Source organism: Heterocephalus glaber, unplaced genomic scaffold (genome assembly GCF_053883595.1).
Source record: "Heterocephalus glaber isolate CG9 unplaced genomic scaffold, H.glaber_assembly_v1.0 deba00001004, whole genome shotgun sequence".
In the NCBI taxonomy this organism is placed as follows: domain Eukaryota; kingdom Metazoa; phylum Chordata; class Mammalia; order Rodentia; family Bathyergidae; genus Heterocephalus; species Heterocephalus glaber.
In genome coordinates, this window is record NW_028258179.1 from 3,200,719 (window position 1) to 3,777,434 (window position 576,716).

Genomic DNA, 576,716 nt, shown 5'->3' on the forward strand with positions numbered 1-576,716 from the left:
AAAGATTAAATTTCCCCTATTTATCTTTCTTCAGTCTACTTAGCAGAATGTATTTAAAAGGCATTTCTCCAAAGAACAAAGAGAGACTATGTAAAGGTGCAAATTTCCAATGATGAATGTCATTATATTGTATACCTAAAATGTACCAATGATTTGAATGAATGATCGATAATGCAGAATAGGAAGAAAACGTCCAAAGAGGTAGGGGTAGTGGGAGGGGGAGGGGAAAGGAAAGAAGGGAAAGGAAATATGATAAGAAATGGAAAAAATGGAAATAAAGTCTTTGTAAATAGGGAAGGGTGGAGGGCATGAAGGGAGGGCTAGGAATGGGGAAAAAATAAGAACCAAGATGCATTATGTAAAGGTACAATTCCCAATGAGAAATGTAATTGTGTTGTATACCTACAATGTACCAATAAAAGAATTTAATACCAAAAAAAAAAAGGCATTTCTCCAAAGAAAAATATGTTTAATCCTTAGGAAATGTGGACATCAGTTGCTCTTGAATCAGATTATACCCACTGTTATGAAAGTAAATTTTTAAAACTTTCCAACAAAGGGAGCCACATACCTAGTCGCCATCATACATGCCAGTGGTGGTGAACCTAGGGCATGTGTGTTGTGTTTCTTTTAAGACAAAAGATGTTAACATATGACTTGTTTTGCTAAACTAGAATCTCAGTATTCAGGTTTACTTGCAGTGTTGGCACTTTGCAATAAATAAGTGGGTTTAGGGTTGCAGTTTGGGCACTTGTCTCTAAAAGGTTCGCCATCACTCAACTAGACTGACCACAAACACTGCTCACCAGAGTTACCCTTGGCAAACTTTCGGACCCAACCTTAGTATCTTTCTTTACTTCTTTTATCATTGGAATTTGGTATTAATCTTCTTACAGGTCTTTCTTACACCTTGATGTCTTCCAACGCTTTTTACCACATTCCTCCCCTGGTTACTCTGTGTTGAATTGTGCTGAACGTGAGTCTCATCACTCTTGAAAGGAGAGCAGTGTTGTGCTTCTGTGAGCCACTGGACGTGACTCCCCAGGTGGTTGTTTGAGGTAACGGCTGCCTTCTGCTAAGCAATGCTGCCTGCACTGGAGACTGCCTTCCACTGACGCGCTTCTGTTTCCTCTCTGAAACCCTAAGTGAAAAGTCAGGTTCACAAACACAGTGTGCCTGGCCACCTTCACGGGCAAGCCTGACCCTGGGAATGCCCTTCTCTCCATTCCAGCTGGGTGAGGCCACATGGCGAGCCCAGTGCTCTCCCAGCCTCTTCCTTGGTTCTCCAAACCAGCTGCCCGTGCAGCCTGCCTTCCCCCTTTACTTACTGCCTCGATGGGCCTTGTGCTTCATTCTGCCTTCCCGGTCTGAGGGCAAAAAGTGCTCGCAAATATTTGACAATCTCTACCCAAGGTAAAGGTCCTGGAGTTTTTTCCTAAATAAAGTAGACAATATTCACTTTACTACAGACTTAGCCACTTCCCCTTTCCCCCAATTCCATTAAACTCTGTTAGCAAAGCCTCACTTAGTCCTCCAGGGACCCTTCCGTGCCCCTGGCAGTGAGCCCATTGCTCTGGGCACAAGCAGTTTCCAGTAGCTTTGCACCACCCAGAGGCTTCCAGATGATTTCCCAGTGAACCTCTAATTTCTGCAGTCAGAACCACTTAAGGGACCCCAGAGCCCACCCCATAACTTTCTGCTTCTCAGTCTCTGATTTTTATTTCTCATCTCTATTCGGCATCCACTTTTGTGCTCTCAGTTGTTTTAATCACATCTTATGCTCTCTGCTTCCGGGTGTGTTCTTGTGTGTCTACAGGTACTTCAGTGATGCTCATAGCGGGCGAAGGACAGTAGAGCCCTCACAGGACAAAGTTTGCTTCATGATTTAGCTATCAGTATCGTCACATTTATCTCTGAAACTCCTTTGCTTGTGTTGGCTAAAAGATATCTTCCTTGAAGCATCTTTGCAGTTGTGTAGCTTCATTCTTGTCTCATTTATCCTCGCTAGCTTCCTCTCCTCATTGTGTTCTTCCCCATTACACTGTGCCGGCTTCAATGGTGACACGTGTGGGCTTGAACCCCAGCTCTGACTCTTAGCAGTTTGTGGCCCAGGGTAACCTCTCTAACTCAACTCTCATCTATAAAATGAGCATTATGACACACCTACCCCAGGTAAAGCTGTGGAGAAGACTAAGTGAATTAGCATATGTAAAACATCATAGGGCATTGGACATGTTCAATAAAGTCAGCTATTAGTGTTATTTCCAATGTATCACATAACTCCCACAGGTACTGAAATCTAACCATAGCCTACACTCTTAACTGCCATTGAGCTGCTCCTTGACATGCAAAGTGTGGTCTCCATCTTTCCAAAACTCCCCAAAATATCCCAAGGAAAATCAATCATTGATACTAGGAAGCCTGAAAACTACATTTTATTTCTTTATGCTTGATATATAAGGTCCTCACACTCATGCAAAAGCACATTATCACTTCCACTCAGCATCTTTCTCTGCCTATATTTTTATAAATAGTTACATGAAACTACTTATATGAATCTTTCTATAATGTACAGAGTCACAATAAGTATTGGGGACAATGAGAATTTTAAAAGATTAAATTTAAAAAGTATGGGTTGATCTCAAGGAGGACATCACGGAAACCAAGAATTCTTCCTGAGTACCACTTTGAGAGACAGGATGCTAATATGATAATGGATTTAATCCAGGTAAGTAATCCTGGCATTCTTATGCCCACATATCCTAAAGTCTTGTGAAGAAATAGTTTCTCTACTGCCTCTTTCATAAGCAATCTTAATATTTAAGATTACCAGCAGTTTTCTCACCTCCTCCTTTTATCTTACATGACTACTGCCTCCTCCAAAGTGTCTCTTTCTTGAAACTTGAAGATAAAGATCTATTTCTACTACAAACCATGTCTCTCCATTTCACTACATAGATCAGTTAACCCACTTCATGTTCAAGGCCCCCCACTTGATGTCTAATACCAGGCATCATCTTCCAGCTTAAATTCTTAAAATTTTACACACATTATCAAAAGAGACAAAACCCTAAAATAGAAGTTATGTGCATCCGGTACCTTCTTTCTCTTGAGACAGAGGTTTATTTGTTTTGTAAGTTAATGGTCTTAAGGTTCAAATGCAGAGCTTGTTAATGCAGGCTCTTGGTCCTACCGACAGTTTGGGAATCTAAGTTTATTCAGTATTGCACATGACCATGACTGCTCACCCTTGGACAACCTCTGCCTTAGGTAAAAGTCTCCTCTGTCCCATACTCACTGGCGTTACTTAGGGTTATAAAGAGCCAACTCTGACCTCTCCTCCAAACGTCATGCTCATCTAGCTCCACACTCAGCTCAGACACAGTGCGCTCAGGGCTGAACTCAGAGCTGCCTGCCTCCTCACGCACTTCTTCCACCCACCCGCCTCAGCTGGTGTCATGCTCCTCAGTCCCGTCACCCGATCTGAAAACCTGGAAATTATCCCACATGTCTTCATCCCCCACTCCAGCAACAGCCAGTCCCTGATCACCTAGTGCCACTGATCTCTGCTCCTGAACGCCCGCTGAGTCTGCCCTCCCCTATGCAACTCCATGGAGAGTTCATTGCTCCAGGTCCACATTGCTCCTTCTGATTTATTCAATCTCATCTGACTTGTGGCAATAGGCAGCTTTCAAACTCTTCAAGTTTTTCCACTCACGCCAGAGTTACCCTCCTTATGGTGCAGACGTGGTTATGCAACTGCACTGTTTTGGGGAAGATGATAGTGAAGGCTTTCCATGAGGCAGGTTACTCCGTTCAAACATCTTTCACTCAAGTACCTGCCAATCCTCCCCCAAAACTCACTGTTACAGCCATGCCCTTTGAACTTTGTGCTGCAGCCACACTGAATCACCCAGGGGTCACTGCAGATGCCAACCTATTATAGACCCTCTCTTAGTTGCTTGTCTTTGAGCCAGAAGAACCTCTACAAGTTTCTCAGCCAGGGATACCTCCTCTCCAAAAAATTGATGAGAATTAAATGATAGATTTAAATAAAATGGGTTTCCTTAAAGGGGAAAGAGCAGAGCAAAAGACTGGGACTGGGAACTTGTGAAGAATAGAGAACAAGAGAAAAAGAGAAATTCATTAATATTTCTGGGATGTTAAAGGGGAAGGCTGAGCAGAAGACCTCTTGTTTTCATCAAACATAAGAGATCTGGATGTGCCAAAAATATTCCCTAAGCAATGTTTGAATGAAGCCACTCTATAAAAAGAGTGGACTTCCAGTTTTAGCCATCATAGAGCGATTAGGATTAAATTTATCCTTCCTCTAAAAACAGCTAGAGAACTAGACAAAATATGTGAAACAACTGTTTTTCAGATAAAGGAAAACTGGCAGCAAAGGACTGTGATGTCCAAGAAAAAAATTGGCCTGATTTTCTGTCTGGAGAAAAAAAATTGGTCTGGAGAAACTCTGGCCGTTGGGAAAGGCAAGGCAATCTCAAGCAGAGTGCAGGGTCTGAAGGGGTGAAGGAGACAGAGCAGAGGATGGGGAGCCAGCTGGAATTTGAGGGAATGAATACCAGAAAGGAAGGCACTAATAGATAGCGAGGACTGTGGGAGTCACCATGAGATTCTCCTTAAGTTGAACAATGAGTACTAAGTTGCCTATGTGTAGGGTGAAGTTATCAGAATTATAATCTGAAAAATTTCCAGAGTACACGCAAAATGTAGGGAAGCATTTGAGTTCTGGCCAGCCAGAGCCAAGATGCTGTGTTGAATATCATGAACATGTAGTAAAAGGGATGCCATGGGACAAAGTAATCCTACAGGGAAGGACGATTCTAAAGCAAGCCTAATAAAGTTTAAAATCAAGACTTTAAGCCAGGTACAGTGGTGTGCACCTGTAGTCTCACCTACTCAGGAAGTAGAGGCAGGAGGATTGCTTGAACTCAGGACTTTGAAACCACTCTGGGTAACATTGTGAGACTCTGTCTCCAAACTCAATCAATCAACCAACCAACCAATCAATCAATCAATCCATCAATCAATCAAGAGTTTAAAGGACCAAATTTATCTACAAATAACCTAACCACCTGTTAAGAACAGCACCAAAAGAGAAGGTGACAAACTCCAGACACCCAGTAACATAAAACTACTAGACACACAATGAAGCAGGAAAATTTGACTCATAACCAAGAGAAAATAAATCAGTAAAAATAGATCCAGAAGGACAGAAACGATGAATTAGCAAAGATGTTAACATGTGTGTGATAAACGTGTTTAACTATTTTTAAAAAGCAAGCACATGAATATATGAATGCCTAGGAAAAACAAAGTACCTACTTCTCCTCTGCTCTCCGACCACCATAATTCACACATAAGACTCCTGTGACTGCAAAAGATGTGGGCATTTCTCCCCACCAGAGAGCAAAACTAGCAATTCTTCAGCAGTGGACACCATTGGACATCCTGTAATCCAACCCAGTTCTGACACTGTCTTCCTGTAGTGTCTGATCCTCCAGGTGGAGGACTTGTTCCTCGGCTTCCCCCGCCTCACCAAAGCCTCACAAGCCCCAGGTTGTCTTACCTGGGCCCTGATCAGCTGGCTATAAATCAAAGTTCCCATGATTCAGCTACCTGGAAGCTCCCTGCACCCTGTCTTTAGGTTTCATGGTGACTTTATAATACAGTCATAATTGCTTATAGACTGGGGTGGGGACCCAGCAAGGTCTGTCTGTTAGATCCTTCTTGACCTCTCTGTGCAGCATTCTTTCCTCTTGGACAGGGGGCAGGAGCCTCTCTGAAATACAGATTTTCTTTATGGCGAGTAACAGGTCCAAGATGGATAGGTGGGGAAAATTAATGCATACTTTTTGGTTTCTATAACCCACCTGGGGAAGAGAAAATCCAGTTTCCATGGCCTATCTTAAGGAGAAAAAAGGAGCAGCAGACAGAACAGGAGCAAGACAAATACGGACTTTAGTTTCCGCGATCAAGTGCATCCAAATGTCAATCCAGTCATTAGGTAACAACAAGGTCTATGGGAGGAAGCAGCCAGGAACTGAGGCTGAAAACCAACCAAACTAAACACAGTATATCACAAAATATTTGAAGAAAAATAAAACATAACAAACGGGAATTTCTGCAGATGAATAATACAAGGTGAAGTGAAAATTTTACTAGATAGTATAAGTGAAAGATTAGACACATCAGATTCAAATCTTGAACTTGAAGACACAAGAGAAGCTATCCAAAAGAAGCACAAAAAGAAAAATTCCTAAGTGAAAGAAGCATTAGTGACCTGTGAGAAGCACAAGTGTAATTTAAGCCACAGAAAAGGAAAATGTGGTCAGAAAACAACATTTGAAGAAATAGTCCAATTTTCAGAATTGCATGTTAATTATAAGCTCACAGGCTCAAACAAACCCAAGAAAGATAAACTCAATGAAAATGACACCATCAGTTTGCTAAAACCCAGTGGAAAATGAGAAAATATTGTCATTTATCAGAGAAAAGTGATAAATTACACTTAAAATAACAAAGATAAAATGATCATAAATTTATCATGTAAACACTAAATGAGCAGAAAACACAATAAAAATTACATTTTTCAAGTGTTGAGATAAAAACATACTGCCAAGCAGAATTGTATATATAGTGGAAATATTCTTCAAAAATAGACATTTTTCCACAAAATACAAACAGATGGTTTTTCACTACACCCCTGCAGTATAAGAAATGCTATTAAAGGACATTCTTTAGGGAGAGATAAAATGACACCAGGTAGAAACTTAGAAGCACACGAAACAATGCAGAGCTCAAGAAACAGGAAACATAAAGATAAATACAAATACATTTTTCTCGTTTTTAAATTTTAAAAAGATATTTAATTATTTATAACAAAAAACTATATTTTGAGGTATGTTTGTCACTTTCCCATTGGATAAAATACCTGACACTTGCAGTTTAAAGGAAGAGGGGCACATATTGGCTCACTGTTCAGAGGGTTTAGTTCATGGTTAAGTCCATGGCCCCAAGGCTGAAACAGGATCAGAGAGGGCATGGTAGAAGAAAGCTGTTCAACCATGGCAGCCAGGAAGCAGAGAAAGGAGGAGCTGGGAACAACAATAAACCAAGACCTAGGACAAAGAATAATATACATATAAACGATAGAATTAAATGAAACACAAATTCTATGAAATACATTTAAAATAGTGCTTAAAATAAAATTTACAACTCTAATTGCTTACAGTAGATAGGAACAGAGATTTAAAGCCAATTAGCTTTATATCTTAAGAAAAGGCAATTCAATGCAAATAGCAAGAAGGAATAAAGATTAGAGCAGAAATCAATGAATTAGAAAATAAAAAAATACTAGGGAAATTTAATTAAACCAAAACAACAGTTAAAGGTCAAAAAAATTGATAAACTTCCACTAAGCTGAAGCCATGGTTTTCAAAACCTTAAGTGTGCATTAGAATCCACAGGTGTATTCAGTGTGCATCAGAATCCAGACACATGGCTGGATTCCACCCCCAGAACTCCTGAATCAACACAGTAGGTCTCCAAAATTTTCATTTCGAATCAGTTTCCAGATGATCCTAATGGTTCCTAGGGACCACATTTTAGGAAGAGAATAAACTAACCAAGAAAAAGAAAGAGAAAGAAAAAATACAACTTACTAATATCAGGAATAAAAAAGGAATATCACTATAAATCTCTAAATAGTAAAAAGGCAATAAGAAATAATAAAAAGATAGTATTATGAACAATTTTATGCAGGATATTGAAAATTTAGATGACACTGACCAATTCATTAAAATATACAGACATAATAGATGCAAGAAGAAATTTTTTAAAAACCTGAATAGCTAGCTTATAGCTATGAAACAAATTGAATTTATGATTTAAAAACACTCCATAAAGAAAACTTAAGGCCCAATGGCTTTACCAGTGAACTCCATCATATAGATAAAGAGTAACTTATACCAAACTTGCAAACTTCTTTCAAAAAGAGAAGAGGGAAAACTACCCCACTCACAGGAGACCAACATTATTCTAATACCAACATCAGAGAAGACATCATAAGAAAACTGTCAACAAATACTTTTCATGATTATTTATCCTCAAATCCTTACCAATACAAAAGTAAAATAAATCCAGGAATGCTTAAAAAAGAATAATATATCATGATCATGTATGATTTATCCCAGGAATAAAAGATAAGCTTAATAGTCAATGATCAATGTAAATAAAAAAACTTATGCTCTTAAAAAATCAGGAAAAGGGCTGGGGATATAGCTCAGTATGAAGGTCTTGAGCTCAACCTCCAGTACAGAAAGGAGAGAGAGAGGGACAGGGAGAGAGAGACAGAGACAGGAACAGAGGGAGACAGAGGAGAAAGGGATGGGGAGGAGAGGAGAGAGGAGAATGAGACACCCTGTCTGGCAGGGCTGATGTCTGCCAGGTTCTCAGTGTCAGAAGGAACGGTCCCGCAAGTCTGAACAGAGATCTTGGGGGGGACTGGCGGGCTGCAGTGGATTTTATTTGCACTTCAGAGTCAGCTGGCATGTGAGCTACACCTTCAGTGGCCCCCGAGCAATGGAACCGCTCTTTCTCCCTCAGGGGACCTGACCTTGCACAGATGCCTATAGTTGGACCTTCAGCTTGTCAGCAAGTCTCTGGACTGAGCCCTGAACTTGAGTCTAATTCATCCTTATTTCCCCAGTGCCTGCCATAGGCTTGGCAAGAGGAGTCGTTCACTAAATGCTTGTTGAAATAACCTTTCGGTTCCTCATACAAGGAAGGCACCCACCATTCATCGGGCGTTGGCCCAGGGTGACAGTCATCGGTATCCAATCCACACCAGCGTTGGTGCCAGGCTTCCTCCTGGCTTCCTCATTTCTTTATTTTCTCACTTACATATGGGCTGTGGTTTCCCTTCCTGTTCGGTTTTTGATCTCTCCAAGTGCAAGACTTGGAGACACGGAGACGCGGAGCCCTTTAACTTCAGCCTTCGTGTCTCCTGGGACAGATGTGACGAAGGCTGAGGCTGCCTAACTGCTGTGGAGGCACTTGGCAGCTTCTCCACCGAGCCTGGCAGAGAGCCACTGGCTGTGGAATGGACCTGGCACCCGAGGGAGGAGAGAAGACCCAAGGCGGGGAGAGTCCTGGCCTCTCTCTCACCAGCCCTGAGACTGGGCAGGTGGCCTGGCCTTCACCTTCCCCAGCCTTCTGACGGACTGTCTTGCTCTGTCTCCTGAGGGGCTCAGTGGTCCCCCAAGAGGCCAAGCTCTTCCTCAGTGTCTCCGGATTGTGTAAGGATTGAAGAAAAGTGCCATTTTTATAACTAAACATTGAGGAGTCAATCATGTCTTTCACACTGGAGTGCTTGAAAATTGTGGCTTCTCTCTCTTTTAGAGAATCTGCTTTCCTGTTGTCCGTGAGCTAGATGGCAGCTACCCTTCAACTGGAGTATCCTTCTGTAGGTGACCTTGTTCTCTCCATACCCACTCGGTGGGCTGGGTCCCCATCCCTGATTTATCTGAGTGGGGGACCTGACCTGAACCATTGGCATCCTGGAGCTGAATGTAGAAAGACCTGGCCACACCTCTGTTCCATCGGTCACTACCACCCTTCTTCCAGCGCCCCCATGGCTCCACCTTGTCCCCACACGAGGTGGAGTGAAGAGGCGGCAGGCAAGGTCTCCCTGGTGAGTGACTTCTTTGCAGGTTTGTAACCCATTGTGTTTTAATTAAAAGCTTCATGTCTGAGGTTTCAAAGAAGCAGTTTCCTCACCGCTCCAGACTGTTCAAAAGGCAAATTCAGACAGAAAAGGAAGCTTTTGCCTACATGCAGAACCAGACACATGATCTCAAAGGGACAAAGGAAAAGACAAAATGCTTATCCAGCTCCTGGCTTTTGTGGGTAGTGACTGATATCCTACTTTTAGATGAGTCAGATTCATTTCAAGATATAAATGGAAAATAGCTCCCATGTTGTCACAGGCATTGGGCCAAGTATTTCAGTCACTTATGAATATCATTATATGATTATCATATTTACTGTCAATAGCACTCATTAATATCCTGTGCAGGGAGGGAAGCAATTCAGAGCAAATTAGTGAAGTGTGAAGTGTTTCCATCTCAAGGATGAAGCAAGTCCTATAATCTGCCCCACAATGGCTACACAGCTCCGTAGCCTTCCTGGATGCAGCCTTTTTAGTCTCCCCTGCCTTCCCCTGAAGTAGAGAAGGGTCCCATTTAATTCTACTCAGCTAACTTTATGGAGTGCCTTCTTGGACCAAATAGTGTGCTTGGGTTAGAAAGATCGGTGTTCCCATTCCTCCTCCTCCTCCTCCTCCTCAAAGGAACTCACAGTTTGGCTCTGCAGACAGGGAGATAACCAAATAATGTTAGCCGTGGTGCCTGGGTTTTAATGGGTGAATAGGAGTTTAGCATGCAGGTGACCTGGAGAAAAAGTATTGCTACATGAGGATCCGTGGCTCTCCCCTCCCCAGCCCGACCCTTCCTGTAGCGGGCAGATCTAACTGTATCGAGGAGGTAAAAATTGGAAGAGAGAGCAATCACAGATCTTACTTTGGAATGGTGGCACATGACTAGCTGTTGAAAAGAATAGATTGGGTAGAGATCAAATAAATAATAACACTAAGCACAAATGTAGCACTTGCCGCATGCCAGGCACGGCTCTCAGTACTGGTATTCAGTCTTCTAATATTCAGCCTGATTTTACAGATGTGGAAAAATGATTAAGCAACCTACCCTAGAACGCTGTAGCTAGTAGACCAGAGCCTAGGCAGGCTGCTCCTCAGTGAAACTACCAAGTCAAGGAACCATCAGGCCAATCTGGGGACTGTTTTTACTGGGAGCTGAGTTGGATAGGGCAGAAATGAAATTCAAGTGAAAGATACAGAGAGGAACAAAAAATGGCTGCAGAGGACTTTGGAGAAAAACTTGCTATTGCCCGGTCCCAGCACTGGTCCCAGCACATCCCACTTGAGATATTTTCTCAAAAGGAGACAGTAAACATTTAAATTAGTTCTTATGACTCTGTGTCTGGTTAGGCTATTTCTTTTCCTTTCAATGTGATGCTCTGTTGAGACAAGAGCTTGTTGAGGGTCAAGTCTTGGGAGGACAATACAACCCCCTCAGACAGAGGTGACCTGAATTGGGAGAAAGTGACAAAGAGGAAGGAGCCCTGTTCCGGGGGTTAGAGGTGGCTTGTGTGTGGATCTGGGGACAGCCTGGTGTTTGGGGAATTAATGCATCAGTGACAGATGAAGACAGAATGGAATTCATTTTCCACCTCTTCCAGATTTAGTCCAACGCTTGATATTCCCACAAAGCCCTGTTAGGCCCTCACATGGGCAAGAGCACAAAGCCCCTTCCACATCTTAGCACCTCTTTTCTCTCGACCCCCTTGATGGGCACAGTACCTTCTACTGTCTCCACTGGCTTCCTCACTGGGTCACGGAGAGCGTGGCTCATTCCCAGACAATGAACCAGAAGACAACAGACATACACTTATCTCGGTGGTAGGAGGGGGAATACAACCTTTTGAAATTAGAAGAGTAATTTGACTTTAAGTCAAGAACATCCCTGTGGGTTACAAATAAACACTGCAGCGTTAAAGAGCAGAGGCTGTCCACAGGGGGTCCATTCGGTTGTCTGGGTATGGACAGACCGGGCATTCTGGGGTCTGGGTTTCTCTGTGGTTGTATTTGCACACTGGTTTCTGGCAAGGGCAAAGTGTCTGCTTATGACCTGAATAAAATGCAGACATCACCTCATTGGGGCTCGTCAAAAGCACAACTTGTCCTCCCGTTCATCTTGGTCAGGCTAGCAGGAGCAGCCCAGTGAGGTCTTGCAGGGTCACTGTATCCCTCCCACTGGAGCGGAAGGTTGCACCCTTCATTCTGCTATAAGGCTCAGGCACACTTTGACCCTGTGAGCTGCTAACTCCCCATTAAGCCTCTGCATCTCCCTTTAAAGTGTTTCCCCTGGGATCGCTGGGGTTAGTGGCCATTGGGGTTAGTCTGAAGCTGGCTTCCAGGGTTATTAAAAGGAGGTGGCCCTGGGTTTCTTTGCTAATATTCCATTTTGAGCTCAGGGACTGGTCTTTTTAAAAATGAGGGTCCTGACTGACATTCAGACTTCCAGATGGTCTGACCCCACCCTGTGGCCCTGTCTCCAGTATCCTTCTCCCTCTGCTATGGGATGATCTTTGGGATGTTGGGAAGTCCAGGGAGAGAGGCCAAAGGAGCTAATGCCAGTCTGCAAACAGGAGGAGATCTGTTTATCCTGTTAACAAAACCAACCGAGCCTTGCTTTGCCCTCCACTGCAAATCCCCTGGGGCACTGAGCAGCCTGGGTCAACAGTTTTGGAAAATGCTAGAAGAAGGGGTCTGTTCAATGTTATTTACAATTCAGTAAACCCTAGCACTTCCCCAGTCTCGTGTTTCCTAACTGACCAGACCAAACTCTGCAAAGCTTCTCTATGGCTAGGCAAATACAACCCGCTTACACAAGGGCTGACTCTCCCCTCAGGCCAGCCACTGCGCCTGTCCACAGACACGGCCACCACGGCCCTAAGTGACACACGTGTGTCTGGCAGTCATACTCGGTCCCATTTCTGTGGGGACAGACTGGGAGGGCTATGCAGCACAAGAAGCCGTGAGTTGGGACTGCATGGATCCCAGAAACTGCAGGAGCCGGAGTGTGCACAGCGCACAGCTCAGACCCTGCTCACTTCCCCGTTCTCTGCAGAGAAACAGTCCGGCTGTTTTTTTAAAAAGTCATTTGTGTGTTCCAGAAGTCGTACATAACCATCACAATGCTCTAGTCAGCCCAGAGTTGTCTAAAAGAGTGCTTCTCAAAATTTTACATTTCTGCAAAACACTCCATCTTATTATACTACAGATTCCAACCCGGAGGTCTGGGATGAGGGTCTGAGATTCTGTATTTTTAACCAGCTCCAAGAGATACAGATGGTGCCACACTGTCTGGGTCCCCAACTTCCTCACACCCATCTCTCTGGGTACAGTTGAGGTTGTGTCATTTTATATTGTTTTCTTTGCTAACAATGGAGAATGAACATCCTTCCAGATCAACACCTAAAACATACTCATTCTTTTTACCAGGCACCCAGAATTCCACGACATGCTTACTCTCTTTGCCTCCGATTGATGGAGAGTCAGGATGTTTCTAAGTTTGGGGCTATTTTTAAGCCTACTCATATTCATCTCCTCCCTCTGTTATGAAGCAGGAAGGAGACCTGGACCATTAGCAAGCGAACCTGGGCCTCATACCAAGTTCTAGCTTTCTCCGATTGAGGATGCCATGGCTCAGAATGAAGCCATCGAACTTAACTGCACAGCACATAGGAGCACAATTTCTGTGCTTCTTCAGCCAGGCTGTACTTCGTGCAAGAAATTTTACCTGTTCACCAGGAGGCTTATGACATTCTCGGATAGGCAAAGTTCATCTTCCTTTGTGGTCAATTTTATTGGAATACTGTGAAGAGGCCAATTCCTGTTTTTATGTATTAAAACACACATGCATAATAAATTTTGAAAAATAAAATTCACAGAAATTTTTAAGATTAAATCATGAAGCCAGACACCATGCCATATGTCTATAATCCCAGCATTCTGGGAGGCTGGGGCAAGAGGATTGCAAGTTCAAACCCAGCTAGGGCAACTTAGTGACCTAGCAAACCCTGTCTCAAAATGAAAAATGAAAAGGACTAGGGATGTAGTTCAGTGCAAAGGACCTGTGTTTAATCCCCAGTACTGGAAAAAAGAAGATGAGCTCAAAAAACAAATTTTTTTTTGTTTTGCTTTTGGCCAGGTTCTTTAGAGTTGAGGTGCCCTCAGGATATAGCTCATACCTTTCTGTACTTAGCAGCAATTTGCTGGATAATGTCTATCAGCCATGTTAATAATGGCATTGACCTAGTTGCACACTCTTATCTACAGGTGAGGAAACTGAGGGTTAGAGTAACTGACTGGCTCAAGTAGCTGATTAATTAAAGCAGGTTCATAATGTGGCCCAATTATTTAAAAAGCATGTGAACCTTTGCAAAGCTGTAAATAGTTTATAAATCTCTGTTTTAGCCTAGTGGTTGTCAAATCTCTCTGCATATTAAAATCAGAAGAAACTGTCATATCCCCAATGTTCAGGCCCAATCAAATCACAACCAATTAAATTAGAAGTACTTTGGGTAACATCCAAATATTAGTATTGTTTCAATTTTGTTTTCGAATTTACCATCTGATTCCAGAATTTGATCTAGGGTTGCCAGATCTAGAACACAAAAATACTCTTTTCTGAGCATCCTTACAGGGTGTCATCAACAACATGGTGCATGCTGCCAAGTGCCATCCAATGAAATACAGGGTTGTAAAGACATTATGGGGTTACCTCACCCACCTTATTCGTGGGATCTGGCACCTGTGACTTTTACCTCTTCCTCAAAGTCAAAAAGACCATGAAAGGTAAACATTTATGATCAATTCAGAGACAGCCTGAATTACAGAGTGAGACTCTGTCTCAAAAAAAACCCCAAAAAACATAGAGGAACCCACGCAACTAAAAGTACTCATGAAAGAGGACTCCCAGAAATGCTTCAGATAGTGGCAAGAATGATGGGATAAGCGTGTTCAAAGTGAGGGAAAGTATTTGGAAGGGGATTAATGACAATGCACCTTTTCCTGTAATAACTTCTTAAAATTTAAACACTCACCATCTATGCCTGTCCCACCTCATACAAGTATGCACTGCAAACCCTCCCATCTTCCAACCAAGCTCTTATGTCCCAGACTTGGTGAAGGAGGCACCAAGAAACCCTATGTCTACTTTTGCTAAAGTTTCTCAGGATTACATGTGCAAACAAACCAGCAAGGAACAAAATTCTAATCTGCCAGTCACAGCAGCAAACACTGAAAGAATACAAAGAGAAAAGTCAGACCTGCGGCCGGTTTTCTGTTTTCTTCTCAGGAAAGGGAGGTAGAGAGCCACATAAAATGTGCACAGATGGCCGCCCCTGGAAGCTCCTGGACCCCGCAGCTGCCAGCTGGTAACTTGATTTCAACCAGTCATGTGAAAGCAATCATTCCACAGGCCTCCTCGCCCAGAGCCCAAGAATCTGTACCCCTCCCTGGGGTTTGCAGATGAACTTATGATGCTCCAAGAACCATAAGGATGCTCTGAGCGTCCGTGTTTGTGTAACTGCTGATGTCCTCCTACCGGACCCCACAGTTCCGCACACAGAGTTGCCTTCCCTGCGTACATTTTCCCGTTTGGAAATAGTTTTCCTTCTAGTTTCAAACCTAAAAGTGATACCCATGGAAAACCAAGGTGGGTTCCGTCCTGCACCATTTCACCCAGACCGACTCCCGTCCAAACAGACCCCAAATCCAAGACAAGCAATGTGTGGGTGAGGAGAGAGAGCAGCGAGGCCTGGGACTTTCACCAGAGCCATGTGAAGAAAGCGAAGCGGGGAGCAAGGCTGACCAGGCTCCTGCCCAGAAAACCAGCAGGCAGCCAAGCCACCCTCTTCTCTGTCAGCAGAGGAGACTTCGGCTTCCCAGCACGCACACACACACACACACACACACACACACACACACACACACACAGCCAATTAGCCCTTGCTTGGCCCTCCTACTGCTCCAGATGGTCCCATGATCGATTACAGCCCAGAAAACGTTTGAAGGCATGCGTCCCCTCTGAGGTTAAGACTATGAAATCCCATTTCTCCACGGAGGTCCCCTCTGTACCCTGGAAGCCACAAAATCCTTCCTGGGGCATACAGCCCAATTCACCAGGCTGCCTGAGCTCACTGGAAGCTCACAATGGCCACAGCGATTCACACTGCAGCCCTCTGCCCACAAGCCCCCCATGGGCCAGGACACCATCTGGTTACCAGGACCAGTGTGTGCAGCAGCCCCAGGCCACCCTGGAAGGCCAGTGAGACTGGGCTCAGGCTCCCAGGAGGGACACATACTCTCCTCCCACTCTGCTTGCTGTGCACCCAGCCACGCACCATGCATTTCCTGAGCTCCTGATCCATTCTGATGCAGTCTAGACCCTCCGCTAGACAGTGAGTGAGCCCAATAGTAACAAAGTCTCTGTCCTCAAAAATCTGAGCATGCAAACCTAAAAAATGATGCAAGGAGAAAGAAGAAGGCCTCCCAGAAGATGCAGTGCCTGCTGTGAGCATTAATTGCCGTATGTCAACTTGACTGGAGCCAGAAAACATCTAGCAGATCACTATGGCACAGTTCTGGGTGTGTCTGTGGATGAACGACATGTAGACCAGCAAACTGAAGGGAAAGACCCACCCTGGTAGTAGATGGTACCAACCAATAGGCTTGTAGCCTAGAAGGAAAAAAAAAAAAAGGAAAGAATAAAAGTACGCCCATTTTTAAAGAGCATCAGTTTTCGGGAGTGGGTGCCTCTTTCATCAGCTCTGAACATTGGTCTCTGGTTCCTTCAGCCTTACGATACACACTTGCACCAGCAACTCTCTGGTGGGCTTCTAGCCTTTGACCTTGGACTGGTGCCGTATCCTCCATCCCTCTGGTTCTGCAGCTTTCATCTTCTTGGGCTGAGAAGCTACTGGATTCTCTGTGCCTCAGCAAGCAGACAGCCATTGTGGATTCACCTGCCTCTGATCCTGTAAGCTACCTAATGACATATTTGTGAGTATTTCTCCTGATTCTGTGCTTCTAGTGAACCCTAACAAATACCCCTGCAGTGAGACAAGGTCCTTTTGGCATCTGGTGAGAGAGACAGAGAGGGTGGAAGGACCACAAGGTCAGGAGTGCAAAAGGCAATTTCACCACAGCAGATTTCATTCTCCCTCCTGGCAAAGCCACATCAAGTGCTCTGGCCAAGGCCATGCTCAGTGAAGCTGGAGAAGATTATACCTAGAGGTGATCATTAGTGTTTCACTGATAAAAGTGAAAAATTGGAAATCCTTTGAATATCCAACCATAAACACATGATTAAGTGTTTAGACAGTAACTGTTGGATAGCCTAGTAGGTGCTTTCATTCACTCATTTCTTCATTCAGCAAATATTCATTGGGCACTTAATCTCTGCCTATCCAAAGTCCAACCCTGGAGATCCAGGTATGAGTGAAAAAGAGGAGGACCTTGCCCTACAACAGAGTATACTTCAATGAAATACATATCTGTACCTTGTAACTTTAGATAAGCCAATCAGAGTGGAACTAAAGGCCTCTATCCGAAAAAGAGGGACAGTTGGCCAAAAATGTGTTGGAAAAACACAGAGGACAGGTACACTATCAACTCCCTTATCAAAGTTTTCAAACAAATCACAAACTCTGTACACGGTGTGCCTTTTGTAAGAAAGATTAGCATAGTTTAATAATATAAATCTGAAGGCAGATGGTCAATTCCGTGAAGAATGTGGTAATTTACACAGTTCTTGCTGGCTTCTAGGAACAAAGGCCTGTAAGAAGTCACCCCTTTGCTGGGCGGTTTTCTGAGGACCCTGGTGGATGCTGGGGCATCCGTCCAAGAGAGCACCACACGTCCACCCCTCATCACTGCCTCCCTGCCTTTCAGGAGGGAGGGGGATTTCTCCTAGAGGTAGGAGCCAAGAAGATACTACACAGTGAAGAGCAATAGCAGGAAGGGATAGTTATTTTCTCAGTCTTTTTTTTTCTTTTGTGGTTCTGAGGATTGAACCCAGGGCCTTCTGTATCCTAGGCAAGTGCTCTACCACTTAACTACATCCCTAGCCCTTTTATTTAATGAACAATTTATAAAACAAACCCATTTCCACTTCAGGCGTCCAAGAAAGCCCGGCACAGCCCTGTTAGCAGATGCCCCACTGCATCTTCCTGCCTTTAAACTGCTCAGCCAGCTCCCAGCCAGCCAAGAGGCTCCCAAAAGTCGGATCGTGGCCAACCAAGCCAGCAGTAATGCTCATTTCTTTGACATGGGGGGGATGTAAAATTACCTTTTTCAATTTGAGAACATTTTAAACAAAATCATTTATTTTTAACAAACATAAACATATAGGTAATAGATTAAAATTCTAGGATCCTCAAGAGCTGGAAGTTTGGGTTTATTTTCAGTTATGACCAGTTTTAAACAACTTATGCCACACAAGTTGTCCATTTTATTGAGCCTCTGTCACTCACAAATTGAGAGAGAGCGGGAGCCGGTGGGGGGGGGGCATTGGAAATGGAGCAAGGGTCCAGGTTCCTGAGGGTAATTAGCTCAGTATAGTGTTACCTCCAGTGGGTCTGGGGTCTCCAGCCCACCTCCAAAACTTCTCAACTTCTTCTCTCTGACGTAGAAAGAGCAAGAGGATTCAGAAGATCGCAACAAAGTGAGAGTAAAGTTTATTTGCAGAAGGAAGTGACACAAAGCCTCTCTGAGGAGCAGGGGAACCTGGAGCTGAGTCACCACTGAATCTGAGACTGTGGTCCTATTTTATGGAGTAGGGCCCTGTCTCCACTCCCGTCTTCACTTCCACTTGATTGGTTGGATATTGGGCTTGCTGCTAGGGGTGTGGGTATTGGGGGCTAATCAGGGGACTTGGGGAGGCACAGCGACCTGCACTAGGAGGGACAGTGCTGCCTGCACAGAGGAAGGTGCTAAGCCACAACCTGTCAACTTCAGAAGAAAAACCACAAAACTGCTGAAAACCTGCTCATCTTTTATAGATACTTCAGGCTGCTTTTTCTAAGCTCCTAAAAAGGCCTTGGTCTTTTAACCCTGCCCAGGGCTCCCTTCTACTCCTGCAATAGATTATTTTGCTAATGTTTTGACAGCAGCCCCATTGACCAATATGTTTTATGCAAACAGAATGGGAGCACAGATAACTGGCAATCATGTTTTTGGTACCCACTGGAGTCTCCCCATTTGAAGCTGACAGAGTCCCTGCTCATGGGACAAACGTCGACTTGGGCACGTGGAAAGGGCTGTCTGGCTATTCTGCATTCAGCCTTCGCCACCCACCTCCTACCGGCAGGTACTCACAGCTTTCAGTATATCCCTACCTATGCGATCCCATGAAGACCATCTACCTGAATACTTACCCAAAAGTGTTAGAACATGCATGACTCAAAGCTTGGCCCAAAGCAGTCCCACAGTAAATGTCTCCAGTGCGGTAAGACCCAGAATATGTTCTTTTCACAAGCCCACCAGGGAGCTCTACAATCCGGCAGGCTTGGGAAACTGGCTTGACACAAGCACATTCATGTGGAATAACAGAAATAAAAAGATTGGGTAAGAGGTTGGGAAGAGTTCACTGATGGATTTCAGCCACCCAGGTGTAATGGGGTGGGAAGAGGCATGGCAGACGATATGAAGGAAACCACTCCACAAATAATAACTAGTTTGGGCGAGTGGGAAAGGCTGAGGGGCAGAGTTTCCACCCAGAAGAACCAGAAAAATCTCACTGAGTAATCACCTAAACAAAACCAAAGAGGCAAAAGGAAATATTGTGTGGGTCTTCGGAGTAATAGAGATGGAAGAAAACAGCTGGAAATTGGTCCTTTTTATGTTAAGTAAGTAGTGATTTCTTTTAAAGGAAGTACCATGAAGAATAACAGCAATCCCCCATGCTTACGGAGGGGCTCCAGACACAATAGCCTTCTGAGAAAGGTTGACTTGCTGAACCCTAGAAATAAAGCTTTGAAATACAGTCAACCAATGTGCACATCAACCACAAACTTAATCCTAGTGCCTCAGATGTCCCTACGACATCCAAAACAGTCCATTCCACATTTCAACTGCCTGGATCACAGGTCTTATTCTATTACACAATCATTTCTCATCAGTCTCACTTGAGACTACGTGAGAATTAGAGTAAATCCATTTGTAACACACCTTAAAACTTACATAAAGAACAAACCATATGAGTCATGTCCCTTGCTACCTGATTTAACGCTTGGAAGCCTTTTTACATAAACATCACCTTGTGCTGGAAGCTTTTTGTGCTTAGTCCCAAGTTCCAAGCTAAAGCACCCATGAGACTCTGTAGCTGAAATATTAACTTGTTCATCCAGTACACAGCAGAGTTCAATCATCTCTCTTGTGGACTATTCTTGACCTTGCCTTGCCTGCCTCACTCAACTGACATTTTCATGGCCAGTGGAGACCAGAGCGCTTCTGGAGGAACAGTGAGTATGTGTATGACCCGTCCAGCCTCGTGAACTCATCTACAACTTGGTGATAGCACCGGTGTCCCACTGATCTTGGGGAATACATCTTCCTTCTTCCCAGATGTAACTGTCCCATCTTTAAAGTGAGGTTGACCAGAGGAATGTCAAACCCTAAATAGTTGGCCGAGCTCTGTTCTTCATACACACTCACATGTAAAGCTCATGCTCAAGTTTTATTCTTTATCTTCTGGACCAAGGCTCAAAGGGGGCTGCTTTGCACCCACTTCTATGAAAAGATCCAGACACAGCTCATGACATCCAGGACCATGGACAATCCTAGGCCCATCTGGAGTCATGGTATTTCTCAGTCTTCCTCACAAAGCCAACTGGAAAAGCTGTCAGTGGCTTACTAACACATAGTGGGCATTTAATAGATATTTTCTTAGTGGATGGATTAGAAGGCCTAAGTAGATGAGTAAGTGGATGGGTAGATTATGACCATGAACAGGGGTCTGGTTCCATGTCTCAAAAATTGTGGAACCTTGTAAACCTATTTAAACTCTCTAGGACTTAGTTTCTCTGTCTTAAAAAAAGCAGTAATAAAAATCCCTACCTCATAAGGTTATGTGAGGATTAAAGAAGATAATTTTCACAGACTGCTTAGCACTTGGGCCAATAAATGGTTAGTTTTATAAACGCTAACTACCTTTATTAAGTAATGAGTACAGGTCACCCGATTACAAAGAAAACCTTGAATCTCACTAAATCGTGAAAAGACAAGGCATCCAGAGAATTCTGTGGCACATTCCTGGAACCCACCTCCAAACCAGTCAGGAAACACCACCAGGGCCTGATGAGGCTCCTGGGAAGAGCACTGGACCACAGCAGTGTGCACTTGGTGAAGGTGCCTCATAGGTGTGTATGGGGTGGATTGGATGAGTGAGCAAATGCAGCAATGGATGGACAGACGAAAGCCAGAAAAGATGAGAGAATGACTGCTTGTCCAGTTCAGTGCTTTTAACCCAGTGGTGGCTTTGTTTCCTGGGGCATATTTGGCAATACAAGGAGGCATTTTTTGGTTGCCATAACTGGGAGATGCCACTGGTAGCTAGTGGGTAGAGACCAGAGAGGCCATGAAACATCCTACAATGCAGAGCAACAAAGAATTTCCAGTCCAAAGCATCCACAGTACAGAGCTTAAGAACCCCGGTCTAGTTCACTGGTTTTAAAACTCTCCTCCTCCATGGAACATCTGTCTGTCTGTAATATTCTGTGTGTACAAGTGCACACACTAACACACAGCTACTGTGTTTGGGGGATAGATCTGTCTAAAATTCAGCTGGATCTAAGGATCACTATACTTACTGTACTCTGTATGTCAAGGACTTAACAGACGTCTCACTCTAAGGAAGATCATGCTGTCATGGGTGAAATTAAAATTCCCAGTGGGAGTCATGTGTCAGAAAGACAGCGAGAATTGCTTGACTTCAAAATCAGGAACCACAATATCTGAATTTCAAATTGCTAAGGGGCTTTTTGGGTTGAGAAAGCAGGAAACTGCCTTATTAAAGGATAATTTGCCCACGGAATATTTTCCACACAGACCAATGTAATAATAAAAGGATTTCAATTTCGTGAAGATTCTCTTTTGCACTTTGGAGTTCGTAGCAAAAAAGGCAGCAGAAAAGTGCCAGCCACGAGGTGCGGCCTTTCCTGCCACACGGCAGCCTGGAAATGTGTCTGTGGGTGAAGTTTAAATCTGCAGATTAGAAAAATTTAAATGATTGGGATGGGAAATCATCAGAGGAAAATCTATGTCTCAAAATCAAGGAGCTCTGAATCAACCTAGACACGAAAATTTGTAAGACACAAACTATGTTCCATTTCTGCTCCGATCCCCGCTGCCCGGTCTTCCTCCCCAGCCACCGTGTGATATTTGTGTTTCTCCTTCACCCTGAGGTCTTTGGCCACAGCTCACCTCTCTGTCTTCATGCTACTAACCCTCTCTCTTGCAATTTTTGATGCCTTTATCATGTTTTTGAAATTTAACTGCTGCTTAGATTTTTATCTTCCTAAATTGATTTTTCCCTGACCTGAAATCTCAAATAAATGGAATCAGGCACCTTGTCCTCTCCTGTGTCTGCTTTTTCCAGATGTGTTGCTGCATACTTCAAATGATGTTTCTTTCCTCTTTTAGTGGGATGCTAGTGTACTGAGGACTATTACAAATAAAGTCACGGTAAATGTTCTTGTACGAGACTTTTAAAAATACATCCCTTTGATGCCCTTAGGCAGTTACCTAGGTGTGACACTGCTGGGTCACACAGCAGCCCCTGTGGATCCTGACCTTGCACCTGATGCTCCAGTCTGACTCAACTTTTTCAGCTACTCCGCAGTGCCCAATGTCAACTTCTGAGACTGCCCACATCTTCCCTCCTTTCATCTAGTCAATTCCCCCTCCATCCTTCAGATCCCGACTTAGATTTCACATGTCAAGGAACCCTCCCTGCTTCTATGTAGCCTGCCAGGTAATCCCTTCTGGAGCTCCTATTCCTGTTATCATCACTACTAACATCTTATTATCAAAATGTGGTGCAGTGATATGTATCTAGTATCTATCTTAATCCTAGCATCTAACTCCACCGTGTTCATTTGGTGTTCGGCTAACAATTAAAGCTGATTTAGTTTGGACAGCACAAAGAGAGAGTAATTGTATAGTGGAGAAGCCTGACAAGCCCTGTCTCAGCGTGGTGACCAATGTAAGCTAGTGACCATTGATCTGATGGGATGAAAATGGCATTGGTTTGTGGTCTTCCTCCCCAAACCTATGATACTATTGGGTTCATGAGTAGAACATCATAAAAATCAATATAGAGGAGCTTCGTATATTTCTATAGAATATAGTACTTGGTGAATACTCCTCAAAATTGCCAAGGTCCTCAGAAACAAGGAAAGTCTGAGAAACCATCACAGCCATGTGTTGCCTAAGAAGATGTGATGACCAGATTCAGTATGATGTCCCGGATGGGATCTTGGCACAACAACAAAAGAGGACACTGGGTAAAAAGTAAGGAAATTCGAATTAAGCGTGAGCTTTAGCGAATAATGATACATTAATTCTAGTTCATTAATTGTAACAAATATATTATACTAAAGTAAGAAGTTCAGACAGAGAACCAGGTGTGAAGAACGTGGAAGTTCTCTGCATTATTTTCAACATTTCCCAAAAAAGTCAAAATTTATCCTAAAACAAAAATTTATTGAAAAATTAACACACAACAACAAATCTTAGTTTGAAAGTGACACTAAAACAAACTGTGGGCCAGATTTTTGGCCTGTACACAGTATTTTAACTACATTTCCATTCCCTTTCAATTCCCTTTCCTCAGTTTTGGAAACAACTGGGGTTGAAGAGTAATTCTAATCATACCAGGATCAGCAGAACCTTGTTACAAAGAATGCCAAAAGCCTATGCCCCTTCAATTGTACCATAATAACTCTTTGTTCCTACTCCTCAGAAACATCTGATGATTCACTATTGACTCCATCACTCTTGTGAGGAAGAAAATATTTTTAGGAAGATCCAAGCAATTTCCTCGGAGGTTCCACTGACCAACACTGAGCCAACACTCACCTCTAAATACAAAAGAAGCTGGGAAAGGTGGCATCTGGAACCTTCAGTTCTCTGGCACATGAGAAGAGTAGAGAAATGACAATGGTGGAGTCAGCCACTGGTGGTTTTGTTTATTTAAAATTTTGTAACTATTTCAAACGTCTCTGTCTTTTCTATAGTTTTTAGGTTTGTTTCTATAAATAAGCTGTAAAATTCTTGAACAGTAAAAATTGTGACTTCCGTGTATTTGTACCTAAAAGTCTTTGTTGTTGTTGTTGTTTGTTTCTAACTTGGCCTGTAACATGATTTGGGGAAAGTATCAAGTCAGACTCCCAGAAAACCCTCAGTCCTTGGAGAAAATGACAACCAGACTATATTGTTCAAAAAGCAAAACCACTAACAGCTGCAGGAAATGAAGTAGAAACCGAGCCACTAAGGTATAATCACTAGTTGACAGGGTCAAGCCTGGCAATCTGAGGACACAGTCCCCGCCCCTTTGGCCGTGCAGAAAGCCCATGTATTAGAACAGAGCTACTTCCAAGTCCACTCACTCACAAGCCCATCACCAGCTCAGACTGTCCTGAGCAACAGTTTGCTCTTGCTTATCAAATGCCGTTCCATGACAACTCGAGCAAGATGGAGTGTTTGGCTCACTCGGAGAATGTGCCCTGTGCTGTAGGAGGACCATGGACACATTCAGGATGCAGTAACTGTGGACCACAGCCACCACCACCAAAACAGGCTGATTAACCTACTTTGTGATATCTGCGTCTACAATAAGGACAACAGCGACAATAACCACAGCTAGTGAGTGCTGAGTGCCTACTGTGCACTGGAGGTGGGCCAAGTGATTTCCATGCATTCGCATTCTGGTGTTTAATTCTCGAAATGACCTCCAAGGGAGGTCCTAGCATTATCCCCATTTTCCAAATTAGGAAGCTTAGGCCCGAGTCATTAGCATATAAACGATTAAAGCAGGGCTTTAACCCACTCCGCTACTAATAGGTGCCACTGAGCAGAGTTTACCTCCCCTCATCATGCTCTGTGCAGTGTAATTTAGGGTTTATTTGTTTATTAAATGAAAGTCTGCTTCGAAACAAGCTACAAACTCAGGAGTTGAGATCTTTCTGAGTGGCTCTTGTTGCTCAACATCTGCTTGCACTCGGTGAGATGATTATCGCTGACTGTCCCAATGAATGAGCAAATGTTTCTCAAAGCGTTCAGTGTTGTCAGCTCTCAGACTGCCAGAAGGCTCTGCCCCAGACCTCAATCAGGAGCCTCCAATAACTAGCTTGAAAGAGACAAATTATGACCGTCCTTTGTTTCAATCAAGTCCTTTAAGGGGCATTGCATATAATGAATTTAGGAATGTGGAAGACATAGGGATTTGAGAGTGTGTCATTGAAGCAGCTGCTAAATGCGGAACGAACAAAGGAAATGCAGGCAACTTAGACATTGTCCGGGGGCACACAGGGGTGTCCGTGGGGACAAAGCTCCACTCACACCAGCATTCCTGGGTCCCTCCTGTCAGCCACCGAGTGTCTATGAGCCACAGGACCAACAGAGTCTTCTTTTTTATTATTATTTAATTCTATCCTGGGGATTGAAATTAGGGCTGCTGCACTGAGCTACATCCCCAACCTTCTTAACTCACCTTTTTACTTTTGAGATGAGGTCTCACTAAATCTTGAAATTGCCCAGTCTGAGCTCAAATTTGCAATCCTCCTGCCTCAGCCGCCCAGAGTGCTGGGATTACAGGCATGCACCACCATGCCTGGCTCCAACTGGGTCTGTTATGGGAAGATAGAAGTAAACAAAGCTTGTGTCATACTCCTTGCTGGGTGTTCCCATGGCTGCTTAACCTACGGAGTTAATATTTGGTTCTTACTTTACTTCCAAACACTGAAACAAACTAAAAATATTAACATATTGCACTGTATCATTTAATAATCAGAGTGTGGGTGCATCGCTATGGCATTTGGAAGATTAGGGACAGATGTTTTGAGGGTAGAGGGGGAATGAAAAGCATAGTATTCTTTCTGCTTAAAACCCTCTCTAGCACCTGATTTCAAGACATGGCTCAGCCTTCCCAAATGTTTCCATGTGGAATTAAAAATGCATTGTTCAAAATGACTCTGGGACTCCTGCACAGCGTTTAGCTACAAAGTGGGGTTGAATACAGAGTGGCTCCACATTGCCTGCAGGCGGGTAAGGACCAAGGTGCTGTTTGCTAAGGCAATTTCATTTGACCTCAGAAGGAGAGCAGCATGTAAGATATCTCTTGAGGCCACAGCTGCCTGCTCACCATGCCTAGAGGCATCTCTGGGTTTCTTGTACCTCAACATCACATGTCCTGCATTTCTCTGGCAAATTCTGCTGTACACCTTTGGATGAGAATTCTTATTTTTCTTTTTCCACCCTTCTTATTGATAAGCAGCACTGACCATCAGGAAGTAAAAACAGCTCCTCCCAGAGGTGCAGCAAGCGCCCCTAGCAGTGACAAATTTGTTGTATTAGTCCATTTTGCTTTACTATAGCAAAGTACCAGATACAGGCTAACTTTATAAGGAAATGAGGATTGTTGAGCTCACTGTTCTGGAGATTCAAAGCCTAGAATCAGGGAGCCTCCTTAGTTTGAGCTCAGGGAGTGCCTAATGGTGGACTGGTATCACAGTGGTGGGAGTGTGTGTGGAAGAAAGAGATCATGTTGTCAAACAGGAAGCCAGAGAGAAGTCGAGAGTTTGGGCTGTCTTATAGCAATGCATTCTCATGAGAACTACAGTGGACCCTAGACATATGAACTCAATTCATTCCTGGGGGCTGGTTGTAACTCAAGTTGGTCAACTGAAGGCTCAGGCTCCTCTACACAGCCTTCAAAGTCTCTCTCCTCTATACAGGCAGATGTCAGTGTCCTCAGGGAGACATGGACCCAGCATTTCTCAATTAACCCCACACAGGACAGGATGTTGTCATGTCCCTTCCACAACTCTCCAAGGGCTAAATCTGTATCTGAGACCATCTGGAAGCACAAGTGGCTGGCATTTGGGTTATAACTCAAGACTTTGTTCGTAAATCAAAACTAAAATTCCAATCTGGTCGTAACTCAAATTGTCTGCCTGGCAGGCTGGTCGTAACTCAAGGGTCCACTGTATTTAATCTCTTCTAAGTGCAGCTCCCCAGTGACCTAAGCCTGTCTCATTAAGCTCCACCTCCTAAGCTCCTGCCCCTGGACCCCCATACTGCTGCATTGGGGACTGTTGTGGCTTGTATCTAAGTGTCCCCCTAAAGCCTCATGCCCAAAGCCTCTTTTTTGGAGGTGGCTAAATCTAGAGTGTGTGATGCTGGGATCAAGGGTGTGCGATTACTGAATCACTACATGTGAATGACTGGTTTGCACCGCCCTAATCCCAGTAGTCTGGACAGGACCAAAGGGGAAGAAAGGTGCTGTTAAGGTCCTTTATTGTGTTGGCTATTCTGTGCACCCCGTGTTGTTTCTCCTCTGTGATGCCTATTTGCCATCCCTGCCTTGGAGCCAGGGCATTATGGACTGGCGATTATGGACTGAAGTGGCTACAAACTGAGAGCTAAATAAACCCTTTTCCCTCTAACTTTGGGTGTCAGGTATTTTGTCTCAGCAATGAGAGAAAAGTAACTAACACAGGAACCATGCTTCTGATGCATGAACCTTTGGGGAACAGATTCCAATTACCTATGAACCACAGCTAACATATTGCTCACGTTACTTAAAATGTCATACACAGTGGAATTGTTTGACAACCAATGTCAAAACCAAACTATTTCATGTAATTTTGAAGAAACAAAAGAGACAAGTACATCCTTGACTTGCTAACATTTATTCAATACTCTTTGAAATTAGCAAGAATCAGAAGAAGCATATATCAATCAAATACAGCCACAAAAAAAAAGTCTTCGATATAAATAAAGATGCACTATGGAGAAATACTCACTACTGCAGGATCTGGTACTCTCTTACATTTACTACCTCTTAGCAACAAACAGCTCAAATGGAAATTTAATTTACTCACAATACAAAAACCTTGACTTTGAAAAGAAAAATATAGATTGAAATCAATCAAAGTTCGCCTCACTAGGCCCTTTCGTTCTGTAAGTCTTCAAGGCCAGTTCGACAGTTGTTACAAAAATGACAACAACAAACTCAAAAGAATGTTTCTGCAAAGTTCAATGGAACAGTGCGGAAATAAGTTACTTAGCCATGCACAGGATAAGGCAAAGGCTAATTTCATTCGGGTTAGGAATAATAAATTTAACTAGTTTCTTTTTCACAAAACAAACATTTCAGACTTCTTTTTAAGTAACGAGTATACTGTATTATACATCATACACTACTTTACATATTTTTCCTACTCTACTCGGAAAGCCGGCACTCACATGTCAAAAAGAAACTTCTCCTTGATTAGATTTATTCTGTAACAACCACAGAAATTCATGTGGGTTTCGTGGCAGGGTCTACTGTGGAAAGGGCACACACTAATCGAAGCATACAGTTTAGAGAGCTGAAAGTACGTTAAAACGTCTATGGATTTCACAAATTCCATTTTTAAAATATTTTTTTAAACTAAAAGCTGCAGAAAATTATTTCTTCAATATTCTACCGAAAACTCTTGAGCAGCTGTTTTAAATTTCTTAAGCTTTTTAATTTTCTTAAAAATATTAAATGAGTGTAGTATCCCCATCTTTTTGAAAAATAATTCCAAAAAAAGATTACAAATCTTTTGTTTTAATCAGCGTGACCAAGGGTTTGTCATCAGGACTGTAATCCTCATAGGCGATGGGAGTCACGTCGTACATCGCAGGCCGGGATTTCTTTCCAAACCTGAAATCACAGACAGAGCAGACTCCTGTTAGATAAATGCTAGATTTCGAGTCCTAGTAAAGGGAAGTGGTGAGAATCACTCATACTCAAGAATCAAATGGAGCTACAAAAATACTCTAAAATACAAGTACAGAAACTGAAGCAGTCCTGATATTAATGCTGAATGAGTATAAACATTAGTCTAGTCTTTTGTGCAGGAGGCAGAAAAATGGATTTCACAGAACACAGAGCCCAAATTAATGTTGAAGCTTCCAGGTTAAATCTCAGCAAAGCAGTCAGGCATGACAGCTCTACAATAGGTTTTAAGAAAATATATATTGATTTGTCTTTTTCTTCTGAGAGCCATAAATATTTGGAGAGGTGGGCTGGTTTTATGTTCACTGTAGTGCCTGGAATACGGAACCGTGGGCTGAGGTCACCGTCTCCAGAGGGATGGGCAGACAGACTCTCAAGCTGGAAAGACTCTGGGGTCACCTGAGATCCCAGTGCAGAAGAGCAGGTGGAGAAAAAACCCTCAAATAACTGAGGCATTTGCCCACAAACTCCACTGACACCCAGATCCTACTTGTCTGTGTCACTTCCTAGCTCCCAACCACACCCAAGCCATTGTTTTCTCTGAGTACTAAGCAATTGTGCCCACAGATCTGCATACATCAAAATCTCCTTCCTGTCAGGACCAGCGCCCAGACTCAGAGGAGTCAGAGTCCAAGTTCAGGATCTCCTGCCAAACCAATCTCAAGAGGGCGATTACTATAATAAAGGCAATTCAGCTTCTCCTCTGGGTGGTCCTTTCCACACAAGACCTCACCTTCCCTAAAGCTTTTGGAGTGAAACATGATTCAGTCTTCTACACAGACCCCGCATCACTCCTCTCTTTTTATAGACTGCATGTTTTTGTTTGAAAACCAACAGGTCTCATTAAAAAGGAACTTCTAAAAACCTTACATTTTTTTTAAAAGGCTATTAGGATAGGTCTCCTAGGACTTCAAGGAGTTTATTCACCCTGGCTTCTGTCCCTTCTCTCCTCCTTTCTTATTTCTGCATTTTCATGTATGGCAGTGAGAAGCAGGATCGAGAGCAAAATGAGAAAACAGCACATTCTTCATAGGATCTTTTATTTTTAAACCTTTATCAATCCTGCATTTCAATTCAGTCAAGATTGGCCTTCAAGAGCACGATTGGCCTCAAAACCATACCAGTTGGGCACCAGACAAAACATAGGGTTTTGCCTAAAACTCCACAACTATTGCTGCAACATTAAAAGGGACTTCAATGAAACTGTTTGGAAACTGTGACTCCTCCCTGGAGATCTGTGTTAGCAGATGAGGGCAGCATCCCAGCCTGCAGTCTGATTATCTAAATTAAGTGACCTGTGTGTAACCTGGGACAGGAAAGTGGCCAGTATGAAAGTCCACTGGAGCCTACACTTTTTCCCAAGTGTGAAATGTCATGGCTACTTTAAGATGCAAATATTTTGACAATTTATTTCTCATAAAATAGCTGGACACATTGATAATAAAAGCGGTAACTTAACAAGAATGTTTGGCAACCTAGAGAAACGCAGAGAAAAGCTCTGCCCCTATCCTAGCTTAGTATTGTGGGATGGTTTCCCTGGGAACTATGATGTGAGGCCCAGCGAACCAGATTAATTAATTGAATAATTAATCAATTGCTGGACAGGAAAAATGCCAGCAATTTAATAGACTGAATATATGCTTTTAAACCCACCTTTTATATGATTTCATAGTTGGAGGAGGAATTTGCCTTCTCAAAATCTAGAAAACAAGATGCCTCTGCTTTATGCCATCCATTAGCAAGCTTAAATGTTGCCATGGAGCCAAATATTGACAAGGTAGGTTTCAGGAAGCTGTCAGAAATCCATTGAGTAGGGCAAGTCAAGAGCTAAAACCACTCAGGAGCAGCCATCTGCTTGTGTGCGTGTGTGTGTGTGTGCGCGCGTGTGCGTGTGTAAAGTTGAATGAATAATAAAGAGCATCACTTTGTGTCCACACCAGTCTGCTCGTCTGTCTGTCATGGTATCAGTTAACTCCTATCAGTATAGGTCATAAGGGTGAGGCCGGTTACGAAGGAAACTTGATTTAAGAAAGAACAACTTGACCAGGACTAGAAAAGGGGACAGGCAGGGTTGGAGCTGCAATCCCTGTACTTCACCTTCCTAATTGCTGAGAACCTGTCCGAATGCCTTTAGGTCTCCTCCAAAGCGTAGGGTCTACCGTAAGAAAAGTACGCTTTCTGGAAACCCTAGTTTTTAAACACCTGTAAACTGAGATAAGCCTTTGCTTGAATCTTCTACGTCTCTCACAGTGGTAGGCTCGCACCTGGTGATAAATAAACGTGCATTCACATCTACACTCAAAAGAGTCTAGCTGTGTACCTCCTCTGTTTCTCAGAATTGGGTGAATGTTAAGAAATCAAGCTGATGCCATAGCTCAATTTTAAACTCCCAGGAACTAAACCAATGCAAGAGGTTGCCTATTTTTCTTGCTAACTTTTTACATGACTCTTCTTTTTGAATAACACATTTTTTTGGTCAAGAAGGTATATTTTAATTGTAAAAATATAAAATTGGAATCTTGAAAAAATTATAATGTAGACTAGTGGCTGCAGGTCAGTTCCAGTCTGATGCCTGTTTTTTTCAATAAAGTTTTATTGGGACACAGCAGAGGCCACTCATACTGTCTCTGGCTGCTTTGGACACCACAGAGGTAGAGTGCAGTGGCTGTGATGAGACTGGGTGGCCCGCAAAGTCTAAGCTATCGTGCACCCCCCTGTGAAGACCGTAAAAACCACCTCTAGGGATCCATCTCTGCAAAGGCCAGGTGTGAACATGTTGTGTATTATTCTTCAGTCTGTCCATTCCTCAACCCTACACACTTCCAATTAACCTCAAAAACATGTGTTAAGCACCTCTGAAAGTATCATATGCAGTATTTATTTCATATTTTTGACAAAATTGGAAAAACTGCACATTAACTAAATTTTTCACTCGACATTCTCTGTGATCTTTTACTCAGCATTCTTGGTAAATTATCACTCTTTCAGGTTAAAATGTTCACGGAAAAAACATTTCCTCCTGTGCTGGAAGGAGCTGGCTGGTGGGAGTGCTGAGGGGCTACGGTCCCCTGTTCCCACCCGAGGCGGCTCACATCCTGACCTGACCACACACTGTGACACTTTGTAGATGTCTGCTGAGGGTCACAGGGAGCCATATTTTTAAAAGATGGTGATTAACTGACACAGCTTCTCCCCCTGGAAAAGCAGCTCCAAGACCCTGATCTGGTGGTTCCATCCCCTGCTCCTCGCTCGGCCCCACAAGGGCACAACAAATCAGGCTCTGTCCTGAGCAGTCACTCAGCATGTCATTCCAGTGTCTCCTTTTCACTAATCATCTCATCTCATTGTCATAGCAACCTTGGGCAGTAAGCAGTGATCATCCATCCCATTTTATAGATGAGGAAGTAGAGGCATGGGGATAACATCCGTGGGCCACACCCCTGGTAGGGGGTGGAGCTTGCTGGCTTCCTTCCATCCTTCATGCATGCAAGGAACCCAAAAGCTGCTTTCGTGCTTACTGCTCCTGACAAGGGCCTATGTGCTTCAGGGTTTGAAGGCACTGGCTTTGAATCAGCAACATTGATCTTGGCCTCCTCACTTACAAACACCGTGACTCTGGGTATGCTGTTACCGTACTGAAGCCAAATTCTTCTCAAACAATAGAGAACCAGCAATATACAGGTCCTAGGACTCTTGCAACTGAATGACGTATGGGTGAATTAGCACAGTGCCTGACCACAGGATGCTCTCGGTCAATGTGAACCATCACAAGAGCAATAAAAGAAGCCCTGGCATCAGTAAGATCAGCAGCACCAACATCTCAAACATCACATATGATGACGAGTCTTGTGTGCACTTCTGCAAAGGAATAAAAGGTGCTGTGAGTGTTTATAAGGCAGACCCAGCAGTGTACTTTCCTCTAGTTCACAGTCCCCTGAAAGTCCACAGCAGAACAATACCACAGAGGATGGCAGTGGATCCGGTCTTGAGAAAAGGCCAAATCAGGAGGTTCTGAGCTACACGGAAAAAAGTGGCATGTCCTTTCCGTTTCCTTTTTCTCTCTTTCTGTGATCAGGCACTTCTTGGAGATTAAGCAGTTGGCCATCAAGTTGTGGTCTCAGCATCAGACCACAGAGGGTCGTGGCTTTGCTCCTGGTGCTCAGTTAGGAATTCTCTCCTGCCTAGATGTCAGCAAAGCAGCTATGGGACAGGTGGCTCTCGGGACAGGAGGGAGAAGGGTTTCCTTCCTGACCCAGCACTGGTGCCACCCAATTGCTCTCCTCAGAACTACCAGATGCTCCCTTCGAATCTCTGAATGTCACAGGTGAGCCACTTGGAACACAGCCTGTGTGGCCACTGGACTTCAGTAGTTCTAATCTCGGCACCAGGCTAGTGGCAGGGCCAGAGCCGGTGACTAAATGATGGGGTAGGCAACATCAAAAGGACCGAGTGACTGCTGAGCCTCTAGAGGGTTCATGGGAAGAGAGAGCAAAGAAGGTCAATGAGCAGGAGACCCAGGTGTGGTCTTTACACAGCCAGCTGTCAAAGTCAGGTTGGAGCTGAACAAGCGCTTATGAGAGTAGATTTCCAATTTCCAGAAGCTTGGGAAAGTATTGTTATCATGTCTTTAGTTTCATCTGAAATCAATAATGCATGTGGGAGCTTGCTGTTTAGGAATTATGCAGTAAATATTTTTGATAAAAAGTGGTACTAAATAAGAATCTGCTTTGTAAATGCTTTCAAATCTATTCTTTCTTTCTAAAGCAGTGAGCTGAATGTCTTCTCAGTGGGGTTTATATAAGCAACAGGTCCTAAAGCACCTATTTAAACTACTCTGGAACTGAAACAAAATACTCTTCCACTTGATCCCTGACGGATCGTAGCCAAAGTCACCTCTGGGTTGTAGGGAGTCTGATTCCTTAGATCTCTTAATGCATCAAAGAATAACGCTGTAGATTCTGCTCCCTCCCAGTCAACTAAGCCTCCTAAGGACAAAGAGAGAGGACTCTTGAACACCAAGGAATCTGTCCCTTCTCTACTCTCTTTTTTTCATTCCCTGCTTTTGCTCCAGATTTCAGGACACTACAAACACTCCCCTGGGCAAGGGCATGGGCTGACCCCTGGGATGAATCTACCTGTCAAACAGTCAAAATATCCTCGCCTAACCCTAGGCTGAGATCAGCCATTCATTTCAGGTCTCAGACTTTAGCAAAGTAGTGTACCGGGAACCATGGGAGACATAGAAATAGACCACTGGAAAGACTCAAAGAAAAACTGAAAGTGGGCCTTGCAGGGTTGCTCCAGGGCTTTGAGGAAGTTGGTCCTGAGACAGAGGGGCCGGATGAGCAGCCATGAAGATGCTGAGCTGCAGGAGGGTGAGCTCTGTCTCCCTCACCATTACATAAGTAAACCTGGGTGCAGCACCCAGCAAGGCACTGGGGCAGATGCTGCTCTTCCCACTGGTTCTTCTCCCTGCAGCAAGGCTGTGCCTTTTGCTTCTACTGGAGGAACAAGATCACTGTAAGGCTGAGACTTAGATTTGGGGACTTCTTTTAGAAAAGCAAACTCTCTGAATCACTTAGCTTCTATGCCATTCAGATGGAATTTGCATCTGCTTGCGTCTTGACCAGCGCAAATACGATGCTCCACCAAAGACCATTCAGCTAACAGGTCCACTCAGCCCCAACAAAGACACCAAACTCTGCCACTGTTTACTACAGGACACTGGCTTTCTGAACTGCTGACTTTAGATCCCATCATCAAAGGACAGAAAACATGGATTTACTTTGACAAAGAATATCACTATAGATTTTTGGAATGGCTATTCTTTGCAAAAGTCAATAAAATGAAAATTGATATTTAGTGTTATATTAGATTTGGAGAGCTAAATGTATTATTTGTTTATGTAATATGTTAATATTTATAATTTAACATGATCATCATATTTCTCTGTGGAGGTAGAGTTATACTTTTCTACACTCAAGGAAACTGCATTTCTAGAAGGTTAAATGACCTGTCTAAAATATACACCCAGGGAATGGAATAGATAAGACTCATGCCATACCTCAGGGAGCTGGATCCTAGGACCATACTAATTCCTTGTCTTTCCTCCAGAAAAGGGCACAGCCTATGTGATATGAACTCTAAACACAGAATGATGGCTGTTTATTTTTGTAGGCTCTTCAATTGAAGGGAATCATTTATATTCATGTTGACTTTTAAGAGCAACATAGTTAAAGATGTTCCAAAGAGAAATCATCAGAAAATGTTCCAATGTGTAGTGATAAAAGAATCAGATATTTTAGGAAGGCATGGTGGCACAGGCTGCTATAATCCCAGCATTCTGGGAGGCTAAGTCATGAGGATCACAAGTTTAAGCCCAGTCTGAGCAATTTAGCTCAAAGTTAAAAAAGAAAAAAAAAAAAATTAAAGGAATAGGGATAATACAAAGGTTCAATCCACAGTACCAAAAAGTTTAAAAAGTGAGATATGTATGGTCACAGTTCAACACAAATTAAATGAGTCTATTCAATGTAAACAACAACAACAAGTCCAGAAAGCTAGCCCCAAATTACAAAGGCTTGCCCCTAAAGTGACCTGTTTATCTGCCCGCCAGGACTAGGTTGAACCTTTGTGGATGCAAAACCCTGTTTATAACACAAGCCAGGTACCGAGGTGTGAAAGCAGCACCTCCCGCCTCCCCTCCCGGCCCCAGCTCGCCTGGCATGCCGGATGGACGCGATGGCGTTGCTGAACTCGCTGTCGATGCTGCGGCAGTTGTAGAACTCCTCATAGGCGGGCCGGGAGGAGCCCTGGTACTCGATGCGGCTGATGCGGCAGATGCCCACGATCAGGATGATCAGCATGAGGACAAAGGCCACGCAGAGGGCGCCGATGATGATGTAGAGGGAGTGGCGGGGCATGTTGGTGAGGCTCTCTGCCATGTGCCCCGACTTCCACTGCAGGTCTGGGGGGAAACAAGGAAAGGGCTGGTGTCTCCAGAGTGTGAATCATTTCCCAACTCTATGTCATGGACTCAACTCCTAAGGGCCTTCCCAAGTGGGAAGAAATGTTTTCTGTGAATAGTGCAGATCAAGAGCTATCATCTTTAATGGGTAAGGACCTCTACAATCATCAAGGAAAAAGAGGACTGGACAGAGGACACAGAGGAGTTCATCAAAATACACACAGAGAAAATTGTTTAGTTTCATAATTATTTTGAAAAAGGCAATTCTTCTGCCAAAGAAGTACAAATAAACACCATTTAGCTTCATAACTATTTTTAAAAGAAATTCTTCTATGTGTTTCAAATATTATTTAAAAATTATGTAAACCCCTGTTGTCGAGGGTACAGAAATGGGGGCCGTAACTGGAAACATAAACTTTCTGTGAACTCACTAATGTAAGTTTAATCCAGATATTCCCATTTTTAAATTTACACTGAGGAAATAGCTCTATAAGTGGACAAAGCTCTGCATGAGAATACTCATCTTAGTATCATTGTGTGAAGTTATCAACCGTCTCATATTCAGGGAAAGGCTCAGAAAGTGAACAGCCACCCATGTGTTCACCACTCAGAGTTAATAAATGTTATTGTTTTATCATTTTTGCTCCAGATTTTTAAACTTATTTTTTAACAAACGTTTGTTATAGATATAGCTCAAGTTCCCCTACCCTTGTGTCCTCTCCTCATCCTAACCAACATAAAAACAAAAAATTTATCAAGGTCAAAAAATAAGAAACAACCTCAATATTCAACTCTTGGTGATATGGAAAGATACTCACTAAACAGCAAAAGAATAAGAGAATGCTACCAAATAGGACCTGCTTGTACAGCATAGTGAGTTGGCAATCATGCATAAGTTTAAGATGTCTACCTATGCACTGAACAGCTCGAGACAGAGGGATAATAACAGCAAACAGGTATTGTTTCCTTACTATGGACTAGGCTCTTCAAAAGCATCTCATTGCATCCCAACCACCGCTCCTTACAGACAGAAGCCCTAGAAAACCAACTTCAATTGGGGTAGGGGAGGTATTTGAAGTTAAGTCTGAGCCAAGACCTTTGTCTCTGCACAGAGATGATATAAAAAAACTGGTCTCCAGAAACAGGATGACAAATAATTTTTAGTTTGTTCTTTACAGTGGGCCCTTGACTTTTAACTCAATTCATTCCCAAAGGGCTGGTTGTAACTCAAGTTGGTCAACTGAAGGCTCAGGCTCCTCTACACAGCCTTCAGAGTCTCTCCTTATACACGGGCAGATCTCAGTGTCCTCAGAGAGACAATGGCCCAAGGTTTCTCAATTAACCCCACACAGGAAAGGATGTTGTCATGTTCCTTCCAGAACTCTTCAGGGGTTAAATCTGTATCTGAGACCATCTGGAAGCATAAGTGGCTGACATTCAGGTCGTAATTCAAGACTTTGTTGGTAAGTTAAAACTAAAATTCTGGTCATAACCCAAATTGTTCATATGTCAGGCCAGGTGTAACTCAAGGATCCACTGTACTTTTAGTCTTTTCCAGCTTGTTCACATAAGAATAATGTATTCCTGGGCCAGGGATTTAGCTCAATGGTTCCACCGCCTGCCTCACAAACACAAGGACCTGAGTTCGATCCCCGGTACCAAAAAGAATACTGTATTCCTTTTATAATTAAAAGAATAAGCAGGAAGTTATTGGTAGAAACACTCATGAGATCACTTCCTAGCAGAACAGTGGGAAGAGTAGGGACTTTGGGAACACACTATCCTTGCTTGTAGTTCCAGCTATGACATTTAACCCACTTCCCTGACCCTTAGTTTCCTCTTTGTAAGATAAATTACCAATGGATAGCTCATTAGCTTGCTAGGAACGTAAGTTGGAAAACATGTGAAAAAAATGGCACAAGGTGGATGGTCCCTAAGGACAGCTGAGGAGCAGCTGAGATGCTGGAGGGAGAAGGACAAAGGAGGGTACACTGTCCTCGCAGGCAGATGCTCTGAGCTGAGGATTATGGAGCACTACCCCGTGTCCTTCCTGAAGGCACCAATCTATATCAGCAGGAAAAAAGAGAAAGGCGAGAGGTAGTCTTTAGGGTTGGCATCAGATCTTCACATGAATGAAAATATTTAGCTAAATGGAATAGAATTCGAAAGGAAGCTGTCCAAATTTAAAAAGAGCTATGCAAGACCAAGCAAAGGTGAACTCGTTTGGAAAAACAGATGCCTTCTCTATATTATTCACAGCATCACCACCTCCACCACCTGCAGTCATCGGTTTCATGGCAGGATTCTCATGGTATCTGGATATGGGATTCAGAGATGGGCGGGAACAGAAATGAACCTGTCTTCCTGTAAAATCCCCAGGGCTTTTCTCATTGTTACGTTTTAGGTGAGAGTATGTATGGCCCCTGGATTCTCAGTTCTTGGAATGTGAGACTCAGCTATTCTTGACCCTGAAAAGTTGCAACCTGAAAACCCCAGGAAACAACCAAGTAAGAGATCAGGACTATAAACCCATTTCCTAGAGGCCCGATAGGAAAATGGCCCACACATCTGGCCTGGATGCTTCCTGAGAGTGTGAAAAGGCAGGATGGATGGCATGGCTTCTCAGCTTGCATCCAGATCCTCAGATGACTGCATTTTTATCTGAGACCTACACAGCCTGGTTTTGCCATTCACATCAGCCTACCTCAGCTCCCAAGGCAGATTTAGGAGTTCAATAAGACTAACTGACCATATTAGTGTGTCCCCTGCTCTATCTGAGCCAACTCACACATAGGCAGACAGAGCAACATAAATCACTGCAAATAAATAGTCTCAATGGAAGGGAGAGGTATTCCATGAAACCAGAACCCAGGCTCAGTGCCCAAAACGGCAGCCCTCTCATTTGGCAATACCTAGTGCACACTGAGAGAGACGACTCGTTTTTCTGGCTGAAAAAGTTAAGCATGATTCGCTTGATTTCCAAGTATTATAACATTCCCTAAAAAAAAATTCAGCTGCAGGCTGGAGTCCAAAGCTCAGCAGAGTATGTTAAAACATACTCTGATCCACTTAGCATCAACACAAGGGCAGCCAGTACTGAATCTATTCCAGCTTGGTAGAGGGCTCAGATCTGATTGCTAGGAGGATCACATGAGTTCTGGATGAATTCTTGGGGTCTATGCTTACACTATGTAAATAACTTAACACACGCTATTGCCTGTGTGTGCAACGTGTACACAAGCACATGGGCACTGCTGTAAAAAACAACCATGCTCCACATAGTGCTGGGTCCCAAGTCTGACAAGCTGCCGACACTGTTTGCATTTCTCTCCATCTGCTCCATTGCCCAAATCTCTGAATTCCAAGCTGTTTGGACTTTGGGGGCAACGTTTATCAAAATTTCTCCCAAAACCTCTGCCCCCCTTCTTTATCCTGCCAGCCTCCTTTGAGCCAGATTCTACTTTACTGCTATCTCAAACTCCTCTGATGGAAGTGAAGAGAGCTGCTTTGCAGGCTACTTGGCTTAGGAGTCAAGCTGGATCTGAATAAATCCAACACTGGTTCTGAGAAGCAGCGAATTTATCTGCACCAGGTGGCGGCAAATGCTATCTCCCAGGCCAGGCACCATCTCGTAAGTCATTGCTGTACGCATCCGGGCAGTTCCAGCTCATGAATCATTTACTACATTGGCCATGGACCAGTTCCAGGCAGAATCCTGAACCAGAATGCGCTAGATCAGATGATCTCATCGACCCAGCAGGTACAAGCCCAAGAATTCCTGCACAGGAGCTGTATGGAGAAAATGTCACACTTTGAGTCTGAGATATAATTTGCATTTTTGTTTAAAATAAACTTGAGTTTTTTGGGAAGTCCTTTCAAATTTAACATTTCTGTTGGCCCCAAACAATCAGTTGGAGCTAGGTAGACGGGCTAACATGGAGAAGGTGAGACAGGCAGCAGCAGCAAGACAAAAATAAAACCTAATTCCCTGATGACCTCTGCTCCACCAAAAATAGACTTCAATTGACTTGCATATTTATTCTAAAGTACACTGCCTGGGTTTATTTTTTAAAGTTAGCTAGGTGAATATAGCTAGGCTAGTGAATTTTCCCATCTATGTAATATAAAAAGAGACAGTGAGAGTGTTTTGTGATGATGTCACTTAGCAGCTCAGAAATTTTTGAGACCATCTGCTGCTTAGAATAACTGCAAGGGGGGATTTCAAGGAGAATTATGTTTCCCATAGCTAAGGTCAGCTGTACAGTCAAAGCAGTTGGTAAGACTGAAAAGAAATTAACAAGCCTGCTAATCTTCAGAAGCAGGATGAATGGGAAAAGAGAAGCAAATGGATCAGCTCCTTCACAGACAGCCATTCACTGAACGCATACGAAGTAAACCCTGCTATGTGCTGGGGACAAAGAGGGAGGGAAAGGAGAGAGAAAAGAGGGCTCCAGGAGCCCCCAGGCTCAAAAGACAGGGATCAGGGATCCAGGGATCCAGGGATCACGCAAATGTCACAAAATAAATGTTTAAAAAATGCCCTAACTCCAGAAGATTCTCTGCAGAGCCACAGGAGTGGATGGGGTGGGGGTGGGGCTCCTTCGGATTGAATAGCAAGAGTTTGCACAGTGAGAGTCTCCAGGAGGCTGGGCTATAAGGGTGAGTGGGTGTCAACCAAGGACGGAGCGTCTCTGAGGGAAGACTGTCCTAACTGAAGAACCAGAAAGGTCCCCCAGGCCTGTGAGAGGGAGGGGAGAGCAGGGGGAAAGGCTGAAGGAGGACAGAGCAGCTGCTGGGGTGTCTGAGGCAAGGTGGACCCAAAAAGAAGTAAGCAGCTTCCTGCTGAGAAGGGCAGCCCCACAGGCCCTGGAGGCAACAGGGTGGACTTCTCTTTAGTGATTCAAGAGTTTGACTGAGGGTGAGGGGTGGGCAGGAAAGAAAGGTCTGAGTGTCCAGATCTGCAATGTGAAACAGTCCTTCTGGATGTCAGGACAGGGCTTGAGAGTCAAGGGTAGAAGCTAGTTGGGGGACCGCTAGGGTGGCAGGATGGAGTCAGAGAGAGGTGAATGAATGGGAGCGCCATGTTGGAGGTGCAACTAACCAGGCTCAATGCAGCTTGTAGAGGCCAATCAGAGGCAAGAAAGGTGGCATGGAACTCTTGGTTTCCAGGCTTGTGTTGCTGGATAGATGAGCTGCTGTAGCCCAGCAGGGAGCACCACAAGATAACCAGGTGTGAGGAGGAGGTCCTGAGCTTGGTTATGTGTGTACTGATTGGGATATGCCTTTAAAACAGCCAAGTGGTGAAGCCAGATAGTTGTGTTTGGATGTTTAGGTTAATAATTTTGGTTAAAAATAGTTGATATTTATTGAGAATCTATATGTGGATTTATAACAACGCTCATTCTGGTGTGGTTAGAATGGATTCCATGACTACACCAATTACTAAATAAATTACAGAGCTTTTAATACTGGAAGTACCACCTGGTATTTAAAAACTGAGGTGAATCTGCATAAACCAACTTGGATAAACCTTCAAGATACATTATTAAGCAAAGATAAAAGCCAGATGCTAGAAAATGTGCATAAAATATCCCATTAGTATGAGAGAAAATAGGGACATATATAGCCTGGATACAATTGGAAGAATACACAAATGGATAACAGTTGTTACTTTTGGGGGAGTGAGACCAACATCTGGATGGAGAACCGATTTTTTGAAATCATAGTTCTTATGAAAATGACATGATGGTTAGGTTTGTGTCAGCTTGATTGGCTTGGGAGTCACCCAGGACAGGGGACAGTGGGGCTCACTTCGGGGTGGGTCATGGAGGTGTGACCTTGCATACTATATCTGGTCCTCCCCCTTTCCTCTCCTTATTTCTACTCTCCTGCTCTGCTTCCTGACCACCAAGAACTAAGCATCTTTGTGCCACCACGATGTTCCTGCCATGGAGCCAGCAAACCATGGACTGAATCTTCTGAACTGTGAGCTCAATTAAACCTCTCCTCCTTTAAGCTGTGGATATTGTCTATTGTGTCCCAGTGATGAGAAAACTAATATAAATGATAGCTAGAGAACCAAAGAACCCAACCTATTTGTATAAGGACTTTCCATAAAACATCATCTCATGGATTTGTTCAACTGTTATTATATTCCATCCATTTTAGAGGACTAGCACCAAGATAGCCATTTACTTCTCTGTCTCAGGAAGAATTACATTTTCCTTCCCTGGTTTCTGGAGTTGTCTAGGCAAAGCCTTATAGCTACTCCCGTCATGCATTCTGAGCTACTCTTCGATTATGAACTCCTGGGGCTGGGGCTGTTCCTTTAATCTTTATATCCCAGGTGCTATACTCAGTGCATGTTAATAAAGAGGCTCTCGATTACTGATTAAATCCTCAAATCCAGGACAGCCTACTCACATATTTCTCTCTGTACAACGTGTGATCAACATATATGGTAAATGCTTAAATTTAAAAAAAAGAAGTGTGTTCAAAGCGAAAGGGGCTAGTTTGAGGGGGATTAATGACAATGTATTTTCACTGTAGTGATTTTTTTAATTTAAACACTTGCCTTAGTCTTCAATCATACCTATTTAATAGTTTAACCCTAAATTCAACTGTTCAATGTACAGAACTGATCAACCACCAATCAACAGGGTTGATTACAACCCAAGCTGCATAAATGTCACAGCTCCAAAACATGTTACTCTGTAAAGATTTAGAGGAATTTTGATTTTTAGACCATGATTCTAAGAAGGCACATTTTCCCTTTATAAAAATCCAAAGAAAAAAATATAATCAGTCTCAAGCTGATAAAACACAAGACAGAGAATTAAAATTTCACCAGAATTTTGCCATTAATTTCCATAATATGTGTCTCAGGACATATAATAAAATACCGTAGCTATTTGAATTATCCTGTTAGGATGGTCCAGGATCAACTTTCTTGATGATTTTGGTAAATCTGTTTAGTCTGCTATATGTCTGCTTCTATACTGATTGGGAACCTAACAGTAACTCCAGAGGAGAAAATTCCTAAGAAACACTCATTATCAGAGCAAACACTGGACACAGGAAGTAACTAAGTATAGAACAGCTAAAATGGTATGCATTTGCCTAAAATCCTATTGCCGTTTTGGAATCTCTAGCAATGGCTAATGAGAAAGTCAACTGATTCTCACACGTTGTTCATTAAGGAGAAGCAAGTTTTCAGTACATGCACATACTCGGTATTTGTGAGCCTCCCTTATGTATTTTATATTAAACTTTTTTTTCATGTGCAAAAGTAAACATTCTGCAGAATTTTGTGAGAGGAATATGACAGCGAGTCTCTGCCTTACACCTTGTGCTTCCTGGACTACTGTAATACTGTTTTGAGGCTGAATCCCAGCATACTAGAACTAGAAGCATAAGTACTAATTTGATCATTGAATCCCTCATTTTATGGATGAAGAAGCTGAGCTCCAGAGAGATTACGTGGCCTTTCTCCCAGTCGTGGTTGGAGGTGGTAGGAGTTTCAGTCTAAGACCCAACACCCTGGCCCGGAGACCAGCATTTATTTTAGTTGTAGTCTCATCCTGAGAAGGGACAAACCGTGGTCAAACAAATAACTCGCCCTAGGACAAAGCTGTTACAGGTAAAATTGATTCCAAGTAATCCCTAAATATTATCATTTTTAAAGACAAATGGGAGAGGGAATGAGACAGTTGACAGGGTGAGGTAGTATGTAAAATAATGGTCCCCAAAGAGGTCCACACCCTAATTCCCAGAATCTGTCAATATGCTGCCGTCTATGGAGCAAGGAATTTTGCAAGTTGATTGAATTGAGGATCTATCTGGAGAGGGAAAGATTATCCTGGTTTATCTGGATGGGCCCAGTGTAATCACAAGTGAGAAAGACAAAGTTCAGAGGGATGAATTTATCCAGGTCACAGAGCTAGAATATGATGCAGCAAGAATTTGAAGCCAACTGTGATCCTCTTTATTATTCCATCCTTGTATGTCTTTTGACTACACTCCCATCACCAGAAGGAAGTAAAACTTAAATGTTTTCTCTACTATGGTAGAATTTTCTTCAGAAAAATATTGAGGATGCCCTGTGTGTTCCTGACTTTTCTTACCCATATATATTTACCTCCACAAATACTGTTTTAAAGTTTTAAATAGATAATACTCTACCCCAAGTCACAACACTTGTCACTTCATAGAATTAACAAATTTTAGAATGAAAACTGGTCTCATGTTATAGGTTTGTAAACTGAGGTGCAGCAGTCACACTATGAGAGCCATGGCCAGGGCATGGACCAAGGTCCTGATGGCCCAAGTCTGGGATTCTTTCCACCAACTAATTCCACTAAACTGACCTTCAATATTTTGTACCAAATTTCAGTCTTTAGCATTTTCAGCATCAAAATCTTTTTCTATCCCTTGACTTTCTCTTCAGCAAGGAAGGTTTTCTCACCCTTCTTTAGAAAAGGAAGTTGGACCTGAGGCCATTGTGGATAGGAATATTAGGGAAGGTTGAGAAGAGGCCAAAAAAATTATTCTGTTCCTTCTCAAGTTATGAATTTTTAAAAAAGGCAAAAAGGGGACAGAGAAGAGGCCAAATAGTATCTCTGTTATTGGTAAAGTTTATGTTAGGGAATGTGCTTCATATTTTTGGATAAGAGGGTTTTCTAGCCATCCCACTTCAGATACATACTAAGAATTAGACAACCTCATCCCATCTGGACCACTGCTAAGGGCCTTGATCTTGTAACACTTACAGCATGGAAGAGCACAGGGAGAAGACAGGTGAGCTCAAGAAGAAGCCAGACAGACAGATGAACAGACAGACAATGCTGTGTGTACTGATTTGCTTCTTTCCAGACTCACACATCTGACAAGTTATTCTTATCCATCAAGGAGTAAAGGGATGGTGACAACGCCCAGGAAAGAACACTTATGGAACATCATTCCCATAAAAAGAAGCATCTGGAATAGGAAGAAGCAATCCCCCAACCAGAATGGTTGGATTTCACCTGCCCTGGCTAATTTAAATAAGGTGCTACCTGTCAACAATGAATTTTAGCAGTCTCTAAGAGAACTAAAAACACAATTCTGTATCAGCTCTCCTTTTCACTTCCATGCTGGTAGACAGCTTCTCCTCATCAAATCTTAATGCTGACATTGTCAAATTTCTGCAAGTTCACCCATCGTACGACACTGACCTTGGAGGAGCCCAAATGTTTTCCAGCTTTTCTTCTAAACTCACTCTCACTGCGCTTTTCTCCAGGTAACTAACGGAATGCAAGGCATTTGAAGACACTTGGGGAGACATACATGGAAAGCGAATTTACATTCTGTGTCACTTTTTAAATTTTTCAACTCAGAGGCTCTATTTTTTGATATGACTCTAATGCTTCCCTCTTAAGCACATTTTTGGCGGCTGCTGGAGTCACAGTGAACTCTGGATGACATCTGAAAATTCCCATCCTTGCAGAAAGGCTGGATGCAGACTTGGGAAGGAGTGGGGTGGGGCCACCATGTCAGGGAAAAGAGACACAGCTGTGACCCAGGTGGCACTTCTGTCCATTGCTTCAGTATCAGTGCACAGGGGCTTTCTGGTCACAGGTGGCGCCCTCTTCTTGCTGAAGGAAAATGTCAGGCTAAGTAACAGTAGCTGAGATGCAGAAACACTTACGGATTTCACAGTTTGCTCCCACCCAGCCATGAGGGCAGTGGCAGGCATAACCATTGGGCTGGTCCAAGCAGGTTCCGGCATGATGGCAAGGGTTACTGTCACACTCATTTATATCAATGTCACATTCTTCACCTAGGGAGATAAGGGAAAGTGGCAATGAAATGTCTGTACCAACAGGTCCCATCGCTCCTGCAGCAGAACTCAGATCCTGGGCGGGTGGTCATGATCTCCAGCAATGGCACTGGATCCATTATGTGAATAAAGAACAGAACTCTCCGAAAATTCTAGACAAAAGATCTTTTACTTAAGTAAAGCTAAAGAGAGAGAAAATAAAAGGAAAAACACTGGTGAGATGAATCTCTCCTTTAGTCCACTGACCAGTTCATTCTACCTGACTGCCCAACCTGCGCAAACCTTCTGAGGTTGACCAGAAAAGCAAACTTAGGTTCCTGATTTGACAAAAGAAGTCGATTTTATTTTGGGTTTCAGCAGCTGTATCTTGTTATATATTTTTCTGAAACTTCAGAAAGCTGAAAAATCACAGTTTATGATTATTTTGTAGCCAAGTATTTGAACGTGCAGAACGGGATGGACACTGACTCTTTTCTGGACACAGCTGTCTGCCTAGCCTGAGTCAATTATGAAAATTTACTCCATTTTCCAAATCCCTAGATCTGGCTGGCAGACAGGGAGAGGGTGAACTTGAAAAGCTTAGGGAAATCCTGGGCCCCTTAAGGACAGACAGTTGTGAAGGATGGGGTTAACCTACATCCGACAAAACCCTCCCTGGGAAAAGGTGGCCCAAGGGAAGCTCATGTTTGCTTCAGTCTGTTGTTCCACATAATGAAAGCTGTGACCTCAGGTTCCCGGCCTTGCCTACACCCAACATTTCCAAGCATCCTTACCTTCCTCGGAGAACCCAGTAGAAAGTTACAACACAGATTACAGAGCCAATATCACTGTGATCCCAACATCAATTTATAGAAAATAGCTTGTAATCAAAAGTTCCAAAAACAAAACCACCTTTAAGTGATTTTATACTCACCACCGTGAGTCACTGCAAAATTAATCTAAAGGCATCTCATCAAAGCTGAAGAGGATCCTTCACATTGAAGCATTCTCTCTTAAAAGTTTGAAAATGAGGAAAAGGAATTTTCAAAATAAGACTTCATTTGGTCAGGTAAATTCAGAAAAGGGAAAAAAACCTCTCAGCATTGCTATAGTCATAGACTAAGAACCAAATCAAATATTTTGTCCATTTTCAAAAAATATATCAGTACATTCATATAATTACTTTCAGGCTTATTTAGCATTAAATTGCTTTTCTACCTTCTATTGGTTTGCCTTACATTTATAAAACCACCATATGGTACAGACCATTTTAGAGGGGGAATTGCACACTAAAATACTTCACATCTGTTTCATTTCACACTCTTTAGGCTCCTGGCATCTGACTGTTTCATTTTAAAAGTAAAATCTCTTGAACAAAACATTTACTACTTCTAGGTCATACTAGGTTGATTATAATTCAGCAGTGTCTAAGTGAATTTGTTTCTTGCAGTAAATATAGTCATTTACATCAATAGAAAGGACATGGAATTGATTGCATATTGCTAACCTATTTCAAAGTTTGTCTTTCTATTAATGGGGTAAATCACTCTGAGTGGGAAAGGGCATAGACTAAACTATTACAGATTGCATTACATGGTAGACTAGTTGGAGAAATATATAAATGAGAATGTGCTGAGAAATGTTGAAGGACAAAACCAAAGACCTTGACAGATATATACATCAGTACTACTTTCCAACTCTTTAGGAAGACAAGCTTAATGGAGGTCTTTAGTAAATAATAGCTTTATTTAGCTGGCAGTATGAACACTGCAATTTTGAAATGAGACACCCCATTACCTGAATAGTAATAGCAACAGAAGTGGCCTTACTTTTTCCCACCACTATAGTCTGGCAAACTCAAAAGCCCTACTCTGTTCCCTGATGTCCAACGTCAATGTCATTTTTGTCTAATTTCCTAAATTCTGTGCAGTGCAATCCCAGACTGTCCATTCAGTCTATCCAGCCTCCACTAGCCTAGAGCTTCTCTAAGCAGGAGCACCCCACGTTCAGAATACAGAACAATCCAGTGCATGTGTTAGAGCATGGGTCACTGAGGGCTGCAGTATACAGTCAGGATAAGTCTAAGAGCTCTAAAATTGTCTCTTCTTGGAACCCATTGGATTGAAAGGATTTGGCAGGAATGAAGATGGCAGGAAAAGGTAGGAGAGACTCTTTCTGTAGACATTTGTCAAATTTGTAAAATCCATCCATGGTCCTAACAACTAGGGTCCAGAAAGAGTGTTTGCCTCATGGCATTCTAATTTTCACCACCATGGTGTCCTTAGAACTGCACCGGAAATGAAGTGACATAAGTTGATGATATAAACTCCATGCCATTAGGGTCCCAGTTAGCTGGCAGCTCTTTGTGCAGCAAGCTGACAGAGCCCTGGAGCAATGCACAGCTCCCATAGATGCCTACATGTGAGCAGATAGCCTGCATACAAACCAACACTCCTATACTTCTGGTTGGATCATTTTCCATCAACTGGCTCTCCATTTGAGGACTTCCCTTTTCTCCATGCTGATGGTGAGAATATGGGGTGGCTGCTGGCAGAGTCACCCAAGGGAATTTTCAACCAGAAGACTCCCATGGATGATTGCTGTTCTCTGCTCCACAATGACCACGCTTTTCGCCATCCATCTCATGCAAAGTGTCCGAACATCTATTATGAATTGTGGAGAACAATTTTGGCTTCCTTTATGTTTCCCCCCATAGTAAGAGCATTATGTCTTTCTATGCATTTCAACACACTGACATTCCATTTCTAAACTACAGGCAGCTTACCTTAGTTTATTAGACAAGTTCTTAGTAGTAGGCAAGTTCTTAGTATTAAATATTATGTTTCTTCACTAATAGTTAACTTAATAAATATTTAAGCCTTTTTTGGCCTGAGCTAGTAAATTCTTTAGTTGACTTGCATACTCTTCTTTATCATCTGAGTTGGGGAAAAGTCAATTACCCTCTAATCATTGTTATTCTTGAATAACATTTCTGAAGAGAATACAAAATGAAATTTCTACTTGTCTAAGGCTGGCAAACAGGGCCTGAACTTTAAATGTTTGGCAAATTCTCTTCAATTCCCTACTCTCTAAGTGGCAATACATATAATAGGTGTATTTGGCAGTACTGTTTTTAGGAAAGTCTACAAGCATTCTAATTCTGTATGTCTGTCTTCCTTGGATAAATTAGGAAATGCAAAAGATCAAGATAAACTCCAAAGTTTTTATATTAATAAATTCTTCAGCTAATAGGGTCTACCTGGAGAGATACCAGTGATAGCATTATAATTATAATTATCTAGTATTAAGCATGTGCCCCCGTGTGTCAGGTACTGCCAAATGCTTTAACTATAATTCCTTTATTCTTCACAGGGATTTTACTCCAGATGAAGCAAGTCTAAAAAATTATTTGGAACTTTTTCTGTCATAGTGAAGTAACTGGAACTTGTCATCCTCCTACTGTAAACAATTAGATAAATGGATGAAATATATGAGGGGAAAAAAACACGTTCAAGAATTAGACAATAGACAGTCCAGGACTGTGATTACTGCAAGAAGAGAAATAAAGTAGTTTAGCAGCGCAATTATCCTGGATTTCTGCCTGTGGCCAGTTTAGAACACAATGGTCTCATTGAATGGAGGAGACAGACATCAGAGTTTGTGGAGGCCAGTGTAATTATTGGAGGGAAGAGCACTAGAGAAGATAGAGCCACTCAGGAGAAAAGCACCAGAAATATGCTGTATCTTGAGTTTGTTGTTGAATACTGTGGGTAAGCTGAAACTCCAGAAGCCTGACAAGCAAAATGAAAGATGAACACTTCCCAAACTCACAGGGGACTGGGAAATATTCCAGTTCACCCAAGCCAGAGTGGAGACATTTCAGTGACTGCCCAGTACATTCAGAGAAGCTACAAAAAGTCACCTCAAGGCGGTAAGGTGAAACAACCCCTAGAGTAAAGGCCACTCTAAACTCAAACCCCAAAATATCAAAAGGACTGTTGAAAGGATCAAATAGGTTGGTAAGAAATTTTCCCACCACAAAGAAAAGCTAGTGTGTGCACGCGCGCGCACACACACACAAAGACAACCAAATCAAAACATTGAACAACTTACTCCCCAATGACCAGCATCCAAAGAAATGATTGTGGAAAATAAAAAAGAATAAATAGATAGAAATCTTTTGGCCCAATTCAATAGTTGTGTAGCCACAATAGTATTTTATGTAATCAAGGCTGGGTTGTATTGGCAGAGGAACAGACACATAAATCAATGAAAAAGAATAGAGGATCCAAAACAGACCCACACAAATACGTCCAACTGCTTTTTGACAAAGGTTCAAAAGGAATTCAGTGAAGGAGAGATAGCCTTTTAAACAAATGATCCTTGAGAAATTTTACTTCTATAGGCAAAGGAGAAAAGGGGGAAAAAATTAAAACTCTAGTTTGATGATACAAACGAAAGCAAAGATGAAAGCAAAGAAAAAAGTCTGTGAAAAGGACTGAAACTGTATAACAAATGTATAAAAGACCCTTACTACAGGATGGAGGAGAAGGTGCTGACCGAAGGAACCCCGTGAGTGGCACTGGCCAAACTCGATGCTAATGAGCCCTGCATAACCACTGTGTTCTGGCTGGTAACCTTATTTCCCACAAGGATACAAGTTAACAATTTTGGTCCTGCTGTGCATGTACAGTGGAATTGAACAAGTACATGAATGGATGTTGGACGGTAAAAGCCAGATATGGTCTACTGATGTGGGAGTTTACAAATAAACAAAGGCAGAAGACTAGAAAGATCTACGTGTTGATAGGTTAGAGTTGGAGATCATACGGTAACTCATGTTTAGCTTACTACAGGTATACTGGGCCACACAGTACAATATTTATAGATATGTGCATACACATAAGAAGGTATATATATATATATATATATATATTAATCTTCCTTGCTTTGTCAGCTGAGAGGTCCTAAAAGCAAAGACATCCCAGGAGCAATGAGGATAGATAGTGCTCAGATCTTTATTTCCAATATCATTCTCCAATAAGGAACCAGCAACCCTTGGAGCAATGGATATCAATTCTGGGACTGGGGCAGGAAACACACAAATGAGGCTGGAACATCTTACAGTGCCAGAGAGTATAAACTGCTAAAACCAAAACAAACCAAAACAAAAACAGCAACACCGCCCTGCAATAAGAGGGATGTGTCACTGCAGCCAACCGAAAGAACTCCCAGTGGCCAAAGCTGGGACATTTTGAACAACAAAATAAATTTTAAGAGTACTGGATTGTGACCCAGAGTATAAAATAAATACTCACAAGTTCATGTTAATATAAATAAAGACTGGTTAAATAAGCAAGTCAAAGGGAATAAACAAACCTCTCAGGCAGAAGAATTCTAAATAGTTCTTATAGGAGACCGTAGCCCCCCAGTCCTTGAAGGTGGGCTGCACAAAGTGAGTTCCTTCCAAAGAGTAAAGTATGGAAAGGAGGGAGAAGAACAATGGGAAAATCTGACCACCACCACCAGCTAAGTGGTCAAGGTCAACACCGGTGATCGTAAGTCACGTTGATAATGTGTAGCCTTGGGATGAGAAAATGGGCAAAAGACAGAAGGAGACCCTTCCCCAGGAGGAGACACAGATGTCAAACAAGCACATGCAAAGATGTTCAGCATCATTTACCATTAGTAAAATTCAATTTGAAACCATATGAGGCAGCACTGCCTACCCACCAGAATAGCAAAGCCTCAGAGACAACCGTGGACACCAACTAGGTAACTGAAAGACCAGCAGGACCTGAGCCAGGTGAAAGTCCTCCTGTAAAGGGTGATCAGGACCTGAGCCAGGTGAAGGCCCTCCTGTAAAGGGTGATCAGGACCTGAGCCAGGTGAAGGTCCTCCTGTAAAGGGTGACCAGAAGGCACCCAGGCTTGGAGAGTAGGAGGCTCTCTCTGGGTTTGAGTGGAAGGAATGTTTCTTCAACTTCAGCAAGGAAAAAGCTGCTCTCCACACAGAACATCCGGAGTTTACCTGGTGACCTCTGAGGGACATGTCTCCACCCAGCTAGAAAAGGTGGAAGTGACCCTGGACTGAGTCTCTAGTTAAATAGCAATGATCTGCCTAATTCATGCCACTCTGCCAATCAGGAAGCTCTCGAACACTCAGTAGTTGCCCAAAGGTAAGTTTTGCTAAGCCTCAAATACAACGAGAATATGTGGTTCCAAGGCAGCAGACTCCGAAAGCAGAGGTACCATGCATGCTCTAGTTCTCAGGACTGTTCTTTGTAGCTAGATGCGGAGGTTCACATCTGTAATCCCAGCACTCTGGGAGGCTGAGGTGGGAGAAGGGCAAGTTCGACCCCAGCCTGGACAGCTTATCAAATTAGCAACACCCTCTCTCAAAATAAAAAATAGAAGTAAAAACAAAACAAAAGCTGGAGATGTAGCTCAGAGTGAAAGCTCTGGGTCTGATCCCGAGCTCTGTAAATAAATAATAAATAATAAATAAATAAATAAATAAATGTCTTTTCAGGGGAAAATCAGATTCTATTCTCAAATATGTGTCAAAAACAAGCACAGATAAGTAAGATTCTTTACTCTCAGACCTCTCAGAGCCATAAGTATTCAAACATCCTTCATGAAACTCCATGTGGCACGTTCCAAGTCCCAGAGTCACTTGGCCACAGAACCCTTTTTCCATGGACCATCTCCTGGGACTGAGGTTCTGTAAAACTCATTAGCAGTACAATCGCCCAAATTATTCCAGCAATCATGCTGTGGTCCTGGACAGGCTGAAAACCTACCAGGGCCACAAAGATGCAAGTTTGTTGTTTTCAAAGACTAGCTAGAGTGGTGTTGAAACCCACTTTGCTGACTCTGACCACTCCTTGTGACCTGGGTGGGGGGGTACCCAGGGGCAGGCTTACTGCCTGTGACCATCACCATGGTGGGCGTGGGGGTGAGCACAGGGGACCGGGAAGCAGGAGGGCGAGGGGAAGAATATTATGTGTGGGAGACCGCCCCATTGCTTATGCCCAAAGCAGGCTGCAAGCAGTGCAGGATGTAAAGAGTTAACCCCACAACTGACTTGTTTCTAGACGTGAGTCTGGCTGAAGCCAACATGGTGAGGTCAGAGTACCTCTTAACCAAATTCTGTTCAAAGAGTTAAAACCTTCTTTATTAAAAAGACAAGCTTAATTATTAACCACAGCCTATATTTTGGCTGTTTTGTTCCTAATTCAAGAATGCTTTGTCTCTTCCTTTATAAGCCTTGCTGGCATCAGCAACATATACATGGTAACTCCACACAGTCCCTCCCTGTAGCCCCTTTACCTCAACCTAACTATGATGTCACAAATAAATATCAACAGCTCTGGTGTTCAGGGCCTTTGCTTGCTCAAGCCCCTGACTGCTCAAGCACTGGCCATCCTGGCTCCCATCTCTGTCTCTTTAACTCTGTCTGTCTTTCTCCTCACCTCGCATCACAGCACTGAGCAGGAGATCGAACCATCTCCGGGTTCTATGAGAATTACTGAGAAGAGTCTTATATGGAGCATTCAGAACTCTAGTGAGAAGAGGAACTCAAACAAGGCTGGAAAGGCTGGATGGGAAGAGATTGCTCAGGGCTTGAGGGTCAGAACAATGAAATGCCAACTGGTAGGCAGCGACAAGATGAGATTCCCATTGGAGACGGTCTCTTCGGTGTGGAGAATGGACTGGGCTAAGGGAGAGAGGCGTAGGAGAACTTTTGGAGGAACTGCCAGAGGGCAAGTGGGAAGTAAAGCTCGTCTGGTGCTGATTCTGCCCCAGTAAGATGCTCTGAGAGGTTTTTAGGAGTCCTTGGCAGGTAGATACAGGTAAATAAGAAGAGATGCAGGTATCGAAATAGACAACTAGTTCCCCATAGAGAACTAGTGGGGATGGACTAGCAAACCTGGGGTGGCAATAATACCATTTGATGAGATAGCAAATATTTAAAGAAGAAAGGAGAAGGGCCAGGGATTTAGCTCAGAGGTTCCACCACCTGCCCTGCAAGTGCAAGGACCTGAGTTCAATCCCCAGTACCAAAAAAAAAGAAGAAGAAAGGAGAAGAGAATCTATGAACTTGACATGTCTTTGAGACATGCACCTGAGCCAGCAGAGATTTGCTACATATTCTAAATAAAGTATTATATTTTATCTCTCATAAGATACCAAAGCAAATTTTAAATGGATTAATGATTTAAATGCACAAAACTAACTCATGATGATTATAATAAGAGAACATTTATAGTCTTAATAGATAGAATAATTCATGAAACAACAAGAAACCAAAAAAAAATAGTATGGTTAAATTCCATAAAATTAAAATATGATATATGTAAAACAAAACACTTTATACCTATTTAAAAGGCAAATGACAAAAAAGGCAAGTGATGATATATTTATAACCTGGTCAGTTTAAATATAATATACTAAATATAAAAAGTTATTTCAAGTCAAGAAGAGTAAAGATTAGAATGCATGAACTAGAAGAAAAGCAGACACAAGCTATGAATAGAAAGTTCATAAAAGAAGAAACACAAATAGCGAAAACATTTAAGTTTTCAAACTGGGCGTCAAACACTTGCAAATTGAACCACGCTAAAATGGCACTATTGCCTAACAGAATGACAATTCTGGAGCTTTTGTGTCAAGGCGATAAAATAGACACTCCTGTCACTCTTGGTAGAAGTGAACATTGCCCCAAGGCTTGCTTTATTTTTTCCCTGGAGGATAGTATAGAAATATGCATGTGTTCTGACCCCTGAGCTCCTGAAAATGTACCCAAAATAATAAGATAAGTACACAAAGATGAGCACATACTAATATTCCTTTCAATGTTGTTTATCATAGGCAAAAGTTCTGAACTGCCCAAAAGTCAAATTGCAGAGGGACTATAAAAATCATGATTTTCACACAACAGACTACAAGGCAGCCCATAGAAATGATAAACCAGAAGGATATTTCTTAACATGGATTCACATTCATGAGGCACACATATTTTTAAGTGAAAACCAGGTTATAAAATAGTATAGGCAGTACAATTGCTTCTATGTTCAAATATTTATGTATACGATGTACCATCCATGCAGAACTTCAGGAAAATCCTTGAGTATCAAAGCATATCAAAATGTTAATAACAATGCTTTCCTAGTAGTTCAGTTTTAAGTAGTGGGTTTTTTATGGACATATTTTCTAATATTTCTTCCATGTTTTTTACTACCAGTGGGATAAAAATATCTGGAAAAACTCCAGGATGCTTCCCCAATATTATTTTTTTTGCCTCCACTGACTGATATATAAATGTGTGTGTGTGTTTGTGTGTGTGTGTGTGTGTGTGTGTTTATGAGCCATTCAGCAAAACAAAACCATCTGTGAATTATTTTCTGGAATAAACCCACTTCTCAGTCCCAGGAAAACCCAAAAGGAAAACACAGGATGTGACACAGATAAATAGAAAGAAGATCAGAAGTTGTTTCTCCCACATGGTGGCGGCTGGCACCTTCCCTGGGGGGAGCACAAATGCGACTCCCATGGGATGGATGAGGGGCAGGGCTGTGCCAGATGCTTGGGCATGGAGGTGGCCTCAGAGGCTCAGCAGGGCACAGGTGAGCAGAGGTAGCTCTCCAGTGAGGGCAGCGTGTTTTCCTGCCCACTTCTGTGGGCACTTGAGACATCAGCCTCTCCCAACCTGCGGACCACAGAGACCCTGATGGCCTTTGTTGATTGAGCGAAACATATGAAAACACAGATGCTGCCCCACTGACTAAATTTCAGGATTCCTAGGCTCTGTTAGGAAAACCAAGGTTTGAACAGTTTGTACTCCAGGGGTTCAGAGTTCCTTGGAGAATCTGATGAAAATTAGAGAACCTCCCCTTCACCAAGATACAGCCACACAGAACTTCACATCTGCTTTTGCAGAGTCACAAAACCTCCCTGAAGCCCACAGAGGGCGGCTCTGAAGAAAGACCCCATGTGAGGCTGGACCCACCAATCTAGAGCTAACCCCCCATTCAGAGTTTGGTGACCAGCCGGGCTCCTGCTGAACCCCTCCTTGGGTCCCACACTCTCCCAGCCCCCTCCTTCCTGCCCACTGCAATAGCACCTGCACCTGCAGAAGCCACACACCTGGGTATCTCCCCTTACTTCCTACTGCCACTAATTTCCTTCCGTTTCTAAAATCCTGTTACTTTTATATGGTTCAATAAAAGTAAATGTGGAACCTGCATGCAGTTTCCGTAGAAGATACCCAGGAGCCTTCCCATCCCCTTCTGCCTTAACTCTTGGTAATGTCATACCCTTTCCGTGCACAAGCACATTTTCGGGTGTTCGTGTAATGGCTCATGTCTCATGTTTCCAAACTGTGTCTCTGAAAATGTGTAGTGATGACACTTTCAGCAAATCCAAGCCCCAAATGCTGATTGCAGATGACTCCCATTTAATGATAACATAGTCAACTGTTTTAAAACAAACCTTCATCCAAGAAACACTTCTTTACATTTTGCCATTGGACAGGACTCCTATTTTGCCATCATTTGTGCATGGGAGATTTGGAATTCTGAAGCTCTACAATCTCGGGGCTTTATGATAAGTCTGAAAACTCAGCCCATGGGTCAGTCACTTGCCTGTGAAGCCTGGTGCACAGATGCACGTGCCATTCAGGCTTTCGCTGTCACAGGCACCTCCGTTCAGGCAGCTGACATTGGCACAGGGATCCTTGTAGAGTTCACAGTGGATTCCTACAGAGAAACAGAGGAAAGAGGGGGACTCATCAGAGAATCTCCAGCTGTCGTGTCCCTTGAAAGTGACACCTATGAACATCATGGGACAGTATGGGGGCAGATTTCTGGCATTTGTGTGTGTGTGTGTGTGTGTGTGCACGCACGCACATGCAAATGCATACCTGTACACATATCCACTCTTGACTTTAGGCAGTTGTAATAACATACCTACGAGAAAACAGCAAATTCAATCCCTGCCTCTAGGCCCTACAATAGTCTTTTGTCTGCTTTTTCTCTGGCTGCATGTCCCAAAGCCTAGGGCACAGAAAGCTAAAAACCTAACAGATAAAATTTGCCAATGGCAAATGCTTTCTAAGTCTCCAGAAGAAACAGAAAATAGCTAGACAGCCTTGATAAAAATGTCAGTGTAATTGATAACAGCATCGCAAAGGGGAAGAGTTGGAGTCAGCTATTTCAGTGAGTCCCACTTCTGCTCAGAGGGAGAGAGACCATTGCACGCTTGTTCTTCACCCTCAAAGACCCCATCAGCTCACACACAAAACAGTCAGCATGCACCACACATGGGCCATGTCCAGGCCTTGCCCTGGGCTCTAGTTCTATACAGCACTATGAGACACATAGCCTTGGTTCCCCATTTCACAGATGAGGAAACTGAGGGAAAAAATCGAAGATTGCAAGGTCAGCAAGGGAGAAAGCTTGGGTCTGAACTTCCTGGTAATCCAATCCAGAGTTTCTGCTTGCTAAATTATTTGCCTCAAATTGGCCATGGAAACATCCAGAACTCTGTGGAGCTCAGTACCCATTTAACAAGGAAGGGGCATTTAAAAACTCTGTAAAGACAGAAACTTCCATCTGTGTAAAAATGAACACTCTGTGTGTGTGTGTATCTCAATTTGTTGGCAATACTTGGAACTGAACCCAGGGCCTCATGCATGCAAGACACATGCTCTGCCATTGAGCTACATCCCAGTCATTTCATTTTGAGACAGGGTCTTGCTAAGTAGTCCAGATTAGCCTCAAAAGCCAATGCTATTTGAGAGTGGGGATATCAGCTGGTCTTATATCATGGAGTACAAGATGGATGAGACTCTCTCTCTCTCTCTCTCTTCCTCCTCTTGCTCCCTCTTCCTTTCTCTCTCATATCATATCCCTTAGAGAGGAAGATAAACTACATTCTGTCTGGATAAGAATGTAAATAACGATAGGCCCATCTTTCCCAATTGCCTCAAGAAAAATAAATATAAAACAAATAATAACTGAATGGTATTTATTTAATTTCCTCTCCATTACTCAGCTCATCTTGTGCAAACAACTGCCACACCCAGTGACTCATACAGGCACTGAACGTATCCTTGCTGGGCTTTTCTCCCCTTTCTCTGTAAATGCCTTGAGAAGCAGGGCTCACAAAAGAGGAAAAGAAGAAAACAGAAATAGAACTTCCTATCTATATTCACTCTATGACTTGACTCAAGCATTCTAGAAAAGAAGGCCTTTAACTCCTTTTGATCTTTTGTCCATCATACCCAAGCCATCAACAATTTTCTGCCACACATTTTTCTAAAGTACCTTTCAGATCCTTCTTTTTTTCCTAGCCTGCTGGGATCTGGTTCCTCACTACCACATCCTTGTTCCTCCTCTGTCTCCAGGACTGGAAGGAACCTTCCCAAGACAGTGATATCAAAGATCAAACTCAAGAGGAGCTCAAATCTGGCAATTCGCTGTTCCCAGTGTATACAACCTCTTCTCCCAGAAGCGTCTGTTTCTGTTTTCCCACTGATTCCCAAGTAGCATGGGCTTAGCTGTGACAATAAAATGTAGAAAGGCATAATCTGTTTCAAAATATTTATCCAAAAACAAAGAATCACATCTTTACAAGTTCTCATAGAGTTGATCAATGGGAACCGGGACACAAAAAGATTTTTTACTGTAATGAGAAATAAAGCCACCACCAAAGTTCAGCAGTGCTTGAAACCCTTAAAAAATCCATCAACCTAAGGTAGAAACAGTCAGATAATCTTCACTGAGCTTCTAGTACTGCATTAGCCAATCCAGCCAGTATAATATAGCAGATTACCATATTCATATTTTTCAAATGAGGCTGTAAAGCAAATTCTAGGCCAAATATTTAAGCATCTTAACTTTAAAGTCTTCAATCAAATAGACTGAATGAAAACACTCAAGGTAATATGCAATTTCAAACTTTTCTTCAGGTTTCTTTTTTGGCAATACCTTTACCCCATTTTTTCTCTTTTTACAAAAATAAAATATTAGTCATTTCAGCATCCATTGACAGTTTTCTGGCAGAAAGACTGGGCACGAGCACATCTTCACAGAAACATGGTTACTGAGAATGGAGATGGTCTTACAAGTCCCCAGTGGGCCCTTGGGTTACTCCCATTTCTATATTCTAAGTTTCGGAGATAATGTCGTGTCTGTTGGTCACTGGAGCAGAACAGCCATGAGCTAGAAACTTTAAATCCAGAGAACAGCCAGTCCTGGGTATGACTGATGTGTCCAGGAGGCCTCCGCTCACTCAAGCCCTCCTCTAAGGCTCCAGGCCTCCATTCCTGCGCTCCTTGTCTTTCCCTAGGGATCCCAGGCACTTGCCCAGCATCGTCTCGGGCATCCTGCTTCCCCTGTCTGTGTGCTTTCTTCCTTCATGGCCTTTTCCGACTGGAACTCCCCTTGGCACCTCTGAATTCATCTGTCCAGTCCCAAGGCACACACACCTCCCTGGTAAACTGAATCTTTCCCACCGCGGATCAGGCTCCGCCACTGTGTGCTGAGAGCAGGTTGACATCCTGTTGCTACAGAGTTTACTGTGCCAGACCACAGCCTGTCGGTTCTCCTGTGGGCCTCTGCCACAAATCTCAGAAACCCGGAGGGCAGAGGCCGCATCTCAGTGCGCGGGAGGAATCACGGCTGTAACACCGGGATCCCGTCCTTCGAATGGGATGACAGGTGCCAGTGGACTTTGGCTGACACACAGGTGAGATTGCCAAAGGAGAGAGAAGCTGTTCCAATTCCAAACGGGCCTCAAAGACACCCTCTTTCATCAGGGAAAAGCAGGTCCACGCTTCAAGCTCAGTATGTGGAATGACACATGCATCATCTGCTGGCAAACGACATAGCATGCACAATTACGAAACCTATGTTTAGTCTCAAGCAAAAATAAACTGTAATTCAGTCAAAACTAATAAAAATTCATACTTTTCATATTAAGGGATGGAGAAGTAATGTTTCTAAAAAGATGTCTTCCAACAGGGCTCTCTATAGAAGTTGATTTCAGAATTTAAATGAGCAAGAATTTAAAGAAGAGTAGGCCAACTATAAACCTTTGTTGTCCCCACAAACTTAGTCACAATTAATATTTGAAAACTGAAAATTATTGTTTTATCTCCAGGGAAAATAAGTTAGGTAAAGGAAATGTACATGAACTATATTTTGTACTGAAAATTTGCTCTGTGGCAGCATCTTATTGTATTCAAATTTGCTTTCTCCATGAAAAGTTTTCCAGTACTTCAACTGTGACATTGTAGACCATCTCAGAAATCACAACTGACATCTTCACCTCAGTCTCATTATTCCTCGTTTGCATCAGCCTCAGTCTGCTCTTCTGGTAAAATAATAGCCTGAAGAAGAAAGGAATCCTCTATCTATCACAGTATTGAAGAAGGGGTAAGGCACACAAGATACCCAGAAATTCTCCTTCCCTGATTAAGCAGAATCTAGCAAAGGAAATGATTGTATCCATCAAAGAAAGAGTTCTTCTTTCAGCCATCAATTTACTTATATGTGCATTGACAAATAAACAAATAGGTACAATGTGATCAATCCTATCACCCAGTGATCTCATTTTTGAGACACTATCCCACCCCCACCATCCAGTAAGTATGAAAATTATATGAATATAGACGTCCATCCTGGAATTATTTCTAGTAGCCCCATATCAGACGCAAAATCAGTAAGAACAATCAGATCTGCATAACAAGAGAGTGGATAAATATTTTCCCATGGGAACATTACAAAGCCATTTATATATTCTTAGTAATAAATAAATCAAATTTAAGATCATGGTAACTGTGGGCACAACAGTACAAATTTCTTGTAGCTTTATTTGGTTATAACTATAAAAAGATATCAAAAAGGATAGAAACAATATAACTTATTGTTGCTCTTATGTTATGTTGTAAAACTATAAGCAATCTTAATTTTTTTCTAAATGTTTTACGGTTATTTTCATAATTAAAATTGAAATGTTTGCTTTCTAAGCTTTGTCTCCAAAAGCAGGTATATGGTTGATCAGTTAATTTGTTCTGCTAGAAATAAAACTAATGGAATTATGAGACTGTACCTTGACTTTTGTACAATCTGAGTCTGTGAACATAAACCAAAATCATGAACTACCTTACACTAATTTTGAAAAATGCACGGGCCTTTTGGTGTGATTGAAAGGAGATTTCTCTGAGTCTCTCGATGCATTTTGCTTTCTAACAACATCGTGATGTACAGTGGAAATCTATATCTCAGGACAATGTTGGAGTTGGCTTCCTTTATTTAAGTGCTGTGTTAAACAGTAGTTTTAATTCAGCTAAACATAGCTATTGAGCATTTGCTTTGTGCAAGCCCCCATACTTAGAGCTTCAGAGAATTAAAAAAGAGAAAGAAGAAGTACAGTTACTGCCTGGGGTGATTATGATGTGGAGCAGGACAGAGCAAGGTCTGAGGCTAGAAAGCACGGAACGCAAGGCTGGTTAGACCCATCACAGCAAATATAAAGAACCTACTGGAAGGTGTCAAGGCACATCTGTTTGGGGTCAACATTTCAGATACAGTCAGGTACAGAAGTAAGAGTCAGTGAGGGCATAGGTGAGGGTGAGAGAGAAGGTCCAAGTATGCAGCTGTGGGGCCCAACAGAGGTCATGGTGTCCAGGAAGCAAGGACTTGAGGAGGACAGGGCGGCAAGAACAGAGCTGCAGAAGATGGAGCAGGTGACGTGCGGGAGGGACCCTGGGATCAGTGGGGTGAAGGGTCAGGAACCCCGAGTGCAGAGGGAGGCGAAGGGTCCTGGGTGCCAGGGAGACGTACGACTTCCGGGCTCGCCCTGTGAGTTTCCTGGAATGCATTTGAGTGGCGCAGTGTGGATAGGAGCCAAATAAAAAGGGTTCCAAAAAGAACACAAAGTAAGGCAATACAGGAGCTCTCTTTTGCACCAAGTCCTGCGAGACTTGATGGAAATGAAAACCGGAAGAAAATATGTTAAGTAAGTAGAGGAGGACACACCAGAGAAGAGGATTTTATTCCACGATTAGCATTCATCTGGAATTTGCCCAGAAATATCAGGACACTGTGTTTTCTGTTCGGCAGCCCAGTTTTCGCAGCATATTCATATCATCTCCTTAGCTTAACCTCTGCAGGTAAAGCTCAGCACTCTTCCCCCTGCTCGGACCCTGCCAGATGTCGTCCCGATTTAGTTCTTACAACGTGAGAATGCGTTTTACAACAACGCGCGCACGTGTGTGTGTGTGTGCGCGCGCGCGTGTGCGTGCTTAGTACTGGGGACTGAACATGGGGCCTTCACACTGAGCTACATCCTCTACATCCCCAGCCCTTTCTGTTCTTCTCTTCTTTTCTATCTTTGTTTCTTTTTTTGCCATAAGGTCTCACTAAGTCAGTAAACTGCACAGGCTGCACTCCAACTTGCAGTTCTCCTGCCTCAGCCTCCTGGTGGGTGTGCGAGGATTACAGGCAGGCGCCAGCATGTGAGGACGCCTCTTATAGAAGGCTCTTGGGGTTACAGCTTCTGTATCCTGGAGTGGGCAGCTGTCTCTTTCTTTTGTCCGCAACCAGAGATGAGCTTCCGCTCACAGTCCTCTGCCCTCTGCAGTCTGAAGCCCAGCTCCACTGCTGTTCACCTTCCTGACGACAAACAGCCTGAAGCTGGTTTGGCTCTTTTTCTTCTGGATGCAACCTGGACACCCTGTTAGAACCTCATAAAACTCTCTCTGGATCCCCGGATTTGGAAATTTCACGAGGGAACCTCAAATGGTGCGTGATCTTCATGGACCTCTGGGTGTCAGCTCCCAGGCTTCTCCGGACAAGTTGCTTCTGCTTTGGTTCCATGCGTTTCTCCTGCCTCCACAGCGCCCGTCACTCCGGCAGGAGCAGGCCTCTGGGACTTGTTCTCCACACGTCCCATTTTTTCACTCGTGGTTTCCACTTCCTCATTGTTTATGTCTATCACAAAGTAGTTCCTCCTTTTGCTTTTCCAGATCCCAATTCAACGTTGAGCAGTATACGTTACTCATTTCACTTCCTCTCTCAAGTGTGTAAAGGCTCAATTTTGACTTTGATTTCTTTGTTTCCACTTTTGAGTGGTGACTGCAGGTCCCTGTCCTGGCCAGGCTGGAGCGGGGAGGCCTCTGCAGACAGAGGACACCAGAGCTCTTCCCTCCAGCTCGAGAGGCCCAGCCAGTTGGATCTGCTAAGGCCTGGGCTAGAGAGACTTCATTATTCTGTCTCAGCCAGGCAGAAATCAAAGGACAAGCTCAGCTCAACTCTCTTAAAGGGCAGCCAGCATCTGTGAGGCCAGGAGGTGCCTCTGCCTCCCAGGGTCACACAAGGTACACTCGCCTCATGGGAGCGGAGGGCCACCCAGCCCAGCTGTGCACTGAGCCCTGTTCCCCCTGGACCCTCCATCTCCGACTCCTAGGTGGCAGAAGCCAAGCATCGTCCTAGCACCTGACCATCTTCCCGAGTCACTCTCATCTTCTCAAGTCTCCACCGCCAGAGCGCAAGAGGGATCAGGGATAGGGATATGGATATCAGATGTGGACTCCGGCCAGAATCCTCACTTTCTAGTATATGTGCTGCCGAAGCGGTCACTGGAGTCTTCACTTTCTCAGAGTGAGAGATGCATGAACATATTTATGGGATGGAGGGAAGGAGCAAGGGAAGTTCGAGGTTGAGGATGTGCAGGAAGAAATGCTAGAGAAAGTCCTCTGGAAGATGGAAGCAGCAGAATTCACAGCATACAGGAAAAGGCTAACTTCACCAGGATGAGTTGTGTGTGGTCACCTAACAGGAACAGAGTAGGGTTCAGTGGTTGTGATTTCAGCTACGTTTCTAGGGCAAAAGTTGTGATGGACCAGCACGTAAGCATCACCTGAGAGCTTACCAGAAATTTGAATTCTTGGGTCCTGTCGTGGGCCCAGTGAATTAGAAACTGTGAGGGTGAAGTCTGCAATCTTTGTCCTCACAAATCTGCCGGCAGCTTCTGACGCATTCAAGTTTGAGAACCACCACCATCAGGGTGTGGAACATCAGATTGCTATGAAGACTTTGCACATGATAACACACTTTTATCCAATAAAGACAGCAATAAGTGCCTTCTATGGCAGGACCAAGGAGTTCAATATGGAGCTTGGAGGGAGTGGCAAAGTTTTGGAACACCCAGGAGCAAAATGGGAAAAGGCTGGGATCATGGCCGTAGTCCCAGCCCTCTGGGGGGTCGAGGCAGCAGGACAGCAAGTTCAAGCCCAGCCTGGACAACTTATCAAGACCCTGTCTCAAAATAAAAAATAAAATCTAGGCTGGGCTATAACTCAGGGCAAAGGCCCTGAGTTCAATAACAAAACCATAATAAAAAGGCTAGGATCATATTCTATGAATTAGTATTATATGCAACTATATTTTTTATTTACTAAACAATGATAGCATGAGAAAAATCTGAAAGATAGAAAAGTAAGGGGTATATTCAGAATGCATCTTGTTAATGATTTTGTCACTTACAAAGCTGAAATCTACTCCATAAAATTCTACCATAAACTAGAGGATGTTGGCAGATTTAATTTTTGAAGCCCATTCTCCACATTAACTCTTTCACTGAAGAAACTCAAAATCTCTGTAAGCATCACTTTTCTTACTTAACAGAGAGAAGGAAGCTTCTTCAGCTTGAGAGACTCGTCCTGGCCCTCCATGCAGCCTGTGGCATGGATAGGAGGAGCTTCCGCAGTTCCCTGATCCGTATCTCCTCTGGTCTTCTCTCCAGAATTGAATGAAGTAGTTGTCATGCTCTGCTCGATCTCAGACTGAAAAGTCATCGGGATGAAGCCAGTGTGCCTGCCCTTATGCCTCTGAGGATGCTGGTGGCATTTGGTTCCAGAAGAACATCACACTCTGAAAGAAGCACCAGCTCTGCCAAGTGCAGAGCGTGGCCCAGCTCCAGCCCTTTCCTCCAGGGGCTCTAGCAGATTCTATTGTGGGTCTGCAAGTCTGAGGCGGAGCCATGCCAAGAGAAGCAACGATGGGCACAATGCAAAGCCACCAGGCAGGTGGAAGGTGTCAAGGAAGCAGTGACAGGAGCGAAAGGTTAAGCAAAACAGCTCTGAGTAGGGCCACAAAGGCATTACAAGAATCTAAGCCCAGCTCTGGAGTTAGGTTAGAGAACCAGGTGCAACAGCTAATAAGCAGACACTGCTGGCCCAGCACCGGCCAGGGGTGTCCAGGTTTCAATAGAGCCACACCACCCATGAACCGTGGCTCCAGGCCAGTGTGGAGGCAGGGACAAGGCTTTAGGAACCAAGCTGGCTGGGCTCCGAGGGCTAACATCACCTCCACCCCTCGGGGTTGTCCGAAGGATCCAATGAGTTCATGCATGTAAGTGTCTGGGAACATGGTCCACGTGTTATAAACACCCTGTCAATGGCTGCTATTTTTCCAGAGTGACATTGACCGGCATCTACTCAAATGAACTAACATTTCCCTCCCAACTGACTCACTGAGTGAGAATTAACTTATTTGCCAATACTCAAGACTCCACCTGCCCCTCCACCGGCCAGTACAGCATCAGCTCTGCCCAGCCAGCCTGACTGGGTGTTCCTCCTCCGTGTACACCGCGCACAGCCTCTGGCATGTGCCTCCTCATGCACCTTTTTGGTCTCAGCTTTTTATACATTCAACAGAAGAGAGAGCTGGGATGCGTAGGAGAGGGAGTCTTCAGAGGGAGCAGTTTGCAGGGGTGAGACTTGCAAACCAGCCTCCCTGGACCCATAAATCTTCCAGGCCTCAGTATTTGATCTTGGCTCTAAACAAATTCATGCTCCAATTAGAGGTGTTTGCATTAAAGCTGGGAAATCCACCAGGTCATTCAGAGCCACCCCAGTCAGAGAGGCCGAGCAATGCTCACCTTTGTAGTCTGCTAGGCACACGCACTCATAGCCGTTAACCAGGTCCCTGCAGGTGGCTGCGTTGAGGCAGGGGGCGGAGAGGCACTCGTTGTACTCCTCCTCACAGTACAGGCCGTGGTAACCTGAGGGGTGGAGAGAGAACTTGCAGTGAGAGGGATCCTGTGACAACCACAGCCACCAGCCGGCACGGCAGCTGCACCGGCAGGGAAACGCAGCCACGTGCAATTCCAGAGCTGGGCCTCTGGGGGCTGGCATGTGGATCTGTGGAAAGGCTATGAAGAAAAGGCCTCTTCTCATCACACAATCCCAAACATGGAAGCAGCGATTGCATCACTCTGTGTCCAGGGGTTCTGGCGCAGGGAGAGAGGGTCCCTGAGTGTGTCACCCCCAGCCTCGGGAGACTGAGGTTTACATCTGCAGAGTGACAAACAGCTCTTCTCCAGGCCACAACCACACTTGTGGTCCACGCCCATCAGAAAAAATATATTTAATGAAAGAGTGTTATTAAATGAGAAAAGCATCGATTCATTTTCTTTGTTTCTCAAGAGAAAATTAGCTCAGAAGGCTTGACTGAAATTCCTAAAGAAATGTGGGTTTGTTCTGTTGTTGTTTGCTCAAAAATATGATTTTATACACAATAGCATTTCAAATTGTATTTAGTTTGTTAATGATTAAAAGTATGATAGGATAGAAGAGAAAGAAACCAATAATTGATTTTTTAAAGACTGCTTTTACTCTCCTATTTGCAAAGCAGGTGTTTATTCTAAAAAACAAGAAGACAACATTCCTTGAGATTTATTCCTGAACGTTATGCTGTTTTCAACTTTCAAAAACATGTGTTGTTGCCAATTTGCAGTGAAACCAGGCCACTTTTGTCTGGCCCTGTCCAAACAATGAGAAACATGTGAGTGCTTTCAAAAATCACCCTGCCTCTGTTAGTCCTGCATCCAGATAAGCAGAAAAAATAAACCCTAAAACAAACGGGAATTCGCAGCGTGAGGTTTCTCCAGCCTTTCCAATCCTCAAACTCAGAAAGTCCCATGAGAACATGCTAATGTGTGGAGCTGTTTTGTTTCCTGCGCCATCACAAAAGCAGGTTAAGCTCATAGTTGCTTTATTAACAGAGCACTTTCCAAGTATGTTTCCATTTCAGTTATTTCTGAACTGCTGCCCACATTTAGGCAGTAACCGTGGCCCCTTGGAAGAGACCTTGACCTAAGGCAAACTTACCATCATTTTCAATTCTTCACCCTAACCCTATTATTTTTAACTTTAAGGAAATACGTCCTATTGCTCTCTCTCAGATTACAGTGGTACCCCAGTTTATGAACTTCATTCATTTTATGATTTGGGGAAAGATGGCTGCATTTGTGTTTGTGTGGGACAGATGGCCGTGGTCATGCAGATGTGAACAGAAGCAAAATTTTGCTGAATGCTCTTCTTTGTGAATCAAATTGTTTGCAAACAGAAGCATTCTTGAGGTATTTCTGTCATCAAGATAAGGGTTCTCAACCAACAGTGATTTTGTCCGTCAGAGGATATGTTCAGAGACGGTCTGTGTTATGACAAGGAGAGGAGTAGGTGGGAGAGGTTGCTCTAGATTGGGGCCAGTGAACTACAGCCCACAGGCCAAATCCATCCCAGCCTGTTCCTGTAAGTAACGTTCTGTAAGACATGCCACACCCGTCCATTTATTTATCATCTGCGGTCGCGACCACAGCACACTAGCAGGCTGAACAGTTGTGCCCAAGACCATATGGCGTGCAAAGGCTAAATATTTACTGCCTGGCCCTTTACAGAACAAATTTCTTGACCCCTGATCTAGAGTCAGTAGAAGATCTTTCCTTTTGCAAGAGTTTTAGATATTAACTCCTTATCAAATAATGGTCTGCAAATATTTTCTCCCATTCTGTAGGGGGCCCTTTTACTGTTGATCATTTCCTTCACTCTACAGATTTTTAGTCAGATGTAGTGGCCCTTGTCCATTTTTACATCTCTTGCTATGTTTTTGAAATCCTACCCAAGAAATCACTGCCAAGACCAATATAAAGACTTTCCTCCATTTTCTTCTAAGAGTTTTATAGCTTCAAGTCTTTATATCTAAGTATTTAATCCATTTTGAATTGATTTCTGCATGCAGTATAAGATCATGCAAATGGCCAACCAATGTATAGAAAAACAATATCACTAATCATTAGAGAGCTGCAAATCAAAATCATGATGAGAAATTACTTCATAACTGTTAGGATAGCCATTTCTATAAAAATATTTCTGTTGTTATATATATTACATATATATATATATATATCAAGAGTTAGCAAAGATGTGGAAAAAAATGGAAATTTGCATGCTGTTGGTGAGCATATGAAAAGGTATAGCTGCTATGCAAAACAGTATGGAGGAGCCTCAAAAATTTTTAAAAACAATTTAAGTGATTCAGCCATGCTATTTCTGGATATTTATCCAAAAGAATTGAAAAATGGATCTCAACGAACTATTAGATCACCTATATTCACTGCAGTATCATTCACAGTAGTCAAGATAGAAACAGACTGAATGTCCATTAACAGGCGAAAAGAGAAAGAAAATGTGCTATATACATACAGTAGACTATTACACCTCAATCGCAGTACTCTGGGAGGCTAAGGCAGGAGGACCCTAAGTTAGAGCCCAGCCTAGGAAAATTAGCAATGTAGTAATACTGCCTCAACAAATTTTTACAAAGGGTTGGGGATGTAGCTCAGTGTGAAGGCCATGGGTTCAATTCCCAGTACCACACACACACACAGAAAGAAATCCTCTGATATGCTAGGTGAAATATGCCAGTCACAGGAGGTCAAATACTGTGTGATTTTACTTATATGAGGTCAAACGCATAGATGCAGAAAGTAGAACAGTGGTTGCCAAGGGTGGGGGAAGGGGAGACGGGGCACTGCTGTTCAATGGGTAGAGTTTCGGTTTTGCAAGATGAACTGGATCTCCAGATGTGCTGGCTGCCCCACCGTGTGCATGTGGTATACAGTTCTGTAATGTACATTTCAAAATTTGTTTAAAAGGTAGATTGGATGCTGCATGTTTCTCACAATTAGTATATGTATGTATAAAGAGTTAAGCGCCCTTTGCCTCCTTTTCCTAATTATAAATACCTTTTTATAATCTGTGTGAAGCACAGTCACTTGTACTAGCTTTGCAATTGTGTCTGCTTTCCTAGCGGGTCTTTTATCAATCGGAAGGGTAACATATAACCCTACCTGCATCTTTGACCTCTGACTTGAGGTGTTATTTATATAGATAAAAATCAAAATCGGGTTGCATGAAATCATCCATAATTACCTCATATTCTGAAAACAGTATCATTATCTTTTTTCCACTGGCAACATGAAAAGCAAACGAGGAAGCTACTCTACAGAGATAATTAAGCTGGTGATGTTTTTCTTCCTTGGGAGAAAAAGAAAGATAAGGTTTCATCTCCTGGAACAGCTTCCCTAGAGACAGAAACATTTAAGCGTCTTTATGGAAATGTCGAGGGGGCGCCCCTTACACTCGAGCCAAGAAGCCAAAATCAGACTGCTGGAAGGAAACTGTTTCTTCCCAGTGACGAGGGCTCTGTGAAAATGAGGCGGCTGCCTCCTGCTGATAATTAATTCAAGCAAACAAATTAGCTCAGGGCACTCTGCCCTGGGTCTGAAAGATTAGGCCAATCCAAAGAGTTTTTTTAAAAATTAAAATCAGAGACCAGAGTGTGGGATGGGAGTGGCCCCTTCGTGGTGCTGATCTCCATCTTTGAGGCTCTGATGTCCACACACTTTGCCCCTGAATAGTCCGTTTCAATGCTGTTCTTTAGACCCAAGAGAACCCAGCAAGCACAAGATGCCAGGAGCAGAGAGCTGTGGTGAAGGCTGCCACGTTCGAGCTGAGGGAGTGGATGACGTTCTTAACTCAGGTCTAAGCAAACCAAAAACAGGCTCAGAAGACCCACTTACCGCTGGATGCGTCTAACTCAGGGCTCGAGGGGAGAGGCGCAATGACAGTTGGCGAAAAGGTGTGAATGGCATGGAAGAGCACTTTGGGGACATCTGCCTGAAGTTGCGGTCAAAGTTTTCATCAAAGACAGAATGCAAAAGGTAGAAAAGAAAGGACTGAGGCCAGCTGGTCAGGTGGCAAACAAGGAGCCTGACCACCATACTGGACAGGGGTTGGTGGAGGGGAAAAGCACACAGTGCATAGAAGGCAGGGAGGAAGGAAGCCTAGGAGGGCTGGTTAGCAGGAGAAAGGCTCCAAGGAGTGAGTGTGACCACTGGCTTTGAAGAGCAACAGGTCACCGGAGACCCTCAAAATGAAGGCTGTTAATGGGACCTGGCCTGCCCCCTAGAAGTTGTTTTGAAAATGAGGGCGAAAGAGGTCCTTATCACCATGATTGGAGGGTTCTACCAGATTTTAGTAAGGACCAGAGATGCTTAACATCTTGGAATGTTCACAATGATCCTACACAACCAAATAATGGTCCAGCATCCTGCACAACGTTGGACGGTCTCACTGGATGTTCATGTGACTGAAACCCTGTTAATAACCTTCCAAGCCTAGACTCTCCCTGCTGAACATGTGTGGCACAGATCTGAGATGCACTGCACTCTCCTGGAACATACTCCTGGATCATGGAGAAAAAAAGGCACCAAAAGTTGCTCTCCATACTGGAAAATCACATCAAAGAGCAATAGCTCTAGGAGCAGTGAAGCCACCAAGAACCAGCACATGTATCAGTAGAAAACAAAAACCACATCATCAGAATGTTCTCTGCCAATGTTAATGTATTGGTTGGCGTTCTCTTCACTGAGATGCAACACCCAATGCCCCACGACTTAAAGGAGGAGGACAGGTTTAGTTTGCTCAGGACTTCAGTCCATAGTCATCTGGCTCCCAGGCAGAGACATCATGGTGGAAGGCCCAGCTGCTTAGTTCATGGCAGCCAGGAAGCAGAGCAGGGGAAGAGGGCCAGAGGGAGAGACCAGAGATAGACCCCAAAGCTGAGCCTCGATGACCTACCCAGACACACCTGGCAGCGGTGAGCTCCACTGACCCCTTGGGTGGATCCCAAAGCCAACCAAGTTGAAACTGCAGCCTAATTGCCCCAGCTGCGTACAGGAGCCCTGTCACCATGCTAATCACACCACACAGGGCTGTATAAAATTGCATTTAGCTGACTTCTTTACTTGATTATCACTTGACCTCTTCCACTATAATATAAGCTTGAAAATCGAGGCCTCAACTGCAGTCTTCATAGCTGTGCCCACAGTATTGGTACACAAAAGCTACAGCAATCACAGTATTGAATCAGGGCCCAAAATACCACTGTCAACACTCACGTAAGTTGCGCCTCCCATGGCTCAAGAGCGTCCTGGTGGCCCAGGCACAAAGCTCAATGGTGGGGTCACCACCTACAAGGAGCTCACAGTCCAGCAGCACAGTGGGGACACTTGCTTTGTGTGTGTTAACTTGTTTCATCCTCGTGATAACCAAAAGGATGGTCGTGACTAGTCCTAACTTACAGGGGAGGAATTAAGAATCAGAGAGGTAGGGAGCCACCTGGAGTTGTCCGTGCTACACCACCCCCTTGCAGGCCTCCCAGCCAGGGGCACACTGGTGAGGAGCAGAGCTGCACAGGCACCTGCAGCACCACCCCAGCGGGAAGCCCCCATCCAGCCTCCTAGTTTTGACTGTACCTGGATCCACACCCAGAGGCACAGGGGTCATAAAGGCCATTGTCTTGAGCTCCAAAAGATAGAGCAAAAGTGAACAACAGAAAGAGGGCCTCTCTCAGGCTCCTTGATGAAAATTGAAGCCCACTGGAAAAGTGAAGAGAATCTCTGCAATAAAGGCACACCACACCACCGTAGTTGGTAAGTTGGAGGGATCATTACCTCCCACTGGAACCTGGACTATCTTCAGGGGAAGGGCAGCTGGAACCTGCAGTAGAACCTTGCAGAGTTCAACCCTGCAGGAGGTCAGGGAGCTCAACTTGGGACTTGCAGCCAGAAATCAGCCTGAATCTCAGCAGACTGTGGCTGGCTTGCTGAGACTAATTAACTTAGACCTGCACACTGCTGCCCACATTGTCTATTGTGACAGGAGAGACATACCCTAAAGGAGGCCCTTCATTTCTTTTATTTTCAAAATTATTTTTTTCTTTTATTTTCAGTTTTTAATTTTTAGTTGTTATTTTTTAATATTCTTTTCAAATTTTTTTCTTTCTTCTTTTTCTTTTTTCTTTTCTTTCTCTTTCTCTCACTCTCCCACATTGTTCTTCATCTCCCTTTTTGTTTCTGTTCCTGCCCTAATCAGATTTCTTCTTTTTCTCTCCTCTCGATTGTCATTAGTTTCAAAGGAAAGTGAATACAGTTTCTAGCTTCCCTATTGCTGATAGGTTGTTCTGTTCTTGTCTTTGGTCTTTCATTCTGTTTTTTCCTCTTGTCTTCAACAGTTCCCTAGAGTTTGGGTGATCTTCTTGTGTCCTCTGGCCTCACTTCTAACCTTTCCTTTATCCTTCTACCTATCTATCCCTCCCTCCCCAACATCTTCTAAGTTCCCATTCTGAAGGGTAAAGTTGCTATATTGAAGAGTTAATTCACTATAAACATATTTTGGGCTAGTCCTCAATTTTGATTTAATTCACACCATTAAAGGTGATATATTAATTACTATCACAAATTGTCACTTTCTAAGCTGTACTTTATACTATTGTTATTGCTGATTCTATCACTTGGCTAAGGTGTTGTGATCGATCAAATCATTTATCCTTCCGGGACAATGAAAATGAGATTGCCCCAGAGTCATTAGAGACTCAAAACCTTAAGACCAGCTATATCTGGAAGACATCTCTGAGAAGCAATCATTCCATAAGGGTTCTAAATGCAAGCAACAAAGATGCCTACAATAAGCAATATCGAAGTATCAACTCAGGAACTAAACCAAGGACAGTACCAACAACAAAAATAGAAATGAGGAGACATTTAAGCAAGGCACAATCACAGACTTCCAGCTCATCAAAGGCAAACTCTGGGGGAAATGAGGAGGAAAAGTCTGATAATCAATCACCTGGACACCCTGAACTGATAGCACAGGAGGTAACAAAACAGATGAATGAGGCTCTAGAAAAATTCAAAACAGAAATAATTTCCCAAATAACTACAGAGATGGTGAGCAGAAAGAAAGATATGGTTAGAGACTCTAGAACAGAAACTGATAAAAAAAATAGATGAGTTCAGTACCATGATGGAAGCCATGAATGCCTGGCATAGGAAAGAAATGGAAATCATGTATGCCCCACATAGGAAAGAAATGGAATCAATGAAACAGATTCAAACAGATATCCAGAAGATTAAAAACTCTATTGAAAGTACACAAAGCAGACTGAGCCAATCTGAAGAGAGAATATCAGATGTAGAAGACAGTATGGTGGTCAGTGACTATGAAAAGAGAGGTCTCTGAAAACTAGTAAGGGACCATGAGAAATCAATCCAACAGCTCCTAGATGATGGAAAGAAGAATAATATAAGACTGATGGGAGTCCATGAAAAAGCAGAAGAAAGTACAAATGACATAAAAAAAACTGTTCACAGAATTAATGACAGAAAACTTCCCAAACAAAGCAAAAGAATTTGACATACACAGAAGTGACACATATAGGACTCCAACTAGCCATGATCAAAAAAATCTACACCTAGACACATAATAATCAAGATCTCAGAAACCCAACAGAAGAACAAAATACTGCAAGCAGTTAGAGAAAAGAAACAAATCACATGCAAAGGAAAGCCCATCAGAATCACAGCAGACTTTTCAACACAAACCCTCAAATCAAACAGAGCCTGTAGTGAGGTATTTCAAGCCCTAGAAGAAAACAACCTCCAACCTAGACTGAAGTATCCTACAAAACTGTCTTTCAAAATTGATGGGGAAATAAGATACTTCCATCACAAAGAACACCTGAGAAACTTCATGAATGTCAAACCAGCACTCCAAACGATTCTAAAAATATCCTAGAAAGAGACGATGAAGGTCACACTCCATGAGGCCCAACAGAGAAAATCCATCAGGCAAGGGAATAAATTAAAAGAAGAGAGGGAAAATAACATGACAATGATAAGTCAATACATATCAGGTATAGCCATCAATGTTAATGGCCTCAATTCACCAATGAAAAGAAACAGACTGGCAGAATGGATTAAGAAGCAAAATCAAACAATATGCTGTATACAAGAAGTGCATCTAGTTCAAAAAGAAATTTATGGACTGAAAGTGAAAGGATGGAAAACAGGTTTCCATGCAACAAGGAACCTAGAAAAAGCAGGGGTAGCTATCTTATTGACAAAGTAAACTTCAAACCAAAACTAATTAGAGAGAGACAAAGAAGGTCACTACATCCTTGTAAAGGGAACAATCCAAGAGGAAGAGATGACAATCATAAATATATATGCACCAAATACTAATGCCCCCAACTATATAAAACAAATATTAAGGGACATGAAAAACCAAATAAGCACTAATACAATTGTAGTGGGGGACCTCAATACCCCACTGACACAAATAGACAGATTATCTAGACAAAAAAATCAAAAACAAAATAATAGAACTGAACCAAGCTTTTGAACAAATAGACTTAATAGACATCTACAGAGTGTTCCACCTCACAAAATCAGAATATACATTCATTGCAGCTGCACATGGGTCATTCTCTAAAACAGAACACATACTAATTCATAGAACATGTTTAAGTAAATGCAAAGGAACTGAAGTTATCCCACATCCCTATCAGACCATAGTACAATTAAACTGGAGATCAATACATAAGAAACCACAAGAACTTCACAAACACATGGAAATTGAATAACACCTTCCTGAACAACCAATGGGTCACAGAGGAAATTAAAGAAGATATTAGACAGTTTTTGCAATTAAATGATAATGACAGTATAACATACAGGAATCTATGGGACACAATGAAAGCAGTTCTACAAGGGAAATTTATAGCAGTTAATGCCCACACTAGGAAAACAGAACAAGCTCAAATAAACAACCTAATGCTGAACCTTAAGCCCCTAGAAAAAGAAGAGCAGGACAAACCCAAAGCTTATACAAGGGAGGAAATTATAAAGATCAGAGCAGAAATCAATGCAATGGACACTAAGAGAATGATACAAAAAGACCAACGAATCAAAGAGTTGATTTCTTGAAAGAATAAATAAAATAGATAAACCCTAGCCAACGTTAACAAAAAAAGGAAAGAAAAGGCTCAAATCCATGTAATTAGGAATGAAAAAAGTGAAGTCACAACAGATCCAGCAGAAATCCAGAGCATCATCAATACCTACTTCAAGGACCTGTACTCTAATAAAATGGAAAACATAAAAGACATGGACAGATTTCTAGATACATATGAATTACCAAAATTGAATGAAGAAGATATAAAAATTCTAAACACCCCAATTACAATCATTGAAATTGAAAATGTAATTAAAAGTTTACCAACAAAGAAAAGCCCAGGTCCTGATGGCTTCATTACTGAATTCTTCAAGACATTTAAGGATGATCTATCGCCTGTACTCTTTAAACTTTTCAAAGAAATTGAAAGGGAAGCAATACTTCCAAATTCATTCCTGGAAGCGTTACTTTGATTCCAAAACCAGGGAAAGACCCTACTAAAAAAGGAGAACTATAGGACAATCTCCCTAATGAACATAGATGCAAAAATCCTCAAGAAGATACTGGCAAACAGAATACAGAGGGTCATCAAGAAGATCATACACCCTGACCAAGTCAGATTTATCCCAGGGATGCAAGGGTGGTTCAACATATGTAAATCAATAAATGTAATATACTATATTAACAGAGTCAAGGACAAAAACCATATGATCATCTCAATAGATGCAGAAAAAGCATTCGATAAAATTCAATACCCATTCATGATAAAAACCCTGCAGAAAATTGGAACAGAGGGTCTTTATCTCAACTTGATAAAGGCTATGAAAAACCAACAGCCAACATCATACTAAATGGTCAAAAACTGAAAACTTTCACACTAAAATCAGCAACAAGACAAGAATGTCCACTATCACCACTCCTGTTCAATATAGTTTTGGAAACATTAGCCATAGCAATTAAACAAGAGAAAGAAAAAAGGAATAAAGATAGGAAAAGAAGAAGTTAAACTGTCATTATTTGCTGACAATACAATACTCTACATTGAAGACCCAAAAAACTCTGCCAAAATTCTTCTAGACTTAATTGACAGATACAGTAGAGTAGCTGGATACAAGGTAAACACTCAAAATTCAGTACACTTCTTGTACACAAATAACAGTCTTGCTGAGAGAGAAATTAAGGAAATAATCCCTTTCACAATAACATCCAAAAAAATGAAATATCTAAGAATCAATCTAATGAAGAAAGCAAAAGACCTCTACATTGAGAACTACTACACTCTGAAAAAAGAGATTGAGGAGGATATAAGAAAATGGAAAGACATCCCTTGTTCCTGGGTAGGAAGAACCAATATAGTGAAAATGGCCATACTTCCAAAGCTGCTATACAGATTCAATGCAATCCTGATTGAAATCCCAACAGTATATTTCACAGATCTAGAGAAAACAATCCAAAAATTCATTTGGAACTAGAAGAGACCTAGAATACCACAAGCAATTCTAGGCAACAGAGACATGGCAGAGGGTATCACAATCCCCAACTTGAAATTATACTACAAAGCCGCTGTGATAAAAACAGCATGGTACTGGCAAAGAAACAGACCTGGGGTTCAGTGGAATAGACTAGAAGATGCAGAAACAACTCACAACATACTCAGCCACCTCATCTTTGACAAAAGAGACAACAATCCTCACTGGAGGAAAGACAGCCTCTTTAATAAATGGTGCTGGAATAATTTGTAATAGCCAAAACTTGGAAACAGCCCAAATGCCCATCAACTGGAGACTGGATCAAGAAAATGTGTTTTTTTTATATAATGGAATACTACTCAGCCATCAAAAATGAGAAATTAGACATTTATTGCTAAATGGATGCACATTGAGGCGATACTCTTAAGTGAAATAAATAGGACACACATGTGTAAATACCGAATAGTTTCTCTAGCGTGAGAAACTGAAAGTGTAAATAAGGACTAAAAGATATAATAGATAATGTGAAATAGGAAGAAAAGGGACAAAGGGGAGGGGGAAGTGGGAGGGGTGGGGGAAAGGAAAGAAGGAAATGGAATTAATATGAGAAAATGAAAAAATGGAAACAAAGTCTTTGTAAATAGGGAGGGATGGAGGGGTTGAAGGGAGGGCAGGGAAAGGGGGAAAAATAAGAAAAAGAGAGTATGTAAAGGTGCATATCTCCAATGCTTAATGTCATTATATTATACACCTAAAATGTACCAATAAAAGGATATACAAAAAAATAAATAAATGGTGCTGGGAAAACTGGATTTTAAATTGCCAAAGATTAAAACTAGATGCCTACCTTTCACCATGCACTAAACTAAAATCGAAGTGGATTAAAGATCTAAATATTAAAACAGAAACACTAAACTTGCTGGAAGATAAGTTAGGTAGAACTCTTGAAGACATTAGCATAGGAAAAAACTTTATGAACAAATCCTCAGTAGCACGGGAACTAGCATAAAGAATCAACAATTGGGATCTCATCTTATTAAAAAGCTTCTGCACTGCAAGAGAAACCACCAATAGAGCTAGGAGACAACCTACAATGTGGGAAAAAATTTTTACCAGCTGTTCCTCAGACAAAGTTCTACTACCTAGAATATATAAAGAACTCAAAAAAGTCAAACCCTGAATATAAAGACCCAATTCAAAAATGGGCTCTGAAATGAACAGACATTTCTCAAAGAAGTAAAAGCAGCAAATAAACATATAAAAAATGTTCAACATCACTGGTCATTTGAGAGATGCAAATGAAAACAATGCTGAGATTCCACCTCAACCCAGAAAGAATGGCTGCTATCAAGAAATCAACCAATAACAAATGCTGGCAGGGTTGTGAGGAGAAAGGAACCCTTCTTCATTGTTGGTGGGAGTGTAGACTGGTGCAACCACTGTGGAAATCAATATGGAGATACCTCAAAGAACTAGGACTAGAGGTCCCATTTGACCTAGCTATTCATCTGCTGGGCATCTTCCCAAAAGAATTATAAGAATCATACCACAGTGATATATATGCTTATCCATGTTTATAGTGGCCTAGTTTGTAATAGATAAAACTTGGAAATAGCCCAAATACTCATCAACTGGATATTGGATAAAGAAGATGTGGTTTTTCTATAAAATGGAGTTACTACTCAGCCATAAAGAATGAGAAACTAGAGATATTTATAGCTAAGTGGATCCATATTGAGGCAATACTCTTAAGTGAAATAAATAGGATGCATATGTGTAAATACTGAATAGTTTCTCTGGTGTGAAAAAACTAAAAGTGTAAATAAGGATCAAAATGTATAATTGATATTGTGAAATAGGAAGAAAAGGTCTAAAGTAGTAGGGGAAGTAGGAGGGGTGGGGGAAAGGAAAGAAGGGAAAAGAAATGTACCAATAGACTTAATGAAAAAAAATCAGATAGGTAAAGAAATTGGCCCAGTCAATCCTGTGTGCCCTTTTAACTTCCCCATGTTTTCCCCAAGCTTGCCTGCTGTGTTAGTCTGCTAGGGCTACCATAACAAAATGCCACAGGATGGTCCAGCTAAAGAACAGAAACTGATTTCTGGAGGCAAGAAGTCCAGGGCCAAGGTGTCAGCATGGCTGGTTCATCCTGAGGCCTCTCTCCTTGGCTGACGCCTCCATGCTGTGTCCTTGTGTGGCCTTTTCTCTGTGTGTGGACACCCGAAGATGCTGGCCTTTCTTACAAGGCCACCAGTGCTGTCGTATTAGAGCCCTGACTGGTGACCGCACTGGACTCGAATCACCTCTTCTCAGACCTCATCTCCAAAGACACACTGGGCTTAGGGCTTGAACCCACGAATCATGGAGGAACATAAACTGAATCAGGGCTTCTCAGCTGTGACACTGGAGTAGTTCTCCCCTTATCTGGCATTTCACTTTCTGTGGCTTCAGTTACCTGCAGCAAATTTTGGCCTGAAACAATAAATGGAAAATTGTAGAAATAAACAATCCATCCCTTATAAATTGCCCGGCCTTCTGAGTCACATGATAGAACTGTCACATGATGCTCTTGCTCTGCCTAGGATTGGGACCATCTCTTTATCCAAGGTATGCGTACTGTATTCCAGGTAGGTGTAGGGAAAAAATACAGTGTGGTGAGCCCTCCGTATCGCCAGGTTCTGCATCCGTGGGCTTGATTTACCATGGCTCAAAAATATTTGGGGAAAAAAGTTGCATTTGGCTGAACATGTACAGACTTTTGTCTTGTCATTATTCCCTAAACAACACAGCAAAACGACAATTTACATAGCATTTACATTGTAATAGTACAAGCAATCTAGAGATGATTTATAGAATATGGAAGGTTGTGCATGGATGATATGCAAATGCTGCACCATCTTACATGAGGGCCTGGGCATCCTCAGATTTGGATGGCCATGGGGTAGGGATGCTCCTGGAACCAGCCCTCTCAGCTACGGAGGGATGATCACTTGTGGAGGGTTTGGTACTATGCATGCTTTCAGGCATCCTGTGGGAATCCTGAAACATATCTCAAGGATAACGAGGGACAGCTGTAATGACGTTTTGGTCTGGAGCACTCTTCTTTGTTGTTGGTAGCTGTCCTGTGCATGGTAGGGTATACCAGGGATTGAACTCGGGTCCTTGAGCTTGCACAGCAGGCAGCAAAACCACTGAGCTAAATCCCTGGCCTCTGCTCTTTATTTATATTTTGGGTTTCTCATATAAGAGAGGTCATATGATATTTAAGCTTGTTCGATTTATTTCACTTAACATTATGTCTCAAGGGGCATCCATTTTCCTACAAAGTTTATTTTTCTTTATGGCAGAGCAGTACTCCATGGTGTGTAAATACCACATTTTCCTTATCCATTCATCTGTAACATGTAGGCCACTTCCAAGGTTGAGCTCTGCACCCTGTATTCCAGTATTCCAGCCGCGATGGTCAAAGCTCTCTGCAGACTTTGTGGTGATCTCTGGAGGACGAACATTTCTTTTGAGAACCACGGCCCTAGATCCTTCAGAGTGACTCAAGATTTGGGACATGCGATTTTCAAACAGCTAACAGTGAGAGTGAATTCATCAGAGCAAAAAGGTTCCTGGGCAATGCTGAAGGGGCACCTGCCATCTTCGGTGTCAGGTAAGACCCTTGTGGCGACTCTCTGCAGTGTCCTCTCCCAGAAGAAAGTGGCACTGAATTGATATGCGGCTGGGATAAAGAGGAATGAGGGCAGCGCCCCCTCCTGGTGATATGAGAGATAACGGGCATCCTATTGAAAGTTTCGCCATCAGGCTGGGGCTCCAGTTGACCCTCTGCTCAGGCATCCTGGCAGGGCTGGTATCCAGGAACTGCCATTCCTGCTCTTTGGGTGAGAAGCCTGTAGCCCACAAGCATGGTTGGTTCGGCAAAGGACCCCAGGGGTGTGGACAATTCCAGAACAGGACACCCACTGCCTCCCTGGGGACAGGCAAGGTCTTCCACTTGTTCTTTGCATTCTCTCAACACTGTCTCATGACAACAGTGTTTCAGCATCAAGATGAGCTCTGGCCACATACTGTGTTTATTCCCACGCTCTTTCCCTTGCCTGACCCATCTGGTCATCACGCTTGGAAAACCTAAAGCTGGGAGACTGTGGCTATAGCCAGATGGCTTCCACACGCTGTGCAACAAATCCCGCAATGCATCCCTCCATGGTGCCTTTGGAGGGCGATTTGTACTTCCTCCCGCTCAGCAAAAGCAGCCTGGCAAGAGCTTCCCCACCCAGTGGCCATGTGTCCGAGGAGCCCTGGGTGAGGCCATGGGTCTCGCTCCCCCAGCTCACACTGAGCTCCCAAACTTGAGGTGAGAGCAAGTTTAAAGTGTCTGGAGTCTTTTGTCTGTTTGTTTTTACTTTTCAGCCCATCTGATATAAGTGGGGAAAGTACAGAGTGGTTCGTTGAAGAATGTGTTGCAACTCAAAGGACATTTCCCACCACCCTTTCAGTACAGCAGGTAAGATTTGAAAACCTGTGACTGCCTGATTCAAGTCGAGGCTAGTTCCCAAGAGATCAAATACTCCACCTCGCCTGCCCACAGTTATTACAGATGCAGATAGAGAACATAATCCTATTATACTAATACAATTCTCCATGATCTTTCCAATCCTGGGAAAACTCAGTGATGGACAGAGAACCCTGCAGCACTGTGGAACATCGGTGTGAATATTCCAAGGGAGACTCTAAGGGGTCTGTCTGTCTCCCTCATCTCTCTTTGCTGGTGGGTTCATAGTGGGATTCTATTTAAGAATATAAATAAACACAGGCAAGAGTCCCTGCTAAACCTATCAGGTGTCCAGATGCTCTGTTCTGAATGAACCTGTCCACACTGATATGCATACAGACTTATACCAGTAATCATGCTGCTGTAACACACACACACACACACACACACAACAAGCAAGGAATCACGTGTGAATACAAAGGAAGCTGCGTTAGTGAATAAACAACATTAGTAGGGGTGTGGACGCCAATGGCTGTTGTTGTTTCTTTCTTCGATCACCTGATTTCTTACCCTTTCTTCCCTGTGGTATCTGGGCAAGAAAAGAAAATAAATTTTAAAAGACTCTGATCAATCCATGTTTCCATTTGCTTGTAAACAATCAGTATGGGAAGCCTGAAGGTAGAGGCTAACTGGAAGCATGAGACTATAACGGCTCCCTATTGTATGTTACGGAGCCATCTACAAGTTCCCAACACCCTCTTTGGGCTGTAGGAAGGATGGACCATGAAGGGTTAGTGCCAGACACAGCCTCATGCTCTGCTCCATGTGTGTGTCTTCTCCACCAGCAAGGACTCACTGCCTTTGACAGCCTTGTGGCCAAGGTTGGTGGCTCTCTGGGTCTCATGTTCACCTCCTGGGTAAGCACAGTGAGCAGAGAGTAAGGACACACAGAGGAGTGTTGAGAAAATTCAAGGCCGGACAAGAAACACATGCAAAAGTTCTGAGGTGGGGGATGCGCAGCTCAGGGCTCGTTCTGCAAGAGGCAGGTGTCCAGCTGGATGCATCTTAAGGACAAGGGATGACAAGTCAGACTTGCATTTCAGAAAGATCCCCCCAGTACCTATTGGAGAAAGGAGTAAGAGCTGCAAGAACCAATGTGAAGAATCACTGAAGAGGCTCCCACAGTCCTCCCAGGGAAATCGTCACTGGGATGAGGGTGGTGGCAGTGGCAACTGCAGAATAAATGTCAAGGGCCATCTAAAAGGTGAAACGGAAATACCATGCTGAGTGTCAGTCTGAGGAGCCTGGCTTGTTTTATGCAGAGATCCTGCTGCAGTTTCATTCCAAGGAATGGTGGAACTGGTGTTTAGTGAGTTCCCTTCCATGGGCCAATTTCTGTTCTCCAGGCACTCTCAAATACAACAGACTCTCACCAGTAGGATAGGGATGGGGTGACAGAGGGGAGGGAAGGGACACTGAACACCCTCAAGAAGCAGAATGTGGGGGAACAAAAAGGTCTGACGGCTTCTCCCAGGAAAACAGAAGCGATTGGAAGGGAAGACAGAGTTCATCTCAGTGAGTGTCTGCTGAATTCTGACTGTGCTGTCACACACTGAAGTGGGCGCTGAACAGACCCATTGTGCTGTAGTTCAAAGAAAGGTAATGCGTAAGGAGACAGAAGAAGCCATGGACTGGAAGGCAGGCAGAGCAGGACAGAGCAGAAGGAGAAGGAAGCTGGGGAGAAAGAGGGAGACAGGTACAGAGGTGCCAAGATGGACACAGGAAAAAAAGAACAAACACACTGAAAGAAAAGCCCAAAAAGATAAGATGGGGGGGCCGGGGATTTAGCTCAGTGGTTTTGCCGCCTGCTGTGCAAGCACAAGGACCCGAGGTCGATCCCCGGTACCAAAAACAAACAAAAAAAAAGATAAGATGGGGGCTGGGGATTTAGCTCAGCGGCACCACGGCTGCCTCTCAAGTGCAAGGTCCTGAGTTCGATACCTGGTACCAAAAAAAAAAAAAAGAACATAGAAAAACTGGTGTAGAACATGGTGGCATTTTTCTCAGCAGAGTGCAAGGTTCCTGCCAGAAATGCCATGGGTCCTCTGGGTGGCCATACACCACCTACTACAATGACCTTGAGCATTGCCCTTGAAGGGTCACCGAGGTGGAGGAGCATGGGAATGTAGTTGCAACTTTAGGGTTTGAGGGATGATGGGGCCCCGTGGATGTCTTGCTTCCCAAATTCTCTTTATTAAAATAAAATGTTTTGACACCCTTTTCCCTTCATTCAGTGCTGTCTGTAATCCAGTACTGAGCGTGTCTGTGGACAGGGGCCTCTGGACCACCCAGGTACTTAGCGGTGGCTCAGTGCCAGTGGGTGACATCTTTCGTCAAGGTAACTCACAAGCACCTGCAGCAACGAAGGGACTGGCTGACGGACAGGCTCCTATCCCGGCCTGAGGAGGAGACGCACTTGGCACTGCATAGGAGGTGGTGACACACGCAAAGTATCTAGTACAAGGTCTGCACATAAGAAGCGCTCGATAAATGTGTGTGTCCTCTCGTGGCCTGCAGTGCCGGCAGGATGTAAATGGACCCTCTGGTGTCACACATCTGAAATAAGTGCCACCTCACACACACAGCAAAGGCCAGGAGCACGGTAAGGCTGGAAAATGCCATTACTCGGTGCCATCCCATGGCACAAGCAGCAAAGCCCACTCATCGGAAGAAAGCAAACAGAAAGCAAACAGCACAGCCCCCAAGCGTGCTCAGTTAGCCCAGATTCCACGAGACCTGATGTTTCCTAATATGAAAGGTGTGTTTATCTTTGGCTCTTTAAAAACCTGCCCTTTTCCCTCTCCATTGGCCCTCGTCCCCCAAGACCAGTCTCTGGGCCAGATCTGGTTTCCTGCTTGGCAGTAAAACTTTGACTCACTGCTCAATATTTGATCCCAAGCTCTCTATTTTCTCTTTTAACAATGGTCCATTCTCTTCTCATTTCCTTTGCACACAGATTGGTGAATACAAAAGAGGCCTGAGCAAAGTCGGTGAATTGAATTTGCTGAGAAAATGAAATCATAGGGCAAACTAACCTCTGAATTCACCAATGCAGAAGAGTTCTTTTCTTCATAGATGTCTGTTTTATACAAATATGCATAGAAATGCCCAGGAAAATATTTTCCAGAATTGACAGTGATTTCATAAAGGCCTTATTTTATATATTTAAATAATGCATATTCATATTTTATAATCTTCCACAATGGAAATACGTTATTTGTACAATACATGGGTTACTATCATCCATGCTTTATGGATTTTTAAAATTTGTAGTGTCATGACTTCAAATTATGTCACCTATTGTGAGGGAAATTAAAACCATGTTCTATGTCTAGCCCTTGATTAAACAGTAGGACAATAGTTAATATTAGAAAAAGCAATTTTACTATTGATTTTTTAGGGGGCGAGAGTGAAGGTGATTCTAGATAGAGAGGGAAAAGTCAAGTCTTATTAGAGGAAACTTCTTAAGACACAGGAACAGCCATTGTGCTCAGATGGATTGCTAATAAAGAAAATGCTTTCTAAGAGAAGAACTGCCTCTTTTAACACATAGAAAAGAAAATCTTTGGAAATGTTAAAATCCAGGAGCTTCTCTAGATTTATTAAGAGTATACATCATAGCTCATTCATATTTGAAAGAAAAACATCCTCAAGTACATAGTAGAAAAGCAAACCACCACTATTCTGCTACCTGTACTTACAAATAGAATTCTTTTTAAAAATTCAGAACAAATAAGAGTTGTTGCCGATGACACAGCCAGGTTGTGGTTGTGTTTATGAAGGTCATCAGGAATCAAGTGAAGCCAACAGTTAACCTGCTTTAATGGAGGACTTGCACAGAAAGCTGTTTGAGCTTAAACTTGGCCATTGTCTCGGGAATGTTTTCAACTCTGTTTATCTAAACATTTTTGAGTGTCTCCTCCGAGAACTGCCTTCAGAACTAGGCTACTAACTAATCACACGGAAACAGATCAAGCTTCATAAGCTTTTGGGTGCCTCGTGTCTTTTTATATGTTGCTTTTGGCCACTAGAGGGGGGATTCTGCCTATGATCGGTGCCTGCTAAAAGGAAAGAAAACTGGTAAGAATTTAACAACAGAGGAGCATTAAGAAGATGATGTTTATAAGAGGAAATATATGGCACAAGGAGATGCAAAATACAGCACACCAAATTATATTTAAAGAAGAAATGTTACTCTTAAATAGCAAAACTTAACATTTCGATTTCCTTTACAGTTTATAAACAAATTCATCAATATATCCTCTCGACATATGGTATCTACAGTTAAAGTTGTTCATTATAATGTGGACTCTTTTGCTTGTGGACTCTATAAAAATTATCTTTAAATTCAAATGTTTATAACACCATGATGAAAGTACTAAGATTAAAAAACAGTGTGGTGATACTTTACAACATAATTTTAAAGGTTATTGTGCTGGGGCTTGGTTTCTAGTTGAGGTAAGAAGGATGATGAGAGGGCCAGGGATTTAGCTCAGTGGTTTCACTGCCTGCTGCGCAGGCTCAAGGACCCAAGTTCAAGCCCCAGTACCAAAAAAAAAAGAAGGATGATGAGATTTGGAAAAGCAAAGGTAGCCTTCAACCTCCCGCTCCAGAGGTTTACCACTCTGGGACACCACACCAGGAGGGATGCTAGACCCACCCCGGCACAGGCGACAGATGTGGTTGAGGGTAAAGTCATAGACTACAGTTCTATCACAATTTCTTAGAGCTCAAGATGAGACATCGTTGACTATTTTCATGCAAATATGTATAGGAACAAAGACATTTTAAAGGGTTAAAAATACAGGAAAGTTTTTTAGATGTTTAATTCCTTTCAATTTATTTCATAATTGGTTAAATTTGATTTTAATTTACTGTTTACCCAGTTATTAATAAATAGGTTGAGCAGTCCAATTTGAAATCTAAAATGCTCCAAAGTCTTAAACTTTCTGAGGACCAACACAACACGACACCACAATTGAAAAGTTCCACATCTGATCTCAGGTGATGAGTTGCAGATAAAACACACAAATACATTGAAAATATTGTGTGACGTTATCTTTAGTTTATGTATATAAAGTGCACAGGAAACACAAATGCATCTGCAAACATTCCAGAATCTAATAAGTCTGACATGGAAAACACTTCTGATCGCAAGCACTTAGGATAAGGGATGCTCAACCTGTGCGCACTTTTGAGATGTCTGCAGTCACTGGACTGAACCACTGGCTCTCTCAGGGTGGACCCCAGACCAGCGAGCATGAAGCTCACCTGGGAAGGCACAGGAATGCGCATTCTCAGGCCGCACCCACAACCTAGAGTCAGAAACTCTCCCTCCGTGCTCGGAATGACACACCCCTAATCAGAACGAGAAGAAACAAGCCCACATTCAGGCTAGTGAGCACAAGACTTTCCAAGCCAGATGACCCACGGGAACATGTTTTTTTTCCCTGAAAGGAATTTTGTTAGAAAGGAACAGGCAATGTAAAGTGGTGATTTTCACAAGCCCAAAACTGGAAAACATAATCTGACAAACTAATATTGTTTCTGGGTGTACAAGAGGTGAGCACAACTATGGTGAATTTTTTAAAAACTCATTACAGTAAAAGACATGTTACCTGGAGTTGTGGGATAACTATGTCCAAGGCAGGGGGAAGTATTTTGAAGGAGAATGTGTCAGAGGCAGCCTCATAGAAATATTGTTTGATACTGATAGCAAATGAAACATTGTGTTTGGGATTATTCCAGAAAATTCTGGTACAATACAAACCATGATTTTTTTTCCCTCGGTACATTACTTTCTCTCTCATATCACTGGGGACATTCAAAGGCACAATGCAAATGTATAATCCTCTAACATTCCTATTAGTCACCACCATTTTCAAGAAAATATTCTGAACTCTAAAAATCATTAAATACCAAAGAAATTTTTCATAGTCATCCACAAACATTGTTAGAAACACATCCTTCCCACTTAGCCATGATTCCTAAGGGACTTAAACTCAGAAAACTGAAGCTGACCCTTACTGTCATGACTTCAGCTAAAGAATTTCTTTTTTTTTTTTTTTTTGGTACCGGGGATCGAACTTGGGTCCTTGCGCTTGCACAGCAGGTGGTGAAACCACTGAGCTAAATCCTTGGCCTTCAGCTAAAGAATTTCATGGAGCAACTTAACCACTACCGCTGTGCTTGGGACAACTGGATTATAAATAAAATTTCAAAATATAAATAAATTGGAGTTTTAACTCCATAGTTTGAATAATCCTGAATTCCTGTATTAAATTAAATGTGCCTAAGAAAGCATTTGTTCATTTCAGAAGTCATAAAGCAATGAAAAAAACAAAAGTATGTTATTTGGTGACTTCAGACACTAGGACAATATGTACATTAATAATCTAAAATGAAAAGTGAAATTTCTTTGAAATAAAGCTAAGGACAAGGCATGACCTATGCAGAAACATGAGGTAATGTCTTCTGAGAGTTCCTTATCCTTACCATATAAGTAAGTAAGTTCCCTGGAACCTTTTCTGTTCAACTGCAACATTTGTTTCTCAATTCTTTTTCTCTTGCAATTTGCTCTTAGATATGTAGAGCGAGTATTGTGTAAGACATGTATGTAAGATTTTACATATTTAGCTTCACGGTTATGGTAGATTTGAAGACAGGGTCACAAATTCTTTGCAGCTCCTCCCATCAAGAAAGAGAGTCAATAAGCATGGCCCTGTGATTTTCTCAGGTCCACATAACATGAGCAAACCCCAGAAGGAGCAGACAAAAACAGGGATGCACATCAGGCCTGGTCCCGTTACTGCTGTGGGAACCATGGTATCAGGTGGAAAGGCTGGCACTGACCTGCTGGAAAGCAAGGGACACAGGGCCTGTTGTCCCATCACTCCAGCTATTCACGATCAGCCAGGGCCCTGCGGATCACAAAAGCAGATATGGACACACCCAGCACTGTGTGGACCACAGAAGGAGCACTCCAACTAAGCCAGCTCCAAACTACCAACGTACAGAATCACAAATAATAAATGATTAAAACTATCAAGTTTTGCAGTGGTTTGTTATGCAGCAATAACTGACTGATACAAAGATATAATCACCAGTGACAATGCCTAATTTAAAGAAAAACAACTGGCTGGGTGTGGTGGCTGAGGTAGGAAGATGGCCACAAGTTTGAGGCCAACCTGGGGCTACATAGTGAGTTCAAGGCCAGTCTGAACTACATTGTGAGACCCTGTTTCAAAAAAAGGGAAAAAAAAAGAAATACAACCACATAGATAAACATTTAGGCATCAGAGAACTGATAGGCAAAGTTGGGGTTTTTTTGGTACCAGGGATCGAACTCAGGCCCTCGAACTTGCGCAGCAGGCAGCAAAACCACTGAGCCAAATCCCTGGCCCTAGGCAAAGTATTTTTAGGAAGGAGTAGATGAAGGAGTTTTCCTTGAAGCATGGCAGTAGTCCAGCCCTACTTTCAGGTGGCTTTCTACAATCTAAAACGACAGCTTACTAATGAATCAACCCAGAACCTTCACTGTGTGGTGATTTTGATCTGCACCATCAAAAAACATTTGGTGGAATAAAAATTAAACACAATCCTGGTAATCATCAACACATTGTTAACCCTTCAGTCCAACTGTCAAGGACCTCTGTGGGCAAACTCACCCTATAAACCAAATGCGACTTCAAGCAGAGAATTGTGGCACAGCATAAGAAAGCACTTGAGTAAGATGGGAAAGGACTTTGTTCTGCAGATTTAATATTAGCTTTGAGTTGACAACGGGCTGGGATTTAAAGAGGTTGTATATCAATCTGCTTCAGGCAAACCTAAGAGCTCTGAATCTTCATTAAAATTGAAGCAGTCCTCTGCCTGCCTCGCAAGTGCAAAGACCTGAGTTCGATCCCCAGTATCAAAAAAAAAAAACTGAAGCAATTTTATAAAAGCACTCAATGAACGCAGCAACTTTCACAGAGTATTTTCAAACTGACATTAATGGGCATGATTTTAAAAAAAGCAATGGAAGAAATGCAGGGCATTGTCCCCAGGTTTTTATACAAATCCAAATCACTGAAGAATTTAAAAAGCATACTGGTCTACATTCATAATACCCTGAATATGCCTGAGCATATCTAAAAAGCACATGAAGGTTAGAAAGCTAGGAAAAAAATAAGACATGCAGACAAACCTCCCTATTGGTTATCTAACTGGAATTCAGGATGCAAGCTTCCATCAACCACAATGTACCTCTGATATCACCAACAATGGACATTGTTCTAGAGTTTCCAGTCCCGAGGTTCTGAGGCCCAGCAGACCTTTGGGTAGTGACACTGATGGGAATCATTGCTACTGATCCAGCCTTCTGGGAAAGAGCACTACTGAAAGTACAAAACATCAAAGTGATCTCAAGGCACAGAACTAAAAATAACAAAAGTCGAATATAAAGACAGAAGAACATTTCAGGGACTATGACATTTCCAAAGCCAGGTGAAAAGCACCAACATCAAAGGAGTCCATGGTATACAATAATCAGTGCAGAAGGCTTTCGGGGATTCAGAGGCTAAGAAACAAATTGCTAGTAGGCATTATAGACCCCAGAAGTGAGAGGCACAGCAAGAGAAGCTACTAAGCCGAAAGGCAGTGTGTCTGTCATGTGGCTATGTCTGCATTTCTCCTCTGAGTCACAGGAAGAGCAGCTTCTTTAATTAGGTGGATTCAGCAGACACCCGGTCAAATGAAAGCACAAGCTCCCATCACAGGAGGCCCTCGGCGTCAATTTCAAAGCAGCAGATTGATAGATCTTCAGAGTGAAGCAAGAAAACAGGAAAAGAGGTCTCTCTACTCACAAGCAGTTCATTTCCCTTCGCTTTAGAGTTGTACTCCTCTGGGCTGGGAAGTGTGAAGTTTCTGTCTGTTGGTGGAGTCGCTCATTGAATTCCAGTCAAGGTCACCTTTCAAACCTGGTATTCACAAGTGCAGGAACAATGCCAAGAAGGGAGTCTGGAAGTCTGTTTTGTGACTGGTTTAACCTAAGTGAGACACCCTCTAACTTGGGGAGTCACAACCAGGCTTCTAAGAGAGCTAGCCTACTGATGAAGAGCAGATGCTTCGTGTTAGACAAATCTGGGTTAAAAATGGGGGAATTTGTCACTGTTAATGGTTAACGACTAAAATATCTGCCAAAAGTCTCATGTTTTGGGAGGCTGATTGGATCACAAGGGTGCAGTACTCATCAATGGATTCATTTGTCCACAAGTTTATAGGTTGAGCTTTTCTTCCCTACCATGCCCTTCTGCCAGGCTGTTTCTACCTTGGACTAGTCAACCATGGACTAAATCCTCTGAAACCATGAGCCAAAATAAACCCCTCTTCTTTTACATTGTAGGTGTTGGGTTCTCTGTCCCGTCAATAGGAAAGTGACTAATACAGTCACCTCCACTTTGATTTAACTCTCAATGCCTCACTTTCCTTGTCTATAAATAAAAGCATAGGAATACTGTAACCTTGAAGTAAAAGAAATTATGTGTCAGGTGTTTGACACAGTCTAGATGTAGTACATTCTCAGAGATGGAAACTACTCAAATAAAAGTCAGCCAAAACAAGCTTATCAACATACCTGAATCAGTGTGACCGACAAATCTCAATTTAATGTGCTAATTTCAGGTAACCATTAAGAAAACTACCACTTAGAAAATCTAGTTAAAAACCTTCATTTTTCAGTCAGTTACTATACTTAGTACATCAAGGTCACAGATTGATGCCATTTCCTACCTATTCTGAGGCAACAGAGGTTCTGAATCTCCATTGCCTGGGTTCAAATCCTGACTTCATCATTAACTAACTCTCATTCCTCACAGGTATAGGAATGGTCACAACCATGGGTCCTACATTGAAAGGACCATGGTAAGAGCTGGAGATGTAGCTCAGTGGTAGAGTGCTTGCCTAGCATGTGTGAGGCCCTGAATTCAATCCTCAGTACAGTGCAAGTAAATACACACATACATACATATCTAAAGACCATGGTGAGTCAAACAACCTTTGCAGTTAGAGTTTTCCTTGGCCCCTGGTGCTTAATAAGTTATCACTATAGCCACAAAGAGCCATGATCAAGGCAGCCAACAATCATGTGTAACCATTATTCAAGAGTAATGAAAATTGATCCCATGTGTAATAAAACTACAACCTTGCACCTCACATGAAGAAAATCAGAGCACTGATTTAATAACTTCCATAATAGTCTTTTCTAGGAAGAAAAATGTCTGACATTTGGACTCCTGCTCCCTCACTGTGTGAATTTCAGAGTGGATCCTCATATGTGTCATTTCATTTGAGCTTCATAATCCAATTGTTTTTATTCCCCTTTCCAGAAGAGCAAACCAATGGTAGCAGAATCCAACTGCACAATTGTTTGGAGGTGGAACGGGATCTTCAGTATGGGTCTTCAAGATGGCAAGCCCAGGTCCCACTCATCACACTGAGCAACAGACTCAAAGAAAGGAGGATCTCAGTTCTAACTCTAAATCCTCAGACATGCTCAACAGCCAAAACACATTAATGACTTGATCATAAAAAAAACTTCCAACCACAGAAAAAAATAAGAGTAATGATAAACCTGAGGCATTTGTAGGCAAATGGATCCACCTTGAGATCATAATATTAAGTGAATTAAATCAGACACATGAGCTTAAATATTGCATGGTTTCCCTAATATGAGAAATGCAAAATGTAAATAAAGAGCAAATTAAGACAGATAACAGGAAGTAGGGAGATCTTTTTCAAATGGGAAGGGAACCAACAGTTGGAAGGAACAGGGAGGGATGGGAAAGGTAAGAGACAACGAAAGAATTAAGATGCAGGGCTGGGATTTAGCTCAGGGGTTTCGCCACCTGCTGCGCAAGCACAAGGACCCGAGTTCGATCCCTGGTACCAAAAAAAAAAAGAATTAAGACGAGTTAAGTCCATGTACCAAATCTCCACAATACATGTGATCATTCTATACTGCAAACATGTACTAGTAAAAAATAAATTTAAAAAAGTTAATGCCTTAGTCACAAAATACAAGGTGTGATAAAATATACCGTAAATGTTCAAATACAAATATTACAGTAAAAGACAGTGACATTAATCCCCCTCAATTTGAATACACCTATCCCATTATTCTTGGCACTTTCTGAGGCAGTTCTAGAAGTCCTCTTTCATGATTGTCTTTATGAGGTGTTATCAAAAATACAGTAAACTGCACGTGCCATCCAATGGAAAGGCAGGCTTGGACAAACATACAGTGTGTCTTTATCCACCTTATTCACGGGACCTGTCACCATGCAACTTCTAGCTCTTACCCAAAGCCAAAGGACCATCAAAGGTAAACAATTTTAATTGATTCTGGACAAGAAAGCAGCCATAACGGTGAAAATAAAGACAGGAAGGAGGGTTTCCAGAAGTCCTTCACAGAGTGGGAAGAATGGTAGGGTTAGAAGTGGGGTGTATTCTGAGGGGGAATAATGGAAATATGTCTTTCACTACGATAAGATTTTTAAAATGTAAACATTCACTACATTTTCAATCACACCTGGTAGTTTTAAGTAAGTCCTACCTGGCCTCCAGGGCCACAGGCTTGATGACAAGGTTCTGGAGTGTGTTGGTGGCATCTGTGGCACGGACACTTTCCAACAGGCCTGAGTCACTCCCAACTGTCTTCCAGGTAGGAAGGTGTAAAGTGACTGCTGTTGTGCCCACAGATTATACTAGCTCCTATTTTAGTGGGCAAATCGCATAACTTTTCAGTGTTAGTTAAGCCACGAATGAGTTCTGCAGGATTTGAATTTGGGGGGAAGCCGAGGAGTGCTGGAGAGGGAGGTCCCTTATAAATAAAGGTCATTTTATTAACACTTTCATGCATACAGATTAGTATTTAAAGTGGGGTCAAAAAGCAGCCTGGTAGAAGCTGCTTCTACCTCCCAATTCAATGTAAGAACTCTCCAACACTCTCCTCAATTGTTTGCATTTCTCTTTTATATTCTCACCCTCAGCTATCTTAACAATTTTCATGATTTTCTCTAATGTCCATACAATGGAAACTCCACACTTCCGGTTTCAGGCTCCATCCTAAGCTCCAGCCTCGAAAAATACTATGTGATGGAACAACCACCTCCATCTGCCAACCAAACAGCCTAAAAAGGCTCCTTTTACATATTTCCCCTTTTCTCAGAATTACCCATATTAAAATCCTTAGAGGTCCTTTGACTCCATTTTCACCTTTGTTTCCTGTATTCAATTGACAACTAAACTCCTGTGATTCCCCTTTTCACATAAATGTTCACTCCCAGAGGATCTCCTGTCTTCTAGTCTCTTCTTGACTGCACAAGATACACAAGCTATGAGAATCGACATAAAACCTGAGAATCGACATAAAACCTTCACATCCACCCTCTAATGCAAAATATCCCCAAGACCTCAATATCCAAATCCTTTGCATCTATGTTCTTCCTCAGTTTATCTCATCCTTGCTCTATCTCATCCTCAGTCTTTTCATCTTTACTACTTATTACTGAATCTGATGCATCTTATCCTGTAGCCAAGTGAGTATCAATGAACCATGCATTCAAAATTCACATTGAACCATTAATATGAAAATTCATATTTAATTCAATCAAGTGCCAACCTCATATTTTGAACAGTTTTATTGGTTAAGTTTTATCTGAAGGTCACTAGAGACATAGCTGGAGTTGATTATGTTGGGTTTTTTTTAATCATTGCAGAAAAGGAGAGTACACACCATGAGAACAATGGAATGAATCCATAAGAAACCAAAATTTATTACAGGATTGGAACTCTAGTTGGGTGATTTGGGATAGGGGCATTCATGCCAGAGTGAATTATATGCCTGAGTATTTCAATACCTCTTATCTACAGACAGGGCAGGGTAGAGCAAGGCTAAAGCTATAATTGTCAATTCACTGGACACAAAAACTAAGAGAGAAAGGAATGTTTAACATTTTATATGGTGCATGGTGGTCTTCTTAGACAGAAATATTAAGTGATCTTGTTTTATTTCACTTCATCATGGTCTCCGGGTGCTTATAATGAGAGCTTGATATGAGAGCTTGATGAGTCCTTTTGTCCAACAGAAGGCACCATGACCCACCTGTGAGAATCAGACCAGACCCTAATAACATCAAAGGCTACTTGTAAATGTCCAACAAGCTCCTGATGCCTGTGGCTATTGTGTTCTCATTCAGTTCTCAGTGTCATAATGATGTCCACATAGAGATTTAAACTGTCTTAGGCACAGTACATATTATGGTGAGTAAAACCAACTTCCTCGATACAGCTGCAGCTAGGTATACAGGATTTCCTTCTGCGATGCAGATAGAGGAGGCTGGTGTTATATTTTGGAGTATAAAAAGAAAGAGTACAACAACAAAGTTAAGATCTGGGGAAAGTAGATAATATAATCTATATAGTCTACAGCTCTCAAGAACAAAGTGTTTTGCAGATCAAGAACCCCCTAGACACATCAAACACAAAAACTGTCTTCATCCTGGTGAACCAGATAAAATTGTCTGGTTAATAAAAGATGTAAATTGTCCACCATACTCTTCCAAGAATCTAAATACATCTAGGCATTCATCAGAGAGGACTGCATGTCTTTCTATTTTTTTAGGTGTAGTAATTTCTTTATTCTGTTCAACTGCTATTAAAATACTATTAATGTTTTATCTTTAATTCTGTTTTCAGCAGACACTGTCATGAGTACTAGCATTGCCAGGCCTGAATACAGCAGTAGGAGGCAATATCAACAGTGTCTTTTGGACCACACGGACCAGAAATGCAGCCCACAAGTAAGACAAACGTAGAAAATAGAAAAAAATAGTATCTGAAATTCCTATAAATATAATTTCCTTCAGGAAAGGGGGAAAAGGATTTAGCAAAGAAACAAAAATATTTCTTTTTTTCTTTTTTTTGGTACCGGGGTTCAAACTCGGGTCCTTGCGCTTGCGGAGCAGGCAGCAAAACCACTGAGCTAAATCCCCAGCTGAAACAAAAATATTTCATTTGAGCAAACCCTAAAGTTCTTTTATTTTGCAGTGTTTTGTATATCCAGATGAGGTCATTAATTACCAGCCTTTTGGTGGAGAAAAATTGGCAGAAATGTCCAGGTGGTTAGTGACTGCTCCGGGTCTCGTCTCAGAGCCCACATGCAGCTGAACTGATGGGCACCAAAGAGTTTTTCAAGAAAATAAAAACTGACATATATTTCCATGTAAAAATACTGTAGCACTTTATACCACAGCTACCTTAAACAGCAATATTTAAGGCACATTCTTAATGGTTGGGCTGGTTTAATTAACAAATAAACTTAGAGAAATAACTCAAGTGCACGAGTCAGGGCCAAGATCCATGAGCTCAGGTGAACCACGTACCTTCCTCCCAGAAGTTGCTCACTGGTCATCGACAGCACTTATTCTCCAAACAGCCATCTCCAGACCCCAGCCCTGTGCGAAAACACATAACTACCAGGGCCACCTGCAAGGGCAGTGCCGCAACCCCTGGCATGTGCCACCTCCTCATGGCTGCAGCAGCTCCACATTCTCACTCTTCTGGTCTTCAGGGCATTTCAATTTCCAATTTTTTTTAACTAGAAGGCTATCACTTAACACTGTCACTGGGAGGTAACGTTTCAGCGATCACTCAGTGCTGACATTTTATTACTGGATAGTAAAACCCCATCAGAAATCCTTGGTTGGATAAACTAAAAAATGAAGCTTGAAAATAAAGCACCTGACAAATCTGATTTGCAGTAATCAAAATGGCATTTCTTCAGATGGGAACTAATTATCAACCTGACATGATTCCAGTCTGCTGTCAGTGTATAAAATGTGACCCATTTGCTGTCTATAAGGACAATCAGGCTCACTGCTTTGCTGCTAGACACCCAATTTTGCCCACTCTCACAGATTCTTCTATTATGCAAAACTAGCGGTAAAGCAATTACATGCTCCAAAAGATTAAGACAAGAAATTTCACATTCACTGACTTGTCGTGTTCACCTCTTAAAATGTAAATCCTTGCCAGATGTTAAAATGCCTTTTTTATTTCATACAATGTCACCTAATTCTCTGAGGAAGCATCCTCTCTGAAAGCGATGCTACCATCTTCCAAATCAGAAGATCCAGCCCTGGCAGGGCCCTCAGGCTACCCCAGAGACTGCCTAGCAGGTGAAGGACTGGATGGAGGGCTGCATGTGGGTTTCTTCAGTTTTGTCATGGCTACCTGGGGACCACGGGTGATCACCAAGGAAAATGCTCCAAGGCGGCATGGGAGAAGTTTTAACCGAGCACAGAGGGAGGGAAAGGCGGAACTGAAGAAAGGGTATTTCACCACTCGGTGGCTGGATGGATGCGGTTGGAATCTCTGTGGATGGAAAGAAAGGAGAATGAATAGCTTTTACTACTCCATGCCAGGAAAGGGGCTAATGCCTCTCATTTAATGCCCTCAAGACACAGAGGAAGAAGCTAAGGCCCGGGGAGCCCTGTAAATCTCCTACGGTCACAGTCAGTAAGCAAGGATCTCATGGACACATATATGTCCCTTCTACCACCATCAGCTACCTCTCCAGGAGCAGCAAGAGAAATACTGAGAAATATATTTTTGTACTTAGGATCATGTAAGCTCCCTCACACATGTTGAGAAACCCTACTTGGTATTGTTAAGAAGCAACATTTATCTTTAAATAATTTCACTCAACTTAGAAAGCTTTAAAAATAAACCAATTAAGCAGAAGGGGAATTTTGACACAGTTAAGAAAAGCAATTGGAGGAGAAGGGGTGGAAAAAATAAGTTGTTTTCTCAGCTTGTGCTATTCGATTGTTCTTGTTGGGGCTTCAGGGAGGAAAAGAACTCCTGGGAGTCAGGTCACAGAGCGTGGAGGGTATGGTATCTGACAGGAAGATCTCGCTTCCAGTTCCTCCACGTGTTGTGACATCTTGAAGAGAGTGCCGGAACGCCAAGTCCGGGAGTCACAGCACAAGTGAGACTTTGTTCTCCTCAGCTCAATCGGGGCTTGCTTAGTTAGCAAACACAAAATTGTCCTGGCTATCTGTGTTCCCAGCCGGGAAGGCCACGGCCCTGCGCTGCCTCCTTCCTCAGCATGCAGATCCAGGGCGCATTCACCAACATCCAGGCAGGCAGCTATTCCCACCCCCACGAGGCAGAAGAAGGGGGTGCAAACCCAGAAAAGTACCCTCATGACAATCATAGACTTGAAGAAATAGCTTCACTCTAAGCACAGTGAGGAACCCAGAAGTGTGACTGGAAGCTGCTTGCACGTGTCAACTTGGCCAGGCCGTGGGTCCCAGATACGTGCTCACATACTAGAGTGAATGCTGCCATGATGGTATTTTTCAGACGAGATTAACATCCAAACCTGCAGACTTTCACTGGAGCACATGGCCCTTGATAATGTGAATGGGCTTCGTCCAGTCCCTTGAAGACCATCAGAGAAAAGGCTGAGGTTTTGGAATGAAGAAGGAATTCAGCTTCAATATGCAGCACAGAAACCTTGCCTGTGTTTCCAGCCTGCCAGCTTCCCCTACAGAGTGTGGACTTGCCAGTCCTCACAATTGCATGAGCCAGTTACTTAAAATAAATCTCTCAATCTCTCTCAATCTCTCTCTCGCTCTCTCTCTCTCTCTCTCTCTCTCTCTCTCTCTCTCTTCTGTTTCTCTACAGAATTCTAACACTGTTACCAGGCAGCTTAAACAGCCCCTCCTCTGTATTTACAGAAGAAAGGAAAGAGGAACTTGGCAAAGTATCAATTGCTTAGAAAATCAGAGAACTAAGAGTCTGTGTGAAAAAGGCTTTTCAACACGCTTCAAATGCTTATTTGCATTTCCCGCTAACTCCTTTAATCGCTTGTGAGTACGAGATGTGCTCGTGGGACATTCTGAGCCAGGCACTGAGGCAAGGCCGCCAGGAGCACCTGGGCTGGAATCTAAGCTCAGCCCACAACTGGAGCTGGGGTGACAGGTTTGGGGATGAAACCCCAGAAGCATTTTAAGCTTCAGCATAAATTTGGTCCTGAAAGAAGCAGAGCTGTGATGCTTCCAGCCCAGGGCCTAGAAAGATGATTGCTCACTCGGTGGTGGCTTGGGATTATTTGTCAATACAAAGCTATTTTAATAGCACACTCCCTCTCACCTTTGAGAAGGAGAGAGACACAAGAAAAATTAATACAGTCACGTGTCTCTTAAGGATGAGGATACGACCTGTGCACTGTTGGGAGATTCTGTGGTTGTAAAAATATCATAGCATGTTCTTGGGCCAGGGATTTAGCTCAGTGGTGCCTGCCTCACAAGCACAAGGTCCCGTGTTCGATCCCCGGTACCCCCCCAAAAAAAAAATATATATATATATAGTAAAGATTATGAAAGTAATATTGTGGGTCATTGTGGGAACTCTGGGAAGGAAGCTGAGACTCAAAAGTGTGCTAGGTAAGATGGAGTGATGGAGAGCCAGGGCTCAAGCAAAACTAGGTGCTGGCTGGCCCTGCCACCTACTTGTGGCCATGTGTGGGAAATTGTGCTGGGAAGCATCGTAAACAGCCAGCTCGTGCCAGGATGGAGACATGGACAGAACAGAAATGAGAGGAAAAACAGGTTTGTCTGTGCATCCTTTTCAGGCAGCATCAATACGCTAGGAAGACACAAGCTGCTACCAGTAATCACACTGACTTCTGGGGATCAAAAGTTCCATGATTAAAAATCGGTATTATCAATGCGGCAGACATTTGGCAAATAAATGTTGGAGCTGCTGAATGTTTACACAGGAAGTCAGAGTGCAACATATTGTGGCCAGAGTACGGATTTTAATGGATGACACAATTATAAATGAATTGCATTGTGCTTTTCATGTACATTAAAATGGAAAAGCCTAGTCCATTAACTTAAGCACACAATAGTGAAAGAGATTCCATGCAGCAAGCACCCTAGAATGACCTATAGCAAATTGCTAAAAATAATTGCCCTGTTATAAGACTGAGCCTGTTGTAATTCTCTCCATTTTGCTGTTTTGTATTTTCAAATTTTTCTACCATGAATGTGGACTGCTCATGTAAAAGGGAGAAGGTGTCTTTAAGCCCTTCCAAGAGTAATTCCAAAGATAAAGTGCCTTATAAACGAGTGGAATTCACTTCTACTGACAAGTGTACCACACCCTGTGCACTGACATCTGCCAAGATGCCAAAGAAAAACTAACAGTCGTTTGAGACTGGAGAAAGAGAATCATGCGGGCTCCAGGCAGTACCGACCTGGGTCACAGAGGCATTTGTAGCTGGTGCCCACGCTGCGGCAGGCACCGTGAGCACACGGGCTGAGAGCACAGAAGTCCACGAGGTCAGCACAGGTGGGCCCCGTGAAGCCCGGGCTGCAGCTGCATGTGAATCGCACCCCGTCCACGTAGCAGGTGCCATTGTTCTGGCATGGTGACGAGGCACAGGGATCCGCCTTCTCCTCGCAAGCAGACCCAAAGTATCCTGCAAGAAAATGTAGAGGGGCTTTAAAAAATTAAAATGTTTGCTGTAATAATTAATAAGAGCTGTAGTCCACAGATCTTAACTTTTCTCCACTGCAAAGAGACAGATAAATTAATCTACAATACTCTTCAGCTATGACAAAACCCAACAAGGTCAGTAAGAATGTTTTTCTTAGTGTTGGTAAGTACACGTTAAGATATTAAGCCCCGAGATTCCGTTTTTGTTAAAACATAAAATATATGATGGCTTAGGTGGATATGTATGTGTACAGGTATACATTTATATGCACATGTGCGTATTACAGTCTAGACAGATGCAAAAAATAAATTGATGGTGATTATGTAAAGAATATGGGATTTGGATCAGTAGAGGGCTTTCTGCTCTTATTTTATATCCATTGTTTTGTTTATAAGATTTATTTTGAAATTTAAAAATTAAAACCATATAAAATTGGAAATAATGACTCTTCTATCCTTATGCCTTTGCTCTCTTCTCAGTTTCTACAATATATTTTTTAAAGTTAGTTACTGTAATGGAAAAATGAAAATGGTATTGTGTATCTGTACAATACATGCCATTCTGGAATAGAAAGTTACTAAGCACTGGCACCCGCTACAACATGAATGAATCTCAAAGCATTGTGCTAGGAGAAAGAAGCCAGACACAGACACACACACACAAGTTGCATACTGTACAATTCCACTTACAAGAAAAGTCTGGGGAAAGAAAATCTGAAAATACACCGAAGAGATGAGAAGTCGCCTATGGCTGGAGAGGGAAGATGGAATAAGTGCGACAGACAGGAGCAACCCGTTGGGGTGGCAGGAAATGTTCCAAAGTTGGACCATGATGATGGTCGTGCAATTCTAAAAATTTACTAAGAAACGCTGAATTCTATACCTTCAAAGAACAAACTGTATGCTATAGAAATTGTACACTTGAAATGAATGGATTTTATATTATGTAAAATTATACAAAGCAGTTTGAATTTTTAAATCTTGTATGTGGTTATTGTGTAGGTGATTTTTATTCTGTTTTCTGAGTGTCTGATTCAGTATTTCTCAAGTTAAAATATTATATATATATATATATATGTTGATATGTGCATTTAACAGTGTTTTGGTAAAATCTATACTCTTCAATACTTGAAGAGTACTTAAAAATTAAATGAATATTATTTAAATTTTAGATATAAAAGTTAAATAATTTTACTCATGTATATTTTGCATTTTAATATTCCACTTCACTTTTCTTACCTTCATTTAAGTTTATGTTTACTAATCTTCACACAGAACTCCTAAACAATACTGACAGTTTTATAGGTATGGTTAAGGAGATAGTAAGTATATGAAACAAGTGAAAATAACTCCCAGATTTAATCATCTGAAGCACCATTCAGAAATTACCATAATCAATTTGATATCACTCTATGTAGAAATAAAAACCTCAACAAATTCCAGTGACATTCAATATTTTATAAAGCTCCTGGTAGATTTGTATTTTAGAAATCATATTTTAAATGTACCATACAATCAGTTTCAATAGTACTTGAATTCTCCAAAGAGACTCTTGGCAGCTCAGAGTAGATATAACTGTATACTTCATGAGATGTGTTTCACTCTAATTGAAAAGAAGATGTTTAAATGCTTACAACACATGACAGCACTGGATGTTACTACCATCACTACTTAGCATGTTACTTCTTAAAAATAGGACTGAGTATTTCAAATCTCTTAATTTTAGAACAAAAGAGACTTAATTATTTTTATCTGTATCTAGAAAATGCTCTGTAGCCTCTTGAGATATGAAAAGTCCAATTTGAACATTGAATGTGACAATAAAAATAATTAAATCTTTTTCTTAACCTGAAAAAATAAGCTTGGGAAATGAATTGACCAAGTCAACTAACAACTTATACTCAGATAAAGGCTCAAGGTTTTATCTCATAAGCTGAGAATAAAGGGGTGTCGATTTTGCACCAGACTATTAGAACTGATAAATTCAGCAAAGTTGCAGATTACAAATCAACCTGCAAAAACCAGTAGCATTTTATGCAGCAATAACAAACTTGCTAAGAAAGAAATCATGAAAACAATCCCATTCACAATAGCTGCACTGACATAAATCAATAAGTAAAGCTAGGATAAATTTAACCCGGGAACTGAAAGATCTCTGCAATGGAAAATTATAAAACATCAATGAGAAAAACTGAAGAAGACACAAAAAATGGAAAGATCTCCCACATTCATGGATTCGAAGAATTAATATTGTTAAAATGCTCATACTACCTAAAGTGATACACAGACTCAATGCCATGGCCATCAAAATACCAGTAACAGTCTTCATGGAACTAAGAAAAAATTTCTAAAATTTATATGGAAACATAAAAGTTTCCAGACATCCAAAACAATCTTGAACATAAAGAACAAAGCTGGAGGCATCACAATACCTGATTTCAAGACATCTTATAGAGCTGTAGTAACCAAAAAAGCATATCACATGCCTAAAAAACAATACATAATCCAACAGAACAAAGATTCCCAAAATAAACTCATACATTTACAGCCGACTGAGTCTAACAAAGGTGCTAAAAACACACAGTTGAGAAAAGACAGACTATTTAATAAATAGTGTTGAGAAAACTGAATATCTGTATGCAAAAGACTAAAACTCACCCTGTAAAACAATCAGTTCAAAATAAATCAAACACCTAAATGTAAGAGAGAAACTCTAAAAATACTCAAAGAAAATACAGGGGAAACACTTCAAGACATCAGTAAAAACAATGAATTTTTGTATATGACCCCAAAAGCCTAGGAAACAAAAGCATAAGGAGACAAGCAAGATTACATAAAACTAAAAAGCCTCTACACAAAGAAAGAAGCAACAAAGAGACAATCTATAGAATAGTACAAAACATTTGCCAACTATTCATCTCACAAAAGATTATCATCCAGAATATATAAGGAACTCAAAAACTAAACAATAAAAAGAAAGTAATCCTCCCATATGACCCAACCATTCCACTTCTGGGTATACAGCCAAAGGAAATTAATTCAGTGTGTAAAGAGATACTTGAAATTCTGTGTTTACCGCAGTGCCATTCACAATTGCTAAGATATATAATCAACCTAGGTGCCCATCAAGAGATGAATGGATAGAGAAAATGTGGTAGATAACACGATGGACTGTTTTGAGCTCCCGCATGGAACCCATCATCTGCAGCAAAATGGATGGAATTGGAGGACAATATGGTAAGTGAAATGAATCAAGCACTGAAAGACAAATACTGCATGTTCCGTCTCATATGTGGAAGCTAAAAACAGCTGACTTGGGTGTAGAATAGTTATGACCAGAGGCTAGGCAGGCTGGAGGAAGAATAATAAGCTTCTCTAAAGAGTACCACTACCCAGTTACAGAGAAGTTCTGGTGTTCAGCAGGACAGTGGGATGACTGTGTTCACTGTTATCTATTACCCATTTCCGGAATATCTAAAAGAGGGTGCTGGGAGCACTGCGCTGTGGATCACTATGGCCAGGCCTGACTCGCCTCCTTCTGCAGATGAGGCAGGGCCTCCCAGGAGGAGAACAGGCAACAAGAAGGCATGGTGGAGCAGGGCCTGGCCAAGAAGAGGACTGACTTCCTCCCCGCCCATTCTCCAGAAAACCAGACATGACATCCTGCGGACCTTAGCTCCAGCTGCAGCCCAGCGCCTCTTACCTCCCCATCTCTACCACCCTAAATAAACATGCAGCCATTTGCTTGGTGGTCCTTCCGCCCATCAGGAGTTAGAGCCCCACCGGGCCTCACTTGTACCTTGATTTGTCTCTCTGTCTGTCTTTCTTAGTCTCTCACCTTCATTTCTCACTCCGGGAAACCTTCAGCCACGCGGGCCCTGGCAAGAGGGTAATTTCATACACAAAGAAATGATAAGAAGATAGAAAGGCTCATTTCTCTGGTTTGATCAAAGCATACTATACACATCATGTGTTGCAATAACAGATTAAGCCTCATTAATATGTAATTAATCATATTAATATGTAATTAATCAATGTTAACCAAAATTTAAATTAAATATATCTTTTTTAAGAGAGTGGGGCCAGGGATTTGGCTCAGTGGCACCCGCACCTGCCACGCAAGTGCAAGGTCCTAAGCACGATCCCCGGTACCTAAATAAATAAATGGACTTTCATGTCAGCCTTTGTGAATCTAACATCTTTACAAGAAATTTCAGCCAAAATAAAATCCACACCCAAGTCTAGGTATAAGTTTATCTGTTAACAGCAGCTCAAGGAGAATAAGAAAGTTCTAAATTTTAATGTTCAGAAACAGATCAAATTCAAAAGGGTATTTAAATTATTTTTCTGCAGTAGAACTGAACTAATAGCTATGGAAGGTGACAGGAGCCATTGAGTTGAAAACACAGAAGACAAATGATCATAGGACCTGGGTCCCTGAAAACCCCCCAAGGTTAAGTTGAATTAAAACGGGACTGAAAAAAATATGTATGGAGAGTCAAAGATAAGGAAATTCAGAAACAAAAACCTTATATCTAAGTCAAGAGCATAAAAATGAAAAAGTACTCAGAACTACTAGAATCCAGTAAGAGAGCTGAATATAGCTCTCAATGGAGTCCATTTTGATGTTTAAGTATCAAATTCACAATGTCAGGGCTCCATTGCATTCCTCTAACAACCATATTTTGAGGACCTAGCTCCCAATAGCTCAAAATATTGCTGTTCAGAGATAAAGCCTTTTAAAAGTGGGAAGTTAAAATGAGGTTTAGGGTGGACCCTAAGGCAATCGATAAGCAGATGAGTGTAGAGACCCCAGAGCACCAGGTGCACAGAGGATACAGCAGCAAGAGGTTGGCATCTGCAGGTATCTAGTTAGCATCTGCAACCAACCCTGCTAACACCTTCACCCTGAATCCCCACCCCTCAGAACCCTGAGAAATATATTTCTGTGGATTAAGCCACCTAGCCTGTGGTACTTTGTTATGGCTTCCCAAACAAATCCATACCAACATGGAGCACAAAGGGACAGGAATCAAGGCGTAGGACTCCAGTGTTCGAATTCTGTATCTACCATCTATCAGCAAACGAGGACCATGGCAAGTAACAGCCTGTAATCTTTTACAGCTTCTCCTAGAAAATGGGCTAGAACTATTTTCTTCATAGAGTCATTGTGGGTTCTAAAACTACACGTATCAAAATTCCTACAACAGTTCTTAGCCCAATGTTGCATGAATGAATGGAATAAAAATGGTAATAACAATAGCAACATGATGTGCGCCGGGTGGTTCTAAGTCCTTACATGAATTATTTCACTTAAACCTAGCAAGATGTGAGAACTCTTAGTAACCCCACTTTATAGATGAAAAATGGCAACAGAAAATCATGAAGCAGGTTGTTCCAGTCTACCTACTAGTAGGTGGCAGATCTGAGATAAAAAGCTTAAGCTCCTATTTCTCTACTGTGTTGCACAGAACAGAATTGAATGACCAAGCGATTAAAATTCGACCGTGTCTTAGCATAGCCAGGAGTTGCTTCTCTTCTGTTTATGTCTTGGTGAAAGAAGAGCCCACTTTTCAGTAAAGCCAAGAGGAGCGTGAAAAGTGAGCAGAGATGAGGATATTGGTTGGAGGCAGATCACAGATGGTCTTATACATCACACTAAGAGAGTTTGTATTTCATTCTGAGCTTAGTGGGCATCATCTGTTTGCATCTTTACGTCCCTAATTACAGGCAATGTGGAAAATGAATCAAAAGCAGGACACCGGGTGATTTCTACAGTAATTGAGGGCCAGAGGTTGTAAGAGCCGATTGGACGTCTTAGTCACTTCCTTGTTGCTGGGACAAATACCCAACACACACAAGTTGAAGGGGGAGAGGTTTACTTTGGCTCATGGTTTCAGGCTATGGTCTTCTGGCTCCAAAGCAGAAACAGCAAGGCAGAGGGGCATAGCAGAGAAAGGTTCCTTACATGATGGTGGCTAGGGAGGAGGGAGAAGACAGGATCAGGAAGGGAAATATGGCCTTCCAGGTCACATCCCCAGTGACCCGCCTCTTCTGATCAGACCCCATCTCCTAAGAGTAAGTCAGCTATAGAGCTCCCACAGTCCAGTCATATTCTAAAATCCCTGCCTCTGAGCACATGAGCGTTTTGAGGGACATCCTAGATCTAAGCCATGATTTTATAAGTACTGCTAATTTAGGGTCTAGTGGAGAGGAAGCCCCGTGACACAATATAACAGGGGTCAAAAACTCAAATCCCAGCAGGAGTCGAGTAGAATATAGATGAGGACAGGTGTAAGAATCCTATAGTAATGGCAGGGACTTCGGTACCCTGGAGAGAAGATGCCCCTTCCAAAGAAATGGCCACTACTCACCAGCAGCCAGTATGGAGCATGGGGCCAGATGAGAGATCTTATGAATTAAGAATCTGAAATCCAGATTCTTTTTAGAATCTTTCCTTTCTAGTGTTGATCAACCATTTTTCTAGCAAATAAAACATCCCCATGGGTCCCATGTATGTGATTTCTTTGTGTTAAAGAACATAGGCTCTGGATCCCAAAAGAACTGGATTTAAATATCACTTCTACCCACTAATTTGACAGACACTGGCAGTGAATCAGCTTGACCTCAGCTTCAGCATTCAGTGGAATGGAGATGTTAATGTCTAAAACTTATATTTTTATGGACATTAAATGCAGAAAATCTAGGTAAAACACATGGCACATTGACTGCCCAATAGCAGTTGTTTCATAAGGAGCAGCTATAATTAGAATGTGATTCTTAGGTTACCAGACAAGACACAAATGGATGGCATTGCTGCTGATGGCAATGGAAAATACAGGGGTACATTCCAAGGGAGGGTTGAGTTCAGCACTGTGTGTGTTGAGCTGAGGGGCTTTTGCTCAGGGGTGAGCTGAATATACAGACCTGGACTCAGGTCTGAGGACTGAGGTGTGAATCAGACAAGATGGAGTCAGAGAGGGAACTGAATTCATAGGTACAGATGCTGCCATTGGAACAAAAAAATAGTAAGAAGCCAGTTCAAGGCTGGAACTCAGAATAACTGAAACATTTAAGAGCATGAGAAAGAAAAGAAAAAAGAGAAAGCTGAGTCAATGTTTAAAATGTTATTTCTTTGGTAGTAAATTCTCCATTTTCTTCTACCATCTAAGTCATTGTTTCTTCTTATTCATAGGACATCCTTTTGTAAGTGACTTACATTATTTTCAGCCACCCCTAAATGCCTAAGAGAAGCAAGAACAAGGTTACATACTATAAATGCAAAGACAAAAAAGAAAAAAAACCAAGTTTGAACTCTCTTACTAGCTGTGTGACCTTGGCAAGGTAAGTAATCATTTTTTGCTTTAATTTCCTTACCTACAAAACGGTACTGACTCATACGACGTAGGACGATTAAAGACAATGGCGCATGGTACTCAATAAATGTTGGATGCTCCTTCCTTGAAGCCATGATTGTGGGAAATTTCGATCTGCCTGGATACTTAAGAGTGTGTGACTAGGAAAACTGGAAGGAAGCTAGCCTATTAGTCCATCTCTGGAACACCATCAAATTTCGAATTTGCGTGAGTTCCTCTGGGTCATGTCCCTGAACCTCTCTAAGAGGTCCCTGTTCTGGAACCAGGAGGTAGCCAGCCGTACACTGCTCTCTAAACACATGCAGTTGCTGAGCCACTCTGTGAAGCTGCGGGGTGGGGGTGAGGTGCTGGGCCCAAGAGCTGTGGGCAGAGGTAGAGGCAGGAGCGCCCCTGAGAATGCACTGCACAGGATGAAAGGGGCACTGTGCTGAAGCTGTTTGCTGATGACATGCGCTGCTCAAGTGTTCAGCTAAATTAACTTACTTAACCCTCACATCAACCCTACGCAACAAGTAGCTGTCTCCTCGTTTTCAGATGAAGAGGAACACACTGACAGGTCAGGTAAATTGTCCAAGGTTCCACAGCTAAATGGGAGGTGCACCCAGGCCACCTGGCCTCAGTCCTCGCTCTGCTGTAACACTCGATGCCTCGGAGGTAGCAGAGAGGTCCAGAATGGGAATCTGGCAGGAGCTCAGGGATAGCTCGGAAGTCTTACTGACTGGCTACATGTAGCAGGAGGTGGTTGTTCTCCTGATACCAACCTCCCAGCTGCCCACAGTTAAAGCACTTCTGCTCACACAGCTGCATAAATAATGCCTACATTTGCCAGCCTCTGCTTCAGCTAAACGTAGACTTGTGACTCCATTCTGGACCCCAGGAAACAAATGGAAACGTTCTGAGGCTACTTCTGAGAAACTTCTTTTCAAAAAGTTGGCATGTAGGCTTTGCTCTTTTACTGCCCTGTCCTCCCATCCATCCCTGCAACCACAGATGTGACAATTGAGTTTTTCCTACTTTGGTGGAAAATCTCAATCCATACGCAAAATGCTCAGTGAACCCCAGGAAGAACAGATTTAAAGAAATACACAGGAACATCACAGTCAAACTGCTGAAAGCTAAAAATTAAGGGAAAATATTAATAAGATCAAGAAGAAAAAGATACAATCCGTACACTGAGCAATAAGAATGACACATGACTTGTCACTGGGATTTATAGAGTTAAAGGATATGACACTTAAAATGCAGGAAAAATCAACCTGTCTACTAGAATTCTGCTTTCAGGGAAAATAACTTCTTGTTATGAGGGTTAAGACAGTTTCTAGTAATAATAGTTGAAAATTTATTTCTGATAGATCTATTCACATTACAAAAATATTAGGAAGTTATTTAAGCTGAATAGAAAGGCAAAAATGGAAATTCAGATCTATAAAAACTTAGTAGCATAAGAAAGGGTAGATTTAGGAAGTAATTTTTTTACTTTTCTTAATTTCCCTAGAAATGACTGTTAAAAGCAAAAATAGTAACACTGAATTATGATGTAACATATAAGAATATAAATGACAGCAATAAAACAAAAATTAAATAAAAAATAAGGGCAGGTTAATAGACTCATATTATCATTATGTTCTTATATGTGCATGAAGTGGTTGGATGTTAATTCTAAGAAGAATCTGGTAAGTTCAGGCTTCATACTGTTGTCCCCCATGCAACCACTAGAAATAAAATGGAAACAAAGACAAAAAATTAAAACCTCAGCAGTCCAGCTAAAAAGCCAGTTGAAGACATAAAAGAAGATGTTTTTAGATATTCTATTTACCCAAAGGAAGGCAGGAAAGGAATGATAAAACAAAGAATACATGAGACAAATAGAAAATAAACAGCAATGATGCAACCAAATCAATAATTATATTGAATATAAGTGGACTAACACTCCAAATAAAAGGCAGGAATTATCAAAGTACATTAAGAAAAGCAAGACCTAAATACAAAAACCCACTTTAAATATAATAGAAACCCACTTTAAATATAAAAACACATAAAATGGAAGGTAAAATGATTAAAGATACATTATAAAGAAAGAAAACTAGTGTGGCTCTATTATCAGAAAAGGTGGACTTCAAGCCTAGGAGTACTATCAGACATAAAGAAGGGTGTTAAATGTTAAAAAAAAAACAGGCATTCCATTAGAAAAATTAACATTCCTAAATGTATAGGCAACTAATAAGAGAGCTTCAAAATACATGAAAGAAAAAAACTGCCAGAGAGAGAAACAGAAATCATGAGAGGAGGTCTCCTTTCTTAGTAACTGACAGAATAAACTGACAAAAAAAAATTAGTGTGTACAGTATTTGAAAAAACATTCTTTTCACATGTACATGAAACAAGTCAATCACTTAAACAGGTAGAGGTAAATCACGTGGCAAAATTCAATACCTACTGTTTTAAAAAGCAGTATAGTAAAATAGAAGGCAATTTCCTCCATCAAATGCACCATATACGAAAAAACTTACAAGTAACATCACATTTTCATGGTGAAATGATGAATATTTTTCCCCTAAGACTCATACTGACCCCAGTATGAGCATTTATCTCATGGGTTTATGTGAAACACTCAGACCAGAGCATGGTACACACATGTGCTTACCATTAACAAACACAATTTCAACACACTTAGGAGACTGCAGAATTCTCCTCAGAGACATTCCTACCCATGACCTCTGTCCCCTGAAACAAGAATGTCTACCCTCAGGGCCAGGGATTTAGCTCAGTGGTTCCAGCGCCTGCCTTACAAGTGCAAGGTCCTCAGTTCGATTCCCAGTACAAAAAAAAAAAAGTTTTTTTAAAAAAAGAATGTCTACCCTCAGCACTTACATTTAACATTTTACTGATGGTCCTACATGTGCAATAAGACAAGTAAAAGAAATAAAATCATAACACTTAGAAAGGGAAAAAGAAGATTCTTGTTATTCATCAATCTATGATTTTACAAAGAAAATCCAAAGGAATCTACAATAAAATTACAGAAACTAATAAATAAACTTAGTAAACTATCAGGATACACAATGTACAAAAACCAATTGTATTTCTATATATTAGTCATAAGCAACTATACATTTTTAAAAATATAAATTTTAAATATCAAAAACATTAAATAGAGGGCCAGGGATTTAGCTCAATGGTTCCACCTCCTGCCTTGCAAGCGCAAGGACCCAAGTTCAATCCCCGGTACCAAAAAAAACAAAAACAAAAACAAAAACATTAAATAGAAATAAATTTAACAAAAGATATGCAAGCCCTCTACACTGAAAACAATAAAACATTAGAGAAAATAAAAATATTTTCAATACAATTATGAAACTTGAGTCCTAAAGAATATGTATGTGTTTCCAGCTCCTTGTAAAACAGAATTCATCTTTAAAATAGTACAAATATCAAATAAACAGCGAAGATGGCCACAGATGCAAACATCAGTCACCTACTAATCTTCTGATCAAGGCTAGATGCTCATTGATTTATGGCTTTTTGTTGCAGTGCACATTACAGCTGTGTTAATGTATCATTTTTGAAATCTGAATCGAACTGGCTTCTAAACATGATACAGATCACAGAGACTTTGAATGTTACCATCATAGCTTCAAAAATTAAACTATGTCCTAGATAAGAAACTCTGTATATTGAATAGCTAGATAATAAATAAGCACCTATGTGAAGAATCACAAACTGAGATATAGTGTTATGGGAGTTTGCTTTCTCCAGTAAAAAGAAGTCCATGGCTGAAAGGTAAGGCAAATACTGGCATAAAACACACTTGTGCATTGAGTTTATAGCACGGGAGGCACTGTGGTGTTCCCTGGTAAAATGATATTTGACAACACAAGATGGGAAAGCCCTTGGGTCATGTATAGCCAAGACTCAACCAGAAGAGATTTCATCTGTCCAAGAAACAGTCTGTAAAAATGTACCAAGATTTGCATTCACTTTATCTTCTCCTCTCCCATTTTCCTCTCAACATGTACACCCAGATCTAAAGAGTTTTAAATTCCATCCCTAACGCTAGCAGCCTCTCTGCTTTCCTACCTAATGTTAACTTCAATATAAACTATTTTAGATAGGCTTTAGAAAGCATTCTCTTTTTATTAACATAACTCTTTCAAGAGCTTTCTCTGGCCAATCTATCAGTAATGATCTCTTAAGGTAAATATTTTGGAAAATTCCACTTGCAGAAACCAAACTAGCTATTATAGGGAAAGCAAGAAGACTGAAACAAAAACAAATACTTGGGTTCAAGCACATTCGTGAACACATTCACACTTGAAAACATAAAGATCTATCTAAGGAGAAAAAATGGAATATACCTTTGTAGAGTATTGTAACATAAGTAATAAAACTGATAGTAGTGTTTCTGAAATGGCTAAAGATTACTAAACTATAATAGAGAAATAGTATATACTCCTAACTCAAAGGTAATGAGCAAATATATTTGGATTTACAGTACTCCTTGGAGGGTAGAAAAATTATTTGATAATGTTAATCCAAAAATACAAAAAGTGGGCTAGGGATTTAGCTCAATGGTTCCAGTGCCTGCCTCACAAGTGCAAGGTCCTGAGTTTGATCCCTGGTACCAAAAAAAAAAAAAAATACAGAAAGAATGATACACATAGCAATATCTCTTGTGTGGAACAGTTTATTTCCAGTTGTATGGGCCTCGGAGAATGGGTATCAGGACATGTTAGAAAGAAAACACAATAGCTCCAGAGGAAAACTCAATCTCGAACATATGGAAGCAATATCAGCAGCCAAGAGATTTAAAACAACTGACTGCAACAAGGGAAAGGTTTAGAAAAGGATGAAAGATTAAAGGATTAAAATGGAAATTTAAAAAAAATAGAACTACGAAAGAAATGAAGGGTTAATACAAAAACTATAATTTAGCAAGTTGGCTCTTCCTTCAAGTTTTGTATGTGAACTAATATTTATGTGAGTCTGCCTGATGAATATTTATTATGTAAATAAAAAGAAATCACCCTGGAGATACACACATTATGAAAATCAGATATTTAAGACCAAAAGAAAACATTTCTGGAAGATTTTAAATTGCAAGACAATGAAGTCACTCTATGTATTGTCAGAAAGTTATCTAGATGTCAGAAATATATGCAGTATTAATAAGGGAAAATCTAGATACAGCAATACTGGCAATTTTGCTGACAGTGTAAAGACAATCCATGTGGGAAAAAAGATGTGTATAGGCATTGAAAATTTAACTTGTGATTTTGCTTTCTTGGCAAATGGCTCAAGTCAAAACATGGGAGTCATCCTGACATCTCTCTTTACCTCTACATCCAACCAATCAATCAGAGGATGTCATGATCCTAATCGCCAAAATATATTACAAACTCAAACATTTTTTTTCATTTCTGCTGCCACCAGCCTAGTCAAAGTCACAATTATTTCTTCCCTAATACAATAATTTCCTCTGATGAGATTTGCCTCTTCTAGCTTGCCTATAACCCAAATCTCCAAACAGCAAGGAGAATAATTTTCTTAGAATGTAAAGATGATCATGCTTCCAGTGGTTCCTAAAATAAAACATGAACTCCCATCCATGGACAACAAGTTCCCCATGCTTGGACCCTAGCTGACCTTCCAGGCTAACCTCTCATTGTCTAGCAGCTAGCTCCCCTATCTTCCATTGCATTCTCAGAAATAGCAAGCCACTCCTAGAGCTTTGATGCATTCCATTCCTCTGCCAGGAAGGTCCTAGCCCTCCTGCTTACACAGCTGGCTCCTTCTATGTATTATGTCTTGGCTTAAATATTTATTATACATGCTTTCCCTGATCACTCAACCCTAGGTGCAAATTCCTTTCTTATTCTGTATCACAGTACTCTGTTCACTACTGTCATAGCATTTTTTTTCATTGGCAATGGCAGTTGTGTATCTGTTCACCCATCCTGTCTCACAGCCAGCAATACCACGGCCTTCCTGAAGGTGGAGCCATGTTGGTACATCTCATCATGGAGCCTCAGCACCCAGCATAGCACCTGAGCACCTTTGGGAGACACTCAGTGAGTGTTTGGGGAATAAGAGTGGGTGAGTGATGGACAAATGACAGAGAACACTAAACAGGCTCGTTGTGCAACAGAGCAGTTAGGAAAGGCAGACTGAAAAATATCTGCAACTTATACCGAAGGAATATGAAAAGGTTGAATATCAGTCATTAGTCATTTTAATAACAGATATATAAATGAATAATCACAGAAACAGAACAAAGGAGGAAACCTTACTTCTGAGTGCTCCACTGAGAAACACAGGGAAGCAAGGAGAAGGTAGAGTCTGGACTCTCATGCAGAGCCCAGAGGTGCACATCTGAGATGCTGAAGAGAACGTTCTGAAGGGGACGTTCCCTTTCTGCACAGTATGGGCCAATTCCAGCACGGACAGGGGTTAGCACAGCAGTGATTCAGAAGAGAGGGAGCTTTTGCACTAGACTTCAAAAAATCCTGGGATTGGCTCAGCAGGCAAGGAAGAGGAGTGATGTTACAATCAGAGAAGGGATTTGGCTGGTGCTTATGGGAAAGTTAACTGGGAGCACATTGGTTCTGGTTCTAAGAAAGAAGACAGTACATAAGAGGAGAAGGAGGTCTGCCTAGAAAAATCAAATACAAAACCACCGGAGTGGAAAAGTTCCAACAGAATTAGTTACACGGGACTTTAGGCCCACTGTGGTGTTGTGTGTCTATGGCCCCAAGTACTCAGGAGACTGAAGTGGGAGAATCAGCTGAGCCTAGGAGTTTAAAGCCAGCCTGGGGCAATGGAGGGAGACCTTATCTCTAAATAAATAAATAGGACTTTCAATTTTTAAGGAGATCCACTTGGGAGAGAAAAAGTAAAGAACACCTTAAGGACTTTCTCATGCAGAACAGAAAGACAAATCTAGACCTAAGACAGAAGCATTAAAAAAAAAGTAGGAAACAGGAATATTAAATCAATTTTCCTCATCAATTTAGACTGACAGAGAAAAGAGCAGAAGAGAGAAAACATTTTTTTAAAATATAGCAACATGAGTAAACATAATAGGTTATTGACAGTGGAAACATAGGAAGAAGTTCTGTGTGTTCCCTTGGGTATTTATTTATCTAATACATGCTAATTGAGACCAATCATGTGACAAGCACTGTGTGAAAACCTTACATTGCGGTAAGGAAAACAGACAATAAGATAACCAAGCAAACAAGTACCATGAGCTACTGCTACAAGCCATCAGAGCAGGAACGGGGTCAGGAACCATGGGGGTTGTGCTAAACTTGCAGCTGGGGAGACCTAACTGACAGGAGAAGGAGAGCAACTGAAGAATCAAATCAGGTGCAGATGTCCCAGAAGCACCAGCTCTGAGTGGCACCCCCCAGAGTACAATTTTCAAGCTCTTGGTGTCCTTGAAGAAGAGCACACAACTCAAGGCTGAAAAGAAAAGACGTGAAGTTGGACAGGTAGCCCGGGAAGGACTGGCCCTGGACCATGCTTTAGATGGACAGCAGTTTTGAGAGACAGAAAGAAAGTTGTCTCCATTTTCAGATGGATCATTTCTTTTCATCCTTCCCTCCCAAAGACCTCAGCACTCAATGGCACCCCGTACGGCAAGTTGACTACAACTGTGTGCAAGCTGACTGGTCTACTCCACGGCCTTCTCCTCCTCCATCTACAGCCCAATCTGCCCGCTTCTATCAGCAGGCTAATTCTCTCCATCCTTCCAGCTCACCTAAATCACTGCAACCAGTTCCTAGCAAGCTAATTCCTGTCATCCCTGCAGCCACTCTTCTCCTTCAGACAGAGTCATTTCTCCCAAGTGCTCATCTTTCCTTCCCCCGTTGAACTCATCCGTGAATCCCTCTCCATACTCTTGGGTGAAGCCCAGTCCCTTTATCGAGGTGTTTAAAGGTCGGCCTGAACTGACTTCCGCTTCTCTCTCAGCCACGCATCTTCTCTTCATCGCATTCTGCACTCTGGCTCTGCCAAACTTCATTTTATTCCCAAACATGCCCCCCTCTCTTCTCCTTGGCCTTCACGTGTGCTATTTATTCCCCATTCCTGGGAGACTCTTTTCTCTGTCTGCAGCCTTCACTTACGCCTCTGCTTGCTTTCTGTCCTGCAGATCTTTGAAAACATCATTTCCCTGGGAACACTCCCGACCTTCCCTCCAGTCCCCAGTCTGGATGAGTGGCCACCTTTCCTAACATCGGACTGCCCCAGAAGGGCCCTGTCCATCCCTGATGCCCATACCGTCCACACTGGCTCACTGTCTCTGTCTCTCGGGACCACCATTCCATAAGACCCTCCAGGCCTGAGCTACTGCCGTCTTGTGATTATCACAGTAACTGCCACAAGCTATGAACAATGTACTCATTTTATTGAGCACATTGTGCCACATTCATATGATGGAATAAAGTGTAGCCATTAATAACAATGCTTCAGAAAAAAAAATCATTAATGCTATAGGAGAATATTTGGAATACACTGCTCAGTTAAAGCAGCTCATTATAAAAAGGAATGCACAGTAAGTTCCAGTTTTAACTTTTCCAAAAAGAGCATTAAAAAAGAGACTTCAAAGGCGTTCACCTAAAATCTAAAGTGATTCTCTCTTGGAAATGGAATTATAGGATTTTTTTTCTTTGACCCCATTCGAACATAGATTTCTTTGGTAATTGGAGGAAAATGCTAAAAATTATTTAAAGCGCTATATAACATCCTAGGCTGTCACAGAAAAGCAGGCCATGGTCAAATGCAGCAAAAGTAGCCAGCAGTTAATAAATAATCCTATGCACTCGCTCTGTGTCACAGTGACCAGAAAAGCACAACTAAGTGCAGAATTCTTGGGATTTGAAAGTGAGGAAGAAACATGAGAAATGACAAGTTGCTCATATAAGTTACAATCCAACATAGCATTTCAAAAGAGGACCAGTGAGAAAACACCTACCTCAAAAAACAGGGTGCACGCATGAAGTATCTATCACCATCTGCCTTTTCCAAGGAGATGTTGAGTCACGGGAGATGGAATTAGGTTAGGAAAACAAAGTCGAAGAAACATTTACTTAACTAAAAATAAACTATGGTAAAGTAACTAAGAGAACATTCTTTTGCTTGCATGATGTTTGGTCAATTGAGTCTTAGGTGATGCCCTGTGCTTCCTATCTTAAGAAGCTGATAGGAGTCAGAACCTGGACCTGAGTAGCTTGGCATAAATCCTGGGACTACGACATGTGATATTTTAGCCCACATTAAAGACAAAAAAAAACATCACTCCAGTCTTTGTCAAAGAAAAAAAAATTGTGTAAGGTGATCAGTTCTGCTGCGGGGAAAATAAAATTGTTATTTACTTCTGGGATATTTGTATTTCTATTGTAAAGGATCTTTGCTGAATTTAAGAACAACGTTATCAATGTTTGGCTCCAATACAGAAAAAGTAAGACATTTCCACAAAGAACAACTATAAACTCCCCACCAAAAGCAAAAGGATCTGCCTCAAGTTTCTGGAAAATGAAACAAAGAAGGCCAATTTAGAGGGCAGACAAAATATGCAGGCAGCAGGCAGCAAGGGGCCAGTTTCATGTTTGGAGGGCTCCACCCTGAGGACTGTGGAACACCTGTGACGCACACAGGGAGGCTAAGGCCAGCAGGAAACGTGCCCCTTCTGTCCACAGGGACAGGGCAGGGGCCTGCACATGCACACCATGAGGAACGAGAGAGGGTCCCGGGAAAGGAGAGGCAGAGCAGGGGATCCTCAACTTCTGCATTTGAACCCCACCTGAGTCTCCGGACAATGCCCCAAACCATGCATGAGTGGGGCACTGAAAGCAGCCTTGTAAGATACAAGCCCCCCTCCCCACTGCCAGGACTGAATGTGCAGGGTCTGGCCAGTAAATTCTACCTGTTTTCCTCATCAAATACTGGCTAACTCATCTTGGCTATATGGGCATTCTTCCCATACAAAGTATTATCATTGAAATAGTCTGCAGACATTTATTCATTCAGTCTTTCAAGAAATGCTTCATAAGTACCTAGGTGCAGGTGTTCTAAAATGTTCAGCTTTCATGGCCCTCGGGAGAGGCTATGCATCCATAGCTGTCATGCAGAAAGAACTCATCAGGGAGGAGTTGGGGCCCCAAGAAGAATGTGAACCTCAGAATCAGACAAACCTGTGTCTGTACCCTGGCCCACTTGGACCTTGGAGCTTCAGGATTCATCTTTAAAATGGTATAATAACATCCACCTTGCAGAGGTGCTGCAGGGTTTAAACCGTGACTTCAGTCAGTCACCTGTTCTCTGTCAGACACTATTCTAGGCGCTGTAAGCTCATCGTAGCTCTTTAATGCTCAGGACAGCCCCATGAAGTGGCTGCTAATACCACCTTCACTGGGTAGATGGGCAAAATGAGGCATGGGGAATTTAAGTTTAAGTAACTTGCTCAAGATCACCAGGTAGTCCATGGTCAAACACATCTATGCTCAAGCAGCAAACTCTTGAGCTTTAGCTGTGAACTGCTAACTTATGGGCATAACAACTTCAAAGGACCCAACACAGTTCTTAGCACATGTAGGCACTCAACACACAGCAGACACCATCATCACTGTTACGGTCACCAAGGAGGCTGTTGCTATCATAGGAGCCCCAAGGGAAAAGATTCAGAGTCAGATACAAGACAAAAACCTGGATTTTTAAAGCCAAAAATTTGTAAGAATCCTAAAGAATTGTCACATGTAGATCTGGACTCACACTTTAACATACTGAAATTTGTGTTTGTCTGTTAGGGATATCCTACTTTTAAAAAAAGTCAAGATATCATTATTTTCATTCATTCATTCGTCAAATGGTAACTCCCGAAAGCCACCTGCCAGAATGGGTTCCTCAGGGGAAGCAGAGCTAAAGTGGAGAGACAGGACGCTGGCCATTCAGGAAATGCGCAGCTGTTGTTCCCACTGCTGATGGAAAAAAACAAGCAAATAAGATTCCTTGGTGAATTTCTATTTAAACAATCTCAGAGAAACCGTGCTATGGCCCAAAAGAAAAAGAAAGGCAGAAAGAAAATGAGCTCAGCTATAAAACAAAAATTAATCAGCATACACCCAACATGGAAACCAGATTTATTCACACTTAATAAGTCTCAATATCCTCCTTCGTTCCCAAAAGGTCAACTGCAGACCATGTGGAATGCTGATGGTCTCAGCTGCTGGGATCCCTCATTGGAGGGGTGACTTGCAGATAACGCCAATTTTTAAAAGAGCAGCATCTTACTTGGGCTTGTTAATTTTATGAGGACCTGCCAGATTTTTCTCATGTAAATCCAGGCCACTTTACATGCTCCTCAGAGAGTGCTTCCACCAAGCTCATGCATAGCGGGATACAGCAAAAACCAACCAAATCCCAGAACTGCACAATGCCGATGCCCATATTAGGTAACACACCTAGATTCTGAACAATATACATTGCCTCAAAGATAACTTTTACGACATGTCTTATTATCACTTGTAAATCCCTTTAAGATGAAAAGCATCACCACTGAAATTTAAGTTGGACAGGAGGATTTATACAGCTAGATTACTCAAGGCTATAAAATGCAGGAAAACAAAACAGTTTGAATAAACCCTTGGAACTTGTTGTAATGGGATTTAACCTACAGGACCTTTGGGCCAACATAAAGATTTAGACCCCTGGTTTTCTCTAGCAGTGCTTTGAGGTTATGGAGCTTTTCTGTATACACATTCCTTGAAACAAGATGGATTTATTGACTTAGGAAGGGACCTTATTCTGAATCAAAGGCTTTTAGGAATAAAGTCCCCTAAAGACAGTAGTCAACTCTATTTCACAAGGAGACAAAGGCTGGAAGGGATGGAAATTTTAAGACTCACTCAAGATGATATGACCAAGGAATCATTATAATAGCGAATGTTTATTCAGTACTATTTGTCAGGCACAGAGGTAAGGGCTTCTTCCTCCTCACACCTTTCAACAACCTTTAACCTAAGCAGCAGGACCCTGAAATTCACATTTAAAACCACTCAGTTCTATTACTTCATCCCTGGGCCCTGATTCAGGTCTCCTGAGCTCCAGGCCAGAGAAGCACACCAGTTCACCACACCGAGCTACGCTGCGGGAGTTTCTGTGCTGTAAGAGCTTCAGGACCAGACAGCCAACTCCATTCCAGGCTTGTGTTTTAATGGTCATGGGGTTGAAAGACACGAGCCTCCCGCTCAACTGCAACTCGCCTTCATCATTACAGAGCAAGAGCAATCAATACAAATTCTTTGTGTGGATAATCCAAGCTAGAAAATGTCTAATGGTTTTAAACACTTCAACATTTTTGAATGTTAAAACTTTTAAATGCATTAGATAAAATGTTTTCTCAAAATAGTACGTGAGACCTATGTTCTCACTTTGGTCTCTCACTGCCATATGTCAGCTGTAACAGGTAGGTAGCGGGCAGGTGACGCCATTCTGCCAAGAGTGCTCTGTACAAGGTGGATGTTCCCACCTGCAGGACCAGTGAGTGTCCTTCACTGCTCGATGCTTTAATCATTGTTGATTTCTTTCTATTCTTCATTAATTTCTGTTGTGCTCTTCAAATTTCCCAGGAAAGACTGGTATAAAAATCGAGATGCTGAACTAATGATGGTGCCTTGATATAGAATTCAGATTTACACATACACCTAAACATATATTTTTTGAGATGGGGGTGTCTCACTAAATTGCCCAGGCTGGTCTCAAACCCATGGTTCTCCTGCCATCATCTGGATTACAGATGTGTGCCACCATGCCCAGCTACATAGTCATATATTTAAATATACACATTTAAATGCCAATATGCAGGGATAATTATAATTAGAACAGGTATAATTAGAAATCTTCAGACATAAAGATAATGTCAGGATTTGAAACATAGTCATAAGCAATAATATCAGATTCTAATTACTTATATTTGTTGTAATCATTCCGTAAGGCAGATATAAAAAATATTCGTGGTATTTCTACTTCCACTTCTTATCACCCCTGCTGTAACCAGAATCTGAAACTGTACTTCTCAAATATGGACCTAGTGAAACTAGATTAGAAATTCAAAGAAAAGCCAGAAGTTCTTGATGAAGGATGTAACCTTAGAGTGGGAGAAGTGCAGATACCTGTCCCTCTGGTGTCTGACTTTGTATTTTGGAAACAGGACTTAAGAGAATGCAAGTGTCCAGGTGACAACACTCAGGAAGGAACCTATCTCTAAGGTTCTGGCCCACATCAGATGTGAAAAGACCCTTGAAGGAAAAAGCATCGAGGTAAAAAGAATAGGAAAGAGCCAGGACATGGGAAGCATGGTTTTAACAGCTTTCTCGCCCGGCAGAGATGGTTGTAAAGGGATTCCACAGTCTTTGTCACAAAAAGAAGTATCCTAGAGAAAGAGTGGCATCAAATTGTTGACTTTTATAATTAAATAATCTGCCAAATATTAATTAACCTTCTGCCAACATAAAACATGATGTGTGGATGGGGTGTTAGCAGTAAGTGGGAACAAAAAGATCCATAAAATACATTCCCTTCCCTCAAGAGCTAACTAACAGGGAAATGGAGAAGGCAGAATCCACACAGGGGTTCAAAGGAGCAATGGAAAGGGAACGGGAGCCTCAAAGGCCCTATCCCAACTTCAGAACATTCTGCAGACTTGAGATGTTTGTCAAATTTGCTCTTCAGGCTGTAAAATTTGCTTTCAGGGTGTGGCTGATGTAAGATTCTAGAGCACAGGCTCTTCTCCAGGGTCGAGGTATTCTATAAAATCAGTACCTTCACCAACCACCCTAAGAATAGGGGCTGCTTTTAAAATGCTCCTCACTGGTTATATGCTCGAGCTGAGGAGCCTTGAAACATTTTAGTGAGCGCTTTTAGGCAACAACTAAATCTCTGTTCAGTCTTTGATGGAGAGCGCTATCTGAATGAAAGACTTCTTAGAAAGGCTGTTGGAGAGTTCACCCTACTCTCTCTCCTTCACCCGCCATAATGCCATCCTTCCCCAAGCCCCTCTATCTTACCTCAGAGTTCTGTCAGACCTGCCAGTGTCTCCCCTTTTCTACACTTCCATTTTCTACACTTCTACCACTTGGACTTCTACAATCATCTCCAAACTTTCCTCCTCGTTTCCATTCTTGTCTTTCTCCAACTTACGCTCAACACTGTTCCAGAATGAAAAATTGTAATTTCCCTGCTTGTTTCACAACGGCTTCATGATAATAATCGTGATGAAAACAATAATGGTAAAATAGCTAATATTTCTTGAGCACTTAGCCACACAGTGTGCTCAGCACTTTATCTGCATCATGTCTCTGAACTGTAACAGACCCTTTGAAACAGGCGGCACTGTCATCACTTTCATTTTACAGATTGAACAGTGAGGCATTGTAAGAAAAGAATTTAAAGTGGTCCACTCGCAAGACAAAATAGTGGGCTAGGGATTTAGCTCAGTGGCGCCACGCCTGCCTGGCAAGCGAAAGGTACTGAGTTTGATTCCCGGTACCAGAAAAATAAAATCAAGACAAAATAGTTAACTCTGAGTGGAAAATTACCGGCAGTTAAAATTGTCTAACTTTCTGACCAAGTTTATGCTTCTAGAAGGTTCCTAAGCAAATGAGACCTTGGGGGAGAAATAAACTAGTAAGAAAGCCTTTGCTGAAAAATGTAGGTATCTAGGAAAAGGAGAATGGCAGAGAATGGTCCATTTTCATGATAAGACAGATGAGGCTAAACAGAAACAGTATTCACAAAGTTGCATGAAATTTCTAAACAGGGACATCTGCTTTTCAAAAGTCCCAGAGTAGAGAACAGACAGCATTCTGAAGAAATCCAAACTCAAATTGGAAGGAGGACCAAGTAACTGTCTTACAGAGAGAAAAAGAAGACTCCGGCAGCCTCTAGAAGTTGGGTCCCCCGTAGTGCTCGGCCAGTGAGGAACTGGAGGAAGGGCCCTGCGTGACAGCACAAATCGCTCAGTGTCACCACTCTGCGTGTGCCTGCTCAGCAGAGGACACGGGCCTTGGGAGACAGGGTTAAAGCCCTGCTTTTGCTGCTGTCGTGTGCATTTCTCACAGGCAGCAACAGGGGCAGTTACTCGGCCAGTGGTGGAACCCGGCCTTAGCCCAACCCTCTGTACCCTCCCCTCCAGGGCAGAGGTCAAGCCCTTCCTTCTGGCCAGCCGTCACCTTCTCCCTCCCCTCTCCTCTACTGGAGTCCTGCCGTGTGGGAATCTCTCCTGACCCCAAGGCTAGGAAGATCCCTTTTGCACATTTTCAAGGTGTCTGTTGCCTGTCATTATATCCTTCCTGGTGCATGCACCTCAGGAGAGCCAGCTCAGCTTCACTAAGTGTTATACCCAATACCCTGAGCAGCACCTGGGGTAAAGGAAATGCTCAGGAAATCTTGGCCAACTAAGAAAATAAAGTCTTAAGTGAAAGGAAGATTCCTAGGTTCTAGTTCAAAGGCCATCCCTATTACCAGTGTGATTTTCTGCAGTCTCCTCCTCTTTGACCTCTGGGGTCTCATTGTAACTATCCAGCAAAAATCAAACCAATCACAATAAATCACTTTAGAGTTGTCCAAGATCTTGTACAAAAATCCCATTTGACCCCAGAAGGACCCTGAAGCCTGCCCTTGACTAAACAGCAAGGTCTACCACCAGAGGTAGGTGGCAACTGACTCTCATTCAGGGGTGACAAAGCTCTGAAACCTGCAAAGTGCTCAGCAGCAAGTGACAGTGATGCTGCTCGCTCTGTCTCAGTCCCTCTGCCTACATCTGCTTGCCTGCCTTGCAAAGAAAGATAAGAGCGGGTGAAGAACAGGCTAGCCGAGCCTGTGTGACCCTGCTGCCTTGATAACCAGGTTCATTACCAGCATGCACAGCTAGAGGGCGACAGCTCAGGGGACCACAGCCAGCACCCCGTACCCCAGTCCTGCACAGGACCCTGGAGAGGAGAACCTGGCCCTGGTGCTGGTGTTCATTTCTCCAAAATGCTAAAGAATATCAGGTGATGTCCTTCACAGGTGCACCTCCTGGGGTCCCAGCACCTGGGTTACCGGGGCAACCACAGTGGCCCCTTTCCATGCCCACTGCCACCCTGGCCTCCTCCAGGCTCTCTGCCAGGGGCAGCAGAAGGTAACTGTGAGTGCAGAGATGCTTCCTTAAGCAGTGGGGCGCTAAATTTAATCTCTGTGCAGATGTGACTCTATTTTATGTAGCTGTCAATGTCACTTCTATGGATCAGGAGCTTACATGATGGTTTTGGGGGGGGGGCCTCTAATACGATGTTATTCTTATAACATTAAAGGTTTAAAGTAAACCCTTTCATAGCATCCCTCCAAGCAAAAATGGGAACAAAACTTCCTCCAAGTACAAAATCACTCCTTCAACACCAGCGTCTACCTGTAATTATTTACCTCCTCCCCCAGGAGAAACTATTCTAACAGTGAAACTATTTTATAAAATAAAAGTAGCCCTAAAGATGTGGCTTTCTGGGTGATTGAATTTTCTAAGACACCATAAAGTTAACATAAAAATCAAAGTAGATGAACTATAGGTTTTTTATGTGAACTGATACCAAAAGCTGAAAAACCTAACAAAAATGGTAATTTTAAGTGAAATTTCACCATTATAAAGAATTCTGTTTTATTATAGAAGTTAATTTTCAGTGTATAAATCAAAATCAGCAAAATTCTTAGCTCACATCTAATATTCTACCATAATCTTCAAGCTATGCCAGCATAGAGCTTTAAAAGGGTATCATCTATATTTTGTTTAAATGAGACAAAATCGGAAGTTCTCTTGTATCAAGTTTTTCATAAATTTAAAGAACAAAGTTGATCAAATTCATGTATGATTTAAAGTGAAAAGTGACAAACATTTCTGGAGCAGTGATTAATATTTTACCTTCTGGACACTGGCAGGTGAATCCACTGAGACTGGAAATGCAAGTCGCTCCATTTCGGCATGGGTCTAGGACACAGTAGTCAACCTTGGACTGGCAAAGCTCTCCAGTGTAGCCTGCATAGAACAAGACGTGCATGTTATAAGAGATGTTATTCTAAAAACCACCATGAGCCAACCCACAAATTGGTGGACTCCACAGTACCCACCCAAGGAAGCAACAGCCTGGAGGCCGTCTTGCAGCTACTCCTTAATCTCATTTAGTTTAATAACCAGGAACAATCACAGCATTCCGGAAGCAGTTAAGAAATCATTTTACTTTGTCTGAGTCTTTATTGCAAAGGGAGGTGTCAGAACCTTCAGAAACTGAGATGACAGACCCAGTCTGTCCCCACGGACAGCTCCTTTCTGACATAAAAATTCATATTCTGCGTGACTAAGTGAGGTGACGCCCACTTTCTCTAGTCCACCACAATACCTACAGAAAAGCTTTAGGAAGATGTCAGATATTAGAGTTTTTAATTTATAATAGTTTTGAGCTAGAAGAGCCTATCTGTGTTAATTCTGCATCCTGACCTCTCACTTTAAAGATAAAGAAATTGAGGCATGTATAATGCTAAGCACATTAATATATTATTCTTAATACTTATTTGAGTCATAGATCCAACTCTAAGATCTCCATGAAGCCAGCCCTCATGGTGATTTGGTTGAATAGTAACATAATCACCACACATATGATAAGAAGGCAAGGATGTAAATCTACTGAAACACCTGGGAAGTTAAAGAGCTTTAAATGATTTTTAGTTTTTTAAATTAATTTTGAAAAAAAGCCTCTCTAGAGAGACAAGTTTAAAGAACAACATCCTAATAGGCTTCTGGTCTTAAAATGGGCAATGATTATGAAAGAAAATTTGGAATAATAACAAAATATAAAAAGAGAGAAAAGGGCGGTGACATTTGTTATGTTATTCGAGTGACAGAGCCATTAATACTCTACAGACAATCCATTTCCCACCATAAATGTTTATGCACAGATATTTCTACACAATTTTAATTACACTGCAACATTTTCCATATCTCCAGGATGCTTTTAACTACACAGAAACTTGTATTTCTGAATTACTAGTTTGGAAAGACTGTCATTAGCTCTTGCATCTGAGATTTGCAAAAATAAATCAATGATATTAAACAAAGTGATTTTCCTGAGTTTCAATTACCTCCCAAACTAGGATAAATTACAGACTGTGGATGCGGACCCATTCGTTTGTAAACCTGCTTTTCCACACGTGCTTCAAAACAGTCTAGAGATTCTAGCTCGTTCAAGGGTATGAACAGATGTTTTAAATAAGCTTGCACCCTAAAAGTTCTAATACCAGGACAAGAGGCTATTTCAAAATTCCAGAACAGAATATTTCAATAAGATAATAATATACTAAGCATATATTTTCAAATGAAAGCTCTAAATTCAAAGTGTAGGGGAGTGAGTTGTTTTTTAAGGGGTGTGCGACAAATAACATTTGGCTAAAAATAATGGCTAATGTTTACCATACAGCAGTTATTTCTATATGAGTTCATCCTCCCTGCAGCCCTATGCAGTCGTACTATTATAACCCACCCCCATTTTACAGAAGAGAAAACTGAGGATTGAGAAGTTCAAGTGATTTGCTGGACCCAAGCCATTAAACACAGCATTTATGGCTAATGCAATACATTATCACCACCATCAACCACAATGGATTTAAGCTGAAGGAAATAGAAAATAAAAGGAAGGAAACATGCATATAGACACACAGAGAGATAAAAAGTAAAATTATAAATATCACGCATAACTTAGAGCCCACGTGTAGTTTGCTTGGGCAGGCTGTGCCAAGAGTTGCTTTTTAATGTCTCTGCCTTCAAAGGTTGTACAATACGACTAGAAAAGCACATTGATGAAAAAGACAACTTGTTACAAGTGGTGACCTCTTATAGGCAGCGTGGCTACAGGAGTGTAGATGCTGTCATGAAGCTTGTCTCTGGAAAGACCTTGGAGTCGTGGCCTTGGAATCACACAAAGCCAGGAGTCACCTACGTATGAGTCCAAAAGGTTTAGCCCTTTCTGCCAGACAGAAAGAACGGGGGAACAATGAAGGATTCTGTGAACTTCAAAGTTCTTTCAAGGAAATTTAAACAACTGCTTTCTTTGGACTTTTTATTTGGGATTTTTCAATGAATGTTTGTTTGTTTATTGCAATACTGGGGATTGAATCCAGGGCCTTCGTACTGAGCTACACCCCCAGACCTTTTTTCTACATTTAATTTTTGAGACAAGATCATGCTAAATCAGTAAATTGCCTACACTGAGCTAGAAATTGCAATCCTCCTCCCTCTGCTTTCCAGAGTTGCGGGACTATAGTTCTCTGCCACCAGGCCTGGCTAATTGGGAATTTGAAGCAAACCTAAAGAGACTAACAAGTAAACCCACATATCCATCACCTAGCTTCAACAATTATTAACATTTTTTATGTTTAATTTCATCTAGTCTCATATTTTCCCCACGAGGGAATCTTAAAGTAAATTTCTTTTCACCTGTAAATATTTCAGTATTCACATCTAACATAAGGAGATTTTTTAAAGATCACTTTTAATGACCTCTTTAATTAATGTTTAGTCACATTTACAAACTCAAACACTTAAGCTATATTTATTAATATTAATAATTTCCTTTTAAGAACTACATTGATAATATACAAATATTCCTGTACACGTAATTTACTTTTATAGGTCTAATAAATTAAATTTTTAAGTGGGGGTGAATATTAAGCACTGTCCAATGCTGCAGCCCTATATACACGTTTTGTAAGATTTCAGTCTGAGAGGCTACCTCACATTTTTAATGTGTTGCGTGTTTGGGGTTGCAACGTTTGGGGTGCTGAATGAAGGTGCTGAAGTCTTGTACAACTTGAGATAATCTAATATTACAGTTTTCCCACTCACAATGCCAATAGTGTTCCTCCAACAAGGAACTGCAGTCTGGGAATAAACACTATTTTGTGAGCTTTTTTCCTGAGCATTTAAAGTCATCAAGGATTTTGAAAGTCTGAGAAACAAGGAATGATTTAAAAAGATCATGCGTAACTAGCAAGACCTAGATTGCATGAGTACATTGATGTGTCTATGACACAAGAATGGAGCAGAAGAAGAGATAATGAGGAGGAGGCAGGGGCAGGGTGTGGCGGGACCACAGCAGCACTGGAGTAACCGGCTGTGGGTCTGCAGAGGACTGCTCAGGACCTGACATCTGTCCACACCAGGCCCATCAAGAGGAGCCAGGCATTGCCGGCAGCCTCGCGTGGGTTACTAGTTGGAAGTTCAAAGAGCTCCGCTGATCCCTGCATCCCTCCACTAGCCGACTGGGGCCATCTCTGGAAGAAGAAGGGAAGAGGGAACGGAACCATGAGCATCTTGTGGCAGGAGTTAGGGGCTGGCGAGTCATTGCTCTCGGAAGCCAGCATAGCACCACTTAGCAGAGGTCATCAGAGAAATCGTACATACGTGATACAAGTATCTGAAGCTCGCCCAAGTCGCCCTTTCTGCACTTTGTGTAGTTGTAGTCACAACCAGATTAAACCTAAATGAGTGATGTGTAGAAATTCAAGTGGAAATGACTATGAAAGACAGCTGGGTTTTTTCTCCCATTCTACTCAAAGGCGGTCTCTTCTCTGAGGAATAAAGTGACCACACCAGTCACGAATAATGTTTCTTTACCCGACCAAAGTGGTCACAGAGACACAGGGGGTCCTGTAGATGCACAAGCAAGACCGTGACAGAGCCAATGCCACAGCAGGGAAGATACGCGAGGGCCGTGTGTGTGTGAGGTGAGAATTTGCCCTGACACACATACCCGAGTGGGCATTTCAGCCTTCAGGATCCACACCATTAGTTCCCAAGGTCGACAAGGCATGGAGAAAAAGCCTGCAAAGGCTCAGAACTATGCGGAAAAGGTGGGAATGTCATTCATACTTTCCTAAAATTCTACAATACTGATGGACTTCTTTTATTCTGGTTCTGAATTCTCAAACCCTGTCCCTTCCTATGGAAGCAGGTTCAGTGAATGTCTAAGGTCCTTTCCCTCCAGCCGGTGGGATGGCTCCTCCTTACAGCGAGACCATCAGCACGAATGGGCCGCCTTCCAAGCTACTGTGACACCCATGTCACACTTTCCATAGTCCCCTGCCCAAGACATCACTGCCTCTCATGGGAGCTCCAGCCATCTCTCCCAGGCCTTCTCTCCACGCTGGCTTTCTTACAATCCACTCTCCACATGGGCATAGCCAGGGAGATATTTTTAAGATACAATTTATACCCAATTACTCCTTTACATAAAACCCTTTAGTGGGTTCCCAAAGGGTCTGGGAAAAAAATCCAATCACTTCACTCAGTGGCTAAAAAATTACAACATGATCTAGCATGATGTGTCCCACATCTTTACCCACTCTCTCCATGGACCACTATCCTATGATCTCATTCTATTCCTAAACACACCTAACCGCTTCTCATGGTCTTTAGCATCCTTTTTACACCGTGGCTTCATTACCAAAGGTGTGGGAAGGGTGCAGGATTCAGCAAAAGCAGTTATAGTCCTTCCCTCCACCTTTGAAGTGTGACATGAACTTAAAATTTTTATGTAACACAGAAATTACTAAAGAAAATGTTTAAAAACTTTTAGAGAAAGGGAGGACTAGTAGACTGCAGTGGAATTTCATCTGAAGGATCTAGAAATAAAAATAGGAGAGATCAGAAATGAACTGCATAAAGGAGTAGAGGATCCAATAGAGGTACATTAAAGTTATCTCTAAAATCAGCCAAGGAGATGTGAAAATGTCTTAAGAAAGTTAAATTTAAAAAGCAATGGAAAAATCCAGCAGAGCAAGGAAGGAAGTTAGCTCCAAACTTAGGGAGGGCTACAAATAAAATTTAAAAGTTACTTCAAGATGTGCTATCAAAAATCACCTGTGGGGGCCCGGGATTTAGCTCACTGGTTCCATCACCTGCTTTGCAAGCACAAGGTCCGAGTTCAATCCCCAGTACCAAAAAAATCCCCAAAAAATCACCTATGTGCCACAGGGGCCTGCACCCCCAATTTGGAAACCCTGCAAAGGGCATTATCCCAGCTCAAAGCGCTCCCCACCCAGCCACAGTGGAATGGGTGGGAAATGATGCTGGTTGCCTTCTAAATTCCAGTCCTGCTCTTCCAGCTACAGCTGGATCAGCTGTAGTTTTTCAAAACTATTCTCCTTCCCTACCCAGTCATTTTTGTGTATGATGTTTATTTCATGATTCTTCTACTACAATAAAAAATATTTGTCCGTGTTGCTTTGGCTGTGAGGGGGAAGCTAGTTGTTTCTTTGGAGAGCTGTCCTGAAAGCTTCCAAGGTGAGAACTGTAGAGCTATTTTTAATGCTTTTGGTCTTTTTATAGTCTGGCCTGTGCTGTGGAGTGAAGCTGCCAGGTGTGGACTACACGCCTGGTAGTGCCAAGAGAGCCACCATTCTGGGTTCACTCCCTCTGGGGAGCTGCGAGATGGAAGGCCTCACATCAGCACACTGATGCAGGGGACACATAGTGGGAATCTGGGCACCATCAAAGATATTCTGTCCCACTCACACCCAATTCCAAAGGCAGAAGGCAGAAATTATTTAACAGGAAAAAAAACCAAGTCATATCTGTTGGCAGGAGAAAAACAAACACATCTGGACAAATGTAAACATGACTTAAAGACCAAAGGCAAAGAAGGAAGGATATAAGAGGTCTGTCTATAAAAGGCAATCAATATGACATAATTAAAATGGGAATGCATAATTAAATAAAAGCACGAGGAAAACTGACATTCAGCAGAATGAAAGAATCAGTCTCAAGGTTAATAAAAGCAACCATATCTGAAAGTAAACAGGCAAGAGGAACAGTGGAAAGGACAGTGGCTCGGGAGTCTGAGTTCCAGGATGGTGCCCAGGATGGAACTGGCCTTCATTTCCATCGTGGGAGAAACGAGGGTAAAGACAGCCCATTCTCAGGACACCTGCAGACTGATTGACAGCAGCTCCAAGCAGCAGGCGCCATTTCTATCCAATGTACCCGAGGCCATGATACCTTGCACTGTGCCTGGCACATCCTAGGTGGCTCAATTGTATTTTGAGTGAACGAAGCATTCATGGATTTTGCAACTGTCAAGGAATATGCCAATACCGTGTGATCTCTTGGGTGTTTTAGAACAGTGGTTCTCAAACATGATCTCCAGACCAGAAGTATCAGCATCACCTAGAAACTACTGCAACTGCATACTGAGCAGCGGTACCCACACCCGCTGAAGCAGGCACTCCAGGGATGGGCCCAGAAATAGGAGTTCGAAGAAGTCCTCCAGTGAGTCTGATGCAAGGTACATGCTGATCCAGAAAGCAAGCAGCAAGCAGTCTTTTAATATCAAATATTAACATTATTCATCTTAGAATTACACGTATAATTCAGATTATGGAGGACAGAAACAAGCTGATGAGTGAAAGTCAAACATGACATACAGGAACGTTTTGATTGTGCTATTGACACATTTTCTTCTCTTTGAGTGGGAGCCCTTAGGCTCAATTATTGCACCTGTCATTGCATCATTTTCAGACCCACGTCCCTGTTCATTAAGGGCAGGTACCTAGCACAGAGCCAGGGACACTGTAAGTACTCATTACATATCAAATTAGCATCTGTCTAACCATCATTTACTACTCTATTTAAATAATCCCTTTCATTCCACTCAAATGGAATGAAATATGAAAGTGCAGTATTAATATAGGCCAGACTTATACGTGACACTTATGGCCTTTAATCTGGTGAACACAAAGTGGGAGAGATTCCATTTAAATCTCTTTCATTACATACGTCCGGGTGACTACTCCTGAAAAGCTGAAATGAAAAGAAAGGAAAAAATGTATTGAGAACTTATGCCATGCAACAATTAAGGGATTGGCTTAAAGATATTTATCAGATGAATCCTAAATTTATGTAATAAGCAAAACTACAAAGGAGGTGTACATTCACTCCTCCAGAAAGAACATTTTGTGAGTTAAAATTCACTTTGGGGGATTTTAAGAAAAGTTGGAGACAGGCCCCACCTTCAAGGAGCTTACACCCCGGACAAAGAGATCAGGCAGGCCCACATGAAAAGGTTACCACGTGCAGGGAACACAAGCAGGGGACAGGGCTCAGCTGACCAGATGCCGGAAGAGCAGGCTGGGTGGAGCCCGCACAACCACTCCTGACCCAGTACATGGGAGCTGAGCAGTGAGCAGCATCTCCACGGGGCTCTGCACAGACTGCAGATGTGGTAAAGAGGTCCTGTGGCTTGGTTCCTCCCTGGTTCAGTTTTGGAAAAAAGCTCGAGTCTCTCTTCCCTTCTCCCCAAGAGCAGGTGCTCTGGACTGCAGAACAGAAGGGAGCTATAAAGCAGCTGTCAAAGCCAGTGGTGGAGTTCAGGGCAAAGGGACAAGGCCCTTGGAGACAGAAGGAGGTAAATGAAAGCTCCGCTCTTTCTCTGTCTGGCTAGTGCTCAGAGGCTACAAAGGGCTGCCCTTTATGGGGCACACGCATGCAGTATGTATTCATGGTAGGTATGGACATGTACATGGCGTGTGCGTATGTGTATGTGTGTATATATCTTATCTGTGCACATGTGTTTGTGTGTTGTGTGTGCATGTGTACGTGGTGTGCTGTATACGCATGCATCCTCTTATAAAGTCATTACTGTTGCTCCATTTCACAGAGAAGAAAACTTGGGCTCAGAAAAGTGAAGCATAGCTGCTGAGTGACTCAGTCTGGAATTCAGCCAGGACACCTGATGCCAAATTCCGAGCTCCTAACTGGCACGCGTCCCTCTCCCTCCTCAAGTTCATCTGAGAAGACTGGGAGACCCAAGTGAGGCCAGCCTGGGGCCAGGGACAGTGGGCAGGGACTGGGCCATTCCCTTGCGGTCTCGGCAGAGGAAAAGAGGTCCTGAGGGTCACAAATGGTCTGACTTGGCAAAGCAGAGAGGGAAGCCACAGAAACTCTGGCCAGAGGAAGTAGTGGTGGGGCCCTGCGAAGGACTCCAAGCTGTTGGCTTGACGATAACAGCAGGAACAGCACTGTACCCATACCACGTGGGCCACTGCACGAATCATCTTTCTTGATCTTCAGAAGCACCCCTGGATTATGGCACATTTATCCTGCCACCTGCTGCCAACTTAAAAACAGACAGCTGAGACCCGATGAGTTGAGGTCACTTCCCGAAGATCGTGGAAAACATGAGTATGAGCAGTGGGCTTGGTTCTCTGACTTCTCAGCTCTCCAGGCAGCCCAGGCCTGGACTTCGTGAATGTCGCTGGAAGCTGTGAACCAAGAAGCATGGAACGAGGGAGGGGCCAGAGGCCTGTCACAATCACTCAGACAGAAAATGACAACAGCTTGAATCAGAGCTTTTGCAATAGATAAGGAAGAGCCAGGCCAGATGGGGAATCAGTGTAAATCAGGCAAACTTGGTGGCTATCCAGAGATAAATGGGATGATGGTGTCCGCCTTGCTGGAACAGAATCCAGCCTAAGCGAAGAGGGAAGGGGCTAGGAAGAAGCCAGGCTGGGAGAGGCGGCGCCAGGAGCCTGGATCTCAGTTGAGAGGAGGACGAGGAGATGCTAGCAGATGCGCCAATGCCAAGTCCAATAAAAATGCTGGCGCTGAGGTGAGCGGCCAGGCAGGAAGGAGGGTCTGGGCGCCATCTGCATGGTGACAGCTCAGAATGAGCAACTGCTGAAGGCAGAGGAAAGCAGCTGACAGGGCAGGAGGAGGTGAGGGTTGAAAAGGCCTCCTGAGAACAGACGCAGCACGGCGCTCTGTACACCGGGCGAGCGAGACTCCCCGAGAGGTGACCGCTATGGACAAGACGAGGACAGGAAGCTAGTGAGGACCCCACCTGTGACCTCGGAGAAGCAGAGTCACAGTGCAAAGGGCAAAGCAATGTGAGAAAAGCTCACGCCAATTAGTGGCAGTAATGAAGAGAGAGGAGAAGGGTGGAGACTAAGAGCAGAGGAGGAGGAAGAAGAAGAGGAAAGGAAGATGGATATACAGAAGCAGCAGCGAGGACGTCCTAAATTCTTGCCTGTCTAGGGGACTGGTCTGAAGAACAAAAAGACTTCAAATCCTGGCAGATGAGAAGCTAAGAGAGCAGTGCAGAGGGACGTGGGGTTTGGCAGAGAGAGGGAGATGAGTGAGGCTGGAAGCCCAAGATACCAGCGGAGGGGTGAAGGGAGGGGACATCAGGGCCAGGTTCAGAGAAGCACTCGTCCCGATAATCTAGAAGTGGAAAGAGTCTAAATGTCCATCAGCAGATGAATGGGTAAGCAAAGGCAGCATATCCACGCAGGGGAAGGTTATTCAGGCATTAACAGGAATGTAGTACTGACACATGCAACAGCCTGCATGAACCTGAGAAAAATTAGGTTAAATGAAAACAGCCAGTCACAGAAATATCTTTCAGTATATTCCTCCATTCCTACCCCTATTTCTCTTTATCTCCTTAATCTGCTTTACTTTTCTTCACAGAATGTATCTCTGCCTAACTCTTACTATTGACTACGCCCATACACATTCCACACACATACACGCAAACATCCACACTATTATATGAAATTCCACAACAGGCAAATCTATAGAGCCGGACAGCCGATCAGTGGTTGCCAAGGGCTGGGCTGGAGAGGACAGTAGGATAAGGGGATCCTACTGCTAAAGGGTGGAGCACTTCTTCTGGGGTAACAAAATGTTCTAAAATTGATTGTGATGATGCCTGAGCAACTCTGAGAAGATACTGAAGGACACTGGATTGTACACTTCAATGGTATGTGGATGATATCTCAATGACGGTAATTTTTTAAAAATATCTTTGAATTTACCCAAAACTCTTCACTGCCACTCATGCCTCACACCCAGCTCACCAGCAAGTGTTACCAGCCCTACCTTCAGCTGCTGCCCTGATCAAATACTTCCCACCACTTCCGCACCACAGTGGTCCAGCTGCCATGCCTCTTTCATGGATAGCCAATGGCCTTCTGCTTGGCTTCCCAGCATGCCTCTCTCTGCTTATTCTTTCCCAGGTTCCAGGCAAACCTTTCAACAGGGAAATGAGAGGGCCCACCCCAGCCCATGCCCTCCACAGCTCCTGGCTCTCTCAGGATAAAACCCTTGTCCATCCTCAAGGCCTGGCCCAGCTTCTGCCCTAGCTGCCACATCATCCCTGCTTCTCCCAGGATCTGTGCTCCTGCTCCTCAAACATGCCAAGCATATTCTTTCCTCAGGGCCTTTCCTGTTATCTTTGCCCACTCAGGCTGCTAAAACAAAATACTTTAGGCTGGGAATGTATAAACAACACAAAGTACTGCTCATGGATCTCAAGGCAGGGAAGTTCAAGATCAAAGTGCTGGCAGATTCAGGGGCTGGTGAGGCCTTGCTCCTCATAGGCAGTGCCTTTGATGTGTCATCACACAGCAGAAGGGGAATGTAGCTCTCTGGGGCCTCGTTTACAAGGATGTCTCTTCCATTCACTAGGGCTCCATCCCTGTGATCTAATCATTCCCAAAGGCTCCACCTTCTAATACCATACTCCAGTGACTTTGTGCCAACATATGAACTTTTAAGGACACAAACACTCAGAACATAACATATGTGTTATTCCCTTTACCTGGAAGTTGAGTCTTCTTTATTTTACTCATACCTCTTCATCAATATTTCCCTCCTAGGAGGCTTTACTTAATCCCCCTATGTATATTCCTACTCTTATTTATCTTTATCTCTTTGCTCTGTTTTATCTTTCTTCATAGCATGGATCTCTGCCTGATTCTTTCTATTGACTACACACATACACATATGTGCAAACATATATACTGTATTTGTCGCTTTCTTGTCACTGGAACAAAATATCCCACACCTTCAATTTAAAGGAAGAGAAGTTTATTTTGGCTCACAGTTTTAGTGGGTTCAGTTTATGGTTGTCTGGCTCCGAGGCAGAAATGGCATAGGGAAGGACATGGTAGAGGAAAGCTGCTCAGCCCATGGCATCCAGAGGTAGGAACAAGAACATACCCTTCCAGGTCACACACGCCAGTGATGGCCTCTTCCGACCAGGCCATTAGCCCCCTAACAGCACATTCAGCTATGAACTCATCAATAAATTAACATACTGATAAATGTAGTGCCCCCATGGACCAATCATTTTCCAAAGCCTCACCTCTGAACATATGTGACTTTGGGAAGAATTTTAGATTTAAACCCTAACACACACACACACACACACACACGTATGCACACAACAAAGAACACACATTTTCACACATTGTTTATTCTTCTTTCTCACTAAAATATGACCTCCATGAGAACAGGGACTGCTTCATTCACTGTTGTTTTCTCAGCACCCAGAAAAACACCTGACACGTAACAGACATCTAGTAAATAACTGTTGGGTGAATGAATGAACAATCCCTACAACAACCTTTACTTTAAATGTGAACAAACCCAAAAGAATTTTTAAAAGGTTGAAAGGATCGCAAAATAGAACAAAACCAATAAGTGGGAAAAGCTAGAGTGTAGCTCCTGCATGCCAAGTTACAGTTTTGATTGTGTCCCCTTTAGTCACAATTGGTGTTGTTTCTGGTCCTGAGAGAGGATGAGCGACATCAGAGTGACAGCACATTCATGAGCCATCAGAGCTGTTCATACCATCCACTCCATTCACAACTAATGGAAAAGTGGAAAACTATTAATATTTTAATGCAAAAAATAAAAAGAAAGGAAGAGAGAGGGAAAGAAAGAGGGAGGGAGGGAAGGAAAGGAAAGGAAAGGAAAGGAAAACAGACTGTGACTCAGGGCCTGAATCTGTTTCTCCCATGAGCTTTGTGATCTGGACAAGTGTCTCAGTCACCAAGGTTCACACATAGAGGCAAGTTCTGAGGTTTCCTCCAGTTGGAAACTCTGCACTAACCCACTTTTTAGAAACTCCACTCTGGTCAGCTAATGCATGCAGTTCTTGAGTTGATGGGGCTGGGGATGAGGACTCACAGCAAATTGTAATCAGGATTTGTTTCCAGGAGGAAGTGACCCACTTCAAACCCACAGTTCCAAAGCACTAATGCTTACTAAGTCAGCATTTCAAAGGTAAAGCTGAGATGGGAATGTATGTGATGTTCCCCTTGCCTCAGATATGATGAGTTTTTTAAAATAGGCTGAAATCTTCAATTAGTCAGAACAATGTGCTTTGAAGTTGAAAAATGCTTTGCATAATGCTAATAATATTTTGGCAGTGGTAGTTCTGAACATGTATCACAGCCATTCTTTTCAGAAAAGGAAATTGCTCCTTTGAGGGAAAAATTACATTCTTGAAATTAGAAGGGTTTCATAAAATAAATCCCAATTAAAGAAGTTAAAATTGAACTTACTCGTGCACTGTATGTCTATAACGTTCAAGATACAGGGATTGGTATGATGGAGAAGCAGTGGTCTAAGTTCTGGTCCAAATGGTGGCAGGCTCAAGATCCAAGAAGAGCCAATATTTCAGTTCAAGTCCAAAGGCAGGAGAACATCAACATCTAGATCGGCATTGGGTAGGAGCAGTTTCCTCCTACTTAGCAGTTCAGTTCTATTTGCCTCTGCAGTGGCTTGGAGGAAGCTCAGCGACACAAAGGAGGGTAATCTGCTTTGCTCAGTCTACCAACTCCAGTGTCATTCTCATCCAGAAACATTCACAGTCACACCCAAGAAAGTGGTCAACCATATGTCTGGTCATACAAGATAGTTAAGTTGACACACAGAAGGAATCGTCACACAGACTTTTCTGTGGTTCAGTTCCTCACATTAATTTTGCCAGTAAACTTACCTTTACAGCAGTGGATATTTGTTGCTCATTTGTTCTTATGTTCTGTCTATATCCTGTTCCCTTTATCACTGACAACCAGTGTCACTCTAAGGAGTGATAGCTACCCAGCCACAGAAAAATCAAGTTGCTGTGACCGTGACAAAATCTGGCTTTGCCTTTCAGAGTGTTTAGGTACTTCTAGATACCCTCCCCCATCGCATCTGTCTTTGTAGCCTTTTGAAGGCACCTCAAAACTTCGGAAACAGCCAAAGTAATGGAGAAAGAATGACTTAAGTAGACCATGTTATCAAACTCAATAACCACCTTTTAAGTTCTCCTGGAGTATTTGACACTGTTGATAATCTCCTATTTTTTGGAAACATTGCCAGACAGGAAAATATTAATCTCATTTGCTAAAAATTTTGCCTTCCAAAATAAATATTCTATTGACCATCATCTATAATTCATTTATATTGTTCAGACATATATAACACTTTTCTCTATGTTTTAGTAATTTTAAAATTATCTCTTATCAAAAATCTTAATCTGGGGCCAGGGATTTAGCTCAGTGGTTCCACCACCTGCCTCCCAAGCACAAGGACCTGAATTCAATCCCCAGTACCAAAAAAAAAAAAAAATCTTAATGTAAGATCTGAAACTTTGAAATTATTGTGCTCTGAAAAAAGGAAACCAAAGAAGATGAAAATGATCAGAAAATGGAAAGATCTCCCCTCTTCCTGGACAGACAGACTCAATATAATCAAAAGGACCACACTTCCAAAATTGCTATACAGATTTAATGTAATCCCAATCAAAACACCAAGAGCATTCCTCACAGAACCAGAGGAAAAAATCCTAAAGTTCATATGGAACCAAAAGAGACCTAGAATAGCAATAGAAATTCTGGACAACAAAGGCAAGGCATGAGGCATCACAATCCCTGATTTGAAGTTATACTACAAAGCTATAGTGATAGAAACAGCATGATATTGGCAAAAAAAAAAAAAAACAGACTTGTAGATCAGTGGAACAGAAGATGCAGAAACAATGCCAGGCACACTCAGCCACCTTATCTTTGACAAAGTGGCCAAACACCTTCACTGGAGGAAAGATAGCCACTTTAACAAATGATACTGGAAAAACTGGCTTTCCACATGCCAGAGACTGACCCTAAATCCATATCTCTCACCATGCACTAAATTAAAACCAAAATAGATCAAAGATCTAAACATTAAAACAGAAACACTTAATCCGCTACAAGATAGAATAAAAACTCTGGAAGATAGGTGTAGGCAAAGACTATAAACAAAACCCCAGTTTCACATGAAATATTACAAAGAATCAATAAATGGGATCAGATCAGGTTAAAAAGTTTCTGCACACTAAAGGAAACTACCAACAGAGTGAAGAGACACAACCTACAAAATGGAAAAAAAAATTTTCAGCTACTCCTCAGACAGAAGAGTAATATCAAGAATACATAAAGAACTCAAAAAAATTTGACCCCACAAATTGAAGACCCAATTTTAAAATGTGCATCTGAAATGGACACTTCTCAGATGAAGAAGTGCAAATGGCCAATTCTTACATGAAAAAATGCTCAACATCACTGTCCATTTGAGAAATGCAAATTAAAGAATACTAAGATTTCATCTCACTCCAGAAAGAATGGCTATCATCAAGAAATAAACCAATAACAAATGATGACAAGGCTGTGTGGATAAAAGGAACCCTTCTCCATTGTTGGTTGGAGTGCAAATTGGTACAACCACTACGGAAATCAGTATGGAAATTTCTCAAAAAACTAAAACACGGGTTCCATTTGATCCAACTGTTCCCTTTCTAGGTATCTTCCCAAAAGAATTAAAAATATCATATTACAGTGATACATGGTACCCATGTTTTTAGCAGCACAACTCATAATAGCTAAATTTGGAAGCAGCCTACACATCCATCAACATATGAATGGATAAAGAAAATGTGGTACAGTATATATAAACATTGCAGTACTACTCTGCCATAAAGAAAGATAAACTTGAGGCATTTTTAGGTAAATAGATGCCTCCATACTCTTAAGTGAAAGACCATACTCTTAAGTGAAACAAATCAGGGATACGAGTTTAAATATTGCATACTTCATTTGTGTGAGAAATTCAAAGTATAAATAAGGAGTAAAATGGGGAAGAGATATTAGGAAGTAGGAAGAACTTGTTCAAATGTGAAGGGTACAAGAAATGAGGAGAAGGAAGGAAAGGAAAAGGGATGTAAACAAAAAAAAAAAGAATTGAAAGAAACAAATGGAAATAGAGCTTTTGCAAATGTGGAGGAGAAGAAGACTTGGAGGGAAGGAAGAGGAAGGAGACCAAAAAAGCAACAAGAAAAAAGAATCAAGATGGACACATCCCCCATGATGAATGTACTGTAGTTATATAGTAATTATATACCTCAAATATGTGTTAATAAAAAATTAAAGGCTTTTGGGCCACCATCCTTCCTGTCACACCCAGCCCAGAGGAAAGGGCTTTTGGGCTGCCGTCTGACCCGCCATTCCTGGCCCAGAGGAAAGGGCTTTTGGGCTGCCTTCTGTCCCGCCACTCCCAGCCCAGAGGTAGGGGCTTCTGAACCGCCATCCCACTGCTCCTGGTCCAGAGGAAGGGGCTTCCCAGCCACCATCCCTCCCGCTGCTCCCAGCCCAGAGGAAAGGGCTTTTGGGCCACCATCCCTTCCGCCACTCCCAGCCCCTGTCCCACCTCTCCCAGCATAGAGGAGGTGAGCCACACGGACACCAACAGCACCCCCCACCCCCCCAGCTGAAATGAGAAAACACGTAAATAAGTCTCAAAACCACACTTCCAGATCACCTACAGCAACCCCAAAGAGAAATGAGATGGAATATTCTGATACACAACCACTTGGACCCACTGAACTGGCAACAAAAGGGGATCTGGAAAAAAATGAAAGCAGAAATAATTTCTCGGATAACAGGAGAAATTGTGCTCCTAGTGCAAGACATGATTAACAGCTCTAGAGAGGAGCTCAGGAACATGATGGAATCCCAACAGAAGAAACAAATGGAATCCATAAAACAGATGCAAATAGATTTCCAGGACATGAAAAACTCCATTGAAAGTCTATACAGCAGAATGAGCCAATGTGAGGACAGAATTTCAGATATACAAGATAAGATTGCAATTAGTGACCAGGAAAAGAAAAATTGCTTCAAAATTATAAGGGAACATGAGAAATCAATCCAGCAGCTGCTAGATGATGCAAAAAAGAATAACATAAGATTGACTGGGCTCAATGAAGAAACAGGAGAGAGTGCAGATGACATAAAAAAATCTCTTCACAGAAATAATGGCAGAAAACTTCCCAAGCAGGGGAAAAGAACTGGACATACAGATAAGTGAGGCATATAGGACTCCAAATAGCCTTGATCAAAAAAAAAATCTACCCATAGACATATAATTGTTAACATTCCAGAAACTCAACAGAATAAAAAAGTTCTACAAGCAGTTAGAGAAAAGAAATAAATCACATACAAAGGAAAGCCCATCAGAATCACAGCAGACTTCTCAACACAAACCATCAAGGCAAGAAGACCTTGGAGTGACATTTTCCAAGCCCTAAAAGAAAACAGCCTCCAACCCAGATTGATGTATCCTGCAAAATTATCTTTCAAAATTGATGGAGAAATAAGATACTTTCATGACAAAGAGCACCTTAGGAACTTCATGAATACCAAACCAGCATTCCAAACAATTTTACACAATATCCTAGGAACAGACATTGAGGATCACAACCCCAGGAAGCAAAGCAGAATGAACCCATCTGGCATGATAAGAAATTAAATGTGAAGGGGGAGAACCCAACAAAAAGAAAACGTCATGGCAATGACAAGTCAATACATTTCAGTTATAACCATCAATGTTAATGGTCTCAATTCACCAATCAAAAGAAATAGACTGGCAGAATGGGTCAAGAACCAAAATCCAACAATATGCTGCATACAAGAAACACACTTAATTCAAAAGGAAACTCATAGACTGAAAGTTAAAGGGTGGAAAACAATATTCCATGTGACAGGAACCCAAAAAAAAGCAGGAGTAGCTATCCTCTTGGCAGATCAAGTAGGTTTCAAACCAACACTGATTAAGAGAGATGAAGAAGAACACCACATCCTTATAAAGGGAACAATCCAAGAGGAGGAGGTGACAATCATAAATATCTATGGACCAAACCCTAGTGCACCCAACTATATAAAACAAATACTAACGGACATGAAAAGTCATATACGCACTAATACAATTGTAGTGGGGGACCTCAACACCCCACTGTCACAAATAGATAGGTCAACAAGACTAAAAATAAGTAATGAAATACTAGAACTCAATCGAACTCTTGAACAAATGAATTAAACAGATGCTTACAGAGTCTTCCACCCCACAAAATCAGAATACACATTCTTCTCAGCTGCACATGGGTCATTCTCCAAAACAGACCACATACTAACACATAGAACATGTTTAAGTAAGTGCAAAGGAATTGAAGTTATCCCCTGTATATTATCAGACCATAGTGCAATGAAATTGGAGATCCATAGCAAAAGAAACTGGAAAAATTTCATAAACACGTGGAAATTGAACAACACACTTCTGAATAACCAATGGGTCACAGAGGAAATTAAAGAAGAAATCAGACAGCTCCTTCAATTAAATGACAATAAAACATATCAGAATCTATGGGACACAATGAAAGCAGTCTTATGAGGGAAATTCATAGCAGTGAATACGCACATTAGGAAAACAGAATGAGCCCAATTAAACAACCTGATGCTGAACCTCAAGCTTCTAGAAAAAGAAGAGCAAGACAACCCCAAAGCGCATACAAGGGAGGAAATTATAAAGATCAGAGGAGAAATCAATGCACTGGAGACTAAGAGAATGATACAAAAAAATCACTGAAGCCAAGAGTTGGTTCTTCGAAAGAATCAACAAAATTGACAAACCCTTAGCCAACCTTATCAGAAAAGGGAAAAAAAGGCCCAAATCCATGCAATTAGGACTGAAAAGGGTGAAATTACAACAGAACCACCAGAAATACAGAGGATCATCAATACCTACTTCCAAAACCTATATGCCGATAAGATGGAAAACACAGAAGAAATGGACAGATTCCTAGATACATATGAATTACCAAAGTTGAATGAAGAGCACCTAAAAATTCTAAACAACCCAATATCAACCAATGAAATTGAAAATGTAATTTAAAACTTATCAACTAAGAAAAACTCAGGCCCTGATGGCTTCACTGCTGAATTCTACAAGACATTTAGAGAGAAACTACTGCCACTACTGTTTAAAATCTTCAATGAAATTGAAAGGGAAGCAATACTCCCAAATTCATTCCTGGAAGCAAGTATCACCTTGATCCCCAAAGCAGAGAAAGACCCAACTGAAAAGGAGAACTATAGGCCAATCTCACTAAGGAACACAGATGCAAAAATCCTTAATAAGATACTGGCAAACAGAATGCAGAAGATCATCAAGAAGATCATACACCCTGATCAAGTGGGATTCATCCCAGGGATGCAGGGATGGTTCAATATATGCAAATCAATCAATGTAATACACTATATCAATAGAGCCAAGGACAAAAACCATATGATTATCTCCATAGACACAGAAAAAGCATTTGACAAAATCCAACATGTATTTATGATAAAAACTCTACAAAAAATTGGAATAGATGGTCTCTACCTCAAACTGATAGAAGCCAACTATGAAAAAAACAGCCAATATCATACTAAATGGTCAAAAACTGAAATCCTTCATACTAAAATCAGGAACAAGACAAGGATGTTCACTATCACCACTCTTGTTCAATATAGTTTTGGAAACATTAGCCACGGCAATTACACAAAAGAAAGAAATAAAAGGAATAAAGATAGGTAATGAAGAAGTCAAATTGTCATTATTTGCAGATGACATGATACTCTATATAGAAGACCCCAAGAACTCCACCAAAAGTCTTCTAGACTTAATAACCAAATTCAGTCAAGTAGCTGGTTACAAGGTCAACACACAAAAATCAATAGCTTTCCTCTACACCAATGACAGACTCACTGAGAGAGAAATAGGGCAAATAATTCTTTTCACAATAGCATCCAAAAAACTGAAATACCTAGGAATCAATCTAACGAAAAAAATCAAAGACCTCTTCTCTGAAAACTATAGCACTCTGAAAGGAGAGATTGAAGATGATATCAGAAAATGGACAGACATCCCCTGCTCCTGGGTAGGAAGGATTAATAGAGTGAAAATGGCCATACTTCCAAAACTGCTATATAGATTCAATGCAATTCCAATTGAGATCCCAGCAGCATACTTCACGGACCTTGAGAAAACAATCCAAAAATTCATTTGGAACAAGAAGAGACCCAGAATAGCAAAAGCAATTCTAGGTAACAGAGACATGGCAGGGGGTATCCCAATCCCCAACCTGCAACTCTACTACAAAGCTACTGTGATCAAAACAGCATGGTACTGGCAAAAAAAAAGACTTGAGGACCAGTGGAACAGATTAGAAGATGCAGAAACAATGCCAGAAACACTCAGCCATCTCATCTTCGATAAAGGAGCCAAACACCCTCACTGGAGGAAAGATAGCCTCTTTAATAAATGGTGCTGGAAAAATTGGGCTTCACCTTGCCAAAGATTAAAACTAGACCTGTATCTCTCGCCATGCACTAAACTAAAATCGAAATGGATTAAAGATCTAAAGATTAAAATAGAAACTCTGAACCAGTTGGAACAGAGGTTAGGTAGAACTCTTGTAGACATCGGAGTAGGAAAAGATTTTATGAACAAAACCTCAGTTGCCCGTGAACTAGCACAAACAATCAACAAGTGGGATCTCTTCTTATTAAAAGGCTTCTGCACAGCAAGAGAAACCACCAGCAGTGTGAAGAGACAACCCACAATGTGCAAAAAAATCTTCATCTGCTTTTCCTCAGACAAAGGTCTACTGTCTAGTATCTATAAAGAGCTTTAAAAAATCAGACCTCCCAAATTTAAAGACCCAATCCAAAAATGGGCATCTGAAATGAACATACATTTCTCACACAAGAAAGTAGAAATAGCAAATAAATACATGAAAAAATGTTCAACATCACTGGTCATTCGAGAGATGCAAATGAAAACAATGCTGAGATTCCACCTCACTCCAGAAAGAATGGTTGTTATCATGAAATTAACCAATAACAAATGCTGGCAGGTCTGTGGGGAAAGAGGAACACTGCTCCACTGCTGGTGGGAGTGTAGACTGGTGCAACCACTGTGGAAATCAGTATGGAGATACCTCAAAGAACTAGGACTGGAAGTCCCATTTGACCCAGCTATTCCCCTGCTGGGTATCTTCCCCAAAGAATTAAAAGAATCATACCACAGTGATATATGCACCCATGTTCATAGGAACACAATTTGAAATAGCTAAAACTTGGAAGCAGCCCAATTGCCCACCAACTGGAGACTAGATAAAGAAAATGTGTTTTTTTAATAAAATGGAGTACTACTCAGCCATAAAAATTGAGAAATTCGAGACATAGCTAAATGGATGCACATTGAGGTGATACTCTTAAGTGAAATAAATAGGACATATGTAAATACCAAATAGTTCCTCTAGTGTGAGAAACTGAAAGTGTAAATAAGGACTAAAAGGTATAACAGATAATATGAAATAGGTAGAAAAGGGACAAAGGGGAAGAGGAAGTGGTAGGGTAGGGGAAAGGAAAGAAGGGAATGGAATTAATACGAGAAAATGGAAAAATAGGAACAAAATCTTATAAATAGGGAGGAATGGACGGGTTGAAGGGAGGGCTGGTCAGGGTGAAAGATAAGAACCAAGAGAGATTATGTAAAGGTGCAAATTTCCAATGATGAATGTCATTATATTGAATACCTAAAATGTACCAATAAAATTAGTTTTTAAAAAAGAAAAAAAAATTAGTATGGGACCAGGAGTAATTGATCCAGCAGCTCCTAGATGGTACAAAGAATAATGTAAGATTGATAGCAATCCATAAAGTACAAATGACGTAAAAAAACTGTTCACAAAATTAATGACAGAAAACTTCCCAAACAGAGCGAAAGAATTTGACATACAGATGAGAGAGACATATAGGACTCCAACTAGCCTTGATCAAAAAAAATCTACATATAGGCATATAATAGTTAAGACTGCATGGGCCGGGGATTTAGCTCAGTGGTTTTGCCACCTGCTGCGCAAGAGCAAGGACCTGAGTTCGATCTCTGATACCAAAAAAAAAAAAAAAAAGATTCCAGAAACCCAACAGAAGGACAAAATACTACAAGCAGTTAGAGAAAAGAAACAAATCATATACAAAGGGAAGCCCATCAGAATCACAGCAGATCTTTCAACACAAATCTTCAAGTCCAGGACAGCCTGGAGTGAGGTATTTCAACCCCTAAAAGAACACTACCTCCAACCTAGACTGATATATCCTACAATATTATCTTTCAAAATTGATGGGGAAATAAGATACTTCCACAACAAAGAACACCTGAGAATTTTCATGAATACCAAACCAGCACTCCAAACAATTCTAAACAAAATCCTAGAAAAATAAAATGATGGTCACAACTCCATAAGGCCCAACAAAGCAAATCCACCAGGCAAGTCACAAAATTAAAGGGAGAGGGGGGAAATAAAAAATAAAAGAGCCAACAACAGGAAAATAACATGACAAGGATAAGCCAATGCATATCAGTTATAATCATCAATGTTAATGGCCTCAACTCACCAATCAAAAGAAATAGACTGGCAGAATGGATTAAGAAGCAAAATCGAACAATATGCTGTATACAAGAAACACACTGAGTTCACAAAGAAATTCATAGACTGAAAGTAAAAAGATGGAAAACAGTTCTCCACGTGACAGCAGCCCAGAAAAAAGTGGAGGTAGCTATCTTATTTGCAGACAAAGTAAATTTCAAACCAAAATTAATTAAGAGAGACAAAGAAGACCACTACATCCTTGTAAAGGGAACAATCCAAGAGGAAGCGATGATAATCATAAATATATGTGTACCAAATACTAATGCCCCCAACTATACAAAACAAACATTAAGGGACATGAAAAGCCAAATAAGCACTAATACAATATTAGTGGGGACCTGAATATCCCACTGACACAAATAGATCATCTAGACAAAAAAATCAACAACAAAATAATAGAACTGAACCAAGCTTTTGAAGAAACGGACTTAATAGATGTCTACAGAGTGTTCCACCCCATAAAATCAGAATTCACATTCTTTTCAGCTGCATATGGGTCATTCTCCAAAATAGACCACATGCTAGCTCATTGAACATGTTTAACTAAATGCAAAGGAACTGAAGTTATCCCCTGTATATTATCAGATCATAGTGCAATTAAACTGGAGATCAACAGCATAAGAAACTGCAAGAACTGCACAAACACATGGAAATTGAATAACACTCTCCTGAACAACCAATGGGTCACAGAGAAAATTAAAGAAGAAATTAGACAGTTTCTACAATTAAATGATAATGCCAATTCAACATACAGGAATCTATGGGACACAATGAAACCACTTCTATGAGGGAAATTCATACCAGTAAATGCCCATACTAGGAAAACAGAGTAAGCTCAAATAAACAAGCTAATGCTGAACCTTAAGCTCCTAGAAAAAGAAGAGTGACACAAACCCAAAGCTCATACAAGGAAGGAAATTATAAAGATCAGAGCAGAAATCGATGCAATGGAAACTAAGAGAATGATACAAAACATCAACAAATTGAAGAGTTGGCGTTTTTAAAGAATAAATAAAAATCAAAAAACCCTTAGCCAACCTTATCAAAAAAAGGAAAGAAAAGGCCCAAATCCATGCAATTAGGAATTAAAAAGGTGAAGTCACAACAGATCCAGCAGAAATTCAGAGGATCATCAATACCTACTTCAAGAACCTATACTCTAATAAAATGGAAAACATAGAAGAAATGGACAAGTTCCTAGATACATATGAATTACCAAAGTTGAACAAAGAAGATATAAAAAGTCTAAACACCCCAATTACAATCAGTGAAATTGAAAATGTAATTAAAACTTTACCAACAAAGAAAATCCCAGGTTCTGATGGCTTCACTGCTGAATTCTACAAGACATTTAGAGAAGATTTATTGCCACTACTCTTTAAACTCTTCAATGAAATTGAAAGGGAAGCAATACTTCCAAATTCATTCCTGGAAGCAAATGTTACTTTGATTCCAAAACCAGGGAAAGACCCTACCAAAAAAGAGAACTACCGGCCAATCTCCCTAATGAACATAGATGCAAAAGACCTCAATAAGATACTAGCAAACAGAATACAGAGCAGCATCAAGAAGATCATACACCCTGACCAAGTCGGATTTATCCCAGGGATGCAAGGATGGTTCAACATACGTAAATCAATAAATATAATATACTATATTAACAGAGTCAAGGACAAAAACCATATGATCATCTCAATAGATGCAGAAAAAGCATTCAACAAAATCCAACACCCATTCATGATAAAAAAAAAAAAAACCTATAGAAAATTGGAATAGATGGTCTTATCTCAAACTAATAGAAGCTATCTATGAAAAACCAACAGCCAACATCATACTAAATGGTCAAAAACTGAAAACCTTCACACTAAAATCAGAAACAAGAGAAGGATGTCCACTATCACCACTTCTGTTCAATATAGTTCTGGCAACATTAGCCATAGCAATTAGAAAAGAGAAAGGAATAAAAATAGGAAAGGAAGAAGTTAAACGGTCATTATTTGCTGACAATATGATACTCTACATAGAAGACCCCAAAAATTCTGCCGAAATACCTCTAGACAATTGAAAGATTCAGTAGAGTAGCTAGATACAAGGTAAACGCTCAAAAATCAGTAGCCTTCTCGTACACAAATAATAGACTCACTGAGAGAGAAATTAAGGAAACAATTCCTTTCACAATAGCATCCAAAAAAATGAAATATCTAAAAATCAACCTAACAAAGGAGACAAAAGACCTCTACACTGAAAACTAAAGCACTTTGAAAAAAGAGATCAAAGAGGATACAAGAAAATGAATAGACATCCCTTATTCCTGGGTAGGAAGAACCAATATAGTGAAAATGGCCATACTTCTAAAACTGCTATACAGATTAAATCCAATCCAGATTGAAATCCTAACTGTATATTTCACAGAACTAGAGAAAATAATCCAAAAATTCTTTTGGAACCAGAAGAGATCTAGAATACCAAAAGCAATTATAGGCAACGGAGACATGGCAGGGAGTATCACAATCCCCAACTTGAAACTATACTGCAAAGCCACTGTGATAAAAGCAGCATGGTACTGGCAAAGAAACATACCTGAGGATCAATGGGATAGATTAGAAGATACAGAAACAACTCCAGACATACTCAGCTAACTCATCCTCAACAAAGGAGCCAAACACCCTCACTGCAGGAAAGATAGCCTCTTTAATAAATGGTGTTGGAAAAACTGGATTTCAACCTGCCAAAGATTAAAACTAGACCCATATCTTTCACCATGCACTAAACTAAAATCAAAGTGGATTAAAGATCTAAATATTAAAACAGAAACACTAAACTTACTGGAAGGTAAGTTAGGTAGAACTCTCAAAGACATTGGCATAGGAAAAGATTTTATGAACAAATCCTCAGTAGCACGGGAACTTGCACAAAGAATCAACAACTAGGCCGGGGATTTAGCTCAGTGGTTTTGCCGCATGCTGCTCAAGCACAAGGACCCGAGTTCAATCCCCAGTACCAAAAAAAAAAAAAGAATCAACAACTAGGATCTCGTCTTATTAAAAAAAAACTTCTGCATTGCAAGAAAAACCACCAATAGAGCTAAGAGACAACCTACAATGTGGGAAAAAAAATTTACCAGCTGTTCCTCAGACAAAGGTCTACTATCTAGAATATATAAAGAACTCAAAAAACTCAGACCCCACAAATCTAAAAACCCAATTCAAAACTGGGCAACTGAAATGAACAGATATTTCTCAGACAAACAAGTAAAAGCAGCAAATAAATACATGAAAAAATGTTCAACATCACTGGTCATTTGAGAGATGAAGATGAAAACAACACTGAGATTCCACCTCACCCCAGAAAGAATGGCTGCTATCAAGAAATCAACCAATAACAAATGCTGGTGGGGCTGTGGGGAGAAAGGAACCCTTCTCCACTGTTGGTGGGAATGCACAGTGGTGCAACCACTGTAGAAATCAATATGCAGATACCCAGAATAACTAGGACTAGAGGTCCCATTTGACCTAGCTGTCCCTCTTCTGGGTATCTTTCCAAAAGAATTAAAAGAATCATACCACAGCAATATATGTGCACCCATGTTTATGGCGGCACAGTTTGTAATAGCTAAAGCTTGGAAACAGTCCAAGTGCCCATCAACTGGAGACTGGATAAAGAAGATGTGGTTTTTCTATAAAATGGAGTACTACTCAGCCATAATGAATGAGAAACTAGAGACATTTATAGCTAAATGGATGCACATTGAGGTCATACTTTTAAGTGAAATAAACAGGACACACATGTGTAAATACCGAATAGTTTCTCTGGTGTGAAATACTAAAAGTGTAAATAGGGTTCAAAAGATATAATTGATCATGTGAAATAAGAAGAAAAGGTCTAAAGGAGTTGGGGAAGTGGGAAGGGTAGGAGAAAGGAAAGAAGGTAAAAGAAAAAAATATGGGAACAGGAAAAAATGGAAACAAAGTCTCTATAAATAGGGAGGAGTGGAGGGGGTGAAGGGAGGGCAGGGAAATAGGGAAAAAATAAGAACTAACGTACATCATGTAAAGGTACAAGAGCCCAACGATGAATGTAACTGTATTGCATACCTAAAATGTACCAATAAATGAAAAAAATAAAAAAAATTATAATTTTTTAAAATACACAATAAAAAATCATCTCCTGCTTCCAAGTAATTATAATTAAAATCAAAACACAAATTAAAGGAGAGTTTTTGGCTGAATTAACTCAAAACCCAATCCCTTATACAGTGGACCCTTGACTTACAAACTCGATCCGTTCCTGAGAGCTGGTTGTAACTCAAGTTGATTGTAAGTCAATACAGCTGAGATGTGGATGCTTACCTGGGTATACGCTATAGACAATAAGAGGTAGATGAATCTTCCATTAACCTAATTCACCCAAGTTGTTCATATATCAGGCTGGCCGTAACTTGAGGGTCCACTGTAGTCACAATTTCTCCATTACATTTTATAGTGACACTTGACATTGAAATTAAAGCAAAAATATCAAAATAACAGATTTGAAGCTGCATATTCTTCGCTGAAAACAATATTTTCAATTATGAAGAAATGATCTCTTGAGCGTCACGCTGCTCCAGAGTCTGGGCGGGGGGCGATTGTCTCGCCTCGGCCGCCCCCTCGGTTCTGCTGCAACCCCCTACTGCGTGCCCCAGGCTGACGCTTGCGCAGAGAACTCTCCGCTGAGGTGGTGGAGGGGTCGAAAAGGCCCGCATCGACCTACGCAGCACCCACGGTCAAGTACCGCCCGCACCCCAGGGCAGACTGTCCAAAGCCACGGGGAAAATGGTGGAAAATTCACCGTCACCATTGCCAGAAAGAGCGATTTATGGCTTTGTACTTTTCTTAAACTCTCAATTTGGCTTCATACTTTATCTTGTGTGGGCTTTCATTCCTGAATCTTGGCTACACTCCTTAGGCTTAAACTATTGGCCTCAAAAGTACTGGGCGGTTGCATTGCCTGTCTACCTCCTTATTACTATAATAATTGGTTATGTACTCTTATTTGGAATTAACACGATGAGCGCCTCTCCCCTCAACTCCATCCATACAATCACAGATCACTATGCTAAAAATCAACAGCAGAAGAAATACCAAGAGGAGTCCATCCCAGCGTTCAGAGATATTCCTATTAATGAAGTAAACCAAATGTTTTTTATTGCAAACAAATAACCTTACACCAAAAATTGAGTTGTGTGTAAACATACCAACATCAAGCATTTATTTCTAAGTTTTTAACAGAATAATTTTAACCATAATTATATTGACTATTGCTTTTATTAATACCCAGTATTAAGATGTAAAAATATGAAAGTTGATCTCTTAAAATTCAATTAAATATTGAAAATGTTTTCAAATGTGAGTTAATGGACAGGATAAATAAAATACTGCATTAACCTAAAAAAAAAAAAAAAGATGATCTCTTCTCAGCTGAAATAAGCATTGCATTAAGACAACAACATCATTAAGCAAAGACTTTCTTGGCCATTTTTGTTCTCTGGTAACAAGAACCTAGTTTAGATTAACTCATTCTTCAAACAAGATAATTTTGCATGATTAAACTTGTAATATCATCAAAGCACAGTGGGATAAATTTCCAAAGAGAATACATCCTTCCCACTGTGAAGGTCTAATGCACACATCTATTGCTTCAGAGGTCAATTAGTTGACGTTAATCAATTTGCAAATAATTATTTCATGAAGGAAATACAGTTTTCGTAGAGAAAAATAATTTTTTTCAAGGACATTTGGAACTAAATGAAGTAGAAAAATCCTCATTTTAAGCAAACAGGCCTCCACTTTGGGGTAGAATTGTCTAATATGTCTTCTCTTAAGAAGAGAGGCATTGAACATGAAAAAGCTACAATGTCAGCACAGCAGTGAATCACACATGGGTCACAGGAAAGAGCCCAGCACTCCATGTGGGTGCATGGCCAGAAAGGGAATATAGTAAGACGATCAATAGCATGCGCTTCAGAGGCCAGCATAAGGCACCTGGCAGGGTACAGACAGCAAAAGGCACTCACTACTTGCTCCCTCTTCCTCGATGGAGTCTGTAGGGACACAGTGACTGGATTCTGACAAATGGCATGCAGAGAAAGTAAAGAGGCCACTGCCCTAAAACACCACATAGGACCCTCCTCCTTCTCCTTTTCCCTTCAGCAACATCAGTGACAGCCACCTATCCAGGGTGTCGTCCTCCTGAGTCATCTCCTGAGTCTCAGACTAAGACACAAGCAGAAATTATCCTCCCAGAGGTTTGGGGATTTATATGTTTTTGCAAAGTGGCCTAGTGGTCTCCAATATCCTTAGCCAAGTGGCCCAACTTCCCCAAGTCTCAGTTTTCCCATGTATGAAACTGGTATAATCCAGAGTGATTAACTCAGAGGCATGCTAAGGTTACCCTTGGAAGGAATGGAGCAGAGACCTGGCTGAGCACTCAACGAACATTAGTTGTGTGTGTGAGTGTGTGTGTGTGAGCGTGTGTGTGTGTGTGTGTGTGTGTGTGATGACTACAATAAGATGCTTATTGAGAGGTAGATCTAGAAGCTTCAAGGGAGAAAGAGAAATGGGGGAAAGGGGTCCTACAGAGACTTGGAACTGACAAAAAAGAAACCTTTTCAAGAGAACTGCAGGACCAAGTCATGGGCAGATGAGCAAAGAGAGAGCATGAAGGTGCCTGGGCAACATTGCTGTAATCTCTCTTCTCTCAGATCAGGATTTGGCCTCCAGGGTAGGGAAGAACGGAGCCTAGGGGTTGAGTGGGGATGTGATGATGTTGGGGAATCCTGTGGACCCACTTCTGTCAAAAGGCAATGAGGGGAAGCTGCTGGAAGTCACGGAGATCCTGATACAAGAGGAGTGGCTGAGACCCCAGCCATGTGCAGCCACCTTGGGGCAAAGTAGGAGGCAAAAAAGCAGATGAGGATGCTACAAATTGAAGGGAAGCAGAAGAGATTTTAAGTAGCTCCTAGGGCTCTACGGATGCTTTGAAATGCCTCTCAACCAAAAAGAACTCCTTTCACATGGAGGGATGTTTTTCACAGGTAGACATCACAAAGCAAGCAATACACCTTCCAGAGGCAACTCAGAAAGCACCATAATGTGACTGTCAGTGTGGAGAGCATTTCTATTATTTTTAAACATATTTAAGCTATGAACAATCCACAAAGTCACGTAGATCTAAAATAAAGTCTCACAGCATTTCATGAAAATTAGGTAGCTTTTAATATATAATACTCAGAAAATAGCAGAACTACCATTAAAAAGTAGATTATTAAAGCAATAACTTACTACGATTTATAAGTGTGGTACTATAAAATAGTATGGTTGTTTTAACAGAAGAAATAAAAGAGGACCATTTTGTAAATCAAGATCAATTTGCCAACATTTAGATTCCAGCACAATTCTCATAATTTTACCAGCACTTACAAAACTGTCCCTGGGTGTAAGTAGAATTATCAAAATTCATAGACTTGTAAAACAACCCTGTGCCCTGACATCGAAAGTTACTGGACTAATTTTACCACTGTTGCTATTATGAGGTCAAGGAGAATCCTATATCCTTATATGGGAACCCAAACATATTAACAGAAATGGTAAATCTTAGTTGATGAAGGTAAAATTATTTTCCCTAATAATAATCATAAATAATTAAGTATGCTTCTGGACATCCTAAATCAATAGTTAATCCATCGGCGTACAGAAATGTTGAGATGAAAACAGACAAAGTTAAAAATATTTGAGGTATCTAGCCATTCCACATTCTGCCAGTAGTGTTGAAGAAGGAGAGAAGTTTCATATACTATGTATTTATAGAAATGAAATATTTCTGAACAAGAAGTAAAGTTATGTTAAAATATGAAATTGGATCTCTTTCTTGTGCTATATAAACAAAACTGAAATTCATACTGATTAAAGGCTTTGGTGGAAAACAAAAGTTTTAAGTACTTAGTGGAAAATATCAGACATCTTTCAGATCTTCAAGCAGGAAAACATTGTCTTAAATAGGACATAAAATGAATTAATTACAAAAGCAAAAGTTTGAGGAATATAACAAGAATGATTATTCATCAAAAAACTCCTGGAAGGGCCAGGGATGTAGCTCAGTGGCACTGTGCCTGCCTGGCAAGTGCAAGGTCCTGAGTTCAATCCCCGGTACCGCAAAAAACCCCACAACTCCTTGAAGTCAAAAGACAAACTAAAAACTTGGAGAAATTATTTATAATTCATATAACTAACAATGATTAGCATCAAAATTGGAGAATGCTTACAAATAAACCGTAACAACACACACAATATGGACAAAAATGGAAAAACAGATCTTACATAGGCGGGGAACGTGAGTGACTAACACACATGAAGAGGAGTTCAGTATCATTACCATCAGCAAAACACAAGCACAACTAGATACTTTTTTTGTACCTATGTAGTTGGCTAACATTAACAATTCTGATATTACCAAATGTTAAAAATGATGTGAATCTACAGCATCATTTACACCTTGCACTTGGGAGTACAATATTAGTGCAACTCCTTTGGAAAATAATTTAACAAGCTGCCCTATAATTGATCGATCACATAGGTCCCAGTGTATCTTACGTTCACTTCTAGGTCTATACTGAAAGCATCCTCCAGCACAAGAAAAACACATGCTGTAGCACATACACACCAGAAAACATGTAAGAATGCATATCAGTCCCCGTCCACAGCAGAATAGATGAATGGAATTCTGTATAGCAACAAAAAGAATGAACTCTTAACAGTTTGGCTATGTGTTAGTGAAGTGTACTAAGCAAAAGAGTACTAGAGAATTCCAAGTATGTTAATATAATATGATTTATGCATGATACCATTTTTTAAAAAGTGAAAACCATTAAAATAAATATAAGTGCTTCTAGTAAAAATATGTAAATATTAAAACCACAAAAAGGAAAACAAAGGGTTGATCAAGATTCAGAGTGATCATTCCTTCTGGATAGGATGGGTAAGAGGGGGATGGTCTCATGACCATGTGACGAGTGTCAAAGATACAACCCCTGCTCTGTTGTGGTTAACTGGTACTTAGTGACTATATAAAACAGGTCATGTGTGGAAAAGATGAAAGCTTTCTGAACTAAAATAACTTTCATATAATTGCAATTCCCCAAACCTACTCCTTGTTCACAAACCAAGAATTAATATCATTCTAATTCCATGTATGTGAGACTGTATTTTTAGCAGAGAAATTTTCTTAGAAAACAGGCCTGACCAAAATATCAAACCAGTGCAAAGAGTGAAAGCTTCCAATTACTAGCTCTAAATGAGACTGTAGGTTGAATATCCTTTATCCACATGCTTGGGATTAAAAGTATTTTAGATGATGACGGTATTCAGATTTTTGGAATATTTGCATAGAAATTATTGATTGGACATCCTAATTCCAAAAATCCAAAATCTAAACTGCACTGACATGACACTCAAAAGAGTTTCAGATTTTGGAATATTTCTGATTTTGAATATTTGAATTAGCAATGGTCAACCTATGTCAACCGGAGTTTTTATTCATTCTAGCATTACTTATAAGTGAGAAATTGAAAACATCTTAAAGATCCATCAAGAGAGAAATGGTTTGAAACATCAGCATGCATTTATAGGCTTTCAGTAATTCACCCACACACTGACAGAGCGTCCACAGTTTGTCAGACACTGAGGGATTCAGTGATGAACAATACTGATGCTGGCTCTGCTCCTGTGGGGCTTAACTCTGGTAGAAAAGACAGGCAGTAATGAAAGAACCACACATGTAAATGTGTACAGGAAACAGATAAGACCTATGCAGGAAAAGAAGACAAGGTTACAACAGAGAAAAATAGAGGGAGGTTTGTATCTTTAAGCATTTAGCCAAGACTTCCTGAGAAACAGGGACATTTAACAAAGGTCTGACACAGATCTGGCAGTTAATTAACCAGGCACACAGAAGCGAGGGTGGGCTCTGTGACAGAAGGGAGCTCAGGCTATCGGGAGGTACTACGGCTTGTGTCTAGATGTCCCTCTCAACGCCTCATGTGGTCATAGGTGGGGCTTTTCAGAAGTGCCTGGGTCTAGAGTGTGTGATGCTGAGTTTGAGTCATGGTGCAACACTAGGCTCAGGGGCATTAAGGGTGTGAGTGCTACCCACCCTAAGTAGTCTGGATAAGATATAAGGGACAGAAAGACCTGTGACCATCCCTCACTTGCTCTGCTACCTTCTCCCCACCATGAACTGTTTCTCCTCTGTGATGCCTGTCTGTCATGCCACCCTGCTGTGAAGCCAGCCAATGATGGTCTGAAACCTCTACAAACTGAGCTAAATAAACCTTTCTTCCATTAACTGTGAGTGTTGGGTATTTTGTCTCAGCAATGAGAAAAGTAACTAAAACAAGAGGCAAAGGTCAGGGTGGGTAGAACTCAGAGCAAGAAAGACACTGAGATGAGATAGAGCAGCCAAGAGAGATATCGCAGAGAATAAAACCATATATTTTGGTCTTCATCCAAAGAGAAATGAGAAGTTTAAGGAAGAAAGCACGTACATCAGATTTTACTGGGAAGTGACCAACTGCAGCCATGTGGAGAACAGAGGGGACAAGGGCACACATGTAGGAACCCCGTGCTCACTTCAGCATGATCGCTCTAGTTACAGTATGAGTAGGGTCAAGAGTGGATGGAGAAACTGGAAGGTTACTCAATAGAACAGGTAGAGGACAAAGACAGGAAGCCTAGGACCAGCAGCAGGGACGGTGCTGGATCTGAGAGGTTTTTAGGTGACATAATAGGGAACACTAGAAGTAGAATGTGGCTGGAGAACATCTAGGATGACTTGTAAATGTCTGGCTTAGAAGTGGATGGAACATTGGAAGATACATTGGTGAGCTCAGAGGCACAATTAATTCAGATTTGGGATGACTGAGCTTAAGGCAGCCTGGGACATCTAAATGGAGATGCCAGGTGGGCAGTCAGATCCGTGGTGGATCTGAATACACAACTGCAGAAGACACAAATGTAAAAGATACACTACATACTGTCCAAATGCACGAAGTTGGTCCACATGTAACTGACATGAAAGGATATCTGTGATCTACCAGGAAATAACATCTTAAAAGCAAGTTATAGGAAATACATATGCTATAATTACTTTTTAAAACATGTTGAAAATACTTAATATACCTGCAAGAGAGATGCTCTTGTGCATGTGCATGTGCACACACACACACACACACACACGTCTGGAAAGAATATTCCAAACTATTAACCCATCACTATGAATTTATCAAGTTTGGATGGGCATAAAGGAATGAAGTGGTCTCATCTTTTCATTTATAAACTTCTATATTATTAGGTCTCATTTCTCACAGTGAATACCTAATCTTTACATCTCCCACTTCATCCCATCTCCTTCTCCATCCTCAGCTTCTGTTTCTTCCCAGTCCCCACCCAGAAGCAGAAGTTGGCAAGAGGATGAGATGGAAAGAGGAAAGGTGAGGTGAGTTGTGCGCATTATTTGGTAATGAAATAGGAGTAACTTGTCTACTTTCAAGCTGCACTGGAAATTCACCTATATCAAAATGTTTGCTGGTAAAATACCCTTCCTGCTCCTGAAGGGTCTGTAGTCCACGTGGCTGAGCAGGGAGTCGATCGAGATGATCAGCAGACCCTGAAAGTCTGCGGGCAGGCACACTGGCCACTGCTGTTCTTCAGAGCCATTCAACATGCTTGGAGGATTTCAAAGTCTCATATAACATTCCAGAATACCACATACGAATCTCAGAGTGCTAATGACATGCCCCACTGCGGAGAACAGGGTACCAGGCTAACGAACGTACAGTAACAGAGGAATTAACATAAACAGAACGATTAGGTGCCTCTATATGACTTGGGTATTTTATCCTAGATTTTCCTTAAATTACTTGACATAATCACCCAACACAGTCCCAGCCCATACTCAGTACAGAGTTGCAGAATTTTTTGTGAAAATTCCAGGCCTCTATTTGACCAAGAATTTTATTTTCCCAGAACAAAACTAGTGGAAGGCTAAAATAGGAGCATCCTGACATCAGACGGCAAACTGGAGGGCAGGAGCATCCTCATGAGAACCTCCTTCTCCCCTTCCCTGACTACACACACACTGATGAGTCGAGTAGATATCGCAGGCACCTGTCTCAGATGGATACAGTATTGCTTAAGCATCCTTAATTAAGAAGCATATACTCTACAGAGAAATAGACACTTTCAGCTATGTAAAACATACCGGGAAGGCAAAGGCAAGTGAAATTGCTCCCCTCCTGCTTTTCATTTGCATCAACACAGCTTGCCTCATTCTTGCAGGGTTTCCTGCGGCAGGCATCAAATTCTTCGCAGAAAGTACCCATGTACTGGTCCTCGCAGGTGCAGGAAAAGGTTGCCTAAAACACAAAAATACAGTGCTTTTACCTAGGTCTCCTGACATGCATGCTTTGGCTATGAAACTTGAAGTTCAAAAGCTCCACCTCTTTTTTATAAAGGTACTGATACTGAGTACTTATCTCACTTGTGTCATAATCTGGTTAAAATCATAACTCTAGGAGAAACAGTACACATTTCTTTGCAGTTTAATTTAAGACATTTATTTTTATAGTTCTTTATTCGTACTTAGCCCAACCATTTTCAAACTTCTTAAAATAGAAATGGAAAGAACAACTTGTTTTAGGCTAAAAATGAAGCTTCGCTGACCTGACATGGAATGGCAAATTTCTAGAGCAGATATGTTGTGTTACAGCCATTAAATTAGATGTCACTCCAGCCAACTAAAATCCTCGGCACAGATAACACCTGCAAAAAAGCCCCCAAACATCCTACTGAGTCACTACAAACTGGAGTCAATATACAGTCATAATAGGATTCCCCGGATGCACAGGAAAATAAAAAGCACAGTTCAAGTAACCATTTTGCTTGGTTTATTATAGCATTATTATCTTAGTAAAATACCAAAATGCAAACGTCAAGCACAGAGTATTTGATTTGAAGCTTTATTTCTGAGATAGTCACAAAAATACCAATATGATTGGGTCTTTCTGCTCCCTTCTTAGTGCCAACCTGAGGATACTGAGATGTCTAAAAGAAAAACACAAATCTGGCTCCAAGCCTATGTGAAGTGATATGGATCATTCTTTCCATGAAGAAGAAAGAAGGAGAGGCAAAAAAGAAGAGCATTAGCAAATGATCGAAACAAACAAAAGCACATTTCTCAGCTCCCTCCCAGCCCTGCACATTGGCTGCTCCCCAATCTCTAGTATTCCAGAGCTCTACTATTCCACAGTATGACACTGTCCCCACCCTCCCTGCCTCTCCCAGCCCCCAGCCTTCTGGCCCTGGTCTCAGAGACAGACTCTTGCCTCTCTCACAGGTATCTCAACCCAGGGCCCATCAGCACTCCACACCTGCCTTCCTCCTGAATGAGGAAAGGGTTCTCCCTAGTTCTCTTTAATATGCTTTATCTCAATCAAGTTTCACAATTCTGTTTCATTTCTAGACAAATTTATTCCTGCACAGTTTAGATTTCTTGGTAGCTACTGATATTTTGTTTGTCCCATGCTTGTAATATCCATCCTAGTTGCTAGTGATTCTAACTGAGATATAAAAAGCTAGGGTTTTGATACTGGTCATTACACTGATGTTTCATTAGAGCTCAGAATTTTAGTTGATCCTTGGGGTTTCTAGATAACACAAAATGGAGGGGGGTAACCAACTGCAGATAATGGCAACATTACCTTCTCCTCTCTGGTCCTCGGGGTTACTGGCAGCTGTTCCAGGCTGATTTTGATCATAAAGTGATGTGTGTAAAATTTACCACTAAGTAGAATTCTATAATGATTGCGGAATTTTATCAAATACCATATTAGGTACTATAGAAATTATCTACTGTCTTCATCTTTGACCTATCATTATAGGAACTGAATATCTAGATTTCTTAGTATTGATTCAATCTAATGTTCCCGGAAGAAATACCAGCTTAGGTAATTATGAAAAATGGTTTGAATATGGCTGGATCCCATTAGTGGTTTTACTTCTGTTGCCTTCTGCCCCCATCTCTCTTCCCACCAGCAGACTCCTTTCTAAGAAAAACTGAACCTGCACATGAGATCACGTTTTATATCATAAAAGGATGCCCCTCACACGTGACTGAATGAAAGAACGAATGAACAGCTGGCAGACCTGGACCTAAGACAACCAACAAAGAGGCCAAACAATAAAATGTGACATTCACCTTGACCAAATACCCAGGTTTTGTATAAGTATTTCCTCTTAGTGTTTTGTTGACCAAGTATGTCGTTGAGAGAGTATGAGTGGGTCCTTATAATCTGCATTATCCCGTTTCCCTGAGTTTAAGAAGAACACAGTCTTCAATTCCGTCTTAGAACTAGAACAACTGGAAAATAAGGAACAGCCTTGCTTCTTACATTAGAGCTGCATTTTTTGCCTTCTATTTCCATCATCGCGCAGAGTTCATTGTAGCAAATGGAAATTCCTCCTGCATTGTAGCAATAGGTTGCTGGCCCCCCTGGTTTTCCATGCTGGGAGATGTTTCTTTCTTGTGCATTGGCACTGACTTGGTGACTGAAAGCTGGGTGAAGCTACATCAAGATGTGTTAGAAATGTCTCCTTTGGGCGGAAAACTCCTTTTTCTAGAACTGTCTCCTAAGGAAAATCTTGTCCTTGTTCAAATACACAACAGAGTCCATGTTTGATTTTGATATTTGCAGGAGTTGTCTCAAGCCCTTTTGTGCATCCAGAGACTTCTGACTGCCTTGGAAATGTAAACGTTGCAAACACCCAGTGTGTACAATTCCAAAGGGGGCCTGTGTCGTGATAAATTTCCGTGTGTCATTGGTTCTGGCAGCTGCCTCCTACAATTTACAATTTGTATCCAGACGTTCCATGCCGGAGATAAATGTCCTTGCTTATTTGAGGGATACATCTTGTATAGAATTCATCTTGTGAGGGCCATGGAAAATATATTGCTTGTGGAAATAAATTATTAAAATCCCCAAATCAAATATTGTCTGGTTAGCTTTGATTGAGTTTGAAGCTAAAACAAAAGCCACACGTTTTGTTTGGCTTTAAGCAGGGACTTTGGAAGAAGCAATTGTTCTGACCAGGCAAAACACAAAGCAATTCTTAAATTTCAATTGATGTATGAGAAAGAAGATTAACACATATTTACATATTTACAACCATAACGCTTGGGTCAAATCTTTGTGTATTCTCTATTACCTCATCCATAAAGTAGCATTCTTCCCTAAATTCATTCTGTAAAAACAAAACATTTTCCTATAATATTAAAAGGATGTGTTTGATAGTTTCAGGACAATTAACTTTGAAGAACACGTGAATGTTTATTAGAGGAAATTATGTTTGTTGGTGTACATTTTTGTGAAAAACCTTGACCACTCAAAGTTGTAAACTGCTAACTTTCCTTGAGAAATTTAATCAACTGCCTAAGATATTGCTAATCAATGTCCAATTAACTCCACTAGTATAAAGGACAAAATAAACTTATTCAAAATTAGTAGCTTAGCTAAATTATAGAAAGGTATTTCCTTGTAAAAGGATTGTATATGTACATGTAAAAGTGTTTCTCAAGTAAAATTAAAAGTGACTTTTAGAGATTAATTTGGAAACCCAATACAGAATCTCAATTTTCCACAACAACTTGAAGTCAAATATTCCATCTTTACATTAATGAAACTTTCTCAGACAGAGGTAGGAAGCTCACTTGAAAACTTTCAGGTTAAAAAATGTCATTCATGGAAGCACTCATTTGTTTACCTATTCAACAAATATTTATTGAGCACTTGCTACAGAGTCATAAAAGTGAGCACGACTCTCGTGGAGATTATATGATTGACAATAAGTGAAACAAGCAAGTAAATGGTGTAGTATACTAGGTAACAGATGCCATGGGAAACAGGGAAGGGGCATGATTTTAAGTAGGATGCCCGGATGTGGTGATAACTGGACAGAGGTGGGAAGATGAGGGAGCATGCATGGTGGGCCTGCTGAGGGGAGACCTTGGCTGTGGTGAAAAGGGCCAATGCAGAGCTTCAGGGGAGTATGCTTAGCCCATCCAGGTAAGATTAGAGGTCAGTGTGCTTAGAAAGGAACAAATGCTAGAGGGTAAAAGATAATCAGCTGGGATGTCCAGGGTTGCAGCGATTTTCAACTGGGGGCCATCTCGCCCCCACAGAACTAATTTCACAAGGTCCGGAGATATTTCTGCTCGTATTTTGAAGCTTTCCATGTATATAGAATTCCATCTTTCCTCTGCATAGTCATGGATTTTCTTTATACCTAAATCAAGCCCAGTCATCAGAAACCTGGGTTCTTGACCATATACTCTTGCTCCTCGGGCAGAACTGCTATCACTGAGTTGTTATTTCACCTTCCTCTCTCAGTTCAACACTGAAAGGCCTACGATAAACACCCCTGTTCAACCTGTGATTACCTTTATCACAAGGATACTGCTGAGAACAGAATACCGTACATCTGTGGAGCCCCATTTCTGAAGCCTTACCCAAGAAAATCCACTTACTTAAGTGCCATTCATTTTGCTAGTCTTGAGAACTAAAGCTTCATCCTTTTGAACAATGCAAAGAATGGGTATATAATTTTGATTGGGTGGCTATACGCTCACAATCTAACTGCTAAACAGAGCTTATGACCTATGTGACTGCCTCCTTTGTCCCCTAACTGTCACACTGCCAACTAATTTATGTATTCCCTGACTCTCAGTTATTTTCTGGTATTTTTCTACTTAAATATTTTCTAAAATATGGAGTATAAATAAATAAGGCAAAATTCCCCAGCATGGCACACAAAGCCCTTGAAAATCTGGCCCCAACCCCCCTTTACTGTCTTTTTCTCTGTAATTTTCACCTCTCAATAAAGTCTAATTGTTAATGGGTAAATCATCCCAGAGAGGTAGGTTTTCTGAGCAACTATATTTCTCTCTCTAAGAATCAGAATTTATAAACTCTATTTTACTTTCTCCCTTAGAGTATAGAGAAAATATATCTACTTCTTTTTGATGACTCAGTGACATCAGTACAAACATAAAAATCCCAATTAATTTTTTTTCTCCCATAACAGGGGTCGAACTCAGGACCTTGTGCTTGCCAGGAAGGCACGGCACCACTGAGCTACATCCCCAGCCCAAAAATCCCAATTAATTATACAGTGAAGTTGATTTGTACAGAGCTTGCCTATGTGGAATTATCTCACTAACACGTCTGTGAAGTGGGTATTATTAGCTTTATTTATGAATTGAGAACAGACTCAACAGGGAGATCAGAAAACTTACTTAGGGCACCCTAACTGGCAAGTACAAGGTCCAGGCTTGAGCCCAAATTGTCTCATTCCAACCCTTCCTCCGTTCACAGCTACTTGTTCTTTCCCCTCATGACCCGGATGGCCTAAAATTTGGTAGAATGATGGGTGACACCCTTACTGTAAAACAAGCTCTAACAACGGCGGCATTTCAGTGCTTGCTGCAGATTTCAGTGGCTTTCCTACCTCCTCCCCGCTGCCAAATAGTTGTCTTCCTCATCTCTACCTTACTGGCACTCCTCTGGTTCACTGATTCTAACTTCCTAGGGTCTTGAGACTATTACTCCATTTATCCAAAGAAGGTGTCACAGTAAAGACATTCTTCCTGGTGGCAGAAAGTATCTCTTGTACATAAAGTGCCGAATTACTCACAAACAGACTTTAAAAATTTGGGTGATTCTTTGCCAGAATTGGAGGACCCTGAAGTCTAGGACCGCAGATATCAGACATAGTTGACATTTGAGTGTTCTCTGAATTAAGCTGACTATAGACTGCAGAGAATTCTCTGCAGATGCAGAGTCCTCCTCTCCCACTCCCATGCCTATCTCTGATGATTCTGGATGTGGTTACAACAGCATTGCAGCCACTTTTACGTTCCTTGACCATGTGGTCATAGAGAGGGAGCGCCGGAACAAGGGTGAGGAGGTAACAAGGATTGTCCTGAAAGGTCTCTAAACTGGTGAAACCACAATGGAGATGATTCAGCCCACTCCTTGCGAAAAGACTCTCCAGGACAATGCTGATTTCCACAGCGGGCCAGCTGGATTCCAAAACAACCTCTGGGTTATTCCCACTTAAATGTCTGGACCTCTGCAAGGTCAAAACTCTGCCTAAAGAGTTGATGATCACTGAGGCGAGGTGACGCACACGTGGTGGTCTTTGCCAAATTACTGTGTTTTTATGTATGTTTGAATTTTTCCACGATAAAAAAAAAAGTTGTTGTTTTTATGTTAAGAGTCTGGCTAAGCACCAAGAAAGGAAAGATAAAACACTGAAACATCAGAATCCCTTTCAGCGTCCTGCATCCAGCTCCTCCCTGTGGAATGTGCTATTGCTGCTGCCGGAGGAATCGTGTGGAGAACATTGTGTGTCCATCACCAAGTCCCTGAATATGAAGTCCCACTCCTGAGATTTATTTTCTTTCCAAATGCCAGGAAAAGCTCTGCTCGCCCTAAGGGACTGACATGTTGTCCCCCTGTGGACAGTATGAATCGCATAACGGAGCACATTTCCCTCCAAACAACCCCATCTGCTTGCAGAGAAGGCTCAGCCACCCCATGCCCAGGGAAGGCTTGGCTGCCTCTCAGTTTCCCCAGTCTGTGGTCACGAGCAGGGCACCCTCCACCCAGGCCTTGGCTGGCAGAAAGGAATTCCTGCCTCAGAGCCCAAGAGTAAAATGTCAGAAGACCTCTCTACACACGTGCTCCAGCCAACTTTCCACTGTTGGGAAACAGAGGCAGAATCTGTTCCCCAACACTGGAAATCTCTGGGCTCGGCACTTAGTTTTTCCAGGTGCTCCAGGGGCAGCTGTCTGTGAAGATGACTCTGGGAGAGGGGCTTTCTCCAGCCCCTTCTATGGAGAGCTCATGTAGCTCTGAGCAGACACTAGGGAAGGAGGTGGTGGGTCCTACTAACTCATGTACTAACAGCATCTTCCAGGTTCTAGTCTAAACTGTTCTAGCACCAAAAGTCCACTGACCTGAATCTGTGGAGACCTGGACCACAAAAACCTTGTTCTGATCATCTTCATCCAAGAGCCCATGAGCCCAACTCTTCAGCTGTGGGAAGCAGACTGAGTGGTCATTGAGTCTGAAATTATATAGCTGAGAAACACTAGCTGGTAGGTACAAAACTGTAACCATTGCACGTATTTCTACTTAATTAGGCATAGGTGAGCCATGACTATAATAGTTTGGGAGATGAGTCTAGCAGGCTTAGAATAGGTGGGCTTTCGCCTTTTACTACACCCAGACTTAGTATTTCAAGAAGCGGAAGAGATTATTTGGATGGAAAATTTAAGAGATTATTTGAGAATTCTGCTTATAATTTTAAACTGCCTATAAAGATCTTTTGCTGAGCCTAGGCCACACAAGAGTGCATGGAACCCTGCCACAAAGACAAATTGTTGCCTCCTTGGGGGAACACGGTACCCAAAGGAAAACTCACTACGAATTGCATTTTTAAAATTTTCGTCTGTTAGCTAGGTCTTATTCTATTGTTCACTAAACATGTAATTTAAACAAAATATTCTCCTTGCTTATAGGTCATATTTTTAGTTTCCTGTTAGCCTTAGACATAACATTGTTCTTCTATTTGGCTTTATTGATTGCAAATGTAGTAGCTTATTTTTAAAACAAAAAAAACAAATTTAGAAATATATAGAGGATCTGAGCATTAATTTCAAGACCTGATATTCATAAATTCAAAATATAATTCCTTTGGCTTAAATGTTAAATTTTATTTGTTTGGTTTTTTTTGGGGGGGGGGGGGGTACTGGGGATCAAACTCAGGACCTTGTGCTTGCGCGGCAGGTGCCAGAACCACTGAGCTAAATCCCCAGCCCCCTAAATGGTAAATTTTAAATGACAGAAACAAAAGTGAGAGTCCTGTTCTTTCCTATGAAGGGACAATCAAGTTTACTTTATTACTGAAGGAAGGAGAAATTAAATATCTTTTAGGAAGTTTTGTGAAAACCTTCCTTCATAAAACTAGATATATGGATTTGCAGAATAGAGATGTTCAAAAGTATTTTCCACATGGGCAAGGGGGCATTTGCCATGGGAGGCTGAGGCAGGAAGACAGGCACAAGTTCAAGGCCAACCTGGAATACATAGCAAGACCCTGTTTCCAAATAAATAAATAACCAAAAGAAGCATTTTCCAACCATATCCTGATAACCGCTATGTTCCTTGCCTTCCTGGGCTGATGAAATTAGGCGTAAGATTTCCACGTCATCATGGAAATTGTGAATGGATCTTTAGTTCAATAACATCTATCTATTTATTTGTTGAAATACTGCAACCGATTATCAAAAGTAAAGTTTGAATTAGGGCAAAAAAGGAGAACATCACTGAAAATTTATCTTTTATTGAATTTCCCTGGAGGGTGGACCTGATTCCCCCAATAAATGCACACCATTTTACTTTCCTTATTTTAAATTTCCATTTAGTTCCCTTTTATTTAGTTCCCATTTAGTTCCCATTTATGTCCTTTGCTGTATCAAAAGAAAATGGTAAGAAAAAAGCTGTAAGAAAATGGAAATTTTTATGTATAAATTATTAATGAGGAGGACTCATGGAAGAATGGGGATCCTTCTCAATGTCTTCCCGAGGTAACCTCCCATGGGAGCAAAGATGGTAAACCCACGGTAACTTCTAAAGACAAAGAAAATGGTCATTGGTACAACACTGTCACCCACTGAAGAAAGCCCCACCAGATGTCAGGGTTTATGTGAGATTCTTTCCCCCAAAGGTCTTGCAGAATAAGTACTATTTTTTATTTTACCAGTGAGGAAATAAATCACAGAATTTCAGTAGCTTGCTGAAGGTCATGGGGCTACTCAGAGGCAGAGGGGGCTGATTTGATCTCATCATAAAGAAATTCTTACAATTTAAGTTATTCAGAAATGCAAGGCATTAAGTGACTACATAGCAAGGGCAAGGTTCATACTGCTTTCTTAAAAAGCTGTGGAGAATAACATTTATGCACTGTGCGGGAATGCAAAGGGACTGGCCTTCAAAGGAGTCTTCCACTCTTGCATCTATCTGATAGCTCCGGGTTTCAGTCCCATGGAGGACACAAACCTCCTCTACCACTGTCTAAGAAACTTCATGTCACTCCAGGGTGCTAACAACTATCTCTTGCGTTTCTTTCCTATTCACATGTCTTAGTTACTTTCTTGTTGCTGAGACAGAACCCCCGACACCTACAAGTTAAGGGAGGAAAGGTTTATTTGGGCTCACAGTGTGTAGAGGACTCAGCCCATACTTGGCTGGCTCCAAGGCAGGGTGGCATGGCAGAGGGGCATCGCAGAGGAGAAAGAGATCAACACATGAATGCAGGAGGAAGAGAGGAATCAGCGGAGGAGGGGATTTATAGATCCCCCCAGGCCACACCCCCAGTGATCCACCTCCTCCCACCAGGCTTCCCCTCCCAGCTTCATGTTTCCCTATAAACTCATCATGGACTAATCCACTGCCGAGTATCACAACACCATGATGCAATCAGCTCCCAAAGCTCCACCTATGAATGCATGAGGCTTTGGGGGCACAGCTAGACAGAAACCATAACAATGCATTATTTGGCTAAGACTGCCATTACAGAGTGCCATCAGCTGGGTGGCTTAAGGGTCAGAAACCTATTTCTCAATTTTAGAGGACGTAAACTTGAGCTCAGCTTGTGAGAAAGGTTGGTTTCTGCTGAGACCTGTCTCTTTGCCTTGAAGACAACTGGCTTCTCCCTGTTGCTTTGCATGGGCTTCCCTCCGGTTGTGTCTGGGTCTTAATCTCCCCCTCCCACAGGAAGCTAGTCTTATTAGATGCAGGCCCACTCACATGACTCCAGTCCACCTTAATCAGTTCTTTAAAGACCCTAAGCAAATACAGTCAATTCTTAGGTTCTGAGAGTTACGACTTTAACATAGGAATGAGGCAGGGGGAGATTCAGCCCATAACTCTCTTCTTCTGCATGTTTATTCCTCCAACTATGTCCACAGCAATCTTCCTTAAATGCTGCCTTCAGTTCTTCACAAATATTTGATGCCTACTGTATGCACTCCATTGTCCTAGGAAGCACACAACACCTGAGCAATACCTGTGTGGAAAGGTTGACATTGCACACACAGAGCCATGTAAGATATGCTCATGAGCTCCAGGAGCTGATAGCCTCCTCAGAAAAAGCAAACCTGAATGTACTGAAAACCGCTGGATTGTAGAATTTAGGTAGGTGCACTGTATATTTGAATTACACCTCAACAAAGCTATCTTTTAAAAAATAAAATGGCACAGTAGTTATTCAAGAACATTTATTCAATAGCAAAGGGATCTAGCAGCACCATCCACTAGCGCAATTATTATATCAGTGACACAGGAGCACCAGCCCTTTCCCCTATTCCTGTTGGAGTGAGGTCATGAAAATGACAAATCAAGTCACAGGCTGGATTTCAGGACCAGGCTGTAAATGGGAATTAGACACTGGGCTCGGGTAGGATGGCCACAATCCCGGTCTCTGTTTCCCATGAAGAAGGCCCTAACCCTTTACAAACCTTGGAGACAGAAAAGGATCGGGAGCGCAACAGTGTGGACACCAGACAGGCCTTAGCGCCCTCCAGCCTCTGATAACACACTGGGTGATGAGGGTACGGAAAATGTTTGCACCACAGGGCAGTGGGTGTGGAAGCTGCTTAGGCGCAGCACCTGAGCCTTGCTGCAGGACCCCAGCTCTGACTGCCAAGCACTCTGGGTTGGTGCTTAGGTCAACTCTGAGCACCAGCTTTCATCCTTGGGGATGAAGCATTGAGTTTTCGAGACCTTTGCCACCCTTTGCCACCATCTGAAACTCAAGTCCTAAAGACTGGGAGGTAGACAGGAAGAACTCCACCTGCCGGACATTGCTTTAAGGACAAGGCGGCTCTTCTGTCCATCCTCAGACCCTGGGTCCCTGTCTTTCTTCATTCCTTTTGGGCCCTGGGCCCTTTCACAGGTGTGCTGTATGCTAATACCTTGGCCACCGCTAACGGGTGTGTGTGTGTGTGTGTGTGTGTGTGTGTGTGTGTGTGTGTGTGTGTGTGTGTGTGTGTTAGTCCCTGTTCCCATCATGCGGCCCTTCGAGGACACACTGAGAACTCTCACCCAGCGTCATTCACTTTCTTATTTGACTTACGACTCTCATTTGCCTTTGTCTTCACATCTATTTTCTTCTTAGTACATGATAGTTCATGTACCTTTGTGGAGAGCCTCAAACCAAATACCGAAAAAGAAACTGTAAATAAAGCAAAAAAGCATAGCCTAGAGCTGACAGAGAGGATCCTTTTAGTCTTCCTTTTGGAGGGTGAATGCCACTTTTTCCACCCATTCCCTTCCTGTAGAAATGAGAATATATACGTACATCTAGAATATTGATATCAAAGCCTAAGTTCTGAGAGGTTTACATAACCCCTGACATCATGGAATTTGAATATGTTTCTTTAGCATTTAAAACTATTTTCACTTTGATAGAAAAGATTTTATTTCTATTGAGTCATGAGCTAATCAATTCATCTCTCACTTTATTGAATCTATACCCACACAAATTGAAATAACACCAGCAAAAGTGGAAAGGTCCTATCATTCAACTTAATTAAATCTTATCTCATTAAATGCTTGTTGCTTTCATCATTTTGTAATTGAACAAAAGGCGGGATATGTCTAATAAATGTGTTTCTCCAGAGTAATTAGAAACTAATCTTTTTAATAATCTCCAGAAAAACTCATCAAAATCTCAAACTCAGGGACAACAAAAGAATTAGATAAGTTCGCAAACAAAATGAATCTTGCTTGCTTTTGAACCGTTTTCGTTCATCTATAATGTTGAGAAGAAGCAGTTTCTTTCTTATGATAATCTAATACTCCAATTCTGAGGGAGAAAGAAGATCTACATACAAATTTTCCATGTAAGAACATGAACAATGCTTGTCTCTTCCTTTCAAAAATTTATTGGTTAATATCTCCTATTTTAACCAGTATGGTGCTTGTAGTTTCTTTTCCTACTAATTTATGGCCCCTAGACAAGGAAACTGGATTTAAGATCTTTATATAAAGAAAGGGAAATCCACTTGTAATTTCCTAGAGCTTCTAATTCCCATTGGATGAGGATAATGAAAATGACAATATCTGTGCTGTGTTGCAGGGCCGTGAAGTGTGGAAGTTTTAAGCCAACACAGACTGTCTTAGATGCTGGAAAATGCATTAAGCTTGCTCCTCATTCATGCGCACAGCCTTGGTAGTGTGGCTCCCATGAACTCCAGTCCTCAGTGTGGAAGCCAGACTCCAATTCTTCCTTCCAATCATAATTTTTAGAGCTTCACATTGGAAAGAAACTCATCCTATGAGCTGGCCCCAGTTCCAGTCTTCTCTGAAAGTTGAGTTACTTGGATTTTGCTATGGTATGAAGATCAAGGTCATTCAGGTCATCGATGAGGGCTCGACCTGGGGCTTCTTTAAAAAAAAAGCAGTTTGGTTTGCCTGGCGTAACTTCCGCCTGAAAAGAACAGCTCAGATACCACCAGCCTTCCCTGGTTCTGAACCAAGCAGAAATGAAAGCCAAGCACCAGGCTCGGATTTGGTGGCGAGTCTGTCATTTCTCAGCTCCTCAGTCCCAAATCTGTTCTCATCACCTTCATGCTACACCTGTATTCGCCAATGATCTGCCCTTCTCTCTCCTGCTGAAACCAACTCCTGCCAAAGCTGTTATTCCAGTTTTAATGAGAGATAACACCCTAACGTGTTGCCATTTTAGGAACATTTGCATTTAAATAGGAAATCATGCCTTTATTACATACAAATCAAGCTTTAAAAAATAAATCCAAGAATCTTGCCAGGCTGGTATCTCAAGGAAATTTGAAATGAAAGAACCTCCCTAGAGACTGAATCGTACACCAAGTAGGCCCTCTCAGCCCATCGCCTTCTGCCCAACAGCATTAGCAACTGGATTGTACCAGCACTGAATCACTTTTATTTCTTAAAAGTATTTTTTTAAGTTCCAAAGCATAGGCCTTCATAATAATTTTTTTAAATTTTTCTTCTACTATTACTCCTAGCTGGTAACTATGGTCACACTTTTTTTTTTTTAAAGAAAACTCATGTATCAAGTTTCTTGCACAGTTTTCTGGCCAGTGGCGTCAACTCTCGTCACAACACAGATCTCAGAAAAAACAAATGCCAGCAAATGGGGCATATACTGGTGACTCGTAGACAGAAATTCAAATGTCAACTTCCCCCAACAATTAGCCTTTAGAATTAGAACTCCGAAAAGGAAATTAAACACAAGTCTAACCCCAAATGATTTCCAGTGAAGTCAGTTCAAGTCAGTTATGTTCGCCAGAAGCACCCTGGGTAATTCAAAGGAGAATGAGTGGAAGCAAAACTTCCCCAGATAATAGGGTCAAGATGTCAACCTCAACCCAGGACATAGGAAGGCCATGAGGTACAGCCTCCAGAGGCCTTATTTAGGGGGTTGCATATGCTATGTGCTCCTTTTCTTCATAAAACACTACCAAATCTTTCCACATATGAAATCTCACTTTGATTTCCATGAGGATTTTTTTCTCCACACAGATTTGTGCTAACCCAAGACTTTCCATGGGCCACAGCCCTGTGACAGGCACATGTGTGTCTTTCCCATCATTGGATGAGGGTACCATATGCCAGGGAATTAACTGATGCGATTTCAGTGAAGTGCTGGACTCAGACCTTGAAATCTCACCACTACTGCCAAATATGCCAGCCTGCACCGGTGCACAAAGCTTCAAACTGGTTCTGCACAAACGTGGAGGCCCACACTGACTTCTCCTGGACTGAACAGAGCAAAAATGAAGTTCTTGTATGCTTCTTTCTGATCTAAACAAAGCTAAAAATGTTAAGACCTTCGGAAGTACTCTACAAATTTTTAAAGTCTAGCCCTCACTGAAATGATGTCACTTAATTCCTAGATCCTCAGTATTCCCTTCCAGTAATTTGGGTGAAGACAGCCCATCACAGGCCTGTGACACGTGGAAGATGGCACAGAGCAGAAAACGCAACTGATGTCTCATTAGCATCCTGGATTTTTTTTGATGTTTATTAAACATTTTATTTAAAGATTTTTAACATGAAAAAGAAGGTACACAAATACACATTACATTATGATGACCAAGGCAGTATTCTACATGACAAAAATCAAAACAAAACAAATTTATAAAGTAAATGTCCCAGCACTGAACAAGATGCTTGAAATTAATCCAGGCTTCATATGCATAAAATGATCTGACCACAGGCTTATGTAAAATAAATTATTGCCGAGAACACCAAAATGCCAACCATTCTGTCTGTAAACTGCCTTATTCCCGGTGAATGTTTTGAAAGACCTACTATATAATATGAAAAGAACTAGCGTGACACTTAAAGGTGGCAAAAAAAAAGAATATAGTTAAAAACATATTTGTAGTGCAGTTCTGCATAAAATATGCAAGTCAATCTTACTACTTAAAAATCTATACTTTAAATTAAAAACAAAAGGGCCAGGGATTTAGCTCAGTGGTTCCGGTGCCTGCCTCGCAAGCACAAGGTCCCGAGTTCGATCCCTGGTACCAAAAAAAAATAAAAATAAAAATAAAAAAACCATAAACGTATTTCTTATATGTTACAATTCTCTATAATTTTATGCTGTGGATAATGCTTTTTGCTTTAAAACAAGTTCCAGACATTAAGAGAAATATATATGGATCACAAATGAATAAGCAAATGTCTATAAACATTTTCCTTTATGTTTTTTATTGTTTTTTGGTTTTTGGTTTTTTTCCTTTATGTTTTTATTACTTTCAAACTTGAAAATTGAAGAAAAGGTAATAAATCTAAAAGCTTTGGAAAAGTTACATTTCTAATGAAATGGGGTACCTCAAAAAAGATAAAAAGGTAATTTATTAAATCCCTACAAATCTTAAATCATTCTAAATTTAAAACTAGTGTACCTAAAATTAAATTTTGCTCAGATTGTATCATTATAACCTATTTAGAAAATGATGGCTACTTTTCAAGTCCTTTGCATAAAAATAGGACTAGCACAGGGATGCTATAGATCTGGTAACTCTTTAAATACTAAATTACTGACCAGTAATTTCGATAAAAATATTTTGAAGAACTTTGCCCCTGAAATGAATTCTACTATGTATTTCATGTGTTATCCTACTAAATAAAAAAACTTAACTAAGGAGATAGAACTATAATATATATGTGTTTTCTGCAGATTAATTTAAAAGTGTTATAAGGTTTTGGATTCCCTGAAGACTACATAAACTGGGGTCCAAAAGGTATAAGTAATATGGTTTGAGATCAACAAGCATAGGTAAGACATTCTACTTAAAAGACAAATTATTTTCCTGTATAGTACATAACTAGAAAAAGTATTATACTTTCTGTCTCCACTCAACAAATGGAATGTTTTCATTTATCAACAAAAACATTCAATATTCCCTATTATAGACTGTAAGAATCAAGTATTAATCTAAATATAACTACAAAAAATAAATTAAAATTAGCTTCTAGACAGTTATGAAATGGTTCATTGAATCCAGGCTGGTAACCAGTTTTTCCAAGCATTAAATAGTAATAAGCAGAATGCACAGTTGACAAATGAGGATCAGACCCACTCTTCTTCATACATTGAAAGACGACTGATATACTCAAAACCTGCAAATTCGTATCCTTCCATTTTGCTCCCAATGTCATTATCATCTGGGGTGAGCTGGACAGGTTCCTCAGTTAACTGAGAATCCAAGTTGTCCAACCCGAATCCCTCAGACATATTTGGTTTGAAGGGAGGCACTACTTGCTTTCGCTCCATCATGTCCCAGTCGACATTTTGAAAGAATGGATGCTCTTGAACATCAGCAAAGCCCCTCTGAGGACGGCAACCCAATCGTTCCTTTGGGTCCCTGCTCAGAAAACTCTTCAGGACACTTGCAGCTTCTACAGACAGACACCGAGGTATGCGAATTTCTCTTTCCAAAATGACTTGATAGAGATTATTGTTTGAGTTTTGGTCAGGGTTATCAGAGCTCTCATCAAAATGAAAAGGAGACTCTCATCTCATACATCAGTACTCCAAGACTCCACCAGTTCACACTGAAACCATAATCTTCCCCCCTTACAATTTCTGGAGCCAGGTAATTAGGAGTGCCACAGAGAGTGCTGGTCACATCTCCGGGCTGTAAGCCTTCCTTACATATGCAATAGTCAGTGAGTCTAATGTGCCCTTCTGAGTCCAGTAGAATATTGTCCAATTTCAAATTTCTATACAGTATCCCTCGCTGATGAAGATAGTTGAAGGCTAAACTGATTTCTGCAGAGTAAAACCTGGCATGTTCTTCAGGAAGGATTCTTTGTTGCTGCAGATGAAACATCAGATCTCCACCATTTACATAGTCTAGAACAAAGAACAGTCTGCTTTCTGTCTGGAAGCAAGAATGCAGTCTTACAAGAAAAGGATGATTAGTGGCCTGCTGTAAAACGTGCTTTTCTGTCTGTACCTGATCAGTGTTGACAAGCTCTTTTTTCACTGCTTTCATTGCATACACACGACCTGATTTTTTCAGTTGGCCTAACAGTACTTTGCCATAACTCCCTCTGCCTATCACACGAAGCAAATCATAGTCCTGAAGACCTAAACTAGGTGAAGCTTTGGCACTTTCCCTGTTGTTCCCTGCCTCATTCTCTTCATCAACTTGTTCTAAAGCCTCATGAGTTGAAGGTTCTGTGGGGTCGCTGTCTGTGCAGGGTCTGAAGCCATGGATGATGGATTGACTGGCATCAGGGTGGCTGATGGTAAAGAATGCTCCCCACATTCAACTGTGACGAGTGTGTAGCACTTCTTGTGAACCGAGAGTTTACATTTGGTGCACTTATATACCTGGCGGCCAAGTCCCCCTACACGGTCTACGCAGACAGCACAGTGAGCCTGCCTGCTGAAGTGTTTGGCTTGAAAAGTGTGACCATTAGCACAACACAGCTTTCTCCAGCGGCCTGCAGCTCTGTGGTGGATGGATTTCTCTTCTCCGGGACAAGGCATTTTAGGATGTTCTGGTATACAAGGCAGTACATGAACTAAGAGTTCATTTTGAGAACATGAGTTTTTTAGTCCAGAAAGCCTAAAGGCCTCTTCTAACTCCACCTGAGGTGACACAGTGTATGAGTCTCCTTCCTCATCTACCCAGTCTGTGGTGAAAAGCTGTTTATTGTCCAAACACCACATATCTCGATACCGCAAGGGAGATGGAATTCTCAAAAGATGTTGTCAAGATGCCTCTTCCCAAAATCAGGGCCGATCGGATAGAGGTGTGGGTCATGGAGGTGCCCAGGAAGAAGGGACCATAGACGGGTTGGCTGCCCAGGAAAATGGGCAGGAAGGGCTCAGAGAATGAGTGCGGCCTGACTTCCTGCAGGGACCACACCGGCCTGAATTCTGCAAGGCTCTCTGTGAAGTTGTTTCTGATAGTGGTGGCCAGGCCTGGCTGGATGTACGCCAGGCTTCTCAGTGCCTCTCGGGGCCGCTGGCTGTGACTTCAGTCTCCCCCCCTGGACTTTGGCTCTCTAGGTTTTTTGTGCCCGGGTCTGGGGAGCCCTGCCCAGAGCTACGGGGTGTTTCTGGGCCTGGTGATAGTTCCCGCGGGCTCTTTCCCGTTTCTGTGCCTTTGGTATTTGGGCTTAGGGAGACCTCACAGAGTACCTTGATTTTGACAGGTCACTGGTGGTCACTCCCCTGGAGACCGTCCCTGGGGTGTCTGTGACAGTCGTGTGGCTGCTGCAGTGTGGCCTGCGGCCCCTGGATGGAGTCAGCCGTCTTCTCAGTCTTTCACAGATACTTTCTCTGCCTGGGGTCCTGAGGCTGCGGCCTCGCGAAGTGGAGAAGCAGCTCAGCAGGTTCGCTGTGGACCGTCTCTGGCCAAGTGAGCTTGGGAGACGGTTGGTACTAGATTGTGACGCCCATTAGAAGGGTTCCAAGTTCTGTTTGAAGATGTTGCCAAGGAAGGGAGGTCATGTCTTGGGGTTCCACAACCGAAGCTCCCCCTGTGATGTGAAAATCCTATGGCCCATCTTTTTCTTCATACTAAATAAATCAGGGCCTATTTATTTATTTTTTTTTTAAAAAAGAATGGGGCTGATCACCACAAGGTCACTTAGCCTTAGATTAGAAGTTTGAGACTTTCAGGACCATCTCCGACCTCCTCACAGAGATTTTGTAATTACACAAGGTGGACACTTACGTGCAAAATAACAGTTCACATTCTTAGGGTAAATGGTGTCATGAAAACAGCCTTCGGTGCTGCAGAAGGGTGTGAACACAGGAAGTGCACAGCTGCCTCCCTGCAGCCACTGACATAAGACTGCAGCCTCTCCTGCTTCTGAAGTTCTGGGTGATGTCGAGGCCTTCGGACTTAGTCTCACTCTTAGTGAAATCAATTCCGAGTCCATCTGCCAGGAGTGCTAGTGATGTGACCCAGGTAAGGGCAGCCAGCCACGGGACTCAAGCCTCTTTCATTCTCCTTGTTTCTTTATTTTATGTTCTCTAAGTATGTTTTGATTTTTGATTCTTTTGCTCGTCTGTTTTTCATTACTATAAAAAATATCTGAGATAAATCAACTCCTAAAGACAAAAGGGTTGTTCTGACTTCCAATTTTGGAGGTTTCTGTCCCGGATGGATTCACCCATTGCTTTGAGCCTGGGGGTTCGGCGTGCACCATGGTGGAAGTGCGGACTTCCTTCATGGGAAGTGAGTGAAGAACCAGGTCCCACAGTCCCTTCCAGTGCCTGTCCCCAGTGATCCCAAGACTGTCCAGAGGCCTGCCCCTTAAAGTGTCCACCTGGGGACTTGGCCTTTAACATGCAGGCCTTTGGAGGACATTCAGGATCCAAACTATCACAGTCCTTACTGTCATGGCTCCTCACTCTTTGTTTTTTTTTTCCTTTGGGACATTCATCTGCCCTCGTGATACCAATTACTATTTCTGTGCTGATTCCAAATCAGTCTAAGTTTGTTTCTTCCTCACAGTAACTTCATGTAGGGGGAGAAATTCATTCAAGTTCACCCAGGGTGGTATCATATTCAGTACCACAGTGACATACTGAAAGTCCAGACCAGGAAAACTGGGAAGCTTGGTCACCACACCTGTGACACAGGTGCTGTTGGCCAAGGCAAGTTCATTATGAAAAGGATGTAGCTTGGCTGACAGGACTTCATTTGCATAGGCTTTTTTAAAAGACTCTGAGAACAATTCTAATAATGTCTTCACATGGTTTATATGATTTAAGAAAACTTCACAAGTAAAATAATTTAAGCACAATGACTTCTTAGAGTTCCTCTTGCCTTGGGTGGTGTTGGAATGGCTCTAAACACATTTTTGCTGGATCTGTGCCCTATTTCCAGCTGTGATATTGGATATTGTCCAACATGCTTCCTTTTTGATAGATTCTTTAGGGCTACTCAGCAAATGCAATAAACTCTGAAGAGCCGAGCAATTCAAAATTACCTGTGTCTGAATATCATCCCCTGTGACAATGTTTCCCACAGCCCGCAAAGCAGGAGAAACCACTTTATAATCACTATGCATCAGTAGCTCCACAAGTCTCCTACATACTCTTGCATCAATGACTGCTTGAATTTTATCATTGGGTCCATCCGATAGATAGGAGAGGGCCCAGCAGGCATCAGCCAGTGCGTCAGTGTCGTTGACAAAAAGCAACCAGGAAAGCACATTCAGACAAGGGGAAACCTTTGCAAATTCTGGAGGTGGACTTTTCTCTCTACAGAGATTAGACGAAGCCCATACTGCATTCCGGGTCATGGTCAGGCGGTTTTGTTTTGAAAATAACTGCAGAAGAGGAGGAAGGATATTGCAGTCCAGGACACAGTCCCTGCACATGGTACTATCTCCAGCAGTGTTGCCCAGAGCCCAGACTGCCTCTTCCTGGACATCTTCAAACTCTGAGCTGAGCAATTCTATGAAGATGGGCACTGCTCCTGCCTGAATCACAATCCGGGTCTGAAGAGAATTTCCTGAAGCAATATTTGTCAGTACCCAAGCTGATTCAAACTGCAGTGTACAATTCTCTTTTCGTTTGAGGAATTCCACAAACCTGGCCACAACTCCTGGTGTGCTGATAATTCATCAATAGGAGGGTTAGGTTCTTTTGAAAGCAGTTTTCTGAATTTCTGTGTTGCAGAAAGTTGTTACTCTGGGCTATTAGAAAATATCATCTCAATCATGTCAGAAGTAATAACACCACCTGGTGCCATCTCCATGTTATTGATCTGGGCCTCATGAAAGCCACCATCTGACGTAGCTTCTTCTTCTGTTTCTTCTGCTGTAGCAACATTTCTTCACTTGAATAACTGCTCCTCTCTTTTCTGCTTTCATAGCTGTAATCCTTCTTCCTCCTTCCTTCTACGCATCTCATCCAGATTTAGAGATTTGTTCTTGTAACTTTTCAGGCGAAAGTTCTCTTTTCCTGGGGTGGTCATGATTTCTTCTATGGTTTCAGTAACCCAGGATCAGCCAAGGTCCAAACGTATTAAATAGAAAATTCGGCTCAAGGCAACTGATCCCGGTGCCACTGCTAGGGTGAGGTGCTCGCTCACTTGCCGGCCCGCCGTACCTCTCCCGCTCACAACCTCCCAGAGCTGGTCCGCTCCTCGGCATTGCTCACCAGGCCTCTCTCTAGCACCCTGAATTTAAACGAAGCTACATGTAATGGAGGATACTTGATTTAATTGCAAAATGCCTTGTTCTTATGGTAGAAAATGGACATGTGATATTATGCTAATCTAAATATGGGAGCTCATACTTCTCACATTTTCATTTATTTTAGCAACTTGAAAAAGCCCTTCAGGCAAAAGTCAGATTTGGCTGCTGCTTCTGATTTTAGATTCCACAACATTTTTTTTAATTCCCCATATCTACCACATGTGGAGAAATCTTAACAATAGAAGAGCAAACTTTGATTGAAAAAATCAATGAAAATAGTTCAAGTTTGAAGAAAAATGCCCAGGTTCCACGACAGGGTCCCACTATCTGTGCCCAAGCCCACCCTCTTCCTTCTGCAGTTCCAGAACAAGCCAGGTCCTTGCCCTTCCTCCATCATCTTGCCAAAGGCTCTTTTTCCATTCAGGATCCTACAAAGCTTCCCCAGATTATTTTATCATCATTTCCTTTGGTCCTTTCATGACATATAACTCATTCCTTTTAATATTTTACTTCCCACTGAACGTAAATGTAAATGCTTCCTGCATCAACACTCAACGCTTAATTTGTATGACTTTGTTCAACTCTGTGCTCTTCACATCTATTGTACCTTTGCTTATCAGCACTTGCAGGTACATAAAACCAAGCTGAGACCGAAAAATGACACAGAAACAAAAGATAAAGGTAAAATACCACTTCCAGAACCTATATGCCAATAAGATGGACAACACAGAAGAAATGGACAGATTCCTAGATACATACGAATTACCAAAGTTGAACGAAGAAGACCTAAAAATTCTGAACAACCCAATATCAACCAATGAAATTGAAAATGTAATTTAAAACTTTTCAACTAAGAAAAGCCCGGGCCCTGATGGCTTCACTGCTGAATTGTACAAGACCTTTAGAGAGAAACTACTGCCACTACTGTTTAAACTCTTCAATGAAATTGAAAGGGAAGCAACACTCCCAAATTCATTCCTGGAAGCAAGCATCACCTTGATCCCCAAAGCAGAGAAAGACCCAACTGAAAAGGAGAACTATAGGCCAATCTCACTAAGGAACATAGATGCAAAAATCCTTAATAAGATACTGGCAAACAGAATGCAGAAGATCATCAAGAAGATCATACACCCTGATCAAGTGGGATTCATCCCAGGGATGCAGGGATGGTTCAATACATGCAAATCAATCAATGTAATACACTATATCAATAGAGCCAAGGACAAAAACCATATGATTATTTCCATAGATGCAGAAAAAGCATTTGACAAAATCCAACATGCATGTATGATAAAAACCCTACAAAAAATTGGGATAGATGGTCTCTACCTCAAACTAATAGAAGCCAACTATGAAAAACCAACAGCCAATATCATACTAAATGATCAAAAACTGAAATCCTTCACACTCAAATCAGGAACAAGACAAGGATGTCCACTATCACCACTCTTGTTCAATATAGTTCTGGAAACATTAGGCACGACAATTAGACAAGAGAAAGAAATAAAAGGAATAAAGATTGGAAATGAAGAAGTCAAATTGTCATTATTTGCAGATGACATGATACTCTATATAGAAGACCCCAAGAACTCCACCAAAAGTCTTCTAGACTTAATAACCAAATTCAGTCAAGTAGTTGGTTACAAGGTCAACACACAAAAATCAATAGCTTTCCTCTACACCAATGACAGACTCACTGAGAGAGAAATAGGGCAAATAATTCCTTTCACAATAGCATCCAAAAAACTGATATACCTAGGAATCAACCTAATGAAAGAAATCAAAGACCTCTTCTCTGAAAACTATGGCACTCTGAAAAGAGAGATTGAAGATGATATCAGAAAATGGACAGACATCCCCTGCTCCTGGGTAGGAAGGATTAATAGAGTGAAAATGGCCATACTTCCAAAACTGCTATATAGATTTAATGCAATTCCAATTGCGATCCCAGCAGCATACTTCATGGACCTTGAGAAAACAATCCAAAAATTCATTTGGAACAAGAAGAGACCCAGAATAGCAAAAGCAATTCTAGGTAACAGAGACATGGCAGGGGGTATCCCAATCCCCAACCTGCAACTATACTACACAGCTACTGTGATCAAAACAGCATGGTACTGGCAAAGAAACAGACCCGAGGACCCGTGGAACAGATTAGAAGATGCAGAAACGACGCCAGACACACTCAGCCATCTCATCTTCGATAAAGGAGCCAAACACCCTCATTGGAGGAAAGATAGCCTCTTTAATAAATGGTGCTGGAAAAATTGGGCTTCAACTTGCCAAACATTAAAACTAGACCTATATCTCTCACCATGCAATAAACTAAAATCAAAATGGATTAAAGATCTAAAGATTAAAATAGAAACTCTGAACCAGTTGGAACAGAGGTTAGGTAGAACCCTTGAAGACATCGGTGTAGGAAAAGATTTTATGAACAAAACCTCACTTGCCTGTGAACTAGCACAAACAATCAACAAATGGGATCTCTTCTTATTAAAAGGCTTCTGCACAGCAAGAGAAACCACCAGCAATGTGAAGAGACAACCCACAATGTGGGAAAAAATCTTCACCTGCTCTTCCTCAGACAAAGGTCTACTATCTCGAACCTACAAAGAACTTAAAAAGATCAGACCTCCCAAATTTAAAGACCCAATCCAAAAATGGGCATCTGAAATGAACAGACATTTCTCAGACAAAAAAGTAGAAATAGCAAATAAATACATGAAAAAATGTTCAACATCACTCGTCATTCGAGAGATGCAAATGAAAACAACGCTGAGATTCCACTTCACTCCAGAAAGAATGGCTGCTATCATGAAATCAACCAATAACAAATGCTGGCAGGGCTGTGGGGAAAGAGGAACCCTGCTCTACTGCTGGTGGGAGTGTAGACTGGTGCAACCACTGTGGAAATCAGTATGGAGATACCTCAAAGAACTAGGTCTGGAAGTCCCATTTGACCCCGCTATTCCATTGGTGGGGATCTTGCCCAAAGAATTAAAAGAATCATACCACAGTGATATATGTGCGCCCATGTTCACAGCAGCACAATTTGTAATAGCTAAAACATGGAAACAGCCCAAATGCCCATCAACTGGAGACTGGATAAAGAAAATGTGGTTTTTTTATAAAATGGAGTACTACTCAGCCATAAAAAATGAGAAATTAGAGACATTTATAGCTAAGTGGATGCACATTGAGGCAATACTCTTAAGTGAAATAAGTAGGACACACATGTATAAATACTGAATAGTTTCTCTGGTGTGAGAAACTGAAAGTGTAAATATGGACTAAATGTATAATAGGTAATGTGAAATAGGAAGAAAAGGGGCAAAGGGGAAGGAAGTGGGAGGGCTAGGGGAAAGGATAGAAGGGAATGGGATTAATATGAGAAAATGGAAAAATAGGAACAAAATCTTTGTAAATAGGAATGGAGGGGTTGAAGGGAGGGCTGGGCAAGGGTGAAAAATAAGAACCAAGAGAGACTATGTAAAGGTGCAAATTTCCAATGATGAATGTCATTATATTGTATACCTAAAATGTACCAATGATTAGAATGAATAATCGATAACGCAAAATAGGAAGAAAAGGTCCAAAGGGGTAGGGGTAGTGGGAGGGGCAGGGGAAAGGAAAGAAAGGAAAGGAAAAATGCTGAGAAATGGAAAAAATGGAAATAAAGTCTTTGTAAATAGGGAAGGGTGGAGGGGGTGAAGGGAGGGCTAGGAATGGGGAAAAAATAAGAACCAAGATGCATTGTGTAAAGGTACAATTCCCAATGAGAAATGTAATTGTGTTGCATACCTAAAATGTACCAATAAAAGAATTTAATTTAAAAAAAAGGTAAAATATCATAAAGAAAGCCTGTACAGAAATGAAAATGGTTAGTAGGAAAGAAATAACATGCTAAAGAAAATGTTTATTGAGTTATAATGTGGAGATAGAATGAAGAGACGAAAAGCAAACATCTCTGAAGTTGGTACAGACAGACTTAAAGGTAGATCTGCAATTATTGGTGGAATGCACAAATGCTGTCCTACAAGCAGCTGCAGGTATTTACTCTGCTCCTTTGCCTCAGTTTTCCTGCTCCTCCCCAAAATTGTGACTGCAAAATATAAAACGTGTAAATGACAATTCTGATGTTCTATTTAAGTAATGACCTTTGAATCCTTTACAGTTCTGGAACATTTCACAGTGCCTCGGCCCCTCCTGATTCCCTGGAAAGCTGTCAAGCCAGAATCCTCAGAGCCCTTCTCTTCACATTTGAGCCCTAAATGACATCCCACTGCACAGATCACATAACCAGCTCAAGCTGGATTTGCAACACCACTCAAATGTTCTGCCCAGAAATTGTGTGGAAATTAACGACAGTCCCGTAGAGGAGACCACTGTGTTCATGGCACTGGCCCAAGAGGCCAGCCAGTAACCTTGCTTGGTTTATCCATCCCTGAGCAGCTATTGTATTCCAGGCGGAGCCTTCTTCTTCCCTTCTAGAGTCAGCTCTTCCATCCCTTATTGACTTGGAAATATCCTGTTTAACTACAGAATCATCACTAAACTAGAAACTCTCCTCTGTTTTGAACTTGGAAAGGACTAGTGTCTGTGGCTCAATTAAATGCTGATCTCAGCCTCAAAATGCCCATTATGTGAAAGGAAGTTGAGCACAGAATGGTTCCCCTGTTGCTAATACGTAACAGACATGCAGCTTTAGGCCAAGTTCCTTGGGATTATTCTTGAAGTACAAGGCAATCTGATGGAAGAAGCCCATACAATGGTTCATGACAGATGTTGGGGATGATATCTGTCTTGTTCCTTGGCCATAGAGGTGGTGGCTTCCTAGATGGTTCAGGACCAAGGCAATATTAGGATAGCAACATCTCTGAATCTACCTCACATTCCCTAGAAACAAAACAAGCTTCTAAAAGACTTTCAGGTGAATGATAACCTGGGCCTGGGACTGAGCAGATATCCCAGATCTGAACCAGCCTAGACCACTGTTCAAGGTGGCCCAGGCAAACGGAGTCACCTGCCACCAGCCAGAGGCAAAACATCGGGAACTCTCAGAAGCTTCTGCTCCTACACAACACAGTAAAGTGGTGCCCGCCATTTTTTCCTGCCCTGTAACCAAGATCTGCCTCAGGTACAAAAGGAATATGATTGAAATTTAGCTTGGATGGAGTAATTCAAAATGATCTGCCAAAGGTATAAAATCCATAATAATAGTTTTAAAAAATACTTTGCTCAACATCATTAGTCTTTAGGGAAATGGTTATTGAAACCAGTTAGATACCACCTCAGACATACTCAGATGGCAAGAATCAAATGATAATAATAACAATAATGACAATAACTATTATTGGTGAGTATGTGGAAAAATTAGAACACTCATACACTACCAATGGCAACATAAAATGACCTGGCAACTGAAAAAATCAGTTTGGCAGTTCCCCAAAATAGTCAAACATAAATTATCATGTGATCCAGTCGTTCTACTCTGTAGGTGCTCACACAAAAGAATTCAAATACTTTCTGAGTGCTGAGATGATGTCACAAGAGGAAAATTCCACACCTGACTTCATGCAATGGTTCACAGCCAAAACACACACAAAAAAAATTTTAAATATTGTATAAGATTACCTTTAGGCTACTTGTATAAGGTGGTAATGAAACATAAATGAAATTCCTATTCAGCATTTGGTCTCATCCCTAAATTATCTCATTATACATATGCAAATATTCCCCCAAAAATCCAAAACACTTCTGTTCCCATGAATTTTGGATAAGGGATACCCAACCTGTATATCCATGCAGTAGAATACAATTTAGACATATAAAGGAATGAAGTATTGAAACACGATACAACATAGATGAACTGGAAACCATTGTGCTGAGTGAAAGAAACCAGACTCAAAAAAGTCCATTAATACGAATCCACTCATGTGAAACACGCAGACTGGGTGAACCCTGAGGGATAAGGCAGATTGGTGGCTGCCAGGAGCTGGGAGGAACTGCCGGAGGTATACGGGGCTTTCTTTTGAGGTGATAAAAATGTCTTGAAACAGTGATGGTTACACAACACTGAACACGTACCTAATGCCCCTGAACTATCCATTTTCAGATGGTCGTTTTTATGCTACGTGAATTTTCAAAGCTTTATAATACCTTCGTGAAGCCTTCTGCATGACGTTGCTTGCCTTGCCTCGGAGAAGGAGCCTTCGGCTCTTTTCTCCGCAGCCCTCTGCCCTCCCTCCACGCCCTCTCCTGCTCTGGCTCCTCGCCCCGCTCCCTGTAGGCCTTGCCTTGGCCTATTGCACTGTGACGGGGCCTCTGCTCTAGAAGAAAGTCCTTCTTTTGACCCAGTTTCTCCCTTGGTGCCTTCCCAGAAGTCCCTCCTTCTGAAGCCTCGCAGGTTCCGGGGCTTCCCGGTCCTTGTGACACGGCCTCCTGCTGGCCAAGTCAGTCACCATCTTCCCAGCAGTGCTTCAGGGGAGGCTTGTCCAGGCCCTAAGAGAGCCCAACGCGGGCCAATGTTCTGAAAGACAACTGCTCAACTCTCTTGTTCCTTCTTACTGTCTGGAGCTCCCAACAATAAGTACTGGAAAAGCTGATTTTTATCCACTTTAGATTTCCATAATTTTACTTGGCCAGCCTGAACTTTCTCTTTCCAACAGGGCTTTAGGGAACATTCGGTTTGCTCCAGCTCCAACTTCCTGCTGGCTGCTGGCTGCTGGCTGAGAAGGTGGCGGGGAGAAGAGCTCTTCCCTGGGTGTCCCGAGGGACGCGGAGCCACCGCCCCGGGGTGAGTGTGCGGACAGATGTCAGGCTCCCCAAGCAGAGAAACGGAAACAAGTCCAACAGGGCTTTCAGCAGACTCACCCAGAGCTCTCACCAAGAAGCTACTCGGTGAACTACTGCGAAGGAGAGACAAAATCACAAGACTACAACTAAATTGAGATGCTTAGAAAAAAAGATTAAAGGCCAGGAAGGCCAAATAAAGGAGGAAGAGGAGAGGAAGCAAAGAACAAGAAAGAGAAGAAGGAACGAAAGAACAGAGAAGATTTGGGAAAAGGGGCTGAAGGCCCGAGCCAAGGCAGAGGTCATCAAGAATCAGTTTCTGGACCTCTGGGTTTGGAGAGGTCCCTGAAGCGCTTTCCTGAGATCAAAGCTATGCTAGGACTTTACGTCCTCCTCCTTTGGCAGTGCCGCCCTAGGCACTGATGAGGAAAAACAATGAGGAGAAGATGCCAGCACCTGTCTCAGGACTCAAAGCCATGGCTCTGCGGCAGCACGTTTGGATCTTCAGCACTGTGTGGCAATGCAGGGGGGAAATGTCAGTACCACTTAGCATGTTCCTGATGCAGCAAGAAAAGCTGAAACCTGATGCCCCCTCAGCCCATGGGTGCCTGTCTTGTATTCTGAGACACTCTTGCCAAGTGAGGAAGTTGCCCATCTGAGGCTTGAACTTACAATCCTCCTGCCTCAGCCTCCCTCAGTGCTAGAATTGTAGGCATGGGCCAGCACACCTGGCTGTTTATAATCTATGACAGAGTGGGAGGCAAGTAGGAAGCACTACTGCTACACATCAGAACCCAGGGTCACATCACACAGATACATTTGGGTCACTGCTTTTTAGAAAGCTCCATTTTTTCCTTAGAAGAGCAATTGAGCTGGGCACAGTGGCACACGGCTGTTATCTTTGGGAGCTATTCAGGGAGACTGAGGCAAGACGCATGCAAGTTGGAGTCCAGGATGGGCAACTTGGTGACAGCGTGACTCAAACTAAAAATAAAAAATAAAAAGGAGCTGGAGATGCAGCTCAGCAGCCCAGTGCCCTGAGTCCCCCCTCCCCCCAAGAAACACCTAAAAGACCAACTACTGTTACCTAAACTTGGCAATTTGGTGGATATTTCCTCTCAAATGAACAAAATAAGTCTGCCACTTTCAGGAAAACCAACAGTTGTCAGAGACAAAAATCTAAGCTTCAAAGACAGATTAGAATTTTGGAAAACTGTTCTCTTCCCTTAAGAACTTGACAGATTCCCAATACTTAAAGGCTTATCTGATGAGATTGGTGATGCTATTAATCACAGATGCAACTTTTTCGATATTGTGTCATGCAATGTGTCAACATTCAGAAGCTCTGTATAACTTGCTGATCCGATATTTTCCAACTGCCTGGTGTGACATGTAGCAAAACCCATTTGTGGGTAAAAGATTCTCAAACACAAGACAGACCAATAGATTTAATGTACCAGCAGACAAAGTTTACTGATAAGGTTCCAAGATTCCACATTCAATTAACCTTTAGGAATCTACCACTTGTCAAGTTCTGGAATATTTTCAAGAATATCTACAATTACCTGAAAAGTCTATTAAAACACATCTCCTTTTTTCAACTAAATACCTGTGTGAGGCTGAACTGTATTCCTAGCCCTCAACCAAAACAACACATTGCAACAGACTGAATGTAAAAGCAAACGTACAACTCCAGTTGTCTTCTTTGAAGCCAGACAATAAAGAGATTTGTAAAAATGAAAACAATGCCACTCTTCTCTCTGAGTTTTTTGAAAATAGTTATTTCTCACTTAACAGGTATTATTCATGATTGATGTCAATATGTGATCGGCTTGTTAATTAAATAAATTAATAAATATTTTTAATGCCTCAGTTTTAATTTTTTAACTTTTTTGAGGTTTTTTGTTCATTTGTTTGTTTGTTTACTAATCACTATGTAGTCCAGGCTGGCACTGAACTCACTATGAAGCCCGGGCTGGCCTTGAACTCGAAGTAATCCTCCAGCCTCAGCCTCCCAAGTGCTGAGACCACATGGATGCACTACCACACCCAGCTTAATGCAATAAATACCAACAGATTTAGCCCGCTCAACAAAAGCTCTTCCGAGGCCTCACTCATCTCTAAGAATGTAAAGGGGTCTTGGAAGCAAAGAGTCTGAAAACCACTGTGCTAGGTGAAGCTGGACAGTTTTGTAAATAAAACTACTAGCATCATGTCAAGGGAGCAAATCCTCAAATGAGTCTGTGACTCAAAGGGGGAAATGGCTCAAGTTCTAAAGACAAAAGCACCATGGCAAGCAAGAAGGGGATCATTTTGTTCATCGGGGCCAGAAGACTATAGTCATAGTCACATACATAGGACCAAAATGCAGCATTTCAGTCTAATGGGCTGCCTTCACCGTGGTGGTCCCATAAGATCACATTGCCCAGTGATGCTGCAGCTGTCCTAGTTTGTGTACATACACTCTGTGATGTTTGAACAATGAAATCACCTAACAGTGCATCTGTCAGAACACACCCATTGTTAAGAGGCACACGACTGGAGAGACTCTTCAATTCTGCCTGCCATGAGGACCCATTAGAACTCACTCATTAGAGACCATTGGTGTTTCTGGCCAGGATTGAAAAAGTTATCTGTCCTACTGTCCTAACCACAGTGCCCTCAGACAGTGTGACTGGTCGTGCCAAAGCCCCCTCACACTCCACAACTTGGAATGACATTTAAAATCTAACACAAGGTCACAGAAAGAGCCAGGCAATGACCACAACAAACTGAAGGCCGCATCTTTCCAGATGCAAAGGAAATAGATGAGTCTGTTTGTGTTAAAGCCATATTTGAAGTGGCTACGGGGGGCAGAAGACTGTGGCAGGGAAACCACAGAAAGGGTTTCCTTCTCCTGTTCTAAAAGATGTACCAAACTTCCTCAAGATACTTACACAGAGTCTGGAGGAGGTTGATTGTGTTTGGGGCATGGGATAAAGAACAAGTTCAAGGACTTCCAAAGCCAGTGATCTGACTTGAAGCACCAGGACAGAGAGGACCACATCCATGGCCTCACCCTGGCTTGGTTAAGATGTGGCTCTGTGCAGGACACATTCCTGATGCTCACAACTGGATGATGGAACGAAATGGGGAAAGACAAAGGAATCCTCCAAGATGACAAGTGGAATAAGCCCCTTCTTGGAAAGCATCCCTAAAGAGAGGGATGACTTGCTCCTTCTGCCTGCCTTCCATGGACACAGCCATTTACCCACCTCATTCCCAGTAACACATACACTCCACTGACTTATGGACTGAAAACCAGGACAAAACCATAAGAATTTCAGAGAGAGGAAACAAAGAAAGCAAGCCCATTAAGTTTCAAAGAGCTGCTTTTCTTCCCTTGGACACAAAAGCCTAGCCAGAACGTTTTTACTACATCTTAAAAGTTATGAATTAAAATCTAAGAATTATAGTTGACATCTCCAATACAGTTCTGAAATGAGCACCTTTCTTGTGATGGTTAAGCTGGACTGTGTCAACTTGCGGGCCGGGGATTTAGCTCAGGGGTTTCGCTGCCTGCTACGCAAGTGCAAGGACCCGAGTTCAATTCCCAGTACCAAAAAAAACCAAAAAAACAAAAATAAAACAATTTGATGGGCTTGGGATCCACTCGGGGATTGGTGGAGTACACTTCTGGGTGTGTCTGGGTGGGTCATGGAGGCGTGGCCTTGGATACTGTATCTGGTCCCTGGTCCCTTCCTCTTTGGCACTATTCCCTGCTCTGTTTCCCAGCCACCATGAACTGAGCATCTTTTATCCACCATGCCCTTATGCCATGATTTTTCTGCTTTGTATCTGCCAAAGCAGATCTGCCATGGACTGAATCCCCTGAAACCCTGAGCCAAATTAAACCTCTCCTCCTCCAAGTGTGGGTCTCAGATACTATGTCCAATAACAGGAAAACTGGCTCATACACTCCTTTTGTGAAGCCTCAAAGTTGTAACAAATAAAGTGTAAAATCAAGGGCAGCATGTCCTCAGGTCAAACCAAAGACACAAACAAATCCAAAGCTGGTTCTCTTTGGAGTGAACAGGTAAACTTGACTCCAGGGACACTGAATGGATGATAAAGCCTGCTATTCTCCTACATGTCCTAAGAGAGTGTGGCTCAGTGGGAGGAGCCCCAGCACCAAGGCCCAGAAATCTTTTATACTTGTCAGGCTTCAGCCATGAATTAGCCCTTGGGCCTTGAGCAAATGGCTTAAATCTCTCTTACACCTTCGTTTCCTGGCGCTAAAATAAAATAAGTGGAGAGGCCTCTCCAATCACCTGCCACTCTAAATTCTTTGGCCCTGACTTTGTCACTGATGGTACAATCCTCACCCTGAAATATGTGGAATGAGGCCAGCATTCCACAGTGCCTTCCAACTGATAGCCTGGGGGGATACATTTCAACCTCCTGCATGATGCTGATGCTAGAGACAAACACCATAAAACATCTATCCTTCACGACATAACTTTAGAGTCGCCTCTTTAAATAATTTATAATAAAGGATTCAAACACATTGCCGTATTTTTTGTGCGGGCAATGATATGATCATCCTTCTTCTGTTCTATAACATAAAAAGCAGGCTTTTTAATTACATTAGTACCAGAGTCATAATTCAACCCCAAGTCAGTGAAATTCTAGATGGGCTGATCCTTTGCCCACTAAAGGATTGACAGCTGGGCTGCCCTGACTTTTATGATCTCTGTGGTTAATGTATTTCTAATACTTATTATGTTTTTATTATTCATAAAAAGCCAGTGCTCTCGGAGGTCCAAGGGCAGTTTCTGCAAGTGAAATCTGGGACAAAACCCTTCTTTCATTAGCAAATAATTGTATCCCAGAGACCTTCATTTTGGCCTTAAATCCAAACCACCTATTCTCTGGCTCAGAAGTTTTTAGTGAGCTTTGTCATTAAACAATTCCCTTAGTCAAGTAAGAGGGTTATGCCGCACCCCACCACCAGATGAGCACTATCTTGGGGAAATGAGTCTGTTCTCTGCAGTGCCATCTGCCATGGATAGGTGTGCTCCATCCAGGATGCCACTCGCACCCTCCTACTGTCTCGCATTCCCTACTTCAAGAACTGCCCTCCCTCGTGCTGGCAGTCTCGGGGACCCGACCCAGCCCATGCTGAACAGGACTGTTTAAAAAGCCCCTCCACATTTCAACGCTCTGACTGCAGCCTCTGACTTGATACTGCAAGGATACAGTGAATGCTCCCCCCGATTCTTGTGGCCTCCGTCATCTACCTTCTTTTCCCATTTCCCTCTCACGAACCTGTGACTTTGTATCTGTACTAACCATGTGGAAGAATTCGCTCTCAGAGAGGTGGCGGGTGAATGAATACGACATCTGTCCCTGCCCTCCAGCATGCTGCCACTGCCTAAGCTAGAGAGTTTGCTGACGGTTTCCAAACCAACAAGAGGATAGCATCAGACATTCCATGGGTTCAAATTATTCTGACCTATTTCCTTTTGATCAGGAAAGGGTTAGCACTGTTGCTTAAAATGCTCCTGATGGGTGATCCTTACAACTTTTCGAGTCCCAATATCTGTGAGATAGCCTTTTTCAGGGGATATTTTCCAACCCATCATCTTGTAAAACTGAATTCACCATTTCCTTTCCATGCTCCTTCATGTTTCAAAAATAGAACTCAAATGATACTTCTGACCCAACCCTCAGAAACTGGTTCCCTCTCATGCTTTTGTTCTTTTATTTATTTTCCTCATTTCAGTTCATAAACAGTATTGCTTTTTGGTACCGGGGATCAAACTCGGGCCCTTGCGCTTGCAAGGCAGGCGGCGAAACCACTGAGCTAAATCCCCAGCCCCATAGACAGTTTTTGAGCATCTCCTGTAGGAGAGGACCATGCTAGTTGTTGCCATGGATACAGAACGAGCCAGATGTCAAAGAGCTCATGGCCCTAGACTCCCTGGGGAAGCCCTCCGTGATCTCACATCTGACTTGGGCATTTCTCTGGGCTCCTCAAGCACACTTGCAAAGCTCTTCAACATGCATCACACTGTGCTCTAATCCATGAGTTACATGCCCCACACGCTGTCCCCTGAGGCCTTCAGATCTTCCAGAGGCCCTGTCTTGACAGGCCAAACATGCCAGTCCTAGATCCCAAGGAAGCACCAGGCACAGGGCAGGCACTCAAGAACCCTGCAGTGACGTGAATTCAAATAATAACAGACACAGAGAAGCATGGGCATGAGTCAAAGGTCACATGTTCCACAAGGAAAGGAAAAAGCTACTGTACTTAGAGGAGGGAGCTACTTTGCACTGGGGTTACAGACTTCTTCCTGAAGAAGCCAGATTCCAGGCCAGGCTACCATCCAGCTGGGAAGGTGAGAGGGCAGGGGCAGACATGGATTAAGCTTCCACATGGGGAACAGCATGAGCTGAACCACAGAGAACAAGGGGGTGAGGGGGGCTCAGAAGCAGAAGGGGCTGCTTGTGTCTGCCCACCTCTCTGCTCTGAAATAAACAAATAAGATAGGGGAATTTACTACTGGGAGCCCTAGAAAACAGGCTTTTTGGAAAGCACTTTGTCAGGTACACACGCACAGCCGGAGGGCAAATTTAGGCCAGGTCTCTAGAGGCAGTGAGTCAAGGCAAGTCTCAGTAGCCAGCTCCAGCTTCCCATCCTGATCGCCTCAGGAGGGTGGCTTCCTCAGGCAAGACTTCTAGGGCTGCCTCTAAGGATGAAGGCCTGATCCCACTTGCCATCAATACAGATAGGAATACTTCATCCATCCTACCACTCCTCAGCATGTATCTTTTATTATTAACTCTATGGGGCCTTAAATGCTTAACAACACAATCCTTTGATAAAAAGATGTGGAGAGTTTTCTCCAGGAAGTCAGCATAAACAGGGCAAAGATAAGCATGTTCCCCTGGCCTCTGACTCTGACCACTGCCCACAATCTACTTTCAGGTCAGAGTCGACAGACTTCCCAGAGTGAGGAGTTTTAGAAAATGATTTTTGATCAAGACCCTCTGGTTATTCTCAGGAAACAAAATTTTTAAAACTCCTTTAGCCTTGAAGACAAGGCATTCAACTGGGTAGAAAGTGGGCCATACAGAGTTAAAAGAATGTACAAAATTTGTGATGATTAGTTTTATATATCAATCTTTCTGGGCCCAGATAATTGGACAAATGTTATTCTTGATATTCTGTGAAGTTGTTTTTAGAGAAGATTTTGTGTGTGTGTGTGTGTGTGCGCACACACACACAGGACTGAGGATTGAACCCAGAGCCTTCCCACTGAACGACATCATTGATCTTTTTTTATTTTTTATTTTGAGACAGCATCTCATTGAGTCACTAAATTGCCCAGGCTGGGCTTACACTTGGCAATTCTACCTCAGCCTCCCAGAGTGCTGGACTACAGGCCTGTGCCGCCATGCCTAACTGAGATTCATATTTAAATCAGTAGATTTTGAATAGTGCAGATTGCCCTGCATAACTTGAGTGGGCTCCTCCAACTAGTTAAAGATGGAACACAAGGAAAGGCAGACCACCCCAGGAAAGAGGGATTCTGCCAGCAGACAGGCTTCAAACATCATCTGCAACATCAGTTTTCTTCCAGCCAACAGCAGGTGGCCTTTAAATTGAACTGTAATTCTTCTCGCATGTTCAGTTTGCAGGCCTCCCCCATCAGTGTGGACTCACCAAGACTCCACAGTCGCATGAGTCAATCCGTCCATCTATCCTATGGTTCTGTCCCTCTATGAAATTCTTACTGACCCAAACTTCTTGGCCTTGAGAGACAAGGTCCATGGACTCTAATAACGCCCAAGCCAGCAGAAAACCCTGTGCAGACTCCTAACACTCACCTGTGGAACAGTTACAGGCTTGGTCACCAAATAAGGTAGTGCTTAGTACCACAACCATCTTGGTGACAAAGTTCAAAGAGAGAACTACGTAGTGGCCAACAGTCCAATTACTGTCATAAGGAAAAGGAAAGATCAGAATCAATCCTTGTGACAAAAGCAGTTTTCAAACGTAGGAAGCTCCTCCAATTTTTTTTTTTTAAAAAAACTTCCCAGAAAAGAGAAATATCTAAGAAGAGCAAGCTTAAGCTCTATCACAAGCCACCTATCAGCTTGAAATTGTGAAATATCCCCTCACCAAAGTACATCTGACAGGAAAGAAATAAGTTCCATTACCCAATGAGAGTGGTGTGGAAATAACAGAATTGCTTTTATTTTGATGGATGATCTAATAAAATGGTATAAAAATGATTAGAAACAATAAAATTAAATCACCAAATACAGTTCTATTTGTTTTGTGCTATGAGGTGCATTCTTGTATTGGACTATATAACCTCCAATTTTAGGGAACAATAAAAGGACGGAAACATGATGATGATAATCTTTTATTGCTGGCAAGCTACTTCCAAGCCGCTGTAACTGCCCTAACAACAATTCCAAAAGACCACAGGAACTCAAGCAGACACAAAAAACAGACCACCTTCCCCCATCCCCTGCTCTTGCCAGAGTGGCTCTAGTCACAGAGACTTTTCTAGTCAAGCTAGCAATGCCACCTATGGTGGTGGGTGTTGGAGTGAACGTCATGATTCCAGCCTGAACATTTGCTTAGACTCACTGAGGGGTAAATACACCGACCCAAATAAAATCACTGGCCACAATTTCCTTATGTTCACAGGAAGCAAACGCAGAATCAACAGCAGCAGAGACTCCACACTGTAGAAACAACTGGCGCAGAGCTTGGGGGTGGGGAGATGACAGCGCAGAAGGAGATGAGAGCTCAGAGGTACCCGAAGCTCCTCAAAGAAGCTGGGGCCCCTGATGAAGAGCCGCTTGCCTGGAAATGACCACTAAAATCAGTGTGGTTTCTTCACCCAACCTTTTGAGTCATATTTGCATGTTTGGCAAGTTTGCCAAGTTACCTGCCAGATGCTTCATACCTCTCTGCCTTTCTGACACATCAGTTCTGAGGTCCAGGCAGAGCCCTGTGGCTGCCGCTAAGTCCCCGGCCTGGCTGCATGCCACACCATAAACGAATTAAAGACCATGGTGACCACCTTATACATTCAAAGTTTCCCCAGCAGGGACAACCCTTAGGAAAAAACAAAAAAAGCTTCACTACATCTTACCCTTTTGACCGTCAAACTTTTCCAGAAATAGCCCTCTGTTCCTCATCCGGGACACTTCTCTTTTGCCAATATTGTGTCTTTCAGAGCTAAGTGGGCCTCCAAATGGTTTGTGGGGAACAATGAGGCTGCACTTGGGGAAGATCTGGGCGCCTCCTATTTCCAGCCACTTGGAAGCCCTCACACACTGCCACCTTGAGCAGTGGCTCTCCAAGTCCCTCACTCTTCATCCTTCCTGGGACCGATTTATCAGACAGGCTTCTCATCACTTCCTTGTCATTTCCCCAGTTTCGCTACCCCTCCCTAGCTTTGACTCGTAGAAGAATCCCTCACTCTGCTTTTCCATAACATGCATTGACAAATGAGGCTCTCTCTGGAGAAAGAGGCAAGCTGGTCCACACTGGTGGAGATGGGGCTCCAGATCCAACGGCCAGACTTAGCTTGGTAACAGCAGTGGCAAGCCAGGCCCTCTCCCCTTTCCACAAAGCAGGGACCTATCTTTGGCTTGGTTTACACCTTTGTTCCTTCTCAGACATTTAGCAGAAATTATCATTTCCACTACTCTCTTGGAATCCTGCCCACAGCCTGAGTCTCCTAGGAAATGGCTTACAGGAATGGTATATTTAATGGTGTATTTAATGGTGTATTTAATGGTATATCTTCTAGGGAATGGTATTATTTAAGCAATTGCAATTGCATACCTAAGACAAGGAAATCATGGGGTTTCCAAGATGCTAAAGGTAGTATTTAAAAACTTCCTCTAACACCCCTTTTGCCAGTTAACCTGTTCTCTTTTCTTATCAAAGTTCACACCGCTATTACCAAATGTGTCAAAGTTGCCATAAGAACGTATTGGCCATGAAAATTTGCCTATGCTGCCCATAAAATCAGCCTAAAGCAAATTAAATTCTTTTTCAAGTTTGAGACAGCCGCTTTTGATTAGCATTAACTCTAGTGGAAATATATATGTATGAACAGAGAGAGAAAAAGGTACTAGAAATGGAAGGAGCACATGGTGAGAGAAATGGAGGCCCTAAGGGACCAGGCCCCATAAGGAGCACTGTCTCGCTGTCTAGGGACCTCCAGGTGGGGCCTGCAATCCATCTGCCAGCGTGTTGGAAGGGAGCTATGGTGTTGGTCTGACTCCCAGACTCCTGTTACTAACCCAGAACCAGGAGGCAGAAGAGGAGACTGTGCTTGACCCCTTGTCCCATGTGACCTTCCTTGTCCCACACCCATGTGGCCACAACTGCCAAAGAAAAAGGGGAAGAGGACTCAGGTCTTCCACAGCATTTATGAGCCTGGCTCCACAAAGATCAAAAATAATGGGTCAGCTTGTCATCCCTATGCCTTCTCTATTCCTTCTGCTACTTTTCTCTTGTTTCTGTAACTTGGTTAACATCACTAGGGAAATGTGAAACCTCAGGAGGGAATTATCATATTTATAGGCAACAGTTCCAACAACTGATAAGTAAATGACTGTCCTTACCTTTTCTTTCATCCATTTCTCTTGATTCTACTACCACACGGGGGTACTACTTCATACCAAAGCAAGATCTATCACTGCATAATCTTATTTCAATTACTTTTAAAATCATATGGAGATTTATATAGCTATATATTACAAACTAATATACAATTGAAACCAGGAATTGGGAAGGCTTTTTCAGCAAATGTTCTTGGTCTCTCCTCTTTTATCCTTGCTTAGACACACAAGTACATATGTACGTAGGTATTTATTCATGTAAACACGTATTTAAAAGTTGCCAGGTGTCCCCTTACCTCTGATGGCTTCGTGGTGCATTTTCCCTTTCCTGAACACTCCAAGTCATTTGTACGGCCATCCCCCGGCACACAGGTGCTGGCCTTCACCACCAGAGTTAAACGCAAAGCCACGATAGATTTAGTGACAGAATCATTCACAAAACCTGAAAGAAAATAGGACAATAGGAAATGTAAAATAAAGCTTTACCAACAGTCATCCCACAAGACTATTGATTTCATTTAGGCAGCTTTTGAGTCTGGCCAAAAAAAATGGCAGTGAGGTGAAGGAATAAAACACAAGGCTTCAGTCCATTCAGACATCAGACTCTCCAAGCATCATGGGAAACCACCAATCTCAAGGGAAAGGAGTGCCAGGCACTTGAGCCACCATTTTATCCCCTTTGTTTTGTTCCTCCCCTTGTCCTATAAGGGCCACTCTGTCTCTGGAGCCAATCTCTGTGCTGGATCTTAGAATCCAATCTCTGCTTTTCAACCCGGTCTTCTCTCTGGAAGCAACTTGCCTCTGTCACTCAATTCTTCTTCCTCGTGGCTACTTTGCACACTTAAAACTGCTGGAAAAATCCAAAGGCCCCACCTTGTTATCAGCCCTCCCAGGCAGCTCTCTGTGCCTTCCTACACAGGCATGCAATACAGGTACACATTCTATACTGGGTTTATTAATGAACTTTTGCTTGGTCACCAATCTGACCTCACAATATCACTTTTATACACCTAGTAAAAATAGGTGGTTTTGGCCATCTGATAAAACAGGACTAATCATAGTTGAATATCGATTGCATTATCACTGATGTGTCATATTTGTCATTGGATGGATATATAGTATAATCATTTACAGCAATAAATATGGACTAAATTGGTGAATAAATATAGACTCGATAGAATGGAGAAACAAATAATTTAAGTATTTTGCATCAATGATTAAATAATTTCAGTAAGCAAGCATCTTTTTTCTAATAAAAATTCATGTTTAATTTTTTATTTCAAGATAAAATATTGCCAAAACTCACTAGTATGACAAGAAATTAAGTACAATATCCTCAGTGCTGTTCAAAAGTAACATCAAGTCTAACAGTCTCAAAATTATGAAGCCATAATCATAGATACTTTAATGACAAAAGATTTTTAGCAGTAAGGTGGTACCAGGAATCAATGAGGAAATATAGAAGAGAAAATAATTTATTTTAGAACAATTTAAATAAATTCCATTACCACACAAAACTATATTTGAATCCCTACCTCACACTATACATAAAAATAAATCTTGATGGCTTAAAGAGCTAACTGTGAACCAACACCTTTAAAATTTCAAGTGGAAGATACAGGAAGCTATTTCACTGATCTTGGGGTAAGGGATTTCTTCAACAAGAGACAAATAATAACCCATAAAAAATAAATCAATCTATTTAACCTTATCTAAATGTAAATGTATGCAAATACTCATTATAAACAAAGATAGCAGACTAGACACAGACTTGGAAATGAAATTTGCAATGTATTAAAACCTGTAACTAATTAGCTACAAGAATATAAAAAGAGTTCTTTTTGCCACTTGCTTTTTTCTCACATTATTTATATTTACATAAATATCAAAACCTACAAAACAGTAATAAGCACTATTAAATATACACATATGGACAATAAATGTATACATAAAGATTCATGGAAAGAAACAACCAACCTCAGAAAAAGGAGGTTTTGGGGCTGGGGATTTAGCCCAGTGGTTCCGCCGCCTGCCTCACAAGCGGAAGGACCCAAGTTTGATCCCCAGTACCAAAAAAAAAGGAAAAAGGAGGTTTACTTCTTTTAAAATAATATCCAAAAATGCAAGAAAAATATTAAATATTGTCCATAAAGAAGTCCTCTATTCGTTGACATGGTTTTATATGTATTTTAAATCTTTTATAGCGAATTTTTTATTTATATTATTTATTAAATTTCAAGCAGCACAACACCAAACAGGCTTTGACAGGTTAAAAAATACAGTATCCTGACATCTAGAATACACAGACTCAAAAAGCCTCTGTACTTTTCTAATGACAGTATTTTTCCCTCACCATATCAAATCCTTTCTTGTGATGCACACATGCATGCAGAACTACATTTATTCTCATACATATGTTTCATTAAAATATTAACAATAACAGAACCCATATTAATTAATCTTGCTTTCATGACAACTAGCATCATCTCCTCAACTGATGGTCACTTAAGAACATGTTGCTTCTGTTGACAAGAAATTAGCAACTTTCCAAATAACTTTCCATGTTCTTAATTTAGAATTTCTTGTACCTTAGGGTGTTGTGCATTCCTAAAGCCTATTATTGCAGATGTATTTAAAATGCTGCTTGATACACTAGCATTCATTTCTCATACTTTTAAATGCTAAATGGAGAGCAATGATGGAACAGAAATAAAGCAGGCTTTGAGTCAAGGGATGAAAGGAATTCATACTTTCAAGGGTCTTTGGGCTGGAATTCCAAGGTGTGATAATTCCTAGAGATCCCTTTGACACCAGTGGGGGGCAGCAATGCTGGTGACATCTTCTACCTCCCACTTCTGGTTTTTGTTGTTTTTTGGTACCGGGGATCGAACTCAGGACCTTGTGCTTGCAAAGCAGGTGGTGGAACCACTGAGCTAAATCCCCGGCCCCGTACCTCCCACTTCTAAGAGCAGTAGGAAGTGAGTCTCTGGGTTGTACCTCTGTACTGTATTTTTCTGAGCATTCTGTCAAGCCTTACTAGAGCTAAGCCAATTCCCCACATGCTATGCAGGATTAGGAGTCAAGTGTCCCTTCCCAAAGTCAGAGGAGTCAAATAAAAGGCACTCATTAATGAAGAGAAGGCCTGGTGAAGACATGGTTTCAGGGGTACCAAGCATGAGAATACACAGGAGCAATATGGATGAAACCAAAGCACAAGGATAAGATCTGAAATGGAACAAACCAAAAAACTAAATACAGATGAAGGGAGCCCATCAAGGAAGAACCCAAAGGATCATCCTAAATGAAGGCCTGATGTGTTCAGCCTGCTCACATTGGCTGTCACCCAATCCAGTTGGGTTCCTGAAAGGGTCAGGTCCTTTAGGAAAACATCCTGTGAAAGACCATAGATGTCTTCCTGAATTCAATCTCTAGGGTGTATTCTAATTTCTCCTGTGAGCCATGTACTGATTGGGAAAATGAAAAACTGTCAAACAACTGTATTCATAGTTGTTTAGGGTTCATTTAAGCCCCAGGAAACCCTCAGGCCCCATCATTGAGGCTTTGGGATGAGGAAGACATGGTTTAACTTCAACCAGCCTTGAATGCCAATAAACTACTTGTAATTAGTACCTTGATTATAGAGGAGAAAGACTCCTACATTACCCATAAACAGGTATGTAAGACAATGGGTGAAAATGATTTTAGACAAGATTCTAGATAAACCATGCCTCTGAGTTCCAGTTTGTTATGCATTAAGCAGGGACCCAAATAAGGTGACCATAGAATTTATTCTCAAAATGAGAACTGTTTAGGGCCAGGGATTTAGCTCAGCGGTTTTGCCACCTGCTGCACAAGCACAAGGACCCGAGTTCAATCCCCGGTACCAAAAAAAAAAAAAAAAAAATGTGAACTGTTTAGAACAAAACGGAGTGCTTTTTATAATTACACCAAGACCGACCGTAAGATAATATGGTCACCCTACTCCTGATATCCTAAGGAGTATCTGGGACTAATGAACAAATTACTACCTTAATACCAAGGAGAGTTTTAACAGGCAGAAGATAGATTCAAAAATTAATTCATTCAATTCATATGTATGAAAGTCATGATGGAGAATTAATGAAAGTCAGAGAGAAGTGGAGACACTCTTCAACTTCAGATGTGGCATTAGGACAAAAAGTCCCCCTGGTGTCTTGGTAGACACAGGTTCCATAGGTCTGAGGCAGAGTGGTATTTTATGTCCACATAGAATTGGCTACTTTCTTCCTAAGATTTCCTATTGAAACCTTTGTTGTGAGTTGGCTTTGGGAAGGAAGGTAATGGATGGTTTAGGCAAAAGTGTCTCTTCAGTAGCACTTCCTACATCTTCATCAGAAGCCTGCACTGTGTAGAAACACAGTTCTCATTCAAGTTCTCCAAACATTTCTTCAGTGCTCCCTTTTCCTGGATACTCCTCCCAGTCCAGTTCGGATCTCACCACACTCACGAGCTTCTCCTTAGTGTTTCAGCCCAGCCTGAGCTCTACTGTGTCTGCCCACATTCTGGTACACCTCCTGCATCTGTCCCTGATTATCTTCTGTCTTGGATAATTTCTTATCATGCCACCTTTGCTGGAGCTTCCTTGATGGAAGAAACAAGTCTTAGTCAAGTGATAAGAGGTCAAGACACAAGTACATATACTATGGTCAGAGCAACAAAGATAATTCCCAGAAAGGAGTTTCCAGAACGTTCTATCATCCACAGTGTCCACTGTGAAGAAGTGTTTACTTGAATGCACAAATTCCAGTCTACTAAAATATAAGTGCTTATCACCTTAAAATTGACTACCTTTAGTAAAGAAATGAAGCCTGACAGAATGTCGGGATGCCACCAGAGGTCTTATTCCAAGTAACATTTTACATATAAAATAAGAGATAAAATCAGATATCCATAATTATAGAAATGCTTTTCAACTGGGTCAAATGAAATACCTTTGCTTTGTTCTCTAGTTTCACATTAAATTATTTTTAAAAGCTATATCATTTGTTTGCTCACTAAGCATTAAACCACATCAGATTCTATGAGTACTCTATATAGAAGAGGCTTCCTTTCAAAGGTTATTTTGCAAATTCTACCAACTATTAAATTTAGTTGTCTGGCAGTAATTCAAACAAACACATAGTGTAAAATGTACAAAGTGTAGTTTTATAGATGATTGGCTTCCATTTCCCCAATAAACAAGTACTGAGTTCACTTTATAAACAAGGCATCATCTTGGGGTACAAAGATGAGTCACCCTTGGTTTCTGCCACTCAAAACTTCAGTCAAAATGGTTCTTAACTAGTGCTGAAACTAGTAGTTTCAACATCTTGCAGGGGCATTTCCTAAGTACATATCCCCAGACTCTCGTACATGTGACTGGAAATCAGTGGTCTGGAAGGGGCTCCCGGCCAGTGAGTTTTGAAAAAGATTTACAGAGTAATTCTGATGTTTCCAGTTAAGAACCATGGATCTAGCAGAAAAAACAATCTAAGTCACATAAATAATAGTATTATTAAGGTGACAATCATCATGAATGAGAAGTATCCATGTGAGTGCCTGGAAGTACATTTTATTCTTCTTTGAAATCTAAGTAACTGATATTTAGACAATGGTTATAATCCCAAACTCATCATAAGTTGTTCTTGGAAACAACTCTTGCAAAGATGTCTATGTTAGCTTTCTTTGCTTAAGAAGACCATGAGTATTGAGGCCTTAAAATCCCTTATAAATCTATTCATGAAATTTGATCTCTCCCAATTAAATGTCTGAATCAAACTATGAATCCTGGACAGTATGGCAAGCTTAGCAGCCATGGGACTCTGGCTGTCTGAGGATTGCACTGCCTGTTGGAGGCTGGATAATACCTGTGGATATCGTCTTTTACCTATTTAAAAATCATCTTTTTAAATAAAGAACTTTCTCTCTTGTCCATATTTATGATCCCTTTTGATGAGGCAAATGAGGAAAGGAGCTTGCTCAGATTTTAAATTTGTAATGAAGGCATTTCCTTAAGTGTAACTGAGAATTTCTTAAATCCACATTCTTCTCTGTTTTGCAACAGCACACATTACCATGTAATTCCTAATTATGCTCACTAATCCCCTAACTTGAGTCCATGGGACCAGCATGTTATCTCCAGCAACATCTGTTCACAGGATGAGAACTGGGGCTGGGGGCTCCTGCAGAAGAATATCATTGCAGGATCCCATTCGCTACTCCCCGTGATGATGTCTGGGGGAAACGCCCGGGTTCCTCCTAGGGAAACATTTAACTTCATTAAACGGCAGCAGGGGCAAGCAGAGTGGCCCCCAGGAAATTCCTCATGCTCTCAGTAGGACCTGCACCCCTCATGGGGGGCAGGAGGAAGAATGTGAAATGAAATAGAATTCATTCCAAAGAAGGAAGTTCTTTAGGGCTTTGTAAGTGATCATTTGAGAGTTGTTGAAAAGCCAGTCTGATTTCTCTGACATCGCTCTCAAATTGATGGACACTTCTAACGCACTTATAAGAAATGCAGAGCATGTAGGCACTATTTTTCTCTTCCTTAGGGTGGGAAATCAATATATGCAGCATAATTCCTCATACAGGCCAGCACAGAAAGACTCATCCTCGCATTCAGAATTCTAACATCCACAGGCCATGCAAAAGCTGAAGAGGAGGGGTGTGGAGCTTGCTGTGGCGACATTCTCAGAGCTGCTTCCAACAGGCCTCTGCCAGCACCTTCACCGACCATGGTCTTTCCACTGACTAAAGAACCCTGCTGCATGGGAGGCTGCAGAGGGGGAGCACCAAACAAAGCCTGGTATAAACTGAAAGCAAGAAAGAGGAACAGAAAGAGGAAAGCAGGGAGCGGTGGTATGCACCTGTAATCCCAGCGCTTTGGGAAGCTGAGGCAGGAGGATCACAAATTCAAGCCCAGCCGGGGCAACTTAGTGACTTAGTGAGACCCTGTCTCAAAATAAAAAGCTGAAAAAGGGTGGGGGGTGTAGGTCTGTGTGGAGGCCCTGGGTCCAGTCCCCAGCATGAAAGAGAGAAGGGAGAGAAGAAAACAAGGAAGGATAAAAGGAAAGAAGGACAGAAGGAAGGGAGGAAGGGAAGGAGGAAGAAAGGGAGGGAGGGAGGATATCTATATGTTTTTTCATTAGGGAGAAAAGGTAAGATTTCTACAACATAAAGAACATTAAAAAACTATATCAGACCTTTGACAGTGTTAGCATTAAAGTGGGAGTTCCGCTGCCTGCCTCACAAGCGCAAAATCCTGAGTTTGATTCCCAGCACCAAAAAAAAAAAAAAATCACAATATTAAAGTGGGAAACTTTGGTCCTTAAAGAAAAACATCTCATGGAATCCACAGAGTTTAAGGCAACATTTTACATTCTGGAAAAGGAAGGAAGGAAGGAAGGAAGGAAGGAAGGAAGGAAGGAAGGAAGGAAGAGAGAGAGAGAGAGACATGGAGGGAGGGAGGCAGGCCAGGAGGCAAGGAGGGAGGGAAAGAGATGCCGAGATGCTATAGGACTTAAGAGATTTACTTCTGTCACACAAATCGGGTGATTTCTCTAAACACTTCAAAACTGTAATGGAGGAAAACTGTAATGGTTTAGATCTAGGATGGGTTTAGACATGGGGCTTTTGGGAGGTGACTCAGGGATGCGGCTGCTATACTCATCCGTGGATTAATGAACTGATGCGTTTATAGCTAAATGTGTTGTTAGGAGGTGGGGCTTGGTTGGACAGAGCAGGTCACTGGGGCTGTAACCTAGGAGGGCAGATATCCCTCCCTGGCTCCTCCTGGCTCTTTCCTGGCCACCATGATGCAAGCAGCTTGCCTCCGCCAGACCCTTCCAGTTCTACCCTTCCTTCTCTGGAGCCAGCAGGTCACAGACCAAAAACATGAGCCTAATAAACGTCTCCTTTAAATTACAGGTGTTGAGTATTTTGTCCCAGCAATGAGAAAGTCACCATGACAAAGCTTTTGGCAAAGATTATCCAGGGGTCTGTTGACACCCTCAAGGAAGTAGTTTGATGACAAAAGCTGGGTTTCCTTCCCTCCCTCCATTTCTCCTCCCCTACTTCTACATCCCTCAACACATAAATACACACACTCTGCTCTTGCCTGCAACTCCAAAGGGTGCTCATTAACACGGTAATGAGAGGTTCTGAAATCATTACCATCCTTTTAAACCAGCGACTTTCCCGAACCGGTCTCCCCTGGTACAAAAAAGAAGTAGAAGACGGTCTGGTCATTATCTTAGGAATGCAATGGTCAAGCCTCAATTAAGGCATACAGAATGGTTGGCTTCAGGCCATTAACTGTTTATTTTACTGCTTGTCTTCTTTAATATTAACGTTAAAGAGTCTTAAATTGACTTTGTAGTTAACACCTCATTGGGATAACTAGCAAATGAGATTTGCATATCTCATTATAGTCAATTGGCTAAAGACCATTTTCTTTTCCTGTTAAAGGGAAAGCATATGTGGAAAATGAAAATTCTGACCGTAAATCCTTAACCAGTAGGTATTTGGAAACAGACTGTGCCAAGTTTTCCTGTTAAGACTCAGAGAATCTTTGGTACCAACTTATAACCTATAAAAATTGTTCGCCATCCAAGAAGTCCTGTGGCTGGGACCAGATAGGCAGGGAGGGTCTCAAATGTCAAGCTGGAGACCCAGGAGCCTTGCATTAACCTGGTCACAGGAAAGGCAGACACTTGTGAGCCCCACGGCTCCTTCCACAGCCGCAGGGGTGACAATGCACACCTGAGCCCGCCTTTAAGAAGATAAGATGAAGGCTGATGCGAAGCTTCAGAAGCCAGGCAGGATTCCCTTGGGTTTGTGGCCCAATTCTTGTAGTCTGGGAAGCAAAACTTGAGAAATACATTGTCTTTTGACAACTTTGTCCCTGTCAGGGCAGGGACAAAAACAGACCTTGATCCAGGCAGCCAACTTGAGCCAAGACCAAATGCAAGGCAGCACATTTTAATAAAACAGGACTTACTAATGCCTCCTGATCACGGGACTCAGGCCAGACCAGGGGAGGGAGGCAGTAAGCGAGGACATAAAAGGAGGTCAGGACACCCATGTGTTTATACCTTGTGGCCACATCAACCACCAGGTCTTTTTATCTTTTCTCAACAATTCTTCTGGGGTTTTTTTTCCCCCAATTTCCATCTCAAAGGTTGTTTGTGGCAGTTGCTTACTAGCTTGCAAGTCTTGATGCTTGAAGAGACAAATTGCTTTCTGTAAAATTCTCCCATATAGAATACCTCATTTCCTGTGAGTTTTGAGAACACTATGATCAAAAGTGCTTTCTGAATTAGGAGACACAATGGCACCTAACAGCAACAATCCAAACATTTTTACTTTTGTCACTCACCTAAATCATCAGGTAGATTATTCTTAGCCAAGTGACTATGGAAATTACATGGTAAGTAATATTATTTGCTCTAAGGGAAAATATTGTAAGGATAAAGTGAAGATATTCAAGAAAAAAAATACAATCATCTTGCTATCATCTGAAGATAGACTGAGCTGTTTCCAACAAAGGTTGCTGTCAAATGGAATGATCTTAACAACCACCTTCCCACTTTCTCAGCATTTCCACAGCATTCTTCATTTGTTCATCCTGCAGAAAAAACTGAGAATCCAACAGCAAAATACAGGCTTAAAATTTAACCCTAAATGTAGGTAGCGTGCCCTGCCTGGGTTGGCGTTCTATTCATCTCCACAGGAAAGTGCAGAACTTCTCCCACAGGGAGGGTGACCTGCCTGAGGTGCTGGGTTTGGGCTGTTTCCTTGCAGGAAGCTACTCACCCTACCACACTCCTTTTATTAGGCAGAATTACTTGTCTGAAGTCAAACCTGAGAATCCGAACTCTTGCTGGTGGCCCACTGAGAGCCTCCATTTTCCCTGCCTTCTTTTAATCACAAAATGTAGGATTTTTGCTGGGAACTGGGCCACCTAGGAAAAGATTCCCCATCTCCTCAGGGACTCAGCGAAATGATGGAGGCATTTCCACGCTGCACACATATGAGGACTGAGTATGCATCTCCCTTCCGCCTGCCTCCTTCCTGCTGGCTGACATGCTAACCCGGCAGTGGTTGAGGGCACAGAAGTTCCCAGCCCAACCTGGACCAAAACTACCTCTAGACTGTAACATGAGGGACAAATTAACTTGTAACATGTGTAAGGCCCTGCATTTGCGCTATCTTTACAGCACCGTTACCTGTACCCTAACCAATACAGGCCTGCAGATGAGTCCTGTAAAACTATTTCCCAGGGCTGGGAATTTAGCTCAGTGGTTTCACCGCCTGCTATGCAAGCACAAGGACCTGAGTTCAATCCCCGGTACCAAAAAAAGTCACAAAAACATTTTGGGCCAGGGATTTAGCTCAGTGGTTTCGCAGCCTGCTTTGCAAGCGCAAGTACCCGAGTTCAATCCCTGGTACCAAAAAAAAAAAAAAACTATTTCCCATGTCACCTTATCACCCCAGCCACCCTATTCAGAAGAAATCATCATTTGGCTGCTACCTAGGGTCACAAACACATAATACTAACCTCGTTCCATCCTCCCTTCCTTTCTCACCCTTAGGATTTACAAAGCAAGGCTGATTATCAAAGTAGCTCACATTCATATTGGATAGGGATGAGTGGAAGAGAATTGAGCATTTCCATGCCTCATAGATTAGTCAGTTTTTGGTTGCTGGGACAAAATGCCTGACATAGGCAAGTTCAGGGAGAATTGCTTTATTTTGGCTCAGAGTTTCGGAGGTTTAAATCCATGTTTGGCTGGCTCCAAAACAGAACCATCATGGTGGAGAAGCCTGGCAAAGGAAAGCCATTTACCTCCTCACTCTTGGCCTCTGGGAAGTAGAGCTCAGCGAAGAGTAAAGAGGAAAAAACCAAGGACCAGATATAGACCCCAAACATACTCCAATACCCTCCCAGCGATGTGCTTTACTAACCTCCTTAGTGTGTTTGGGCTGCTAAACAAACTACCAGCAACTGTTGGCTTTAAGTTTATTTTCTCTGTGATGCCCAAGGTACCAGCAAATTTGGTGTCTGGTAAGGGCCCACCTCCTGGTTCATAAATGGCTACCTTCTCACCATGGCAGAGGCAGGGAGGTTATTCTCTGGGGCCTCCTTTTTATGAGCACTCATCCCATTTGTGAGGTTCCAACCTCGTGGTTTAATTACCCCCAAAGGCTCACTTCCTAATACCACAATTGAGAACACGGGAATCTGGGGGTGAGGGTGGACATAAACTTCCAGGGTAAAGCAGGCCCTAAATGGAACGTGCAGCTGTGTATGTCTGAGGGAAAGACTCTGGTAGTATGTTCCCTGAGAAAACAGCAACGCCATGGTGGAAACAAGGCCACTTACACAATTCCCCAACTCAGCTATCTCAAGTCACACTTCCGAAGTGTAATTTTCTTAAATGATTGGTACTTTTTTAAATTGTTGCTAGAATTTAAAACTAATGTCTAAATCAAAATATTATATCCATAATGCAAATAAATGGCTTTTACTATCTGCCCCTTTGAATAACTCAAGCCTGGGCTCTACATTTTACTTACAGTTGTGAAAAATATGTGAATAAACATTCATAGGATTTTAAAGATTTTTCAAAGTATAACAAGCAAGTAATATGGGAGCAATGGTAGTATAAGGACATGAGAGTATAAAATATTCAAATTATAAAATACTTTCTCAGAGCAAAATTTACAATTAGGCTTGTCAAATCTTTCAGTGTGCCTATTTTTGGCATTCATCTTCATACAGCAAAAATATTTTCTCATTGCATGTGAAAAACACCATAATTAGACACCTTTTTTAAATGTCAGTTCCTGAATACCCATTGGTGGAACATGGAAATTAATTTTCACTGCCTTTGAAATTTTGTGGGCTCCCACAGAATGCACAGTTGAAATTCTTCATTTATTTAATCTCATTTTCAATGTCTATCTGGTTGCCTTTTCATAATCAGTTAGGATTATATCACTTACTCTTCCATTGGTACACTTTCAACTCCTCAAATAAGAGCAAATCAATTGCTAAATTACTGCAGTACTCATGCGTAAGTGCCCAGCGTGTCCACTCATTAATATACAATGAATGGCTCCTGATTGATGGCATTTCCATGAACGCCAAAGTAATTCATCACTTTTCCCTCCATGTTGATGTCAGAAGAACAAACACCTAATTGGGCTCCAGATGACTTCATAAACGTTAGGGAGTCCAGGAATCAGGCCTTCAGTTGAGTTCACATAAAAAGTTGCTGATTGACATGTTTACCTTCCTGGCTTTCGCAAGCATTGTGAGCATGATCTTTCAATTGCCTTTGTTCTATGGTAGCTCTTTGTTGTGCTGTGATTCAAAATCCCAAGTTGAAGTGGTCACTGACAAGGCCCTGTGGTAACTTCAAGGTCATATGAAAGGAGTTCCCTGAATTTACAAGTGTTTGGTGAGATTTCTAATTTGAGATGCATTAGCTTCTTGAATTATGCATAACACCTTTATTTTCCAGTGCATACATTTATTGCACTCAAAATAGAATTAGCCAACGTATTATAATGAAGTCCCAGTGGTGCATCATGATTTCAAAAGGGAAAAAAATGGGAAGGTTGAGCCTGATTCGGCCTGGGCTATTTCTGGTTCACTTTAGTATTCTCATCACGTGAGCTGTCTTCCCTTGGCCCCAGGTGTACAGCAGCTCCTGGCCAGTTTTCCCTGTTGGCTCCATTTGATGGGACTCCAGAAAGGTCTCCACCACCCAGTCTCTCTCCTATCTAGCTCACAGATTCCTAGAATTGCCTAGAGAGTTTATTTCATAAACTGTTTTTTAGGCCCCAAAACACAAGTGGGTTCACCGACTCCACATGTCATGGCTTAGATCTAAAATGTTCCCCAAAATTCTCATGCACGGGGAAGGTGACTAGATCGTGGGGGCACTGTCGCTGACCTGCTGTTAGAATGTGGGGCTGGTTGGAGGTCGGTCACTGGGGGTGTAACCTGGAAAGGTGTATTCTTGTCTCCAGCTCCCCTCTTCTTCTCTCTCTACTTCCTGGCTGCCATGGATTAGGCATCTTTCCTCCACCATATCCCCCTGCCACCTTGTCTCTGAACTAGAGCCAGCCAATCACGGGCTAAAACTATGAGCCAAAACGAACCTCTCCTCCTTTAAGTATTGAATGTTGGATACTGTGTCCTAGCAACAGGAAAATAACTAAGATACCCAGTGTGTCTAATGGTCAGGTCTGGGAACTCTTAATTTAAAGATGATTTCCTTTCTGCAAAGTTAAAATGCATGCATTTCAGCAGAGACCCTACAGCAGGGTGAATGTGGTTTTCAGTTTCTTCCCTGCTCCTCCTTACCTCGTGGACCCTAATTCAGCTTCTGTAGCTGGGCAGATTTAATGTCTAACACAGCTTTCCTCTTCAGTATGCCTCCACTGCTCTCCTGCTTGCTCCCTGAGCCCTGTTCTCATGGTCTTGGCACAGTTCCTCTGATATTATGTGCTGTCTCCCACCACAAGACCTTTGCACATGCAATTCCACCTTTCATCATAGAAGGATTCCCCATCAATTGACTACTGTCTCAGCCTAATTTTCTTTCTTGAAAGTATGATCCCTTTTGCTCTAGATCAGATCAAATTTTTATTACAAACTACAGCCATATCACAGTGTGGTAATCGGTTATAATTTTCTATTTACTTGTATCATTATTTCTTTAATACCCATTTTCCCACTGTTATGGCTTGTGTTTAGATGTCCCTCCAAAGCCTCATGCAGTCATGAATGGGGCTTTTTCAGAGGTGGCTGGATCTACAATGTGTGACACTGGGATGGATTCAGGGTGCAATGCTAGGCTCAAGGGCACTAGGACTAAGGATGTAAGTGCTAACCAACCTTAGTGGCCTGGATAAAATATAAGGGGGTAGAAAGAGCTGTGGTTGCCCCTTGCTTGCTAATTTTGCTACCTTCTGCCTTCCATGAATTGTTTCTCCTCTGCTATGCCTGTGTGCCACGCCCGCCTGCCTTGGAGCCAGCTGGTTATGGACTGAAACCTCTAGAAACTGTGAGCTAAATAAACCTTTCTTCCTTTAACTTTGGGTGTCAAGTATTTTGTTTCAGCAATGAGAAAAGTAACTAAGACTCCCACTGAAATGTAAGATTCTTGAAGATGAAGATCTTTCGTTTGTTCATGGCTCAGTCAGTCTCCAGCACCAAGCAGGTGCCTAGCTCACATGAGACACTCAAAGAGTATTTGGAGAAAGGAGAGAAAAAATAAGTGAATACATAAACACATGAGTGCAGACAAGTATGATGTCAGCAAATATGAGGGTGTGAGAGAGGGAAAGCAGCAGAGAAAAACAAGGAACCCAGCAAAGAAACCTGGGAGAGATGAGGACAAACTCTAGCTTACAGCTCCAGGAGAGGCAATGATCTTAACAGCTCTGGCCCCAGAACAACACAGCTCCAGGCCCAGCCAGGGGACACTAAAGGCAAAGTCCAAAACCCACCTAGGGGCAATGCCTCATTACAAATCCAGGCAGGCTGCAGACCACAAACAATACCAGTCCTGCTCGGATGGTTTAGTGAGAGAAAATGAGCTCCTGATTGTCCCTGTTTCTAGCCAGCTCACTCTCAGAATTAAATTCTTTAATTTAATGTAACCATCAGTTCACTGGGCTGAAAAGGTTTCCCTTATCTGTCCAGAACAGATTCTATTTATGCTTCCATCTTTACAAAAGCCTTGGGACCGCTATCTGATCATCGATTCTTTCTGTAATGGTCAATGTGGCAAATTAAAAATTCTATCCCTCTCCCTTACAACCTTTAGAGTCCAAATTCCCAATCTGGCTTTGTTGAACACACTGCCTTCACTCATGGAATATCTAACAGGAATCAGTGTATAAAGTGGAGGCCCCAAAACAAAACAAAGTGAAAATGAACCTTGCCTCATATTTTAAACAAGAAAAAAAAATCAGACACATCAAGTGAATCTCATTGTTTTCTGCCTTCTGTTTGTAATGCTAATTGTCAACCCTGCCTCAGAAAGGGCTGTTTATCACCCCAGGAAGAGACACTGGGCTCCTGGTGTGAAATTCACACTTTAGAGTAAGGCTTATTTGTAGAAGTCAATCATCCATTAATATTCTAAAGAAAATACTTTCAAAACTACAACTATCTCATTAATAGAAAATGAATTTGTTAATTAGCTGATTATTGTATATTCATGGATATTAGCTATGTATACTATACTCTTCACAAAAATACTAGCATTATTATTTGCAACTCTAAAAACTGCTTCTTTCTTAGCAAACCAAATCATTCCTATACATTTATTCACTCACACTCTAAACTATGCATTTTTGGGTTTTTGGCAGTACTAGGACTTGAACTCGAGACCTTGGCACGGAGCTACATTCCCAGCCCAATTTTTTAAATTTTTATTTTTTAATTTTTTATTTTGAGACAGGGTCTCACTAAGTTCTCCAGGTTGAGTTCACCTTGCAATCCTCCTGTTTCAGCTTCCCAGAGTGCTGGGATTATGGTCTGCACCACCAGGCCCAGCTATCTATATTCCTTTATAGTTACCTAACTATGAAATCTTCTAAACTATATATACATAGATATAGATACATATATATAAATTTCTGTGACAATATATCTGGGTCTATGTATAAATGAACATCTGTATGTGACTTCCCAATAATCTAGTATTTATTTGATATTTCTTCATAATCAATATTTCTTGAGTGCCTGCTCTGAGCCAGGCACTGTCTTAAGTGTTTGTGATTCAACAGTAAACAAAACATACACATTTCCCTGCCTTCATGTTGCTCACATTCAGGCAGAAGAGACGGGTATAGGAAGCAGGCATCTCTGGGAAGTGACCAGTTCTACAGGACCAAGAGTGGTCCCGGGCATGGAACACTACGGGCACAATGATGAGAAAGGAACCACAAGAGGGCGCCTAAATGAGATGGTGGCAGGTAAGCAAAGTCGGAGCGGAAATGAGAAGCCAGGATGGGGAGGGAGCTGTGGAGAGGCCTCCAGCTGTGGGATACCTGAGAAGCTCTAGAATGGCTAGAAGCAAGAGGAGGGGAGCGGAGATGCAGAGAGCAAGAGGCAGACACACCAGGCCTTTCTGGCCTCTAAGCCTTGGCTTCTGCTCTGAGGAACATGACGCCCCTGCAGGACTGAACAGAGGCCTACATGCCACGTCCTCCTCCAGCCTAGGCCACCTGTCTGGGACAGAGGTGGGAGCAATGAGGCCAGGCCAAAGGATGGGGACCAGCGCAGTGGAGAGAGACAGCAGCTGCCACTGGAGAGGGGTGGCCACATTCGGGATATGCCTGAAGCCGAGGGATTTCCTGATAAATGGAGGCGGGAAAGGAAAATCAAAGATGCTGCCAAGCCTTGGCCTGGCAACCGGAAGGATGCAACTACAAACCAGAGAGGGGAGGCCACTCACCGCAAATCACCTCAAGTCTTGCTCTCCCTTCCCAATCCTTCACACCCTTTTCTTTATTCCTCTCCCTGCCTCCCCTCTTTCTTCCTCCTCTCTGGCTGGCCCGCGTCTCTCTTCTCTCAGGTACACACAGCTACACATCCTTCAGCATGTGCCCAAGGCCCCTTCTCTCTCCCGGCACCTGCTCTCCAGAAATGCTCCTTCCCCCCCATACCCCCAGTTCTAACCTCCAAGCAGAAGCCTCGGTATCTCCATTTCCGGCCTTGCCTTTCCTGGGACGGGGGTGCTGCGTTTGCTCAGAGCCCACTGAATCTCAAGGGCACATCTAAACTGAACACAAGGCTCTTTACAAAAAAGAGCCTTTCTTTCAACGAGACGCGCACACACACAGAACCCTATTCCCATCTCTCTTGGCTCTGCTCTGCCTTTCCTTGCCTCCTTCCCATACACGCATGTCTAGACAGTGGGCGTTCTTGGGGTCCCTGGTACCAACTGTCCTCGTTTCTGCTGCTCTCCACCTGATCCAACCCTTTGGATTCACCATCAGAAGCTACTCCACAATACTCGCCGTATTATACCACTGCCTTTGTCACCGCCTGCTCCCACCCGTGCTTAAAACCCTGGATCCCTGCTGCCTGCAAGCTCAACACAAACTCCTTAGCACAGAACGCAACCCTCCTACAGACCAGCCCCTGCATTCTATCCCCTTTCTAGCCTTCTCATTGAGATCCATGGCCCAAGATTGTTTTATGGGGGGTGGGAACAGGAAATCAAACTCAGGACCTTGTGCTTGCCAGCCAGGCGCTGCGCCGCTGAGCTAAATCCGCCGACCTGTTCTATTATTTTTAAAGCACCACGTGCATTCTCTCTCCCACCACTCCCTGACTGCCTTTCCCACTCATACCTACTTTTTTGGTCGTTGGCCAAACTCAAGATACTCTTCAAGTGTAAATCTTTAGCTTACCCAGGTAATGGATTACTCTTCCCTTCTGAATTGTCGTAGCCCTTACATTGACTGTACGATCCATCTAGTCTTTAATATACACTTTTTCATCTTCTCATTTACTGCTTTATGTCCAACATCATCTCAACGTCCTTAACATCTAACCAAGGGAACAACTGCTCATTTTGTGAGTATTTACAAATGTCCCCTTTCGGGGGTGGGGGGGACTCTTACTGGCCTGAACACTTCCGGGTCAAGTTCCCGGTAGTGATGAGTCCAGGCAATGAGCAAGACAGAGAGAATAACTCAAAACACACAAACAAGAGAGAGGCCATGGTGATGTACAGGACTCAAAGATAAAAGGCCAGGAAAGATGAGAAAGGAAGGAAAAGGGCCTGAGGCTGGTGTTGAGCTGAGACACGGGGGACAAAGAAGTTAAGAAAGCAGGTGCCAAACACATGGAGAATATTAAGAAAGCAGAGAGGAGGAGATCAGATTGATACGATGTTTACTGCACAATAGGGATGCATTCTTCCTGCTCTTACATGTCCTCCAAAAGATAAGCAAAGACTTAAAGGATTTTCACTCATATTTTGGCTCCTACACTCTGTTTATTAGAATGTGACTTTTTGGACAGGTCTAGGCATTGGGACAGTAAGATTTCTCTGGATGATGTAATGAGAATATCCTGATTGCCTGAAGCTCAAAACTCTTGGAGACTGGTATCTCATATATCTTTGTACCTCCAGTACTGACAAGAGTGTCCTGTACATGGAAATTAATCAGTGGATGTCTGTGGGTGATAACCAGAGATATTCGGATAGCTCAACAGACACTGTGGACACAGTGTTTCCTTGGAGTATGTTCCAGAAGATGTTGTCCATTATTAGCGAGGCAGCCAAGCAGTATTTGTCGGTGTATTCATTAAAGAAGATTTTCCATTTGCCGACCAAGCAAATATATCTTTTGTAGGTCAAACTCACAATTACAGCATTAAAACAGGACAGCTATGAGAGTGTTGCTTGTTAGGATGCATGTGAAAACCAAAAAATACCATGGCATTCAAAACCCAAATGTCAGAGGGAGCATTACTGATGAGAAAGTAAGACAGTCTTTTTGAAATTCAGCCCTAATTATTTATATTCCTCACCAGAAACTAGACAATTTTCTCCTCCTGACATGCTCTACTTCGGCCCATTCACAGGCTGCTCTGAGTGTCATACCCAAGACCTTTTAAAAAACAATTACAACTACCAGGATCTTATGGGAAAAAATTAAATGTTCCTTTCTAAAGCCTCCCTGATAGGTTTTGCAAATATTTGCCTTTTCTGGAACACCTTTTATGCCATTTTCATGGGGTTTTTCTGACCTCATAAAAAGTGCATGATAAAAGGAACTTAAATGCCTGCCTCTGGGATGCTGTGGTGGAAAAGCAGAAGAAGGCAGAGAGGAGATGGAAACAGAATCGGGACCGCAGCTCTCTGTAGGAATGTCAGAGCTGGGCAGGGCAGCAGAGTCCCTGCGATCAGCACCCAGCTGTTCCTTCCCTCTCTGCCTTCACACTGGCTCTGCATTGGTCCGTATGGAAATGTGACACTAGGAGGAAGCCTCTGTAAACACCTTCTGTTTAAAGTGAATCTTTTTTTTTTTTCTTAGGTACCAGGGATCAAACTCTCGGGACCTTGTGCTTGCAAGGCAGGCAGTGGAACCACTGAGTTAAATCCTGGGCAACATCTTCTGTTTAAAAAGACTTGTTCTAGCCTCTTTCCAATAACTGCTATGGCCGCCACTCCCCTCCCGGAGGAGCCCCTGGGAGTCTCAGAGCCTCAGATGGGTGAGGTGTTTCAGGGAGGTGCAAAGGAGTCTCTGAGAAGCTCATGCCCACCTCAAGGTGAATCTAGTTAACAGCATCTGGCTCAAAGGTGATGGCAGAGGAATGATGCTGGCTTCCAGTGGTAAACTGGCTCTCTGAGCATTTTGCTAGCAATTCGCTAGCATGTGTCAGAATTCACCACAGAAATGTTCAAGCCTTTGACCCAGCAGATTCCATATCTGGGAGTTTAACCTAAAGAAGTCATCAGAGAAGGCACAAAGATGTACTTATAACGAGTTCTGAAATTCTGCCTGATGAGGTGGATGGGGGGAAGGAAGGAAAGAAAAAGGTAGGAAGGAAGAAAGGGGACTACTTGTTTAACAATAGCATATTGATGAAATGAATTATACTGATTTGACTAAACATTATACAACCACTAAAACAATGCTATAAATTTATATTTATTAGCATAAAAGAACGTCAGTGTACAAGTGAGAAAAGCAAATGATCAGACAGTACACAAATATGTTCTCCTTTCCAAAAAATAGTGTGTGCATGTGAGTGTGTGCACGTGAGTGTGTGCACTATCACACAAAGAAGCGTTCTGCAAGTAAATCCCACAGAAGCCAGAAGCAGGAGTGGGTGATTATAAGAAAGTAAATTTCAGTTTTTCTTACCTGTCTTCCATATATTACTTTCATAGTAAGAAGTAAACAATAGAGTCTTTTATTTATTTTTCAAAAGAAAGTAAATTGGAAAATAACCTTCTTTGGTCACAAGAAAACCACTGTCTCTGAGGTTTAGATTCAGAGTCCACCAAAAAAATGTATACACACTTCAGGAAAAGAAAATCATTCTGATGCTTTTCCAACAGATGGTGTTACCCTCCTATGGGGGACCCTAGAGGATGTTATATATCACAGGAAACCCACTACACGGCAGGCCCTTAGAGAGCAACTGAAAATGCATTCAAACAATCTCAACGACCAGTGTTACCCAAGCAGCAGCTCACCATACTAACAGATGTCTGGAAGCTCACAGACACCACTCTGAGCACCTCTTGTAATTGTAGAGGCCAAAGGTAACTTAGATTAATATCATGATGTCTCAACAAATTTAGAATTAAAATAGTGATATAACTGTTTGTTTTCCCAAAGTGTGTGCACATTTTTTGGCAGGCTCTGTCTATTTAGCACTGAGAACGCCACTCCTAACCCCGAACCATCTCTCTGGCTGTCTCTCCTTTCTGCTCTTCCCCAGTCCCCCTCCCGCTCTCCCTACTGCTCCCTACACCCTCCTCTCTCCCACTCAGCCCCTTAGAAAGAAGAAAGAGCAGGATGCTTTGGCGGAGAAGAAATTGGGCTGTAAAAGAGACAATTTCCAAAATTGCTTTCTTAGTTGAAATTAAATTGACAGAAGCTAAGAAAACCTTTTGATGGTAAGCTGATGAAAAAAAACCCAGAGAAAGTTTGTCTCTAAGATAAAAGAAGCAGGAAAAGGTTTTTTAAAAACATTTTAATGAAATTCTGTGCATAAGATTTGAATTAAAATTTACTAACACTGGCATGTGATATGGTATTTCTTTCCAGAATTAATAAGAAAAATTTTGAGACATAAAAAATAATCCTATAATTTAATTTTTCCAAATTAATAAAATATGCTACATGTATTTATTTAAATAAAAGGGAGAAGAGGGCCAGGGATTTAGCTCAGTGGCACTGTGCCTGCCTGGCAAGCACAAGGTCCTGAGTTCAATCCCCAGTACCAGAAAAAAAAAAAAAAAAAGAAAAGTTAATAAATGGCAGAAGAAAAGGAAGAGAAAATGAGGCAGAGAAAGGGAGAATCTATGGTTCCAAAGATGGACCTAGAGTTTGCTTCAGGAACCCTGGAAGCCGCTCCCCTAACGCACGGGCCCACATTTCAGAAGAATGATCTGCAGTCACTTCCTGGCTTCAATTCTGAAAACGGTGCTCAAAAACTGCAGGGGCACATTGGTCCCCGACACCACTGTCCTCTCAGGCACACTCAGATCGGCTTTGTGGTTTTCCTGCACTTCTTATTAGGTCCTGGGGTTTGCACCATCGTAAGTGTATCAGAGAATCACCTGAGGAATTTGTAAAAGATTCTCCTGCAATCAATGTGGAAATCAAACCATTCAGACCAATTACACTGATTAACCCTGCCTAAATGTGGAGAGCAATTACAAAACTAATAATTTCAAAAAGACTGATTATGGTGTTTCATCTCTAATGCATCAAAATATGTTTGGAAAAATTAGATATTTGAAATAAAACCTGACTCTCATTCAAAAAAAAAAGATTCTCCTGCAGAGCTATCAGGTCTCTATTAGACCAGAGGGTAAGAAAAACACATCATTCATCTTAGATCACTTGCCTCAATTCCACCAGAGCAGGCTCAGCCTAAGACGTCTACATAAGCTGCTCAGCACGGTTCCAGTTTATCAGCACAGCAGTAAGAACCAACAAATAAATGATGCTCAATAATTAAGAAGACAGGAGCTAGACATGAAGTTTAATGCTAACAAACTTTTTAAAAATCCTAATACTCATTAATCCCAATATTCAATAATCTTAATAATCAACAATTAAAAAAAAATAGTCCTGATTGTCAATATTGAAATGTGGTTTCCATTTAAGTACAATTTAAATTTCATAGAAATCTTCTAATTAACTAAATGTGAATTATAAGAATTTGATCTAAAATAAATTATGCTGTTCAAGGGAGCTTTGGTCCTCCACTTTTGTTCTTTTGTAACTCTTACTTTTTATTTGAACATGTCCAAATTTGGAGATTTTTTTTTCCCCTTCTATTTTAGGGAGCTCAATAGACCTTATCCAACCGTGGTTTCAAGATGACCGTGAAAAGGTGAAATATTTGCATTTTTATTTTTAAATCTTAAGCTTTCATCAAAAGAAGATGTTAATGATCCGATAGGTGGTAACCTTTCTAAACTTTCTTCAACTATTTTACTCCTAACTCCCAGAGCAAGGTATCTTAAAGGACAAAATGCAACATTCCCAGAAGAATGATGAAAAGTTTCCTTCTTTCTTTTTGGTTTTTTTAATCTGATCCTCTAAAATACTTTTAATGTAATAAAAAGGGGGCATTTAGGTGTCTCAGAGGTAGGTTATGAAAATCTTCAAAAAATTCTGAAGATTGACATTTTACAGTAGGAAATTTTCTTCGCATGGCATTTACTGAGCAGAATAACTTAGGTGTGAACCAAATTGAATCAGTCAGGCGACCACCATGTGGGCACCACACTTGCAAGGAGCTATGGCATGGTCTCTTCTCTCTAGAAGTTTACAGTCTAAAGATACAAAACCAGCAAACCAAAAAACACGGGAAGAGCCATGAAGACTATTCAGATGTCAAGTTATGTGATGCCTGCTATAAATGTAGCCATTAGAGGAAAAAGCCAGACAAGCAACTGGTAAAGCAAAGATTCTACAAAACAGTCAGAAGAAAGTAAAGGAAGTCAAAGCCAGGGAAAATGATGCCTGTTGTACAGAGAGAGAAACACAAAAAGGACTTGCAGGGCTGGGGTTAAGCGACCCTCTTCCCAGGGTGACAAGCCATCTAACCACAAGATTGGGAGGTTGGAAAGAAGCAGCCACAACCCACACTGGCATAGGCATCAGAACTTCTTGGGTATCATGAAGTCGGGGTCCAGCTCTCAGAAAGTGGCCTTGCTATGGTGCAGCAAGCAGCCAGACAGGTGACAAAGCTGGCACTAGGGACATCAGGACCTTATGCCTGAAGGAATTGAGAGGTCACTCCAGAACACTGGTGGAAGCTCAGCAGGTCTGTTGTCCTGTTCAATGTAAATCAAGGGACCAAGGACCCCAGAAGCCCAGATCCGGATGGCAAGATGCACACTTCACACACTTCCACCAGTAAGAGCTCCTAAAGTTCCAAGGGCTTGTTTGAGAAGGGCCTGGACACAGAAGGCTGCAACACACAAGGCCTGGGACATGACAATGAAAGGAGCAATCTTAGAAAGTGCTCCCAGAGCAGCCTGCGCACAAGAAAGAGGGGCTAAGGACCGGGGATTTAGCTCAGAGGTCCGAGTTCGATCCCCAGTACCAAAAAAAAAAGAGGGGTTAAGACAGACAAGTAACAACTTTCCAGTTGCCTGGCATGCACCAGGCCCTGGGTCTGATTCCCAGAACTAAAAAACAAATTTTTCAGAGAATTGACCCAGTTTTCATGAGTCAGAGCTAGGATGCAAATATCTATCCCTATACTAATGGACCTAAAATGTTATAATCAATAAAGTTATTATTGGAGTATACAGCAAAAAGTATTCTGAAAATTAAGTCTCCTCCCTGCTGTCTTATTTCTCCATATTCTAACTCATTTGATAAGATCTGAGGGGCTTATAGGAAATATGTAGCATTAAATGGTAAAATGTAAATTTAAATGGACATTAGAGGCAGGAAAAAATAAAACTTGAAGCCAGAGTAGGTAGAAGAGAGAGAGATAAGTGGGCTTATGCTCTTGACAGTTCTATGAGGTGAATTGCGAACCAGTCCCGCATCTCTGGGAGGCATCTTTTCAATAAGGGGAAATGTGCACTATGCATCTTTCAGGCCACATGAGAATCCTCCTTTCTGAAATGGCCTGATGTGTCCCCAGCCCCTCCTTCCCCAGCCCCTTTCCCTGCCACCCTGAATATCCCACAGGGAGCTGGATTCTGTCTGCCCTGCATGGGACCCACAGTCAGGAAGTGGTCACAGGAGTTGGTAGCCAGCCAACAAGACAGAAGAGCTGAGCGGATGCAGAGAGGCAATGCCATGCTGTTTATCTCTGGGTTTCTTTTCATTCTAGAGCAAGAGACAAAAGGATTCCTGTGTTGAGATCAACATCTAGAATTTCCATCGGGAGCCCTGAGGCCTGAATTGCTGAAATGGACACAAACAAAAAAGAGAATTAATCACTATGCATGGCTGTGGGGAGCTCTCCAGCCATGATGAAAGGTTAGCAAAATCTCCTGACCCTATTGTTTATTGAAACCATGTCCCTGTCTAAGCACTGCCTACCATCCTTAACCCTACCGGAGTGTCCCCACAGTGTCTCTGGGCTTTGGGGAGCACTTTCTCCCAAATCTCTTTCTCCATTAGATACACAGGATGAAACCCCTCACTGCAGCTAAATTACTTTTGAAACTCGTATTTTTTAGGACAAGGCTTATAGGAATACACAGAAGGAAGAGAAAAGACAGGGGCGGGGAGTTAAAAAATAGAGCTTTATGAAAGGACGCCAAAGATTTCCCTGAAAACTCACATGAAAGACCAAGTACCTCTTCTTCCTTTGGAAGATGAACAGAAAACCACCCCCCAAAAAATTCACACCTGAAACCCCTAACTTTATATAAATTCATTCTTATCCAAGATGAGAGGCAGGGGAAGGTGAATGAGATTTTCAGTTCTAGACTATGCTTGTTGAAACTGAACTCTAACTCTAGTTGTGTGGCCATTTGTCAGTTCCTGGCACTGTTATTAAATTACGCTATTGGCACAGGGTCCTGGGCCATTGAAATCCCTTCATGAGTTAAAAAGGACTTAAAGTTGTAAAAGGAGTATCCAAAGAGGTCATAAAAGAAATACCAGTAATCTAGATTAAATATTCTAATGTACTTATCGTTTTGATATAAATTAGACATGAAACAATAAAAATTGATAGTACAAATATGTATCAAATAAAAGCAATAGAAAAATAGGGGGTTATGAGCAGAATAGTGGAATGAGGAAAGAGATAGAAACAAATATAAAAAACCAGACCAATTTAATGAAAGAATAGAAAGATAAATGAGCTGAATCAAAATTAAAATAATTTCAGAGAAAAAATGGGTAACAACAAATATGGATCATTAGAGTGAAAAGTGTGAAGGAAAAAATGGTGTTTCTCTGAGCAAGTAGGAAGGCAGGAGGTATGGAGAAAGCAGGACAGCTAACCAAGAGAGTATTCCAGGGTTGTCTGGGTGTCTGTAAGAATTTATACAAATTAGAGGAGATCAGAGAATCCAGGTAGAGTAGAATCTTTGGCTAGCCATTTTCCTTATAAAAGATTCTGTGATGGTGAGTCTTGATTGCGACTTTGGTTGGATTGAGAAACACACAGGAAATCAGTAAAGCAGACTTCTAGGTGTGTCTGTGCAGGTGCCTCCAAAGACGATTGGCATGCAGAACAGCAAACTGAGTGGGACAACCTGCCCTGTCTGTCCAATAGTCTCTGGGCCCAGTGGAACAAAAAAGCAGAAGGAGGAAGCCCAGAGCAAATTCTCTTACTCTTTCTCTGCTCTCTGGCTGTCATGAGGAGAGCAGCCTCCTCTACCACAGGCTCCTGCCATCACAATATTCTGCCTCACCACAGGCCTAAATGCAGTGGAGCCAGGCAACCATGGACTGAAACCTCTAAAACCAGGAGCCAAAATCAGCCTTTCCTCCTTTAAGTCATTTTTCTCAGGCATTTTGTCACAGCAACAGAAAGCTGATGAACACAGGCTCCAAAAGAGGAGAATTTACATGAGGTCTTAAAGATGAACAGTTCATGGTCTGAGATACACAGAGTTTGAGGGCGGGGGTGTCATTCCAGGGGGGTGGGGCAGGGCATGAGCAGGCAGAGGCAGAGCGGTGGTCCACCATGCACAAGTGAGGAAAACCATGCCTGAGGGCAGAAGAGAGGAAAAGGCCTGGAGAAGGCGCCCAGAGGGGCTTTCTCCCTAAGGAAATGGTAAAACCCTTCCTTCAACAGCTTTCTGACAGAGGCAACTCCTCAGAAGGCTGATTCGGCCCTCAACTCTGAGAAAACCCATCACATCAATGTCTCCAAGCAACTGCAAGTTTAAAAATAACAGTGATAATAATAATAACACCATACTTAAGAGAGGCAAGCCAGTGTGTTTCATGGAAATACAGCTGAAGCAATGAACTTGCCTCTCCAGAAACACAAACTATGGGCAAATGAATCACCCAGGAAGCTAATGGGCACCTCTAATGCACCCCACGGTACAGTCTTCCTAAAACAAAGGCCATTTAGTTATTTGCCCCCCAACACTGCATATAACAAATAATATATTTGTAAGAGATGTATTTGGAAAAAAACAGAAAGGATAATTAAGTAGATGGCAGAAGAGTGGAAATTTGGTGGCAACCCAGCTGGGAAGAGGTTGGTATAAAAGGCACAGCGGGAAGAGCTCTGTAAGACTTTGTAAGACTTGTATCGTCTCTCTCTTGGTGAGCAGCAGCATGAATATTAATAAGGCAACGGTAATGAAGGAAAACTGATAGAAAATTAAATGCGGGATCACTGAAACAGGTCAAAGATAAGTACATTATGATCATCTGGAGCACATAGAACATTAGGTTCTCAGCAAGAAACTTCACAAAAGAGTAGAAGATCTTGAGGACATAAACGTTCAATGTGACTTAAACATCACACAACACACGCATGTATCAAAACATCACACTGCTACCTCATTAACATGCGCGACTTTTATGTTTTGTATCAGTTAAAAATAAATAAATAGGGCCGGGGATTTAGCTCAGTTGTTCCGGCACCTGCCTCACAAGTGCAAGGTCCGGAGTTCGATCTCCGGTTCCTAAATAAATAAATTACTCCTTAATTCATAGTATGTTAGCATAACTTATAAATTTGAGTGAATAAATAAATAAGTGCGTAAATATGGTGACAGAAATCTAATTTCTCTCCCAAAGACACAGGAGGGAAACCTGGACGCGTTGTGTGGAAACATTCCACCACCAGTGGAATTTTGGCCACCAGTTAAGTACATGGGATCTAGTGAAGGTATGGAAAGATCAGAAGCGGCTGGCTCCTCCCAGTGCCTCAGGACACTGCGGGAACTTTGCTCCCCTCTGAGGGGACCTGCTTGTCTGTCAAATGCCACTGCACTCCTCCAAACGATCCTTGGGCTCTTCACTAAAACATACTCATGACTAGAGAGCAGACTATAAAAATGAATTATAAAATAAAATAAAATCCTCCTTTAACAAAACAAAAGTATTAAACCTATGTCGGTGTAGCAAGCATAAGGCTTCTGCAATGATTACAAAAGATACACTGAGGTTCTTTAAGGTAAAAAGAAAGATGCTGGCAGCATACAGGCGCCCTGGCTGATATTGGGAAGGTGGCCCAGGTGGTGGGAGCAGCCGCCGCCTTTATAGAAACTAACATGGAAAGACAGTGAGCTCCACCACAAAGCCAGGTAAAATATCCACAAAGCCCTTACTGGGAAACTTTAAAGAAATTATATCATGAATTTCAAAAGAGAAAAAAGGGCTTATGGAAACAAATGGCGTTGCTTAAAATCCTTGTCTCCTCGTGATAACCTCAAATATAATTTTGGGAGAAGAATTCCTTAATTTAGCAATTAATGTAGGGAACATTTTTAATCACTCCTCTAAAAATAATACTTTAACCAAAGATACTTTTTCCATGAAATTTTTTGTGACCAAAATGATCCCAAACTGTATATGAATTCTCAAAATTTCTCCAATCTCAAAAGAATAAATTTGTATGAACACTGGAAAATCTCATCTCCATCCATGCTCCCAGTGTCAATTTAACCTTAGAGTGATGCTACGACAAAAAGCAGATTAAAATGTCAGCTAACATTTCAAATGGGAATCTTCTGATAATATTAATGACATTTTAATGAGTAGTGATACTTTGTTCATTTTCTTGAAATATTAGCTCCCTGTCAGGGAGCAGTTACTCTACTAAAGAAAAAAATTTTAAAGATTAGTATAAAACTATCAAAATAACCAAAAGCTATGTCCCTTTAGATGAAGTGCTACAACAGACACAGAAGTAAAAAAATACTTCCCTAGACTATATTGGGGGTGATATTCAGATTTGAGCATTGATCATACGTCGTCCCAGAATTTCTGATTCTCTAGAATCTATCTTCGTGGTCAAATCTTGATCTGAAATTCAATCTTCTCTCCTCTTTTCCCAGCTGTGCCCATTCCCCAAACTGACTTCTCTTTATGTTCTCTCCACCCAATAAAGTCCCTGTCGTCCCTGCTGGATTTCCAAAGATTGAAAAAGGGCCTTCTCATCAGAGGAAGGTCAGGCAAACATGAAATGTGAGAAATATTAAATAAATCTGAGCATTTTTTTAATCCCTTTATCTAAATTATGACACATGTATCAAACACATGTCTTAGAGAATAATGTATATTTTATATTTAATGTATATTTTCCATTTACAAAACATTCAGTATATCAAGAAAAAAAATAAAGCACCCGAGAATAATCCCTACCCATGTAATTTATACTTTCACATCCATTATCTCTTTTAACACTACCCAAATCCCCTGAAAGCCAGGAGCTGTCTCACACACACACACACACTCATTCCTCCAGGGGAAGACTGTTGGAATGTACATTTGGATAAGAGAAAGTGTCGACAGCAGGAACGAGAAACTGCTTGGGTGCACTACCCTGGGCTGGTGGATTCTAAACGTGAACTTGTGCCCTTGCACGAAGGCTGTGAGATGGAACAAGCTCTAAGGAAGCAGCCAATGATATCGGCTACACGGAGAGCTAGAGTGTCAAGTTCCAACTCGAACTCCATGCAGGGTGAAGGCCAAAGACAACTGACAGGACACAGGGAAGCTGACCCTCAGCCAAGTGTCCAAGGGCAGCCCTAAGGAGGACAGGGGTGGGTGGGTCCAGGTGGGTTCAGTATCCAGAGAATACTGAAGGCCATTTCTACACCACAGCAGAGGAACAGAGAAAGCAGATAAATTACAGAGGCAGGTTCAAGAAAGGAGAAGTTAGAAGTGACCCAGAGAGAGCGGTAGTCCTTGGCATGACCTGGTCAGCAGCTCTGATGTGCGAAGTCACTTGGGAGCCACTGTGCCTGAGGTCCTTAAGTTCTCCTGAGAGACCACATTCGACAGACTACACTGCCTACAACTCCTGGACAAAGGGGACAAAAGAGTCTGAAAGAAAACTCAGAATTAGATCATTAAATGCCAAAGTTGACACACTTAGGATATTTTGGAGAAGGCTGGAAAACAGTCTCTGGATTCCAAAGCTTACACTTTGCCCACTTTGAGCTAAATAGGAAATACTATGTTAGAACCTATTATATTGTGTTTGTTACAACCTGTTTGGGTTGTAAGTAAAACCATACCTAAGATAAAGACAACCAGAACTCACATTATCTGGGCAAAATTCCCAGGCTACTGTGTCTGAAGACCAAATCAAGGCTGGGCTGGGTCCCACAGGGCACTGAGATTTCTGTCACTCACCGATGAAGTGATTTTGTCCCAGGGACAGCATCTCCTCCAGGAGGACCAGGCCCCCTGGGGCCTGCAGGGGGGTCACACTTCGTCCGTCGATGAGGGAGCACTGTTGGAATCCTGTGGCTGTGACCTTCCATAGCAGAATCAGCGATGCAGCGGCGTCCTGCCGAATCCTGAAAAGGGGAGTGATGTGAATGCAAAATGCCTTTCAGAGAAGTTCATGCTGGAACTGGCTGATCGAGTCAAAAATAAAGACAATGAACACACCCACAAAAGTATCAGGAAACTGAGGGAATGGTTCTGTAAACAAGTGTCCACGAGGGGCACACTCAGGTTTTCTCAAGTTTATCACAAATATCTCTCTCCCACGATGCTCAAAACACACCACGAGAGGACAAATGGGTGCCTCACCTTTGGGTGACACTTTGATGAATGACGAAAGCACCCCGAGATCTTTTACAAACAAATCCTTCCATACCCACATGATGTAAAAAGAGTGTTGCTGAAATTTATTACAAATGTGTGCTGCGGTCCAACACGGCCACCCAAGTGATGTCGCCAAAATAAGCAACTTGCATCACACACACAAACACACACACACACACTCCTCCCCAGGCTTCGGGCCTCCCCTGGCTTCCTTGGTTTCCAAGGTAAAATCCAGAGAAGATGCCATCGAAGGCCTGCCCACCACCCCCACCAGGTCCCTCGACGTCTCTCCTTCAGCTCCATGTCGGCAGCACAGTGAGGAGCCACTGCCCCTTCCCGCTACGCTTCTTCCCCGATCCACGCGCCACATCTTCCCTCTCTACCTGGGAAACTATCCCCACCTACCCAGACCCTCTTCTCTCTGAGACCAGGCCTTCTTCCAGCCACCCCAGCGGCGCCCACTTTCCCTGCACCTCCAGAGGACTGGGCTTCTAGCTGGGTCACAGGATGTCAGTCAGGTGCCTGCGGCGCTGACCCCCAACCCCAGCCCCAGCACGGAGCTCCGGCCTGGTGGCAGGGGACTCAGTAAGGCTTTGGAAAATGTCTGAATTCCTGAGCAAGTGGAAGTGTAGGGGGCTAGAAACCCCGAAGTGTGAATTTCGGGCATCCAAAGGTCATTCATTCGGTGTCCTCATCTTGCTCAGCCTGGGTCAAACTCTGCCGTTTCTGTGCAGTTCAGCAACTTAAGGGAGTCACGGACAATGTCAGGTTTGTTGGGAGGGAAAGAAAAAAAAAACCGGAAGCACTGAAAGGGATAAAAGAACCAGAACTACACAAAAAAGTGTATGAAGGCAGAGTAATGTGGTCTAGAGAAGGAAGGGCTGGGAGGTGGACGTGGAGAAGTAAAGGGAGCTACCGGCCCTCGTCTGTACTCCCTAGACCAGCGCTGGACCTCAGGGCTTTCCGTGGACTTAGGAGCATGAAACCCTTAGGACCGGGGTCCCCCTGCTGGTGGAGCTTGGAGAGGCCTCACACGCCACCTCTGCCCGCGGGACTTTCCTCCCAGAAGCCCTAGGAGATCACTTCCTTTCTTGGCTCTTCCCCTGCCTGCCGGAGTGGCTGCACAGCTGGGGAAGAGGGTGCAGGGGTAATAGAACAACATCCTTCTTCCAGACGTTTCCGGAGACTCTACAGGTTGGAAAGCAAGTTTGACCAGGCACGTGGAAGAGTCTACAGTGCCTGCTCCCAAGGGAGCAGTGCATCGAACTGCTCAGTCAGGGCCACCAGTCTTCTATCCCCCCCAAAACTGGGCAGAAAGTGACCCAGAGGTTCCACAGGGGAATGTGGAGCGGGACAGTTAATGGCAACAAAGGACAGCAGTGGGGATGCTGGCCAGGCTGGGGCTCTGTGCTGGCTGCACCCTCATCCCCAGCGGGGGCCGCGGGCAGCTCTGAGCCCAGGAGGACCAGCTGGCACATCAGATGCCACTCACTGAGGCCACTTCCCTTTGTCTTCCCCCCGTCTCACCCGGGGATGACCCTCAGTCGGCAATTTGAAAGAGCCCAAATTTAAAACAAAACACTCTTCTCAGCCGCTTGCTTTTAAAAAGAAAATTGTAACATGTGGATCTTTAAATGTGGGCTCAATTACACAAATAGCTTTAACCAATGATCCACTCAAATCTTAAGAGGGTGAGAATTCAGGGAGCAGAATACACTGGGAGAGGAGGTGACCGGTGGGAAATCTGATCTATTGTCTCTCGGCTTCTTCCCTCACTTTGGACTCACGCAATCCCATTTCCTGACTGCGCTTCCCCAGCCCGGCTGCACCTAACTCTACCGTGTCCCTCTGAGCAGCTCTCCCTGGTGTGCAGATGCCGGGGCCCACGCATACTCGTAGAATGTGTTTGTGATTCGCACTGGACTGGCCAGTGGTGGATCCGGTACATGGACAAACACCACACCACGCCGCGTATGGGTTGCAGCATGGATCTGACCAGGTCTTAACTGAGAAATTTCTTACTTTACTGAGGTGTTCTGTGGCACTTCAAAGGACACCAGGCGGCCACCTGCAGAGCTGTTAGAGCTGGCGTTCCCACAGGCAACATCTGGAATCACCTGGGCAAAAAGAACAAAGCAGAAGAGAGGTTCTTGGGGCTGATCACAGCACAAGATCACATCCTAAAGCAAAACTCCATGAGCCGTATCCTGTCTGTGCCTGTTAAAGATGAGGCTGTGGTCTGACTAGAGCGGGGACATGTGAAGCTGTAGGAGCTGCAGGAAAATGAGAGCTGAGCGATCTGATTTTCTGAAGAGCAGCTGAGAGCAGCCTACAAGCTCCTGTGGTTGCTGAATCGGATAAATAGGATGTCTGGGGAAAGCAGCAGGACTGTACTCCCTGGTATCTCGTCTTTCATTTAACAGGCAGCTTTGGCTCTGCTCTGCACCAGCCTGCAGTCCACCGGGGACTGAACGCTGGAAGGACAGAAGCCGTCTTTCAGATGGGCTCCAGGGCAGTGGGCATGGGCCTTCCTGCCCGAGGGCCGAGCCTCCACACCTGCGAGGACAGCCGCATCTCTCTCTGACTCTGCTCCTGCTGAGGGTTGTCAGGAACCCACACTGAGGTCAGAGAGCTGGAAGCTGACCCTCTTCTTCCCTATGGGCCACACCTACCATTTTAAATGGCACTTTGCATGTCAAAAGGGAGCTCGGTGGGCAGGGCCAGAATGGCACACTGCAGACACTAAACTGTGTCCATAAGGTGCTTGTGACCAATTTCTTCCTATGCCATGATTATTGGCCTCATCTATGAGGATGAAAATGAAGGGGTATTAAAAGTATTAGCCATCATGCACTTCTGTAATCCCAGCAATCTGGGAGGCTGAGACAGGAGGATTACGACTTTGACTCCAGCCTAGGAAACTTAGCAACCCAGAGAGACACTGTCTCAAAATAAAAATAAATAAATAAAAAAGGCTGGACATGTAGCTTGGTGGAAAGGCCCTGGGTTCAATCCCAGTACTGCACACACAAAAAAGTATTTGTATCACTAAATTAACTGAGAAGACAAATTCTCAGCCATTTCAACTCAGCCCCGATGCCTAGAAGTCATCTTCCTCAACACTCTGTAGTTAGTTACTATGGCTAAAATCCACCACTGTGCTCAGAGATGTGAGTCTGACTTGTACAATGGAGCACTCTTACACCTTTCTGTCCTCTCAGGCTCCAAGCAGCTTTATGCTTCTAGAGAACCATTATGTCATGTAAAGAGGAAGCCCAAACACATCCCCGTGGTTTCCCCTGGCACTTTTAACCTGCTGCTCAAACAGCCCAAGAAATAGAGCGTGACAGAAAGATGAGACATTTCATTTTTACACTTCCCAACTATAAGATAGCATGAATTTAAATAAATAGATTTTAATGCCTGGTTGGGGAGAAATTTTCTGAAAAGGATGCTTCCTTGATAAACTTGGAATCAAATCTAGTTCACGTTTTGAGTCACCCAGCAAAGAGATATTAAAATTGTAACTTCAAAGCACTTATTAAAAGTCTGAAACCAGAATGAGTTTCACAGCTTTTTGGGTAGGCTAAAAACACCGCCCTGCAGTCCCAACGTGGCCTCCATAAACCGTGTGGTACTAAACAAAGAAGTGGGTCAACTGGTTGGTACCCAAGAACATAAAAAAAGAAATGCTGCCTACCTCTTTTACAACAACAAGAGAAATTTCTAGACACATTCCTTAGCCATAATACATGATACATAGCAATGATGTTCTTTTCATTTAATCTATGAAACATACAATAATATGCCAGAAGGCGTATATGTTATAGCAGACCAGACAGACTAAGACGTACTCCAGTAAGGAAGCAGGTCAACAACGTGGGCTCCTGTGATACATTCTTTGCTTGAAGAAGTATGGTTTAAGTTTTTTAATTTATTACAATAAAAGACACATTGACATTTATCTCCCTCAAAACAATGACCTTCACTTTGAACATACTTATCCCATAGTTCTTATCATTTCTGAAGCAGTTCTCCAAGCACACTTTCATGAGGGTCTTTAGTTGCACCGTCTTGGCTGCCTCAATGTTCTGAATCAATTCAAAATGTTTACCTTTCATGGTCATTTCAACTTTGGGAAAGAGCTAGAGGTCTCGTCGTCCCAGATTCCTGTGAATAAGGTGGACTAGGACACACTGTAATGTTTTTGTAATAAGCTGCCTTCTGTGGGACGGCACTCAGCAGCAGCATTCACTGTATTTTTGACGTACCTGGTAAAAGCAGTCAGGAAAGAGGACTTCTGGGACTGCTTCAGAAAGAGGCAAGAACAATAGGATCAGTGTGTTCAAAACAAGGATGGGAATTTTGAGGGGAATTAGTGGCAATAAATTTTTTACTTAAACATTCACCACATCTTTCTATGACGCCTTGGACATTGTGCTGTCTATCCCCATATCTAAGACCCCTCACAGGAATGTGTATGCCTATCATTCTAGGAAAGAATTTCATTCATGTTTGGGTTTGTTGCTTCTTTCTAGGCTTACAAAACCATCACACACACAGGGACAGATGGTATGAAAGTTAGGTACATGGTTTTTCTCACTGGGTAACTTACAGGTCTTCCATTTTTATTGCTCATATTAGAACCCTGGAATTATTTTCACATTTCCGGTTTCCCGTTTCGAAACACATGCCATACAATGTTCTCACCTCCACTTGGTCCCATTTCATTTCTATGACCTTCTGCCCTGTTTTTGGCTGCCAGGTTGGCAAGGTCACGGTTGCCTGTGAGCGGGGCAGGGTCGCGTCGGGCTCCGGGGTCACAGGGACAGGCTGAAGCTCCCTGGGGGGCACGAACTCAGTCCAGCCTGATGCTGGGGGCCTGGGCAGAGGCTGCTCACAGCTGGGACCTTCATAGCCCTCACTGCAGATGCAGAGGTAGCCACCACCACCGCTGCTGCTGCTGCTGCAGTTGCCATGGTGACAAGGGTTGCTGGCACAAGGATCTGCAACAAGCTGAAACAAAACCAGAAATGGGTCAATTATTTCCTCATCAGAAAAGTGGTGCCATCGCTGGGAGATTAGCTCCTTGTCTCAGAGTGACCGCTCTCATGGAAATGCTGGCCTTGTGGAACACGTGTCCTTAACTGCTTGTGCATCCAAGGTCACCCCAATGGTAACCTCACTGCAAATGACAGGTGCCACGCAAAGGGAAAACACAGTGGGCAGCAGCGCCCCTGAAGCCCAAACCCTACATAGCATTGATTTCAGGAACACAAAGTTTGGAGGAATTTTCTAAGGCAACAATGGTTAAAACTGCAGCTTGTTAGGAAAGAACCAACCCTGACATATTTAGCTGTCATCTGTGATGAATGGCATTAGTGATGAAAACTGGAGTCTCCTTTGTCCCGCCCTGGACCTCCGGAAGGTCTCTCGTGAGAAATGACTGCACAGGGCATCTTCCCTGCAGGTAGAAAGCTTACCTGCGTCTCCCAATCTCCCCCCGATCAGCAGCCGATGCTACTGAATTAAAGGTTTCCAAAATTGTGCGCCAATCCATCAAACGCTAGCTTGAAGAGCACATGATGAGGACTCAGGCAGAATTTTATGAAAATTTCTATCCCATTCTGGAGGGTGACTGCAGAGCATGTGAGCCCACTGTGTGTGGAGAATAACACGTCCGTGATGCGTTTCTGTCCTGACCAAAGTGTCTCTGCAGCCTGTGCTGCTGACCTCTGACGGGCCACTTGCTGCTGCCTGAGGACCTGCTGCAGACTGAGCCAGACCATCACCTGCTCCTCGGCTTCAGCCTGTGCTCAGCGCTATTCAATTACGACTTCCCTGGTGATAAAACCAAATTAGGTCTCTAGCTGCTCTACCTCTGGCTTCACGGAGCCGACTGCAAAAGGGAATTCGGTACAGACGGAGACATCAGAGAAACGGGGCCTCCATTTTCTTGTTGAAATGAGTTCCCACACGTGAACAGCAGCAGCGAGAAGGCTGCACCTGGTGAACAGTACTCCCTCTGCTCATTACCCTCCTCAGACAACTTCAACAGACTTCTGAAGGAACAGGAAGGGATTTAAGATGGAATCAAATGGAGCTCCTAAAATGCCACACTGAGTCTACGCTATCACTTGGAGGTTCCCTCACAGACTCTCAAATAAGGGCAGAGGAGTCAGACTCTGCAGAGAATGTTGAAACAGTCAATAATTTAAAATATTTGCAATCTGTCAACGCAAAAGAAAGCCCTAACTCCTCCCAAGGAAGACAAAGACCTCCTTGAGCTGGCCTCTTCCTACCCTTTGAGGCCCTCTTCTCCCACAAGTCTTCCTCTTCTCTTGAACCTCTCGCTCTCCACTCTCTTGCTGTCTTCAGACAATGCCGTGTTCATTCCCACCTCAGGCACTTCGCACCTGCTGACCCTCTGCCTAAAATGCTTTCTTCCCAGACTCTGCGTGGCGCTGTCCTCCTTTCATCCACTTCTCTACTCAAGTATCAGAGAAGGCTTCCATCCCTGTAAAATCTAAAATAATCCCTTGCTTCCTGTCCCACAAAAATGTGAGCTCCTGCGGCACAGGGACTTTATCAGTCCTGGTTGCAGCATGTTCCTCGCACATCGAGGACATAGCAAAGGTCTTAAAAAAAAAAAAGCTGAAAGAAATACACAGATTGATCGATATTTGGAAAGCAACATGTGATGAGGGAGGGAAGGAACTGCCTGTTGAGTCACGACGTTACTTTGTGTCTAATTTATTTTTAGAAGGCCTCATGGGATGGGCATCAAGGATGAAGACAAAGGAGAAAGGGAATTAATTAACTAGAACAAAGAGAATGATCAAAGCTGTTTCTGAAATCAACTTTTAAAAATCTGAGGGTGACCAAGTCACAAAAATGAATTTCAATGTGTACATAGAAAAGCACATTTGCATCACAAGGGGTCAATGAAAATGACGTGCAGCTGAGTCCGAGGTGTCACTAAGTAAGACAAGCACCACTGCCCTGGTGACCAGGGGTCCCAGGCTTCTGTTCCTTCACCACCACCCGCTATGGAGCATGGCTCACCCTTGGAGAGGCACAGGGCTCCTCCAAAGTGGTGCTAGGCCACCGGCCCCGCTTGAAGCGCATCCACCCGCCCCTGCCACGGTCAGGGCCACCAGTCCTGCTACCTACACGGGATGATTGACAAATACTGTGAATAGTGACACTGAAAACAGTTGCTACTGTAAAAGACGCACTGCCAGTAGTCTCCCCTCAAAGCACTTCCCCTTGCTTCGAGCACACTTCTCCCATCATTATTACCACTTGCAGCTGCAGTTCTGCAGTTGCTCTTTCCTGAGGGTCTTTAACACTGTGCTGAAAGGTACGGTGAGTGCTACATCCGAGCGCCGTCCAGCGGAAAGGCCACCTCGTAAGAACACTGCAGTGTGTCCTGCTCTACCTTACTTACTGGCACTGTGTAACCGCTGGCTCTCCTCCAAAGTCAAAATGACCATGGAAGGTAAACGTTTCCAATGGACTCGAGACACCCAGGTAGCCAGGACAGTGCAACTAAAGAAACTCTCGAAAGAGGACTTGCAGAACTGCTGCCGGAAGTGGCAAGCACAATGGGAAAAGCACGCTTGAAGGGAAGGGAAGTACCGTGAAGGGGACTGATGCCAATGTGTCTTTTACCGCAATGAATTCTTATTCCAACACACACATTTTTCTATCACACTCTACTGCTGAACACTGCCCTGTGGCTCCTCCACGCTCACACAGCCCTGAGGCTGTGTCACTGCTTGGAAACGGGAGGGCAGAGGAAAAGCAAGTGACCATTACAGCCAAGGCGAGACAAAGCAGGGTGGTGCCACATCCGAATTCCAGCCAACAGTTCTTTCCACAAGGCAGAACCACGTTTGACCTCAACTTAGTATCGCGCAAAAAAAAAAAACAATCCCATGGGGCAGGCAGAAGGCAAGGGGCGCACTTCTGCAGGCAACAGAAAGTAGCTAGAGATCAAATGCTTTTTAGAATGCAGGTCCGATAAGGGTGGCGCTTGGGCAGCACTGACCGTGGGCTGCCTCGGCGGGGCTTAGCTGTCCTCACCACCGCCCTCCAAGGTGGGGACACTTCGGGTTCAGGATCTAGAGCTGACGCTTGGTGATGTGAAGCAGGTGACTGCCTTTCACGAAGTCTTCACCGTCTTGCCAGCCCTCTGTACTCTGACCAGCCCCCATCTCTCGGGTCTCACCCCTCCCCCTGCTATCAGGGACTTGGATCCAGATACTGAGTGCTCCACTGTTCCTCTGCCCCTCCAGCACCACCTGCCCCAGGACCTTTGCACTGGTCACCCCTCAACCTGAATGCCTTTACTTCTCAGGGTGGCTTGAGCCTCCTTCCAGTCTTCACTCAAACGGCAGCTTCTGATCCAGACAGCCCCACACACCCATTGGACAGTGCACTCCCCAGCCCTCACCACTGGTGACACCTCTTTCTCTGCTTTATTTTGTCTAAAAGATCTGTCATCTTCTAACATACTGTTTAAAAAAAAGAAAAACGATTTAACATATTTATTTTCTGTCTTCCTCCACTAGAATGAAAGCCTTGCAAGGTCAGATTCCTTCTTTTCTGTTTTGTTTACCTGAGCAGCATCCCCCACCCCAGTGCCTGGCATATTGGAGCTGCTGGATGAAGGGGGGAGGGGGAGAGGAGGGGAAGAAAAAGGGGGAAGGGAGACGGAAGGGGTGGATTTTATATACGAGAAGCTGCTAGAGCCCTTAAACGATGAGGTCCAGACTGGCAGTGCTGTCGGAGTGAGTCAGTAGCTAATCTACAATCAAAGGGCGCTGTCTCCGTGGGCCCCGGATGTATGGCAGAGCAGCGTGGAGCGCAGCCTCGCAAGATGAGGGCAGGAGGAGGAGGGCACACTGGGGGGCAGCCAGCTCTCAGTTCGGCGGAGCAGCCCCTCTGTCCTCAGCCGCCACCCAGGGGCCACTTAGTGCAGCTGGACACAGCAGCGGCCAGGGCCAGAAGTGAGCCGCTGGTGGACAGAGCCACTGGCAGACGGAGCCAGGGGCCAAGGCCAGGTCCCACCACAGTCCCCAACCTGCTATCCAGGAAGCAGTGCCACCAAGTAAGGGAACAAGGGGTCGGAAAGAGATGGGTAGAGCCAGCAGTGCCACCCTGTGCAGCTTCACAGGGAGAGGGATGCACAGGAGCACTCGGGGTTTGGTAAAGAGTGAGTGAGGGCCAGGAGGAACACTTGCGTCAAGAGAAGAGGGCACCACTAAAATGTAGAACTGTCAGTGACACAGATGTTTTTATACACTAGGGATGGAACCCAAGGCCTTCACAGTGAGCTGCATCCCCAGCCCTTTCTTAGTTCTTATTTTGAGACAAGATCTCACTAAGTATCAGGCTGGGCTTGAACTTGCAATCCTCCTGTCTCAGCCTGCCAGAGTGCTGAGATTACAGGTGTGCGGCGCCAACTGTGCAGATTTATAGAGATTCAAAGCAGTGTATGACGTGATGGACACGTGCACAGAGTCAGACACACATAGACGCAGACAGTTACGCAGAGAGACACACACGCGCAGATACATGTACAGACTCACAGACACACACAAACACACTTCGACACTCACATACACACACATACACAGACACAAAGGCAACGCAGATACATACACACACACACACACCAGGACACAAAGCAGGGAGTTAAATGCATTCTAGGGGCACTGATTCCTTTTTTAAAACCATCATTTCATCCTCACGCTGCTTCCTTGGCTTGCACACCAGTTGTTTCACCAACAATGGCAACTCCCTGCCATGATAATCTCTACCCAAGACCAGTTGCACTAGAAAAATTATGTTTTAACTCATCGCAGCCAATCTCAGCTAGAATGGAGTGAGTGACCTGTAAGCAAAACCCTGGCACCCTTAGATGTCTACTGTCAGGGGAAGTCCCATTTCAGAGGCCGCTGTGGCTGTCAAGATCCAACACGTGTGAGCTGTAAGTCGGTAATAACCAAGCTGCCAAAATGCCTAACGAGCCAGGATGTCCTAATTAACAGCCCTGATTTAGTAAAATTTAATAGGTGATATTTTATAGCTATACTTTCTAGTTTCTAATGATGGGGAAAAATGATTAAGCCCTTGTAACACCGGCTATCCTAAAGAGAAAAGAGAGAGCCAGTGGGCTCATGGCTTTCTGCCTGCAGGTAACCAGCAGGCTTGTTTATTACATGCTCTGTTTTTGTTGCCTCTGTTAGCCCATCTAGTTACACCAAACTTCTACATCATAGAGTAACTTGCAATTGCCCTTTTCACATTTACCTTAGACTTGTTACCTGTATCAAGTAATTTAGGCTACAACCAAAGGTATTTACAGGGTGTGGCACAGAATTGAGATGGGCGGATAGACCTGCACAAAGGCGGCTGCTCATCCTGGGACCAGTGACTCCAAGACAGCCACGGTGGAACACTTCAGCCGGGGCCTCTTTTCCCAACTCAACGACCTGCTACCCATGTTTCCACCAGTTCCCAGGTCCTCAGCAGCACACAGGCAGAAGAATGATAGGCATATTGGCCACTTCCAAGACTTAGCTATTATGAGTTGTGCTGCCACAAACATGGGTATGTGTGTGTCACTGTAATACGATGACATTAACTCTTTTGAGAAGATACTCAGAAGAGGTACAGCTGGATCCATATATATATCTAGATAGATAGATAGACAGATATAGATAGATAGATAATGGAATATTACTCAGCCATGAAGAAGGATAAAATTGAGTCATTTGTAAGAAAATGGATGTGCTCTGAGACCACAATGCTAAGTGAAATAAATTAGACTCAGAAGGTTAAATATCACATAGTTTGTCTTACATGAAAAACTCAAAGTATAAACAATTTAAAGAGCAAAATAAAAGATAGATGATAGGAAACAGGGAAGCAGACTTTGTGGAGATGAAAAGGGATCTGGGGATGAGGGGAAATAAAAAGGATCAAGAGTCTATATATATATGTGTATATATATACACTATATGTATGTATATATACACTATATGTATATATGTATACACTATATGTAATATACACACACACTATATATATATACTGATTCCCCAAGGTGTGTACTATGCATCACAAACATATAGTAATTAAAAAAACACCCAGAAGAACGAAAGGTCTGATTTCAAACAGGTATAAAAAAGCCACATGCAGTCATTAAATATAATCCCAAGCTAATCCAGTCGCTTCAAATACGTCCATTTCAAGACCTTGGGGACAGCAGCTGGGATGTGCACTTATAACCACCCGCCCAAGGGGAGCAGCTGTGGGCTTCATTCTGTGCTCTGACAGATCGGCAAACAGTGACATTCATCAGGCACCAGTGATGCTCCCGGTAGGGAGCCTCACAAGAGGCTGGGGAAGACGGCCCAAGCCAGCACTGGCCCTCAAGAAGCTCAAAGTCAGTGGGAGACTTGGGCCAATTCGCTTGGCCCTGAGCAATCACACTGTCAGCTACTTGCTCTGCTTCTGTACATGCCAGCAATGACCATCGTCTGTTGGAATGAGCTCCAGCCCTCCCTTATGTTAAGCTAGCTTAAAAGTCATAATGCTGGGAGACGGAATGGATTCAATCGTTGCGTGTATGAAAAGAAGAGATTATGAACAGCTTTCAACAAAACCAGGGCAGCAACCATGAATGCTTCCAGCTAGACGAGGTCACCAGAGTTTCTGATGGAAAATGGAGCTGGCTGCACACCAGAGCCCTGGCATCAGCCCGTCCTGCACAGGGACTGAGAGATTCTGGGTACCTTGCTCACCTGCACCAGACACGCCCCAGGGCACTAAGTGAGGCCTGGGGTAGTTTGTACAAGGCCCCCTCTGGCTTGAGGACTTAGGGTTCTATTAACAGTCAGTTGGCTGTCACTGGCACTGTGTTCCAACATTCCCAAGAGAAACTGAGCAGACTAGCGTCGACCTCTCCCTCAGTTATGTGCATGCTCATTGGGCAAAGGCATTCCAAGAAAACAGGACTGTGTTTGAGGAAACCCAGCCCAATGAAGCCCAGGAGGAGAATCACAAACACTGATGAAGCACATGACTGCTACTGTTTCCATGTGGTTTGTCTCCCCAGGGTTCCATGTCGGAACTTGGACCTCAGTGTTGAGGGAGTGGGACCTTTAAGGGGTGGGGCTTAATGGGAGGTTCTTAGGTCATTGGGGTGCTGCCTTTGCAACAGCTGATGAAGTTCTCATGGGAACTAAACAAAGCCTAAAACCTCAGCTCTGTTGACACTGGGATGGATAATTCTTCATCATCCTAAGCCATCATAGGATGCTTAACAGCATCCCTCATCTGCCCTTATGCCAGTAAAATACCTCCTTCCAAGTTGTGACAACTGAAAACACCTCCAGTCATTACCAGTGTTCCCTGGGGAAACATATTTTATCTCTGGTTGAGACCAGTGTCATAAAGAAAAAGACTGATGTATTTTATCCCATCAGTAGTTATTATAAAATCTGTATGACTCCACAAATAAATTTAAATGGCGAGAATATAATGAAGATATTTATAATATATTAAAACAGACTAAATCCCTTATTGTATAAAGAACTCCTAGAGATCAATAAAAGATAAACGTATCACTAAGAATGGCAAAGAAATAGACAAACAATATGCAGAATGCTTTGCATAGCACCATACCATTCTATTTCATTTTTAAACACAAAACATAATGTTATATTATTATTTGTATCTGTATATAACAAATGATGGAAAGAAGAAAAGAAAGAATTAAGGAAAAAAGGAAGGAAGGGAGGGAGGGAAGCAGAAGAACCCTATTTTAGTAAATAAATCTGAGCAACAGAATCAATTAAGGAACCTTTGAAAAAACGGAACGCCAACTCCACGCACTTAATCAGAAACTCAGAGCCTAGAAAGCTGTACCTTTCAACATTTCCCAGATGATTCTGATAAACCTAGTCCAAAAACCAAACTTCTGAAATTGTTGGTATAAACCAGGGGTTGGCAAAGTATAACTACAAGCCAAATTCAGTGTGCTTTTGTCAATAAGTTTTACTGAAATTCAACTATAGCCACCTGTTTCTGTGTTAGCTGCTTGTGCATTGCACCAGCCACCGAGTAGTTGGGACAGAGCTTATCAGGCCCACAAAGCCTATGTGAGATTTATTATCTGGCCCTGGCCCTTTATTTTGCCAACCCCTGATCTAGACAGTACAGACTTTGGATTCACAAACAGAAGAAAACAGGTAAATAGAGTCACTTGGAAAGACTTAAAAAAAAAATTACCTTGAATGGGGCTGGATAAATTTGGTAGCAATCACATCTATTTTTCTCTTCCCCACCCAACTCCCTTATTGGGCTAGTATCACCAAGAGATTAAGCAACAGAAAGACCTTTTTACCCCATACAACCGGAGGGATCAAACTTTCTTCTAATCATTATTATGTACAGGAATGCAGACGATGAATCTTGGCACAAAGACAGTAATACTACCTAGATCATCCCTCATGACACAAGGCCACAGGGAATGGTCGTGTTCCCATCTTTGGTTCCATGGAAGGAATGTAGAACACCTTCCCCTGCTGCTGCACCCATCATCTGAACTAAATGAACAGGAATGACGGGAAGCCCGGCAGAGACTGAATACAGAAATAGAGGACCCCCAGAGGAGGGTGGGAAGGACCACATATACCAATGGCAAATGGCAGAGAGCATCTGTCTACATCTACCAGCAGGGAGAGGGACACCACAACAAGGATGACTCCCGCACTTTCAGAATCACTGAAGAAATGAGAACGAGCAATTGCCACCCTGAGGCACCATGACAGGATTGAGAGGTTGTGCTCTCATGTTGTAGGTGACTTCGAAAAGACAAGGAAGTTTTCTGGGTCTGAGCGTCCCCAGCTTTAAAGGAAGGAGCAGGACTGGAGAGCGCCAATGTCCTTTCATTTCTTCATATTGTGTCTCTGCATTCAAAAAAGGAATTGCTCTGGTTGTAAATGTCATCTTCGTGCTCAAAGGGAAATGAATAATGTGGGGGGGTCCAACTGTCACAGTATTTTTGTCTTAAAAAGGAATTTTTCCCACTTTCTTCAATAAAGATCTCAACTATATTCCAACACCAACTGCTTCCCCACTAGGAAGAAAGATAGGAAAAACACAAATCACTGCAGTGCTTATGCCAATTGTAGACTCAGCCAAGAATTGCATCCCAAAATGGTTGTTTCCAAATTCAAACAATAAAAATACTCATTTCTGAAGCAAGAATTATGTACCTGACTGAAATATACATTTTATGTTTTGATGTTTATTTTCATGTTAAGAACCCTAGATCTACTCAAAAATATCATCACAAGACTAACCTGGCCATCAGTATTTCCTCTCAATTCTGAGTTGACTTTATTGAGACTAGTCTATCCTGATTTGTGTGTGGATGTTGAGTCACCTTTATAAGCAGGCTAAAAGAAAATTGCAGGCAGAATCCAAACTTCTGACTATGAAATAAATCCATTACAGATGACTTCTAACATGTCTAATTGTTTCCCTGTTTGTTCCTGGTGTCTCTAAAACATTCTGGATTTGGAAACTGTCTTGAAATCACAGGACATCACTGTCATCTGCTTAACATGCATCATCACTAAATCACCCTGATGAATCTTTCAACCCTGCTGTGTTGTAGATATACCAAGAACAAAGTGAATGTTCTTTAAAACCAGGCATACTCTCTGTCTCTTGGTTTCTATATTTTATCAAATTCTAAGAGCACTCAACTGCATTTCTGTAGCAGGCACTTCAGCCTCAGATGAATTTTTTTCTTCTTCTTCCTCTTCTCTTAGTCACTCACAGATCCTTTTCTTATAGCAGAAACTTTTAAAATATGGCCAGTCTATATATTTTGTTCCACCTCTCATCGGAGACACTCATATATTCTAGAAAACTCTTTTTACCCAATAACAATGCCATAAATCTAGGAAACATGTCAACATTTGCCTCCCTGAGTATTCAAGAAAAAGCCTGCAGGCAAACTAGGCATCAAACTTCCTATACAGATCATATAATCATTTCAGCTGGTACTGAAACAGTGTTTTAATAAATTCAACATTCACCTAGAGTGAAAACTTTTAGCACACCAGGAATAGAAGGCACTTTCTTTAACCTGATAGAGAATCTGCAAAAACCTTCTGTCAATAGAGTATTCATCAGTAAAGGGTTGAGGGGTTTCTCTCTGCAACTGAGACCAAAGCGAGGATGTTTGTTACCAGCACTTCCACCGAACACTTCAATAAGCCCTGGCCAGTCCAATGAGGCAAAAATCCAAAGAAAGCATATGAACTGAGAAGGAAAGTAAGCTGTCATAATTATCAGACCTGATTATACATACAACTAAATTATTAGAGTATTAGACTTCAACAAGTCTTCCAGATACAAGGTCAAAGTTTTAAAAAACCAAAAAACCCACAGCGTCTCCATGTATCGCCATAAACAAAGGTAATTTTATAAAATATGCTGTTTAAAATACATCCTCCAAAGTCAAACATGTATAGATAACTCAAAAGAAGCATATGCTCTCAACAAAGAGAACTTTGAAATAGTAACGCAAGGCTGAGGGAAATTGAGGGTTACTATATAGAGGAACGGATGCTCTACTCATGGATTAGCACACGTCATAAGATTCATATTTTCCACCAAAGTTATCTATAGATTTCACGCAATTACGACAAAAATCACAACAGTTTCATTGGTGTTGTCGTTGTATAAATGGCCCAAAATAGTCCAGATACCCTCAAATAAGAACAGTGTATCAGAGCTTGGTGTATAACAGATCGAGAATTTTACAGCTGTAGTAATTACGACGTGATCTTGGCAGAAGGAGGAACAAATAGACCAATGAAACAGAGACAAGAAATGGAAATAATAATATATGGACACGATGTTGGGAACAGAGTAATGGGATAAATATGATCTTTTCAACAAATTGATATTGATGTAGGGGAAAATGAAGTTTTTTACTCATAAACAAAAATAAATCCCAATTGAATATTATACCTAAACATAAAAGACAAAAATTTAAGCTTCAAAGAAGTAACAGAAAAAAATTTTCATTATAAATATTGAATAAACAAGACACGAAGAACATCAACTATAAGAAACATTAATGAATTATATAGCACCAAATTGTGAACATCTTTTCATTAAAACAGAGCCACGAGAAAGAAAAAAGCAAGTCACAAGAGATAAAGCTATCCTCAGACATGTGGCCCATAGAGGGCTCAGCTCCTGAAGAAAAAATTCTCCATGAAAAAGATGCAGGGAAGAGAATGCCATAAGCCAATGGGCAAGAGACATGAATGGTTTTTCTCACAAAAATTATATCCAAATGGCCAGTAACATAAGAAAAGCTGCTCACGTGAAGCCCACTGAAACCGCATGTGTTACAAAGGACAACAATCTTTGGAGCCATAAAAAGTGCCCTGTTGAAACAAGGTATTTCCAGTAAAAGGCTGAACTGGTCTTGTCAGAACCTTTGCAGATAAACCCAGTGGTTCTTCATGAGTAAGTGCTGGGTTGGACACAAACCGTAAGGGGAAAACGAGGCTCAACTGTCTCTGTTCCTGATGACCCTCTTCATTCTAGATCACTGCTTGACATACTTGTGTGTGACTTCAAGTAAATGTTAAATCTCTACTCTGTGGAAGTTTTGGTAGCTCACTGACAGGTAAGACTGACCGGTGAGTTCTTGGGAAACTCGTCTGTAGTTCCTGCTATGTTACCACTAAAAGCTCTGCTCTTAGGGGTAGCGAAGCATGGCCTAACCCTGTTATCCCCAGGGAAGCCACAAAAGCTCAAACCCTGAGCTGTGCTTATGCAGTACTATAGTGATCAGTGAGCTGAATTTACTTGCTTCACTCACAGCCTTTTACAAATAATCTTGAATGTTTTGTTGGACTTAATGCTTCAAAAGGGGTGCTTATTTCTAAGAAATGTAGAATATCGGGAGTTTTGAATGTTAAAAAAAAAGAAAAAAAAGCTGCTCAACTTTATCAGTAATTAGAGAAATATAAACTAAATCACAATAGGAGGCCACTATCTACTCACTAAAATGATTAAAGCCAAGAGACCATCCATCCCCAGGACAGACAGGGACCACACACCACAGGAAGAGCACGCATGGTCACAACCACCTCAGTAAACCATTGGGCATGATGAATGAATATATCTTGTGACCAGAGGCCCATGTCTACCCCTCAACAGAAATAAAGTAGATGCGCACCAAGAGACACAGGCAAAAACATCCACAGTCTATTTGTAATTGCCAAAAAGTGGATGCCACCCAAGTGTCCATTAAGAGCAGAATATGTAAACAAACTTTAGTATATTCATACTAAAAATTCTACACAGCCATGAAAGGAAAAACTGTAGCCTTAGGCAACAGTTTGAATAAATAGCTCAAACATGATTTTTCTACTTATGCAAAGGTCATAAATAGCAAAGCTAAATCATACTAGGCATTAGCAGAGTGGCTACCTTTGGAGAACAAAGAAAAATGGGAACCAGGAAGGGGCTGGAGGACAACGTTCTCAATTTTGACCTTGGTGATGGTTACAGAGATAGTCATTTTATGATAAAATATTGAAATACATATATTTGTTTGGGGCACTTTTCTGTATGTGTGTTATACTTCACAAAGGCTCCGAGCCATTAAACTGTGGAATAGTGAGAGAAATACAAATATTCTGTTTCACTGGAGAAAGCAGCATGTCCAGGAATTTTTCACAGGGGATTTGAAACATGCCAAACTGGGTAGGAACTTAAAACAGACACCAGCACTTCAAAAAGAGCCTTTCTGTCTTGTGAGGGACCCCAAAGATAAGGGGTCCCAAACATTTAAATGTCTTAATTCCTTTATTTTCAGTACTAAGCATTGAACCCAGGGCCTTCACACTGAGCTACATCCCCAGCCTTTTTTCATTTTTTTTATTTTGATACAGAGTCTTGCTAAGTCATTAATTTGCCTACAATGAGCTCAAACTTGCAATCCTCCTGCATCGGCCTCCCAGAGTGCTGGGATTACAGGCATGTGCCACCACACCTGGCTCTCTTACAAAGTTTTTGTTTGTTTGTTTGTTTGTTTGTTTGTACCAGGGATCGAACTCGGGACCTGGCGCTTGTGAGGAAGGCAGTGGCACCACTGAGCTAAATCCCCAGCCCTTAAAAAGTTTTTAAAGTAGTTATAAACAACAAATGACACTAATGTGGAACATCAGGGAAATGTAAAAACAGGCACATAGTGAGCACTCTATAAATATTTATTGTCTGCAATAAAGAAACATGATGCTTTCTCTTGGCCTGTTCTGCACTCAGAGCATTTCTACTAGTTAAGTGTTGTATATTTTCTAAGCTCCAAAGACCAGAAACCTTAAGAAAAGTTTGGAGAGAAATCAACAGGCATCTGAGACCAGGTGTGCGAGCAAAGCCCAGGGTCAGCTTCTTTGGGAAAGGCTTTTGGTTTAAACTATCAAGTGCCAAACATGTTGACAGACCTGGTTGGCCTCCTGACTATTTTGATGTGTGTTTTTCTCTCCAAAGGCAGGCTAAATTCCTTCTGCTCTTTTTTCAGCTTTTCAAACCATAAGTGGAAACAGCTGCTCTAATTTTAATGCCCATCTGCTCCCAGGGCTAGGACAAGAATAAGTGGCTCAGGAGATAAATTCGAAGTCTTCATGTTGTCCAACCTCATTTACCTGAGATGAGTTCTCTATACCCAGTAGGCCAAATATGGGCAGCTTTCCTAGGAAAAGAACTAAAAACAAAGAAACAAAACTCAAGCTACTAAAAGAGCAGAACTTGGAGCTGCAGTAGCAATTGTCTGTAAGTCAGCAAGAGCTGAAGACCCCACAACTGCAGGCATACTCAGTCACCCATCTCCCTGCAGGGCAGAAAAGAAAGTCTCTGGCCAGAAGCCTCTTAAAAGCCAGGTGTTTTTCCATGAAAGAGCTTAAAGGGCCTTGATAGTTTTGAAATACAGAAGAAACAAAAGAAAAACAATAAAAGAAGATAACAACTGGGCTGAGAGTGGAAGAGGCCCTACCAACTAGAACTGCCATGGGTTCAGAAGGAAAGAAGTAAGGATGGTTAACAACAGACAGGAGCCTCTGCAGCCTGGCAGTCAGGGCAGGAGCAGAGCAACAGGGGCAGGACAGCACCATCATTGTGACTGTGCAGCCCTGTAGACACAAGACAGCCCCACGGAGAACCAGAAGAATGTCCCACCTGCGCCAGCTGCCTTGCAACCTGTGTGTTGTCTTACAAGGCGCTGCGGGGTCACCTCTTACCCCAGCACAGACCTGGCCCCTGTAAAATTATGTCCATACAAGCACTGCAACAAAAGGGAGATAGCTTTGAAGAAGCCCTGCGATACTAATCATCCAAATTATCTCTCTAAAATATGCAAATATTTAGCATCTCCAATTAAGGCATGAAATGAGTACGCTAGAAAAGCCCACTGGGAAAATTCTCAGTAAAGCATAACGGTATAGCAGGAAGTGTTTTTCAGCAAACTAATTTTTGAGCACAGAGCATCTTCTGAATGGTTTTCTGAATGTTGATAAACCAATCTCATGGCAAATGCTTGCCAAGTGGGATTATGCGAATTGTTAGTGTGTAAAGATTACAGACACCATGACTCACCTTGCATATACAAATGCTGTAATTCTCCGTAAAATAAAAGCAACTGATGGAAATTTTCACTATTTGGGACTTTTATCATTGTAACAGATTTAACTCATGGTCAGGCCCTTCTCTGGTTAAAAATACTACTTGCAAATTTAGATAAAATAAAAAATGCTTTAATTCAGAGGTGAGTTTGGGGTTGGGGGGGGGGTGTTTTTGTTTTTGTTTTTCCGGTACCCGGAATTGAACTCAGGACCTTGCACTTGCCTGCTGAGGTGAGTTTTGAAAGGGGGTGGGGAGAAAAGAGAATCCTCAAGTTTTAGAAATAAGAACAGAATTCCCATCCCAAGGAGCTACCAGAAGAGAACACTGCACTGATCACAAAGGTTTGGACCTGAAATAAAACCCGGAGGCTGGAAATTGGGGTCCTAGAAATCGCTTGAGGATGGGACATGTGACCGTGAGCCCAGAAGAGGCGGGGCAGCTACAACTGAGCCCGCACAGGAAGCCTCTCAGGTCCTCCCTATCTAGAAAAGAGGATGAAGGGAAACTGGGTAAATCTAGCAGAAAAACTGACACCTCAAAAAGAGTTGCCCGTGAATAATGGGACTCTCCCATATCAACGTTCTTTGTCGCCAATAAATTCCCCTGGTGCAGCTAATGTAAATTAAGAAATTAACATTAAAACCTTGTCCAGGATCAATACAGTGATAAAGTGGCATTTCATAGCACAAAGCATGAGACTCACATACGTGCTGTGTGCACAGTCACGTCTATCACAATGAGTTCACAATAAAATACATCAAACCACATGAGGGGAAAAATGACCATAATTCCACACAATTCTAGCATGTAGAATTGTGAGTCAGTGGCCGGCAAAACTCTTTCCCATGAATACACATTTATGCATTTGAATATCAAATTCATTGCTTAAAGTAGATCTGAAACTTACAATTCCCCACTTCAGCTCTTTGATTAACTGACCTGATTAACTGTCCTGTATCTTTATTAAGAGGACTTCTTCCAAAGAACGTTAAAAGCTAATACCAGCTAAGATTTCTGAACGCTTGCATTATGCGTGGCACAGCTCTCAATGTTTTTTCTGCGCTGACCCATTTACTCTTTACTATAACCCTCCCTCCAAGGCAGGTACTATTACCTACATCTCCTCAGCTCAGAGAATGAGTAACCCGCCAGGGTCCCTCAGCTAGAAACATACTGAGAATCCTAGTCTAGGCAAAACAATCCAATCCCAACCAAAATCCCACATTCCATATTTTTTTCTAATTTATCAAGTAAATCCAAAACTTACAGAAGAGATGAAGGACCAAGTATTGCCAATGTAATTTGTAGAAGAATTTACAGAATTCTTTGTAGAAGAATCTTATTTTCCCTACCAGGAATAAAAATTTTATTGTATATCTATAATAATCACACCTTGTAATACTACCACAGAGATAGATAAATTGAACAATGTAACATAAAGAGAACACAGAAATTTACCATATAAAATAACTTAGATATAACAGATATAAAGTTAGTGTAGAAAAGATAAATTTCTTTGTAAGTGATAATTGCTGATCCTTATGGCTAACCTAAGTATGTAACTCATTCCATACATGGATACACACACACACACACACACTTCCAGGTGGATTTTGTATCAACATGTTAAAAATACAACCTCAACAGGCTTAAATCAAGGGTTAGCAAACTGCAGCTTACAGACCAAATCTGGCCTGTCACCTGATATTTGCAAATAAAGTTTTATTAGAACACAGTCATACTCATTAGTCTATTCAATGTCTGTAGCTGCTTTCCCACAGGTAAGTACTGTAGTTGTAACAGAGAAGGTGGGGCCCACAAAGCCCAAAACACAGTCACGCCCTGCATAATGATTCGGTCAACAGACCACATATTCAGTGGTGGTCCTGTAAGACTGTAACAGAACTGCAACAGGAATCCAGGGCCGAAGAAGAGGCAAGAGAAAAGAAAGCTGCAGCAAAAGAGAAAGAACCCCAAAGAATTTGCACAGCGAGGGGCATGGCAGAAGCTTTGGCAGATTTCAGTAAGCTTTTTTGAAAGCCTAAAACCATGGAACCCAGCATCTAAAGGTTTTCTTTAACAGAGAGGAATGTTCACGTTGGCTTATCTGCCTAAGTGGATCTATGAAAAGAGACACAAGCCAAGTGCAGCCCCAGGACCCATTTCCGATGGGCAACGGGTCCTAAAGAAGAGCCCTGTCCAGCCCTGCAGGAGCATCCGGGAAAAGCCTGGTCATGACAGCAGGGGCCAGCTCTGAAGACCCTCCAGGGGGACATGATGTGGAGGAGGAGGACAGTGGCACTGATGATCCTGACCCTCCACAGGTCGAGGCTCACAAGTGTTTCTTAGTTTTTAATAAAGTTTAAATTTATAAAAAATAAAAAGGTTTTAAATGTTTTTTAAAATTACACAATAATGATAAAAATAAAAATATCTTTGTATAGCTGTATAATATGTTGGTGTTTCAAACTAAGTGTTATTAGAAGAATCAGATGCACAAATACAGTGGTACCTCAGTTCACAAACTCAATTCTTTCCACAATTTTGGTCACCAACCAAATTGGATGAGAACCAAATCAAATTCACTGGCAAGGTTCAATGTTGACCCTATGGAGAAATTTGATTTCGTTCTTCTCCAACTCAGTTTGCAGGCAGAATTGCAGAAAGAATTAAATTCGTGAACTGAGGTACCACTGTACTTACCATTGTGTTACAGCTGCCTACAACATTCAGTACAGTAACATGCTACACAACTTTGCAGCCTGGGAATAACAGGCTGCTCCATATAGCTAAGGCACACAGCAGGCCATTCCATCAAGGCTTTATGTAAGGACAGTCTAATGTGCTCATACAGAGCCAAGACCACCTAATACATTCTTACTGCTAAGCAACTCATGACTTTATTTGTTAATGTATCCTTGATGTTAAGTGATGCATGACTTTATTGGGCCTCTGGCCTTTTGCAGAAAGTTTGCCGATTCGTGCTCTAGACAAAATATGGAATATCTTTATGACATCAAAATAGGAAAGAATCTCTTGGGAAAGATTCATAAAAGATGAACACGTTAATTTGCATGACAATATAAATGAATGAGCTAGAGCTACATGTAAGAACCGCAGACAAATTTCAGAAACTCAGCAGTGAGTGGAAAAATCAAGCTGTGGAAAGATTGTGCAACATGACTTCCATGACCATTCTGTATCTGTTGTAAAAATATATATAAAAGCACAGCGACAAGAAAGGGCCTAAGGGTCCAAGCAACAAGAAAGCTTAGACACCAACTCAGAATGACAGTTGTATCTGGACAGAGGTCTAGAAATGGGGTTCAGGAAGAGTAGTGGACTCAGGGGGAATGAAGGGCTTCCACTCTACCTGGTGGCTGTCTCATTTTTTTTTTTTAAATCTGAAGCCAATATGGCAGAATGATGATTCCTGAATCTCAGAAGCTGATATATTTTTCTCTGTGCTTTTCTGTATGCTTGAAATACTTCCTAATAAAGATTGCAGTTAAAAATGTGACCCTTATCACTCAAAGACCTGCTCAGCCACAAGTTTACTCTAGCCTAGAGGTCAAAAACTCTGGCCCAGGCCCAAATCCTGCCCGGCATCTATGACTCTTCAGTCTGCAAGTTAAGAATGACATTTACATTTTTAAAGACTGAAAGAAGTCAAAAGAAGATTATTATTTCCATACCACATGAAAGTTAGATAAAATTCAAATTTCAATGTCCATCAATAGAGTACAATTGGTATTGGACCACACTCACTTGTTTATGTATTATTTGTCTGCCTTCATATGACAACAGCAGAGTTAAATAGTTACAGGGACCCTGTCACCCCAAAGGCTGAAAACGGTAATGACCTGTCCCTTTCTGGGGAAAGTTTGCTGAGTTCTCCGCTGGGCTCAAGGAATGGCCACAGGCTCTTCCTCCCACAGTGCTGGCGGAAGGATGTGATTATAAGTGTTATATTCATATTGAAACTGTCACACACCGTAGCTTCTATGTATCACCTAATGCAGGAAACGGCAAGGACAATTTCCGTGCATGGGTTATACAATCTACTTTTTATAGCTTCAATAAAAAAGGCTAAATAATTATAGAGCTCCCCCAATGAAGCAGGAGTAATGTCTGGAAATATTTTTACTATCTTCTTCCCCAGAACTATATCTCTGATTCAACTCATGGGCTGGAAATATCCAGAACATCAATTTTATCACCTAAGAAATTTCATGAGGAAAATCAATCCAACCTGCAAAACTATCATAGAACTTCAAATAAATGCATAATGTTATAGATGATTCTCTGAATGTCTTTTGTGCCTCCAGTTCTATTTAAAGCGAAATATTAAAACTGCCCTGGTACTGCTCGTTTGGATGATAGAACATTTTCAGGGTCTAGAATGAGCCACACCCAACAAACCCAAGCCCAAGTTCTGAAAAGAAACATGAAGGAAAGGATGGCTGCCCTTTATCAGGGAAGAGTGTGCATGACACAGAAAAGGCAGCATCCTACACAGCAGAATGAGCCACTGTGAGGACAGAATTTCAGATATACAAGATAAGATGGCAATTAGTGACCAGGAAAAGAAAAATTGCTTCAAAATTATAAGGGAACATGAGAAATCAATCCAGCACCTGCTAGATGATGCAAAGAAGAATAACATAAGACTGATTGGGCTCAATGAAGAAACAGGAGAGAGTGGAGATAACATAAAAAAATCTCTTCACAGAAATAATGGCAGAAAACTTCCCAAGCAGGGGAAAAGAGCTTGACGTACAGATAAGTGAGGCATATAGGACACCAAATAGCCTTGATCAAAAAAATCTACACATAGGCATATAATTGTTAACATTCCAGAAACACAACAGAAGAACAAAGTTCTCCAAGAAGTCAGAGAAAAGAAACAAATCACATATAAAGGAAAGCCCATCAGAATCATAGCAGACTTCTCAACACAAACCATCAAGGCAAGAAGACCTTGGAGTGACATTTTCCAAGCCCGAAAAGAAGACAGCCTCCAACCCAGATTGATGTACCCTGCAAAATTATCTTTCAAAATGGATGGAGAAATAAGATACTTTCATGACAAAGAGCACCTTAGGAACTTCGTGAATACCAAACCAGCACTCCAAAGAATTTTACACAGTATCCTAGGAACAGACATTGAGGATCACAACCCCAGGAAGCAAAGCAGAATGAACCCATCTGGCATGACAAGAAATTAAATGGAAAGGGGGAGAAGCCAACAAAAAGAAAACGTCATGGCAATGACAAGTCAATACATTTCAGTTATAACCATCAATGTTAATGGTCTCAATTCACCAATCAAAAGAAATAGACTGGCAGAATGGGTCAAGAACCAAAATCCAACAATATGCTGCATACAAGAAACACACTTAATTCAAAAGGAAACTCATAGACTGAAAGTTAAAGGGTGGAAAACAATACTGCATGCGACAGGAACCCGAAAAAAAGCAGAAGTAGCTATCCTCTTGGCAGATCAAGTAGATTTCAAACCAACACTGATTAAGAGAGACAAAGAAGGACACTACACCTTGTAAAGGGAAGAATCTAAGAGGAAGAGATGACAATCATAAATATCTATGCACCAAACACTAGTGCACCCAACTATATAAAACAAATACTAACAGACATGAAAAGTCATATATGCACTAAAACAATTGTAGTGGGGGACCTCAACACCCCACTGTCACAAATAGATAGATCAACTAGACTAAAAATAAGTAATGAAATACTAGAACTCAATCGAACTCTTGAACAAATGAACTTAACAGATGTTTACAGAGTCTTCCACCCCACAAAATCAGAATACACATTCTTCTCAGCTGCACATGGGTCATTCTCCAAAATAGACCACATGCTCACACATAGAACATGTTTAAGTAAGTGCAAAGGAATTGAAGTTATCCCCTGTATATTATTAGATCATAGTACGATGAAATTGGAGATCCATAGCAAAAGAAATTCAAAAAATTTCATAAACACGTGGAAATTGAACAACACACTTCTGAATAACCAATGGGTCACAGAGGAAATTAAAGAAGAAATCAAACAGTTCCTTCAATTAAATGACAATGACAATACAACATATCGGAATCTATGGGACACAATGAAAGCTGTCTTAGGAGGGAAATTCATAGCAGTGAATACGCATATTAGGAAAACAGAATGAGCCCAATTAAACAACCTGATGCTGAACCTCAAGCTTCTAGAAAAAGAAGAGCAGGACAACCCCAAAGCTCATACAAAGGAGAAAATTGTAAAGATCAGAGGAGAAATCAATGCAATGGAGACTAAGAGAACGATACAAAAAAATCAATGAAGCCAAGAGTTGTTTCTTCGAAAGAATCAACAAAATTGACAAACCTTTAGCCAACCTTGTCAGAAAAAGGAAAGAAAAGGCCCAAATCCATGCAATTAGGAATGAAAAGGGTGAAATTACAACAGACCCAGCAGAAATCCAGAGGATCATCAATACCTACTTCCAGAACCTATACGCCAGTAAGATGGACAACACAGAAGAAATGGACAGATTCCTAGATACATATGAATTACCAAAGTTGAAGGAAGAAGACCTAAAAATTCTGAACAACCCAATATCAACCAATGAAATTGAAAATGTAATTAAAAACTTATCAACTAAGAAAAGCTCAGGCCCTGATGGCTTCACTGCTGAATTCTACAAGACATTTAGAGAGGAACTGCTGCCACTACTGTTTAAACTCTTCAATGAAATTGAAAGGGAAGCAATACTCCCAAATTCATTCCTGGAAGCAAGCATCACCTTGATCCCCAAAGCAGAGAAAGACCCAACTGAAAAGGAGAACTATAGGCCAATCTCACTAAGGAACATAGATGCAAAAATCCTTAATAAGATACTGGCAAACAGAATGCAGAAGAGCATCAAGAAGATCATACACCCTGATCAAGTGGGATTCATCCCAGGGATGCAGGGATGGTTCAATATACGCAAATCAATCAATGTAATACACTATATCAATAGAGCCAAGGACAAAAACCATATGATTATCTCCATAGACACAGAAAAAGCATTTGACAAAATCCAACATGCATTTATGATAAAAACCCTACAAAAAATTGGAATAGATGGTCTCTACCTCAAACTGATAGAAGCCATCAATGAAAAACCAACAGCCAATATCATACTAAATGGTCAAAAACTGAAATCCTTCACACTCAAATCAGGAACAAGACAAGGATGTCCACTATCACCACTCTTGTTCAATATAGTTCTGGAAACATTAGGCACGACAATTAGACAAGAGAAAGAAATAAAAGGAATAAAGATAGGTAATGAAGAAGTCAAATTGTCATTATTTGCAGATGACATGATACTCTATATAGAAGACCCCAAGAACTCCACCAAAAGTCTTCTAGACTTAATAATCAAATTCAGTCAAGTAGCTGGTTACAAGGTCAACACACAAAAATCAATAGCTTTCCTCTACACCAATGACAGACTCACTGAGAGAGAAATAGGGCAAATATTTCCTTTCACAATAGTGTCCAAAAAACTGAAATACCTAGGAATCAACCTAATGAGAGAAATCAAAGACCTCTTCTCTGAAAACTATGGCACTCTGAAAAGAGAGATTGAAGATGATATCAGAAAATGGACAGACATCCCCTGCTCCTGGGTAGGAAGGATTAATAGAGTGAAAATGGCCATACTTCCAAAACTGCTATATAGATTTAATGCAATTCCAATTGAGATCCCAGCAGTATACTTCATAGACCTTGAGAAAACAATCCAAAAATTCATTTGGAACAAGAAGAGACCCAGAATAGCAAAAGCAATTCTAGGTAACAGAGACATGGCAGGGGGTATCACAATCCCCAACCTGCAACTATACTACACAGATACTGTGATCAAAACAGCATGGTACTGGCAAAGAAACAGACCCGAGGACCAGTGGAACAGATTAGAAGATGCAGAAACAATGCCAGACATACTGAGCTATCTCATCTTCGATAAAGGAGCCAAACACCCTCATTGGAGGAAAGATAGCCTCTTTAATAAATGGTGCTGGAAAAATTGGGCTTCAACTTGCCAAAGATTAAAACTAGCCCTGTATCTCTCACCATGCACTAAACTAAAATCAAAATGGATTCAAGATCTAAATATTAAAATAGAAACTCTGAACCAGTTGGAACAGAGGTTAGGTAGAACCCTTGAAGACATCGGTGTAGGAAAAGATTTTATGAACAAAACCTCACTTGCCCGTGAACTAGCACAAACAATCAACAAGTGGGATCTCTTCTTATTAAAAGGCTTCTGCACAGCAAGAGAAACCACCAGCAGTGTGAAGAGACAACCCACAATGTGGGAAAAAATCTTCACCTGCTCTTCCTCAGACAAAGGTCTACTATCTCAAATCTATAAAGAACTTACAAAGATCAGACCTCCCAAATTTAAAGACCCAATCCAAAAATGGGCATCTGAAATGAACAGACATTTCTCAGACAAAGAAGTAGAAATAGCAAATAAATACATGAAAAAACGTTCAACATCACTGGTCATTCGAGAGATGCAAATGAAAACAACGCTGAGATTCCCCTTCACTCCAGAAAGAATGGCTGCTATCATGAAATCAACCAATAACAAATGCTGGCGGGGCTGTGGGGAAAGAGGAACCCTGCTCCACTGCTGGTGGGAGTGTAGCCTGGTGCAAGCACTGTGGAAATCAGTATGGAGATACCTCAAAGAACTAGGTCTGGAAGTCCCATTTGACCCCGCTATTCCATTGGTGGGGATCTTCCCCAAAGAATTAAAAGAATCATACCACAGTGATATATGTGCACCCATGTTCATGGCAGCGCAGTTTGTAATAGCTAAAACTTGGAAACAGCCCAAATGCCCATCAACTGGAGACTGGATAAAGAAAATGTGGTTTTTTTATAAAATGGAGTACTACTCAGTCATAAAAAGTGAGAAATTAGAGACATTTATAGCTAAGTGGATGCACATTGAGGCTATACTCTTAAGTGAAATAAGTAGGACACACATGTATAAATTCCGAATAGTTTCTCTGGTCTGAGAAACTGAAAGTGTAAATAAGGACTACATGTATAATAGGTCATGTGACATAGGAAGAAAAGAGGCAAAGGGGAAGGAAGTGGGAGGGGTAGGGGAAAGGATAGAAGGGAATGGGATCAATATGAGAAAATGGAAAAACAGCAACAAAATCTTTGTAAATAGGGAGGACTGGAGCGGTTGAAGGGAGGGCTGGGCAAGGGTGAAAACTAGGAACCAAGAGAGACTATGTAAAGGTGCAAATTTCCAATGATGAATGTCATTATATTGTATACCTAAAATGCACCAATGATTAGAATGAATAATCGATAATGTAAAATAGGAAGAAAAGGTCCAAAGTGGTAGGGGTAGTGGGAGGGGCAGGGGAAAGGAAAGAAAGGAAAGGAAAAATGATGAGAAATGGAAAAAATGGAAATAAAGTCTTTGTAAATAGGGAAGGGTGGAGGGCATGAAAGGAGGGCTAGGAATGGGAAAAAAATAAGAACCAAGATGCATTGTGTAAAGGTACAATTCCCAATGAGAAATGTAATTGTGTTGTATACCTACAATGTACCAATAAAAGAATTTAATAAAAAAAAAATGTGAACAGGAAGTTAAGCAACCAAGTGAGAAGCCGCCAGGTACCCCGTAAACAGGCACTTCCCGTTAGTATGTAACTATGACCGCGTAAGAATGAAACAAGGGTATATTCTTTTCTTTCATTCTATGTGTGTCATTTTTTTCAATTTTTTTCACTACAAAATTGTTTGAACATAAGCTGCTGGCATCTAATGACTTAGTGAGCAGAATCATCAGCAAACACATTTTGCTTGGAGGCATTCTAAAAAATGTACTGTGACACTGATGTCACGACGAACCAAGAAATTTGGGGAACTTCTGATTTATATCAAAATGTTTGCTGTAAGGAGATATATTTTTTAATTCTACATAAAGTATAGTGCTTTATCAATAACTTCCATGAAAAGTGAATTTCCACTTAAAATCATGGAAATCCTGACACTGTGGGCACTCAGCGGTACGGCAGTCCTCATCTTCTGAGACAAAGAGCTGAAATTTCAGCAGACCAGGAGGCTGGCCACAAAGAGAAGACGACTGAAACCGAGTGAGCTGACAATGCATCGGCACAGCCCCGACACAGTCTCACAGCGCTCTAGTGTTTAACCTCCACTGGCCACCCCAGCGAGGCTTCACATCCTCCTAATGGAGAGGCAAACCAAGGTCCTGAGAGTGTTCGGGCTTCTTCATACACGAGAGGGCAAGGCCCAACCTCAGGCCCTCAACATGGTCTCCACCTGAGACATGCTGACAGGAAACCACAAATGACCATCCACACTGCCATTCATCCTCGGTCTTTTTGAAACTCTCTTCTTCAATAAGCAGGTGAGGAATATGAACCCACTATGGTTTGAATGTGTTCCCCAAAGTTCACACGTCAGAAACTTAATCCTCAAAGCAGTGGCATTGAGAGGGACACCAAGACTGTGGATGAGTAAGGCCCTTATGCAGAAGTGGGTTACCACGGAAGGAGTTCCTGATAGGAAGATGAGCTTGGACACCTTCCCTTTTGCTCATGCGACCTTCTGCCTCCTAACATCCAGCAAGAACATCCTCACACATGCTGGCCTCTTGACACTGGACTTCTGGCCTCCAGAACCAAGGGAAATAAATTTCTAAATTTGTAAATTACCCATTCTGCAGCATTCTGTTATAGCAGCACAAAGTGGTCTAAGTCCTGGCTTTTGCATCAGTAGCCTATCACTTCCCGATCTCTACTATTCTTCTGGATTGGAAGCTCATCAGTCACAGTGTGATCACCTGCTTGGATCAATCAGGCATTCGCTGCAAACAAACGACAATTATCCTCAGGAGCCTGGCATAACTAGCACAAAATCCCAGCCTGGCCATTAACTCCTCCTAGTCCTTGAGGAGTCCCAGCAACTTCTCAACCCCACAATTTTTCCATAGTGGGGATGATAATACTTTCTTTGAGGGATTGTGCAGAGAAAGTCTGAGCGTCAGATACAGAACTTTGGTTGGTAGAGTCGGAGGTCCTGATCATCCAGATATCCATCAACTGATGAGGTTAGGAAGACTTCAGCTGTGTCCACAGTCAGAGAATCAGACATTCCTGTGTTAGGGACCCTAAGGAAGGTGGAAAACTGAAGGGGCCAAAATGTCCCACAGAGAGATTTACCCTAAAAATGGTGCCAGGTGGGTCTGGCCACAGCCACAAGGACACCTTGAGAAGGAGAACAGCTCTGGGGACAAAGCATAACCTGCTACTGGTCTTTGGCTGAGCCAGCTTTCTGTGAAGGGTGTCCACTGGGAGAGCTGTCCCTCTGAAGGTCACGGCACCATTGCTTCAGCAACCTAGCTATGGCCCCGGAACTGAGGGGAACACTCCAACTTCACCGTCTTTTGCACTTTTTCGGCCAAAGACAGGTCTGGAGAAGGATGTCACCAAGCTGGTCAGCCAAGGTTCTGTTTTGAGCAGTATTAGTATAGTGAGCTCTAAAAACCAGGTGTCTTTGGTCTTCTGTTCTTACCTCTGTACCTTGTAGATAATTCTATGAAGGACTCCAGTCCTTTGTTTTCACTACACATCTGCACATATGGTAGACTACTATATTACTATATGTTACAAAGAAAGCACTTCAATATGTGAAATTACTTTAGATAAAAATAGGTATTTTCATCAATGTACAAGTGACCTGCTAAACTAGAACAACGGTTGAGCTCTACTGAAAATTCAATCACATTTTTGCCATTAAAACATTTGCATTGCAAAATGTCTGACATGAGATACAGTTATCAGCATCTCTGTTGTCTCTAATACTTCAGAGATTTTCGGCAAACAGCCATTAAAATCTAATTTTGCTGAATACAATATAGATTAATAACCAGTTCTCATTCTATAAATATCACTTCTAAAAACAGAAGTTTGGCCGGGAAAGAAAAGAAACAAAATCCAGATACCATTACCAACCGCTACCATAGCATTTTTAGTAGCCTGGAAACCAGTGCATACCACTGTAAAAAGCAAAAGCAAGCATTCAAGTTAGACAACCACAAAATTCACCTGAATTACAGTCACATCAAACTCAATTTATAAACCATAGCATGTTCAATGTATTGTGTAGAAAATAAAATCAATGATAGAAATTTTCATGTACTGAGTCCGTTTGCGACAGGAGTGCTACAATAATTACAAACATTATTTCTAAACCTAAAAATAACTCTGGGAGGCAAGCATATCATTTTAGAGCTGAGGAATACAAGAAACAGAGAACTTAACATATACCACAAGCACACTATCCTATGATGCAGTAAAAAGTCAAATCAGGATGTTTCCCAGTATATTCTGCCTTTCAAAAAAAATACACAGAGAGAAAAGGGGGGCAAGTTCTCTGGGTGCCATGGTTTGGTTTTTTGTTTTTGTTTTTTCCTTGTAATCACTCACTTTCTAAGAAGGATGGTTTGAACTTCGTGAATCTGAATAAGCACACACTGGACAATGAACAACTCCATAAATTATGAAGTGTAAAAATCCTTAGTCTTTGCTCCAGCCCCTCTTCACAACTGCTGAGGCTTGGATTTGTAATTATGCATGCTAATTGAAAGACATTACAGCACAGATGAAGCAAGTTAGGAGCAAAGTAAAAGTAATTTTATGGTCAGCCCTGCAAGGAATTGGAGATTTGTATCTAAAGATGAGATCCAAGACCCATCAGAAAAACCATGACACATAACTGGGTGGAACGTTGGAGGTGCCCAAGCTGCCAGCCTTTGGGAATCCACTTCCCAGGGAGCATGAGCCAGCTCCAAGCCCAGGCTGCTCCTGGCCCGAAGTCTGCCCTCCTTCCTGGTGGGCAGGACCACACCCCTCAGGCCAGGGAGGCAGCTCTATAGGCCCTTGAGTCTTTCTGGAGCTGGACCAGGGCCTTCTGTAGGCTACAGAACACTGCAAGAAACAGGGGTGAAAGCCCAGACTTGAGGTCCCGGGTTCCAGCCCCACCTCCTCTGCTGACTGGACAGTTACTCTGAATTGCAGTTTTCTCATATAAAAATCCACATGGGGCTGGGGCTGCAGCTCAGTGGTGGAGCACTGGCCTTGCTGGTTCCATCCCCAGCTCAGAAGGGGGAAACAAAGAGAGGGAGAAAGAACAGTTCCCACTTTGCTCGTGGCTGCTTGGGCAAGTCCAGTACAGCGCAATGTGATCCTGAACAATTGCTGTGAAGTTGTGTGTACATCATACAACCCAAGATACGGTCACTTGAAGTCTAACATTCTCTACGCATATCTGCTTAAGACTTCAGCCAACTATATGATAAACCCAAAAGGCTTTGACTGTCAGAATGGTACTCAATTATAAACTGGCCATCTAGCATCTAGGGTAATGGAAACAAGATGAGAACACAAACTACACACTATTTCAGTTGACTCAAAACACCACAAGAATACACTCATGGACACTCAGGAGCACCATGCATCCTTCCTCTTTCTGTTCCCAGAAACACTGCTGTGAAAGAAAGAACATTAGCCAAGGAATCAAGAGAACAACCGCAGTCTCTATCCACTTATGGGACCCATCTCCCCTCTCTGGATGCCACGGGCTAAATGCGGAAGGTGTCTAGAACCTACACAATGTCTAGGGCCCTTAGAATTTCTGCCTTTTAAAATGTTATTAATCTCTAATACCCAAGTGGGTGCTGGGCAAACGGCTGACACCGGCTGGAGGACTCGCCTCATGCATCCCAAGTGACGGTGCCTACCTGGGCTGGCCTGAGCTAGTCTCTGGCTGAGCACACTGGCTGGTTACGCAGATGGATGACAGTGCAGGCTGCTCTCCACCCCCACGCCAAGGCCCTGACAACCTTCCCTGCAAAGGTCCTGAAGGATGCTGATACTTGACACTACCAGAGCACATCCACATGGAGGTATCAAAAGATGAAAAGCAAGCATCTTGGTCTTGCCTTAATTTCAAAATATGAAGACATAAACTCAATAAATAAGAACGTTTTATTCCACTTGATCTTATTTATCAATGCTCAGTTAAAAAAACAAGATGGAGAGAATGTCAATATAAGGAAGGAGGCAAACAAAGAACGGAAGAAGGAGGGAGGGAAGGAGGGAAGGAAGGGAAGGGAGTGGGAGGGAACAAGGCAGGAAATGGCTCTTTTCATAATTCTGTAATAACTTGGCACTCTAGCACAGGGATTATTCATAGTTAAGAGTTGCCAGTATTTAGATGCAATTTATTCAAATAATTGCATCCTAATTATATGGAGCTATTTTAAATACTGATTTGCTTCCCATATAATTTAAAACCTTGTCACCTGTGAATATTACGGCAAATAAGCTTCTTGTAATCGAGACAATGAGAAATTAATTGTAATTTTTTTAAATTAACTTTGCTTAGATACAACTGTTCTCAACCACTTAAAGTCTTCTGAAAAAGGCTTTTAAAGACAGAACCATGACCTCTGTGGAGGGCTAAGATGGGGACAGTAAGTTTGAGCCCAGCCAGAACAACCTGGTGACTTAGCAAGACTTTGTCTCAAAATTTAAAAAAGTTAAAAGGCCAGAGGATGTAGCTCAATGCAAAGACCCTCTGTTCAATCCCTAGCACCAGCAAAAAAATAAAGAAAGAAAGACCCATGAAACATACCAATTGCAACCCTTCATATTTCAATTTTTTAACCCTAAAGAGGCTTTTTTTCTAATATTTTAAGTCATTTATTTCTCGAACTTGTAAAGAAGCCAGAGCAAAAGGGTGTGCTGTTCAGCAAGAAAAGGGTCTCATCTTAGATCTGATATCCAGTCCTCAATCCTCTGATCTTGGACAAGTCATGTGACCAACATACAGTCATGAAAAATGGAGCCACATTAAGTATCTTTTATTATGCTTTTACGTATTGATTCCAGGCTGTGGACTCAGCTCTTTGCAACTCAAACTGGTTGCTCTCATGAAGCCCTTCACATGGTTTTAACTGAGTGAACAAAGAGGTGAATGAGTGGAGTCAGACACAACACTACTCATGGCTTCCAATGCGGTGAGCTCCATAAAAGCATCTTTCAGCATCGTTGAAGAAAATGCAGTTTGGAAATGGGAATTATTAGCAGTGATTTTACATTGGTGATTAGCAATTAGCACAGTTATTTCTGACATTCTAATCTGCAGGGGATTCTTATGCAGGTTTCTTGGAAGCCACGGTAAGGTTGCCAGACACATTGTGCTTGCTGGGTCTACGAGTGACAAGTTAACCTGGTGGAGCAGCTCTTAAACAAGAGATGTAGCCCAGGGGCAGGAATCGTGAGCCCTGGGTCCCAGCCCTGCCTCTGCTCTTCTCTAGCCATACAAACCCAGGCAAGTTTCCCGTGTCTCGAAGCATTAAAATGTAGCTAATCTCAGAAGTGAACTGCTAAGTTGGTATGGGGATAGCAGAGGGCTGTATTGAAGGCACTTAGCAGAATGCCTATCATAGAACAGACTCTTAAATATGCCAGCCAGCACCAACGCTACCGTGAACTAAGGATGCCTGGATTCCACGGCCTAAGTAAATTAGCTCAGCTCTTCTCTCGTCCCTTGGGCCAGCCTCAGCCTGTACCCCTATTGCACCCTCACCTGTGTTTGTGAACAAGAAAAGCTTTGAGAGATCAAGCAAGTAAGGGTTCTTTTATTCTTGTGAAATTGAGAAGAAGAGAGAAATCGCCAGGGTGAAGCTTATTCGCCCTTGAGAGAGCAGACTGATGGGGCTAATATGGAATCCGTGGGATGCTTTAGGAACGGAAGCCACATGGCTGGGCAAGCTCAGCCTGGAGCTGAGGTCTCAGGCGGAGCAGGAGCCCCTGCACCTCGCCTGAAGCGGGCGTAAGAGGGCAGTGCTCATAAGCGACGCAATGCGCAGAAAGGGAAAAGAAAGAAATCCAGAAAGCAATTAAGAACTGTCAACAGGAGAGGTAGATGAAACCTGCGAATCAACCTTATCATTTAAAGCTTTTCATCTTTTTTCACTCAAATTTATAATTATAGGTATCGCTACAACCCACGTTGGCTTCATAGTTGACCCTCTCCTTGTCCCAATCAAATGTCATCCACTGAGCTTCAGTCCTCAGCTTCCCTTTCAAAAGGGCTCTTGTCAGTCAGCTTCCTGTGAATGGAGGCAGAAGCATCCCTGTGCAGTGTGCAGAACATTCGCAGAGAGCCACCAACACCCCTCCACACACGTGATGAAGCACCAGGCCCCTGCAGAGTGTTTTGGCCTGAACCAGGTCCCCCAGAACTTGTACGTTGAAGTCTTTCCCCCCAGTAACTCAGAATGTCACCATATTTGGACATAAGGTCATTAAAGGGGCGATTACGTCAAAATGAGGCCATTTGGGAGAGGGCCTTATCCAGTAGGACCAGGGGCCTTTTATGAAGAGGGAGATGCTTCAGAGAGAGCCAAGCACACAATGACCATGCGAGGACATGCCACGAAGATGGCCATTTGTAAGCCAAGGAGAGAGGCCTCAGGAGAAACCAGCCCTGCCAGCATTGGATCTCAGACTTCCAGCCTCCAGACTGGTAAGAAAATGAATCTCCACTGCTTAAGCGACTTGGTCTGTGACCCTTTGTTACAGCAACCCTAGAAAAGGTCACATGTGTTTCCAAAGATAAACAAAGCTCTAAACGGCCAGGTTACTAAGTGTTGAATACTTAATACTTCATGGCCATGCTTTTACTAAGTGTTTTAATACTGCAGATATCAAAACAAAACTGACAAATAGTAACTACATGAACATGCCTGTTAGGGTTATGTTTAGATGCCCCCCAAAGCCTCATCCAGATGAGGTGCGACTTTCTTTTGCAGAGGTAGTTGACTCTGGAATGTGTGATGCTGGAATTAAGGGCGTGTGATTACTAAACCACTACATGTGAGTGATGAGTTTAGCACCACCCTAATCCTGGTGGTCTGAATAAGATAAAAGGGGCAGAAAGACACTGTTAAGTCTCTTATTGCCTTTGCTACTCTGTGCGCACCATGTTGTTTCTCCTCTGCCGTGCCTGTTTGCCATCCTGCCTTGGAGCCAGCCAATTATGGACTGAAACTTCTACAAACTGTAAGCCAAATAACCCCCTTCCCCTCCAACTCTGGGTGTCAGGTATTTTGTCTCAACAATGAGAGGAAAATAACTAACACAGAAATTTGGTACCAGAGAAGTGGGGTTGTTGCTGTGACATTACCTGGCCAGGTGGCTCAAGAGACTTTGGAACTGGCTTGTGGGAAGGGGAAGAGTTAAAAAAAAGTTTGGATATGCTGGGTACACAGAAGTAGAGCTGGAAGGCCTTAGGTTGTTGTGTAACAACCTAAGGAGATTCTGGTCAGAGCTCAGAAGACCAGAAATCTTGTAAAGACCAGGCTAGGAAGGTTCCTGCTAGGAAGAAGGACTGCATTGGCTGTTGGACTCCAGATGATGTGTGTTATGGCTTGGCAGAAAGTTTGTCTGCATTTTGTGAGTGTCCAGAGACTTTGCCTGAGACTGAGATTAGGGGCGGTGGACTAATTAATCTTGCAGAAGAAATTTCAAGGCAGTGGAATATTGAGTCAAATATTGCTGCTAGGGGCTTTTAGCCAGATCCATGTTAAGAATCAAGAGCAAAAAGCCCAGCAGAATGATTCAAAACATTTTGAGTCTGGCCACAAAAGAAGCTGCAGTAAATCTGTGGACTGCAAAGATAGAGCAGAAGAGATCTTGATTGCTGAAAAGGAACAGGAGAATAGAAAAGATGGCCTGAGGGCATCACAGGAAGCAACAGGACTCCACTCTTCGCAGCCTCAGAGTTGTAAAGGTGAAACATTTTGCTTTGAGAAGAAAGCCCCGGAGCACCATGTTCCAGAACGGTGGCAGCCTAGAGAAGTTGTTCCAAAATGACAGGGGCCTGAGGAAGTTATTCCTTGGGATTTGGTTCACAGGCACTCGACCCCTAGAGCCAAGAGAGAAGGAAGCCTGGCTGCTGCTCCAGCGGGCAGCAGACCTTGGTTTCATCCACATGGCGCTGGTTTAGGGACATGGAGAATGCAAGAGTTGTGGGATCAGGAAGGCTCCACCCAGACTTCAGAAGAGGCCTGGGAGGCGAGGCCAGGCGGTGTGTCCCTGAGAGGGCAGTGCGTGAAGCCAAAGGTGCAGTGAACACCTAGAAGTTTGGAGAAGGCAGGAGCGCGGATCGTCTGAGGAAAACTGCAAAGAGGGAGCAGAGCCGCCCCCAGAGAGAAGCCATGGGAGCTACAACCACCAAAAGTGCCACAGGGGCAGAGCCACCCAAGAGCTTTGGAGTTCACAACTTCCCACAGATTCCCAGGGGTGCTAGAAGTGAAACTGGGGAATTTTATTTTTGCCCTGCTGGAGTTTGGACTTGCTTTGTTCCCATTCCTTTGTATCCCCCTCTTGTACCTTTGGGAATGGAAATGTCTGTCTTGTGCCACTGAATGTTGGAAGTGTTTGAATTTCCTTTCATTTCTACAGGGACTTGCAGCTAAGAGTTTGCCTTAAATCTCAGAGGAGACTCTGGACTTGGACTCTTCAGCAGTGCTGAAACTGTCAGGACTTTGGCAGCCCTTAGAGACGGACTAAATGCCTTTTCCATACAGGGATATGCATGAGTCTTTGGAGGCCAGGGCAGAATGTTATGGTTGAGTTTGGATGCCCCCCGCGCCCCGCAAAGCTTCATGTGGATAAAGTGGGACTTTCTTTTTCAGAGGTAGTTGACTAGAATATCTGATGCTGGGATTAAGGGCGTGTGATTACTAAACCACTACATATGAGTGATTAGTTCGGCACCACCCTAATCCTGGTAGTCTGAATGGCATAAAAGGGGCAGAAAGATACTGTTAAACTCCCTTGTTGCCTTTGCTACTGTGTGGGCACCGTGTGTTTATCCTTTGTGAGGCCTGTTTGCCATAGGTGACTATGGACTGAACCTCTATGAACTGTAAGCCAAATAAAGCCCTTCCCCTCTAACTTTTGGGGCTGGGTATTTTGTCTTGGCAATGAAAGAAAAGTAACTAACACAATGCCTAACATCTGAAATTACTACAGTCTCTAACTTTCTAATCTGTCTTCCCAGTTCGTCTTTACCCCACTTCAAAATAATTCCCACATACCACTGTCAAAAGAAAATCTTCCCAAAGCACAGCCCTGAAAATTGCATACACCTGCTCAGAAATCCCTACGGAGGTCTCACTGAGGATCAAATGAAACTCATGGAAGGCCCAAGCCTCCCATCAGAGCTACCTTTCAGCCAACCTCCTCCAACCTTCCCTACTCTTACGCATCTTATGCTCGCTTCTTCCCTGCCAGGCCACTTCCTCTCTGGGAACCAGACCCTCCAGTGCTGAAGGAAAATCCTAAACAGATGACCGATGTTGGGTGTCACTATCCATGATCAGGGACAATCGGGCTTCACACAGATAACTAATGGCTACAATGGGACTTCATAGAATTGCAGAGGTTTTAAACGTCTTAAAATCCACCTCTCGGCCATCCCAGCTGCTGCACAAATGCTCTTCAGACAATGATGATAAAGGTTCCGTCCAGGGACAGAAAGAGTTGCAAGAAGCTGGTGTCAGCTCCGTGTTTTTCCTGAGTACTTGCTAGAAGTGTCACAGGAAAATGAAATGGCAGAGAGGTGAAGGGAAGCACGTAACAAAGGGAATAAGTTAGGAGCAAAGTTAGGAAAGAGAAAAATGGAATAAACAAAGACACCTTAAAGAGTCCTAAGTCCTAAGCCAGTCCTCGGGAATATTATAGTAAACTAGGAAAAAAGTTAAATAATGGCTTTCATACACTTTCCAAACTTTTCTTCACAACCAAAAATACACTAATATCTTCTGATACCTCTAACAAATTAACAGAGCATAAAATAATTCCTGTTTTAAATAGAGCAAGGTGTCCTGATTTCAACCAGATCGGGTATGTTTGTCTGCACGTGGTCAGCCGTTCCCACCAGTTACTAAAATAACCGAAAATCATTTTGCTCTCTGCATTTTTTAGGCTGTGACATTCAGCCTCACTTCCAGGGAGTCTTGACAGCCAGAATTGAGCTACATAACACCTTAGTATTTGTGTACATTTCTGGAGGCTACACAAAATTATCATTTCAAATCATTTCCTTTATTTTACTCTTGCTGAGGTTAGCTCAATGTACTCTGGGACTCTGCTTTCTATTATATCTTTTTTAGTATATTTCCTCAGATTTTCAATATGTAAGCAAATCTGCAGAAATCCCTCTATATGAGTGAGAAATATTACTGTTATTATTTCATTTTATTATATCGAGGATAAACAAGAGATGTTTTATGGGATGATGGCATTTATTTGAAATAGATCCCTAAGCCCAAGGCTAAACAGAAATTGCAACCAAACCAAAGAAAATCACATGAAGTAAATTCAGAAATATCTACTTCCTCAATGTAATGCTGTTGTGTTTTGTTCTGTTTTCATGGAAAGTCAATTACGGCTCCAGTATGGTTAGAAAGGTAGGAGAAAGTCAAACTTTGGTGTACATAAAAAGCTCACAGGCATGGAAAAGCGGGAGGGCTGTCTCCCCTGTAACTTTATTGATACAGGTGGGACCCAAAGTTTTAGTTTAACCCAAAGGCTGAGAGGGAAACCAGAAGTGATAAAGGAATAACTACATCAGTCAAATATTTCATCCAACTCCAAAAAAATTGAGCAGAAGTTAATATATATTTTAATTATTCAAGATATACATAGACTTTTTAAACATTATATAGAGAAGAAAGCTAGACAAAGCATAAATTCAATAGTTTCTCCTATTTGCTTATCCAACCATTACTTAAGGCTTTTTCTTTAGACCTTTTAAAAGATTCAAACACATTACCAAAGGCAGTTACAGAGAATCAAACAATTACTGAGAATCAATGTTCCTTTCATTCTGAGAGCCTAGTGGGAGAGCTAGATCGTGTCAAAACTGTAAAGGAAGCAGTATTTTCCTTTCCTACATTTGCCTGTTTGGGAAATAATGCCAGCTTTCCACATATGAAGGTAAATCAATAAATCAGTACATTCAACAAAAAGGCAGGCATTGGTAGGAGATATTTTAATTGATTCATCTTAAAGTCTGTACTTTTTCCAAGTAGTCTTTGCTAGTGCAAAGACTACTTTGAGCAATTCAGGTTTTGAAACTGCTTTGAATATAGTGCATATAACATTTCCTCAACGTGAATAAAAAAAGTTCACTTGAAAAATAAAACCTACTCAATACAAGTCGTCTTTAAAAACCCTGGAGCATTTCAGAGCTGATGGGAGCTGCAGAAATCACAGGGATGAACCTCTATCAATCACGCTAAAAAACTGAGGTTGGGAGAGGTTAAATAACTCATCCAAAATCCCACAGCAGATGATATATTTTTCCTTCCACTAAAGCACGTGTCCCAGTGAGCTTATCAGACTCTCTCTTAGTATGCAGGGTACATCATCCAAGAGCCTCAATTTATACTTGTTTTTCCCTTCAAATTAATCATCAGGAAGATTGCCTGAGACTTGTGATGCATCCATGTGAATGCTACACTCTTCCAATTCTTTTTTTGTACAGTAAGCAATGAGAAAGTGCTTGCTGCAAATATCTATAATTTAATAACTAGATATTACCCTGCACTTTGTAAATGTGACTTACAGAATAGAAAAATAAAATATCCCACCCAGTCACCTCAAATAAGTGGGACTGTTTATTTCACAACTTCAGACATAATAGGTTTCAGTGAATAAAGCCTTTTCTAAACTTTAATAGGATTTTACCTCACCATCTAGCCTCCTGGTACAATTCCAGATCTGAAGAAAAGCAACTTGTAAATATTTGACGCAAATAAGCGGGTATTTACTATCTATGAATAATGATCAAAACCAAGGGAGGAGGGAAAAAAAGACACAGATTGCATCAGTGAAACCATGATTCATCAGGGTGTCATCAGGGAAAGCTGTCTGGCTGACAGGTGACGCAACGCAGGACAAGTGGTGAGAGGGAAGGCGAGCCCTTCTGGAAGCCACTAACTGCCCGTGTGAGCCACAAGCCATTAGCAGAGTGACCAGGGAGAGAAACCATTCTTCTTTACATGCAGGGAAATGAGAGAAGGACTAAGTACTCTGAGAAGCAGGTGGGAGGCAACAAAGAGATGAGATGTTGAAATTGCATCTGCAGCCCAGAGGCACCACAGTGGCGGTGAGATGTGACAGACTGGATTTTCTAAAATGGCACAGCAGTGGTTCCCACCCCACATCCTCTTCTGCACTGTGACTTTGCCACTGTCCCTGCCAGAGGTGCAGTCTTCTCCTGCACTCCCTCGAGTGTGGGCCAACTCAAGACCTCTTTGACGGATTGAGTAGGGTGGAAGTGACATCACATCGGACCCAGGAAGGAGCTTAGCTACTGTGCTTGCTGCTTCCTGGAAGGCAGCCGCGGTGTTGGAAGTGAGACTATCCAGAAACCACCACGGTGTGAGAAACCTAAACCACACAAAGATGCCCTGGGGTATGAGACACCAAGCTGGGGGTGGAGGGAGGCAGAAGAGGGGAGTGATGTACCCAGAAGCCCTGAAGACCAGGCCATCTTAACAGGGCATCATTGCAGCTGACACTGCCCAGACCAGAGCCGAATTCCTCAGCAGAGCTCTTCCCAATGACCCCACCGACAAATCCTAAGTAAAATAAAGTGACAGTTTTAAGCGACTGAGATTTGGAGGTAATTTGTTACACAGAAATAGCCCAAACATACAACCACCATCGTAACCAGTTAAATATTATAGAGAAGGGATTTACAATGGATTTTGAACTGCTGAGCCTTTTATTCAAAAGATATCTAAACAGAATCCAAAAATATGGACTCTGGGGGAATAGCATGGCAGGAGTTCTGAGAGCTCTTCCCTGGAATCTGGGGCGATCCTAGAGATGATGCTGTGACCATGTGAACGCCACAGGAAGGACCAGAAATGCGCACTCCAGAAGTCATCGCTGTGCCTCGGCTTCTCAAGCCAGCATCTAGACCCAGGTTGGAAGGTGTAATCTTAGCCTCCACAGCAAGAGAGAAACTGGCTCTACCAAGAGGCAGGAATGGGAGCCCTCAAGAAGACACTGCCCTCGGACTAGCTCCTCCTTTCTCTGCGTCTGACCCCTGAAATGTCCAGCTCCTGGTGCGTTTGGGTCCCTAACATATCTTCGTACCTGCCATATCTTCCACCTTATCCTAGCAAGCCTTTAAAGGATACCAGCAAGCCCTGGTCCTGCCCTTTCCCGTTCCTTCTTCCCCTCTCTTACTCTTTTTTTTCTTTGCTTTTCTTTCTCAGAGAAAGGAAGGAAGAGGAAATGAAAAAATTGTTTTGCATGATGGTTGGCTGAGCAGACCCTGAATTCAAACTCAATTTCTATCCCAACCTTATCAATTACTATCCAGGCAACCGGGCCTCTGTTCTGGAAGCTATGAAATGGAAGTGATAATAATAGAAATCCTACTCGTAGAATTGTTATAGTTAAACGAGTTAATATGTGATCATTAGGGCTCGGTAAATATTAGGTCACCATTATACCCTAACCAAAGCTTATGGTTTCTAGTATTCTAGTAATAAGGAATTTACAAATAATGAGATGCAACATTGATAGTTATGCTTAAGCTCTTTTAAGAGACAACCCCTTTACCTATCAGTATTAGTCTTATAAAAGCTCTTTTTACATTTTACTAAAGAGGAATTAACTAAGGTGGCTAGACAGCATCCCAGTCACCAGTCTGAGGCCTCACTGGGCAGAAATGGTGACAAGAGCTTTCTGAATCACTTCGCCATGTGGGTCAGCCACATCAGCATCTTCACGCTGCCAGTTTGAGTGAGTCAGTCCTTTGGGGACCCTATGGGGCTTCCAGTCATCTGAAACCAAAATTCTCAGATAAAGATTTGGAAAATAGCAAAGAAAGAAAAATGTGGAAGATCAAGCCTTAGATTCACTTAGCCTGCATCACAGCTAGGCTGAGAAGTTCATGTCTGAAAAGTCAGAGTCCACGTTCTGGGAGAGACACCAGGAGTGCAGGGAGGTGACACTGCCAATGACTGGCTCTCTATCTGCTGTGCCTGCTTCTGGTCACATTCACTCGACCTGAGCATTTTCAAAAAGAGCGACCAAGGAACGTCAAACATGACTGTAGAAGGTTATTACAACTAATAGAAAGTATGTTTCAAATCAGGAGAGTATAGAATCTGCCTCTTTTACCAATCATATTTGTGAGCACAATCTATTATGGCAAATCCTTTTCCAGTGTTTATTTGGGTCAAGGTTTTCCATCTTGTATTTTAAAGAGGTGAAAACATACAAAGCATGTTGAACTTGAGCAGCATTTATTCATTCATGCAACACCAATTAAGCCCAGAGATCCAAAAGGTACTGTAGATTCACAGAAAATAAAATGGGTGTCATGTAGTGGTTGTACATAGATCCTAAGTTAATATATATTTTGACAAAGAATTCTTATTGATAGCAATTTCTTTTCAGTTGGTGGACTTTCTTGGGGAGGAGAACAGATAAGCAGAAAAGAAAATAAGGGGCTTCTTAACTTGTGTGCTTCTGCATATTAAGCATTATTATTTTGTAACTGGATTTTTTTTCTTTTTTTTGGTACCAGGGATTGAACTCAGGTCCTTGCGCTTGGGCAGCAGGTGGCGAAACCACTGAGCTAAATCCCCGGCCCTTTAACTGGAAATTTTATTTCCAGAGTTAATTGAAATTTTCTGGGCTCCAATTTTTCTCACCTGAAAATCCACAAGACCAAACCATGAACTAAATAGGAACTAACTCATGTAAAGACATCACTTCCGGTTCTTACATTACGCACCAGAAACACTTCGTGTAGAGCCAGGTCTCAATGTTTCTATTCCACAACTCAGTGAAAGAGCAGGGGAAAAGAAGCAGAAATCAATTGTCTACACTCTCAGTGCCTCAGTTTACTCACCTGCCACATGGGAATCATTAACAGCATCTAAATCTCCTGGGTTAAGAATTAAATGAGTGAACAAAACTAATTGGCACACAATGCTCAAATGTCAACTACAATTATGTTCATTATGGTCATTCATTTTATGTCTGCCAATAAAATATTTCTGCCAGTATTTTTTCTAGTCCTACTAAAATACACACTATAAAATTTTTGCACTAACATAAAATCTGAGACAATATATAGCTAGGTAACAGTATCTCTTTGATTAAAAATTTAGCACCAGAGTCAGTATGATTGAGCACAAGAGACTGCAGGTAGCTGTAAGGATGGAAAACCAAACACTACCACTTTAATACCAAACAATGTAGAAAGAAAGAAAACATTCCCACATCCAAATGGCTCTAGAAAGAGCTCTGCTTTAAAAAGATGGCACAAATTCCAAGTTACTCATGTTTCCTATTAACATATTACAAAACACTGAGTAGGAGACTCTGACACATTTAATCTAAAGCTAAACAAACACCAACCATGATATAGCACTTGCATATTAAAAAGCTCCATGGCTCACAAAGCAAATCCCTGCGAATGGACGAAGACTTTGAAGAAGCCAGGACCACAGCACTTGCCAGGAGAAAACACAAACTGATATACACCGAGCTGCACTTCCAGAATTAGCACGGAGCTTTCACTCAGGTACAATCCAAGTGCAGGTGGGAGATTTGGGGCAAGATGTTGGGTGGACACAACTCGCCTGACCATTATAAATTCCACACAGGGGAAGATGGCCAGGGTGTGGTGGCACACGTCTGTATCCCAGCTCTCTGAGAGGCTGAGGCAGGAGCATCATAAAGTTAGAGCTACAGTGAGACCCTGTCTCAAAATAAAGTGGGGTGGGGCGGGGGTGGGTGCTGGGTATGTAGCTCAGCATGAAGGTTCTGGGTTCAGTGCTCAGTACCACAAAGGCAGGAGGTAAAAACATAAAGAAAATTCTTAAAGATTCACAAAGCAGTAGTATTTAGATTGTGGTATTAATGTATGAAGTCCAAATTGCTGGTAGACGTATCAGCCCAGTGATTATGTTAAATCATAAACAAATAGCTATGTGCAGCAAAGTGTTAACATTTTTCTAATCCAAGTGAAAAAAATATTAAGCCCGAATAGTCCAAGAATCAAAACAAATAGCCCACAAAATAAAAGCTCTAAAAAGCATGGTGGAAAACTCCAGCCTACACATAATTAAAAATATAAACTGGGGCCGGGGATTTAGCTCATTGGTTTCGCTGCCTGCTGTGCAAGCACAAGGACCCAAGTTCGATCCCCGGTACCAAAAAAAAAAATTATAATGCCAAGGATTTAGCTCAGTGGTTCCACCGCCTGCCTTGAAAGCGCAAGGACCCAAGTTCGATCCCTGGTCCCCAAAAAAAAAAAAAGCAAGTAGAATATGGGGCTGGGGATTTAGCTCAGTGGTTTCGCCCACCTGCTGCACAAGCACAAGGACCCGAGTTTGATCTCCAGTACCAAAAAATAAAAATAAAAATAAATAAATAAATAAAAAATATATATATATAATTATACTGAAGCCAGGTATGGTGGTGCATGCCTGTAATCCCAGAACTCTGGGAGGCTGAGGCAGGAGGATTGCAAGTTTGAGCCCAGCCTTGTCAACTTAGCAACTTAACAAAACCCTGTGTCAAAATAAAATTTTCTTTAAAAATAAAAGTGGGGGTGAGGATATAGCTGAGAGCAAAGGCAAAACAAAAAAAGGAAACTGAAACAAGATATCAAATTTTCCTGCTAAATTATAAGAAATGAAATTTATTATATCACACATCAGCAAGTGTTTCAGGAAACTGGTATTCCCAACATTGCCTATGACACTGTAAATTAATACAAATATTTTTGAGAAATCTATCAGGTAATAAGTAGTATATACTATCATATGGGAAAATCTGTAAGTTCAGAGATGAACATAAAAATGTGCCAGTGGTAAGTTTGGAGAAAACCAAATGTCTGACATGAGAGAAACGGTTAGGTCAGCCATGGTGCAATCACCACATGGAAGACTGAAACCATTAAAAATCATAAACCCAGGGCTGGGGATGTATCTCAGTAGCATTGCACCTGCCTTGCAAGCACAAGGTCCTGAGTTCGATCCCTTGATACAAAAAAAAAATCATAAACCCTCTAAAATGAAGGTAAAAGAAAATACAGAAAAAATGTGGATAAGGAAGGTTAAGAAGCAAGAGACTAGATTATTTAAAATGATATTTATGACTTTGCTAAATATTTTGAATACTAATAGTGAATAAACAAAAGGTATTAGTTGCATTAGGGTTATGGATATTTTATTCTTGCTGAACTTCTTGTAATGATGTTACATCACTTTTGTAATGCAAAAGAAAGAAAAAAGGTAATATTTTAAGTTCTAAACAACAAAAGGAATAAAAATTCTTTGAAAAGACCTAAAATGGATCAAACTAATGCAAGCAATGATTTAAAGTCTTAGCAAATTAAAAATAAATCCAAAATATTAAAGCTGAAACAGAGACACGACATGGAATCTAAAGTTGAGCAGGCTGATGGACAAAATAGCAAGCGTGGGTGAGAAGCCAGCCCAGCAGCCTTGTCACCAAGGGTGGGGCAGAGTGGGGAGCAGGTAGCTGAAGCCATTCTGCTTCCAGGCCCTCCTGGGTTCGAGCATCTACATCCAAGAGAGGTGCATCCCATCCACAGGCATAGTCCCCTATGTCAAGACCAGTTCTCTCCCAGACTCCTCTGCGGGAACTGAACAGGTCACATGGGGCCAGGGTGCCTATCTTATTCATGTACATAGCAGAAAGCCTAAAGCAAATAAGGGCTGAAGCCAAGTACACCGACAATTGTCTTAAAACTGGGACACCAGAATAAACCTCATGAAGACTCCGGATTTAAGGAATAAATTATAAATGCTAACCTTCAGCAAGCTGTGATTTTGTCCTCTACTAAGGAACAATGACACACCCACACAACCTATAGAAACTGTGAAGGCAAAGTAAGATGTAAAAGAAAATGTAAACCATGATTACAACCTTGTTTTAAAACCTTGAACAATATGAACAGAGAATAAGCAAAAACTTATTATAGCTGCATTTGAGTTACGATTCTCTTCTTTTTCTTTTTTTCAATATTGTTTATTTGTACTTCAGAGAAACTTCCTATGAAATAATGTCTGCTCACTCTGTAAGGAAGAAATTGACAAGCAGCCAGTGAGATGTCCTAATAAAATTCATCCTACTCTCACTACACAGATGTACTATTTCTTATTTCTTTTTTTTTCTTTTTTTTTTTTTTTTTTGGTACCAGGGATCGAACTCAGGACTTTGCACTTCTAAGACAGGCGGCGGAACCACTGAGCTAAATCCCCGGCCCAGTATTTCTTATTAAACTTGCAGAAACAGCTTTTCAAGCAGCGAGACTATATTCAGGCTAATTTTCAAGGTAGTACAATGCACTTTTGAATACTAGAAATATGTACTCAAAATAAAAAGGAAATACAGGAAACCAGTACAATTCACATGATATAATTACGTCTGAATTTGGGTTTGGTGAATTTTCTCTCTAGAACTTGTGATGTGTAAGGCACAAAGAGAAGCCACTTCGTCTAGAAGAAAACAGATTGGCATTTACTGCCATTTCACAGCCTGAGCAGAAAGGGGAACTGGGGAAATGCAGTGTTTTCTGCTCCGTGGCTTCACAATGCTGCTGGCCCAAAGGAGCCTTGTCACTATGGCAACCTGGCACAACACCCTCAGCGAGGTGGTGGGAGGGCCCCGCATCTCCTCATCTTCTGCCCTTATCTGAAGTGCTGCCCTTTCCACTGCCGATCATTCTTCCTCAGCAAGGTCTTCTCCACGGCTTTCAACAACAATGGCGACCTCTTTGAACCACGTCTTACAACACTTGATTCACAGCTGAGTTCCATCTCAAGATCCAGTGCAGCTGGTGGCTATGTTCATGTCGAAAACCTCTGTGCAAAGCTAATGCTCAGTCCATCTACACAAGGATGGCTGCACAGTGAAATACTTCCATTCTTCCATTCTGCCCTAAGCACTCCAGCTTTTCCCTTCTCCTGGACCTCTGCTGTCCTGGAGCTTGCCCTTTTTCTCTGGGAATTCTCTAGTCTCCCACAAACCCAACTATAAGAGGTTAATGCCTGGTACTGCAGGGGACCACCAGCCCCGCCCAGGGTCAACTGATGGGTCTAACACCACCAGGTGTTAAATGGTCTGGCCACACCCTCTCTCTGAGGCTGCACAGGGAAACTATCCATTAGCAATGTCTGCCAAAGGTATAAAGGGAGGAAGGACACACGTGCTGACATGCTAACCTAGTCAAATTTCTCCAGCGTTTAATTTGGTACTTAGGTATTGTCACAAGGCCCACTATCTTTACTTTTTTCATAGAGAAAAAGAAACTGGAAGAGAGCAGAAAGTGAGTAACGGTAGTAAAGAAGAAAAGAGGAAAACATCATAGCCATAGCCAAATTGGAGTCGTTTTGTATGTTTTATGAACAGGTTGTGGTGTACAATCTATTGAGCCAATTACCTTTTTTTTTTTGTACCGGGGATCGAACTCAGGTCCTTCTGCTTGCGAGGCAGGCGGCAGAACCACTGAGCTAAATCCCCGCCCCCCCCATTACCAATTTTAAAGGAATCAAATTGTCTCTTTTACTTCCTATTTACAATTCCCATGACAGTGCTACTTCCTTACTCTGTGAAATAATCGTACTAACAATGATGACACCGAAAACAATACTTTTTATAACATTTATCATGTACTAGACCCTATTCTGTGCACATTATAGGTGTTACCTTAAGGAATCCTCAAATATTTAGAGGGCTATTTCATATAAACATATTTTAATATTGTACATTTTTATTTATATACATTTTATATTATTTGACATTTTAGAGAAGAGGAAAATGAGCCAGAGAGAGCCTAAGTAATTTGGCCATAGCTACAAACTCGGGAAGAATAGCATGAGGCTCTGAAACCAGGCTGTTTGAAAGTGGCCACATTTTTCCATGCACACTACAGTTCCTCCAAGACATTTTTTGCTACAGTAAACTGTTTTCAGCAGCATGCTGAAGTTAGCATTTTCCTGCCTGAAGCAAAATGAGAATAGCTTCCCAAAAAAGCCCTGGGCTGCACTGTGCACAGTTCTCGCCTGACCCAGCAGCTGCTCAGTCCCTCAGGAGCCTCAACCCTGGGCCCAACTAGGCAGCTGAAAAAGTGCCGAGTCCTAGGAAGACCTGGGTCGCCCAGGAAAAAGGCTCCTAACAGGACGCATGGGTGGACAGAAGGTACCTCGAAGAGTCCAGAAAGGAGAGGGAGGGGGCAGGGAATGCTGAGTAGGGAAAGGAGGAGTGGATTGGCAGTCACAGAGCTAGAGATGACCCTGTGTAAGCCCTGCATCTTGCCAAACAGATTCAGAGAGAACAGGCTTGTCCAAGAGCACAGTCAGTTAATAATGAAACAACTAAATTTCATGTCTCCTGGCCTCTAGGCCCCAAATCACGCTGCATCAGAAAAGCTCAAAAGGGAAGAAACGACCCATCCCCCCAACCTGATTTTCACCTCTTCTTCAGCACACTGACAGGCTTCTTTCCCAGCTTCCCTTGCCGAGTGTGGTCACGTGTCTGTGCTGCAGCCAATGGAGTGGAAAACGAAGCACAGAGACCACTTCCGGCCCAAGTTACAGGCTCATTCTCTATTGCACCTCCTGCGTGGTCTCCTTCCTGTGACCAGCAGGAATTTTCATCTGATTGTGGGTAAAGTCACACAGCTGTCTTTAACCTAGTTCCTCCATCACTGAATGGAGCAGACGGCCCCTCAAACGTAAAACAAAATCAACAATGTCATTACTAGGAACTGCCTTGAACTATCACTACTGTATGAGAGAGAAGAATTTAAGTGAGGAGCCACTGCACTTTTGGGTGGATGCATTACTGTGTGTTACACCTGGCATCCTAACTGATGAAAACCTCCAGCTGCTCTTCCCTGGTCTGCCCGATCCCCTCAAAACACACACACACACACACACACCCCGCAATTTAACTTATTAAATGGTGAAATAGTGTCAATCCAACACCATCACCTTAGAATTGCTGAGACGAATATTTAAACAAAACACAACAACCCTCCTTTTATTTATTTCACTTGACAGTTAACTAATTAACCATTAGTTCCATCTGATATCAAACATGTCTCACTCACCCACAGGCCACAGTGGCGGGCTGAAATAGCCTCATATCACCTTACCCATTGTGACTTTTCAGGAATTTTGTGAACTGGTTATTAAATGTGGACATTATTTAAAATTCAATTAAACAAATTGCAAATTATATTAAAATCAAAGGTAATAAATAAAATCCATCTCTTGCTAACTATCTTACTATATTCTAGCTCCACGATCTTGAAATTATTCCCAGATCTTGGGTATGTATGATGAAATTCTAAATAATGGTGACCTGGTGCAAATCCTTTCTAACTCTGAGGTCAGAGATGCCACCATGGTAGCTTGAAATCAGCTGCACTAGGAACATTTACACCCTAGAAGTCAGCAGACTACAAATCAAGGGGTGGTTGTTGTCATTGTTTATTCTTTACTCTTGCTTAAGGAAAAAGCCGGCTTGAACACCAACCATCCTCTTAATTATTTCGAATACACAAGGAGGCAGTCGGTCTTTTTGTTAATAAGGAAATAGCATCTTCTTTATTTGTACATTTTACTTAATTTAGTTTCTTTCAAAAATCATTAAATTGCTTTAGGAAAATTATTTAATGTTCCTATTACCAAGGAAATAATTGGAATTGAAGCCACGTAAAGCATGTTAGTGGAAATTTGAACTCATTATCCATTTTCTATTCAGGATATACATTTGCTAAGTAGGATTTCTCTTTAAATTATGAACAATCCTTTAAAACCAAAGCTAACATGACAAAGGAAAAATGCAGCAGTTTATACGTCAATTCTTTCCCAGCTGATGTACAGATTGCATGCAATCCTAGTCACAATCTTTGCAGGATACTTAAAGATATTGAAAATTCAATTCTAAAATTTATATAGAAATATATAAAGGACCTTTTAAAGAGCCAATCAATTTTGAAAAAGAACAAAATTAGAGGATTTAGACTTTCTGGTTTCAAAACTGCAGCCTAGCAGAGACTACCTACAGAAATCAAGGATACAGTACTGGCCTAAAAACAAACAGATCACGGAAACAGAATCCAGAAATAGACACCGATGTATAGTCAACTGATTTTCAGCAAAGGCGCCAGGGCAGATTAATGGAAAAACATTATTCTTTTCAAAAAATGGCACAGGAAAAATATATATCCATATGGAAAACATTTTCTTGATGCTCAACTCCCTTTCCTAATCTGTACATTTTGCTATCTAGGGTGCAGAAATACAAGGGCAGAAAGAGAGAGCTAAAATGTGCATCTTTCCCAGTGATATAAATTTAATTTTCAGTCAGAAGATGAGGTACTGGGCTAGGGATTCAGCTCAGTGGTTTTGCCGCCTGCTGTGCAAGCGCAAGGACCCAAGTTCGATCCCCCGTACCAAAAAAAAAAAGATGATGTGCTATTTTGTGTTCTAATTACTTAAATAAATTGATCAAGTGAAGGGTTCATGTATCTATGAAGACCTCTGCTAACCCTGTGGCCAAAAGTCTAAACTAACAATACTGATAAGAACTGTATTCCTTCGCTAGTAAGTCATACAGTCATCAGAGACAATCCACAAAACCCTCTTGATGGCATAATCTAATTCAAATCTCTTCACACTAAGAAAATAAGTTCCAGGGCCGGGGATTTAGCTCAGTGGCACCGCGCCTGCCTCACAAGCGAAAGGTCCTGAGTTCGATGCCCGGTACCAAAAAAAAAGAAAAAGAAAGACAGACAGAAAATAAGTTCCAAAGCAATTAGGTCACTAATCCAAGGAACCTAAAGCCTTAAACCTGGGTTTCCAGGCTGTTGGACAAGACACTGGATTACATCAAGTTTCCCAGGGTGGCTGCAACCATCACGAGTCATTTGAGGCAGTCCCCAGGGGGATGCACTACCTCGAAGTGCCTGGAGGTGCAGCTGGCTCCATACTCCACGTGTGCTCTTCAGGCGGTGCCCGTGCCTACTGCCATGGCCTCATCAGGTGGCTCCAAGGAACACCCTTAGAAATGAGGCAAAGCTATGGGAAAACAGCTTTTGGAAATGAGAAAATAGAGTTCATAATAAGCACAAATTTTTTAAAGCCTGAAATAATTTTCCCTCTGACAGTGTTCAGTATTTTTAAATGTCTTATTTGGACACTCTAAGACAGTCAATCATGAATAAGAACAATAATTCCTAAATGCATTAGAAAGCTAAAAATGCATTCTACAACTAAAAACGGAAAGTGTCTAATACCAAAGTTTAAATACGACCATGGTTTCAATCCCAAGCCTCCAAAGAACTGAGCACTTGGCCACAAAGGGTGGAGGCAGGAAGAGAGATAAACCCTCCCGTCCTCTGAGTCTCAGACAAAGGCAGCCTGGCCTCGTGGGCACAGACGGACTCGGGAGCTCACATGTATTTGCATATCTGCCTTAATCAAGTAACCCGCGCTGCAGGCTTTGGCTTCCTCTTCCGAGAGGCAATCCTCTGCTTCAACTTGGATCTTAATTACTACCATATATTTATAAAAAGAGCCCTTATTGGGTCCGCGATTTAGCTTAGTGGTTTTGCCGCCTGCTGCGCAAGCGCAAAGACCCGAATTCGAGTTTGACCCCCGGTACCAAAAACAAACAAACAAACAAACAAAAAGAGCCCTTATTAAAATAAACTGAGAAAGAGAAACATTTGCAAAAGCCCTTCCAGCCAATCATTGATTTCTTTTCACAGTTTACACGGGCACGTTCCTGATCTACCTCTTAGATTACAGCACTGTTACAAATTATAAATAAGGCTAAACCAAACAAAAGCAAAGGCTGACGCCAGCACGGTGCACTTGCCTAACGTCAGATCAACCCAAGTCTAATGCTATGGTGCAGGTCTTTGCCTCCTCAGCTCCAAGCTCTGCTTTGCATGTTTCAGGATTCTACTACAGTGCTCTCCTTCCCACTCCTGAAGTCACTGCTTTGTTGAAAGGATTAATATAGAAATGTGCCAAATTATTTATAGATATATGAATAGTGAGCAAAACATTATCATCGGCTGATACATGAAGAGAAAAGCAGCTGAGTACATGCTTATGAAAGCTGCCACAGAAGCACTGTCTCCTACCGGTGCAGCATATTGGGGGTAATTTCAAATATCTGCAAAAATTGCTGGGATCAAGAAATATTTCAAAGCATCTTAGTTTCCCTGCATGTCTTCTCAGTCATGGTAAGCATGGAGAGAAAGATCAAAAAATGCAGTAAGTGTTGGAGGGGGTCATTTCCTTGGGGCAACCGTGTGCACCATGGATTAAAGGCCAGGCCTGGAACTGCCAGGCACCAAGGGCTCACTGGAGCCAGGAAAGGGTTATTGCACAGTTCTGAGGACCCAGCAGAAGTGGAAGACCATGAACATGTAATGCACCCGGGTCCAAGATGGGTGATTTCCTCTCATAGAGCTCCACAGCCTGGCTTTTTGGCAGAAAAGGTCTGGGTGGCTTTGCTGAGCTAGTTAGTACAGTTCCCTTTGGACACGGGGTCTGACAGTATTAGCAAGTGTAGTTCCAGCGATGCCTCATATGACTTAAAATGGAGCAGAAAGAGAAGATGGGACAGAGTTGTTCATCTGATAGGGGACTGAGTTAGAAAAAATGAAGCATTAAAGGCCCTGGGGTCTTAATGAAATCGGAGGACAGATGTGGTGGGAAGGAGCTGTGTGGGTGAGTAGCTGGAGGAGGCAAGGAAACAGATTGACGAGACACTGGGATCAGAGGTTTCGGAGTCAGCAATTCCAGAGCTGACTCTGTGCAGGACGTGGTCACAGGCAAGAATGACCAAAATGAATCCAGGGTGAAGATGGACAGAGCTGGGAGCACAGAGCCACACTGAGCCTTGGGAGTTAGATCAGTTTTAATAAGGACGTTGCATCAAAATCAATGATATCGTCACTGAGGGGAGGAAAAGAAAACTAAATCAGACATGAAAGATTTTGAAGATGATGAGGATATAACAGCGTGGGGTGGACAGTGGAGAAGGATTCCAAGGATTGGAGTTTTGTTCACAGGACGGAAAGGGCAACGCTTCAAGTTACACTGAGAATCTAGAAGATATCTCTCTCTCTCTCTCTCTCTCTCTCTCTCTCTCTCTCTCTCTCTCTCTCTCACACACACACACACACACACACACACACACACACACACACACACTTACCAAGTTAATATCAGGCCCCAGACCTGTGATCCCATAGGCTATTTAAAACAAAAAACCCCAGGAGATAAGGAAGTAGAGGACTACATTGTTGGCCTCCCAATCCATCCACAATATTGCAGCCTGCATACAAGGAAAAATTTTTTAAAGTAAGCATATGTTACATAATAGCCCTCCAAAAAAATCAAAACAAAAAAATATGAAAATGTTCTCCTGGGACATTTAAATTTTTCTTGTAATGGAATTTGAGAGAAATGTAAAATTCTGCACTTCTTTGAAGAGAGACAGTTGTTTTCCAATTTGTTGCTCGGCTCCCCCTGGTGGAATATTGACTTTTACCACACACCCAGTGAAATCAATAGACTCCAGAGGCCTGGCTGACCTTCTGCCCCCAGGGACATGACATTGTGCATCAGGATGCAGAAGAGAAAGAAAGTAATCACAGACAAAAACAGCACAGTTGCAAAAGAAGGCACAAAAAAGGAGAAGAAATATGACTACAAAAATGTTACCTCTATCACTTTTTATATTTTATATTAATATAACTTTTTAGATTATATTAAAATAGTAATAAGTTACTCAGTCATCTTTACCTAAGGCCATGAAGGGCCTCAGAAGCATACAGAATATGGAGAATTTTAAAAAATAAGGAATTTGAATAGTAGATTGGTCTCAAAAGTAACAAGCTCTATGGTCATAGGCACATTACATCCTCTGCAGGCCTCAGTTTCCTAGTGAAGGATGTGATAACACCCATCTCCTGCTGTCTATCTGAATCAGAGGAGGTGATGTTTGTGAAACAGTCTTCATAGTGTAGAGAGCACTGTGTGCTCAGAATTGTCACATGGCCTTGCTGAGTCGTAGGGCCAACCGTGATGAGTCTTGATCAAGGGGCAGGGTAGCACAGCACATAGGAGCACAGACCCTGGGCTTTAATCCTAGTTCTTCAGCTTTCTGCCTGTCAGACCCTGCATGGGTGTATTGGTCAGCTTTCCCATTGCTGGGAGGAAATATCCAACACCCACAAGTTAAAGAAGAGGTATATTTGGCTCATGGTTTCAGAGGAGTCAGTCCATGGGTCAGCTGGCTCTAAGGCAGGAACACCACGGTGAAAGAACATGGTAGAGCAAAGATCTTAGTTCACGGTGGTTGGAAGGCAGAACAGGGGACAGAACCAGAGAGGAAAGGGACCAGAGAACAGATATAGCACCCAAGGTCATGCCTCCATGACCCACCTATGTACACCCAGAAGTGTGCTTTACTAATCTGGTAGGTGGGCCACAAGCCAATCAAGTTGACAGTGCAGCTTCACTGTCATGGTAGGTTGTTGAGCTGCCTTGGTTTCCTCACTGTTAAAATGGACATCATGATGATGATGATGATGACGACAACGACGACGACGACGACGATGATGATGATGATAGTAATGGTACCCACTTTGCACAGTGACCAGGATTAAGTCCATGTAAAGTATTTAAGAGTCTGAAAAACGGTAGACAGTGAATGCTGGCTGTAAGCTACCATGCTACACATAGTAGCATTTTTTGCAATACCTAGTCATTTTCCTATATTTTGTCCCTTATCACTTTTTTTTCTCAAGTATACTCCAATCATTTGTGATTTTTTTTTCTAAGTCAATTATCTTCTCACTTCCCTAGTTGATAGACACCCAACCTCATCTCAGGGAACTCTGAAGGTAAAAGCCATGTGAATGCCCCTCATCCTTAGTTCCAGGCTGTGTGCAAAGCACTCCCTTGGCAAATGTGTAACTGACCTGCCTTGTTAGTGAGCATAGTCACCACTGCTCATCACATGCACTAAGGAAACCCCAACCATGTCAACTCCAGGATCAAGACTGACTTGGCCTCAAAATTTCCCAAAACATACTCATCACTTTGCTTTTCTTAAATGCCCTCCATCCATCAAGTAGGATGGTTGTCTTGATTGCTGAAGAAAGAGCTCATTTTTCAGCACTATGCCACACAGAGATGCTCCCAAACTCAGTGGTCTTCTGGGAGCTCAGCTGCAGCTTCTTGGGCCTCTTTAATCCCAAGAGCTAAGAATGGATGATTTCTTAGATCATCAAAAATGATCTGTCATATAACAGGCATATTAATAACAGTACTTCTCAAGGTCCTCTCGAAGGTTTCTATGAAATGAAGATGAGTTGTCAGTAATTGTTAGAGACTGAAGGATATGTTTGTTGACATGGACAAAGTTAAATCCAGTATGTGCCAGCTTGTTGAATCACAGTTGAAGAAGCTGTGGAATTTGTGCCCTTAGGCAGGAAAAGAATTGAAAGCATTCAGTATTGGATATTCAATCAGCAGAAACCCAAGATACTAGCTATTATCATAGTAAGGTATAGCTAACAGGAGAACAGAATGAATATTGAGCCCAGTGACATGGTAGATCCCTCCCAGCCTGTCTTTCTGAGATGACTGAAGTGCTGATGAACCCTAGAAATAGGTCATGCATTTGCAAAATGAATCACACCTTCTCTTTACTACTTCGTATATGTTCACCACTCTGTCAATTGTATCTGGAGTGTAAGATGACTCTATAATTCCTCATCCAAACCAGGATGCTTTTAGAGGAAAGCAGGGGCTATTAGTCATTACCAAGGGACAGTTCAGGAAGCATCGTCACCCTGAGTAAATACTGATGGAGAGTCAACCTAATCCAACCTGGTGGGATACTTTCACTTTGAGCTTCTTTCATTCAGTTAAATATTGTCTAGGAGTTGACCCTGTGCCAAACCCTGGGCAAGGGATGGGGAGAACAGAGATGCACAGGCCATTGATCCTTCCTCTGCAGACCACCTGTTAGGACACAGAGGGAGCCTGCAGGAGCAGTCATGAGCCAATGAGGAAAGTATACGCAGAGCAGACACAAACAACTACCTGGACCCAGTCCTGAGAGAAATGCTCCGGGGAAGGAGGGTGAGCTACCTCCTCAGGTAACAGCCAGAAGCAAATTATCCTTCAGCCACTTTGCAGAGACCAAGCGTGGACTGGTTTCTTGGCAGTGTGGAGCCTAGTCCTCTGCCCATCGCTGCCTGGATCTTTAGCTTTCGGCAGCACCCTCTCTCACTCTGTTCTGCCTTCTGTGCAAGCTGCAGTGAATGAATGCAACCCGCAGCCACACACCCCAAAATCCCACCCAGACCATGCATTATTTTCACTTTCCACTTTTAAGACAGTATTACAAGAAGTTTGATGACTAAACAAGTCCAAAAGGGTAAAGTGGTATATTGCTGGGATTGCTGAAAAACAATCTGCAATAAATATTAAGGTAGCCAAAAAAAATGAGTTGGAAAAGTGTTACACAGATGGCTTACAATGTGCAATAAATAATGCTATACCCGTTTAATTCAGGATCCCAAATACCAAAATTGATAAGTCAGATAACCATACATTTTACTCTTATCCTGCTGACACTGAACAAGCGCAGAATGCTTCTCTGTGCATAATTGTGCAGTCGAGGGAATTTAGAGGGGGAAAGCTTGAACCAGCCATCTCTGAGTTAGCGGACTAAGCAGCTGACAGATGCTTGTTATGTAACATTGTGCTCAGGGTTTCTGAAAGAATAAAAATAAAGAATATAAAAGCAACCAAACTCTACAAGTGTTTTGGCCATGCTTTATTGGCACCTCCATCCAACATCTGTTTACTGAACAGATCCTCAACCAAGTACTCGGGGTCCACAGCTAAAGAGGCAAGCGCCTCCCTCCCGTGGAACTACAGGTAACAGCCAGAGACAACAGAAAGAATTTTGGATTTTGGAGTTCGTTTTTTAAAAAAACAAGAGGTAAGTAAATAATAAATTATTTATAAGCAAATAGTAAATTATTTACAAGCAACTAAAATGTATTATAAGCAATGCTGGTAATACAAAGAAAAACAGAATAGGCTAAGAGGTGGTTGGCATACCGGATGCACGCTCATGCTCCTGTAGTCCCAGATGCTCGGGAAGCTGAGGCAGGAAGATCACTTAGCCCAGCCTGAGCAAGAGCCCGTAACATAACAAGAGCCTGTCCCAAAACAACAACAAAACAAATCAAAGAAGCCATTCTGGCCTGGCTGTGGGAGGGGAGAGCTGAATTTAACAAGGGGGAAGTGATCTGGCAGAAGCACAAATCAGGCCATGGAAACAGCAAGGACAAAATTTATTTCACCTGTGTAAAAGCTAAGAATTTTTAAATCTCAACTTCCCCACTGATATCCGTTACTCTAATATTAAAACACACATCTTAAAAATATTCACGTCACTGCAAGAGAGAATGTAAATTGGAAAACACTTCTAGAATAATTACCATAATTGTTCTGCCTAGTAATTCTATTTCTAAGAATATACGGTAAAAAGATGTACCCAGAAATATTTTCACATAAGGATATCTGTGAATATCTGTATTAAATGTATCTATAACCTAAAATGCAAGAAATCAAAGTCTAACAAGAAAAAGAAATGCATGGTAAGATATCACCCAGTGATCAAAAAGCAAATTTTTACCTAATATTTAATAATATGGAGTGATGCTCATGAGAAGTTTAAAGGAGGAGCAGAGGATAAAACTGTATACATAAGTGATTCCAGCTTAAAATTCATGATATATTTACATAGGCGTATAAGTAACATTCCAGAGGAAATATGCTAGGAGGCAACCATCTCTCACCTGATTCAGGAGATTCAAGTGAGTCCTTTTCTTTTTAATTCATTAAAGGTTCTAATTATTCTACAAAGAATGTAACTTACATTTAAAGGAGAAAATAATTTAATAAATATAAATATGTACAGATACATAATTTTATATCATTAGCCTTTAAGTAGCCTCCTATTAAAAATGTGTTGTCTCCTCAGCAAAACTTACAGTATCATTTTCTTGTGCTGGGGAGGCACTGAGTTCTTGTGTTTGTATTTTTCTCTTTCTGTTTATTAATGGGGTTTCTCTCCCATCAAACCAGACAGTACTGGGTCATTACCACATTTACATCTTCAGGGTCTCTATGGGGTGTGGCACACAGTGGATGCTCAATAAAAGCCAAATGAATCATGTAAGTCAAAGCTCAAAGTAATCAGTTCTACCATTTAGAATCATCTGTCTGCTGTCAGTGAAGATAACTGTCTTTTATGTAAGTCAATGTGCCATGTGCGTAGTGTTCCTACAGTGACACTTAGTTGTTTTACATTCTGCTGAAGTATTTAGGGCTTTCTCTTTGCAGTGCTTTTGAGTACTTGAAGTAACTGTAAGCTTTTTGTGCTATTTTTAACAACTGAATTGAACCTGTCCAAAGTTACTGGCATTTTTTTCATTTCTCCGTATCTTTTTTTATTACTTCACCTCTGAAATGTCAAACGACTTAGATGCTTTAGAATATCTAGTTTTCTAAAGAATTCCTTTTTAAAACTTTAGTCTTTCACTGAGAGCTCTGAGCATATACACAATAGTCATTATGAGAATAAAAGCAAGCTAGAAATGATATTAAATGGTAAACATCTTTACATATGTGCCCTGATTATCTATGACCTGACACATTATTTCTCTCTGATTCAAGTACAAAAGCTAATAGGCATTTCTCTGAATTGTACATTTTGTCCCAGAATAACTCATCACTTCTATAGTCTGTTCCACTTTTTTAAATTTGTAAAATCTGTCCCTACTGAAAATGTGCTTCCAGTTGCGGTAGGCTTTCTCCCACCCAGCAATAAGCTCTCTGCTAACCTGTGCCATGAGACCAAATGCCATGAACGAAGTGCATGCTGTCCTGTCCTGAACTCATTAAATTTAACAGGTCACTGACACTTGTAATTCTTTCCAGGAACAGATTTAGAAGAGAGAGGGAGATGGGAAAAAGCTAGACCACCACATTAGGTTAAAGGGTCTTGGCTAACAGTCTTGACTCTTCTAAATTCACCATCATCTCCGGGTATATTCCTATTATAACAAAAAACAGCATTTTTATTTTTTCCTTTTTTAAGGTACAAAGTGAATCCTGAAGATTGACTATAAGATGCTTTAGAAAATTTAACTGTACATTTGTACACTCACCAGTGCTACATTAAAATATAGTGTTATTTTAGTGTATCAGTACTACATTAAACATGTTATCTTTCACAGGAGGAAAGGCATCAGGTATGTAATCACATTACTTCTAAATGCATTAGACCAAGTGATATGCAGATACCCAACACTATGGGAAACTATTCCTGATATTCAGGGTTTCCAATTTCCGTGGTGTAAATATTTCCTTGATGCCCACTTTTCAGCTACCAATGTGATGTCACTGAACCCCAAGGTGCATTCAACTCTTATGAGTGAGCCAGCTCCATCACGCTACTGACTTTAGCTAAGAACAAGATGGAATTAAACCAAGACCACAGGCATAGAGATCATAACAAGCAGGGTTTTATATTCATGACCTACGAGATGATTTTAGAACATTCCTAACACATGCATTTATTACACACTATATAAACTGGGTGAGAATTATTTTTAACCCTTCCCTTCCTGCTCTCTCTTCTTACATCTTCGCTGAGGAATGGTATCAAAATCGTTGACTTAACTTCCAGGCAGACCTTAGATTCCACAAAACAAAATCAGCTGTTGCCGTCTCTCTCACACATCCTGCTTCAGAGATTCCATCGGCTGAGAATTTAAGCCTTACCTTGGGCTCCTACTCCCAGTGAATATTCCGCCCTAAGCTCTTCTCATTTCCTCATCCCACTGCGAGAATGAGTTATGAGATCCCAGATTCTGAAGGCATGTTAGAGGAGAGTTGAGGAAAGGGGAACCCTGTACCCTACACCTGACTGGAGGTGGTCAACATTCAAGGAAAAGGAAAGCATTTTACAAATAAAAATCCCTTTCCCTATTTGGCATCTTGCCTAGGACTAGTCCTCAAAAGCAGCCGTCACCCCACCCACTCTGTTGGGACCAACCCTCCTATGAGAATAAGACTTGAAATCCAGAGCTTGTCCCTTCTAAAGACACTAAATCCCAGCTCCTCACTCCTGCTACCCACTCTCCATGAATGAGCACTTCTCAGGGACTCCTCCACATGCTTCTCTTCCATGGGCTTTTCATTCCCCAGTACCCGTCCCCTGCCAGCATATGCCTCACCTCTCCACCCAGAGTTACCCAGTCACTGTGTACCACCACTTCCAGCTGGATCCTGCCTTGCCGGATGATGTCTCCAAATCCCTTCCTCTCTAAGGGCCACACTATGGCTGGTTCTGAAGGAAACTGGCACCCACTGGTGTGGACAGATGTGAAATGCTCTGCATACATTGCAGATCCTGGGATCAGCATGTTGTTCAGGGGACACATACTCGTTTTGCTTGCCTCTCCTCCATGTGCCCTTCATCTGGGATGAGCACTAAGATTTCCAGGAAGGCTGAGTGGAACTGCCAATCAAGGCAGGCAGAAGGTGGCCGTAACACAGCCCAGCCATCCAGCCTCTCTCTAATGCCAGTCACGAGTCAAGCGACGGGAGGACAAAGGCTGCATTGTCCCAAGGACAGCCCAGGAAGGAGCTGCTCACTGGTTCCTGCTGCCCAGAGCCACCTTGGTCCCTTCTCAGGGTGGGTTCTAATTTCTGTGGGCTGCCCTGAGGCGCCAATTAATTCCTTTTTTTGCTTAAATTAATGAGAGTCTATTTTTGTTACTTACAACCCTAACTGACATAAAACACATTTACAGATGTTTGGAGGAAAGACAGGGTGCACAGAAGCAAAGTCTCTGTAATGGTTGATACTTTCCTTCTGCTCTCAGGAGATGCTCAAGGGCCTTCCCCCAAACTCTATGGGAGAGCAAACCTTGGAATCATTCTCTTTTCTCCACCTTCTGCAACATCTCAAGATATTACCTGTGTGCCAGCGAAAGCAGAATGCAAAAGGAGAAAGACTCTGGGAGCTGAGGACAGAGAGACTTAGTTGGGTCTCAGGCTGTTGAGTCCCTCCCACAGCTGCTCTCTGGGGTCTGTCAAGCAACTCATTGTGCGGCAAGGGAGGATAAAGGCCGGCCCAGGGCATCAGGATGCAGATGGAGGATCCTTCCATTCCCAAACAATGAATCAGCACAACGTTAGCCAAAGGGACCTCCAGGACCTTTGGTAGGGGACATCTCAGAATAAGTCCCTGAGTTTCAAAAGGGACCATGAGGAAGCAACTAGCAATAAAACAGACGCTAGACAAAGGGCAACGTGCAAGGTAGCACAGCCCACTAAGTAATCCAAGCGTCCAGTGCCAAGAACCACGGCTTCTTTAAGACTCGGCATTGGGGCCCTGCAGCAGGCATGTCAAATTAAATCAGGTGCCCTGGTGGTGGAGAGAAAGTCAGTGGGGAGCATAATGAATCTGTCTCAATTAGAAAAGGGAAATGACAGGCATTTGACATCCTAGCTATTACTGGTCATTACTGCAGTATTTCAAAGAAAGGAAAATTGTAATCAAAGAAAATTTACTTAATGATGGAATCTAAAAACTAGAAAAAACATCAAAAGGTAAAATGGAGTCCCACCCCCTGCAGCCGAGAATAGTTTAGATGAAATTGGTGAGAAAGGCCACAGCGAGAAGAAGTGCAGTGGGAGGTCTGGAATAGAAGCTGGGTTCAGGTTCAGGTTCAGGTTCTGCCCCGCTAGCAAGGTCAGCTGAGCAGGCTTCTCCACCTCCCTGAGTCCTGGTTCCCTCCTTCATCTGTACAATTAAATAAGATCACCACCTAATAGACCTCTTCTGCAGAATCAGTGAGATAGCATGTAAGACCAACACTGAGTTCTCAATATGACCCAGGAAATACAGTAGATAACGGATGGATGGATGGATGGATGGATGGATGGATGGATGGATAGATGGATGAATGAATGGATGAATGGATAGATGGATGGGTGGGTGGATGGATGGGTAGATGGATGCATGGGTGGATGGGTGGATGAATGAATGGATGAATAGATGGATGGATGGATGGATGGATGGATGGATGGATACATGGATGGGTGGGTGGATGGATGGATGGATGGATGGATAGATGGATGAATGAATGGATGAATGGATAGATGGATGGGTGGGTGGATGGATGGATGGATGGATGGATGGGTAGATGGATGGATGGGTGGGTGGATGGATGGGTAGATGGATGCATGGGTGGATGGGTGGATGAATGAATGGATGAATAGATGGATGGATGGATGGATACATGGATGGGTGGGTGGATGGATGGGTAGATGGATAGATGGGTGGGTGAATGAGTGAATGAGTGGATGGGTGGATAGATGGATGAATGGATGAATGGATGGATGGGTGGATGGATGGATGGATGGATGGATGGATGGATAGACAGAGAGGGATATATGTCAGAGCAGAGGGAAAATGAACCGTGGACCACATGCACATCAATATATATTATGAAAGTGATATATATCCCATCAATATTATGTTAAAAAGAGACTCAGAAGGAAAAAGAGCAGTAATTGTTACAAAATGCTACCCAGTGGGCTAGAAAAGGTAACACAAAGGGGAAGCGCTCTGACCACTGTCCTCCCAGCATCCACCTCAGTGACAGAAGGAGGTGTCAGGCAGGAAGCAGCAAGGTGAAAGACAGTCAATATTCATAAGCTCAGAAGTGGGCAAAAATATCCGTTTTTTTTTTCAGCCTGGCATCTTGAATGTTTTAGGTGTGGAGCTACAGTAATCAACACCAGGCTTTCAGTATGCCTAAAAATAGTGCTTCACCTGCTGCTGCTTTTTCCATTGGTTGCAATGGCTATTGTTTATTTCAGCAGATGGAAAAGAAGCTGTGAAAAGCTGTTCACATTGTGCAGAAGGCAACAGAGAGAGGCAGAGGCATGGGTAGTACGTTAATGAGTGGGGTTGGGATGATTAGCTCAACTGCTAACACAAAATCTTTCTTCTCCCCAGAATTTGTCAGAACTCTGATCTATGGGCTCGGGTGCCAGCATGCTAATTTGGACCTGTGTCTCAGCTGGCACAGCAGTGAGCATTTCCATTAGGCCGAGTTTCCGTCCGTGTCTGTAGCCTTTCCCAGTGCACTCTGAAAACCCGAGCTCTCCTTTCATGTGTAACGTGGTCCCTTAGCAGCCTGGGTTAGTTCCTGGGTTAGAGGTCAGGAAGAAAATCAACTGCCATTTTTGGCTTTGGGAGACTTTTGTCCTCCTGCTGACAGCTGCCCCTGGTCTAGACAGAAACACTCACTGGGGCCAGAGCAGCATTAGGAAGGGCCATGGGAAGGTTGTTGGCTCTCTGGGGCCCAGGGATAGCCCTGGGAGCAAATTCAAGTTTCTGATGGCCCCAAGCCAGCCAAGGCACTTTGCTTCTTCCCCTGAGTCACTGACCACAAGAATAAAAACGGAACAAATCCCCTGCTCTATGGTTATTTTCCTCTGTGGATAGGCCAGTCTCTGGGGTACTATGGTAAACACAGAAATATATTTTCTCCCAAGCCCCAGCTAGAGGACGGCCCCCACCTTCAGTAGCTCCCTGCCCAACACCAACTTTTTTTCTTCCTGCTACACCTGAACAGTTCAAATTGATGAGAAAAATACTGAGGCTCATTTCACATTAAATCGGCTAGTAAGTCCCCCATCACCAAGCAGGACACAACATTCAGACCTATCCAGCTTCCATAAATCCATCTCCTAAACAGACGATTTCTCTCCCTGTTTATGCTGTGGCTTAGCATTCATGGACACCCATGTGCTTTATAAGCCTTATGCCACCTGATTTTTCTAAGAGGAAATGCACCACCTCAGAAGGAAAATGAAAGATTAGCGCAGGCTCGTGGTTGCAATTCCTTGGTGTAAAATTAGCCACGCAACCAAATGCCAAAGAAAAATACAAAGGTTCACGAGGAAGCTTTCCAGCGTTGTCTTAAATCCAGATTTAGAGGGAGGTTCAGACAAAGGATGCAGGAGCCTTTTAGCCTTATCTCAATACACGTCTATTACAGAGCATTGACAATAAGGCCTTCTCCTTAGACAAAAACAGCCATTTTGGCGGTTCCATCCCAGGTGTATTTTGTCTGGTTTGTTACCTGTGGTTGTGGCAGCCGAACTCTTTCCCAAGAAGGTCCTGAATTCGGACTCCCCAGCCCCTGAGGACTGCATAGGCCTGCGTATCAGATGGGTCTCTGATTTGGGATTGGAATATAAAGTTCCAAGACTGAGTGGTTCTTAGCCACAGAGACAACCATCAGGAAACACATTTCAAGTGTTTGCAGTTCAATCAGAACGCCTTCATGAGCCAGCTACAGCTCGGCTATCCACCTTACTGAGCTCACATTAACAAAAAACACCAACGTGTTACTTTGCACAAGGAGAAGTTTAATTTTAACCCAATTGTTGACCGTAGGGTCTCAAACTCAATGAAAACAAAATTTAAAAATCAACATAAATGCCGGGAACATTATTTAAAATAGAATCTGGCAATTTTTAGAACATTTTTAGATATCAGGACTGACAGGAATTGATAAAATGAACAAAGGAGCTGGTTTTACACTACTGTCTTCCATCCGGGGTGTTATATATGAGCACATACAGAACGGATTCTGCTCCCCTGGAGAACCCTAACCAACACAGAGACCACATGAAGACCTGAAGGAAGGTGAAGGCGGGGTTTCAATGACGCTACCACAGACTGAGGGACACGCTGTGCTTCCGATCTTAGGTGTACCCCAAAGGCCCATGTGGCCAAAGCTTGGTCCCAGGGGTGGTGATAATGGGAGGTGGGGCCTAACTGGGGGGTCTTTAGGTCACTAGGGGGCGCCCTTGAAGAGGACAGTGGGAGCCCCACAGCCCTCCCCTTCTGTCTCACTTCCTGGCGGCTATGTGCTGAGCAGTTTTGCTCTGCCCCGTGGTCCCACCACAGTGTGCTGCCTCACCAGACCTAAAAGCCATGAAGTCCAAAAATCACAGACTGAAACCACGAGTCTTTTCTCCTTAGCAATTGATTCTCTCGAGCATTTGTTATTACAGGAAAGCTGCTAACACGGAACGCCAAGAACCACCCAGAAACTGGCAAAGGCAGAACATGTTTGGAGGGAGGGCTGCCCTGCCCACCCCTTGATTTCCAACCATGGCCTCCAGAACCGTAAGGGTATTGAAGATTACATTTCCGCTGCTTTAAGCCACCTAGCATGTGGTAATTTGTCACAACAGAGTGAGGGAATTAATACAAGCACCTTGGTTATTAATGAAGTAATTGTGAAAACCCCTCCTTCATCTGTGTTTAGTAAGTACCACCTGCAGTCAGGTGACAAACAGGTGACTTTGTGGCCGGAAGCAGAAACCTTCACATTAAAGAGACCTAGGTTGCATCCAGGTTCTGACATTTACTCACTGTGTGACCTTGAACATGTTTCTTAACCTCTCTGTGCCTTAGTGTCATCTCTAAAGAGCTGGGTGGTGAAAACAGTCCCTGCCTGACAGTGTTTCTTGGAAGAAATGAGATCATCCCTGTCAACAAGCATGGCACGGGTAGGCACAGGGTGAGACACGCCCCTTACCAAGCGTGGGCTGAGTTCCAGCTCAGAGCCAACCACAGTGTGTGCTGGGAACAGGAGAACAAATAGGAGGAAAGCTCACTGTTAGGCATGTACAGAGGCCAACAGCTGACACCTGGAACCTATTTTTCTTGGTACACTTCTTGTCAATAATTAAAATAATGCCAATGCCTTGATAGCCACACTTAAATGATCTGTTTCATTACAAATACCACACCTAAGCACTTACTCATTAATTCTCACAGGAGGAGTTAAATTTCAGCAAATGTGTTTCTGAGATATTTTGATGTTCCGGAGCTATACAACTATAATGCAATTCTTTTACTTTCTGAACGACACATGGGCAATGATTTTTCCTTTCTTTCCTTGGCTTTATTGAAACCTACTTGAAAACTAAAAATTGTACACATTCAAGGTGCACAACATAATAATTTGATCTACATATACATTGTGAAATGATTACCAAATCAAACTAATTAGCACGCCTTTTACTCACAGCTCCTATTTTCTGTATATGTGGGTGTCTTAGAAAATTTCAAGTAAGCACTACAGTATTACAGTCATCAGCTGTACCTTAGCTCCCAGAACTTGTTCATCTTGTAACTGAAAATGTATATTCTTTGACCAACAGCTCCACATTTCTCATGCCCTACAGTCCCCTTATAACCATTGTCCTACTCTGTTCCTATGGATTTGACTTTTTACAATTCCACCAATAAGTGAGAACACAGTACTTGTGTGAGCATGTTTTGGTATCTGGCCCATTTCACCTAGTATAACATTCCCCAGGTTCATCCATGCTGTCGCAAATGGCAGGACTGAACTTCCTTTCTATGGCTGAACAATATCCTACTGTAGATAGGTATCCCGTCTTCTTTATCCATTCACCTATTGCCAAAGATTGACTACTGTGAATAAGACTACAATGGACAAGAGGATTCAGAGAAACAGAATGGAAATTCCTCCAAGTTGCCTTTTTAAAGGCAATGAGTTTTTAATTCAACATTGTATTTCATAATTAACAAAATAAGAGTCATTATGACCCTAAGGGTATCTGTTTACCCTCAAGATGCTTTATCCTTGGCTAAGTAACTGTCCTCATTCTTTCCAGTATTCGCTCAGAACCTGATGAGAAAATGGTATCTAAGGCCTGAAGACTCGCTGTGTGTGGAAACACAGCCTCCCTCAGGCCTGCTTTTATGTCCAGACCCCCAGAGCTTCTCCATCTAAGAGCTAAAACACCCACCTGGTGGAAAAAGCCAACCACCAGCTGCCTTTTGGTTTTTTGTTTGTTTTTGGTACCAGGGATCGAACTCGGGACCTTGCGCTTCTAAGGCAGGCACCGGAACCAGTGAGCTAAATCCCCAGCCCAAGCTGCCTAACTTTTGACAGCAATGATGGCTTGCAACCTCCTAATTTTGAGGCTAGCCTGCATTTCAAGGGACTTTCACAGAAATTAATAAAAATGGGTTCTTCCTGATAAGCCTTAGAACATTTGTAACTTCCCTGGGTTAACAAATTGAGGACAAGAAGAGAAACAGGAAACAATGATTTAATGGGAATTAAACGGAAGGTCACTGAAATCAAACACAAGCAGCTGGTCAGGCTAAGGTAACCTAAGACAAAGTTCTAGAAAAATCTTTACAGCTGGGAGACAGGGTCATCCTACCTTAATTATCTGGTAAATCAGGCCATCACCAGCGTGCCAGCTATAGGTATGGAGGTGATGGCTTTAAATAAAGTTCCCCAACTCTCATTTCTTACCTGACCATGCAACCTTCACATGTGCAAACTATATTCCAAGTGTCACCCGAAAACCAGAGAAACCAGAACAGTGCTTCCACTGGCACTGCTGATCTTGTCTATCCTGATCATGATGCAGGTTGCCTAGGGGTTAATGAACGCATCTTTCCTTCCAAAGAGCCTCCCATAGCCTCATTACAAAGTCAGCATCCTCACACAAATCTGCGGACACACGCAGTTCCTCCCCACAACAGTACCCTGCTCAAAACCTGGAATGGGGCGACCAGTGATTCACACGAATTTAAAATAAAGATACCACTCATTCAAATTTCATTCCGTAAGACTTTATTACCCACTAACAATGTCCCTACTATTTAGGGATATTTGGGGAGGGAGTATAGTTTTAACTTTCCATCTGCCCATCAGAAAGACCTTGGGTAAACAGATTTTACCCTTTATCTGAATGGCAACCATTGCCAGACACCAAAAGTTAATCTAATTTTATCTTGATCTTCTATTCTTCTGGATGCGGACATAATTAGAAACATTCTGGTTTTTTCTAAGGCTACCCAGGCTGAAAATATGGGTGGAATTTAAGTAGTTCAAATTGTAAAACACATCATTAAAAAAAAAGAAATTATAATGGGTTTTTTTTAAGTACCCCTTAAAGAACAAAGGTTACAAAATTAGCTGGCTTTTTATTGAAACAAATGGAGCACTTTTTTTAAATTTTTTAATTTTTAATTTGTCACCTCTCTTCATCTGAACTTTGTCATGAAGGATGTCATGACCTAAATAAGACTGATACCCTTGCGGTCGGAATTCTGCGGCATCCAGAAGTGGCAGTCACATGGTGATACACAGCTGCAGGGGCGCCCTGCGGTTTCAAAGCAAATCACAAGTCTTGGGACAAGGATGGGGCATCCTTTCAGGGTCTCTGAAACTAGACTTTAGCAAACTTTGGGAACAAGGGCTACACAGTGGAACTAGAAGTTTAAGCTATTAACCTTTTTCTTAACAGAATACATTTATTCCTTTCAATACTTACCATAGTGTGACCTATAAATTACTGTGAATTTCAAAATCATTCTGAAAAGCTCTACCAGCCACTTAGATGTGCAAAAAAGAAAGCTCCCAATCCATCCAGCAGCTAGTCCTCAACTCGGCAGAGTCACAAATGTTCAATATTTATATAGGACAGAACTTTTACCTAATTTAACCTCACTAAGATATAAATATTTCTAATTTGTAGTCTGGTCACAAGTTCTGAACTGTGGGATCCAGACCTGGGCTGACAAAAGAAGTAGCCCTTGATCAAACCAGTGCCTCTCCCAGTCTCTATTTGTCTAACACTAAGATGCAGTCTCTATGACCATTTCATAAACAAGTAAATTATGGAGGTTCTCCCCATCAGCACAGAAGTTTATAATCAGTCTTATGATGTTCAAAAGCAGTCACACCTCTGAGGTTAAGAAGAAAATCTGACCTAAAGAATATGCATGATTCCTCTCCAGCTGATATTCTACTACTGTTCCATAGGAAAACCTGTTTTACATCTGACTCTATATGTCACATATACATATATGCTGCTGTAGTACAGTGTATGTATAGTGCATTATAATACATAATATGCTACATACTATTGCCATATTATGCCAGCATCTTAATATATTCATTAGATCTGTGCTGGAGCCTTAGAATAGACATAGAACTGAAACCAAGTACCAGGGCTGTCTCTGACCCATTTTTGTGTAGCTGACATTCCGAAGGACTTGTTTGAAGGACACAGGAAGGTGCTCCTTAAGTGACAAGAGTTTGATGGCTCCCGATTCTATGAGCTATTCTGAGTGTCTGTCCTCCAGCCTGGTGGGGAGCTGACCCCATTACAGACAGGAGTGGGCAGATGGGAAAGTCAATGGAGACAACATCATCAAGCCACCCTAACCCACAATGCACCTCTCACACATGACACTGATGGATTCACACTCACATCTGCAGCTAGACACCGAGTGAGTTTATAACAATGTGAGGACTGACTCTGTCCCTTTACAGAGGGTGGGGTGGCAAATCTACTACCCTTGACCAAGGAAACTCTACACCTACGTTCAGAAATTTCCAGAACTCAATTCCCAAAGAGGAAGATATGTCTAAAAACTACTTGTGTGCAGGGGGCCGGGGATTTATCTCAGTGGTTCTGCCTCCTGCCTTGAAAGTGCAAGGTCCTGAGTTGGATCCCCGGTACAAAAAAGAAAAAAAAACTACTTGTGTGCAGTTTGTTGAAGGTTGCAGCCTCTCACAAGTAAGACTGCTACATTACATGAAAAGAATTTTAATAAAGAGAAAATGAATCATGAGCTAAAGCGAGAATCTTGCTGGCAACCTTAATTATTTCATTTCTTGTTTTTCTCCAGCCTACAGCCTCTTCACTACCCATTTCATCTCCTTGCCCCGCTCTGTGCTGAAATGTAAGTTCCATCAGAAAAGGGTTTACCTGTTGTGTTGACTGATGAATTGTAAGCAGGTTGAGCAAAGCCTTGTGCAACAAATACTTGTTGAAAGAATGAAACTCAGTTCTTTATTCATGCCAAAGACATCATGGTGGTTAGGACTGGTCATTTATAATTACACAGGTAGGGAGGGAGACAGGCAGGGAGGGAGGTAGGTAGGAAGGTAGACAGACAGACAGACACAGATAGATTCAGTTATTTAGATGCTATAATCAGGCAAAAAAAATTTTAAACTGCCTCCAAAATCTCCTGTAAACCACTGTGTACATGGATCTTTGCAGCTGAATAGACAGAGCCCCCAAACATGGAATCCTAAACTACCAAGATCACCACTACAAAAGCAGGAACTGAGCTCTGGTTTTAAGTATTAGGGATTAATCTCTTTCCAGACAGCCCAAAGAAAGATGACTTCAACCACAGTCCTTGATGGAACATAAAATTTCAAAGAGATTAAAGTAAAAACTTTCTAAGAAAGATGACCAAGAAAAGGAACCAAATATTAAGAAAATAAACTTTTGATTTTTTTTCACTTTATTAAATTCTTTTATTGGTACATTGTAGGTATACAACACAATTACATTTCTCATTGGGAACTGTACCTTTACATACTGCATCTTAGTTCTTATTTTTTCCCCATTCCTAGCCCTCCCTTCACCTCCTCCACCCTTCCCTATTTACAAAGACCTTATTTCCATTTTTTCCATTTCTCAGCAAGAAAAGGGACAAAGGGGAAGGAAGTGGGAGGGCTAGGGGAAAGGATAGAAGGGAATGGGATTAATATGAGAAAATGGAAAAATAGGAACAAAATCTTTGTAAATAGGGAGGACTGGAGGGGTTGAAGGGAGGGCTGGGCAAGGGTGAAAAATAAGAACCAAGAGAGACTATGTAAAGGTGCAAATTTCCCATGATGAATGTCATTATATTGTATACCTAAAATGTACCAATGATTAGAATGAATAATCGATAATGCAAAATAGGAAGAAAAGGTCCAAAGGGAAACTTTTGATTCTTAATGCAGCTGGAAGTCAACCAACCTGAAGTAAACCTCGAAGTCAAGAAATGAGCATAAGGTAGCCGGAGTGGATCCTGTTTTTTAGTTAAATGTTTACATGGAACACTCAGATACCGTGGTTTCATGGTGACTTCTTTGAGAAAAGTAGAAGAAACACTGTCCCACCGCATGATTTACTGGCATTAGGATTCATGATTCATAAGGCAGAAATAAAACCAAAGGGATGCGTGATGCCAACAAGTGCTAGCAACAGAAATTTTCTTGTCTGTGACAACCAATAAGTTGACTGACTTTTTAAGTCAATTAACATTTGATTTAGCATACATAGTTATGGCCAAAGGCTTATACTAATCTCCAGCACTAAATTTAGTCATATTTACATCCATTTTGTAAGACTATTCCACCTCTGTAAGTGCTAGGCTGACAAAAAATCGGTAATCACACTGGTTAGAGAAGAACACAATGTCACCAGAGGAACAGGGACAGACGTTTCGGAGTCAACATGGCAGAGACATCCAAGGCCCCTCACCCTGTGCAGACGCAGCTATACTTAGCGCATTGATCCTGTGTCTCTGACAGCATTAGCCAAACAGGCGCGTGTTTTGACAAAGGCGCCAGACCCGAGGAGACAGGTGACAGTCTCAACGGAGTACTCACTGCCAGGCACTGTTCCTCAGCTTTTCTATGCCGTAAATTAATAATGTTCTCCCGTTCTGCAGATGAATAAACCGAACCATAAAAAGGCCAAATAATTTGCTCAAGGACACTGAGAAAATAAATGTCAGAACCAAAACACAGAACCAGGGACGTGGGCCCAAGGCCATGCTCTCAACCACTACAAGCATGGGATCCGGGGAAGGAAAGAGCCACCCCTTTGGTCTCCTCTCCCAGCTCCAGTGATAAGGTGGCCTCATCACCCAGACCCAGCCCAGCCCCTGAAACACCTGGATACAGGTAGATCTCTCTGGCCTCTGTGGACACCAGGCCACATCAGATCGCCAGAGCCCGGTGAACCAATCATGGAGCAACCAAGCTCCCAAAACTTGCTAAGTGGGAACCAAAATGAATCAACCCATGAAATCAGGTAATGGGGAAAAATAAAGAAGAAAGATTTACTGACATTTGGGTAAATTTGTTTAAGAAACTGGGCTGTCTCTGGACTGACTACCCCTATTGCCCAGGACAAGTCTGCTGTGCTTATTCTCAACCATGGTTTAAACTGCACGAGCAAGTTGGACAATTTCTAAGTTCCCCTCCTATCCTAAAACTCCATGCCCCTAGTTCTCCTCTGAAAAAAAGCCACATCAGACTTTCCCAGTGTTTTGCCCTAAGTAGATGCTTGCTCAATTGAACCGGATGAGAAGCAATCTTCAGTGCTCTTGTCTCTGACAGGGTGTTCAACTCTGATCCAGAGAAGCTGCAAATAGAAACATCCAAACAGTTTAATTCTTGGATCTTCTTTGAGGAATCAAAAAGAGAAGCACAGTGGAGAATGAAAGGTAATGGAAAATACACAATTTTCCTCCCAATCAAACCACCATTTTATGATGCTGAAAACAAATGCATTCAAATCACTCCAAAGCCAATTTGTTTTTCCATGACTTGATTCAATCCAGGATCTATCATGGCACTTACTTCCTGAGTACATGAACAAGCCCAAGGCATCATTTAGCCAAATAGTTCTCTACATGGTGCATTCTTGGAGAAATTATAATTTGACACGCTTACACCCTGCACAGACAACCTACATGCGTACAAAAATCAAGCATCCCTTTTCAAAGAGAGGTTTCAATTTTTCATATCTCATTTTATGTTAAAAAAATTTTTAAATAGTACCAACAAAAAGAAATCTCACTGTATCATGCAAACCAGAGGGTCCGTATGTATAAATCTTATTATATTATCTAGCACCATGACTAATGCATCCAGCAGATTAACTGGAAATGTGTCGTGAAGCATTCACTGCAGAGAAGAGCAGACATTTTGGGAGTGTTGACACACCAGCAGATCATGTTTTTCTGGGGATTACAGGAAGTTAGAAGGATAGGTGTGTAGCATTTCTTTAGTAATATGTGGTAGTCAGCTGCCGTTCACTGCCAGCTGAACTCCAAAGTGGATCCATCCTGTATTCCCTATGCAGCACAGGTAAAGATGAAAGGATGGCAATCAGGGCACACTGAAAACACAATTTTGCCTATGTGATCATCTCAAAAAATAAATCATCAACAGCAATTCTACAAACTTCTAGCCAGAGCTGGAAACATCTCCACTTTGGATCGCTATATTCGAGGTGAGTCTGACATTTGAAAAAAGTCCTTGAAATTAACTGGCATGATACCAGTATTGTAACTGCTTCATTATCACGGCTTATATTTCAGTTCTTGACTTACACTGACTTTGAGGGAATTCATAAAATCCTATGAGTTGTCTTTTTTCAACTACAAACACTTGTTGAATACTGATTTATTCCAAAGACAACAGAGGGATTTTCTCCCTATTTGTATTTTAAGTAACCAATTTGCCTAACTTCAATGCTTAAAAAAAATTACTGAGGGCCGGGGATTTAGCTCAGTGGTTTCACTGCCTGCTGTGCAAGCACAAGGACCCGAGTTCAATCCCCAGTACAAAAAAAAAAAAAAAAAAAAAAAAAAATTACTGAAGTAACCACAGTTTTAACCCAGAGATGTTTTACACACACTCCAAGCACTGTGCATGACATCAAGAATGGAAGGTCAAGAACAGAAGCCAGAAGACAAGTCGTCTGGGCAGGGAGGACCCTGTTCTGGAACCAACATGGACAACTGACCAGAGACCAGTGACACTCATCCTATTCCCAGGATGAGTAAATTGATCCACAGAGAAGCTTCATAACCTATGCTGACTGTTATGTCTTGTGTCTAGATGGCCCCCTAAAGCCTCATGTGGTCATAGGTGGGGCTTTTCAGAGTGTCTAGATCTAGAGTATGTGATGCTGGGATTAAGTGTGTGATGTTCAGATCAAGGGTGTGGGATTACTAAATTAGTCTACTGATTGGTTTGGCATAGTTCTGGGTGTGAATAATGGAAAGGCCCACCCTGGATGTGAGTGCTACCTGCCCTAAGGGTGTATGTCCTGGATAGAATATAAGGGACAGAAAGGAAGTTGCTGTCATTGCTTGCTGCTTGCTGCTTGCTGCCTTCTGTCTGCCCTGAACTGTTTCTCCTCTGTGATGCTCCTCTGCCATGCCACCCTGCCTTGGAGCCAGCCAACTATGAACTGAAACCTCTATAAACTGTGAGTTAAAATAAACCTTTCCTGCTTGAACTTTGGGTGTCAGTTATTTTGTCTCAGGAACAAGGAAAGTAACTAAAACACTAGTAAATCAAGGTGCATGGATTTGATCCCAAAGTCCATGATATCTATTTCAGTTTTTCTCTCCCCGCAAAATGGTACCCAAACTTAAAACAAGCCACTCTCCAATGATAAAGATAGATATAGATATAGGTATAGATATACACAGTTGATATCAATATAGATACAGGGAGAGAGAGAAAGAGAGAGAGAGAGAGAGAGAGAGAGAGAGAAGGATCTTGCTTGGGTAGAACAGGCCCTTTCAGAGGCCACAGGGCAACACAATGGAAAGACACCACCTGAGTCAGGACCCCAGGTGTCCTCCTCTGACTTACCAGTTGCATGACATTAATCAAGTAATTCATTTTCAGTATAAGAATGTATTGAATGAGTCAGCTGTGATTGCCCTTTTAGTTCTAATAATACTCAATTCTGAAAATTATAAAGCAATAAAAAGGAAAATTTTGGATCCTAGTCCAAAATATCATCTATAACTATTTATTCCAGTGAACAAACTCTAGTTCTTTGTCATGAAAAGTAGACCAGTCCCCTTTAGTTAAATTAGTTCAGCAAGGTCAAGGCCCTTTCTTTGTGAAATAACTACTAAGAACCAATTTGTCAGGTCACACATTGTTGAGTAGTATAAACCTCATAATGGCTAATTTCCTCTTGCAGGAAATATAATAGCTGAGGCTATTGACCATCTAGATCTGATGTGTAAAGGCCTGTGAAAACCAAAAAGGAGCCTCACCATGTGACCAAAGTCCAGACCCTAAGGAAAGTCACCCAAGTAAGAAAATGAATTCAAGATAACAAATCTTGACAGATTTAAAAGCTTCAGTTTAAAAGGACACAATAGAAAGAAAGCTGTAGTGTCAGAGGATTCCAAGAAAGCCAATCTTTGTTCCAAGGGTGGGTCACCAACTCCACGAGAGTCCAAGCCAGTAAAGAGCTGAGCTGGCTAACCCCATTGCTCCACTAAGAACTGAGGAAATAGGCAAGCAACCAAAATTAGAGATTTAGGTTAGAACAATAACAGTAACAATTAACACTTTTAAGTAATTCTGTAACATCTATCTTAAATGTACTATTATAAGGAAATACAGGCAGCAGTGTAATTTTTTAAATATTTAAACACATATGTACATATTAACCTCACTAATTAGAATGCAATATTCAAGCCAAACCGATGAATCTCCAAATGTCAGTGTTTAATATTTTCAACCACCTCGGTGTTAGAAATAGTCTATCAAAGCAATGCCAAATTAAAGTAGGACCTAATGTAAGTCCCTGACACTGTTGAAACACAGGATCATCTTTGACAAGGTGTTGAGGAGAAAAATATTCCAAGTATTTCTTTCCTTCCACCACAGCTCACCTTTCCTTCTTCATCTCTGCAGATCTCAACCTTTATCTGGTGTGCCTGGATTTCCGGAACCTTCTAACAGCTGATCTTTCAATTCTAACCTTGACTCATTTCTAACCATTGTGTGTGTCAGATTAATATTCTACATCACACTTTCATCTATCTCACTTCTACTCAGAACCCCAAATTTCTCAGTGCTCACTCAGTTTGGTCCTAAATTGGCTCAGTATCCAAATCCAGACTTCAAGAAACTGCCCTACCTGCTCTTAGCAGAGATCTCCCAGCCCGCTTCCCATTACTCCCCCATGAACTAATGAGGTACCTCACTACCTTCCACACAAGTCCTACCTCCCCATATTTGTTCAGGATATTCTTTAATTATGTTATATCCTTTTCCATTCCTCATTTCAAACCCCTTCCTTCTCCTTTGCCTTCCTTTCCTCTCTACTTAATGATGAGCCACAGCACATTAGTAATCAGGGAAACTCTTGAACAAAATGGTATCTCTCCCACCCCCACTTCCAAAAGCAATTTGACATGGCTCATCATAAAGAGCATTGTTGTAGAGCAAACCCCCAAAATATTTTATTAATAACTCAAAGACAAGACAGAAATAACAAAGATGAAGAAGGGTGAGGATCATCTTTTTTCAAAAGCCTAACTTAGAAGAGTCTCTACAATTAAGCACAAAATACCTCTGAGTTTCACAGCAACCAAGGCAAAAGATGTAATACAATTCTCATATATTAAGTAGTTTTTATCTGAGTTTTATCATAGGAATTCATCAACAGAGATTCAATTTCCTCAACTGTGAACTCAAAGGAAATTTCCATGTGTTTCATTATACTAACGACACTTAACATGATGGATAATATGCCCAACAGCTGTTTCTCAGAAAGCACAAGTCTATAGCTATTTCTTACCATGACCCTCAATAAAACTGAAGGCATAATATTAGCCAGTTAATGCAATTCTGTAGGGAGTTAGAAAGATACAGCCCAGGTGTACAGCACCATGGTTCTTGGCTTGGGACAGAAATAGCTCCCTCTGCTACCAGTTGTCCAGCCTGGATTTCTTAGTACAGTTATACATTAGATGATGCAAAATGGAGGCCATCAGCAATCCCCAATGTAGCCCACCAAATGCTGTTTCTCTGTGGATGGAGCTGATGGGCCAGAAAATACAAGTCACCCTGACCAAGGTGACTCGTGACTCGGTCACCTGATATCCCTAGAGAGAAGCACGGGAATCTAGGACCACCTCTCTGAAAAGCTCTCCATCATGAGCTCAAAGGAGTGACCAGCTGCCCGTAACCACCTGTGGATCATGGATATGGAAAAGACTCAGTGGCCTGGAGGATCCCAGCATCCACCTCTGTCATAAGAGACCTGGATAATGGCTCCTGTCCAATACTTCTTTGCACCAGGGCTGTAGCAGCTGCAGCAGCCCACCAGGATTCAACAACAATAACTGCTCATGGAGCAACTAATGGGTTGAAAGGATCAGACAGCACTCTCTTTCTAAAGAAATATGTCTGCTCAAAATGACATTCCGATTTGACCACTCTGCAAAGTGGCACATGGAAAGTGAGAAAAAGAAGCACCGTTTGAGGCTGCAGAGGATTTCTGACAAATCAGTGCCTTTGAGAATGCCAGGCATAGTATTTTAATCAAAAAGTTACTGGGAGCAGACATCTTCAATGACTGTTACATAACTTGCCCAGCATCACATGTCCTGGGCAGTGCTGTTCGTTCTTTATGTTTCCCTCAGTGTTTTTGCTTTCTGAATTTGGGGCATGATTATCCCACAGCATTTGCCCAATAATTTATAGTCATTTGAGAGTTGTAGTAAGTAGATACCTATTACTACCCCCAACATATTTTCTGACAAGACTGTAGTTTATTAAAATGAAAGCTGAGATGGTTTCATATATTTTAATATTTTTTCAGTAAGATTACATTAAGTTTATAATAAAAACATAAAATAAGACATCAATGTAATAAGAAAAAAGGGAGGGAGCAGAGGATGGAGACAATAAGGAAGGAAAGAGGTCAATCCGGACAACACCCAGAGTAAGCACTGGCTTTCAAATGGTCACAGTAACAATGGGCTCTGGGCTCCACTTGGGACTGTGACCAACTCCATGTGTCCATGTGGCCCTAGAGGGACCCCGTGGAAGGAGAGTTCACATCAGTGACCACACCACAGTGTGCATAACAAAACAGATGGGTTGGACAATGCGAGCGTGTGAAGCCCTAACCCAAACCAAGTTGTGTCACTCACTTCATCCAGAGTTCACACAGTTGATGGGCCTTAGAGGTCTGAGATGACCCTCTTGTGACTGTGTCCACCACTGTTCAAACAGCCAGAAGGACCAGCTATGGAGATGCTGCCATTTCAACCATCTCCACCTCCTAATCAAAGCCCTTCCTGAGAGGCCCACTGTGAGATGATGTAGGCTCATGATGCACTCATGTGACCTTCACCTTTCATGTCTTCCCAAGGAAAGGCAAAGGTCAATGACACTGTGCCTCACTGTGTCCCAGAAAATAAAGGAGCAACTTCTAACATCTTGATCCAGAAAGAATACACATTCTTAATACAAAACAAGAATATACATTAGGAGCACCTAAGACATGAAAAGAAGAAATGGAAGAAGGATCACAAATATTTTTCTAAATAAATAACACAGAGATGGAGAACTCTTGCTACAAGGCTATAAGGACACAGGAGATGTGCATCCCAGGACGGTGATAGCCAGCTCAAACACATCAATCTTTGTTAGAGCTTCAGAGAGTGGCACTAATATCTTCCCTTCAGAGCAAAGCTGGTGAGCCAGGTCGTGGAAAAGGAAGGGCCCCCACAGGCCCTGCACCTCGAAGAAGTCATTAAAACTCTGGAGTTGCTATTGCAGCAATCCTCACCAAGCATCAGAACATCACAGTTATTTACAGACAGAAAGACCAGAGTCATTCAAAAGTTCCAGACCACATTCATGAGCATGAGGTGGGTTTGAACAGCACCATAAAGAGCCACACTTTCAGATGGAAGCCAACTCCAGTTTGGTGCTATCAGGAAAAGCCCCTCACTATGCCCTCTCCAAAGCCAAGGTTGATGAGACCCCCATGGCTTCTCATGACTGCACCCATGAATCCATGATTCATGCCCCTGGATGCTGTGGGAGTCATCCCAGCTAAATCAACTCATCATCACGTGGGTAAGGAACAAAGACTCCAGAGAAGGAACTGGTTAGCATTCCTGGGAAAATGGGTCATTCAAACAAACAACAGATGAGCTCAACAGGAGGACAAACAGATTTGACCAAGGAACTGGAAACTTACAAAGGGAAGATGATGCTACTGCATTAGCCACTGATAGTTAAATAAACAGCAGTAGACAATGCCAATTCTCCAGGAAGTCAAAATTTAGCGTACAAATGCACTAAGACAAAAGCACTTACACTCAAAAATCCAGGAGTAGAATGGTGTCCAGTACAATGCTGTCCACCAGGACTTGCTGTGGAGATGGACATGTCCCATTCCACACTGTCCCCAGGGTGGTCATCAGCCAATCTGGCTCCTGAGCACTCGAAACGTGCCTACTGTGAGTAAAGGACTGAATTTTAATTTTACTTATTTGTGACTAATTTAATATTTACTGCAATAGCCAAATGGGCCCATGGGACCAAACAGACAGCAAGATCTAATGATTAATTTCAGCTGTGAAACAAGGGCATGGTAAAGGATGACAAAATGTGTGAAGTGTTAATAGTGGCTGCCCGTCAGTGGGTTTTTCTGCTTTTTTATACTTTTTCTCCATTTCTAATTCTTTAAATAATCAGCATGTGTTATTTCTGTTATAGGGGAAAATAGATACATCCCTACAGGCGGAAAATATTAAAAGGACATGACAGGGCAACTTCCCTACTGTCTTTCCCCAGTGCCCTCTTCCGACTGAGATGGCCATTCTGAAATGGAGCCTCTTCCAGTTGACCAGTAACGAATGAAGATGTAACCATTGCTTATCCCCAAACAGCCACCACCCATCCAGAGGTTCCAGTCCCCATCTGCCCGTGGGCCACTCGGATCCAGCCCACTGGCTTTCCATTAAGCCCTTCAACTTGCCGAACTTGTCCTCCCAATGGGAGCCTTCTGTCCGGTCTCCTCCATGTGGCTCCTTAAAGCCACATCTTGAGTTAAATGTCACCTCCTATCCAGTGTCACCAGCCAGTCCCCTTGGATGTTTTCACCACATTTAATTCTCTGCACAGCACTTACCACTAACTGCAATGTTCTTGTTTATTTATGATCTGCCTCCCCCTGAAACAGAATACAAGCTCTGAGACAGCAGAAATCCTGTAGGTCTTGTCACCGCCCAATGTTCACCAAAAACCGTCTCTGCAATTTAATGGTAGTCAATAGATGTGTGTTTCATGCAAGGCTAGATCCTGGTATTTCCCAAGGCTTTGAAGAGATTCTGCCTTTTAGGATTCTATGTGTGGGAAAAGGATAGGCTCTGAGGTGGAGCTGCCAGGTCTGATCTGGTAACCACTCTCATCTCTACATCCACTTCCTTATCTGTTATCCAAAGGGGCAGCGTGGACACTCCATGGAGCTGTAAGAACTCACAGGACAGAACAGAGGGAGCGGGCTGAGTGCAGTGCGTGGCACACAGAAATGCTCACAGCATGTAAGCTACTATTACACTTTGAAGAGCCCTGCTTTGGGACAGGAAGCAGGACGTGTGTGTAGACATATGTTAACTGCAATGAAAGAAAGAGAGGATCCAAACTCTAAGTGGTAGCATCTTGGTTTACTCTTTGTGTATCTATTGCTGTGTAACAAATGACTCCAAAACTTAGAGGCTTAACCAACGGCAACATTGGTTTTGCCACAAGTGAGATTTTGGTGGGGGCCCAGTAAGAACAGCTAGCTCATCTCTGCTGTGCTTGGCATTCACAGGGTGGTCAAGGCTGGGGCCAGTCACATGAGAGGCTCACTCAGTCTTGTGTCTAAGGTCGCTGGGGTGGGAAACTCCAATGACTGGGGCCTCCAGCATCTCTGTCTGTTTCTGTGGTCTTTCCAACATGGCAGCCTCAGCATTGGCAGACTCCTTAGATGAAAGCGCCAGAGGTGAAGGAAGGGAGAGTGGAGAGTAAATGGGGGTTGGGGAGCATTGAGGGATTGAGAAAGAGGTAGAAGCTATGGCCTCTTCTAATCCAGCCTCAGAAGTCTGCGGTGTCATCTACACCACATTCTCTTCACAGAAGAGTCATGAGTCTGCCCATGTCTAAGAGGTGAGAGGACAGAATCAACCTCTTGAGAGAAGAGTAACAAGTTTCTAGAAGAATCTATGGGTTGGGACATACTGTTTCAGCCATTTTGGGAAAAGAGCACCTAACAGAACTATTCATTAACAGTTTGCTAGTGATTCCTCCACCCAGTGACCTTGGCTCTTAGAAGCAGGAAGACCAATGTTGATTATTCCTTAGCTCAGGTGCAGGACACAGCACCAGAGGAGACCGAGACACCAATGCCCTCTGCTCAGATCCATCATCACCAGAGACAGCTGCACACGGCTGACAGAGAGGCTGCGCTGGCTTCCTTCCCCATTGCCCCTCCAGAACCCATTTCCTCTCTTCCGGCCCACTCCTCATGCAAAGGATGCAGACTCATTGACAGGCTCTGGGCTGCTGGCTGGAGAACACAGAGAGAGGAGAGAACCAGCTATGGTCCCCTCAGCTCCTCCTTGCAGGGCACTCCAGGCGGGCTGTGGCCATCCACGGAAGGTCTCCACTCTGTCCTCCAACAACACCTTGTTCTCCAGGCTCTGAGAAAAGTCATCTCTCCATCTTGGCCCTTTGAGGCTCAGGCAGTAAGGAGATGTTTCTACCCTGAGGTACTGCAGTGTCCTGGGTGGCTTTTCCATGCCCTGCCCACTCTTGTACAGATAGTTCCTTTATTTAACTCTTGTCAAATTCTGCTAACCCAACAGACTCACCTGTTTCGGGGCACAACCCAGACTGAGCCACAGCCCTGGCTGCCCTGGATCCATAAGTGACACAAATCTCTTTCCCACCTTTGCTCTCCCTGAGGACTGTTCCCAAGGGTTAGGCCTGAATCATATCAGCATTCATTCATTTATCTGAAAATGAGTGGGGAGGCACCAGCTGGGTTAGGAGGGGAGGACAGCCCTACTGGAACTCACAGTTCATCCTGTATTGGGCTATCTGTGCCCATATATTTGTCAGGAAGCCACAGGAAGTGTCTATTTCTAATACCAAGAGACCTAAGACAATGCAAGTCACAAATGGTGATTTCTGTCTTCACTTGCCATCTTGTGCTCGACAGGGACCTGAGAGATGTCCCTCCTGGAGAGAAGCCACCTCAGGAAGGACATTCACAGGCCCTCAGTCTTGCCCATCTCTCTTTTAAAATCACATGGTTCTGGATAGTGTTAGTTCAGCCACACTGTTCAATGCACAGGCAGCATATTGGAGTTGCTGCCACCTGAGCGTGTATGTGCACGTGTGTGTGTGTGTGTTCACATTGGGAAGAAGAGCTAATGAGTAAAACTTGGAAAGCGCAGTGGACAGGAGGGCATGTGCCAGGCTGCAGGACATAAGCCACCAAAGACACCTCCACATTCTGAGAACAGTCAGAAAACTCGCTGCAGGAGCTTTTTTGGTTTCACAGGACCTGTCAGAGGTGACACTTCTGAATGGCTGGGACACCAGGACAGGCTCCATCTAGTGCCTCTTTTTCACCACTTTCTACCCTGCCAACCTCAACACCCACAAATTACCAGTCATGGTCAGCTCTGATCTTAGGTCTGCAGCACTCTGAGTTAGTTCAAAGAATTTGCACACAGGAATCTTATCTGAGCTGTCACTTTCACATCTTGCCACTGTCCTGCAGATAGCTGGGCTTAGAGATGACCAAAGCACAAAGGACAAGGTGGCTGGCAGACACAGGCCTTCCTGACTTCTCCTCGCGCAGTCTGGTGTTTCAGGCTAACCACCCAGCAGTCTTTTCATCTTTCCAGGAAAACACACTCACATCCTGCCTCAGTGTCTTAACTTGTGCTTCAAAGAGGAAATGATCAATATGCCCCTGTTCCGGCCACTGCTCTGTCTGCATCCACTTGTCATTATCTGAAAGTATCCAAGGGCCTTTGATGGGAGTGGGAACCGATCCATCTCCATCAGGCCCGATGAGATGTCCGGGCTTATGCCCAGCCTGCAAGGAGCCCCATAATGAGCTGGTGAGTGGTGAAGGCCATCTTTCAGGAGGAACCCACACAAGCCAGATTCCATGACACATAGATTAGTCACTTTGCCATCACTGGGACAAAATAGCCAATACCCATAACTTAAAGGAGGATAAGTTTAATTTGGCTCATGGTTTTGTGGACTTCAGTCCATGGTCAGCTGGCTCCAAAGCAGAAACAGCATGGCAGAAGGACATGGTGGAAGAAAGGTGCTCACTCCATGGCAGTCAGGAGTAGAGAGAAAGGGGGAGAATCCAGGACAAGACTACACCCTTCTAGCACCCCAGTGACCCACCTCCAACTAGGCCCCACCTCCTAAGAACACAGAATTCATCAATGGATGAATCCGCTGGTGAGGATTATAGCCCCACAATCCAATCACCTTCAAAAACTCTGCCTCTTGAACACATGAGATTTTGGGAGGACATTTTAGATCTAAACCATAACAACCCAAGACTTCCTGCAAGAGGGTGACAAAGTGAAGAATGCCACAGATCTCTTCTGGCAGTGGTGCTACTGTTACAGGATCTCCACTCTTCACCTTCCCTAGCACCATCAGAGGTAGCTTGAAACACTGCTGCCCTGGACTTCAGGAAGGATCATGCTGGTGATGTGCAAATGGTGGGCTGCTCAGACCTGTACTTGGAAAGGCAGGTTTCCAAATCATCGCTGTGAGATCCCAGGCAAGTGACTTGCCAGCCAGCTTGCTTACCTGCTTCCAAAGGTAGTTCCAGTGATTAAATGGCTCTGCAAACACGCCTGACATTTGCTAAATGATAGTTTAACAAGATTAGATGAGCATGAAAAAGCTAGTCACATTCTGGATGCTGGTGGTCACACTTTCCTTCCACCCCATTTGCACGCTGCAGGGATTGTGAGTGTTGTCTGCTTCAGTAAAGGATGGCATTTTGAGGTCCCCACATCCCACCCATCTACAGACACTTCAACAGTCTTCTCTAAGCAAACAATTGGAGAGGTGTTTCTGCATGGGACCTATAGATATTTCTCTTCCGGGGAGAATGCTTGAGATGGTCCCAAGGGATTTCCAAGGTACTCCTGTGCGTAGTTCAGAGGAAGTCTGCAGATGGGGGTCACCTGAGGCTGGGGGAGGACAGGGACCAGGCCTAATTCTCTATCTTTCTCTCTGTCTTTATCGCTCCCTACAAAATGCCTTGACACTCATGCAGAACTCTTTCCCTCCATTTCATAAGCAGCTTTGTAAAATGGAAAGGAAGCTCTACACAATCCCCTTGCCCTGAGGTTGTGCTTGACACTACGTTCTCAACGATCTGCTGTCTCCAGATGCCTCTGCTCTTGGTCCACTGATCTGTTCAGGTAGATGGACAGGGATGAGTCTCGTTTTCCAATTTCCTGAGCATGATTTCCTACAAAACCTCAAGGCTGGCCTTCTTAAGTAAACAGAATTCTCAGTCTTTCCACTTTTATTTCTCCATGTCTCTGGCACTAGGTTCTTCTTGGCTTTGTCTGCAAGAATGAAGTGTACTACCATCTCCCTCCACATTCGTCATCTGACCCATCAAATCTTCTCTTTAACGTCTAAGCCTGTTTGGGATCCTATTGGATGCTGCTTCCCTTCCTGCTTCTCTTCCGCATGGGGAAATTCCTCCTGGCCCACCAGATGGGACAGCTTCTGCAGCTGGTGGACATTGGCCTACGTCTCCACCTAACACAGCACATCTTGCTCCTGCCTCCCACAGTACCAGGAATTAGATTACTCTGGTACAATCTGACATGCAGAAGGGACATCAATCCAAGTTCTCCCATCACCATAGAATTCAACAGTGTTTGCTCATCTTGCAGAACACTCGAAGAACAAGTTACTCATGATCCAAAGTTTTACAATCCAACGCTTTTACTAGGCTGTGCAACAAAAGTAACTGTTGGCTTTTTGTATACTCTATTGTCTTGTCTGTTTTCTTTTGCTATAAGTGAATACCACAGATGGAGTAATTTATGAAAATAAAAGGTTTAGGGAGCAGGGCTCTGTGGGCTGAGAAGTTCAAGATCTCGTAGCTGCACCAAGTGAGATCCTCAGGCTGGTAGGGACTGCAGAGACCCAAGACAGCGCAGGGCATCACATGACAAGACAGAACATCTTAGCTCAGCCCTTTCCTCTTCTTATAAAGCCTATGCCATTAGATTAAGGCCTCACTTTCATGGCCTCATCAATCCTAATCACCTCCCGAAGGCCCCACTTCCAAATATCCTCATCAAATAAAATTCCCACTCTTTCAACACTTCCAATGGGGATTAAACTTCAATATGAACTCTGGAAGTAACATTCACACCACAGCATTTACCTTTCTTGTCACTATCATTTCTCCTGAAAGTAATGGCTCCATTAATTCTCTTCCCAACAAGCGTCCAATGTGGAGAATGAATAGAAAACATCTCCAAAAGACTTGTCGATATTCAAGCAATAGATAGCCATCAAACACCTAGGATGTGACGGGCACTGTGTTGGTACCTAAGGGGACATTGATAAAGACGGCTTCCATAAGCAGACTAGCTTTGTCAGAGAACGGAGCAGGGAGGAAAATAAGCAATTGTACACAATGTAAAAGCGCAACAGACAGGGTTCCCAAAAGAAGATGTGCTGATAAAAGTTTAATAACAGGGAAGGTCTGTCAGCCTCTGCCAATACCCATGGTATAAGTGGTCCCATCCTGGCAAGTTTTATGTTATCAACATCACATCAAGTGACTTGCATGACTCCTGAAAATTTAACAATAAACTGGTATAAGACTGGTATAAACTGGAAGCAGAACATCAGTTATATAAGAGGAAAGTGGCCCCTACTTGGAGCGTGGCTTAGGGGTAGAGCGCTTATTGGTATTCACAAGGCCCTGGATTCAGTGCCCGGCACAAGAAGGGAAAGGGGGAGAAAGAGGAGAAGGAGGAGGAGGAAAAAGGAAAAGAGGAGGAAGAAGAGGAAGAAGGGGTGGGGGAAGAGGAAGAAGAGGAGGAAGAGGAGGCACAAGAGTAGACTGAATGCACCTGGTAATTAATAACCAGGGAAGAACAGCTGATTCCCAAGTTCTCCTAATTGTTACACATCCAGTTGTTATAAGAGATGAAATGAGAGGTCAAAGTCACTATTTGTCACTTAAAGTGTTACTCCCTTAAGTCACCCACTCTTCCACACCTGCCCTCCTCTTTACTGGCTCTTCCTTCTCAGCCCACCCATCCCTTGAATATTCCTGTACCCTTCTCACTATATCACTGTATGTACTCACCCTGGGAAATCTGCAGCCAACCCTTCAAGTTCCATTCATTTATGGAGATGCTTGTGCCTCTGGATCCAAGCTAGACCTCCCTTCTGAGCTCCAGGTTCAATGCCAAGCCTCTTATGAAACATCTGCTGGTTTCTTGGGTTCTATGTACCAAAATAGTTTTATCTTCCCCACTAAAGCCAGAAACTCACCTGGAATTTACCATTCTTCCAGGTTTCCCACTGGAAGTTGGGAATGTAACCTACCACCTCTGACCCTCATCCAATCTTTGGCAATCAAAACCAAGTCCTGTTGGGGATCTTCCCCAAAGAATTAAAAGAATCATACCACAGTGATATATGTGCACCCATGTTCATAGCAGCATGGTTTGTAATAGCTAAAACTTGGAAGCAGCCCAAATGCCCATCAGCTGGAGACTGGATAAAGAAAATGTGTTTTTTTTTATAAAATGGAGTACTACTCAGCCATAAAGAATGAGAAATTAGAGACATTTATAGCTAAATGGATGCACATTGAGGTGATATTCTTAAGTGAAATAAATAGGACACATGTGTAAATACTGAATAGTTTCTCTAGTGTGAGAAACTGAAAGTGTAAATAAGGACTAAAAGGAATAATAGATAATGTGAAATAGGAAGAAAAGGGGCAAAGGGGAAGGGGAAGCGGGAGGGGTAGGGGAAAGGAAAGAAGGGAATGGAATTAACATGAGAAAATGAAAAAATGGAAGCAAAGTCTTTGTAAATAGGGAGGGATGGAGGGGTTGAAGGGAGGGCAGGGGAAGGGGGAAAAAATAAGAACCAAGAGAGATTATGTAAAGGTGCAAATTTCCAATGATGAATGCCATTATATTATATACCTAAAATGTACCAATAAAATTAATTTAAAAAGAAAACCAAGTCCTGTCACTTTGGCCACCTGAGCCCTTACTGCATCCTCCAACCTGTCCCCTCAACTTCAGGCTGGCTGGCCTCCTACCTAATTTCATACCAGCCATGATAATTTTCCTAAAGTACAGTTCTCGCCCTATCACCCTCTGCTTAAACCTTCCAGACCCTCAACCATGCACTGGCTCTTCTTGGCATCTCATCTTCCAGAAAACCTGCCTCTGACCCAAGTCCTTCTTTTCCACTCCAAATTTCTCTACCACTTGTGTACGGCCCATCTCTAACCCTGGTCCTTGGCTTCTTAACCTCAATTTTGTGGCCACAGCCTCCACCTTGTCATCACTCCTGACGTCACAAAGTCAAAGTTCATGCCCTCTGAACACAACTTTCCATATCTCATTCAGTTACTCCCACCAGGCTTTTTCTTTGACATCAATGAAATATCTAAGTTTTAGTCCCTCTCCCCTCTCCTTATCTATGTCTTTATTCCTTATCCAACTTAACTCTCTGGTTTGGAACATCAACCACTCTCCTGCCAAAATCTTCAACTACTTTGCATATCATTTTCTCCTCAAACCTGCTTAGCCAGACCTCAATTCTGTTTCCATCCATGGTACTCAAGGACTCCAGGGCAAGGCCACCCCACTGGGTACTCCAAGCTGGCTGGCAGCCTTCTGTAGTTCCTCGGTCCGTGTGCTCTTCTACCTTCTCAAACTACCCAGGCTACATGTTCACACTCACTTCCAACAGATCTCCTTGACTCTCATTTCGAGAGAATAAAAGCTGTAAGATGACAAGTCCCTCGATTCCCTACTTCAGAGCCTAAAACACATTTGCATCCCCATCCGTCTTCTCATTGCTTCCTTTACAGAAGATGAGGTAGAGCTCCCCATTCTTGAGCTCTGTACCCCATTCCTGTCTGACTAATAAACTCACCCTTCCATCTTCAACCCCTCTACTCTATCCAGTCCTGTTCTTTCTCATTTAAATTTGGTCTTCAATTTTAAAAAAAAATTTCCCTTCAGCTCATCACCTGTACAACTTCTCTTCAACTTCCTAAAGAGGTGACTTCCTCCTTTCTCTACTTTTCAGCTCCAACTCACTCTTTCAACCACTGAAACCTGGCTTCCATACCAAACACACCAGGAAAACTGATCTTACCAACATCAAAGGCAGACTTTGTTTTAAGTCTAATCAATATATTGCAGTTCTGGATTTCACAATATCAACTTCCTGTCATCCCTTGTCTTAGTTACTTTTCTAATACCCAACATTCAAAGTTAAAAGAAGAAAGGTTTATTTTGCCTCACAGTTTGTAGAGGTTTTCAGCCCTTAATCAGCTTGCTCCAAGGCAGGGTGACATGGCAGAGGGGCGTGGCAGAGGAGAAACAGTCCATGGCAAAGCAGGGCAGGCAGAAGGCAGCAAAGCAGCAAAGTTACAAAGCAGCAGAAACAGCAGCAGCAGCCTTTTTTTCTGTCTTTTTATATTCTATGCAGCCTGTAAACCTATTGATTGGTGTCACCCACACGCAGCGTTTGGCACCATTATTCCCAGGATCACATCCTTCTCCCAGCATCACACACTCTAGATCTGGCCACCTCCGAAAGGCCCCACCTATGACTGCATGAGGCTCTGGGGGCACAGCTAGACACAGCCATAACATCCTTCCTTCCATCTTCTGGTTGGTTTCCACATCTTCCTCTCACCCTTTCTTTTTGGAATTTTCTTCTGATAAATTCCTAAGAGGCTGAAATTCCTCAAGGGACCATCTTCCATTCTCTTCTCTTTTTGTTTTTCCTTGTTCTGCTTGGCAATCTTATCCTATTCTTTGCCTTTGATCACTATACAAAAGCAGATAATTTTTATCTATTGTCTCTTGCCTATGTCTGTCCCCTGAATAAAGCCCTTTATAAAAAATGATAATTATACAGATAATGATAATAATTATAACAGAAAATAGAAGATAGCAGGAAATTTTGAGATGCTAATTTACATTTTCTTCTCTACTATCATTCTTTTTCAAGAAGAAATAGTCGGCTTGCCTGAACTCCGAAGGTGGCTGCAAACAACTCATTTTCTTAGAATTTTTTCCCTAGAAGTTAGAGCTACTTGAGGAGATCACAGGGAAAGGTGACTTTGAGGACACGGAGAAATGGGGATGAGTACTCCAAAGTTTGAAGAGAGAAGTAGCAATCCCTTCAAGAGAATTTGAATCCAGCTCCCTGGCGGCACCTATAGGTTGGTAGTGGCTTGGCTTGGGTTATACCTGGAAGGATGGATTTTTTTTTTTTTTTTTTTTTTTTTTTTTTTTACTGGAGATTAAACTGGGGACACTGCGCTTTTGAGGCAGGTGCCGTAACCACTGAGCTAAATTCTTGGCTCAAGGGTGGATTTTTGTACCAGGGCTCACAATCTTGGAAAAGGTCCTGTGCTCATCTGGCAGATAAGCAGTGGCACCGCCCACCTAGACATGGCTTGGTCCCTTTGCATCCACACATATCAGCATCCCCAAAGCTACTCCATAATATTTATGGAAGGACAGCATCATGCAAAGAGTTTTAAGACACCTCCTCACCTAGCACACTCTTTACGCTGCCAGTCCTTAGCCTTTCCTATACACATGTGATCAGTGGTCCTCCATCAGACATGTTTTGAAATGTATCTGAGTGATCTTTAATTGTCACGTGTGTGTGTTGGGAGCAGGGAGAAATCATTTAATCTTCAGAGAAAAGGAGGCTGAACTCTGATGATGTGTAGGACGGTCTGGGTGGATTGTTACACTGGTGGGAGTCAGTGAAGCATGCGTGTCCCATTTCTGAGCCCTTTTGTAGACTCTTCCTCTTAAATTTGCCCAAAGCTTTAACCCACCTTGCCCTGTGGAGCACAGTGCAAGTGACACAGTGCCAGTTCTAAGCCTAAGCTTTAAGAAGTCCCAGAGGGTGCTGGTTTCTTTGCTCTGGGGGAAGCCAGCTGCCAGGCAGAAAGTCCATCCACCCTGAAACTACTGTGCTATAGGAAGCTCATCCTGGTCACACTGGAGAAGTCACATGCAGGAGACAGGAAGGCCTGGCCCACAGCTCCACTGAACTTTTAGCCAAAAGCCAGCACCAGCCAGCTCTCCGCGTCAGTCATGGTCAGCCAAGCAGCCTTCAGCCAGTCACGGGGTCCCAGTGCTGCCCTGCCCAGCCCTGCCCGACTCATAGATCCATGAGCCGATGAGTAAGACAGTCATGTGTTTAACCTACTATATCTTTTTTTTTTTTTTTTTTTTTGGTACCGGACATCGAACCTGGGTCCTTGTGCTTGCACAGCAGGAGGCGAAACCTCTGAGCCAAATCCCTGGCCTTTAACCTACTATATCTTAAGGTAGTTTGTTTCATAACAATAGACAACCAAAACAGTGGCCAATGAGCCCCTAAATGATCCTCCACTCATCCGAGGGGTGTGAAGCAGCAGTGTCTCTGTGAAATGCTCCCAAATGCTCCAGTACCTTAGGATGCAATAAAACATTGACCACAATATACAAAGCTCTCATTATCTGGCCAAGCCTACCTTTCCAATGGTGTCTGATGCAGCTGCTTCCCTCACGAGGGAGAAGCTGCTGCAGCCGCGTTTTACAGATGAGCAAACTAAAGCTGAGAGGGTTTAAGACCCTCCCCAAAGTCACCCAAAGAGCAACAAAGCCCTCCCAGGTCTGTCTGCTTCCAAGAGTACGGCCCCTGGTCCATTCTACCTTGACTTTCATGATGACCTATTTATAGCCCATGGTTCACCACGGATCCTAAAGCAGCATGGGCTGTTTTCCAACTGGAGCTAATTTAAAATAATTTGCTTTTTTGCAGAATTATAATGAGAAGCCACAGTTATAGATAATTTAGATGAAAGCTGTTCTCATGACCTAGTAAAAATAAAGAGACAGCATATGGTTTGGAATAAATGTGATTCTCAAGAATGCAATCTAGATAATCACTGAATTATTATAATCATTCTGGGGCACGTTTTTATCTTTGTTGATCTTTTCCCTATCTACCGGGATTGTGGTTGTATAATAATAACACAAGTTACGAGGACTCTGATCTCTGGTTGCTTGGCAACCTACAGCTTTGAAGAGAATGAGAAGTAAAGGGTCGATGTCAAAATAATGCTGTTTGCAATTCGAGAGTTATTTAAAAGTTTTACAGTTATTAAAACTGTTCTTTTTAAAAATACAAGTATGCAAATGAATTCACTGGATCAACCTTCATTTTTACTTCTATCATATCCTGAACTTAAAGTCGGAGTCAATCACCGAATGGATGACACCAATTTACTAATTTGAACCAAGATATGATGAGAAAGGTGTTTGACAAGGCTATTTCAAAAGCAGCGTGCCATTGTTCCTTCCACAGCAGGGCTCATAACATCGTTGGGGAAGTCAAACAACAACAACGCACGTGAGCCGGGGATTTAGCTCAGTGGTTCTGCCGCCTGCTGTGCAAGCGCAAGGACTCGAGTTCGATCCCGGGTACTAAAAAAAAAAACAACAACAACAATGCACGTGAACCACAAAGGTGGGGTCTGCCCGATAAGCAAGCGCTATTGCCACCACTGTCTTCTTATCCTCTTCGACAAGGAACGGACATGCTGGCTTGTGTGGAGAAGTCGGCCAATGCCACGCGTTGCACGATGAGCGCTCTTCCAGCTCTTCCATTCTGTGCGGTGCTTGTTCACGTAGACGTCCATGAACACATTCCTTGTGCAGCCACTTGTCCTCTTGTCACCTGACAGGCGTCACTGGGCAACCGCGGGTGCCACACACCACAAGGGCACAGCGTGAGCACCTGGGAACACAGCAGACCCGATGCCCTAGCGGGCTCTCTCAGGTGTGGAGAGACGTCCAAAACAGCATTGTGAGTCATGGCGAGAACCGGGAGCGCAACGCGCAGGAGGCTGAGGTCAGAGAAGGTGGCAGGGGGTCTCTGTCAGGAGGTGACATTTAACCAATGCCTGAGGGGTGAAGGAGCCAGACGTGAGCGGAATGGAAAGATGGGGGAGCTTTCTGGAGAAACATCACATACAAAGGGCCTGAGGCAGATGAGGCCGAAAGGAGACCATGTGTCTGTGCTGGGAGCCCCTCAGGGCACGGAAAAGACACGGCTGGGATAAGCGGGAGATTGGCAAGGGAGCTGGACCAGTGTCCTCACGAAGTTAAAACTACTCCATAAGTGCAGAACGTCAGTGCCTTAGTTCCCCAGTGCTAAGGATTGAACCCAAGGCCTGTGCATGCCAGGCAAGCATCTGACCACTGGGCTACACCCTTAGTTCCTCTGAGGCACATTTATCAGAAAAACACACCCATTTCTACTCCCCTCAGAGTGGGCAGGCTGTGGCCACTGAACATCTGCGCAGCACAGTCACAGCGGCACTGACCACTCCGCACTCCCCACCTCAGGCCGGGTCCGGGTTCCCCACCGTCACCCTCCCACACTTCTCCAGGGAGGCCCGGCCTGCCCCCGCCCCCGGGAATTCCAGATGTGAAGCGAGCCAGCAGGGACCCCAGGGACATCACCGCAAGTGCTCACTGCCATCCTGGCCCTCACCGCCCTCCACCTTGGCTCCGAACCGCAGGCCCCGCCTGTGACCAAGCCACCCAGAAGCCTCCTGCAGGTCTCCGGACGCCTCGTCTCCAGGAGGGAGGCTGGCCCCGCTCATCCGCTCCACTGAGCGAGAAACAAGCTCCTGGCGATGGAGTCATCACTGCTGGTGGCTGAATGCCATGTTCCTGTCCCAGTGGTCCAGCTATGGACCTTCTAGGTGTCCTTACAACCTTAATCCAAATAAATGACTTCAGTAGCTGGGCGTGGCGGTGCACGCCTGTAATGCCAGCACTCAGGAGGCTGAGGCAGGAGGATCACTGTGACTGTAAGGCCAGCCTGGACTGCATAGTGAGATCCTGTCTCAAAAAAAAAAGTTTTAAGTGACTTTAACTGTAGAAATTCCAGTCATACCACATCAGAAAATAGTCTTTTATGGACTTTATCACCAATTTTCTCGGAACACAAAATAATGTATATGCACTGTGAATAAAGCCAAAGCTTTTAAAGGCACAGGGTCTGGTTGTTTTTAACACCACTCTACCAACAGATAGAGTGTATTCCCTTCCAGTTTTATTTTATGCACCTTAATATCATTGTGATTACAGCACTGGTTCAATTTTTTGTCTTTGTTTATTTTGGTTTTTTTGTTTTTTCCTTGAGACCGGGTCTCACTATGCAGTCCAGGTTGGCTTTGAATTCACTGTGTGGCCCAGGCTGCCCTTGAACTCACTGTGATCCTCCTGCCTCAGCCTCCTGAGTGTTGGGACTACAGGCGTGCACCGCCACAGCCAGCTTAACTTTTTGTCTTCTATTTCTTCATTTCATTTAATCTCTTAAGTGCAAAACTGTCTTGAAAAACATCTTTTACAATGGTTGTTTGTAAAACTACACCATTACTGAATGTTCTTCTGTTTTGTTGCTGCTCAGGTGTGTACTGGGTAGGGACTATTGCCAAAAATGTTTTGGTGGCTATCTCCACTTGTAAAACTTTGTTCAAATTTCCAACTCCTCTTTCAGGGCAAACTCCGAAAGGGGGCATAATGGAGTCAAAAGACTGAGTTTATTGGTCTATATTATCTAAATACTTTCCAGAAAATGAGCCAATTTTCACACCCAGCACTGATATAAATGCCCATTTTACTTCAAGGGGTATATTTTTCATGCAATTTAAAATTACTTTAATCTGTCACAATATTTTAGTATCAGTAGCTGCCAAATGTAATCACAGAGCTAACAGAGTAATTTCACACAATATTATATATCTGGCACTGCTCTGGGGCATAAAGATTTCCAGATGGGCTCTCAGTGAACTTCACCTTCACTTTCATCATTTCATTCCTGTCTTGTTGTCCCCTTAATATGTCTGATCATTAAAGTCGTGCACGCATTTGGAAGTTTCAGTTGTGATTGAATCTACGTCCTCCACCATACCAAAGCCATATCAGCAGACTCACTGGCTGGAAACTCTTTGTTCCTCATTTAAACAGCTTAAGTAATAGTTATCTCTACACAGATCACCAAAGTAGCACAATCTGAGTGGTGAGAATGAGTGATCCTCCCACGACAGGATCCTGGCACAAGGTCATGGTCAATGCCAAGTTACCCACAAACCCAAGCTTCCCCCCAGCAATTCATGAACATCCACACTAACACCAGCCCCAGCCAACCCTGACTTCTCCGAAGCAATCCACAGATGGGTCCATGACATTCATGAAAGTTTGAATTTCTGTAACCTCAGCCACATCAACCAGACCACTCTCTTCCCATGTAATGATGGAAATTGATGGAGAGGAAGAGCAGCTTCCCCCAGACTGAGACACAGCAAGTGGGACATTGAACCAGCTGGATATATCGTGTGGGAATCACCCTTGGGTTCCTGGCTCTTAGGTCTGTAGTTTATGGGAGATGCCACTAGATGGTAGACTTGATTCTCGTCAGGACCTCAACCCTTGAGCAGCAGGTTGAATCCTTCGTGCAATACCACATGTCTCATATTGTGACCTTTAATACCTTATATAGGGACGCAAGACTAATTCCTGGGAGATATAAGAAAATGTGCATCACCTGAGCACATATCTACAATGAATTCAAGAGTCTAAATTTAATTTAGGCACCTGTGACCTACAACACCTGCAGTCCTAGTCTTCCACCATGCTTGATCTCTCCTGTCCTTGGCCATGGGGCCATTAGCTGACTTCTATCTTGTATCACCTTGTATCTTCCAAACCCACTGAGCCAGTGGCTTTGGTGGAGCCATGACTCCCCAGTGATGCAAAAGTTTAGACATGTGTGTCCTGTTAAAAACCCACTTAAATATATGCAGAGTTTCAAACCATTTAAAAATATGTTTTTGCACACAATTTATTTTAGCCTAAAAGTATATGAAAGGAAAAGAAGTGTGATGAGAGCATCCACATTGGCACAGGAGAAAGCGCCGGAGATTTAACTTGGCAGGATAGCAAGTCAGAAAAAAAAAATGTTGGACCCATTGAACTCAGATTGGATGAAGAGGAAATACCACCACCTACCAGTGTGAAAATCTCTTGGCGCTCCCCACATTCAACAAGCACACACACATAAAGCATCCTGCCTTTAACTGGGGGAGCGGGGGAAGGCCTAAGTCAGCAGGCAGGGCCAGGCACCATCAACTGCCCCATTTGGCTCCATGGAAAGAACTTCAGAGGTCCTGCTGTGACAGTGATCGTAGGATTTAGCGCAAGCTTGGGGAATCTGAAAGCCAGACTTCTGATGTGTGGATGACATATCTAAGTCTGAGAAAGATGAGATGGTTTGCCCAAGGCTTCACTTCAAACTGTGAGAGGCCCTGGCCTCTGGATACCCACCCAGAACTCTCTCTAGCACTCCACTCTAGTACCCAAGGCTGTCACACCTAAAAGTTTGTTCTTCCATGCAAGCACAGGATTCCTAAATCCAACAAACTTTGGCAAGTGCAATTTGAGTAAGTATACTGGAAGTTACAATTATTTCCCTTCCATGGGTCATTGTGGTTTCACAATGCCTACGAGTAAATCTTCCAGATGATTAACCCCAAGTATAAAGTCTCTTCCCCACTCTCAAATATCAACTAGGTAGTCAAACACACAGCCAACTAACTCTAGTAATTTCCCCAAAGAAACATATACAAGCCAAGAATGTCCTGTTTATTAGGCATTTGTCAAGTTCTGTAGAAAATAACAGAGGAAATTGCCAGGCAAAACCCAGCTGATCTGATCCAGGCAATACAAGAAATATCTCGCTTTCCCTCCGGCAACAAAAACTAAAATGTGGAACACATTAAACCAATGGACTGAATCTCAGGTCTTGAGGGAGATCATTGGAAGTCATGTATGCCCTAGCAAAATGCTTCATTTGTACTATAAAACTGGCCTTTATAATGTATCTTAATTCACCAATTAGAGGCCAGAGCTGCTCTCATTAATGGGAATAGCAAGCCACAAATCACAGATTTAGGATTTAGCTTGAAGACACCTGACCTTCTACCATAATGATTCTCATTTCAATTCAGCACAGAGCAACTGTTGCAACAAAAAAACCTCATAATCACGAACCTCTTCCAGTGACCCCTACACAGCTCCATACGTAAAAAGCAAACTTCCCTGTAGTTGCTTCTAGAGAGGCTCAGACTAAGAGAACCAGGAGAAATATATGCTGAGAGGCCTTGTAGAAAATGTACCAGCTTCCCTACCCCACCCCGAATTCATGCTGAAATACTAACCCCAGTGTGATGGTATTAGAGGTAACTAGGTAAGGAGGGTGAAGCCCTCACAAATGGGATTAGTGCCCTTATGAAAAGAACCAAAAAAACAAAACTCTCCTGCCCTCTTTTCTACAAAAAATTGCCAGTCTACAACCAAGAATAAGATCCTCACTGTATAGCTCCAGATTTGTGAGGGAAAAAGTTGCTTAATTTGTGAAATTCTTCCCTATAGACATGGAAAGGTCCTGTGGACCAAACAGAGATGGCAAATGGCTTCCACACCCCTTAATGCATGCTGTGACTCAGATCTTAAATGTGCTCCAAAGCCCCCATGCGGAAGGCTTGGTTCCCAACCTGATACTGGGATGTGACCCCCTTGCTCTTTTTTGCTTCCCGGCCACCATGAGGAAGAGTGTTGCTCCATCATTCAACATTCACTCCCCACCATGTTGCTCCACCTCTCCATAGCCCAATAAATCCAATGATCCACAAGCCAAAATAAATCTTTCCACCTTTAAGGTGATGCTTCAGGCACTTTGTCACAGCAACAGAAATCTAGCTACCAATGCATCATCATCCGTGTGCCTTGCCTGCATTAGCATCACCTGCACAGTGACCGGAAGAGACTAGATGCATTTGGCCCAATGTAGAGATGAGGGGAATGAGGTTAGCATGTCAAGCAATTTGCTTGGGCCACAGTGCCAGGATTTGAGTCCTTGGGTACAGTGAATGCAGTGATCTCCCCCAGGCTGATCTATCCGAAGATGGGACTGTAAGACCAAACTGCCGATTTGAACTTGATCATTGCTAACTGTGACGATGCCATACTTTTCACATAATTTTTTTTTCTTGGAACAGACCAATGTTAGTGCAGAAACCAAACCAAGCTCTCAAGCAGAAAAAAAAAAAAAAAAGCAGAAGACAGACAGAATTCCAGAGTGGAGAGAATTTTATTTCTATTAAAGGGAAAGAAATAACACAAAACTGTGCTATATAACCTACACAAATAACCAGGCCCAGTGGCCCTTGGTCATTACAGTTGCATGGAGGTCTCTTTTCTAAACACTCTGTTCAGACACCACCCTCAACCATTCTACTATAAAAGGTCTGAGTAGAGCCAGGCATTTGCCTTTTAAAATCTCACCTAGGGGTTCCAATATGTTGCCGGGGTTGAGAACCACTAAGGGAGGGGGACAGGCTGTTTTTGCTCCTTTTGCCTAAAAGCAAAATATGCCTTGTAGATATCTACTTCACAGTCTGAAAGAGTGACAGAATCTTCACTCTTCCGCAACCTGGATCGCTTTGGACAAGTCACATAGCCTCCCTGAGCCTGTTCACCCATCTACCTGTAACCACAATGTGCAGAGAGCATATTTAATTCATCTTAGCATCCCAGTGCCGGGGCCTGGATGGAACTGGCATTTGAAACTGTGTATTGTTGAATTCAGTGAAGTCACAAAACTGAGTGCACCCAATCTCCCTCTATTTCTATCACTCTGGGACTACTCATTCATTCGCTCAACAAACCTTAATATTGCAGTAAGTTCTGCATTCTGTGCAGCTACTTTTCCAAAGGCTTGGATTATATCTGAGGAAAAAAACCCAAAGATCTTTGTTCTCATGGAGTTTAAGTTCCAGCAGGAAAGACAGACTATAAACCACAGGTCCAGTGAAAGAATAAATTGTAGAGCATATAGAAGTGTTAAGGGAAAACAAGTCATAAAGTCATATTCATAAGGTCATAGTCTTCCCATTTGTATTTGTGTACATTCACGTTTGTGAATCTTGGGGCTGCTGCTTTATTTTTGACTGCAATGTTTGTTTATCACATTGCAGTGTTAAATTTTATAATAGAGCCAAGCTTGTTTTTATCAATGTCCATTTATTAATAACGACTATGCTATACTAGAGTCCGTGTAAGTAAAGTTACGTGACTTTAACATCAATTTTAGTCTTTTGTTTCCTGTAAAGTTGCACCTGGTATTTTGCCAATCATCCTGCTGAGAACAACAAAAAAGCTGGACAAAAACTGGCTAAAGTTCACTGGCTGGGACCCAGGATTCAGGAAGCCATTTCTTCCCTGGGTTTCTAAATTTCCCAGAAGAGGGTGACAAACAGCTAAGGAATTGAGAAGAGATCATGGCAGCTACCCTGAACTAGGAGGACAAGAATTAAAGTTCAGAGACTTCCGGGTTGGAGGCTGGTAAATCCCTCCAATTTGGGGTTGAGAACCCAAAAAGAACACCCTACAATTAAAAGTGAACCAGAGCTGCAAGGTAGAGAAATAAACCGAACTACAACAGTAAATAGCCAGGTGTGGTGGCACACCTCTGTAATCCTAGCACTCAGGAGGCTGAGGCAGGAGGAATGCCTCAAGTTCAAGGCCAGCCCGGGCTACATAGTGATTTCAAGGCCAGCCTGAACTACACAGTGGAACCCTGTCTAAAAAAAAAACAGTAAATAAATGTAAAGAAATCAAATTTTCCCATTAAAATGCTGGCTCTGACATGCATCTCTTTAGCCTTCACTTTCTTCTGCAAAATTAGTAAACTGACAGAGACAAGTTCCAGGATCCCTCCCAGGGATCTGTGGATCTCTCTTTACAAAAGCTATGAAATGTGATACCTTTGAAATCAGTACTCATGAATTGCTAGTGGGTTGGGTGATGAACCTTGCACTAAAAACAATAATCTCCATCTGTTCCCTCTCCCAACATCCCACGAAGCAAAAAGCCTTAGCATCAGACTGTGTAGGCCCAGGAGACCTCAAGTCCTGGAGAAGATGGGCTGGGAGGAGGCAGAAGTTCATGCTAGCTCTACCTACGATGACATTTTTATATGAGCCTGGGCCTCAAATTGTCCAATTTCCAGAGCCTCCAGCTCCCTGGCTGACAGCTGGTTGGGGAGGGCATTGTTTTTGTGCATGCAGAGTCAAGCTAAGCCCATAAAACACCCTGTTTGCACTTTCTTTCTAAACCTCACTGGCCAAATCCCAACCCCTTCAGACATTAGCCAGGGTCAGGGAGCAGAAACCAAGGAGCCTTGCAGTGGTTGCTAAGCAACAAAGGGACTCCAGTCCTTTTTATTCTGTGCTCTGGCTGATCCACAGGTACAAGGTGTCCCGCCCCCTAGCTCACTCAGATTTCTCATTTACACTGAGCTCATTAAAAACTGGATACTTGAGTGTTCTCCATCAACCTACATGAGCTAGTTCCTTAACAAGTGGGCCGGGACGGTTTAAATCCACAATGATCCCAGGGGAGGCTGTTTCTGCACTTGATGTATTGAATATGCCTGACCGGTGCCAGGGCCTAGGAGAAGGGAGGGACAGGATCTCTGAAGGTCACCCAGCCAGTATCAAAGACCTATCTCCAGCCTGCGCAGATGCACATGATCTGAATGGCCTTGGATGTCTTTCCCAATTTGCCAGTCTCAGTTTCCTCTTCAGTGAAAAGAGACAATTGGGCCTGGTGGGGAGGGCAGTGCTCAGGGCCCGAGCTGAGCCAGAGAGCAGAGCTCTCTGATGCTCGGGGCCTCCAGGGCAGGAAGTCCCAAGTTGCTGGGCCCTTACACAAGACTAGGGAGGCAGCCAGCACTGTAACTGGGAGTTGGGACTGCAGACCCATCTAAAATGGGCTCCTGGAATGCTATGAGCTCAGGCAAGGGCAGTAGCAAGAGGACATCAGTCTGGCATGTGAGTGGAGGCTGCAAGTAGCCATCCATGGAGGATTCTGGGGCCTGGGTTGTATAAGATGATAACACAGATGGAAAACCATCTGCTGGTCCCTCAGAAAGCTAAATAGAGAATTATCACATGACCCAGGCATTCCACTCCTAAGCATACACCCCCAAAGAATTGCTGCACAAACAAATACTTGTGCAGCAATGTTTGTAGCAGCACTATTCACAATAGCCAAAGGTAGAAGCAACCAAAATGTCTATCAATGAGTGAATGGATAAACAAAATACAGTATATATGCATGGTGGAATATTACATAGCCACAAAAAAGAAATGAAGTACTGATAACATACTACAACATGAGTAAGTCTCACAAGCATTACACTGAGTGAAAGAAGCCAGACTCCAAAGGTCACATATAATGTTAGTCCACTTATAAGAGATATCCGGAATAAATAAAGCCACAGAGACAGAATGCCAAGTGTCAGTGGATGCCAAAGACCAGGGCAGGGAGAAGTGGGCAATAATTGCTTCCTGGCTACAGCAGCTCCTTTCCAGGTGATGAAAATGGTTTGGAACTAGATGGTGAGCATACTAAATGCCACTGAAATGTTCTTTTTTAATGGTTACTTTCATGTTATGCCACTTTTATCTAAACAAAAAAAAATACTTCAAGATGACACAGATTCCGTGGATGCCCATGGAGTGGCTTAGGGTACAAGGAATGGCTGTGTGGGATGGTAAGAAGCCACGAGACCACCCGGGGCTCCCTCCTGTCAGTGCAGAATCTGAAGCCCTTCCCCGTGCACCTGGCTTCTTCCTACGCCCTCTGCTCAGAGCCTGAGCACAGGACCCCAGGACATTCTCTGTCCTTCCAGGTCTCCGGCTAGGAGTTGGCAGCCCCAGGTGAGCAGGCCCTTGCTGGAGACCCTCAAAGGAAGTGGGTATGCTGGAGATCCTGCCAAGGATGAAGGCGCCTCCTTCTGGGAGAGAGATCTGTCTTCAGCTGAGGAGGGACAGGAGAGGGAGGGGCGAGGTGAGGGCCACAGAGAACCCCCCTGACCACTCTCTGTCCCCTCCTGCTCTTCATCTCCTGGACGCGACGCAACTGCCAGCGGTGTCCAGCGAACTGCACTTCCAAATCCATAGGAGAGAGATGGAAGGGTTCACAAGTGCGTTCATGCAATACTAGGAAGAGCTAGGTTAAGACAAAGGTCTCTGCTTTCCCCTAAATTCCCACTGGCTCTGCCTGCCTAAAAATAAACTTTTGTCTCAATGGATAACTCTGGGAGGCTACGGTAGGAGAACTGCAAGTTTGAGCCAAGTGTGAGCACTTTAATGACGTCACAAGAACTTGTCTCAAAATAAAATAAAATACATTTGAAGGGCTAGGCATGTGGCTCATTGCAAAGACCCCGGGTTCAAGCCCCAGTAGTGGGTGGGGTCGGGGGCAAAAGAACACCTTTGTTTCAGCACAAAAAATATCTGTAAGGTCCACTGCAAGTCGAGGAAACAAGGGAAACCGTGCATAAAATCAACTTGTGATTTTAAAAAGCTCTGGGCATCATTTCTCAGCTTCGCACTATTAAGACTGAAGACAGATGAACAGATTTTCTTTCCTTAGGAAACCAAGAGGCTGACTTCCTCCTCTTTCAGTATACACAGTTCCAAAACCTCCACCCTGCCCCATCTTACCCTCCCTTTGAAAAAGAAAAAAATAAAAATATTAAATTTACTTCTCTCCAGCTGAGTTTATTCTGGGCTTCATAGAAATGCTAATATTAGTTCTCATTTTTCTGCCTCTTCTATTATTTCTCTCATGATAAGGCTTTTCTACAGAAATAAAAGAATTCCTTTTTGCACAAACCCAAAAAAAGGGCCAAATTTAAAGAGTTAAAATACAAAGAGAAGACCACAAAAATCCCTGGTCAGGAGAAATGAGGTTGTTCTCAAGGGGAAAAGAGCTAAAAATACAATATGGAGATTAAAGCATAAGGGGAATTTGCATTTTGCTGAATATTAGGCCAAGCCTTTTTGCTGAGCCTGGATGAGGAATACTTTTTGAAATCAGCCCATTACACCATCAAGGACTTTTAAGAAATGCTCGGATATCAAATAATGCCATTAAAATTAACTTGGTGATTTGAGCAAAATACTAAGGAATCTATGCCAATTATTAAAGAAAAATGTGCTGAGTAGTTAGTTCTTTCTTAAGAAGAGAAATGAAGAATCCTTATAAATAGGGCCAGGGATTTAGCCCAGTGTTTTCACCACCTGCTGCGCAATCGGAAGGACCCAAGTTCGATCCCCGGTACCAAAAAAAAAAAAAAAAATGATTACATTGCTCCAGTCTCAATGAAAAGGCAAGACTAATTAAAATATTTAAACCTGATTTATGGCAACTAGCCTTGAAATAGGTATAAACTAGGGCTATAGCTAAAAGTATGTCCAAAAGAGATGATAGGTCCGCTCTGCCAGTGTAAATCTTAGACAAAATGGAATTCTTCAAAAGCAAACTCTTGGTGCAAATGAGACGGTGCTCAATATACTGTACGGTATGGTAATAGTACCAAATATAAGAGCTCTATTTAAAGGTATCAAACTCCACTGATGAGTTTGGTGGAATAAGAACCACATATTATAAGCTTCTAAAAGATAAAACAAAGAGCATAGGCAAAAGCAAAGGAGAAATTACAAATAGAAATGTTCACAGCACGAAGGACAAAGAGCTAATGTCCTTCATTAACAAAGAACTAGTACAAATAAAAATAAAAACCCAACCCAAAAGAAAATTAGCCAAAAATAAGAACAGACAATTCATAAGAAACATTCTCTTGGGCCGGGGATTTAGCTCAGTGGTTCCGCCGCCTGCCTTGCAAGCACAAGGACCCAAGTTCAATCCCCTGTACCAAAAAAAAAAAAAACAACAGAAAAGAATGAAGAAACTTTCTCTCTCGCTCATAATCTTAAAAATACAAATAGAGTGTTGGGGTGTAATTTGGTTGTAGAGCACTTGCCTAGCATACACCAGGCCTTGGGTTCAATCCCTAGCACCACAATAATTAAGCAAACAAAGAAATATGTAAATGCAGAGAGAACCAATAAGATACCATATTTTACCTTTCAGTTCACACAAACACACACAAAACAAAATTTGGAACATAAGTGTTGACAAAAATGTGAGTGAAGAGGCATTCTTATGGGCTGTTAGTAAATATGCAAAATTGTTCAGCATTTTTGGACAATTTAGCAATATTTATGAGGATGTATTACACATTTTTGTAAGTGTGTGTGGTTAGTGCTACACTATCATAATTTTATTTCCATAAAGAGATTGAAAACAATGTGTTAGTAAGGACTGAAAACATAAATACAACATGGAGGGCTGGGGTGTGGCTTAGAGGTAGGAGGAGTACTGAGCCTATAGAAAGCCCTGTGTTTGGTTTCAGTACCACTGGCAAGTACACAGTGGATACTATTCAACCATCAAAAAGAACAAATTTGCTTTCTGTTGTAAGACAACATACGATGTTCAAAACACATTAAGGAAAAAGTTTCCGAACATAAGGCAAAGATGATTTCATTTTCATAGGAAAAACATGTAGGTATGAGTATCTGCATAATCTTCATTTATATTTATATTTATATTTATATTTATGTCAGGGAAGAAAAGTAAAGCCACACAGAAACGTGAACTAGCACAGAGGTATGAGCTTAGCACAAGAGGGGTACAGGGGTGAGATAAGTTTACCTACAGGCCTCTCACTGTGTTTTCACAGGTTTTTAATACCTTAGTAGTTCGACAGCTGCTCTAAAAGGGCCCATGAAGTCATAAGACTGTGAGTAGATTTCACATTTTTAAATGCACGTCAAGAAAATTTAATCACATAAAATTATCCGGCAAGAATGTAAAATGCCATTGACTAGCCCTTCTGAAAAAAGCTAGGAATTACAGCAGGGATTAGTCAGTCTTTTGGAGTAAGTTTGGCAGATTTAGCAAATTGAAATGCAATATTCCTCCTTAAATTTAAATTTTAGATAAATGATGTGCAATATCTGGGATCTATCTAGAGAGGGATATAGATAATCATTGTTTATCTGAAATTCAAACTTAGCTGAGCATCCGGTATTTTAACTGGCAATTCTTCTTTGTGGCACTTCCCAGCCCCAGGCCAGCCCTAGATGTGCCTCAATCCATGCCCAGAAGTCCTCACGTTTCTAGGCAGCTGCTTCTTCCTCCATTCCAGTGGTTCTTTTACAGGTGGATGACTTCTTAAGGAACCATGTGAGATGTCTGAGCCATTCCCCAGGAGAATGTATACCTACTAATTTGGCATCTTGGGACATCTACATTCTTGAAATCATCAATCATACCGGGTTCTGGATCCCACTTCTACCTCATGCAAATTCTATTCTGGTTTTTTTGGAATTATTCTCAGCTCAATATGTGTTCAGGACAAATGTGTTTCCCCAACTCCTCCTTCTATACTATTCTAAAAAAACCAAGTTCCAAAGCATCTGGAATGGCCAGAACAATTAGGTGGATTTAGAGGACTCATGAGATGAATTCAGACTGACCATGAGCTACAGTATGTAACTGGCAAAAAGATAGGTATATAAATTTAATGGAATAGAAATATATCCACATATGTATGTATAGTCAAATGATTTGGGACAAAAGTACCAAAAAATTGAGTGGAAATAGACATTTCAAGTGTTTCTGTAAGTGTTTCTGGAACAACGAGATATGGTATGCATCGCTTCTCGGCCTTTTGGCTAAGATCAAGTGTAGATATGATATGCAAAAAAAATGAATAAAAACTACCCATAGTAACAAAAAATGACAAAAATATACGCAAACAAAACAACATACAAATACAATCTCAAATGGGTCATAGAACTAAATGTAAAACCTAAAACAGAAAGAAATTTCTATGGCCTTGGATGAGACAAAAATTTCTTAAATCAAAGAAAGCATAAACCATAAAAGAAAAAATTGACAAATTAGACTTCATCAAGGTTAAAATCCTACCCTTTGAAAGACTCTGTTAAGAAAATGAAAGGCCACAAACTAGAAGAAAATATTTATAAATCACATACTGAATAAAGGATGCATATCCAAAAATACAGAAAAAACTCTTTGGAGCAGACAGTTCATTGAAGAGGCATGAATAGCAAATAGCACATGGTAGACATTCATTACTAATCATTATAAAAATGTAAATTAAGACCACAACAGGATACCACCATGCATTTAGAATAAGTAAAATTTAAATCACCAACGACATACCAAGAACTGACAGGACCCAACGATCTAAGCTCTCATTTTCTGCTGACAGCAATACAATGACAGAGCTCTTCTGGCAGGCCAGTTGGCAGCTTCTCACTGAGTTTAACACGCATTTGCCACATGACCAAACAGTCCCACTAAACACGAAGTATTTACTCAAGAGAAATGGAAACCTGTGTCTACTTAAAAGACCTACGCTCCTACATTTATGGCTGCTTTATTCAAAATTAACAAAAACTGGAAACAAAACAGACATCATGGGTTGGTGAAAGGATGAACTGTGGTATATCCATACAAAGAAGAAGTACTCGGCACCAACAAGAAACAAACCACTGATACATGGACCATCAGGACGAATCTCAGAGGCATAACATTAAGTGGAAAGTGTACATGTTTGATTTTATTTATATGACATTCAGGAAAAAGCAAAGCTCTAGGGACAGAAATCAGACCAGGTGGCGGGAAGCGGATTTACTACAAAGGAACACAAGAACATGTTTGGGAATGACTGGGATAGTCTCTATGCAGCCGTATGTCAAAACTCATAAAAATGACTGCTAAAAGCAGTGATTGTCACTGTATATAAATTATACCAATAAAAAATAATAAAAATGAGTCTGGGAATCTTTGTGCAACACAAGAAGTCAACTTAAAGTTGGAGATCCTGGGTTTCTCTTCATAGTTTCTATACTGTCTTTGCTTTCTACGGTAATATACCGCGTGTTTAACATTTTCCCTGTATGCATAATTCCATTTTGTTTGAAAATTAACCATGGATTTTGTTCCCCCAGGTGACACCTCTCAGAAATCTGGGAACCTGGGACTCTGCTGTCCCATTTCCCATGTCCTATTTCCGCTGTCCTCCATCCCGCCCGACCAGCCATGTGCTGCAGGCTCTGTGCTTCTGATTACCCCTGGAAAAGTGGGGTGCAATGCTTCTCCTCTCTTGTGATTACTTCCAACACAGAAACCCCATAGAGGAGTTTCATTCTGCCTCAGAAACCCAAAAGGGATTACAAATCCTCCTTTAAATTAACTACAAGAACCAGATAAGTACAGCATTGAAATTCCAAAGGATGTGCTTGGCTTTAGGAGCTGTGAGCAAAAGATAGCAGACATATTTCTCTCTCCAAGTGCCTCTCCTTTATCAGTACTGGTGACTGAACCCAGAGTCTTCATGCTAAGCTACATCCCCAGCTTTTCTTAGTTTTTATTGTTGAGACAGGGTCTCACTAAGTCACTAAGTTGCCCAAGCTGAGCTGGAACTTGCAACTCCCCTCCTTTGAGTGTACTGATTTCCTTTCTCAAATCTTCACTCTTTTTCAAAAGCCCTATACCTCTTCTTTCCCTTTAAAAAAGAAAGATCTTAACATTTCACCAACTGGAAGTATCCGTGTGAGACTAAAGCCACCACATCTGGAAGTGGTACCCTTTTCCCCCTTGCCCCTTGGGTACTCACTTGGAAAGTCAGGAGCCAAGGAGGAGTTCAAGGCGAGGGCAGTACAATGAGAATAACACCATCCTCAAAGCCACAGAGCCTGGGCTCACATCCACCGAGATACACAACTCTGGGTAAATTTCCTTACCCATAAAATGGAGACTGGTTCACTTCCATTAAAAAAAAAAAACAACCCAGCAGTTTGTGTTAATAGCCAATCTGTCTCAGGGGCTTTACAAGAGACTCTCTTACATCCTTCCAACCATACTATTAGTGAATGAGGAAAACGGTATTAGGAAAGCTAATGAGCTGGAAGTAACTCTGCAGGGATTCTCATCCACACCCAAAACTTTACAGCTAGTGTTCCTCGTCCTTGCTGCATACAGCTCCCTGGAAACAGACTATTACCATGGTCCCCAAACATACTAACCAATGGGAGATGCAAAATGAAAGGCAAAGGCCTGTCCTGAAGACTGTACAGAGATTGAAGCAATCTGAAGGCAGGAACTCCGCTCATCCTTCTGCATATCAGCCCCAGTGGTCGGCCCTAGAGTCTGGGCTAGATACGTCCATCAGGAAGGGAAGGAAGGAAGAGGAGAGGGAGCAGAAGCTTTTCTCTATGTCAAATAAATCAAAAGGAAAAAGTAAACTCTTTCCACAAACATCTACAGAAACAGGAGAGGCTCTGCAAACTTCTTCCTTTATCAAGGGCCACATAATAAATGTTCTTGGCTTTGCGACCAGCCCAAGTATTGCCACTGCTCCACTCTGGCCAGAGTGCATAAGCAGCCATAGACTCACTTAAATGAATGAACGTGGCCATGCTCAACATAACGTTAGTCACGGACACTGACATTCGAATATCACATAATTTTCAGGCATCATAAAATACTACTCTTATTTTGATTTTTTTCAACTGCTTTTAAAATATGTTAAAGCCCTTCTTACTTAGAAGGGAAAGGGAAGGAGGTAGATTGTATTTTGGCAACCCCTGATTTAGTTCGTTAAGAAAGAATTTTTGAAAGAAAGTTTTATTTGGAATATAAAAGCCAGCACTGCTATAAAGGATTCTTTGGGAAATTATTGTCGCACTTCCCAGAATAGTCTGGCACTTGGGGAAATTACTAAACAGGTGAGATGTCTTCATGCATTTCCCCTCTGCCTAAGCATGGCCCATGCCCATAGCTCTAGATCTGTCCCAGGGGGACCAGAGACTTCGTGTCCACAGCTGCACCCCCAGTGGGGCCAATGATTCACTCAGCAATGATTTTGGAGCTTCGCAGACTGAAACAAAGGGAAAACCTGAATAGTCCCTTTCAGTTTAACCGTCTTCACCTGCTGTAAGTTACTTGCTTTCAGTTGACCTTAAAATGCACCAATTTTAAGAGGCATAGATGTTTTAGCCTTCCCATCACTGGAACAAAATACCTAACACCCAAAACTTAAGGAACTGTTTTGGCTAACAGTTTTGGTGAGTTCAGTCCATGGTCAGTTGGCTCCAAGGCAGTAACATCATGGTAGAAGGGCCTGGTGGAGGAGAGCTACTCACCCCATGGCACCCAGGAAGCAGGAGAAGGGAGAAGCCAGGGACAAAAATATACCCTGCCAAGGTGTACCCCCAGTAGCCCACCCCTTCCCATCAGGCCCCACCTTCTGAACACGAGACATTTAGGGGACATTTTAGATTTAAGCCACAATAACATCCATGACATTTGAGTTATGATGGTTATAGTTGTTGATACTTGGTTACACATGCACAGACCACAGATTACTTCCTAACCTCTAATCAACCACCTTTGCCCATGCCTCACCCCATAAATACCCCCAAACCCCATCCTTGAGGAGGATTTGAGACTTGCTCTCCTACTTCTACAGGGGGCCTCCTCATGAATAATCTTTCTCTTTTGCAAAATCCATCATTTCAGCAACTGACATATTATCACACCACAGTGATATATGTGCACCAATATTTATAGCAGCACAGTTTGTAATAGCTAAATCTTGGCAACGGTCCAAATGCCCATCAACCAATGAATGGATAAAGGAGGTGTAGTTTTTGTATACAATGGAGTACTACTCTGCCATAAAGAAAAATAAGATTGAGACATTTCTAGCTAAATGGATGCACCTTGAGACCATACTCAAGTGAAATAAATCAGACACATATATTTAAATATTGCATTGTTTCTCTGGTATGAGAAACCAAAAGTGTAAATAAGGACCAAAATGTATAATAGATATTGGGAAAGGGGAAGAAAATGTTCAAATGAGAAGGGGGGGAGGGGGAAAGGAAGGAAGGGACAAGAAAAGAGAAGAGAAGGAAAAAATGGAAACAAAGCTTTTGTAAATGAAGAGGGGAAGAAGGGTTGGAGAGGAGGGGAATGGGAAAAAGAAGCAAGATATATCACGTACAGGTACAAATTCCCTATGATGAGAGGGATCGTTACATGTATCTACCATGTACCAATGAAAGAAGAAAAGAAAAATGCCTGGCATACTGGCATGGTATGCAGTAGGGTTGCTAAGGCTTCTGAGTGCAGCCTCAGAATTGAGTGTCCATCTGCCTTCACTCAGCCCAGGGCGGAGCTGCTTTGGCCAGAGGGGTAGGGGGCTTCCTCCCGAAGCCAGGGCTGTAAGCTGCACATCACAATTTTTGGCCGGAGGCAATTAGCAAGTTCAAATAAAAACAATTAGTGGTTCCTTGACACTCTAGACTACCAGTACATGCTCGGTTTGCGCTAGTCTCTTATTGTTCCTTGTGCCCAGTGAAGGGGACAGAGGGAGAATAACAGAAGGGGACCTCCCTTCACATTGTCTCCCAGGTGCCAGGCATTAGGTAGACAGTCTTCTAAGCCACAGCCGACTTCAAGGTTGACATCAGAATCCCATCCTCACAGAGGAGCCCCAGAAGATGTCACTTTATTAGAGGACACCCAGACCCAGCTTCCAATTCAGGCCTCACTTCTTCTACTCAGAGTCCACTTGAAGATGTAATCCACCAAGGGTGTCCAAGAATTCCTGGACTGGGAAACTGGACACCCTTTGGGTGTAACTGTCTTATTTTTCTCTTCCGATTGTTACGTGCTGGCAGGCAGTCAGGGGAGATGGCGAGAGTCCAGCGGGGTCTTCTCCACCTTGAGAATGCAGAAGACTCATCTAGAGAGCAGGGTAAACTTACTTGGGCTCAGACCCCATGCTAGGCCAGTTAAGTCAGGATCTGAGGGACAGGAGGACAGCAGGACTCAGACATTTACGTTTGTTAAAGCACAAGTGATTCTAGTAAGTAGCCAGAGTTGAGCACCGGTGCAGGTGGAAATATACAGACATCTAGGAAACTGCCATGCTACGGGACTTTCTCTTCGGCTGCCCAGGCTCAAAGCTCCGACCACATTGTCTCCTGAGTTCCTGAGGATATCTAAAAATACAGCTCGGCACGCTGCTTCTGACTCAAATGCCCTTCAACTTCAGACTAGGTCTGCTTCCTCGTCCCATGCTTCTGAATTGTGGGCATAAACAAAACCAACTCAGATGCTACTGCGTCACATGAGGAGCTTAAGCCAAGAAGCTAAAGGCAGGGGTGTGCTTTTGCGGGGGTGGTCAGGCTGAGAAAGGTGATGTTTCGTAAGGATCCATCAAGAATACCACATACAAAATAAGAAAATCTTTACTAACAAGCAAGCAAATTACCTGTTCTCCCTTTCTAAAAATTGTTACAATGATTTTGACATATTTTTTCCTTTCCTTTCAGAGGAAAATGTCAAGTCATTGAGATTTTTTTCTGAGAAATCCGTTATTTCACAAGAAAAGACCTAGGCATTCATAAGAATTTAATACAGCTAATTTATCATTTTAAAAACGTATGCTATAGCATAACTCATCTTCGCAAAAAGAGATTGAGACTGTTCATCAAAGGAAACAACCAAAAACACTGAATAAATTGGTACAATCACATTTTATGCAGGAAAAATATAATCCTTCTCTTAATAAATCTTGTGTTTGTATAAATTTTTACTTTGTCCCAAAATGTTTTAAATTCATCCTCACATACTTCTTTATACTTATAGGGAAAAACTTTGTTGTTCTTATTTGCTATTGCACCATTTCTGTAAAAAAGACAAGCAGTATTAGTCCATTTTAGAGATCTGAACATTGAGATTTAGAGATAGTCAATAACTCTCTCAAGGTCTTAAAATGTTAGGAGAAAATCCAGAGAAAGAGGCGATGCTTTGCGAAGTTGCAGCTGATGGTCAACATTTTGCACAGGGCAAAATGTGTGTGTGTGTGTGTGTGTGTGTGTGTGTGTGTGTGTGTGTGTGTGAAAAGTCCAGTAGAGAAGATTAATGCTATGCAAAGAAGTAGATTTCTTTTTTGCTGTGAGAAAATCTCAATCAAAACTGGGTTCATCTAGAACAGAACCATGTTTTCAAGTTAGCACGTTTTATCAGAAAAGAGGATTATAGAATCAGCTTAATGAGTAACATTACTTGCATAAAAAGCAGCCACACAAGCCCTCATTCCTTCAAGTGCAGAAATTGACACATTTTTATCATAATTTCAAAGGGTAATATCCTTAGGGAACATGTAATGAAAAAACAAACAGGTGTCTGCTTGAATATTTGGCAAAGAAGCATTTCATTAAAATAAAATAAGTCTCACAAACCAATAGTACAATTAAAATAACTCCTACCTTTCATGGCAGGAATCAAGAGAAGAGTTTCTGTTTCACACACCAGAAAAGAAAAACTGCCCCAGCAGCTGCCACTCTGAGACCTATCTGTCTCCACCGACCCGGAAGAGCAAGGGCAGCCTAGACTTTGTAAAAGTTGAAGGTTTTCAAATCGACCAGAAATATTTTATATTTCATTTATTTAGTATCCATTTGCTTTGGCCATGATAAGGCACCTTTGGCAAAGGCCTGGAATTCTAATGGCTTGAAAGGAGGGAAGGAAAAAGGGATGGTTTGGTGGGTGACCTGGTTGGAGGTCTGGGCTGAGGACAGCATGGTATGAACCTCCCCCAGTGCAAGAGCAGGGAGCACAGGGCAGGCTGTGGGTTCCCAGTTGGCCTAGATGAGGGAGGAGCCTTCAAAGCTGTCAGCAGCCAAATGTCAAAAAATGGAGTCATCGTTTTCATGGCAAAGATGGAAAGCATACCTGGTCACCTCCATCACCTGGCACAGCAGGTTTGAAGTCAGACTTGCAGGGCCTTCAGTTTCCAGGTCCTGTGAACTCCTGTCACTCGCGGGCCCCATCGGCTCAGAGGAAGGCCAGAAACTGCCTTAATCTGCTCGAACCCCAATTAGTGGTTTGTGATTTTCTTACATTTCTTCCCACAAAATGAAACTTCAGGGCTTCTAACATCGCCACTGTCAGCAATACTGTCTTTGAAGTCGGAGGGGAGTCTATTTGAGTCTCTTCACATGCAGGTGAAATTCTATTTCCAATCTATCCCATGAGCATTAGGTTCTATTTCAGCAACCACGCTGCCAGTGACAGCAACATCCATCCTCTACTTGAGGGTGTGTAGGTTTTTCTTGTTCTTGTTTTGTCGTTCCCTCTTTTACTCCTCCACTGAGATCACCTTTGGTGGTGTTGTTTTCTGCTATGTTTTCCATTCCCATAGAAAAGAGACTCTTGAGTCTTACTGCAAGCTTGTGAGATTAAACTAAATTAATCAGGAATTAATTTTGCATGGGCTATGAGCTCCTGTAAGCCCATCTTGTTAATCTTCTAAGTGACCAAATCTGATCAGGTTCCTCCCTGGCTAAGTCTTCCTGTTAGAATTACAGCTCCTTCACGCACTCTGGCCTGGACCCCAAGACCCAGCACTGCTCTTCTCGGCTGGGCAGTGGCCACTCAGCTAAGCTTGCCGAGGGTGGGAGCCACCCAGGAAACCGAACCTGCTCCTAACCAGTTGTGTCTGCAATATTTACATACTAGTTCATGACTCCTCTGAATAAATTAATTACCTTACATGTCAAATCACCGTTTAGGACAAACCAAATTATGTATGCTTCTCTATCAGTCACTTTTGGGGAGCAGTAAACAGCTTTCTCTTTCGTGAAGATTTTTTTAATCTAATTTTAGAGTCACCAAAAACTCTCAGAGTCACATTAAATTCTCAATTCCCAATCTTCCTCCTCATTTTCCTAAACTGATGTAAGCTCTCACTTTGTCCTGTCTATTCCCACTGTGCCCTGGGTCCAAATGAACTATTTCTTACGAGGAAGGAATTCACACATACACATATAAGAGCAGTTTGGTAGAAGCATTCGGGCAACTCATCCTTCAGGAGAAATGAGGATGAGTGCATGCTCTGATCTCTGATGCGGTAGTTACTCTCATTGTTGCAAACCAAGCCTGGACTCTAGCGGGCAGGTCGGCTCCACCCGCATTTCACCCAAACAGCGGCCATGCTCCAAAGCTACTCCTCATGTTCAGACCCCACAATTCCCTACCGCCACCTCATCATCATTTCCCACGAAGGAATTAAAGCTTACTGAAGCCAATTAATAACGAAGAACACAACACCGAAAAGACAGATTCAGGCTCATCATTTGCTATTAAAGAAGAAGGACTCTGGGTAAGCCGCAAAAATTCTATCAAGGTCAAGCTTCCTAATCCCATTTAACATTATTCTTAAAAACTAAAGCCTATCATGGAAAAGGTAGAGTTTTTTTTTTCTTTCGATGAAAGAAGAGCTCATCTGAGCATTCTCAGAGTAACTCTTCAACCATTGTATCAAATTTATATGAAACAAACTCCTCCACCCTGAATGGAAAGGGGAAAAGCATGTGATCCCAAATAGGTTCCACATTCACGTGGTTTAATTCAATCATTTCAGGTCCAGGCGTTGTTCGTCCCCCACCGCAGGAGAAGCTCGAGCTTTTATCACTTGCATACACGGCCCTGACCATTGGCCCCCCTGAAAATGTTACTAGGTCTCACCGAACTTTAACGTACTTGTAAAAGCCCCACTTAAGATAATCTGCCAAATTCTCCTGGAAATCCCAAATTCAAGGGCGGCTGCTGGCCGCCTCCCGTCGCTCCCACCGCCGCGCGCTTCCCGGAGTCTTCCGGTGCCCGGCCGGCGCCCTGGCTGCCAGCCCCGAGCGTGCGCCCCGGGGACGTCTGGACGCCGCCAGGCCAGGCCAATCGCCCCTGGGTGCTGGACTGTTCCAACGGCCTGTCCTGTGCTTCGGAAGGCCGGGGCAGGCCGAGAGGAGGCAGTGCCCTCTCGCCTTCGGGCTGCTGTACCGGAGTCCGGGCACCCGGCAGGGAGCCCCCCATCACTTGCCTCCCACATCGCGCACCCTCGAAACATTAGGGTCCAGGGGGACGGGAGGGGCGTAGCTGGACCCTGAACACCTCGTCGGGGGCGCGCGCGGAGCAGGATCTTTGCGCGACAGCCCCGCGGGCACCGAGCCGGGCTCCGGCAGAGGTGGCTCCGCCCGGGCCAGGAGGGGCGCGCCTGGAGTGCCAGGGCCGGGTGACCCGGCCCCGAGGGCCAAGGCTGACACTGCCCGGACACTAGGGTGGGCGAGGGCAGCGGCACCCGAGGGTCGGCCTGAAGTCTGCGCTCTCCAGTGGAGAGGCCGGATCCACCCGCTTCCTCGAGGGGCAAAAGCTGCTGTCAGTCGCGCCAGAGACGCCCCCAGCGGCGAAGGCCGGGGGAGGCTGCGGGTGCCCGGCCAGCGCTTCGCCCCGCTCCCGGGCGTCCACTCACCTGGCAGTCGCTGCCCGAGACTCCAGCGGGGCAGGTGCAGTTGTAGCCGGGCTCGTCGGCGGAGCCCGGGCGCTCCTGGCCGGACAGCGGACGCGGGGTGCACACGCCCCCGTTCTGGCAGGGCTGCGTGGCGCACGGTCCCGGGGCCGCCGGGGGCGCGGTGGGCACCGGGCTGGCCAGGCAGCCGCTGCGGGGCCCAACGCCGAGCAGCAGCGGCACCAGGGCCAGCGCGGGCAGCAGCGGCGCGCGGGGCTGCGGGGCGCGGCGGGGAGGCATGGCCGGCCGAGAGAGCGCGCGAGCGGCAGTCGGAGCCGGGGCGCGGACGCGGCGGAGGCGGCGGAGGCAGCGGCGCGGTCTGGGGCTGCTCGGCGCGGCCGGGCGCCTCCTGCCGCTGCGGGGATCCGTGGTTCCCCGGGCAACCACGGGCGGGGCCGGAGGGGCGGGGCCGGAGGGGGCGGGGCTCCAGGCGGGAAGACGAGAGCCTGAGCCCCTCCGCCTTGGGGAGGTGGGGCTGGGGTCTCGGGAGGGCGGCCCGGGACCCCCGGCCCTGAGGGGGTCAGCGTCGCGGGCGGAGCTCAAGGAAGCCCTGAGGGCGCAGGGGCGGCGGCGCGGCCCGGCCGGGAGGCTCAGCGAGGCTCGGGCTGCGCAGAGGACGCGAGGTCCCCGCCAGGGAAGGGCGGACCCCGGGCTGCTCACCGCAGCTGCGCGCCGCCTCGGGGAGCAGAACCTGCGAGACCTCACGGGCGCCCGCCTGACCTCGTTCTCCCGGGCTGCCCGCCCCGCCCCACCTCCCAGGACACCTGACACTTGGCCCCCAGCCCCTGCGCCCACAGCTCGCCCTCCCCACCCGGACCCCTGCGGCCCCTCGCCCCGGGCGCAGCCGGCTCTGAAGTGACCTTGCGCGCGCTCCCCGCACGCGGGCGCTGTCCTTGGTGCTGACCGAGCCCTTGGTCTTCTCGTCGGCCCATTCAGGAATACCTGAGCCCCTAGTGTGTGGGAGACGAAAGAACCTCGGGGTCGCCGTGCCCCATCCTGTCCTCAAACAGAGAGGGAAACTGAGGCCCAGAAGGCTGGACTAGAACCCAGTGGGTCACGACTTCCGGCCCAGAACGCGGTCAGAACAGTTAGGAAGCGCGGGTTCGAAAAGGCTGATCCAGCCCAGGATTTACGAGGGAACTTTGCCTGCGAGGAGTGCTCGCGGTGACCTCCTTGGGGAGGGGACTCTTCCGAAAGTCGGGCTTCAGCCACTTCTCCTGCGACAGCCACCGAGGTCCAGCTCGGCTGAACAAAGTGCGTCCAGCTTTGTCCCCCCACCCCCGCCGCCGCCCGCGCTCTCACCGCCTATACCTCTGTAGGTCCCCGTCCTTGTCTCTTGGTTTTAAGGGGGCCACGTGGAAAAAGAAAGTGCGACTCCTGTGAGTTGACAGCCCGGGCATATTTTTAGGGAACAGAAGGATAGTTGTGCAGAAGCTGGACTAATGAGAAACCAGGGACTCCTCATGGTGCGTGTAGGTGCCACAACTGAGCGCCCAGGGGCTATAGCTGAAGTCCCTGCGTGGAAACAGGCCCCAAACTGCTGGGCCTCTACCGGCCGGTTCGTACACAGACCCAAATGTCTCACTCTTTTCTTTAGGAGGTGCCTAAAATTCTTGTGACTGCCCCCCAAACCCTGAAATGCAGATGGATCTGAATGCAGGGGGGTAATTCATACTTCCATGTGGATCCGAACAGCTACTACTCTTCCCGTACACCTGCTGTCTTAGATTATCTGATACTACCTCTTTATTTTAAAAAATATGCATCTTAATTTTGTGCCGCACCAGCACCCTCTGCTGGCACCACCGCCACTTGCTGGGCCCCCGGGAGGCATCTTTTCCCCCTGAAACTAACTTCTGCTTCACGTTCTACACCAAGGGGTGGCGCTGCTACTCCTGTCCATGCCAAATAAAGCAAACCCGTCTGTAAAATAAGGTTGGGAGCTAATTAAAATCACAGTTCCATTTATCATGTTTTGTCTAAGCAACACCTCTGACGGTGAATTTCATAGCACTTTGAAATAGAAGAGAATCTAACAATGGATTTATTTTCTGAACACTAATGTCTGAATTTTCCAGATAATGTCCTCCTTTTAAAAAAGCATTCTGTCACTGATCTTTACAACGCATATTATAACGAATAATAAAAGACCACTTCATTTATTTTCTCCTGGCTAAAAAGAAGACTAAATATTCCAACTTATTGGTAGATCCAGGCGATTAGTTCCGGATCCACAGGACATGGATTTGTGTGCCCTGGCTCCAAAACATCCACGTGCTAAGCACTGGGCAAGTATATTGTCACTATTTTCACTCTCAAAGATGTGGGTCTTTTCTCTAGGCACTAAAGGTCTAAAGATTTCCAACCATCTGCATGATCCCCCAAAACTCAAGCCCTATCATTATATTAACAGAAGTGGTGAAAATAATAATGTCTGCAGTTTTAAATAAAATCTAGAAAATCAGTTATCCATACCTTTGTTTATAGCATTCCAAACTTACAGAACATCAAATCTCGACCCTAACCCAGTGCTCTAGTCCACTTTGTGCTGCGATAGCAGAATGCTACAGACTGCAAAATTTATAACAAATTAGAAATGTATTGACAGTTTTGGAGGTTGGGAAGTCAGATAGCAACAGCATCCATCAGAGGCCTTCTTGCTGCATCAGCACCTAGTGGAAAGAGAAAGGCAAGAGAGTCCAAGAGGAGGCCCTTTCGGAAAGGCATTATGTCCATGCATGAGAAGTCTTTGTGGTCTAATCACTTTCCAAGAGTCCCGCCTCCTAATACCGTTACAATGGCCATTAAATCCAGTGTGAGTTTCAGAGAGGACAAGGACTCACACCAGAGCACACATTTCATTTCCTTTTTTTTTTTTTTTTTTTTTTTGGTACCGGGGATAGAACTCTGGACCTTGCGCTTGCAGGGCATGCAGCAGAACCACTGAGCTAAATCCCCAACCCCTTCATTTCCTTTGTTGATAGAGACCCTATATGGGTAAGTCAAGGGCAAAATATGCAAACAATGCCTCTTGATTTCAGCAAAGAATTCAATAAAACTTCTCAGGATCACCTTAAGGACAATTAAGTGAACTTGACACTATTTCACCACTGGAGTCAGTACATCATTACCAGGCTAGAGAAAGTCTTAGGCAATTGCCATAGACTCTCAAATTTTGGTGCTGAGTACAGTTCATACCAGATATGAAATTATCTCAACCAATAAAAATACCAAACCAAAGTAAATAAAATGGAATTTGAGATGTATGAGAGCACATTTGGCCTTACTGCTGTTTACCAATATCTTTACCTCTCCTTCTTGCGAGAATTTATTCACAGGACTGAGCTCTCCTGCCTCCTTGAGGTTAGGTGCAGCCGTTTGACTTGCTTTGCCAATAAAATTGGAGGGAAAATAGCCTGTATTACTTCAAGATAGAAAGCTCTTCGAAGTCTTCTTTAGCCAGAATTCTATCAAGACCCATGAGATACGTGGTTTCTTCAACCTTTCAATGCCACATACCATAAAGATAGCAATCTCTACTTCATAGAGCTCTTGAGAGAACTGAATGATAGTCATCATGCACAGAGTATCTACAGTGGGCCAGGCACTAATTTGAGTATAATTTATATATTACTTCATTTAATCCTAACAGCAGCACCTTGAATTATACTTGTGCAACTTGTAACCAATCGAAAGATAAAATCAAGGTGAAATAAGGTTAGTAAAAGGTCTAAAGTCATCCAGCTTGCAAGTGGCATGGCTGAGATTCAAGCATGGAAAGGAGACTGGCTGAGGAGCCCTGCTTTCAGCCCCTGCTCTGTATCTGCTATAACTTCCTACAGTACAGAGTCTGATGTTGGCATATACCACATGTGAGAGATATGTAGCGCACAGCCTGATACTCAGTAGAAACTGCACATGAGACACTTGTAGACAGAGATACAGATTAAACACACACAAATATGTACACATGTATGACATATGCATCATATACAGTCAGCACTCTGTATCCACAGGCTCTGCATCCATGGAGAGAAAAAATTGCATGTGCTGAATATACATAAACCTTTTTATTCTTATTTCCTAACAATACACTATAACAACTATTTACATAGTATAATTGCTCTATTCAGTATTATAAGTAATCTAGAGATCATGAAAAGTACACAAGAGAATGTAGGTTTTGTGCAAATATTATATCATTTTATATAAGGGTCTTCAGCATCCATGGATTTTGATATCCACTGGGGGAGAGGGAGTCCTAGAGCCAATTCCTCACAGATACTAAGGAACCACTGTTTACATATGTATGTTTGTATCATATATGTTGCATACAATGTGTTTGTGTACATATGATGGTGTGTCATGTATATATTTTATATACATATGTATCAACATATGTTGTAAAGCTGGGCATGGTGGTATACTCCTGTAATGCCAGGTACTCAAGAGGATGACAGAGGATAGCAAGTTTGAGGCCAGCCTGGGTAACTTAGCAAGACTCTCATTCAAAATTTAAAAATTGGAAGAGCTGGAGATGTAGCTCAGTACTCCCTGGGTTCTATCCCAAGTAATGAAAAAAAGAAAAAAGAAAGAGAGAGAGATAAATGATAGATAGATGATAGACAGACAGACAGACACAGACAGACAGCTGACACATAGAATGATACACAATACCTTTGGTTTATTACCAGGGGAGTCACTTGAAGGTCTTAGTTTGTTTGCTTACTTGCTTTCCTTGTAAGGTGGCTACTCCTCGTGCATTGAAGAATTTTAGAGTGTCAAAATGGACAGTACCCTGAAGCTCTTTCCAAGGAAGAAGATGAGGTATGAGAAAGTTAATCACGACCCTGGGCTGGGTACCAGTAGAGACAGAATGAGACCCAACCCTGCCAGTTGTAGTTTGTTTTCTCCACTTTCCCATAGTGCCTTTCTACCACTTCCAGTATTTCTGGCCCAACAGTCAATTGAACCAAAAGGCAGTGTAAAAACATAGATATTTAGTACATGACAATTTTAAGTGCCTTTGAAGAATCTTCATAAAGAGTAAACATGATTTCAACTAGTAAGGATCAAACATTTCAGCCACAAGCACCAGAATGACTATCTTACTCCTGTAATTATTAGTATTCTTATTATAATTAGTCATTTAAGTGTTTTAGTGTATATATTCAGATTATTTTATTCTGAATTATCATTGAACAATGCCTATATGCTGTTCGAGATGGGTTCACATTCATTTTCTTCCCCCTCGGTTGTTCAGATTTGAATTAAATCACTGTTCTAGCAGATGTTTGAAATGGTTTTAATTTCTTTTACATTATCACTCTCATACTGATTTGATCTAGGACAGGTTTAAATAAGAAATCTTTAATATAAAGACTTCAAGGAAGCATATCTCCCCTATGTAAGTATTTCATAAAGCACTTGAACTACCACCAAATGGAAATCAGATCTTTTAGACTCCCGAGAACATGAAAATCATTTTAAACTCAGTAACTGTTTTAGTTCCAACATTTTCTTTATGAGAATTGTACGGTATTGGAACATAGAGGAATCCACACCCAGTGACCTGTAGATAAGGAGGTTCATTTCAAGGTCTTCTCTGCTCCTGAATTCACTCTGGAACCTTGAAATACAGTACTATGAGAAAGTTCTAATATTTGCATTTTCCAGAATGATAGAAATGTTTGCATTGGCTTGGATGACATATAAAATACTTCATGTTCTTATTTTCGTATGAAAGGAGTTTCCATTAATAGATTGTAAGTTAGGAACTTATTCCCTCACATAAAAGAAGCCTGCAAGTTGTTAGTCTAAGAAAGATAAAGTTCTGTGTTCTATTAATGAGAAGCTCTGCCTCAAATATTTGAAACACACAAGCTGGAGTGTCATCAACTCTGCCTATGGTAGGACATTTCCTGTTCTCAATATCTAGTATCTCCCCTTCTTGGGTAACTGGGCCCTAGTTGTGATTCTCAGTCCATATGCTTCACAATAAGCTGACTCCACCCCAACAGTGTCCATGTGACGTAGGCCTGTGCTTTTTCCCCAAAGAACAGAGATTGGCTCATGTGTGGGTATGTGGAAATGTGACCCTTGTCCTTCATGTTCTTGTAGAGTATACACAACATTGACACCAAAACTCAACAAAGCTAGCAAACACATACCCCAAAAAAAGTCCTTCAAAAATTAGGAAATTATTTAAACAGAGACATATATTGACCAAGTGGGTTTATTTCCAAAATAAGGGCATCATTTAAGTATTGATAAATTTGAGGTGAAAAATTCTATGGTTTGCCTCATAAATGTGAAGCACCATTTGATATAATCAAACATACATTCTTGATAAAATGAAAAAATATAGGTATTCCTTATTATAATATAATTCATCTATCTCAACCCAAAATCAGCATTGTGCTAAATGAAGGAATATGGGAATCAAGCCCATTAAAGTTGAAAATCAGACAATACTCACTGTCTTAATCACTTTCCTCATAGCTGGGACAAAATACCCAACAGCCACAACTTTAGCAGAAGTGTATTTTGGCTCATGGTTATAGCCACTGGTGAGCTGTCTTCAAGGCACAAAGGGTGCGGTGGAAGGGTCTGGGTGGAGGAAAGCTGCTCACATCATGGTAGCCAGGAAGACCAAGAGAGAAGAGAGGACCCAGAGGTATACCCGTCCCCACTCTTCCATCCAGGCCCCACATCCCAGTGGATGAATCCCCAGATGAGCAGTCTCCCCAGTTCCACCAGTCACCTTCCAGAAGCCACCTCTCTGAGCACAAGACTCTTTGGAGGCTATTCCAGATCTGAACCAAAACACTCACCATCATCATCATCATTTAATATTGTTAGCCTATTCAAGTATCGAAAAGAAAATTTACAGATTTATAAATGGAAATATAGTTATTATTATACCCAAATAACATCATTTCATACCTAGAGAACCCCACTGAAAGTCATAAATAATAAGAGAATTCCATAAAATGTCTCAATGCAAAACAAATATACAGAACCCGGGCCGGGGATTTAGCTCAGTGGTTTTGCCGCCTGCTGCGCAAGCACAAGGATCCAAGTTCAATCCCCGGTACCAAAAAACAAATAAATAAATATACAGAACCTAGAACCTTCATATGCACAAACAACAAGCAGTTAATAGACATGAGGGTGAGGAAAACCCATTTGCATTAGGGAAAAAGTTCTAAGTAATAAACACAAGAAAATGAAATGCCTGGTGAAGACAACCAAATATTAGTGAAGGGCACAAAATACACTTGAACAAATATAAAGATGAAATTGGATAGGAAGAATTGACATCATAGAATATAAACTCCCCTATGCTAATCTATAAATTTAATACAAGTAAAATAAACAATGGGAGTTAGTGGGGGAGGGTATGGAATTAGACACATTGATTTTAAAATTCTCATGAAAAATAAGTAATTCAGAAGAGCCAAAACCTTATGAATAACAAAACAATGAGCTGAAACTAACCAATACTGAAACATACTATGAAACTACAATAATTAAAATAGTGTGATACATTAAATAGATAAGTTTATGAAATGGACTAGGAAATTTAGAGATAGAGCTAAATATTTGTGAAAATTAGTAGATGCTAAAACGGGGTTGCTCAATAGATTATATTGAGACAAGTAAATCACCACACACAAAAACAATAGCATTGAATCCATACCTCTCAATTACACCGGAATAAATTCCAAATGGACCAAAGACTTAAATATAACCCCCAAAAAGAAGCCATACGAATATAAGAAGAAACAAAGGTAGAATATTTTTATAATCTTGGAGTGTGACACACAACCAGAAATTATTTTCTTAAAAGATTAAAACATTTGTCAACAAAAATCTATAAATTTCACATGGCAAAAATCACCATATCCAACGTGAGAAAGCATTAGGAAAGAACACTTACAACTTCTTTTTTTATCAAAATCAAAGAACTAATTCCCCTACTCTACAGAGAACTTCCATAAATCAATAAAATAACTGACAGACTTCCCTTAAAGCTTTACCTCCCAAAATGTGTCACATGAGACACTGGTTCCTTTAGATATTGGCAAACTGACTGGACCTCTAAGTACCTCTAAGTGATCATTTTTATTCTGCACACCAGGAATGTGCATTCATAACTTTAACAGCTGTTGTTAGATTAGCCTCCTTAGAGATTCTTCCCACTCACATTCCTACTAATAATTGTAAGATCCTGTTTTCCTTTCCATCATAAGGTTTCCTCAAACATTCACTGATGGGATTTGGTGAAGGAGGGTATGAAACTGTACACACTAATTTTAAATTTACATGAAAAATAAGCAATCTAGGAAAGTCAAGAAACATCTGAAAATCTGATGTGTGAAAAATGTATCTCAGCATAGTTTTCAAATTTATTTCTCATCATGATTTGAAGTGGGCATCTTTTCATTTACTTCAGGGACATTTGTTCTTTTCTTTTATGGTCAGACTGACTGCACAGCTTGGACTTGAGATGGAAACTACCCCAGGGGTACACAGAAGCACACACATGCACATACCCTAATATCTACAATGGAGGCTCTAGATTAACATCACTATGGTTAGACCAGGCCTGGTGGTGCACACCTGTAATCCCAGCACTTGGGAGGCTAAGGCATGAGACCATAAGTTCAAGGCCTGCCTGGGCCTCATAGCAAGTTGGAGTCCAGTCTGGACTACATAGCAAGACCCTGTCTCAAAAAGCAAACAAAAAATGACAACAAAAAATACTAGGTCATTGTCTTCCCTTGAGTGGCTTTACTATTCCAGGGTTCTCTTGCTCAGGTAATTTCAGTGCCCATTACAGAAACTTCCCAGAAGACCCATCTCCTCTTTAGTTAAAGCCACCAATGGTTTAAGTCCCCGAGTCCACTGCCTCAAAATCTTGGCCTTGCTGCCTCCACCACTCCAGCTCCTGTTATATCACGCTTCTGATGGGAAGCATCCCTGCCTTGAGAAACCTGCCTCAACTCAAGCTTCAAACTCCCACCAGACTCTGACTTTGCCTTTCCTACTCTAAGACACAGCCACGGCTCCTCAGAGCAAGAAACTCAGCCTAATCCACTGCCCTTTTTCTGTGTTAGTTTCTTGTTTGTTGATTGTTCGTAAAGCTAACCAGGCAGCCAGAATGTGAGCGAGAGGATGGCTAGAGAGGAGCAGGGCTTCCATCATGCAGGACACTGGACCATGATGTGGAGCTTGGAGGATTTTTTCTTCCAAGGGGGAGGCAGGAAAAGGAAGGAAATTATTGAATTGAGACTTTAAAAGGTCATTGTGGCTCAATATGGATGAATGCACTGAAGAATGGGGAGGAGAGGTGCAATGATGGGCCGCTTAAGCCAGGGTGGTGGTGCTGGAGGTGAAGAGAAGTGGTCCCATTTAAGGTGTATTTGAGGAACAAGGTGCCAGACCATGTAGGTGACCTAGGTTTGTGGCAATTAATCTTTACTGTCATCTCAACTGGATTAAGAAACTCCTGACGAGATGGGATCATGGGGACGTTATATTCATCAGTGAATTAACTAACAGCTAACAGCTAAATGTGCAATTAGAAGGTGGGCCCTTTAGAGGAACCGGACTGTGCCTCTGGAGAACATATCTCTCCCTGCTATCTTCCCCTGCCTTCTGCTTCCGGCTGCCACTGAAGTGAGCAGCTTTGTTTCACCACACCCTTCCACCATGATTTCCTGCCTTGGAGCCAGCTGACCATGGACCAAAAGCTCTGAAACTATAAGCCAGAAATAAGCCTTTTCTTCTTTAAATTGTGTATGTCAGGCATTTTGTCCCAGCAATGGAAAACTGACCGATACAGGTCTGAATGAGAGAGGAGTCGAAGATGACATCGAGGCTTAGGTCTGAGCCACTGAGTAGATGGATTAGCCACTTCCGGGGACAGTGAGAAATGGGGGAGGCGCAGAGGGTGCCCTTGTGATGGAGGTAGAGAAGTGGCTACTTCAGTACAGGCCCAGCGGGGCTAGTGGAGCCGTTTTTCCAGGCAGGGTTAAGTGACAGGCGACAGGGTAGAGCAAACTAAGGGACAAGAATGATTCAGTAGAGATGGAAATGATACTAAACTTTGCTTATACATGTAACTAAATGCTAGAAAAGATAGTTTTTAGCCACTTCTAATTATTTCATCATAAAGGCACCCAGATTGCTATTGAATCAATTTATTTTTTTCTTACTACACATTTCCAAAACTAGTGCCACTGCTCAGCTTCGTGTCCTTGCCCAGCAAGCCTTGTGCACCTGCTGAAAGGACAATGTGTCCCTTGACGTATTTGCTGATAAATCTTTCCAAAGACTGATGCAATAAGAGGGCATTGAATGGAAAAGGAAAGGTAGAAAATTTTAGGGAAAACAGCACTTCAGATAAAATCAGGAAACAGAAGACAGTCTGTCTGCGCTGTCTTTGCTGACAATGCACAAGGGGAAATAGCTGTGTTTTTATAAAACCTAACCAAAGTACGATGAAAAGCTAGAGGGCTGGTAACCAGCAGAAGTTTTTTCCCTGTGGGAACTGGTGCTCCAGCTTTCCTGGGCTGCCATGCCTCCCCACCTGGTGATTAACCAAGCACTGGGCCCATGTCACCATCTCATGTGATCATAGCATCATGTGACCATTGCGGGTGAGGAGCTGATGCGGAATCTGAGCATCCCTCAGAGAACGAGCTCTGACCATCAAAGGATATTCGGGTCCCCATACACAACAACTGCAATCATTTATCTCAAGATGAAGCCGATTTGTTTAGATGCAGATGTCACAGACTGATTAAAAACTACTCAGCGGTACATATTCCATTTGCTGCTGAGATGAGAATTAATAGACACAAGCCAGACAACATTTATATACACATGACAGCTCACCAGGGCAGCGCAGCACATGTTAAATCATTTTTCCGATTGCACAAATTAGCCCAAGGTGAACCCACCCCCTCTTCTCCTGCAAGCTGCCCTCACGAATGTTCTTGATGTCACCTCCTTTGACTATAACGTGTCATTAAGCCGTCAGGATTTTGTATCATTGTTATCAACTACGATGAATTTAAGATATCAAATATTTAGGAGCACTCCATGGACCACAGAATAGTTTTTTTATTCCAGAAAAATGATCTTTTGAAAAAAATATGGAGAATCATGCTTGTATTCCAGGATGGGACCAATTGCTTTGAAACTGTGAAATCTAGGTAAAGCCTGGAGGTCAGGGTAGGAGACAGAACCACTCATGAGCTACCGGAAGTAAACATGAACCATCAGAGAGCACCCAGGACTCAGCTCAAAAAAGCTGAACCAGAGGCAGAGCCCAGGAACAGAGGATGGATGGAAACAAGCCAGGCCAGGTGAGAAGTGACAAAGGGCCTGTGCAGGTACTGCTCATGGAGCGGCTCCATCCCACGACTGAATGTGATAAAATCAGCACATTTGGCTTCTCTCTAGTGGAGTGATGGGTACACAAGCAAATGGTAGAAGTAGTCCAATGTTGAGTCTTTGCTGGGCAGGATTTACTTTTTAAATTTTAAATAAATGTCTTAAATACACACTCTAAGGTACTTGATGGCCATTCCCAAAGGATGAGTTGTGCTTGAGAACCGATAATGTATAAAAAATTAAAACAAGTTTCCTAAGAGTCCTGAGTTCTAGTTACCATGCCAGAATTCAGTGGGCACAATTACCATACAGTATACTCATCAGAAATGAAAATGCCAACCGTAAGGCCCAGTCTTGAAAAATGAGGGGAGGCTTCAATAAAGAGGATTTCCGAACAGCTCAGTAAAGACAGGGATAGAAGCTCATCCGTGTGAGGCATCACAGAAATACTAATGAAAACCAGAATAAACAACATCACACATCCACAAAAATGACTAAAAGTGAGACACTGACCAGGGGAGGGGCTGAGAAGGGTGCAGAGCCATGCTGATTCCCATACATTGCTCAGAGAATTTAGATCAGCACAACATTGGATGGATTTTTGGTGGTATCTACCAAAGTTAAACATAAACATGCCTGCTTGGTGCTTTCACTCTGCTGTTTTACATTCAACAGAAATCTGGATCAAATTACCAAGAGGCCTGCATTAAATGTTCATTGCAACTTTATTTGTCACAGACAAAAACTAGCAGAAACCTGGATGACCATCAACAGGTGAGTGAATGAACAGATCACGGTTTGCGCATCCACTGGAAGAGGACCCAGCAAGCACAATGAACAAGTTACAGCTCTACACAACAACATGGTTGAATCTCACAAAATACATAATATGAGAAGTCAGAATAAAGGTATATTTGAGAGAACAGAGTAGCTGACTAGGAAGGAGGTGTTGCCAGCCTCCTGCGGTGCCAGTGGGGTTGCAGTTTTTACATGGATGGCAGTCACTTGCGGATATGAGAATCCATGCAATTGTACACCTGCGGTTTGTGCACCACTGCGTTTGTTTTACTTTATTAGTAATACTTTAAGTTTAAAAATAGGGGGAAATCCATGAAGGATGACTTTCCGGAGACTATAGAAAAGCCCAGGGAGTGCCCAAGGTCTTCCCTACTTGATGAGCTCAGTCTGTAATACAAAGGTGAGGAAAACAGGTTGCTGAGTTCTCAGGGAATTCACGATCTTGGGAAACAGTCATCGTTTCCTGATCCTGTGCTCAGTTGAACACTTCAACACGCATCTTCTAGGTCAGTTCATGTCTTCTCATCTAATTCTCCCAGTAACTCGGGTTCTAAGTCACTGACAAGGCCGATCGTCAAATCCGATTCTGATGACCAGCACAGCAGCCTTCTTCCCCGTCCCCGGGCTTGGCACCGCATCGGGTGCACTGTGGTATTCCGCACTAACCCGCAGCAGACGTCGAGATCACTCGGGGTCTCGCGCTCTCCCTGGCTATGAAGTAACCTTGCAATCCACCCTGGACAACCTTTACAGAACCATGAGGGTCATCCCAAGCAGTGTCACTCATCTGCTGTTCTTAAATTACAGCTGCCTTGTGAAGACGGGGTCCTTTTTCATTTGAAAACCTCCTCAGGAAGAGCTATAAACTATAATTAGTCATTTACCTCTGGCTATGCATGGAGAATTTGGAAACCAATTTGGACAAGGGCAGAGCAGGAAATACGTGATTGGTGCAGATGCAGAGTTTTAAGGCGCCTAGGTAAGATGGTTAGGGTGCTGCAGGAACTTTCTTGTAGGAGTGTCACCATTTTGATAGGGATATCACTATTTTGTCTAGATTAAAATCTGGCCTTGGGCACAAAAGGTAAAGGGACAAATTAACCTTCCTGAAAATAAGCAGCAACTGAAAGAGATCCTGAGGTCATCAATTTGAATTTCAGCTTTCATTATGTGCAAATACTCCATGGTATTCAAAACTCAACTGTTGGTCTCAGCAGAACTGCTGATCAGTCCTCAAGTGAGAGAACTGACCACCACACCTCATGCGTGTCCTAAACAGCTCTCCGTCCTCCTTGTGAACGTTGGTGACAGCAATCTGAGGCCGTCCTCCCACCAACAACCCACTCCACATTGTTGCCAGAAAGGAAACTCTCATTGGGGTAGAATTCCTGCATTGCAGCACTCGTTTTTATTTTTGTTTTGGTACTGGGAATTGGACCCGGTACCATCACACTGAGCTACATCCCTAGCCTAGCCTACCTTTTTATTTTTTATTTTTAGACATTGTCTCACTAAGTTACCCAGGCTGGGTTTGAACTTGCAATTTTCCTGCTTCCACCTCCCAGAGTGCTGGGTTACAGCCATGCACAACCATGCCCAAAGGGTATTTGTTTTAATGACAAAAGTAAAACAAACAAACAAAGAAACAAAAAACTGATATTACACCTCAGTGTGGGATTCAGTAGTTTTTGTTTTGTTCTATATATGTAAAGGGGAAAAGTAATTTTCAAAAAAAATTAAGTTCAAAATATTTCAAGCCCATAGTACTTCATTTTAATTTGTGGTTGCTACATTGTCCATGCTTCTAACTCATACAACTATAGAATTTCTAGTTGGAGGTACCTTAAATTAGCTCATAAACAGAAGAGGGACACATTCCAAGAGCCACATCACTTACAACATGTTCCTGCCTTATGATTTCCAGTCCACAAGTAGTCTTCTACATCACCTCTCCCCTCCTGTGATTTTATAACCATGTACAACATCACACATACACACACACACATGCACACACACACACACACACCATGAATAACTACTGTGAATGGTAGAGAAAGGACGTCTAAAGATCTACTCTTATATAAAAGTAATAATAACACTAGCAAAACTTAACAAAAACAACTTTTTAAGAACTCTGGGAATCAATCAAATGTGTCTAACCATCTGAGTGGCATTTATTTAAGAAAAACAGCTGAACCTTGATAGAAGAGTGAGCTTCAAGATGTACAAAAGCTCTACCCCATTTCTGGAAATCTGGGCTGCCATGTGAGTGTACATGCCCACAGCAGCCTTGAGAAAGCCTAATCTCACACCTTAGGCTGAATCTGAGTTTTTTCAATAGAAATAAGGGCTAAGGCAGAAGTTTAAATTGCCCGCTAAACTGTTGAAAGCATGCTCCAATGTATGCAACCTTAGCAAAGGCTGGAAAACTTACTTTTTCATAATTTAAAGAAATCCCTGACCAATCATAAGCTGCTGCCAAGCTAACCAGAGACTTCAGTAGCTATACATGAAAAAGAATGTGGACTTTATAGAATTAGTCCAAAAAAGTCACTAAACAAATAATAGCAACAGCTAACAGCAAGAAATCCTGTGGAGGGAGAAAAACTATTTCCAGAACTGTTACATTAGCTCAATGGTAGAGCACATTCTTAGCATGTACAGAGCCATGGGCTTAAACCCCACCAGAAATGAAGGGGGAAAAACACTTTCTCATATTTGCTACAGTATATTATTAGCACTATTGGAAGTTCTCCCAACCTCTTTGATGGGAGACATCGAATCAAAGAAATACCTGATTGTTAACAACAACAAAAATGCAAAACATGCAAAGAAACAGGAAAGTATGGTTCATACCCAGGAGGAAAAAAACAGAAACTTGAGCATTGTTTATAAGTCAAGACTATTAAACAAATATTTTAAAAGAACTATAATAAATACATTGAAATGATTGAAAGAAACAATATGCCAAAAATTAAGTGAAAGTCTAAGAAAAATGTTTCAGCAAATAAAAAATATCAGTAAAGGAATAGAAAATATGAGAGTACTAGGATGGGAGAAATTATGAGAAAATAAAACAATTTCTGAAGTTGAAAAGTATAGTAGCTAAAGTAAAAAATTCAATAGAGGAGCTCACCAGCAGATTTGAGCAGGCAGAAAAAAATTTGATGAACTTTGAAAATAGGTCAATTGAGATTATCCAGTCTGAGAACAGAAAGAAAACAAATAAAGAAAAATTAACAGAGCTTCAGAAATCTGTGAAATACTATCAGTAGTATCAATATATGCACAATGGCAATCACTGAGGGGAAAAAAGAAAAAGGGGGAATAATTTTGGAAGAAGTGTCCAGGCTTCAAAATCCCCAAAGCTGTAAAAAAACCATTAAATGCATATCCAAAAATCCTAACAAACTCTAGATAGGATATACTCAAAAAGGTCTACACCTAGACCCAGTGTAGTTGAACTTTCCTCCTTTCTTTCTTTTTCTCTTTTGTTTTTTGTTTTGTTTTTTGTTGTTGTTGTTGCTGCTACTGTTTTTTTTTTTTTTTTGAGACCATTTCTCACTTTATAATCCAGGCTGGACTTGAACTCACTGTGTAACCAAGTGGATTCAAACTCATAGCAGTCCTCTGGTCTCAACCTCCTGAGAGCTGGAATTACAAGTGTGTGCCACCATGCCCAGCTTACTTGAACTTTCAAAATCCAAAGAAAAGGAGAGAATCTTGAAAACAACAAGAGACTAAAACTCCTCATTGCATATAGGGGTTCCTCAGTACCAACAGCTGCCGTGGTTTGAACAAATGTCTCTCAAAGATTCGCATGCTACAATCGAACACAGCTCAACTATAAAGAAAGATAAATTGGAGTCATTTGTTGGAAAACAGATGCACTTTGAGACTATAATGCTAAGCAAAATAAATCAAACACAGAATATTAAACATCATATCGTTTCTCTTATATGAGAAACCAAAAGTGTAAATAATCTAGAACACAATAAAAGATACATAATAGGAAACAGGGAGGTAGACGTTTTGCAGATGGGAAAGGGGTCTACGGATGGAGAGAGAAGGGAGCAAGGGAAGGAGAACAGGATGTAAGAAGGACTAAAAGACCATATGTATATGCCCCAACTCCCCACAATGAATGCATTCATTATATATTGCAAACAGGTAATAATAAAAAGAGAAAAAGTCCATGTGTTAAAGGTTTGGTCTCCCAGGGCTGCACCTTTGGGAGGGGTGGAATCTTTAGGAGGTGGGGCCTAGGGGAAGCTCCTTAGCCCACTGGGGCTGTGCCCCTGAAGATAATCTGGGTACCCTGACCCGTTCAATCTTTCTCTTTTTTGCTTCTCAAGTGTGTATGGAAAATTCCCTCAGACAAACCATAACAAATTTTAAAGTATTGGGATAAAATAAGTAATTTTAAAAGCTGGAAATTTTGCACATATATGGTCATTAAACATCACACTCCTAGGCCAGGGATTTAGCTCAGTGGTTCCGGTACCAAAAAAAGGAAAGAATTTAAACTTTGTGTGTATTCTACAAACATCACACTCCTGAATAACCAAGGGACCAAAACTAAAATTATAAGGAAAATTAGAAAATGCTTTGAGATGAAGAAAAACACAAACACATCATAGAAAACTTGTGCAATGTACCAATAGCACTGTTTAGATAGAAATGTGTAGCTGTAGCACCTATATTTAAAAAGAGGATGGCACATGCCTGTAATCCCAGCAATTTGGGAGGTTGAGGGAGGAGGACCACAAGTTTGAGCCCAGCATGAGCAACTTAGCAAGACCTTGTATCAATCAATCAATCAATAAATAATAAAAAGGACTAGGGATGAATCTCAGCGCAAAGGCCCTGTGTTCAGTCCCTAGTACTGGGGGAGGGGGGGGGGAAGATCTTCATAACTTAATCTTCTATCTTAAGAAACTAGAAAAAGAAGAGCAATCTAAACACAAAACAAGCAGAAAGAAGGAAATAGTGAAGACTAGGATGGAAATAACAGTTGTCACAAGTTATCTCTGAGAAAGTGAACCTGTGAGCAGAGACAGCCATCTTCACAGGCAACTTGTCAGGGTGCTGGTGGCTTGGTTCTGAGCCAAGAGTCTCCAGTGTTATGTTTCCACACTGTATCACTTCTGCAATGGCTCTTGGGCAGTGACAGAACAGGCAGGTAATATGAGATAAAGGCTACGCTGTGCATTTCCAGTTCCCAGAGGCAAGATACAGACCCCATGTTCTGGCAGCCCTATGCGGGTCCTGTCTGTGTCCTCCCCTATTTGCATACCCAGCCTCTTTCACTTGTGGCCCGTGTTTGAGATGCTTCCCCATCCCCTACAAAACCATCAATCAAGTGGCTGGGTTCGTACATTCAACGAGCCAGGAGACCCTGTACAGAGAACTCTGAACCTGCAGGGGCAGCAGCCAAAGTTGGGAAAGAGCCAAGGAGTGCATGTTGTAAATGAGCAAGGAGGAAAGAAGGGGAGAAGTGAGTGTCTAGAAAGGTCTGCAGCCCCGCATGTGAGATGTCTGCTTTTCTGCTTGCATAATATTTTATTTATTAAATTAACATACAGAAAATTGATTTGGGGGGAGTTCGGGCCCATGAATTTTTACACAAGCATTGACTGATGCAACTACCATCATAATCAGAATACAACGCAGTTACATCATCCCATGCCATTTCTTCATATTCACACATTCCTCCCAGTGGTAGGGCATTCGCCTTGCATGTTTATGACCCTGGGTTCAATATTCAGTGCAAAAAAAAAGAACAAACAAAAACAATATAAAAGGAATCATGTAGCATGTGCTATTGAGACAACTTTCAGCATAATGGCTTTGAGATTCAGCCGAGCTGTTGCATGTATCACTAGCACATTGCTTTTTTCTGATAGGTCCTGTTCCACTGTATGAATGTACCACATTTATTGTTTTATCCATTCATCCATGAAGAGGTATTTAGGTTGTCTGCAGCTTTTGACAATTATGAATATAACTCTCTTGAATATATCTGTACAGGTTTTTGTGTGAACATGTGTTTTCATTTCTCTAGGGCAAATATCTAGGAATGGGATTGCAAGGCCGGGAGATGTGTATATTTGAGTTTATATGAAATTGCTAAGCCATCTGCCAGAGTGACTTGATCATCTCTCATTCTCATCAGCAATGGAGGGGAATTTCAGTCGTCCCCCATCTTCATTGGCCCATAGCATAGTCAGTACCTTTTATTTTAGCGTGCTATTAGGTATGTAATAATAGCTCAACACCATTTTTATTTGTATTCCCCAAATGGCTCATGCTCTTAAATATCCTTCCATGTCCTTTTTCTTCATCTGTATTCTCTAAGTCCATTTGTGCTCCTATAACAAACTACCTGGAACTGTGTAATTCATGAATAACAGACATTTACTTCTCCCAGTTCTGGAGGTGAGAACCCCAAGATCAAGACTCTGACATGTTCAGTATCTAAAGAACTCCTCTCTCTGTTCCCATGATCACAATTTAAGGGCAGATATCAGAAGAGAGGACATATGTACACAACATGATAGCAGGTATTTGAAGGAAACTGAGTACCACACGTTATGTCAAGAGGATGTGGAAGACTTCTGGGAATTTAAGAAAATGTGTACACAGCCGAGGATTTAGCTCAGTGGTTTCGCCGCCTGCTGGCAAGCTCAAGGACCCAAGTTTGATCCCTGATACAAAAAAAAAAAAAACAAAAAAGAGCTGGTGCAACCACTGTGGAAATCAGTATGGAGATACCTCCAAGAACTAGGACTGGAAGTCCCATTTGACCCCACTATTCCACTGCTGGGGATCTTCCCCAAAGAATTAAAAGAATCATACCACAGTGATATATGTGCACCCATGTTCATAGCAGCACAGTTTGTGATAGCTAAAACATGGAAACAGCCCAAATGCCCATCAACTGGAGACTGGATAAAAAAAATGTGGTTTTTTTATAAAATGGAGTACTACTCAGCCATAAAAAATGAGAAATTAGAGACATTTATAGCTAAGTGGATGCACATTGAGGCGATACTCTTAAGTGAAATAAATAGGACACACATGTATAAATACTGAAAAGTTTCTCTGGTCTGAGAAACTGAAAGTGTAAATAAGGACTACATGTATAATAGGTAATGTGAAATAGGAAGAAAAGGGGCAAAGGGGAAGGAAGTGGGAGGGCTAGGGGAAAGGATAGAAGGGAATGGGATTAATATGAGAAAATGGAAAAATAGGAACAAAATATTTGTAAATAGGGAGGAATGGAGGGGTTGAAGGGAGGGCTGGGCAACGGTGAAAACTAAGAACCAAGAGAGATTATGTAAAGGTGCAAATTTCCAATGATGAATGTCATTATATTGTATACCTAAAATGTACCAATGATTAGAATGAATAATCGATAATGCAAAATAGGAAGAAAAGGTCCAAAGGGGTAGGGGTAGTGGGAGAGGCAGGGGAAAGGAAAGAAGGGAAAGGAAAAATGATGAGAAATGGAAAAAAATGGAAATAAAGTCTTTGTAAATAGGGAAGGGTGGAGGGGGTGAAGGGAAGGCTAGGAATGGGGAAAAAATAAGAACCAAGATGCATCATGTACAGGTACAATTCCCAATGAGAAATGTAATTGTGTTGTGTACCTAAAATGTACCAATAAAAGAATTTAATTAAAAAAAAGAAAATGTGTACAGTGCACAGTGTTCTAGAGAAGTAAAGTATTGGTATGAATCATCAAGAGGAGCAATGGGGGTACTCCAAATATTTTACATTCTAATAGGATTATTATTATTATTATTTTTTTTTTTTTTTGGTGCCAGGGATCAAACTCGGGACCTTGCGCTTTCAAGGCAGGTGGCAGAACTACTGAGCTAAATCCCCAGCCCTTGGTACTCCAAATATTTTAAGGGTTACCTCACAGAAAAGGGATCAGCTGTGCCTCAAATGGTGATAAAAGACTGAACTGGAATGAAAATCACCAAGGAAAAAGTGGCAGACCTCAACTCCACATCAAGATAAGCTTTCTACCTAAAAAATCTTCCTCCTGTGATATAAGATGGGCTCAACATTACATAAAGCCACTTAGATTTTTATTAAAAGATGTTTGTTATTCCCGTGGGTGGTAGCTTAAGAAAAATTTCTGTCAAATAATTTATAACAAACTTGAGGGAAATGGAGAGTAGAGAGCACAATGCCCTACAAATAATTTTCTATAAACCATCCATGTATCCAATGAGGGTCTTCTATTCAGTACTTTTGTCAGTAGATTCAAAAGTCAGATATGCAAAATAAATCTAAAGTACTCTTCCAGCAAAATTAGAAGGGGATTTAGATAATTAGAATTTATAAAGAATGGATTGAAGAACAGGAGGGGCCAATGGGTAAAGAAAAGGATCATGATTGAGAATCAGGAAACAGATGTAGCACGGAGTGGAAGGGGAGAGAAAGGAATCCATTCTAAAGTCGCCTCTGCCCCTGAGCCTTCAAGGACCCTGGAGTAGTGAGGAGAGAAAGGCTTCAAGTCTTGGGCTTTAGCCAGACATAGCTCTGACAGTTACGAACCGCACAAGCAAGTCCTGGAACCCTGCTTGACTCCTTTCTTCATTTGTAACACAAGATACCTGGATCAGATGTCTGCTGAGATCTTTGCTAACTCCTAGCATAGTGTTCAGAGAGAGCTACGCAATAGAGCTCCATTCCGCGCACTTTCTGCATCCATCCAATATACACTGGACCAACGCAGAGATAGCTGCCCTTCTACCCACCCTAAAAATATTTAAAAAGAGTTTCAAACCAGGCCAAAACAAAATTCTACCTGAAAATACTTACACTCATTTTCAAAGCTGCTGTGACTCAAAAAGGGAATGAAACCTAATTGGGTAGCCCATGACACCAACCTGAAACCCTAAAGGGACCCAAACCCCCTAACCAACTAACGTCTTTAAGCTCTGAGGGGTTCACAGCACATTTTGTTACCTGCACATGGAGAAAAGAAATGTTTCTGAATATTTTTGTTTGTTTGTTTGTTTCTGAATATTTAAACATGCTTTTAAAATATTAAGCATCTCCCAGGCAGTGGAAGTGATATATTGATTCTGTGTCATTATCGTTCAAGGCACCTCCTGCACCTGTTCACAGTTCACGGCCAAGTTCAATATTCTCTTAACAGGTGGAGGATCACAGAGCACAGCATCCTCTCCCTCGCAGTCAGCAGCAGGCAGAGGCCAGTGAGGGGCCAACGAAGACCAGCCTGAAACCCACCACCTTCCGCTCTTCAGGCCCAGTGAAGGAGCTCAAGAAGCGACTCTGCCTTATGCATTGTCCTCAATAGAAAAAAACATTATCTCTAAATAGCTCAAAACATTGTTTTCATTTTCTCAGGAATCTATTTCCTTTTTTGCCTGGTAGGAAAAACAGAACCTTACTAATTTTCAAACCTAGATGTTGCCAAGTTAGAAAAAAAAGAGAGAAAGAAAAGAAGGGAACTGAGACCCTAAAATGGCTCTGATGGTGAACTGGACAGTATGTCAGTATAATTCAGGTGGGAGGGTGGGCCGCTTTATTTTCTGTGGCTGCAGTTGACTTATTTCTCCCTTATTGTTCTCTCCCTCCCTCCCTCCCTCTCTCTCTCTCTCTCTCTCTCTCTCTCTCTCAGAACACACCCAATCCCCTCCATCCAATACAGCTACCCCCCACTTTAGGATGTGTGATGTCACTCTTAGCTCTGCCACTCACCAGCTTGACACAATGTGCAGATCACACAAGTCTTCATGCTTCATTCTTATTTGTGAAATAAGACTAGAAAAGGCTGCTTTGCAGGCTGGAGTGGTGATCCAGGTCATCACGCAAGTCAGGCGCTTTGTAATAGGTAAAGCAGGTGAGCCAACCGTGGGTCCCCACCTCATCACGTGGCTGAGGCAGGGGTGGGGGTTAGGGCAACGTGGGTTTGTGAGTCAGAGTCTCCCTGAAGCAAGGGTTTAATCCCTAGGCAGCCAGGTATAGTAGCGCATGCCTGGCTGAGGCAGGGGAATCTCAAATTCAAGCCCAGCCTGGACAATTTAGCAAGAACCTGACTCAAAATTTTAAAAATTTAGAAGGTTGTGTACATATACCAACTCCCTATGATGAACGTAATGATTGTATACTGCAAATATGTACTATAAAAGAAAGCTGCGGATGGAGCTCAGTGTAAGGCCCTGGATTCAATCCTCAGTACGGGAAAAGAAAAGAACCCTAGGCAGCCACAGAGGTCAGAACAGAATCACTCAGCTGGGAAGTGTTCACCTAACGACAAACTACTAACCACGGTTATTTCTGATAGTGAGGGTGGATGAAATCATTTTTCTTACATTATTTTATTGTTTGATGTAGAATGAAAAAAAGAAATGAGAGGCAGACGACCTAGCTACATCAAATACATGTAGTAAATGAATTATATCCTTTCTTTCCCAGTAAATGCTCCTTTCCACTGAGAAGTACTATCAGCTGCACTGAAACAAAATGCACAGTCCTCCCCTTGTTAAAATGCAAGAAAGTGCAATTATATTTGTCACATTATGATTTCACAGTCAAAAGGACATATGTACATATCACTACTGCGCCATGACCAAAAGCAGGTACTAAAAATGAAAGCTAAAGATGCTGAGAAAGGATTTATGCAGATAAAATTTGAAAAGGAGAAATACAATACTTGTTGAGTACCTGTAACAGTCATGCACTTCACAAATATTACCGTGGGGTGGGGGAAATGGTACTGGACATTGAGCCCAGGGCCTTGTGCATGCTGGGGAAATGCTCTACCACTGCATTACCTCCTCAGCCCCACAGAAATTATCTTTTTTACTTCGTACAACCCCAAGAGATGGGCACTGTTATTATCCCACTCTACAGAGGAGAAAACTGAGGCTCCGAAAGGTTAATTTGTTTTAAGTCATTTAGACAGAAGGTGAAATCACTGGTCCACAAAATTCCCCATGGTTCTGAAGTCTGACCTCTCTTTCCTGTTCTCTGTTGCCTCTACTGGGAGAGTATAATGCATACTCAACTGTCTTCAGCTACAGACTTCAATCGTTTGTAAGTTTGGGGAAACTTGGATTTTATTTTTCCAGGAAATCAATAGAGTAAAACTTTGCTTCATTTAATGATATAATCTCCATCTCTTATTTTGGATACTATTTTCCCATGTAGCAAATTTAATAAATGTTTGAGGCTCTTGACTTATTTCTTAATAAAAATCGTTTTGTTCTGTAATATCAGTAGAAGATAGTCATGAAGTGAAATAGATGTTAATCCCTTTAATTTTTTTTTTTTTTTTGAGACAGGGTCTTGCTACATAGTTCAGGCTGACATTGAACTCACTATGTAGCCCAGGCTGGCCTCAAATTCACAATCGCCCTGCCTCAGCCTCCCAAGTGCTGGGATTACAGGCATGCGCCACCACGCCCAGCAATCCTTTTAATTTTGCTCCTATCATTTGTGCTATTCAATGGTCCAAAAGAGATTTGACCCAGGAATTACAATGGATCATCAGACCGTGCCTTGGTTAGTACTTTTGCAATATAGGCAGAGAATTTTATATAGAATTTTCTTTCCTGATGAATAGAAATGATGGAAAGGCAATAGGATACTAACCAAAGAAAAAATATAAATACCCTCTAAGTGTTTGAAAATTCTGCCTGCTATAATGATAACCAAAGACAAAAATGGTATTTTTTGTTTAATGAGAACCAATCTTAAGGGGCCGGGTATTTAGCTCAGTGGTTCCGCTGCCTGCCTTGCAAGCGGAAGGACCCGAGTTCGATTCCTGGTACCAAAAAAGAAAAAAAAAAAAGAACCCATCTTGGAAAGTATACATGAAAACAGGGACAAAATACCACCTGGCTGCAGAGTCTCCACCCGTACAGTCTTATTTGGAAAGCAATGCAACAAACTATCAGAAGTCTTACAATGTCATCCTGTTATTGATCAGAATCCCAATTAAACTAGTTCAGTAAAACAAGATATAGAAATTACTGGCTCCTCTGAACAAAAAATCCCAAAGGAGACTTCCGGCAAAGTAGAGTCCAGGGAAGCAAGTACACCTGGGCTTGTTCTCCCTGCTTCTCAGTCCCACTTTCTTCTCTCTGGTTGTCATTTCCGTTAGTGCTTCTCACGTGGAGGCATAGCTGCAGGCTTGTACCCTCCAGGCCAAAGTCCAGTAGGAACAGAGCTGTTCTCCCCTGGTGATCCTAATTCAAGGGTTGATCAAAAACTACGGTGTGTGTTTACATTTAAAAAAAATTACAGTAAAAGACACATTGGCAACAATCCCCTTCACTTCAAACACATTTATTCCGTGGTTCTTGCCAACTTCTGAAGCACTCTGGAAGTCCTCTTTCATGAGTGTCTTTATGAGCGATGACCAACTGCTTCTGCTGAGTATCATCCAGTGGGAAGGCAGGCTGGGAAAAATATTATGGTGTTTCCTTATTCACCAGATCAGACACTGTGCAAAAGCACCACGAAGGATATACATTTTGGATGGATTCAGCTCGTGAGGTAGCAACAACAGAGCAACTAACTTCAGGGAGCCTTTGCGAGAGGTGTCAAAGGCCTGGCGTCTAAGGACTCCTAAGGACATGACCCCAGTATTAGCACAGGCTCCTGAAGGGATTTATGTAACCACAAATCAACCACGCATGTGCAGTATGGTCATGCAAGGACACACAGCTGTTGTTTCTCAGTATGTCTGATAACGGCCAATATAAGGGCTGAAGGAATAAAGACAAGCAGCTTGGCGCTCCTGCTCTGCTGCTGATGTTGATGATTGGCTGAACTCACAACAAATGAACGGACCCCTCCCGGTGCCCCCGGATGCTCGGCCCTGACACTAACACTCACCAAAGAAGACTTCAAGAACTGCTTCACAGAGTGCAGGAAGGATGCGGTAGTGAGTTTGAAGTGCAGAGGAGTATTTTGAGGGATGTAGCCAAGACGGTCCTGAGTTCCTGTTTGGGCCCCAACTGTAGCCCACCCACCACGTTGGCCTTCGCCTCAGGTCCCTCCTCCCCCAGGCGCCACCCGTGGGGAACCAGCCCACTCCAAGCCTTCCCCACCCGGACGCCACTTGCAGGGGACCAAGCCCCGCTACTTTGTTTTCCCTGACCCAAGGGCAAATAAGGATGAATGACAGAGAGACTCTGTCAGTTTAACATGCGGGCAGCCAGGGGGCGCTCGCCTCTAGTAGGAGAGGAGCCCCCAGCATCTGGCTCATCCCACATTTATTCACCCAAACACGGACACAAGCAATCAAAGTAATGCAAGATTCACCCGCTTTCCATTCTCCATCAGTACATTGTCAGGTAAACAATTTAATCTCAGCTGTCTTAACTTTTCCCTAGAACCTGCAATATGCCACCACCGTCGGTCCAGCCTCAATTCCTCTCTGGTGTCCCACAAAGGGGGATTAATGGCAAGGCTTTATGTATGTATGTATGTATGTATTTATTGTTACTTTTATTAGTACATGTTTGCAATCCATAATGAACACAGTCATCGTGGGAGGTGGTACGTACACATATCACATCTTCGTCCTTTTCACTTCCCCTTCCCTTCCTTTCCTGACCCTCCATCCCTAAATTCGCTTCCAATCTTCCTCCTTGTTTCCTATTGTCTTTTTATTTTACTCTTTATCTATACTTTGAGGGTCTCATATAAGAGAAACTATCCAATATTTAATTTTCTGTATCTGAATTATTTTGCTTAGCATTATATGCTTAAGGTGCATCCACCTTCCTACAAATGACTCCAATTTATCCTTCTTTATCCCTGAGTAGTACCCATTGTGTATAAATATCACACTTTCCTTACCCACTCATGTGTTAATGGACACATAAGCTGTTTCCAAGATTTAGCTATTGTGAGTTGTACTACTAAAAACATAAGTAGGCATGTATCACTGTAATATGATGTCTTTAATTCTTTTGGAAAGATACCCAGAAGAGGTACTCCTGGCTCAAATGGAATTTCTATTTTTAGTCAATTGAGAAATCTCCATGCTGATTTCCATAGTGATTGTATTGGTTTACATTCCCACCAACCATGTAGAAAGGTTCCATTTCTCCCACAACCTCACTGAAATGTCTTGTGTTTGAGTTCATGATGACAGCCATTCTTTCTAGAGAAAGATGGAAACAAAGAGTTTTGATCTGTATGGCTCTACAATGGCCAATGGTGTAAAACATTTTTTCATGCACTTATTGGCCAATTGTACTTCTTCTTAGAATTGTCTGTTCACTTCAGCTCCCCATTTTTGATTAGGTCTTTTATTTTGGGTGGTCTAAATTTTTTTGAGTTCTTTATATAGTCTAGATATTAGTCCTCTCTCCAAGGAATAGCTGGCAAAAATTTTTTCCCATTCTGTAGGTTGCTTCTTCACTGTTAGTTGCTTCTTTTAATGTGCAAAAGCTTTTGAATTTGATATGATCCCATTTGTTGATTGTTAGCATTATTTCTTATGCAATTGGGGTTCTGTTCAGAAAGTTCTTGCTATCCCTGTCTTCAAGAGTTTTATCTAATTTATCTTCCAGAAGATTCAGTGTTTTTATTTTAATATCTAGGTCTTTAACCATTTTCATTTTATTTTAGGATAGGGTGAGAGATATGGGTCTAGATTCCTTCTGCATGGGAATAAACAGTTATCCCAGCGTCATCTTGTGAAGAGTCTATCTTTTTCCCAGCCTATGTGGTTGGCCCTTTTGTCAAATATCAGATGGCTGAATGTGCCTGGGGCCGTTTCTGCATTGTCTGTTCCATCAATCTGCATATCTGTTTTTGTACCAGTAAGATGTTTTTTTCTCCCTGTAGCTTTGTAATATAACTTGAAATTCAGAATTTTGATGCCTTTGACTTTGTTCTTGTTGCCCAGAATTGCTTTCATTATTCTGGGTCTCTTCTGGTTCTGTATAAATTTTAGCATTTTTTTCTAGTTCTGTGAAGAATGCTATTGGCATTCTGGGTGGGATTGCATTAAATCCCTGTATTAGTTTTGGTAATAAGGGCACTTTGACAATATTAGTTCTGCCTGTCCAGGAAGAGGGAATGTCTTTCCATCCTCTGATGTTCTCTTCAATCTCTCTTTCTCTCTCTTTCTCTCTCTCTCTCTCTCTCTCTCAATTTTTTCAGAATGCTATAGTTTTCATTATAGAGACTGTAGAGGTCTTTAAATTTCTCAGTTAGCTTAATTCATAAGTATTTGATTTTTCTTGATGCTGCTGTGAATGGCATTGTTTTCTTAATATCTTTCTCAGTGAGTTCATAATTGTTGTATGGGAGCATTATTGATTTTTGTGTGCTGATTTTGTATTCTGCTGCAATCTTGAATTTGGTTTTTAATTCCAGGAGTTCTCTGGTATAATTTTTTTGACTCTTCTAAGTAAAGGATGCTATCTGCAAATAATGAAAATATGACGTTTTCCTTTCCTATATATATCCCTTTCAATTGTTTCTCTTGCCTGATTACTCTAGCTAAAGTTTGAAGTACAGCAATATGTCAGTTCAAAAAAAAAAAAAAAAGCAATACGTCAGTTCATGAACACTTTAAACAAAAGCATTCAGCAAAATTTTGCTTCTGTTCACAAACTGCACATTGGTTGACAAACGTGACCACAGCCATCTTCCCCACACAAACACAAACACAGCCATCTTCTCCAAAATTGTAAAACAAATTAAATTCATATATGGTACTATTATAGACAGCTATATTAGGTAGGAATATCATAGGCAGTCAGACGGGGCTGGGCCATGAAAGAGTCAGTGCAAAAGATGAAAACACATTACAGCCATGGAAACACATTTGTTAGAGACCAGGCCTGCATATTTCCCCAAAGGACAAGATAAGTGGTAACACCTGGCCTAATGAAGTCTAGATAGACATCAATCAGCCCAGTGGGTGACCAAGACTCCTGGACCCATCATTTCGTAGAAAAAGATTTTGTTCTTTCCATGTACACTTGTTATGTGATTTGTTCCCCCATTGGATTGCTGTTACCTAAGTGACTATACTCGTAACCTTATTGGCTGTTCATAGTTTTAACGCACATTGTACCCAAGTGGTTTTTGCTCTATAAAATTTCAGGACCACTCTTAGCTTTCTCAATAAATATTTTTCTACTCTTAACCTCCATTGTTCCTAGAATTCATTCTTTGATTTTAGAGAATACAAACTCGGGTGTATCAGACACCTAACAGGTTGGAATTTTAATATTTTCCTTATATCATTTGGAGGCACCATTTCATCTCCTACATCATCCCTGTATCTGTACCACTGTACTATGTTGAACAGGAGTGGTGATAGTGGATATCCTTGTCTTGTTCCTGATTTTAGAAGGAAAGCTTTCAATTTTCCCCATTTAATATGATGTTGATTTGTCATAAAGGCTTATTTCAGTTTGGAATAGGGTCCTTCTATACCTATTTTTTTCAGGGTGTTTTTTTATCATGAATGGATGTTGGATTGTTTCAAAGGCTTTTTTTGGATCTATTGAGGTGATCATGTGACTTGTTTTTCCCCTTGTCTCCATTTGTGTGATGTATTAAATTTACTGATTTGTATATGTTGCATCTCTGGGATGAAGTCTACCTGGTCATGACATGGTCTTTTTAATGATTTGTTGTGTCCTTTTTGCCAGGATCTTGTTAAGAATTTTTGCATCTATATTCATTAAACAAATCAGCCTGTGGTTTTCATTCTTTATGGGGTTCTTGTCTGGTTTTGGAATCAGAGTAATGCTAACTTCCAAGGCTGACTATGGAAGTACTCTTTCACTTTCAGTTCCCTTCATTTGAAGAGTATTGGCATTGGATCTTCCCTGAAGTTCTTGTAGAATTACAAGCTTAGTTGGGGACTAAGCTTTTCATATTTGGTAAGTTTTTATTGTATGGCATAAGATACAGGACACAATGAAAGCAGTCTTAAGAGAGAAGTTTATAGAAAAACAGTCAAGCAAAATAATAATCTAGTGATGCTCCTCAAGCTTGAAAAACAATCCAAAATCCAAAGCTAGTACAGGAAAGGAAATTAAAGAGCAGAGCAGAAATTTTGAGACTAAAATATACAAAGAATCAAGGAATCAAAGAGCTGGTTCTTCCAAAAAATAAAACAAACACTTAGCCAGTCTTATGAAATAAGGGCAAGGCAGGCAGTGGCACACTCAACACTTCTGACACCAAATGTATAATTATCTGGCACTAATTTTCTGATTGTCAGAATACTGGTTGCATGGCCACAGTTCTAACACTGTCTATCTAGAGGCAGCACCAGATCACATAGGTTAAAGGGCTCAGTCCCACAAGAGTACCACTACTTCAGATGCCAACTGTAAGTCTGGGCTTCCCACATTTTGATTTTGATGCTTCCCACATTTGAGGCTATAGGACAGGGGTTCCTATGATACTCTTTGAGTTTGGTAATTTTCTACAGTGGCTCACAGAATACAGGGAAATGGTTTAATTAATGTTTACAACTCAGGAACAGCCAGTTGAAGTAAATACACTGAAAGGAAGAGGAGCAGACCTCCCATCCACTCCTGGTGCCTTTACGCATTCACCAACCTGATAACTGCTGGTCATATCTTGTTGTTGGAGGATTTTCATAGAGCTCAGCATCCAGCACTGCTTCTTCTTCCCCAAATTCAGAAAAATGGGACTGGAGCTTCCAGCCCTCAAATTACTTGCTCTTTCTGGGGTTAAGCCCTCTCCTGAAGCTATGTAGGGGCTCCATGCTGTTACCTTATTAGCATAAACTCATGTGTGATTGAAACAGAGCTTCTAGCATAACCCATAGTTAAAGCATTTGATATACTATAACTAATCATTATATATATACATACATTTGGTTTTTCCACTCTCCTTTCATGAGAAAATAAAACAAAATTTCATTACAAAATACAATATTATGGTATGGTATCTATATCTTCTAAGATATAGATATAAGATATAGATATAAGGTATCTAAGTAGTTACAGTGCAAGACATAAACCAAAAAAATTTTTAGAGAAAAAACAGTGATAAAACTTTCTTTTCAATGAGCCAAGATTAAATTAGTAGTTAAATAAAACAAATTAGCATATAAATTATTTTGGAAACAATGGAGTATAAAGTTTGGGGAAGCATTTGAGAAACCATGCAATATTTGAGCTGATATTTTCACTTAACATAATGTTTTCCAGTTGCATCCATTTACCTATGAATGCCTCAAGTTTATCTTTCTTTATGGTGGCATAATGCTCCATTGTGTGTAAATGTCACGTTTTTCTTACCCATTCATCTGTTGATGGACATAAACACTGTTCCCAAGATCTAGCTATTAATTGTTCTGTGTAGGGATCAGGGAAAGGGGATGTTACCAGAAACTCTGCAGTGGTTCCTGGTCTCCTGTAAGCCACGACAGCACAAGGCAAATTAAAGAATAAAGGTAGGAAACAAGACTTAGAGAGGGGCCTGATCAGTGCTGCTCAGGGCAACAAAGACAAAGGCACCCCAAGCTTGCCACTATTTATTGGGTTCATGGGGAGTAACAGATGACTCAGAGAGTGGCAATAATTCTAAATTGACAAGGCTCTTATAATCAGAGGAAGTATCAGATGTCCCAGAGGGTGGTGGTAATCCTATGACCATGAGAATCTTCTGCTGATGAGGCTCTCAGGCCAATGAGGAGCTTATGTTGAGTAGGATGGTAAGAGGAGCAAAGATGTTCTTACAACAATAGGTGGGATGAGTTAAGCTGATAAGGAATTTGTCACTCCCCAGGTGAAACCTTTTTCTTGTTACTGGGTTCTCAAGGAACTAGGATGTCTTCAGCTGATGTAATCTTGCCCTTGAGTGTCACAGCATCATAGGACCACTGAGGTCTCAGCTGTGACCAGAGGCAAAAATGGAGTTGTTTCAGCATGTCGTAGCCAGCCTGTAGGCAAGAAAACTAGGCCTAATCATAATTTAACTGTGAAGTGATTTTTCCCCAAAATTAGAATAGCTAATAGTAGAATGGCTCCCAACAGTTCTGCAAACCTATCACAAGTATACCCCTTCTAGGTATCTTCTTAAGAGTTAAAATCTTCATATTACAGGGATACACATATACTTGCAATGAAATAAAAGTTCCACAAAATATGTAACCTTACTACCTACGATAAACTGTGATCCTGTTCTATTATATTTCATTTTCTCTTTTTCAATTAATGCCATCTCTGGAACTTTTACAGAATGTAAGTTTTATTCTTCTTGTTTTTATCTTTGCCACATCACATCAAACTCTTCCTCTTCTTCCTTCTGTAAAGGGAATTGAACGCAGAGCCTTTCCACCAAACTACATCCTCAGCCCTCTTGTTATTTTTTACTTTCAGTCTAAGTTGCTTAAATGCACAAACTGAGTTCAAATTTGTGATCTTCTTGCTTCAGCCGCACATACCCCCCGCTACGTACACACAGACACACACACATACACATACACTGCTGAGATTGCAGGAATGCACTACCACACCTGGCAAATCACAATTTCATCCTCATCATTTCTTGCTTTTTCTCCCTAGGATGCCAGTGGCCAAATTTTTATTTCCTTTTGCTATGGGAGCAAAGTCATTCTTACATTTTCTCCTTCTTTTCCACCTATGGTCAGTCATGACTACTGTTTGCTCTGAATTATCAAAGCCTAGAGCACAGACACAAAAAAGCCAAGCCCTTAATATTTTTTAAAAATACTATAAAAATGGACACTGGCCCCTCTCTACTGACACCCATTACCACTGCCAATAAAGATGTTTGTTTGGTTTAATTTCACAATGAAAAGCCAAAATTATAAAGCTGCTATGCATAATAAATATTCTTAGAAATCTGAAAGCCAGGAATTTTTACTCTATTTTCTCCATAATCTTCTTACCTAGGACTCAACATACAGAGAAAGCTCTTGCTTAGTATTAAAGGGCTTGGGAATGAATGGAAACCAAGCAGTAGGGATGGATGGAGGGGTGGGGACTAAATATTTCCAAATTATTGAAAAAATGGAAGCAAAATCTTTGTAAATAGGGAGGGATGGAGGGGTTGAAGGGAGGGCAGGGGAAGGGGGAAAAATAAGAACCAAGAGAGAGTATGTAAAGGTGCAAATTTCCAATGATGAATGTCATTATATTGTATACCCAAAATGTACCAATAAAAAAAAAGAATCCTTGTATCTCGTAAGAGGAATAATTGATAAAAAAAAATTCCAAATTATGTCCTGTCCCTTTGGGCACGGGAAGAACTGTGTTAGTCTTCCTTTGGGTTGGGGTCTGATTGTGTGGTCGCCATCTCTGCTCCCTGGCTTTTCCACAGTGCCTGGGACCCTGATGCCTGGCCTCATCCCAGAACCCAGGCCAGCAAGGAAGTCCCCTCCTGGTCTCACACCTGTTTGGGGTATGAACATGGCTGCAGCAGAGAGGTCTAGGGGCCCTGGCCACCCCTAGGACTGCACCAAGGTTGACAGCAATTTACTGCTTTCTCCCCTTGCCACGCCTTTCTGACAGGTGGAGACAGAGGCTCAGAGAGGCCAGCCTGTTTGCTCAAGGCCATAGAGTAAAGAGCCTCCCATTGTTTCCTGGGCCCTAGTGCCACTCAGCTCGGCCCTGCCCTCTGGCAGGTCTTCTGTCTGCTCCTGGCTTGACTTGCTCATGTTACCTTCCATCCTATTCTGTGTTTCAGGCTCCACGTCAGCCTTCCCCACTGCATACCTCACTGGCAATGTGTGCAAACATGCAGAGCTTTCCACAAAGGAATCCAGTCTCTCAGAGGCAGCCTCAGAGACAGGAAATGTGTGCACCACAGCAGTGCTGGACCCTGTGCCCTCTCACTGTGCTGCTCTGCAGGGTGGCTTTCTTTTCCCACTGAAGAACTCTGGTGGATTTCTGCAAACGCCTTGAAGAGAAAGGCAGGCGAGTGTTGAGTGGGTAGGAAGATCTCTTAAAAGTTTGGTTAACATTTACTGGAGCAGAATCATAAAAATACTTTTAAAATCCAATGGCATGGTATGGAATACAAGCTTTAAAAGCATAGCTGTTGTCACGTATACAGCTCTAAACGGGAGAATAACTTCTGGGCAGTGTGAAAAATTAAATCCCTGAATGTCATTTTTATTCTAATGGTTTGCCGGGCATTCAAGATAACAACCTTATGGAATGACTGCCCCTAACAAAGACCAGGAGTGGTGATTCACATTTATTTAATCTTCAACAAGCCTGGGCATGAGAATTAGTCTCTCCAGATCAGGGAGGAGAGACTCAGAAAGCTTGAGAAAGTTGTCCTGCCAGAATATGAAAGTCACTCTAACTTCAAAATGTGTGCTAGTTTCATGCTACCACGGTGCTGAAACTCACATGTTGCTCTCATCTCTTTTTGTCACTTCAGGAGTTGACATTTAAAATTTCAACTAGAGATGGTGGTGCACACTTGCAATCTCCAGCTACTCAGGCAAGTGAGGCAGGAGGATCTCAAGTTCAAAGCCAGCTTGGGGAATTTAGCAACACCACATTTCAAAAGAAAAACACAATTTCACCCACGTAATCCATCATCATGCCAAAAGCAATTCACACAATTGTTAACTGAAAGTGTTACCCAGCCCCCAAACAGTGCTGGTAATATGGACAGCATCGCATTGATTACAAACTTCATGTTAATGCCTGTCTCCTTGTAGGACTGTATGTAGTAGCACTTTTCATGTTAGTCATTTTACATACCAGGAGATTCAAAGGGAAAATGTACCTTCCCTTGGGCAGTTACATTCCAAGACAATGTGTTTATGTTGTATATATGTATTTCATTCACTTGTTCTCTTAAAAACAGCAGAATTCCACACACCCCTAAAAGGGAAATCATTCTCTAAAAATACTCATCTTTTGCTTTTTGTTCAGAAATAGATCAATCCAGATGTCTCAAGGGCAAGAACAGCCAGCATGAAAACCTACAACAGTGACTTTTAAGGTTTCAACCTGGAGTTTGTTCTCTGCTCATTTTCAAGTATCTTCCAACCCCAAAGGCAGTACTTCCCCAGGGCAAGAGTAACCTACACCAGTGCAGATCCCTCTTCACAAATAAGTAAACAAGGCTCTCTGAATGTTTCCTAGTGTTCTCCACTATCTACCTCAGTACCAAAATAAGCTTTCCCAAAACCATGCACACATACAAATACCACTTCTCAGAAGAACCCCCTGGTTTTGCATAATTTAATAAAATTGACCATATAGGATAATGTTGTTTATTAAAAATATAGTCAGGGAGAAGAAAGTCAGTGCATTTATGCAATTTTACATATACATTTGTAGTTTGAGGTTCCATTATTTCAACAGTTCATATAAATCACTGTTTTCAGATAAAAGAAAGAAAAAACACTTTACACAGATCAGCAATTGGTAGTGTTTGGTAATATGAGTAGGCTTGTAGTAAAAATAAAATCACTTCTTTGATAAAGAATGTCACCTTTATGCAGAACAAGTCTTTTAAGAGTTAAAAGACTTTTCTTGCATTAAGAATCAAGTTGAAATTCTTAAGAAAACAGCCAATTCTGTTTTCTCTATACTCTATGTGTTGTTTTGTCTGGAATTTTCTTTGAGGTAACAAAAAAATTTCAGTGATTTGTCATCAGATTATCCCTTTACCATGTATGCCAACAACTGCAGTGTCAAACCTAAGAATCATACAAAACCATTTCTTTGAAAATTATAAATACAGAGTATGACATTTTCAAACAACTCATTACAACAGGGGAAACAAAATGGATCAAAAAAACCCCCAAAGCCTAAAATAAAGTGTGATCATTTTTGCTAATGGAAAATGAACAGGAGCACCCAGAATTCTCCAAAAGGGATTGGGCTTGTGAATGCACTTCTAAGAATTTTTCTACCAAGTCTTGTTTCTTAACCACATTTTTTCCTTGGAATAGCAATGACATTCCCATTCCTGAGCTCATATTTACTGGTAGGAATTAAGAATATAGCCTCAACACCTGATGAACCAATTTTTCTGTAACAGTTCTTCTTGTGGAGTCAGGTGTAATTTCCTGGATAAAGAAACTGGTGTTTTGTCCCTTAGCCTTTTGGACTTTACACACAAAGTGCCCTAGGGAAGTCCCTCCAGAACATGGAATGCTCACATCCAGTCAGATGCACCACTCCTTGCCTTTGTAGGCATCTAACTAGAGAGAACAGTGGAGCCCAGGCAAGAGGAACTTTTAACATACTGCTAAAGACCAAGCATGGGAAGAAGAATCTGCATTCCTGGTACATGCAGTTATGAAAGCTTCTACGAGCTTGGCCAATCGAACTGGAACTCGGTTTTGGGAGATTAACCACCTCTTGCTTCCTTTTCTAAATGCAGTACACTTAGTATGATCTCTGTATAAAGGACATTAAAAGCTTAAATGACAACACAAATGCAGTATTACTTGTGTCTAATATCGGGCTGACCCCATCTCAGCAAGAACTGGAGAAGTCACTGTGTTTAAAGCATATTGTGAAGTCCGTACAGTTCAGAGGACTACTGAGAAAATAAGGCGTAATTGGAGAAACAGCAAATGGAATATGTCTTTTTTCCCCATGATGCGGTATTAAGGCCTCTACCAAGAAGGAGTGGATTAAAATGAGAAGTTATCTACCCCCAATTTAGAACAGGTTCCACATATTAAAGAAGGAATGAGCTAGAGACCAAAAGGTTTTACACAGATAGCCAGTGATTCTGAAACAATGAAACTCCAGGTTTGAGTCAGGACCAATACATATCCTTGTGAGATGCTGGAATCAATCCAGCCAAGTCTGCCCAGGCCACAATATGGGGAAAATGCAGAGAAATTTTAATAGGAAACGTTACTTTGTTATACACATCCAAATTTTAACAGAACTCTTTAAAAAGAGAAATAAAATGCCATGTTCATACAAAAAATCCTTTGTACTTGGTCTGTAAAAAGAACTGGAAACAAATTGGTTCGGTGAAGCTGCTCAGCTCCTACGCAGTCAGTGGCGGGGCTGCAGAAACCCAAATCCCTTCTTGAACTTCAGAGAAGCTGCTCATTCACCAGCCTCTGCAAGACTGAGACGCCCCATCCCAACTCTTCCCACGTAATGCAGAGGCTCTGTCCAAGCTCACCGTCAAGAGGGGACGCTTCCCTGGAAGACCACTGAGGTGGGAATGAAGTAACCACAGCAGATCTAGCCACCAAGTACCTCTGGGGTGGTGGGATGGAGAACAGGTTTCTGTGTCAATTCAGTAAGACCTTGGAAGGCAGTAAGGCTGATTTCTCAAAGTTCAGTTAAAAAAAAATTGGCTCACCTATCATTTTCAAAAAGTTGAAATATGGGAAATCTTCTCAAATGTATGCAACAGGCCTAATTTTGAACCTCTCGGAGAAAAACAATCTCCCATTTTCCTCCCACATTTTATATCTTTCAAGTTGTTCAATATCTTACAAATTGTTTAAAGAGCAAAATCAGCCATGACCCAAATCATGGAGATGCAATGATTTCCTTGCACTGGAAAATATTTACACAGTTGAACATTATGTGTACAGCAGAGAACTATAAACAAAAAAGTGAAGCAAACTTTATTTATTTTCAGGTAAAAACATTCACCTGATGAATTATTGCAGATATGAGCAATCAGCACATAAAACAAATAGACAGCATTGCTTACAGATGCTTTTATCTGTGTGGAAACAAAGGCTCAGCTGTTTGTCCCAAGTCAGCACTGGGCAAAGAGTAGGAACTGAGTGAAATAAGAAAGAAAACAGAGAACAGAAATGAAAACAAAAATGAGGAATTTTTTTTTTAATCCAACAGAGAATGAAAAGTGCTGATCTATTTAAAAGTTTACAGCAATTTAAAATGTTCTGGCCATAGAATAAATGTCAGCCAGCCCAAGCTGTAGGTTTTGACCTACACAGAAGAAATGAATGACCTTTCCTTGCCTCCCTTTCAGAGGCTGTGGCAGCTGGAATCGCCGTGTAAACAGTGCTAGTGTGTCACCTGGTAAAAAGCCAGTAATACTCTATAACTCTATTAAAACTAAGCTCTAAGAAAAGTCTACCTAGTTACAAAGGCTGAATTATATTGACAGTGTATTTCAATTCAATGTATTTTAAATTATATCTTAATTTGAGAGGATGTGGGATAACAAAAACCCATAACTCAGAAAAATGTAACAAGTGTTTGAGTGTTGCATACAAACAAAACAAAGCAAAACAAAACAAAACAAAAACTGTGAACTGCACAGACAAGAATGAGTCAAGCTGAGAAAAAAATTCAAGCGAAAAGCACATATAGCTCATCTACCAAACTGTAGTTGTCAAATACATGTGCGCTTTAATTTCTGTACCTTAAGCACAAGAGTTGTCTTTGGAGGAAACAAAAGTGAGGACTTAGCTAGATGGATACACACAGCCCAGAATTAAACTGCACAGCGACATTTATTGTTTCAGCCTGGAAAAAACATCCCTTTTTAAATTTCACACAGCAAAGCAAGTTAAAAACGTCACTCATCAAATAAATGATAATTTAAACAAGAACTTGCTAAAGAAACCTCATCACAACAACGTTTTAGGGCCTGATCACTTTAAGTCCATGGGGCCATTAATGAATATCAACCAAGTGTCTCTTTTATAATCTGCAAGCTGTTTTTCCTACAAGAAGGTGTAACATGTTTCCTTGACTCAGGTGATACATTTAGAAGAGAAACCATGATTTTTTTCTTTTGCTGTATGTAACAGGCAGACACTGATTTCTTCTGTGATCAGGAGAGATGGAATGACTGCTGACCTTCTCTTGCTGCTATTAACAGTTTGTCACGCATTATCTCAATGCTTGAGTAGTCCGGCAACTTTAGATAGTTCACACAAGTCATTACTGAGGGTAAGAAGTCATCTGGGTTTTCTGTTGATTCAAACGTCTTCCGGACAATTGTCAAAGGTGGATTCAGGCTGCGGAAACCTGATTAACAGTAAAGGAAGAAAGACCAAGAAACTTGGTGAGTTTTCCTTAGATGCTACTACTATCAGAAAGCATTACACTGTTTCTCTGTGCAGCATGATGCTGCCTTACACACACAGTGTTATTCTTTCTTGTGTGGCAGCTATGCTTTCAATATATGCTCAGGATATAGAACCTGCTTTTTAAATCTTATTTAACAATCACTGTGTAACATGGGGCCAATAGCTATTATACTTGATTTTTTAAAGAAGTAGTAATTTGACTTAATTATTTTAGAATTCATTCTCCTTTAAGCCAGCTAAGAAGTGTATTATGTGCAAATACCCAGGATTTTATCTAAGCAGCATTACTTTAGTAATCTTACTTTAGTATGTTTAGAGTGATCTATGAATTTTCCGTTAGTGGTCTCTTAACCAACTGAAAGCTTAGAAACATGATGATACTAGAATCTTCTACCTTGGCACTATGTTTCACATACACATGCAATCACAGATAGAATAAGCATTAAGCATCACCACTGCACATACCTCCAACAGGCAATCTCGGGCTACCAGTCACAAACTGGAGAAACAACCTTTGCTGCTCATTATCAAAACCACTAAGAATTTCAAACAAGAACTTCACAGCTCGGCTATAACAAAAGGAAACAAGTCAAAATTATTTCATCATGTTAAAGTACTGTTTGTAACTATACTCAATCTCTGACTTACAACCTTTACTGATTAAGATTATCGATATGCTTATGTGTGAAATTCCCATTACAACATGATGTAAAATCCAATTTGTTGTTGTTAGGTTTTTTGATTTTTTTTTTTGGTACCGGGGATCAAACTTGGGACCTTGCACTTGTGAGGCGGGTGGCGGCACCGCTGAGCTACATCCCCAGCCCTGGATGTTAGGTTTTAATGCTGACACACAAATGGAATGGCGACTGCTGTAGTATGTATTGACCCAATCTGCACAGAGAGTTCTGCTTTCCTACATGGAACAATGTAGGGTTAAAATGTACAATGAATGGCTATCAGCAAAGGATTAAACCTGTATTTCTCCCCCTCATGTTTTCACAGAAATCCTTGAAAAGGAAAATCTTGAGGTCTTAAGTTGTAGTCTTGAGAGAAATAAGGTCAAAATATCAGTAAGCCTCTCTTAATGCCCCTCCAAAGTCCTTAACTATCAAATACAAAGCTAGCAGGCCCAGGACTCACCTGTCATGGGTATAACCGTGATCAGGCCTACAGCACTCCATCAAGGTCTTTGCATCCCAAGTGTCTGCTTTACTGCCACACAAGAGCTGATCCAGCTTTGAGTTTGAATAAAGGGAAAGAATTACTAAAGAAACACCTATGGGGAAATAAAGTCTAGGTACACCAAGGCAGAGTATCACTTTCAGTACCAAAACCTGCTGCCCAGAACCTCTTCATAAGCTGTTCTCTTCTAATATATTTAGACATTCCATTTCCTTCTCAGCTTCTACGTATAGAGAGCTTGTCCATTTGCAGGGACTGGATTCTAGAGAAGCCTTTAATTTCTAACAAAACACAAGGATCTGGTAGCACTTGAATTCTGGTCTTCCTTTCCATTATGCTAGAGGCTTTCAATTGATAATCTGCTTCCAACCAGGGAGATTTTATAAATCTTGGCTTTTAGAAACACAAGGGTATATTAGCCAAGAAATACAGAAGTGATAAAAAAAATTTTTTAATTAAAAAAAAGAAATATAAAAGTGAGGTGGAGAGAGGCGTGGACTAGACAGCTGAAGTGTGATACAGCAAAAGGGTAGGCTTCTATGCTTTATAAAAAGACACACATCTAACTACATGATGGCACGGGGACCAACCTAGGTGATACAGAATGAGTATTAAAAAGCAAGAAATGGGCCGGGGATTTAGCTCAGTGGTTTTGCCACCTGCTGCGCAAGCGCAAAGATCCAAGTTTGATCCCCAGTACCAAAAAAAAAAAAAAGCAAGAAATATTACTGTGCCCTTAGAAAATCCAGTATCAGTTTCAAATTAAGCCATTTCTCCCATCTGGTTAACTGTCCATTTGTGATATGATGCATCCTTTGAGAAAATCTAACTCAGGAAAAATGAAGTTTAATATTTTCTAAGTGTCACTGTCAGGTACCTTATATATGTTTTTCATTACCCGCAAGATTAAGAGTTAACCTATTGTTGGGCCGAGGATTTAGCTCAGTGGTGCCATCACCTGCCTCGCAAGCACAAGGTCCTGAGTTCGATGCCCGGTGCCACAAAAAAAGTAAAATTAAAAATTAAAAATTAAAAAAAAAAAAAGAGTTAACCTATTGTTATAGACAACAGTCATATCAGACATAGTTACTTGGATATGATCATGCAGCTAAGTGGTAAGGTCAAGAATTCCAATTCCAGGTGATTCAGTGACACATAGTACAGAAAGTACCAGGCACATCATATGCTTAAGTAGCGAAACAAAGTGGACATAAAAATAATAGTTAAATGGTAAGGCTTTCAAGAGTCCCAGATTTAGTCAGGAATAAATATGTACTCTAATATTAATATTTTTAAAAAGCAAAACAAAAGCAAAAAGTTTTCAAACTGGAGAAATTTAACATGTTCTAGGACCTTTCTATGGTGTCTCACTATTAGTACTTTCTGCAGATTCTCATATCACTTCAAGACGGCTGCAGTAAAGAAAGCCATGAACAAATTCACTTTTTCCATTTTCAGTACTCTCCATATTCCACGTTAGACAATTTGCAACACTTCCTTAAAACTTCAAGGACTGATTTAGATCAAGAAGCAATGTTTCATCTAATCCAGGAAGTTCACTTAGAAGAAATGAAGCCTCCTCAGGGTCATTTCACTGCCAGGCTGCAGCCACACAAGTCCCTCTTTTCTCCAGGCCACACTGAGGGTGTCGCTGACAGATGCCACGCTCACCCTACCACACCTGGCAGTCTCCCCCCATATGCCTCTGCTGCTCAGGGAATTTCCTCGTTTAGTCTTTTCCCTATTTCTGTCCTCTGATCCCAACCCCAGCCCCATTCTTTTGGAACACAGAAAACATCCCACTAAGATAATTACAGGTACAGAAGCAGAAGTGACCGTTTCTTTCAGACACAGGCTACTCACTTCCTCTGGGTAGAAGTACTGAAGATGACTGAGTGGGAAAACGGATTCAAATCCATCTCTGAACGAGTCAAACTGCCTAGAAACGCCTTCATTTAGTGCCCAGAAGATAACCAACTGCAAGAAGAAAAGTTTTTTAAAAGAACTACAAGATTTCAATTTTTTTCACCCTTTAGTATGTAGCAAAGCACAAACATCCTTCTGGATCATCTTTTAAAAACATATTATTAGGTCTCTGAACTATCTCCTAGAAAACTGTGTCAGTAAAAGGTCAGAGGTCAACTTGTAATCGGAGGCTTGGCCAATAGCAAAATATTGTTTGTACTTATGCTTATATTTATAGCCAAAATTCATTTATGTAAAATCCATACAGAAGAATGTTTCATTATCTCACCAGTAAGAAGTTAATGAGAGAACTGCCCAAGAAGATAAAGTGTTACTGAGAATTACAGGTAACATTTCAACATTCAAACCTAGAAACTGTTAAGGGTTTTTAATGTAAAAAAATGTTTAGTTCTTAAATCCTGCAAAGTTCTGAGAACCCAAATTTCTTGCAGTGTGCACCTCCTCTTAGAAACAGGCAGTTTAGACAATGCAAAGGGTACGAGAAATCTGCTCTAATTGGTGTAACATTATCTAATCATCAATGGCCTTTGCTAATCTACTAGGTACAGAAACAGAGAACATATTCAAATAAGAATAAAAGTATGAGGCCCAGGGATGTAGCTCAGTGGCTCTGCACCTGCCTGGCAAGCCAAGGTCCTGAGCTCAATCCCTGGTATCGCAAAAATTGAATGAATGAATGAATGAACAGAAAGTATGAGCGTTACTATAGATTACTTTTAGAGAAATAATTTGGATGTTAACTCACGATGAAAACTATCTTCTACAAAGTACAAGAAATGGATGAATGAGAAAACAGTCCTTCTAAATATTAAAAAACAATTTATGAATCACAGAATTGTTGGGGAACAGGGTGTCTTAGCTATGATCTAATCTATCTTCTTTCTTTCCTTGAACATTCAGAAACTAAAGCTAAAGTTTTCCAGAGGTTGTGTGTGAAGTCTCACAGGAAGTTAACAAAAAAGTGAAGTTGAAGTGTGGATGGTGCTGTGTTCTGATCTGAATACAATGCTTTCTACTGTATGTCAGGACAAACCAAAACAAATTTTTCAAACATTGTAAGTAATACAGATTTATGCAGGTTTTAAAATAAAATTTGTGTTCAATATAAAATTACTTTCCTGCAATTTAGCAAATATAGTCAAAAGACCATAAATAATGTGAGAGGCCTATTACATAAGCATGTGAGTCTGTGTGTGTGTTGGAGGTAATTATGTCAAGCTAGACGGCTTGAAGAAAGGGCAGAAACAGTGCAGTGAACACAAACGCAGGCTCCTTTTCACTGACTCTTTTTCTTAAACTAAGAAAATGTGGTGTTACTACATTGCATTCAAGCTTCATAGATAAGTTAGGTATCAAGAATTTCAGGTACATTCTCTTAACAAACAGAAGCTAAAGCCCGAAAAAAATGGCCTTCCTGAGTGGTCCAAGGTGTGGAAGGCTGCAAGCCAGTCTGCGCAGGCGGAAGTTAAGTGACCTTACCTGAACCTCACAGGGTACGGTCCCTTCTGTCTTCTCCTTGTGAGAGGGCAACAGGCAGCATCCTACATTCCCAAGGCCAACCTGCCCCCCAAAGCCATGCAATTACATACTCTTAGATACTCCTCCAAATTGTGGATTGTGACCGGGATATCCTTCCCGCCTTTCTTCAGTTCGATGTTGGGAAATCCTGGCAGTGTGAAATCCAATCCTAGATCTTCAACTGAGCAGCCATTCATAGTAAGGGTTTCTAATGCATACTGTAGACTCTCTTTGGTCTTTGAAAATAAAAAGGGGAAAACTGTCAAGTACAAGAATTCACTCAAGTGAATTGTGTTTATAAAAATAAAATACAGTAGATGGGTTCCTTTTAGTTCTTATTTATTATTTATTCTGGTCATGCTTTATATAGGAACAAGTCACTGAGATCACCAAGGAAATAAACACCTCAAATCCAATCACTTTTGTACAAGCAAACAAAACTGTTACAGCAAGATGCTGCTGCTTGCTTTAATAGTCTGAACAGTGTTTGGTTTTAAGAGTGTGGGCCCTAGAATGAGACAACTATTTGTAAATTCCGGGCCAATCCCAACGGACCTAATAGATATATATAGGAAATACCGAGTAATACAGCTGGAAAAATTATAAACATAGATACTGTACAATCTAGTAATGGTAATTAACTTCTTTCCCACAGATGCTTCATTCAACCTTCAGGACTCTGAAGCATAACAAATTTGTGCTAGTACAGTAACTGTGATGGGAAAAAGCTTCCAAGAAAGTCCTAAGAAAGTCATCATACTCAGAAGGTAAGTGTCAAAAACAAATTTTATTACCCACTTTTAAAAATAAGATTTTAAAAGCCTATTTAAAATACTGTTAAAACAAAGGCATCCCATAGAGAAGTAAAATGGCTTTCCAAACTGGTGATGCCTCTGTCTATTAAGCTCCTATCATTAAGCAGTAATATGGTGCAGAAAACAAATCATTTAAGCTAGGAAGTTCTGGTTAATAGTTATTTTTAAAAGAGGAAATGGGGCTGGGGATTTAGCTCAGTGGTTTCGACGCTTGCTGCACAAGCACAAAGAACCAGAGTTCCATCCCCGCTACCAAAAAAAAAAAAAAAAAAAAAAGAGGAAATGAAAAGCTGCTTAGGATTCCACATAATTCAGAACACCAACAAGGCAGCAGTAAACTTAAGAGTAAGGTACAATGTAGGTGCCAAGGACTATGTACACTCCCTACTTCCTCACAAAAGCCCACGGTTAAGCCTCCATTCCACGTGCATGATGAGGGCCCTCAAATAGGAGCTTTAAATTTCATATTATTTCTGCCAGGGATTTAGCTCAGTGATTCCGTAGTTTGCCTCGCAAGCGCAAGGTCCCAAGTTCAATCCCCAGTACCAAAAAAAAAAATTTCATATATTTCAGCAGAAATATTTAAAACAACATAAATTAACTCTGTATTTTAATTTTCATCTACTAGAAAACTCTCAAAACTATTCTCCTGTCAAAGATCAAGGTGATCATTACCACGCTATTCAAGTCTCTTCCCCCACAGCTACTGACAAAACTTCTTATCTATAAAAATGCACATTAGGGGCTGGGGATTTAGCTCAGTGGTTCCGCCGCCTGCCTTGCAAGTGGAAGGTCCCGAGTTCGATCCCCGGGTATGTATGTATGTATGTATGTATAAATAAATAAATAAATAAATGCACATTACAAAGTGTTGATCATTAAAACTCTACAAAATATAATATATAGTGTGATTGAAAAGTACAATGTATGTTTAAATAGAAGAATTTATTACAGAAAAAGACACACTGCCATTATCTCCCTGGCTTCAAACCCACTTAATTCCATCGTTCTTGCCAAAAGTTCTGAAATCCTGTTTTATTAGTATCTTTTGTTACACTGTTGTGGTTGTCTCGATGTCCTGAATCAATTTAAAGCTCTCACCTTTCATGGTCATTCTGATTTGGGGGAAGAGCTTTATCCACTGAGTAAGGTGGATAAGGAAGGACACACTGTGATGTTTTTCAGCAGCCTGCCTTTCTGCTGCATGCCATTTGGTGGCAGCAATCACTGTATTTTTATCATGCTTGATAAAGACACTCAAGAAAGAGGGATTCCAGGAGCATTTCAGAAAGTGGCAAGTATGATGAAATAACTGTGTTCCAAGCAGGGGCACTGGGTATTTTCAGAGGGATTAATGGTAACACACTTTTTACTGTACAGTTTTCAAATGTAAACACTCACTGTATATTCTGATCACCCCTTGTACATATACAGATTAAAAAGAATGTACTGCTAGTGTCTCAAAGATTTTCTATATTAAATTTTAAACTAAGCTGTAGCATATTTTCATTCTTTGAGAATCTGAATTAGCAGGTACAGTCTGAGCTACAACTTTGCCTCATCCGTACTCTTTGCAAAATGACAGGAGAGGGTATTTCAGAGAACCACCCCATCTTGTGCTCTGGTAGAAGCTGGTTAATGCATACAGTAAGTCAAATTCTGTGCTATGCATTTTACACTCTTTTTTTTTTTTTTGGTACCGGGGATCGAACTCAGGTCCTTGCGCTTGTGCAGCAGGCGGCGAAACCACTGAGCTAAATCCCCGGCCCAGCATTTTATACTCTTAAAGTGACAACAGGTGTAATAAAAGACCAAAGAAGAAACATGAAAAAGGAAAGTACTGAGGAGAGCTGTGGCCACACGCTCTATGTGAGACCAGGACACCTAACAGAACATGCACAGCTTGTGCATGTGCAGGATCCAGAGTGTGCAGCCTGGGTCTGAATTCCAGCTCTCCCCTGTTCTACACGAAAGACATTAAGCAGGCTATACAATCTATCTGCCTTCGATTTCTCTCTGTAAAACTAAGATAACAACAATACCTAAATCTCACAGAGCTTTTGTGAGGATTAAATCATCAACATAGCTAAGGCATTTAAAACAGTGCCATGAGTTTAACTTTCTTCTTTTCTTCCTTTTTATTTGGGGAGGGGGTAATTTTCCTAAGATGCTATCCTAAACAACACTGTAGCAGTTTAACACTTACAAAGTTGTTAAGTGTAAACCTAAGCAGTTCTAAAAATCCTATGATAACAGAACTTGTAGGGGGAAAAAACTGGACTTACACGCTTTAAACACTAGTTTCTCTTAATATTTTCCAAAATCATGGGAGATAAAACAAATTGCTTTACAAACTATTACCCTCAAATACAAGTGCTCTAAAGCCCCATCCCTCTACTATAAGTTCCTTTCTACCTCAATAAATGTAATATTCTGCCTTGAGACCAAATCTTAATTTGATAACTCTTTCTGCAATTTAGAAAATTAGAGTTGACTTAACATAATATTAGTCTATGATAACTGCCAAGCAGAAGCTATTTGGGACTGTATTGCTTTTTAAAAATACTACTTTGTTTTCTTCTAATACCAGATCCACAATCACTATTAATCTCAGATTGTGCCAAATGATTTGTACCTGTTATTGGCATGTACAAAAAACATACAGTATTGACATAAAGCTCACGATTAGCTATGAGATGTAACAGAAAAACCTCAATGTGAGTTACCAAGAAACAATGATCCTTTAAAAAAAAATCTCAAGATTTTAAGAAACAAATAGACTGCTCTTAAATTAAGCCAGCTTTCCTGAAGGCAAGTCTGTTAGTCTGTCCTAAGATTAGTTCTACTGATTAAAATGGGTAAAGAACTCAGTATGATTAAGAATATCCTTATTAATAAACAAAAGGTCTTATGTATGGTTTTGTTTAGAAGTATATTTTACTTGGAAATCAAACTATTTATTCACTACTGACCCACTGTTAAACCATACATTTCAAGTAGTGTAACAGAAATTTTAAATAATCTCTCAAAAATAAACATTAATATAGAAACAACTGGGTCAAGGGCTGGGGATTTAGCTCAGTGCTGCCACTGCCTGCCTTGCAAGTGCAAGGTCCTGAGTTCGATCCCCAGTACCAGAAAAACCACAAAAACAATTGGGTCAAATATAAATATTGTAACAAAGCCTCCTTTTTCTAAAAGAGCTGATGCATGGACTGTCTTGGCTAAGTCTACCTGGGATTTGTCCTGTTCCAGCCTTTTCTTCTGTCTGACAATGTCCTCCAGGTGACACACTGATCTGGCTACAACAGGGTCAACGTCAAACAAATCATGCGAAGTCAAGGAAGTTTCTTGCCGCAACATCCACTTGTAAAAGGGCAAACCCAGGGGCAGGTCCACCTGCAAGAGAGCATGCAAAGACTCCACCTGTCACAGTGAGCGGCTAGAATGGCCTCAAACCTCTAACACTTCCAGAAGTCATTTAAAAGGATCATGTGATTCCCAAGAAAGAAAATAGTTTAGGAACAGTTTGTCCCATTCATGAAAGTAATTATCTCAATTTGGAGCCCTGATCATTGTGAAAACTTTAGAATAATGATGAACCCTACTTAAACACTAACACTACAAAGGAATTTTTCAACAGTGAATATATATTCTGCATAACACATTTAATATGGTGACCTCTGAAACACCAAGTGTTTAGAGTAATTTTACTATACTTTAAAGTCAAGTAAACTCAATTTCACTGTAGTCTGCATATTCTGAAACAGAGATTAAAATGAAGAACTTATTATATTTAACACAGAAAAACAAAATAAATGAAATTTCTAAAATAACTGATAAACGGTGTACTCTTTAAAGTGAAAATGTAAGCTTGTGAATTTGACATCAGATGAAAATGTCTTAACATATACTGACAAAGCATCTCAAAAATGTAAGAAGAGGAAATGAAGAAAAGTCCAGAAATATTCAAACCTCCATGATACTGATTACTTAGGTTATTTTCACAAGAGCACTCTAGTGGAAATTTATTGAGATTGAGGGCTACATGCTTTAAACTTTCCTACTGAATTAAAAATGTAATGTTAAACACTTTTAATAATGTAAATAATGCTACCCATGATGCAGCCTGATTCTCTGAAGCTTGGCCATTCAAGAAGTGGTCCACAGACTGGCAGCTGGGCATCTCCTGGGAGCTGCTATAAAAATTTAGTCTTAGGCAGTCAGACAGCCTCACCCATGCCCTAGTGAATCAGAGCTGGCATTTGTAACAAAATCCCCAAGTAATTCATATGCACCTTAAAGTTTGAGAAGCAGTGCTTAAAATACAGCATTGAGTGCAGGGGACTAATGTACTTTCACAGAACATTGTACACCAAAATTGTAGAAAAGCAAACAATCCTAAACTTACCAATCTGAAATCCATGATAGCCTTAGCCATTAATTTTCCTAAGAAGCGAAACTTCATCTTAACCTTTGCGATATGAGCTGGCTTAGCTGTCCTACCAAAGGGAAGCGCAAACAGGCCCTGGAGGTTTTGAATATACTTGGTCCCTTCTTGGCTTCCTGTAAAACGAGCAATTCACCAAACTTCAGATGATATTTCCAAATCAAAACAAAACAAAACCTAGTAACTAAGAACAATTAAGAAATTCAGTATCTCAAGATTGGAGAGGAGATCAGTGAATGAAGTCCTCTGGACATGGAAGGGCCTTCTCTATTTGATAAATGAGGAAACAGAGACTAAAAGAAACTGAGGGCACAGAATGACCCTCCAGTAGCAATTAAATATATTTAATGAACAATACTCTAAGGATCGTTTCCTGATCCAAGTAACACAAACTGTTAACTCACAGATTAGCATTACCTTTTGGGTTGCTAAGAGTTACTTCTTCACCTCTCCAGAGACCCAAGTCAGCTCTCTGTAGTTCCTGAGATACAAGTGCATAAAACTCCAGTGTAGGCCCAAGACCTGTACCAACCTATAAAAAGAAAAAAGTAGAATAATTTCAAATTTTAGAAATTTATATTGCAGTCTTTCCACCTGCCAACCTTTTGGCAATGCAGACACCAACAGCAACTGTTTATCGGACATACAAAGATTATTTTCCAAAATGTCTCAATCGGACATTCCTTCAGTCCTGCAGTCCTGGCCAACTAGAATAAGAACTATCAATACTTTGGTTTCCTACTACCGATGGGCCCAACACTTTAGTGGTATGGGTCAAGCCCGTACACTGACAAAAGTACTGCTACAGCTATGTATCTTTTCTCTGGGAAACAATACGGCATGATTTATGTATGGATCTCTTTGCTCTTTCTCTCTGTGGAAAACACCGTGGGTGCTGGCATGGCTTCAGGCCATCCCTCTTTTTTATCTTACTCGACAAATATCTATCATATGGCTACTACCAGTATGTGAACAGCACAATAGGGGGTACAAGGGGAGTAATCCTCATGTGAAGTATGCAAGTATATCATAATATTGCAGCAAAGTAATAAGGTAATTAAGTACCTAAAATGTAAGTCTTAAAAGCAGATAAACTACTTGGGAACAGATAGGGAAGCTTTTTCTGAAAAGGTAACATTTGAGTTGGTTTTGTAATAATGTCAGGAAAGAAGAGGAGAAAAAGAACCTGCAGAAACACACTTTATCCACCAGATGGTGCTTTAAAGCCAGTTCATTCTTTTTCTCTTCAGAATAAAATTATTCCAGGCTAGAAGTCACAGCCTGGAAGTCATCAAATTAGTCTATGTCCTTCATCCAAATACTAAAAGTTAAACAAGCTTAATTTAAAATGTTAAATCCCACAGGTGTAACTGAAAGTGCTTCCTCTGTCGATCTCTGCAGGAGACGGAAGGGCCAGGACAACACCTGTTCAGGTAGCACAAACCCTGCAGATTAAGCTGACCTTTCCAGAACTTTCCTTCTACCCAGTCACTCCATTAAACCGGGAGGGAGCTGCTTATATCTTTTAGTTCATGAATCACTCTCACAATATGACAAGGGGGGCTGAATGTTCGAGTTGAGATGAGGACTGATGAGTTTACAGAACTCGTCCAACCCCACACAGCCAGGGAAGTGGGGAGTACCCCAAGGAGATCGGATGATTGGTAGCCTTAATTCCTGGGCCCTGGCTGGCTTTCTGAGCCCAGAGACTGGTTACTTCTTCCTGGTTTGCCAATCTTCTTTCTCAATTTTAGGTGGAGATTTTGACCTGACATTCCTGATTAGGATTCTTTCAGAGCTAATTAGAAAAATCGTAAAGGCCACTGGTTGATTTGTAAGGTTGAATGTGCTCACTACCTGAAGCCCTATGCATCTATAAAGCTAGTTCCGGGAATCTTTTCCTGAGTCAACAGGTAAGACCCATCAAAGAAGATCATAAACTTTTGATTTCTGCAGCAGCAATTCAATCCTGCTTCTTAATGTGAAGCTATTCTAAGCTTATCTGGGTTTCATGTAAGACAATTTCAACACAGCCATAAAGAATGGGAAGGGAAAAAAGATATTCCTGGCCAGACTTGACTACACACGTTAACTTAATATGCTGGAGTGAATAAGTAGGTAGAAAGAGCAAAGGTCTCGCATTCCTCCGATAAATAAGAAATGTGACTATGTACACATGGGAGAATTATATCCTCTGAGCAACAGCCATATCAGGGGGTTCAAAACAAAACCCAGGGCCGGGGATTTAGCTCAGTGGCATTGCCACCTGCCTTGCAAGCGCAAGGTCCGAAGTTCGATCCCCAGTACCAAAAAAAAAAAAAAAAAGTAAACAAAACAAAACCCAAATCTCTTAGCCCAGGAGTCCAGGGCCCCCACCCACATTTTTCTATGAAGCTAAAATAACCTAATGGCATAGGATAACAGAACAGAACAGAAACATCTAGAAAGAGATTCAAAACTTCAGTCACTTGATTTCCGACAAGTGTCAAGGCAGGGGAAAGAACAGTCTTTTTAACAAATGGTGCTAGCCCCAGTCAGGTATGGTGGCACATTCCTGTAATCCCAGCACTTGGAAGGCTGAGGCAGGAGGACTGCTGTGAGTTCAAGGCCAGGCTGAACTACACAGCAAGACCCTCTCTCACAAAATTAAAAAAAAAACAACAACAAAAAACCCCCACAAATGGTGCTGGAAAAAATGATCTTTTTTTAAAAAAAGAAAAGACCCTCAATCCTTATTAATACTACACTTATTAAAAATGAGCTTTAATTAGACTAAGAACTCAAACTTTAAAAAACAACACAGGAGAAAATTTTTGAGACTATAGTCTAGGGGGAAAATTTGTTACTCATGTGAAAAGTGCAAAGCAGAAAAGAAAAATGACAAACTAGATTTCATAAAAATTAAAAACATTTGCTCCTCCAAAGACATTTTATAAAGAAAAGATAAGCCACAAATGGGGAAAAAAACCCCATCAAAATACTCACAGAAGACTTTAGTCCAGAAAAAAAACCAAAAGGAAAACATTTTACTCAATGACAAAAACCCAAGGAAAAACTGGACAAAATTCTCGTAGTCTTCTTTAGAAATATATGAATGATGAATGTCAGTAACCACCAGAGAAATGTAAATTAAAATCACAATAAAATACCACCATAACTGCCTTAGAATAACTGAAATTAAAAAGACTGATAAGATCACGTGTAAGTATGGAAAGCAACTGGAAGCTCACATACACACAATACTGGCAAGAATGTAAACTGTTAGGGCTGGTGTCTAGACGTCCCTCCAAAGCCTCATGCAGTCATAGGTGGGACATTTTCAGAAGTGGCTGGATTTAGAATGTATGATGTTGGAACTAAGGTTGGGTGATTACTAAATTAGTCTACTGACTGGTTTGGCACCTGCTCAAAGCTGGGTAGCCTAGACTGAATAAAAAGAGGAAGAAGGGGCTGGGGGTTTAGCTAGGTGGCGCTGCGCCTGCCTCAAAAAGAGGGAAGAAGCTGCTACTCTCACTTGCCTTGCTGACATCTGCCTTCTGCCTGCTGTAAATGCTATCTGCTCTGTGAAGCCCCTCTGCCATGCCACCTTGCCTTGGAGCTAGCCAAAAATGAACGGAAAACTCTTCAAACTGTGAGCCAAATAAACCTCTCCTCCTTTAACTTTGAATGTTGGGTATTTTGTCTCAGCAATGAGAAAAGTAACTGAAACATAAACCATGACAGCCACTTTGGAAAACAGTTTAGTATTTCTTTCAAAGTTAAAACATCTTACCCAAATGACTTGGCAATTAAGTTTTGAGGTGTTCACCCAAGAGAACTAAAAAATTTATGTCTATACAAAGGTTTGTATACAAACATTCACAGCAGTGTTATGCAAACTATGAAATAATCCAAATGTGCATTTGGCTGGTGACTGGTAAACATGTTACGATACATCCATGACAGGATACTTAATAAAAAAAGGAAGTAAACTGGTGCATGTAGCAACATAGACGAAGAATCTCACAAGTATTATGCAAGTGAAAGAAGACAATTTGCTACATACCAAATGATTACATTCATTGTGACACTGCAAGAAAGGCAAAATTATAGGGTCAGAAGACAGATGACTGGTTGATGGGGCTGAAGGAGAGAAAGGGACTGACTGTAAAGTGTACAAGGGAATTTTCGGCAGGTAAGTGTGTAGTTTATCACTACATCTCCGTAAGTCTGGTTTTTTTTTTAAACAAGCATTTCTAAGGCTTTTCGATGTTTAAAATTTTCTTTCACTTTATGAACTTAAGATTACACAAACATTCTGATGCAAAAGAAAGGTTTTTATAACCATTGCTAAACCTCTGAAAAATGGAGAATTACTGAAAAGGAAATAGAGGAAATCTTTGATTTTAAATTTCCCAATGCCTTTGAGAATTTCATAGTACTAAGGAACTCAAATGTTATTTTATGATGAGCAAAAGTCAAGCAAACATCACAACTAGGTTCATAAGCTCACCTCGTTCTCATACTGGATTTCTAACATGGCCCGGGAGCTGCCAAGGTCCTGCATCACAGACTCAGCTTGTTTCAACAGCTCTTCTCTGTTCACAGTACGCTACAAAGAGAGCAGAGAAGTGAGGAAAACACGCACTACTTGCACTGCACTTTTATCAATAGGTGGCTTTTTGTGAAGTGCAAGATAATCAACTCAATTGTTAAAGAAGTATTTCTTCAAACACCTACCTCAGAGAAGGTTAAAAAGTAGCTGGATTGCTACAAACATCAAGAGCCTCCTGGCATACATGAAGGAAAGTTAGATCCAAGTGTAAGTACTAGTTTATCTTGAGCCCATGAGAAGTTCAGAAAATTCAAGTTGGGAAAGAAATCATCTCTGTGGCCCTGCCAAACACGAATGCAATTCAGGGCTGCAGCTGCAAGAAATCTCCCTGAGCACAGACGGAGAAACAGCCTGGCAAGTAAGCCAGGCAAGCTGCAGCCCTACTGGCTCTCACCTGCCCAGATTCTGCAAAGCACTGCTGCAGATATGGATGGGATTCTTGAGGGTGAGAAAGGTCCTGCCATTGCTAAAGTATGGCACCACTGTATATGGAATCCTCACGAGGCAAATGAAGATTTTTTTACAAGAAAGGTAGTTTTTTAAGTAAAAATTTTTTTGTTTTGCTTTTTTTTTTATTACAAACCCCTTCCTCCTCCTTTTTAATATAAATATCAATAGCTCTTATGAGACTTTTGGAGATAAAACCTTTGGAAGAGAGACATCCTCGGCAAACAAAGAAGATGAACAGAAACATCCTAAGTTTTTAAAATACAACGCAGGACAGAAGTGTAGGGTAGGTTCACAGATGGAAGGGCTTCAAGCACTGTGGTGCATAGCCACAACTGTGCTGCTACCATTGAAGGGTAGGAGATTAAGTCAACAACTCAAGTTGGCTGGTACAGAGACTCAAACACATGAAAGATTTTATTTCCGTCTCTTCTAATTGGAGTGACTTGTTAAGGGGAGTGAAACAGATTTGATTAAAGGGTCAGTTTTAAAATGTAGGCTATAGTTTCAGCTCTTAATTTAGAAAGAAATGAAAGCCTTAGAAAAAGCAAGATTCTTTCTTGGTACAGCAATTATGGTAACTAAAAGAAAAAAAGATTGAAGAAATGATTTCAATAGGTGGGGGGGGACCTATCACTGCTGGATAAAAGAATCACAGACAAACTCCAAGAGAATGAAGGAAAAATATGGCTAACAGAGGAAATTAGAAATAGGTAAAAGAATGAGATGACTGTGATTCAGCTGGGCCTCCAAAACCAAAAGGCATAATTAGGTATACCACCATTTCTCGTTTTCTCATTATTTTGAAAACCTCAGATTAAGTATTTTCGGGAGGGACTTACTTTTTTTCTATCCAATCTAGGTGCAACTCTGCTATCTTGAGAATCAGACTGGTTGATTTCTGGGTTGGTATCAAGTAATCTTTGCATTGCCCGGTCCCGATCAAATGCAGTTACATAAAAGAGCATTTGTCGGGTATCAAAAGGAAAGAAAAATGGGCTGAAAAAAGACAAAATATAAATTTATTATCGACATAAGAATCAGAAGCCATTTTAAAAAATCAAAACCTGTATTAGAAACAATTTCTAATGTAACACAGAATATCAATAGAACCAGTAAAGTGGTCTAGGAGAATTATTTAAGTATTTTCCTAATTCTTCCCAAAAATTTTATTTAAAAATTTTGTTAAAATTTTTGTTGCTTGAGTCTTGTTAGGTTGCCCGGGCCAGCTTCAAACTCCTGGGTTGACGTGGCCCACGTGCCTCAGCTTCTTTCCTGAGTAGATAAGACTGCAGGTGCACAACCACACTAAACCTTCTAAGTGCCCAAGCAGTAATGGATTAAGTAATCTTTCTACGTGAAATCAAACTCAAAATCCCACACTTTAATCAGGACTAGCCAAGATAATCTTTACTCTACCTCAAGGCTTTTGGAAAATGTAATATGTCGGGTGAAAGCTAAGTTTTAAAATATGACCACAACTTCATGTAAGTGAACTCTGCAACCCCTCTTGGCATATATATGCAAGTAATGGCTTTGCTATTATACCACGATCCCCCCCTATACACACTTTGGCATTTTAAGTCACTCAAAACAGCCAGAATGCAGGCACTGACTTTCAAAAAATGGACATTACAGGCTTATTACACCAACAACCAACTGCTCTGCACGCATGTTTTGTAGTTGACAGTACTGTTGAGACCATCTTCTATGACGTTCTGAATGCTTTACAGCTGTTCTGTGCAATATGGCAGCCACATGAGGATGTGCTAATGCAATGGAAAAATCTCAATTTCTTTCTTTGGTTTTTGGAGACAGGAGTCTCACTATGTGGTTCAGGGTGGCCTCAAACTTGTGATCTTCCTGCCTCAGCCTCCTTACTAGGATTACAGGTGTGTGCCACCATCCCTGACTCAATTTCTAATTTTATTTCACTGTATTTAATAAGTCACTTATGGTCAGTGCCACTACATTTATCAATAGAGACCTAGAGCCACTGTCTCAAACAGGTTCAGAGAATCAAAATCAAGCAACTATACCCTTGGGAGTTCAAATTTTATGATCGCAGAGGATGAGTCTCCTCAGTCCCATTCCCACTTCACGTAAAGGGACATTCTGAGCAAACTAGTGCCAGCCCCAACTTAACTATGCTGCGTGCATGTTAAAGCTACACTATTAAGTAAGCTGTGTTTGAAAGAGAACACTGTTAATAAACATTTGAACAGTTTCACTTAAGACAATGTTTTTGTAACAAAATATATAAAGAGCAAATCAATGATAACATTCATAAGGCCATCCAAAGTGATTGTCTTACCAGGTTTTTCCTAGCTCAGTAAGCCAGGTCGGGATGTTTCCTGTCATGATTACTAAAGGATCTTGAAGCTGCCTATTTGCTTTTGCTGTCAACTTACTGTTAATAAATTCACTAGTTGGAATAATCTCCTTGCACATTGCATTCTGTAAAATGTTAAAAAAAAAAGCCTACATGTTATAAAATATTGGTAATCTCTTTCTCTTTCCCAAAATACACAGAGAGTGCTTAGATTTCACCTATGGGTTTCCGTCCTGCCATACACTGGTGCGCCCTAACCCACATAAATCCTATAACATAACGCTAAACTCTCTGACCCCGCTCCACGACCCACTGGTATGGACTCGGTCACTGAGGGCAGCTAAAGTTTCACACATGGCCACTTCCTTAACCCTTCCCTGCATCATATAAACATGAAAGGCAACATGCAACTTTTACCCAACTTTTTATTTGATATAAATCTTAATGTTAACAAAAGAACATCTGGTTAAATATACCTTAAAAACTTTAATAAGTCCATGTTCAGCTTTCAAGCTGTAGCTTAATTTAATAAATTTATAGCTAGAGAATATTTTATCAGTCTGCCAAGAGAGCTAATCCAAGAATTGTAGGCCAGGAAAAAGAAAGTGGGGCAGAAGTTTCCATGGATAAATACACTGGACTAGGACCCCTGCAGTTAGCTCAATCACTGTTTCCATTTCTAGCAAAACAAAAGACTCATCATCACTGAACAGAGACCATGAGACATAATGTCATGGACAACAGAGCATGAGAACATTCTAAGTAGGCGACGTTACTCACATCATACAAGTAATACCAGTATCTACTGATGGCATGTAGAACCCTTAGAAGAAGGATCACATCTAGTGACGGGTCTTCAAAGGTTATATTTTCAGGTGGTGTGGGAATGAGGTAAACTTCTAAAGGATTTGATACTGATGGGCACACTCCGTCTACAGGGCAAAAGACCAAAGTTTCAGTCTTGATCAGTTACAACGGTAAGCCAGGGGAGCAAGGGTCAGCTTATTCCTAAAATGGTAACTGAAAGCTGTTGAATTCAACTCTTGATGTCTTACGAAAATTTCACTTATCCCTCAAATACCTAAATGAACGTAAAGGAAAAATGGACTCAAGTGCACCTCTCCTTTATACTGAAAAGAAAAGCTAACAAAATGGCCAGAGAAAAATAAGAAACCACTTAAATTAGAACTGATAACAAAATTTCTTAGATTTTTCATGTACAGCTTAAAACTCAGATACCCACAAATTATAAATCTGGTAAAAGGAATTTGCTTATTTAATCCAAGGCCTGGGGCTGAACAGATTGATTTCTTTAAAAAAATAAGATCTGTGGGCTGGGGCTTTAGCTTAGTGGTTTCACCGCCTGCTGCACAAGTGCAAGGACCTGAGTTCAACCCCAGGTACCAAAATAAATAAATAAATAAATACGATCTGTGATTCTTACGTACTTAGATTAAAAACAAAACAAAACAAAACAAAAAAGGACAGAAGAACTGGAACAATTGCTACATATTTTATCAGCAAAAGAATGGAAAATCATATCACAACTTCATGAAAGTGCACTCTTTAACAGAAGTGCAAAAACAACAACCTCAAACTCGAAAGTCCTTTAAATAGAGCAATCTTAGTTTTACCAATAAATTGCCACAATGCCCTCACTTCTGTAGACAAGGGAAACCAGTGTGGGGATGGTAGCGATGGGGTGGTCCCGTGAAGTAATACTCTTGCCATACTGTAAAGTGTCAATGCCAGATTACACTAGGAGTACTGCGAAGGAAAATAAGTCACTTGGAAAATGACTGCTGTGATCTGTCATGTTACCTGTCATCAGTATTCAGTCCTTCGGCAGCTGTTAGATCATACAAGTATAATGAATGATCATAAAATCTGAAGGATAATTTATTGATGACTAGCCATTGCCTTCTGTCTCTTCTTCAATGAATGTGTTCTACTACAATTAAAATATGTTCACCCTTCATGAAAATGTATTTCTTTTTTTTTTTTTTTTTTTGGTACTGGGAATCAAACTTCAGTCCTCGCTCTTGTATACCGGGCGGCAAAACCACTGAGCTAAATCCCCAGCCCGAAAATGTATTTCTTAAGAATTAGGAATAAGAATTTTCTCCAACTTTCTTTTCAAATTTAATTTTGTAGACACTTAAAATTTTCATGTTTTAGATACTAAAGTCAAGGATTTGATTAAAAGCAATCAAAGGGTTTTTACTGATTTTATTTCTAAATTATATTCCAACTTCCCTAGATATAAACTGTAACCCTAAAATCCAAGACAATATGAAGACTAGCACCAGATGGCGATCTGTTTCCCTTACGCATCATCTTACCATGCCACAATTCATCATGCTTTTTTGCATTTCTAGGGGAAGTTTTCGTTGGAGCTGTTTGGGCTCTTCCTCTTTTACCACCAACACAATCTTTAGTACTTTCTTCATCTTCTCTCACAGGTTTATACCTAAAGTGTTAAGATGGTACATTTTAGGGTACGGATTTTAAAATTATAAAGCCAGAAATCCAAGCTACACACACAGAATTCCCAGAAGCACTCCCTGAAGTCTATACTCTTCTTTCTCTCCTTTGCTTGGATTCAGAGAATTACCAATAGCACTGCTTCCCAGGAGACTACTTAGGAACCATCTATCTATGAGGGGCCACCGAAGAGAAGAGTAGTTCTGGAAGAATGGATCTTTTCAAATGTAAGTAGTAGACACTAACAGGCAATGTAAAAAGCTGCACCCAAAGGCCTCTAAGGACTCGGAGATGCCAAGATTCTTATCCCAACGGAACATCACTTTATGGAGGAATTTTTGTCTCGAAGACCTGAAGTGAATCTAGGAAGGTATTATGTAAACTACGAGGATGTTTTCTAGTACAGTGAGGAAGCAACATACAGGTAGTATGTGCATGTGTATAATGAAATACACGAAGTACTCTACCTTTTAGTAATTATGAATTTATGGTACTGCCTTTTTTTAAAAGCCAGCTATACATTTAATACAAATTTAAAAATACATGAGTGGTTTCTAAACTCAAAAAGTACTAATAAAAATAATCTTCAAACTTGCCATATTGTGTGAGTCTTTGTCCAAATACCAGCTCTCCCCAGAGGGTTGCTCTCGTCATCTGTGGATTCTCTCTCGTCTTCAGCCTGTATACTGAACTGCCGCACTGCCTGATACACAGTCATGTTGTACGGCAGCAAATGCTCTCCAATGTAAAACTGTAGCCTGTGTCTTACGTTGCCTGAATTTAAGAACTGCGCAGCCTGAATAAAGCAAAACAAAATCCTTTTAAGCTACAGACACTGACGGTTATATAGCAGCCCATCTCATCAGCCTGGAATACATCCAAAGATCCTTATGGATGCTTGAAACTGCAGGTAACTCTACAGGCCATGCATCCCTTATTTGATATGCTTGAGACTAGAAGTGCTGTAGATTTTTTTCGATTTTGAGAAATCAGCATAAACATGATGAGATTCCTTGGGGATGAGACCCAAGTCTAAACAGAAATCTCAATTTATGTTTCCTATATACCTTATGCATGTTCTTGAAGGTAAATTCATACCATATTTTTAATGCACCTGCATTTTGACTGCAACTTGTCACATGAGGTCAAGTGTGGAATTTCCACTTAGTGACATCAGGCTAGCACTCAAAAAGTCTCGGATTCCGGAACGTGTCAGATTTTGGGTTTTCTTTTGCCTATACATATGTAACTGTGATACAGTTTCATTTATAAATTAGGCACAGGGAGAGATTAACATAATACAATAATTAACATAATACAATACAGTAATAAAATTTATATGAAAGTTACTTAAAAATTATGAATTTCTTACATACTATTTTTGGACAGAGTGTGACGATGGGTAACTCAAATCATGAGAAGCTAAGCCACAGACAAGGGGTGACTCCTGTGCACTGCAGTACAAGGGGAGTAGTACCTTACCAGAGACTCATCTATCTCCTCATCTGATCCATCATCATCACTGTCCTCTTCATCTTCTCGGACTCTTCCATATCCTAAATACCCAAGAAGTCTGTTAAAACACCTAGCAATTTTAGGTGTCTAAGAAAAGCCTGCACACACTAGTTAAACTGATACTTTCTTAGGAAAAAAAGAATGCACATATTACACTCTAATCCATGCAGCAGAAAGATCTGAGAAGACTCTCAAGCACAACATATCTTTTCAACTACATTCCAACAAGAATGAGCTCCTCAAACAAACAGTCAAGCTCTATTAAGCTGAACGAATGCCTACACATGACAGGACACAAGTTCCTACAGTCTGGATTTCATTAGAGCATTAAAACAGGGAAACAGTATACACATCTCTTAATACTAATTCCACCCCAATACACACACACACATGCAGCAGGTGTGGAAAGTACCTCTAACGACAAGGTATCTCTCAATAGCTTGCACCAGAGCCAGGGGGTCGATCTTGACAGGGCCGCCCTTCCACTGCTTCACGTTGGCACAATCGGGATGTCTCTGTAACTGGCATTTTAACTGATGTGTGTTGAAAAATTTTAAAGCCTGTGATCCTCTGTTGAGAGAGAAGCTCAAGATAATTTGTGAAAAAAAGTTATTCCACATTATTTTCACAATTGATATACATTAATATAAATAAATTACGCAAACTTCATTTTCCTAAAGTAAAAGCAAGCACTTAAAAGGTCTACAAATGACAAAGACAATAAGTCATTTTTTAAGTAAAAAATATGAATAAGAGGGCCAGGGATTTAGCTCAGTGGTTCCAGCACCTGCCTTGCAAGCGCAAGGTCCCAAGCTCGATCCCCAGTACCAAAACAAACAAACAAAAATTATGAATAAGAAATAAAACATGAGTAATGCATGCATGTGAAACATTCAATTAACATCTGATCTCTCCATAAACCCATGTGAGCAGAAACACCTTGTCATGGATATTGGGCTATTTCTCTGGAACAAAAATTCTTCAACTATTTGAGTACTTACTTCTGCAATACTGTATTCTGCCTTTTTCTACTAAATTGCTATTTAAAAACAAACAGAAAAGACCCTATCTTTTTGCTTTCAAAGATTCCAGCTACGAAATTACTTTAAAAACTAACCTTCAAATTTTACTTTGGAATGAAGCCTTTAATAGCTACAGTATTTGAATGAGGTAAATAGATCATTTCTGGAAAAACTCTGGCAAGAGTCAGATATACAGATAAAATGTAGTTCTCCATAAAATACCATAAAGCATGCAAACAGGAGTATATTAAAGAATACTCCCTTTTATTGCTATTAACATGTTAAGATTTATTTTATACAAATTTGGACAAGCATAAGGAGGCCACGATTCCTTGGGCATAGTTTCAAATGTCCGTTTATTTAATAAATGTTTATAGGATAGCATAATGATCAAACTGGAATACACTACACTACACATTAAATTTCAAAGCAGAAAACAACCATGGTCCATGCTGTGATGGCTTTATTCATAATTACATGCTGTTTTCATTAAGCTCAAGTTTTTAAAAAAATTCCCCAAAACTCTTTAGAATGTGGATCTTAAAGCCAAATTATAATTTCTTGGTTTCAAATCAAAATATTCCATAAAGTTTGTAATATTCCATAATATACAACAATTAACTTTTATACTTAATTCATTCTGTAACACTTCAGAAGTCTTTTAAACTGTATTACAGGAATACAAATTTTTATTAAGATTCAAAACAAACACTTGTTAAAAGTCAACATGACAATAGGTTATAACCACTAATATCTCATGGAATCATCACAGAAATTACATTATTACTATATCCACAAAATGCTTAGAAAAGAGGTATCATCACGTGCATCAATTAAGAAAAACTAAGCCTACTACCAAAGTTGGCAGGAGAGGTGCTGGTTTGCACACCTTTAAAACATCAGGTTTAAGATCCATGATATGATCTTACAGATGAAAAGCGTTAGATTCAGGGCTGGGGATGTGGCTTGGTGGTACAATGCCGACCTCAGCCTCCCAAACCTAAGGCCCCGAGTCCAATCCCCAGCATCACCAAACAAAAGAACAATGGAAGTACTTTGTTCATTCTTTAGATACTCCATTTCTTCAGTCATTATACAAGAATGTGCTTTGGACAAACCACGACTTTACCAGATCTCTTGCCACTTTACTTCAACAGAAGTAACCACCACATACCAGTGGCAAGGGCACACGCAGGCAATGGTCCTTACCTGCCTCCTGTTCCATTCCCACTAGGGAAATCATGCACTTTGACTGGAAATTGTTCCATCTGGCTGAGGCAGTTGTTCATCTTGTGAACTAAAGCCAACAAAGGCGCATTACCCACTGGCTCCACTCTCCCGAGGGGCTCTTCTCCAGGAAGCTGAAGTTATAAATACACCCACAGGTTAGGCAATGCCTTCTGAAGACGGAACAGTACTCAACGACGAAACTTAATATGCAGTTTTATGAAACAGAATCATTTAATCATTTTTATCTTTTATAACAGATTTGGTAGAAACAATGTTTCCAATAAAGACATTTTTTTGTACAGCCCACAATCCTTTACTCAAAAGCTTTACAGCCGTTAATTCACAAATCCAAAAGGTTCTGAAAACACAAGTCATTGGGTGGCAAAACTTGACCCATACAGACACGAGATTGACAATCTTTACCTCATTTTATAGTAGGAATATTTATGCTTTGCTGCAAAAATATTTAAGGTGTGTGGCACAGTGCTAGTCAGAATTAGTGCACTGTACTGGAAAACTCTTGAGTCCATCTAGCCTCAAGGGTTGAAATAAGAGATTAGAGAGCTACACTTGATCTTAAGCACAGTGTAAAACTACATCCAATACTGTCCCGCAGCTATTTAATCTCTAGTCTATATCAACTCTCCTCAGGCTGCTCCACAAGTGAATATAAGCAGTGTGGAAATGCCTGTGAGCCCTGCAAGGGCATGGTTAAGTAGTTTTGCTAACACACAGGAGTATAATACTTAGGCCTATTACCTGGATAATCCTGAGAGACATTTCTGAGAGAAAACCTTCTCTGAAGCAGTGATAAACAGAAGAACATGAAATCAATAGCATCCAAAAGTAGTTACCCTCCTTCAACACTCACCGATGGTAAAGGGAGCCGCCTCTGCCTCCTGGTCGAGTAATCCATTATTAATGATGATTCATGGAATTGTTAGGGCTATGTTTTATGTACAAAAGAAAAATATGTCTATTCTTCTATGTCTATAGCTAACTCTGTGTCTACCTATTTTCCTAAAATAAGGTACTTCAAATCGCAGTATGTTTAAAAACCCAAATTTGAGAATAAAATATATTCACAGGTAAGAGAACACTATTAATGGCTAGTCTTGCCAGAGGAAAAATGGGTGTGTGGGGGGGTGAATATGCAAACTTGGTTGCCCACAGAAACCAGTTCGTTGTTTTACTATTTACTTTCATATACAGAAGCCAAGAAATCCAACTGCAAGCCAGAAACTTTTCCCCAGTATCTTAACCAACATTTACTGGAAATTATTACTGGGATGAAAAGATGTTCATTAGCAAACACTTATTCTTCAGATATGTAAGTGGACTTACTGGAGAAGAAAAAAATACATGAAGGAATCTCTTTAATCGGATGTCTCTGCTCACAGCATCCTTTTCACTTTTAGACGTCAAATACAGCAACAACTGCTTCACAAATCCACTGTGCTGGATTTCAAATGATGAAACATCTGACTCTGAGACTATGCTACGGATTTCTACAAGGCACTCAGCTCCACCATCCACCTGGAAGAGTCGGGAACATATTTCTGTACTGATTGAACCACCACTTACTAAATGCACAATTCACATTTTCACAAAAGGAATGCAATACATTCTCAATGCTTAACCCTAAGCCTAACTCTAAATGCTGGGGAAAAAAAAAAAAAGAGGGCAAGAGTGGTGTACTCTTAGTAAAGCTTGGGAAACAGGATCTGACACACAGATACAGGAAAGAATGCTAAACATCTCATAAGGAAAACTTGTTAGGCATAACAGAGGGAAAAGTCTACATGTTGCCAATACGGTTGTCTTTAGGAGGGCGTGGAGGTGGAGAGTAGACCACACCATAATCAAGAACAAGGTACCAGGCATGGTGGTGGACACCCGTAACCCCAGCACTCAGGGTGCTGAGGCAGGAGGGTGAGAAGACTCAAGGGCACCTGTACGATATGGTGAGACCTTGTCTCAAAAATACAAAGGAAGAAAAGGGGGAAAAGTAGAGATGAAATAATCAGGAGCTATAACATGTCACCAGAATGAAAAGATGAAGCAAGTATCCAAGATGTGGCTTTCAGTTAAAACATTTAAAATCGTTTAATGAAATGGACCAATTTCCTGGAAAACAGGAGCCAAAATTACTCAAGGTGCATCCAAAAACGACAACAAAAGGTAAATAATAAAACCTAAGACTCAGATGAAATATGAAAAGGTTTTAAACCTCTGCCCTCCTCAACTACCAAAAGACATCACTGTGGAGAGGGGTTAAGCAGAAGCATACCCACTCTGTCATCCACAGGTCAAGAGGATTTAGAACAGAGATATACTGGAGGGATGTTTCTGAAATCTGTTTGTCAACATACAAGGGATGCGGCAAAAAAATATCAAGGGTGAGAATTCTAGTACATTTAACAAAGATGATGAGCTGATAGTCAAGGGACACCCAAAAGAAATGTCAGTCCCAAAGACACGTTCAGTTTAAAAATCTAAAGTTGATCCACGACAGTAGAGGGAAGGGAGGCCAGTGAGATGCACTGGCCACGCACCTGGAGGTTGAGTTGTTCGGTTGCAGCACAAAGTCTCTGAAGGACATTCAGTGCAGGATTGGTTCCGTCCATATTCTCAGAACTAAAGTAATGCTCTACAAATTTGTGTGCCTGCTCCTTAATCCATCCTTTAATTTTTTCTCTACAAGAAGGAAAAAGGAGATATTAAGAAGTCTCAGTCAACACCTGCCTCGCAAGCGCAAGGTCCCAAGTTCTATCCCCAGTATCCAAAAATAAAGAGAAGTCTCAGAATATCCAGAAAGGATCTCAAATTATGACTTCCGATTAGAGTTACAACTGCAACACTTAAAACTCATTCTGGCCTATGCTTATAGATTAGTTAATTAAGGCTTCATATTAATCAAATTAAGTTTTGTTTTAAAAATTGATTATGATATACCTAGAGAATTGTTTAGGTACTTAAAATACATTTTAGGTTATTACATGAAGACTAAACAAGATATTCTAATTTCCTCAAACCCTAAAATGTAAGTTTCCTAACTGTCCATCAAAAAGCAATTTTACATAACCTTTTCCCCCAAAGTGCAGACATATCTGGCCTTGTCCTTTACTTGTATTCCCTGGGGGAGTGGAAGTAAAGAACTGCAGATAAGCAACATGTAATTGTTAGGTGTACTGCTGTGACAAATGAGACCTGGCTATTTAAATTACAAGTGATGGTGATGTCAGAAATACATTTAATTATTTTCACTACCAAAAATTCATAAAGACAACCAATAAAACCATAAAAGCATTGTTTTCCAAATATCATTTTTAAAATTTCTTATGTGTAAAAGGAATCCATGTTGATATTCTACAGAGCTCCTCCTCCGACAAAACAATAAACAAACGAAAATCAAAAGAAACAACAACAAAAAAATTCTCAGAGAATTTTAAAGCTATAAATTGGTGTCAAATTGTTTAGCAAGTTCTAAAATAAGGTTCTCCTCTAAAATCCTTAAGTTCCATTCATTTCAAATGGGGAAAAAAATTATCATAAAAGTATGAGTGTGGATGGGAAAGGCCAGCCTTTCCTTGTCCAGAACAAAAACGAGGAAGGTTCCACAGGGAGTGTAATTTGTTTGCTTTTGAATATATATGACTCCTAGCTACAGATGGTGAATGCAGTTTCACAATTCAAGACTAACAATTAGGACAAAGCAGGATACAAGTTCATAACTGGAGAATTGACCTCATCCTTGAGCTATACCACTTCTGGGATGAATTAAAGTTGTATGTCCACGTATAAATGTGCTGAGTGAAATAATGTCTGCATTTTCTGATAAGGAACAGAAGCAATATAGACTTCCCCCACTTCACCTATTATTGGATATGGTGTCCTTTGTGGCAGCCCTGGCAAGACCACTAACTCCTGCAGTTCGTGCCGGCTCAATATTGTTGCTGTTGGACTGTGCGCTTAACCTTCCCCATGTTTTTGGATTCAAGCTTGCCAGGAAAGAAGATTTAGGTGACTGAGTAGTGGTGGGGCTTTTAGCTAGGGAAAGCAAAAAAAAAAAAAAAAGTTAAATCATTTTAGCATGAACAGTTGAAGAAAAACCAAACAATTTAAAATTCATAGTCTTAATAGTTGATTAAAGAACTGACAACAATGGGTCTTCCAGAAACTTGGATCTATTGCTACTACCTCTAACTGTATCCCTCCCCCCAATAATTTTATCAGAGGAATTACCTTGATTGTCTACTTTGTCATCATCTCTTGGAGGTGAGTACTTTGGCCTTCTTGGCCCTCGTTTTGGCAGTCGTTTTCTCTTTAGAACATCACTTAATCGACTATCACATGAGAAAATATGGAGTTAGTAATTAGCACTTGAAAACCAAGCTACATGGCAGAAACAATGAGTTAAAAAAATATTATTACAGGTAGTTCTCTATTTTAGTGATCATTTAATGTTGTCTCTGTGCCAGTCATCCTTCACGGTATGCTAACGCAGGAAATTAGTAACTACCAAAAATAAAACAGAGTATCTGATTAAGGCTCCATGTGTTCAACTTTATTATACAATGAACGCAGTGGACACAATACATTAGATGAATGTAATGATTTACAGCTAGATCCCCTCAAAGCCTTCTGGGGTCATAGGTGGGGCTTTTGGGAGGTGACTGGATTGGGGGTGTGGTCAGTGGATTAGTCCACCAGTGAATTTATAGCTGACTAGCTGTGCCTGTGAGGTGGGACATGGTGAGGAGAGATGGATCACTTGGGGAGTGGCTTGGTTTTTGCCTCTTCCCTGCTCCTCCTTTAAACTCTCTCTACATCCTGCTGCCATGCCGTGAGCTGCTTCTCCTCTGCCAGGCTGCCCTGCCTTGGGGCCAGCTGACTATGGACTGAAACCTCTACAAACTGTAGGCAAAGTAACCCTTCCCTCCTTTAAATTGTGGTATTGTGTTTCAGTGACAAGGAAGTAATTAAGACAACCAATACACAATAAAAAGAATCAAAATAGTTAAGAACTGTATAATCATCGACTAGGGAGAGTATGTAAAATGTAAGTACTAAATTTTCCCCCTGACTTACATGGCACTTAGGAAAATACTGCTTATAATACCCTACTCAAACTAATTTCATGGTGTGAAAACAACAATAACATACTAAATGAATGCATTCATAAAAACTTTTGTGGGTTTTTAAAAAACCTACACATAAATCTAGTATAGTCTAAGTAATCTTATTTGAATTGAAACCATAAATGAAAACTAAATTGTTTATAGCTTATCTTCTTAACAATGCTAGCAATAATTTAAAACAATCGATTCTTAGGATAACAAAGCTATGTAAGCTGTAAAAGATGAAAAATGCTTTGATTAACTTGGGGACTCAAATAAAACTGGAAAAATTTGAAAAGATTTGAAAAAAGTCTTCCAACATCTGACATTTCTATGACAGAAATCTACTTAATGTTCATACGTACATGACAATCAGGACAAATGGATCTTTAAAAGATAAACTAGAGTCTGAATAATTTCTACTTTAAAAATATCAACATTATCACTTGAAATACAGATCCACTTAAAATTCTGGAAAAAAAGTACTTTTTGTGGTGCTAGAGATCAAACCTAGAGTCTCAGGGAATGCACAGCAAGTCCTCTACCACTGGGTCACATCCTCAGTTCCAAATTTCTGAAAATGTTGTAAGAGAAAGATCTCTTCCTTTCTTTGGAGACTATAACTAAGTCTAACTCCAAATGGCTCAGAAACCCTTCATCTGTCTGAGCTGTGTACCATACACCAAAATTCACTGTGTGTGTATGATGCCTCAGACACTATATGCCTGCATCGCATAGCAAAACCCTGCAATAACTTAGGGTTACTGCAGCCTGCGAGAAAGAAAGGACGGGAGAGTAGGAAGGGAAAAGAACACTAAGTGCGACCAGGTATGCTGGTGTACACCTATAATCCTAACACTCCAGAGGGCCGGGCATGGGAATCATCTGAACTACACAGCAAAACCCTGTCACTTACAAAATACAACAAAATAAAAATTAGGAAAGTGAACAGCCCCCAGTATTCTCCAGGCCCAATCTCCTCCTCAAACTTAGCTGATAACAGATACCACCTAAATGCAGCAGTTTCTCCTAAAAGAGCAGCCACTATGTCTTACCTAGGTCCTAGACTGCTGCAAGCCCTTATTTACGCTAGAATGTGTGACACTGCCACAAGGTGGCACCGAAAGCTGCATCCCAGGACAGACAGACAGACAGACACACACACACACAAACACGCAGACCCCATCACAATCTGGCTAGCCGAGTAAGACACTGCTACCCTGGAGTTTGTAAGATTTAATTTTTGGAACCTACTTATTATTACTACTTTTCTCAAGACCTATTTTTCGTCTTAAAAGGTCAAAATGCACTATTATTACACTACACTGCAAATTTCAGAACTAAATCTGGTTCATTATGTACTACTCATGTAGCAATATTCAAGTTTCTAACATTAAAGAAACAAAAGCATTTTTAAAGTGTGATCTGATTGTAACATTATGAAAACCAATGAGGTTTTGATAACATAATAGCACAGTATAACAGAAATGAACAGCTGATAAGTAGGTGGAAGTAGAGATTTTTACTAAAAATTGTCCTTTCATTTGTTCAAGTACTTGCTCCCATTTGACAATTAAAGATAAATAGGAAATCAGGTTTCTCTGCCTTGCCTAAAATTTCTAATTCATAACATCTTTTATGTATCAATAACTGGATGTCTCAAAAGTAGTACTTTACGCAGCAATGCAGTAAATAATCAGCACGAAATCAGAAACAAAGGCTGAAGCCCTATGTCTGTGACACTGTTCTAACAGCTAATGTTGCTGAGCCTTAGTTCCCTTACATGTCAGAGGGAACAGCATGCATGTCTGATACTCCAAAGCAAGGCCCAATACAGCACGCTTCCAAAAACACTTTCTTCCTATTCCCATTAAACTTTTAAAGAGATGAAAAACTATGAAACATACGTGCATTCTGACACATTATCATTTTAGTCCCTGTTTCAGCCTCAGTACCAAAGCAGAACTAAAAGCCACAGTGAAACTCTCACTTACCCTTGAGGGCTGAGATCTAGAGAGTCATCTCTGCTATGCTGCAAGCTGGGGGACCCCAAATCAGCTCCAGCATTAGTGGCGGCCGTGGCTGTTCCACTGCTGACGGATGTCGTAGACCCCAAGGATCCTGACCCATTTGTACACGCCTTTGGTGGACTTGTCAACAAAGACTCTGATTCTGCTAAATGTTTTACTTGATGCATTACACCTTTATAGCAACAAGGATGAGAATAATTAGTCAGTTTTAATCCCGAGTGAGGACTGCCTCCCCATCATTACAAAAATCCCTAAATGCTAATACCATGTTTAAAAAACCAGCAGGCACAAAAAAAAAAAAAAAAAAGGAGAATAGACAAGGGGCCGGGGATTTAGCCCAGTGGTTCTCCCGCCTGCCTCCCAAGCACAAGGTCCCAAGTTCGATCCCCATGCCAAAAAAGAACAAACAAACAAAAAAATAGCAGGCAAATGGGGGCGGGGTCGTGGTGGTTTTAAGCCAGAGATTTCAACTCGACTCCAATCGGAAAATTCAAAATTAAAGATTTTTATACTGAATGTCTTCTCATGTTCAAGACCAGACCACATAAAATTTAGGATTATAAATCCTGTTCAAAGTTCAGAATGGTCATTATAAAAACAATACTCAAGGGCTGCGAATTTAGCTCAGTGGTTCTGCCGCCTGCCTTTCAAGCACAAGGTCCTGAGTTCAAGCCCCAGTACCAAAAAAAAAAAAAAAAAAAGGAAAGAAAAGAAAAACTAAAAACAATACTCAAAGAAACACAATGCATCTTGTGGAAAAGACCTAGTTAGCTTCAAGTGCTAGAAGATCACCGTAACAGTGCTGCCCACAAGAGCTATGGAAGAGACATTATTATCATATTCTTAGAGGTAAAGGGGGCTAAACATTAACTTGTGAGACAGGGGTTCTTATCTGCACTAGGACACAGAAAGGTATGTTGGGGGGGGGTCCCTAAGAAAGCCTGTATATATGCAACTCTGGATAAATTTATGTGAGTCAATGTGCATACATTCACATTTTGCTGGTGAAGAATCCAGAACTTCCATAAAATTGTTTGAAAAAAAAAGTCAAAATGAATTTAAAACTTTAGGCACTTATTCCACAAATATTATTCAATGTACTTATTTATATGCCAGGAGGTGCTAGGCACTATGCATAGGGCAATGGACAAGATAAATATACTCAGGCACTTGCCAACAAGGGGGGCAGATTTTTCAGGAAATTATAATAAAGAGCAATATGGTTATGAAAGAGAATGTATTATGGTGGGAAGACCTCAATGACACTGAAGAAAATCAAGATCTCCAGTTAGACATGATATGCATGCTGAAATCTGAAAGAACAGTAGGACCTAACTAGCCAGATGCAAAATGACCAATCAAGACTCTTCCAATAAAGTTCATCATGTGTGTGGTTACGCAAATAATTTGACGGTGGGAATTGTAATCTGATAGCATAGTTGTTTTTATAAGAGAGAGGAAAAACATCACTTATACTTTCAAATCAGAAAAGCAAACCAACAGATTAACAAAAGCAATACAGAATGCAAAATATAAGATAATCCATGACTGTTAAGTATTTCTATATACCTAACTTGATGAGAATCATTACCTTTATTTAGAAAATGGAGAAAATTTGTTTTATATTTAGTATAAAAATGTACTCCTGGATTTTTAAAAAGTGTTCCTTGAACAACACTAATTTAAATGGTGAAAACGGTTCAGTATTACTGCATTAGTATGCCTATTTCATGCTCAAGATGTGAAAAGATTAACACAAGAAAGGGTAACCAAAAGAATTTAAAAAAATATGCAGTGAAAACTAGATTTGTTTGTAGAATGAGAGGTAAAACTAATGATTAGCTGGAGAGAAAAGTTATTTCCCTTATCCACATAAGATCTTAGTACCCCAAAAGACCAAAAGAGCCATGAAGAGAATTCTGTTAAGAAAAACTTCATCAATTAGATATTTTGAAAGCTAATGTCTGTCTGCAGTTTTCAAGAAAAGAATGTAAAAGTATCATGTCCCCTAGGTTGATTTTGACATTCAAACGCCTCGATCTGAACAGCTAGACAAACTGCATTCTGAAAGCTTGTTCCAATCCTTAAAATACTCTATTACCTACACAATAAAAGATATAATATGGGCCAGGGATTTAGCTCAGTGGTGCTGCCTCGCAAGCGCAAGGTCCTATGTTTGATACCCAGTACCCCCCCCAAAAAAGATATAATAATAAACCCTTTAAGAATTTTTTTTTCATTAAGTTTATTGGTACATTTTTAGGTATACAATACAGTTGCATTCATCATTGTATTCATCATTGGGATCTTGTACCTTTACATGATGCATCCTGGTTCTTAATAAATCCTTTAAGAATTATTCTAGTCTACTATTAGGATTTTAGGAGAGTAAGCAACATCTGACTTTTTGAAAGAATCTTTCTGTGTAGCCATATATTATCTGTATTTAAAAAGTCACAATTGCTTCTGGACTAAGAGTATTTATGGAAACACTCAACTCACTGAAAATTACTAAGTATTCCTCAGTTGACAGTGAATGGCACACAGCCTGGATTTATATATACGAATATTTGGACATAAGCATGTACATGTCTGATATTTGAAATGCTAGTTATTTTTGTTCTGGAGATTATATCTTTATTTCTCCTTAAGTACTTCATAAACTAAATGATTATTATCAAGATTGACATTACCTTCTCTTCTGAAGTAGACACTGAAGATATCAGGTAACTTCTGCATTAAGATCTCTGCCATCTGGAGTGCTCCAACTACTATCTTCAGGTCTTGGCTCGAGAGCATGGAAGCAATGTGACTAAAAAAAGAAAGCATCTGTATATAAAAATTTGCCTGAATTTGGTAAATTATTTTTGGCCACACTATTTTAAATTTAAAAACAAAATACTTTCATTGAGAAACTACTCTGCTGTAATGAAAAATATTTCTTAAATTCTCTTTTATATTTTATTTTTATTAAAGCTTTGTGTTAATATAAAGACAAAAAAGGGGTCAAGATACTCGACACTACTGTATACATTGTCTGTTTTTTGTATCATGACATTTCTGAAATTACATGCCAAGTAATTTTTTTGAATTTCTAAAATGTTTTTACATTTTCATGAACACACCTTGAAACAGCATGATTTTTCAGAACATCCTTCAGAAGTTCGGCATCCGCAAAATAAATTATCCTAAGAATTGCTCTAAGGCACTTATGTCTGACTGCAGGCCCTGCTGAGGAGCTGTACACTTCATAAAGAACACCAAACAACGTCTTAATGAAAGACTTAGCCAGTTCCGGATCCTCTTTCATAAGCTGTGCTCGAGCATCGTCCTTCTTTAACTCTGAATATCCACCTGTAATAAAATATGGACAACTGTGAAGGGACAGACTTCAGAGATACAATAAACTACACCAAGTATTCAAGTCATGTAGTTATATTTGTAATCCTATCAAATTTTTTTCATTATACAATTTTTTAAATTGTAGAATTATCTACTAACTCAAGGCAGCATTAGACTAAATTTAGAAAACTATGGCCAGCTTAAGATAACCACTTCTTTATTTTATTAATATATATATATTCAGCAAAATACTGGGGAAATTTTAATACTAACCCACTAAAACACTGGTAAGAAACAGAGTGATTCAGCTGAGGAGCAGAGCACTTGCCTAATGTACATAAGGCCTTGGGGTCATCCTGAGCACCAAGGAGAGGGAGGGGAAGGGAGGAGGGGAGAGAAAGAAAGAAATGGACAGCAGTATTTAGCTGAAAGCTATGTAAAATGAATAAATAAGGTAATAAACGTGTAAGGGGAAAGGTGACTGATGAAAGCTATAAACCAGAAATAGCAAAGTATGGTATAAAGCTCAACCCAGATGGTCACTTGGTTTTGTAAGTAGAACCGGACTACAACATACCCATGTACATCTGTTTACATGAGCTATGTGGCCATCTCTGAACTACACTGACAGCGGTTGAGTATAGACATCTGACCTACAAGGCTTCAAACATTTACTATTGGGCCCTTTTCAGAAAAAAAAAAAAAAATTGCTGGCCACTGTACTGTAGGTTACAGGTATAAATGCAACAGACTGAGTCCCTGAGAGGAGGGGGGGAATGTCAGAAACCTGAAAAACAAATCACTGTCATCATCTGTTTGTAGTTAAAAAGTCTGGCAGGAGGTATAAAATAAAAAGGTTGGAAAGAAATGATCTGATGGGGTGGATGAATCTAAAGGCAGAGCAAAGTTTTATCATGATCAGATGAACATCTGAATTAGCCAGTTCTAAGTGGAGTCCTAGGACATCACAGACGTGGAAAACTGTAGGAAAGATACCAGTTTAGTGATACTGGCTCATTCATTGATGAAGGCGAACAACTTAAAAAAAGAAAAGCTAAAAACCAAATTACTGTTATGCAACTACCTTAACCTTAACAAGGATATTCAATCAACCAATTATTTATTATGTAAACAGAAACTATTACAAAAGTATAGCATTATTTTGACTCAAAAAAGCACTTACTAGTGTTAGTATTGGCTAAGGGGTTAGGTTTTCTCTGAATGGCACGTGCTGTTCCCGTGTCCTCATTGATTTGCTGCATAGAATTAAAATCAATAGTATAAACTCGTCCCAGAGTGGACAAGCTTATCTCATCCTCACCGACCTGATGGGCTGCCTGAGAGCAAAGAGAGAGAAACCTTGAATATAAACATGGAGAAATTAATTACCTTAAGACACAGTGGGGACCCTCTGTACATGCTATCTTACATGTTTATTTCATCAGGTCTTACACAAAGTAATAGAACACAGAAAATCTAACACTATAGATATGACACAATTCATTCACAACAAATCATTTTTAATTAAAGATACACACCTAAGGCCCTAGCCGGTGCCCTGAGACAAGTGCAGATAAAATTCTAATGAAGTATCCAGTCATGTGTCATCACTGACATGAAGACACCATTAGTATTAAAAAAGCTTTTAAGGCATTGCTGAGAGAATAAAAGTTGTTATCCATAACCACAGAATTCTAATTCTTCAGTTAGAAACATCATCTGTATGAATTCTTAGTTACCCATCAAACTCTTCCTTTGAGCAAAATGACCTTATAATACTGTCCTTAGAACACGGACCTTACACTAAAGGGGTGCAGTGAGACTGAAAGGAACACAACTAAAACCAAAAAACTGATCACCAGGGTTTCAAGAATTACACTGAACACTGTATGATTTCAGGCACCGACAGAAGGCACAGAATATCCATTCTTAGTACAGAGTTCAATCTAAGTAGACTCCAAGGGTACTCAAAGAAAAGATTGTTGGGAAATACAAGAAAGCGAAGAGTGAAGCGAAGCATTTTACCAAGAAAATGTTTTGAAAAAAAGAAAAAAACCCACTTACTATAAAAGATTAAGACCATTAGCAGATAAAGCCTGTTGCTATATTAAGGCTAGCAATGCACATTAGACCAAAGTTAGCATCCTCACAAAAGTGGGCTAGCTCTAAATTTAGATTTCTTCATAATTATCTCTTGATTCCATAAGTCAATAGTTTAAAATTTTTTCAAATCTTCATTTTCAGAAACTGGAAGATATTTTTAAGGAGGAATGTCTATACAAGCAATGTCATAAGAGAATTCTAACATCAAAGGTTGAAATTAGAGTATGATTATAGGGATCCTACATATTAAAAATATTAGTAAATGATTCAGTGCATCTCAAATAATGCAATACTCCTAAGACAGTACAAATCACCTGAGAATTTCTAAAAATATCTCAGTGCAAAAATATTAAGCATGGAAATAAAAATAACACAGGTGTGGCGGTACAGGCCCGTGATCCCAGCTACTCAGGAGGCTGAGGTAGGAGGATCACAAACCGGAGGCTAAAGTAGTTGACTTAGCAAGACTGTGTCTCAAAATGAAAGAAAAAGGGCTGGAGATAGAGCTTGGTGCTAGAGGCCTTGCTTAACATGTGTGAGGCCCTGGGTACCATGCCCAGTACCATAAGGAAGAAAAGAAAGAAATCACACAAAAGCCATCATGGAAAAATCACTATTAACATTTTGATATATTCCATTGTTTTATTATTCTTTATCTTCTTTTACCAAGTACGCAAAAGATTCACATAATTATATCATGTTTTTCATAATTCTTATGAAAAATTTTCCATTAATAACAAAGTATATGCAAAACTATGTACATATCACAATTTCCTTATTAGTTGTCCACAGTTAGATGTTTATTTTCATGTTTTTGCTACTAAAAAGTACTGAGAAGTATGCAAATCTGTGCTTTGGAGAGATTTCTTTGGGATTGAAGCAGGTTGATAGGTAGGTTTTAAAAACACATAGCCTAACTCCTCCAATGTTTCCTTTCAGAAATGAGGAAACTATGGAACAAAGAACTTAAATTACTTGCTTCAAGTCAATCAGGTAGTTAGCAGCAGAAGCAGGACTAGAACATCATTGTTTTCTGACCTGAACAGAAATGAGGACCTTGTTCTCAGGAGACAAAATGAGAGAATCTTGAGTTAATTCAAAACGAGCACACCACAGTACACAAACCCGCCTCCCCATTCCATCCCTACACCCACGCTCCACCAAAATAAAAATATTTCAACGGTACGATGAAACTACTACCTCAATGATCCGGCTGTCAATCCTGTTATAGGGATGCCAGAGGCCCCGGTCGTCGCGCCACTGCCATATTGCACCATCTGTGTTCTGCGCGTTTCCCTTCTTCAACATGGTATCAACTGCAAAAATGCCTTCTTTTGGTAAACATGGCATAAGTTCACTGAAAACAAAAAGCGTAATTATTTTAAGAAACAGCTTCCTGCACTAGTAGTAAATGTTAGGTTTCTAAAATACAACTATTTCAGACAAACCACAGTTATCATCGCCTCATCTTTACCAAATCAGAGATGTCAGTTCATACAGCTCTTGAGGACTTCGCGGGACGAGATCGATCTGCTCCTGACAACTTCCATTGGAGGCACCACACAGGAGGAAGTGAAGCGTTTCTGCGATGTCTGTAAAGCCAGCAATAAAAAGCAAAAGACCATGAAAGTACTTGTAATACCTTATTTAAGAGACAGTAATTCCCTAGGGATAAAAACAATCAGAATTACTTTCTTATAAAAAACAGAGAAATTAAAGTAAAAATAAAATTAGCCATAATAAGTTCTTTCTGGAGCCCAAACTTCTAGCTGGGTTCCTTACTGTGATTCCATCCATTTCACTCCTGACAGCTTGAATAGCACACAACTATGAAAAGCACATTCAACATACTTCCATTCCAATATATCCATACGCTTGTCACTGATTCAAAAAATACTGAAATGTGTAGCACCTGAAAACACTGTCCCAACACACATTATATGTTAGCTTTTTCTACCCTATGGTGCTGGAATCCAACCCAGCCAGGGCCTTGTACCTGCTTATGCTGAGATATTCCACCAGTCTAATGTTTTTCTTCGTTAAAACCCTATGCCACTTATTTGGCTTATGTTGACTTTACTTAGTAATGGAAAAAAGCCATTTCTCCTGCCTAAAATAAAGTAATAAAATAGCACTTACTTTGCTTCATAAGTTGAACGGCTAACGTTGGACAGTTGGAACACATCAGAGAAAACATGCGAACCACCATTATAAACATCCCAGAACTTAAAATTGGTGGAGTCACTACCAACAGTTGTTGAACATTTGTAAGGAGATCTTTAGAGGCCACCTGCTGGAGTAAATTCTTCACAAAAACAAGAAAAAAGAAATCATTATGCTGTGATTTAGCAGTTCCATCATTTTTTAAAAAATAAAAAAAATACCAAAGAAAAATGCTTACCTCCTCATGTTGGAAGTTGTCCACTAGACGTGCAAAACAAAGACAAGTGCTTTCCACTGACTTTTTGTCCTATTTTAAGAAAATGAAGTTTATTTATATAAAACATTTTCACTGTCATACACATGACTGTCTTTTCTTCCTAATCCCAAATTCTTTAAGGTAACTTCCATTAATGAATGTGAGCTTTGCAAATATAAATGGGCCTAAGCAAGGCAGGGGCAGTTAATTATCAAAATTTCAAAGCTAAGAGAATCACACTGTAGAGTAACCTCTCTGCTCATAAAGGCTCTAAAAGATGAAACCAAACATACAGAAAACAACAAATACAGTGCTTATATCATCTCAATACTTAAACAAAAGTTATAATAAAGGCAAGACAGACATTCTACTTTTCTTTAGAAATATTCCAAATTAAAATCTAAATATATACACACTAGAGTTAAGTATAAATATGTAAACCAAAGGTGCACAAGGTCTTGAATGTGCAAGAACTTTGCAGTGTGTGTGTGCTGGGGTGAGGCTGTTCTAGAACCAATCCATTATGAATACCAAGGGGTGACTAAAATAATGTCAAAACCTGAACACAGAATTGACATATTTACTATTAAAACAACCTATAGACATATTCACTAGAAAACTAAAAAGGATTGACTATAAGAACAATTTGCCATTCACTATAAAAATAGAGAAGTCTCATTGAGAAAACATTTGTAACAATCCTAGTAAAAGAACATTTTATTAGTTTCACTGGTGTTTTGATCTTGTTTCCTAATTTATAAATGGACTTCATATGTAAAAACTAGATTTGCTTTTACAAAAACAGGTATTTACAAGCCCTTTATGAGTGATGGCAAACCTTTCAGAGCTTTTAATGATACAAACAGCTCAAGTGTCATAGGTTTGGCACCATGGTCCTACTCCTTTGCTGTCATGTTAAGTCTGGAAAGAGTGCTACAAAGTAGCAGCCAATTTCTCTGATTCTTATGCCTTATTTCTAAAACAAGTATATCATTTCAGCCAACCAGCCCCACCAAGCAGTACTGGGATTTGAACCCAGAGATTTAACACTGAACTGTATCTGCAGCCCATTTTTAATTGTCAGACAGAGTCTCACCAAACTGCCCAGGTTGGGCTTCCACTCAGGACCCTCCTGCCTGACTCCGAGAGTGGGAATTATAAGAATGTGCCATTACATCTGGCTCATTTTTAAAGATAAACAACCTAAAGAAAAAAATGAATGGCACTACTCTATCTTGATCATTTTAGAAGCAAAATATTCCAAGGTGAGTTAACCATCACTATTTTACTCATCTTATGGAAATCCCTTACTTATTCAAACATATTTTATGTACCAAATTTCTTTTCTTTTTTTTTTTTTTTTTGAGGCAAGGTCTCTCTCTACGTAGTCCAGGCTGGACCTGAACTCACTCTGTAGCCCAGGCTGGCCTTGAACTCTCGGCAATCCTCCTGCCTCAGCGTCCTGAGTGCTGGGACAACAGGTTTGTGCCACCACGCCCAGCCTCCCCAAGTTTTTAAGTATACTTTGTACAGGTTAATTTAAATGTAGATCTTAACAACAGCTGTAGCAATAGTATCAATACTGTAATTAGCAAAACATTAATTTGGTGCTTTTGTTTTGCTGGTGGGTGGGAGTCAAACCTAGGACTTCCTGCATGCTAGCCAACTGCTCTATCCCTGACCTATGCAATCAGGCCCAGAACATTAATTTATAGTAAAAATAAATCTTGCTTCTCTATAACCTTAAGTTTACCTCATGATCCAGCCTCTAACCCCAACTCCACAGAAAACTTGCTTTTCAAACTTCACCACTAACTCCAGTCCAATGACATTAGCTCCTACATAAATGCTCTTCGCCAAACCAGACTGCAGTCTACATTTCTCATTTCTATTGGGACACATTCTTGTTTCTCTTCTGGTATTAAACTGTATCCTCCAGCTCCCACCTGCCTACTCTAATGCCTTTTAAGAAAAAATATCTTTTCAAAAAGAAATTCTGATTGTATCATGCTAAATGTTTGCTGCACTAATAAATTTATCCCTTAATGGCAAAATAATTAAAGATATCAAACATAGGAATTACTGTTCATTTTGGGCATAGCCACCAAAACATTATTATATAATCTACTATGTCATATGACTGGATAACACAGAAAATAATATGGATCAGAGGATCTCCAATTATTACATCCTGTTAGAAGCTATTTTTAGGACACTACTTGAGAAGCCATAGGAAAATTGTATTATGACATACAAACAGATTCACATTACCTGATGGGTTAGCCTTTGGGTAAGCAATGGGAGGGAATCTGCCACAAAATGAAATTCATCTGGCGTGATACTCTGGCAGCAATTGGCTGCAATTGCTAGTGCATTTCTTTGGGCATTTATGCTGAAGAATTCTAGATACAGCAAGCAGTCTGCCAAACCACCCTAAAATATAGAAAACTGTTAAGGCGAAGAAAACTCCTTTATCAGCAATTAACAACAAAAAAATTACCAAAATTCTAACGTTTCACACTGGAAACAACAAGCATCTTACAGAGACTAAAATCAAAGAAGTGGTACAAATGTCGTTTAAAATCCAACATTAGCCAGGGATTTAGTTCAGTGGTTCCGCTGCCTGCCTCGCAAGCGCAAGGTCCTGAGTTTGATCCCTGGTACCAAAAAAACAAAAAACTAAAAACAAATAACCCAACATCAAGTGAAATATGGCTCTTTGTTAACAACACATACCGCCTGTAGAATGGCTTTACTATGTCTTCGTGACAACATCTCCAAGGCAGTCAAGGCCTGTTCTGCCACATCAATACACTGAATAACTTGCAGCTGGGGACACAGAAATAGGTCACTTAATGTTTAAGTCTTTTTCCAGTAGTTTTTCTTCCATATGACCAACAGTATTTTCTCTAATTTCCACCAATCTATACTGCTTCTATCATGAAACCCACCAGAGAAAAACTAGTCACTTATCAGCTGAGGCTATAAGGTATAGACTAGACATCAATAAAGTTTCCTACCAACTACTTTCCCCTGCTTTGCAGTACTGAAAAATGGATTTGACATAGAAAATAAATCTTCATGTTTTTAATTGGTAAGTTTTAATAAGAAAATTTAAATATTAGGTTTCAAACTTTACACCATATTCCATATTTATCACATACAGCAAATTTTACTGCACTTAAAAAAAGAAAAACACCTACAGCACATTAGGGGCCTACAATACAGACAAAAGACATACTGCAATCTATATAAAGACCATACAAGAAAACTTCCTTTCTCCACTGACGCTTCAAGTTTATATCCTGAGCAAGGCACTCTCATTTCAGCCTTCTCCACTATAAAATGAGCGTACAGTAATTACCCTTACTGGGATGTTTTCTAGAAATTAAATTTCTAATCAAATGCTTTAAGTTGCCCTCTAAAAGATATCACATTAATGCAGTGATTGCTATTATTAAAAACTATAAAACTGGGCTGATTTTATAAATGATTTATTAGACTTAGTTTTAAACTACTGGTCCACTGAACATTAAATAATTTTCTGGAATCATGGCTTAAAAAATATACTTTAGTGGCTAGGAATGTAGCTCAGTGATAGAGCTCTTGTCTAGCACAGGCAAAGCCCTCAGTTCAATTCCCAGAATCATAGAAAAACATTTTAAAAATATATACTTCATTTAGATGATGGAAGTCAAGAGTTCAAAGCCTGATTCGTTGGATCTACTTTTAAACAAGTTGGGCAAAAGCAAAAGTACCTTCTCTAAAAAGACAGGAATAGCATCCACTACGACAGCAGACGACCGAGGAAGTGCTTCCATCATGTATGTTAAGGCGCGGCAAGCATGGTTCATCTAGAAAACAAGAGGGGCTTTTATACAACAAAAACTCAAAATTAAAATGTGGATTTTTAATAACATAATATATACTTACAATATCAAAATTATGCTCCATTTGCAGTAATGTTATCTGTTAAAAAGATAAAGGTATTAGAAGCTATACTCAAATAGAAAGGCCCTAGAAATATTTCTTTTATTTTGAGAGAAATTAAAGTATTATTCAAGACTTTAACCACACAACAGCAACATGAAGAGAAAACCAAACAGACATACATTCACAATGATCACATTTAGGATGCCATTCCTTACTCAACAGTAGCTCTGACCTGAGGGCGTTGTTAGAAAAGCACTCTCACGAACCAGGTCGAAAACCAAACCCTTGCTAATAATCCATTTGGTGGCTCTAAACTCCTTCAGGCGCTCATTAACGTTATCCCTGAGGCCTTATCAGTGCCAAGAAGTATTTGACATATAACTGCGCAGGATCCGCAAGGAAAGACCACGGATTAACTCTTGTGAACAAGCTTCTCTGAGCTAAGTGCTCTTAAACTTAGCTGAAATTTTAGAAGAAAATTGGTAACAGAAACTATGCACTAATTCAATCGAAACCAATATACTTCTTCCACGCACGTGAATAACTCGAAATATCTGATTTTATTTTTTTCATGTGCAAAACATTTAAATGAATTTCCACCATGCTTTTCAAATGAAGGAATGCAAAACAGCTAGAAGTATACAGGCCATCTTCCTGAAGCAGCTGAGTCACAAAAGAAATTTCCTTTTTCAGGAGGAAGACAGTTATTTAGTGTCTTCTAGTTAAAGACAGAAAAATCTAAATGCACTAAGTTAAACGATAAAATACCCTCTAAGTAAATGTCTAACTATGATAACAGACATCAGATATTCTACTCCAGGTAAAATATTCTGACATTCCAGATGTCCCAAAAACAAAATATGGGTTTGTGGCGAGATTTCCTTATATCAAAAATGACTATCTGTGGTCACATATATATGGTAATAGATATTATTTAACTGCGATAAAAAAATACATCTGGACAACTCATTGATGTCAGCCAGTATTAATAGCATGATTTCACTTATGGAAGTCTATTAAGTACTTAAACCTAAGCAACAACCATTAAAATCTAACCCCCCATACCAGGAATCGAACTCAGGACCTTGCACTTGCCAGGTAGGTGCGGCACCACTGAGCTACATTCCCATTAAATTAAACAAACTGGATTATGTGTCAACATTTCTGCCTACACTTAGTGGATTATTTATCTAAGAAAATCTGCATTTTAACTATGGATGGTTCCCAGTAAGCCCAATTTTTTTTAAATGAAAAAACAACAGAAGAAAGATTCCAGTTCAGATTATGGAAGCCAAATCAGCAATGTGAGAATTGTCCTAACAGGCAAAAATCTCAAGTGAAAAGGCTAATACTGCTCATGAAATACTCAAAGTAACAAGTAAACCTTTTACTAGAATGAAACTGTTAAGATGTGAAAACTGGCTCTTAATATCAAAGGTCTAGTGGCATAAAGGGGAAAATCTGGTCCTTTATCAACTCCTGCCAGTGCCACAGATCCAACGATAAAGAATTGGGAGGCAGGTCCTGATGGATTCACTGCCAAACTGTGTAAGAACTTCAGGGAAGATCTAATATCAGTTATTTCTCAAATGCTTTAATGAAATCAAAAGGAAAGGAGTGCTCCCAGAGTCATTTTTGAAAGCTAGTATTTTAATCTCATTCCAAAAGCAGACAAGGATCCAACCAAAGAATACCACTATAGGCAAATTACTTTAAAGACCATAGATGCAAAAATCCTCAACAAAGTACAGGTAAACAGAATGTGACAAATTATCAAAATGATCATACATCATGACTAAGCAGGTTTCCTCCCAGGGACTCAAGGAAAGTTCAACATATGCAAATCAATAAATGTAATACATCACATAAACAGAAGGACAAAAATCACATGATCATCTCAATAGACTCAGAGAAACTTTTGACAAAATCCTACATCCATTCATGATAAAAACCCTAAGAAAATAGGTACAGTACAGAAGGACCTTATCTCAATATGATAAAAGGGATTTATGACAAACCTACTGCCAACATCATATTAAATAAATGGGGAAAAATTGAAAGCTTTCCCTCTAAAATCAAGAACAAGGATGTCTACTGTCACCACTCTTGTTCCACACAGTAATGGCAACATTAGCCAGAGCCACCAGGCAAGACAAAGAAATACAAAGGATATATATAGACCAGGAAGAACTCAAAATACCACTATATGCAGACGACACGATCCTTGACATAGAAGACCTGGTAATTCCACCAAAGGGCTCCCAGAATTAATAACCAAATCCAGTAGCATAACACAAAACACACCAAAATCAATAGTGCCCCTGTACATCAATAATGAACTCACTGAGAAACAAATGAGAAAAGTACCATTTTTACATCAAGAATAATTTAATGCTCGGAAAATTAACCTAATCACATAAGTGAAAGACCTCTACAACGAAAAATCTACAGTATTCAGAAAAAAAAGAGATTGAAGAGAACATCAGAAAATGGAAAGGCACCCTTTGTCCCTAAATAGGCAGAACCAATATACATAAAAATACTTCCAAAGCTTATGTACAGATTTAATGCAATCCCAATCAAAATATCATACCATTCCTCACAGAAATAAAGAAAACAGTCCTCAGATTCCTATGGAAAAAGAAGAGACTTGGAATATCAAAGGCAATTCTGGACAACACGGGCAGAGCAGGAGGCATCACAATCCTGGATTTCATGTTACACTACAGAGCTAGAGTGAGAAATGCAGCACGGTATTGGCACAATAACAGACCTGTGGATCCATGCAACAGAAAAGGGGATGCAGACACAACTCTAGGCACTTTCAGCTACCTGATCTTTGACTAAGGGGTCAAAAGCATAGGCTGCAGGAAAGACAGGCTCTTTAACAAATGGTGCTGAGAACACTGGATAACCACATGCAGAAGACTGAATCTAGAACTGTATTTCTCACCATGTAATAAACTAAAATCAAAACGGATCAAAGATCTAAATGTTAGAACAGAAACAATGTGCTGGAAGATAAAATAGGTAAAATTCTTGAAGACATAGGTGTAGGTAAGGACTTTCTGAACAGAACTCCAATTGCACAAGAAATAGGTGGGATCATAACAAAATTTTAAAACTCCTGCACAGCAAAGGAAATAACACAGTGGAGAGACAATCTACAGAATGGGAAAATTTTTTCACCAGCTATTCCTCAGAGAACTAATAGCCAGAATATACAAAGAACTCAAAACAATTATATCCCTCCCCCTACCAAATAAAAGACGCACTCAAAAAAATGGGCAAGTGAAATGAACACACTTCTTAGAAGAAGTACAAGTGGACAACAAATCCATGAAAAACTGTTCAGCATCTCTGGCCATTGGAGAAATGCAAAATAAAACAACACTGAGATTCCATCTTACCTCAGAGAGAATGGCTATCTTCAATAAGTTAAATAATAACAAATGCTAGCAAGGCTGCAGGGAAAAAGAATCCTACATTGTTGGTGGGAATGTAAACTAGTACAACCACTATGGAAATCAGTATGGAGAGTCCTCAAAAAACGAAAGTCAGAAATTCCATTTGACCCAGCTATTCCCCTTCTAGTTATCTCCCCAAAAGATTTAAAAACACCGTATTACAGTGATCCGTGCACACCCGTGTTTACAGCAGCACAATTCATGATACCTAAATATTGGAAGGAGCCTACACTGTGTATCTATCAAAAGACGTAAAAAGAAAGAAAATGTGGTATGCACATAGAGTACTACTCTGCCATAAAAAATAAACTTGAGTCATCTGTAGGAAAGTGGATGCACTCGGAGATTGTAATGTTAAGTGAAATAAATCAGACACATGACCTTAAATACTGCATGGTTTCTCTTATATGAAAAAACCCAAAATATAAAGAGCAAAATAAAAGACAGATAATAGGAAGTAGGAAATCTTTTTCAAAAGGGAAGGAAATCAAGAGATGAAGGGAGGGGCAGGGAGGGGACGCAGATGTGTTATGTACACGTTCCAACTCACCATAAGGAATATAATCATTATGTACTGCAAGTGTGTGCTAATAAAAAATAAAAACTGAAAAAAAAAAACCCTGAAAAATAAAAAGAACTGACAGAATAACAAACATATCACTTTGTATTTGACAGTCGTTTGTTCAGCTGACTCTTCAAAACTCAGCTATCCGGGACGGGGTTTTAGCTCAGTGGTTCTGCTACCTGCCTCACAAGCGCAAGGTCCTGAGTTCAATCCCCGGAACAAATAAATAAAACCCAGCTATCCTTAATTTGATAATAGGCTCAAATGAGTCAATTCCATGCTATCAGCTATAATTTCATTTTTTTGTCAGTTTACTGGATATTTTAAAAAGACATACAATAGTATTTAATTTCTATAATAAAATACACTATAGAAGATATGATAGTGATGTTTATGTTACCCTTCAGTTTTTATTCAAATCAGACACAAATTATTACCAAGTCACTGTTTAAAAGCCATATTATGTTAAGGGCCCTACATAGCGGTAATGGCAATTTCTCTTGTTTTCACATTTAAAAGCATAAGCATTTAAGATGTTAACAAATCTCAAATATCAAAATATTGACTCACTACTGGGTTGAAAAGTTGTTAGAAAGATTTTTTTGTTTCCTTTATTTTTTCCCACAATGTATATAACCTTTTAAACTAGATGCATCTTTAGGGTATACTGGTTTGACCAGTCTGCCATCCTCCCACACACTGACTAGTAAACCTTCCTGGCCTACAAAGATAAGTCAAGTGAGCTTCTCCTTACTGACCCATGGATCATGAGGTTAAAAGAAAAGACTTACACATTTTACACTGTAAGAGTCAAGGCATTTACCAGTGCGATGAACAACTTAAAAACAGTCACTTAAATATCACAGGAAATGGGAGAAAAAATAAAAACTAAGATACATCATGTTCTGGTACAAACACCCAATGATAAATGTAAATGTATTTTATACCTAAAATGTACATATATATATATATATATATATATATATATATAAATCGAAGACCATGAGACTATAAATCAAAAATTGGTATTGAAAATCCACTAACAGCCTCAGGATGTAGCTTGGTGGTAGAGCTCTCATCTACCATGTGTGAGGCCTAGGGTTCAAGTCCCAGTATGAAAAACAGAGAGAGGGAAAGAGGGAGTAAGGGAGAAAGGAATAAAGGGGAGTGAGAAGAAAAGCAGGAAGAAAGATACAAAAAGGGAAAGAGAAAGGGAAGGGGAGAAAGGAAGGAAAAAGGAAAGAGATACAGAGACAGAAGTGGAGAAGGGGAAAGAGAGAAAAAGGAGGAGAGAGGAAAAGAGAGCCAGGCAGGGAGGGAGGAAGAGGGAATTTACTGACTCATGTTAGCAAGCATTCACCATTATCTATAAGCACAAGATATAAGCACCAAGTCACTCACTCATCTCTTAGTTCTATCATGTTTTAAAATTCGTCATGACAACAATCGTGTATTCGGTAAAAACTCAGCAGCATTCCAAGGTAAAACCTGTGTGCTTACCAAAGCTGGAACAACACTCTTCACAGGGAACCCTCCCAGTGTCTCCTCATTTCCCATTACCAGTAACTGACACATTTCAATAACTGCCTGAAGCTGCTGACTTTCATCACTGGCTTGTAGTCCTTGCAGAAGCTGCTGGGCCTTAGAACCTTCAGGGAAAAAAAAAAGAAATCATTATTTTTAAACATTTAAGAAAATTATTGCTTGAGATAAAGTGACTCCATAACTGGCTGCTTTTCTTCTCTAGATGCAAACAAAGGCTGCGTCGACATTAAGGTTAAGGCATATTATTGACTTTGTAAGCAAAAATTAAAGTAATTGGATCAGCTCTGGAATCTCATTTCGGCTTCTGCAAGAAGGTGATTCACTTTTAAAAGCAAAAACCAAAACTAAGACCCACAAAATGAATATAAACTGATAGCTTTAACATACCTGTTTTTAAAGAAATGTATATAATGAGTAAAAGCTTTCTGCAATTATAAAAACCTGCTAAATGATGCTCAGACTTGAAATGAAATGCTATATTCCTCTAGACATCTCCACCCGAGCAAAGGGAATCCAAAGGAATACAGCCAGGACAGATAAAGACAGAGTAATGCATCTAACAAAAGAAGGTGGAAAGAATGAGGTACTCAGTAAAAACAACAGAACAGCCTTTACATCTATGTCTTCTCATTCCATATGCTGGCTGTCAAAAGTATTTCTACATTTAATGGGATGGGGATTTAGCTAAGTGGTTCTGCCACGTGCCTGGCAAGCGCAAACACCCAAGTTCGATCCCCGATATAAAAACAAAAAAAAGAGGAACTTCAAAGCACTTTTTTGTTTTGGATCATCTACCTATTAATTCATTATATTAATATAAACAAAATTTTTATTAAATGGCACCCCTCTCCAAAAAAAGACTTGGAAAAGTAGCACCATTGTTCTTCTATGGCAAATCATCTTACTGTCAGTCAGGCTTATTAAAAAACAGCCAGGTACTCTACTTCAACCCTCAGTCCACAGCAATATCCTGAGATGAAAATATAAAATATGGGCCTCATTTTGTTACAAAGATTATTAAAAAGACATGGACTTAGGAATAAATTCATATTTTGTTTCATTAAGGGCATCCTTCACCAAAACTGGAATTATTTTTACTAGGAGTGGCACTGAATGAAAGTATTCAATCTGGCACTAATGAATACAGTAACAGCAAGTACAGTTTGGTGTCACTACTTTGATTCTCATTCATGTACTAGCAGTTTTACCCACCATGGCTTTTGCACTATCACTCCAAACATCAATGAACTAGAAGAGGAAAACCATAGTTTTACCTGACTTAGTAACTATTACTTATGACCTTATGGATTTCACGTTAGTACTGCAGGGATCTCCCCGAAAGCCACCAACCAAACACCAAGAAACACATTTTGGGTGAGGAACTGGCAGACAAGTATTTTCTATCTAGGGCCAGACAGTCATTACTGTAGGCTGTGCAGGACATATGGTCTTCAGTTCAACTACTCCACTCTGGTACTAAAGTTCAAAGGAAGCCACAGACAATACATTAAAAAAATGAGCATGGCTATGTTCCAATAAATCTTTCTGGACACTGATATTTGACTTCAATTTTCATATGTCCAAAAATATTCTTAAAAATGTTTTTAGCCATTTAAAAATGTAAACTCCATTCTAAGTTCATAAGCTATATAAAAATAAGCAGACAGCTAACCCCGGCCATTGCTGACTCCTGTCACAGGAGGCTTATGTGCTGAATTGAACTGATCTCACCAGACACTGGCTGAATTCCAGAAATGTGAAAAAGGATAAGGGCTGCAAAAAAAAAAAAAAACAATCATTTTGATACACAGAACAGAATCTGCAATAGATACCTAATCCCTCCCAAGACAATCGTCACATTTTGGAGCTGCTTCATTACTGAAGTCTGAGGTTCTCAATCAAAATCCTGGGAAGGTCGAGAGAGAAATGAGATGAGCCATAGGTGAAGTGACTCATACCAAAACTGTTACAAGCTCAAGTGATCAGTTCCTAATCATTCATGTTCAATAAAGAAAAAAGAGAAAAATACCATAGGCAGAAGATAACAAGTAGGATGCTTTTTCAGTTTTTTTATACAAAATATTGGACATATGAAGAGACAGGAAGAGAGGACTGAGAATCAAGAGGAAGAAAAGACAATAAAAGTAGGTCAACATTAAAAAAACAAATATTTTATAATAGTGATTAATATACTGAAAATATAAGCAAATATGGATAAAGGGGATAACAATAGAGAACTGTGAACAGCAGAGAACTGTAAAACTATAACTATTAAAAAGAAAGGACTATCTAGAAATGAAAAACACAGCATCTAAAATTACAAACTCAGTGACAGGTTAAACAAAACACTGAAGACATTAGAACAAAGAATTAGGGAATCTGAAAACTGGTGAATAAAGTTTTTAAACTAGGTTAAGAGAAAAATTCTCAGAGTCAGAAAGGCTGTGTACAGTGCAAAGTATGAGTTTAATTCCCTGTCCCCCTCCCCGACGTGTGACTAAACACTGAACCCAGGAAGGCTCCACAACTGTGACAGATCTCCAGACTTTGTTATTTTTCATTTTGAAATAGGGACTTGCTAAACTGTCCAAGCTGGATTCAAACTTGTGGTCTTGTCTCAGCCTCCTAAACAGCTGGGATTACAGGCATGTATGACCTTGCTGGTTCCAAGAGGAACACAGAATACCTAAAGAGATAATAAGGTAAGAAAAACAATATATGACACAGTTAACAGCCAAGAATTTTCGAAAAGTCAAAGAAATAAAGACTGCCTTTAAAGGGCTACAGTCAGAATGCTAAAGAGAAATGATGGAAGCCAGAAAACAAAGTGCTGAGAATTTTACATGGGGAGAAAACAACCTTGAAAAACTAAGGAAAAATCAAGGTTTTCTCAAACAAAAGCAAAGAAAAATCACTATTAGAAATCCTGCCCGTGTGAAAAAGTTCTTCAGGCGTCAGGGAATGATCCTTGATGGGAGAAAGGGACTACAAGAAAAAATTAAGGGCATCAGAGCAGGTACCAAAATTGCAAACAAAAGAATCTGGATGTCTAAAACAACAATTATGTTTTACCAATTTCTAACACATGTATATTCTAACAAATTAAAACAACAGTGTAAAGGAAGGCAAGAGGTAAACTATCTTAAGATTCTTGCACTACTTGGTATATGATAAAAGTATTGATATTTAAGGTAGGCTACAATAATCCAATATATGTATTATAATCTCTCAAAGTGGAAGACTTACATATACAAAAATGTGTGTGTTTATCCTTTTATTCAGCAGTCCTACTTCTGGAAATTTATCCTAATGATAATGCAGGAAAAATACACAAGCTTTACTACATTGCAGCACTATCAATAGCAAAAAACTGAAAATCTAAATGTAAAACAACAGAGGATGGCCCAAATAAATTATGCACATCCACAAAATGGAGTAACACGACAGCTTTACAAAAGGAATAAGTAATCTCTCCATCCTTAATATATGCAGCAGCTATGAAGAGTGAATATCAAAATACACTGTTAATGCCAAGGATGTAGCTCAGCAGTGCTGCACCTGCCTGGCAAGCACATGGTCCTGAGTTTGATTCCCAGTACCCCCTCCCACATTAAAATAAAAACCAAAGTAAAAAAAAAACAAACAAAAAACAAAGTCAAGTGTATAAAGTTTACTACTCTCATCTAAGAATGGCAGTGGGTGAGGTGCTGCTCATATAGATATGTGTGCGTGTGTGTGTGTGTGTGTATGTGTTAAGTAAATAACAGAAGGACAAGCCACAGAATACTTTAAAAGCTTATATATGTGGGAGAAGACCGGAAAAGAGAAAAATAATTTCTGAATGTACCTATTTGTAGATCTGACTTTTAGAACATAATTATAAAAACAAAATGGAAATTTAAAAAGCAATCCCTAAAAAGCAAAAAGAAATGAACCAAATCAACCAGGTGGCATGAACAAAGAGGGGAATTACTATAAACGACTTTAAAAGACAAAAAGTTGAACACAAAGTCATATATCCCAAAAACAGAAAGACCTGTGAAAAAATGTTTTAACTTTCTCAATAACATTTTTGATTGTAAACTGAGATTTTACACTGTAAAATAAAGCAAGAGTCACTACGTTACTACCATTAGACGAAGACTTCCAGCATGGGAGAAAGGAGCTATCATCAATTAAGTTAAATAAAAACCCCAGTGGCTCTAAATTTGAATCAACAGTATCACTACAAACTTTTAAAATAAAAGAGATAAAATACAGCGTAACTCTTTCCTAGGTTTGTCCACTAAAGGAATCTGGAAACAATGATTAATCCAGTAGCAATAAATATGCTTGAACTTGGTCTCTAAATATCACTCCACATACAGAAACTAGAGGACTGTAGCAAGATGTCCCATTTCAAGGGAGGAAAAAGTGAATGAGTTCACTGAACATCTTGTCATGTCAGAAAGCAAGAAAGCAATCAAAATTACTGAGGTGCTGCGAAGAAGATTCCAAAACCAGCCTCAAAAAGATCCCTCATCCAATGACTGGACAACTGAAATAATGAATATCACTGAAATGTCTAAAATATGTTTCAATCTACTGCATACAATGATACATACATACCCACCGAAATAAATCTCCTGGCACCCTTGGATATGTAAAAACAAGTATTTTGCAAATAAAAGGGGAAAAATAATTTTTACCATATCAACTATTCTAAGTAATCAAACAGAAGGAAAAAATATACTTTAAGCCATAAATTAACTTCTCATACATGAAAAAGCAATTATGACATGCCTATAAGCACAACACTCTGGGAGGCTGAGGCAGAAGGATCATAAATTAGAGCCCAGTCTGAGCACCTTGATGAATTGGTGAGAACTTTTTTCAAAATATAACATGGAATAGAGCTGGGGATATAGCTCAGTGCAGAGACCCTGAGTTGAATCCCCATTACTGGGGTAGAGGGGTCCTAAATCACTACTATTTTATAGCACCTGTAACCTTGACGCTGAATCGCAATAGCTTTTTAAGGAACAGTAAGACTCTACCCAACTGACAGGCAGGTGGTGCTGAAGATTGAACATAGGGCCTTCAGCTTTGCACTGAGGTACTTTCTCAGCTCTTTATATAAATGTATTTTTTACTTTGAGGCAGGGTCTCACTAAGCCGCCTAAATGAGGCTAAATTTGTGGTACTCAGCCTCCGAGTGCTAGGGTTACACGTGTGCACCACCACTAGTAGGTCACAATACTTAATATATTTAAGAACACACATTACTACTTTTGAATAGCTTTTCCTCACGAAAGGAAAAAGAATCAAACTCGTATCTGAAGAAGCCTCTAGAATTACCAGTTGCAAGAAATACACTTATGCCATTTTATTAAAGCATGAAGTTTGACACTGGTTGTGTATCTATGAAGGAATTACTAAAGTGTGGGAGCAGTACTTTGTGGGCATTAAGTGTGTTTTAAGGAGCATTCTCTTTGAACTACATAATGAAATGCTTTCATATGAAAGTGTGCAGTGTCTGGGATTCATTTCAAACCAATACGGAGAGAGAAATGTGAATGAAAGTAAAGCTAAATATTAAGCAAGAAACAGGCATTGCTGAAGCTGGGTCACGGACCCAAAGAGGGGTGGTACTATTTTCTACTATGATTCCAGACTACAGCTGCAGGTAATTTCATACAGAATGGTCAATCCTAAATATAAATTTTAGATATCTAATGTATTCTCAGCTCTCTCCTCAGAAATGTATGAGGTAGTAAAAATCAATGAAATCAAATCTTTCTTAAAAAAAAAAAGACAACATATTAACTGACTGCAATATCTAAATTATATTCTTTTTTAATATAAATTATATTCTGATCCAGATTCAAACCAACAAAACTTTAATATCGATTTATGAGGAAGGGAACATTTCAACTCTGAACTTAGAAGTAGTAGACATTTTAATATAAGCAAAATATTATTTTAAACTTTTAAAGTGTATGCTTATTTTTACAGTTATAAATTCAAGTATATGCAGGTGAAATAATGCCTAAGGTTGGTTTAAAAATAATCTTGTGTGGCCGGGGATTTAGCTCAGTGGTTTCGCCGCCTGCTGCGCAAGCGCAAGGACCCACCCGAGTTCGATCCCCAGTACCAAAAAAAAAAAAAAATTTTGTGAGTTGGAAGCATGGTTGAGGATACAAATGAAACACCAGGTGCTGTGTATTAATAAATGTTGATGGGTTCGTGGGGTTCATTAGTCTTTGACTCTGGCTTACAGTGACCTTTTATCATAATGAAGATCACATATATTCTCTTTTCCCTAACTCTTGGGATGGTTCCAGATTAACATACTTGCTGGGGCCTGGGAAGGCACTCCACACTTTGGCAAGATGCCCACACCTTGTGGGTGGGTTTCGCCATCTGCCACTTTCCTCACTTTTCCACAGGGTCCCCTTGCTGTCCATCTCTCAAACATGGCAAACTCATTCCTGCCTCTCAGGCTGACCGCATCCTTCCCCTCAGACCTGTGCATGCTGTTTCCTTGCTTCACTTAAGTCTCTATGAAATCAGCATGCCTCCTCAGTGGTTTCTCTAAGCAGCCTACCTAGCTCCCTCCAACAGCAACCAGTCTACGCCCTTCCTCTGTGTGGTCCTCCCTTGCTGCACTGACACTGCCTCAAATTTTTCTACATAGCTGTCTTGTCTGGTGCCAGTCACCTTCCAGCTTGCGAGAGCCTGTGGGAAATAGCTCCATTTACTTGTTTAGGGTGCAGTACAAGCCCAGCACTAGTGAATGGCACTAAATAAACACATTCAATAGTTCATAAGAACTTTAAAGCAGGGTGTTATCTGAGATCTGAGTATCAAGGCAACAAACACAAAACTGAACAGAAATGAATATACCAGCTGCTTCTTGAATTTCCTTGCCAAATGTTAAGGCCAAAAACTGGAAACGCTTCAAGTATAAACACACATACATGAGAACAGGTATACACATTGCACTGCTTTAAAAAATAGTTGATGGCAACTTATATAAGCACACATTAGAAGAGCTAATAAGTTTCAACAACACTTTCGGAGATCTGAAATGCAAGATTTAATAAGTCTACAAACAACCTTCTGATTCTATGGAAACATTATCAATAATGTTGCAACAAAACATAAACCTAAATTTTAAGAAAGCTAAAAATAATATTCTATACCAGCAAGAATTTAACTGGATTTGTAGTTATATAATTGTTCTCAGTTATAAATGGAAACTGCAGGAGTCACTGTTGTGTCCATTTTATATGTTAACACCACTGAGTTATAACACATTGATTTGATGAGTTTAGTAACTAGCAATTCTGAAGAATATTTCTTCTCAAGTCCATATTAAGACTGCTTATGGTTACATTTTATATCCCATGAAAAACCCAAGATTCAAACCTATGAAACATGCAATCAGATGCCATAATCATCAATGTACATTCTTTATCCTTCAATAGTTCAAACAAAACAAAGAATAATCAAAAACAAAAGCACAGGAAAAATCTAATAATGTTGTATTTAAGGCACAAATGTGCACAATCCTATTTTTAAAAACAGATTAAAGTTCATGAAAACCTCCTGATACATCAATAGGTTAGCAGAAAAATAGCACTTAACTAATTCTTAAGAGGTTTCAAGGGAGGAAAAATTTAAAAGTATTCACTTACTAGCTCCGCTTCCAATTGTTCTATGGAAAAGTTGTGACATCCGAGGACCAAGAGGACCAAACAGGTGAGGAGGAAGACCCCTGGCCTCTAACAGAGCTAAAGAAAAAAGAAGGGCAGGGGAGTAGTTGAGTTGATTTAACACAACTGATCTCAACTAAAAATGTCAAGCAACTGATTCATCTCATATAACTGAGTAGCCAATGTTACTTTCCATTCTGAATTTTAAGAGAAGCTAAATTAAACTTCTAAGACCATCCTTGTTTATTAATGTAATTAATAAAAATTAAAATATACACGTGTCAGCTTTAAGTATTTAAAAGTTTGATGAAGAACTTTTTTTTTTTGGTACCGGAGATCGAACTCGGGTCCATGCGCTTGCGCAGCAGGCGACGGAACCACTGAGCTAAATCCTCAGCCTTGATGAAGAACTTTTAAAAAGTGCAGGATGGAGCTATGTAATTAGTCCCCCAAAGACTCAAGGTAAATATGTACTTTGAAGAAGTTATATATTAAGCACCCTTGCTCAATTTTCTGACATTATTTCCCAGATACTTGTCCTGAGGCCCTACAAAAGAATATTATGAAAACCATTAGGCTGTATTTATTGCTTCGCCCAAAAAAGAACTATGTATTCATGAGAGTCCTTGTCAAAAAGTTTGTCGCAGCCCTCAGAAACTTAAAACAATTTGAAACTGACAACGTTTCTTGAAAGCCTCACAATAGAATTTATTATAAATCAATCATTAGAGGGAAGTATGTACACATCCATTTGCAGACGTATAAATAATGAGATTATTTTATTTTAAAGCTTTACATTAAAAAAAACCCTGGAGTTTATATACGTGCTTCATTTTGGAGTGATCAAAAAGGAAAGAAGGGGGGGTTTTTGGGTGTCTTCATAATACACGTATTCATAATGTTACTAGGAGAACAATATATTAAACTGCCCTTTTTTCTATGTGTTTTATAATTTATTACTAAAACCAGTTATAGATGTAACACAATGAAGAAAATTTGAAAACATCAAAACTATGTAAGGCACTGTCTCCTTCAACAGTCAAAATGAAGACAGAAGCCAGGTGTGGTGGTGAACACCTGTAATCCCAGCACTCTGGAAGCCTGAGGCAGGAGGATTCCACGTTCAACCCCAACTTGGGTAATTCAGCAACTTAGAGGAACACTGTCTCAAAAAACAAAAAAGGAAAGGGCTGTAGATGTAACTCAGTGCAAAGGACCTGGGTTTAATCCCCAGTACCACCAAAATAAGGAAAGGAGAGGAGAGGAGAGGAGGGGAGGGGAGAAAGAAGAGAAGAGAAAAAAAAAAGAGCACAGATAATACATCTTTTGAATCCAAACCATCAAATCACCACTAAGCAGCTTCTTTCCAAGGGAGGGGCAAGCACTAAAGAGCAGTGGTAACTGGCACCCATGGTTAACTGTCATTTGCAGGCTCCAGGGCTGTCTTTACCTTGTAATCGTCCCATCTCAGAATCATCTGATTCACTCTCCCCAGAGGTGGTCATGCCAACAGCCCCTGCAACAGAACTGGAGGCTTGGGGGAGGGGAAGGCGAGGTTAGGAGAGGAGTATTTGAACTCATTATGTCTGATTTATCTTTAAAAAGAAAACCTAAAGTTTTACAGTCTATAGTAAATAAATTAAACTTGTCCTTCTACTATACACTCAGCTATTCTTGCAGACTTTATTCTGTAGTATTTAGGAACAAAAGGAGAGCTCAGCTACTTTAAATTAAACAAGCACAGCTGGGCATGACTGCATGCCTATAATCCCCGCACTCAGGAGGCTGAGGCAGGGGGACTGTCATGAGTTCGAACAAGCCTGAACTATACAAGACCCTGTGTCACCACCCCCCGCCCCGCCCCCGGCCAAAAGAGCATAAAAATAGAACCTTACTTTTCATTCATACATGGCGCTTTTGATAAGACTCCTCATGCCTTTGAAACTGCTTTGGAATTAAATCCCAGCCTAAATTCCTGTACCAGAAGTCAATACTGCTGAAATCATTCTGATATTTAATAGATCACCAACAACTATTTATCTATTTTCTTTCATATACTTTTATTATGGAGACAAAATACTAAAGATGCACATCACAACTTAGAGATGACTCCAAGACACTGCTATGAGCCATGAAAGGAGAGGGCAACTAAGATGCAGCCACTAGGTAGAATGGAGAATAAAGGCTCAGAAGAGGAGTGCTACATAAATGCTAGCTGAACAACCACCACATCAAAGAACTAGTGTAAGCACAGACAGATTCCATTATGAATCCAACTAGAGGTGAAACCATATTCCTGCAAAAGCAGTGGCCTGTTATGCCTCTAAATGTCCGCTGAGTCTAGGCCCAAAAGCCTAGATGTTTGGTCTGCATATGTAGATGACTGGTCTACATATGACCAGATCACTCACAATACCTTAAGTCCTTGTTAACCAGACAGATAATGATAGAACTAAGACATGACGGCTATTAAAAGAGGCACATGAAACCAAGATGCATCATGTAAAGGTACAATTCCCAATGAGAAATGTAATTGTGTTGTACAGCTACAATGTACCAATAAAAGAATTTAATTAGAAAAAAAAAAAAAAAAGAGGCACATGAATAATACATGTGAATTTGAAGAACTTTTCTGGAAAAAGAGATGCCAATGCACACCTTTTTTTCCCACACACCACTGACTGTTTTCTATAACTTTTGGTGGAATTTTAAAAAATTCTTAGAGAAATGTACCAATTAGAATAAAGGTCGGCAAACTATGGTCCAATGGCCAAATCCAGTCCATCACATGGTTTTGTACTTATAACTATCAGAATATGTAAACACTCATTTAGTTACATAAGAGACTGTGGCTGCTTTCATGTTAGAATTTAGTAATTTCAACAGAGACCACATAAAGCCTAAAACATTACTATCTGGCCTTTTACAGAAAATGTTAAAAAGTCCATGGTTTAAATTACAGGTTACCCAGAAAAAGTAATGTTAAAGAACATCAAGGTCAAGCACAATCTATACCACTAGTGAAGAAAAAGGAGATTAATCAGTATGTACTGTATGATGCTGCACTGTACAGGGAGCATCCGCTATATGTTTACTATATGGAGAAACTGTCTGAATATTTCTTTGCACTAGACAAAGAGATACAGATGCATTATGCACATGATGAAACTAAAGATTTGTGACTATGAGTGTACTTGTCCAAGTCAGATAACCACTAATGGATCAAAAATTTGTACCAATCTGTCTTCACTAATTTTATTCATATATATATATACATATATATATATATTTTTTTTTTTTTTTTTGAGGGAGGGGAGTACTGGGTGTAGAACCCAGTGGTATTCTACCACTGAGTCACATCCCCAGCCTACTTTCATTTTGAGACAAGGTTTCACTGGGTTGCCCAGACAAGATTCAATCTTGCCATCTTCCTACCTCACCCGCCCCCCCCCCCAGGGCTGTGCTAATGCTCAAACATACTCTTCAGCAGTCATTTTTATTCAAATACAGTTCTTTCTCCACACTACACAGAAACTCTGTTGACAAAGACTGGTATTAGATGCTAATTTTGACTGGGTTTGTTAGCCTGAACAACTGAACAACAAAAGTGGTGCTTCCAGACATGTGGAAAGTTTTACTAAATGAAACAGATTTTTAAAAAACACATTCTGGGGCCGGGGATTTAGCTCAGTGGTTCCGCCACCTGCCTTGCAAGTGCAAGGACCCGAGTTCGGCCCCCAGTACCAAAAAAAAAAAAAAGATATTCTGGGGCTGGGGATGTGACTTCGTGGTAGTGTGTTGGTCTAGCATGCACAAGGCCCTAGGTTTGATCCTCAACACTAGGAAAAGAAAGGGAGTGAGGGAGGGAAAGTGTCTGAGAGGGAAGGAAGAGAAGAGAAGACAAGACTAGCACATATTCTAATATTAAACCACATCCTGAGTCAAGGGAAGCATAAGCCCATGATGACAAACTAACTTTTTTTACGTGCTGAAAAAAAAAATTGATAAAATACATTTAAAAATATACTGTCACTGACAACTGAAGTATTAGCTTTGCTTTGGTAATGGTAATAGATACAGTCTAAAGCTAAAGGGAGGGGGGAAAAATCTTAATTCTTGCTATTCTAAAGTATCAAGAAGAATTAAAATAAGCCCAGGAAAATGTAAATGCTATTATCAAAATAGCTTAAGTGCAAACTGAAAACTTATTTTTTAGGGCTTAACAAAATTCTAAATTAAAATTCACATTTATGAAGCAATTCAAATCATGTCCTTTTATTAATTTTTATTAATAATTTAAATTCTTTCAGTCAGTGGGCAACCGTTATATGCACTAATCAATATGCAAAAAGCTTAACTGAAAAGAATTCCAACCCTTCTAAAAAGCACCTCAAATGCAATCAGTACAGATTTGGGCTGAATGAGAAGTTAAACAACTAGAAACAGAATCCACTCATCAAAGTACCAAATCTAGAAGGTAAAACAAAACAGAACAAAAATTTACTTGGTAACATCTAGCTTATTTTCTCTTTCCTATTTTTCATCATATTCCGAGTATGTAAAAAATAATTTACTTCTAAATGAATCTATAAGATACTGAAATGCACTGTAAGACTTAATGCCAACCTACCTGCTGCTCCTTGGGGGGCCTCATCTGTCCGGGCAGCTGAGGAATTCACCGTCTCCTGGCTGCTTTCAGGGTCTGCCATTTTCTCCTGTCGACGCGCCTCAGCTGCTCCTCTTTTGCCCAGGCCAGAGCCTCGCCGACTGCAACAGAAAAATGTCATCATGGGCAGCATTACCAGTGAAACAGGAGTAATGTATAGACAACACAAAGCTCAAATTCATACAGCACAAAGCCAGTTTCTTCTTTTTAAATAAAAATTGTTGCAGAAAATCACTATGCATAACAACCAAGACTTTGTATATTTAAAATTCTTCCAAGTTATACCGCAATCACAATACATGCTTTTGTGTTTCTAGGGGCTGTTGTCATCCTTACAGTCAGAATAATTTCTAAACACTTCCAACTAAATGGAAAAGTGACTCCTAGGAAAGAGAAAAGTTCAATTCATTTAATGTAGAGCCCCACTTGCAGGCTAAAAAGTGGGCTGATATACACAGGCTTGCAGAGTGACACTGACAATGGGAAAGGAGGACAGAAAAAAATTCCATTTTCTGTATTCTAGATCACCTAAATCATCTAAAGATACCATTCTGTGTAACTGTACTAATGGACAATAACGCCATTCTATAAAATATATAAGAACTAAATACATGTAAAGAAATATGGATGATGTCTGGGAAAAGGGTATAGAATGTGATATGGAAAATACACTGATCACTCACTTTCCTTGAAGCAAATGACATTTTACTGATGATTGAAAAAAAGCATTCAAAGCAGAAACAAAAAAATGCATCTCCCCAACTATTATGGTTTTAAACAGCAGATCCCAAATTACCTTAAGAAATGCAAAACCATTATTACTATAGTAATTTAAACTAAAAACAAACAAAAGAAATCTGTGAAATTACATTCTGCCTAGTGAAGATCAAGAAAACAGACAGAACTGACATGTAAAGAAAGGCTCTGAATCACCTGAGGTCAGTATAAGAGTTTATTTTCCTAATTAGTGAAAAATCTTCCCATAGACAGTTGCTTTAATCTTCCCTCATAAGCAAACAACCTAAGCCCAATTTATAAAGCTACAAATGAGGGGGATTCAAGATCACTCAATACCTAATTTGCACCAACACAATGGGCTGAACACTCAATACAGCCAGCCCTGTGTATTAGTCTAAAGATAAAGAGAACGTCCCCGTAGGCTACAGAGCACTAACTACACTTCAGGGGAAGGTCAAGTAACTGAGAAAAGGTTTGCAATGAAGAGTGTTTCAGGTAGGTAGGCTGGATGGCTGTGCAGAGCATGCCCAGCAATACTGGATGTGATCTCACGCGCAGGATTGGAGTGCTCATGTGTAGGCGGAAAGCTGCTTCCAGACTCTAACACTAAATTGCCTGACTTCGCATATTATGGTTTAAAATTGTTTTTTTAACCACAAGAAACTCAGTTTATAGCTTAGACTAACTAACCTTTGAGAGTAAGATTAAAAGCCTGGACTAAAACTCTGAAGAACTAAGAAATTTTCTGAGAAGTCCTCATCTAAGCATTGCTAAGAAATCTCAAAAGCAAGTAGATGTACTAATTCCAGACACTTCAAACAAACTAAAGATGTAAAAAATACAATAAGTACAAGGGCTGGAGTGTAGCTGAGTGGTATAGTGCACACACGAGGCCCTCAGGTCAATCTCTAGAACAACAAAAAAGCAGAAAAGTAGGGGTTTCACTTGACAAAGGTAACTACATTTCTTATGACTTACACACAAGTCATGGTGTCTCCGCATGTCACTGATGTACCACACTGCTAAGACCAATCAAAACAGACTATCTTGGGCTGGGGATTTAGCTCAGTGGCACAGCGCCTAGCTCGCAAGTGCAAGGTCCTGAGTTCGATCCCAGAGACAAAAAAACAAAAAACAAAAAACCAGACTGTCTTAGAAAAGAACGATAGTCTTTCTGCTTACCTGAGTTAGAGCAGGAAAAAGCAGGCTAAAAACACTGCTCCATCACTTGTTTTGATGCATTTAGTAGAGGAAACAAACTACATTTTTTAAAAATGGAGAACTCATATTTGGCTACTGAATAATCAACAGCACATGTGCATTTGACCAACTTACCAGCTCAAAAATCTGAAAGGAATTGAAGAAAGATTTTTACCTTTAACCTAAGATTCTCAATTAATAAAAGTATGTGAAATAATACCCTGTACCACATATCAAAGGTAGCTGATGTTCTGAAAATTGAAAATGAGAGCCACAGTAACTGAGAGCAACAGGAACCAGAGATATAAAAGAATACATGCAATGCCTGCATTTTTTGATGGGTAGGCGTTGGATTACAAAATGAAAATCAAGCACATTTCTTCCCTAACCTACTAAACTTAGTAACTGGTGCCAACACATTTAGAAACTAATTAGGTAATATCACAGCCACTAAGATAGGCATCTCTTTTGACTCATTGGGAAATTCAGCTACCTTTAAAAAACAACTCTACTTTGCCTAAGACACTCATTAGAGATGTAGTTGGCAGACTAAAGTTCCTAAAACCACCAAATGTCTGACTGTTGACAAGAACACTAAGGAAAAAAGTCAGAAAACAGCACAATTAACTGATTATAAACACATCAGTAAATATTGGGGAAGAATTTTTTTAAATAGCACTAGTAATGTTAGAATAAATGTTTACTCAGTATCCCAGTAAAAGTGATTATACTTTATTAACTTTGAAAAACACAGAAGGATTTTCAACAGAATTTAAAAATGTCACAGTAGTAGAAAGTAAAAGAAAACAAACTAAAAAAAATTAGTTACCTGGTACTAGCACAGGAGCCCGTGGTCTTTTGGCGTGTGCTCCGCCTCAAACTGGGGAGCTCAGCAGGTGGGGACTCACTGCGTTTCTTGGTAGATTTTCTTAAACCTATGCGTGAGAAATAATAAAGTAAAATTTTATCAAGAGGGTTATGAATTAAAATTTACAAAACTGTTTAAGTCATCATCCTGTTTAAAAGCCCACAGAATCTTTCCATGGCCTCTCCAGGGGTATGCGAAGTTTACTTCCGTGGGTTTTCACTCCCTCTATCCATAATGGGTACTAGGCACCCCAGTCCAGCACCGGTCTTTTCACTTCGGCCCAAATTTGAAACAAGCTATCAGTACAATGCACGACAATCCCACCTCTTCCAAATCACCCTCTTTCCAGTTCCTATTCTCTTCACCATATTACCTTTTTCCATTAGGGCCAAAAAGTTATTTTATTATATTCTAAATCTCTCAAGAAGTCACTAAATTATACTGTTCTTACATTGTCCCATAGCTAGTTATAAATTTTGTTGTCATTAAGGTTATTGAAAACAAAAAATAATTTCTTTATACAACCTCTATACATGACCTAAAGGTTACTAGAATGTTTATAGAATATTAGATAATAAGGGAGAAAAGGCAAGCCAATACACTTAACATGCTATTCTGGGAGTTACCTAACGCCTTTATTGATAGGGCTAGTAGACTAAAAAGGTACAGGAATTCAGTAAAATTTTATGAACAATTATTTTATGAACAATGGAGAAGCCATGACAGCCTCCACCCACCCTCCTTCCCCGGCCCACAAACAATGGTACAATACATGATGGTGTACTGCGCATTAGGCTCCATCTAAACAAATACTGCTAATAGTGAAAGGTCTTCAAAGTCAACAATTTCCATGAGAACTATCTCATCATCTCGGATGGATGTTAGCTTTTTCAGAGAATAATTATATACTCACTCCAGGTCACTTGCATTTTCCCATGAAGTTTCAAATTTTGGCTATTTTACTGTTTTTAAAGTGAAAAGGTAAGATATTCTTTAGTCTTCTGACTTCGTTAAAAGCACCAGAAAAAGACGTTGGAAAGATGTGGCAAAAAGAATTCTAGACAGCTTGATCTTTTAGACTCTTAATTTAAAACTACAGTTCATGCAACTTGGAATGAGCTGTACAATCATGTATGAGGAAAGTTGCTGAGTGAAAAGCAAGTTATTCATGGATCTTTAAACACAAAAACAGATGCTATAAAGACAAAAATCTATGTTCAGGCAGGCGCTATCATATGAAAATTTAAACCATAATTTCTTGGGCTTTTCCCCCCAGAAAACAGCTTTTGTCAAAGATTAGCTAAACATCTGAAACTGTCATAGAAAGACCAAAGAATGTTATGTTAACTGGGGAAAGAAGACTGGCTTAAGAGTGTCTTAAATTTCAGTTTTACTTTTAGGTGATTTTCTACACAGCTTATCACCAGAATTACCTGATGGCATCACACACCTATACCCGATACCCTATCCGACCCTAGTCTATCTGCCTCGGCTGACACCCCGGTCACCTAAGAGACAAACAGAGCACACAGACAACAGATCAACAGAGCCAGCCTAATGTGTTCAGCTAATTAGCATCATTATTTTTTTAATATTTAAATCTTCAAAAGTTATTTTGAAATACTTTTTCAAAAATTATGAACTTATACTTGTCTTATTTGAATTGAGACTAAGTTAAAATAGATTTTTAAAAATGCATGGTTCCAAGAAAAAAGCCTACAAGTGCACAATGTATCATAAAACCAAAAACAAACTTTCACTTATAATAATCACTTTATAAACTCTTGTGCTGTCAATAATGTGACTTAGTTCATGCAATACTAAAGTATCTTTTACATACTATGACACAGTAGTCAGCAGCAAAAATATTTACATGTATAATATTCAAATGCGTTTACCTGGGCTACTGCTATAATGCTGATTTTAGGTGATGATACACTTCTTATCCCAACTTTTTTATACTTTCACTATTTGTGCTCTGAGATGGACATCAGCATTTAACTTCCTTTTGAGCTTTATTCAGGTATAATTTACACCGATAACATGTGCTCCTTTTAGGTGTATGGTTCAATGAGTCTGACAAATACATTCACCCAGGTAACCAGTATCACAGTCGAGACAGAACATTTCCATCACTATAAAGTTCCCTCTCGAGATGGAAAAAGATATTACATACATATGAAAACAGAGAGAGCTACATTCAGGCAAAATAAATACTAGGCTAAAAACTACATAAAGAGACTAAAAAGGCCATTAACTAGTAATTAAAGGGGTCAATTCATCAAGAAGACAGCAATTTTAAGAATATATTGGATAATCTAAATATATAAAGTAAATACTGAGAGGTGTAGAAGAGTCTAATACCCCACTTTCAAAATTGGGCAAATCATTCAGGCAGAAAACCATTAAGAAAATATCAGGAGCAGGGCCGGGAATTTAGCTCAGTGGTTTCGCCGCCTGCTGCGCAAGCGCAAGGACCTGAGTTCGATCCCCGGTACCAAAAAAAAAAGAAAGTATCAGGAGGGGCCGGGGATTTAGCTCAGTGATTCCACCGCCTGCCTCACAAGCGCAAGAATCCGAGTTTGATCCTGGTACAAAAGAAAAAAAGAAAAGAAAATATCGGGAGCTAGGGAAGTAGTTCAGTAGTAAAAAGCACTGCCTAACATCATATGCAAAGCCCTGGTTCAATCACCAGTACCTCAGACCCTGGTTCTAATTCCATTAAACCAAATGGACGCTATGGATACAGAAGACAGATATCAGCGTATCTACCACCCAACATAAGCAGACTATCGTGCCTTGTCAAGTGGCCCCAAAACACTGGGCACAAAACAAGTCTTAACAAATACTAAGATCAAAATCCCATCAATTACATTTTTCTCACTTCAGTAGTATAAAACTAGTAATCAGTAAAGTAAGAAACCAGGAAAAACTAACAAGGATGTAGAAATTCAATGATGTGCTCCAGAACAACTGCTGAAGAAGAATTAAAACATATTTTGCAATGAAACAAAAATGAAAACACAATATACCAAAACTTATATGATACAACAAATGTAGCGGTAAGGAGGAAGTTTATAGCAGTAAGGACCTACATCAAAGAAGAAAGATCTTAAGCAACCTATATTAAATTTCAAGGAACTAGAAAAAAGATAAGTCCAAAGTTAGTAGAAAGAAGAAAATAACAAAAATAGAACAAAAATACATGAAAAGGACTATAACAGAAAAGCGAGGAAACCAAGAGTTGTTCTTGTTGGTATTTTTTTTGAAAGCTAAACAAAATGGACAAACTAAGAAAGAAGACTCAAAATCAGAAAAAAATTATACAGCAAACTAGACTGACCAGAAAAAATGGATACACTGATAGGAACATACAACCTAGCAAGCCTAAGTTACAAAGACATTGGAAATCTGAGGCAGAGCAACACTGAATAAGATGACTGAATCAGTAGCTGAAAGTCTCCCATCAAAGCAAAGGCCAAGAACAGACAGATGGCTTGGCTGAATCCTACCACTTACAGAAGAACAAACAGCAATCCTCCTAAAAAACTTCTTGCAAAAACTGAAGAGGGGATACTTCCAAACTCCTTTTACAAGGACAACACTGCCCATATACTAAAGCCAAAGCCAGACAGAGAAACTATCAAATCAACCAACTTGGGGCTGGTGGTGGGTGGGGATCACTAGTAAAGCAGTTGCCTCACACTAATGGTTTCTGGGTTCAATCTCAATGCCCCCCCCCCCCCCAACAACATAAGTTGAAGGTTTTTCCTTTAAGGCTAGAAATAAGACACAGATGCCAACAGACATGGTGGTGCTTACCTGTAATCCCAGGCTCAGAAGGCTGGGGCAAGAGGATTCATCATGAGTTTGAGGCCAGCCTGAACTACACTGCAAAGCCTCATCTCAACCAAACCAAACCAAACCAAACAAACCCCAAAAAACCAACCCAAATATGGATACCCACTTGTCACCACTACTGTTCAGCATGGGATACAAAGCCTTAGCCAGATCAATGAGGAAAGAAGGACACCTCAAAAGGAAAAGATGAAGTGAAATAGTCCCTGTTTGCTAATGATATGGTCATATATATATATATATATATATATATATATATATATATATACACACACACACACATAGAAAATCCTTAAAAAAGAATTGATAAACAAATTTGTAAAGTTACAGAATACCAAAATCAGCTTACAAAAATCTGTAACACTTCTATTTACTTACAATGAATTGACTAAAACAGAAATCACTTATAATAGCATTTTTAAAAACAAATTCTTAAAAAAATAAAAAGTATAAACAAATTATTAGGAGTAAATTTAACTAAGACATAAATGCAAAACTCAAGAATTATAAAACTGCTGTAGGAAACCATTGGGGAAAAAAATGTCCATGACATTGGTCTGAATAGTGATTTCTTAGTTACCCAAATACAAGGGCAACAGGATCAAAAATTGACAAATGGGATTGGAACAAAAAGGGTTCTGCATACCAAAGGAAACAAAGTTAAGAGACATCCCATGGGCTGGAAGGAAAAAAAAATATAAATCATACATTGTGATAAGAGCTAATATCCAAAAACTACAATTCACAGAAAAGCTAAAGTTCAAGCTGAAGCAGTTTGGGAGGTCACTTTCTACAGTATAAAAACTTAAACCTTTTTTGGCCATTTAGCAACTGACTATGCTCAAATGCTATCCTCACAATTTTAGACCTCGTTTTTTTTTTTAAAGCACTTGCAGATGCATTATGGTTATTCCTATGATTCAGACACAAAAATATTAAGTGACTTGCTTAAAGTTGCCTAACTCAGCCAACTACATCATTCCTAAGCTTATTTTGAAGCAGAACAGAGACTACTACATTCTCAATATATATCCAGCAAGCTGGTAAAATTTTGCCTTATTGGTTCAGTCAAAACTTAGATCCTGACTGGACTGGGGATTTAGCTCAGTGGTTCCTCCACCTGCCTCACAAGTACAAGGTCCCAAGTTCGATCCCCAGTACCAAAAAAATTTAAAAAATTAGACCCTGTCTAAAGACAAAATTTTTTAAAAGACTGGGGATGCAGCTGAGTGGTAGCTCAGTGCCTAGCTTGCATGAAGCCCTGGATTAATACCCAGTGCTCACATGTGCATGTGTGTGTGTGGTCTTTTCTAGGCTCTGTAATGCAGCAAAATTACATTTATCATTTACTTTTATGATGATACCTGAAAAGCAGCCAAAGTATCACTGGTCAGGTTAATATATTCTTCTCCACAAAGTCTTTATGTACATAATCAAGTTAGGAAGAAATGCAGACATGCTACTTTTCTCAAAGCACTGTGACCTTCTTACATCGATACAATACATGCACTTGTTGCTAGAATCTTTATTCCTCTGAATAAGGGTGAAATTGTCAGCACTGTCCTCTTAAAAATCCTAATTAATTTGTTCTGCAATATGAACATTTTTCAAATAATGTATAATCAAGTAACTGATTTACTCAAAATTTATAGCTTCATCTTAAAAAACAATGCTTCCAGGGCAAGGGATGTAGCTCAGTGGCACCGAACCTGTTTGGCAATTGCAAGGTCCTGAGTTCAATTCCCAGGGGTGGGTGGTGGGTGGCAATGCTTCCTTCTGCAAAGGTGGTTTTAAAAATGCAAAATATTTAAACTTGTTAGGTGCCAATTGTAGGCTTCAATTTTTTAGATATAAGATTTTAAATCAACAGGTTAAATCTTCACATAGCAAATAGGTATTTACTAAACTAAATGCTTACTTATATAAAAATGGATGTGACCTATCTTTTTCTCTTCTACTTGAAGTTTTTAAAGAGTATTTTGAATTACAGTAAACTGAAATGATTCCAATTTTGTCATCTTGCAGGACAATCAAATACTAGTAACATGTCTGGCCATTTAAGCAAAGGAGTCACCAAGATAGACCGCAACCACTGGTGTGATATGGTTTCTACTCAATTTTGTTATTTAAAAAGTAGCAACAGACAACTAGATGATACATATTCACTGTCATGCTTACTTCTATTTTTTTTTTTTTTTGGCATGGTCTATGTTAAATGTATGGTAATCCTTTACCTGATACAGACAGACCTATCAGACCTAGTATCCAGTCCTACAACAAAAATATAGCCCACTGAATGATAAAGTATTCTAGAAATGCAGTAATTTAGTGAGTTTTCCAGTTTTTTACAGATCCTTTCTGTTGCGTAAGTAGAGGAATCATACATTAATATCAGTATATCTGATGAGGATGTTTGAAAAACAAGTGGGGATGGAGGGATGAGGGAGGCTGTCCTACATCTTACAGTGAATTATCACTCCATTCAAATACATGACTGTTTTTACCTTCCAAATTGAAAAGTGACAACAAAATACAAGAAAGTAGACACCTATGCTTAATATCCAGTGATCCTTTTTCTGAGCATCTACCTTTAATTTTCTAGGGACTCTAGGAAGCTATGCCCTACCTCTTTCTTCAAGTGGTACACATAAAACTTTTGTTACTCACACTAATGTTTCTTCACTTACGATGCTATTACAACCTGCTAATCTCATAACTTGAAAATATCTTACCTCAGTAATGCATCTAACCAACTAACACACATAAAACACATTACCCTACAGCTGGGCAAAATCATCTAACATCTAACACATCTATTTATAATAAAGTGAATAATGCAACTTATTTAATAAATGGTTGAATAGGTACTCTTGCACACCATAATAATGTTAAAAAATTGTAGGTCACACTACTATCGCCAAGGACTATGTATATATATACGAGTGGGACTCTAACCAGATATTTCCATCGTCCCAAATCCCTACCCCATCACCACAGTCCTCTCTACCAAAATAACCAGGGAATCAAGGTCTTCTTTGTAAGTTGAGAGATGAATGAGTGATTACTGTACTCTTGGCTTTCGGAAGAAGGGATATGATCTGGAGGTGTCCATAAGCCACAATGTTCAGGGCCGCTAGTACCATCTCTCCATTTGATCTCTTGTACCCACCCAAGCCTGAAGCTAGCCAATCTCCTGGCTTTGGCAGTCCTGTGAGCAGATTTTAACGCTGGTTGATATCTACCACCTGTAACTCCAGTTCTGATTTAAAGTCTTATATTAACTTATATAAACTTTCCACCTAAGTAGGTGTCAACAAACAGCACCCTGTGGGCCAAATCCAGTCCACAAATTAAGAGCGGTTTTTGTATTTTAGAGTAGTGATAAAAGAAAAATAAGACAGAGACTGCATGTGGTCAGCAAAGCCTAAAATATTTATTATGGTGCCCTTTACCAAAAATGTTTACTGAAGGGCCAGGGGTACAGCTAAGTGGCAGAGCATTCACCTAGCACACAGGAGTCTCTGGATTTGATCCCAGCACTGCCAAACAAGAAAGAAAACATTTACTGAACTGAACTTTTAGAACAAAAAGGAAGAGTGATATGCCATTTGTAGTCTCAAAATGTTTCCTATTTTTGGAAGAATTAACTGAAGAATGCCACTGGAATTCTGATGAGTACTGCACTGATTCTGTAAATCATTTTGGGTATTACCAACATTTTAACAATATTAATGTCTCCAACCCACAAATACAGAATGTCTATTATGTGTCCTCTTCAATTTCTTCTACCAGTGCTTGACGATTTTCATTTTAGAGACCATTTGCTTCCTTGGACTGTTATAGCACATCAAGAATTTTACTTAGAATCTGCTAACGGGCTGGCTGGGGTGGCTTCCTCACAATAGCTGGCCCTGTATCCTCCACGCTGTGGGCTTATCTGGTTTTTCCTCTTTTACTCAGCCCAAGCTTGCTCTGCAGAGCCTGTTTCTCACTTTTACTTTTTCAAATAAATTGTCACCATTAAAAAAGAAAGAAATCCCATAATAGGGCCATTTGGCCAAGAAAACTGGACTTAATAAAGACAATTAACAAAGAGTACATTTTCCTAAGTAATTCTTGGTTCCTTCATCAAAGCCCATGTATACATCTGACACCAGGCAACAGAACTGTTAAGAATTTGGCACGACTTTAATATAATATGGTTAACTTCAAGCTTATACAGCTTTGGGAGGCGGCAGGGGGCAGTAAGGTAACTGAGTCCAGACAAGCTGTCCCACTGGATTACATCCCTAGGTCTTTCAATTTTTATTTTTGAGAAAGGGTCTCACTAAGTTGCCCAGGCTTGCAAGCCTTCTGCCTCAGCCTCCTAGAGTTCTGAGATTATAAATGTGTCCCACACCCAAATTATGTAACTTCATTAATGGCTTAAAATAAGAAGAAAAAAATAAGATTATAAATAATAAAAATAAGAATGATAAAAATAAGATTATAAAATGGAAAGTAACCTATCATATAAAAAAGGATCACAGACTTTTATTTTTAAGTCACTAACTAAAAGGAATTTTGTGGTTTATAATGAGCTAAATCCCAAATGCAACTTTCCAAAGCAAATTCTTACTTCTAGTCAGTCAGTGCACAGGCATTTCATGTACTGATTTGGCAGTATAAATTAAAAATACTAGAAACGTGCAAAGATTGATTTAATTTATAATAAAGAAAAACTGAAAAGAGCTAAGTGTCTAATAATAGAGAATGGTTAAATAAAGCATATAATAACAGAAACTGCAGGAATACAGTTATTAGTTAATGAGGATGTAAATAAATGGGTACATTTACACCATTGGTAGCAGTGTAAATTCATGTTCCTATGGGCAATGTATTTCAAAATCTCTATCAATATTCACACATAAATAGGGAGACCTAACAAGAAAAAAATATGTAAATTACAAAGCTATACTTAATTTAAAAATTTTAAAACAATGTAAAAGTTCAGTAGTAGGGAACAGGCTAAACCAAGGTACAACCCATTGTAGCCACATAAAAGGCAAAATACCAGAGCTGAATGGACTGCAAAGTCCAGAAAGCCCAAAGGAGAAAACTGACGTAAGTGCCAATTAGACTAAAAATAAACCCAAAAAGGCTCGGGAACTGATAATCTCAGGTCACTCTGGGGTTAAAACTAAGGACTGATTGGGCCTGAGATTTAGCTCAGTGGTTCTGCCACCTGTCTTGTAAGCGCAAGGTCCTGAGTTCAATCCCCAGTACAAAAAACAACCAAAAAAAAAAAACTAAGGACTGATTAACAGGCTATGAGCCAGGCATGTGGCACAGGTCAGAGGCCAAGGCAGGAGGATTGCTGTGAGTTCGAGGCCAGCCTGAACTACACAGGGAGACCGTGTCTCAAAAGGAAAAACAACAGGCTATGAAGCCCTCAGATTCCACAGGCCCTCCCCCACTTAACACAGCAGGGCAACTGTTCCTGACCCAGCAAAACAAAGGACCATTATGCTTTACAAGCACAAAATACATAAATTCTCACCTGCAAATAGGTGCACCAAACCGAAAAGGCAGAGGGAGGGAGAGGAGTACAGAGCCAGCAGACATACTACATGGTGTACACCCCACCTCCTTCCAGGCTGCTTCTCCAGCTCAGTTCCCAAAATTCCAGCACTTATGGCTTTACCTTGAAGTAGGAGTTTGAAAACATCTTGCCGGTGGAATTTTACCAGCCAAAGGAAAAGTATCTAAAAACAATAGCAGAGGCGGCTTCCCGAGAACAGCCCAACCAGAGGAAGACACAGTAAATCTCTGTCAAATGTCTCTCACATACTCAGAGATTAAATATTAGATTCCTGGTCTCAACCTTCACTTGGGTATGGGGAGACAACCAGGAATAACAGAACCTGACCAAAGTTCCTAGTTTGAAACACAAAACCAACCCCAAAGCCATTCCTTCCCAAAAAACAGAAAAAAACAAAACATCCCAAATCAATCAAGCCCAGAGAAAAAGGCTGTGCAAACTATTACAGCCCTCAAAAAAGAAATACACCCATAAAACAAATATAGGATTGTTTTTAAAATGAAATAAAAATAAAGTAACTGCTTGAAAATAAGCAGACATGAGGGAGGAGGTGCAAAAATCAATAGAAAGGCTAGAAGAATTTGAAAAAATCTACCAGAAATAGAACAAAACACACACACAGGGGGCCAGGGATTTAGCTCAGTGGTTCTGCCACCTGCCTCGCAACTGCAAGGTCCCGAGTTCGATCCCCGGTACAAAAAAAAAAAAAACCAAAACACACACAGGCAAAAAGATAAGATCAGGATCATCCAAAAGCACAATCACCCCAACTAGGAAATAAACAAGGACAGGGTACCTGAACAACCAACCAGGTTTCAGGGCTGAAAGTCCTGTTTTGAGGAATGCCCTGAAACCAGGGAAATCAATAGCTTCTGGCCAGGCATGGTGGTGCACGCCTATAATCCCAGCACTCGGCAGGCTGAAGCAGGAAGATCACAGCAAGTTCGAGGCCAGCCTGGGCTACAAAGTGAGTTCAAGGCCAGTCTGAACTACATAGCGAGACCCTGTCTTAAAAAACCAGCAAAAAAAGCTAGTCAACCCTACAAGGAATGAAAACAAACCCGAAGCAATGAACAGTATCTTGACACTTCTAAATAATGGAATTAAAACCTGCAAAAGCTCCCATAAAAACAAGTTACATTTAGGAACAGAAATGAGTCCAGTGCTGGAATAACAGATGTTATAGTTCCCCAAAATTCTGAAGGAAAGTAATTCCCAACTCAGAACTCTTACATCCAACCAATCTGTCAAACAAGTATCAAGGTGGCATGACATACTTTGTACAGAAAATCTGAAGGAAAAAAAAAAAGATTTTTAAATTTCATTAAGTTTTTCTCAGAAATCAAGTAGAAGGTAAGTTCCACTGAAACTAGAAACAAGAAACTGAGAATCTGGAAAAAGGAGACTTAACAGAATGAAGAAAACCCCAAGCCTAAAACAACAAATGTAACTAAGCAGGAAGAGCAACTATCCCAAGGCCTAGTATCTTAGGAAGATCAAGACAATGCAGACAGTTGTCTTAATTACCTTACTTCCCAAGTATGGACAAAATACCAGCTAATTGCAACTTAAAGGAGAAAAGCTTTCTTTTGGCTCACAGTTCTTAGACTTCAGTATAGTCAGGAGCTCCAAGGCCCGCCACTAGGAAGAGGAAAAGCTGCTCCAGGTCTGGTGACCCGGAAACGGAGACCAAGGGAGGAAACAGGAAGGGAGATAAACCTTTGCAGGCCACGCCCCAGCGACCTGTCACTTTTAAACAGAGGACTCCTAAAGGCAAATCTGAGCACTTTCCAAAAGCCCACCTGTGAGTGTTTGAGGTTCTTGGGGGGCAGTCACATAATTTAGAGACCAAAGTACCAAAATACTCAGCTATAGGAAAAGGCAGAAAAGACCGCTATTTTAAAAAAATAAACCGTACATAACTCTGAATTTAAATTTCTCTTCTGTGCTAATAAATATAAAGAGAAAAATTTGGGAAAAATACATCAAAAAAGAGGTAGTTCTTGGTGGATGGGATTAAAAATGGTGATGGCTTTTTCCTCTTTGTACATTTTTGATATTTTCTGGATTTTTAAAAAATAAAGACATTTCAGAAAACTACTGCAGAACACAAAGGCAAGAATATAAAAAAGAAATTTTAACATACATGTCCCATAAAATGCAACCTAAGTCAGTTCTTTGACTTGATATATACAAACATTTAACACTGTCATTTGTAATTCATGAACAATGCAAAACAAAGCAAAGCCTTTTAAACAAAGAGGTCAGTGATATTCCCTTTTAACACTTTTTAATTTAGCAACACATCCTAATGTAATGAATTTTTAAAAGCTTCAAAAATATTGTTAGTAATTTTTCAAAGTGGTTACATATTGGAACTAATTAAAATCTCAAGTTGTTATTTTAACAGCTGCCTTGTAACATAGAAAACTTGATACTCATGCCTTTTTCTTTAAGTTCCTTGCCCAAATATCATAAGGCTCAAAGACACTCCAACTTTAATGCAATACAGACGATCCTCTGAGATGCAGCTAGATAAAACCGAAAGTCTAGTTTCTAAACTCCTCTCTTTTGCAACACATTCTTACTTTCTCCCTCTATGCTAGAGACATAATGGAGAGTCCTAATCCCAGAAGAATTATCATCCCAGAATCCAGCATCTACTTGATTTTTGGTTAACTCTAATAATGCAAGTCATCAGGACAATATGAAACTCAAGATCGAAACAAGCTGATAACTGCTATTATTGTGTATGAGATGCCCACATAAATAATGGAGAGTAACATAGGGTTACAGATAGACATATCAGACCCCTCAGTTTTTCTATAAATAAGTATCTTACTCAGATTTTGAACACCATTTCTTACAATTCTGTGCTACCATCTACTACTCATTTTGAAATTATTGCAATTTTTGAAAAACTTAGCTTACATTTTACTAAGAAGGTAATTAGAAAATATGTACTTTGAAGCCAAAATAATTAGCCCTACTATGAAGTTATTTAAAGTATTACATTGAAATATTACAGAATATTTTTTAAAACATCTTTATCACTATACAGAACTTACACTTATGCTATTAAATAGAGTATCCGTTTACTCAGGTTAAACAGGTTAAATGGCATATTGACAGCTATCGTAAGTTCCTAACACATACTAAAATTTTCAGGAGCTTGGGGCCAGATAATTACAAGTTCAAGCCTAGCCTGGGTAACTTATCAAAACTTGTATCAAAATTTACCAAAGGGGGAGAGGGGCAGACCCCAGGAATGTAGCTCAGAGCTCTCTGGGTTGGATCCCCAGTACCAGGCGCACGTGTGCATGCGCATCCCCCTCCCCCCATATAACATGCTAACACTATCCACTCTGGAGTTCTCTGGAGACCTCTGTTAAATGAGAAAGGGTTACCTCTGTCCCACAGCTATTTCGATCAGTGACAGGTGAAACAGCAATACATGAGGAAGCCCATCACCTAAAGTAGCTGTTTCACTAGCTCTCCTACCAGCCCTAGCGCCCCATCAAGAATGTGTTTACCAGTCTATCAACCATTACCAAAGGAACACCCTGGAAAAGGCCTTCTGGTTAAGTGTCCTGCCTTAATGCTTTATATGGCTTTGCAAAGTGTATTTCATGGGCCACTACCATCTCCCAAGGTGGTAACAGTTGGTCAAATAAACCTGTAAAATAATGGGTTAAGCAGACTTCCCACAGGTACTTTTTTTTTTTTTTAAAGCCAGGATCTCCCTCTGTAGTCCAGGATAGTCCCGAATTTGCTATGTAGCCCAGGGTGGTCCTGAACCTTCGATCTTTCTCGCAGATTCCCAAGTGCTGGGATTACAAATGCATGCTACCATGCCTGGCTTTCCCACAGCTCTCACTATGTTAATACATGACCTTGAATCTCCTTGAGTAGTATTTGACAATGAAGAACAGTTTCTTACAAAGTATCTTAAAGGTATGTGGGGTTGTTTTGGGGCGGGGGGGGGGGTTACTGGGGATCAAACTCAGGAACTTGCACTTGTGAGGCAAGCGGCAGCACCACTGAGCTAAAACCCCGGCCTGGTATGATTTATTTTTACAATTTCAAAACACTTCAACACGAAGCTCTTCTGCTAACCAATCATTATCTTAGAGAATGAGCCCACCTTGAGGAAAGGTAACACACTCAAATTAAGATTTGCCTGAATCTCTTTTTTGGAGACAGGGTCTCCCTGTGTAGTTCAGGCTGGCCTTGAACTTACTATGTAGCCCAGGCAAGCCTTGAACTCACTATGTAGCCCAGGCAAGCCTTGAACTCGGAGCAATCCTCCTACCTCAGCCTAAGTGCTGGGATTATAAGTGAGTGCTGGGATCACAGGCCTGGGCCACCACGCCCAGCTCACTGAATCTTAAAGGTCAGAAGAAAACACAACAATCAGAAAAAACTAATCTACTCAAACTGAAGTGTTTTCTGTCTCACAACAGGGCTATTACGTAATTTATAAATTTTTTTCCCCACGAAGATTTATACTAATCAGAAATCTGCTGGTCAACTCCTCCCTCGCTGAATCTATGGATTAATGTAAAAACAAAAGCCAACAACAAATCTTGATGCATACAAAAGCCCTTCAAAATACATGACCACAATTCATGATAAACCATTATATATTTGTGAACTTTATATGTACTTTAATTTAATGAGGTTGTCACATTTATTCTTTCTTTATGGCTCAAAAGAATGAATACTATTGTTTTTCAAATAAGATTAGGGATAAGGAAAAAATTAGGGACAAGTTAAGTATCAAAACCATAACTGTGGGCTGGGGATGTAGCTCAGTGGCGCTACATCTGCCTGGCAAGCACAAGGTCTTGAGTTTGCTCCCTGGTAGTGGGAGAAAAAAAAAAAATAACTGAATGCTTTTCTCAACCTCAAAAAACTAGCAGGATGCAGCTAAGAATAGCTGCCTTAACCTGACCATGGCCAAGATTTACTGGTCCTTTCTTCTCAAAAAATGCTGCCCTGCATGTTTTTTGCCTTAAGATACATATTTAACTTCCACTTGCATGCTAAATTTTGTGATGCTCATGCTGTCTCCACACACACTTGTTTATTCTTCAAATAGCTATTATGCCCATTTTACCATTAAATGGTGACATACTTTCCCATGATCACCACCTAGTGAAATGGCAGAATAGGATTCAAACCCAAGATTTTAGTTTTATATTAAGGACTCTCTCTCCAAAATAGCAGTATTTCAAACAGTGATCACAATGAAATCATCATTTTGCCCCCATAACCTCAAGTTAAATTCGCTACCAATTCTACAGCTTCTGATAAAAACTCTTTCCCAAAGTAACACATTCAGTCATACCTAAAATATACCTTCCCTGTCTGACTTCAAGAATCCTTCCCACATCCAGCTGCCCTACTCTGCTCACTCCTCTCATTCTGCTCTTGAGACCAATTCCTGGATGGCCTGGACTTGGTCTTGCTTCTACCACTAACCCTTCACAGACAATCTGACCCATGATACCAAGCTTCCTTACCTGTAATTCAGAAACTTGCCACAAAGGACTGATGGAAAGCAAATAAGATGATGCATCTAAAGTATTTAGGGCAACTGTCAAGTATATTTAAGTGCAATTAAATACTTTGCTATTTTTTTTTTTTGGTACCAGGGATCAAACTCGGGTCCTTGCGCTTGCACAATAGGCGGCAAAACCACTGAGCTAAATCCCCAGCCCCTTTGCTATTATTTTGTTTGAAACATTTTTTTACTTTCTCAGAAGAAGCAAATACATAGTGAATGGTATATGAATCCTTGAGTTCATATAGTACTCATCCTAAAGATTAATAACAGAAAAAGGAGATCAAGTAAAATTTCATTTCCTCTGGGGTCTTAATATTTTTTTTTTTTGGTACTGGGGATCGAACTCGGGTCCTTGCGCTTGCAAGGCAGGTGGCGGAACCACTGAGCTAAATCCATCTGGGGTCTTAATATTACCAATGACCCAAATATGTTCTAGCAGTCAAGCATAGGAACACAATTTTTTAAAAAATGCAAAGGGCCGAGGCCTCAGCAATCAAAAGCTTGCTAGTGTATGTGAGGCCGTGGGTCTGATCTCCAGTACCACAAAAAATAGCAATGAAGTGCGGAGGCTTCAGTCAGCAGCCCCCCCAAATCTTCAGATCCTAACTCTACCACTTATGAGATATATTATTCTGAGAATTTATTTCACCTCCTTAAAATAAATTTCCTTAATAACTACACTAAAGCATTATCTTCTGGGGGCGGAGGGTGGGTGGGGGGGAGTACCGGGGATCAAACTTGGGACCTTGCACTTGTGAGGCAGGCGGTAGAAGCACTGAGCTAAATCACCAGCCCTAGCACTATCATTTTTAACATATGTGGCCTGAATTATGTAAAATTCCTAGCACTAACTAGATGCTCAGCAAATAATTCAAACCCCTATTTCAATAGCCTGAGCTATAATTAGAAATTAGAACTAAGGTGGGAGCACTGAAACTAGAAAAGCAATTTAGTGACAGTGGAACACACAGATATCTTATGAAAGAGAAGAAAATCATTATCACCTGGCCCTGGAGCCCTCCTACAGAAAAAGCAGAGGGAGATGAGCTCTTCAGGTGAGGACGAGCGGGAAGTGCAGTGAATCACGTGTAACTTAACAAACTCAACCTGGTCCCCTGGCTGTGAGAATCACAGAGCCACTAAGTGGACAGATCCGCACAGATCCGCACACGCCTTTTCACTTCAAGGAGGAAAGGGGAGGAGACATGAGAGCTGATATAAATAACTGTAATTGTCAAGAAAACCTTGGCAGGACAAATACAGAGTTAGTTCTTTTTTAACCTGACCTTTTTTTTTCATTTCAGGACACCAATCTACTGAGTCCTCATCAATTATCATTTCTTTCAACTGAAAAGATTTTATATAGATGTACTCCATATTTATAATACAAAATAGAACAAAGTTGTACAATCTGAAAGTAAAAACTGTTACCTTCAATAACCCCACAATACAGGTTAATCATGATTTTACACAATGCCTTCTAGTATTCTTGTCAAAGTTTAGCTAATACTGAATCAAATGAAAACAGTTATAGACTACAGCAGTTGTGGCAAATGTGCCACGCGTGCCACAGCAGGCTGTTTGTATCACTGAAACCTCTAAAAGGTTCGCCATCACTGGACTACAGGGTTCCGTTAAACAGAGCTAAGATCTCTGATTCAATGTTACATTAGGCTGATTTGTTATTAAGCTTTGACAAGAATGCTAGTAGACATTAATCTTTCAGTAACCAATAAAAGGTTCTTAGCCTTCTCAAAATATAGATCTGAAACCAAAATTTTTAAAGAGGATTATTCCAAGGGGGCAAAGACAGTCAAAACAAATATAATAAAATATAATAAAAACAATGCTTTTTTAAAAAGTGGATAAGTGCTCTCAAGTCTATTTGTTCCTTTCAGATTTTCTGAAGTAGAACAGAGAAAGACGGTAGATGGAGGGTGAGAAGAAGAGGATAAAGAAGAAAAGTCTTTAGCACAACAAAAAGAAAAATCTCTGAAAGTGGTTATCACCAGTTCTACTCAGTTTTAATGACAAGGATGTCTGAAAGTCTTGAGAAAAGGACAGGAAAGTACCTGGACATCAGGCTGGCCCATGAATGAATACACACAAACCCTGTTTCTCTCATCTGGTTTCTGTTTCATAGCTTGAATCTTTTGTCCTAACACTTGTTTATTTCAATGCCACTGGAAGCTTCAAGAGGGCAATGTTCTTTCCCACTAACCTTTGGACATAGAGCAGTATATGGAACGTAAGAGGTTTTCACCTTTAGACTAAGCTCCTTAAAGCCATAAAACATTACACATGAATAGGTTTTAATTTATATTATGTTAAGTTTCTTCTACTAACGTGACTCACTGGTACTATAGATCAAGAATACTAGCCAAGTGCAGTGGGATATGTAATCCCAGCTACTGGGGAGGCTGAGACAGAGGGATTTCAAGATGAGGCCAACTTGGGCAACTTAGTGAGGCCCTATGTCAAAATAAATTAAAAGGATTAGGGATGTAAGCCCAGTGGAACAGCACTTGCCCAGTACGTGTGAGGACCTGGGATCACAGTCACAATCACCAATACAACCAACAAACAAACCCAAAACAATATGTACTACAACATTTGATCTCTAATCATAGTCAAGAGCAACTCAACATTAAAATGATAACTTTTGTATCTGGTATAGAAGAAAATTCAACTTTATGTACCATCCTAACATCAGGAAATACTTGATATGCAAAAACAAAGAAAGAAATAGACACTAAAATACGCCTGTTTAATGACAGCAGTCTTTATCCATCTCCATGAAATTAAATGTAGCATCAAATTATTATGTATTACTACATTATAGAGTAGTATATCTAAGAGTGTCTCAGACTGAAAAAAATACAAGTGTGAATGCCTACTTACAACTGACAAACCAAGAGAAATAAATCTTTATTTAAGGAAAAGTTCTTTTCACGAACTTACTTGCTAATTTGGCTTGTAATCCGGAAGGTCCAGGTTTTGATGTCTCTGACTTAGAAGACCCTGGAAGAGACAGTTTTGTTTTAGAAAGGCTAACTTTAGGGCTGAAACGAGCAGCCCAATCAAATTTTGAAGAGCCACCAGTTTTACTCTGTTCCTTCTCCCTGCTACTTCTTCTGGGACTGGGACTGGATGCTGAACGGGAACGCCTGGCCTTGTTCTGGTCTTTTCCTTGCTTCACCCTGGCACCTGGTGGCACAGTGGAGGAGGCCGAGGCCACAGCAGAAGACGAGGAGGAAGTAGAGGCAGCAGAGGAAGAATCAGTGATGGTGCTACACCCAGCTTTGGCCGAGGTGGCGGATTTTGAAGCCAGCTTGGTAGGTTTTGCAGATCTCTCTTCAGCACCAGTTGATTCAGACCCAGAACCACTCTTCACACAAAAACCTTCTGTCCTTTTCCTTTTCTGACTCCGTGAACTACCAGCGGCCCCACTCTTTCTGCTATGAGCCTTGCTTGTTGACGGTGATTGTGCAGATTTCAGTTGTTGCTCTTGGTCTAAATGTCTCTTCTTTGACTTACTATGTGGCTTATTTGTTTCTGAGGGAGACTCAGTATGCTGAAGTGCTCTGGGTTTTTTTGCAGAGCTAGGAGAACTGGTCCTGTTGTAGTCTGGACTAGCACTGCGTTTCACTCCTCGAGAATTGTCTTTCTTAGGCACGTGCCCCGTTTTTTGCCTTTCTGAAGTATTCGCTCTGTCTGGATCCTCTGGTTGTGGAACTGTGACAGCAGATGATGTACTGCAGCTTCTGAGAGGTTAGATAAAAAAGAGTTAGTAGCAGCCAACCATGAGCAAACCTGTCATATAATACACTTCCTAACTTCTCAAATCTTTAGAAATAAGTACTTAGGGGAAAATAAGCAAAAATTTTCCTGGTAAGTCAATGTATTAAAAAAAAAAACAGGTTTTGCAAGTGGTTCAAAATTGGAGGGGGGAAGGGGGAAAGCAGGTTATTTCGGATGGTGAAATATCTGACTAAAAGATAAAGCTACTCTATAGCCCAAAGATTACTAAGAAGAACACTCCTAATCACAAACGTTAACATTACAAGAAAAAGAATGTTTAGTGGTTCAGAACCAGTGGCAAGTTGAACAGCAATGCTTTCTTAAAGATTAGGAGAAGTAAGCAAAAACATATACTTTCAAAATGAAGGTTAAAATTTTTCATCTTTTAGTTCTACGAAATCTGCACAGTAACGCTCCTTTCCAAGGACTCCCACCAATTAGATCTTAAGAATCATCAACCTGACTTGTGGCTCTGCCAATAAATACTGAAGAAAATGGTAAAATGGCACTTTAGATGCCTATGATTTCTTAAGCAAACAGCCCATTAAACAAGGAAAGTCTCTGAACAAGGAAGGTTTTCTCACAGCTGTCTAAATGAGAAAAAACTTCATTTTCTAGGGCAGTGGTGGTGAGCACATAGCACATGCACAGTAGCAGACTATCTGTATCCCTGAAAGCTCTAAAGGGTTCACCATCACTGCCCTAGGGTGTACTGCACTGATATCACTGCAAAGGTGACAAACTAATCATCTTAAAAGTTACACAGAGATTAAAAACACCTGTTGTAACATTTTGGTATAAACTGACAAGCATTAATATAATGCAATGATGTGAATGCAAGAAATTCTGCCTTCAAAATGCATAAAAAATACGAAGATTTACCTTTTAGAAAGGTGTCCCCTTGACAGTTCAGAAGTAGTATTAGACTGCACTTTGGGTGCCTTAGAATTAGATTTTCTACTCTCAGGAGGGCTATATCTCTTATGTTTTGCCTGCCCTAAAAGTGACCTGTCAGCAGAAAATCAAAACAGAGATCTATCAGGACACTGAGATGCAAATACAATATTGAATGTGAAATATGTTTACATTTTAAAAGAGCCTCCCAATTCATCATTATTGACCTACCCTTCTTCCAAATTTTCATAAAATTCTATCAAATAATATAGCAAAAGAAATTACCTCTTAACACCAACCCCTTTCATAACCAAAGTTTTGCTACTAACAACTGTCATAACTGCATAGCATTATTATGGTTACTTTGGCAGTAATGAACTTTTCATTAAATTTATTCCAGATATTCGAATATACTACATTTTTACAAGAAGCAAAATGAAGACTTTAGATCTGAACACAACTTTTAATAGATACTGTATGCTAGTACACAGTAGGATGGCTATAGGTAACAATAAAGTACTGTATATTCCAAAAACCTGGGAAGAATTTAAATGTTTTCATCATTTAAAAATGCTAATTGAGGACCTAGATGTTTAACCTGATTTACATATTTGACAAGGCAAACATGGATCACAACAACACAAGGTATCCTTTTAATTATAAATTTATAATTCAAACATTTAAAAAATAGATGTTATTAATGGTCTTTAAATGTTTATAGAAAAGCAATTTGTAATTCACACAATAAGCATAGCTTACAATGTGTACGTACATTAAAATTCAGATAAACACCTAAGTGCAAAGGCAAATAAACCAATTTTCAAACTGACTTCTCACAAAAAAAACATTATAAGAAATACTAAATAGTAAATAATCCTATATAAACAAGATAGTGATTTTTTGCTAAAAATTAAAGTATTAATCAATAGAAAATGTGTGCACACATGGGTTGTTCTCCAAAACAGACCACATACTGGCTCATGGAACATGTTTAAGTAAGTGCAAAGGAACTGAAGTTATCCCCTGTGTATTATCAGACCATAGTGCGACGAAATTGGAGATCAATAGCAAAAGAACGTGCAAAAATTTCATAAACACATGAAAATTGAACAACACACTTCTGAATAACAAATGGGTCACACAAGAAATTAAAGAAGAAATCAGACAGTTGCTCCAATTAAATGACAATACAACATATCAGAATCTATAGGATACAATGAAAGCAGTCTTAGGGGGGAAATTCACAACAGTGAATACTCATATTAGGAAAACAGAGCTAGCCCAATTAAACAACCTGATGCTGAACCTCAAGCTTCTAGAAAAAGAAGAGCAAGACAAATCCAAAACTCATACAAGGGAGAAAATTATAAAGATCAGAGCAGAAATCAATGCAATGGAGACTAAGAGAACGATATAAAAAAATCAATGAGCCAGGGATTTAGCTCAGTGGTTTTGCTGCCTGCTGCGCAACCACAAGGACCCAAGTTTGATCCCCGGTTCCCAAAAAAAAAAAAAAAAAAAAATCAATGAAGCCAAGAGGTGGTTCTTCAAAAGAACAAAATTGACAAACCCTTAGCCAACCTTATCAGGAAAAGGGAAGAAAAGGCCCAAATCCATGCAATTAGGAATGAAAAGGATTAAATTACAATGGATCCAGCAGAAATCCAGAGGATCATCAATATCTACTTTGAGAACCTATACGCCAGTAAGATGGAAAACACAGAAGAAATGGACAGATTTCCTAGATATGTATGAATTACCAAAGTTGAAGAAGACCTAAAAGTTCTAAACAACCCAACATCAATCAATGAAATTGAAAATGTAATTAAAAACTTAACAACTCAGAAAAGCCCAGGTCCTGATGGCTTCACTGGTGAATTCTACTAGACATTTAGAGAGGAACTATTGCCACTACTGTTTAAACTCTTCAATGAAATTTAAAAGGAAGCAATAAGCAATACTCCCAAATTCATTCCTGGAAGCAAGCATCACCTTGATCCTCAAAGCAGAGAAAGACCCAACCGAAAAAGAGAACCATACGGCAATCTCACTATGAACATAGATGCCAGGAATGCAGGGATGGTTCAACATATCCAAATCAATAAATGTAATATACTGTATCAATAGAGCCAAGGAAAAAACCATATGATCACCTCAATAGATGCAGAAAAGGCATTTGACAAAATCCAACATGCATTTATGATAAAAAAAAAAAACCCTACAAAAAATTGGAATAGATGGTCTCTACCTCAAACTGATAGAAGCCATCAATGAAAAACCAACAGCCAAAATCATACTAATGGTCAAAAACTGAAATCCTTCACACTAAGATCAGGAACAAGACAAGGATGTCCACTATCACCACTCTTGTTCAACATAGTTCTGGAAGCATTAGCCACGGCAATTAGACAAGAGAAAGAAATAAAAGGAATAAAGATAGGAAATGAAGAAGTCAAATTGTCATTATTTGCAGACGACATGATACTCTATAGAGAAGACCCCAAGAACTCCACCAAAAGTCTTCTAGACTTAATAACCAAATTCAGTCAAGTAGCTGGATACAAGGTCAACACACAAAAATCAATAGCTTTCCTCTACATGAACAACAGACTCACTGAGACAGAAATAGGGCAAACAATTCCTTTCACAATAGCAACCAAAAAACTGAAATACCTAGGAATAAACCTAACAAAAGAAATCAAAGACCTCTTCTCTGAAAACTATAACACTCTGAAAAGAGAGATTGAAGATGATATCAGAAAATGGAAAGAAAGACATCTCCTGCTCCTGGGTGAGAAGGATCAACATAGTGAAAATGGCCATACTTCCAAAACTGCTATATAGATTCAATGCAATCTCAATTGAAATTCCGGCCGCATACTTCATGAACCTTGAGAAAACCATCCAAAAATTCATTTGAAACAAGAAGAGACCGAGAATAGCAAAAGCAATTCTAGGCAATAGAGACATGACAGGGGGCACTACAACCCTCAACTTGAAACTACACTACAAAGCTTCTGTAATAAAAACAGCATGGTACTGGCAAAAAAAAAAAAAACAGACAAGAGGACCAGTGGAACAGATTAGAAGATACAGGAACAACTCCAGACACGCTCTGCCACCACATCTTTGACAAAGGAGCCAAACAACCTCACTGGAGGAAAAATAGCCTCTTTAATAAATGGTGCTGGAAAAACTGGGTTTCAACTTGCCAAAGATTAAAACTAGACCTCTATCTTTCATCATGCATTAAACTAAAATCGAAATGGATGAAAGTTCTAAATATTAAAAAAGAGAAACGCTGAACTGGCTGGAACAGAGGTTACGTAGAATTCTTGAAGACACTGGTGTAGTAAAAGATTTTATGAACAAAACCTCAGTTGCCCATGAGCTAGCACAATCAACAAGTGGGATCTCTTCTTACTAAAAAGCTTCTGCACAGCAAGAGAAACCACCAATAGAGTGAAGAGACAACCCACAATGTGGGAAAAAATTTTCGCCTGCTGTTCCTCAGACAAAGGTTTACTATCTCGAATCTATAAAGAACTTAAAAAAATCAGACCTCCCAAATTTAAAGACCCAATCTAAAAATGGGCATCTGAAATGAACAGACATTTCTCAGACAGAGTAGAAATAGCAAATAAACATATGAAAAAATGTTCAACATCACTGGTTATTCAAGAGATGCAAATGAAAACAATGCTGAGATTCTACCTCACTCCAGAAAGAATGGTTGCTATCATGAAATCAACCAATAACAAATGCTGGTGGGGCTGTGGGGAAAGAGGAACGCTGCTCCACTGCTGGTGGGAGTGTTTCCACCACTGTGGAAATCAGTATGGAGATAACTCAAAGAACTATGACTAGAAGTCCCATTTGACCCAGCTATTCCCCTGCTGGGGATCTTCCCCAAAGAATTAAAAGAATCATACCACAGGGATATATGTGTACCCATGTTCATAGCAGCACAGTTTGTAATAGCTAAAACTTGGAAACAACCCACATGTCCATAAACTGGAGACTGGAAAAAGAAAATGTGGGTTTTTAAAAATAAAATGGAGTACTACTCAGCCATAAAAAAAAAGAAATTAGAGACATTTTTTGCTAAATGGATGCACACTGAGGCGATACTCTTATGTGAAATAAACAGGACACATGTGTAAATACCAAATAGTTTCTCTAGTGTGAGAAACTGAAAGTGTAAATAAGGACTAAAAGGTAAAATAGATAATGTGAAATAGGAAGAAAAGGGGCAAAGGGGAAGGGGAAGAGGGAGGGGTAGGGGAAAGGAAAGAAGGGAATGGAATTAATATGAGAAAATGAAAAAGTGGAAACAAAGTCTGTAAATAGGGAGGGATCGAAGGGTTGGAGGGCAGGGGAAGGGGAAAAAAATAAGAACCAAGAGAGATTATTTAAAGGTGCAAATTTCCAATGATGAATGTCATTATACTGTATACTTAAAATGTACCAATTAAATAAAAAAAGAAAATGTGTGCACACAACACACAGTCCTACAAAGATACAGAATTTGCCACAAAATATTCCAAAGACATTCAAAAGAGCCCATCATTAACATGACTGCATTACAACAAATCAAAGCCTTGCGCTAGTATTGTCCTAAAAGGCAGTTTGAAAGACATGAAAAAACTGTGTTAACAGACTGAACCTCAGGTGATGGTTACATGAGATTTACATAGGCAATATAGAAAAGGAAGTGTGTTAATACATATCCAGAAAAATTGGGGTTATATATGTGAGATATTAATAAAATAAATAACATGTAATTCACAGCAGACACTCTCTGTAGAAGAGAACTTAGAACAAAGTTTCATTAATACCAAAAATGTTTATTTTAAGTAATAATGATATAAAAATTCCATTATTATTTGCCTGGCCCAGTGATACCTGCCTGTCATCCTAACATTAAGAGAAGAGCGAGGGGGCCAGGGATTTAGCTCAGTGGTTCCACAGCCTCGCAAGCACAAGGTCCCGAGTTCGATCCCCGGTACCAAAAAAAAAAAAAAAAAAGAGAGGAAAAGCAAGGAAGAAAATCATCTGACTGCAGAAGCTTAAGAATAGCATGGCCAACATAGCAAGACTTCCTATTCCAAACAAATCTTGACTGGATGTGTAAGCTCAGTGGCAGAGGCCTGCTTACCATGAATGTGGTCCTGAATCGCATCCCCAGGCACCAAATTCTTACAGGTTTTCATTCCTCAAATAGAGATGAATGTGGAGTTAGGAAGGAGACTCCTACATTACTCCACATTACTCCCACGTGGGAGCAAAATGATTAAGTAAAGGAGTAAAAATGACTAAGACGCTATATGTGTATGTGCCAATTCCTTTAAGGGGAATGGCATTATTATGTATCACAAACATATACTAATAAAAAAAACAAAAGCTTTCATTCCAAATGTCATCTCAAACAAAACTTAGATATAAGTCAGTGAGAACCTCACACAGTAATTACTGAATCTCTAAGGATGGTATAAATTGCCTGGCATATACAAATACAACTATCTCCTCAGAAAAAGAACCAAAAGTTTCTCCTAAGAAATTAGCTTCTCAATAAAAAGAAATAATTCCTGGTCTCTAATATCCCTTTATCTGCCTCTGTTTCTTTCTGTAGCCCTCCCAGTCCCACACTATTTCTCAAGAACAAAGAAGCTGAACTTGTAAAGAGTTTTAGATATGAATTTTTAATTTTCCTACTCTGCTATTAAAGATTAAAATTTTAGATTAATCCATGAGTTTATTAGATTCAATTTTTAAGGTTTGCTTTTATTTCTACTAGCATGAGAATTCTCTTTAAGAAATGAAATATGAATTTACTTTTCAAATCATTCCACAGATGTTAATCCACAGAAAGTTATACATATTACGATGTTTTCAGGGTACCAAATTCAGTAATCATAGAATACTTATAAAATTAGGTCACTCAGATCTCCTACATTCTTATTTTCATAAAGTTTCATAATTTAAAAATCATAAAGGAAAACCATTCATTCAAAGCTAGACAACTCTATGAAAAATGTTTAATATTCAAAGATCTTTTAAAATGTTATACCCCAATACATCTCAAAAAGGAAAAACAAAAAAAGACTCATCTTCAGTTGATTCCCACCAACCTAAGTGTCTCACTAGACACCAGCTCTTATCTTCTTATGCCAAATAAATTATTTTTTGGTCCTAAAGCATATCTCAATTGTTTGCAATGCTGGGGATTGAACCCAAGGTTACATCTAAAGTGATATTTACCCAATTATACTCTCACATTTCCCATTACCTTACTAACATCTTCAATAAACTAAAGAATTTAGCAGGTAAACTCTCTGAAGTTATAAAAGTTAACAGTACTATAGTCAATCATCTGAGAAAACCGAAGTTCACAAAACTTACTTAAATCCAACAACGCTCACAATGCTCTTTGCTAAAATTAAAATGTGGTATTCTCACTGAGGACTGATACATATTTTAAAAACATTTATTATTAACCAAGCCTGCTGGGGATATACCTGAAATCCCAGCACTCTGGGAGGCAGAGATAGAAGAATCACAACTTTGAGCTCAGCCTGAGCAATTTAGTGAGAGACCCTGTCTCAAAAAAGAGGGGATAGGGTGGCTGGGGTGGCTAGGGATGTAGCTTAGTGTCAAAGCCCTGGGAGTTCAATCCCCCAATACACCCCCCCAAAATCAAAACCAAAACAAACAAAAATCCACACACAGATGTGTATATATAAAATGTTGATCATTAGTGCCCCTTTTTTTGGTACCAGGGATCGAACTCAGGACCTTGCGCTTTTAAGGCACTAACGAGCTAAATCCCTGGCCCACCTTTTTATTTGTTTAGCAAAGGGGTCTTGGTATATCTTCTGTAAAGGATAGTTTTTAGTTTTGTGGGCAATACTATGTCACAAAAGCAGACATAGTCAATATGTAAACAAATGAGCATGGCTATGCTCCAGCCAAATTTTCTTTACACACAGTGAACTGGATTCTGCCTATCAGTTATCATTTTCCAACCCTGCAGCCTCCCAAAGAGGGGCTCTATCTTATTATACCCATTTATAAATTATTGTTCAGAATATTACAAAGTAAACTTCCATAAAATGATGTCCAACTTAGAAGAGCCAATTAGAACATCTCAGTACTCAAAACTAAAGGACGCTTACATGTCTCCTTGAAGGTCATTTACTAACTCCGTGATTATCAAGCCATGATGTTCAACAGTAATTCTTTTTTTTTTTTTGGTACCGGGATCGAACTCAAGACCTTGCACTTTCAAGGCAGGCACAGGAACCAGAGCTAAATCCCCAGCCCATTTAACAGTAATTCTAATAAAGAGCGTAATCTCTTCAAGACATACTAAATTTTATATACACTATAAAAATAAATTTTCAGAATAGTACAGTTAAATTCATGACAAACTGATGAGCACTAGAATAAGTCCACTTGGTAAATCAAAGCCCAAAGAGAGGGTGTGTGTGTGTGTGTGTGTGTGTGTGTGTGTGTGTGCGTGTGTGTGTTACCAGGGTGGAAGGCTCTCATGCTCTACAAAATGACCTAATAGGACCGGGGATTTAGCTCAGGTGCAAGGACCCGAGTTCGATTCCCAGTACCAAAAAAACAAGCAAACAAACAAAATGACCCAATAAAAATATTAACAGGGCTAATGGTAAAAAGATTAGGCACAGAACACTCAAACTCAATGTTACTTTCAATGAGAGTCCCAACAAAAACATCATCAGTTTTTTTGTTTCTGTTTTTGTTTTTGGTACCAGAGATCAAACTCGGGACCTTGAGCTTTTGAGGCAGGTGGCAGAACCACTGAGCTAGATCCCCAGCCCCCGTCAGTTTTAATATAAGCTTAAATCTGGTAAAGTTCTTGACTAGTACAGTATGTGTGAGGCACTCAGTTTGACCCCCAGCACAGCGGGGAATCCTGTGGATTACATCTCCACTAACATTTCCAATAATCACCTGTCAGGCAATCCATCCTTTGGAGTCTGCCCAGGCTGGACCTGAACACCTAGGCTCAAGCAATCCTCCTGCCTCATGCTTCAGACTTGCTGGGTCTATAGGTGAACATCTCAGCATTCTTTAAATGTGTAAAGACATTTTAAGATAAGCTTCAACAAAATTAAAAATGTAATTCTTGGGTAGACTTTGCCATCCTCTTTATACACACCGGAGCAAATGGCTTTTAGATTCCTGAGTGTGTTTAACATTTAAAAGTACACAGGTTGGGCCGGAGATTTAGCTCAGTGGTTCCACCACTTGCCTCACAAGCACAAGTACCCGAGTTCGATCCCCGGTACCAAAAAAAAAAAAAAAAAAATTAAAAGTACACAGGTTCTGGGCGCCTCTGGATTAGCTATGACTTACACAACATGTACAAAATTTGTATATTTTTTGGGTAAGATTTTCATGTATTACTAAATCTTCCTCTTTAAATTGAAAGGTTTTTCCCCATTTCCATTCATACAATGACACTGGAGAAAAATGCGTATGAACTAACACTACTTCTACATTATACTGTCATCATTTCCCTATTAAATGTAAAGTTGCAACAGAACAGTCTGTAACAAACTTTAGATTACATTCTTTTATGATTATACTGAAAACCAAGTTTCCCATGCTCTTGTTGACTTTTAGGAATGCAGTATTTGAACACTTCTAGAGACTTTAATGTACTTTTATTATAATTTAGTTAAATCCTCAGTAGTCCAAAGGATTAAGAAACATCTTTAGAGCTCAGGGTCCAGCTCAATTGTGGAGCACATATAAGGTCATAGGCACGGATAAGGCCATGGGTTCTATCCCTAGCATAAAAAACAAACAAAAAACAAAAATGAAAAACCATCTCTAACCCAAAGGAGACTGAAAAAGAGACCTCAACTTTGAATCAAGGAACACATTCTTCCTTAATATTAGGAAAAATAAAGAAAATGGCTAGTTACAAGTAGATAGGTAATTCCTTATAGATATAAAATGTTTGAGTTTAATTTCAATACCAAACATATTCTCTTGCTTAAACACATGCATATACTGCCAAATGTAAATAGACTGGGGTTTTGTCTCCAGATTTGTCTGTGTACATGCACAGACATGCACATTTTGATGCTTTTATAATTTATACACACAAAAACATTATAGCTTTGTCTACCAAAAATTAAAATTTTCATTTAAAACACTGCAAAACATGTTTTAAATAAGCTGTTTTTCAATGATCAAGGCAAAGTTCATATTAAATTATTTTGAAGTCACTAATGTTCCCTGTAAAATGTACTGTTTCTCTATTTTGATCAGGAAATAGCTTGATTTGTCCATGGTCCCATGTTTAGTTATGATGAAACATTAGCTCAAATGATTCTGTCATTTGGAGTGAAGCAATGTTTCTCAACAGCACAATACTGCCCCTAAGAACAACTGTCAGGGAGTACAAATGCTATTGGCATTTAGCAAATGAGGACCAGAAGCAGAGGCTAACACGTAGCGTGTGCGAAACAGTCATGCAGGGGTGGGGGTGTAGCTAAATGATAGAGCACTTGCCTAGCACATGCCAGAATCTTGGGTTCATTCCAAGGACCTCAAAAAAGAACAGTTAAAAACAATGAAGAACTGCCCCATAAGCCATATATTTCAAATGGTAATTCACTAAGACCTTATTTAAAAAAAAACAAACTTGAAAATATGGCAGTGACATAGATGAAAAGCATGCTTGTAATTTTTTAGTGTACATTTGTTTTATGTGGTTTTTATACTGTTTTCCAGGAATGTTTATGACTTGACACATACTTTCTTTTCTTTTTTTTGCAGCTTTACTAAGAGTCACACACCATTTTTAATGGGTAAGACAATGCTGCTTATAGCATTTAAATCTGTTGTTGTAGAAATCACAGGGTCACATTCAGTGAACTCAAATACAGATGCGGGCATCACCTTGTATCGCCGCCGTATGCAACCATTATCTATTGAGATGTTACTACATTTATGTAATGTTTACATTTATCTTTGTAAAATGCTAGTACATATTTCTAAACTGTATTAGGCAGACATTTTATATTTCTTAATTCATTTTAAGATACTAAAGGGGACTGGGGATGCATCAGCACCACCACCAAAAAAGAAAAAAGATACTAAAGGAAAATAATGAAGACATTTCCACTCTATGATATATATTACAGACAAGAAACAATGGCTCTGATAAGATTTGAGAAGCTATTTGTTTCAATGGATATGTTAGGTTCACTATAAAATAAACACAAATGGTGACAGGGCACAGAGCTATGGGTAACACATGGTCTAGTCCAATGGGGGAGATCTGTAGCATGCCCGCCATCCTGGGCTGTCTGTACCATCCAACAGTCTAAAAGGCTCACCATTACTGTTCTAGCCCTTGTCCTCAAAGAGGTCAAGTCTCATGAAACAAAGTGCCCTACCAGGTACTCAGGTTTTATAGACCACAGGGCTTTTCAGACTGGCCCTGAAGGATGAAAAGCTGCTAAAAAGAACATTCTAGGAAAAAGCAGAACACAGGCAAAACTAGAGGCAGGAACTTATGAAACCCAAAGGAACCTGGACAATGCTACGAGCCATCTCTAAGCACAAAGACCCATCAGAAAACAAATATAAACAACAGGACAAGCCAGGGAGAAAGATTTCTTTCCTGTTTCTCTCTCTCCTGGATGGTCCTAGGTATTGTCCTTAAGAATGATTTACAGTAAAAGACTGATAGACTAAGAAGCAATGAGGCAAACACAACAAATGTGTATTTCAATAATCTGGGTATATGCTGAGTGTGGAAGAGTAAACTATACAATATTGTAGCAAGAAAAAAGGCAGAAAGATTGAAAGGAAATCAGAAACAAGAGCAGAGATGTCCCTCAAAAGGTCAGAACTTTACATTTCAACTTACTTTCACTACACATTCACAAAACAATTGAAGGTAGGGAAAAAACTCCAAGATAATCAAAAGGTGATTGATGACAGATTAGTGATGTAATACTCAGCACCTCATGAACTACAATGACTTTTGTAAATGCCTGGGTAAAGATTTACCTACATGACCACAGGATAAATATTTAAGGTGCTGCTTATGTCATAAGCTCTGTATTAAGTTTCCATTAAATTATCTAACTTAAGTCTTTAAACGACACCCACAGCAGGTCTTAGTCCCATTTTAAGAATGCAAGAAGGGAAGCCTGCCACACACAGCCCTAGGCAAGAAAGGTGAGGCTGAAATATCCAATCTTTCCTACCCATTCTGATACTTCTGACCCTAATCTCATATAATGGCAAAAGGTTTGGAGAAGCTATATGAGAAAAATAAATCTAATTCTTTAAAAATCCACTAAAGTGGAACACTTTTGCTTCTTTTGCTTTATGTATTGCAGAAAAATAGCCTTCCAAATGTGATGGCGAGCTTGCCGTTTAAAGAAGCATTTCTAAGGGCCAGGGATTTAGCTCAGTGGTTTCGCCGCCTGCTGTGCAAGTGCAAGGACCCGAGTTCGATCCCCTGTAAAAAAAGAAATAAAGAAGCATTTCTCTATGTTCTTTTCATTAGTCACACTGAAGCTTTTTAGGGAAGCATTCTAAACATGGAACATCATAAGAATCACAGCAAATCTTCCATGGAGGATATGAGATAATCTGTAAGCACTCACAACATTACAGATTCCTTATATGTTTACAATGTGACTTCTAGATTCAATTTCACACTTGATGACTGAGGCGAATATATACTGCCAAGAAAATTTTTAAATACGTAATATACTACTTTGTAGGCCCAAGAAAGACTTTAATATGGTTACCATTAAGAACCAAATGTTCACAACTTCAACCTAGTGAAAAGTGGCCTCTGCTCCCCCACAGATCAAGGGAGCCATGCTACTGTTTAACACAACACTGTAAACCTGTGTGAACAGCAGGCTTCTCAACACTACCACCAGGGAGTGTCCGAAGTGGAGGAGTATGTGCACACATGGTGCCCCAGCTAAAACTCCTGGCCACATAATCACACCAATGAGATTTATTACTGCTGAAAGGAGCAGGCTATCAGTTCCCCACCCAATTCCAGAATGAATTGTTTTTCAAAGTGATTTGAGTTCAGCCATAAGAGACAACTGGAGTCATTTTCACATCAACTTCATGTCTTCCCATAACATCACCCCCCAAACAAGACAAAGCTTGAACTTTTACCTCACTGAGCGAAGGGCAGGATAAGAGATGGAAGGAACAAAAAAATAACTCAAGCAAAACAAAGAATACAAAATGCAGAAGCCACTCGAACTGGTTAAATAGGACTAGGACAGACAGACAGACAGACAGACACACACACACACACACAATACCTGTTTGCTATGTTTCAGTAAGTAGAATACAAGGGAATAAACTGTTACATCTATACAAAGAAGAATACAAACAAGTACTTAAACAGACTCTGATGGCTATATCGGTTTTAAGTATTCTGTTTTTCCTCTTTACTGACACACATGCTACTTGTCAAAACAGAGGTTATGTGCAACCACGTGACTTGCTTTGGTCAAAAGAATGTGAGCAGGGCCGGGGATTTAGCTCAGTGGTGCCACCAACTGACTCACAAGCACAAGGTCCTGAGTTGGATCCCCGATACCAAAAATCATTTCTAGGACATTTTAGAGAATAAGAGGGTAGTTTTCTATACTCGCCTGCCATGGCAAGGTAACTAGCAACACACCAAGGTATGTGAATATCCGTTCACATCCTGAGAAGGTTTAGCTGACCCAAGATGAACAACTTTTAAGGGACTAGATTTGAGCTACTGATACCTAGTTGTGGTTTTTCCTATAATATAACCTTGCTCACCTTTACACGGCCCACTTACTTTCTTAGTTCAATCCTGCCTTTACTCTAGTCAATTATGGTCTCATCATTTCAATCAATAAATAAAATCACATTTCTGTGGTTAGAAATGCCAAGAAAATCTCCTGATGTCTAACTCACACTAGTACTTACTGAACACCTATTACTCAGAACTGAATTAGCAAGTGATGCAGAAAAGTCACAAATGAAATCCAAGCTCTAGAAGTGACCAGTGAGTCCACACATGGAGTAAAGACAAATGTAGCTGACCAGTATCATCTGCTTGGTGACTGCAGCCTCAGCCTGCAGAGCCCAGACCAGAGGTCATCTGGCTGACCATTAACCGCCTCCAGGCGTCTTTCTCCTACCGGGTTGGAGCTGCTTGTGTCAAAGGCGACTCTGCTCTCATTTCTATAACTGCTATATAGTCCAGGGTTTACTAGTATCATACAAAGGAACAAATACAATCTTTTACTGACTATACTGCAAGTACACTGAGGCAAGACTGAAACTGCCAAAATGGGCATAGTAGAAAAACATGCATATTTCCAGAATCAAAATACCAGGGAATAATCAAGCCTAGAGGAGCAAGAGCCCCCAGAACTCTAAAGAACTCATATGGGCAGGCCTGAGTTCAATCCCTAGCAACACACACACACACACACACACACACACGCACGCACGCACGCACGCACGCACACACATGGTAACTCCTATGCAACTGAAACTTGTCAGAACTCTAATATACACATACCCTCTAACATCTGTTTTTCCCTGCCTTTTCTTCTGTAAGGACGGAAACACTACAGTTAGCAACTTTAGATTCACACCTTCCCACCTGTGCCACCAGAAATCAAAAGGCTAAAGCTTGGAATTGTTAAGTTTAGACTGTGTGACCACAGCAGTCCCATCCCTGTGCTCAGAAAGAGAAGGTACTGCGCGTCCTCCAGACTTATGCAAGGCTAAGCAGTGGCAAGCCTGGATGAGAGAGGGACCATGTTGGGAAAGAAGCAACTACCATTCCGATGTATGGGAAACTGTTCCACCAAAGAGGAATACTATTATACGATGATGTGTCGGGCAAGGCATCAACTCCATGAAAATGGTATAATGCTTTTAGAAAATCAAAAGGAAAGAGGATTTAGACTATACTAAGATAGGAAGCTAAGTTAAGCCTTACAAAAGTTTAGGAGGGGAAAAAAGTGTGTATAAATAGTGAAATCTGCCTGGAAAGACACAATAGAGAGAAGCAGGCACCCAATGACAGATGAACAGAGCACAAGCAGCCAGATAATGAGTCTGTTTGCAGTTCCACAATAGTACTCAAGATAAGGAGTTCCAAGAGCTTTGGAATTTCTATAGGATTTCTGACACTGGAAAAGAGTACAGACTACATCAAAGTGCAAACTCTTTTGTCGGGACTTTGGAAAAACAGTAGGATTCCAGGAACATGAGGTCTGGGGTAAAAAGGCAAGAGTTTCAAAAGGAGAAGGCATGATCAAAAATGCCAAAGACCAGGTGTGGCAGCACACATTTGTAATCCCAGCACTCGGGAGGCTGAGGCAGGATAGCCTTGAGTTTGAGGCCAGCCAGGGCTACATAGTGAGTTCAAGACCAGCCTAAACTACACAGCAGGATGCCATCTCAAAAAAGAAAAAAAACTAAAAAATTTTACAACTCCAAAATAATTACAAGATATAAAAAGTAATTATTTTAATTTGTCAGGAATAGCATAAAAATTACCAAGTTTTGTTCTCTCCGAAAGTAAGATTTAAAGTTTGGTGTTTGAAAAAAAAAAAAAAAAAAAAAAAGTTTGGTATGACATTACATAAAACATACTATATATTTTCTAGTACACTATCATATTTCTTTTTAATTAAAGTTGAGAAAAGTGAAATTAAATTGATGGCAGCTTGTCCTAAGTCAGTCTTAGATGTGGCTTTGCTATTTCACTAAAAATATCCTAATTCAAATATAAGAACAGTCTCATCTAATTTTCTTTATAATATTAGAACCAGAAAAATTAAAAAATACAAATATTTAAAATATTAAAAGAAAAACTAATAATCCTAGCATAATCACCATGCAATTAATTATATTCAAGTAAGGCAATTAGTTCTAAATAATAATAGAAATTTCTAGTCTACTTAAAATGTATTCCTTGTCCCCGCAATTTCTACTTGTGATAATCCTGGCTTAGAGAAACACTGTACTAGTAAGTTTACAATGGCAATAGGATATTCAGTGCAGCATTATTTGTTGTAGGAAAAACCTAAAACAAAACTGTCATCAAAGAGGGTAACTCATGGTTATAAGCATGGGCCCTGGAGTCCAGCTGCTCGGGTTCATATCCCAGCTGGGGCACTATGGCTGTCTGACCACCAGGAACCCTTATAACCTCTTTAACCCAACTTTCTGCCAGGTATGGTGGCACAGGCCTGTAATCCCAACTACTTGGAAACCTGAGGTAAAACTGAAAGTTTGAGGCCAGCCTGGCAAGCTATCTAGCAAGACTGTCTCAAGATAAAAATTTTTAAAAGAGCCCAGGATGCAGCTCTGCCTTCCCTCAGTACCATCCCCAGTACAATAAAAATGAAAAAAATATTTAAAAAATTTAAAAGGTGTGTATGTGGAGGGGTTACATTAATATTTACATCCACATAATGGAAACGTACATAGACATTAAAATGAATAACAGTTTCACTGACAGGTGTTAACATGTAAAAAATGGCTATCATAAAGTTAGTGAAAACAGCAAATCACAGCCAGTGAAATATGATTCTATCCTAAAATAGGAAATAATAAAAACATAAATGCAAAGCATCATGAATGTCCTTTTTCAAATCTTCCTAGTAAGTCTACATTTTTCTACTTTATTGCAAGATTCAAACCAACATTTCCGGCAAGGTTTGTGTCACTGTACTGTGTAATTCTACCTTGCCAGCTCTTTTAGGACTGCTTTATAGGACTAGGACTGTAGTTTTTAAACAAACCAATAAATATCAGCTAAGCAAATTAAAAGGCTAATTGTCCTGTACAGTCATCAAAGGGAGATAAACAACATACGCAAACTCCTTATAAGTATTTTTTCAATGTTTACACATATTAATAAGGAAACATCAATAAAACAGAGTAGTGATGGTATTTTTCCTTATCAGATTAGGAGAAAAATATAAAATAGAGATAACACGAGTCCAACAATGAAAATAAAGGCACTATTTTTCCTAATGGTGATAATATAAATTGAAGAAAAAACTTTCATATGAAACAAGTTGATCATAAAAAATTCACTTTGAAAAAGCCATGTTATCCAGGTGCGGTGGTGCACACCTGTAATCCCAGCACTCGGATACTGAGGCAGGAAGACTGGCATGAGTTCAAGGACAGCCTGAACTACATAGCGAGACCCTGTCTCAAAAAAACAAAAGAATAAAAAAATAAACAAATGGGAACTAGTATGCTCTATCAACTAGGATTTGAAATAATGGGCACTCACACTCCGAAAGTCTAAGAGTATAAAGTGGTTCAATCTTTCAGAAAGACAATTTAGCAATCTGTTAAAAAGTCTTCAAAATATTCATACCTTAGAGACTATAAATCCTTGTTCAGTAATCTAACATGATAAAGCCAGAATTTCACTTAAATGCAGTAAATATGGCCATATTTTTTACGAGAAAAAATTGGAGGGCAAACTTAAATTTGAACTGAGGCCCAAATTTGAATCACTGACTTTCATATCAAAGAAAATCCTCAAGCCAGTTAAAATTTCATTATAGAAGAATTTTAGAATATCAGAAAATACATATAGTTTCAACAAATGGTCACTATACTATATTATTCCTACTATTTTTATATTGGATGTATACATACAGAAAAGGTGCAAGAACATGGAACAGAAATGGGAACTATAGTTATCGGAGGGGTAGGATTAAAATTATCTTGTTTTCTTCAATTTTTCTCAAAGCTTCCCAATTTTCTATTCAGATCCTATATGGAGTTTTATAATAAAAACAATACAGAAGAAAGAAACTATCACTAAAGCGATCTTAAGCAAACTTGCTATAAAAACTGAATTCAATCCTACCACTGCCATTTGAGAAAAACACGCAAAAGCATATAGAATGAAAATGCTACTGGATGGCCATGAGGGAAGGAGTGGCCTACAAATACCTGGGCTAGAAGTGGAAAAGGCTAGAAGTATCCCTGAGAGCAAGCCAACAGAGAAGCAGTGAAGGGAGTGATTTCCTAAAGAAGAAAAAGAGAACAGAAAAGAGTAACAGATCAGCTAACATTCAAAAATTCAAAAAGGAAAAGGAAAGAGAAAAAAAAGAGTAAGATGTCTGTCTAGTTCAATTACAGAGGGTAATGAAGGATGACTGAAAAAGAGCGGAGGAAATAATCAGAAGAGAATAAATATATTCCAAAGATTCTACTTTTTTAATCTCCAGGACAAATGGGAATTCTAAAAAAAGGTTAAGTGGACTTGGCTTGCTAGAAGGGCGGGAGTGATCTGTGGAAAGAGGCTACGCAAAGGTGGGGCTTAATGCTGTTTTAGAAGTAAATGGATCAAAAATGAACTAATCCAAAATTTCTAAGAGGGAAAAACAGGACCTAAATTTTAAACTGAATGAATTGATGCTCTTCAATTAAAAGTGTATCATATTCTCCTCTAAATCCTTCATCATATGAATCAAGTGGTCTGTACAATGGAAGCAGGATGGCAGCTAGTTTCGATATTTGTAAAATAGAAGTTATATACTGGGCACAGAGTTTGACTATCAATAGAAAGAATATGTATAATAATTATTTAAATGCAAAACATCCCACTAATGCTGTTGTAGTAGCTACTGTCACTGTCACTGTTTCAATTACTGTCTCTCTGAATGCCATCATATGCCCAAGTCCACTGTTCCCAGGAAACAAATGCGAAAATAACAAAATTTCATTTAGGAAAGCTGAGCGTGAAGAGAATGAAAATATAGCAACTTCCCTCTCCCAATTAATCCCAATCCTCTCACTTTCAAAATCACTGGCGCAGTTTCTTACAAACTAGAAAACTCATAGTACAGCAAACTCTCCAGAGGTTCTAAAAGTTAGACTGGGGTTTGATGAGAAGAACTCTTTTTTTTTGCTACTGGGGATTGAACTCAGGTCCTTGCACTTTAGAGGCAGGTGGCAGAATCACTAAGCTAAATCCTCGACCCTGAGAAGAACTTTCAAAACTCCTTCCTTACCCTGAGATTCTACAATGAGCAAAAGGAATCAAAGTAAGGGAAAAATGACACTCAAATTAGCCAGTGTCTTCTAATTTGCAGTCTTAAAGTGGTAAGAATTTTTGGCTTAAATTCTATGTTCTGATCATAATTACACTTAACCATATCCTGAAAACTGGGGGGAAAGCCATATAAACTGTTGTAATCACACGGTTGAACACAAAGACTTTAAAAGTCCTGCTTCAAACAATTTTTAGTACCAGAAATGATAAAAATGCAAAGCTTTAAAAAGTAAACAAGCCCTTCTTTGCATAGAAAGTTTTTTGGGAGAGACATTTTTAAAGACATGTGAGATTTATAAAAATTAAAATAGGGTTACATTACTTAGGGAGTAGGTAAAGCTATAAAACTCTCCCAAACTCTCCCACTTTAGGGCCAGGGATATAGCTCAGTGGCATCGCACCTGCCTCGCAAGCACAAGGTCCTGAGTTTGATCCTGGGACGGGGGTGGTGGGGTGGTGTGGATTCTCCCACTTTGCCTCTGTGTTCTTTGGAATTCTTTATGCCTTTCCAAATACAATTTTTTAAGTTTGTTTTTTTTTCTTTTCCTTCACAAATGAGCATCACTGACTGGCTTAAAACACATTAACTATAGCAAGATGTGCCATTCTGCAAAGCTAGCAGTTCTATGATTACCACAACATGACCAAGTTATTTAAGCCAACACATCTTAATCACTTGATTAACCACTTCCATTTATTTCCACTTTTTTTGGGGGGGGGGTACCTGGGATCGAACTCAGGACCTTGTGCTTGCAAGGCAGGTGGCAGCACCACTGAGCTAAATCTCCAGCTATTTCCAATTCATTTTTTAAAATACATGATGCAATAAAATAATATTTTAATTCTAGATAACACTGATGTACAGAAACAATAACAGTGCCAAAACACCACTATGGATTTTAGAAGCAACACATTGAGATAGCCCAAAATGTGTCAGGTCACGTGTAAGCATCCAAGTACAACTTCAAAGTTACTGTGTACGAAACTGCAGCTATTTCAAAGGCAACCAGTTACTTCTATTCACATATATGCACATACAATTAAGAGAAGACTTGAGAAGAGACATGACAATGTCAAACAGTAACCACTCTAAGTGGATTGTGACATTTTTCTTTTTACTTTTCTGAATTTCCAAAATGAGTAACACAATTCATAATAAATGAGAAGTGTGAGTTGTTTAAGTCTGCAGCATAAAATGAAGTGTGGCTACTTCAAAAAATAACCTGAATGTAAAAAAGCAAAAAAATTTAGAGTAAAACACTATACTGAGCCAGATATGGTGGTGGAGCACGCCTGTAAACCCAGCACTTGGTTCCAAGTGAGAAAGGAGGATCACCATGAGTTCGAGGCCAGCCTGGGCTACACAGTGAGTTCAAGGCCAGTCTAAACTACATAGGGAGAGCTTATCTCAAAAAAAAAAATTTTTTTAAACTCCTCCATATTAATATAGTACTAAGAGTTTAGCATAGTATAATACCTAACTACTAATCCAAGAGACAAATAGCCCCACTGTGTGAATTAAGGAACTGAGGTTCCCAGAAAACCATAACAAAAGACACAGCAATTTAATGACAGAGGCACAAATCATAGTTATTCTAGTCCAAAGAGCACAAGCCCATCCAGATACATAAAAATTTAGTATATTAATATGAGATGTTTCAAGTCAATCTTTACACTTGAAATGTAAATTTTCTAAAATACTTTGCCAAACAATACACACACAATTATGCCTCAAATTGTTGTTTCAGGTAATCCTACTAGAATTTATTCATATATTCAAGCTAAACATGGTCATTGATAGTGAATTAGAGAACTGTGCACTGCAAATTGAGTCTAGGAAATTTATACAAAGAATGACAGTCCCTGGCTAAAGCAAACCCAGTATTTTACATTCAAGAGAATGCAAGTGAATGCTTGCACTACCTCACGTAAAACCACTGCCATTACACAGACTGATACCAGGCCACTAGAGGAGACAGCTGATGCACTAAAAAGTCACACAGCCTCACTACTCACACAGCTTCTGTGGGTGGTTAAAATGTGAGAAATAACCCAAAAGCTGGGTATGCAAACTCAAAAAAGTTTCTTTCCAATTAAGTCAAGATACATAAGAAAAAGGACTACACATTGTTGAAAGATATGTTGTATCATGTATGAGAGAAGTAAAGAGAAAGGGCGAACAAAACAGACACTATATGCTGACAACCCCCACCACCAGGTTTTTGACAATATCAATAACTGAGAACTGACTATTTTTTGAGCCAAATGCATTTGGGGAAGATTAGGGATTCACTTTCAATTACAGTTTTGTGTTACTTGGTTCAAAAATTAGGGGAAAAAAAGCAACCAATTGCAAGGCATCATTCAGATTTTGGTTCTCACCATGAGGTATTAAAAAATATTTTTTTATTCTCAACTTCTTTTCAAACCACCATGAAATACGTACCTTCCTCCTATCGAGTCGTCTTGTAGTTGGGCCCCGGCAGTGTTCCTCTGTGAACGTCGCAGTGACCCCCCTGGATTGTTATTAGGCCGGTTGGACATTGGCACCTCTCTCTTGAAGGGACATACCCTTTCTAGACACTACCATTCACTGAAAACAAAAACAAAAACAAACACTAATTAGATGTACACAACACAAAGAAACAAAGATGCTGAGGAAATTTTACACGAACAATTTCATCTTAATCCTCACCAACGGGGCACTATCTTATTAGACTGTGAGGTCTGACAGCCTAATGTGTTACAAAATGTCAGGAATATAACAAATTCAAGGCACCTGTGGTTCAGAACCCCCCACACATAAATTAACTTGATTATTCAAGGAATAGCCCTGAAATTCTCCATTCAAAGAAAATGCATCACAGGTAAAAATGTCTATTTCCACATTTCTAGTATTATACAGAAACTTCCATCGTTAGAATTGCACAGAAACAAGTACTGTACCTAAAGTAAAACAAAAAAACTTAGCTTGAGTTCTGAGAGAGAACAAGTATTAAAAGAAAAAAAAAAATCACATCCTCTAGGCCTCAAATTCCTCAGCCACAGAATTAAAAACAACATTACCATGTCTACTTCATGGTACTGCTGTGAACAAATGATGAAATGATAAATACCAAAGAAACTGTAAAACTTCACTTAAAGGAGAGGTGAAGAGAAAGCAGCTCAACTACAGTACAATAAACTAAGCAATGGTCCCAGGCACTCTGGATTTCAATACCAGTTCTGCGGGCCATAACTGTGAACAACTGAACCTCTAGGTATCTTTACCTCTTCTATAAATTATCAGTATATATCACCTATCTTCGTGAATCATTGTGAACAAGAAATTGTGAAAAATAGTATAACAATTTAGCTCAAAACAAAAGTTTTTAAGCAACAAAAACTTCCTATAAGAAAATTTATTTATCATACAGAAAAAATTCTGATACTCAGAAAACCAGTTTAACTGATAAAATAAGCCAATACTGTAATCACAGTATATATCCGATCTTTCACAATTTTTCTTAAGCCTCCATTCAATGAGAAAATTCATGTAAACAATTTAACACATTCTGATCTTATAGCACAAGGGCTCAGTACATTATTAAGAACACTCATTTAAAAAAGTACTTGTGAAGGCCTGGGGCTTTAGCTCAGTGGCACCACACCTGGCTGGCAAGCACAAGGTCCTCAGTTTGATTCCCACTACTGGAAAAATAAAATAAAACAAAGCAAATAAAGTAGAAGTGTTTTTTAAAAATACTTGTGATAAAATGTAACATAGTGGTAGAAACTTGATCATAAAAGTCACCATTAATACAAGTCAATTCCTGGCAAAATAATTTCAAAAGTGAATTTCTGCTATAAAGAAAACACTCTCCTTGCTATTGTAACAGGGTGTGCATCACAAGCAGCTCAGAAGCTTTGTCACAGTATGAATGCCCAGCCCCTCTCTCATGAGATTCTGATTTTTTGTGAGTGTAAGAAACAGAATATGTATTTTAAAAGAGCTCTCCTGGTTGTACTGCACTGAGAACCATTATACTACCTACCAAAAGGGGAGGGGGGACAATTATACCTAATTGAAGAATTAAAGACCAATTTTTTCAATTTCACTACTTCAAATTATCATCTCAATGCCATATTGCTTGGACTCTAAACAGTACAAATACAAGAGAACAGCATTAATGCTGCTGCTTGCACTCTGGAAAGCAAAGCATTCCATTACTAAATAGGGCTGGAAGGTCTCACCTGTCCACTTTCTGCTCTTAAACACCTACTGCATGACATGGGTGTTAAGTCACTCAAATGAATGCAAGTCACACTAGCCATTATGAACTATAGTCACCAAAGTAACCTTAATACATTTTCATAGCTTGTCAACCAGTACCACCACAATCAGCCAATAGTCAATCTGCAGATAATTCTTGAGATTAAAGGACAGCAAGTAAAAATGCTTATCAAAGTGCTACCTGCTTTTATATCATAAATTAACCCTTTAAAAAGGAGGCCAGACTCTGTTAAAACTTTAGAATTAGAATTCCCTGAGAGCAAATAAAAGAGTAACATAAAAGTGTGAGGACAGAGCTCAACATAGGGCATGCCTACCATGCCATAGACTTTAACTTTTGGAACTGACACTTAAAATAAATCTCATTTGTCCATTGTGCCCCCACCATTTCTTATGCATTCTGTTCAGATGTGGACTTCTCAGAGAGACTTGGTGCAGCTTCACTTTATGAACGTGGGGTTAATAATAACAGTAATAAACAATTTGCAGAGCTCTTTGCTCATTTGTTTATTCTAACAGCAAAACTTAGGAGTAACCAGGCATGGTGGCACTCCCGGAGGAGGCTGAGGCTGGAGGATCATCTTGAGTTCAAAGCAACCTGGGCTACATAGTGAGTTCCAGGCAAGCCTGAACTACACAGCAAAACTCTCTCTCAAAACACTAACAAACAGCCTGGGATTTAGCTCAGTGGTTCTGTCGCCTGCCTCACAAGCGCAAGGTCCTGAGTTCAATCCCCGGTACCACAAAAAAAAAAAACACAAAACAAAACCACTAACAAACACAACTTAAATGTGCCAATGAGCAACATAAACATATAAGCAATATATAAATATTTCTATTTTACAAATAAAGAAACTGAAGTGTTACAAAATTACAAACTCTCTGGACAACTCCATGCAACAAGTCCAGACCAGATTACAAACCAGAAATGACATCCAGTGATGCAGATTTGAACAACCATACACTCTTAACCAAGAAGCAAATGAGTAAATCCTACAAGAAAGCATGGTAAGTTAAACACAAAAAGGGAAGTATAAATTTTAAAACTCTGCTACAACAAATGGAATAAAAGTCACCCCCGCCTGTAACAGAAATCATTCTTGCTTAAAAGAATGCCCAGGACTTAAAATAAGCCTGTCTTTGAAATAGGTATGACTAAATAACCTTTAAGCTTCTGCTAGAAGAGATGAGGGATGCTGAAACTTACAAAAGGCAGTAAGACAATCCTTGCTCACAAGAAGCTTACTGCTTGCTGTATATCCCCCTACTGGACTCAAATACTGACTCCGCTACTTAGTAATTCCAGTAAGACCTACAAATACCTTACTTTCATCTAAATTTCTTTCTACCTTAAACTACAGGTTATTAATTTCATGGTTAAATGTTACACACATTGTATATAAGGCTCTTACCCAAACATGATAGCTGTTATTTAATGAGTGCCTTTTTATTTTCTTCTCTGTGGTGTTGGGATGGAACCTAAGGCCTTTTAACACTGAGCGACATAACCTGCCTCAATTAAGAGTCTATTAAGTACAACCAAATAAATGAATGTGAAACGGGTGGGAGTCATTGGGTCCACCATTATGAATGAGAAATGAACTTAGAGGAAAAATGATAAAAAGATGCCTACAAAACCATTTAGGCGTTTATTCTTTCACCTTGATTAGGAAGGAAGTAATATACAAATTAAAGCCACAAATCAAATGCCGAAGTAGCTGTATGTAAGGCAGGGGCTGGGGATAAAGTTTAGTTTATTAAAAACTAAAATCTAAAATCTTTGGCAGGGGAAGTGGTGCATGTCTATGATTCCAGCACTCCAGGAGGCTGAGGAAAGATCACAAATTCGAGTCCAATCCGAGCAACTTATCGAGACCCTGTCTCATCATCTCAAATGGAGGGAGCTACTGGTGTGGCTTAGAGCAAGGTACTAGGGTAGTAGTGGCAAACCTGTGGTACACATGCTGCAGCGGGCTGTTCGCATCACTGAAATGGTACATCATCACTCCCCTAGGTTAATCTCCAGAACAAAAAACAGCATGGCATTTAATGAGAAAAGTACGTCAATCTCTAAAGCACAGATGACTACATAAGCAAGGAAGTGTATGCCTCACTTTAACCTGTGCTTAACAGTACCCACTAACAAGGAGTTTGAAACAGACCAAGTCTATTTCATAGAACCCTGTGACTACAATCATACAGACCAGTAATGGCGAGCCTTTGAGAGCTTTCAATGAGAAATAGCTGGCTGTAACACGTGTGCTCCAGGTTCCCCACCTACTTCACTCATTTCTAAATATAAATCCTATCTTGTCTCATACAGCTTACATACTCTTCAGGATACTAACTACATTGTAAAATTTTCTTGTACTTAAGGTCTCAAAAGTTAGAATCAGCAACTTTTACGGCATGTGCCAAGAAATAGCTCTTAGACCTGGTCTTACCAGGTCTGCAATCCTGCTGGCTTCCTAATTAGCAGTCAGTGGAGGTAGGTCAGCTTATCCTAGCATTTTTAGTACATCCTCTTAAAGATGTAATGTTATGTCTACCCAGGAATGAAGAGACAAAAGGGAAGAGGGCATGAGACTACATACTTTGAAACATGTTTTATACATTTAAAACATTTATTTCAGTTTTCCTTTTTTTGTTTTTTTTTTTTGGTACAGGGGATAGAACTCGGGTCCTTGCACTTGGGAGGCAGGCGGCGGAACCACTAAGCTAAATCCCTGGCCCTATATTTCAGCTTTTCTTAAATGAAGTAGCTTTAAAAATTCTTTCTCATAGAGACTTAATAACATCATTTAACAGCAGTGATTATGAAAAGACAACAGCTAGTAGGGCGGGGGAAATGACCTGTAAACATCTCTCTTGCCCATGGGATACACAGGTGGCTACTGAGTAAAAATCACTGTCTCTGAAGCTGGGTGTGGTGGTGGTGGTGGTGGTGCACCTGCAACCCCAGCTGCTCAAGAGTGGAGGGAGGAGGATTACAAGTTCGAGACCATTGAGTCTTTTGTCTCCAACAAAAGGGGAGAGGGGAGACGGGAGACAGCCCAGTGGTCCCAGCGTTCAACCCCCCGTACCACCACCAAAAGCAAAAAACCAAAACAACCTCTGCTATTGAAATAAAGTACCATGTACCATGCAGATTAAAGCAAAATATTCCCTGGGGCAAGGTGGGGGGGAGTGAATCTAAGTTTTATGTCTGATAAATGACCTTTACAGTACACAGACAAAATAAGACAATATTTCCAGACTATTCTCAACACGTTCTTGTCAGTGCTATAAACCCTTCAAAAAGGAAATCACTGAATTTCTTTAACAGCTTGTATTACAAAGCCCATCCCTGCTGTTGCAACCATAAAAAATCTCAACATTGTGATAATCACGGACAGCACAATCTTTTCCAGACAATGAGTATGCAGCCTATCATCAATACTGTAACCTATAGAATTTTCAGAAACTAGTATCAAGTGCACAGTTAGGCTCAGGAGAAAAGAAAAGTTAACAAATGTAACACCATGTCAGGAAGAAATAACATTTTGATGAAATGTGCAGTGTCAAAATTTTGTACAAGATCGTGTATGTTTAAAAAAAAAGTACACAGAAATTATACCTAAATGTAAGAAGCCTCAGAAACATTTCTTGAAAGTTAAAAAATAAAACAAATAAACACACATATCAGAATGCCACACTCTATAGCCCAAGATCCCATATTTCTATAAATAGCAACATTTTTATTAAAAGTTAATGACTGCTCATATACTGAGCCAAAACATATCCAACCAAGAGTCAAGAAAAATAAAGCTAATAAATAAATAAATAAATAAATTAGTTTTTTAAAAACTATTTTTAAAAAATCAGAATAATCAATTGATTATCAGCTATGTTTGAGAACCGACCCAAGTTCACACCACTGCTGTGGTACCATTACATTCCTCAGCAATTTTATGTGAGCAGTACTCACATAAGTGACAGGGATTATGTGATCAAGGCACTCCCCGCAGTATGTGACACAGGGGAAAACTAGAGGGGATCCAATGTTCTCCAGAAGGGAATAGTTAGTAAGGACACTGTGTGGCATACTGACAGAAACTTAAAGCAAGCTACACACACTGCACTGTCATCCAAGGGCAGAACAATGCTAATCCCTTTAACAAATAGCAGAAGGCCTATGTTATGGCTGTGTCTAGATGTCCCCCCAAAGCAGCATGTGGTCATGGGTAGGACTTTTTCAGAGGTGGGTGGGTCTAGAGTGTGACAGAGATTGATTCATGGTTCAATGCTAGGATCAAGGGCACTAGGATTAGGGTGTGAGTGCCACCCACTCTTCGGAATAAGATATAAAGGACGGAAAGAGCTGTGGTGGTCAGTCCCTTGTTGCCTTGCTATCTTCTGCCCACCATGAACTGTTTCTCCTCTGTGATGCTCCTCTGCCGTGGAGCCACTACAGATTGAAACCTCTACAAACTGAGCTAAATAAACTTTCCTCCTTAACTTTGGACATTGGGTTATTTTGTCTCAGCCATGAGAAAATCAACTAAGACAGCCTATTTGACACTTGTAATCTTGCCACAGTGGAGCTTATAAACAATTAGGAAGACAGAAAGAAACTACTGCACATTTTGTAAGCACCATGAAGGTAAGAACAGGAAAAATAGAAGGAAACAATGAGAAGGGGGAAAAACAGCCACCTTTTGACTCTTTTTAAACTGACACCTAAAGGTGGGGGGGGGGGGGGATACGTTTTGTTTCTATGTGTAGAAAACGTTGGAAAACTACACCTAAATGCCAACAATGCTCCCCCATTTTAAACCATACTATTACACTGGAGAAAGTTCTTAACTAAGCCTAGTTTTCTCATCTCTGAAATGCAGATAATAGCTATATCTCACTGAGTTGTGAAAACTAACTGAAAGTAAAACACTCAAAACATTAAGTTAACAGCAAGGAGAAAAAGAGAAGCTGCAGATGAGGTTTTAAAAGACACCAACAAAATACAAGCACAGACACTGAGGGACTCTGAATACTGTTTAGCTATCCTCAGGTATTAAAGACTTGACTTTTTTTTTATATGGGATCACAGTATTAGCTTTGGCTTTAAAGGGTCCCCGGCTTTGGGCCGGGGATGTAGCTCAGTGGTGCCAAGCTTTAAGAAAAGCAGACTAAAACATTTACAGAGCAAGTAACAGAAATTTATTTCAAAATAACTGGGGTGGAGAAGGGGTAAGAGAACAGCTGAAGAACAAGTGCGGCTATGAGCGGACAGTGCTGAGCTGGGTCTAAGGGACAGTGATGCTCATTATACAAGTGTATTTTTGCATGTTTGAAATCGTCCATAATAAAAATCTTTAATAAGCACTAAAATAAGCTTGGAAGGGATCATCTTTAGAAGGGCAAGGAAACTTGCTCCTGGTTTCAAAGAGTCATTCATAAACCAAATGTTTTATTAAAAAGTAGGTGCAGATTTCACTGAGAAATGAGAAAAATGAAAGCTTCTGGGTGTACATACAGCAAATCATCCCTGATCTAAACCTACACATTTAATTCTTAAAGTCTTATCTTCCAGTTTTAACACCTTGTGAGATTATTAAAGAAAACAGGCCTTTCAAATGTGCAAATTCAAAAGAAAATAAATTCTGCCCTCCACCTGAGAAGCGGCTACAGTGAGACCACAAACCTTACCAGAGTCCTCTTTTCAAAGTTCCTCAGGGTATAAAAAAATCCCCTCCTCATACTTTACCAGAAGTTGGGCAGTCTTCTGAAGTACAAGCTGCTACTGCCTAACAGTAAACTTCAGAGGACACAGACTTAATTTAACACTTCACCAAAAGCATTGCAGTGGAGCTGAAAAACCACTATACCCATTCTAGCAAAACAAAGTATCTTCACTGAACAAAAGATACTATAGGACTTAATTCCAGGAAAACTCTAAATCTAAAGTATTCAAGAGCAGTGTCTTAATCATCTCCCCGCTATGCGTAAGACATAAATAATACATTAAAAACAAAATCAAACTACCCAAGTGGGTAACTATCTTAACAAAGGCTTTTTTGTAAATCAAGCTCTGGACCTTTTTCTCATGTACATATGGTATACACATAAAGCAAAAATAAGCTACAATTGGTTTCTATCACACAACAGTAGATAAATTAACACTTTCTTAGCTTTTTAATCTTGTATTTTTTTCAGCTGAATAAAGTGATCGAATTAAAAAATTAAGAACAATGCTTAAGGAATGTAGTTTAGTGGTAGAGAACGTGGTCAAGTCTTGAGCGAGGCAAGGGTGGGGAAGGGGGAGTCTTGTTCACATTCAAATCAACAAGAGTCCAACTGCTAGTTTTTAAACAGGCACAAACACAAATTGAACAAAAATTTATAAAACAAACACTTGTACCTGTCCAGTACCCTTTCAGAATCCTTCCTTCTAATCTCTTTTACTAAACTTATTTCCAATCTCTTTTCTCATTATCTTCCCCAGACTAAAAGTTTATTATGAAATTTTTTAAATTGGAGAACTCCCGCACCTGGAAGGAAAAATAGGCTTTAATAATGGTGCTGGGAAAACCAGCTATGCACATGCAAAAGACTGAATCTAGATTCATCTTTCACCTGCACTAAACTAAAATCAAAATGGATCAAAGATTTAAATGTTCAAACAGAAACACTTAACCTGCTAGAAGACAAGATAGGAAAACTGCTGAAGTCCTATGTAGGCAAGGACTTCCTGAATAGAACCTCACTTGCACAGGAATAATTCCAAGAATTAACAAATGGGGCCATAATTAAAATAAAAAGCTTCTGAAGAATGAAAAGATAACCTACAGAAGGAGAAAAAATTTTGCCAGTGGCTCCTCAGAGGACTCATACCTAGAATGTATAAAGAACTCAACCAGGCGTGGTAGTGCATGCTTGTAATCCCAGCACTCGGGAGGCTGAGGCAGGAGGATCTCCTTGACTTTGAGGCCAGTCTGGGCTACACAGTGAGCTTAAGGCCAGTCTGAACTATATAGTGAAGCCCTCAAAGAACAAAACAACAACAAAAAAATCAGAATATATAAAAAACTCAAAAAAATTAGACCCCTCCGAAAATGAAAGACCCAATCAAAAAATTGGCAAGTAAAATGAATAGACACTTCACAGAAGTACAAAGGGCCAATAAATGCTCAACATCGCTGGCCAAAATGGATGCACCTTCAGATAAAGCAGACACATGAGCTTAAATATCACATGGTTTCTCTTATACGAGACACTCAGAATAAAAATAAAGAGCAAAATAAAAGATAGATACTAGAAGTAGGGAGCTACACTGTTCTCAAAGGGGAAAAGGGAAGGGAAAAGTACGAAAAAAGGAATGAAGGTATGTTATGTATACCTACCAGCTCACACAAGGACAGTGAACATTAGGTCCTGCACACAAGCACTAATAAACTAATAAAACAGGGAAGTATTTTTGAGAAGTGCTCAACACCCATAAAGTTATCCCTTACCATTTGCAATTAAGTCTGTTGCATGCACCTTATCACGTGTGTAGCCGTGTCTGTTCAGCTACGCACCCATCTATCTAATTGCCAGACTGTCCCATCCACCCTATTTGATAAATTTCAAAGTAAACTGCAGACACAACACTTATATGTATCATAAAACAGCATTCAAAGCTAGCACAGCAGCTCATCCTTCTAATCCCAGCTACTCGGGAGGCTGAGGCAGGAAGATCATAAATTCAAGGCCAGCCCAGGAAACTCAGCAAGACTCTTTTTCAAAATAAGAATCAGAATTGGGGTCCTGCCCAATTGCAGTTTGTAGACAAAAAAGTTAGCAAAGTCACAGCAAAGAAATTATACAAAATACAACACAAAGGTGACAAAGAATTAAAAATATACAACATACACAGAGGATAAAGAGCAATCACATGCTTAATCAGATTGTCAGAAGTATAAAAGTGAACACACGTGTCTTAAGTTACTTTTCTCGTTGAAAGAGTTCATGGTGGGTGTAAGGCAGGAGGGCAGCAAAGTATCCAGGAAGCAGCAGTCAGCCTGCCTTCTTTCTGTCCCTTTTATATCCATCCGGGCTACCTGCCCTTTGCCACCCACACCCAGGGTGGACCTTCCCATTATCCACATCCAGAATTGTGCCAAACCAGTCACTGGACTGATTTAGTAATCACTTAATCCCAGCATCACACACTCTAGATGCAGCCATCTCTGAAAGCCCCACTTATGACCCCATTAGACACAAGCCATAACACCACCAAATGAGCATACCTAAATATTTAGTGGCTGAGAATTTTCTAGAACAGATAAAACATACCAATCCACAGACTTAAGGGGCCCAACTGATTTCACACAGGATAAATAAAAAGATATGCACTTAGACATGTCGTACTGTAACTACTAAATATGAAAGATTGGGAAAATCTTAAACCATGGGGAAGGAATGGAGGATTTTTTGACAAACTAATAGCTAATTCCTCAATAGCAGCAATGGGAGCCCGAAGACAACAACATTATATTTTCTTCAGCATGGTAAGGATAAATGTCAAGAATTCTATACCAAGGGGAAGTACCTTTATGAGTTTCTGTCACATTAAGACTGGTGGTCCTGCAAGCGCAAGGACCTGAAGTTTGATCCCTGGTAGGCCCCCCCCCAAAAAAAGACTGGTGGTCTTCCACCAGCAGAAGAAAAATGACTCTGGATAGAGTACTGAGATGTGAGAAAAAACAATGGTGACAAAGAGAGATACAAAGGGAACAATAACTCCATAAAATTATATCCAGTAAGGTTCTTTAAATTGGTTAAAGTAAAATGACAACTCCCAGGTGTGGTGGACACCTGTAATCCCAGCACTTGAGAGGCTGAGGCTGGAGGATCACAAGTTCAAGGCCAGCCTGGACTACAGAGTGAGACAAACAAACAAAAAAATGGTATCTTAAAATCAAGAGACTGGTAAACTGAGTCACTATTCTAGGCTCTTTGCAAAGCTACAAACTGCAGACATTGTTAGATACAGTTTCTAAAACAGGTATGGAAAGTCTAGTATCATATCTTGATTAAAAGACTTATCAGACACCTAGATTATAAAGCATGAATGCTGGCATTATAATCAGCTACATTTAACAGTCACATCAGGAAGCAGTCTTTGGAGATGTGGACTGAGGCCAAGAGGTAAGAGGTTCTGAACTACTGCTTTCAGTTAATAGCTCCTAAAATCCAGCTCCTGATTCCATCCTTTAGGAATTCATGGGACAAACATGGATAATCAATCTCAAGTAAGAACTCTGTTAAGTAACTCAGTGTTCAATTAATGTTTAAATTTGCTTAAGTCCTACTTAACGTTTTATGCCTCCAAATTGAGATGGATGTCGTCCTTGTGAACCTGACTCATTCACAGTCCCATGTTTCCTCCAAGAATAAACAAAACTATTAAGTCACAGTGTACAAAGTAACAAGAGTGTACAAAGACCTCTCACTCGTCTCTTTAACACCAACAACTCCACAGGTATAGTAAGAGCATTACTCATTTAATAAAAGACAACTTCAAAGCAAGCTCATGTAAGTAGAGTAACTTACATTCTACCAGGGACGGCCGACAAACAGCAAATAATACCAGACAGTACTGGCAGGACCATCAAGCAGAGGGAGAATAAAAGAGGAGGAGACCACATGCAAGAAAATGCAGAAGACAGTGTTCCCCATCCAAATCCCATCTACTCGGCCTTTCCTCCCTGCTGAAAAACTCTGGATCTGGACTAGATGGATACTCTGGAGGCTGAGACAGGAGAACAGCTTAAAATAAACCGAGGAGTTTGGGGCTTGCCTGGGCAACATACGGAGAACCTGTGAGAAAGGAGAGGGGGAAGGGGACAGCGAGAGGAAGAGGGAGAAGAAAAGAGAGAAAGGGAATCATGCTTTGTAGGGGGAACAAATCCCTTCACCTCTGGGGAAGCAGGCTACTCCTACAGTCCCATGGTGAGTCATGATGAATGAAAGCCAGTATTATTTCAAAGTATAAGAGTAGAAATTTGAAATCAGTTTGGACTACTGGTTCATAGCAGGAGTTATGTACATAGACTGAAAGCAATTTCAGTAACCTCTAACTGAAAAATCACATTTCTTTCTAGTACTGACAGGCAACAAATCATACCATTACTGGCAGCATCTTTAACTCTGCACCAAGAGAAATTACAAATATCCTATCACATGACAATTGTTGTAGACACTTCAAAATATTATTTACACTCATTCTTTTGAACTGCTAGAGCATGTTATTGAAAGTGCTAATGAAGAAACATATTACTATATTAAAACCCTAAGACTGAGGCTAGATGTCAGTTTGTCTGTTTTGCGACATGGTCTTCCAATGTATTCCATGCTGCCCTTGAGTTCACTATGAAGCCTAGGCTGGCTTAGAGCTTATAGAGACCCTCCTGCCTCATTCTTCAGAATACTGATTACAACAAAGTATGAGTTACACACCCAGCTTACATGTCAATAGTTTGATATATTTGGTTTCTGGAGCCTCATTCATTTATTTTGAGTTTAAAAATGTCCTAAGGGCTGGGGATATAGATGCGTGGTACAGCACTTACTTAGTGTGCAACAGGCCCTGAGTTTGATTCCACACACACACACACACACACACACACACGTGAGAAGTATTTTGAGGCACCAATAAGCTTCAGACTGCTAAAGGGTTCACATTAGAAAAAAGTTAAGAACCCCTGGACTTAAAGTGTCCTGTCAGAACTTTCCAGTGAAATACAAAACAAAAAATAGCAGCGTACATAATGATTAAACATTACTTGTGCAATTTATTTCCCAAAAGAATGTAAAAGCCAGTAGTTTAAACCTGTCTGTGTTTAAAACACCACTGCTACTTTTTTATCTAATTTTTTGCTAAAGAAATGACCCAATTCTCAGCATTAAGACATAATGAGTATGTAGGCATCTCATAGGAATACTTTTGCTTTCTGGATAAAAAACATCTTTTTCTCCCTTATCTCCAATGTGTGGACACAGTAACCCCACAACAGCCATGACAGCAACTTGCTAGGAAAGCACAGAAACACAGAGCGGGGCCTGTGATGGAATTGCCAGACAGCTAATCCATGTTGGGTGAGGAAAAACAAAGCCTGATCTGCTTAAGGCCCTGGTAGTCAAGTTTCCTATTACCTCAAGTCAAAGTTTTTATCAGATAAAGAAATTATTAGATAGTAACCAAGCACAGCTCCTTTACATAAGAGTCCTCTAAGACTCTTCAAGTGGGAAAGCACAGATATTAAGAGTCATTACTAAGTAAGAGAAGGCAAAAGGAATGTCATTAGGAAGAGAAAAAAATGTATGCTGAAAGAGTTTGGGACCAAAGGATATAAAGATATTCCTTGTTTAAGGACCGAGTTCAGCTCCTGTGACTAGGTCCTTACACAAACTGGCTGTGCTAAATGAGGAATTGTAGGTAGTATGTTCATTACAATGATCAGAACATAGACAACGCGATTGCTTTTATCTGCATAACTCTTACATGCAGTCCTATAATGTATATCAGAATATAAAACTACAGTACAGTACTGTACAGTACAATCAGTAAAACTTACAGTACTGTATTAACAAGGTTACTGTACCAAAAACAGACATTGAGACTCTATAACAAGATGTACAGAACTGTACAAAAAAAAGATGGGTCATAAGTCCAAATAATCATTAAATAGGTAGATTGTTAAATGAATAATATCTGTATACAATAACAGATACCTGGCATACATTAGATCCTCACTTTCTATATAAAAAGAATCTCACTTATTTTATTCTCTTCTCTAAAAAATCTCTTAAAATCCCATTTTTAGAAACAAGAGATTAACGCATCTTTAAAAAAAAAAGACAAAGCCCTACTGATCCACTCAACAAAGTACTCAGAACTACTTAGCTACCAAAGTGATCACTTCTCCATACCACATGATGTAAGCCTTCACTCTGATCTTACTTCACATACGTAATTCTTGCAAGGGACATTCTTGCAAGCGGCAATTCTTGCCAGCGCAATTCAAGGAATATTAAAAGCTAGGGGAGCAGGGTGTGCCACATAGGGCTTACATATATCTAAGCCTATCAACAACAGGAGGAGAGCACAATCACTGTACAAAGCAAAGATCCGTAAAAAGACAAAAAGACAAAGACGGCCATTTGGAGTGTTTAATCACCACACAGGGCCTTAAAGTATAATAAACCAACTTTCAGTGAGAATCAGGAACAAAGTATTGTAGTGCATTCATCTGGGCATGGTGGCCCACACCTGTAATCCCAGCACTCTGAAGGATGAGGCAGGAGGATCGCTTCAAGCTGGAGATCAGCATGGGTTACATGGTGAGTTCAAAACAAGCTTGAAATCCAGAGACATCCTGTATCAAAAAACAAAACCAGGGCCAGGAATTTAGCTCAGTGGTTTTGCCACCTGAAGCACCGCAAGGACCTGAGTTTGATCCCCAGTACCAAAGCAAAAACAAGCAAAAACAAGCTGGATGTGGTGGAGCATGCCTAAATCTCAGGACTAAGGGAGGCAGAGGCAGGAGGATTACAGAGTTCGAGGCCAGCCTGGGCTAGTAAGTTCAAGGTCAGCCCGAACTACATATCAAGACCCTGTCTCAAAAAACAACAAAGAAAGCAAAACAAAAATACCATGCATTCAGAACACTAAGAAGTCAATGTGCAATGACTAATAGTCACACACATACAAAAGTATTGTTTAAAAAAAAAGTATTCACTGTATTAATCCTTTTTCAACACATTTTACCACATTTTTAAAAAAATTAACAACTGGGAGGGTGAATATGATCAAAATACACTATACACATTGAACCTCTTTGAAATTACAACGTAAAGCAATGGGGATAATAATGGGGAAAAGGAGTGATTAAAGTATGTTATGTGAAAATACAAATCCACAAAATGAAACCATTCATCTGCATAACCAATATACACTAATTTTAAAACACTGAAAAAAAATCACAACTGACTATTAAAAGTTCTAGGAGAAAATATGAGATGTTCCTTATACTATGGTTACAACACTTTTTACGTCTGAGATTATACTGGAAGACATCAAAAACGTAAGCCATGGGCTGGGAGTGTAGCTCAGTGGTGGAGTGTTTACCTCACATGCACAAGGACCTGAGTTCGATCCTCAGACTGAAAAAAAAGCCACTTCACAACTACTGACATTGAGCTCACTTACTTGAAACCATGTCTAAGACACTACAACAAGCAGTGATAAAGTACTTGAACCTGGAAGAAATTTAGAAACTGACCACCAAAAAGCTTTACTGAGGTTTTTTTTCCTTAACTTTTAGCTTGTCATTGTGCTTTAAATTTACTCAACACCAAAGTATAATGTATTTTAAAAATAAATTCATACCCTTCTATCTATAATTTTATTCCTTTATATCTGAGGAAAAAAGGCATTTTTTTTTTGGTACCGGGGATCGAACTCAGGACCTTGCCCTTGTGAGGCAGGCACAGCGCCACTGATGCCCAATAAGGCATCATTTAAAAGCTACTTGGTGGCTGGATGTGGTGGCACAGGCCTACAGTAATCTCTGCACTCTGAGAAGCTAGGCATGATGATCAAAAATTTAAGCCCAGCCTGGAGAACTTGGCAAGACCCTGTTTCAAAATAAAACATAATGGGCTGGGGATGTAGCTCCATGCAAAGCCCTAGGTTCCATCCTTAGGGCAAAAAAAAAAGGAAAGGAAGGAAAGAAGCAAGCAACTATTAAAATACTTCTAGGATCCAAGATCCTAGTAAGAAAAAACTGTAATTTTGCCAGGCACAGTACCGCACACCTGTAATCCCAGCTACTTTGGAAGGCAAGACAGCAAGATTTCAAGTTCAAGGCCAGCCTGAACAATTCAGTGAAACCCTGTCTCAAAAAATAAAAAGGGCTGGGGATGTAGCTCAACTACAGAGCAATTTGACTGCTCTGGATTTGATCCCTAGTACGCAAGTCCGTACACACACACACACACACACACACACAAAGAATACAATTTTGCAAGTGCTATGTGAACCCAAAGATTTCACTTTCTCATTAAAATTCAAATGATCCTAAGAAATGTTTTTTTTTTTTTGGTCCCGGGGATCGAACTCGGGTCCTTGCGGTTGCACTTGTGCAGCAGGTGGCGAAACCACTGAGCTAAATCTCCAGCCCAGAAAGGTTTTTTTCTATAATTACACTTGAGAGTCAATCAACTAGGAAATTCCAGCCCAAGTTCACCTTGCTGCAGATTTCATCAATTCTCTTAGATCTCCTTTCAATTCCTAAAATACCACTCAATTCCAAGAGAATCCACTTTCTCAAACTTGCTTTGGAGTTTGGGGGACTCTTCTTTTGAGGGGGGTCTTATGAGGTTCAGGCCTTGAACTCTCTGTGATCCTCCTGCCTCAACCTCCTGAGTGCTTGAGGGTGTGCCTCCAGAGGTTTCACCAGCAGCCATCAAAAACAAGCAAAACAATTACTAACAATAATAGCTAACCACTGTGCCAGGATGTAGCTCAGTGGTTCCGCCGCCTGCCTTGCAAGGCAAGCGCAAGGTCCCGAGTTTGATCCCCATACCAAAAATTAATAAATAAATAATAATAGTTAGCCATTTACGCATTTACCCTCTACCAGGCTTATCCTAAAAACCTTACTTGTATTAAGTAATTCAACCACCGCAACAATCCTAGGATATAGGTACTTGTATCACCACAATTTTACAGACGGAAAAAAATGAAGAATGCTGGGTCTGGCAGTGCACATTTATAATCCCAGCATCTGAGAGGCTGAGGCAGAAGGATCACTGCGAGTTCAGGGGGAATCCCTAACTACACAGCAAGACCCAGAACTCCCCTGGCCCAACCCTGAAGTTAAAAAAGGGACTCACTCTAGTTCACATAGTTCACTGCTAGTAGTGATGGGAGCAAGGAACAGAGTTCCCGGCTTTGCTCTTTTATGTGGGGGGCCAAGGGTTGAACCCAAAAGGGCCTCACTCATGGCAGACCAAGCTACATCCCCAGTCCCGCACCACATTATTCAAAGCCTCTATTTATTTAGGCAGTGCTAGGGCTCTCCCACTGCCCTGAACTGACCTAGGGCATTATTAGACTACGTAATACATATTTCATAGTAACACACACCAGAAAGCTAATAAGCAATTAGAATTCAATGTGGACAAGTAGATACAATACAAATACAACTATTCTAATAAGTTATCTTGCTAATACTTTTTACCATATTCTCTACGCCAAACAATTGGTCACTTGATGAGGCATGTGAATACAGTCTCAATACGCTGTAAGTTTCTTTCATCTTTTCTTGTTTTTGTAGTACCAGGGTTTGGGGGGCTCCAAGGTAGGCTAGTGCTCTACCACTGAGTTACCTCTCCAAAGTTTTTTACTTTGAGATAGGGTCTTGGTCAAGTGGCCAGGAACTTATGATCCTCCTGCCTCTGCCTCCTGAGTAGCTGGGTAACAGCCATTAACCAATATGGCTGTTTAAGTCTGTTTAAACCATGGCTGATTTTTAAAGTTTTTATGGCTTTAGGAGGCTGAAGCAGGAGGATCACAAGGTCAAGCCCAGCCTAGGTACCTTAGTGACATAGTGAGAACCTGTCTCAAATTCAAAAATATAAGAGGACATGGGGGCTGGGGCTATAACTCCATACAGATGCCAGGCCAGAGGTTCAATCTCCAAAACCAAAACTAAAGATTTTATGATTAATTTTTAGCACCTTGTCCTTAAGACTGTAAGCAAAAGGATAAGGACCATATTTTATGTATGTCTGTTCAGCTTGAAATAAGAAGTGTTCAAAAATACATGTAATAATATGCTTCATCTGCCAGGTGTGGTGGCACACGGCTCTAATTCCAGCACACAAATTCGAGTCCAGCCTGGGAAACTCAACAAGACTTTATCTCAACCTTTATAAAAAGCACAGGGATACTGGTCTGTGCAAAAGCACTGGGCTCAATCCCTAGCACCATAAATAACAGGACCCTGTGAGCATTATACCCATTGATTTGACCTCATTTACTAGGCTAGATTCTCTGACAGCAGACATATCTTAAATGATTGTTTTTCTAAGTTTTAGAGTACTGTTAAATGCAATTTAAGCCACACCTTTAAAAGATAAATGCAGGCCTGGGGATGCAGCTAAGTGGCACAGCCTCCGCCTGCCATGCGCAAAACCATGGATTCAGTCCCAATACCACAGAGAAACGCAGCAGTCGCTGAATGCGGGATGACTTCTTTCCTTGTGCCACACTGTAATGCCAGCTTTTAAATGAAAATAACTCCGTAACTGTTAATACCGTTATTTTACTAAAGTCCTTGACCTTCACATTCCTTAAAATAATTAGATTAAGCAATTTCTAACTTTAGAACTTTCTTAAAAAACATGAAAAACTTCCCAAATATTTTGCTAACACACTAAAATATAAGTAAACTCAGCAGGCATCATGAAAAAGTTCTAAGTTCCTCCAAACATAGTAAACTCTCAACAGTTATTCATCCCATTCTACAGAAAACAACATTCTACTACTTAGCAAATACAAATTCACTGATTCCTTAGCTGGTTCAAGAAATATATGAAAGACAGGCACAGTGGTGCACACCTATAATCCCAGCTACTGAGGAGGTGGAAGCAAGTAACAAAATATGAAATAAGAAGGGCTAAGGATGTGGCTCAGTGATGCAGTGCTTGTCAAGAGTGAGGCCCTGGGTTCAATCCCCAGCAACCCCTTCTCCACTCCCCACCCCTCCAAAAAAAAGAAATGTGTTAAATATCAAAACAAGTGCCACAAAGGCAACACCCAATGATGGCCTGTTATCTCTGGATTATTCAGCCAAGTTTGTTTAAGGAGAGGATGGCTGGGAAAACAAAAAGGCACGGCCCAATGTATAGGCAGCTGAAAGGTGATACTAGATGGTTAGAAGCAGCAGATTATCTTACAGTGCTCAGCAAAGGCTGAAATTCCCCCAAGTCTTACCTTACAGCAGCAACTCGAAGGCAAAACTCTTCAAAACGTAGGGAGAGGAGTACACTAAAAAAGATGACCTCTACAATTAAGACTCTAATTTTCTAAAAAGTATTCTGAAGCCAGAACGTGTTTCTAACGTCAACTGACAAATAATTACCAAACAGGTCTGAGCACAAAGTTAACGCTATAAATCTCAAAACAAAGCCTGTTGCTGTACTGAGGGGAAGCCACAAATGCATTTGGATCTGGAATGGAGGGGGAAAGGATGGGGTGGAATTTCCTCAAGACTAAACTGCTTTCACTAGTGGGTAGGAGGAATGGAAAGAAGTGCTTCATGGAGGAAAGACTTCTGAAGCTATAAGTCTGTTCTGTAGAAAAACAGACATTCTTACCTGTTTTAGCAGTAAAATACAGACTTCCTGAATATTTTTATTCTGAAGTCCACAATATCCTATAATGTTAAACCAGAGAGCCCCCCTAACTCCACAAACTGGTATACACTAACAGCTAGCAACTTTGCTACTGTCACATCAACAACAAAATTAATTCAAACTTCAATCAAGAAAGTCTACAGGAATATACTAGACCTAAAAGCTACTAAAGCTAAATGCTTTTATCTTTGGTTTTCTGTTAGCCACAATCTAATTTTTCTCATTTTTTAAATTTATTTATTTATTTGGTACCGAGGATCAAACTTGGGATCTTTTCTCATTTTAAAAATTCTTTTGTACATAGTTTTTTTAAAAGTAAAAGGGTAAATCGGGGGTAAAGCTCAGTGGGAGAACTTCTGTTTAGCCCTGGGTCTGATGCACAGAAGAGAAAAAAAAAGTATAAGGCTAACAGTCTACTATGACATCATTAGCTAGAGCGCTGAGCTACAAATATTTTATTAAAATGACAGGCTGGGCATGGTGGCGCCCATCTGTAATCCCAGCACTTGGGAGGCTGAGGCAGGAAGATCACCATAAATTCAAGGCCAGCCTGGGATACAGAGCAAGGCTGTCTCAAAAAACAAAACAAAAGTTTTAATTCGATTAAAACTGGGTAACAATTTACACTTTTAAAATGTACACATATTTTTTGGCTGGGGATGCAGCTCAACGGTAGTGCTTGCCTAGCATGCCTGGGTTTGATCCCTACCACCTTAAAAAAAACTAACATAAACCCCAAATGCTAAATTTGGGGTAATCAAATTATAATACATTCTAGTGCCTTAACAACTCCTTAAAAGAAACATTTTAATCAACCTAATTCTGATAAATCTATAACCTACATTTAGCTACCAACCCATGAAACATGAAAACAAGCAAGTTAACAGTAAATCACAGCATATAATGCTAATACTGTTTCACAATATAACTTTGTCATATAGTAAACTATCACTGACACCTTACACTACAAGTCCTGTGCCAGGAATTGTGGAGATAAAGGAATTAGATCTTTACCCACAAGATGCTGAGTATCCACTTAAGAAGTAGCACTCTGGCAGGCTGACACAGGAGAATTTTAAGTATAAGCTCTACGTGGGTAATTTAGTCATTTTGTAAGACCCTGTCTTAAAATCTTAAAAAAAAAAAGGCCCTGGGTTCAATGACCAGTACAGCCAGAAAGAATTAATTCTGAAAAGTTCCTGGATATATACAGAGAGAAGAGCAGTTCACCCAACTGTAGCCAATTATGGGGAAAAAAAGAATTACAAAAGCATTGGAGCCACAGAAATTAGTAGCATTTTCATATATTTGCTATTTATAAGGAAAGTACAAGCACTTGGTTTTTGAGGGGGTAAAAAATAAAAGGAGGGAAGCCCTCTAAATGATCTCCCTGAACCTACTAAGGACACAAAGCTGCTTAAATTACAATTCAACAGTGAATTTCAGATAGGCTCGCCACAAATACTCACTTCAGGTTGCCAGGGCATTACATACAGTATGTCTATCAGCACCAGGACTCCAACTTGAGTTCAAGGTACATCTATTCAGAGTGTTTCCCACAGGTGGAGTGAATGGGAGTTTTGAAGTCACTGGTTATGACAACCAACAAATTGACTAAAGTACACATGGAAGAGCTTTAACTTCAAGTCTTGGCCTGCTTGGATAAGCACTTCAGCTTATAAATAGCCTTCAAATCCATATATGGGTAATGACACTGTATTTCTAGAAATAAATAGTCCTTAAAAAGAAACCAAAAACTAAAATGATGCATATGATCATAAATGGTTGAAAACACTAATCATTTAACCTTGTACCAAAACATGATCAACTTTTACATGATCGACCATTAAGCTCAGTTTTCAGTGCAGGTACTAGGCAGCTGAGGCACGAGGAGCACCTGAACCCAGGAGTTGAAGCAAGCGACAGAGACCTGGTCTCAAAAGACAGATCAACTATTCCATGCAAATACAAATAAGGGGCAGTTATGCACTACAGTGATATTTCGGTTGTCAGACTCAATTCATTTCAAATTTGTGTTTGGGCATCAAAAAGTTCAAGAACTGAACATATTTTTCCCATAAAAAATAATGGCAAACTAAGTAATTGGTTCTGAGGCCCAAAACTTACACCTATAAATTCATTCTTCCAGGACTTGAACAAATTTCAATATGATTTAACTCTACCGAGGTTCTCAGTTTTCCTCTTAGCTTTATTGCTGGTATCATTAACTTTCTTTGGAGTCATGGCTATGGTATTTCGTGCAAATAAAGTGCAAAAAAAGCTCTCGGTAACAAATGTTTTCGACACTAACACGAGCACTATACGTTGTCGGGGGAGGGCAGTGGAGTTTAGACTTTGTGTCACCCCCTTTGTGTCAGCGGCAAGACACGGCATGTGACTCACTCTTGGCTGGTACAGGTCTTTTCACGTCAGATTTTTGGTTCAACTATCGAGCAAGGTTACGAACACCAAGCAGATTTTTTTCAAATGCTGCTGTTCAAGTAGCGCAAAGTTTGAGCTTGGAGCTATTCGACAACCGAGATATCACTGTAATAAGAAACAGCTTACCCTGATTTTTTAATTGATATGGTTGAAAATAACTGAACAGTCTCTAAAATGCTGTATATACCAACTGAGCCGGGCATGATGGTCCCTGCTGTCCATGCCTGTAATCCCAGCACTCAGGAGGCTGAGACAGGAGGAATGCCATGAGTTCAAGGCCAGCCTGGACTACATTGTGAGACTTTTAGTCTCAACGCCTCCCCAAAATACTATATATACCAACTGATTTTAAAAATCCTAAAATCATTTGCGCACTGATAATGATGCAGAATGTGGACAGAAACAAATAAAATAGGATATTAAACCACTGAAAAACACTTTACAGTATCTTATTCTTCCAAGGCATATTTCCTTCATTTTAAAAAATTTCTGTTGTAGCCAGGCGTAGTGGCACACACCTGTAATCCCAGCACTTGGGAAGCTGAGACAGGAGGATCACCATGAGTTCAAGGCCAAACTAGGCCACATAATGAGTTCAAAGCCAGCCTGAACTGCATAGTGAGACCCTGTCTCAAAACACAAAACAAAACAAAACCCCTGTTATAGGTCAGTTATGTGAGACACTAGGGCTAAAATGGGGAATACTGACAACAAAGAATTTATAATCAACTAAGAAACACAACTGTATACTCAGATGTTTTCCAGCAAGATACCTACATATGGAATAGAGGTGTGCTGTAGGTATATTATGCGAGACAATACCCACAAGGTTGTCATGAGTGGAAGAAAGACCTTGTGTTCCAATCTATCTGTGTAGCCAGATCTAAATAGTGTTTAGGACATAAGTGACAATTAAGTCTGGTGGTATTACCCACATTTTTCAGATGAGGTACTTGGAAAGCACAGAAGGTAACTATCTACCCAAGAACACAGGCAGAAGGACTGGAACCCAAGCCTGTTCCCTCCCATCACTCACTCGCAGTGCGGTTCACTGCTGAAAACCAAGACCGGCAGGCAGCTTTTCCACTCTGCCACAAGAAAACCTTCCTTCAATCAAGCATAGCCATGAAACTGTTACCAACAGTTTCTACAATCAAGACAAAGCAGAGAAGCCAGAATAATACACAGATTCCTTTTTCTTCTATTAATACAATTTAAAGAAACAAAATCTAGAGGCCTCAGAGAGAAATTATTGAACAATTATTTTAGTCTAGGAAACAATCTTCTTTTGCTAATAATCTGAAACTATCAATAAGATATTAGATTTAATTAAAACACTACTTTTGGGACCAGGGATTTAGCTCAGTGGTGCTGCCACCTGCCTCAAAAGAGCAAGTTCCTGAGTTCAATCTCCGGTACCAAAAACAAAGAAGAAAAGAATGCTCAAATAAAATCAGAAATGAAAGAAAACATTTTATTTCTGATGTCATAGAAATATAAAAGGTCATAAGAGCATACTACGAAAAATTATGAATAAATTAGATGAGTTAAAAGTAAATTCCTAGAGACATAAAACTGACTGAATTACCATAAAACTGACCAAGAAAGACAAGTAAATAAAAAATCTGAACGTGCAAAAAAAAAAACAAAAAAAACTACACCTTTTTAAAAATACAGGACACTAGCCAGATTAAGCTTCCCTTACAAAGCAAGAGACTGGTCCAGTACACTACTGCACTTAGCTACTTACCCTGAACAGCAAGCACCCTCTAGGTACACAGTAGCACAGCGGACTGGCAGAGCATGCAAAGAACAACTGCGAGAACACAAATGTAAAACTTACATTACACATTAAAACCTATAAGCCCTGAAATTATACAACCATCTACAAATTAATTTGTTGTGTAATTTCCACCAGATTATTCTTCTTCCACCTTCTCTGGCCTGTACCCCCTGTTAACTCTAGCTTGGCCTATAGAAAAGGAGGCACAGGATTCCCCAGCTGACTCCTGAAACATGGGGTGACAATTTACATCGATCCAGTCACCCTGATGGAACACTAGCTGAAGGAGATGCAGAGACCACCATCATGCAATCGAGCCACACAAAGCACTCTGAAGAATCTGTGAACACTAAAAGCCCGTCCAAACCAAAGACAGGCTGTTTATGTGACAAGATGAGGGGTGCTGGCGCACGCCTGTGATCCCAGCCTCAGAGGCTGAGGCAGAAGGACTGCCACAAGTTCTAAACCAGCCTGGGCTACACAGTGAGACCTTATCTCAAAAAAAAAATCCATACAAACAAAAAACAGGGATTATTTTTCAGTCAAGTTTGTGAGTGCACCTTCACGCATACCGCGCAATAATATGAGATAATCTCTACACTCAGGAAGGTTAAGACCCAGATGGGGAAACAAAAGCAACACATGTCAACAACACAGCGCTGTAACCCAGAAACGGGGCTTATATAAGCAGCCAGAAACACAAGGGACAAAGTCATAGAGCACAAGCTTGAGAAAGTGCGCTGGAGATGAGGTGAAGTTATTTCAATTCTGTGGCTACTAGGTTACTCTGTCCATAGCAGGTGCCTGTAATGAGGGAAAAGTGTGTATCAGTTTGGCAAAAGCAAGTGGCAACTTGATGAAAACCAACAAGCAAGTTGCTGTTTTGATGTGAATTCATCAAATTACCCCTGCAAACAGGGAAAAATAGAGGCAACTAGTATCACATTTGCTCAAAAAGATTCCTCCTCATCCACTTGAAAGGAAGTGAAAAAGCTCCCCAGATTCTGTAAACTAAACACAGGGACCAAGATTCAGAAATATTTTTCCCTGCCAGGTGTGTTGGCTCATGCCTGTAATCCCAGCACTTGGGGGGCTGAGGCAGGAGGATTGCCTCAAGTTTAACACCAGCCTAGGCTTTAATAGAGAATTCTACACCATCCTTAGCTACATAAACTGTCTCCAAAAAACAAAACAAAAGAAAACAAAACAAGAAATGTTTTTCCTGAACTGTAATGACATTAGAAAAGTCAAATGCTCCCAGACATGATGGCACATGCCTGTGTACTCCCAACACTTTGAAGGCTGAGATAGGATTGCCTCAAATTCAAGGCCAGCCTGAACTACAAATTGAGACCCTGATTTAAAAAAAAAAAAAATTTGGATGAAGTTTCTCCAAATATGATTAACAAGTTTATTCAGTAGGAATATGTAAAAAAAAAAAAAAAAAAAGAGTACCTCACATGTGGATAAAAATTTTTTTTAAATGTAAGTTACATTTGGGCCCAATTTCTACTACCAGTCAAGCTGCAACTTCTAATTATAAAGTGCTGTACTTCATATCTTCAACCTACCTTACCAATGATAATCACCACCACTGGTAAGAAGCTGTATCTTTTTACGTAATCTCAACATAGGTAATGTAATTTTCTAAACCGGGCATGGTAGGGCATGACTGTAATCCCAGCACTCCAACAGGCTGAGGCAGGAGGATCCCGAGTTTGAGCCCAGCCAGAGCAATTCACCCAGAATCTGACTCAAAACACAGAAAAACGCTGGATGTGGTGGTACATGTCTATAGGAGGTTGAGGAAGGAGCATTACCAAGAGTTCAAGGCCAGCCTGAGGCACATAATGAGTCCAAGCCCAGCCTGAAATACACAGTGAAACCCTGTCTTTAAAACAACAACAACACACAACACACACACACACACAAATCCTAATGTAATTTCTTAAAACAATAAACTGGGCCTAGTGGCCCACATCTGTAATCCCAACACTTGCAAGAGGATCAAGAGTCCAAGGTCAGGACCGGGGATTTACCTCAGTGGTTCCGCCACTTGCCTTGCAAGTGCAAGGTTCAGAGTTCAATCCCCGCTAACAAAAAAAAGAAAAAAGAATTCAAGGTCAGGCTGGGCTACACAGTGAGACTCAAACAAAAAACTAACATCTTGTACTTATGTACCATTTGGAGTTTTTTCACAACTATTCTATATGCTAGTTCTCAAAATCATTTAGAAAGGTAATAGAGGAATTCCCTTTCCTCATTTTACAGATAAATGAAGACCAGATAGGTTACGTGACCAGCTCAAGGTCACAGATACTTACTGGCAGTGAATGATCTTGCAACCTAGTGCTGTATCTTCACTAGAAAGATATCCTTAAAATTTTAGGATCCGAATACCTTATCCAGATATGCAATCTTAAAAGTTAGAATGGAAAATTAAACATTACTCCAAATTTACTTTGCTGGATAAAAGCACTTATTTTCTCCTGGTCTACTGAACACTGTCGATTTTTGAAATATGAAAATTTTACTACAGCACCTTCTGGAACTCTAAATGCCAAGTTTTTAAACTTTTAGAAATAAATGAAAAAAACTAAAACAAAATGACTGACCACAGGCAAACTAAATAGTAAATGTCAGCTGAGCAGACTTAATCATTCACATGCCTAAAAAACTGGGGAGCAGATGGAAATAATGACAGTCTTAATTATAGTTCCTCAATTCTTACGGTATTCGTACCTTAGCAGACAGATATATACAAAGCCCACCCACCCCAGCCATACTAATGTACTTTTAGGTTTAAAATAAATGAAAGGAAACAGCCCCAATCTAGCAAAGAGGACAGAAACTCACACCAGCTCAGTATTTCTGGGGCTGAATACAAAGCAGGGAGTGAATCAGAAATTGTGTTTACTCTAAAACTTACACTGAATATTGATCGGTTTGCATGCTGTATCATGAAAACAGGCCTCAATAAACCCCCCTACAATTTATCGTCTCTAAGCCTCTGATAACTCTGCTCCTCAAACCTAACTGCCCCCCCGCCCGTGTAAATACTACACACACACAAGGCCTCATATACAGGCCTCTTGCCTTTTTTTCCCCTAACACAACTAGGACCTTTGTTCCCAGCGTCGGTGTTTTATCTCACTCAATAGCTCTTTCAACTTTCTAACTATGCATTTTTGTTTTGTTCTTAGAGAAGAGATTCTGAGCCTCAACTTGCCAGGTCTTTAAATGAAACGCCAAAAATATCTAACGAGACTCTCGAGAGGAAGAGAAAGTTAAAAACACACCACTAAGGGGCCTACAAAACGGAGGAAAGCCTGGAGATCGGGTGATCTGGCAGCCGAGGCGAGATCGGGAGCGCCCATTAGGAAGGAAGACAGCGGGAGAGTAGTTAGATGTTCACCCCGAACCAAACCACTGAGCGCTCAATTGAACCCCCGCCCCACGCACACAGATCCGTCCCCTCCCCCAATTAACCACGAAGCAAACAATCCCCCCCCCCACGCGAGGACTGACCCACGCCTCCCCCCAGACAAAGTACAACGGCATTATCAAAAACAAATCTGTCTTCAGGGTTTGGAAGCAGCAGCCCCTTCCCCTTCTCCCCGCGCCACACCAGGGTAACCAATTTCCTCCGACCCCCACCAGAAATGCAAAGGTGTAAGTCACCCCCCCGCCAAGTGCATGTGTTCTTAAATTTTGACGGATTTCCTCCCTTCTACCTAATTAAGGATTTCTCGGATTCTGAGAAGAGAGAAGGAAAAGCCAAGTTTGGGGGTTTTACAGCCTCCCTGATTTGAAATCCTTTTCTAACTTGTTTTCTGTCGTAGAACCCCAGAGGAGGAGAGGGGTTGAACGGACGGGACAGACGTTCTAATAGGTTTTATGTAATCCACATATAAATAAATTAATCGCCCGACTCGCTTTGACTGCTAATACGATTGGGGTGACAACTGGCCCACCGCCCTCCAGCAAGTCCCAAATCGCCTCCCCGTCCACCAGTTCCCGAGCCGCGCGCTCTGGAAGGATGCTGGTCCTTCGGCCAAGTTTCCCGGCCTCTTCCGTCCCCGCCGTCCGCCCTCGGCCCGCCGCCGACCCATCCCCGGCAGGAAGCCCCTTACTGCGGTCTAAAGTCCCTCGGCCTCTCCCTCCTCAGACCCTCGCTTCCCACAACTGTGGTCACTCGAGCTGCTCCCTAGTTTCCATTTCCGGGCCGTTCCCAGCCCGGAGCCTCCCCTCTCCCGGTTTCCGGGCCCCGTCCCATTTCCGGGGAACCCTGCCGTCTTCACACACCCCACCTGCACTTCCGGCCCCCCACTTTCTCGCCTCCTAGACGCCCTCCAAGCTCCCCGGCCCACTTCCGGCCCCCCAGCCCCCGCCGGGCTCGAAACCCTCACACGTCTCACCCCGGTTCCGCGAAGGGCCCTCCTCATAGCGAGGGGCCGAGGGGGATCCGCCGCCCCCCGCGCTCCCGCCGCCCCGTCCTCTCCGGGCGCCGTGCGCCTCGAGCGCCTCGCCCGTCGAGCCCCGGCCCGGTCCTTCCGCGGCCCCGCCGCCGCTGGGAGCAGGCCGAGCGGGGGCCACAGCGCGGCGATGACACAACCGGGCTTCCTGGGACTTTCTGTCCCGGCTCCTCCCCCGTCACCCTCACCCCGCACGGGCCCCCTCCTCCGGGCCGGCCCCGCCGCTCGCGACTGCGCCCCGGTTACCTAGTTAGGCCCCAGAGTCTCCGGTGCAGACTCGGCGGCGCGGCGACAACTTCCCCGGCTCCCCACCCCCCCGGCGGCGGCGCGGCGCGGCGGCTGCTCGGTGCCTTCAATTATCAGCTGAGCCGCAGCACCGGCCGCCGTGCGCCTCCGCCGCGCCGCTCCCGCCCGCAGGCTCCGCGGGACTACTTCGGCCCTGGCGCAGCCGCCGGCTGGTCCGCGGGACCGGCCCCGCTCCTACTCGCGGCCCATCACACATCGCCCCTCTCTGCCCAGCGCCAGGCACCGCTCTCCCGCGGCCTCCGATCTCTCCCTTTTCCCTGCGAGGGACCAGGAAGGAGGCTGTGGGGCTCCGCTCCGTATCCCTCCGCCGGGGTCACCCCCTCCCCTCAGTGGCAGCAGGAACTAATTCCCCTTCGGGTCACCCAGGACCTGGACCGCGAAATTTCACCCACAAGCGTTCCTCGGGAGCCTTGGAAGGCGAAACTATCTCTCTGAATTACAACCCCCTCCCCGACAGCGCAAAAGCAGGGTTCGGTGTTAACTAGGGCTTTGACCCCCTGACCCCACCGAACCCCGCCCCTTCCTGGTTGTCTTAGCGACGGCGGTGGCGTCCCAAGATGGCGTCGTGGCTGCCGGAGACTCTGTACGAAACTGTAGGACAAGGCCCGGCGCCCAGCAAAGACTACTACCAGTTACTGGTCACCCACTCACAGGCAAGTGCGAGCCGCGGTTTACCCCCTCCCCTAACTCCCTACCCGGCCCGGCTAGGGCCCAGAGCGCCGGCCGCGCCAGGCGGAGAGCGACCGCGGCCAGCCGAAAGCGCGCAGTCCCTGCTTGGCGCTAGAGGTTTTCCTCGTCACCTCGGCCCGGCGGCCGGCGCGTCGTCCTCTCCCCTACCCTCGCTCGGCCCCGGCGAGCCTTCGGCTCCTCTCCACCAAGCCGCCCGCTCCCTTCCCGCCTCCGCGGCTGCCTACCCGCAGCGTTCGCTCCACGCGCCGAGAAAAACAGGCGTCCCCGACCTGCGTGCCGCCTCACCTCAGTGTGGGAAGGAGGGAAAGAAAGATTCAGCCAAGTGTCCCGAGGAGGAGCCGCCAGGGAAGGGGAGGAAGGAACAGTTTCTTTCCCAGGCTAGAATTTAACCTCGGAGAAATGTTTTTTGTAATCTCAGAAATTACCACGGCCACATCAGCACTGCTTTATTTCTGGCGGGACCGGGAGGTTGAGATCTCTCCTCCTTACCTTGTTCGAGCCCCTCTGTCCCAGTGGAGGGGGGGGCGGTCCAAAAATTTTTGTCTCAGCTGCTCTGTGCCCGTGCCCCACCCATAATGACTTGTGCTTCACAATAAGACCGAGGATTGTGTTATCGCTGGAGTAAAGGGATCATCGGCCTATTTTATGGCTACTTTAGTTATTAAAGGTGGGCATTGGATGACTCATGGTGCCCATGAAATAATCAAGTTGAGTTGGTTTCTGAGTCCTGGCTGAGCTTACTATGCCTGTCATTGAGCTATTCATGGACTTCGCCTTTTAAATAGGTGAATGTGGTATAAAATGAAATGTAGAGCTTTTATATATGCGGTGCGCATATTGATTATCCCATGTTTTTCTAGAAGCCCTCAAATAAAAACTAATGAATTAATTTTATTTAAGGGCATCTTTTAAAAAAAAAATGAAGGGAATAATATGCACAATTTATTTTTAAAATCAAATATTTGGAAATATCAGCCTATCAAATTTTTTATTTTTTAACTCTTTGTTGTCTCTTTGGTTTTTGAGACAGTCTCACTATGCAGGCCAGGCTGGCCTCGAACTCCCGGAACCTCATTGCAGGCGTGTGCCACCATACCCAGCTTTAAATTTTTAACTTTTTAAGGAATTTTTACACATATAATTTGGGATTTCTTAAATGCTGAAGGATTATTGACTCTTCCATTAGCTTTTAAATCTCTCCTGACAGAACTTCACTTTCTGATGTGAGTGATAAAAAGCATAATATCTAGGCCTACATTGTTTTCTGTTTTCATCTACTGTAAGACAGAATATTCTAATTTTGCTTCATAGCCTGTCTTGTACTCTGTCAATAAAACCTTTCTTAGCCGTGTGTGGTGGCCCATGTATGTAATCCCAGCACTCAGGAGGCTGAGACAAGAGGATCACTGAGTTTGAGGTCAGCCTGGGCTACATAGTGAGTTCAAGGCCAGCCTGAACTACATAGTGAGACCCTGTCTCAAAAAAAATTTTTTTTAATAAAAACAAAACCTTTCTTTCAAGCACTTCCTGTTTTTTTGAGGGTCTGGTATCACAACTATGCTACACTCTCATGTTGTAAGCCTCAATAAGTTAACATCTGTTTACTTTTTTTATTTTAATAAATTAACCTTAGGAGCACTCTGGCAGTAGTTTTTCTTTAGAGTGCTTGTGTTGTTGGTGCTTTTCAGGTTGTTTTCCTTTTTCTGTTGTTTTATTTTGTTTTGTTTTTTGAGATGTCTCCCTAGATTGCCCAGGCTGGCCTTTAACTCAAATTCCTCCTGCCTCAGCTTCCCAAGTGCTCAGATTACAGGGATGCCTGCACGCCTGACTAAGACTATTTTCATGTCTAATCTGAGCACCTGCCTTCTTCTAACAACTCTGTTTTATGAAAGGTTCCCCCTCAGGCCCCCCAGTATTCTCATTTTTTTTTAATAGTTAGCTATTAACTTGTTTTTTTACTGTGCTGAGGATAGAACCTAGGGCCCCTCCCATACTAAGCAGGCATTCTACCTCTGAGATCTGTACCCCCAGCCAAAAACAAACTTCTTTATTTTGAGCCCTATTTTTTTTTGTCAATGACATATATAAAATCTTTTTCAAGATCTGATCCATTTTCTTTATCAAGCATGGTGGTGAATACTACAGTTTCACTAGGGAGAGTTAATCTCAAATATGATTAACTCACCCTCATTTTAAAGTAAAATTTGTTGTAAAAAATAGCAAGCCAAAGAATATAATTTTCAGTCATTACTTTTGAGAATATGCTATTTTCTAACCACAAGATGATTTTTCTAAGGCTCAGTACAGGAAACCAAACATGCAGTAAGAGGTAGCCTGACATAAATACTAAAAGACTAGAATTAAAATGTGTTTTATAAAATGCACGTTTTTTCCAGAATGGCTTTCCAAAATTATTGTACATTTCTCTCTCCTCCCTTCTGCCTTCATTCCAAAAGCTGTTTTATATTATCCAGCATAGGAACCTAATTTACTTGGATGTTTCCTTTATGCAAATTCTATTTTTGTCTCTTTTTCACTGCATTTTTTCAGGTATTTGGCTTTAAATTTAAAAAACTACACATTTAACATAAATCTGAGGGCAAGTAGCTCATGTCATACTACCATTGGCCTAGTTTAGAATATAATCTTATAAAGAAATATTTCCTATAAAATAAAAATAAAGTTTCCTTTGCTTTCTTACTTACATAAGTACCATTGAAAATATGCTTTTATGTTTATGGAAATTTTCTCCTTTAACAGTTTGAAGCTGGGCATGGTGGCATATGCCTGTAATCCCAGCACTCCAAAGGCTGAGGCAGGAGGATCACCTCAAGTTCTAGGCCAGCTTGGACTACATAGTGAGTTCAAGACCAGCCTGAACTATATAGTGAGACGCTATATAAAAAAACAAATGAACAAAACCAACTTGATGCCATGTTGTTGTTTTTTTGTGGATTGTTCAGGTGTTTAATTTTATTTTTTTCAAAAAAGCAACTTTCAGAATTTAGCTTGAGTTCAATAAATTTAATTTTGAAATTTGATCTTTATAGTGATGATCCTAAGACATAGGAAAATCAGTGCACTGCTTTCTAAATCAGATATTACCCACTTATTCTCACTTGTTTTAATAGTGCTTATATTTGTATATATTATATTTAATTTTTCTTGAGACAGGGTCTTACTATGTAGTCTAGGCCGCCCTCGAACTCCCAGCAACCCTCCTACCTCAGCCTCCCAAGTGCTGAGATTATAGGCATGTGCCACCACACCAGGCTGCATGTAGCCTGAAGTCTCATATCTGTTCCTGAATGAAAAATCTTTTTCTTAATCAGCAACTTGGCATTTACTACAGGGATGCAAAATACAAGATTCTTGCCTCCTGAGAATGTTATTCATTCAACAAATATGTACTGAACACCTTTTATATGTCAGATACTATTCTAGAAGCTAGGAAACACTAATGATGTTCCTCCTCGTGAAGCATACATATCTATTAGGCAGACTGAATAGTGTTTGATTTGTGTAAACACTTAAATAAATTATTTAAGCTTCGTATGTTTTCTTCTAACTCCAAAGGAAGTTCATGAAGATAGTTTAAAATCTACAAGTAGAAAGCCAGAGGTGGTGGTGCATGCCTGTAATCCTGTCACTCAGGAGGCTGAGGCAGGAGGACAGCTAATTCCAGGCCATCCTGGGCTACATACCAGGACCCTGTGTCAAAAATAAATGAATAGGCTAAGTGTGGTGATGCACACCTCTAATCCCAGCCCTCAGGAGGCTGAGGCAGGAGAATCACTGAGAGTTTGAGGCCAACCTGGGTTACATAGTGAGTTCAAGGCCAGCCTGAACTACATAGTGAGACCCTGTCTCAGAAAACCACGAAAAGGCTAAGGTGCAACTTTCTTCGGTCATCCCAAATCGGGCTTCATCCGACACGAACCCCTCTACTCTGCCGCCCAGCTTTGCCACCGGGGAGATCAGTCATGTGGTGCACTGGTGGGGAAGTCGGTGCCATGCCTGGCCTGGCCCCCAAGATGGGTGCCCCGGGTCTGTCTCCAAAACAGTGGGTGATGACCTGGCCGGGGCAGCTGGAGACGGGAAGGGGCTGAGAACTTGGTGACGCTGGCCTTACAGAGCAGTCAGGCCCGACAGAGGTGGTGCCTTCTGCCTCTGCCCTGCGCATCAGCACCCTCAAGGAGCCACCAAGGGACAGGAAGAAGCAGAACGATAGACACAGCAGAAGTATAACTTCTGAGGAGATCAGCAGCGTTGCCCGGCAGATGCCGCACCGGTCTTCAGCCAGAGAACTTGCTGGAACCATCAAACACATCCTGGGCCCACCCAGTGGATGCCTGGCACCTCGTGACGGGTGACATCAGCAGTGCCCGGCTAGCAACACGCTTGAGAAGATATTGCAATAAAACGATGATCTGACCCCCCCCAAAAAAACCCAAAAAGAATAAATAAATTGTAATACTTTCTAATAAAAATGTTCGTGCATGCACCCTTAGACTCACCGAATCCATTTCTAGTATTTTATGACCAAAATGCTCTCACATGTGCACAAGACTACATAAGCAAGAGAGCTCACCAAGTGAAATAATTATGAAAACATCTTCCCATCAGTGGAGATGTGGTTAAACTGTGATTCATTCATACCGTAGAATACCGTGCCACCTTTTAAAAACAATGTGGATTTCCCTTTATTCAGTACAACAAATCTTTAGCAAGAAAAGCAAGTTGCCGGATTAAACACAGTATGATCCCATTTTAGAAAAAAAAAAGTCCCTTTAAATAAATGTTAGTGAGGATTCAGTAATGGTTGGATAGGAAAGCTAGAATGTCTGAGGCATAAAGTTAAGGATTGCTTTCCTTTTCTGCATTCATATTTCTGAATGATCTGAATCTGCCACAGTTAGCTTTTTTTTTGAGACAGGCTCTCGCTGTGTAGTTCAGGCTGCCCTCCAACTCAATGTGTAGCCAGGCTGGCCTCAAACTTTGTGGTGGTCCTCCTGCCTCAGCCTCCTGAGTGCTGGGATTATAGCCACCATGCCCAGCTGCATTTATTTTTATAATAAGAGAAAGCAAAGATGTAAAGTAAACATGTACCCAGGCACTGTAGCGCACACCTGTAGGCACAGCACTCGGGAGGCAGAGGCAGGAGGATTGCTGCAATTTCAAGGCCAATCTGAGCTACATAGTGAGTTCAAGACCAGCCTCAACTGCATAGCAAGACCCTGTCTCAAAAAACCAAAACTAGGGATGGGGATTTAGCTCAGTGGTGTTGCTGCCTGCCTTGCAAGCACAAGGTCCCGAGTTCGATTCCGGTACCCCCCCCCAAAAAAAAAAACTAAAGTAAAATAAACGTGTACATTGCCCTGTTCCACACTTACCTTCCCCTGTTTTGCCAGCACCAGCCCTGAGCTGTCTCCTGCTTTCAAGATTGGAGCAGCCTGGGTAACTGCATCATCAGCTGCACCTTGATGGCTGCTATTTTTGTGTGACAAAATAATTCTGATGCTGGTCTGGAAAGGGTGCAAAGGGATTCATGATTCTGGGTAAAAGTTTAAGGAATTTGTATGGTCTAGAAACTCCTGACAGGTGGGCTGGGGTGGGCTGGGTTTTTTTGAGAGAGGGTCTCACTGTGCAGTTCAGGTTGGCCTTGAACTCAGGGCCTCAAACAGTGATCCTCCTGATTCAGCCTCCTGAGCGCTGGCATCACAGGCTTGTGCCACCACTCCTGGCATCAGCTGTCTTTTTGTCTTCCACAGTCCTTCATTCCCCCTCAGCCTGAGAACCTTGTGCCCAGTGCTGGTCCAGCTTCATCGCAGTGTATCTGGGTTCCACGTTTTCACCTATAGTCAACATGCCCTTCCCCGCCTCGCAGGTTAGGCCAGGTGTTTACAATAATAAACTATCATTCTGCTTCTATCTCTCATGCCTGACACATTTTAGAAAAATGAGTCCCAAGCCTGTGACACTCCAGGATGTGCCTAATTAGAGTTGTGAAATCTCTCTTCATCAGAAATTTTACTTCCCTTTAAGTGGCACCTGGGTGGCACTTTGGGGAGGAGAAGGGTGATGTGATGTAGGCAGGGCACTGAGACTTCTGACAATGACAATATTCAGTGCTCTACTGGCTCACAGCCCGGTTCTCTGACGGCTCCTGAATCCTCAGTTCACCCGGAAAGGAACAGCACCGGCTCCTTCCGGGCCATTGTTCACTCAGCACCCAGGAGCACCTATGCAAGCCAGGTAGTTCATTCAGTGTCGCCCAGCCCATTGACACAGATGCATGTCATAATTATGTGGGGCAGTGGAGCACTTAATTGGGAGTCATTGACTCATGGATCCCCTCATTCCTCCTGCCAGTCCAAAGCTCTTGGCCTGGGGGAGCTCATCCACATAATAAGGCTACACAGCTAAGAGCACTAGGGTTTATCCCTTCTCCACTGTGCTGTTTGACAGGACAATAGTACTTGATACAGGGAAGTGCACTAGATTTTTTTTTTCCTTTAGAAAAATTGAGTTTGTATCAAAGACTCTCGGCAGCCATCTGACTTCACCTGCTGTTCGCCTGCCCAACCTTCCACTTCTTCATCTACAGCACAGACAGGCAGGGCCCAGACCCAGTATGAGTAAAAAGTAGTCTAGCCACTGCTTCTCAGAGAGAAGGTTCCTGATCTGTTGAGATTGGAAAATCCTGGACAATATAAACTGTATTTGCTGCTTTCCTCTGGAATTTCTCAGAGCCTTTAAAATCCCACTGTGCACGAGTCTCCAAGGGGAAGCGCAGCATGGATCTTTTCCCGCAGGCCTGCTGACCGCTAGCCCTTCATACCTGAGAGTTGGCAGGACTAAACCCGCCACCTGGTCTTTGCGTCCGATTGTGTTTACCCTATAGCTGTCTCAGGACTGTTTTGCTTCACTTTTGTGTGTGTGCTGCAGATTGAATCCAGGACCTCAAGGAATACCAGGCAAGATCTCTACCACTAGCAGGCGTGGTGGTGCACGCCTGGAATCCCAGCACTCAGGATGCAGAGGCAGGAGGATCACTGTGAATTTGAGGCCAGCCTGGGCTACAGAGCGAAATCCTGTCTCAAAAAAAAAGAGAGAAAAAAGAGCAAGAAAAAAGAGCTCCACCCCTGAGCGATTCCCCAGCCCTACTTACTTAGCAGCTTATGTTTCTACAAAAGTACCTCTTGTTTTTGGTTGAGATTGTCATGAATGTATAAGTCAATCTCTGTAGAATTGCTATCTTTCATTATTAAGTCCAATCGACAAGTAAAATATAACCTTTCTTTTAGAACATTTTAGAGTTTGGCTTGGTTTGGTTTTGTAGTGCCAGGGATGGAAACTAGCGACTTGGGCATGCTAGGCTACGACTGACCTACACCCACAGCCCTTAATTTTGCTCAATGATTTCTTCCACAGTATAGAAATCTTACCTTTTTTTTGAAACAGGGTTTCACTATGTAGCCCAGACTGGCCTTGAACTCACATCGATCCTCCTGCTTCAGCCTCCCGAGTGCTGAGATTACAGGCATGCACTACCACACCTGGCTTTGTTAGATATATTTGATTTTATTTACTGTATTATAAATGGTATTACTTCACAAAATTATATCCTCTCTAGCTAGTAATAGAAACAGTTGATTTTTGTTTTTTGTAAATCTGCTTTTTTAAATTTTTATTTTAAGACAGGGTCTCACTAAGTTGGTAAATTGCTCAGGCTGGGCTCACAGGAGACGCTGCCCTTCCTGGCTTATTTGCCTTTGAAGTTGGATGCAGTGGCACCTGCCCTTGCTCCCAGCACTCAGAAGACTGAGACAGGAGGATCACAGATTTGAGGTCAGCCTGGGTTACATAGTGAGACTCTGCCTCAAAAAAAATGCGTATATACACATAAACAAATAAATTTCCTTTTATCTAATGATATTGCTAGGTCACTCAGTGACTGTAGTGATTCACCTGTAGATTCCTTTAGATCTTCTAGGACGCATTCATATTATCTATGAGTAGAAGATTTATTTCCTTGCTAATCTTGTCTCCTTCATCCTTGCCTTATTGTGTGGACTAGATTTTCACTAAAAGGTCAGAGAGAACTGATGTCCTGTTCTTGGACTTAGGAGGAAGGCTTTCAATATTTCATTATAAACTATGATGTTTGTTGTAGGCTTTTAAAAATCAAAATATGAGCCAAGCATGGTGGTGTGTACATGTAAGCCCAGGATTCAGGAGGCTGAGGCAGGGGGATCACCATGAGGTCAGGTCCAGCCCTGACTGCATAGTGAGCTCAAAGCCAGCCTGAACTACATAGCAAGACCCTGTCTCAAAAAACCAAAAATAAATAAATAAATTTTATATATATATGAGACTGGGATATAGTTCAGTGCAAAGGTCCTAGGATCGATCTGCAGTACCAGAAATGAAATAAAACTGCCTGGCAGAAAATGTTAGGCATATATAAAGCAGGCAGAATTAATATAGTCAATATTCAAAATGTTATTAATCTTCTAAATTAATGAGATTAAAAATCCTCATCAGGAAATGGATAAGTTGCCTGAAGAAATATATATGACTAATAAATACATCAGAATATGCTTCACCTTGCCACTTGTCTTAGTTATCTTTCTGTGCCTGAGACAAAATACCTGACACAATTTAAAAAAGGATGGGGACCCCCCCCAGTCCAAAGATGGGGATCTGAAAAGAATAGACACTACTCAGATGAAGAAGTACAAACAGCAAATAAAGACATGAAAAAATGTTCAACATCACTGGTCATGTGAGAGATGCAATTTAAAACAAGGTTGGGCTGGGGATTTAGCTCCGTAGTGTCGCCGCCTGCCTCAAGTGCAAGGTCCTGAGTTCGATCCCTGGTACCAAAAAATAAAATTAAAAATAAATAAATAAAACAACACTGAGATTCCACCTCACCCCAGAAAGAATGGCTGGTATCAAGAAATCAACCAATAACAAATGCTGGCGGTCCTGCGGGGAAAGAGGAACACTGCTCCACTGCTGGTGGGAGTGTCAGCTGGTGCACTAGGGTGGAAATTCGTGTGGAGATTCCTCAGAAAACTAAAGCTAGAGGTTCAATTCAGCCCTATTCGCCTCAATATTTTCCCAAGAGTTAAAAGCATCATACCACAGTGATATATGCAAACTCATGTTTATAGCAGCACAATTTATAGTAGCTAAATCTTGGAAACAGCCCAGATGCCCATTAACAGATGAATGGATAAAGAAAATGTGGTATTTATATACAATGGAGTACTACTCTGCCATAAAGAAGGATTGAGTTGAGACAGTTTTAGGTTAATGGATGTACCTTGAGCCCATACTTTTAAGTGAAATAAATCGGACACACGTGTTTAAATATTGTGTTGTTTTTCTTGTGTGAGAAGCCCAAAGAGTAAATAAGAATCAGAATGAATGACAGTGGGACTTAGGAAGAAAATGTTCAAATGGGAAGGGGAACAAGGAAAGGGGGAGAGGGAAGGAAAGAAAAAAATAGGAAAAAATGGAAACAAAGCTTTTGTAAATGAGGAGAAGAGTTGAAGGGAGGGGAGTGGAGAAAACAGTATCAAGGTATCATGCACAGGTACAAATTCCCTAAGATGAATGTGAACATTATGTCAAAAGTCTACCAATAAAGTTGATTTAAAAGTAAAAACAAAAAAGGGAAGGAAATGGATGGTTAGGGAAAAAAAGAGGATTGAGGATTAGCTGTGTGATGGTGCACACCTGTAACCCCAGCACTGAGGAGGCTGAGGCAGGATCTCTGCTGAGGATCTCTGCAAGTTTGAGACCAGCCTGGGCTACATCGAGAGTTCAAGGCCACTCTGAACAAAACAACAACAAAAGACGTGAGCCAGGTATAGTGGCGCATGCCTGTAATCCCAGTACAGGGGAGGCTGAGGCAGGAAGAGCGAAAGATCAAGGCCAGCTTGGGCTGCATAGTGAGACCCTGCCTCAAATAACAAAAAGACTTGATTGATGAGTTAGCGGTTTGCAAATTATTGCTTGGTTTTGCAAGAAAATGTGTTTCTGAGGTTCTTTGAGCATTGGGGGCCGCGGGGGGGGGGGGAGAGCGGCTTCCTGTGCCTGCTTAGCCTGCCAGCCGAGCGCTGTGCGCTGTGTCGCTGAGCTGTGCCCCAGCCCACTTCATTTTCTGATGGTTTGTTTGGCGGTGCTGGGGATTGCACCGAGCTGCACGCTGAGCCCTTTTTTATTCAGAGACAAGGTCTCACAAAGTTGCACAGGCTGGGCTCAAACTTGGACTTCTCCTGCCTCAGCCTCCCAAAGACCTGGGATTACAGGCATGCACCACCACACTTGGCCTTATTGTGTATTTTTTTAAAAGTCTTATGAGTCACATTTATGGATCTTTTGACTCCTTAAAATTGGAAAGTATCCTAAAATGAGCAACGTGAATCATCAAAGGAAAGATTGATTTCATCTCATTCAGCCTTGCGGTGTGTGGCACTGGAGACTGAACCTGGGCCTCCCACGTGCTGGGCGGGTGCCCTCCCCCTGAACCCCCCAAACTCGGAATCTGCCTTCCCCTGACTCCCAAGTAGCTGGGATTCCCGGGCCGCCACGCCCGGCTCTAATAAGGTCCTTAGAAACCCGCCCGCCCCGCCCCGGGCCTCCCACCGGTCTCCCACCCCGCCCTCATCCTTGCTGCTGCCCGGGTCCTCCCGGCCTCCTCTGAAGAGCCCGCCCAGCCTCCCCAGCGGCGCTGCCTCCCGCGCTGGGGTCCCGGGTCGGTCGCTCTGACCTCAGCTTCTCCGAGTCTGGCTGTGACCTCTCTCTTCCCCGGCCTCAGACCCTCACGGGCAGACAGGCCCCGTAGTGTAGCTCACCCAGCCCCTGGTGCCGGGTGGCACCTGGTGGAATCGGAAGACACCCAGACTTTAGCCGAGGGGCTGGGCCGTAAGTCATCGGTGGAGCCCTTTGTCTAGTGTGTTCGCTGCCCTGAATTCAGTCCCAGGTACCACAGAAAAAGAAAGAAAGGGAAATAGTTTGGTCCTGAGCCTCAGAACAGACCCTTCGTGTTTGAGGAGGTAAGGTGGCCAGCATACTTTATTCTAATGATGGTGAGACATGGCCCCCCCATCTCTGAAATAAAAGGTGGGCAGTTTTTTCTTCCGGGCCTATATGCAAAGTAACGGGGCAGCTCACCGTGCGAGGCGTGTTGTAAATGTATTCACGTTGGAGCCTGGGTCGGCCGTGCGCTCTAGGCTGGCTGTGGACTCCTTGTGTGCAGGCCAGACTGGCCTCACACGTGCCGTCTCCCCCTCGGACTCCGGAGTGCTGGTTTTACGGCCCTGTGCCACCAGGCCCGGCTCTGGTCGGCATTTCAGAGTTGATGAAATGTGGTGATTGGGTTTCAAAGATCACTGGTTGTAAACTTAGAAAACGTCTATGCTGGGTGTGGCAGTGCACACCTATTTATCAGTCTAGCGCTGGAGAGGCTGAGGCCAGAGGATCCCCGAAAGTTCAAGGGCAGCCTGGGATACATTCTGAGGCCCTGTCTCAAAAAAGAAAAAGGAAATGTTTTATGACTCGACATGAATGGATCAGGATTTTCTTTAAAGAAAAGTTGGTTGAATAATGCTAATGGTAATTTTCATGTATATTTTGTGCTTGATTTCAGAATTTTTGTTCTGTGTTTGAGACAGGGTCTTGGTATACTGTATAACTCGGGCTGGCTTCGAGCTCTCAGTGACCCTCCTGGCTCAGCCTCCTGAGTGGTAGAATCAAGCACTCCACACCACCCACCCACACCAGCACACCCACCCAGCCAATTCCATATTCTTGAAGTTACCTCCTCAATAAAGCATATTTGTAAGGTGAATCAGTCCTGGCTAGGCCTTCCCAGTCATTTCTGGACATGCAGAGTGTGGTAAAAAAGATCCAGTCACCCGCTGGCCTGTTCCCAGCTGTGGTCAACAAGGAACGGGAAAAGCCATGCTGCTGGTCCCTGCTGAGACCGTAAACAAACATCCTTTTCTGTACCCTATTGGATGCAGGATCCCCGAGTTTCTGTTGGGGATTTTTCTGTTTAATGTGGCCCTTGGGCATAGCTCTGAAGTGCTGTCTAGTTTCCTAAACAGGAAAAGCAGAGATGTGCCCTGGGGAGAATACTTGTGTCAGATAAAACTGCTTCCACCACTGGCTGCGAGTTAAATGTCAATGAGTCACCAGTATATATCCAATAAGATATTTAAACAGAAACATACCTAAAACAGGATTATGGCCAGGCAGTGTGGAGGTGCACGACCGTGATCCCAGCATGCCAGGAGGCTGAGACAGGAGAGGATCACCAGGTTTGAACTCAGCTTGGGCAGTTTAGCAATTTACTGCCAAGGCCATAGTTTTGATACCCAGTAGGGCAAAACAGAAACAACCAAAATTACCTATTGATCAGCCAATGAATACATGACCAGAGGCCCGCCAGAACCTGACCCTGTATTTCCCCTAGAACACGAGTTCACAGCTTGCTGACCCAGTGCTTGCCCCAACTTCACAGAGCACAGCTGTGCACACACGTGTCACTGAGTTTTGGGGGGCTGGACTCTCCTTCTGGAGGTGGTTTCTAGGTTCTTTCTGTCCTGAGCAAAGACTTGGTCAAGACAAGCAGAAATGGTAGCAAAGTTTTATTGAAGGTGGGAAAAGAAACAGGCTCTGTACAGTGAGTTTGAGCCAAATAAAAGTAGAAAGAGAAGAATACCGCACAGCGTGAGGGAGGGCCACCACATAAGAGCAAACACGGTGGCAAACACTCCACATGGACTGTCCTCTCTGCGTCACCCACTCCTCGGGCTGACATCAGGTCCAGACCGTCCTATCAGAAGCCTGCTCAAGTTCTCGGGAGAAGTCCACATGCAGGTTTTAGGGAACTGTTCTGGCCTGTGTCCAGATCTTGTAATTAACAGGTCATGCCCACTTCCCCAGCCAGCGTTGCCACGCCCTAATCTCCCATCTCACACATGCACAGACCTCAGGAGAGATGTTCCCTACTACTCTGCAACAAAGCCTCTCTTCCAAACAAATGAACTGTTTTCTGCCCAGAATTCATTTCCTCCCTCTTTTCACCTCCATCTGCACCCAGTGGGGCACAGTAATCAGGATGGGCATGGACCGGGTCTGACCCATCATTAACACCTCTGCCTCCAAGACAGAGTGGCTAGTTGATCAGACAGAACCAACAATCATTCCTGGGATTTCTCAACCTCATTTACATTTTCCACGGTGATCCAGATGTGCTGCCACACACCTGTAATCTCAGCACTCTGCAAAGCTGAGGCAGGAGGATCACACATTCTAGCCCAGCCAGGGCAATTCAGGCTTGTCTCAAAATAAAGGGCTGGAGATACAGCTCAATATGAAGGCAATCCTCAGTACTGAAAAAAAAAGTTTGGTTTTCCCTGTGGCAAGCTAGGCATGAGGATACACACCTGTAACCCCTGTTCTCCAGAGGATAAGGCAGCAGGATCCCAAGTTTCAGGCCATCTTGGGCCATTTATTGAGACCCTGTCTCAAACAGCCAAGGATGTAGCTCAGTGCTCTCTGGATTCAATCCCAGTACCTCAAAACAAATGGTTCTTCCCATGGGGATGCTCAAAGCTTGTGCCCCTCCAGGCTCCCTACAGCATGAAGTACAGACTTCTGTGATCAGAAACAAGGGCTGGTAAGCAGATGCTGTCCATTTTTATACCTCTAGATCCTGTGGATAGCTGAGGCTAGCCACACCCCTGTCTTCCCAAGTTATGTAACTCACTGGGATTGCTTTCTTACTCAGACTCTCACATTGAATTCCTGTCCCTGGAGGCCAGACTCCTGAATAATACACCCAGGATTTCAAAGTCTGTCTGGTACACACTCTAACTCTGCTCCAAATCCCCAGTTTCAAGCCAGGTGTGGTGGTGCACACCTACCATCCCAGCATGCAGGAGGCTGGGGCAGCCGGGGCCACATAGTGAGTTCAAGGCCAGCCTGAACTGTATAGTGAGACCCTGTCTCAGCAATCAATCAATCAGGGCCAGGGATTTAACTCAGTGGTGCCTCTGCCTGCTTCACAAGCAAGGTCCCGAGTTTGATTCCCAAACAAACAAACAAAAATCAATCAACCCTGAGTTTCACCAGTTGTGTTCCTACATGTCTGTAATCCCAGCATTTGGGACTACATAGCAAGACCCTGTCTCAGAAAACCAAAACAAGCCCCTTTCCTTCCCTCCCTCCCTCCCTTCAGTTAATTGACCAAAGTCATCCCTTTAACAGGTGAACACATGAACTAGATCCCAGTCTCTTTTTTCTTTTACCTCCAGGATTGAGCCCAGGCCCACACACATGCTAAGGACTGCTGAGCTACACCCTCAGCCAAGAACTATGTCTTTTAAATCCCACTCCAGTGAACTTTCCCAAGCCAGGTTGGATATGAGGGGCTTGAAAATCAAGGCAGTTCTCAATTTGGATTTCTCAATTTGTCTGACCATGAATGTTGTTTTTTTTTAGTGAGTCGTTAATTTTTAACAAATAGGATTTAGCCTTCCTGTGACCAGCCCCAGTGAGCTCCGTTTCATTCCATGTGCATATGAACTGTCTACCTGGTTGGGCTTCTAAACAGAAACTCTGGTGTTGTTTTACTAATCCTCACCTCTATCTGGGAATGATGGCACACACCTGTGATCCTAGTACTAAGGAGGCTACTACGAAGTCCATGGCCAGCCTGAACTACACAGCAAGACCCTGTGTCCCAAAAGAGAAAAGAAAACCAAAATAAACTGAGTTTTTGTTTTGTGCAAAATTTAGTGTACTTGGATTTCTTTCTGTATATCTTCTCCATCTGAAAGATTCTTCAGTTCAGGATTTCTTTTTTCCTTTCTTTCATTCTTTTTTTTTTTAAACAGGGTCTCTATGTAGTTCAGGCCAGCCTCAAACTCAAAGCTATCCTCCTGCCTCAGCCTCCAGAGTGCTGGGATTACAGGTGAGCAGTACCATGCTCAGCTTTTCAGGGTCATTCTTGTTTGGAATAGTAAAAGAAACTGGGAATGGGAAGAAGATGAAAAGGATGTAAAACTGAAGAAATTTTAAACCAGATGTAGAAGTACACACCTACAATCCCTCCTACTCAGGAGAACTAAGGCAGAAAGATAGCAAGTTTGAGCCTAGCCTGTACAATTTAGGCAAGACCCTATTTCAAAATAAAATGTTTTGTTGGGGTTTTTTTCTGAGACACGTCTTGATGTGCAGTTCAGGCTGGCCTCAAACTCAAAGCTATCCTCCTGCTTCAGCCTCCCAAGTGCTGGGATTACAGGTGTGCACCACCATGCCCAGCCTCAACACATTTTTTTTTAATAGGGCTAGTGATTTAACTCAGTGCAAAGGCACTGGTTCAACCCATGACACCAGAAAAAAAAATTTTTAAATTAAAATAAAGGGCTGCCGATGTAGGTCAGTGCTCCCTGAGTTCAATCCCCAGTAATGGGGGGAAAAAATACAAAAACAGGAGAAATTCTGCAGTGCAGCCATATTATCAGAATCTCCTGGCTACGGCAGAATGTTACTGGATAACCTGCTTCTAAAAGTGGCTCACCAACAGTTACCAGGTTCAGGGTTGCTCTCCTTTCCCTCTGGAGTTAAGATTCCAGGTTCATCTCATCTGAAAACAAACTGGACAAAACAAATGAAAAAACAGTGGCCAAGTTTATTTGAAAAAGTAAGAGTGAAGAGTGAGGGAGAAACTGGCTCTGCAGAGTGAGCCTGGACCAAGTAAAACAGGAAAAAGCAAGATAAAAGAACACCCCAGAAAAAGCGAGATGAGCTATCCTGAGGAAAGCCACACTAGCAAGCTTTTCTTGAGGTCTGTCCCCTTTTATGTGGTCTAAATCTCAAGGAAACCCACGAGAACTTCTACAGCTGGGTCCTGAGAGGCAGGGTTGGAATCTCACCCGAGCTGACTTCAGGGCCAGGCATCCTACTGAAAACCTACTGGAGTTCTCACGAGCAGTCCAGGTGTGGGGCTTTGGGACCTCTTCTGCCTACGTGTTCAGGGATCTTGTAATTAACAGGTCAAGCCCACTTCCCTCGGCCAGCTTTGCCATACCCTAATCTCCTATGTCACTAAGAGGGGGAAGGTAACTGGGGGAAGCAAGTGACTGAGTCCTTGGGACATGATGGTCCAGGTGGACACAGCCAGGCCTCCCTCTTGCCTTGAGGATCTCCACAGAAGTAAGGTCCTTTCCCTGGGACAATGTCAGCCCTTGAAGTCACTCCGTGGCACATCCGTCGTCCACTCAGTCACCACTTAGTCTCTCCTCCACTTGGAGCACCTTTTTCCCTATCTTTGTTTAGTTATCCATCCTGTTCTTCCATCTGCCTTCGTCTCTGCCAGGGGAAGCCCCTTCACCTGGCCTTTTTAAGGAATGAGTTTGAAGGAAAAAACTTAGAAATAATAGCACAAATGTTATTCCACATTTTTCCATTTTAAACATCCAAATGGCTGTGGATTGTGACAACCAACAACATGAAAGCATAAAAGCAAAAATAAATGAACATTGGAATAAGTGACAAGACACCAGAGAAAATAGCTCCTGACATGATCAGCAGCAAGCAAGTCAGTTTCTTAGCATCTCTTTGAGACTAGTAGGGGAGACAGAATTTCTAGAAGAGATGATGAAGGGAAATTGGCCATTAGCGATATAAACTGAGAGCTGTCGGCCATAAGAGCCTCAGACCTATGTCCATCTCAAACCTGGTCATGAATCCAGCTCAGCACAATGCTGAGCACAGTGTAAACTCAGTAAATAGTTGCTAGGTTAATACATGTTGATCCTATTTACTGTAATATTTTGAGGGAAATGGCACCAATGGAGGAAGTGGGCCAAAGAAGGTTTATGCAGGACATGACTATAAGACCTGAATCTTTAAAAAATGGAATATTTTCCAGAGCTGGGGGTGGGGAGCAGGAACAGTTCCAGGCAGAAGGAATCCGTTTCTACAGTGACTGAGCTGTGATACACCACGGTTGTGGAACTGCTTTTAGGTGGCAGGCTCAAATGTGGACCAGAGTCAGGGGCAAGCATGAGATGGGGCAGAAGAAGAGGACAGGGGTCACTGTCCAGCCATGCACTGTACCGCAAGGAGTTTGGCTGTGGAGGGAAAGAGATCACATTCACATCAGCATCCTACTCCGCCCCTTCCTCTGGAGCACCACGGAGATGAAAGGGGCATCTAGTGACGGGAAGGAAGTGAAACTGATAGGGTTCAGTCTTGCGATATTTTGTGATGACAGAGGGTGAGTCTAGAATGACTCAGCTGCTGCCACCAAAACCAGGAATGCAGGAAGGGGAACAGAGGGGTTTGCAAGGGAGGTGACAGGGTCAGTTTCTTGCAGCTGCGCGCAAGCTACCCGTGGCTTACACAGGCAAGTGTGCATGGTGAGCAGCTGGGTGGTTTAGTCGGGCTCTGGAGATCAAGAGTGACAGATAGATTTCGACTCAATGTGAAGCCATGTGGATGAGATTTGCCCAGTGGAGAAAAGTGGGCAAAGGACAGAGGCTTCACACTGCAGAGGGCAGGGCAGGGCTGGGATTGCAGGTCGATGGTGAAGCACTTCCCTAGCATGCATGAGTCCCGGGCTCAGTCTCTGGCACTGAAAAAAAACAGCCAAGGCAGAGGGACCTTCGTTCCCATATCTGCATTTTCTTTGTACTTGGACTGAGGGGGACGTACATCATTGTTTTGGTAAAATAAGCTACATAAGTTATTTGAAGACAAGTTTTTACCTTGTAAGTAACGAAATGCCTTTGTGGTGGGAGCAGTCTGACAAAACTGTTTGGCACGGGAAAGGTTTCTCTTGTAAGACGCACACAGGAACATAAATCGGTACATCTGTCCGTCGCAGAAACCATTACTTTCCCCCAGTATTCACTTTCCCTCTTCTGAGGTGAAAGATGACCCAACTTTTGGCTGAACGTGTGTGTTTCAGAGTAGGAACGCTGACCCTGCAGCTATACGTAGCCACGTAGATTAGGTGGCTTTCCCAGCGCCAGGACATAATAATTCCCAAGCAAATGCAGCTTAGAGGAGGAGAGGATTGTTTTGGCTGATGGTTTTCAGGGGATTCTGTCTATGCTCCATGGCCGGCAGGCAGCAGAATCCGCCCGGTGGGAGCACGGAGCTGGGATGAGAATACACTTTTCTACTGACGAGCATGCCCCATGATCCAGTCAACCCTTAAATGAGAACCCTAGAGGACATTTTAGATCTACAGCAAAACACCACAGGCCCCGTCTCTAATGGGCCGCCAGTGCACCGCTGGACGGACTGCGCAGGAGTGCTCGGGAGTGGAGCCTCTTCTGTTCCCCTGGCCCATTGCTTAGTGTGCAGGCTCCGTGGCTAGGGCCTGAGCAGCCTCCGCCACGGGAAGAGGAAGCCAAATTCCAGACAAGGGAGGTACCCAGGTCGTGGGCACCCGTCCCCTGTCATGGGCTGAGTCCACTTTTACAACCGCCTCTGTGAAGTGCAAGCACACCATTGAGTGTTGTCACACGCAGTTGAACCCAGTCCTGGCTGGCTAGCTTCGCAAAGGCAGTGGGCAGCTCTTAGGAGGAAGGGTAGGTGAGTGTGCTGGTTACCCTGGGCATCCCGTGCCAGGGAACTGAGCCCACGAGGTAATACACGGGGCTAAAAGCCCTCCCACGACAACTGGTTGATTAAATTACATTAAATTACATAAAAACGATGATGATGTATTTAGACGTCACACGAACAGATGTCTGTGCCATGTGTGGACATGTTCAGAGTCCCATTCGTGTAAAACGAACATACCTACACACACAGTATACATATACTGTATATCTGAAATGTGATCGAAAAATTCAGTGTGTTCAGATTCTTAGAAATTATCTATTGCAAAAGACACATTGCCATTCATCCTCCTCGACATACTGTCCATCTCTCGGAACACACTTAGCCCTTCGTTCTTGCCGCTGTCTGAAGCAGTTCTGGAAGTCATTGCTTTGTTTTTAGTCATGCTGCCATGGCTGCATTGATGCCCCAGATTGATTTAGAACACTTATCTTTTACGGTCATTTTGACTTTGCCGACAATCCGGAAGTGGCCCGCCGGATCCAGTGATAAGGTGGATGAGGACGCGCTGTGAGCTTTCTCAAGCCCACCTTTCCGTTGGGTGGCTCTTGGCAGCAGCAGTCACAGTAGACACTCATGATAAGGACTCCTAGAGCTGCTTCAAGAAGTGGCAAGAAAGATGGGATAAGTGTGTTTGAACAGAGGGGAGTATTTTGGGGGGATGAATGGCAATGTGTCTTTTATTGTAATAATTTTTAAAAATTTAATCATTCAGTATTTACACATGTGTGTCCTATTTATTTCACTTAAGAGTGAAATGCTTCAGTGTGCATCCATTTAGCTATAAATGTCTCTAATTTCTCATTTTTATGGCTGAGTAGTACTCCATTTTATTAAAAAAAAAAAACACATTTTCTTTATCCAGTCTCCAGTTGATGGGCATTTGAGCTGCTTCCAAGTTTTAGCTATTACAAATTGTGCTGCTATGAACATGGGTGCACATATATCACTGTGGTATGATTCTTTTAATTCTTTGGGGAAGATACCCAGCAGGGGAATAGCTGGGTCAAATGGGACTTCCAGTCCTAGTTCTTTGAGGTATCTCCATACTGGTTTCCACAGTGGTTGCACCAGTCTGCACTCCCACCAGCAGTGGAGCAGGGTTCCTCTTTCCCCACAGCCCTGCCAGCATTTGTTATTGGTTCATTTCATGATAACAACCATTCTTTCTGGAGTGAGGTAGAATCTCGGCATTGTTTTCATTTGAAACTCTTGAATGACCAATGATGTTGAACATTTTTTCATGCGTTTATTTGCTACTTCTACTTCTTTGTCTGAGAAATGTCTGTTCATTTCAGATGCCCATTTTTGTATTGGGTCTTTAAATTTGGGAGGTCTGATTTTTTTTAAGAGATAATGTGAAATAGGAAGAAAAGGGCCAAAGGGGAAGGGGAATTGGGAGAGGTAGGGCAAAGGAAAGAAGGGAATGGAATTAACATGAGAAAATGAAAAAATGGAAACAAAGTCTTTGTAAATAGGGAGGGATGGAGGGGTTGAAGGGAGGGCAGGGGAAGGGGGAAAAATTAGAACCAAAAGAGATGATGTAAAGGTATAAATTTCCAATGATGAATGTCATTATACTGTATACCTAAAAGGTACCAATAAAATAAAAATTTTTTAAAAAGAATGAAAAAAGAAAAAAAATTTAATCATTCATTTATTTTTGATTACCCTTTACATATTTATACAGTTATGCATATGTATATATAGTATGTATAATACACTATATATACACGGTATACATACACTATATATACATTTACACACTATAATTGCTTATAGATTGGAGAAATGTGTGATGAATATAACAATACTCGTTAGGGCCTAGAAATTGGATTTTTAGATTTTCCTGTATTTTGGGGGGTTTTTTTTGCTTTTGAGACAGGATCTCACTTTGTAGTTCAGGCTGGCCCTGAACTCACTATGTGGCCCAGGCTGGTCTCAAATTCGCAGTGATCCTCCTGCCTCAGCCTCCCAAATGCTCAGATTACAGGGGTGCACCACTACGCCCAGCCCCCCATTTTTTATTATCTGAACTATTTATGATCAGCATTATTGTCATAAAAACTATAAAAGCTTCTGTACATAGGAAGGGGAAGGGGCTTGAGGGGGAATGGGATAAAAATAAACAAACAAAAACAGGGCCAGACCAAAAAAATAAATAAATAAAATTTATTTAAAAAAAAAAAAGAAAAGACGGGCCGGGGATTTAGCTCAGTGGTTTTGCCGCCTGCCTCGCAAGCACAAGGTCTTGAGTTCGATCCCCGGTACCAAAAACAAAAGACAACCAGACACTGTGTACTTCCTAATGAACAAAACAAAAAAACTGAAACTATAAAGCCTTTTTAATTTTTTTTAAATGTTATTTTTTCTAAAGAGTAGGAAAAATTTATTGAGAGAAAGGTAGCTTCTGTCTAAGAGAGACAGAAGGGCGACCAGAAAGTAGGTTGCCCAGGGACCCTGTTTCTCGGGGGGTTTTCGGAGCAAAGCCAAGCAGTGAGGCAGGTTCAAGGTGGGAGAAAACTATAGTCAACTAGTCCCTTTTTAATTTGTTTAATGTTCTCTTTTTAAAATGATCCCTATCATTAAGAAAATAATATGGGCAGCTACGCAGGCTAACTGTTCAGGAAGAGGTATGGCCATTGCTACCAAAAGTCAAATAGGGTGGGCCCTTGCCTTATGAACTCAGTTCACTCCCAAGGGCTGGTTGTGACTCAAGTTGGTCAACTGAAGACTCAGGCTCCTCTACCCAGCCCTCAAAGTCTCCCCTGTACACAGGCAAATTTCAGTGTCCTTAGAGAGACACTGGGCCAGGATGTCTCAATTAACCCCACACAGGAAAGGATGTTGTCCTGTTGCTTCCAGAACTCTGTAAGGGCTAAATCTGTATCTAAGACCACCTGGAAGCATAAGCGGCCGGCATTCGTGTCATAACTCAAGTCTTTGGTCGTAAGTTAAAACTAAAATTCCAGTCGCAACCCAAGTTGTTCGTATGTCAGGTTGGTCATAACTTGAGGGTCCATTGTACATGAAAATGTACTCCAAGGAAACTGACTCATCTTTCTGTGGTCTCCATATGAGATGGAGACATCCGTGCCAGCAGAGTTTTAAATTTTATGCTGATAAAACAATTGGAACTTAGTTGACAGCCTCAATAGGTAACATATTTCAATTCTTTCATTTTTCTTTTTCTAGATCTAGGGTAGGGGGTTGAGGTGAGAAAAGAAATATATTTTATGGTTTCAGAGTAATCAGCAATCACTTTAGGCCTTTAGTGTTTTTCTGTTTTCTTTTTTTTTTTTTTTTTTTTTTTTTTGGTACTGGTGATGGAACTCAGGACCTTCCGCTTGCAAGGCAGGCCCTGGAACCACTGAGCTAAATCCCTGGCCTTCTTTTCTTTTTTGGGGACAGGGTCTTGCTGTGTAGTTCAAGTTGGCCTTGAACTCACTGTGTAGCCCAGGCTGGCCTAGAACTTGCAGTGATCCTCCTGCCTCAGCCTCCAAAGGCTTGGAATGACAGGTGTGCAACACCATGCCCGGCTTCATCTGCCATTTTTGGGGTTTGTATTAGACCATAAGCTGCCTTCTGGCTGGTAAGGGGCGGGGTAAGGGGTAGAGGAAGGTGAGAATTAGCCACATGACAACGTCGCAGAGACACTCGAGTGCAGTGTTGGAGTGAAGATGGCACGAAGGCTTGGCTGGAGGACAACGCAGGGGTTTCTCCTGGAGGATCTTTCCACCCAGCCGCTCCTGAGGTCCTGGGATGTCCTCGGGGATCAGACTTGTGTGTAGCTACCAAAGTGTGATTTAGGTACAGTGCCGGGGGCGGGGATGACTAGGGGATCACAGGATGATCCAGTAAGATATAATGGTGGCCGGGACTGAGGGCTTTGGGCTTGTAAGTTTGAAGACTTGGATACTGTTTGGATTTGCTGTAAGAGAACGTTGTGCAGTAGAAATTGGGGTGGTCATGTGGCCCAAGTGGCTGAGTCATCTGGAGTAGGAGTTTCTTACTCTCTTTCATCGTGAGGGGAGAGGTGCCCTCTCTCTCTCTGTCTCTCTCATGTTACTGAGAATGCAGGTAACCAATGATGCAGTAACCGCAACGCCCATGCCAGAACCAGCCCTGACTTGAAGCCGGTGCCGACGGGCGAGGGGTGCGGAGCAATGGAAACCCCAGGTCTCTGTCAACAGCGGCCTCAGAGATCACCGGCCCCTGAGCCTGCTCTACCTCGGGGCTCCACTGCAGCCTCGTGGCCCAGGCTCTCTGTCCAGTGCTCCCTAAAGCAGTTACACATGCACACAGTTAAATGAGAGAGGTGTGCAGAGCCCCGTCTGGCTATCAGCCCTACCGTTAGAGCCGTCATGCCATCCCATGTTAGGAGAGCGCCTCCACGCGGAGGGGTCACGAGGCAAAGGCGTTCGAGCCGGGACGGAGTGCTGAGCCGCCAACACCTAGGGAGTAGGAAGCCGGGAAGAGAGTTTTAGGGGTGAAGACGACCCCGGAAGGCTGCACAGGGACTGACCATAAGACGGGAGAAAGACCAACGGAGGAGCAGCAAGAGGGCCTCGTCCTCCGCCTGGAGGGCAGTGAGGGTCACAGTCTCAAGTCAGCTGGGAGGATGACGGGCAGCAGAGCAGATGAGGCGCAGCGGGGTTAAGAACAAAGGCGGCTTCGTGCGCGTCCGCCTCTGGCAGCCCACGGGGAAGGCATCTGACCAGCCTGGACGTTCGAGGGAGCTCCAAATCCCACTTTGGTGCAAATCTGAAAGGCCAGCACTGTGGGAGGCTGAGGCAGGAGGAACACAAGTTTGAGCTCAGCCTGGGCAATGTAAGACTGAGTGGAATTTGTTTTCAAATTTAAGAAGTAATAATGATTTTTTTTTTAAAAAAGGAGATGTAGCTCAGTGTGAAGGCCCTGGGTTCAATCCCCTGTACTACAAAAGAAGAAGAGGGAAGAGGAGGAGGAACAGCAATTGCAAAGACAGGGGAGTAGAAGCCAAATACAAGTGCTGGTCTGGAGCCAGGGATTTAGCTCAGTGGTTTCGCCGCCTGCTGTGCAAGCGCAAGGACCCGAGTTCAATCCCCAGTACCAAAAAACCAAAAACCAAGTGCTGGTCTGTAGGCAGATTTGGGGTGCAGGATGAGGCAGGCTGGACAGGAAAGCAGGGCTTTATCTGCAATGCTGGCCTTAACGGTGGGCATGACCAGAAGACTGACACGCTCATGCTGGTGTATTTTTAATTGTGTGTATGTGTGTGATGGTGGGAATCGAGCCCAGGGCCTATCACATGCTCAACAAGTGCTCTCTGCTCCCCCACACCCCTGTTGAGGCCTTGGAAGGGGCCCCCTGCAGCAGCTGCATGAAAGACAACTTCAGGAGGGGCAGCGGAGGGGGCAGAGCTGGCCGGGGTAGGACGTTTAGAGTCCTCAGTCAGTGGCAGGCTGGGAAAGCCCCAAGACTCTCGCTCTAAGGGAGAAGTCCTGGTTCATAACAATGGCCCATTTCCCTGATGTAAATATATCCATCATGGCCAAACTAAGGAAAGCTGTAGATGTACAGGATAGAGGAGGGTAGGTTAGGGACGACTTTGAGATGAATAGTGTCTTGTGCACCACACTTTTTTTGGTACTGGGGATCGAACTCAGGACCTTGCGCTTGCAAGTCAGGTGCTGAAACCACTGAGCTAAATCCCATAGAGATGAATAGTGTCTTGGTGACCAATTGAGAGATAATGAAATTTGAGGTCTTCCAGATTTTTGTCTGGGGTGATTGGGGTTGGGAAATAAGGACTGAAATAAGGACAATAAAAAAGTGAGCAAATCTACATGGTCTCTCCTCTCCTACTAGTCTGTAAGAATTTGGGACAAGGACTATTTATTCATCCATTCATTTTCTTTTTCCTTCCTTCCTTCCTTCCTTCCTTCCTTCCTTCCTTCCTTCCTTCCTCTCTCTCTCTCTCTCTCTCTCTCGTTCTGAGACAGGGTTTCACTATGTAGTTCACGCTGGCTTGAACTCACTATGTAGCCCAGGCTGGCCTCAAATTCACAGTGATCCTCCTGTCTCTGCCTCCCAAGTGCTGGGTTTACAGGTGTGCACCACCACACCCAGCATATTCTTTTGTTTTTCCCAGTACTGGGGATTGAACCCATCCTCACACATGCTAGGCAAGCGCTCTACCCCTGAGCTACATTTTCAGTCTTTTCAGGTCTCACCAAATTGCTCAGGCCTTGAACTTGTGATCCTCCTGCCTCAGCCTCCTGAATACCTGGGATTATAGGCATGTGCCACCACACCCACCTGGTTTTAATCATTTTATGCACTAATGTTTTCCCAGCACCTAAAACAGTGTGTTGGCACTCAATAAACACTTGTTCCATGACCATTTCCCTGTTAAGCCCCTGAGGAGATCTTTGGTGACTTAAGCACAGTGTGGAGCCAGGCCTTAGTGGTTGAGAAGTGACTGGTGCCAGGCATGGTAGCACAGGGCTATAATCCCAGCACTCAGAGAGGCTGAGCCAGGATGTTCCAAAGTTCAGGCCCAGCCTGGGCAACTTAGTGAGTTCGTGAGACCCTGTCTCAAAATTGAAAATAAAATTTTAGAGAAGGGCTGCTATGTAGCTCAGTGCAAAGGCCCTGGGTTAAATCCACAAAAAGAAAAAAAAAGGATGAGTGGGTGTGGATGAGGAATTTAAGACAATGCTTTCATAAACCACACTCTGAAAATGTATCTCAGAAAGAAGGCGGAGACAGCAGCCACCTGGAGGTGGTTTTACCCCTTGGCCCTCGGACCGAATCTTCGCGGGCAGCGTCAATGCCGCCGGGAGCCACCAGGGGGAGCCAGTGGGAGCCGAGGGCCCCGGAGCTGGCGCCGAATCCCAAAGCTGACACAGCGCGTCGGGTCTTCGGAGAGGGATGCAGGCTGTGGGGTCGAGGCTACTTCCGCCAGGGTCAGAAGTCAGGGAGTGGAAACGAGGAAGAGTCTAGATTGCATGACTCGTTTGATGCTTCCAGGTGCTAAGGGGCTGCGGAACAGCTCGCTGAGCCCGAGGGCGATCCACACAAAGCTCCCTAAACCTCACAGGGCCATCTCGGATGCAACCTGGGGGAAAGGCCTTTCGGAATGAAATGCTTTACATAAACTGAAGGGTTTTTTTTTTAAACAAAATTCTTCTCTCCAAGATAGTAGTCCATAAGCAATTTTAATTACTGTACCTAATATAAATGCTTTTAGACCTGGGCGTATTTGAAGTTGTACATTTGGAATTCCAAGCTGTCATACCGAGACTGCAGGCTGGACGCGACTTGACGTTTGACTGAGGACTTGTCCTGGGCTTTCCTCTCTCACCAGGGCTGCTTGGTTTGCTTCATGTAGGGGTTTCCCCAGGTAGGAATTTTATTTTATTTTATTTTATTTTATGTTATGTTATGTTATGTTATTTATTTTTACTTTTTTAAAGAATTTTAAGTTTCAAAAGCCCAGACTTGCCCAGCATAGTGGCAGCACTTCTGTAATCCCAGCCCTCGAGAGGCTGAGGCAGGAGCGAGGCCAGCCTGGGCTACACAGTTCAAGGTCAGCCTGAACCACATAGGAAGACCCTGTCTCCAAACAAACAAACAAACAAAGGATTTCTACCTATTTCTTCCACCTCACTCCTATGCCCACGGAGTGCTTGGCTCGGGGCACTGCAGATAGTAGGAACCCAGTAAGTATTTATTTGATCAATAAGTGTACGACTCAGTAAGTAAATGGATCCTCACTACAAACCCTTTGACAATTTGATCCAAACCCTTTTTAACATTTGATCATATGTGGAAGGTTAAGTGTGTCTTGCAGAGAAAATAAGGAGCATTCGATACCCAGCATGTCATTGCAGTGGTGGAAAAATAAAAGCTTTTGCTGTCATGATAAAATAAGCCAAGATTTGAAGAATGAGTTTTGCAGGAGGAAACGTCAGGAGGGTTTCCAGACGTTAAAAAGCCTTGCGCAAATGCAGAGTAATGAAAACGCTGTACCTCCTTCCTCCTCGCCAGGGTGAGGATGAGAAATGGTCGTGGGCAGTGGGCCAGGCTGCCGATCGCCAGGGGAGGTCCCGATCGCGCTGGGGAGCGGTTCTACCCGGAGGGCCCGCTGAGCAGCACATTCAGGACGCGCCAGCCTGGAGCCTGCGCAGAGCTAGCCACGGAAACCACACAAACTGAGGGTAGAGGCGCACGGCTGTCTTCCCAGCGCTCTGGGAGGGTGAGACAGGAGGATCACAAGTTTGAGCCCAGCCTGAGCAACTTAACCAGACCTTGTCTCAAAATATAAAAAAGGGCTGGGGATGTAGCTCAGTTTGAAGGCCCTGGGTTCAATCCCTAGTACTCGGGGAAATAAAAAAAAAACCCAAAAAGCATGTAGACATGAAAACAACAATGTTCATCCTGGCTTTTTTGTGTGTGTGTGTGAAACAGGGTCTCATTATGTAGGCTTGGCTGGCCTAGGACTCGCTCTGTAGTCCAGACTGGTCTGGAACACACAATCCTCCTGCCTCAGCCTCCCTCGTGCTGGTATCATAGCTGCGTGCCAGCTCCCCCAGGTCATACTGGCTTCTTTGCTCTTACAATCTGCCCTTGATCGGGAAGATGCTTAAGATGTAATTCTAGGAGTTTTGATATCGACGCAAGCACAATTAATGCCCTGGCTCACTAAGAGTACTAAAGGGGCTTTGCTAATCACCGCAGGCCTGGCAGGGCGGGACAGGGCGTGGGGGGCGGGGCACCTCCTGGGGACTTAAAAGCGGTTTTTGTAAAATCAGTGAATCTTTAAGGGGGCAGCAGGTGCCTAGTGGGGAACTAAAAGCAGAACAAAGTTGTCTTTCATCTTGTAGCACTTCGGGCCAGATCCCTTCTCAGCTTTGCACACAGGCGTGTTACTCTTCGGGAGTGCGTGTCCGAAAGCGGGCAGAACAAGGCTGATTAGCCCTGAATTTCCCCAGCCGATCTCTTCTGCATCAAGCCTGAGCACACCAAAGTAAGAGGCTTACAGGATTCGGCGGGGCCCAGAAGTCTCCGTTGCCCTCACTCACCATCGCCTTGGATTCCAGCCGACTGAAACTGCCCCAAGTAGAAACAGCTGTCTCAGTAGGGCATGGTGGCGCACACCTGTGATCCCAGCACTCGGGAGGCTGAGGCAGGAAGATCGCCATGAGTTCAAGGCCAGCCTGGGATGCATAGGAAGAACCTGTGCCCCCCCCCCCACCATCACAAAAGAAAAAGAAAAAGAAAAAAAGAAACATCACAGGAAGACTCAATTGCCCCTCCCACAAAAAGGACTTCTGTATTCATCTTGCAAACTGGAACTGAGATAATGATCTACTGGACTTCCGTTCCCCTAGCAAATCTATAAAGCCTGGCCTGGTTTTTCATGAGTGAGCCTGTCTGAACCTCTTCATCAAGTGCACGCCCTGCAGCTTCTCAAGCCCCAGTCCTGTCTCTGTTTCAGCTCACTTTGAAGGGTCCGGGTTGATATTTATCAGCTCTTTAAGCTACAGTACCTTACCATTTTTTCTTACTTTCCAGTTCAAGCCTTTTTTCCCCTGCCAATTTGTAACTCAGTCTTAATTTCCATTATTCTTACCGGGCGTGTTGGCTCACACAGTCCCAGCACTCAGGAGGCAAAGGCAGGACGATCACTGTGAATGCAGCCTGGGCTGCATAGTGAGTTCAAGGCCAGGCTGGGCTACACAGTGAGACCCTGACTCAAAAAAAATATTCCATTATACCTGAAGCAAGAACCTATATTAGTGGGGACACCCTGACCACCCAATTAAAAACAAAGCTCATCCCCTGCCCAGCACTTCCTGTTTTCTTTTCCTAACTTGTTTTTCTTCATATTTATCACCTCCTAACACACTGTGAAATTTATTTATTTGGAGTTTTGGAGGTTTTTTTTTTTTGGTACCGAGGATCGAACTCGGGTTCTCCGCTTGCGAGGCAGGCGGCAGAACCACTGAGCTGAATCCCCGGCCCCCTTTTTAACATTTTGATACAGGAGCTCGCTAAGTCGCTCAGCTGCCCAGGCTCGGCTCAAACGTGTGATCCTCCTGCTCAGGCTCCCAGAGTGCTGGGATTACAGGTGCACAGCACCACGCCTGGCTTTGTCACTGAACAGGGTTTATATGTGCTCATGAGAGAGTTCAAGGCCAGCCTGGGGTAAATAGTGAGTTCAAGGCGAGCCTAAACAACATAGCGAGACCTTGTCTCAAAACACACACACACACACACACACACACACACACACACACACAGAAAACCCCAAACAAACAGACAAAAACCCCATACCTGTTCAATGCTACATTGAGATGATTTGATTTGTGGGTTGGCGGCATTGTGGAGTATGCACAACTGTTACCACAGTGAAGTTCAGGCTTTTTGTCATTCCTACAAGGTAACATGTTGAATCGACAGCTGTAGAGCTTTTGACACATGGATGATGTGGTACTTTCTTTTAAAATTTTGTGTTAGTTTATTTGTCTCTAAAATGTAGAGTGTTGTAAAGATCAGGGAGCCTTGCACCCAAACTTCGGCGCACATGGTGGGTGCGCGGAATGATCTACTCAGCTTCCCGGGCACGGGGACACAGGTCCAGACACCCGGGACTGGACGGAAAGGAAGGGATGTTTAGTTCAGTCCCTCATCGCCCTGAGGCAAGGGCCTCACGGTGGAGAGTGCGGTGGAGCCGTAATCCTTAGCAGTTGGCGGCCCGGAAGTAGAGAAGTAGAGCGGGGCACTGCGCCACCGAGGAAAGGAGTAGGACAGTGGGACTGACCAGATGGAGCCCCCAGCGTCACTTCCGACACACCTGGAAGTCACTGCGCCCCTCTGCTCGGTGCTCCTGAATCCGATCAAGTGGACACATCAGGACTAATGGCCACATCATTTTGTCATGATCATTTTGGGAGCGGAGTGAGTCTGCTGGGGCTGATAACAAAATTCCACCCTCCGGGTGGCTGGAACAGCGAGAAAATAATTTTCTCATAGTTCTGAAGTGCAAGCTCAGGATGCCTGCAGGCTTGGTTTCTGCAGAGGCCTCTGTCCTTGGTTCGCTGATGGCCTCCTGCTTGCTGTGTGCTCTGTGTCCACATCCCCGGGGCCTTCGTCTTCGGATAAGGACACCAGCTAGCAGAGTAGGGGCTGCTCTCGAGATCTCGTTCAACCTTAATGACACCCTCCCAGGCTCTGTCTCCAAACACCATCACATTGAGAGGGAGCCCACCCCCCCATATGGAATTGGGCGACTGTGGGTTAACTAGGTAACTATGCTCTTTGTAGAATGCACCTGAGCAGCCATGACAACTTCTGTAACCTGTCACCAAAGGAGCATGACACTAAGAAAGTCCTGCCAGAGCTCTTTGCTCTCCCCCCTCCACTCCTCTGCTTTGTGTAAATCCTGCTTGCAATATTCCCAGGGAAACTCCAATGGAATTAAGCCTTGCAGATGTAAAAGGAGGTATAGAATGAAGTGAAGACTTCTATCAGGGCTCTCCAGACTGACAGAGGAGTCACTCGCTGGCCGCCGGCAACATTAAGAGCCACTTTTTACTCCTATCTTCATGTTAAAGAGTTGTCTGTGCTGGGGTCCTCACTGTTTCCTGCTTCAACACTGGGGGTCAGGGCTTCACATAGGCATTCAGCTGAGCGTTGTGGCACACATGTATAATCTCAGCACTCAGGAGTCTGAGGCAAGAGGATTGAAAGTTCAAGGCTAGCCCAGGCTATATAGTGAGACCTTGTTTTAAGAAAACAAAAATCAAAAAATATATGGGAGCTGAGGAATATTTCAACAAAGACATCCAGTATTGACTGATGGATGTTTTTGTGGTGCTAGGGATTGAACCCAGGGTCTTGCCCATGCTCTGTAAATTTTGTACCGGTGACATTTGCCCCCAGCCCTTAAATAGCAAATGTTTGTCTAAGCAAAAGGTAAAGTTCTAGACCAGCAGGTCTGGCATTTGCTGGCAGGACATTAGTCACATGCAGAGCTACTTCTAGCTGGATGCCTGAGAAAACTGCAAAAAATACATTAAGTTTTTTTTTTTTTTAAACTGGGCATGATGGCACATGCCTATAATCCTAGCTACTCAGGAGACTGAGACAGGAGGATCAAAAGTTCAAGGCCAGCCTGGGCAATTTAGCAATACCTTATTCAAAATGCAGAAATAAAAAGTGGTGGGGATATAGCTCTGTTTTATGCACACATGCTCTGCCAGCACTTGGCCACAGAGCTACATCCCCACTCCCCAATTCTTATTTTTGTTTGTTTGTTTGTTTTTGTGGGGTTTTTTGTTTGTTTTTTTTTTGGTACCAGGGATCGATCTCAGGACCTTGCCCTTTCGAGGCAGGCGGCGGAACCACTGAGCTAAATCCCTGGCCCAATTCTTGTTTTTTTATACAAAGGATCAAACCCAGGCACGCTCTACCATTGAGCTATATCCTCAGCTTATTTATTTATTTATCTTTGAGACAGGCTCACCTTACCTGTAATCCTAGCACTCGAGGGAGGCTGAGGCAGGAGGATCACCATGAGTTCGAGGCCAGCCTGGGCTACATAGTGAATTCAAGGTCAACCTGAACTATATAGTGAGACCTTATCGCAAAAAACCATAAGAAAAATCAAATCAATTTAGATCATTTTTAAAAATTAATTTTATTGGTACATTTTAGAGATACATAATGATCGCATTCATCATAGGGAATTTGTACTTGTACATGCTATATCTTGACTCTTCTTTTTTCCCCTTTTCCCTCCTCTCCCTTCAGAGATATAGTTGTCCTACAGGAAAAAAAAATCCTTTTCAGATTCCACAAATTTGACTAATGTATAACCATCATTGTAATCAAGGTATAGAATATTTCCGTCAGTGCAGTCAACCTTTTCTCCCATCTCCAGCCCCAGGTACCACTGTGCTGATTTCTGCTTGATTTTTCCAGCGTGGCTTAAATGGAATCTAACAGGACACAGCCTTGGATATCTGGCTTCTCTCACTCAGCACGATACTTTGCAGAGTCAACCATGTCATTACATCATCAGTGTTTCTTTTTATTGTTGAATAATATTTAATCATACAGATGTCCTTTTGGTTGTTCCCAATTTGGTGGTACCATGAACGGTGCTGCTTTTAAATTTTCTGCTTTAAAATTTTGCTGTGCAGAATTTTCAAATAATCTCTACAGGCAAATTTATCAATATTTTCTTTCTTTTTTGATTTTTGTTTTTATGGTACTAGGGATTTTATGGTACTAGGTTCTTCACATTGAGCTACGTCCCTAGCCCTTAATAATTTTTTTCTTATTCTTTGTTTTGTTTTTTTAGTCCTAAGAATTGAACTCAGGGCCTCATTCATGCTAGGCAGACACTGTGCCCTTGAGCTACACCTCAGCTCCTCTTGAATTCAAGGCAAGTGTTCAACCACCGAGCTACACCCTCTGCTCTCAATCTTTTATGCGTTTTGGATTTTGAGACATAGTTAGAAAGGTAATAAAGAAATTCACTGTTCTTTCTTTCCAGTACTTGTATGGTCTCGACCTTTTATGTCTAGGTCTGTGTTATATTTGGAGTTTATCCTGGTATGTGTCATGAATCAATTTCCTTTTTCCAAGTGGCCACCCAGTAGTTTCCAAATAATTTATTCCCAAATAAAACTTTTAATCTGATTTGAGATCCAGCGATGTTGCTCAAAGGTAGAGCTTTTGTTGGGCCAGGGATTTACCTCAGTGGCACCCACACCTGCCTGCTAGCACAAGGTTCTGAGTCCCATCCCTTGTTCTGCAAAAAAAAGATAGAGCTTTTGCTTAGCATATGTGAGGCCCTGGGCTCCACTGGCAGCACTGCAAAAAGAAAAAGCCAAGCATGGTGGTGCACACCTGGAATTCCATCACTTGGGAGGCTGAGGCAGGAGGGTTGCCAAAAGTTCAAGGTCAGCCTGGGCTACATAGTGAGTTCAAGGCCAGCCTGAACTACACAACAAGACCCTGTCTCAAAAAAAAAAAGAAAAGAAAAGAAATCTGATTTTAGAAGCTCTACTTTCTAATTTTTTTAAGTAAAACATTTATTGGAACATTTTAGATATACATAATGATAACATTCATCATAGGGAATTTGTACCAGTACATGATATATCTTGCTTCTTTTTTTTCCCCATTCCTTCTTTTGTACAAAGCTTTTGTTCTTATTACTTGCAATATTTAATTAAATATTAAATATTGTGATAGTCAAAGTTGTGAATCAGAAACCTATTTTTCTTCAAACTTTCAACCTATAGCTTACAAATCTAATAAATTTAGCTATAATCAATTAAGTAATTTTGTGTTAAAAATTAAAAACTCATTTTCATTGTAGTTTAATCAATATCTAATTATCTTTACATTTTACAGATTAAAATCCCTTGAACATTTAAACACTGTTTACAAAGTTAATCAGATTACCTTAAACAATATAAGTTAAAGCCATAAAACTTATAAATTAGCAAATTAAATTCTCTCCAATTTAAATACCCTTCATAAACTTGATTTAATTCTCTTGCACAGGAGCTGGGGTGGAACACATACTTAGCCTGCTTGAGGCCCTGAATTCAATCCCCAGCAAGGGGCAGGGTCAGCCAGGAGGGAACAGGACGAAACCACATTTCAATCTGTAATCACAAATGTAACATATTTGAGTCTTTCAAGAAATTCATAAATTAGAGGTATATTTGCATATCCACAAAAATCAGTATTTTAAACCAAGTACGGCGGCACACACCTGTAATCCCAGCACTCTGAGAGGCTAAGGCAGGAGGATTGCCAGTTTGAGGCCAGCCTGGGCAAGTCAGCAAATTAGAAAGACCCTGTCTCAAAATTTAAAAAGGGCAGGGGATACAGCGCAGTGTGAAGGCCTGAGGATCAATACCCAGTACAACCCCCCCCCCCAACCCAAGCGTTTTAAATGAAATAAGCTTTAAATGGTAGCCAGGCATGGTGGCACATACATAGAATCCCAGTATTCTGCAGGCTGAGGCAGAAGGACTGCGAGCTTGAGCCGAGCCTGGTCACCTTGGACAGATAAAAACACTAATAATAACATAAGGAAAATTGTAAAAGGCTGGGGAGGTGCCTCTGGGAAAAGGCCCTGGTTTCAATCCCCAGTACCACATAAATAGCTGAGAAATAAACAGATGATGTAGACAAGTACAAGGTTTCCTAAAACGCAAGCCAACAAAGACAGAATTGGGAACAAAACTTTGCAAGCCAGAAAGCAGGCACCTAGCGGTAGCTGGTTCAGCAGCCCCGAGAAAGCTAAAACCCAAGTTTGGTCAGAAAGCAGTGAGACCTGAGCCCCAGAGCCTCAGCGTAGCTCAGGAAGGGGTAGAAATAATTTCAGGAAGCAAGAGTAAAACGGGGAGACGCTGGCCGCAGAGGCCAGAAGCCCTGCCGCTCACCTCTGCCCCCTTGCGGACAGCAGGCACCTGCCCGCCGCCCTCGCCCCAGGGAAGCCTGGGCTTCTGTCCGCCAGCTGACGGACGACAGGGACTCTTGGGGGAAGTGGCAGAGGGTTAGATTAGAATCCACACCCTGAACTAGGAGACGCATTCGGACTCCCCATCGGCTCCCGGAAAGAGGCGAGATCGCCTTCAGGCTAAAAACTGGAAGATTCTTCTGGGGCGATGGGAGGACCCAGGATCCTTCCAGCGCCTGCAGATCACCCGGGGTGCGGCCCTGCTCTGACAAGTCCTGCTCAAACGCCCAGCGTCCAGTTCACCTGGCAGTGCCCTACCCTGACTACACCTGAACAGCTAAGAATCCGCAGGTTTTCAAGAAAAGCCAGAGCACGTAAACCACGGCCAGCGACAGACAGGTAAAATGCAGTCTCGGAGAAAACAAAGACAACAAGCTGCTCACTAGGAAGATGCTCGGAAGAGTAAGAAACGATATTACACCTGAGAAACAAAAACAGCACACAGTACCAAGCAGCATTCCGAAAACTGAAAAGCTCTGAGAAAGCAACAGCATGATTACAAAATGAAAAACTCAACAAAAGAGTTGAAGATAAAATTGAGAAAATCTCCTACATGAAAGGACCAAAATATAAGAGATGGACAATAGAAGAAAAGAGAATTAAACCAAGAGCTCCCCTCCGCTCCTTCTTGGGAGGGGTGAGGGGTACCACAAAATAGCCATACCGAAAAACAGTCTTATGCATGCATTATACAGGCACGTCCCCAGAGTAAAATCTCTGGGCTGTTAGAAACTCCAGAGACCTCTGAGATTTATTGAGCTATGACAGATGCTTCCTAAAAATAGGAGGATTGGACTGTGGAAATCAGTATGGAGATACCTCAGAAAACTAGGATTATCCGGTGCCTGCCTCGCAAGCCCAAGGTTCCGAGTTCAATCCCTGGTACAAAAAAAACAGCAACAACTAGGACTAGAGGTCCCATTTGACCCTCTGCTGGGTATCTTTCCAAAAGAATTAAAAGAATCATACCACAGCGATATATGCACACCCATGTTCATAGTGGCACAGTTCGTAATAGCTAAAACTTGGAAACAGCCCAAATGCCCATCAACTGGAAACTGGATAAAGAAGATGTGGTTTTTCTATAAAATGGAGTACTATTCAGCCATAAAGAATGAGAAACTAGAGACATTTATAGCTAAATGGATGCACATTGAGGCCATACTCTTACATGAAATAAATAGGATACATGTGTAAATACCGAATAGTTTCTCTTGTGTGAAATACTAAAAGTGTAAATAAGGGTCAAAAGGTATAATTGATATTGTGAAATAGGAAGAAAATGTCTAAAGGGGTTGGGGAAGTGGGAAGGGTAGGGGAAAGGAAAGAAGGGGAAAGAAAACAAGATACGAGAAAAGGAAAAAAATGGAAACAAAATCTCTGCAAATAGGGAAGGGTGGAGGGGGTGAAGGGAGAGCAGGGAAATGGGGAAAAAATAAGAACTAAGATACATCATGGACAGGTATAAGATCCCAAGGATGAATGTAACTGTATTGTATACCTAAAATGTACCAATAGACTTAATGAAAAAAAAATAAAAGGATTAGTCCTGGGACAGAGTCCCTATGCCACTGACACCATGCCAAGTAGCAGCTGGAAAGATATCCATCAGATCTAAGGAGGCAGGGTGTCTTGTCATGAAAATGTAGGCAGAAGAAAGCATCATTCATCTACAGTAAAGCTACAAGAGGGGAAGGACAACAAGCTAAGCCCTGGGACGCGAGGAGAGGCAGGTGTTTCTCATGTCATGACCCACCAGGTTAATGACTGTTCAGACTTATGACCCGTCTTTTTTTTGTACAGTTCTGTGCATCTTGTTTATAGAGCCTCAATGTCTTTTTTGGTACAGTACCCCTTGTTTACACAGCACTGTAATTTTTGCTGTAATGGCGCTGTACAGTACAGTGCTGTAGCTTTATGTTCTGAAATACATTATAGTACTGAATGTCAGAGTTATACAAATAAAAGCAGTCTCCAAATTAGAGTTTCCTTTAGCTGTTTCTTTTCTGAATATTGTTATGTACATACTATGTACAGTTCTTCATTGGGTGAACAATTCAGTTGACAGCCTAGCAGAGGGAATGGAACTCAGTCATTAAAGGAGGGGCTGTAGCCTACTGTATTTAGGCACATTGATTAAGCATGTTGGGCAAAGAAGCACAGCATTCATGAAAAGACAAATGTCTCCAAAATGTGTATTATTTCTATGATGTCTGATACTCGGGAAAAAGAAGCTACCTGACATGTTTTGGGTGTTAAAGCAATATGTGAGGTTGTTTTTTTTGTGTTTTTTTTGCCTCAATAGTGAAAGTATATATGGTCTGCCTGTTTTCATGCAGAAGGAAGTGATGTGGAGCACAGTCTCATCAGGCCTGTTGATCGCATGTGTAGCTGAGCCAAAGGACCTGAAAACTTTGTTAGTGTGCTCGTCATTGGGCTCACTTCTTTTTTATCTGCTTGATTTCACTGAAATATAATGGCCTCCAGTTCCATCTATATTGCTCCAAATGATAGAGTTCCCCTCTTTTTATTTTTTATTTTTTAGTACCGGGGATCAAACTTGGAACCTTGTGCTTGTGAGGCAGGCAGCAGAACCACTGAGCTAAATCCCTGGCCCCTGAAATTTTTTGATATGTAGAAATGTCTCATATCACATGGCTGCACGTATTTTCTCAAGGGTTAGATATACACTTTTGAACCACAGGAAACAATTGAACGATTAATTATCACTGTGCTTCTTGGCTCAGTGATTGTTTTATGTGTTTAGTTTTTGCACCCCTGGCTAGTCAGCTCCTTTACCACATACTCTCCTTGTTTGTTTTGTTTTGTTTTGTGTGAAACAGGGTCTCACTATGTAGTCCAGGCTGGGCCTTGAACTCACTATGTAGTCCAGGCTGGCCTCGATCTTCCTGTCTCAGCCTCCCATGTGCTGGGAGTACTGGAGTGTGCCATCGTGCCCGGGCCAGGATAAACTTTGGATAGGCTGGAAATCTAAGTGCTCTTGTGGTAAACAAATTGATCCAAGCATAGAGGCCAGAGAACCACATATTTGCTACCATTCATATCTCGGTTTTGGTTTTGTTTTTGAAGAGCTGCGATTGAGTCCAGCCTTCCATGTACTCTGCAAGAATTTTACCGCTGAGCTACAGCCTCAGCCCTTTGTATTGGATACTGTAAATCTGCACCAGAATCATAGCCTAATTTTTAAAATAGTTTATGCTGTAACAGGGCCAGGCAAGTTGGAAATATAGAGATGCACCACACTCTGAATCAAATGGAATCCTTTATTATAAGCCGGCTGATCGAGAATGGTTCATGGCAGAAATTCTCGCCAAAGGAAAGCAGTTTGCAGGGTCCTTTTAAGGCTCTTCTATTTGGGGAGGGCTCAGGGAGAGGGGAGCACAATTTCGCAGGAGCAGAATTTTGCTAACTCACTGGGGCTCAGGGGCAGTGTCACACAGTTTGGTTAAAACAAAGTATCACCCAGATGCGGGGCTTCTGTTTAGGAGGCAGTAAAGATAACATATTTACAGATTCACTGAGGGGACTCCCAAGAGGGAAGGGGAAGGCACCTCTGAAATTACTCGACTTTACACAAATGGACTCAGGTTGGCTGTCACAACGCCATTAAATCAAATAAGTGAGGTTTGCAACTCACTTGAAGAAAGTCACAGCTTTCCTTCCGTCAGCGTCAGCGTCAGCTCAGCGTCAGCGTCAGCGCTGTGAGCTTTTGGGTGAGCTGCACGTACTTTAGGAGCCCCGCTTCTCTCCTCAGCCGGCCGTTCAGGTACCGGGATTCCTCGTCTCTAACACAGGACCACATTCATAAGATCGTCCTGACGTTTATCTCAGCCCCACTCCGTGGAATCCCCTATTTATATCTGATTTCCAAGTCGGGGAGAAATCGGATCTTGCAGAGTAACAACGGTATGGAAACAAAGCAGAGGCAAATCACAGTTGTGTACTAAGTTATAACCCACTTCCTACACAGATACTGTCCCTACTGCGAAGGACCCCGAGTGCTGTACTTCCTGCGTGACATCTACCAGCTATTTGCTAGATATACAGATGACTCTTCTTTTAGGCAATGAGGAAAACTTTTCAGAAAAAACAACACACCTGACTGAAAAGCTGAGATTAATGTCTTTAAAGAAGATGATTAGGGCTGGGGATTTAGCTCAGTGGTTTCTCCTGAGTTCGATCCCCAGTACCCCCCCAAAATAATAATAATTTAGTGAGGAGCTCAGAAGCCTATGCGTGACTGGTCCAAGCACTGAGGAAAATGTTTACGTATGCGACAGGAGGGAGCCTGGGGCGGCAGGAAGTGGAACTGTTTCACAGGACCCACGATAGACAGCTCCGAGTGCGCTGAGCCTGGTAAGATGTGTCACAGCAGCCTTTGTCAATTGGGTGGTATCTGATGGTATTAGCTTAAGTAATATACACAGATAGTTATCTTTAGATATTTCATTTTTATTTTGAAAACCTTAAAATCTATGAACACTGCATGCTGGGCAATCATTCCACCACCGAGCCCCAGCCCCAGCCCTAGCCCTGAGCCCAGTGCTATGCCAAATAGGCAGAGTCAAAACAGCCGAGTGTGGTGGTGCACGCCTGTGATCCCAGCACTCAGGAGGCTGAGACAGGAGGATCACTGTGAGTTTGAGGGGAGCCTGAACAATAATAGCAAGACCTTGTCTCAAAAAAGTGAAAAAAAAAGCCCGCTTCTCCTTCTTGTTCAGTTACTGGTCAGCCCCTCCTGTGCATAACAAATGCCTCCTTTTCCGAGAGGAGAACCCACTCTGTTTTCCTCATTAAATATCTAACAATATTCAGTCATAATTACACTTCACCAAGGTCTACCTTCCTAATCATATTCTGTTTTTATTTTGTTTTTTTGGTACCAGGGATCGAACTCAGGTCCTTGCGCTTGCGCAGCAGGTGGCAAAACCCCTGAGCTAAATCCCCAGCCCACTAAATGATTATTAACACTGTTCTGTGTTTTTACTTTTCTGCAAGTTATTTTACTAGGTGCTGAGTATCCTCCGCTCATCTTATGGGCCCTAATTATTTAAGTAGACCCAGCGATAGTCCTTGAATAGATTTTGAATTTTCTTTATCATAATTCATGTATGACAACCATCATACGTGACATGTACACATGTCTGACAAGTTTCTTGGAATAAATTGTTACAAGTTAAATTCCAGTCTCGGTCAGAGGGCATGGCGACCTTTGTCATTTTTGCTATGCACTTCCAGAACAATTTATACAGCAACCGGAGCTGAGCCTCCTGAAGGTGAGGCAGCAGCACTGAGCGGCAAGTTACAGCCCCAGCCCAAAACCCTCCTCTCGGTGATTTTTCAGGCTTCTCATTTTTCCCTGGCTTCACCAAAACAGGATTTTTATCACTTGTTTAAAAATATCACACCCAATCGAAGAGAAAATGGGCAGGAGTGAGGTAGGACAGGTGAAATAGAGAGAAGTAGAAGGTCTCTCTCTTACCTTAAAACTCTAGGTCGGATCTCTGCTCACTTTAGGAATGTTTATCATTTAGGAAAAGTTGGCAAAATAAGGTTTTCTAGCCCTAAATTGACCTCACCTATCTCACCCACTGACAGTTCCTAAGTCAGACCCCCACCCAACCAGAAGGGAAAACCCCCAAGCAGACCTGCTACACACATCCACAGGAGCACAGGGATAACAGATGGAAAGCGGCTGCCCTGCTGCCCCCACCACCACCATGTTTGTCAGCCAGCCCCAGGCCCATCACCTGTGGGACTCTAAAATTTTCCACTCTCTCAGCCAGTGCCCCCTCCCTACCTAAACTCCCCATAAAAACCACGCCCACCCTCCTCTCAGTGCCAATGGCCCTTTCGCCCTTGGCCCGTCTGCACCCAGACGGCAATAAACTCATTGCATGGTGCTTGAACTTTGCCTGCCTCGGTGGTCTCAATCGTGCCTCTGTCTGACCTTCCACCTTCCACCCTGAGGACACCAAAATAAGACTAACTAGCTGGGCATGATGTCACAGGCCTGTAATCCCACCACTGAGGGAAGCTGAGGCAGGAGAATCAGGTCCTTCTTGGGCAGTTTGGCAAGAACTGGTCTCAAAAAATAAAGAGCATGCTTATAAGCTCAGCACTCAGGAGGCTGAGGCAGGAGGGTCACTTAGTTGAGGCCAGCCTGAACTACATAGCAAGACTATCTCAAATTTAAAAAAAAAAAGAAAATAAATAAATAAGAATAAATAAATAAATAAAAAGACTGCATATACACTTTAGTGCAAAGCCTCTGGGTTCAATACCTAGGACCAAAAAAAAAAAAGTGAAGTAGTTTTCAGGATTTACAGGTACATGGAATTATCAGCTTTTACAACATTGAATTCCAGATGCTCAAGAACAGTGCCTACAAGTGTTGGATCACTGACCTAAATCTGCAGCTACCTTGGATTCCAGGAAAAGCACAGCCTCATAGATGCACGCATTCCCTGCCCGCCCCAGGGAAGGAAGGAACCAAACTGCTCCTCAAACCACAGGGATTCCTCCAGGCCAAAGAAACCAGGACTGAGGCACTGATGGACAGGACTCTGGCCCGCCTCTGCCAGTCCTTAAAAGCTGGCCCCGTGCTTTTGAGAGGGCGCCGGTCTGAACCTCCACATCAGAGTGAGCGCCTCCAGTTACTCTACTCGGAGCGTCTTTCTTCTCCCTTACTTTGTAACTTTGCCTGATCTGCATTTCATGTGAATCAGAAACCTACCTGGTGCACCAAACTGAGGTCTCTGTCTCCTTTTTGGGGGGACCTCCTCAGACCCCATCCTGTGACGGCAGAAAATGTCTATTTTTCTGGAACACAACTGAATCCTCACAAGGTCAGGTTGTGATTTTGAATAAAGATGATCTGATGGGTTGTGGAATGAAAATTGTATACAAAGCAAGCTTGGTGCCTCAGAAGGAACTTGGGAAGTTAGGAGTGAGGAGGATTCTGGTCCTAGCTGACCGAGATTCTTCAGGCAGGTGTTGTGTCCTCAGTCATTTCCTGCAGATGCCTCAGAGGAGATGGTAGGAGGCTTCTCTGTGTGTGGGTTAACTTGAATCCATGCCCTGGTGGTTGGCCCTCCAAAGAGCATATGACAAGCACCGCAAATAATTGCCTTCCAGGGCCAGGGAATTAGCTCAGTGGTTCCACTGCCTGCCTGGCAAGTCCAAGGACCCGAGTTTGATCCCCGGTTACCCCCACCCCCACCCCCCATTGCCTTCTAAACCACAACCAGAAGGCTACCTGACTGAGGAATACAGGCATTAGAATACTCACTGGGGTCCTCTTGCCTCAGCCTCCTGCGTGCTGGGATTAGGTGTGTGCACACTTGGCTTTGTAGGACACATTTGTATGCACCAGACTGAAGTAAACAGAGATCACCAAGGAGATGAAGGGCAGGTGCACTTCTGGGTTTCAACTGAGGACCTGTTACCATTAAAAGTACTTTATGCATTCTTCACTCTCCCAAACCATTTTATTGACCTCAAAAAACCTGGAACATCATGAAAGTCAGGATGCCTTCTCGATAGTGACTGTCTCCAAGCATAAACTGTAGGAGAAAATGAAACCGTTGGATAACATTGCCGAGGGACAAACAAGAGCCCAGGGACTTCACCTGTTACTCATTACTACAAGCAGGATTTGTATTCCCTTCTTCTTTTTTTTTGTACCAGGGATCAAACTCAGGACTTTGCGCTTGGCAGGCAGGTGGCAGAACCACTGAGCTAAATCCCTGGCCCAAAATAATTCAATAATAATTTTATTGCTGGTGGGTTTTATTTTTGGTTTTTTTTTTGTGTGCCAGAGATTGAACTTGAGACCCTGTGCTTTCGAGGCAGGCAGCGGAACCACTGAGCTAAATCTTTGGCCCTTGTGTTCCCTTCTGAGGCAGTCAGGGACTAAACAAGAAATGAACAGGAGAAAAAAAAAGACCAAATAACTTCATTTGGGACCACAGATGCCCAATGAGTAGCTAAAATCAGAATAAAGCTTGATATCGCTGCCTTCATTTTGTGTCTATCTCCTCTACTACCTTAAAACTTTGGGTCAGATTCCTGCATATAAGAAAGTTAATCATTTAGTGAGTGTCTGTCAAAAACTGGTTATATGAGGTTTATTAACCTTAAATTTACCTGATTTATCTAATTCTCCTTCAAGACTGAGGACACTAAGACAAGATATTTTTAGGGAAATTCAATCACCAGCTTCTACCACCTGGAATGGGTGCGTGGATGTCTCCAGCCATTGCACTAAACCCACAGGCGCCATGGATTCCAGCGAAACTGAGATCACTCTATTCCCAAACAGGACCAATCATCTTATGGGAACCAAGATTTTTCCAGAGCTGCAAATACCAGAACTGAGATAATGATCAACCAGACCAGTGGTGGTGAATCTATGGCGTGTGTGCTGCAGCAGGCTGTCAGTTATCACCGACAGCTCTGAAGGCTTCGCCACCACTGCACTAGACTCTAGCCCACTTCAGCAGCCCCTTAAAAGCTTGAGCCTTGTCCTCTGCTGTAGTCCAGTCTAATCTTCATCAGAGCTGTGCCCCTATCAGCTTTTTTCCTCCAGCTCAGATCCTTTCCCATTTTCTTTCTTTCCAGTTAGAGCTTTTGCCTATAAAAATCATGTTGTTGCCTTGGTTTTCATTTCTATTATCACTGAGGCAAGAACCCACACTCGCCAGTGACAGGACAGAGCGTAATGGTATTTTCCCCGGCCCTATCTGTGGAATTGTCACTCTCTGTGAGAAAATTATCCATCCTCTTCTCTGCCCTGTTGCCTTGGGAAGAAAGGAGGAGAGTGGAGCAATTACTTGGAAGTTGGCTCTCAGGTTACAAAATCTATTCTCAGAGATCTTCAAGAAAAGAGTTGACACTGGGTAAATTTATTATCAGTTGACATCATAGTTTTTGTTGTTGCTGGTGGTGGTTTGTTGGTTTCTTTGTTATTCTGAGATGAGGGTTTCACTATGTTGCCCAGGCTGCCCTGCCGTCCCTGAGCATGGCAATTCTGCCTCAACCCCTCGAGTAGCTGAACTATTGGCATGAACCACTGAGCTTTGTATGACTTGATAGATTTTTGTTTTTGTTTTGAGACAGGGTCTTGCTATATGGTTCAGGCTGGCCTTGAACTCACTCTGTCGCCCAGGCTGGCCTCAAACTCGCTACGATCCTTCTGCCTCTGCCTCCTGAGTGCTGGGATTACAGGAGTGTGCCATCACACCTGGCATGACTTGATAAGATTTAAAAATTCTGCCCAGTGCCATGATTCTGTGACTCTAATCTGTAAATAAATGTTCATAGATGTTACGTCTAATTGCTAAGTTATCAGTGATGTCAGAAATGCCATACCACAGTTATCTTTCAAAACTCCAAACTTAACATGACTGCCAGGATCAGAATTAGTTTTCGGTTCAATTCTGAACAGAATTACCTTCTGTTCAATTACAGATAATCTTTAGATGGTGGAAGATCTCTCTGAGGAGTGAGTATCGATCAGCAAGACCTGGAGAAGCAAAAGACACTCATGAAGACTTCCTAGATAATTCACATCTTCAGGGTAAGGAAAGGAAAACATTATGTACTTGGTGCTGTTAAGTTCTCTATAATTAGTGAAAGGTTTTTCCTCAATGCTGGGGATTGAACCTTAAAAATCCCTTGAGACTGTGAGCCAAATTAAAACTCTCCTCCTCTAAATTGTGGGTATTTTTTCTCAGTGATGGGAAAGCTGAAAAATAAAACCAGTTCTCGTAGATGTTTTGTGGTGCTGAGGATGGAACTCAAGGCCTCCCACATCTAGGCAGGTGCTCTACCCCCAAGCTACATCCTCAGCTTTTACTGTTTTTAGAAGAGAGGGAAGGTTTTCAGTTTAGGGTGTATCTCCACGTGACAGACCACTTGTCCAGCATGTATAAGGCTCTTAGTTCAATCTCCAGCACTATACACACACAACAATAAAAGAAAATAAAAAATAAATTTTTTTGTGATTTTACTTCCTTAAATAGTTAAAGATCTGGATTGACAGTCTTTAATATTCCATTATGTGTGCAAGTATTTATAATATTCATGGCTTAGAAACAGCCATATTGGGGGAAGTCTGTTCAATTTGATTGAATAAAAAAAAAATCAGTCTAGGCTTGCCTCACTTAATTGTGGAATAGATGTCTTTTTTTTAACAGACATATTTCTGTACAGATAGATATAAAGTAGACCTCTAGAAAACACATTGCCTTTTCAGTTATGATTCTTTTGTTCTGTAGTATCTGTCCTGGAGCTATTCCTTGACAGAAGTGACTTTCTCTTTCTTTTTTCTATCTTTTTCTTCCCTTTCTTCTTTTTTTTATTTTTTATTTTTTTGGTACCGGGGATTGAACTTGGGACCTTGCACTTGTGGGGCAGGCGGTGGAACCACTGAGCTACATCCCCGGCCCTTTCTTTTCTCTTTTATTTGCAGTATTAGGGATTGAATATAGGGCTTTCCTACAGAGCTATATCCCCAGGCCATTTTATTTTTTTTATTTTGAAACAGGGTATCTCTAAGCTGCTAAATTGCCCAGGCTAGGCTCAAACTTGCAATCCTGCCTTAGCCTCCCAGAGTGCTAGGATTACAGGTGTGTGCCGGCACGACTGGCTAGATCACATGATTTTCTGATTGACTTCCTAAAATACCTAGAGATTGAAGAGAAAGGCCATAGTATCTTCAAGTGCTGTTCTACCTGGCAGACCCTCATCTGTCACCTGCCTGCCCCAGGCCCCTCCCACAGCCCTGCTCCTGGACACCAGGCCAGGCCCAGGCCATGGGACATCCACATGAGCTTCAGGATGACCACTTCCTGATACTGGAAGATTAGCTGCTAACGTAAGAAACTTAGTCCCGTAGCTGGGACCCTCCACTGCTCCCTCCTGCCCTAAGAGCTAGGAAGGTGAAGGGCCCAGGCTAGGAACGCACCCAACCTTGAGTTTTACATTGCAGTCATAGAGCTGCAGTCTCCAGACTGCTTGGTGGCCTCCCACCAGGAGCAGCACCATGATAGCCGAGGAAAGCAGTCTGCCAAAGTGGAAGGCCCTGTGTCTGCTGGGAGAACCCAGACAGCACTGGCCAGGTCACCGTCGTCTCCCTTGTCCCCCACGGCACAGAGCAAGGCTCAGGGGGCGTTTGGACTGCTTTGACCTTTGTGCTGCCAGTGCTGTGACCGCAGTGCCTGCTCACAGGATCCATGAGTCAGTGTCCCTGTCCCTAACAGGTGTGCTCATGCTTGTCCTATGTGGTTTTCCCGAGCATTCAGTGACCTGCTACATGAATGAGGTTTAGAGCAAGGCCCAGTACACAATCAACAGTTAATTATTGTTTGCTGTTAAGTATATGATGTAGACTGGGCTTAATTTTCCCCATCTCCTCTTCGTCATATTCCTCAGATTCTCTGAAAGACTCTCTCATCCAAAGTCTTCTCTTACACCCCACACCCCAGCAAGTCTCTAGAAATCTGAGTCACCCTCGGACCATCTTGGCAGAGAATGATGAGACCATGTCATGTGGACCCTCATCAGTGCTCAGCCCTGGGTGACGTTTTCTCCCTAGTTTCTGAAAGGCACCTCATTCTAGGTCCACCCTCTGCTTTGGCCTCCGCCTCCATGGCCCCCTCTTGGCCTCCTTTGCTGACTCCTCATTCTCCAAATCAAACTGCTGAGGTCCAGGGTTCAACTCTTAGGCCTTTTTTTTTTTCTCTGTCTGTACTTATGCTCTGGGGGATCGGATCTGGTCTCTGGCTGTAACACCCGCCACAGGCAGGAAGGTACCAAACTGATATCGCTAACTTAGCCCTCTCCCCTAAACACCACACTCAGACGTTTATCCAACTGCACCACTGACACATCAGCTGCAGTGCCTGACAGATTTTCAACTTGTCCAAGAATGGCTGCCGACCTCAGCCCCCCACCCCAGGAAAAAAAAAAGTCAGGCCCCAGATCCTGAAGTTCTCCTTTATCCCATTCTTTCTGTCACTCAGTAGATCCAATCCATCCACAAAGCCAGAGCCTGAACAGTGGCAGGCAGGTTCCAAGGTGTCCCCACCCCAGGATTCACACTCTCATACCTAGTCTGGTCGGGTGACCAACAGGATTCAGGGCATGTGATGGCTGTGACTTTCAAGGTTAGGTGATAAAAGATGAAGCTGCCTGTGTTGGTGGTTCTCTCTAGCTCTGTGTCTCTTTCACCCTCTCCCCATGCATTCTGGGAGAAACCAGGCACTGCCGAGGACTGATCAGCCCTGTAGAGGGACCCATCTGTGGTCTCTGAGGGGTTCCTGCGCCAGCTAAGCCACTCCTGGATTCCTGAACCTTAAAAGCACTGAGATGCCAGACACCTATTGTTTTAAGCCGGTAAACTCTGGACTGATTCGTTAAGCAGCAGCAGACACCTAACACTAACCTCCCCCGAGATTGTCGAAATAGCCCTCGCTGGTGCTACTCTTCCTCCTGCTCTATTCTCAGCACACTGGCCGGATTCAGGTCATTGGACTGCTCTGTCTCAACTCCTCCTCTCGTGGCTTCTTGGCTCCTCTAGGGTAAAAGTCCAGATCTTGTTTATTTGTTTTTGGTGCTGGGGATTGAGCTCGGGGCCTTGCGCAGGGCCTCAATCTTCTACTAATCTGTATCCCAAATTCCAGGTCTTAGGCATGGTGGTACACATCTGGAACCCCAACACGTGGGATACTGAAGCAGGAGGACTGCAAGTCTGAGGCCTGCCTGGGCTACCTAGTGAGAGTGTCTCAAAAAAAGACAGAAAAGGAGAAAAAGTCGAAGTCTTGCAGTGCCCTTCACCCCCACCCCATTTGCTTTTCTACTCCAGGGACACTGACTTTCCTGCGGTTTCTCACACAAAGCATTAGTGTTTGTGCAAGAAACAGTACAAACTTCCACCTCAGGGCCTTTGCACTTGCTGTTCACTCAGTTAGGAATATACTTTCCTGGGTTGTCTCCATGGCTTGCTCTTCATTCAGGTCTCTGCTGATACTGCCATTTGAGAGAGTGTTTCCTTGAGCACAGACAGAAAATCACAGCCTCATCCCTTACTCTGGAATATCATATCTTTCATAACAGTCATTGCCGTACAATATACTGTTTATTCTCGTCTGTTCTCTCCACCAGAATGACTCCAGTATGCTATGGACTTTGCCTACCAATGTGTCTTCAGCTCCCTGTGAGGTCCACACTATTATTTCCATTATCGACAGTTGAGGAACTGAGACCCACAATGATTACACGATTTTCCCAAGGACATCATGTATCAAGTGGGTTTAAAGACCAAGACTTGAAGCAGGCAGTCTGTATTAAGCAACATTTTCTTTGAGATGGAGGCTCACTGTGTTGCCTAGGCTGGTCTTGCACTTGCTGTCCTCCCACGTCAGTGTGGAGCGAAACTAAGCAACACTGCAGTGAGGTGACCCTTGCTGGCTGTGTACTCCACCCCCAGCCTTCCAGAGGTGGGGCCACTCCAGAAGTCCAAGCCCTGAGCCCTCTGTTAAACGGCTGGAGGTTCAGCTCCCTGGCTCCTCCTTGAGGCTCACAGCCCTGTGTTTATTAGGCTTGTAAAACAATTTTTGTTTTGCTCTTGTTATCTACACATGTCTATTGTCAGTTTATTTCCTAGCCTAAAATTATTGAAACTTAGGAGGGAAAAAAAGGAAATTTAACATGTTCCTACAATACTTTGTTAGTAGAGACTTTCTGAAGTACACCTGAATAGGCTTTGAGCATGTTTGCTTGGCATTTTAAGGTCTTCAGAATATGTATCTGCAGCTGTATTGAGGACGTTTTTTTCCTTCCTAACGACAGCAAAACCATCATTACTTTTTCTTATTCCTCTGAGGGGTCAGGGGTTCTCCCCAAAAACTTCCCTTTAAGGCTGGATTTTTATTGTTTTGCTTTTGTTTTTTGAGACAAGCTCTTGATATGTAATTCAGGCTGGCCTGGAACTCAGTCTGTAGTCCAGGCTGACCTCCAACTTGTATTGATCTATTTGCCTCAGCCTCCTGAGAGCTGGGTTTACAGGCATGTGCTACCACACTCAGCTAGAGCTTAGCTTGAAATATCGATATCCCAAAAACATCTTCTTTGGGCCAGGGATTTAGCTCAGTGGTCCCGCGCCTGATTGGCAAATACAAGGTCCTGAATCTGATTCCTGGTACTGGAAAAACAAACAAACAAACAACATCTTCTTTGTTCTCTTCAGGTGGTTAGTGTTCCCTCTGGGGTCTTAATTATATAAGAATTTAGATCAGACCCGGTGCAGTGGTGCAGAACTGTAATCTGAGCACTCGGGAGGCTGAGGCAGGAGGATCACCATGAGTTCGAGGCCAGCCTGAACTACAAAAAAGAAAAAAATTTTAAAAATAGAATTTACAACAGATCTCAGCACAAGGATGGAGGTGTTACCAGGTAGCTCCTTCTAAAAGTGGTTTGCCAACTAAACGTTACCTGGTTTGGGGTTGCTCACCTCTTCCTGAGAAGTTAGATTCCAGGTTCTTCTCAACTCAAACAAAGACTTGAACAAAAGAAGCAAAAAGCAGTGGCAAAGTTTATTAGAGAAAGTAAAAGTGAACCGCGAGGGAAGAACTGGCTCCTTGGAGTGAGCCTGGGCTTAGTAAAAGGAGATATAAAAAGATAAGTCAGGTTACCTTGAGGAAAGTCAGCTATCAAGCTCCTTCTGGCATCTACATCCTTATATGTCTTCCAAATCTCGAGGAAAACCCCGAGAACTTCTACATCCAGGTCTGAGAGGCAGGGCTGGGATCCTGCCTCAGATTGACATCAGGTCCAGACATCCTACTGAAAATCTGCTTGAGTTCTCTTGGGAAGTCCACATGCAGGGTTGGGACCTGTTCTGCACATGTGTCAGGGATTTTGTAATTAGCAGGTATGACCACCTCTCTGGCCAGCTTTGCCACGCCCTAACCTCCTGTCTCAGAGGGCCTTGAAAGAATGGTCCCCTTTCTGATATCACTGGGCATGGATAATGTTAAAATGTCATTGTGCTCTGTGAGATCTCTTTGGGCCTGACACCTAACAAATGATTATAAACATATTATACACTGCAGCCCTTGTTTCTTACCTATAACCGGTAAGGTATGCATTTTGGACTTCCCCTTTGTTGCTCAGGCTTGCTAATGTCTAACTGCCGGCCAAATTGGAAGTACTTGGAATTGAGAAGCAACTGAAACTCTCGTGCCTGGAAAAAGCTGGCCTAACCAGTTTGAGAGAGAAATCTAAAGGCGAGCACAGTTGAGCCTTTTACAGAAACACGGCGCCACCAGCCCTCCATTCTGTAATCAGAGCTCAGCCTAGGATCACAATTCACCTCCTCTGTGGGGAGCCCACTACTCCATGGGAGGGAGGGGGCTGCAGTTCAGTGCACAGCACTGCCCACCCTGTGCCCAGAAAGTCCCCAGCTCCGGGAACCCCGGAATCCACAAACATACCTTCTCTTCCCCCTGGTTTCCAAACAAGGCAAGCTGCCTCCCAGGACTGTTAAAGAGGACACTGTAATACTGGTTTATTGGAAAAAGATTTTAAAAATCAGATTAAAAAAAGAAAGAAAACAAAACTCACTGTTAGGAAAAAAGGAAGAACAGAGGCAAGAGCTCAACAGTCAGGATAGGTTTTCTCGGTACAAACCTGAGAGGCACTGCTGGTGCAAAGGGCTCTGTCACAGGCTGTGAGGTCTTTTACAGGGCTGTGGGCACGGAGGGGAGGCTGTGAGGTGAAAAGTCCAGTGAAAAGAAGACTCGGCTGTCTGCTCCATACGCCTTGAGAATTGAGGGTGCGTGGCTGTCTGTCGGGAGCAGGGCTGAGAAATTTGATGGAAGTTACGAGGTGAAGCCTCGGTTATTGGGCCTTCATAACCCATAATGATTCATCTTTAGCAGGTGCAAGGCCATAAGGGGATGGAAGAGGCCTAAAGTAGTCTCTGGCCAGCCTAGGATGGCAGCAGTTGGATTCCTTCAGCCACCACTCAGACTGAGCAATTGACTGGTTGATATTCTTTGAGGCAGGGTCTCCCTATGTAGTTCAGGCTGGCCTCGAACTCACTATGTAGCCCAGGCTGGCCTTGAACTTACAGTGACTCCTTCCTCAGCCTCCGGAGTGCTAGGATTACAGGGGCCCATTCAGATTTAATCACTGTTTCAATGTGAACATCTGTCTTCCAAACCTGTTTCCACTCTTTGATTATTCAGGGAGCTGTGTGTGGGGCGGGCGGGCCTGTTTGTTTTCAACATCAAATCTGCTTAAGGTACATGGTTGTATTAGTTGACTGTGAACTCCTATTTCCAAGAAAACACCTAAACCTATTAGGGAAGTCATTTTATAAGCATTTTTATAAAGTACTCATCTATTTTGCTTTTTGCCTCTTTCAATTTACCCAGCTGTACAAAGGTAGGGATGAAAGAAGGGAGAGTATACATAAGGGGGAAAACATGTAAAAATAACAGCAAAAGTCAATTAAAGTTTGAAAACACGAATGTGTTTCAAACCAACTCAGGGATCAGCAGAGGTGGCAGAAAAACCACACGGACCAGCAGTTTTTTGTCCCAGCGGCCAGCAGGTCCTGGAGAGGCCAGGTTGCTCGGTCGTTAAGACTGTAGTGGGGCGCTGAACGCATCGAGGGGACACAGAATCACTGTTAAACAGCGAATGTCCCTAAATCTAATCTCAAATCTGGGGCGGGAGTTGTGTAACCAGGGGAAAAAATGTCAGATTCCGCCTAGCTGTGCTTTGATGTCCCTTTCTACTGGCACCAGGTTACAATTCAGAGCTCGGCTTCGTAGTGTGGACAGGTGATTGTAACTCCCGGCTTGCTTTTGTAGGGCCACATCTGGCTTCACACTTGCTCGCGCATCAGAAACCCATGTCCACCTATCAAGTAGGCGATTAAAACTGAAGCTGACCTTTGTGGTTTAAAATGTAGAAAATCAAAGAATCCGCTAGCCGACCCAGCCCACCCAGCCACTCCGCTCCTACCTTTGCTTGTTCTAAATACTAAATGCGCCTCCGTTCACTGCCGGTGAGTTGTGTGGAGCCGCGAGCTCGGATTGCGCCTGCGCAGGTCCTGTAGAGCAGAGGGCGGGAGCTTTGAACTCGGTTAAAGGGGTGAGAATGGTTTGGGATCCGCTCTTGGAGTCTGTGTTCATCGATCCGTCTCGTGTTTACGCCAGGTTCGTATTCAAGAGACTGAAGGCCCCTTGGTCTGGTTTGTTTCGTACACATTTAATGGGCTTCATAATTATGGGGCACAGGCATTACTACAGGGTCCTGGGAATGTGTTGAAACCCTTGGAAAACTGTCCACCCTGTGTGCTTTTCTGCCCTTTGAATCTTGTACCACCGAGCGTGGAAACCCTGCTGATTTTTTTTCCTTCCGGACAGGGGTCTCAAACTCGTGAAATCCTCCTGCCTCAGCCTCCTGAGTAGCTTGGACTACAGGGGCGCTCCATCTGCTGACTGCATGTGGGCTTTTCTGCTCTTTGAATCAGGTTGCGTTGGACCGGTGTATACCCAAGTTTGGTTGGAAAGCGCGCCCTTTGTTGCTAAACACTGCTGGGAGTCAATTCTCCTATTTTTCTGCCTGGGATCTTTTCGTTCTCATTTCTCTCTCGGTCTCCTGAAGAAAATATGGGTAACACCAGTACAGTTTGTGATGATAGCCCCTTAGGAAGGATTTTGGGGAAATGGTCTGCTTACTGTACCTCTTCCATGACCACAATAACAACAACAACAACAACAACAATATCAATAATAGATCTCTGCAATACTGCTTGGCCATTGTACATGTCAGGGTCCGAGGAGAGAAGGCCAATGAATGGGCCTTTAAATTATTACACCGTCTCCTGCTTGGAACATTTTTGTCACAGGCTGAGAAGGCAGATGAGATTCCTTATGTAAGAGCGTTTATGTACGTTCATGAGGAAGGAAAAAGAAAGGGGAGTTTTATGCTCATGGCATCAAGGAAGGAAGGGGAGCAGATGGATCCCCCATTTGGAAATCTGAACATAGCAAGGGAGGGCTGTCCTTGCTTCAGCCAGCAGTGCAGGTCTGGCAGGACAGTCTCGCCTCATAGACCCAACAGGACACCCGGTTTGGCCAGGGGATGTTCCCTCTGGTTCAGCTCCCCACACGAGTGCAACGTCTCTCAGCAAGGACGGCCAGTCAGAGCCTGTGGTGTCGCCATCCATGTTCCCTCTGGGACACAGAAAGGTTGGGAGTGAATTGCCTTCCTCCGAGGGTGACCCGAAGAGAGGAAAGAATTCTTCTGAGGGGCTCTTTGTTGGACAGAACCCAGCCTGGGCAGATGGGCGGAGCTGTTCCTGAACCATCTCCTCACTGTGGATGAAAGGATGCTGGTGATGTGAGAGGTCGCCTCCACCGGGAAAATCCAGCCGAGAACCCAGAACCAATGTTGCCATCCCTAGAGACAACCCTCAGTGGGACCTAAATGGAGCTATGCTCGGGCTGGGTCATCACCAGAGATGCATCCCCCTGGCTTACAGACTGTTGGGCTGGTTGTCCCCTTACAGGGAGGTGACTGGATTGAAGGTATCATTGTTAGTACAAGACATGCACAATGATACATACTATGGATTGAACCCAGGGCCTTTGCACTAGAATACTCACCTAACCCTTTTATTTTTTATTTTTCAGATAGGGTTTTGATAAGTCACTAAGTTGCAAAGGTTAGGCTGAAACTTGAGATCCTCCTGCCTCAGCCTCCCAAAATGCTGGGATTACAGCCATGTGCCACCACACCTAGTTAAGAGAAGCCCTTCTAAAAAACACCTCTGATAGTGAGGTGACTCAGTGGCCCGTACACGGAACCCCAGATCAGCTTGGACGTGGGAATATTGTACCCTTCAGCCAGCCCCCCTCGAGCATGGTCTGATCACTGAACCCCAGTTGAACAGTTTAGGGGAAGCTCTTGGTGGCAGAAGCTCCTGGCATAAAGCTGGCATATTAGGTAACACGAGGAATCTGGAAGAAGAAAGGAAAACCGCTTCCTAGTCAGAGAACAGAGGAGAGCTGGAGCATTTTTTGTTCATCAAGTTAATCTGTTCCACACCTTATCCCTCATCACCCTCTGCCATGCCCCCATCTAGCCAGAAGCACCCAGATGGAGTCAACACCCCTGTTCTAGGAACATACAATGGGACAAATTCACAGGATGTGTAACAGGAAAATTTTAACCCCTTTTAGTTGTGCTTTAATGTCCTTCTGCTATCAGCACTAGGCTATAACTCGCACTGCAGCTGGCTTTTGTAATGTAGATGGGACACTAACTTACCTGGTTTTGTACGGTCACATCTTGCCTTCCTTGTTGCTTAAGTTTTTTTTTGTTTTGGTACTGGGGATTGAACTTGGGACCTTGTGCTTGGAAGGCAGGTGGCAGAACCACTGAGCTAAATCCCCAGCCCTCCCCTGGGCTCTTTTTAATACCGAACCTTCTGCCTTCTAAACACAGACTTCGACACACGAGTATGGAGAATGGCCTCGACCCTGGAAAAGGATGTCTTTAAAAATCTGTAGTGAGGGCCAGGGATTTAGCTCAGTGGTTTTGCTGCCTGCTGCGCAAGCACAAGGACCTGAGTTCAATCCCTGGTACCAAAAAAAAAAAAAAATCTGTAGTGGGCTGCTGGGAGGCGGATGGGCTTTCTGACGTGAGTCCTCGTCACGTGGTTGGCCAAATTTCCTACAAAGCCTGTCTCCTCGCCCCATATGTTGGCTTGTGAGTTACTGGTGCTTGGGTGGGAAGTAGCAGCATGTGCCTCAAAATTCATGCCATGAGCTGCACGTGGTGGTGCACACCTGCCACACCTGCCATCCCAGCATTCTGGGCGGCTGAGGCAGGAGGATCGTCATGAGTTCAAGGCCAGCCTGGGCTACATAGCAAGACCCTGTATATATATATAATTTTTTTTCCAAGTCATTATTCCCAAAGGCAGCTTGGTAGAGTTGAACTCACAAAGCATAGTCTACCATTGCTCTGGGACAAATGCCCCAAATCTTGTGTCTGTTACTTTGATAGATTTTAGAGGGCTACGTATGGTAACTATGTTGGTTTCTTTGACTTACAGTTCAAGTTGCCTTAATATTTGGTAGAAGAACATTAGAATATGTCTTCAGTTTGTGCAAAGGTGAAATCGACTTCCTGGAGCGGCTCTCAGACCACCTGCTCCTGAGCATCATTTCTTACCTGGATCTTGAAGACATTGCCAGGCTTTCTCAAACTTCCTGCAGATTTGCAAAGGTAACAGTCAGTCACTTTGTGTTGATATAGGATTTCCCATAGATGTTCTTTAAATTTTTTTCTTTCCTTTTTGTAGAGCTGGGGATCAAACCCAGGGCCTCACGAATGCTAGACAAGTGCTTAGTCACAGAACAGGACTCCCGGCCTGATTTCTGCATTCATTTTACCTATCATTCACTGAGGGCTGACTTTCTGTAGGCACCATCCTTGGTGCAGGAGCGACAGAATGAGACATCCATGCCATTATTTTAGTGCAGTCTTGAAAAATATCCTCAGTAATTTAGCCAGTGCTGGAAGCTTTCCTAGGTTGCTGGTTTCAGCCCTCAGCGTCCTTGCAGAGTAGAATTATTAGGAGGGGGGGTGGTCAGCTGAGGTTAACCATTTATTTTTGTTGTCAAGCTAAAGTTTTATCTGTGCCCCATTTACCTGCTGTGTTCCTCCATGTATAAATTATTTTCATTTAACTGCTTGTGTTAATTTTTTAAAAGGCTATTGTTTTAACTGTACTATAGTTGTTTTGTTTTTGTTTTGTTGTGTTTTTGGTTTTTTTCAGACAGGGTCTTGCTATGTAGTTCAGACTCCCCTTGAACTCACTACGGGGCGCAGGCTGGCCTCACCACAATCCTGCCTCAGGCTCCTGAGTGCTGGGATTATATTGTGCCACCCACCAGGCCCAGCATATTATCAAATTATTGTGTCCGTGGACGACTTTTTCTTCTGATCTCAGAGGGGGAGAACCGGACTCTCACTCAGGGTCGGTGCTACCTGCACCTGGCTCAGGGCTTCACCTGCTTTCCCTCCTGTGTTTGCTGTGGTTATTTTAAACCTTCTATTTATAGCTTTAGACTTAGAAAGTGTTACAAAGGTAATAGAGAGTTTTCATACCCTTCACCCAAACCCCCTGAAGTTAGCATCTTATATAAGCATGGTGCATGAGTCATAGCTGAACAATTAATATTGGTACAACACTACTAAGTAAAGTACAAGTATTATATGGATTTCATCAGTTTTTCTACAGTATCTTTTTGATTGCTGCTTCAGGATCCAATCTAGGTTACTACATGGCATTTAGTTCAGATTTTCTCTTTTCTTTTTTTCTTTTGAGACAGGGTCTCACTATGTAGTCCAGGCTGGCCTCGAACTCACAGAGATCCTCCTGCCTCAGCCTCCCAAGTGCTAGGATTACAGGTGTGTGCCTATAATCCCATACTGGGAGGTCAAATTTTTAACTCTCTTTCTCTCTGTACATCAGTTTTCTCAAATCAGACTCAAACGTCAGAAGACTTCTTGTTGCTGTTGTTGTCAGTGCTGAAATGGAACCCAGGGTCCCACCTATGCCAAACACACCTACCCCTGACCCACACCTCCAGGCCTGGCAAAAACCTCTTAACTCTGTTCTTACCCAGTCTCTCCTCTTAAACACAGTTTACACAGAATTTCACACTCAGCAAACCAGTGTCATCAGTCTGTGACTTCATCATCCATGACAAAATGAGAACAATAAGGGTGATACAGAGAAGTTTTCTTACAGCTGAGCTTATTTCACCAAAGTGCCCGTCTCTATTGGATGTGAGCTGCTTCTGTTTGCTGGAGGGTAAAGGTGTCCCTTCTTTAATTAAATGGTGGGAATCATATATGACCATTTCTAAAAGTTGCCCCTTACTTGGCAAAATTAAAAAGTCAGCAACCTTATTTTGGTTTGTAGTTTTTGTTCTGCTTTGGTTTTTAAAACTTTCAGTGGTCCTGTGACATCTGAAATTCTGAGAGCTGTTAGTCTGTTGTCAGCTTACACCTGCTCTATTTCCTCACCATCCACGCCTCCTAAACCTCCCCGGCCGGGTCCACAGTGACCTCATGGCTGTCACTCCTAATAGCTTGTTCCAGGCCTTCTATTTCCTGACCTGTCTCTGACTCCTGGACTCTTGGTGGCTTTTCTCCTGGCTGGGCCTTCGTTGTTTCAATGGCTGCTCATCCATGCAAGCTCAGAGTGGCCTTTCTACAATGCACACTGATCATGCCCCTCAGTGGCCTTTTTTTTGAGACAGAGCCTCACCATGTAGTTCAGACTCGTCTTGAACTCACTACATAAACCCAGGCTGACCCCAAACTTGCAGTGATCCTCCTGCCTCAGCCTCCGGAGTGCTAGGATTATAGGCATGTGTCCCCATGCCCAGCTCAGTGGCCATTTTAAAGATGAGATTCAGGCCTTTTAACCATGTCTGCAAGCCCAGGGTCCCAGGCCTTGCCTTCTGCAAATTCCTTGCCATTCTTTGTGTACTGGACTCTTTTGTGCTTCTTTGCCTTTGCTTAGGAAAAGAGGAGGAAAAACAAAGGTACAAGCTGAACAGGCCAGGTTTATTTCAGAATGAACCTGAGGAGGACTACCCTGGCTTAGACCAGACCGGCAACTCTCATACAGGGTGTAAGAAAGTACAGTACAGGGAGCGGTGGCTGCCTGTCGGTGGGCCTGAAGCATGATGGGAGTTATGGGTGTAGCTGAGGTTCCTGGGCCTCATTAACCTGTGATTATACATCTTTAGCAGGCGTAAAAACATAGTGGGTGGAAGAGGCTTACAGTCTCTGGTCAGCCCAGGGTGGTGGCAGTGGGACTCCTCCGCTGACTGCATTAGTCTATAATTAGACCTGAGGCTGGGTCACTAAAGAACAGCGTGCACTCTATGCAGTGGTGCACAGCTGTAATCTGTTACTCAGGAGGCTGAGGCAAGAGGGAGGCAGAGGCAGGAGGATCACAAGTTCGAGGCCAGCCTGTGTAACATAGGCTGTCTCAAAGCAAAACCAAACAGGTTTATTTAGCCTGCATCTGTGGCAGACTCCTCAGGCTGTGCAGAGCATCGCATGACAAGGGACAGGGAGCATGAGGGCCTGCTTCCTCTGCTTTCTGTCCACCTTCTCAGCCACACCGGTGTTCACTCCTGGAGCTTCCACCCTGGTGGCCTTCTCTAATGCTGACTGCATCCCAGAGGCCCCACCTAGAAACACTACAGTAGGCTTAAGTTTCCATCACAGTGGGGATTAAATTCCCACACATGAATCTTGGGGGATACTCAAACCACTTCCAAACCCTAGCACTTACATTGTTCCTTTTCTAGCAGTATCCTGATCTTCCACCCCAACCTCCAAAATGCCCCTCAGTGGCATTTGCATGAGCATGTCACACCTTTTCTTGACTTTCACCCCCACCAAGCTCAAGGGCAGTGAGGATCATGCCCCTTTCCTTTGTGTGCTCACCTTAGCAGGATGCCTAGCCCGGTAAAGGAGGGGCTACATCAGCTTTGGTTATATTTTCTAAAAGAATGATTTGCATTACAGTGGTCAGCTTGGAAAAAGCCATTCTTCCATTCCTTGTTCTCTAGTGGGAACCATATGACAAGTGCTATGTATTCCTTCGAGAGACGTCCTGTCCATAGGTGTGTGAGATAAGGTGAGCCCAGCAAGGTATCCAAGGCCAGACCTGACTCCACCGTAGAGCTTGGGTCTGTGGAGAGGGTGGGGCCTCGGCCTTGGAGCTGGTGGTGCTCATCCACAGTAGAGGGTGCAAACGTCTGCTTGTCCTCCTCAATGCCCCCAGCAACCAGGATCACCCAGCAGCCTGCCCTGGCACCGAGTCAGTGTGGACTAAGCCCCATGATGTTTCCCTGGATTATCTGGCGGGGTCCAAGGCTGTATTTTTCAATGGAAACAAAGAAGCACTGCCGGAGGGTGCACCCTGAAAGGCCAGGCCCGTGTCTTGGTACAGGGGTGCTGCGAAGACAGTTCTCTACCTCTCTGACTGAGGCTCAGCTTTGGCCTGAGGCAGGGTCAGCAAGGGGTGCAGCCACGTGGGCCCCTGCTTGAGGGGCCTGCTGGCTGCCCTCAGATGACAGCAGAAACCTCCAGAGTAGCCAGGTGACACAACTGAGTCCCAGACAGGAAGAGGATGGTCATGGCGAGGATATAATTATCGTCGTCCTGCTTGTGACTCAGGAGTAACTGAGGCTGCTGAGGAAGAAATTAGCTCCTGCCACTGTCTGGCTGTGGAGAGAAAGGTGTTCCCTTGCGTCTACAAACTCCGTGTGAATGTGATCCTGAAGTCTGGCCAAGCAGGTGAAGCACACGGCCGCCACCCCCGCAGAATTGGACTTGGGTGGCTGCGGTGGACCCATACCTGTTCTTGCAGTGTTGTGTTTGACAAGCCCCATTCAGCATCTTTGGCCCAGGAATCTGACCGATTGATGTAGAAATTACACCGATAAATGTCTCAGGAAATGCAGTTAGTGGTAGATCTCGTGCTAGCATGTGGGAGTCCCTGGCTTCATTCCCTGCACATCCTCTCCTTCGGCCAAGGAAAAAAGTCCAAAGAGATGATAAAATGCTGGGACTCGATGCTTAGGGTTTTCCTGTCTCCACTACAGAGCGGTGTGGTGCAGTTAAGTCATCACTAACCCAGAGAGCGAGGTTCTTAGCTCCTCCCCACACAAACCCGGGCAGCACCTGTATTCTCTCTGACCCTTAATTTCCCCATTTGCTGAAAGGAGCGGTTTTTATCTAGATAGGCCCTAGCAGCCCTTTCAATCCGTTAGTTAATTTCACGCACCGCCACTAGGGGGCGCTAAGCCCGCAGTTCCTGTGCTGTGGCTTGAAGCAGCGGCACCCACAGGATGGTACCCCGCCTTGTGCAGCCTGGCCAAGTGCCAGGCAAAAGAACCCCGGGAATTGGGAGTCTTAAATTGGGGTATATTTCCTAAGAGTTTCCTTTGTTATAGAGAAAGTAAACTTGGAAGGACTTGAAGGCACAGGAACATAACGAACAGCCAGGCCTGACATCCCAGTTTTGGGGAATAATATTTATTAGTGTCACTCTTTATCCGTAACCTTCATTATGTGAATGTAATGACTGTGGCGTTGATGTTTATGCAGACAGGCTCTTAAGTGATGATACTTTATTACACTGTTGATTTCTATTTGTATTTTATTCTTTTGGCTTATTACAGCATCTTTAGGCTAGATGACGTATAAAAGTAAACAATGCTGGCTGCTTCCCATTGAAAAGAGAGTAGCGGTGTAAGGAAATCAAGACAACAGGAAGAAGCCAGTATACACGGGAACAAAGCAGGACAGAGCCAGCCAGGCGAGGGCTGGCAGCAGTGGAATGCGTGGGGTTTGGGGTTGGGGGTGCATCGGTTGTGAGGGGCTGGGTGTGGGCCAGGCGGGCTGATGCCATGGGCCCTGATGGGGGCAGCAGTCGGCACAGTCAGCTGTCCCGCGGTGGCTGAAGGGATGATCTAATCCCCGGCGCTCAGGAGCCGCTGCAGCTGGGAAGGACAAGCAGAGATGGCGGCTGGGAGGGCAGAAGCAGGCACAGAGCTCAGCCTCCGTGAGTGTAGGTGTGGGGTCGGGCAAAGGCTCAGGTTCCATCCCAGAGCCTAGGCCAACCAAGCTTCCTGTAGGGCTCCCATCTCGGGCTCGGACTCTGCTCCCACATCCGGCCCCGCGGCCAGAGGTCTTGCTCTCCTTCCCCTCAGTGGAACATCTGGGGTGGCTCTCCTGCCTGTCCTGTGCTGTGACAGTATGGGTGAGTCCAGCTCTCTTCAGGCTGGTCTCTGATCTGAAGCGATGGGACATTCTAGAACTCTCTCTGAAAGGAAGGCCAGAATTGCAATTGATACAAGGCTGTGTTTAAATTCAGCTAACGTTTGGGCTTTTTAGTTTCATTCCATCATCAGCACAGAGCACATTGTAGTTCGTTAGTTGTGAATCTGCCTTTTTCAATGTTCCCCATGCCTGGCAAATAAGGTTTTGAAGAAATGTCTCCTTAGATGGGCAGAGAGATGATTTGGTACTTCAGACTCATCTACACGATGAATGCAGAAGAGAAAGTACATTTCCCCGGGCTTAAATTCTTTGAGCATGAATTCATCAGTCACATTGGGCATCATCCACATGGGCATTATTTGTCTTTGCATTTGACTTGTGGTTTTCCATCCTCTAAATCAGTGGCTTTTCCTGGCCTTCCCAGACCCTCAGCCTTAGCAACAGAATGTCCATCTGGCAGCTAATGGCCTGCAAGACCTTTTTTTCTGGTGTCTTCTGAGAACTGGGTTTGGTAACATGCTGTTCTGTCTCCCTTTTCTGCTCACTAATTACCTATATTCCAGGAATTTTACACGTTACGTTTAACTCATATAGCATTAAAGGTTAACTACTGTTTGTTGAATATCTAGTATGTGTAAGCACTGAATGTACATGATCCAAGGTCGTCCTCACAACAGTTATATAGGGTGGCTAGTAGGCACTATCTTGTCCTGATTTTTTTTTTGGTACCAGGGGTCAAACTCGGGTCCTTGTGCTTGCGCTGCAGGCAGCGAAACCGAGCTAAATCCCCAGCCCTGCTCCTGATTTTTTTCAAGTATTGTGACAAGGCCTTGCTAAGTAGTCCAGGCTGGGCTTGATTTGAATTTGCACTCCTCCTACCTCAGCCTCCCAGAACATTAGGATTACAGGCGTGTGCCACTAAGCCCAGTTTAGTCCTGATTTCATAAAGGAGGAGACAGCTTTAAATAAAGCACACAGATAGGAAACACTGGAGCCAGGTTCTGAGCCCAGGCAGTCAATCTCCAAGCCAGTTTTCTGACATCACTTTATTCTGCTCCTCAGATGACCAAATACAGGATCAGGTGTGGAGAGAGGAGCAGAGAAGGTTGGTAGGTACAGGATTACTTAAGTGGCAGAGCTGGGATTCCGATTGAGTATATTTGCTTGTTAACTTGTCTGCTTCAGTACCGGAGAATTTAAGAAAGTTCTGACCTTTCTTAAGAGGAGTTAAATATAGGGATGTGTTGGTTCCCTCAGTCAATAGGCACTGTAGCAACAGGTACCACAGTGACAGCCTGTCGCTTTGCAAGTCTGAGCTTCCTGGCCACGTGGAAGCATCTGTGAGCAGAAAGCATCTGCAAGGCAGGAATGCAGGCCACACACACACACACACACACACACACACACACGCACACTCACTCTCCATTCTTATTGTAAAATCCCTCCAGAGTGTTCTGTACTTGCTCTATCCACTTCTGCTGTTTTTCTGCTATGGACTCCCCTTAGCCCAGCGTTCATCCCCACTGTGCCACTGAGACGCTCTTGACAAAGTTGCCATTGCATAATCTAGCAAAATACACCAGTTAGTTTTGTTTTGTTTTCACAGTGCTGGGCTTTGAACTCAAGACCTCATGAAGCTAGCCACCTGCTCCATCCCAGGCCCCGTCAATCAGTTTTTAGTTGGCATCTTCTTTGACTTTTCAGCAGCATTTGACACATTTGATTGCTTTCCAGATTTTCTTCCTGATTCTCAATTTCCCTTGCTGAAAACCGTCCCTCCCTAGCTGCTTCATCACGAGTGTCTCAGAGCTATTCTCTGGGCTAATTCCTCTATCTTCAGTTACATCCAGAGTATTTTTCCTAAGTGAGGGCTCTAAATACCATTGCATACTGATCATTTTGAAACATGTTTCCAGCCCAGCAAGCTCTCTTGGCTTCCTGCTTTCCTTTTAATCTAACTAATGCTCAGCAAGTCCACTTAGGTACGTTACAGCCACCTCAAATGCAACGTGTCAAGACCAGATCTGTTGATTTCCCCACACACTGACCTACTCACCATCTCTCCTCTTCCCACAGTTTTATTTTTCCAAATCATTGGCATCACTAATGTTGTTCAGGTCAAAAACTCATCCTTAATTTTTTTCTCAACACTTCTAATCCATTAACAAATCTTATGAGCTGTACCTTCAAAATATATATACAATTCCACTACTCACTTCCTCCCTTGCCACTGTCCAATACTCATGAGACAGGAGATTCCTTTGAGGCAGAACTGGCTGGGGAAGTAGGCCTGACCTGTTAATGACAAGATCCCAGATACATGCGCAGAACAGTTCCCAAAGCCCTGCATTTGCTTAGTGTGTACAAGGTCCTGTGTTCCATTCCCAGCGTTCCAAATGAAGTGGTACAAATAGCATAAGGAACGCAACATTGGTACAGGGCATCGACCACACCATTGCTACCCTCTGTTGTGTGGGTAATTGGAAGTAAAAGATGCAATGTTGTAGCTGCAGTCATATTACCTGTAACTGTCTTGTATTTTGCCTCCTAAACGAGATCAGGAGCTGCTTTGTTCTACCGATCAAAGATTGCTTTACCCTCTTGCCCCTGGGTATTTGTGTGCTTGGGTCTTTTCCGAAAGAGGTTTCCTGGGGCAGAACCTTGAGCGGAATCTGGCACACCTTCCTGCACAGGTCTGCAGGCAGCAGGAGTGTAATAGTGACTATGCAGGTGAGTGGACGGTTCTAACCCACCTCTGGTTTTGTCCACCTGCAGCTGTGCAAGTCTGACATCCTGTGGGAGCAGATAGTTCAGTCGGCCTGTGACACCATCACTCCTGACATGAGGGCCCTGGCGGAGGACATGGGCTGGAGACAGATGTTCTTCACCAACAAGCTCCAGCTGCAGCGGCAGCTCCGCAAGAGGAAGCAAAGACAGGGAAGCCAGCGATAGACTCTACTTTAGGGACACCTTTTCCTACCCACTGGGAGCTGAGGCATGGCTCTTCTTCCCTTCAGGGTCCGAATCTCTTGTTGCTTAAAAAAAATGAAAATAATTCTGGAGTCATCTGGACAGCCTAGGGGGTTTGCGCACAAATGCAGCAGAACTGAGTCACCAGTGCCTTTCTTGAGCCACCATCACTGTCAACCTCAGATGTCAAAGCTTGGGCCTAGAACACGGGCGGAAAGACAGGAAGCCTCTCAGTTCATTGTCTTCCCAATACCCCTCACCCTGAACCCATAAAAGCTTCTGCTGTGTATATAAATAAATGATTATAGATATCTATTTTATCTAAGCATTTGAAAGGGTAACTGGGCTTTTGAATTTTTTCCTGGTGTCGTGGTGTATTAGTCACTTTCCTGTTGCTGGACAACAATGCCCACAACTTAGGGTGAGAGGTTTAATTTGGCTCATGGTTTCAGATGATTCAGTTCATGGTTAGCTGGCTCCAAGGCAGACACATCATACAGAAGGGCCTGGGACCATGTATAATACTCAAGGTCATGGCTTCATGACCCAGCAGGAGGACCCAGGAAATGCTTTACTAATCCCTTTGGTCACTCCCAAGCGAGTCAAGTTGATACATCAAGCTTAAGGGCCACACAGAGGAGCAGGTGCCGCGGGAGGCGCTTTGGGTGAATGCAGCTGCCTTCCAAACTTTGTTAAGTTTGTATTCAGGGTCCATCCTCATGGGGCAAGGATGCCAGGTCCATCCCCTTTGCGGACCACCTCTGGCCTAGAACATTGCTGGAGAAGTCCA

At 41.7% G+C, this 576,716-nt stretch overlaps 4 protein-coding genes and 2 pseudogenes across 31 annotated transcripts; 2 read left to right on the forward strand and 4 right to left on the reverse strand.

Moving 5' to 3' along the window:
- Positions 1-27,617: 27,617 nt before the first annotated feature.
- Dner (delta/notch like EGF repeat containing) lies at positions 27,618-342,327 on the reverse strand. 3 transcript variants are annotated; one of them, XM_004868010.3, is made up of 13 exons: positions 342,037-342,327; positions 230,269-230,574; positions 227,581-227,675; positions 225,139-225,305; positions 195,879-196,024; positions 157,563-157,716; positions 123,524-123,637; positions 98,958-99,182; positions 65,425-65,547; positions 56,121-56,234; positions 45,365-45,496; positions 35,433-35,679; positions 27,618-28,637 (listed from the first exon to the last, which is right to left on the reverse strand). In XM_004868010.3, the coding sequence occupies exons 1-13, from the start codon at positions 342,310-342,312 to the stop codon at positions 28,526-28,528; spliced, it is 2,211 nt and encodes a 736-aa protein (XP_004868067.1). In that variant the 5' UTR covers positions 342,313-342,327; the 3' UTR covers positions 27,618-28,525. The 3 variants fall into 3 exon arrangements, with proteins under 3 accessions (XP_004868067.1, XP_087065476.1, XP_087065475.1); XM_087209350.1 differs by lacking the exon at positions 98,958-99,182; XM_087209349.1 differs by lacking the exon at positions 65,425-65,547.
- LOC101719010 (phosphatidylinositol N-acetylglucosaminyltransferase subunit P pseudogene) lies at positions 150,065-150,487 on the forward strand (annotated as a pseudogene).
- On the reverse strand, positions 172,276-176,639 carry LOC106007981 (protein kinase C iota type pseudogene; annotated as a pseudogene). The gene has a single exon (XR_015450559.1). The product of XR_015450559.1 is annotated as a protein kinase C iota type pseudogene (transcript).
- On the reverse strand, positions 176,778-177,583 carry LOC106007982 (uncharacterized). Its single transcript, XM_087209348.1, has one exon. The coding sequence runs from the start codon at positions 177,325-177,327 to the stop codon at positions 176,794-176,796; it is 534 nt and encodes a 177-aa protein (XP_087065474.1). The 5' UTR covers positions 177,328-177,583; the 3' UTR covers positions 176,778-176,793.
- Positions 342,328-379,722: 37,395 nt separating the features above from the next.
- Positions 379,723-513,165, reverse strand: Trip12 (thyroid hormone receptor interactor 12). Of its 25 annotated transcripts, none has more exons than XM_021247053.2 (43): positions 512,083-512,239; positions 483,865-484,011; positions 463,286-463,411; positions 461,711-462,366; positions 461,564-461,623; positions 443,556-443,661; positions 440,753-440,889; positions 437,573-437,656; positions 436,105-436,200; positions 428,381-428,529; positions 422,849-422,884; positions 422,674-422,769; positions 421,652-421,744; positions 421,187-421,348; positions 418,898-418,966; positions 418,636-418,801; positions 417,971-418,088; positions 417,697-417,853; positions 415,577-415,730; positions 414,177-414,405; positions 413,745-413,863; positions 411,016-411,223; positions 408,147-408,247; positions 407,777-407,951; positions 406,457-406,598; positions 405,246-405,437; positions 403,881-404,032; positions 402,062-402,219; positions 401,617-401,690; positions 400,731-400,930; positions 399,993-400,120; positions 398,431-398,582; positions 397,633-397,775; positions 396,161-396,317; positions 394,770-394,868; positions 390,695-390,809; positions 390,239-390,393; positions 389,062-389,226; positions 385,084-385,248; positions 383,372-383,485; positions 381,467-381,561; positions 380,789-380,892; positions 379,723-380,261 (listed from the first exon to the last, which is right to left on the reverse strand). In XM_021247053.2, exons 2-43 carry the CDS (start codon positions 483,960-483,962, stop codon positions 380,065-380,067), a joined length of 6,102 nt encoding a protein of 2,033 aa, XP_021102712.1. In that variant the 5' UTR covers positions 483,963-484,011; positions 512,083-512,239; the 3' UTR covers positions 379,723-380,064. The 25 variants fall into 25 exon arrangements, with proteins under 25 accessions (XP_021102712.1, XP_087065483.1, XP_012922237.1 ...); XM_087209357.1 differs by having other exon boundaries at positions 402,062-402,234; XM_013066783.3 differs by having other exon boundaries at positions 402,062-402,234; positions 417,694-417,853.
- Fbxo36 (F-box protein 36) lies at positions 512,284-576,241 on the forward strand. Its single transcript, XM_004868011.4, has 4 exons — positions 512,284-512,795; positions 556,523-556,631; positions 567,192-567,364; positions 575,732-576,241. The coding sequence occupies exons 1-4, from the start codon at positions 512,700-512,702 to the stop codon at positions 575,906-575,908; spliced, it is 555 nt and encodes a 184-aa protein (XP_004868068.1). The 5' UTR covers positions 512,284-512,699; the 3' UTR covers positions 575,909-576,241.
- Positions 576,242-576,716: the final 475 nt, after the last annotated feature.

What these genes read in the sequence shown, in the direction of transcription:
- LOC106007982 (XM_087209348.1), bottom strand. Translation starts at nt 177,327, where the DNA reads ATGTGCAGGGACTGTGTCCTGGACTGCAATATCCTTCCTCCTCTTCTG.
- Dner (XM_004868010.3), bottom strand. Translation starts at nt 342,312, where the DNA reads ATGCCTCCCCGCCGCGCCCCGCAGCCCCGCGCGCCGCTGCTGCCCGCG. An exon ending in TCTCGGGCAGCGACTGCCAG is followed by an intron (nt 230,575 to 342,036) that starts GTGAGTGGACGC and finishes GTTTTGTTTCAG; the next exon opens with CTTGTTGCAGATCCTTGTGC. An exon ending in CCACAGAACACCTCAGTAAA is followed by an intron (nt 225,306 to 227,580) that starts GTAAGAAATTTC and finishes TCCCCTTTTCAG; the next exon opens with GATTCGGCAGGACGCCGCTG.
- Trip12 (XM_013066781.3), bottom strand. Translation starts at nt 483,962, where the DNA reads ATGTCCAACCGGCCTAATAACAATCCAGGGGGGTCACTGCGACGTTCA. An exon ending in AACAATTGGAAGCGGAGCTA is followed by an intron (nt 428,530 to 436,104) that starts GTAAGTGAATAC and finishes TTTTCCCTGAAG; the next exon opens with GTTCTAAGGCCCAGCAGCTT. An exon ending in TGGAACAGGACAAATCCCAG is followed by an intron (nt 385,249 to 389,061) that starts GTAGACTTAGCC and finishes TTATTTTCAAAG; the next exon opens with ACCAAAGAGAGTCTACAGTA.
- Fbxo36 (XM_004868011.4), top strand. Translation starts at nt 512,700, where the DNA reads ATGGCGTCGTGGCTGCCGGAGACTCTGTACGAAACTGTAGGACAAGGC. An exon ending in TACTGGTCACCCACTCACAG is followed by an intron (nt 512,796 to 556,522) that starts GCAAGTGCGAGC and finishes GTTCAATTACAG; the next exon opens with ATAATCTTTAGATGGTGGAA. An exon ending in CTTCCTGCAGATTTGCAAAG is followed by an intron (nt 567,365 to 575,731) that starts GTAACAGTCAGT and finishes GTCCACCTGCAG; the next exon opens with CTGTGCAAGTCTGACATCCT.